At 43.2% G+C, this 576,716-nt stretch overlaps 3 protein-coding genes and 2 long non-coding RNA genes across 11 annotated transcripts in view; 2 read left to right on the top strand and 3 right to left on the bottom strand.

Moving 5' to 3' along the window:
* The first annotated feature begins 257,875 nt into the window (after positions 1-257,875).
* On the top strand, positions 257,876-532,972 carry DOCK10 (dedicator of cytokinesis 10). 5 transcript variants are annotated; one of them, XM_059730950.1, is made up of 56 exons: positions 257,876-258,001; positions 369,498-369,614; positions 377,797-377,886; positions 391,913-391,995; positions 400,235-400,307; positions 400,594-400,722; positions 400,995-401,129; positions 410,653-410,836; positions 415,169-415,254; positions 416,294-416,377; positions 417,434-417,589; positions 423,265-423,486; positions 425,135-425,257; positions 426,778-426,860; positions 436,913-437,035; positions 439,022-439,101; positions 440,992-441,179; positions 442,090-442,155; positions 444,053-444,145; positions 448,499-448,622; positions 448,884-449,005; positions 450,119-450,205; positions 450,764-450,856; positions 452,310-452,428; positions 456,335-456,404; positions 459,693-459,806; positions 461,605-461,676; positions 462,972-463,118; positions 465,627-465,710; positions 467,575-467,671; positions 468,773-468,817; positions 469,387-469,562; positions 469,667-469,783; positions 477,306-477,417; positions 478,273-478,394; positions 478,482-478,596; positions 478,764-478,830; positions 479,646-479,693; positions 480,422-480,523; positions 483,443-483,567; positions 486,352-486,464; positions 487,606-487,743; positions 493,693-493,875; positions 494,369-494,479; positions 495,858-496,073; positions 497,447-497,504; positions 497,848-497,946; positions 499,281-499,387; positions 500,141-500,263; positions 502,692-502,805; positions 509,561-509,707; positions 512,107-512,317; positions 514,426-514,616; positions 515,374-515,474; positions 515,788-515,926; positions 523,127-532,972. In XM_059730950.1, exons 1-56 carry the CDS (start codon positions 257,891-257,893, stop codon positions 523,244-523,246), a joined length of 6,555 nt encoding a protein of 2,184 aa, XP_059586933.1. In that variant the 5' UTR covers positions 257,876-257,890; the 3' UTR covers positions 523,247-532,972. The 5 variants fall into 5 exon arrangements, with proteins under 5 accessions (XP_059586933.1, XP_059586932.1, XP_019347341.2 ...); XM_059730949.1 differs by having other exon boundaries at positions 369,495-369,614; XM_019491795.2 differs by lacking the exon at positions 257,876-258,001 and adding an exon at positions 317,051-317,320.
* LOC109284214 (uncharacterized) lies at positions 479,009-486,413 on the bottom strand. Of its 2 annotated transcripts, none has more exons than XR_002091584.2 (5): positions 486,324-486,413; positions 484,530-484,668; positions 484,165-484,221; positions 482,335-482,447; positions 479,009-479,270 (listed from the first exon to the last, which is right to left on the bottom strand). It is a non-coding gene; the product is annotated as an uncharacterized LOC109284214 (long non-coding RNA). The 2 variants fall into 2 exon arrangements; XR_002091583.2 differs by having other exon boundaries at positions 486,310-486,397.
* Positions 513,154-538,938, bottom strand: LOC109284213 (uncharacterized). The gene is made up of 4 exons (XR_002091582.2): positions 538,865-538,938; positions 530,415-530,462; positions 514,648-514,723; positions 513,154-513,239 (listed from the first exon to the last, which is right to left on the bottom strand). It is a non-coding gene; the product is annotated as an uncharacterized LOC109284213 (long non-coding RNA).
* A 25,918-nt stretch (positions 538,939-564,856) lies between these two features.
* CCDC195 (coiled-coil domain containing 195) lies at positions 564,857-571,777 on the top strand. The gene is made up of 3 exons (XM_019491647.2): positions 564,857-565,115; positions 567,639-567,900; positions 571,580-571,777. Exons 1-3 carry the CDS (start codon positions 564,857-564,859, stop codon positions 571,710-571,712), a joined length of 654 nt encoding a protein of 217 aa, XP_019347192.2. The 3' UTR covers positions 571,713-571,777.
* Positions 571,778-575,655: 3,878 nt separating this feature from the next.
* Positions 575,656-576,716, bottom strand: part of LOC106737496 (guanylate cyclase soluble subunit beta-2) — a 23,398-nt gene continuing 22,337 nt past the window's right edge. For both annotated transcript variants that reach the window (XM_019491867.2, XM_019491868.2), the window contains exons 15-16: positions 576,566-576,688; positions 575,656-576,002 (exon numbers count right to left, since the gene is read on the bottom strand). In XM_019491867.2, coding sequence (XP_019347412.1) covers positions 575,851-576,002; positions 576,566-576,688 — 275 coding nt within the window. In that variant the 3' untranslated portion in view covers positions 575,656-575,850. The remainder of the gene's footprint in view (positions 576,003-576,565; positions 576,689-576,716) is intronic.

The raw sequence follows: 576,716 nt of genomic DNA, 5'->3' as shown, positions 1-576,716 counted from the left end.
TCACTGTCCCTCACCAAGAGTATGGTGATGAAAAGGCTGTATCACTGCGTACTTGATGCTAACAAGAGGTCTGGGGACCAGAGACAGACCATGCCATTTTATTAGGACCTGTCCGACTTCCTCATCAAGAACAAGGCCATCAACACCCCTCCCCCTCCCACACACACACCTATGGGTGGCCCAGAGGAGTCCCTGACTTGTGTGTAACGGGGCATGCTGGGAGGTGTGCCTTGCCCAGTGCAGGCAGACTCTGAGCCCCCAGTACTGAAGGGCTAGTGTCTGTTCTATTTGATAACCTTGGGCACTAAAAGCAAAGCTCAAAATTTAGAGCACTTCCACCTCAGGCTTCTTAAATGCCTGTACTTACCCTTGGCAGACAAGGTTCCTTGGGTGAATCTGATATCTTTTATTAGACCAACCCAAATAGTTGGAGAATAGGTATTAAGCAAGCCAGCAGCTTTACTTCTTTTTACTTCTTTACTTTTCATTCCATCCAGGAAGAGCACACACCAACTGCTGAAACTTCCTTAGCCTGACAAAGGGTTTTTGAACCCAAAAGCTTGCTTAATAACTATTCTCCAACTATTTGAGTTGGTCTAATAAAAGATATCAGATTCACCCAAGGAACCTTGTCTGCCTATGTCCTTAGACCAACACAGCTACAACCTACACCCCTGTACTTACCCTTTAAATTTGGGAGAATACAGACAGTATCTGAGAGCAGCTCTTCCCTAAAGGATGCTCCTTTGAAAAGATGCAAATGCTTGAACCAACAGTAACAACATTTCTGAACCTGCCAAACTTCCCCAGATTGGTGGGTGAGGGAAGATAGACAATACCAACAATTTCTAAGCGGGGTCAAACAATCTAAAACTATAACTTTGGGGAAGCAACACAGCTTTGGGGGCTAAGTACAAACAGTCAAAAAGCCCGAGGCTGAATCAATTAAATCTTTGCAGATCAGTCTAACCTATGTAGATTGAACCAATAAGCAAATAAACAAACATGCACTTTTCATTCTAGAAATGCAGCCACATGCCTGCAGTGGCCCACGCCCAGGCAACAAATATGTTTCTACAGCTTACTGAAATGTACAGAAAGATCCAGTAACTTCCTCAATTCATGCCTCAGCATGGAGTAAAGGCATTGTTGTATGGGTGTTATGGTTTGGTAGGAAATATTTTCCCCACCATAAAATGAACATTTTCAAGAATGTGGACCTGGGAATTTTATTCTGTACCACAAGAACATAACAGGTGCCATACTGGGTTGGACCCAGTCTTCTGTCTCTCATTGGTGGCCCAACTTGGCATCTCACCAGGCCAGGAAGGAGGGCAGGCCAGGTATGGGGCTATGTGCCACACCTGGGCTTCCACCACTACCAGCACTGCCTCTGGGCCACCATTCTACCTCAAAGAGGGCCTGGAGGCAATGGAGCTTCTGCCAGGCTTCAGCGGCAGTGACTTGTGCATGGAGACTCCTTCTGGCTTCCAGCATCCCCAGCCCCCTGGAGACCTGGAGATGCAGGCAGGACCCAAACCCCAGGCTGACCACATAGCCCCATCCCAGCCCTGCCCCACTCCTCCATGGGAGGTTGGGGTTCCTGCAGCACCTACTCCAGCCCCATCCTCTGTGGCCATAATGAGCAGCAGCAGCAGTGGGGAAAAGCAGGATCCAGAGCTCATGCCAGGACTGCTGCTCCCACTGCCACTCATGATGGCCAGATCAAGCGGGTTTGGAGAGGGTGCCGACCAGACCCTGATCCCCAGTGTGAAGCGGTCCAGGGCTGTATGCTCAGCCTGGGGCTCAGGCCCTGCTCATGCAGGTCCTGGCTGGTCTCCATGGGACCAGGGCCAGCAGTGGTGGCAGCCAAAAGTAGCCACTGCCGCCATGTATGCTGGGAAATGGAGTCTGACTACAGCATGCCCAAGGGCGGTGGGATGTGCCACAGGCCAGACAGTGCCTAGGCCAGGTAGGACCAAAGAACCCACTGACGGCTGCACAGAGTCCCTCCATGGGCCGGATTCAACTCACAAGCCCCATTTTACCCGCTCCTGTATGTGGGTAGGTAAAAGGGAAAGCATGTGAACAGGGATGTCTGCAGTGATCTATCCTTTCTTCATACCTTCCCTTGCATCTACCATAAGATAAACCTATTCTAACCAGTCTTTTATAGAAACTGATATGTTCCTATAGATAAATTTGATTTTACCAATTAAGGGACACCTACACACGTGCCTGACACCTGCTCCAACACATGCTAATTATCATGCATAACTAATTAGCATGCTCTAGCAGCCTTAGCATCATCTGTATTCAGCATCCCTACACTTCAAAATGGCAGCAGAGGTGCTTTAACTAAAGCTATTTGAAGAAGCTTTAATTAAAGCATCCCCACCACCATTTTGAAGTGCAGGAAGCTGAAAACACAAGATGCTGAGGGCACTTCAATTAGAGTGACTTCCAAGAGCCGCTCCAATTAAAGCACATCACTCCTTCCCATTGCCCCCTCTCTCCCCCTGGGAGAATGTGTAATGCTTGGGAGATGCCCAAGGATTTTTCAACAAAAACCATTCTGTTCAATCATTCTTAACTAGTTTCATGGAAAATTCAAGGATGTAGCAAAAATGCAGTCAATTATCATGAAAATTATAAAATCTTATAATTAGATCCACAGGAGCTGTGTGTACAGAACCACCTGCTCTAGCTCTAGACTAAAAGGGGATACCACATACAAGGTATTTGAATAATAGCCAAGTCACATATAGAGCTTGGCAATACTGTAAAGTTCATTGTGACAAAAGACTGCCTCTGGCTGAGTTAATGAAAAAAGGCTGGAAATGGCATCTCCACTAGATACCTGTGTGAACCTAAACCTTCACTTCTTTTCTTTCTTTAGAAGCATTCAAAACAAAACATTTTCTCTTGAAATAAAATAATTTTCTTCAGCAACTTCTTTTAATGATAAGAAACAGAACAAAGAAAAGTTTGATCTTAACTGGTTTTTTTTTTGGTTGCTGAACAAAATACATGACTTAACTAACTCTATTCCTGATATCTATATTGCAGTTCATTCCACAACTGACTCAAGAGGTAGCAGTAAGAGCAAAGGCAGTCCAAAAGTAGAACAAGGTGCTGGGGTTTTTTTTCTTTCTTTTTATTGAATACTTTGACTCTTTGGGTTCTTTTACATCATTCTCCTTTCCCAATGAGAACCTTTTTTAAAAACTGTACTCCCCTCCCATTCATATTACCTTTGCCCTCCATACACTTTGTGTACGATTTGCCCTTCCCCCCCCCCCCAGCAGTGACAGGAAAGAACTGCATACAATCTGCCAATTTAAAATAATCTGAATCCTAAAACACAGCAAAGTACTGATATATGACTGCCTCCTGTTACACTGAATTTTATTTAGCATAGTTTGATTTATTTTTTTTAAACTCTACACCTACCTCTAATTTTCACATTTATGTGATCAGGCAGATTTGGACTGAAACTAAGGAAAACCCAAAGGTGTATAGCTATATCTTTTACTACAGAGATACAAGCTACAATTTCAGGAAGAAAATTTCAATTGTTCCTCTGCAAAGCAATTGCCTTTTGCTTATAAAATTGCTGACATTTCCCTCAAGTTCATCTCAGTTACAAAAACTTGTAAAATGAGACTGCTAGTTAGAGCTTTCACTATTGCAAGTTTGGTATCAGAAGACCAATTTAAAATTTATCTTGCTTTGTTTACTAATTCTGACCTGCATGATCTGGAAGGGCTGCAACGTTGTCCCTGTTGGGGTTATAATGCTGAGAGGAAAATAAATAACTTCTGATGTACAGCAGCACTTCAGTTTCAGCCCTGAGCTTCTGCAGCCAGCAGGAAATTTCTGTTTCACAACAGCATGCGGAGAAAGGAAACAACCTTTATGCTTCATTATTGGGGATTATTCTCCTGATGGGCTACATTTTAAAACAATCCTATTGCAGTACTAAAAGACATTGCAGCTTACTTTCCTTCTGTCATTAAAGATTCAATTAAAAGTATGTTTCAGAAATTAAATTATAGTACTAAATTAGTCAAGGGTATGAAACCCTGAATTTGCCCTAGCATTCAGGGAAAGGCTGTACTAAGCAATTCAGTTAATGGCTCCTAACATGTGATCTCAACTTAATAACTAAAGTGCCCTCAGCTACCAGAGAATCTACTGGTGAGATATATCCTATATAATCCACTAGCAGATTTAACGTATGTAAATTTGATTAATTTGTAGGAAGCCATATAATTGTTCTCATTTTTGATCTTCTAATTACTATTTTTTTCCTTCTGTAGCCCACTTCCTGCCAAGAATAGTTGTCTTAGTGTGAGATGCTTAAAACCCCTTGAAGCATGGACACAATCTAAAAATGTTTGCAGAAGCCTATTTGAAACCATTTTCTTAAGCTTAAATAAACAGTGTTTATTTAATGGAACTTATCAGAATATACTTGGATTCTACCATTAATTATGAGACTTTTTTTAATTTATACTTTTTTGCCCTAAAATAGGACTAGAAATTAGCAGTCCTTTCAGTCTTCAATTGTCTGTTTATTCACCTGTTGTGAGAATACTTTGAAGCTCCTTGGTAAGGCCTCAGTTTGCATTTTATGCTTCTAAAATGGGACCCATAATTACTGTTTGTGGTCCTTAGGCCCTATGCAATAAAAACAATAATGTGTCTCTGGTTTTGACTGGACTTTTGTTGTGAGAGCTGAAGTAGATTCGTTTATTCCTTCTCAGACTATCCAATGACTTGCGAACACATTTGCACATCACTTCTCCTACAACAGTCTACCACTGGTAATCAACCCTGAACTGAACCCCTCTTACTCTGTGGAAGTGAGAGGTCATTCTGTTTTCACATGAGTAGAGTTGTGGCTTCTCCAGAAAATAGACTACTGTTGGCATTAAATTATACATGAGCATTTTGTGCCAAAGATAACTTTACCCAGGGGGTTTTGTTTACACTTCTAAACTGAATCCACTTACAGCTTCAAGTCAAAATGGAATGGAAAGTGTTGGGAGGGGAGAGCACATAAACTACCAAAACTACTAAACTCTCTGTAGCCCACTTCTTTAATCTATAATTTCTCCAACTTTAATCTAATAACATACAAATCCAGTCTGCACAAATAAAAAAAAAAATACACACAAAACCCTATATTACGCTTTCATATAGTTTCAGCTGTCTACCGAACATACAGCACATAAGAAATACCCAGTGGCAGCTGTTTGCTGTCATTGCAGAGAAAGGCTATATCAAAAATATTTCCTCTCTGATACACATGTCCAAATAAGGACCCCTTTCCTTGTGACAATACATGAATTCACTGAATAGATTATCTTGGCAACATCCCTTATTTTTCCTCTTATAAACAGATCATAATAACATTTGTAATCTGGCCATGTGGTGCTAGTATCTGGGACAGGGCTGTCCGACTTCTAAGTGGCCAGGGGCCTCATACCCCGGAGAGCCCTCATGCCCACCAGTCCCTCCTGCTGGGTGGGTTGCTGTTCCCTGTGCCTCCCCACTGCACCAGGCTTCCCCGTGCTGTTGCTCCCCCTGCCCCTCTGCCAGGCAGTGAAAGCTGGATGGTGGGGGAGCCTGAAGCCCCCAGCTGCTCCTGCAGCCAGAACAATGTGGGGAGCCCAGGTGCTACAGTTCAACAGCTAGTGGCCCACATGCAGCCTGTGGGTTGCATGTTGGACAGCCCTGATCTATAAAGAGGAGAGAGTTATCAGTCAGGTGGGTAGGTTTGAAGTATTTTTTATTATTAATAAGAGCAAAGTGGGGCTGGAACTTACAGCCATGTAAAAAGCCATGGTCTTGAAGGTTTTGTTTCTTCATGAAACAATTTGTTTATTTTTATTTAGCTTCACAATTAAGTGATAGTCCATGAGGAATTTTTCCAAGACACACAAAAATCCACCCATTATCCTAGTGGTATCATACATCTTTCTGGCTTCCTCTGTGGAACTGCTCTTTTCCAACGGTATTTATTAGTGACAGTTTTGGCAACCGTTCATAAGGGTGCGTGTGAGTGCATTTAACTACCGACTACAGCTCTACTGCTTGTGGGTTTGCAGAGTTCTTTCCTTTCCTATTCTCCACAAATACCAGTTCCTCAGGCAGTGCTGTCCTTTCTCTTGACCTTTACAGTTCAAGTCAAATATAATGACGACATTTGTTGGGAGTCAGTAGAACTTCAACATGGAATATGTTATTGATATTGTGATTTTTGAAAGGCAGCAGATCAGCTCTTAGCAGTTTTTCCAGCTGACTTGGACTAAGATTTGCTAATGTATGTGACAGATTGATTGGGTTTTTTTACTGAAAGCATTTCTTTATTAATGAGATCCATTCTAAGTTCACTGAAAAGATTCTAACTAAGCATATTTTTAAATATTCTCTTCTTCTCCTGCCCAGTTTCTATTGATAACATTTCATTTCCTTTTGGAAAGGTGCCACAGTATTTTGAATAACATTAACTCTTCCGTGGTAGATTTGAACCATCTTAAAGAGAGAAGAAATAATCTCCTGACTGCAGAATACCATTGGATAGTTCAAAATGTAATAGTTCTTTAATATATGATGTTTGTGTTTTGAAAGATTTTATACAGTCCCACAGGTTTAATTTCCATTAAGTTGTATGGGATTTTTTGTTAAGGCAAGTACTGGATGTTTAAACTAATTTCCCATTTTCTGCTCTAGATTAGGAACCAATTTGTCATAATTTTTTCTTGGTTTTAAGCAAAAGATAAAGCAAAAAGCTAGAAGAAAACACAGAAGCAGAGAAAAGGGATATAACTGACAGTGCAAGAAAGACTCCCAATCCATAGGTATGCCTCTGGGCATGGACAGATTTACTGATATAATCAGCCAAGTAGTGGACAGACAACATTAATGCCTAACCCACAGTAGCTTTACCCAAGCTAGTTAAAAATTATACCAGAAAGAATCAGGTTAAAACACTACCAGCATAAGTCAGACCAGTTTAGATTTCATCTGTCCATGTCATACCACTATATCAATTTATTATAGAAAAACTGGGCATGTCTACAAGTGCAATTAGTGCACATGAATTAACTCCCAAGCTTATTGTTCTTGAGTTTTTTGCTTCCAGGCATGTTGTTTGAATGTGTACCCAGGAGCAAATAATAATCCAGTAGGGATTGGACCAGGGTCAGCAACCCATGTCTCTCAGATTATCAGCCAACCCACAAATAGCAAGAACTTTTAACCACCATTCACCTAGATTTGAATTAACTAGTAACAAGGGGGAAAGGATGGGGTGGAGAAAGAGATTTGTATTCCCTTTACCAATTTTCTAAGCCATTCAGGTCCGCACTTTCCTAATTATCATTTTAAATACAGCTAACAAAACTTCATCCCTTCACACAAGTCACTAAGATGAATGTATAAAACTAGCTAGCTGAGCATTGCAAGGGAATAAGGGCTAGGAAATTTACACTTTCCCATGAAAGGTCAAAGAGTCTGGCAGCAACACTAAAAATATATTTACCTGAAACAAATCTCATTATTTTATTCTAATCTTGTGCCGGTTTTTGTTCATTTTTGAACATTTGGATGTCACAATACTGTCAGTGGGAGTAGGAGAGTAACTTTTTTGTTGGTAAATTTCAGTAATAATTTTGGCAAGACTGTTCCAAAATAATATTTTTAATAAATGTGAATTACTGTAATTATTATTTTTGCATTACAGTAATATGGGTAGCCAAACTCATGAGAGCGTTTGGGAGTGAGGATTTGTCAGCTGGATCATTTCATCCAGTTACAGACATAACCAAATGCATTTGGAGGTCATCTCCTGTTGCATCCATTTCATTTGCTTTCAATATAAAAGCCCTTAGTGGTATTTTTGGTCAGTAGTATAACTGGCCAGCACTATGCCCTGGGCAGTGGTGGTGCATGGTGTAGGAGCAGCAGATTGAAAATTGCTTCTGCAGAAAAGGATATCACCTCCTTTTTTGCCACCAACACATATAGCACCCACTTTTGGCAGCAAAAATGATGATAACATCCCTGCAAACCTCTGTTGGCTACTTTTTATGCACTATGTGCTACTGCAGTTGCTTTCCCTATGGCTGGAGCTGATCTGGAGCCAGAGCTGCTACAGGGAACCTGCAGGGTGTGGGAGGAGGTGGTGTTGTGAGGAGGGTCAGGCACCACTCCCACAGCTCCCTTCTGACCTTCCCAGGTTAGGCAGCACCTGAGATGTGTGCCCTGTTCACCCACGCATCATTATACTACTGCTTTCTCTACACTAGCTGAGCTCCACAAGGAAAATTAATGAGAATTTCACCACACAAAAGTCTGAAATTCCTATTAAACAGAAATCTCTAAAAGACCTTAACTATGGTGTTCTAACCTGTATCACAGTTTCTTTTGATGTCACTATGCAGCACAACATGAATAATTGTGTCAAAACAAGAGCTTTAACTGGTTTTCTTCCATAACACCTGCACCTTCATTAAAACAGGCTATGCCAGCAATTGCACGTCTAAAAATCTCCGCTGTTACTGAGCAGGAAGCACGGAATTCACAACCAACAACATCTCAATGGAAACACATATTTATGTTTACAGAGATTTTAAATGAATCGCCTGAAATGGTTCAACGTCTGTGCTTTTCTCAAGGTGTGGCTGTGAGTGTACAGTATTTGTTATCTGCTATTCATGAGTATTCTGCAGTGTATTTTGAAATGTGTACCTCACCGAGCACAATTTTAACTACAGGCAAATATTTTAAAAAATAGTTCATGCATTCTTTTGCCTAAAGTTTTTTCCTGATTTGAAAATGCAATTGAAATTAAGTTGATTGTGAACTGTGAGTTTATAATGAAATAATTTTCTTTAAACTATTTTTTATTCTGCTAGAAAGATTTTGGTGGAAGCATGTCCATGTATATTATTTGATACTCTGTACATATATTCTCAGTTAAATAGAGCTTTTAATGGTGAATAAGACAGCTCACTGAAACATATTTTTAACCTTGTTTACTATCAAATAGATCTGATAATGCCTAGTTTTTAGCTGGAGGAAACAAGTCCCTATGTCTTATTAATGAAGAGACTTAAGGACAAACTACAGAAAATAGATAGTGAATACCTGAACGCAATTACCTCTAACACCTTTAAAATAGAGAAGGAGGGAAAAAATATCTTACATTTGCCGGTGGGTTTGTCGTGAATATTTGATTTGCCATGGGAAGGAAAGGTTAGGATGACAGCTGTTCATTACAATTCCTTCTTTATTAAAAGAGCTTAACTCTGGCTGGCCCATTACCACTTGCTCTATCACAGAACAGCACTATTAAAAGCTCCTCCTCTTGTCAGCATCTGTCTACTTCCAACCAATAATGAGGAGAAACAGTGCCATTTCGGTACAAGTATGGCTAACTATTTGGAGCAGAAAGAAATGCTGTATGGCTAGGTCTGGATCTGAACAGGTTGATATATGTGGCCATGCACACCATCAAATTAGTGCAGGGGAAGTTAAATACTTGTATCCTGGTGCACTGTTATAATTTTATTCTCTGTGGAATAGACTTAAGAAGAGGAGTCTGAAAATGAATAAAATTGAGGAATTGATCAGGACAAATTCATATGCCTTATCTAACCACTGATTCAACCTTAGTCCCTTTTCCTCATTTTGTTTTGTTATGGTTTTTTTACATGAGATTTTGCATTCATGCAGCTCAGAATAGTACTTTTAGAGAGAATGGTAACAAGGAAGAATGTAAAGAAGTATAATAAATCTCAAACATTTTGAAATTATTTTTCACCTATGTATGAACTATGGTGAAAATGGCTGTTGGCATGGTTGTCTGTGGGTAAACCCAAAACACCCCTGGCACCTTGAATTGATGAGTTAATCATACCTTTTATTCCTAGAATTACTTCCATGAGTATGTGATTCATTATGAACTGTTAGGAGTGGCCAGTGCAGATCCTTCACTTGATTTCCAATGAGAAATTAGAGTGCTTCTTAATTTAGTATCTTAAATGTATAACTTGGTTAGGCAAAATTGTGATTTTACTTGTGGGCCTTCTGAACTGATTTCCATAAAATAGTAAAACAGAAAAATAAAAGGTGGACAAAAGCAGCCAGAAATTAGACAAACTGGATGCTAACGTATTTACTGTGGCTTAATCTCAGCTCTTGATCAGCACTTTAACCTTGTTTTCTCTGCATGATCACTAAGTAGTAGACTAAAATTAGGTCAGAAATTCAGATCAGATCAGCTGACTCAGTTCAGCAAGATCAGACAAGGAGTCGATTTTTGTACAGTCTAACATGAGATGTGTTTTATCCTTTGCAATTTACAAAAGCTCCACACATTTTTTCCATGACTAATCCATCAGAACAATATGTGATGAATTAGCAGTCCTACTGAGGGTACACCATTAGCAATGCTGCTAAGTGCACAGATATAAGCTGTGCATCCTTCCCAGTCCATTCTCAAACAAAATGTGTAGTTCAAGTATATTTCAGTTTCTCTCAGTCGTCATGTTTACAAGCATTGGCACCATCTAATGCATTTCAATAAACTTTTAAGCCATAAAACAGTTATTGTATGATCCAATAAATAACTCCTTGAAAACGGTTCTATACATGTGTCTGATAAACTATTCCATGTTGTTAACAACCACAAATCAACCTTTTTCTCAAAATAATTAATTGGGTTTTTTTAAATGCTCCCAAAAATGGCATTATGAATATGGTCAAATGCTTTCAAACTTGAATCAGGATGTTACACTTCTAATCTAAACAGTAATACTCATTTCATTCTGAAACAAAGAGAAACCAAGTGCTTGCTGGAATCCTCTCTCACAATCCTTCTGCATGCATAGTTCAAGTTATGGCTGCCTTATTGGAAAGGAGAATGTTTTCTAGATGTTGGTACACTTCCTCACAGGTCTCTGCCCTGTTTGTCTTTTTATGCCTGTACATGTTCCCTGGGATCCACTGTTTCCCTTTAGACTACGTTTGCAGGAATTAGAGGTAACCTACAAATACAAGGACCTAATTTCAGCATGTATGTAAGAATAAGTGCATGGAACAAAGGTGGTAACCAGTAATCCTATTGTATCTTCTCTGGCTGACGCTTTTCAATAAGGAGCTTGGCCTCAGATAAATCACTGGAGGTACCCACAGGGAGCACACTTTTTTGCAGTCAGACTACATAGTTTTTGATGTAATTGCTTCTTCAGTCAAATGAGTCTAAGTCATCACTACTTTCAATTCTCCTAATAGAAATGGAGAGTTGCCCGTGTCTTCTCTAAATTCTGTGCAGGGAAACTTGGAAACAGGGAGTAGATGGGCAAAAAACTCTATCAATGCCTGTTTGAGGAGTTCCTCCTTATTTATTGCCTTAGTGAAACATTAGCCTTCACACCTTTTGAAGGAATCAGGGGCCCCAGCAATAGACCAGCACTATGTATGCAAAGTGCCCCTCAGTCATACCCAACTTATGCCTCGGTATCTCAAATGAAACCTCAAGGCCAGAATTTCTGCTACCAGCAATAGTCCCTGAAAGGATCCCTACTGCCAACGGGTGTCATGGAAGGCTGTATTGGTTCATATTATTTTCCTCAGAAATCTATACAGGTCTAATGAGCATTGTGATGCATTTTTATTGTCAGTTGTACATCATAACAAATGGGGCCAAGGTAGAGTAGAAGGTATTATGCAAAAGGCTTATCCCTTATTCCTTTCTTCCAGAGGGAGAAAGGGAAACCAATGCAAAGAATCCTCCTCCTTATGTATATACACACACACTAGCGCCTATTTTTCACTCAGTCTTTATTCAGGCCAAGTCCCCAATCACTTAAATAAGAGGTTTTGTTTAGCAGTGACTTTATGATTTGTCTTAATTATCAAAACCTTTTTCCAAGATCAATAAATAAATCTTCATGAAACAACTATGAGGTAGGAAATATTGATACGTCCATGCTACAAATGAGGCACAGAGTTTGTCAAAATTTACACAATGAGCTGGTGCCACAGTAAGGCTTAAAGTTCAGAAGCCCCAAGTCTAATCTTTAGACTTTACTTCTTTCCATTAACACACTCTTCTGGCTAGTATTTTTCTTCAGGTGTTTATTGTTATCAACTTTCTTTCATGTAAACCAAAGAATATATTCTAATGATTAGTTTGCCATTGAAAAAGATCTCTAAACCAGATATTTACTCGTTGTTTTCAAGCTAATTTCAATTTTTATGGCACTTCATGGTCACAGGCATTATAGCACATAGTTAATCGTTTACCTATCAACTGCCAGAGTGCATACTAGTTAATTGCATTTTTCATCCTGATAATTCTATACCAGATATTGCTATAGTTTAAAAGTGTAGCTATCCATTATAAAAGCAAGGTGTTTCCTCTTGATCAGGGCAATCTGAGTTTCAGTAAGTTATTCAGAGAAAATAATCCATTTTCTTTTCTGGGCTAGATTCCCAAAATCAGTAAGTCAGAGATGCCGCTCCTTCCTTCATCCAATAATTCAGTAGTTAAATCATTCTCTAACAATGTGGGAGATGAGGATGCAAATCCTTCTTCTGTTTTATGGGACTTGAATCTACATAATTTATCTCCCCAAAGAGACTGTGTTATAGTACAGGAGTGGCCAACCTGTGGCACAGGTGCTTCAAGTGACACAGGCACCTTGTGTCTGTTGCACACAGCACATTTGTGAAGGAACAGGCAACGCAGTGGCAGATAGGTCATAAATCAGAAAGCAGCTTGGTCAGGGAACACAGTGCATGGAACAGAAGACTGAGCAGCATATCAGGTAAGGATCAGGAATCAGAGTAACACTTGAAGACGGAGAAGGTTTAATGTGTGGCACTCCTGCCAAAAAGTTGGCCCCCACTGTTATAGGGTGTTCTCAGAGTATTCTCTCAATCCTTCCTGTTGGAACTGTTCTACTTTGTATTCAATGATTACATATTATTAGGCCACTGAGAGAAAGACTCCCCAACTTAGAAGTTATAGGGCCCCATAACCCTAACCCTTGTTACTGCTCCAATTAATAGTTAACAAAGAGGTAATTATTAAACAAATGCACAACCGCCATAAACTAAAACAGATAAAGACATTAACTTGCTGAAAAAAAACCAAAACAGGTTTATCCCACAACATCTTACTTATTACTGCTGAACCTCAGGTGCTCTGCACTCTAAAATCCCAAACACTTTGAAGCACTCTAATTAATCATGATAGCTATCATGATATTCCAGCCTCAAAGGATTGCAAAGAACACAATTTGATTACACATTCCTCATCACCTTCCATGTCAAACAGTCTCTCTGCCCTTCCTCAAAAACAAAATTAGCATTCAAACAGAAAATCTAAAAGCACCAGGTAACACTAAAGCCAAAAATTCACCTCCAGTTGCTTTCCCTCCAGTACACTGGAACTGCTGCTATTGTTCTATTAACATTCCAGCACAATTAATGGACTATTAAGGTGTCTATGGAACGTTCAGCAGCACAGCAGGTCTGTTATATTAGGATCTACAGTGCACAGTATGTTTTGTAACATCTAATCACTTAAATTACTATACAGAAGATTCTTACAGGAAAAAGAAACCAAAGGCCTCCTGTCAATGTGGATTCAAGCCTTTCATTTGCATATACCAAATCAATCTTAAAGGAATTATTACAACATTTATATCAGACAATGTTGTCCTTTCTCTCAAGGAAATACAAGTTTTGACTAACTAAATGTACAGTCTGTTTATACTCAGAGTTCTGATTCACACAAACTAGAATGTGGGAATACACCCATAAGCACATGCCTCAAGCTGCCAGGTGAAATAAATAGAAGTTGTGCACAGAATTTGTAGAATTGTGCTTTTATGTATATATTTGGTGCCTGATCCATTTTTTTAAGTTAATGTAAGATTTCTATTGGCTAGATAGCAGGGAAGTGAAACTCACCTGGGGCTCTAGGCCAGATGTAGTCTAACCTTTTCTTTTCCATCAGTTTTCTATATCATACATATAAAGCAGATAGTTCATGACACACAATACTTTTTCCACTGAAAAATATTTACCGTTTTATTGCTTCTTCTTGTTTTCGGCGTTTTTCATTCTTTTCTTTCAAGTAAGCCAGGTTTGTTTCATTCCTCATACGATCATTCTCTCGAGCAATGTCTGATGCATTCTGTATAACCAAGCCATCATAGGCTTTCATCCCCATATCTTCAATATATTGGAGAAAAGCGCCCAAAGTGACCTCCTCCTGATTAGAACTCATCATCTTGCAGGAGATAATGAACAAAGGAAAGCAACACTACCTGCAAGTTGAAGAACACATGATACCTTAATCAGTAGGAAAACCACATTCAGCTTATCACAGATTATATAATATGTTGTCAGTTGCAATTTGTAGATCACTGTGAGAAATATATTTGAGATCGATCTTCTACCTTAAAACACTGCAGAGCTGTTTTTTTTTTTTAAAAAGGCACAAAAACTATTTTTTAATTTATTCTGAACCATCAACTTGTAGAAAATGTTATCCTGTGGTTGTTTTAAAATGGTTCCTTCCCTTGTCTTTTCTTTTCCCCTTTTAATTTTTTGGTTCATTGGTTGGTTCTTTTTTGTTTGTTTTATGGAAGGGGATGGGGGTTACATTCACTTATTTGCATCTTGTTAGCATGGGCTGTAGCCTCGTTTGTGCCTATATTGTTCCTGAGCACTAGAGTTTGTCAGAAGCTGAAATTTCTCTTCTACAGATTATTCCAAAACTTTGAAAAAAAAAATCTACTTTTTCAGAACACTTGTCTGCAGAAAAGAAAATCTGACAAAAATAAAGTTTTAAACAATCGTAACATGTTTACAGAATTTAAATACATTGTGTTTACAAACAATGAGTTTCGGAGCTTCCACTCCACAACAATGCTCCTGGCTCACTGTGGCTCTTTTGGCTTTGACTGTAGTTCCCCATCACTCACAAAAGACAAACTGGGAGCTTCCCAGAAGGGATCCTGAAAGCCCTGGTCTGTGTTGGAGTTCTCTACCTGTCCAGAGCGGGCTCTGTGCAGTAATGTATGGCAGTCCTGGATCCCTGGTCCTGCAGCAGTCTGGTGTAGGGTCAGCCCCAGCATTGTTGGCTTTAAAGCCCTGGGTTCCATAATTTGAAGGCAGTCAAATGACGGTGCAGCCCTTTCACTGCAGACCTCTGGAGCATGGGCTTCCCAGCCACCTGTTGGCTGTACCAACAGGAAACTAGTTGGATTCCATTGGAACCCTGCCTGAGTTTGTGGGAAGGTCATTAAATCTGATATGACATTTTGATTTTATTGAATTGGCATTTGAGAAAAATTGATGGCATTGGGAAATTTCCAGCCTGCTATTTACTGTTTTCACTATTACTTTTCACTATTTTTAAAGCTTGTAAAGGATTTATAGAGGTTCTGTGCATGTTACAGACATGAACAGTGTAGGTTAGATGGTTATAAACACATCAGTAAATATTATAAGTGTTTGTAAGCCATAATTTCAAGCAACCTATTGACCATTTGGACCCAATAACAACTGGATTAGCTATTTATTAAGAGTCCATTTATAAAAGATTAATGTCAAGCACAAACCTTTTTTTCCCATTTCAGTTACTGATATGGCTGCCTTAACATAGTACCCAAGAACCTCACAATCTTTATTGTAGTTATCTTCACAATGCTTATATGAGGATGTAAAAAGTGCTGTGCTCCCTATTTTATAGATGTGGAACCAGGGTACAGAGAGACTAGGGGCAGGTCTACACAACATCCTCCCAACTCTGTGTTTGCTGCCACACACTGAATCTACAGACCAGCAAGCAGTTAATGAGAGTAGACAGTATGGAGCATGTCCTGCATGCGCACCCAAAAGCTGCACTCAGGCTCTTTGTCTCAGGAAGAGATGAGAGCTCTGGGGAGAGAGAGGGTAAAGAAGAGGAACTGCCTCTCTGTCACTTGTCTGCCTCTTTACCAATCTCTGCTTTACCTGAACAGGAGCAAGCAAACAGGACTTTGTTGGTAACAAACCCAGGATCAGGAAGGAGACCATGTAGTTTCAACTTGGTCTTGCAGAGTGTTTAGTGAATAATTTCTCAGTCAAGTTCTGTAACTGCGGAACCAGGAAGCAGCCTGAGAATGGTGCCAAGACAGTGAGAAAAAACTCTGACCAGACAAAGGTCAGGAATACACATGGACCAAGACTAACATGAAAATATTTTCTCTACTGCAGTATTATGCTTCCATCCCTACTTCGGCATTGTTCCATGGTGCTAGATACACAAATATCTGATCAAGGAAGATATTTGTTTTATACATAAGATGAAAATCTGATAGATTCTAACAGCCACTATAGGCATTTAGGGTTCAGTCCTGAGTGTAAGACTAAAGCACTTTTAAATCCACAAACAAAAGCTGGATAAAAAAAAAAAATCTTCATTTCCTTCTCTTGTCTTTTTTGTTTGGTAATAGAAAGCAGTATTGATAATAAGTCAGTTGCCAGAATGAGAAACTTCTGGTATTCCCTTAAACACAGGTTATAACATCCTCTTAATCTCTCAATTTTATAAACAAAAAAGCAACGATTACAAGTAAAAACTAACTTTAATACAGCACTGAAATTGTCCTGTTAAAGTCTAAAAAAGCTAAAGTCCCAATCCTGCACCCTGGCTATGGAAAAATTACTTGAGCCCATGAAGGAGATTTTAAAAGCAACTTGGGTACATGGCACCATATGCAAGATCAGTATGGATCTTTAGGATCCAAGAACAGAGTTAACTTGACAACTGTGCTGCACTTATTAAATCACCAAGAAAAGTTTTCTTAGTTAGATACATTGCTAACTATATTATGCTTTATGTCTTTAAAAGATACCTTAAATTTACTTGTAACATATCTACAAGGCAGCTTAGTTAGAAAAGTAGTAGTTACAGTGGGCCACGTACTACTGCTTCTACTTCAATCAGGTAAGGAAAGTCGGGTCCTCACATTGTAAACCTTAGACACACCTCCATTTGAATTGCCTGATTGTGGAAGACAGGGCTAAATGCAGTGAACAGTCCTGCTTCCAAACCTTTTGAAAGGCACTTGTCTCTTGGTATTCAGACCCCAGCAGATTCCCTCACTGAGTAATTATTTCAAGATAAATTAAAACTTGAGCCTTCAGTGGACACTATCTTCTGTGGTAGTGATACTGTTCACTTAAAGTAAGGCAAGTCTATTATCCAACAGTGAAACCCAGGCTCAGGTGACGGTCAGGGAGTTTTGCCATTAATTCCAATGAGAACAAGATTTTGTTCATATTGTATTTTGATGATCTGATGCAAAACCCACTGAAGTCAAAAGTCAGACTTCTAGTGTGTTCAGTAGGTTTGAATGATGCGCTTTTTACTAAGGCTCATGAACATTGGTCTATTATGTGCACTTCCTCTATAGGACAGTGATACTTCATTTTATTAAGTGTCCTATTTTCTTGTGATAGAAAACATGCAGGAACTTAACAAAATGAAATAGCTGTTTAGATCTCATTACTAGGAATGTTACTTTTGAAAGAATGGTTAATATGTAGGCTACCCTGTTAGGGAAAGGGATACAGAATCAGACTTTGTTTTGCTATGTGCCCTGAGATTTTCAAATATTATTATTATTATTGATGAAACAGATTAGAGCACCATCAATTTAGGTGCTATTTTATAATGGCATGTGAAACATATTGCCCGTCCCAAATAATTTACAATCTAAGGGCAACTATACATGTGCTGCATGGTGGGGAGGGAAGAAAAGCATTTTAATTAGAGAAGCTCTCAGGAGTCGTTCTAATTAAAACACCCCCAGTGTCATGTGTATTCAGCATCCTACCTTTCAAAATGGCAGCTGGGGCACTTTAACTAAAGCTAGTTTGCAGAGCTTTGGTTAAAGCCATTTTCAAATATGGGGAGGCTGAATACATGAGACTCTGCAGCATGCTGGAGCATGCAGAATGCTTTATATTGAACATATGGTTTTATCCCATATATTTATCCCTGACAAGTCCTGGAGACTACAGTACTCTGTATTGGCTTCAGTAGTATTACCCATTGTAAAGTACTAGGAACAATTGCAAGTATTTTCTGGTCCAAGGCCTAAGAATCCAATTTTTCATTTTAAAATCTCACAACATCTCCCAGTAATATAAAGCTGTGTCTGCTGCACTTAAACAGGAAGTCAAATACTAACAGATTGAGCAACAAGTACCCTAAGCTTTGACTAATTACAGTAAACCATTTCACTTTATTAATCCATCTTTTGTTATACATTAGACTGATTTTATTAGTGCACAGTGGTGCTATTTCAAACATTTTATTACTGAAATAGAAGTCCCCTGAATATCCACAATACATTGATACTGTGTAGCCAGTGCATATGGTTATACATGTATTGTCATAAAAAGCACTGGACTTGCACCTTCCCTAGGAAATGTAGGTAGTGGACAACACTACCACTGCTCAACTTTTGATCAAAGGTCTTGATTACTGGTGATCTCAGACAACGAGCAATGTCTAGCCACCTGTCATGGAAAATAAAAGCTACAAGCAAAGGTTGTCTCTGAGTACTTTTTATATTTGATTAAAACTATGCAAAATGCAAGCTGCTAAATGTGTAACTGAGCTGTGGATAAGGCAGCATTTTGGTGTATCATTTATACATGTAATGCTCATGGAGGTCTTTTAGGGGCTGATCAGGAAATGACAATCAGATGGCCTCTTCTATAATCAGATTTTTTCAATGTATTTTATTTTTGAAATAGGGAAACTATGGAAGTTATAGGTAATTGCTTAATTTGGGATTTTTTAAAGCAAGAAATTCCCAACCCCTCTCTCAGGCTACACACATCTAATTTAAGAGGGGGGATGGTCAAGAGCACCCCAGTGTCAGCACATCTATACTCCATTTGAAACCAGTGGTATTAAAAGACAGTGAATTGATATGACTGATTTCACTGGGGGAAAAGTTAAGCCAGCAGAGTTAGGTGAATCTTGAAAGTCTATCCCAGACAGAGCAAGAACAAAACTGAAGAAATCTCCCAACATTTATGCTTCATTTGCTGAAGGGCAAAATAGTTTCCTGTGAATTACATGAAAATTCCATCAATTATATAAGAAATCTCATCCTGAGATAATGCTAAGGGCTTTGCCATTTTTTATTAACACTGTGTTCAGATGCATTGAAGAACACATGCCTCGTTCCACATATTCACCTTCGTTTTTCTAAGTTGCTGCATGGAAGCTTTCATGACAACAATAAATCAGTTTTTCAAGAATAGAAGCATGTGCTAAATGACTTGATAATCCTTTACAGAATAGTCCTACGTGTATTTTATTGCTCCTGGGAATACTACTTAAAGCACACAAATATAAAACAGTTTAGCATCCTGATCTATTAATGTCCTATAACATCAGTGAGTGTAAGCATTTTGGGAGCAACCCTGGCAACAAGTCACAGCTCAATGACAGGGCAGTCAAAGCAGGTCAACCCCACCTTCAAAAATCAGCAGGATAGGAAAGACTTGTCACCTTCTCTCCTCCACATCTGAGTTGAAAAACATTGTCAGGGCAGCATGGAGCAACTTATACTGCTACTGCCACTGCCCATGCAATTATCTGTCAGCACAGAAGGAGTGAAGCTAATAAGATTTTTTTTTCCTGACAGTTTTTCCAGTTTACCAACAAGAGCAAGCAGTCTTCACACAGTTTTTACCAAAGAATATTTCCATAAATAAACTATAGACCTTTATAACATGTCATACATGGAAACTTATGTATTGTGTTTCATAAAAATCATCTAATAGCTATATTATATAGTAAATGAATAATTATATATTTCATTTAATGCATAACATGAAGCACCTCATTTAAGAAAAAAAAATGCCCACAGATGAGTAACCCAAGTATGTGAAGAATGCTAGTATCAAAATAAGCACACTGTCCACGTTAAAATCACACTGTGAAAATGTGATAAAATTCAGATGTGGCTCCCCCACCTTTATTAAACCCCAAGAATCTTCATAGTTGCTTTTCAGCAGGCTTGAGAGTTACAAAATACAGCTGTGCTGCATTGAAAATAGGCAATGTTGACATGAAACTGAAGGAGCTTGTTGAAGTAATGACAAAGGGACTGATTGCGTTCTTCTCAAAATTATTTTTTTTTCACTTTGTAGTATAGAGTCTGGCACAGATCAACAGTGCTGTATTGTGTGTAATGGATCCAAACACTGATTTGTGAAGGATGTGTATCCCACTCCATTCCTGCCTTTTTTCCCCGCAAATACTCACTCCTCTCTTTTACAACCTATGCATATCAGTGCTGCCTGTCAATCTATCAGCTACATGCAATTTTTCACAAGTATTCTGCACAAATCAGGAATGCCACATAAGCACCCTGTCTTTGAGTTTGTGCTGCACTGTTGTAGTTGTCTGGAAGGCAGTAAGTACAAAGTAGATTGGCCACATCCAATTTTCACAAACTGCTGACTACAGCAGCAGTAATAGGGTCCTACTGGTATTGGGGTATAGACAGCACACTTTCTATTTTCAGTCAAAAAAGATGCTTTTTTCTGTAATTCTCTCTTACAATACTTGTGCCATTATTTCAGGTGAGCTGTTCAGATATTTCAATTTGACTTAATTAACTATCAGGCCTTTATTTGCTTTGCTTGTTCATTCCCAACAATGAGCAGGCATTGTGTTTTCTTGTGTAGTACTACCCCAGTATCTACTGTCAAATAGAGAGCAAAGTCTTTCCAAATTAGGCACTAAGGCATTCCTTTGACATATTATGTGACTATGTAAGTTTTCATTACATAGAGGATAATATAGTTTCAAATGCAAGTAATTTTTAACAAATTTATTTTGCTTGGATTACATAGTATGTACCTTATACTCATTACACAGCACAACATGAGCCCAGCACCTGAGAAAAATCAGTGAAGCTTAGTAAAGATAAGCCCTTCACATAAAGAGGTTAAAAGTGGCTCCTTGTGCAGAGGCATTATGAATAAGAAAGGCACTATGCATATTTAAGAAAACAGTCCATGCCTAGAAAAAGTTTAATCTTTTATGGGCAAAAATGATTTTATCAAGAGTTTAATGAACTAAAAAATATACCTCACAAGCCTTGGCTTTAGAATCACTTCAAAGTGCCTTTTTGACAGTGAAAAGGATCTTTGCCAGCAATGTTTCTTCTACATCTCTAGAATTTAGAGAGCTGTTGTTATGTACTTTGCAATAACCCAACACTTTGGTGAGGGTTCTCTTTTAAAGATGGAAATATGCCTCAGCCCAAACTACAGGAAACCTGAAAATGTAAAATATAAATTTAGATTCCCAGCAGCAAGCACTCTGTGCAGTGGTTAGATAGATATTATCCTAAAATATTATTGAGGGAAATTAGGGAAGCATTACTAGTCAACAGAGGTGTATTTGAACTCAGAAGAGATTCTGCTTTTTATTCGTGTATGTATGTTTCTTCTTCTTCCTTAAGAAAATGAAATGGAGATTTCACTGCGAGCAGCAATGTATTAAGATGTTGTAAAATATTAATTGCATGTCGTGTCTGATAAGTAACTAACAAAGATGTTATGAATTATTTCAATTAATACATCAGAAAATAGCAAAGAATGTTTTTAATAATTCAGCAATGCTTTTTTACAACAGAATAATCCAGCTACAAAATGGGTCTATTACAAGCACAGCTAATGTATATAGGTACATTAAACAGTCTGAAATAGATTTGAGCATTGTTCAGTTTAGCAACGGCTTGATTAAGGTGCCCAAAACAGACAAGCTAACTTTGTCATTAGACATGCCTAACTACAAATCAGTTTATTTTTGTAAGCAGGATTTTTTACCTTTTCTAACAAGCACTGTATTCTAGCAGCATGCTCATAGAATGTTTAAAAACAGGTACATACCAAAATTTAAGTCCACGGGGACTGCTAAGTGCAATAATCAAAGGTGACTTTTGTCTGTAAAAGCCCTTTCCTGTGGTTATCTCAGTGCAGTCTGAAGGGATATTTCAGCACCATAAGAAACAGATTTGCAGTTAGGCTCAGTTTTTCTTCAGCTAAAGTGCATTAAATCTTGTTGGCATAGATGCCCAGATTGTAGAATTCTGCATCTCTAGAAGTCAGTATGTTATGTTACAGATCTTCTTAAAATAGGATTAAAATGGCCTTCAAAGTTTGGCTTTTAAAAATGCAGTAGTAAGAGAAGACACGTCCTTGCTTCTTTAAATCCACATTCAGAAAACAGGGTGTACACAGAACCCTGCTTTGAGCTCCAGCAGAGAAGAAATTGGATGATTTTCACCCACTTTACAACATAGAAGATTACAGCACCATTACATGCTATAACACAGAGACTGCTTAGGTGCCTCATTTGAATGCATTCTGTGCAGACAAAAAGGAATGAAAACAAGGAATAGAAAACATCCTGTCCAAATGGCTTCTTGCAGCAGAATAGATGCACTCTCTCTCATTGCCACTTAGGTACAGAAGGTCTGAGGCAGTTTAGCTCGTGGCATCGTCTCTCTCCCCCGTGACTACAGGCAGGCTTGCTCTCTCCAGCTGCCTTAGTCTGTTGATGCTGCTGTTGATTAATCAGGGATTCTCAAACAAAGAGCAAGCCTACCTTCTGATATAAGCGGTAATCTGGTTCTCCTCTCTTTCTGCAATCCGTTTGCATTCAACATCCAAGCAGCGAGCATTCTAGTACCTTGGATAGTTCCTGCTTACTAGGCCCATTGGAAAAGGGACGAGAAGAAGCAAGCGAAGAAATGACAAGAGACCAGAAAGCAGCATCGTTCTACTTCAGATTCAGCTCCCAAGGGTTCAGTTGCTCATTAAAATCTCCTATCTAGGCAACAGATTCTCTCTCTCTTTTATCTCCACTGTACTGAAGTCTGATTAGCAAATAATCCAATGGAAAAAAATCTGCATTAATAGCACTGTACAGCATATTTAGTCTATATGCAGGAAAGCATATGAAACAACACCCGTCCTTCCCCTCCAGAAAGAGAGAGAAAAAAAAGGAATTTTTCTTCCTTGGAGAATGGGTAAGTTAACCTTTAGCCCATGTTATGGCTCAAGGAAATGAGCAGCCACTTAAAAGGAACATCTAAGTCTCAGTTTGATACCTCGTATTGATGTATCTTTTGCACTCACCCTCACTGTAAAGCAGTGCAAGGCACACAATTACTGCTGACGCAGATTAGACTGCTGCTTGGGGAAAGAAGGGGAGGAGCTTTTTAACCTCATCAAAACAACCTCCCACCACCTGCTCCCTTTGCATGAGAACAAAACTATCCTACTTGGACAGAATAAGCAAGACATATTATGCTGTTTTACATATTTTATGAGAGAGATGCACTCTAAAATACATCCTTCTATATTCAAAATATCTGCAATGGAACTATACAGAGCCCCAAAATTTCCAAGCTCAGTTTCTTTGGGGAAGTGAAGGAAGGAAATTATTTTTGTTTGCTGAGTTTTACTATATTTTTTTGCTCACTTTACATTTCATCCTTTCTGAATTAATGCGCTTTAGCTTTCTTACTCTGAGCTGTAGATCAGACACAAAGCCAAGGCATTCAATCCTACTGCACAAAGTCAGTGAAAAAGAAGTGTTAGAATGAACACAAGAATATTACACCACTGTCAAATGTTATTTACTCCTCATCCTTTTGCTAGGTCATGGTTACATTTTTCCCCTGCATACATCTTAAACCAATGCTCTAGCTTTGATTTCAAAACAAATCTGAAGGTCAAGCCATTGGGATATACACCCCCCTCAAATTGCTGTCCATTCAAAAAAGCAAAGAAGTGTTACTATGCACATCAGTACTGGTTATAAGCAGCCCCCTATATAGGATACACACATACTGTGCCAGCAGGAATAATTTGTACATAGTAATTATCTCCAGGCTGAAAAACTGCATTGGGTTATGGTTAAGAGTACTTGTTATGTTCCCTGAGAAACTCTAGCCAGCACAAAACTCAGCTGCCAGCTTCCCAAGTAATAGACTTGGGCTGAAATCTGAGAAGCACTTGTTACTGGAACCTGTTTAATAGTAGTTAACACTTAACTTACAATAAGACTTAGTGAAAAGGGTTGTATTGGGTCACTTGGCATTGGGGTGCAAACACACATCCCAAGGCAAAGAAGAGAACCAGGAGATGGTCTCCCCTCAATGGGGTGGAAAAACTTACTGATCCTTTCAAATTTGGCAACTTCATCCATGCCCCTATTCTCTTACTTTGAGAAATTATTCAGTTCTGGAAAATGTGGTTTGGCTTCAAGAACCATATATGACTCACTCATTGGAGCAATTGCCGGTGGGGCTGAGATACATTTTGGACAAAGCATCATCACCAATTTCCCCAGTAAAAATATAATAAGAACCCTGCAGGGAAGTGGAACAGGTGCTAAAACTGTCAGAGGTGTGGTACAGGGTGTGGTCATGCAACACAGTTACTACAGAGTCATTTGCTCTAGATTTTACTCCACAGTAAATTTACTGTATTGTAAGGAGAAGCACATGACCAGCTCTGCTTCGCTGGCTCCCATAGTAGATGCAATTTCTGAAGAAGCTCCTTGTTCACATTACTTCATATTTACCCCACAAATTTTACTCTGGTTCCACACCTTAACTGCCAGTTTTCAGGTCTATCCAATTTTTTTTGTATGTTTCAGAGGGGAGAATACAATAACTAGCTTTAAGCAAGACTTCAGCTACAACCTTGAAGGTACAATGTCTAAAGGACCATGGTCCACACAGGCACATATACACAACCAGTTGTGCACCACGTTCCAGCCTTCAAAATCTGTTGCAGGTGTCTGCACAGGGGTATCAACTTTTCATTCTGGCCATGACACTTCAGCCAGGATTCCTCTTCCTCCTTTGCTGTGTCTAGACACTTTAAATGCCATCTGTATAAATTAAGCTTCTACCTATTAAAATCCCACAGACTCCATTTTATAGTATATTGATCAATACATGCCTTTTTGCCAGACTAGGGTCATGCAAAACCTTCCCAAGACAATAGGGAGTTAACAGTCTGCTATGGAAACAGGGACTGAAATTAGCTCTCTTTTGCAATACCTACCAGAAACAGCAAACAGAGGGAGGGGGGTTGTAGTAAGTAATGCAAAAGGTAGACAGGGGAGGAGGCAGACTTCAGCAGGAGGATGTTTGCAAAGGGGATGACAACCCTTTCAGTCTCAAAGAAAAGTAGATTTGCAAGACCTGAAGGCTGGAGCCAGCAGTGAGGCAAATGGCTTCCCTGGGGAAAGGAAGGCTCATTTTACAGACTGCCTGACCACTTAGAGGGTGAGAAAAACCTACCCAGTTCTCCCTGAGGCACCAGGAAACTGAGGACAGCTTGTTTTTGGCTTCTGCATTTCTAACTCAGTCTGCAGAATGTTTGACTGCTGGGTGAAGCTAACCACGGCCCCTGGGATAGGAGAAGCCAATGGCTTCAAGAGCTGATGTTGGTCCACCCCTGACTTCTTGCAATGATCCTTATGGAACCAGTTTAATTTGTGAATTTAAGTATAAGAGGGATTCCTTCCTTCTCCCCACCACCCCACTCTGGGAGCATATCATCCATTCAGCTCCTCTTGACCAATAAGGGGTACCCACCCCTGGAGGTTAGATTAGGACAACTAAAGTTATTAACTGAGAATTATTTTAAATGGTGGATGAAAGCAAAAGCAAAATGCTCACTTACTGTGCAGAAATAAACTATATGCCAGAAGCAAAGCATGCATGAAGAGAATGTTAAGTAGCAACACGAAATACTCCAAGATTGAGACTGGCCAAAGTGAAAGTAGTGATCCCAGCTGTAACTCTGGTGCTTTCTGGGCATGTCCACAACTGTCTACACATGACCAGCAGCTACTGTGCTGTAGCACCATGCTCCCCCCATTATAGCATGCCTCTATAGCAAAGTATCTGCTAAAAATAACTGTGCGCGACATGTACAGCCCAGTATGGGCAGTTACTGTGCCATACTTTAGTACTTCCAAAAAGAAGTACTTCCAAAAAGAAGTACTAAAGCACTGAACAGTGACAATGTTGCCATAGGGAAATATGTAGACTTTCCATCTGAGTATAATTAAGCCACTGTCCAGAAGAAAACTACAATTCAGTTAACTTTCTTGCAGAACTGAGTGTCATTCCTGCGGTTGGAGTCATTCATAGCAAATAAATATTGAATGGATATGTCATTTGATATCTTAACAATCATGAAGTGTTCAGTGTCTCATCTCATGTGTTGTCCAACATGTACAATGAATGAGGCACTGTTCCATAAGGGCAACTGGGAAGAAAAAGATGTGATTGTGGAATTGAAGGTCTTGGGACTCTTCCCCCAGTGCCTTGTTGCTTGTATTGTCTTCTACAATTACAAAAACATGATTTAAATGCAATCACTTGTATAAGTGGAGAATTTTAAGCATTTCACACCCTCATTGAACTCCACAAGATGCCAGGCAGTGGAGGAACAGACCCTGTATCTGAATATGTTTATGAATGCAAGATGGGATGGGGCCTTCTGGGGCAGCAAATCTAGTCTCAGGTATTCACAAGTAATTAGCTGTCCAAGACACTCCCCCAAATCACCTCTTGAAACCTTCACACACAACTACAAGGCACAATGCGCCAAATGCCAAGAACACCCTATAACATTCCACAAGTAAAATAGGGGACACAGGAAAAAATCCTTCCTAAATTCAAATCTGGCAAATCATTATGATCCTGTAGCCAGGAAATTCTGGGGTTTCTAAGTACCAATACACGCATTAGGCATACCACAGCCCAGACCCCCAGCCTTAGCTATGGCCAACCTTCCCTCGCTTCAAACGAAGGTGAAACATACACCTTCGTTTGTAGTGGCAAAAATAAATAAACAAACAAATAAATAAATCCTTCTTTGTCCTTATTGGTGACCCCAAAAAATTCTCTGAAGCATGGAATTACCAGACACTTGCCCCCAACAAGAGATGTATGTATATGGAGAGTTAAGGTTGTGTAGACAATCATATTAGCAACTGTTCTGACTAGAGTACTCCACTTTATATCTTGAATGTTCTTTTAATTTAGCAGTGTGTATTATCGTTGTAATACTTGAGTAAACCAAAAATATTCCATCCAGTGTAAATACTTGCTAAACATTAATTGCATGTTCCTCCTATTTTAAGTTACTGATTTTGATGTACAGAAGTTTTAGAAAATAACAACACAGAACTGAAGTTAATGGGAGCTAGTCTTTGAACAAATCAAGTGCTGTCTAATAGTAAATATTCTGAAAAAAATATTTGGTCTTAGTCTCAAACTGGGGGAACCCAAAATCAGGGGAACTCTGAAGTGTAAATGTTTCTTTGCCTCAGCTTCCTAGCAATAAAATGGGGCCAATAGTACATCCCCATCTCACATGGCTGGGTGCAGATAAATGACTGTTTCTGAGACATTTTTTGAGGTAACAAACACCAAGAACACAAAAAATGACTTCAGAGGAGGGTTTCAATAATGTGCACTAAAGGCTTTAGCCCACACATTGAACAACAAAAGGAAAACAAAATATTGAATAGTTGCTCATTAAAATGAACACCATCCACTCTCTATGGCATGGAGGAAGGATTCCCATGGAAAATATCTTAGGGTTGTATAATTAAAGGCTTTATCATGATGCATAAGTACAAGGGGGCAACTTGCACACACAACCTTCACACATTCTGTAATAGTCCAGAGCACTCTTCTATTGGAAAAAATAAAAAAACTTATTCTGATGTAGAAGGAAGATTCTCCCCTTGCATAGCTTATATATTACAAAAGGCAGCAGATTGTTTTTTACTAGAATTGGGCTGTTATAGTTTTATTTAAACTCAAACTGAGTTAATAATTAGTTAAGAACACCAGTAGTCTAATTAGTGAGAAGAATATAGGAAACAACAACTGAAAGCTGTAGTGTACAGCCACTCCATTTTATTGCATCACCTTACTTCAGTTTTCCACAGCAAGCTATCTGAGAGACTTTTAGAAGGGTGAATGTTAATAAGATGTGGGTTAAGGAAGAGGACAGAATACCCAAAGGGATTTTACTCAGTGAAAAGAGAAATTTAATTATTAATTATCAGACGCTTCTAAATCTTAAACTGCATAATCATGGGGGGGAGGGGGAGGAAAGGGGATGGGCTCAGTATCAGTCTTCCTATTCTAAACAAATTATTTGGCTTTGTGAAAACTTAATGACAACTACATTTGCAATTCATTTTTCCATGTCTTGTACTGAAAACATAAGAGAAAACTGACATGAAATTTCTCCTATGAGATAAGAAGGAAAAAAGCTGCAATCATTTGTAAATGCAATATATTCCAGTATTTAAATTTTAAATGTATTTTAATATCAAGGTACATTAGTCCCTGAAATATATATTCCTTTTTTTTTTTATTTTGCTCTGCTAAGCTGATATAAAAGCACACTGAGTGTATGCTTACATGACAGCACAGGGTTCATAAAACTGATTGTTTTAAAAATAGTTTTTTTAAAATTAAAACTTATTTTAAAATATATTTAAAATAAAGGTTGAATTAAAAAAATGTTCAGACCAATTTTTTTTCTTAAGACATTTAAATAAATACAATAATTCTGAATTCATGATCCTCTGTTAAAAACTTTTAAGTTCTTAGCTGTGTGCTTCTTCTTAAAAGAATCAGGGGAAAGACATCTAACCTTTGTGGTCAGGCTTTGTAAAAATAGGAGAACAGGTATTGTCCTTGATCCTGTGGGGGACACAGGGTCTGTGGTACTGGGTGAAAGAGACTAGCCAAGTTATCACAAGCACTGGGATCCAGCCTCTGGCTCCTTGCATCTCATTGTGATCACCTACTGCACCCACCCTGGGGGTCTCAGACTCCTATTTTATAGCTTCTTCCTGCCTGAGCTCTTATTAACTAAGTTTTATGTACAAGCAGATTTATGTTCTGGGTTAAATTGTGTGGGACAAGGATAATTTTCTAAAAATATTGAAGAACTGCTCAAATAAATGCAAAATATTGAGCTAAAGAGTTGCTTAAATAAACATATATAAAGTAGAACAAAAAGATGTACCCAGGTAAGTATAACAGCATGATTTAATTGTAAATCTATATGGTTAGGCTACCACCAACCAATGACAGAATACTTTTCTTTAGAAAATAACTGAAGATTAGATTAGACATCTGTAAGAACTACTTCATATTTAGGGCGGCTAGGATCTGGAACCAACTTCCAAGGGAAGTGGTGCTGGCTCCTACCCTGGGGGTCTTTAAGGAGCGGCTTGATGCCTACCTGGCTGGGATCATTTGAGCCCAGTTTTCTTCCTGCCCAGGCAGGGGGTTGGACCTGAAGATCTGCAAGGTCCCTTCTGACCCTACTTCCATGATTCTATGAACAAATGCAGCACTTGATGCATCCCATCTTTAAAGAACTGCTTAGAGCACTAGGGTGATTTTTAAAGGCAAAACAGTACTTGGGCAGCTAATTCACTTAAGTCAGCAATTATTAAAAGTGCCTATCTGCCACTGGTGCCTTTGAAAATCTCTCCCACTGTGATCAAATTTGTCATTTGAGGTCCTTGTTTTACTCTTGTTTTTTTAGGCAAAATTCCCATTGAAATCCATAGAAATTGCTGGAATACAGAATGCAGAACAAGGCTCAACAGGCATTTGTTTAGAACACAAATACCAGTAATTAAGTTCTGATGGAGACAACTTATACCATACAACTGGTGCAGCTGGGCTGTCTTTAAATGGTGACATTCTGTAAAATATTTCATTTTTACAAAAAGTCAGTGCGATTTTTCTTAAAAATGTAAGATGAAAAGATTCTGGCTGCTTTCCAAACCCTTTAATTTTATTGGATAGTATAGTTTCTATAGAAACATTATGTTTTAAGTAGTGGTGCAAAAGCCTACCAGTTCTGCCTAAAATCTACTGAAGTTTATATAGATATGTTTCTGTGACAAAAATGTTCTTTTATTGGTTGGTATAACTTGTTTCACTCCCAGGTACAGTACAAGAACAAAGCATGGTTTTGTATGTGTAGTCGCTCCCTACTAGGAGTGCTTTGCTAGCACTCCTATATCCACATGTTACTCCTAATGTAGCCTACATATGGTTCTGAAATACCAGCAAAAATGTTAACTTTAGCCTATGGCTTGAATTAGGCCAGCTAGCTAGTATGGTGCTTTAGTATTCAATCAAGTCATGATTCTATAGATATTGGTACACATGCGTAACTTCATATTTGTGAATAATTCCATTGACCAAATTATATGCATGCTGAAGCTGTTGTAAAAATCAGACCTGATGTTTCTGACAGTGTCAAGCAAATACAAGGGGTGAAGTAAAGTCCTATCTGTAAAAAGCCTGGAACAGTAACTCTGAGTCCATCCATTTCAATGAGGCGTTATTGCAGATATTCAATGATAATTTAACTGCCAACATTGTTAAGTACCTCACTCAAGAGCAAAGCAGGTAATGCAAACCTTCCAAATCTATTCTATTTTGGCTTCCAAGGTTTAAGCCACCATGGCACTGTGTCCAAGGCTTCCTTGCTGACTTCTGTAGAGCTTGAAGCCTGAAAACACTGAAAACCCCAGTTTGAAGTGAATTTTCAGCTTCTGGCTTGAAAGCACAGAAAATAGCAACCCACAAGGATTTCCACAGAACTGGCGGCCCTGCAGCCGCAACTTGAGCCTGTGATATCCAGTTTGGAAGCTCTAAGACCCAGCAAGAATTTCTGGATTCCCTGGGCTCTGAGGATTTCTAAGTTTCAAACTAAGTAATTTGGAACACTTACTTCCAAAGCTTCTATGGCTTTAGAGTCCATAGAAGCAACTATATGGCAGGTCTGACACACTTACAAACCTTGGGGGCTCCAGCGATACTGTCTGAATTGGACTTTCTTATCAACTGTGGTGAAATGGACGATGATGTCAGTTTCAAGCAACAATGGCTGTAGACCCAAGGAAACACCCTGTTTTGAGAGCTTCAGTTTACACAATATATTTTTTTAAGTGGTTTTGGTCCACATTAAAATAAAACCAAATTTAAACAAGTTGAAATTGCTCACAAACTAAAAATATCCAGTTTTGGCCTTTTGTAAGTATGTATCCAGTATATGTGCAGCTTCCATGTGTAAGTATTTATACATCAATTGCAGTTTCCATTTGAGTTGGAGTTGCTCAGTACCTTGGGCTGGTAATATAATAAAAAAAAAGTGGGATTATTAAGGCATGAAAGAGCTCAAAGAAGTGACAGCATTTTGTACTAATGTTCTCTAGACGAAGGCAAAAATAAGGGATGTGTTCACTAAGTACATAATTTATCACTTTGCTGCACAGACAAAAATGATACTTAAAAGTGTATTATTGCTGCTGGCTAAACTCCACTTTTAATTTATTTTTAATATGAATTTAACTTTTTAATGAAATCAAAACATCCACTATTTATTAGACTTTCTTTGGTTTAATTTAGTTCATCTTTGTAAAAAACCCAAGTATATATTTGCCAAATGTATTTGTTTTCATAAAAATTAAATACTAATAAAATAGACATAAAATATCTGTTGCTGTGAACCTGAGAACAAGACAGGATAGGGAACAAGCAAATATAAAAGGATAAGTGGTGCCTAAAGAAAAATCTGAGTAAAAAATAAAATTGTACAGGAGGAAATACATGGAAAACTGGATTTGAGTGGAAAGCAAATATGGGAAGTAAGACACAAGAGATAAAGAAAAGAGATTAGAAGAATGCAAAAGAGAAAGAAATTATAATTAGCATAATTGTTTTTGTTTCTACCATTTTTGATGAGGCAAGGAAGGAGCTAGGGTAGGGAGCTAGATTTGGCAGGGCTCTCTGCAGTGGATTTGATACAGGGATTAAGAACAGTGTGATAAGTATACTGTGGCAGCTGATTCAAAAAGTTCCCACCCCTCAGATCCTGCTGTTATATAAAATTCTTGTTTTGTATGCAAAAAATGTCTATTTTTTCATAAAATGATGTTAACATTTAATAGCTTCTCTTTTATTTTAAACCTGTCCTTTTCCAAAAAAAAGCCCAAAAAACCAAGGACTTATTTTCAGTACTAGCAATTACTAGTCTTTGGCAGCTCTTTTGACAAAACTGAATTATTTTCAGATTCAGAATCAAATATAAAAAATTTGCACACTTTTGTGTATACTTACATTCCTCTAATTACTATGGAAACCACCATGGAAACAATCATTCCTGGGCATCCTCTAACTAAACAATTTTAAAAAGTCAGTTATCTTCCCAACTACAGCTGGCTAATAATTTTATAATGACAGTTAACATATCCCTTGCTTTTTTTCCCCTTGCTTATTTTCTTTGTGAAAAAAATATTGTGATTCTTTGTATTCTCTTGGTATAATAACCATTCCTATCAATGGATGTTCTGAAATTGCCACCACTCAGGAAGAAAATGCAAATATGGAATACCAATTAACCTCTTTACAATTAAAAATATCTCCATCTATTATAGCCCCCATTAGTGATACTCTAGTTAATGGGCTGTCAACATTTCCATTAGACCTTTTCCCCCTACACCCACAAAGAGCTAAAGCCCAGCTAATCACCTTGAATATATGCCTCTATGGATTTACATGATACACATATATAGTTCAATTGTTGCAAAATATGGATTCACATTATTTTGAGCCATAATCTTTTACTATGTACAATGGTCTAATGCACATTCAAAATATTCTAAAAGTTTGGCAAGGTAGATTTCTTTCTTAACATTGTTACAATTATATCACACATAAAATAAAATATAATCCAAGCAAAAAACTAAACTGCACGGAGAAGCCTGCCTTAAACTAATAAACACTGTCAAGATTGCATGTTGAAACCGTCCAAGCTATTTTTGACTAACATGTTGCCTGAACACCTGGCTGGGGTGGTTAAGTCAGGAACAATCCTGCTTTAAGCAGGCGGATGGACTAGATGACCTTATGAGGTCCCTTCCAGTCCTACTTTCCTACGATCTTATGATTCCTATTCCAAATATTAGACTTTTTTACTGGAGTAGAGAGAGTGGGTAATGTGCTGTGCTATGTGCTATGATATCCATACATAACAGGTTGACTTAAAAACAAGTTTTCAGTTTTAATAGCTCAGAATCCCCCAATATCTTTATTGTTAAAACACATTTTCCACATTACTGTAACACAGATTTTTGTGTGTCAAATTCATTATAGATTTATTGTGTTCATATATCTTGCATCTGTTAGTCATTTAAACATTAAAAACATATTTAATCTCTTTACAGCATACTAGGAAAAAATATAAAGGCCTGGTTAAATATGGTGAGGGAGAAAGTCGTACAAGATCAATTCTAATCCACAATTGAACACTGGGTTTCATCAGCATTAAAGACATCTACAATGGTACTGATTGTTGTTTACTAATACTTTTGCAACAATGTACCTTTATTCTAATACCTAAATACTTATACAACATGTACCTTTTCCCCAAAAAGCAGCTACTGGAAACTGGAGTATGAATTGCATGTGAGGAAATATGGTAAAAGCAGTTTTGTCTGTTTAACAAGAGAAGGCAAAAGTTAAGTCTAGGCACAATCCACAGCTAACAGAACAGTCAGCAGGTTTGGTTCCTCAGCTGCTGCCAATCAATTATTTGCTATAAGGTAAGATTTTTTTCCTTCATTCTGCCTTTCAAAAACAAGGTACGTATCATAATCCAGGATGCATTGTATGCCCCAAAAATACAGTGTTTACCTCTCAGACAGTAGTTGAACTGTGTTAAATTTTTCTGTTCTTTTTATTCTCATTTGGTAAAGCTGCAGCTCTGAGGTGAACTAATTAAATCCATGCCCTGTAAATGTAGTCCCTCTCAGCTGCAGAAAACTACAGCACTGTGTTCATTGGCTTAAATGTTTTTATACATTGAATATAGAATGATTGGCTTTTTTGCACACCATAATTGAACAAACTGAAACTCTCTTACTAAAATGCTTTTTATGTATTTACAGTTTATGGAATAACAGATTAAAGAAAATAGTTGTATCTTAACAACCATTTTGTGTGCACAGCCACAGAAGTTGAGATGAGAATATGATCTTCTTTGGATCGTGTCACTTCAAAGATGGCCTGGCTTCTCACGCTGGTGAGAGACTCATTAAATTCAATGTACTTACCTCCTTATGTGAATTTATGCACATCTGTATAATTTGACAAGATCAATGAGAGCCTTGGCATGATCATAAAACCAAATATGATTAACAATTTTCTATATTATTTTTAGGAATCAGTATGTTTTGTGCTGTACCTCCGTTTCAATACTAGCATGCTTTTGTTGATCTATAATAGGAACTTGAATGCATTGAATGTGTCATCATCGTTGGTAATCCCTCGATTCGAGGATGATCTCTACTATGGCTCATTGTTGGGTTTTGAATTGAAAGCATACTAAAACATAAAAACAACTTTAAAAAAACAATGCAAGAATGATGTTTTGGTGATATCTTTTATTGGACTGTATAGTGGGGAGAGATTTTAGACAAGCTTTAGGGTACAAAGGCTGCTTACAGACATTACAAAACAAAACAAAACAAAGCAAAACAAAACAAAACAAAAAAACCACACACACTTTACCGGAAGAAGCAGCACGTTAGTTTGACCCAGCTCCGCAGCATCTGTATAGATCGGGCACTTCAGTGGGAGTTTTTTGGCTTTTACCTAATAGCTGATTCAATTTGCTATGAAGTAAATGAGCCAAAAAACTCGTACTGAAGTGCCAGATCTATACAGATGTTGGGCGAGCTGGGTCCACTAATGCAACGCCTATTTTGGGCATGTGCTGGGCTCAGCACGGGAGCACACAGAGTTTAAAGTAAAGCACCATTTTGTTTGTTTTTGTTTTTCTTAATGTCCGTAAGCAGCAAAAGTGCTTTTCTTCTGGCATGGAAGAGCAGCAAGTTGCTCCAATATCAGATAGCATAAAAAAACTCAACCCCACCTCAGCCCCGCTTTTTGCATATTTCCCAAACCATCACAGCTACAACAATCCTCCAACCCTTCTAAGGAGCAATAAAGGAATAGTGGAGACAGAATGAAATTTCAGATATCTGTAAAATAGAAATTTTGATCTCCTCAAGAATTCCAAATGACCTACTCCAGCCCATGAAAGAATTACAACCTTTTATTAGTTTTACTACATAACCTTTAGAAAAATTCCTAATCTCCCTTTATTTTATGCTTTAATGTAAAACTGTGCTAGGCCACAGAATCAATGGTATAATAAACAATCTCTTGCATGCGGATGCTTGTTTAATTCTATCCCAACTATGCGGTTGGTCCAATAAAAGATATCATCCTGAGAAATTCTTGTGTCTTGTACTAGAAATACATGCATTTCTTGCTGTTGATGCAAGCAGATGAATGGCTGTGTAATGGCTGTGTACTTAGCTCAGATGACAAAGTGACCTATTAATGTGGCACACCAGGTATATTAAGGTCATCCACTGTGCTTTCTTCCTCTGGTAATTTCAATAGATTCAATACAATGCCAAAGTTCAGTTTTTGCTGGACAAGGCAGTCTGATCCATAATTATCCATCATGTACATAGCACCATTTGTGTTAATGACACTTAGATACATATGATGATAAAATCCCTGCCCAGAAGAGTTTAAGAAATTGAATTGCAATTGCAAAGGTGTGCAGAAATACTTAACAGGCAGGCACAATCACAATAATGATGCATCTGAACTGTTTACAGATCAGGCCCTTTAAAACATGAGTCAGTTGACTTCTGCTGTTCTGAGAGGATAAGGCAAGGAGGGAGCAATACAGCACATGCTAGGCACCTTCCAGAGAGCAACATTCCCAGTTCCCGGGAGATTACATGCAAACTGGCATGTGTTCTGCTGCTTTAAATATCAATTATACTTTTGCTTTGTTTGTAGGATTCTCCGTCTAATTTTATCAAGGGGTCCAAAAAAAATGGAGCTAAAAAAAGCAGGGGTTTGAGACGGGGCAAGAGGCACCTGCGCACTCGTCTGGACATGCCCATGGAGGCAGTGGAGGTGTGCTTGGAGATAGACAGACCTACCAAAAGACAGATGCTGACACAACTCTGTTCTGCAACAGTATTCAAAAGGGTTTTGAAGAACAAAAATCAAAGTTTGAAACCTTAAAAGTTGTCTGAAATGGAACTGTCATTCTCCAGTCAGATCTAGATGTAACGTACAACCAAAATAAACTCACCCTGGGCATGAGACATTTGGACATCACTGCCAGACAGGGACCAGAGTGAATATTATGAGAGTAATACATATTGGCTATTAGAAGACTCTGTTTTTATTTGTACAGTAAAAAAAAATTTTAAAAGCTGATTTCACCCCCGCTTCATTTGCATTGAACAATTTAACATTTTTACCCTTTCTCCTGTAAACATTCTCAGCTTACATGCAAGGTTCCATTTGCCTTGAAATGATCATTTCACTCTTTACCTAGATAAATAGGTCACATAGGGAAAGTAAAAGTAGAGCTATCTACTGAATGAAGATTACTAACTTCAGTGCTGTGACAGTTCAGTGGCAAGGAGAGGGCAACTGCAAGGAATACCTTTCCACCCCTCTAGCCCCCATATGCATCCACACATACAGGCATGTGCGCATGCAGCAGCTCAAATAGAAGTGGTGCAAATCTGAGCTGGGGTTTTTTGTCTCAGTGCAAGTGCTCGGATATGCACTTTGTTGTGGAGCAAATTGTGCCACTTGGGGCAAAATAACTATGCGTGGCTCCCCCCGGATCTGCAGCCAGGGGGAACTAGAGCCTGGGGCCAGCACCTGTGCTGTCCCCAGCAATATAAAAAGCTGCCCTGTCCTAGCCCGATCAGTACAAAAAGCCGCCCTGGCAAGTAGTTCAGAGCTACTCACTCTCAGGAGCTTCTGGGGCCCAGCCAATTGGTACCCGGGGACACTACCACTTGTGCCAGCTGGACTGCTGATGCAGCCCTGAGAGTTCCCGGCACACTTTACCCACTACAGCAGTCTGGCAGTGGGGGCTGCTGCCTGGCTGTGACCTGCTGCATACCTGCAAGACCCAGATGGGGACGGCACAGTCAGTAGAAGCATCTGCCTCTCTGGGCCAGCTGCCAGTGGGCTGTGGCTGCAGGGTTGGCCTTTATGCAGCACTACTGCTATATGTGCCTAGCCATCTGGGCAGCTATCGCCTGGAAGATGTTCTGGGTGTGGTGGCCTGCTTTGAACTGTCAAAGCATGTCCTCCTGGCCCCAGTTGGCCAGCAGGTCAGCCACAGCCAGCTGGGTCCAAGGTGCCAGCTCTGAGCAGGCAGGGTCCTGCCACTTGCCTCCCTAGCAGGAATTCGGTGTTCCCTATTGGAAAACTGAAAAATCCCTGATAAAAAATTCCCAAAGTCACTCTGCAAAATACCCCAAAATCTATGTTCCTCCACAATTAAAACAGAACACCACTATAAAGAGAGAGAGAGAGAGAGAAACAGCAATCAGTTGGACAATGTTTTATTGATCTATCTACAGTGTTAAAGGAATTTAGAAGCCTACCAGTGTCTTTGTCATAATATAGCAGGCTTGCCTTTTGGAGCTTGGGTTGAGTCACAGGCTTGAAATCTTGCTGTTTTGATTGGTGGAGCTCATCCCCCAATCAGGAGGCAACAAGAGGAGTTCAGTCACTCCCCTTTCCTGAGGGGAGGGGGAGTAGAATCTCTCCCCTGCTCCCCGGCCTGATTGAAGACTGCAACTCTCAGGTCCGGAAGACTTCAGGGCGGAGCCCTGGAGCATATAAAAGGAGCTGCGTGTTCAGCATGAGGGAAGCACATCTGGGAGAGAGAAGAGTGGGGCTTAGAAGAGCTGTGGAGAGCTGCTCAGCAGGGTGAAGCAGTAGCCCAGAAGTGCCCCTGAAGACTTCCATCAGCGGAGAATGGCGGATGGCTCCAGAAGCTAGGCTTTCGGTGTGCAACACGACACACGGCGTCCAGACCCTGGGAGCTGCGTGAGGTGGCTCAGGTCTGCAACCTCTGGTATGCAGCCAGAGACACGGTGCATAGGACGGTGCACAGAGTAGGACCTTTGGAGTGCTTGGGCGGCGTAGGTCCCCAATCCCCAAAACGAGGCTGGGAGCTCGGTGCAGGAGGCGCTGCACGGAGGGTCCAGGAGCGGACCAAACCTGGTGCTACACAAGGCAGCCCAGACCTCCAATCCATTGCAAAAGGTTGAGTCCAGGGAGCCAGACAGTGCTCAGGCTACTAAGCCAGCCAACAGGACTGAGCCAGAGGCCCCAGAAGCCCTGCATAGCGGAGCCCTGTTCCAGGGGACAGCGACACCTTCACCAAAGCCCACTGCAGGTGAGAGCGCAGCCTGGCGCAGAGGACAAGGACCACCCTCCAGGCTGTAAGTTGCAGGGAAAAAAGGATTCCCACAGGGGAGGGGAGTCCCCCCTGGTTAGTTAAGGGCTCCTGAAAGGGGAGGTCACACTGAGAGGGCCCCCCTAAAGTTAGCCTTTCTTTGTAGGGCTTGGGAAAAGCCCAAGGGCATTGAGGTTTCCCCTTGGGATTGAATTTATCTTTGGGGTTTATCTGTTTCAGATCAGATACTTACCTATATCTGGAGCACTGGTATAAGGTTTTATGTCATTTACCCAGAGGGTATTGTTTAAGTTACTAGTTTAGATATCTTATAAATATATATATACATTATACATATGTTTATATATCCAAGTTCCTTTCCCTTGTGATCAGTTAAAGTAAATAAATGTGGATGTAGTTAAGTCCCCTGACTGTCTTGGCCTGGTTCTGTAGGGACGGAGGGAAACTGAGCAGTCTGCAGTTCCCACCCCACAGCACACCTGCCAGCTAACAATCCCCTTCAATTGGAGAAGGGGAGTATATACCCAAGTTACTTGGGCTACAATAATAATAAAGTGAACTCTAAATATGTTTCACGAATTCATGAATACATTAATATATTTTTTGCTGCCCTGCACAGGGGTTAAGCCCCCCCCCCCCACATAGACTACAGTCCCCCACAAGGGCTACCCCCCCAGCAGGGCCCACATGCCCCACCCCCACTTGCTCCCCCAGCCCCCTGGATTGCTGCCTTGCCTGGCCCCATCCCCCGCCGGCTCCTGCAGCCCCCCCCAATGGCTGAACCACCCAGCCCCACCCCCCCGCTCCCCCAGACCTGCCAATGGCTGTCCTGCCTAGCCCCAGCCCCCACTTGCACCCCCAGCCCCCCATGACTGCCACCCCACAGCAGCCTCCACCCCTTTAAAAAAATAAAAAAGCCTTTACTCACCCCGGGAGCAGGGGCTGGGGGGGTTCCAGGGCCTCCTGGCAGAGCCCCCCCCAAGCAGCGCAGGGCAGTGGGGGGCAGCAGGGCCCAGGCTGGGGCTGCTGGGGCTGTCACCCAGCCCTGCTGTGCAGGGGAGGGCCCTAGTGACCCAGACAGCAGCTGTACTGCTGGTAAGTGAGTGCCAGGTTTTGTTTTATTTTGTTTTTTAAACTGCTGGGATATTGGAGTGGGGGGGCAGTGATGGGGAGTTTGGGGGGCTGGGGTGGGATGGGGCTGGGTGGGGCAGGGATAGGGGGGATGGGGGGACTGGTGGGGGCTGGGGCCAAGCGGGGAAGGGGTGGGGGGCCCAGAGGGCAGGCAGGGGATACAGCTGGGTGGGGTCCCCCTGGTCCCCTTCCCCCTCTTCCAGCCCCCCCGACCCCTTACTTACCAGCACAGCAGCCTGGGTCCAGCTCCTTGCTGCTGGCACACTGCCTGCCCTACATGGGCAGGCAGCATGCTTCAGCACCAGGGCACGGGCTAACCATAGAGATGCTCTGGCAGCCAAAGCATCTCTATGGAGGACCCAGTCTCTGGTTGCCCCGCATATTTTGTCTGTGGGTTATTTTGACCCCTGGATATCCAGGGGTTTAATTTTGCCCCCACGCTGAGGCACGCGCGGGCTCGTCTGGACATGCCCATAAAAGGGAAAGCCATAATGCAGTTTAGCAGAAAACTGCTCAATTCAACTAGCAACAGTACTTTTGGACCATTTATTGATGTTACATTTTTCTAGGTTTAATCCAGACTATTCTGATATAGCTGTAACTATATAAAGTTGGACATCTGTAGTCCAAATTAAAATGGGCTCCAGTCTGAATTACCTTTAATCCTCATTCAATGAGGATTAGTTAATGCAGACTAGGGCAATTTAAACTGTATTAATTAATGTGTATCTTTGCATGTATTTAGGGCTTGCTCATGCCCAGCACCAGGTGTAGCAAATGAGTGCAGTTGTGTGGCCCTGATTTTGAGTGGTGGACAGTGTCCAGCACCCTCTGACATCTCTACTGCAGAAGTGCAGAAATGCATGAAAACCTCCTTGGTGGTCAATGATCATCTATTAACCCTTAATTTGAACTGAAATGTGATTCAAACTGTATGACAAAAGTCAGTTAACGTGGTATAGAAAATGGTGAGCACAACTACAAAGGGCCATGGGACGTTAACATCTCATTTTCCCCACATCCCTTCCTGGAATTTCCTCCATTAGAAAGAATTCTTTCAGGCAGGTCTTACTACAGAAAAGTCCTGTTGCAACCCTTCTATTGCAGGTTTTGTTTGGGAGCCAACTTAGCCCTGAGACTTAAGATACTATTTTCAGATGTATCTTTTCGCTGAACAGTAGTGATTATATTGGTAGGTTTCTAACATATTTCAAATGGAGCTTAAGGTTCCCATAACAGAATTAACATGAAAGGCTGTTTTTACTTATATGTATCATTATATACAGGATTGCAAATGCTATATTTTAAGGCTAGTTACAAGTATACTGATAGAGTAATTTTGGGAATATGCTGCAAATTGCTTGTCAGAAATTTTCTTGTACAATATGTATCCTTCAGAAAATGCAGATTTGTCAGATGCTGCATCACTGATGCTGCATCAGTATGCTGACCTTGGAAAGGGCAGCTACTTGGCTCCTTGCAAGCTCTGATGGAACATCAAAGATCCTTGACAGCCTGGCCTCTTAAATTCTCAGATCACCAACAGCACAGGCTCTCCAAGCAGCCAGGATCCCAGGCTCTCTAGCCAAAATGCTCATGACTTATTATGTAGTTCACTGGGCTGGGCCTCAGCAGAATCAACAACATTTCAGGAGAAGGCTGCTACTTTTTATTACTACATTTACTTGAATATAAGGCAACCATGAATATAAAATGCTGCCCCCCCCCCCAAAAAAAAGTTATAAATTATATAAATTGGAATGATAAACTTGTTATAATTTTCTAGGTGTAAGATCTAATTGTTGGAGGGTTGTCTTGAATTCATCCCCCTCCCACTGCTACAGCAGGGAAAATAGTGGCAGGTGGGGGGGGGGGATTCTCATTGGCCCCCTTGCACAATGTGATAGCAAAGGGGATGAGGGGAGGGCAGAAGCTACAGAGAGCGGGTGGGGGAGGGTGGACAGGAGACTACTGTGGGTTTGACTCTGTCCCTATTGCCTATGGGCAAATTCATCCAGAATTAATGCATTTTAACTAGTTGCAAACTCTTATAGGTTTCAGCACAGATACTCCATAACCACACTTTTGAGCAGCACTTTCGCACCTACTTATAAACTATGCATGATATTAGTTCAGGGCCACAAGGCTCATAACTTCTGTAGTTCATTGGGCTGGGGCCCAGCAGAGTCAATAGCAGTTCATGCTGTGGTGTCCCCACAGCCCAGTGCTCAGCTCAGCATGTGTCTGTACTCCAGATCCCCCCACAAAGGATTTACATGCTAATTAGCCCCCTATCACCCATCATCACAGGAACCAGGCATCCTTCTCAAAAGTCCTGGGACCCTCCAAAAATGTATATGTAGATGAAGTGCAGGGGTCTTTGGTCCATCTCCACCCCATAGAGAGCATGAACATACTAATCACACACAATGGGCTGAAGAGAAGGCAATGGAGTCTCTCAGTTACATAGAAGTTTGGTGGTGTTTGCCAGACATTTGAGGCTTATGAAGAAACAGGGAGCACTGGAGATGGGAAAGAAAGGCACTGCTTGCTGTTATACATATTGTAGCAGGGCGCTAAGGTGCCTGCTACTTGGAGAGCTGGAATAACCACACAGGTACTGGTTGCTGGGGTAACCAGAGAGAACTAGTGACCCACACCTGGCTAGTCAACTGACCAGAAGGGGCAGGGCCTGGCTCCTATATAAATCACAGGCTGGAGGCAGTTCCCTGCTGGTAGCTAAGGAAGAAGGAGCTCTGTCAGAGACAGTAAAGAAAAGAGGTCTGAATACAAGAATGGCTTGAGACTGGTGAGAGATGGAGCACCCCTGGTGTGGCTGGAAGAATGCTGGAGCCAGAGGGCTGAGATTTATGTTATAGCCTAGGGGCTTATGCTTTGTGTTTGCTGTTTGTAACCGGAGGTTTGGGTGAGACTATTAGGGGTTGGAGGAGGCCTCATAAGGGGACTCACGGCAGTGTGGGGACCACAGCCCCAGAGTGGGGGCAGCACTGTGAGAGGCCCCAGAGTGGGGGCAATGACCAACAAAAGTCCAAAAGGGCAGTATTGGGAGTGTGCTGACCCCAAGTGCCTGGTAAGGCAAAACCAGAAAAGGTTGTGTGGAACCTGAATGCCCAGGGAGGTGTGGTTACGAGACAGGGCTGCGGACAGCCCAAGGGATAGTACGAGGCCAGAGACAGAAGATTGTCCATTCCATCTGCGAGGCTTGGGTTGTGGTACAGGGGTGGTTGGAGCCACGCATAGCCCATAAGGCCAAGGTGCCCAGAACACCCATTATAGAAACGGGACTAGTGACAGCAGGAGAACCATGGCCAAGAGGATGAAAGGCAGCCTCCCTATAAAATATACTACATCAAAGTCATGGCGGGCGAGAGTTGGAGGGTGCTTGTAGGCCGTTTGGCATGGTAAAGGAGAGAGGAGAGCACGGCAACCCTGCCTGCCCTCTTGTTACACATATATAAGATGAGAAGCTTCATTCCACATGCTGATTGAGGGGGAAAAAACATCGCCTTATACTTGAGTAAATATGGTACACTTAGATCTCTAGGTTCTTTTGCACTTTTCCTCTTATTCCCCTCCTCTGATTGCTATTTGCAAAGCCTCCCACTTTAATATCCAGTGAAAATTTAGTTCATGGGTGTGAAAAGAAGAGTAGAGGGGGAGGGTGGTGAGGTGCCACCAGAGGGAAGGGGGCTCGGGGAGTGGGAATGGGAGTCTTACCAAAGCAGGAGTCTCAAAAATGAAGGTGCTGCCTCCACAGCCACAGCATGATTTGCCAACCCCAGCTGTTGTTCCTACAGCAGCAATGCAGTGCCTGAGCACCCAGCTGCTGCTGCAGGACCAGTGCCATGGGACTGTTTCTATTGCTGAGGTGTGGACTCTGTAGGGCCAGAGGTGCAATTCTGGTACCCTGGGCTAGTGCTACACTTACTCACCCCAGGTTATACTACTGTGGTTTACTTATTCTGGCCTTCCATCTTATTAAGAATGAAGGTACATAAATAGCACTGTAGGCCTCTCTGGAGCATGAATTAATACAACCAATGATCAGTGCATATAGAAATCACATAAGGTCACATGTTAGCAGCATGCACCAAAGCAGGCCTCAGTAACAGCTTAAGCCATAAAAGCAGCCCATATATGGTGACCAAAGAGCAGTCCATATATGGCATAAGCAAAAATGATGTGAAAGGATTAACTTCTAGGCACTTTAAAAGGAAAACAGTAGATAAGAGAGGTACAAGGCACCAAAACCAGGATCAGTGACCTGGTAAATAAGTCCCCCTATCTGGTGAGAATGTCACACTATCTGGTGAGACTGGATGTGAATAATGTCACCTAAAGATGCTTGGGTATTTGGTGAGAACTAGGATGTGGATACTGTAAACATGAAGTTGTTTTGATGAATGTATAAACTGTGTCTAGGAAGCATGAGCTAGGGGCCATATTTTATGCTGGTGCTGTGTTCAACAGATACACTTGGCTAGCTCCATGCCCGAATTGGCCATGATATTAGTATCTAGTGTTGCTTATGAACAATAAACTCTGAAGAGCACTTGTTAATAAGAACCTGAGCCAGCAGTTGGTCAGTCTCACTCATTTTTTTTTTTTTTAACAAAAAACAAGGTTGTTAATAATACTATAGTATCACCAACAGTATCCTGACGTTGTGCATACAGACCATCTAAACGAAGGAATCCTAACATGACCAGTACTGCTTCATACTTGATCACAACTGACAGTGTGTAACAGGCACCATATTAATATTAAAATCTGTTTTCATATTCTTTTTGGGTATGTAGCTTCCCACAGTGACAAGATCTCTTGAACAAATAGCAGAAATGTGGTAGCTCCATTGGACAAAATAGAGACAGAATTTGGGGAGCCAATGTAGGGGGGCTGCACTGTTAAGTAACATAACTCTGCTGACAGCAATGGAATGATTCCCATGTAAAACCAGGGTGAGTAAAAGGGGAAATCGGGTTCATAGTTTTATAGCTCTAACATATGCTTCTCATGTAGAGAAGTATGTGACCCAAGGAAGCTACACTGAATGCCTCCAGAAATATATGATATCCTGCTCATTATTAAACTTTCATTTTTTATCTGTATGCCACAACCACACCTCCTCAGCCAACAGGTATCAGAAGCCAGAAAAAAATGAAAAGGAAACGATCTGTGATATTGTTTCAACTGTATGGATTCACTCCTGAAAATGGGCGTGTCCAAGAAAAAGAATAAAGATCTTTTTTTCTCAATTATTCCTGTAGTTCTTTTATGAATAAATGCCACAAAACTATTCACACAAATCTTCCACGACCTTCAGAAAAGAAGGCCTTGAAGTTTCACATTTCCATAATTTAAAACAGAAATTTAAGGACTGACGTTCTTTCAGTGGGTTGTTGTTTTCTTTTTAATCATTGCCATGACTCAGAGAGGATATGAAATAGTAAAAATTGACATGAACTTGCTGTCAGAGTAAGGTATTTTAGAATGAAAGTGACATTATTACTTCTTATCTTTTGCTTCTCATTATGCATCTGTTTCGTGCCACTTCGTTGCCAAGATAGTTTAACATTTCTGGGCCGTATATTTTACTACAGTTTAATCACAAATATCTTCAAGGGATTTTTAAAAAGGCAACAAAGCAAAACACAGAATTCGGGATTTTTATGTGATTTTGAAGTAGCAAGATATTGTTATTAAAAAAGGTTAAACCAATTCACTCAGAAATTTTTATTATAAAAGTGTAACACACTTTAGTGGTGAAAAGAGGCCTGACTTTTTTCCTTGGTCTCAGACAACTGATTTAGGTCACAGTTACAAAAATTAGCATTAATAGGGCACCCAATTCATATATACCGATTCTGTGGATTACGTTTAGAAAGACTTCAGTTGTAAAAGGTAGTGCATGTCTGCTTTGAAATAAACTGATCTCCATAGATTTAAAAGCACACTATATGGAATATTAATCATTTTATGAAGGTGATCTCTCTTATTGGACCAACTACATGGTTGAGATAGGCTTTGGCAAACTTTCAAATGCAAGGCATTTGAAAGCTTGCCTGACTTTATCCAGACCATGCAGTTGGTGCAGTAAAAGATATCACCTATACAAATCCTTGCTTCTTTCATATTTCCTGGGCTATCATGGCTACATCACTTCAGTACTACCAGTCATTTTACAGGCAAGTCATCTTTGGAGATTAAGGACTACGTCACATATCTTCAGCACCACCAACTCTGCTAAATTCACAAGTACAGTAGCTCTGTGGACATAAGTAGATGACATTACCCTGTAGAAGCTGTTCTAGAAGGGGCATAACTAGAACTAGGTATATCATGGAGTTTTCAGTTTGGTGACTAAAGTGAAAAAAAGGGTGGCTTGGATCAAACCAACAGCATTTTAATTTTTTTTTAATGAAATAAAGATCAAATCAAGAAAATTAAAATAAAAACAAAGAAATGTGTTTGGGGCTGTTTAATCTTTTAGAATATATCGTTGTCTCTCAATCATTTTTTAAAACTAACATTGTTTCAACGAGAAAAGGCTTGCTTGAACAATTGGACATATTAAATTATTTCCCTTAATTTTTTTTGTGCCAAAGAGCTATGCACCAAATTCAGTCCAGTTTCAAAAGTCATGTCAGTCCTTTCAAAACTCCATTTTCCAGCAAATTTCCTATTCATTACAAATATATATATATAAATAAATAAAATCACCCACCTATAGGGATAACAGAGTTATTACATACAATTCTATGTGGTTCTTTACTGCAAGTGGCAGAAGTTTCACTTTTGGGAACAAGAGTATCACTCCAACTTCCAGCCCAACATGGTGTGTATAATCATCACATTCATTTCTTATACCTTTTTATTACCAGCCATGGCCAATTTATGCAACAACACTAACAGCAACCTCAGAAAGAACTTTTCAGCCTGCTCTCCTGTCTGGTATACCAGCTCCCAATAAGTGAGCCTAAGTGTCCTAGTAACTCTGTACTTTCAGTGCAGATTTACTATTGTATTCAGCTTCTTGCATTCCTGTGGGTAGTCTAATGTGCTGGCACTAATCAAATGGTATAGACCATGATAGCATTGATGCACCTGCAATTTATAGGAATCCTTTCTCTGATACAGATTTCCCATTAGTTTCTCTTCCCCCTAACAGTAATTTAAGGGTGTGTGTAGATGAAACGGGGGCCCTAAATTGAAGGGGTGGGTTTTTAAAAATACCACTTCAACTTAGGGGCTATTAAACCCCTGTGTCATGTACACACCTGACTTACCTGCCTCTGGCAGCGGGGAAGGGAGGGCAAGCTGCTGGCAGGCAGAGTGGTCCCTGGGTTGCAGGGGGGGCTGGCGCTTCCCTCTGCAGCAGCGGCAGGTCCCACCCCAGGTGGCACCCACCCACAGGCACCCAGTTTGGCTGGTTCCAGGGGCACTGCAGCTGCGGAGGGAAGCACCTGGCCCTGCACAGCTCATGCAGGCAGGCAGGCTCCAAGGGAAAAAAAACAGATCAGGTTTGCTGCTTTTCTTGGGCAGTCTGCCTTCCCGGGCTGCTGCCAGGCTGCCTACAAGACTTCCTGCAGAGCCAGGGAGCTTCACGGAGCCCGGTGCTTTGCTCCACAGCTATAGTGCAGCAAACTAAAACTCCTTGGAGAAGTATTATTTGCTGTGCCCCAAGTCATTTAAGGCTCATTATGCCGCTGAATTCCTACAGCGGCTGGAATTAATGTGCAATACACTGCTGAGGTGTGCAAAAACCAACACCATTAAAGCAGTGCAAAAGCATTTAGCACCCTTTAAATTGTCATGCACACATGCCCCTTGTTTTGTCTACACACAGCCTAAGATTTAAGCATCTTTCATGACATCTGTAACTTATTTGTTGCCAAATAGTCATACAGGCATGCCAGCAACAGTCTTGTATACATCCAGATAAACACATAATTGGTGTCTATACAGTGTCATCTTGTTTTGAAAGTGCCTTCTTCAATACAGCAGTATACAATGTCTTCTTGTTTTCCAAGTGCAAGGTATACACTAGAGTTACACTGTGTATATTTGGAATTGACATACAAAGTAGCCTCTGTAACAAATACACTGCTGATTTTAATAGAAGGCATAAGGTATTTGCTTAGCAAATCTCAAAATTCAGGTAGCTAGGTATGGATTTAGGTATGTATCCATTTTTTAAAAATATTGCCCATTTTGCTTAAGCTCTTAATGGGACACGGCCAACCCCTACTGATAATGATGCTCTCTCATCGTGAGCTCTCTGCAGGAAAAGCATGAGTATCATACAGAGTTGTTAACTGAAAGTGTCATGAAATTAAGAATTTCTAGATAGACTTGGAAGCAGGACTCCCACATTGGCACAAAATCTGAGTGATATCCCAAAAAGGGTCAGGGCACTTCGTGACAAGCACATCCGAAAAACTGAAACGCAGTGGAAATACAGGGAGAAATATTCTCCTTTTATGAGCTTACACATGTGTGTAAAAGTAAGTAATGATGTTTAATTCAGGACAATACAGGTAAAGCCACATTCTGGCTTCTTTGCATTGTATTTCCAATTTGGGGGTATGGCATACAGGCCAACATGCTGAATCTATTTATTTGACAACAGTCTTCAAACCTGGAGGGTGATTATAAAGGGGATGGTGATAAACTAGGGGCTGTGGTTTCAGGGAACAGGACAGGAGCAATGGTCTCAAACTGCAGCAAGCAAAACTGGATAACCATCCAAATAGTTTTGGAACAGGCTACCCAGAGAGGTTGCAAGATCTCCATTCTTGGATGACTTAAGAGCAGGTTAGATAAACAAGCGACTGGGATGGTTTAATCGGGGATGTTCCTGCGCTGAGCAAGGGGTTGGACTAGATGATCTCCTGAGGTCCCTTCCAGCCCTACTTCTGTTTGATTTTATCCTCCAACTCTAGATTCCCAGAAAATGTCTTGCTCATAGCCATTTCCTTTACCCAGTTCTTAAGTGATGCCCAGCAGTAGAAACTCTAAGGAGCTAGAAGGTTTACTAGCTCTTGTTATTTTTCAGTCTACTGTCAGAGGAACATAACAGGGAGCCAGGGGCCTATTGCAGGCCTAGCTGCCTAGCAATTGAACAACAGGGCAGCATGCTGGTTAGGCAGTGAGGGCACTACTACAGTAGCCAGAGAGATAGCAGCAAGCTGCCCTGGAGGCTGAGGGAGCAGAGCTGCTGCCAGTCAGGGGATCACCTGACTGGAAGGAGAGGAGCCAGGGGATATAAGCCTGGGCCCCTGAGGCAGAGGAGCAGTGCAGCCCTGAAGGTGGCAGGGAGAGGAGTTTCTGCCAGCTCAGGCTGGTGTGGAGTGAGAGCTGCAAACCATGGCAGGTAGTCCCAAAGCTGAGGGAGCCGGAGAATGGGAAAGTGTCCTGGCAGTAGTATGATAACTTGGGGGGGAGGGGATGATTTCCAGTTTAAAGCATCATTTTGCATTTTATTTTGGTTTTAACCAGAGGACCAGCTGTAGGGGGTGGAAAGGAGAGCACAGGGATACTTGAAGGGCATGCTAGGTTTTTAGCCCTGCTAGGGGTGTATGTGCAAGGCTGTGGCCAAGAGGGCCAGAGCTTGAGCCCAGAGGGGACAGCTGAGGTGGTCTAAGGCCAAGATGGCCAGAGTCTGAGCCCTAAGGAAGCAACCAGGGCAGCCTGAGACCAAGAGGGCCAGAACCCAAGCCCTGAGGGTGCAACCAAGGTGGCTGCAGGCCAATGAGAGGCTGAGATGAGACTGAAAGGCCCATCCAGAGCCAGTGAGCCTAGGCTACTAGTTGACAGCCAGAGTACCTGTAGGCTAAGGCTAAGAAGGCTGAAGCCTATATAGAAAGGTAAAGAGTGCCCAAGTGACATCTGTGAGGCATGGGCATGGCTGTAGGTGCAGAAGGAGACCACAAATTCAGCCCTTAAGGCAATTGGGGCCACAGGAGCCCCAGGCCAAGAAAGAGACTATGTGTGTTTCATAGTTGGTAGGGTCGGAAGGGACCTGAGCAGATCATCAAATCCGACCCCCTGTCCTGGGCATGAAAGAATGCTGGGGCCAGATGACCCCGGCAAGGTGTCTATCTAGCCTCCTCTTAAAGACCCCCAGGGTAGGAGCGAGGACCACTTCCTTTGGAAGTTGGTTCCAGATCCTAGCCACCCTGATTGTGAAGTAGTGCCTCCTGATAGCCAGCCTGAATCTGCTCTCTGTCAGCTTATGGCCATTGTTCCTTGTTACTCCCGGTAGTGCTTGGGGGAACAGGGACTCTCCCATTGCCTGCTGGTCTCCCTTGGCCAGTTTATAGATGGCTACCAGATCCCCTCTCAGCCTCCTCTTGCGGAGGCTGAACAGGTTCAGATCCCATAGCCTATCCTCATAGGACCTGCCCTGCTGCCCCCTGATCATGTGAGTGGCCCTCCTCTGGACTCTCTCAATGTTGTCCATATCCCTCCTGAAGTGCGGCGCCCAGAACTGGACACAGTACTCCAAATGTGGCCTGACCAAAGTTGCATAGAGGGGGAGGATCGCCTCCTTGGACCTGCTCGTGATGCATCTGTGGATGCATGACAAGGTGTGGTTAGCCTTTCTGACTGCATCCCCACATTGGCAACCCATGTTCATCTTTGAGTCAATAATGACTCCAAGATCCCTTTCTGCCTCTGTGCTGGTGAGAGGGGAGTTCTCCAGCCTGTAGGTGTGCTCCTAGTTCTTCCTCCCCAGGTGCAGTACATTCATAGATTCATAGATGTTAGGGTCGGAAGGGACCTCAATAGATCATCGAGTCCGACCCCCTGCATAAGCAGGAAAGAGTGCTGGGTCTAGATGACCCCAGCTAGATACTCATCTAACCTCCTCTTGAAGACCCCCAGGGTAGGGGAGACCACCACCTCCCTTGGGAGCCCGTTCCAGACCTTGGCCACTCGAACTGTGAAGAAGTTCTTCCTAATGTCCAATCTAAATCTGCTCTCTGCTAGCTTGTGGCCATTGTTTCTTGTAAACCCCGGGGGCACCTTGGTGAATAAATACTCACCAATTCCCTTCTGTGCCCCCGTGATGAACTTATAGGCAGCCACAAGGTCGCCTCTCAACCTTCTCTTGCGGAGGCTGAAAAGGTCCAGTTTCTCTAGTCTCTCCTCGTAGGGCTTGGTCTGCAGGCCCTTGACCATACGAGTTGCCCTTCTCTGGACCCTCTCCAGGTTATCCGCATCCTTCTTGAAGTGTGGCGCCCAGAATTGCACGCAGTACTCCAACTGCGGTCTGACCAGTGCCCTATAGAGGGGAAGTATCACCTCCTTGGACCTATTTGTCATGCATCTGCTGATGCACGATAAAGTGCCATTGGCTTTTCTGATGGCTTCGTCACACTGCCGGCTCATGTTCATCTTGGAGTCCACTAGGACTCCAAGATCCCTTTCCACCTCTGTGCCACCCAGCAGGTCATTCCCTAGGCTGTAGGTGTGCTGGACATTTTTCCTCCCTAGGTGCAGCACTTTGCATTTCTCCTTGTTGAACTGCATTCTGTTGTTTTCTGCCCACTTGTCCAACCTATCCAGGTCTGCCTGCAGCTGTTCCCTGCCCTCCAGCGTGTCCACTTCTCCCCATAGCTTTGTGTCATCTGCAAACTTGGACAGAGTACATTTGACTTCCTCATCCAAGTCACTGATGAAGACATTAAAGTGTATCGGTCCAAGGACCGAGCCCTGTGGGACCCCACTGCCCACACCCTTCCAGGTCGAGACCGACCCATCCACCACGACTCTCTGGGTGCAACCCTCTAGCCAATTCACCACCCACCGGACTGTGTAGTCATCCACATCACAGCCTCTTAACGTGTTCACCAGTATGGGGTGGGATACCGTATCGAAGGACTTCCTGAAGTCTAAGTATACGACATCCACCCCTCCTCCTGTGTCCAGGCGTTTCGTAACCTGGTCATAGAAAGAGACTAGACATTGTGCTTGTCAGTGCTGAAACCCATCCTATTCTCATCTGCCCACCTGTGTAATCCAGATCTGATTGCAGCTTGTCCCTCCCCTCTAGCATGCCCACCTCCCCCCACAGTGTCATCTGCGAATTTGAACAAGGTGCTATTCATCCCCTCATCCAAACCGCTGATGAAGATGTTGAACAGCGCAGGCCTGAGGACTGAGCCCTGGGGGACCCAACTGGTCACATCCCTCCAGGTCAAAAAAGACCCATCCACCACCACTCTCTGGGTACGGCCCTCCAGCCAATTGGCGACCCTTCTGACTGCGTAGGGATCAACACCACAGTCCCCTAATTTTTTAATGAGAATGGAGTGAGAGACAGTATTGAAGGCTTTTCTAAAGTCCAGAAAGACTACATCCACTGCAATGCCTGCGTCCAAGGATTTAGTGACCTGATCATAGAAGGCCACCAGTTTGGTCTGACAGGACCTGCCTCTGATGAACCCATGTTGTTGCCCCTAAGAATACACTCTCCTGCTGGTCCCTTGCAGGAGTGCTCCTGGATAATTTTCTCAAAGAGCTTCCCCAGGACTGAGGTAAGACTAACAGCCCTATAGTTTTCTGGGTCCTCCTTTCTCCCTTCTTTGAAAATGAGGACCACATTGGCCCTCTTCTAGTTCATTGGCACCTCACCAGAGCACCACGAGTGCTCATAAAGCTGTGCCAGGGGACCCACAATGACCTCTACTAATTCTCTCACCACTCTGGGGTGGAGATTGTCAGGACTGGCTGATTTGGACATGTCCAGTCCCACTAGGAGGTCCCTGACTAGGTCCACTCCAACCCTGGGCCTGGCTGCACCTCCCCTGGGACCATCAGGGATTGTGATGGAGGGGGAGACCTTGTCCCTGCTCAAAAAAATGGAGGCAAAGAAGTTGTTAAATAAGTTAGCTTTAACGTCTTGTGTGACCACCAGATTTCCTAGCACGTCCTGAAGAGGCCCTACATTATATACAACCTTCTTTTTACCCCCTATGTATTTAAAAAAGGACTTCTTATTGTCCTTGATACAGGTTGCTAGTCCCAGTTCCATCTTCGCCTTACCCTTCCTAACAGCCCCCCCTACAAACCCGAGCAACGGCTGTATGGTTATGGCCCCTCCCTTCCATTGGGTGTACACCTCCTTTTTAGCCTTGAGACGTTCCTGGATGTTTTTTATTAGTCAAGAGGGCTTTTGAGCACTCTTGCTCCCTTTGACCCTTGTTGGTATTGCCACCCTTTGAGCTTGGAGGATCATCTCCTTAAGGAATGACCACGGTTCTTGGACTCCCAACTCCCCTCCCCTCCGGGACCTCAGTCTCTCCCCAACTAATCTCCTTAAGTCATTGAAATCAGCCCTCTTGAAGTCCAGGGTTACTGTCTTGCTGAAGGCCTTTGCTGCCCTGCGCTGGATGGTGAATTCCAGTAGGCGATGATCACTGTCGCCCAGGTGATTGAACACCCGTAGTCCCCTCACCAGGTCGTCACCTGTGGCCAGGACCAGGTCTAACAAGGCATTTCCCCTGGTGGGACTGTGCATCTCCTGGGTTAGACGGAGGTCCTGTAACATGGCTAGGAACCTACGTGAGTGGTCAGACCTGGTTGACTGCTCCTCCCAGCAGATGTCCGGATAGTTTAGGTCCCCCATGATGACCACATCCTTTGACCTAACTGCTTCTGCGAGCTGACCTGAGAATTCCCGGTCAAGTTCTTCCCCCTGTAGTAGGCCCGCACCGTTAAGTCCCTTTCCCCCCAGTCCCCTTGTATTCTGACCCAGAGCACTTCAGTCTGCCCCTCCTCTGACCCAGTGCTGCTTGTTGAGGATGTGAATTGCTCTTTGACGTAGCGTGCCACACCTCCATCTTTCCTCCCTATTGTATCCCTCCTGTACAGCCTATGGCCCTTGATGTTTGCTGCCCAGTCATGCGTTGGATCCCACCACATTTTGGTGAGCCCCACTATGTCTGAGTTTGCATTAGCTATCAGGAGGGCAAGTTCCTCCCGCTTGTTCCCCATACTACGAGCATTGATGTATAGGCATTTAAGGCCTCCTGAAGGTGAATGCCCCGCCTCCCTAACCCCAGGACTATTTGGGCCACTGTCACTTACCTGGGTATTACATGTGCTCATCATCAGTCTTGGCTGGGCTGTACTTGTGGGTGACTCATGGTTTGCTGTTCTGATGCTCCCTCTGACCTCATCCTCCCCTTCCCCCGACAAGCCTGGTTTAAAGCCCGCCGGAGGAGATCAGCCAACCTGAAGGTCTGAGCCCAAGTCAAGCAGGCCAGGTCAAGCCCACAGAGGAGTGGAGGGCTAAGAAGAGCACTCTGAGCTCCAGCCTTTAAGGGCAGCTTCCCCATCTTATTAACATCATCAAGGTGTGGCATGTGAGGCATTAGGGGAAGACCCTGAGAGGCAGGACTGAGAGCTGGGCAGGACTAGGGTGGTCACCAGGAAGTGCCACAGTCATCCTAGGGTATGTCCTGTTACAGGGCTGTATAAACAGTAATGGTTCTTAGGAAAGGTGTCTGTGGTTTGGGAGGATAGTGTTTTCATTACTCGTGCCTGACTAGATTATTACAACACAGTGACTTGGAGGAATTGTTCTATCTGCAGCTTCCATTTGAAGATCCTACCCTAAAGAGCTGGTAAAGCCTTGGGGAGGGAGAAAGTGAGGGTGATATAAGCATTACTTCCCCACAGACTTGTACTTTTAGAATCCCATCTTCACTACTAAATATTGATATTAATACCATCACTACAGAGATCCCTAAAGGAATTCATTTACTCTGAATTTTCTCAGCTCAGACAGTTGTTACAAATATTGCCTTCTCATAGCATATGGTTAGAAAGCATGTCAAGATGCTAATCTATTGAGTGTGGACTTAATAAACATATAAAAATAAACCCCACGGTGAAGCCCAAGAGGTGCAGGTTAAAAAAAGAATTTCACCAGTCAAGCATTCAGGAGGAAAATTATATTTCAATAAAAGAATTAGTTAATGAGGGTGGTGCATTAATAATATTCCTTCATACAATCAGAAAAAAAACAGCAGCCTTTCCTTCCTCAAACACATCTCAGGTGTTTGGCATTTTTTTCATTGACAAGCATGAATTTCTATTATAACGTCATGAGTGATGGAATTTGAAATTAAAGATACCTGGGAAAACAGCCGCACCATCACTAGGGGGACCCCTCTCCTGGCCTCAACCACACCATAAGGTAGACCGGTGATGGTGACTTCCTTTCTCATCTAAATGTCATAGTAGCCCAAGAAGGGCCTAGTTATCTCTCGTGCCAGCTTCGGGGCCAGGTGTTCTTTTACCATGGCTGTAAATAGTTGCCAGAGGTTATCTGCAGATGTAGACAGCTAGCCTAGAATATTGTTTTTGGCTTAGATGGCATTTTCAAGTTCTTCACAACCAAGAGGGCTAGAAACATTTTTAAATATGTTTGCTTTTAGAAATCACCTCACAGGTCTGAAAGCCAAACCCTTAGGTATATCCATTTGTGCCTACACATACCTAATCTTGCTTCTAGGACAAAGACCCATTCAGATGCTTTGATCAGACACCAACCATAATGTTTTCTTTCTGTCACTATGTTCAAATCAATAGCCTCCCACCAATATGGAGTTAGCTGAAAGAGTGAAAACATTTAAAAGCTTAAGGTAAGTATTACATATTACAGGAAAGTTTTAAATTAAATCTTTACAGAAATATTTGAGATCTTCACATGAATAAATATGATTTATTATTATGATTTTTTTTTACTAGTGCCATTCTTTTTATTTTGATTTACTCAGGCACCTGATCTTGTTATCCTTATGAGTGCAGGGTCCATATCACAGCCTGCATAACACATGGTAGTTCTTATTATGTCACTAACAATAAATTCTGCTTTTAGCCATCTTTTATCATCACATTGGTCCTCACTAAGCAATTTCTTAAAATTTATTCTGAGCTTTGATGTACCTTAAGTGATTTGCATGATATGTCCACATTTATGAATTAGATTGAGCTCCCTGGAACTAATCTGGATGCCCTGTAAACTTAGAATGAAATACTTTAAACCATGCTGTGAGGTATATAAAAACCATGAAACAAACAATTGTTACATACTTGCTGGCTAAGCATGATGTTCTCCATTTTAAAAAGGCTGTTTGAAATTAGTAGTGAGAACTAGAGCTGGTTGGAAATTTTAGATGAAACATTTCAGTCTGAAAATAGCAATTTATAGAAACCAAATCTTGGGAAAATATCAGTTTTAACAGAACTTTCATTAGGAAAGGTGTCTTTGGATTATGAAGAAATATCAGGTCATGATAAGAAAACGAAGTCTCCCTACCATTCAGGTACCTTCAGGACAAGCACTTGGCTGGGATATGAGAAACACAGGTTCAAGTCCCTGGTCATGAACAGGGTGTGAGTCTGTGTCTTCCATCTCACAAGAGGGTCCAGACCAGGAATCTCTCTTAGCTTAGCTGGGTGATAGAAGGATCCCTTTTTTTTTTTCATAAGACACTTCAAATGATCATGGTTTTGTCTCAAAACAAACACTTTTGAAATCTTGAAACATATTGGGAAGGAAAACTGCAACCCACCCAATTATAACTGGTGAATATTTATGTGAAATTCTAATCCTTTGGAAAATAAGAATGTACAGTTGTCCCTAGCGCTGCCCATAAGTCCCAGTTTCAGTACAGTTGACAAAATACTATGTTTGATAGCAGCATAGGCAAATTAATGCACAGGCCAGCTGGGCAAGAGCCCAGGAGCTCCTGCCAATTTGAGGCCCCAGGATCCTCATCAGCAGGGAGGCGAAGCAGAGTTTTAAACTGGGTGCATTTGTGCCCAGTTGTATAACCTCAGCTTTCACATATATTTCCCTGCTGCAGTCAGGAGCGGAAACCCTGCCCCACTGGAGCTGGGGGAGTGGGGGGGAGGGGGCAGGCTGGGGCCACAGCGGCCATGAGTGCCACACCTCTGCAGATGGATGGCGGTGCTGTGGGGGGGAGGCCCTGGGATGCTATAACCCCACAAAATTCACCTTAGCCCTTTGTAGTCATCCTCTCCAGCACCGCTGCCCACCTGCAGAGAGACAGTGCAATGCTCCTGGCCTGAGCCAACCTGGTCCTGTGCATGCGCATGGCTCCACAGACACAGCCAGGCAGCAGCTTCCTACCAGTCAGTGCAATGGGGCCGGTGGGGAGCAAGACGGAGCCATGGACATCTTGTGAGGGGGAGGAGGGAGGGGGCTGCCTCAGAGTGATGGAGAGTGGGGGAGGATCGGGGGCAGGGGGGAAAGCAAGGGTAACATTGGACCCCTGCTGAACCAAACAGGACAGCTGATAACTGACACCTAGGAAAAGGCCAATCTGCTCAATGGGTACTTTGTGTCAATCTTTCTTCAGTCGGGTGAGGGCATATTTATACCCAGCATCAGTGTTGATCTTGTAAAGTATCACCTTGAAAGGCTGGACACCTTTAAGTCAGCTGGTCCTGACAGATTACACCCTAGAGTACTCAAGAAGCTGGCAGGTGTCATAGCCCAACCATTGGCAAACATATTTGAAAATTTGTGGTGCTCAGGTGAAGTACCTGAAGACTGGAAAAAGGCCAATGCCATACCCATCTTCAAGAAAGGGCGGAAAGTAGATCCCAGGAATTACAGGCCAATCAGCTTGACCTCAATCCTCGGTAAGATACTGGAGAAAATTATCAAGGAGACCCTTCTGGATAAGCTGGCTGAGGCAACATCCTGAGGGACAGCCAGCACGGGTTTGTCACGGGTAGGTCTTGCTTGACCAATCTCATCTCCTTCTATGACCAGGTGACATATCACCTGCACAAGGGAGAACAGATTGATATCATATATCTGGACTTTTAAAAAGCCTTTGATCTGGTGTCCCATGACCTCCTCATGGAAACATTGGCCAACTGTGGCCTCGGCTACACCACAGTCCAATAGCTGGGGGACTGGTGCTGAGGTTGGACCCAGAGAGTAGTGGCTGATGGTAGTGAATCATGATGCTCTGTGACCAGTGGCATCCCCCAAGGCTCTGTCCTTGGACCGGTTCTCTTTAACACCTTTATCAACAATGAGGACATTGGTGTCAGAAGCACACTGGCTAAGTTCACTGATAACACTAACCTTTGGGGCATAGTGTCCACACCTGAGGACAGGCTAGTGAGCCAGGCTGACTTGGATAAACTTAGTAAGTGGACAGACACAAACCTGATGACGTTCAATACTGATAAATGGAAGGTACTCTACCTTGGGGGGGGAGGGGGTGCGGAAACCCATAGCATATTTATAGGCTCGGCAGTGCTACACTTGCTAGCACCACTGCTGAAAGAGACTTGGGGGCAGGGTTCCCTCTAAGCTGCGCACATGCACAGCCGCACATGCTTTAAAAGCATGCCACGCATGAGTTCATTAATGTCGCGCACCCAGCTGGTGAGGAGCTGGGTTGCGGCTTCAAGGCAAGAAGCTGACCACAGCAGAGGCACCTACGCTGGCATGGGAAAACTTACCAGTAAGCTCTAGGCAGGCTGCTGGAGGTGAGACAAGGCGAGGTGAGGCAGGGACGGGGGTGGGAAACTGCTCTGGTCCCAGCGGTGGTGCGGGGCCAGGACCGGGAAACTGCTTCGGTCCCAATGGTGGTGTGAGGCTAGGGCCAGGAAACTGCTCCAGTCCCAGCAGTGATGCAGAGGCCGGGACCAGGACCGGGAATGGGACCAGCACCGGTGCAAGGCTGGGGCCAGGAAACTGCTCCGGTCCTGGCAGTGATGCAGGGGCCGGGACCGGGACTGGGAAACCGCTCTGGTCCTGGCAGTGATGCAGGGGCTGGGGCTGGGGAACTGCTACAGGGGCTCCAGGAAAGACTGTTAACCTGGACACTGTATATTCTGTTTGGAAAACAGAAAAAGGTAGACAGGACCAACTTGGGAGCAGACTGAAGTGGCGCGCTCACGGACCACTACACCTTAGAGGGAACATTGCTTGGGGGTCATGATTGACCACAAGATGAACATGAGCCACCAATGCGATATCGCAGCTGGTAAAGCAAACAAAATGCTGGCTTGTATCCATAGATGCTTCTCAAGTAAATCTCAGGATGTCATCCTACCACTGTACTCGGCCTTAGTGAGGCCGCAGCTGGAGTACTGCATCCAGTTCTGAGCTCCGCAATTCAAGAAGGATGTCGAGAAGTTTGAGAGTCCAGAGGAGACCCACATGCATGATCAGAGGGCAAGAGACTAAGCCTTATGAAGAGAGGCTGAGAGCAATGGGACTCTATAGTCTAGAAAAGCACAGGCTCAGGGGGGACCTGGTGTCTGCTTATAAGTACATAAGGGGTGTACATCAGGATCTGGGAGAATGTCTGTTCACCAGAGCGCCCCAAGGAAAAACAAGGACCAACAGTCAAACTCCTCCAAGACCATTTTAGGCTAGAAATAAGAGAAATTTATTTATGGTCCAAGCCCCCAAGACCTGCAATAAACTCCCTCCAGAAGTGGTGAAGGCACCTACTCTGGACTCATTCAAGAAATGCTTGGATGCTTATCTGACTGGGATCCTTTGACCCTAGCTGACTTCCTGCCCCTGGGGCAGGGGGCTGGACTTGATGATCTTCGAGGTCCCTTCCAGCCCTAACGTCTATGAAATCTATGAAAAAGTGTGCGTCTGTGTGTGTGTGTGTGTGTGTGTGTGTGCATTTGCTTGTGTCTGTGTGCATCTGTGCATGTGTGCAATAGGGCTGTGCGAAGCTTCAGTTGCTGATTCAAGTCGGCAGAGATTCTGCCCGATTCAATGGCCGAATCTCCAAATCCGAATTGAATCAGGAGATCCTTTAATCTCTCCAGATCAGAACCTTCTGAATAGATTCAGAGATTTGGAAAGATTTGATGATTCAGACATAGACACAGCTTTAAATGTTTTTTCTACAAACCTCAAGGTACCAGGTGGCTTGTGAATGCTGAGATGGTGGGGCAGATGGAGTATCCCACAGGAACACAGGGAGGTCCCCAGCGTGCTTGGAAGCAGAGCTGGAAGTGGACCAGAAGCACTTCCAGTCCACTTCCGGGTTTGCCAGGGAGCACGCTGGGCCCCCACCGCGCACCCCTCCAGCTCAGCAACTGGTCCCTCCTGAGTCTGGGGGGGCACCCAGGATCCCCCTGAAGCTGATTTCCAAGGCAAGGGGGCACAGGGGAAACCTATTGGGCACTTAGCAGTGGACCCAAGTGGAAATACCTCTGGTCCACTTTTGGGTTTGCTGCCGAGCACACGGGGGGGGGCTCTGTGCTCCTGTGTGATGCTTTATCCGCATTATAATCCATGTTTGCTACCTCAAGTTATGTAGAAAAAACATTTAAAACTGTGTCTATGGCCGAACCGCTGATTCTTTGAATCAGCATCAAATCTTTAGATTCGGATTCAGCCAAATTGAATCAGGACAATGATCCGAATCAACTAATTGAATCACTGTCCCCGATTCAGACCAAATCCAAATCCAAATTGAATATGGTCCTTTTTGCACACCCCTAGTGTGCATCTCTGCATGTGTCTGTGTATGTCTGCATTTGCTTGTTTGCTTGTGTCTGAGTGCATCTTTAGGTGTGTGCATCTGTTTGTGTGCAAGCGTCTGCGTGCATCTGTGTGCGTGTGTGCATGCATCTATGCGCCTGTGTGCACGTTTGTGCACCTGTATCCGTCTGTTTCTGTGCACTGTGCATATGTTCACATGCATGTGCACGTATCTGTTTATTTCAGGGAGAGTGTGTTTGTGCCTATGTGTCCATGTGCAGCAAGTGAGTTGAGTGTGCACCCGTCTGCGTCTGTATATGTGCTCGTCTGTGTATGTGTGCCTGTGTTCATGGCAGGGAGAGTGTGTTTGTGTCTGTGTGTCCATGTGCAGAGAGTGAGTAGGAGTAGTGTGTGTGTCCATCTGTGTGCATGCCCATGTGTGCGTGTGTATGTTTGGCCATAGTGGTGGGGGTGGGGAAGAGCAGGGAGAAGAGCAGGGAATGTGCAGGGTCCACCCCCACCCCCTGCCAGCACCAGGAGGGAAAGGGGCCCTTCCCCTCAACAGCCCAGCTCCCATGTGGGGAGGAGGCCTCCAATTTTGTGTTTCCACAGGACCCCAGTACACCTTAATCTGCATCTGGATAGCAGGTCAGCATAAAGCAACCATCCATTCATGTATTTTAATAGATCAGTATCAATATTCCTTTTGCACAAATTCATAACTGTATTATATCTTTTTTGTTTTCCATGTAGAGAAACGGCTTGTCAAACTTGAAACTGCAAGTCCTAAACCCATATCCTTAGAGACACTGAACCTCAGACAAGCACAGAGGACCTGATTCTCTTTTTTTATATCACTGTAGATCAAGAGTCAACCTAATTCCATATCCCTTTTCTAGAGTGGGGTAGAATACACCCTTCAGTATTGTACCAACCTGAACTCCTTGTCAATTCAAGCTAGATGCCAGATGAGAGTGTAAGATAGGAAAGGTGACTTTAGCATGCATTTCTCTTCCCCTGATCCTGTTCCAAGAGCCAAAACAGCCTATTACAACTTACAGAAATTGTAGGCTGCTCTAAATTACTCCAAATCCAGCTAGTAAATATTAAAGGATCGAATATAGTTCAATGTGTTCAGGCCTTGCCTTGTGATGAACACATCAAAGTGCTCTGTTTTTCTACCCTGTATACCAAGATTAGAAAGTTTTGCTCTGTACTCTGTTTTTCTACCATGTATGCCCTCGTTTGCCATTTCATCTTACTTTTCCATTTGTGTGCTGCTGTCTCAATGCATAGGAAAACCATATGCATAGGAGTATTTGACCAGGCAAAATTCTAGATAGTGAAGGATCAGATACACAGGGACTTACCAAAGCGTAATGTACAACCTCATTTTGCATTTCTCCTAAACTGCTACAGCTCATGCACTCAGGGTCCAAAAGAAAGGAACACAGCAAGAAACGATAGGGAGGAGGTTAGAGGTATAAGCTACAGTAACTGCTACCCTACTATAATTCACAATTTTTTTAACAGTTTGTTATGATTTGGTCCAGGTCACTGGCTGGCAGGTGACAACAATGTAAATTCCATTAGACATACTTTTTTAATCTCGGAGTATTAAGGAGTCAAAGCAATTCCAATAGGAGTCTAACAACATAAAGGACTCTATCTATGCTTGGGCTGTGAAAATAACAGATTTCTTCAGCTTGTTCCAAACTAGAAAAAGAAATTGAGAAAAACAATTCCAGCTTAATCAGTTTTTTTCAGTTCTCTCACCGAACGTAAAAAACGAAAAAAAAAGGTTACATTTTGTTGACTTACTCCTGAAACCACATTTTTGGCAAAAATACTTTGCTCAGTGCTAGTCTAGACTACATTACTTTAACATCACCAAACACTAAATGTGTACCCTAAACTCTCCAACTCAAAAAAATTAAGGGAAGATGAAGTGGAAAGCTTTTTCACTTTATGGAAAGTTAGACTCTGTAGCTAGATAGTAGTTGGTGGAACAAGTTATAACACATACAAAGTGCTGGAGCACTTTGCTGTGGGGTTTGGCTGGGCTTCTATAGAAAAATATGCTTTTATGTGTATTCACCATGCTTTTCAACTGTTATAATGTATGCTTATCTGCACATGTGTTTTCCTGAATTGCTTATTGTTTCTCACAACAGGATACCAGACAATGAGAAGGCCATTGATAAGCTAAAGATGAAAGAGTTTCAGTACTAGTGATGAAGACTTGCAAGTAACTACAGAGCCATAACATTAGACAGTTATGACATCTTTACTGCAAACTCCCTGTTCAGCTTCAAAACTTTAAAAGCATATTTGCAGATTGAGAGAACAAACTGAAAAGAAACCTATTTTACTGGCTCTATCTAAAAGACACCTCATTTGTTTCAGAATGTGATTTCTAACCAGAATCTGCCTTTGTATCTGTGATTTGAAGGCTAGAACTAATACACATGAGTTTACTTAGCCACATTTTTGTTTTAGGTTGATCTATTAAAACAGATGAAAAAGGCAAAAAAGTTATATTTGCAAAGCAATACAGCTGCAAACCAAAAGTAGTAGAAAGTGGGTACTGGTTTTAAATGTATTTCAAATATATGTAAAGTGGAGTATTTTATTTTTGTTCCAGGTACAGGTGCCAATATTTAGCCATCTGCTTTTCCTTCAGGCACTTTGGGGTTGTTGTTTTTTAATAGACATTCTTCAATTGCAAAGCATAGAGAAAGAAAAGAAAAGCCTTTCTTTAATCAGAACTACTGAAGGTATAAACTGTTGTGCCATTGTTAAGCCCATTTGAAACATTCAGCAAATAAAATTTCTGTTGCCCAATGAATTTGTTGTTATCCCTCTTAAACTTTCCTATTCTCTTTCCATTGTTGCTCACCCCACTGACCAGATGGCTAGACATTTATAATTAATAGTATTCATTTTAAAAAATAGAGTATCCTGAATTTTTTAATATGACCATTTTGTAGTCTTTGTAACAAGTCAGATTTTTTTCTATAAAGCAGATGGGTATTCACTTGGTGATATACCCGGGGGGGGGGGGGTAGAGTAATTTAGAATTTAATATCAGTTGATTATCACTGAACCTAGAGCAGACAAATATGGTAAAAGTTTCCACTTATTTGACATACAATTCTGGATGATTAAAAAAAGAATATCTAAGTGATATACAGGCTCCAAGCCCACTTCATGTAATCACTGAGAGCTTGATCCTGTGAGGTTTTGAGCACCCTCCACTCCCACTGAATCCAAAAGCCTCAAATCACAAACAATAGGACTGAAAGGCAAAGGTATAACAAGATCCAGCAGCTGGATGTTGAAACTAGAAAAAAAATTCAGACAGAAAATAAGGTTAAGTGTATTAACAGAAAGGGTAATTATTCACTGGGACAATTTACCAAGCATTATGCACAATCCTCTATTACTAAATATTTTCAAATCCAGGTTGGATGTCTTTCTGAGACAGTTAAGTACAAACAAAGAGTAGCTAGGTAAATGACTGTGTTTACTGTTATATTGAAGGACAGACTACATGCTAAAAATGGTCTCTCTGCTTTTATAATCTATTAATCTAATATGACGTATAAAAACAAAACAAAAGTTTGGAGACTACAGTCTAAGCTAAGGTTGTTGAAGTCAGTTTATATTTAAATATCATGAACAAGGATTACATGGAGCACATCCATTTTCCATATACATTAGAAGGAATAATTTCTAAGGCACACCCTTCACATATTTGTGACATACTGTGAATATTTCCATCCTACTTTAACAGAGTTTTCTAATGACAGGTACGGTCTTATTTTCTCTGTCCATAAAATTGAAATGTTTTGTGCTTTACCAGCAACCAAAATCTTGTCAGATTTTAACATCCATTCATTTTTATTCCCCTTTCCTTGTTTATACAAGTCACCCCAGCTTGTTATTCGTCAGGATTTGTATCTGTGAATATAATGGAAATGCACTTCTCAAAATCATCCACACTGTCAACAGTTCTAATTTGTTTATGTCAAATCAGTCTTTCCCCCCCCCACATTTACCCTTCTGTTTCATACCATTTATATTAGATTATCATTTTTTTCCTTCCCCAGAAGGACTGTTTCTGTGAAATTTTGATGGCAGAAGGGATGCATAGCTCAAAGGACTAGTAATAAGATACAAATCTTTTCAATGCTAAGCTATTAGTTCCAATCCAGTCCTGCTTAATAGTAAGCAGAAATTCTGAGAATCTTATTTATTTATTATTGAAAGATTTTTTTTTCTTTACTTTGCATTCCTTGCAAAGAGCTATTTCATCACTCATGCCATCCGAGCTAGCTAAGACAAAGGAGGGGGTCCCATTTTATAACCATTAGCCTAATGATTAGGGGGGCTGTAAAGATTTTAACAGCAGTAACTTAGGACTAATTTACACTGTGTTGGTGGCATCCTCAGCAGGCACATTCCCAAGCACTCATTTGTGCCCACACAAACACTGATCCAGAAGTACTGTATATTGGAAAAGTCTCAGGATCACCTTCATAAGGACACCCCCGAGTGGCTTCTCCAGTTTATTTTCAAGTTTGGAGTGTTTTAACAGGAGCAGTCAGATGGGTTGTGATCAGGAATGGCCTTGGCTGAGTCATAGTCATAGAGAAGTAGGGCTGGAAGGGACCTCCAGAAACCATCTAGTCCAACCCCCTGCCTGAGGCAGAGTCATCACTATCCAAACCATCCCATACAAATCATAATCTAAACTCTACATAAGTACTGTCAAACCTGACACAACATGGACCTAACATCTTAACCTGCCATAGGTAAAGCAAGGGAACCACTGCAGCCAATGTCCTGCTTCTATAAAATGTTGTTAATATATGCTCAAGAAGTCCTGGGTAGAGGGCCACACTTACCGCTACAGAGAAAGACTAAAAAAAACTCAACAGTCCACACCAATCTGACTACAGGGCAAAATTCCTTCCTGACCCCAAATATGATGATCAGTCTGACCCTGAGCAAAGGCATCCCACATCTTCTAGACCCACCCTCAGGTGCTTAGGAGTTTCAAGTGCTTACATAGTGAGGTAGTAGCTGAATGTAGATTTGGTGAATGCCAGTAGCACCTAAATATTTGGCTTATACATTGAGAGGGGTGCTGACAGCACTACCTCCCAGTATTGTTCTTGTTCCCCAACTTTAGGAGCACTCACAAATACCCGCTACAAACATAAGCATAAATAAGAAATTATCTTTTGTAATAAGGGGTGTACTTGGTAGCCGTGTTGGTCTGAGACAAGAAAGCATACAAAAAAAACTAGAACTCTTGGTTCCAAAATGATACCTTTTATTAGACCAACTGGGAAATCGCAAGAAAATTGTCCTTTTCTACAAGCTTTTGGGAGTCCCTTTGTCAGGCTCTGGGAAAAGTATCGATGGTACAAGATGTAGATGTATAGATGTGCTATCTATACTTTTCCCAGAGCCTGACAAAGGGACTTGGATCCTGAAAGCTCGCAAAAAAGGATGATTTTCTTGCAATTTCCCAGTTGGTAATAAAGAGTATAATTTTGGAACCAATAGTTCTAGTTTTTTGTATGTCTTTTGTAATAATAATTTTGTATATGCAATATGCACAGTTTTTACACATAAAACAATATCTGTTTAAAATAAATTAAAACCATTTGGACTGCAAACTCATTCTCATTTATATTACAGTAGTACTTTGAAGTCCCACTCATGGACTAGGAGTCAGTCATGCTAAGTGCATATAAATTCAGATCAAAGGCAGTCCCAAAGACTGTCAAATCTCCACAAAACTTCCTGAAATGGTCTGAGCAACTAGCTACATCATGTGGGTAAATGATGTACTAACAGTATACTCAAAGCATGAGGCAAGGATTTATTAGGGTATTATCTTTATCCCAACTACATACATGGTCCAAAAAAAAGTTAGACAAGCTTTCAAATGCAAGACATGAAGTAGACCTGAGGAAGAATGCCTTGCATTTGCAATATCCGAACTACATATCACCCTAAAGATATCACCCCAAGAAATCTTTGCCTCTCACATAATTTCTGGACCATCATGGCTACAACATCACTTTCACACTACTGTACTCAAAGCATGTAATTTAGGCACTTACTCGGCCGAGGGTTTATGTACGTGTTTAAGAACATGCTTGTGTTCCAGTGATTTACAAGTGAGCACATAATTAACATTCAACTGAACTGGGGCCCTAAGAAACCAAATCATGGACCAGAAGACTGCCCAAGTAGCTGCACAATCTGTTGTATTTCTCTGAAGGCTGGAAAGAAGGGAATGAGTCAGTCCATGTGTTAGCCTGTGATGTCTACCCACAAGCCTACGGCTACCATAGTTCTTACAGCCCTTCTATGGGTGACAACAGCTAGTTCACCTCTATAGTGTCATAACCAGATGAGTTGAGTGCCCCTGTTACAATAGAACTGCTGAAAGACCACAGTTATTAATACCCTTAGTTGGTATTTTACTTTGTGTTTGTGTTGGATGTTGTATCTTGAACACACTTAAGAACTCAAAGGTATCAAATGTAAAACACCAGGGTGAACTATGCTCGGAGTGTGAGGGAGTCATGATGAATGCATGATCAAATAGCCTCAGCAAATCAGGGGTTACATGAGGGGCATGACCACATGGCCAGCAGTCACAGCCTTCTGAGAGTCAGCAGATACACGGGACACATTTTGATTGGCTCGGTAGCTTATAAAAAGGGACAGAACACAAGCACAAGGGGGATCCACGAGTCAGTTTGGAGGGGCCTGATCACCCTTTCCAGGATCCTGCGTCCACGAAATCCCTTTCCCCCGGACGCCCCCATCACGACCGAGTATATCATTCGAACGTGTTTAGAGCTCTCGAGTTACCAGCGAGTTTAATCTTGAAACTGCTATAAAGGAAACCACCTATATGAAAGTGTGAGTAAAGCATTTATTTGTTACACCGCCTCCTTAATTGTTTTTCTGTCAACGGGAAGAGAGATAAGAGAAGGAGAAACAAGGTCCCGTAACCCTTTCGTCCCCGGCCTATTTGCGCAGCACCTTTCTGGGTCCAACCACCCACTGTCAGGTTGGTCATATAGCAATGCATCCACTCTTACCCCTTTCCTTTCTACAGCCTCCCTTCACTTTTCTGCCAAATTTCCCATCCCCCACCGTAGAACAGCATACTAACAAGAATGAACACCATGCAGGGTTCCCCATGTGCGCACACAGCTCCCAGAAACATGTCAAGCATAGCTCTTTCTATTCTTCACTCTCTAGCTCTTGTATTGTTTGAATGAAGCAACCTTAGATAGAAGCTGCCTTTATCAATGCTCCTAGCTTATATCCATATATGCCAGCCTGAAAATCATTTGTAGGCCAGCTTGCTGTTCTTAGCTGTTTGTTGTTCAGTACCTTGAATATTTAGCACACTGTTTATTTTCATGTATGTTTCTTTTGGTTTTTAACTCTTCTTTGGAGAGTGGCTTTCTCAATACTGGCAGGATTTATCATCACTGGAAAACCTGCAAACTCTTAGCAAAATGATTAATGTGCTGTACTTCTGGAAAGTATAACAAACCCCTTTGTAGAAAGATGACAAAAATGGCACATTTCATTTGTTCAGACTGAAAATATGCCATTTTATAATCTGTGTAACTGAGAGCCCCATAGTTTATACATTTTTAATTACTAAAATTTTCCCCACTGAAATCTTAAATGTTATATCAGCTAATAGTAATATTGTTACCATGTCAGTGGTTCCAATATAAGCTACCATTGTAGGGATTTATAGATCTTCTTGGTTGTAAAAAAGAAGAAGATGCTTCAGGCTAAATTTAGCTCACAAGAATTTAAAGTATGCATAGGGGGAAGGGATTTAAAAATCCTAGGCAATGAAATCACTGCCACTGATTTTTATAGGACAGTATTTTATCCCAAGTGAACACTTATTTTTGCTCTACAGTTTTTAAGATAGAAAAAATAACTTAAGGATGATCCAGGATGATGATTCTCCCTGTAATAAAAATAAATTTTACTTTCTATACAATTAACTTCCATAACAGTTTGGAGAATCTGATTTTAACTTATTTAAGGAATTTTTCCTATCCTGGGAACCTAACAAAGATTTTTAATCAGTAGTACTTTTTCTGTGCATACCATAGCACCATAAGTACAGTTCAAATTTCAAACCTGCTGCAAGTTTTCTTTTTTTCTCTGTTTGGAAGAGTTCATCCTAAATTTTGAAGCAAACCTTGACATTTCTACTTTCATATTTAGGGCTTGAGACCCCTTTAAATAAAACTATGGCTGAAAATGCCTGAAAGCCAAAAAGAGGTGTACACCCGGTGTAAGGGAGGAGCTATCACCAAAGAGGAGTATACCTCCATCGCTCGGGTTTATAGGGGGGCTGTTAGGAAAGCTAAGGCAGATACAGAACTAGGGCTAGCATCAAGGATCAAGGACAACAAAAAGTCCTTTTTTAAATAGATAGGGAGTATGAAGAAAGCACCGGGTAACGTGGGGCCCCTGCAGGATATGCTTGGCAATCTGGTGGTTGCACCAGAGGAAAAGGCAGACCTTTTTAACAATGTCTTTGCCTCCATTTCTTTTGTGCAGGGATTGGAACTCCCCCACTGAGATTCAGAACAGACTCAGGAGAGACTCTGCCAGGCCTAGGGGACTGAGTTAGGGAACTTCTGGAGGGGCTGGACATGCTCAGATCAGCAGGTCCTGATGCTCTCCATCCCCAGGGTTCTGAGGGAATTGGCAGGAGTCATGGAGGGGCCCCTTGCACAGCTTTACGAGCACTTGTGGTGCTCTGGTGAGGTGCCAGAAGACTGGAAGAATGCCAATATGGTCCCCATTTTCAAAAAAGGGAAGGGGGAAGACCCGGGCAACTATAAGCCCATTACTCTTACTTCGATTCTGGGGAAGCTCTTTGAGAAGATTATCCAGGAGCACTTTTGCGAAGGACCAGCAGGGGGGGATGATGCTCAGGGGTAACCAGCATGGGTTCATTAGAGGCAGGTCCCGTCAGACCAACCTGATTGCCTTCTATGATCAGATCACAAAACCATTGGACGCAGGTGTTGCAGTGGATGTAGTCTTTCTGGACTTTAGGAAGGCCTTTGACACTGTCTCTCACCCCATTCTCATTAAAAAGCTAGGTGACTGTGGCTTTGATGCCTACACAGTTAGATGGGTCGCAAATTGGCTGAGGGGTCGCACCCAGAGAGTGGTGGTGGATGGGTCATATTTGACCTGGAGGGATGTGGGCAGTGGGGTCCCCCAGGGCTCAGTCCTCAAGCCCGCACTGTTCAATCTCTTTATTAGCAACTTGGACGAGGGGGTGAAAAGCACCCTGTTCAAATTCACTGACGACACCAAGATTTGGGGCAAGGTGGGCATGCTAGAAGGAAGGGACAGGATACAGCTGCATCTGGAGAGGTTACAGGGGTGGGTGAATGAGAATAGAATGGGATTCAATACTGACAAGTGCAAGGTACTGCATTTGGGTAGGAAGAACCAGCACCATATCTACAGGCTGGGGATCTCCCTTCTCAAAAGCACAGTGGCAGAAAGAGATCTTGGAGTCATTATCAATTCCAAAATGAACATGGGCCGCCAATGTGAGGACGCAGTCAGTAAGGCCAACTGCGCCTTGTCATACACCCACAGATGCATCACAAGCATGGCCAAGGAGGTGATCCTCCCCCTCTACATGACACTGGTCGGGCCCCAGTTAGAGTACTGCATCCAGTTCTGGGTGCCATACTTTAGGAGAGATGTGGCCAGCATCAAGAGGGTCCAGAGGAGGGCCACTCATATGATCCAGGCGCAGCAGGGCAGACCCTGTGAGGAGAGGCTACAGGACCTGAATCTGTTCAGCCTTCACAAGAAAAGACTGAGAGGGGACCTGGTGGCCGTCTATAAACTTACCAGGGGGGACCAGTGGGGAATGTTCACCCGAGCACCTCTCGGAGTAACGAGGAATAACAGCCATAAGTTGTTTGAAAGTAGGTTCAGGCTGGACATTAGAAGACACTATTTCACAGTCAGGGTGGCTAGGATCTGGAACCAACTTCCAAGGGAAGTGGTGCTGGATCGTACCTTGGGGGTCTTTAAGAGGACGATTGACAATTACCTAGCTGGGGTCATACGAGTCCAGTATTCTCTCCTGCCCAGGGCAGGGGGTCAAACTGGAAGATCTACTTAGGTCCCTTTTGACCCTACATCTATGAATCTATGAAAACTTCAAAGCTGCCCCAGGAATTTGGATGTGCATTCAGATCCCCAGTTAGGTTGGGAGGCCTCAGAGTTCCAACTCAAAGACCGCACACACTTTACTAAGTATTGGCCAAAAAGAAGTTCAAGAGGTCATTTAGTCTAGCCCCCTACTCTATGACACAATAAGTAAACCTAGACCAGTGGTGCACAATGTTGTGGCCCTGTGAGGCAAATAAATGCTGTGGTGGTGGTACACAGGCTGGATCAGACCCCACATGCCATGATCGGGCCCTGTGCCACCTCTGTGTACTGGAATTGGGCCCTGGGGCCACTGGCCGCTTCTGCCTGGCCTCACACACTGGGATCAGAGCCCCAGGGCCCCACACACTGGGGTCAGGGACATGCATTGCTTCCACCTGGGCCTCTTTGTCTTGATTGGACTTTGGGGCCCTGTGCCACCCCTGCCAACCCCACAGGCTAAGATTGGGCCTTGCACTTCCCTGCATGTCTGATCTAGTGAGCAGGGCCATGGCCTGCAGGGCTCCCCACATACTACCTCCCACAGGTAAGGAGTTGAGCACTACTGACCGAGACCATCTCAAGCAATTGCTTGTCTTATTTTTTCTTTAAAACATCCAAGGAAGAAAGCTAAACAACGTCCCTAGGAAACCTATTCCAATCCTTAATTAACTTTACAGTCCATCTTTTTTTTTTTTTTAATATCTAATTTATATTTTTCTTGGGGCAGATTTAGCTGATTACTTCTTAACGCTATCCTGATCGAATATGGTGAATAATTCCTCATCACCATATTCTTTATAACAACCTTTCAGCCTTCTCTTTTGTAAACTGAATAAACCAAATTATCCTAATCTTTCTTCTTAATTCATGCTTTCTAAATCTTTTGCCATTTGTGTGGCTCTAATTTTAGACTTTCTGCAACTTCCCTACACCTTTTTTATAGTGTATTGCCCAAAACTGGTTATAATACTCCAGCTGAGGTATAACTGTTCAACCAATTATTCCCCATGTTTTATTATTGGAATTAGTTTCTCTTTACTTGGTGTAATAATACTTGTCAGGATGATTTCATGAATGATGATTTTAGATCATTTATTCAATTTGCAAAGACCATTTCGAATCTTAATTCAGTCTTCTAAAGCCCTTGGAACCTCATCCAGCTTGGTATAAATACATTCTCTAGTCCATCATCCAAGTTGACAAAAATATTCAATACCCCTTCACTTTAAACATCTATCAGTATTGACAGGACACCACTGAAAACTGCTCTTTGACTATGGTTTTTATGCCACTTGTCCACTTATGGGAATTTCACCTAGGCCATGTCGTTTCTAACTTACTTATGAGAATGTTGTGAGAGACTGTCAAAATGGTTACTAAAGTCAAGCTCTTTCATATCTAGGCTGCTCCCCATATTCACTAGGCTAGTGAATGTCAAAGAAGAAATTGTTAAAGAAGAAACCATAGTGGTTTGACAAAAAATGTTTTCCATGTTTGTTGTTTTTATCACTTCATTATCCTTTGGGTGCTTATGAATAGATTGTTTGGGGTTTTTTTTGTTGTTGTTTTTGGGGTTGTTTTTTTTAAAAGCCCATGGTTACATTAGCTACAACGATACACTGTAAAATGCTCATTATAAAATGTGCACCCTTAAAAGCATTCCTCTTCTACCATCCCCTCCATGCAGGAGAGCATTCCCTTCTAGCAAATGATTTTTTTCTCCTTTCACATAATATCCATTCCATTTATTATCAGAATGAAGGAAAAATACAAATATTTTTTTCTGAGATTGGGGGCTAGGTGCAATAAAACCAGGACATTGTGGTTAAAGATTAAGATCAATGGATCTAAATTTGCATCATAAATAAAGCTACCCTGATTTCAAAAGTGCAGAGCATCTGTAGCTCCTGTTCATATCAACGAGAGGTCTGAGTGATCAACAACTGTGAATATCAGACAACTCTTGTAGTGTCCAAGTATGACTTTTGGGACCTAACTTTGGGATCTTTAAGTCTGAAAACACTAGCTGAACCCTAAGGAAAACATGGGCATTTTCCTTTCAAATTCTGCTGCAATTTTTATATGCTAAATAAACACTTGGGAATGGGTACAATTCTCAAGTCATCCCTGCTCCATATGTGCTTTTCTAGTTGCATTGGTTACTTTGTTCTGCTTCTTACTTAGTAATGTTGTGTTACAAATTACAATTTAAAACAGACCTTTCATACAACTAGGTCTCTTTAATATCAAAAGCCAGTGATCCATACAATCAAATAATCAAGTAAACACTAATTTACTTATCTCACATTAGCTTTACTATTAATTCACTCTAGTCTTGTTAATGACTTTTGTTCTATTATTACTATCCTACTGATATTAAGCACAAATTGCTCTCAGATCCGCAACATCATAGACCCAGGCAAACTGTAGAAACAACAACGAAATCCATGGCTCTGGAAAGTTATGAGCTGTTTTAAACTGAAGACAAAAAGGAATCATGACATGTATTTTCCATAAATTTGTTTCTGAGAAGCTACTCAGGATGTATATTGATATAACCAAGACCAGATTCCGGATCAAAGTTTCCATATTGTTTCAATTTATCTGATTAAAATGTTAAGTCAATTACATGGTCTGGTTAGGAATATATAATTGTGGCCAACAAAGTGCCATGGCTGGCTGGCTGAAAAGAAAGCAATGATGCAGAAGTGTCAGGTTAAGAAAGGTTTTTTTCCACTGGGCAGCTGGTAGAAAGGAGGGTGAGGTGCAGAACAGTTAAGGCATTTCAATACAGATCCAGAGGCATGATTAGGGTAAACTTCACTTTGGGTTTGTGCCAAAGGCTGCCGCTACTCAATCTGTGTGTTAGTGGGTGTTTTTTAAGCCTTAGCGTGCCTGAACTATGCTAGCACAATGAATTGCCCATCTTTAAGATGGACCTTAGATTTGGAGGATGCAACATGCTTGTTTCATTCATACCACCCGAGCTTCTTGAGGAGTGTAATATTCCCCACCAAAAACCCATTCTGAAACTGTACGGATTGTATTATGTGAGCCAAGATTTAGGGTGATTGGATGTGGGGATTAAACAAAAAAACTCAGACAAATGTGTTCTGGATTCAAACTTCCACAAGTCACAGGTGTCCAAATCTGGCATTGTGATATGGCCTATTATTACAGACTAGTAAAGAATGCATTTTATAATTGTCTATATTCACCGAGTTAGTCATTAAAACACCACTGTAGATTCCATCAGTTAACTTTCTGAAGCTATGGCTAGAGTACAAATAGTAAGTGTCCTGTAAAAAAAAGAATGATCTTGATTTTGATCATACGGATATCTAAGTGGAGCCACAAACATTTGTTTTGCATTTTGTAATGCTGCACTTTCCAATCTAAGAGTAGCCCAGCTGGCATTGTCAACCCATACAACCCACGGTGATGACATTTGCATTAATGGTCAGTTTAGAGATTTTCAAATGGCTCTAGGGCACATTTCATTTCTGTCCTACCTTCCTTTATGTTCGCAGAATTATTAGGAAAATGGCCACCTGATTACCTAGTTTCTCTGCATGTGTTTGTCTGGATTTATGCCCACGCACAATATACACTCACATTTAAAAAGCAACACACAGGTGGTATCACAAGACTGGTGTCCCTAGACACAGTTTCAGAGCCTACAGAGCCTATGCAGTTCTAGTTTCTGGAACGGGACAGAATAGTATGTTAAGTATTTCTCTTTATAAATGTAAGTGACTGTATGGGGACTCAGAGTCGGGTATTATGTAACAGTTTCTGCTGGCATAGCTGAATAGTCAATGCTCTAATGAGAGAAGCTTAAGACCTACATTTCAGTCCCATCTGGGACCTCTACATATATTAAATGTATGCCTGGTAGTCCATTAGGCAATTGCTTCTCAGTCAGTAAAGGATCTTAGCCACTGCCTGGCTCCTGGAAAACAATATATTTGATAATGATTATAAGGGCTGATTAAATTGCCTGAGATAAGCCTGCCTGGTTCTAACAGCTCAGCAGGTTAGGGAAGCTCCATGTGGCAGCAGTAGAAAAGCCAGTGAATTTGCTGTTACATCCTCAAGACTCCTATAGAAGACTTCATTACATCTAATTCTGATTATTGAGCTTAATATGCTTCTGTGTTTCTTGCGCCTCAATAATGTAGCTATATAAATACATTTAAACTAAGTAGTTCAAGGTTTTCCCCTTTTATTTAAATCTTCCTTAATTAAGATGCTTATAGTTCTGCAAATTACTGCAAAATGACTGACCCAGAGGTTGCTCTAAACCTTATAGATAAAAGGTAATTTACTTGAACTTCTTTTTGGCAGCTTTTTCCAAATGTATTTGGTTTAAAATCCTTTCAAACATGCTTCTTTTGATCATTACCCTTGAATTAGACTTCTTAGTTGGTCAGAACAGAGAAATGCTATTTCATTATCTCACCATGAATTTGTTCTTTAAAGCCAATTGTCTGCTATTTCATATCCCACTGTAAACACTATAATATCAATGGTGACATCCATATAACCATGCTGGACAGCTATGATGAAATAAAACATTTTTATTTCAAGGCAAACAGTTGCAGAAAGCAGTGTAGTTCAGAATTTGTAGTGTAATTTTGAGTGTTATTGCCTATTAGTAACAATGACAACACAACTGAAGCAGGTAATGAAGAGATGAGTATAAGCAGAGTTTGAACTCCAGCCTTGGGGCCTTTTTTTTTAAAAAAAAATGCTACGTGTAGCTATGTAAACACAGGAGTTGTGTGCACTTTGCTTTATAAGCAGCATGCACAGATCTGCACCTGACATTATTTTATTTGCAGAGCGATTCAGGCTTCCACCAAATTGTGACAGGGATGTTTCTCACACACTTCTAGGTTTACATAATTCAGAAATGGAGCTTGCCATCTGAGAAATGCATATTTCTTGAAAATAAAATAGCCACTACAAGCTCGTTATTATTGTTTGTGTTGTACAATTTACACTGTAACAGCTCCCATCCTCCTCCAGAACACAGATGCATCTATCATACAAAAAAATAACCCTTCAGATGGCAACTGTAGGAGACACGAGGGAAAGAGACCTCATAGTCTCTGCACTGGCAAAGCCATTTGTGTTATTGGGGTTAACAAATCTCTGAAGGGAAATATTGACTACAGCTCTTACAATACTCTATTTACTGGTATGTCAAGCTCATGGAGCCTCTGAGAAAAACAACATCCTATGTTTTTCCTTACCAATCACCACAAAGAGTTCTGCAATATTAGTTAGTCAAAGAAAGTTGGGACTACAATAGAAAAATGAAAATCCATGAGAGAGAAGATGCAAACAGAATCTGGTTAAGGTGGGTTACATAATATATATGGGGGCAGCTTAGACATGTACATCTGCATTACCCACCTAAAAAGGGAAATCATGTAAATCTAACTAACTAACTTCCACTGGATGCATCACACTGTTTTCTGTGCTTCTTCATCAATATTTTTCTTAATGGAAGAAGACTAGGATTGGTTGTAAAAATGGTGATTATCACTAATATATTGCAGGGTGAGAAGGACATGGAGCTCTGAGGAGACCAATTCACAGGGGGAGGAAAAACTTGAGTAAGCAGTAAAGGGAATGGAGAATCCAAGCTAAAGCCCCACACGGGCCCAATGATCTGGGCAGTTCCAGGCAGCGTTCCCTCTAAGTTGTGTGACGTGTGCAGCTGCGCAGGCCTGCTCAGGCTGTGCTGCCAAGGTCATCCGCACAGCCGTGCAGCTTAGAGAGAATGCAAAACTAATGGAACCAGCATCACAATTTGTCTCTTGCTTAATGGAGCCCAAGTATCAAAGCAAATATGTCATTCAGAGAAATGCAGGAAACGTCAAGTACTTGACTTTACCACAGAGCTATTAAAGGCCCACAAGAAGATATTTAAGTTGTAAAACTATTGTTACTGCACAAACTTATGAAATTTCAAGCTCATGATCATGCATTTGGGAGGTAGTGGCATAGATGAACAGCAGCAAGTAAGGCATGATCAGTGTTGTGTTGTTTAATATATTTACAATGTACCCTCCCTCCTTTGAACCGTGAAAATTTCTTTTATATAATATTTAAAATACTGTTTCTTCCAATGATAATTGTGGGGTTGTATGTAACAATAATCACTGTAACAGAGCCATAGCTCTATTCAGCTGCTATGGTATATTACATATTAATCATAAATTGTATTTTTAAGGATAATGAACTGCAATATGGTCAAACAAACAAGGTTCTTTGGGTAAATTTGCTATCTTTTATTAGACCAACTCAAATAGTTGGAAAAATTCTTCTTTGCAAGCTTTCAGGTATAAATACCCTTTGCCAGGCTGAGGAAGCATCTACAGTTGATGTGTGCTCTTCCTGGATGGAAGGAATAGTCAAGAAGCCAGAGGCTGGTATGCATGCAAGAAAGCCAGTCATTGAAGATGTAAACTGATGACTCATGGGTGAGAGAGAGGCTGGGAGGAAAGGGGGTGGGGCAGAAGGGGAATGAATGTAGCTAGTAAATAGTGGAGAGGTACCTGGGGAGTCAGATGTTAGGCAGGTTATAACATGTCATAAATCCAACATCTATATTTAGTCCATGATTTTTTGTATCCAGTAGGTCCATGAAGTGAAGTTGATTGGCTCATCTGTGAAAGGAGTTTTATAAGTTTCCCATGAGGATTAAAACTGAGAGATTGGAGACAGAGTGGTTTTCTTGTGAGAAATGTGCCCCCACTGGTAATTGGGTATTCTTGTCTTTGATAAATTTCCAGTGTGCGTTCATTCTGGTGCAGTTGTTTGGTTTCTCTTACGTATTTTCCATCAGGACATTTGGTGCATTGGATGAGATATATTACATTTCTGGAGGTGCACCTGTAAGATCCAGGAATGCTGATGGTCGTGTTGTGGGGTGTAGTAATTGTGGGAGTGGTGAAGAAGTTAGCAGATTTTACGTTTCTTGTCATGGCATGGTCTGAATCCATTTCCTGTGTTTTGGGCCATATGAAGCTTGCTTCTGGTGATAAGGTTAGAGAGGTTTAGTGCTTGTTTGAAGGCTAGAATTGGTGGTTCTGGGAAGATCTCTTTAAGAACTGGGTCTTCTTCTAGTATGGGTTGCAACTGTTTGAGAATTTTCCGTATAGACTCCAGGGAGGGGTGAAATATCATAACCAGTGGTATGCAATTTACGGGGGGGTTTCTTCTGTACAATTCTTCACGCGGTATCTGGGTGGCTCTTGCAAAAGTGAGAGACCTCTCTCTCTCTGGATGAGTGTCCTTTTTGAGTGAAAGAATCAACAGTAATTCAAGCCATGGTAAACTCACAGTTCAGGACTGTTCACTCTGTGTGTGTGTGTGTGTGTGTGTGTGTGTGTGTGTGTGTGTACACTCCAGATACGCCCCCCACCCCCAAAGGATCCATGTGCTAATTAGCCTGTACTCATGACTGGATGTTCTTGTCATGAATCCTGGGATCCTCCAAAAATTTATATGCAGATGAGGTGCAGGGCAACTTCCTCTGTCTTCACCTCATGGAGGGTGAGGCCACAATAATTATGTGCACCAGGCTAAGACAGTGGGCAACAGAAGGATTTTGAGTTAACTATATGCAATTTTGTGGTTCATCATGACTTGAAAAAGAGTTAGAATCACAGCACCAGAAATGATCATCAAGTCTGGTCCCCTGCCATAGGCAGGAAGTTTTGGGCTCAGATGACCTCAGCATGGTGCCTGTCCAGCCTCATTTTGAACACCTCCAAGGAGGGCAACTGCACCACCTCTGCTGGGAGTATGTTCCAGATTCTGGTGACCCTTACAGCAAAGTTTTTCCTTATATTCAACCTGAATTTATCCTCTATTAGTTTATGCCCATTGGTCCTCATCCTCCCTTGAGATGCCCTCCTGAATAATTGCTCTCCTAGTTCTTGATGCTCCCCCATGAGGTACATGCAGGAAGCTATCAAGTCACCTCTCAGACTTCTCTTCCTCGGGTTGAACAGGCCTAGTTCCCAGAGTCTCTCCTTATAGGGCCTACCCTATCAAACAGGTGGCCCTTCTTTGTATTCTCTCAAGTTTATTCATGTCCTTCTTGAAGTGCAAGGCCCAGAACTGGCCATAGTACTCCAGCTGAGGCCTCACCAATGCTGAATAGACAGGGAGGAGTACCTCTCTGGATCTATTGGCCACACAGTGGCTGATGCATATTGGCCCTTTTGGCAGCTTTGTCACACTGTTGGGTCATATTCATCCTCCAGTTGGTCATGATCCCCAGGTCTTGTTCAGATGCATCAGCCACTAGGCCACCATCCATTATATAGTTGTGGTGAGGGTTCTTACTACCCAGGTGAAGGACCTTGCACTTCTTCCTGTTAAAGCTCATTGGATTTCATTCTGCCCATAAGTTGAGTCTGTCAAGGTCCTCCTGGATCTTTGCCCTATCCTCTGCTGTGCCTGCATTTTCCCCCAGCTTGGTATCATCTGCATACTTAATCATTGTGCTTTCTACCCCTTCATCCAAATCATTAAGAAAAATATTGAATAGCATAGGTCCAAGCACCGATCCCTGGAGTATGCCATTGGGGACAGCCCTCCAGGATGAGGTCATCCCATTGAGCATCACTCTCTGGAAGAAGCCTCTGAGCCAGTTGTCCACCCACCTCACTGTAGACTGGTCCAGTTAGTGGCAAGGGGGTCTGCACTTAATAGGTATTACCATATATGTGTGTTCAGATGGGCTGCACTGACCTATCATTCTGGTACAATTCCATTAGCATCCAGCCTTTTTTACTAAGATCAAATGTAGCATTTTTGGCACTAGGGAGAGGATGTCAGGGCTGGCTCTGGCCCTCCTGATGCTGGCCAGGTACTGCAGTACCATACCATGCCCAATGCCAGTTCCCTTGGAGGGAACACTTGCCCATTCTTTTTAGAACTTGGACACACAGACACTCTAAAAGGTTCCCATCAAAATGTTTGCCCAATGTGGGCCATGTGCTCAGTGTTGGCTGTATTTAACCAGCTTCATAGTTGATTTCCATTGCTGAACACATGATGCTTTTGGCAACAGTTTGATGATAGACAATGCATTTAGTGAAATTTCCTTCTATTTGATTATAAGACAAGGGGCTTTTTCCCCCCATACTAATTAGGAGGTGGAACCTAGCCTCGTATTCAAGGAAAATATGGTCATTCAGTTTCTAACTATGTTGGTTTCAGAACCCTTGAATATGCGAGTACTCTAGCCCCCAAACCAAGTAATCTTTTGGTGGGCCTTTGGGCCAGCATTGTGGCCCTTCAAGCCCTCATCTATAGCTTTCTGCCTTTGACTACATGTACCTGAATCCTTCTCTACTTTGGCATGACCAATCCTATGGTGGTGTGCACCACTAAGCAAATGCATGAACTAAAAACCAGTAAGTCTCACAACCTCTGAGATAACTTTCACTTCCTCCTTTCCCTTCTACATGTATAACCACAGGTTTGCCCCATGGGCTGAACTACTGCAACTTCATCCACTCTACCCCTCAGACTGCATTCCTCAAATCTATCTAGTATATTGTTACTAAAATTAAGTTACCGGCTACTTAATATATTATTCGCCACTCCTTGAAAACTTGAATGACTTCTATTTAATGACACTAGAACTTTCAAACCCACATCATCTTTACATTCAAATCCTTACTTAACTCTTGCTTTCCTCCAGCTAGTTTCTCTGTTCTCCTCATTTCTCTCACTCATGAGGTACATACCCAAGTCTGCTCTCACAGGGTACGTGCAGGAGTTATATTTAGATCAATTTAACCAGGGTGAGATCAATCTAAATGCCCAATTGTACAGGTGAGGTGCACTAGCTTAGACAGAGATTGGGCTAGCCTCACTTAAGAAAAGGTTAACTTGATCTCTGAAGAAGGAGAACTTTGGAAACCTGAAAGCCATGGGGAGACCAGCACTACAGAACAGGTAAGAAACAAGAAGGTAAGAAACAATGGGCCCCTTGGGACTCAGAGCGGGGGTGCAGCAAAGGCACCAGTCGCAGGGCTCAAGTGCCTATATACTAATGCTAGGAGCATGGGAAACAAGCAGGATGAACTAGCACTCCTGCTTGCACTAAACACCTATGACTTAGTGAGGCTAACAGAGACCTGGTGGGATTCATCCCATGACTGGGCGGTACATATTGAGGGCTATAGATTGTACAGAAAGGACAGGTCGGGGAAGAAAGGGGGGGGTTGCACTTTATGTCAGTGAGCAATATACATCAACCCTCATCAAGACAGAATCCAAGGTTGAGGAAGTAGAAGGATTGTGGGTTAGGCTACATGGGGGGCAAGGAGAAAGGGATTTGGTGGTAGGGGTCTGCTACAGACCCCCACACCAAGGGGAAGAAATAGATGCAGGGCTCCTGAGGCAACTCTCGGAGACCATAAAAGCTAAAGAGGCGGTAATCATGGGGGACCTAAACTACCCAGATGTCTGCTGGGAGACGCAGACAGCAAGGTCCCATCGCTCACGCAGGTTTCTAACCTGTGTACAGGACCTCCACCTGACACAGGAGGTACACGGTCCCACTAGGGGGAATGCCATACTGGATCTGGTATTGGCAACGGGATGACATGATAGGGGACCTCCAGATCGGTAGCGATTTGGGAGACAGTGATCACCTAATAATAGAATTCAACATAAGACGTCGAGTGGGTAGGGTAACTAGTAGGGTGAAAGTGCTAGACTTTAGGAAAGCTGATCTCAATGCACTCAGGCGATTAGTCAAGGACGCACTGCAGAGCAGGAGTTTTGAAGGGATGGGAGCCCAAGAAGGGTGGCTGTGCCTTAAGGAAACGATCCTTCGGGCACAAAGCAAGACGATCCCTGAGCGAGGCAAAAAAGGGAAAGGAGCCAGGAGGCTTCCCTGGCTGACCAGAGAAATCCAGGGCAGCTTAAGGGCCAAAAGGGGAGCACATAAAAAGTGGAAACAGGGTGAGATCACTAAAGATGAATATACCTCCTCTGCTCGTGCTTGTAGGGAGGCAGTTAGACGGGCCAAAGCTACCATGGAGCTGAGGATGGCAACCCAAGTAAAAGACAACAAGAAATTGTTTCTTAGATATATTGGGAGTAAAAGGAAGGCCCAGGGAGGAATAGGACCCCTGCTAAATGGGCAGAAACAATTGGTGACAGACAGGGGGGACAAGGCTGAACTCCTCAACGAGTTCTTTGCCTCAGTGTTCCTAAGTGAGGGGCACGGCAAGTCTCTCACTGGGGTTGTAGAGAGGCAGCAGCAAGGCGCCAGACTTCCATACGTAGATCCTGAGGTGGTGCAGAGTCACTTGGAAGAACTGGATGCCTTTAAGTCGGCAGGCCCGGATGAGCTCCATCCGAGGGTGCTGAAGGCACTGGCCGACATCATTGCAGAGCCACTGGCGGGAATATTCAAACACTCGTGGCGCACGGGCCAAGTCCTGGAGGACTGGAAAAGGGCTAACGTGGTCCCCATTTTCAAAAAGGGGAGGAAGGAGGACCCGGGCAACTATAGGCCAGTCAGTCTCACCTCCATCCTTGGTAAAGTCTTTGAAAAAATTATCAAGGCTCACATTTGTGAGAGCCCGGCAGGGCAAATTATGCCGAGGGGAAACCAGCACGGGTTTGTGGCGGGCAGATCGTGCCTGACCAATCTAGTCTCTTTCTATGACCAGGTTACGAAACGCCTGGACACAGGAGGAGGGGTGGATGTCATATACTTAGACTTCAGGAAGGCCTTCGATACGGTATCCCACCCCATACTGGTGAACAAGTTAAGAGGCTGTGATATGGATGACTACACAGTCCGGTGGGTGGCGAATTGGCTACAGAGTCGCACCCAAAGAGTCGTGGTGGATGGGTCAGTCTCGACCTGGAAGGGTGTGGGCAGTGGGGTCCCGCAGGGCTTGGTCCTTGGACCGATACTCTTTAATGTCTTCATCAGTGACTTGGACGAGGGAGTCAAATGTACTCTATCCAAGTTTGCAGATGACACAAAGCTATGGGGAGAAGTGGACACGCCGGAGGGCAGGGAACAGCTGCAGGCAGACCTGGATAGTTTGGACAAGTGGGCAGAAAACAACAGGATGCAGTTCAACAAGGAGAAATGCAAAGTGCTGCACCTAGGGAGGAAAAATGTCCAGCACACCTACAGCCTAGGGAATGACCTGCTGGGTGGCACAGAGGTGGAAAGGGATCTTGGAGTCCTAGTGGACTCCAAGATGAACATGAGCCGGCAGTGTGACGAAGCCATCAGAAAAGCCAATGGCACTTTATCGTGCATCAGCAGATGCATGACGAATAGGTCCAGGGAGGTGATACTTCCCCTCTATAGGGCGCTGGTCAGACCGCAGTTGGAGTACTGCATGCAATTCTGGGTGCTGCACTTCAAGAAGGATGCGGATAACCTGGAGAGGGTCCAGAGAAGGGCAACTTGTATGGTCAAGGGCCTGCAGACCAAGCCTTATGAGGAGAGACTAGAGAAACTGGACCTTTTCAGCCTCCGCAAGAGAAGGTTGAGAGGTGACCTTTGTGGCTGCCTTTAAGTTCATCACGGGGGCACAGAAGGGAATTGGTGAGTATTTATTCACCAAGGCGCCCCTGGGGGTTACAAGAAACAATGGCCACAAGCTAGCAGAGAGCAGATTTAGATTTGACATTAGGAAGAACTTCTTCACAGTTCAAGTGGCCAAGGTCTGGAACGGGCTCCCAAGGGAGGTGGTGCTCTCCCCTACCCTGGGGGTCTTCAAGAGGAGGTTAGATGAGTATCTAGCTGGGGTCATCTAGACCCAGCACTCTTTCCTGCTTATGCAGGGGGTCGGAGTCGATGATCTATTGAGGTCCCTTCCGACCCTAACATCTATGAATCTATGAATCTATGAATCTCCAAAACACCTGCATGTGTTTGCAGCACAGCCCTGGAGCTGGGAAAGCCCAGTTCCTTGCCCCAGCCCCAGGGCTCAACTATTTCCACCTCCCAACCCTTACTGGACTATTGTTAACCCCCTGACCCCTCCGCCCCACTTGGCAACACCCTCCCCTCCCAAAGATCTGCCCTCCCCCACATGGACCTGCTAGCTGCCTCTCCCTATTTTGCCCTCTACCACCCTGTTACACCAGGCTTCCTATGCAGAAGCAGTGAATGGCTACATGCACTGTTCCCAGTAGCAGCAAATTCCTTCATATGCAGACTTCTGGTCTAGGGATATGCAATTTAAAGTAAGCCACCTACCCCTAGATGTGGTGCAGCAAACACTTTTTTTTGCACCAAGTGGTGGATTCGGTGCCTGATCGCAGCATCCAGTGCTGGGCAGGGGCAGAACTGGCCCCCAGGGTCCAATCCCAGTGTGGGAGGCTGAGAGGGTACAGCACCAGGCCCTTGGGACCTGATTACAATGCAAGAGGAGCAAAAGGGGATGGTGCCATCCCACCCCTCAGGATCCAATCCTGGTGCTCAGGTGAGATTGGGGGGGGGGGGTGGCATTGGACCCCTGGGACCCAATCCCAGTGTGTGAGGGGTGGCAGTGCCAGGCCCCTAGATCTCAATCCTAGCACACAGGCAGGGAGGGGGTAGTGCTGTCCCCAGGACCTAATCCAGCCTGTAAATTGGCTCCACACCACTCATCTAGCCCAGAGAGCCAAAACGCAAGCAGCACTGCTTTAAGGCATGGAACATCTTCCCTTATACTGTGCATCTTCCTTTAACCATTCTCTCTAAGACTCATTTCTCTTGCATCAGGAAAGGCATATTTTAATGAATTTGAAAATAAATAAAATGAGAAATTTTAGACAGTCTTCCTCCTCAGCCAAGCAGGTAAGGGAGCTAAGGGCCTATAGGGCTACATTATTATTATTATTCCACAGCCCTCATTCAGGGGGCACCAGATTCAATGAAAAGGCCACACTGAATGAAATTTTATGCTAACGTCATGACACACAATAGCATTTAAAAAAAATGAGTGTCTTTTTTCTGTCACTATAACTTGATTAGAATTTTTAAAAAGTGAACAGTCTCTATTGTAAGGACACCCTCTTTCATTGTAATTTTTTGGTCTAAGACCTTCTCCAACTCCAGCCTATCTGCTGTAAAGAAACATTAAATAGAGTTACACAAGAACCAACAAGATATATGCATAACACTGGAAAACCCTCTTCAGCTTTCACTTTGCCAACCCTTGTTCTCATTCTCTGCCCACTTTCTCTTTGCTTATTTTCATGTTATATCTCATTTCAGCCATAAACTCTCCCAAGGGCAAGGACCTGTCCTTTCACTTGTGTGTAAAGTGTCATATGCATCTATACCACTATATGACAGATCAATGCATAGTAAGCCAAATTTCTGGGGAAAAAACCCCACAGACATTGTTGGAGCTTGGAGGGTGAGATGGCTTATTAAAAAAATCCTTCACACAATAAAGCTCTAACTCCCAGAGAGAATTCTGCATAGAGAGGGCTTGCAATGGGGACCCTTATTCTATTCTGCATGATGAATGCAAACATTTTTCTTGTGCTTCTATTTGAATGTAATGCACAAATGCTTGCTCACCAGCATATCACCCACCAGATGGTACACTTCTGCTGTGCTTTGTTTTTTTCCACTGGACATACAATTTCCTCACTCAACTTACAAATCTCATGTATTATTTTATCCAAGTCAGGATTTCTTGCCTCTCCCATCTAAGCTTACCTAGAGTTTCAGTTAGAAATTATCACTGACTTTTTATTTTTAAAAAGTACAACACTGGGAAGAGAATCACATTAGGAAAATGCATATGAAGACACTAGGTGACAATCAGATTTACAGAAGGATAGTTATGGTGTACTTAACTAGTAAAAACTATTTCATCAAGCATCTCTACTGCTACTGCAATTTAGTTATATGCATATATGCCAAGTATCTGAGTAGCAACGGTCCTAACTCAAGCACCTTGATTAACTGGAATCTAACTAGCCCATTGCTACTTTTGGAGTTAGAAAGCAACTCTTGTGACTACATCACAATTAGAGATTGGCATAAGCCACATTTAAGAGTTGTCACTGAATAATGTAGAGATGCTGATCCTAGACCAGTATTTAAACAGTCTGATTGCCAGGCTGCATCTGCTTTTTCCTAAAGGGATTCAGATCGAGTCCAAATTCAAGCACATACAGAATCACAACAGGCCAAATGTATCTCAAAAAAATTCACTTTGTAATCAACTCTGAAACTCAGTTTACTGCCAAAAAGTAATAAAAAAATAAGGAAAGGCAGGCCTGTCACACTCCACCTATGCTGATTTTATTTTACTTATTACCATATTGACCATGCCTCTCCATCCATGTCTAACACATGCATAGATGCATCTGGAGATGAATCTGTCATGTTTGTAAAATTCATGAAAAACAAATTGCAGGGGCAAAGGATCAGGTGGGAGCAGCAGGAACAGTAACTTCACATAACACCACTCTGCTGCCCCTAGGGCTAGACAAAAGGGGCAGTGTTGTGGGAGCAATAATAAATAAGATGGCTTCTCTCTGCGTAGCCTCCTAGATACCATATGAAACTTTTACAGCACACAGCATAGATAAAAAGTAAGTAAATGGTTAAAACCTCCAAGTTAAACTTGTGGTCAACAAGAAGCAGCTACAGTGCCAGTACAACAATGTCTTAAGAACTGTTCACTACCAGAGAGCAATAGCCTACAGGCAGAAGTTACACATTTCTGTGAAACATTTTTGCCTCAGACTCATTTCTCTAGTGTAAGTATTAAGTGTTTCTCAGCTAGAGTAGATATCTCAGTTTATCTAGGCAAAGCAGATAGGACTGATACCACACTTTTTTTTCAATAACTACAAACCAATCATGTACCAAAGAAAATATTTTGCCAAAAAAAACAGACATGTCAAATGAGATGGAATAAATAAGAGGTACACACTAATGCTTTTATGCAATATATTAAGTTGACAACATTTGATTGAAAGTTCCTGATATAAAGACACAAATAAGCATAATATGGTAGCACCAATTAATCAATTTCCGTTCAAAGAGGAAACACTCAAGGAAGCTAATCTGTAAGCCAGGGGAATCTAGCAGAGCCATAATTAAAAGTAAATGGAGAAAGAAAATAAGGCACAAAACAGATCAGGAAAATATGCTAATATTTTTCCTTTGAAACTTCAGATTCTAAAAAAATAACTTCAGCAATATTAAACAGTATGACTCTTTGTAATAAGATGTTAGAAGCATTGATGCAAGTTTGAGTGCAACTTTAGAATGAAAAGTCTTTTAGATTTGACTTCTCACCTTAGTTCTTAGGACTGCAAACAATAAAACACTTGTAAGAAAAAAAAAAACCTAAGCTACAGGAAACTTGGTCCCTGGTTCTGCAAGCTGCTCTACATAAATTACTGCTGCATCTTGTGTGGAACCCCACTAACTAGATATGTGTACATGACATACATCAGTAATCAGTCACATCTATGGAGATGGAGGTTAAGACAGTATTGGACTCTGACAGTAGTTAGAAACAAAGCCTGTCAGACTAGAAATAGACTTTGGAAAATGAAGTGGATCAGCTGTGCAGAGCTCTGTCCTGGCACAGCTGATCCACTTCATTGGGCAAAACACACATTGCCTGTTGATCCTGTGGGACACCAGGCAACGTGTTTCTGCTTAGAGGCATACTCTGGGAATCTCCAGGGTGCCTCTCTGTAAATGGGGATACCCTAACTTTCCCCACTTACAGAAGTGGGCCTCAGAGATTCCTGGGGGCCTCTCTCTAAGTGGGAAAAGCCAGGCAAGCACTCCCCATGAAGCACTGGGCCCCTCAAGCCCTGGAATTCCCAGGTCATGTAGGCTCAGCCCCTGAAGCCCTGGGAGCACCAGCAAATAGATGTTTGCCACAACAGAAAAGCACCAATTATTACTTTGTCACAGCCACAAATTTGGTTGTTTGTGGCACAACAGATGTTATGGACTTACATTTGCTTTTGCTTTGTGCTGCTATAAAAAGCATGGAGACACAAAAATGTTATATACGTTTCCATCTTTAGAGTAAATAGTGAAGGACAGTTTCCCCATTTATTACTGCAGCCAGAACCAGGTGGTGAAGAATCTCAGAAACCTATTTCAGTACTATACAAAGAATGATCACAACCACACTTAACTCTTTTAGATCATGTCTTCTTGGGACTGTGGCATGCATCTGCATCCCCACAGCTGGCTCAAGAGAAACAGGATTATAATCTACTGAACTCCTACATGAGGACACAACACCACACGCCAAGAAACCTTGCCACTTGAATCTGTCAGGTGCAGAAAACTTGCACAAGATAAAGCACAATATTGCCTTTTACTTGATTTTACAATTACAAAATTTAAATAGGAAAAGTTTATTTTTTGTAGTATCCTGTTCAGCCTGTGAAACTTTGAATCCTTTTTTATGAACATATTCCATCTCCTCTGAACTAAGAGCAACTTGCAAGTATCCTTACCACTTCAGAGGAACAAACCCAGGCACAATGTAGCTGCTTTAGGAGCACAACTGTTTATAAATTTGGCAGTGACAAGGCGAGCTTCAGAAAGGTCTGCTAAGAAAGATTTCCCATAATACCTTGTAGCAGAGAGAGAGAAGCGAGTTACTAATTTACATATACACGTTACAGTTGTAACTAGTGCCAATCAAGTTGGTTTTTGTGTTTTGGGGTGCAGGTTTTTTTTACCTTTTTATTAAAACAAAATTTCCTATGGGCTACTCTGCCTTACTCATACATCTCTTCTAGTGACTTGTTCTCACCAGCTTTAGAAACATTAGTCTATCCATTTAAATCTTGTAATAAGAATACAACAAAGAATTGAAACCTTACTCCCTGGGTTCAGTCACTAGTTGTGGGGCAGGATTACAAAGGTTAATAGTACTAGAGCTGCTTGGAAACTTTTGGAATGTCAAAAAGTTCCGAGTTTTTACCCAAAGGTTTTCTGGGAAAATTCAAAATTTTCATAGAAGCAGGCACTTTATATGAAATGTTTTTGTTTAATTTAAAAATGTAGTTTTGCACTGCAAATCTGGTTTCAAAAGACAGTATATCTTGAATCCCATTCAATATCTCTTGAATGTTGTATTGAATAATTATTCATATCCTGTCCTGTATCCAGAAGAATCCCAGAGGACAATCTGAACTCTAGTAACAAGTGATATATGACTGAGACAGGGGGCAACTCCCAGGGCCTGGTCACAGTACCAGCCGGCCCACCTGTCTAGGGCAGTCTGTCCAGTCTCACCTGCCATGCCTTGTTGTTAAGAAACTGGTTGTAAAACTGTAGGAGGCTGCCCATTTAAGACCCTGATGCCTAGCTGTGTACACATGACTCCAACCTTCCTTAACACAAGTCCCATGCCTTGCAGATGTCATCCTTGAGTTGCTCTATGCTCTGGCTTGAGGCCAGTCCAAACTCAGCCCCTTGCTAGGCCTCATACATTTATCCTTTCTCTCTGGTCTAACAGACCTCATTCACACCACCCACTCTCACCAGGGCTCTCACACTCTGCCCACTCTCACTGGGCCACACTTAATCTGCCCTGCTACCTTGATCAGTTCCTACAGGACACCAGGCTTGCCTACTCACACTCCTTGGCTAGCCAGCGTGTAGCCTCTCGGGCCCTCATTTGTATGGTGACCAGCCAATTTGCCTTGCCCTGAGCAGAGTTCTGACTTGAGCCCCTCTCTGAGCGACTTTTCACTCTCACTCCCTGATTAGGGCCAATTACTCGCCCACTCAACCTCAGGCTTACTTGCTGCCTCAGGCATCCGGGGACTTACCTGGGCCTAACTGGCCCTTTCGTGGGTCTTCCCTCCACACTACTATGACTGCCCCCTCACTGGGACCAACTCCACTGCAGCACCTTCACTGGGGTCAAGAATACTGCAACTCCCCTTGCTGGGTACACTGGGGTCTTGCACCCCTTGGGCTCAGGTGCCTCCTCACAGGTGACTGGCCCCCTACTTTTAGTTGGTTCCTCCACTGGGACCTGTCACAACCCAAGGGTGTGATTTTTGTTTTGTGTGTGCTTTGGAACCACTGAATTATTTTCCCGCCGTTTGAAGCTTTCTTTGCAGTGTACATTTCTTCTTTGCAGCTAAGAAATGCACGTTGCAAGGAGTTCCCGCCATTTGTATTCTAATTCGAGCCCCATTATTGGCTTGCGTTAAACTATTCACACATGGCGGCTAGCGATTGGCTTGCTAGCCGTATAAGAGGCTTGAGTGGTTTCTGCCCAAGTTGGAGGACTCCACGAACACCAGGAGGAGGAGACTTCACGTCTTGTGAAGATCTCTAAGCGCTGCGGAGCCTATTGGACCCAGCGTATTCAAAGAAGGCAACAGGGGTCTGATCAGCCTCTAGCCTCTCCCCGTCACCGAGCGCAATCCTCAACGTATCCCTCTTCCCTGCGCGCAAAAAGGATCCACGGAGCCTTGACAACTCCATGGGAGTGATCCGAATACTGTCTGAGTCCTCAAACTGGGGATTTAAGCGGAGCTTTGCCTGGGAAACTGTCCAGCCTACACTGTGACCATCTACGGTGTAAGTAAACAATCTTGAATCAACCATTACGCGTCCATGCCTAATTCTAGCGTGTCGCCTGCTTTCTCCAACCCAGCGTGCCCGGGCTGCTGGCCACAGCCCGTGCGGCGCGAAAAAAGGGCCCAGATCGCTCCCGGCCCGCACAGGACCCACAACACTACCACTGCTCCTCCTTGGGGCCACCAGGGCCTCATGCCCCAACATGAGGCACAGTTTTCTGTCTTACCCAGGACCAAGCAGGCCTACCTGCCCTGGTCTTGTCCCTATTGGGCTATATGTTGTTCCTGGGCTACTCTACCTCCTAGGCCTTCTATGGTATCCTCCCTCTGCTGGCTACCACCTTCATAGCAGCATGCATGCTAACTAACTCCTACCCTCTTTCAACTGTGATGTCCTTCCCTTCAAGAGGACCTTTGGCTTATTTGAGGCCTTGGCCCCATCTCCAGGCCAGTCAGGGTGCCAGATGGCTCTCGTATCCCTAGCCTGCCCCTTGTGGTGGGTGCAATTGCCCTTCAGCTTTTTGGCCTTTACCTTGACCAGTCGAGGGATCAGAGAGCTAGCCTAGCAGCTGCTGCCCTCCATGGACAACAGGGGTGCCCTTCTAGGCCCCACCATATGGCCATCTCCCATTAGGCTTGCTTAGAGCCCTGAAGATCTTAAAGGAGAAGCTCTCCTCTCAACTGGGCTGACCTGAGCCCTAGGCCTTGCCCCTGCCAGCTCTAATCAGGGACTTGCCTAGGCCCTTTGTAGGCCTACAAGCTGTTAGCACCCCTTGCTAGGCTGAGCTTTGCTGTCTGTAGGCCTCAGCCTTCTTCCTGGGGCTCGAGACCCCACTGGGCCCATAGGAATCTCCTGCCATCCCCATAGTTCCTCACTTACCTCCAAGGTGTTCCATGAGCTCAGCTGGGTGTTGTTGCTCATTTGGCTGTTTGCAGCAAACTGCTGCCTCAGCCCTGAGAGCCTGAATCTAAAACAGCCACCTTATCGGGGCTGGTCTGCACCTGCCAGCTGCCTGCTCTCAGCCCTTCAAGTAGTGGGCACCAAAGGTGCTCCACCACAGACCTTTCCCCTTCCATGGGGTTGGGGGAGGGAGGAGAGAAAAAGGGAATCTCCCAGCTGCTCAACATGCAGGCTCCTCTGTAACCTGCAACAGCTCACTAAGTGGCGAGCGCCCTGATGGTGTTCCACCACAAATGAAGAATTCACCATAAGAGTCTTGTTGCAACTGTTAATGCAAAACACAACCATGTCTGGATTTGAAGAAAGATCTGACAGAACTGCCCATAAGCCATCTGAAACTGAAGCAGAATGCATTTACCTGTGTTGATATAGGATCGAGTTGGGAGGAGCAGTACTCCTCACTGAAAAAATGCTGTGAGGTATTTAGGACCTTTCAGAATTCTATACGTTCAGCTGTGTGCCTGTTTGCTAGGGTCTAGGATATTCTCCCAAACATGCAATCCTGGCACTGGCTTCAGAAAGCAATTGTAACAACTAGATACTAACATAGTAATAAGTAGCTGTTTTAGCCTGTGCCTCAATAATCGTGATAGTTGTGAATTCAAACATCCTGGCCTTTTGGCAGGCACAGATCTGATAATATGCCCTCTACTGACTTCAAATAGCTGACAGCCAGATCCTAAAAGGGGGTATCTTCATCTGCACTTGGCCCTTGAATGCTGTAGCTAAGTATTTACTCAGGTCTGACTAAGAAGAAAGGGTGCTCTGACTGAATGTGGGATTCCCTCAATATTGCCTATCCAAGTACTGATCCAGCTTCACCCTTGTTTAGTTTATGAGATCCCAACTTGAGATTGTATGGCTGCAGGCTATAATTCAAGTAGACTGCTGCTTTTATATTTACTCTGAGTATTCCTTTGGTACAAGGGAGAAGAAAGTGAACAGGTGGTGAATGTCCCAAGAGTGAGTACAACAAACAATTCACTTGTGACAACCTTTCCTTCGCTCACTATTGGAAATGGAGTTGCTTAATGAGGGTTACATTTCTCTAAGGAGTTTTTCTGCCTCATTTCTTGGAGCATTTTAGGTTGTTCAGTGAAGAATAAAGCCTAGGCCTAAATTTTGAACTAGTTTTCCCATTTCTTTGCCTGTTGTTTTAGTTTACAGTAATAGCTCTTTTAAGGGTTTTGTGTGGTATTTTATGGTTGAATATGGGTGACTAACTTTCTTTTGCTGAGAACATTACTTGCTTCTGGCTTCTCTGTGGTGATGAAGGTAGAGAAAAAGTCGTTTTGTTTTCTGCTTTAGCTGTAATGATATTTTACTCCAAGCTGCTGTGGACTGGTCTGCAAGTCACTGTCCCAATGGTTTTTAAAATGCAGAAGCTGCAAGAAAGGTAATAGAAAGTTTTGGTAATTATGAATTTTAAATGTTCTTCTAGCCTGGTTCAAAGGAATTCCTTTGAAACGGGAAGGTCTAGAGCTGTAGTTTTGGTAACAAGGAATTGCTTTTAGTTTGATTTTAAACTGTAACTGTAATGACTGGATATAAATGACAGAGACTACACAAAGGGAGCTCCAAAGTAATATTCTTCTCAGTATGCCAAAACAAATAATCCTGGGGACAAAGAAAATTAATTTGGAGCTAGTGAAGAGGGGCTACAAAGAGGGTAAGCAGTTTGCAGGTCAGTTTGCCCCACCCCCCGTTTTGAGAGGAAAGCCTTTCAGCCTGGCATGAGGAAGCAGGGAAAAGGGAACTGTGGGGCTAATGAGCAAGAAACAGTCCATCTTCCAGGTGAGTTTGCTAGGAAAGATATGCTTGGAAGAAGGGCAGTAAGAGAGAAGAGGCAGATTAAGAGACCCAGGGAAATGGCTGGAGGATGTTGCAGTACCAGAGCTACTGCCTCTGCTTACACCTGTGAAGTTTCTGTCTAGACAGGACTGCTCACCATTGAGGCTTCCATCCAAGTCTGGGTTTGGCACTGTGGGGACTGCAGCTTGCAGGTTCCTTCCAGTGACAGCCATGTCAGGGGATGCCTATGTTGTGATCGAAGCCTCCTGATGGTGTCTCTCAGGGAACAGGCAACTACACAGGAGGACGCGGTGAGGCTCCAAAGCATCCTCTGCCATGAGTTCATTGATTCGATGCTGGAAGAGACCTCCAGGATTGTGCAGGAAGAACTGCCAGAGGCAGTGCTTGAAAAGAGAAAAGACATGGACTCCCAGGAAGGTGAAACCTGGAAGCTTGTGACCTCTGGCAGAAAGCAGAAGTCTTCACCTCCACCTGCAGCAGTTTGTCTGGAGAATGGATATGCAGCCATGCAGCAGAGAGGGAGGAGCATGTTCCATTTGTGGAGGAGGACAGACCAGGTCTCCCCAAGGTGGGAAGGATTGAGATAACCACTACCAAGAATAAGTGATGGGTGGCGGTGGTTGGAGACTCCCTTCTACAGGCGACGAAGGGAGTCATTTGCCTACCTGACTTGCTGTCTCAGGAAGTCTGCTGCTTGCCTGGAGCCCAGATCCAGGATGTCACAGAGGGATTACCAAGACTCATCTAGGCCTCTGACTAGTACCCCATGCTGCTCATCCATATGGGCACCAAATCATACTGCCAGGGGAGACCCTGAGTGAATCAAATGTGACTATAGGCATCCAGGAGCAAGAGTGATGGGGCCTGGGGCTCAGATCATGTTCTCTTTGATCCTTCAAGTCAAAGTAAAGGACATGGGCAGGAGCGGGTATATCCTGCAGATCAATACTTGACTGCACAGGTGGGGTCTGCAGCAGGGACTTGGCTTCTTTTTGACCCTGGGATGTTGTTGTAAGAATTAAGGATTGCTGGGAAAAAAAGGGATCTACCTGGCAAAGAGAGGGAAGAGCATCTTTGCAGGCAGGCTCAATAACCTAGCAAGGAGGACTTTACACTAGGTTCACCAAGGGATGTAGACCAAAGCCATGAGGTAAGTGGGGAAGTGGGAGACCTGGAGGAAGAGCAAGCAGGAGAGGGCAACAGGAGAGGTGTTCTCATACTTCCTGAAAAATCAGGGCAATCAATTAGTTACTCCAGGTGCCTGTACACAAATGCACAGAGCCTGGGAAATAAGCAGGAAGAGCTAAAAGTCCTTGCACAGTGACAGCACTATGATGTGATTGGAATAACAGAGACTTGGTGGGAGCTCACATGACTGGAGCACTGTCATGGATGGGTACAAACTGTTCAGGAAGGATGGGCAAGGAAGAAGGAGGAGAAGAAGTTGCCCTTTATGAAAAAGAACCATATGACTGCTCAGAGCTCCAGTATGAAACTGGAGATAGGCATGTTGAAAGTATCTGGGTTCCAGTACAGGATGGGTGCTGACCGTCTGGGCAGCAGCTCTGCAGAAAAAGATTTGGGGGGGGTTACTGTGGACAGTAAACTGAATACAAGCCAATATTGTGCCCTTGTTGTAAAGAAGGCTAATGGCATACTGGACTGCATTGGTAGGAGTGTTGCCAGCAGGTCAAGCAAAGTGATTATACTCCTCTATTCAGCACTGGTGAGGCCACATCTGGCATACTGTGTTCAGTTTTGGGCCCCCCCACTATGGAAAGGATGTGGACAAATTGGAGTGAGTCTAGTGGAGGGCAACAAAAATGGTGAAGGGGCGAAGGGACATGACTTAAAAGGAAAGTCTGAGGGAACTGGGCTTATTTAATTTAGAGATGAGAAGACTGAGAGGGGATTCAATAACAGCCTTCAGCTACCTGAACCAGGGTTTGAAAGAAGATGGAGCTAGACTGTTCTCAGTGGTGGCAGATGACAGAACAAGGAGCAACAGTCTCAAGTTGCAGCAAGGGAAGTTTAGGTTAGATATTAGGAAGAATTTTCTTACTAGGAGGGTAGTAAAACACTGGAACAGGTTACCCAGAAAGGTTGTGGACTTTCCATCCTTGGAGGTTTTTAAGACCCAGTTAGACAAAGCTTTGGCTGGGATGATCTAGTTGGGGATGTGTTAAGTTCCTTACTCAACAAAGTATACTGAGATTTACTTTTCTCCAGGCCCAATAGGCTGTTTTATTAAGAAATAAACACTTAACTGGGAAGATAAAAGTAACTCTGGAACAACAGAGGGTGCAGTTCTAGCTCTCAAGCTCCATCCCATAATAAGGATTAACAATTTAGCCCTCTAATTGCCCAATTACTACAGAATAGTCCTGCCTTGAGCAAGGGGTTGAACTAGTTGCTAGATGACCTCCTGAGCAGTGTTCCCTCTAAATTGTGCGGTGTGCACGGCCACACAGGCGCGCCTGGCAGTGCAGCATGAGCATGCCTGCATGGCTGCGCGCACCGCAGAACTTGGAGGGAACACTGCTCCTGAGGTCCCTTCTGACCTAACTTTTTATGATTCTATGAATTACTGAGATAATGGGGTGATGGAAGTGTGGGATGCAGCAGTAATTGCACCCAGGCCAGGATTAAGTTAAAGCAAATCCACTTCCTTCCCCGCCTCCCCGCATAAACTTTCTGCAATGGCCTCACCTTCCTTATTATTAAGGGGTGGATTGTGCTAAATGAGAATACATGGTAAGTAAATATGATAATTGTTACCTGGTTACATATGCAGCAGAAGTGGGAGCTAAAGGGGCTTAGCCTCAACCCCCCCCAACATGAGGGAGCAGCAGGGCTGCAAAGCAGCCTGGCCACAGGTTCCAGCAGCTGCAGCAGAGATGGTGAGAGACATGCACTCACAAGTGAGGGAGGGAGCGAGGCCAGCCAGGGCTGGGGCAGGCACTGGCGCTGCACAGCTGGGGTGGAGTATGGCATGGAGATGCAAGTAGCTCATCTGGGGGGTGTGGCTCCTGCTACATACACCCTGGGAGAGCATGGGGGTTGTGTGCTCCAGATGTGCAAATGGTGGGGTGGTCTGCCACTGTGGGCTGGGGCCAGAGCTGCTCTGGGTTCTTCCTGGCAGGGAGTGGGGGAGGGCCTGGGTTGCACTTGGGGCAGGAGGTGGCAGTGCTGGGAGGGAGCTATGGGAAGGGGGATGCGGCACTGAGAGGGGGCTATGCTGCCTCCCCAAAATTCACTGTAGTCCCCCCAACCCCTCCCTCCCAGCACTGCCACCACTTGCCCCAAGGAAAGTGGTCCAACCCCTGCCAGGAAACACCCAGCACAGCCCTGATCCCAGCCCACAGTGGCAACCCACCCTGTCATGCACACACAGCTGGGGCACACCCTCCCCCATGCCACTTGGGGTGCATGCAGCAGTAGGAGCTGCCCCCCGTCCCATGCTGGGTGCCCCCTGGACAAGCCTCTCATGGCTCCATCCCATGCCCTGCCTCAGCCCTTTCCCCCACAGACTTACTTGCTGGGGACGTGCACATGCTCAAACCCACCCCCCAAAAATATTTTTTTCTCTTTCCACCTATGCCTGGTTACAAAAGGGATTGACTGCTCACCAAAGCTTATGGTATACAGGATATTACACTGTCTAAAGATCCTGCTAGGATCCAGGATATTGGGCATTTGTTTTGGTAGTGATTTAAATAAGACACATCTGTGTCTTAAAGAACAAATCTTCAATATGTAGCAAAACCCTCTGTTTTTCTTTTTTTTTTTAATTTATTTTAAAATGCATTCCCTCCCCTTCCCCAAACATTTCTGACTTTTTCTCTCCCTCTCTATTCCCTATAGATAAGTATAAGTAAGCTAAGATGTAGGATAATTTTTAACATTTTATTTTAGGTAGTAAGTTTTATTTTTCTCTCCCCTCTTTGCAAATAAGTGCCCTGCTATTTTGATATAGATATCCACTGTTTTATAAATTATAATTATGTTTGTAGTGGGGTTTTTTTTATTGCTTTTATATTGTGCGATTACTATTTTAGGCCTATATATGTAAGTTAGCACAAGTCATGTCAAGTTTCCATCTTGTAATGTCAAGCTTCCATCTTATCCCCATGCCCGGTTGTGTAACCTATGACTCACACCTACCCCTCCTATATAACTTGGTTCCTGAATGAATGGGGATGAATGAGGGTCCTTGAGAGACAATGGCAGTAGATCTAAAAATAGGTCCCTCTGAATGACCAAACCATCAACACCAATACCTGGACCAATGACCCAGCCCTTGGAATCACACTCAGCATTCAAGAAACAAAAGATGAGGCAACCCACCATTGTGCCATGGCTGCACATGCTCAGTAAGAACACCTGGAGCCCTCTGGAACAGGACTGACCTTGCCTGGACAGGCCTTCCCCATTGGAGATCAGAGGTAGTCTGCCCCATAAAAGAGGTAGTGAAGACTGATTCGTTCTGGACTCCCTCTCCATCTGGACCAGCACCATGCCACACCACCTATCCACCCAGAAGGCCTGCCGGTGACCCCCCTCTGGACAACAACTACTGGACAAGGATCCCTTTTCCAGCCTGGATAGGTAGCTATCACCCCCCACCCTCTCTTCAACCAAGGACTTGGACTCTGCTTCTCTTCCCTACCTGGACTCTAACCCTCCCACTGAGTCTCTTTCTCCTGCTGCCATTGTGAGTGAGTGAGTGAGTACCAATAACTTCATGGGGCTGTGTAGTGTGTTGTCTGTGTAATAAAACTGTTATTTGGACCCCTAAGTTGGGTTTTGCTTTACTATGGTTTGACCCTGCTCCAATCTCTGCTCCTCACCCCTCTAACTTCTGTCTCATTTTGCCCTCTCCTGCTTCTGGCTCACTGCCACCTCCAACACCTGTCCTGAGCTCCTCTCTGCCTGCAAACCCCATGTTTCTTTGCCACTGTCTTATCCCCATTGCCTTTTCCTTTTCCCCTGAGCAACCAGGTTTCTGCCTCAGTTTCTTTCCTAGCTGTCTCCTCCTTGCCACCACTTATCTGCACCCCCCCAATATCTCAGCTGTCTGCTTCAATTTCCAGCCCTAACCTCCCAGGTTTCTGTCTCTCTCTCTCTCCTGGCTGTCTCCTCCTCCCTTCCACCAGACTTTTTTTTTTAACTCTTTCCCTTGCATCAGTGACCTCAAGTAACCCTGGGGCCACTTAATCTTAAGTAAACCGAAGCCTCAGTTCCTCAGCCAGCTTCTCACCGGTTCTAATCCTGGTTCTGGCAACTTTCACTCCCTACACTTTAACTCTCTCTCTCTCTCACCTTAACCTTCCCCCAAGTATCCCAGGTACCCCAAGCACACACATACACACTGTACCATCCAAGTTAGGAACTTACCTGTGTGTATGTGTAGGTGGGTTGTATATCTGTGAACTGGTGAGTGTGTGTGTGTATATATATATATATATATGTCATTGTGTGCATGATATACGAATTAGCGATCTGTGTATGTGCACTGAGCGTGTGGGTATGGACAATTGATTTTTGTCTAATTTTTGGGGTGTATAGTGTATGTGCTTGAATTGGTGATAGATATGCATATGTCTAGGGTGGTTTGGATGTGTATGTGCCTGAGTTGGTAGTGTGTGTGTATGTATGCATCTAATTGACTTGTGTGTTTGTATATGTGCAATTGTGTCCCACCCTCCTGTCTAACAGCACAATATTGAGATCCTGAGAGTTGGCCTGACCCCACAGGGAAACAAATACGCTCAGAGGATAAGACACATGAATTCTAATAGTGTACCCAGTTGTTACTTTTCCTACAGGAACAGGTTTAATTGAAGACTAAAGCAAAAAAAGGACATTGTTATATAAATTACAGAGAAACACACAATTGCAGACTATTATCTTTGTGTTAGTGTTCTCTCATTTACCGTAAACTTTTCTTTTTGGGAAAAAAGATCATGGATATCAGAATGCACAAAAGAAGTTGGTATGTGTCCTATTTAGTGCTCTTAGGTTAAGGCAATTTCTTGAGGACTTTAATAAAATATTTTATTATGGAAATAGTTTTGGAGTTGAGAGATTTCATCCTAGAGGAGTTGCAGTATTTTTCATAGGAATTTCTATGAAACATTGTAATGAGCTGTTTTGGTTTATGCCTTTCCACACTGCTTAAAATTTGGCATATCAATCTTAATGGCACATGGGACATATTGCTACCCGTCTTGTGAAAGCAGTCCTTATAACTATTTATTTTTAAATGAAATGTATTAGTTATGAAAGGAGATAGTCTGATAGTACTGTGAACTCAAGAGGGATTGTCAAAGTGCACCTAAGATGCCTGCTTCCCATTCATTTTAATGGGAATTGGGCATCCATAGCCATTAGAAAGCTCAAAAAAATTCAATAGTTTTAGCTAAGAACAGCAGCTCTTTTGAGGATTCAAAGTTTGATTTGTTCCACACTGCAATGAGAAGAAACTTTATGTCCTTCTTGTGAATACTGTATCTAAAATGTGATGTTTGGGATTGAAACCCTTTTTAATCTGGAAAAGTGCACTGAGCAGGGCCCAGACCAGGCATGGGCAACATCTACATATGGGTGCCTGCAGTATCTGTTTCAAAGAAAATTACGAGGAATCAGGCAAAGTGGAGACTTGAGTCCTGGTCTACCTTACCCAGACTAAAGAGCATGCAAGATCCTCTCTGGTACAATCTTCCTGAAATGCATATTTAGTGAAGCAGTTCTCTGTCCATAGAACAAAACCACACAGATCAGTAATGTATTCTCCCCAAGAAGTCCAATTAATGTGTTTCTCTCATGATCTATAAAGGTCATCTACATATTAATTCAGTCCTAGCCCTCCTGAGACTATCAACAGCAATGTTACGTAGCAGGTAAAATAGGAGATTGCAACACTGGTGTTTTGATCCTGGTTCTACCACTAATCTACTCAATGACCTTGCACAAGTTGTTTCACTCCTCTGTGCCTCAGTTTTCCAATCTGTAAAGTAGAAATAATGAGATTCCCTTATTTCTAGAACACTTTGAGATCTACTTAAGAAAACTAGAGTAATCACCCCATCATACATACTAAAAGCCCCCAGTCAGCTTTAGGAACTAAACCATCTTATTGTTGGTTTTGACTTCTTGTGAAACATTATAAAACACATAGCGAACTATATAGTTCTCTATTTTGGTTTAAATAAGCCAAAATGTTTTATTTCTTCTCATAATTGATAGTAAGGTAGGTGGTACAACTGTTGTTATGATTTGGTATATCATTGGAAAAGACTACTATTTAGTGCTTAAAGAGAAGACAACTCAAGAGTCTAAGGAATTGCTGGATTCTTCCCCAAGCTCTTCACATCTCCCACCTCATCCTATTGTGATCTTCCACAATAGGGACATTAGTCAAACAGACATGCAGTTCTCAAAGTACCTTACTTCAACTACAGACTTACAACATGATGTGGCTGAAATAAGCATTAAATTAAACCTAAACTGTAAATTACCACAGCTCAGACACCAAAGAAAATAAAATAAAAATCTGGGTTTTAAAAGTATTCGCTTTCTCTTTTTGTGCCTGTCCCCTAGGTATGTTGTGCATTTTTATTTCATAAAAAAGAAGAATCAGAGACCCATAGGTATTAGCAATAGGAGACCCATTGAAACACTCAGCCCATGTTTTGCAGTGTATGATTATTTCCTATAGGATTTTTTCAGTTTGGATTTATGAGACTTAAGTGTTCATGTTTCCACCATTTTCTTGAGGTATGATTTTATAACAAGATAGGTAGACTCTGAACATTTTACTTGATATTGAGCATACATTTTTCCTTTTGTCCCACAAACCTTAGTTACACCCAGGTGTATTACCCAAAATAATTTCTTGCCCTTCATCATGATGATTCCCTCTAAACATTTCATGTTTGCAGACTGCTGTTCAATGTTAACTTGGTCAAATATGCATATTTAATTAGTTTAATCTTTCCTCAAATAAAATAGGAAAACAATGTGCTTTGTAGAGGAGAACCTACTAGCACAGCACAGTCTAGCTCCTACTACCCTTATGCAGCAGTACTGAGACTGACCCTTTACCTTTAACAATTGAGCAACTGTGACCTTAAAATAGCCATTTTGTACCTGCCTGTTGTTTGTGACGTCTTCCTTTCATCCAGCTGGTAAAGTATAATTCCTATTGTGTTTTCCCTTTTTAATCCCAAAGAGGACCCTGCTTTGCCAGATTCAATCCTTTCAGCCCCTAGTTCACCTTTGCTGCCCTGAAAATCCCTTCAGTTTCTTACTGTTAGGCAACATGGTATCCATAACTGAATTCAGTATTGTAGGCAAAGTTGTGCCTAAATCATGTGGAATGAGACTTACCTCTCTGCCTTGTGGGGTAACAGCATTTTGCATCAAACCTTAAATGCTTGGTTGCATCCATATAACATGTTTATTCTCCTGCCTAATGTGTTACCTGTTTTTACCTCCAGGTCTGTTTCAGCCATGAATCTTCCCAGGAGTTGTATCGCTATTGTGTATGTGTTTTTAGATTATTTTTCCCTCTGTGCACTGGCCACCCATTTCTCATGTTGAATCACATTGGTTATTTCTACCTTTCTGATATTTTGAAGTGCTTTCGTAATATTTTGCTGCTTGGCTGACCTTTGCAACTATATCCATAATAGCTCTTTTTCTCACCCCCCACCTTGCTTTGCTATGTACCATGATGCTCTCCTGTTCTTTCTAAGCACTTCTTTAGGTTCCTTTTTTAAAATGCAGTATTGCTGTTGATGACCAATAAACAACAACCATTTAAAGATTTGCATTTCTGGCTGGCATTCCCCACACAAAGAATTTAAGGGCAGGTAGCCACTATTCCAATCCTCAGGTTGAAACTTCAAACAAGTCTTGAAGTCCAAGGCAGTGACAGTGGATGGAAATTCTGCTCCCCCCAGACCTGTGTTTACTATACATGCTTGTTTACATAAGCTGCACTCAGGAAGGTAAGTTCTGCCCCATTATGAATAAGAACGACTATTTTAAATGCTAACCTTTCATTTCACTCTCCTTGAATATAGGATTCAGTATCTTTGTTGTTTCTGTGCAATAAGATGGGTTGCCAAATACTAAATTCTTCAAAGGAGTTACGGTTAATGACTGTACTGCAACCTATTAAATCACATTTCTTTAAGAAGCATCATTTCTATCCTAGCTGGAATTTTATAGGAACTTCTGAAGATCCTGATTTCAGAAAAACAGCATAGATTACAGAAGATGAAGGAGCCACATATTGCACTGGATTTTTGTAGTTTGGTTATTTTCAATAGTCTGGCTTTTCCAGTAACTGGAGCAGAAAGAATCATATTTTACCTTAATGCATCTGAGGGAATACTTTTCATTTACCTTTAGTCTGTCAAGAGGGAGCTCTGAAAAATGGAGAGCCACAGTACGTTCTAGAGGATGAAGCTTCAAATATTATTCAAAAAATGCTTATGGATTTCTTCTTTTAACAAGTCAAGTAATCTCTTACATGTCAGCAGCATTTGACAACGTAGTAACATATTTCTGATTGAGAAGCATATTGTCCCTCTCTGTCATGTATTTTTTAGATTCTTAACCAGCATGTAGTCAAAAGCTCTCACTGCAAAATCCGTGTCCATGCAACTGTGAATAAAATGTCACAGTCTCTCACGCTATACATGCAGAAGAAGGTAAACAATGTAATGTTACCGCCCCCCCCCCCCCCCCGCCCCAGCTACTGCTGAGTTGCATGGAATTAAAACAAAGAAAGAAAGCTTACTATTACAAACAAAATAGCCATCAAGACAAGCTTTTGACCTGCTAAGTTTTTTTTGTGAGGGTTGGGTTCTTTGGGGGGGGGGGAGGGGAGGGTGTTTTATTTTTTTAAGATACTTAAAAATCAAGGTAGGCAATCAAGTGTTCTTATTCACAGATTCTGGGGGCTTCCAAATGATTTTGATTGTAGCTGCATCATATACTTGGTGTCTTGAATTACTGCTGTTGGAGGCATATGAATTTCTAGAGTCATGGCAAAAACAGACTGCAACATCCTCCCACAACATCACCAGCAACACAATCAAGGATGATAGAAATGGATCACAATCAAGCATTATACCAATGTGTGCAGAAAATACCCCAATTATAAGGACTGAGGATTTCTTTTTTGTTGAAATTAAGTGTCCGGATGTTTTAAAAGTACTGTATTTGTAATGAACAGAAGTGAGCCCAAGTCAAACTAAGTAAATTAAAATCTTCAGCGCTACTGAACGGGTGGAATCCAAAGTTGGAGCTTTAAAAGTAAAACTGAAGCTTAATTTTGAAAGTGGCTCCTCTGTCCTTAAAGTGGGCAACGCCAAATTCACACACACCTACAATTTGGGGACTTGAATACTTGGGCTAGGTACAAACATTCAAAGCACCCAAGGCAGAATTGATTTAATTTGCATGGTTTTCTGTAACTGGCATAGTTTAGACTGGCAGCAAACAGAGCACATATTTGCCCTTTGGTGGCGGGGAGGCAAGTCTTAGACTGCCGTCATGGCGTGGGGTCCCCAAGTATGGCTGTGATGCCCCTAGGGCTCTGTGACCATGCCTGCTCCACCCTGCAGGTGCCTTCTAATCTCACATGCCACATCTTGTTCATTGAAATAATCAGTTAGGAGGCTGCTCACAAGTCTGTGGTTATGGTCCAGCTGAACCCCACTAAGCCCTGCTGATCTTGGATCCCTGGCCAGGTCTCACTCAAAGTCAATGCCTCACAAGATACCTTAAGCCTTATGGGCCAAATGCATGGCTCCAAAACCACCCCATGCCTTGCAGGTGGTATATGAATAATGTCCCTCTGCTGAGATCTTGGCCTACCTCGGCCTCTAGTTGTCACTGGGTGCCTGGGCACTGCACCCTTCTGGCACTGGGCTCTCTGCAGCCCCTGCCACTGGGCTCTACATAGTAGTGTGCCTAATGAGGCCTCCTCCTCCCCCATTAGCCTCATCCTGGTCCACCAGTATAAAAGACAACAGAAAAAACAAGCTCCTTGGCTATAACATAACAATAATCATGGAAGCCACACTGCCCCTTTAAGACAGTAAACTGCTCCCTTATTATTGTGCCTCCTAGCCCCAGGTACTTTTTGGAGCCCTATTAATCTTGCAGGCAGCAGATCAGGCAACCAAACATTCCCTAGTAGCTCTCTCACGCAGGAGTTGTTCCCTCCAGTAAGTGCCAGCCAACTCACTCCTCCTGGGGCTTATATGTGCCCAGGGCCCTGCCTCCTTCCGGTCAGCTGACTGTGCACAGGGGTCAGCTAATTCCCTCATTAGCCTGCTGCCTGGGTGCCCTGTAGCTGTGGAGTTCTGCCTTGCTGGTAGTGCTCTCTAGCTAGCTGCTTTTGCTCATTAAAGGAGCAGGCTTGCTTTAGCACCCTGCGACAACTGCATTCTGCCATTTTTAAACTAGTTTGTGTGTGCCAAGCTTCTGTTTTGTTACAGGTATAGACCATTTTCTGTTCACTTATACTGTTAATGTCTGTACTTGGCCATAATGACCAAATCCTGCTCTTCTGTGGGTACCTAGGACTACATATCTGGCTGTAAACACTTAATCAGTTTGACTCTTCATACAGATTGAAACAATGAAACAACAAAAACTACCACAATCTGGTAACAGCCACTTCATGGAAAGTAAGGTGCGGAGCTTCCTCAACAAAAACATTTGTTGCACGCTGAGTCTGTTCTGTGAGCTGGTGTAAAAGGGGAAAGAACTCTTCCCTCTCCATTGGTGGTATCCCTGGGGGGGTTGGGGGATAGCCCAGCACTTCAGAAATTGCCATTTACTTTTCATTCCACCCAGGAAGAGCACACACCAACTGCTGAAATTTCCTTAGCCTGACGAAGGGTTTTTGAACCCGAAAGCTTGCTTAGAAATTGTTCTCCAATTATTTAAGTTGGTCTAATAAAATATATCAGATTCACCCAAAGAACCTTGTCTGACATTGACTGTAGCACTTATACAATGAGCACAGGAACCAGGCAAGGAAGGTATCCCTATCCACCATGTGGTTTCTGTGTAATCTATGACATGAATGTGTTATCCATGGGCTTTCACTTTGAAACACCCTCCTCCACACCAGCAGCATTAGCATTTAGCTGGTAATTAGGAAACTTGTTTCAGAGTTTATAGATCATGATTGTGTGGGCTTATGACATCTTAACATTCTGGCTGTATTAAAGGAAATTCAGGGAAAATGATTAAAGAACTGGTAGGACTGATTTATGAGGAAAAATTAAAATAATTAAATATGTATAAAATGCCTGAATGATGACAAATGGGAGAATAGAACAACTGTCTACAAATATTTGAAAGTTCTGACTGTCGTGGAAGGAGATGAATTGTTTAGGATGTTCCAAAATAACAATCTTTGAGATAATAAGATAAAATCAACCAAGTAAAAAATTTAGACCTTGTTTCAAGAAAATACTGGGGGGGGGAGGGATAGAAATAGTTCCAAAAGAGTCATTTATAACAAGAATTTAGAGATAGACAGTGACCTGAATGTGTCAGAGTTAAGGACAGGGTGACCATTTGGGTATTAGGCTAATCTTTTATTGTGAAGGATTGAGTTTGGATTTGATGGCATTTTCCATACTGTCCCCAAGTTTAAAAATTACAGACATTTGTGTGATCAGTTGTTCTCATCATATTTGCCTCCACTTGTGATGTATCAGCATAAAGGACAAAACACCTTTTCCCATAGTGTTCATGAAGAAAAGGAATAACTCTCCTTTAAAGGGATAAGCAATTTCTACTATTATATTGATAATTCCCTCATTGAGCATGGTTTTCCAGGGGCCTTCCCATTGAAAGTGGACTTTTTACAAAAAATATTAGTTTGGTAGAAAACAGTTTTTCACTGAAATCCATTTTGGATAAACATTTTAAAAGCATCCCTGTGTTGAATGTGTAGAATAGTTGACAATGCTTGACAGGTTTAAAGGCTATGACTATTAAGTAAAAAAGTTGTATGAATTATTTGTATTTTGTAGGTGCTCCATCAGGCCTTACCTCGTTCTCCCACAACTCTTCCACATAACTAACCTGCTGCTTTTTCATCCACTTAAGTATTCACTTAATGGGTCATGCAGTTAGATCGTCTCTCTCAAATGGCAGCTGCACAGCCCAGTCTGCTACATTCTCTGTTCCCTTCTCTCTTTCGCGTCCAGCTATAACACATCCTGGGGCTTCTAGGCTATTTATATCCAAATACGCTACAGGACATCCTCACAACCTTCCAGTGACAACTGATAGTATGAAGAAGATGCAGGACAGTGGAGAGGTAAAAGGGGCTACTTAGTTGGCCCTTGGGAGAGGAAAAATTACCTACTAAGTGGTAAGGATTAAAGTGACTAAACTGTCCCTGACAAAATAAATTGAACCCATAGAAAAGAAAGGGCACTGCTTGTAGGGTTTCATCTGGTGGGCAAAGTGAATAGATGTTTAACAGTTCATGGATATCTAAGAGGCCTGAGTTTCCTGGGTTGGAAGAAGTTTAAGTAATATGAATGCAATTCATTCTGCCCAGATGAATGGGGGCATTTTGCACCATTTTTAAGTGACATTTCTCTGATTCGGTAGCTCTGCAGAGAGATCTTTCCTTAGCCCTTCTGAGACAGGAGGCTAAGTCATTTTTTATAAAGTCCCTCTGAAAATGTAGAGGATAAAAGGAGAAAATAGCTGAATCTTAAATTATTGCTATGGGGTCAATGAAGAATGGTTAGAGCATTTAGTGGCTTCCTCACAGTCTATCCACTTCCCATATCTAAAACTGGGATATGGTATGCTTGCATAACAGGCTACATGAAATAAAGGGCTTTTTGATTTGATCCTGTATTGGCTACTCTGACTGGCAAGATGTCATAAATGCTGAATAGCAGGTCTAGTGTAATATAGCATTCCCCCCTCCACCCACTCCAATCTTCTAGTGATTTGGGTCTTTTAATATAGAATGCCATGACCCACTTTATCAATAGTTCTTTTAATGTAAGAAATTATGTTTCTTTTAACATCCCTCACACAAATTAAGATCTTTTCTCTTTATTCTGCAGCTCTACCCCTAGCATATTAAGCCCATAACAGGCAAAATGACTTTTATGTACTTTATGGAAATAAATCATTTGCAAGTGATATCATGACTAAGTCTGTCTCCTATGACAACTGAGTCATTTGCAGCCTTGCAGAATTAGAATTGATACTAAAAGCACAGGATGATTTAAGGGAAATGACAGACTAGTGTTCTTGCAGTGATAAAGCACTGTTATGTTTTAAGAGAGAAAGAAGCCAAGAAGACTGCACAGATCCACATTACTAATTCACCATTAAGAACCTAAAGGCACCTATATAAAATAATGCTTTATATGTAATTTAAAAAGCAATACACAGGAATATACACACCATTTATTTTGCTCTCCGTACAAAATATGCTTTGGCCATCTACGAGTGCATAACAGCAGAGCAAATAAGAATCAGAAGACAGCCACAACTGGGTCAATGGTAGCCAAGATGGAGTATGATGGTAGAAGAGTGGTATTTGATCTCTGCACGCAGTGGAAATCTATGGTGTGCTTGTGCTAATTCCCTCTCTTGGTTGATCTCTGGACTAGCATTGGGTTTAGTGCAGAAGAAAGCTTACTTATAATACACACACTGATAAACACATACTTATAATAAACACACACATAATAAACACACACTGAGATTGAGACATGTGACCAGGGTTTCCTGGTGGGCCCGTTATTTGCTATGGGATCCACCATTTGCTTCAGAATAATTGAAGACAGAGGTTGCTTTATAGTCTGGGCAATCCTTTATTTATCATCATGGTCCCTTGTCTAGTCCCACTCTCCACCCCTTCATCCAATTTGTTCTTCATAGATTTCATAGATTTCATAGACATTAGGGCTGGAAGGGACCTCGGAAGATCATCGAGTCCAGCCCCCCACCCAAAGGGCAGGAAGTCAGCTGGGGTCATAGTATCCCAGCAAGATAAGTATCCAATTTACTCTTGAAGGTGTTCAATGTAGGTGCTTGCACCACCTTCGATGGCAGGCTATTCCAGACCTTGGGGGGTTCAGACAGTAAAGAAATTCTTCCTTATGTCCAGCCTGAAATTGTCTTGCAGTAGTTTATAACTGTTCGACCTTGTCATCCCTTCGGGTGGGGGGCTGGACTCGATGTAAGTAGCCAATACAGGATCAAATCAAAAAGACCTTCATTTCATGTAGCCTGTTATGCAAGCACTTCTTCTGTTATGCAAGCACTTCTTAATTCCCCCTGATACTGATGGCCACCCGTGATAAACTTATAGGTGGCCATCAGATCACCCCTGAGCCTGTGATTTTCCAGGCTAAAGAGCCTCATAGATCTCAGCCTGTCATCGTAAGGTCTGTTTTCCTGACCTCTGACCATGCACGTGGCTCTTCTCTGGACTCTCTCAAGCTTCTCCATGTCCTTTTTGAATTGTGGGGCCCAAAACTGGATGCAGTACTCCAGCTGTGGCCTCACCAAGGCCGAGTACAAGGGGAGAATGACGTCCAGGATTTGCTTGAGACGCATCTATGGATGCAAGCCAGCATTTTGGTAGCTTTACTAGCCACAGCATTGCATTGCAGGCTCATGTTCATCTTGTGGTCAATGATGGCCCCCAAGTCTCTTTCTTCCATAGTACTAGCCAGCGTAGCACTGCCGAGCCTATAAGGATGCAGCAGGTTTTTCCGCCCAAGGTGGAAAACCTTACATTTTTCAGTGTTAAACACCATCAGGTTCTTATCCACCCATTTGCTGAGCCTGTCCAGGTCAGCCTGGATTACCCTCCTGTCTTCAGGTGTGGATGCTTTGCTTCTTAAACAAGTTTGAGTAACTACTCAGGCTAATTTACCCCTCTCTCTCTTTGAGCTTACCTGTTGGTCACTAGTTAGACAATTCATCACCTTTGGGCCATTCATAATTTGCACCTTCTCCATCTTATCAAAGGTAGGAACTGAGGGCACAAGGGTAAAATGGCTTCCTTTGTTTCTGCCTCCAAATTCATCTGGCAGCCTAGTTTTTCTACCTTTTCTCCATGCTTTTTCTTTCTTTTTTTTAACAGACACCTGAATTCTTTAGTGTTATTCCTTTAAAGTGCTGTCACTTCTTAATTCTTGATTTCTCTTAAGTTATTGGAACCTTTTCACACTAGCAGGCTTGATTCTTTTCTCTTCGCATCAGTGTTAATCAAGAGTAACTCTAGTGAAAGTAATGGCATTGCATGGTTGGAAAACAAGAACAAGGGTAAGGATAAGGAAAAAGAGAATCAAGGACTGAATGTTCTGCTGCATCAATAACCCTCCCTTTTCTGCATCCCCTGCCTAATAAAACAGTTCTTTGCAAGGAGCTGGATTTATTACCACCCACTTTGCTATTCATTCACTATTCCTTGCCTAAATACTGCTCAGAACATGCTGTCTTTTTTCTTTGAACTCATCTAGTTGCTGGCTTTTCTCTTAACTCCTCATAGGTCATGATGAATTACAGTGTCTGAAATGCTTTTGGTGACTAGGTAGGTAGAAGCACATTGGGTCAGACATGGAAAATGGCAGAACATTAGAAACAAGGGTAGGTCTCAGTTAGAAGAAACCCTATAGAAAAATGAATAGGGTGTGAGAAAGCTGGATTGCCATGGGGAGAGAATGTCAAGAGGCATGTTCACACTGCTTCAAATAATTCTAGGGACTGCTACTATGAAAATACCCTTCCACTCACTCCTTCCTTTTTTTCAATACGTGCTGGAAAAAAACCATAAAGTTGCTTTAGTGTATAGACATGGTGTGTGCAGTACCATTTGCAATCTTGGGCATGTCTGTGAAAGCAGCTACATGGTATTTTTCTGGCAGGCAGTGTGCATGGAGCAAGAACAACTGGGCAGACCTTTTTACGGCACTGCTCCCTACAATTATTCAACGTAGTTTAGCCAGGGGCGGGCAATTATTTTGGGCAGAGGGCTGCTTACTGAGTTTTGGCAAGCCATCGAGGGCTGCATGACAGGCAGCCCAGGGCAGATAAATATTAATTTTCTAAATTTTTTAGGGGCCACACAGGCCAGATAGAATGGCCTGGCAGGCCACATCTGGCCCCCAGGCTGTATTTTGCCCACCCCTGGTTTAGACATTCCCTTGGACTATCATAAAAGTGTCAGACCTCTGACGTGATTACTTCTGCTTCACAATGGATGCAATTTTTCCATGGACAGGGATTTTACCTGCGCCCCTCTAATTTAAAGTGCCATGAAGCATATGAGGCTTTACCCATGAAATTGTTCTCCAAGCCACTTTCATTGAGGACAAGTAGGTAGGTCTACACTGATACTAAGAGTCACCCTGAACCAGCATGAGCCATGCAAGCCATTTATCCCTTACCTTGTAGTTGCTGCACATTGAACTTCCCATTCATCAGGCCAAGCTCATCTAGGAATCAGACTGCCTGCTACTTGTCTCTTGTCCTGTGTTTGGCTCTAATTATGTGTAGCAGAGTCAGAAAGTGAGGTACAGAAGAGCCAGAAATCAGGAAGTGGGACTTACAGATTTATTGGTGGTGGCCTTCCTGCATTTATTACCTGTCACATTTGGGTGAGTTACAAACAAGCTGCAAGAAGGAGGGGGGAGGAAGGGGATGTTAAAAGGAGGCTCCATGTCAGAGCGTGGCATTTGTCAGCATTTCCAGAGCTGGACTGGACTGTAGCTCTGACTTTAACTTAGGGGTCTTCTTTGCAGATGGTCAATGTGTAGGAATCAGGCAGCCTGTGCTTGACCCTGAATAGCATAAGTGTCTTGAGTGTGCTTTCCCTTTACTTTACGGCAAAACTATGCCAACATTTGGTTTGCACATATCCCAATTATATTTCTGGCTACCATATTCATTCAATCCTTATTAAATATTGTTTTGTTACTGGAATGTAACAGTACTGTCTCAGTCAGATGCTTTGATAGGCTGATTATCTGTGACTCATGATTTCTTTTTAAGCCCACTTTTAGGGAGAGGGATTGACTATGACTTCTAAATCTGTTGATCAACAGAGAAGAACCTGAGACTGGCGGATGTTAAGGTTGCTCAGTGTGTGATTTGGGACGTGGAGAGTAGCAAGTTACTCCCAGTGTGACATGGCTGCTAAATGGCATTTCTGAAAATAAAGCTTCTGTAGTTTTCTCCTCAACCCACACCTTTGTGGCACTTGCAAAACAGCTGGTGTTTCTTTTTCTTTAAATGTGAATCAAGCTCTAAATGTTTTATTGAAAAAAATCTAATTACTCTGGTTGAATGCTTTTCATTTGTTTTATTGAAAAGAAGAAGAAAATACAAAAGAAAAGTAATTATGGAAGAAAAAAATGTACTACATATCACATTGCTAGGGATGCCACCTATTTCAAAGCTCGGTCACTCTTTCTATTATACATCTTGGCCCCAATTCTATTTTCTGTCTGAGCTGAGGAGAAAGAGGAGTGAGGGTAGCAGTTGAAAGTATAAAGTAGATAAAGTAAGATTCTGGGACTTAATTAACATAACTCAGAGCCCCCTGACCTCCATAAGAGGCTCTTTAAACTGTGATCTGTAGCCATTCTATAACTATTCCTTAAGTCTGCCTCTCCTACCCTTCAGTTATGCCAATCCCCATGCCCTGTATATTATATTGCTTCCCTGGCCCTTTGTTTTTCAGGCTCTTCGTTTATCTCCTCACTTGCTTTTTAATTTACACAAAGAAAAAATTACAAGGAAAGGCATTTTTGAAAAATGAATGTGAGTTAGTTTTGTTCCAAGGGTTGGCTCATAGCACACATGCACAGCAGTTATTGTTCATTACATGCTTTCCTTTTTATCTGGTTTTATTAAAAAATATTAGCACACAACATTTTTACTATGCAAATTCCTTTTGAAAGCAGGAGAATAACTGCCGTTGCTTTTATTGGGACAATTTGCAGCACAAGGATATGTGGTTAGTGAAGTATCTTATTTGATAAGACCTTCATTCTGAGAACAATTTGGGAATCAGTTTCATTATGCGATTTTGTTTTTATTATATAACTCTTTTATGAAACTGAATTGCATTGACATGAGTGACACATGCACTGCCCTTTTCAGTAGCATTTTGTTTGAGAACAATAAATGCCAGTGTGCTAGACTGCAAAGGGAAATATTGTTTAGCTAAAATATTATTATTCAGCTATAAGGATAACACCATGGCCTGGAAGAAGAAGCAGTGTAGGAGTCTTCATACAGAAGGGACAGCTAGTCCATCTAGTCTGGTATACTACCTCCAGCAGTGGTAAGTGATATTAAGAGAAAGATGAAAGCAAAATAAAAAACACTAAAGCTAGGTACAGACATTCAAAAAGGTGAAATCAATCTAAATTATATAGTTTTCTGAAAGCAGCATAGTTTAGATTAGGTGCACATTTGCCCTTTGGCAGGGGCTACAAATCTTGGACTAGGTTCCCAATGTTCTTTGGGTAAATCCGATATCTTTTATTGGACCAACTCAAATAATTGGAAAAAATCTCTTTAGCAAGCTTTCGGGTTGGTCTAATAAAAGATATCAGATTGACCCAAAGAACATTGGGAACCTAGTATCCATTTTTAAAGAGATTTCATTGGAGGACTTTGCAGTGATTATTTGATTTTATTCCATGTCACTTTACTTGTCAGCCCTAAATAACCTCTATCAAAAATCTTTTGCCCAATTAGATAAGTGGTTGCTGTAGATAAAACAAAGGGATGGACTAGAGAATGGAGAAGAAATTAATGACACTACAAATTTTTTCCTACCATTCCTTTATAAAAAAATATTTACAAACCTGAAGCTTTCTAAGAATCATGAAATATTTAAAGTTCTGCTAGTTAGGAATGGAAAAAAAAGAAGCATTTAAGCCTTTTAATCCTTTCATCTCCTCTGACGTGAACTCAAGGGCTTAATCATCGAAACACTTGGGTACTTGCTGATGATGCATCCGTCAGCTTTCCTTTCCAGTATAAAAAGCACAGTAAGTAAGGCTAATTTTTCAAACTGACACTCACTTTTGAAATCACTTTTAGTGTGCTAGAATAAATCTGCAAAATATAAAGAATGTATTATTTGAATGGATTATGAGAAATATTGAGTGGATTTGTCTTAAAACGACAATTTGATTAGCAAAATGTCTTAAGCATATCATCTGTGACATGCTTGCTATCTTTCAGAAATAAATTAAAAGGAATGGGAGGGGAGGGTGCTCATTAGGATTTTGAGCCTTTTCAACACCAGGTAAAATGCTTGTAAAATATTAGATAGAAAAAAAGTGTTCAGAGCACAGACAAACATCAGGGAATACTCAGAGGCATATAGGCATGGCACTAAAATGTTTTGTAAAAAGTTTAGCTGTAATATAGCTGAAATAATGTTTAAGGCCAAATCATCTGTATTAGTGGTTCTCAACACCTATCAGTACTAACATAGTACACCAAGCCACTGTTGAATGGATCTTAAGGCACTCCAGGCCATAGCACCCTGGTTGGGAATCACTGTTCTGTATTCTTACCTACTTGTAACACTGACTGACTTTGATAAGACCAGGAAACCTGATAATGCAGAAGAGTGTGTCCATGGTGGCCTGTAAAACCTATCTGTGGGTATGGACATTTTGTGTCATGAAAAAATGTCTTTTTCTGAGAAACAAATAGTGAGTGTACAGGGCTAGGGACAGACATTCAAAAAGCCTGAGCCTGAATTGATTCAATCTTTGCAGGTTAGTGTAGCCTATCCCCTCTGAACTGAAGACATGCAGGCACATAACTGCATTGGCTCAGGATAGAAGCCGGGGGGTGCTAGAGCAGTCCTCCCTTCCCTTCTACAGTGCTAAGCTGAGGGGGGCATGGGCCAGGCCTCAGCAGGATGCTCTAATTAGGGAGGGGTTTAAACCCCCACCCTGGCCTATGCAGTCCCAGGTTTTCCCCACTCACTGCTCAAGGGACAGGAGTGCTGCCAGCCCCCTGCCCCTGCCCAGCACTCTGAGGCAAAGTGGGAATATGCAGTGCATGCATTAGTTGATGATACTGAGCTTGTCAATCTCCCTCTCCCTACTTCTTTATACCATCTGCAAACCTGGCAGGTGAGGGAGACAGAAGGAAGCTGATAAAATAGTGTTTATCACCCCATCAACAAAACAAAAACCTTTCTTATTAGTTCAAGCTCTTCTTAGCTTCTTCCAAGGAAGGAAGGGAGGGACATTACCAGCTGACCTGTCGATTAGCTCCAAAAAAGCCATAAGTAGACACTGTTCTGTCTGCCTTTGTCCTATCTGCCTGTGCCAGTGAAATTGGAGACACAGACACCTTTCAGCATTAGCTAGCATACCACATGCCTAGGGTCCGGGGGGCTGGGGTCCATGCTGTGGGAGATGAAAGGGGAGGATCCCTGCTTGAGCATTGAGTGGCAGAGAGAAGCCAGACATGCCCTGCTGTGCCTGCAGTCTCTACTAGAGCTCTGCCTAGGGTGCAGAGGGGCAGGGCCAGCCTTGTTCTCTGGAGCAGAGAGCACATCACAAGGCTGCAAAGCATTCTGGGATGCTGGGGGAGTCTGATTTAATTTAAATAAGGAAGGAGTCTTGGATGGACATTGCATAAACTGGTTTGACACAAATCAATTAAGTCTGATACTACATTCAACACAGGTTTATCTTAAACCAGTTTCAGCCATTTTGAAACTGGTTTATGTGCACTGAACTTATGTTCTGTTACAGGTTTAAACCAGTTTCTGATCATTTAAACCGGTTTATGTGTAATGTCTGTCACTAGCCCAGGTGTTGTAGCAGTTTGCGGTAGAAAAAATAAGTGATTCTGCCTCAAACTGTTAGCTCTTTGAACAATAACTTCATTGTTTTTCAGCACTACATGTAATGCTAGTTCAGGTCCCTAGTACTCCACAGCATCCCACACCAATCCTCCATGCTTGCCCCCTTCCCCCCACCTCCTTCAAATGGAAGGGAAGGAGAGTGGAGTATGGTGGGATGCTGAGGCATAGCCCACCCAGCTAGGAGCCGTCAGGGAGCCCTGCAGGGACCCTTCTGATGGAGCCTCTTGAACAGACTTGGGATTCTCTGGGACTGCTCAAGTAGTGGCACTGGTTCCCCCCTCCAGTTCCCAACCCCCCTTCATCCCCCCTGCTTGAATGGTTTTGAGGAATCACGAGACTGCTGCAGCAGTGCTGCTGATTCCCACCACCCCTTTAATACTCTCTCAAGTAAAAAAATTAAATATCTCCTCCCAAACAGATATCTGCAGAAACACTAGTTAAGGGACTTTGCACCAGCTCTGGTCTCTGGAGGTATCTAGACCTGCCCCAACTCCACTTATAGCCAAGAAGGGGTGTTTCATGAAAAAGCCACTGAGGCTTGTGGGGACTGTATTTCCCTTCTCAGGTAATATTCATGGGATTCAAAGAACAGTGGAAATCATTCCTCAGTCTACCTTCTCCTTCCCCTCTGTGGGCTCCAGATCACTAAGAAAGCACCCAAAGACCTGAAGAGTAGAGCAGATTTACAACAATTTTCAATATTCCCTTTGTTTTTATGATGAGCCTGCAGCTGCACTCTGTGTGGAGTACCAGTCTAAGTAGAAAGAGAGCCTGTCAGGAAATGACTATCAAATCAGGAAGCATTGAAATGTTACATACTCAGCACACAAACCAAACGGGAGAGTAAAACATTACAAAAGGTAAGGTCCCTATCTCGTTGCCATCATTAGGGAACCAGCATTCGTCAACAAGGCAGTGATATCTGCAATTCTGCTGGTGGGGGAGTTCTTATGTTTAGGAAATAAATAATCTGTGTCGTAACTGAATATACGTGCCAACTTGTCCATATGATTTTCCAAATTCAAATACTTTTTGAATTGGAGACTCAAAGCACTTTCCCACAAACAATTTCAGTTTTGATGAACATGGAATTTTTTTGTATCAAAAAATATTTATCAGAAAAAAATTCTGACCAGCTCTAATAATTACTTTGGTATGAGAATTAAATGTGCAAATCCCTAGGGGTTACAATGCCTTTTCAATAATAATTAATTATAAAAGATATGCAAAGGCAGCATATTTGTGACTGACTTGGCACCCACCTCTTGGTCAAATATTAGAAGCATCCCCCTCAGGAGCATCTCTTACCATAGAGTATAACCATTGCAAAACACTGTCACTGTACCAACTGAGTGCATGAGGCAACCTAGTGAAATACTCTTACCACCTAAGTTAGGATCATGGAAACTAGATATGTATCTACCTCTGAGACCCTGAAAGCTCAGAGTTTCACCTTACACCAAGCAGGCTGGTGTGTGCAGTGAATTGAGACAGTATTTACTATTTCACTGAATGCTGAGCAGTGCTTAGCAAATTGTATGAATCTTTATTTGTGTATGACTTTCTGGATCCTACAGAAACCTTTCCATGAATATTTGTTTGGCACCTTTTACCCCTTTTTATGTTTGCTTTCAGTGAACATTTGCATAATCAAATTTTACAAGTACAAATGCTTATTGGCAGTGAGTGTCTCCAGAAGGGCAATTTTAAATGTTTGTTCCACAAGCATTCCCATCAGAAACTGAAGTTTTGTACCCATACTCATAAACAGATCCAGGGCCAGGCAACTCAGGTGACCAATCACACCTAAGTAAGCCAACTCAAATTTTTATTTATATACACACGTCTATATAACACTTTTTATGCAAGTTCTAGCATCCTTTAGAATCATGAAAAATACAATCAGATAACTTTACTCAATTAGACAGAAAATCAGAACCTGCCCTTCTACAGAGAGACTTACATTCAACAAAGGATTTATAATGAATATTGTATCTGCTCACTTCTTTTGTTGGTAGGGTGAAACATCTTTGCTTGTAATAAGAGGCAAAATACAGTAAAAAATTATTGTGCCTGAGGAAAAATTGGGTTCTAGCAAGGAGGACTTCACCTCAGTCTCCTAAGCAGTAGTGTGTGAGCAGGATAAAATCAGAGCACAGAAACTGGATATCTCTCCAAATGGCAGCTGACAGGGTATACAAGTAATCACATTAGCAAGACTCTCACAGCAGGCTCTTTGTAGAAGAGAGGCTGAATACCTTAGTTCAGGAATACATGTAGCAGATCTGTTTCAGATCACAAGGAAATCAGTCATGTCAGGATCCTACACTGACCAGGATGTTTATATGACCATTTACTCCCTTTCAGGTGCATATTCTTGGGACGCAAGAAAGGCTATTCACTTGTTCATGCACTTTAGGGAACTGGATGTTAATGACAATTTTCTACTCAGAAACAGCTTGAACTAAGTTTTGTGCACATCTGTAAGGTTTCTTACCTTGTTTCCCAGAGCACTTTTTTTCTGATAAGGGCCTTGAAATGTACATAGCCTCGTTCAGGACCATTTTAGAAGAATTAGGCTTACAAAATAGACAGGGGACTTGCAAAGTGAGATGTGCACAAGGGTTTATTCACTTAATAGATATTGGTTACTAAGTAAATAAATTGGGATAAGCACTGTGTTATGCCTGTTATCCAATTATATAGGAATGCAAGAGGTTAATAAGTAGAGTATGCTGTATTTAGAGTGAAATCTATTTAAGGTCAGCAGTTATTAGTCAACTTATTTCCTTTAGCCCAAACCCCAAACCTACTGATTACAACTACCAGTATATTCCAGGTTCACCTGCAGGCAGACTCCTTCAAACAACTGAGTTTTGTTGGTGGATAGCCTGGAGACTACAAACACTACCCTGCTAAGTTGTTACACGTGCTCAATTTCACTGAAGTCCAAGCTTAAAGTCATATAAGTGTAAAGCTTAGGTACCTGCTCCAAGTTCTCAGCTTAAGCAAGCTATGTATAAGTAACGAGAAGAAAGAATAACAACACATGATGTAAAATGCAAGTATGTTTATGCTTGAGACTTTAAAGAGTGAACACAAATAAGCCAGGCATGTAGAAATATGTTGCCATTACTGCTTTTCTAGGTAAATGAGAGGCCTGGTGATATAAATTGTATAGATTTCTGTCCTTTCCTCATTATCTGCTTGAGTTTCTGACTAGAATATTCTTAAACTGCATGGCAGGCAAAACCCCTGTTGTGTGCCAGGAACTCTGAGCTGCTTAATGAATGCTGATAGAGAAGAAGTGCCTGAGTAATTTTGTTCATGTAAATGGGATCTATAGTAGGTCAGTGACAAACGTGAAGGAGGCAAACATTGAAGGAGAATGATTTAGCAAGATAACTTATGTGATTATTTTCTTCCTTTCATAAAAAAATAAAAGCTGCTAAAAATATAAAAGAAATATTGTTTATGTATGAGAAGCTATAAGAATCTCTATGAGAAGGCTGGGCGGTACATATTGAGGGCTATAGATTGTACAGAAAGGACAGGTCGGGGAAGAAAGGGGGGGGGTTGCACTTTATGTCAGTGAGCAATATACATCAACCCTCATCAAGACAGAATCCGAGGCTGAGGAAGTAGAAGGATTGTGGGTTAGGCTACATGGGGGGCAAGGAGAAAGGGATTTGGTGGTAGGGGTCTGTTACAGACCCCCACACCAAGGGGAAGAAATAGATGCGGGGCTCCTGAGGCAACTCTCGGAGACCATAAAAGCTAAAGAGGCGGTAGTCATGGGGGACCTAAACTACCCGGACATCTGCTGGGAGACGCAGACAGCAAGGTCCCATCGCTCACGCAGGTTTCTAACTTGTGTACAGGACCTCCACCTGACACAGGAGGTGTATGGTCCCACTAGGGGGAATGCCATACTGGATCTGGTATTGGCAACGGGAGATGACATGATAGGGGACCTCCAAATCGGTAGCTATCTGGGAGACAGTGATCACCTTATGATAGAATTCAACATAAGACGGCGAGTGGGTAAGGTAACTAGTAGGGTGAAAGTGCTAGACTTTAGGAAAGCTGATCTCATTGCACTCAGGCGATTAGTCAAGGAAGCACTGCAGAGTAGGAGTTTTGATGGGATGGGTGCCCAAGAAGGGTGGCTGTGCCTAAAGGAAACGATCCTTTGGGCACAAAGCAAGACGATCCCCGAGCGAGGCAAAAGAGGGAAAGGGGCCAGGAGGCTTCCATGGCTGACCAGAGAAATCCAGGGCAGCCTAAGGGCCAAAAGGGGAGCACATAAAAAGTGGAAAAAGGGTGAGATCACTAAAGATGAATATACCTCCTCTGCTCGTGCTTGTAGGGAGGCAGTTAGGCGGGCCAAAGCTACCATGGAGCTGAGGATGGCAACCCAAGTAAAGGACAACAAGAAATTGTTTTTTAGATATATTGGGAGTAAAAAGAAGGCCCAGGGAGGAATAGGACCCCTGCTAAATGGGCAGCAGCAATTGGTGACAGATAGAGGGGACAAGACTGAACTCCTCAACGAGTTCTTTGCCTCAGTGTTCCTAAGCGAGGGGCGCGACAAGTCTCTCACTGGGGTTGTAGAGAGGCAGCAGCAAGGCGCCAGACTTCCATGCGTAGACCCTGAGGTGGTGCAGAGTCATTTGGAAGAACTGGATGCCTTTAAGTCAGCAGGCCCGGATGGGCTCCATCCGAGGGTGCTGAAGGCACTGGCCGACGTCATTGCAGAGCCACTGGCAGGAATATTCGAATGCTCGTGGCGCACGGGCCAAGTCCCGGAGGACTGGAAAAGGGCTAACGTGGTCCCCATTTTCAAAAAGGGGAGGAAGGAGGACCCGGGCAACTATAGGCCAGTCAGTCTCACCTCCATCCTTGGTAAAGTATTTGAAAAAATTATCAAGGCTCACATTTGTGAGAGCCCGGCAGGGCAAATTATGCTGAGGGGAAACCAGCATGGGTTTGTGGCGGGCAGATCGTGCCTGACCAACCTAGTCTCTTTTTATGACCAGGTTACGAAACGCCTGGACACAGGAGGAGGGGTGGATGTCGTATGGGGTGGGATACCTGGACTTCAGGAAGGCCTTCGATACGGTATCCCACCCCATACTGGTGAACAAATTAAGAGGCTGTGATATGGATGACTGCACAGTTCGGTGGGTGGCGAATTGGCTAGAGGGTCGCACCCAAAGAGTCGTGGTAGATGGGTCGGTCTCGACCTGGAAGGGTGTGGGTAGTGGGGTCCCGCAGGGTTCGGTCCTTGGACCGATACTCTTTAATGTCTTCATCAGCGACTTGGACGTGGGAGTGAAATGTACTCTGTCCAAGTTTGCAGATGACACAAAGCTATGGGGAGAAGTGGACACGCCGGAGGGCAGGGAACAGCTGCAGGCAGACCTGGATAGGCTGGACAAGTGGGCAGAAAACAACAGGATGCAGTTCAACAAGGAGAAATGCAAAGTGCTGCACCTAGGGAGGAAAAATGTCCAGCACACCTACAGCCTAGGGAATGACCTGCTGGGTGGCACGGAGGTGGAAAGGGATCTTGGAGTCCTAGTGGACTCCAAGTTGAACATGAGCCGGCAGTGTGACGAAGCCATCAGAAAAGCCAATGGCACTTTATCGTGCATCAGCAGATGCATGACAAATAGGTCCAGGGAGGTGATACTTCCCCTCTATCGGGCGCTGGTCAGACCGCAGTTGGAGTACTGCGTGCAATTCTGGGCGCCGCACTTCAAGAAGGATGCGGATAACCTGGAGAGGGTACAGCAAAGGGCAACTCGTATGGTCAAGGGCCTGCAGACCAAGCCCTACGAGGAGAGACTAGTGAAACTGGACCTTTTCAGCCTCCGCAAGAGAAGGTTGAGAGGCGACCTAGTGGCTGCCTATAAGTTCATCACGGGGGCACAGAAGGGAATTGGTGAGGATTTATTCACCAAGGCGCCCCCGGGGGTTACAAGAAACAATGGCCACAAGCTAGCAGAGAGCAGATTTAGACTGGACATTAGGAAGAACTTCTTCACAGTTCGAGTGGCCAAGGTCTGGAACGGGCTCCCAAGGGAGGTGGTGCTCTCCCCTACCCTGGGGGTCTTCAAGAGGAGGTTAGACGAGTATCTAGCTGGGGTCATTTAGACCCAGCACTCTTTCCTGCTTATGCAGGGGGTCGGACTTGATGATCTATTGAGGTCCCTTCCGACCCTAACATCTATGAATCTATGAATCTATAAGGTGACTTTGGCACCAAATAGCATCCTGTCACACAAGATACCTGAACTTCTAATTGGGCTTAGGGTTTTGTAGGCAGTGGCACTCTTCCCTGCCCCTCCTTCCAAATTAATGTATGGATGGAACAGACAAAACATACAATTTAGGACCTGTCATTCCCCCACCATTGATACTGTGAAGTGCTCTAAATGTTCTTGCAAAAGGCCTATTTTTTTTCTTTACAAGAGAGATCATTTAGGCCTACAGGTGATATAGATTACTGTCCTGGAAGCATCTGAGTTATGCCAATGTACCTCAGCTGCAGATCTGGCCCTGTAATGTAGTGCACATTCATAACAGCTGATTTGCCATTCATGAGCTATTCTGCAGATGAACAGCTGCCCAGATTCTTTCTGATGTAGTTGCTTTCCCCAGCCCTAAGCCACCTGTGAATTTTGGACCTAAAGTTGGTATACTCTGTGAAGGGAGGCTCGTAGTAGCCTGGTTGTGGAAACCAACATACTAGCTGACTGTGATTTATTTAAGAAAAGATTTGTTTGGATCCATGATTCTGATTTAGGGTTGTTATTATCTAAAGCTGCTACTACATTTCTGCTGAAAGGGCAATATTATGAGAGTAAAAGTTCTGTCCTAGATTTTCAAGATTTCTGGGATCCCTTTTGTGTTTGTAGGTGTAAGCAAATCGCATCATCTACCAAAACCTCTCCCTTAAATCCTGCACCCAGCCATTGAAGTTAATAATCTCAGAAGTTCAAAAAAACGAACACAAGCCTCCTTGAAAATGGGAAGGTGACTAATCCTGTGATTATCCATGTCTCTCTTGGTATCTTTAGCATAATACTACATTCAAAGTTATTCTGATTATAATTTTTAATGATCAGAATAATTGCCTGTAGCTGCCTCATACTTTATGGTCTGTGCTTTATATCAATATTCAGGTGAACTAAGTGCGTACCTCCCTCATGCTTTAAAATGAGAACAGACCTTAATGTCTAGGAGCCTGTTCCTAACAGGTGCTGAGTGCCTTCATTTTCCATTATCTGTGGTGGGTGTTGAAAGGGCTAACTGCATTCAGAGCCTCTCTGAATCAGGACCCAAAAACACATTTAAGCAAAGTCACAGAACAAAACAATGTGATGCCATGAGCAGTATATGCCTTGCAGGGGTGTGAGCTCACTATGGATTCCACTACCTGAAACATCCACTTCAGTTGGCAAATCAGCCCATGAGCAGGTTTTCAAGGTTTTCATGTAAGAAAAAGACTCCCTGAGATTCATCAGTCTCCTAACAACCATTAGCCCACTGGTTAGGACACTAACTAGCATGTGGGAGACCCAGCACCAAGTCTTTGCTCTTCCTTATTTAAGATCAGGGATTTAAACCTCAGTCTTCCACATCGTAAGTGACTGCCCCATCTACCAGCCTATTCACTGTTCTGTAGCCTCTCTCTGTCTCTGCCACTGAAGCACAGGTACAAATAATTAAATGCTTGTACAAATAATTAAATGCTTGTTGGAGTAGTTCTCTGTATCTGGGTTAGTGCTCTGACCATGGACATATTGGGCGTGTCCACACGAGCGTGCACGTGCCTCTTACCCCACTTCAAACCGCTTTGAGGTGATGCAACAAGTACGTGCTGGAACGAAAAAATGTTCCCCGTGCTGCACACTTGCAGCACGGGGAGGAAATTAGACGCCTGGATATCCAGGAGTCTAAAAAAACCGAAGCTGAAAAATCGAAGCTGAAAAAGTCTAGGTCCTCCGTGGAGACGCTCTGGCCACACTATGGTTGGACCTCGCCCTGGTGCTGAAACATGTAGCTTGGCTGGCCAGGTGTTTCAGCACCAGGACTCCGGTGCTGGTGAGTAAGGGGTCGGGGGGGCTGGAGGAGGGGACCATGGGGGAGTCCCCCAACAGCTCTGCCCACTCCCCTAGCCTCCCCTCCCCCTGCTGCGGCCAGCGCCTCCCCCACCAGCCCCCCCGATACCCCAACCCCTGCCACAGCCAGCCCCTCCCCCCACCAGCCCCCCCAGCTCCCCTCCCTCTGCCAGGGTTGGCTCCTCCCCCAGCCAGGCCCCCTGAAGCTCCTGACCCCTGCCGCAGCCAGTCCCTCCCCTTGCCAGCCCCCCCAAGGCCCCCGACCCCTGCTGTGGCTGGCCCCTCCCCTTGCCAGCCCCCTGAGGCCCCCGACCTCTGCCCTGGCCAGCCCCAGCCCCTCAATCCCTGTTTGGGGGCTGAAGCCCTTGTGTGGGGGATGAACCCTCTGTTGGGGGGCTGAAGCCCTTTTGTGGGGGCTGAACCCTTTATGTGGAGGATGAACCCCTTTTTGGGGGGGCGAACCCCTTGTGTGGGGGCCAAACCCCCTTTTGGGGGTCTGAATCCTTTGTGTGGGGGACAAACCCCCTGTTGGGGGGCTGAACCCCTTGTGTGGGGGCCAAACCCCTTTTGGGGGGCAAACCCTTTGTGTGGGGGATGAACCCACTGTTGAGGGGGCTGAACCCTCTGTTGGGGGGCTGAATCCCTTGTGTGGGGGCCAAACCCTTTGTATAGGGGCTGAGCCCCTGTTGGGGGGCTGTAGCCCTTGTGTGGGGGCCATCACTGTGTGGGAGGGCAGCAAAATATGTATTCATGAATTCATGAAACCTGTATTTAGAGTTCACTTTATTATTATGATAAGAGACTTTCTTTAACACTGTAGATATATCAATAAAACATTGTCCAACTGATCTCTGTCTCACTCTCTCTCTCTCTTTATAGTGGTCTTTTGTATTACTTGTGGAGGAACATGGATTTGGGGGTATTTTGCAGCATGACTTTAGGAATTTTTTATCAGGGATTTTTCAGTTTTCCAATAGGGAACACCAGAATTCCTGCTAGGGAGGCCAGTGGCAGGACCCTGCCTGCTCAGAGCTGGCACCTTGGACCCATCGATTGTGGCTGACCTCCTGGCCAACTGGGGCCAGGAGGACATGCTTTGACAGTTCAAAGCAGGCCACCACACCTGGAACATCTGGTATATTCAGATAGCTGTCCAGATGGCCAGGCAGGGGGCACAAATGGCAGTAGTGCCGCACAAAGACAAACCCTGCAACCACAGTCCACTGGCAGCTGGCCCAGAGGGGCAGATACCTCTGCTGGCTGTGCAGTCCTCATCTGGGTCTGGCAGGTGCACAGCAGGTCACAGCCAGGCAGCAGCCCCCACTGCCAGACTGCTGAAGTGGGTAGAGGGGGCAAGAAACTCTTAGGACTGCTTCAGCAGTCCAGCTGGCACAAGGGGTAGTGTCCCCAGGTATCAACTGGCTGGGCCCCAGAAGCTCCTGAGAGCTAGCTACTTGCCAGGGTGGCTCTTTATACTGCTGGGGCAAGGACAGGATAGCTTTTTATACTGCAGGGGACAGCACAGGTGCTGGCCCAGGATCTAGCTCCCCCTGGATGAAGATCCAGGAGGAACCAGGCATGGTTATTTTTCCCCAAGTGGCACAATTTGCTCCACAAAAAAATTCATGTCTGAGCACGTGCGCTGGAGCAAAAAGCCCTGGCTCAAATTTGCACCATTTGTGTCTGAGCTGCTGCAAGTGCCTGTGCTTGCATGTATGGACGCACCCATTGAGACTATCTTGCTCCAGATAAAAATATTAATTTATATGAAGTGGCATAGCTCCCATAGAGACAAGACATACTGGCCTTAGAGTGTTGTGAGGCTGATAATGAGGACACTAACCAGAGCTATATGGGACTGAGGTTCAAGACACTGTTCTGAAATGGGCAGAGAGAGAATCTGAAGCTGGTTCTCTCTCAACCTAGGTGATTCTCCTGAGCACTAGGCTACTGGTTGTTTTGGTCTGGATCTACTCACAAGCTTGCTACATGACTTTGATATCTCAGTAGGGATGGGAAGATCAGGGAGAGGTAATGGTTAGTCCCAGTATTATTACTTTTTCCCATTTTATTGAAATTAAGTTTCCTGCCTCTAGCCCAGGGTAAGGCTGGGTAGATATGAAATGCATTGTCAATGTTTCCTATAAATCAGTGGTTTTCAAAATTCCTACAATTATGGAACCTTTTTTATATCACTTCTGTCTCAGAACCCTTGCCTGTGTCTGTGAGCGGACAGAGCCAGGTGACTTGGCCTGGCAATGGCAGCACATCACCTCCTGGCCCATTCCACCATCACTCTCAATTTCTTTGTGGAATCTGACTGGAACCTGGGGATATCACACAACCCAGTTTGAAAACCACTGCTAAAAATCTACATCTAAGATTATATTTTTCACACCAAATTTTGAATATACCAGTGTTTGCTTGCACAAAAGACAACTTATGCATCTTATTAAATGACTAATTATAGGCTTGATCCTGTACTGAGAGCTGCTGAATGGTTTCCAGGTTTGTAAGGAAATATTCAAAGTGACATTCTCACACCGTATCACACAAAAATATCATAGCGTGGAAACCAAAAACACATTCTACAAGAAAGGAACAGGATTTCTTTTTCAATTCAGGAACAATATTTTGTTGATCTTTCTGCAATGTATTGAGCAGTAACATTTAGATTTCTAGGGATTTTTTTTCCCCTCAACATTTTACAAAATTGCTTATAAAATTAGTCTTTTATTTTTGTGCCCCAAACATTCTAGTAACAGTAGCTATTTAAGAAATGATTGCTTAGTTGTTTATTTTTATGCTTTATTTTTAAAAGGGCCAGGTCTTCAACATAGCTTCAGTACAATTGACTTATATTTGCTGAGGATCTGGCTTGCCAACTCTTACATCTGAATAATCATTTGCACTCTTCTGGAGTTTTCCATATGATAATCTCATTCTTCTTAATTCATTAATACCTGTAAGGCTTAATAATGCCTGCCAAATAGAGTCAAGTGTTATTATTACTACTTCATAGATGGGTAACTGAGGTGTAGAAATGACAGATTTTGTCCACTTAGATTTTCTTTTTTAACTAATATAACCATATCAACATGGAATCAGTAAATTCACATAAATTGGCTATAGCTGTTAACTGCACCCACAATAGGTTGTTGCATCAGTTTAAAACCATCTAGTTGAATCAGTACAAAACCTGTGGACAGGCTAGTGCAAAGTAACATGCCCAAGGTCAGAAAAAACAGTGCCAGAGCCAGGAATAGATTCAGCTCTTTTTGGGATCTAGGCAGTCCTTTATTACAGTAAATAAAATTTATCAACAGGATACCAAATCAAATTGCACTTTGTCTTCTAGGTTTCAAATTGGGTTTTTTTTCTATTTATTTTTTCTTATTTTCAATACGTGGCACAGCAAAATGTGACACCAAGCCAGGGATAGTAAGAAGGGGATATACAAGAAGAGGGAATGATATAGGATGTTTTCAATACTAAGCACAACACTTTCCTTTCTTACTTACATCATGAATATTTTGAAGTGAATTTAAATAGCATCCTTTCCAAGACCTATCTATATGGAGCACTTGCATAACCCCATCTCACTAATATCTGAACTCCTCATGATATTAAGCATATTTATCCTCAAAACATTTTTTTTCTATTGAACTTGTGTTAGGCACAATTTATGGAAGAGGAGCCAAGGAAGAGAGAGATGACATGAGTTTGTCAAGTCTACCTAGGAAGTCTGCAGGACATATGAGTCTCCTACAGTCAAGCCTGACACCCTAACCCCTGGACTGTCCTTGTTCTTCAGCATACCTGTAGAATAACATCTGTTTGTTTCAATGGCAGTGATAGCATTAGCCAGCCTTCTGAACAATAGATCCCTCATCATCCATCCATACCTACTTTTACAGGAAAGAAGTGACTGTCCCAGACGCCTGCGGAGGGTTCGGGATTAAGAGTATGGTCGAGGGTAGAAAGGTAAGAAAAGTTTATTGACTTAACAAAAGCACAACTATGTGTAATATACTAAGACAGATAATGACAGACAATAATAATTTGTGTCGGCAACTTATCAGCAGTCCCCTCTGATGCCTGATGTATGACAAATTTCTCTTTCCACAAATTTCAGCAAAATCAGGCATCCCCGATCAGCGCTGTCTGAGAGGTACTGGGAAGGACCCTGGTATTCAGTCCTTGAGTTCCTTGAGATTCCCAGGCCCACTGATCCAAGTCAACAGCTAATTAGTAGTTCTTTTCACAGAGCTGTATCTTCCTTCTAAATGATCTCAGGATGTGCCGGCCAATTTATAACTTCTGAGCTATGCTGATAACTTACAGCCATTCAGATTCTTTTTAATTCAACTGTCCTTAAACTGACCAATAGCAGTACAAGCCTTGCATTCTTCTGATAGGGTCAATTTTAACTACACCACAGGGCCTACTATCACTTCTATAAGGCTTTGCTAAATTTATTAGGCCTCATACTACATACAAGGCCTCACTACATCTTAGACTTTAATCAGGCTCTTAGCAACAACATATAGCTTAATATCTGAACGAATGACAGAAAAACACTTGATCTAATCTTCACAGAGCCTTCAGCAAGCACCTTTATCACACAGATATAATTTTCAGCTGCCACACTCCACCCCTTGCTTGCTCAAGCACTATGATAGCTACAGTTGAGATGCTAAAGCTACATGCACTACATCAGGGAATGGGGATGGATCTTTGAATTTAACTTACATAGCATGAACAGATTTACAACAACAGTTAAAACACCTTTTAGCTGTTGCCACTAGAGCAATGCAGAACGCTATGATGCTCAAGATGGTTAGCCACATAGCTGAGGTGAGACCCAGTGACAAGCAAATAGCGCAGATTACATTGTACCATTTACATGGCTCAGGCACGTTGACAGCCAAACTGATGATTCGCCCACCCTCTTGAGCAAGGAGGGCTGAGTTCCTTGCTGAGCTTTTGCCTCAAGGCTTTGCAGCTTATTTTTTACCTCATTTCAGTTTTCTAACCATGGCATGTTTACATCTGATACCCACTTCATGGGTATCGTAAAGTTGAGAGGTATAGTCTCAGAGGAAACTTCTGGCCATTTTAGGGCAATAGTGTGGTTACTTAATTGCAGCAGAGCAACGGCTTCCGTTTTAGCTCCTAAGCACCATGAATCGCACAAAGCCCAGGTGGTACCATTTTCATACAGTAAGTGACCTGTTTTTTCCCAAAAAACACATTGCCCTATTGTTACATATGACACATTAGGTAGTTTGTGTACACAGGTCATGTTAGGTAGGCTGAGAAGCCATCCTCTCCATAGGGTTCCTAATCCAAATAAGGTGTTACTGATCTGAACCAAGGGGGATTGTGCTACATACCAAGTGCCATCGGGGGTAACTATTTCCCATATGGGGCGATGCAGATTCCAGTCCCAAAGGCATCCTCCTTCTAGCCCTGTGTTTAGCAAATAAGCAGTGGTCCAGTTTCTGTTTTTTACCCCCTGCACCAGGAATGAACACTTTCCTTTATCACAGCCATCCCAAGTGGTAATCCAGGTACTTTGATAGGGGTATCTTTCTTTAAATGTTGCAGGCATTCTACGATGCTGTAAGCCAGGGGGCCATTCCCTGTTCTTAACGTTGTTTATTACCTGGGAAAAATGCATGTTTAATGATAACTGAACTTGCTCACAAGCAGTACTCCAAGTTTGATTTTTGTCTGATTTAAAAGCAGTGTCCAATATGGTCTAGGCAAGATGGGCTGTCTCCAATCTTACATCAGTTAGCAATTTGTCAGTGTGGTCCAAAGTTTTCCCTTTGATCATGCCTCCCCTGATGAACAGCCCTACTGCCTGTCGGAGATTGGCTACTCCTTCAGTATTTTTCTGGGATTTATCTAAGTTCCATACATTCATAGCCAAGTTAAGTCCATCCCAAAGATAACCAAGAGCATTTCTTCATCTGTGGGACCTAACTGCATTCGTGGAATGGAAAATGATCAGCTATTCCCACCTAAGTAACCCTTCAGCTATGCAGGCTCCTGCTGAACAGTTTGGAAAGGTAGCTCAGACATACCATTGTTCTGGTCTGAACAATACCTAAGCAGTGAACAATGAAGCATTTAGAAGGGTTGGGATTTTAACTTGTAACCTCCACCAGGGTATGGACTTATACACGGGTGGTGTTGGGGCCTCCCATGGGGGAACAGCCAAAGATAGTAGTGAATACTCCATTCTCTCACAGATTACATTTATCCTTCCCTCCTTGGGAGCCTGTAACCATGCTTCACCTCCCAGAGAGTGAAAGAGTTCCCACTGTTGCTCATGGGGATGATGTTGTACTGGGCTGATGAAACGGCACTGCCCTGGCAGAATCATAGTACTAATTTGCTTTAGGAACCCCACTGATATAAAAGGATGGGGATAAGTGGTGGAGACTTGTGGATACAGCCTCCTTCTAGTTGTATTAAAGTGGGTACCATTCTACCATGCCTCTGTATAGGTATGATTCACAAAATATGTAATAACTTTGTTCCAACCTGCTGCGTGCCTTCCCACCTGGTGGGCTTCACATCATCACTGGAGAGTGTTGTCGGCCATAGGAACAGGAGGGGTTAGATTCTCGCATAAACGCAGTGGCTCGAGAGGCTAAACAGATGTAGAATGCACAACTGGGGCACAGACTCAGGGGCATTAAGCTTAATAGCGTTTCCTTCAGGAAGTATGTAACAACAAACCCATAAACAAGCAAAGCTACAACAATTTCCTTCCCTCCTACAGTTAGCCATTCCAGCCTTCAGGTAGGGAATGAACCCAAGATAATAACTGGTGCCACAGGTGCACTGACATTTACCACCATGACAATCAACTATCCTGTTGCTTCTACCCAGAGACCAGGATTTCACTTGCTCCAGCATGGCAGATTTCTTCCAATATGGATACTGCGGCTGGACCATGTGAAAGTCATCTGAGTGCGTTTCTGGGGGATGCTCTTCAGGGTCAGGCCACTCCTTTAGGTCTTCGGGAGCAAGTTCATTAATATCTGGGTAATAAGGAGGATAGTAGACATGCCCTACCCGGGAAACACAATAAGGCATTAACAAGAAGAATACAGTTATAACAGTCTACCACTTCATGGTGCCAGTCAATTCAGACTGGTGACAGAGCAGGACTCGTCTTCAGTGGCAGGCTCAATTAGGAATGGCTATGGCTGCATTTGTGGACAGATCCAATCTGTAGGAACAAGACATCAAGGAGCTTGGCTCCCATTAGATGAATCTGGCTTAAATACCCACCATGTATTATGCATACCTTTTGCTAATAGTGTCCCCTCCCATTTATCTCCCTGAGGATGCTTCACTACCACCTGATCTCCTGCCTGGAGTTTTCCCTGGTCACCACACGTAGGTCATTCTCCTGCCGGCTCGTGGGGACCACCCAATCTAAAGGCCTGTTGCATAGGGCTACTTCCCAGACGGGGTTGGTTATTGGCCCAATTAATAGCTTGACCCAGGTGCAAGTCCCAGTCCTTAAGAGCTGGGCCAGCGGCCAACCGCAAATTGTATTTGAGGATGCCATTGGCTCACTCTACTAATTTGTTAGACTGCAGATGATATGGGATGTGATATGTTCATAACATGCCATTTTTGTTGTCCAGTTATACACAAGATGATTGCGGAAGTCAGGGCCATTATCACTCTGTAGTTCTATGGGTGGTGGATACACAGCTAGCAGAGTTTCCAGTGCTGCACAAGTGTCCTGGGCTGTAGCTCTCACCAAGGCATGGGCAAACATTACTCCTGTGACAACTTGTACAGCTACAACCACATACTGTTGCTTCTGGGAAGTTCAAGGGAGGGGGCTTATGAAATTGCATTGCCATACTTGCCACGCTACCTTAACCTCACATAATGACAACAGGACAGTCGGGCAAGGTTTTAGTCGCATCTTGATCTCACGGCAGGTGATGCAAGCGTTAACGATTTCTTGTGCCTCTTTTTTAGTTATATGAATGCCCCAAGACATGGCCAGGCGGGCAGTTCCATCACTTCCGGGGTGCCCGTGTTGTCAATGTAGCCATTCTGCGGCTCATTCACCAGGTATACAGTGGGAGGAGGAATCAGGCAATGATGGATTAACTAGTTTCCTATAGGAAACTATAGTCCCGTTAGTCTTACCTTGGTCCTGGGTAAGCTTTTTGAGAGAATTATCCTAGCACATGTCTACGAGGGGCCAGCAGGGGAGATTATGCTTAGGGGCAACCAACATGGGTTCATTAGAGGCAGGTCCTGTCAGACCAACCTGGTGGCCTTCTATGACCAAGCCACAAAATCCTAAAATGCAGGTGTCGCGGTGGACATAGTCTTTCTAGACTTTAGGAAGGCCTTTGACACTGTCTCTCACCCCATTCTCATTAAAAAAACTAGAGGACTGTGGTGTCGATACCTACACAATCAGATGGGTCACTAATTGGGTGGAGGGCCACACCCAGAGAGTGGTGGTGTACAGGTCTTATTTGACCTGGAGGGATATGGGCAGTGGGGTTCCTCAGGGCTTGGTCCTCAGACCCGCACCGTTCAACATCTTCATCAGCTACTTGGATGAGGGGGTAAAAAGCACCACGTTCAAATTCATGGATGACACTAAGATGTGGGGAGAAGTGAGAATGCTAAAAGGGAGGAATAAGCTGCAATCAGACCTGGACAGGTTATAGGGGTAGGGAGATGAGAACAGGATGGGTTTCAACACTGACAAGTGCAAGGTACTGCACCTGGGGGAGGAAGAACCAGCAGCATACCTACAGGCTGGGGAACTCCCTTCTCATCAGAGCAGAGGCAGAAAAAGATCTTGGAGTCATTATTGATGCCAAAATGAACATGGGCCGCAAGTGTGGGGATGCGGTCAGGAGGGCCAACCACACCTTGTCATGCATCCACAAATGCATCTCAAGCAGGTCCAAGGAGGTGATCCTCCCCCTCTATGCAACACTGGTCAGGCCGCAGTTGGAGTACTGCATCCAGTTCTGGGCGCCGCACTTCAGGAGGGATGTGGACAACATGGAAAGGGTCCAGAGGAGGGCCACTCGCATGATCAGGGGGCAGCAGGGCAGGCCCTCCGAGAAGAGGCTACAGGACCAGAACCTATTCAGCCTCCACAAGAGAAGGCTGAGTGGGGATCTAGTGGCCTGTTACAAACTAGTCAGGGGGAACCAGCAGGCATTGGGGGGGTCCCTGTTCCCCTGAGCTCTACCAGGAGTGGCAAGAAATAATGGTCACAAGCTGGCAGAGGGTAGATTCAGACTAGACATCAGGAGGTGCTACTTCACTGTCAGGGCAGCTAGGATCTGGAACCAACTTTCAAGAGAAGTGGTGCTGGCTCTTACCCTGGGGATCTTTAAAAGGAGGCTGGATGAACACCTTGCTGGGGTCATTTGACCCCAGTACTCTTTCCTGCCATGACAGGGGGTCGGATTTGATGATCTGCTCAGGTCCTTTCTGACACTACCAACTAGGAAACTGCTTTATTTTCTTCTTTAACATACAAGGTTTCAGCACCCTCTTCCCTTGTTAGCTGATCAACTCACCTATTCTACTTTGCCTCCAGGCCTTCTCTTGCCTTATTCCCAGGTGCTGCACTCACATGTCAGATGGGTAGAGGAAGCTCATCTTGGGCTAACTTCCAGAAGGTCTCCTATTCTTCATGGCTCCAAATGTCTTGTCCTTGTCTTTTGAAGTTTTCTTTGTTCCATAGGGGTAGCCATTTAGAACATTCTTCTACCACCATCCAGGAGTCGCTATAAATATAAATGGGCTTTACAGGACACGGACCTTCTAGTAATTCCCACACCGCCACACCGAGCACCGCTTTGAGCTTGGCATACTGCACGATTTTTCCGAGGCCTTGTAATACTACTTGCTTGCCATCTCGAATCCTCAAGGCGGCTGCTCTCCAGGCACAACCTAGCGCAGACCTATCTGTAAACCAGACTTCAACATTGGCTGAGGTCTCCATTTCAGGTGAGAAAGGAGGTGCTTCTTTGATGGGTGAAGGTTCACTGCAGCTTGTTTGGTTAGGATAAACATTAATTGTACTTTCTGTGACTCTTTCAACTAATGCAGGGCATCCCTTTGGGGTTCTCATTGGAACTGGCTCAAGATGTAATAAATCCACTTTTGGACCGTGGTGTCTTGGGTTTTTCTACCAGGTGGCAGCTGGCAGCCTGGCAGAGCCATTCCGAGAATAGGTATCGGAGTACTGAGAACTGTGGGTAATTCCCCTCTCAGTGCTTCTGTGTCTTCTAGAGCTGCTGCTGCTGCACACAACATCTGTTCCAAGAGAGTATATCTTGCTTCCACCCCTCTCCAGCCTTGGCTCCAGAATCCAAGGGGTTTTCCTTCTGCTTCTGAAGACTTCTTCTGCCATGGGCTCCAGTGTGGTCTTCCTTCTGAGACACCTATATGAAGCCAAAGCTCTCCTTCAGGATGTCATGCTGCTAGGGAGGCATGGACAGTTACTGCTTCTTTAAGGGCCCGTAAGGCATATTCATGCTCAGAACCCCATTCCCATTTAGTCCTCTTCTTACACAGGTTATACAAGGGATGAGCTAATACACTAAACTCAGGAATGTGCATATGCCAAAAATTGAGTGCTCCCAATTGGGCCTGCAGTTCTTTCACATTAGTGGGAATCAGGGTCTCTACTATACTTTGAAAACTTTCAGTTGGTATTATGGGTCTCTCATTGTGCCATTCTATTCCTAGAAATTCATACTGGGGCCCTACTTCTTGGATTTTCTGATCAGACAGCGTGAATTTGAAGGTACTCACTTTTCCTTTTAATGATTCAAAGGCCTTGGTGGCAGCCTCTTTCTCTTGACTGCCTACCGTGACGTCATCTATATATTGCCACATGCATACATTGGGGTACTTTTCTTGGACTTCATGAACTACTGTAGCTAGGACCCCATGAGCCAGGGTGGGGCTGTGTATCCACCCCTGGGGCAACACGGTGTAGGTATACTGCTGCCCTATCCATGTGAAAGCAAATACTGGCCAGTGACTCTCATGGATGAGAATAGCAAAAAAACATGTCCTTGGTATCAACAGGTCCCATCCACGCAGGCCCATAACACTGGATGCTTTCTGTTAAGGCTGGTAGTGACAGAATGGCAGCCATCAAGGGGTTAGTATTAGCATTCAAAGCTCGAATGTCAATAGTCAGCCATCACCCTCCATTTGGCTTACGCACTGGCCACACTGGATTGTTATATGGAGAGTGGGTTCGGATAATAGTCCCATCCTCCAACTGCTGGCTGATAATACACTGGATAGGTTGTGTGGCCTTGCAGGGAGTTTGATACTGGGGTCTGTGTACTCCTTTCATGGGAGGCAGGGTTAGTGGGATCATGCTACATTGAGTTACAGCTGTTATAGTGGTTTCTTCTGGTTCTTGGTGAGGCACTGAGCACCTAAATTGCCAATTTTCTCACTCAAGGGCAAACTGCTGTCCTCTAAGTACATTAAGTCCCAGTAAGCTTGGTCCCCCTTTAAGTATTATTGCTGCTACCATCACCTTAGAGCCATTAGGTAATGCAAAGGTTGCTCACACCGGATGTCCTGGCCATCTGGTGCCTCCAACTCCAATTACTTGATAAGGGGTTCCTTTCTCCCTCTTCCAATCTGTGGAATCTAAAATGCAAATCTGGGCACCAGTGTCTAATAGCATATCAATTGACTTTTTACTTTTACCTAATTGAATCTGTACAGATATCTGAATTAAGGGCCAATATTAACTTTAGGTATTGGTCTCTGGCTCACTACTGCCCCCATTGTGGCCCCTTTCTTTGGGGATTGGGCCGGCCGGACTCCCTAGGCCATGTGATCGGGGGGGGGGGTAAAGGCTGGCAGCCCTGCATGTGCCTGGAAAAATGTCGACAGTTCTGCCCTCAGGGCAGAGACTCCCTCCAGTGACCCTGCTGGTGGTGCAGATGGCTCCGCTTTTGGGCTTGCCTTTTCACTACAGTTTTTAGCCCACAGCCCTCACAAGACATTGGTGGGCAATCCATCATTTTGCACCTTACTGAAACTGGCAGCTAACAAGTCTTTCCACATTTTTACTCACAGAGTCTTGGGCCAGCCTTCCCTGGCTTTTCCTAACAATTCAGGGGGGCCAGGGGGTTTGTCTTTTGCTGAGGCCACCTCCATGGCTTGGCGGTTTTCATCGGTTTGGCAAGTCCAGGCTTCTGTAAAATGGGTAAAAGCTGCGCTAATCACCAGATCACATCTCTTACCAGGTGATTCACCGCCTCTGGCTCCAAGGCCAACAGGGCTGATGTGCACTCTGTTGGTGCTCATCGGCAAAACCTCCTCCACAACGGTGCTGTCACGATTTCTGCGTCTGGTGTGTGACTTCAAACTGCTTCATGAATGATTTTAGTTAATGTTAATTGATACAAGTAGTGGACAGCCTCCTCTAAATTGGCCCATGCCTGAGGGGTAGGGTTAAGCTCTTCTTCCATATTACCATAACTGGCCACAGTTGCCTGAAGTGTGGCCAAATACAAAGTAACATTTTCATCACCTCCTGCAAACTGACTTAACTGGAGCTCAGGGCACAGAAAGATTTGTGTGCTTTGGCCCTAACTCACTGAAATTGCAGATGCCCCTTCACTATATATTTGAACTAGCCAGTCTATTACTGGCTCTCCCGGCTTGGACTTATGCAGTTCCTGTACATCTCAGATCTCCACATGGGTAAAGGAATGTAGCTCTGTTCGGGGATTCCCTCCTTGCGGCCCTGAATGGGTTACTATCACAGGGAAGACCTGGCTAGGTTCCTCCCTCTCAGCAGGGACATACAGGGGTGGTTCAGCACCAGGCTCATCATCAATCTCCTCCTCTCCATCAGTCTCCTCCCCTCCATCAGTCTCCTCCCCTTGATCTTCCCAGAGCTCAGCTTCCGGTTTCTCTCCATACAGACACTGCCACACCTTGTGGAAGGATTGCTCCACAGCCTGTGCTAACTGCACCCTCTGGAGGGAAGTGGCCATGTATGCGATCATAATTTTTCCTTCCCTCCATTCTAATGTTTCCAAGCGGCTCTGAGCAGCTTGCGCCTCCTCGCATGCCACACTGTTGGAATGTCTCATATCTTCTAACTCCTTACTCAGCTGGGTGACCTTTTCCCGGAGCTGGGCATTCTCTTCAGCCCCTAACTGCAGGCACGTGGCCAGCAGCTATGACAGGCATCCCTTCTTGGGCTTACCCCAGGCAACAGTAGCAAACCTAGCCCAATGATAGAGTATGGTTCCCGCATCACTCCAGACAGGTCTCAACCTATCCTTATCCCACCCGGGATTCTTTATCCCTGTCACTTCCTTAAGCCACCAATGAGGCCCACGCAATTCCCTCCATTCTGACCTTTCTGTCTGTACCAGTCTCTCAATCCTGTTTGTGACACCAATTTATGTCCCAGCCACATGTGGAGGGTTCAGGATTGAGAATATGGTCAAGGGTAGAAAAGTAAGAAAGGTTTATTGACTTAACAAAAGCACAACTGATAATGACAGACAATAATAATTTGTGTCAGCAACTTATCGGCGGTCCCTCTGATGCCTGATATGTGACATATTTCTCTTTCCACGAAGCTCAGTGAAGTCAGGCATCCCCAATCAGCGCTGTCCAAGAGGTACCAGGAAGAACCCTGGTATTCAGTCCCTGGGCTCCTTGAGTTTCTCGGGCCCACTCATCCAGGTCAACAGCTAATTAGTAGTTCTTTTCACAGAGCTGTATCTTTCTTCTAAATGATTTCTGGATGTGTCAGCCAATTTATAACTTCTGAGCTACGCTGATAACTTACAGCCTTTCTTTTTACTTCAACTGTCCTTAGACTGACCAATAGCAGTACAAGCCTTGCATTCTTCTGATAAGGTCAATTTTAACTACACCACAGGGCCTACTATCACTTCTATAAGGCTTTGCTAAATTTATTAAGCCTCATACTACATACAAGGCCTCACTACATCTTAGACTTTAATCAGGCTCTTAGCAACAACATATAGCTTAATATCTGAAAGAATGACAGAAAAACACTTGATCTAATCTTCATAGAACCTTCAGCAAGCACCTTTATCACACAGACATAATGTTCACCTGTCACAGTGACCTTATTCCTTAGGCTAGCACAAGAGGAGTCAAATTGGCATTAAGTGGGTTATGACTTTAAGCACAGGAAGCAGCTTTCAATAACAAGACCAAGAGAGAGAGGTTAGTTACTGGGAGGTTAGCTGCTGGGAGGTTAGTTACTGTGATGCTCTTACCTGTAATCTCTCTCTTCTCTCTCTCTCTCACTTTCTCTTTTTTTTTAAATGAAGACTTTGGGTAAAGTTACATTACACTTTGACCATACTAACTAATGGCACTTACAATGTGAATGTTTATGCATTAAAGCTTGTTAACTTATGCTAAGTACCCTTTAAGCATCTCAAAGTTGCACCACTTCAGGCCAGGGTTAATTATGAGCCTTTGCTACCTAGCTTGTGTTAGGGTTACTTCAGTCTCCTCCAGGGAGCTAAAGTATGCATTTTTCAGTCCTCCAGCAACCCAGGATGAACCACTCCCAGCCTCCTCCCACCCCAAGCAGGGATAGTGTTTAGGTGTCCTGGCTCCTAACCATGCCCCTGGCTAGTTGCAAGTCAGTTATACAGGCAAGAAACAACATTAACCCTTCATGTGTGATTGCTCACAGCATGTTTTAAATTTAACATTGCTTAATATTCCACAGATGTAGTATGTTTTAAGTGTAATGTATAACTTCATCCTTTGTCCACTCCTGTCCATGATCTCAGCATACTCTTGTTTCTACACAGAACCCTGAAATAGGCACAGAGGTCTGAACATGTCAATCTACCTTCAGGAACAGGATCTTTAAGTTGCATATCAGAGAGGGTCCAAAAATATGACGACTTGATTATAAAAAAAAAAGCATAACTTTAAACATTTTTAAAAGCCGAAATATAGAGCCAACTTCTCAGCTGGTAGAAACTGTTCTAGTTTCAGTAAATTAAAGTAACAATGATTTATAGTAATAACGAGAATCTGACCCTACATTTAAAGAAAAAGTCCATTTTTGGAACAAATTGAAGTATGCCAGGAATCAACGTATTCTGTTTGGAAGTGACAGTGCAAATAAAAAGGAAAAGAATCAGGCAGTGCTTATACATTGTTGAAATTACAAGCACTATAACTAATCAAAGTTTCAGTTTCAAGAGACATTTAAATTTATCCCAGAATCCTGTTCCCAACTTGTAAGTAAATAATGTAAGTATTTAACTTGTAAGTAAATAATGCGGGAAATAAAACAACCTCCCTGGGACCATACGCAGGAGGTATATGGTCCCACTAGGGGGAATGCCTTGCTGGACCTGGTATTGGCAACGGGGGATGACATGGTAGGAGACCTACAGATCGGTGGTCACCTGGGGGACAGTGATCACCAAATAATAGAATTCATCATAAGACGTCTAGTGGGTAAGGTAACTAGTAGGGTGAAAGTGCTAGACTTTAGGAAAGCTGATTTCAATTAACTAAAGCGTTTAGTCAAGGACACACTGCAGAGTAAGAGTTTTGAAGAGATGAGAGCCCAGGAAGGGTGGCTGTGCCTGAAGGAAATGATCCTTCGGGCACAGAGGGAGATGATCCCGATGCGGGGAAAAAGGGGGAAAGGGGCCAGGAGGCTTCCTTGGCTGACTAGAGAAATCCAGAGCAGCCTATGGGCAAAAAGGAGAGCATGTAAAAAGTGGAAACGGGGAGAGATTACTAAAGAGGAGTATACCTCCTCTGCTCGTGCTTGTAGGGAGGCAGTTAGACAGGCCAAAGCTACCATGGAGCTGAGGATGGCATCCCAAGTTAAGGACAATAAAAACTTGTTTTTTAGATATATAGGGAGTAAAAGGAAGGCCCAGGGTAGAATAGGACCTCTACTAAATGGGCATAAGCAATTGGTGATGGACAGGGGGGACAAGGCTGAACTCCTCAATGAGTTTTTTGCCTCAGTTTTCCTAAGCGAGGGGCAAGACAAGTCTCTAACTGGGATTGTAGAGAGGCAGCAGCAGGGCACTAGACTACCATGCGTAGACCCTGAAATGGTGCAGAGGCACTTGGAGGAACTGGATGCGTTTAAGTCGGCAGGCCCGGATGAGCTCCATCCGAGGGTACTAAAGGCACCAGCTGATGTCATTGCACAACCACTGGCAGGAATATTTGAATGCTCATGGCACGCCGGCCAGGTCCCGGAGGACTGGAAAAGGGCCAGTGTGGTCCCCATTTTCAAGAAGGGGAGGAAGGAGGACCCAGGCAACTATAGGCCAGTCAGTCTCACCTCCATCCTTGGTAAAGTCTTTGAAAAAATTATCATGGCTCACTTTGCAAGAGCCTGCCAGGACAAATTATGCTGAGGGGAAACCAGCACGGGTTCATAGCAGGTAGATCATGCCTGACTAATCTAGTCTCTTTTTATGACCAGGTTACAAAACACCTGGACACAGGAGTAGGGGTTGACGTCGTTTACTTAGACTTCAGGAAGGCCTTCGATACGGTATTCCACACCATACTGGTGAACAAGTTAAGAGGCTGTGACTTGGATAACTGCACGGTCCGGTGGGTGGCGAATTGGCTAGAGGGTCATACCCAGAGAGTCGTAGTGGATGGGTCAGTATCAACCTGGAAGGGTGTGGGCAGTGGGGTCCTGTAGGGCTTGGTCCTTGGACCGATACTCTTCAATGTCTTCATCAGTGACTTGGACGAGGGAGTGAAGTGTACTCTGTCCAAGTTTGCGGATGACACAAAACTGTGGGGAGAGGTGGACACACTGGAGGGCAGGGAACAACTACAAGCAGACCTGGACAGGTTGGACATATGGGCACAAAACAACAGAATGCAGTTCAACAAGAAGAAATGCAAAGTGCTGCACCTAGAGAGGAAAAATGTCCAGCATATCTACTGTCTAGGAAATGACCTGCTTGGTGGCACAGAAGCGGAAAGGGATCTTGGAGTCCTAGCGGACTCCAAGATGAACATGAGTCGGCAGTGTGACGAAGTCATCAGGAAAGCTAATGGCACTTTATCGTGCATCAGCAGATGCATGACGAACAGGGCCAAGGAGGTGATACTTCCCCTCTATCGGGCGCTGGTCAGACCGCAGTTGGAGTACTGCGTGTAATTTTGGGCGCCGCACTTCAAGAGGGATGTGGATAACCTGGAGAGGGTCCAGAGAAGGGCCACTCGTATGGTTAAGGGCTTGCAGGCCAAGCCCTATGAGGACAGACTGGGGCACCTGGACCTCTTCAGCCTACACAAGAGAAGGTTGAGAGGCGACCTTGTGGCTGTCTATAAGTTCATCACGGGGGCACAGAAGGGAATTGGTGAGGTTTTATTCACCAAGGCACCCCTGGGGGTTACAAGAAATAATGGCCATAAGCTAGTAGAGAGCAGATTTAGACTGGACATTAGGAAGAACTTCTTCACAGTTACAGTGGCCAAAGTCTGGAATGGGCTCCCAAGGGAGGTGGTGCTCTCCCCTACCCTGGGGGTCTTCAAGAGGAGGTTAGATAGGCATCTAGCTGGGGTCATCTAAACCCAGCACTCTTTCCTGCCTATGCAGGGGGTTGGACTCGATGATCTATTAAGGTCCCTTCCGACCCTAACATCTATGAATCTATGAACTACCACTACTTAGTATTAAGCCTGTGTAAGGTGGCGAGTATTTGCTTCAGATTCGGATTCAGCCAATTCGGAGGACAGTGATTTGATTTGGAGATTTGGTGCCACTTTGGAGATTTGGCCATAGACTAAACAGGCAACTGACACAGCTGCCTCCAGCTAGTAAATCTGTTGGGTTGGGGGAGGGGAGAGGGAAGAGGTGTGAGGGAGGGAGGGATTTGTACTAGGGCTGGAATAAGCAGCTCAGATGTGTCAGGAGGGTGCATTACTTGGGCAGGGTGGTGGGATGTGGGTGTAGCAGCATTGGGAACAGGGACTGTGTACTGCTGCTGCTTGCCAGCCAGCACAGGGTGGGGTGGGCACTGCCACCACTTGCCAGGCAGTGTGGGGGGGCAGGTGGTGCCACCATTTGCCAGCTGGTGCAGGGAGGCGCAGGATGCGGGCGTGGCAGTGCTGGGAGCGGGGGCTATGCCCCGCTGCCGCTTGCTGCCTTCTGCCCCGAGCAAGCCGCTCCTGCATCACAGGATTTTTAAGTTGCCAACTCCTGCCCCCACACCAGCTGGGCAAGTGGCAGCAGGGCAAAGCCCCCACTCCGAGAGTTGCCCAACCCACATCCTGCACCCTCCCCCATCCCTCTCCCCGAGTAACGCACCCCTCTTGCCCCAGATGGGCAGCTCGTCCCAATCCCCAATCTCTCCCTCCCCACGCCTCTTCCCTCCCCCGACAGACTTGCCAGCTGGAAGCAGCTGTGTCAGCTGCCTGTTTAGTCTATGGCCAAATCACCAAATCTTTTGGGAATCGATTAGGATGCTTTGAATCGATTCAGAGCTTTTAAATGGTCTCCTGATTTGATTCAGATTTGGCAATTCAGTCCCCAAATCGGGCCGAATCTCCTCTGAATTGAATCGGCTACTGAAGCTTCGCATAGTCCTACATAGTATGGCTTCCAAATCTGTTCAAGTGCCCTAAATCACTTGCATAAAAAAACACATTATTAAAATCTTGGTTGCACAGAGGTAAACATGAGATTATTCCATATTTATCATTCTATGAAGGTGATTCATTTTGTCTTTACAAGTCAAGAAGAGGGATGTGTGCAAATGAATAGGATAAACTTCTAATAAATAACCAAAAGTTTACTTGTTAATAATAAAAGAAAGGCAAAGCCAGGCTGCCTGTGTGTTGTGCAGATTGGGAGGATTGGCCATTTTTATTAAAAGTTGAGATGTGAATAACAAAGATATGTAGAGACAATCTGGCAGGGGATATTAAAAATCATTGTGAATGTTTTTAATATGATAAACCTCCAGCAAAAGCTTTCATACAGGGCAATAATAATAATTTAACTTTAAAGTAATCAGTTGAATAGCAGATAACTGATCCAAATAATTGCTGGAGGTATCACATTTAAATTTTACAATATTTGGGTGGTCTAAGGTTACATTCCTCTCTGGAACAAAATGTTTAGTTAACTTTCATAGTAATGGGACATCGTGGGGGGATTTGCCTAAGGAATGAAAGATACCTGAAAGCGATGTCTGGACTCATGGGACATTTTTACATGTGGTCCTGACACGGCGCCGGGCACTTTTAGTTAGTGAGCCATGCTAATTAAAAGCACCTGGTGCCACATTGGAAACAATTGCATCAGCAGCACAGCATGCCTCCATGCTGAGAAAATGGTGGCAGTGTGCTTTGAACTAAAGCACACTGAACGTATTTTAGTTCAAAGCCCACCGCTGCCATTTTCTCAGTGTGGAGGCACACTGTGTATCAGCAGATACATGTGACATGTGAGGTTGCCAGAGCACATCAATTTACGTGATCCATCAGACTCAGTTAATCCAGCACTGGATTGTTACTGCGTCAGAGCAGGCTCCCCATGTGTGTAAGCACCTATGAGGTATATCTATATGACATAAATCAGAACTGGATTGGGCATCTACATTGCGTGTACAAGTTCCTAAATGAAAAATAGTATAACTACTGCTGGATTTAAGGGCCCTAGCAGATGTTATACTTCCAAGGAGATTAACCTGTTAATCATGCCATAAATAGTAAACTTGCCACACATTCAGGAAGTTAACGTCATGACAAAACAAGAACTCAGACACAAAAATGTTGTGTCACTGGTTTCCATTGCACCTTAAATTGAACATACGTCAGGGTAGCCCCTCCATGCAGCTCAGTATCAACTGCATTGTAAGGCTCAGCTGAGAGCCATACAGAGCAGATCTGCATGGGGCTGCACCTCATGACTTTAGGTATGAAGCCGGAATCCCCTCAGCTGATGGCCTCTCCCTCTTTCAGCAGGCTGATGGCCATGCAATGCTGCCCTGCATGGGGCTGCACCATGTCGTTTTCAGGTTGCAAAGACATGGGGAGTCCATCAGCTAGGCCAGGGCCCAGATCAGTGAGGCACCACTACCCAGGGCTCATGATGACCCAGCAGGGTGCTTGCCTTGTCCCAGAGCTCCCTCAAGAGCTGTGCAACAAGGCACGTTCAAGTGCCATGTCAAAGTGAGCCCAACAGTCACTGGGACCAGCAACTGAACCTGAGGGACCTGTGGGACAAGGCAAGCACCATGCTCAGTAGCAGTGAGCAACAGGGCTCACCCTGCCCTCATACCTCAATATGCCTTGCTTTCTAGCTCCTGAGGGAGGGGAGGGACAGGCAGCCCACCATCTGGGCATGTCTGTGCTCAGCTGCCCTGCTGGGCACAGGAGACAGTTAAACACCTTGGCAGGGGGAGCCCCTGCACTCCTCTGGACAGGAACCTTTCTAACCTCAACTGGGCTGCAGTTAAAGTAATGGAACAGTTGGAATGAGTCCCCATTCCCAAAAATCACACACCCTGCCATGCATGCATGGCATGGCAGGAGGTGCAACTGTTGGAATCAGGTATCAGATCCCTTCACCATCATTTTAATGGCTGCCAGGGGCCTTAGTGTACACACAGCACTGTGCTAAGATGGCTATACTATTTGGGGTTCATAGCTGGCTCAGAATGTGTCAGTCCAATGCTTATTTCCATTATATCAAACTATCACTTTGAGATTAAACATGGAACATGGAACATGGGTACTGGAGCCCTACTTTACAAACGTGGGTTCTGTTCCTGGTTTTGTTACTGACTGACTGTCTGACTGCACAAGTCATTTTACAGCTTCAAATTTTTGTTTCCTTCTAGTTTTGTCTGTCTTATCAATTTAGATTTCAAGCTCTTCAGGACAATTTTTTTTTTCTTTTTATACATAGTTGAACAGTTCTTGGTATAATATTGGTTGCAGCCTCTAGGTGTTACTGTATTATAATAAATACTAATTATGAATAATGCACTGTTTTAAAGGAAAGGTTACTGCCTCTCTTTATACAGCTATCAATGTTTTTTATTTCCATGTTTCCCAAAGAGAGGTTGGTATACAGTATGATAACTTCAGCATCCTTACTCTATCAGGCTTTGTAAGAACCTTATCAAATTTCCATTCTAAGAATTGGACTGAATACAAATAAAGAGATCTCTGTGAAATTATCATATATTTAATATCTTAATTTTAGCAAGGCTTTTGATACAGTCCCCCACAACATTCTTGCAAGCAAGCTAAGAAAGTATGGGCTGGTTGAATGGACTGTAAGGTCGATAGAAAACTGGCTGCAGCATTGGGCTTAGAGGATAGTAGTTAATGGTTCAGGGTCTAGTTGGCAGTCAGTATCAGGCGGAGTGGCCCAAGGGTCCACCCTGGGGCTGGTTTTGCTCAATGTCTTCATCAATGACCTGGAAGATGGCATAGAGGATACCCTCAGCAAGTATGCAGATGACATAAAGCTGTCTGGATGTGGTAGATACCCTGGAGGGTCGGGCTAGGATTCAGAGTAACCTAGACAAATTGGAGGATTGGGCCAAAAGAAACCTCAAGAGTTTCAACACAGACAAGTGCAAAATCCTGCACTTAGGATGGAACAATCCCATGCACCAGCACAGGCTGGGGGCTGCCTGGCTGGGCAGCAGCTCTGCAGAAAAGGACCTGAGGAGTTTACAGTGGAAAATAAGCTGAATATGAGCCAGCAGTGTGCCCTTGTTGCCAAGAAGGCTAATGAAACACTGGGCTGCATTGATAGGTGTGTTGCCAGCATGGCAAGAGAAGTGACTATTCCCCTCTATTCACTACTGGTGAGGCCACATCTGGAGTACTGTGTTCAGTTTTGGGCCCCTCACTATGGAAAGAATATGGACAAATTGGACAGAGTCCACTGGAGGGCAACAAAAATAGTGAGGGGGCTGGGGCATATGACTTCTGAGGAGAAGCTGAGGGAACTGGGCTTATTTAGTTTGGAGAAGAGAAGACTGAGAGGGGATTTAATAGCAGCCTTCAACTACTTGAAGAGAGGTTTGAAAGAGGATGGAGCTACACTGTTCTCAGCAGTGACAGATGGCAGAATGAGAAACAACCATCTCAAGTTGCAGCAAGGGAAGTTTAGGTTAGATATTAGGAAGAATTTTCTCAGTGGGAGAGTAATAAAACACTAGAACAGGTTATCCAGAAAAGTTGTGGACTCTCCATCTTTGGAGGTTTTCAAAGCTTTGCCTGGGATGTTGTAGTTGTGGATAGTCCTGGTTTGAGCAGCGGGTTGGACTATCTGACCTCCTGAGGTCCCTTCGAACCCTAATTTTCTATGATTTAATCCCAAAAATTAATGTAGAAGACAGCAAAGCAGTAGATGTTATTTTTAGGGATGCAGCCTAAAGTTTTCATAATTTTTTAGAGATCTTATCAGACATCAGGGGAATTTTACAAACAAAATGACTGGGTATGTTCTGCCCACAGTGTATTTGTGCGACTAATAAAAATGAAAACTTATCAGCAAGTCATATTCAACCCCTGGGTATATCCCTGTGACCCTACTGATTTCAAAGTTGTTTTCTTGGAGTCACTGAAAACAGAGGCTGGGCCTACATAGTTTAGTTTAATTATCATTTTTGGTACTGTCTTACTACAGGGTGACACCCCACCTTTTGCAGTGATGGAAAATGGGCAGGCAAAGGGTAGTATGTGCTTTCCAGTGACAATCCTTGCAGCAAAGGTGGGACATACCAACATGTGCCCTTTGAGCCTCTCAGCATGAGCAGAGCGCACTACTTGCTTTTGCTTTTCCGTGCAATAAATATGAGAGATTGGCATGCTGATAAGAAACTGATCTTTATTCCCTGGCCCCAGCTGTATGAAGTGTAGGTCAGGATTACAGATGTGTATACCCCTATAATGTGGAAGTCAATATTTACCAACTTCAGGGGGTTGCTATTACAGTTTCTATGACCTCTTCCTGGTCATTCCTTTTGCACACGAAGGCAAGCCCTGTGTTGTCAGAAGGAGAAGCATGACCTGTCTATTAAAAGTGCCAGCATCTTTTTTGGAGCTGCTTAAATGTTTTGCTGCTGTTCTACTCTGCAGTGTCTTTGACTCACCAGACTGTAGGATGAAATACTGTAAAGTCCCCAAGTGAGTTCAGAGTCTAAGCCCTAATTTTGAAAGTAACTCAGAAACTTAAGAACCCAATTTACTTTTGAGACTCAAATTATTGAGGTACTTGATATGCATGCAATATGCACATTAGTATCACTTAATCCTCAAAATGGTTCCCTTCTTCTCAGCAATGGGTCCTAGTCTCCAAAATGTTCCGTAACTGCACTGCCTTAAAGAAGAAGTAGCTGGATACCTATTAGAAGAAATTAACTTGCCTGTTTGGATAACTGTCACAAAGTGGGAACACCCCAACCAGCCACAGTGCTGGTCTCTCACCTGTTTCTGGGCACACCACCTGCCTACCATGCCTTGTTGTTAAATAATTATGGTTTATTTAGGTGGGAGGCTACCCTTTGAATGCCCTGTTCTCCTGGGCCTATGTATGCAGCTCCAACCACCCCTGTACTGCATCCCAAGCCTCGCAGATGACATGCTGTTCAGTCGCTGGCTTAAGGCCAGGCCCAGCTACACACAGTTGTGTCCCTCTCACACTGCCATTACAGGCCACATTCATACCACCCCTCTCTCACCAGGGCCTCTTACACTCCACCAGCTCTTACTCAGGCTCTTGCATACCACCCCCTTGGGCCATACTCATCCCATCCTACCCCATGAGATCCTCAGGCTTAACTCTCCACTCTTTGGTCAGCCCTGGTGCAGTCTCTCTGTTATCTCCCACTACCCCACTGTGCGTTGACTGAGCGATTGCTCAACTGAGGGCCTAGTTGGGTCCTGGCTCCACACCATAACATAATGCCCCTTCCTTGGGCCCCTACTCATGCCCCTCACTCTCAGGGCCTCTCCTCAGCCTCCAGCTCACCTTTGGTCTCAGGCATCCAAAGGCTTATCTGGACTTTGCAGACCCTGTTCTCAGGGTTTCACCTCACTCTCCAGGGTCCTACACCCCACTGGGGTTCAGACATCCATTTGGGCATACTGGGCCCCACCACCAACTCTCCAGGCCTTACGCCCTAATGGACTCAAGTGCCACCCTGGATGTGCCTGCCCACAACTCTCACTCTCCAGGGTCTTGCATCCCACACTGGCTCAGGTAGCGGCAGCCATGCCTGGCCCCAGTACACACTCTCTGGGGTCTTGTGCCCACTGGGTTCAGGTGCCACACGTGGGTGTGCCTGGCCCCCTACTGCCTCTGATGTCAAAAAACCCACTTGAAGGCAGGGCTGTGGTTAAGGTGCCCCTCCTTGCCTTTCACCAGGGAGGTAACTGGCCTGGCATTTCCTGGGGGGCTCTCACGCTTTTCTGGCAGGCTGCAGTTTCAGATCATGCCCAGGACCAAGAAGCCTCTTCCTTCCCCAAAGCCTCTCCCTCACCTCTAAGTTGTTGTGGGAGCAGCAGCTCCACCAGGAGATGTTCCTTCCCTGGTATCAAGCAGCAAACTACAGCCTCCAGCCCTGCTGGCCTGAATCTTAAAATGGCTGCTCATCAGAGCCGGTGCCACACCTGCCAGCTGCTTATCCCAGCTGTTAAAGTGGCAGACACCATAGGTGTTCTGCCACAATAACAACCTGTGTTAATTAGAAATTACACTATCTTTTTGTGTCCATATTAGAGAAACATAGCCACATGACTCTTATGATTTTTCTCCCATTGTTTACCTCCAGACATCAGAGAACAAAGGAGCAAAACAAATTCCATGTCAACTAGAAACTATATATAAGGATTTAAATGATATATTTCTCATATTTAAGAGACCATAAACATACCATCAATTGGTATTGAAATTAAAATAACAGACGTTCAAATGAAAATAAGGCTCAAACACATGATATAAAGTAAAAATATACTTTATTAATAAATTAATTTGACTTTAAAGTTTTCATTGTGCATTCAGGAAAAAGGAATCTATGACATTATTGTATCTTAAGAACCAGACTTTGAGAACCTGTCCTGTTTCCGCACCCAGAATTTGAAGGTGCCATTGCTGTCATAAAGGCGTTAAAAAATTAAGGTAGTATCCAGATGGTTTACAAAAGAAAAGTGGTTCTGCTGCTAAGAATATGAACCTCGGAGACACAAAGAACCAAACTAACTTATATTAACTGTGTGGCCTTCGGAAAAAAGCAGACTTCTTTGCCTTAGTTTTACATGAATTTTGTTGAGCTAATGCATGTCTTAGCAAAATACTCAGTCTTGGTTTAAGTGATAGAGAATTTACCCACTCCTTTGGTAAGAGGTTACTTAATCTCCTTTATAAAAATAAATAAATAAATTAATTAATTAATTAAATCCCTTGAAGTCCATAGTACTGAAGAAAGTAACAGCAAGTTCTATTAAAGAGAAAAAAAAGAGAGAAAGCAGGAAGGTAGTACTAATTTATATTAATAACAATTATTTCAGGCTTGAATTTGGACTATTTCAAGTCAAGAAAAGCATCCTTTGAAGTTCTGAGTGCATTAATGGCCTTTCTGCTGATGGAAATACTGGCTTTCCTGAAGACTGAAGGAGGGCCTGAGTCTGTTGGATAGAAGTCTGAGTCAAATCACTGCTAGATGGTATTCATATCTTGGGATCTAAATAATTCCTTGAGATACTAATATAGCCAAATACAAATATTATGCACATCCAAATAATGGAATATTCACATATTGCTAATGCTCAATACTTATGTGAATTAAAGATCTCCTTGCCCTTTTCTAAAAGTAGTGTGTTAATCCCATTTTCTTGGCTATGTTCCAAGTTGGGTAATTATTCTATGCTAAATTACTCTGACAATTCCATCTGGGTGTCACATTCTATTACTCTTTCAGACCTAAATAAGTGTGTGATGTTTCTATGTACTACTAAACACATCATAGGTAGGCAGGTGATAGGGAGTTCTCTGCACAATTCAGAATTCCTCTATAAAGACTAGGGGCAGAAACTACACAAATTGCTACAAGTGATTGCAAACCAGTCTAAACCTGTAATGGAACAGAAGTTCAGTGCACATAGACTGGTATAAAAACGGCAGAATCTGGTCTAAGATAGACCTGGAACAATGTAGTATCAGACTTTACTGATTTAGGTTAAATCAGTCTATTGAACTTCAGTACCAGATCCCTTCCCAAATCAAATTAGGTCACAGTCCCCCAGCGTTTCAGGATGCTTTGTGGGGACCCACAAAGCCCCCTTTGCAGGGAAGGCATTTTAGCCTCTGCCCTTGTTCATCTGCTCCAGGGGAGCCAGGCCAGCCCTGCTCCTGGGCTGCCACAGAACTGAGGCAGCAAAGCCTCTGCTCCCCAGCCTGGCTGGCAGTGGCACAGGAGGCAAGTAAGGGGTGGAGCACAGCCTCCTGCCCCAGTCAGGGCTAGACCCATGCATAGAGGCTTTCCCCCTCACTGTCTGGCTTGCTGAGGCTCTGGAGCTCCTCCCCACCTCCCCTCACTACCACGCCCTGCCTCTCAGCCTCAGGGGAGGGAGGAGCCATAGGGGATCAGAGCCGCCTACCCAGCACACCTCCTTACACCTGCAGTCTGCATATGCTTCTCTCCGAGCTGTTGCCCAGTACTACTGACAGTCCTGTGCCTATCATCAGAGGGGGTCAGGCAGCAGTGGCAGCCAGCCCCACTAGTAGTGGTGGGTTCATGCAGGGGAGGACAAGGACTGGACCCATGTAGTGGGGTGTCTGTTCCCCCACCAGTGCACCATGCACAGTGATGCTCAACAAGACCTCCATGCTCAGGTTTCATACCCCCCCAAGCCCTAGGGATCAGGGCAGCTGTGATCCCCAAGTTCTGGTGGCTTTGATGAACCTACATGCTCAAGGGATCACATCGACCATGATCCCTAGGGCTCAGGGATACATGAAACTCCCTGAACCCTGGGGATCATGGCTGCTGCAATCCCTAGGGCTCAGTGGGGAGGAGCATTCAGTGGTTATGATGCACTGGTGGAGAAGCAGATTCTCCCCACGTGTAGGCCCAACCTCACCCCCTTCCTCCCCCACCAGCCAGCCAGCACAGGTGGGGAGGTCCACTTGGCAGCTGGTTAGAGCTGGCCTCTGTTGGGGGCAAAAGGAGCCCAAGTTGGGGAGAGGGCCAAGTTGGCCAGTCAAGATAGCCCAGCTGCCAGGAAGTACTTGAGCACCCTAGGTCTGCTGGCTTCAGCCAGTGCAGGGACCCTGGTTCCCAAAGAGGGAATGTCTGTTCTATTCCTTCTGGACCTAACCTAGGGCACTTAAAGTGTGAAACCTAGAGTGCTTTCCCCTTGGGTTTTAAGTACCTGTGTACTTCGCCAAAGTCTCCAAACTGTTTGGGATTTCTGAGGGAAGAAAAGAAACTGTAAATTGGATCAAGATGCCAAATTTGGATCCCAGATTCAGGTTAGAATCTAAACTTCTAACCCAGGGGTGTTACCGTCATCCAGGCAAGGGGCTGGATGAGAGATGCAGGGCTGGTCTGAGAACAAGACTGGGCCCACTGATCAGCCCCATGTGCCAGCTCTACCCTGTATGCTATATGAAGCATATGCCAGCCCTGGCCCTAAATGCAGTGCATAGGACCAGTCCAGGATGTGTGGCTATAGACAACATGCAGAGCTATTCTGAGGCTTGTGCTGCATGTGGGGCCTGTGTCGGACTAGCCCTGTATATAGCATCTGGCCTGCAGGGTGGTCTATGGGCCTGATCTGCACTGGTCCCAGGTCTAGCACACACAGCCAGTCTGGCATGGGAGCCACATGCAGCACATGTACCAGTCCAGTCCTGTGTGCTGCATTTAGCATGTGCTGACTGCAGCCCAGCACCACATCCAGTGCAGAGAGCCAGTTTGGGGTGCATGCTACATGCAGTACCTGTGCCAGGCTGGCCCTGCGCACTGGATCTAGCAAAGATGATATCTTTGCACCCACTCCAGACCAGACCCAGATCCTGTGTGCAAGGCACACTCCAAATCAGCCCTGCTCAATGTGTAGCCTCTGCCAGATAGGCCTGGGCCAGCATGTACTTCATGCAGCAGGCAGCAATCTGGGCCAGAGGATATAGCTCCACCCCTTCTCTAGCCCCACCTAAATATGGTCAATTTTCATTTTCTTATCAGAAATCTGAACTAGAGTATCATTTTCAAAAGTACCCAAGTGCCACTTGGGAGCCTAAGTTGAATTGGAAGTTAATAGAATACGGGCTCCTAAATCACCAACATGCTTTAGGAATTTGACTCATTCATTTTGTTTAGCACCTCAATATGCTTGTTGTTAATACTAAAAATGCAGAAATTAGGATTTAACTTTGTCAAGAAAATGTTTTTAATTATCAGAATTTACCCTCTTTTGATCAGAGTTACTTTTGGTGCTCTCCTTGTAGGTAGATTTGGTATGAGGAGCCCTTTGAGATAAAAAACATTTACAGGCTCATACTCATACTTCCACCTAGCATGTAGTGCTTATTGTCAAGAAATGTCCTAAAGGAGCCACTGATTCTCTTCAGAGTTGGAACTATTTGCAGGATTTGGACCTAAAAAGGCTCATCTATATGTGCAATTAGTGCAACCCAATAAAATCTGGTGCAGTTTGCCCTGGAGTTAGTTTACAAGTACTAATTTACAGTGGAGTTAATTAGTTTACCACAGTCTAATAGGGCCACACATGTAGACATAAAGACTTTACTGTCAAGCTAATTAGGCAACTGCAGTAAATGTCTTGTGTAGACATGTCCAAAGAGTAAATAATTTAAACTGTGTTTATCTGAGATTTTAATCCCAGCACCTCTATACATGAGGACTTCCTCTTAGTTGAAAGCAGCCCCATGATGATCTGTGGTAATGACCCATGACAAACTAACTAGAGGAATTTAATCTCAAAACCTATACTAGATGCATAAACTCCACTGAAAGCAGAATGAGGGAGCCTTTCTGCATTATACAAATAGAACTGGCTGTAAAATTTATAGGAATCCAGTATTCTACTTTTAAGGCCTTCATTTGACAGCTGTTGCTGAAGATAGATGACTTTCCATCATTTCTAATGCTGTATCACTTTAGCTTCGATAATCAAAAACCTCTAACCACTCTCATTCCCAACATAGTCAAATTTCAAATGGAGGTGTGTGTGTGTGAGAGAGAGAGAAAGATGAATATGACATGACAATGATATTTTTTATAATATTTTGCCTTATAAGTAATGGAGTCTAACTGGTGTTAAGATTTTGGCTATGCTTTGTATTACTATTATGATTTAAATTTACATTACAGTGAGCTTTTACTTTACTACTAACTGTGTTGCCAGCAAGGGTAGATTAAGTAATTCTGGTGGTATAGAAAACTTAACAAGAAAAAATGCATTGGGGTTATTGTAGTCCATAGCTAGCTCCAGAGAATGGGGTTTGCTCTCACAAAAGTTATGTTGGCATTAAAGACTGTTGTGCTGTAGGATAATTTTCAATTGATTCGTTGTGCTGCTACAATATTTACCTCTAACTTCCATTTACCACAGTAGGAGTATCCTATAATTGTACATCTGAGTACTTGGCAATATCTCTATGAGGTAGGAGAATGCTAGTAAAATAGGAATGAGATGTAAGAAGCTAAATGAGTTGTCCAAAGTCACATGGGAAGGTTGGTGGAGCAGACATTTGAATCTAGATCTTCTGTATTCTAAGCTAGTGCCCTAAGCCCTAGAAAAGTTTAAGGACAAGGTCAGAACTAGGAAAAGGTGTCAGGAGACGGGGGTGGGGGGGCAGGAAACTCTTCCATGACTATCAGGTGTGGTCTTGGTTAAAGACATTTTGCACCTGAAAAGAAGTTTTTCATTTTAGGTTCACATCAGTTTGAGACCAATGGAATTCTACTGATTTTTTTCAATGAGTTCTAGGCAGGCTAATAAGTATAACATCCTGGGGGGCGGGGGGGGTTCTAAAAAGTAAATCAGAGAATCTGAGTTAAAACCTCAGCTACAGCTGCTTGATGTGAAGTTTATCAAAACTGAAAAATGTCAGAAGAGAGAGGCTGAGGTGCCCTTTCATGAATCTAAAAGAAACAGAACTCATGTCTGTAGACAAGCTTTTCAGCTGAATACTCTCTTTGGTGTCCTGAGTTCCATTTGGTTAGTTTATCACTGACATTTTAACCAATCCTTTCCAGGATCCATCTGGTGGTCCATCTGTCTTCTGCATCTAAAGTTCAGCCTGTGATGAATGACATGTAGAGACTATTAAAGAATAACAATTAGTTACAAGTTAGACATAAATGTTACATGTATAAATTTTGCTAGTGACCAGTGTTATAATAAGACAAGAAACATTTAGCAGATCGGGAGTTAAATATATTTTATATCGTTTTAACAAAAAAAGTAGGTCAGATAAAATACCGTAAGTGTCTGATTTCCCCTCCCCCCTTCCCCTCAGGTCTTTGAACAACAGCTGTTTGCTATACAATATTTCAGTTATGTAGGAGCTTTGTAGTACAGTATTCTGCACTATAAAGGTCACATTGACATGCTAACAAAAATGTTCACATTATTTACCAACCAATTATTTTTCATTCATAATAAATTAAATAGTATTATGATAATTAGTTGTAAGTGAGTCTCTCTATAGTAGGTTGTCCATTTTAAACAGTGCAGCCACCCTTACCTTTTCAATTTCAATGTGAAGGGCTTAAGAATTGCTCTGTCTCCCATCAAAGCATAGAAGAGTCCTTCCATTGACTTTTAATAGAAATTGCACTGTGCTTCCAGTCAAGTTGTCTGAAACCAGGATGAAAAATATGCTCTGCACCTGCAGACAGATGCTGGCCAGGTGCCCCTGCACAAGGAAAAGCTACAAGGAGGAAGCAAGTGGGAAGTAATCTAATTCCAATAGGTGGTCCCTTGGATGGTCACACACCCCCAGAATCATGGCCTGGGTCAGTTCAGGCTTCTGCCCATCTTGGCCACCCAACTGCTGAACAATAGTTCAGTTTGTTACCAGTTCAGTCTACGTAGCTTAAAAAAAACCCTGCAACAATGGAATCAATTTTTACCTCAGGTTTTTTGAACATCTGTACTTAGCCTAAGAGAATGCATTTGGATTCAAGGTTGTGGTGATGGGGATGCAGTTATACCCCCTTCAGCTTCGACATAGGCACAGTGGCTATGGACAGACATTCAAAAAGCCTGAGCTTATATTGATTTAGTGTTTGCAGGTTAGTCTAAACCTGGCTAGGCTGAGCTGGTTTACAAGTGGATAAACATTCGGCATGTGCCTGCAGTGGCTCAGACCAGAAGCTTGGTGGTGCTAGAGCAGCCCTCCCTTCCACAGGGAAGCTGAGCTGAGCTGAGCTGAGCTGAGCTGAGGTGGGGGGGGTGGGAGGGGCCATGGCCAGGTCCCAGCAGGCCCACCCCAGGGATCCCTGACAGCTGGGAACAATCTGGGCACACAAGGCTGCCTGACCCCAGAGGGGAAGTCTTCCCCCTCCTCCCTCTCCCCCACCACCGTGGGGCCAGGAGTGGGGCCCTGCTGAGGGGTTCTTCCTCCTCCCTGCCAGCACTCTGGGATAGGGAGGCTGTCTGGCCCCAGAGGGGCACTCTTCTCCCTGATTCTCCCCCATCACTGCCTGGTGGGGAGAGGGGGCTCTGTGGGCTGCTGCCCAACTGCAGAGGGAGACTCTTCCCCTCACTCCTCCCCCCTCCCAGGTCAGGGGGGCTCTGTTCCCCATCCTCCTCCTAGAGGGGCAGCAGGAGCACAGAGCCCAGCTGGGCAAGGTAGGGATGCTCCACGCTGCCTGCCTGCAGCTAGGGTTTCACAGAGGGGAAGCCCCAGGCTGGACTTTGCCGGGAAGGAGGAGCAGGGCTCCCTCCACTCTGGCAGAGTGCTTTGCAGCCAACAATAGGGGAGAGAAGGCTCCTGACTTCCCTGCCTGCTGCTGCTGCCAGGCACCAGGGGTTGCAGCCATGGGGTGAGTGTTTGAGGGTCCCTAAATCCTACCCAGTTGAGCCCTTCTAGGAGGAGGAGGGGGAAGGGGAAGTGTTCCCCCAATATGGAACAGAGCCTCCCCCTGCCCCTGCTCTGGGGCTGGACAGCATTGTATGGAGCCCCACCTCCCAGCCTCAGGGATGCGGGGGAAGAGGAGGAAGAGTCCAGATCCAGCACCTCACAAAGTCTCCCTTCCCACCCTGGGAGAAAGAGGAGGAGGAAGGGGAAGAATCCCCACCCCCTAGCATGGAACAGAGCTCCCCTCTCTACCCTGCAGGGCAACCTACCCAGCATGGCCCTGTTAAGGTGATGGAGGCAGGGAGAAGGGTTAATTCCTCCCTCTTCTCTCCCATGCAGCCATGGTCTACCAGTTCTAGAGGCCACCACTACAGCTCCCCAGCAGACAGCCTGACCCCGGCTGCAGAGGGGAAGGAAGGCAGAATTAACCCGCTCCCTGCCCACTTTGCCTTAAGGGAGCCATGCTGGCGGATGTCTCCGCTAGCCCTGGTACCTGCTCAGCTAATGAGCAGAGGGAAGGGGCCAGCCCTGTGACTGGAGCAGAGAGCCCCATTCAGCCCAGAGAGCATGCTGGGATGCTGAGGGTCTCTGCTTTATCTTAAAGCAGCAAGTAGTCTGGGACAAACATTGCATAAACTGGGTTGAGCCAAATCAGTTAACTGTCATACTACATTCAATCAGGTTTATCTCAAACCAGTTTCAGCCATTTTCAAACTGGTTTATGTGCACTGAATGTCTGCTCTGTTACAGATTTAAACCAGTTTCTGATCACAAACTGGTTTATGTGTAGTGTCTGTCCCTAGCCAGTAAGCCCATCTTAGCTCACTAGAGCTGTAGGGGATATAGCTGTAGCCATGCAATGAGCTCAGCACAGCTATGCATGTGCTAGACAGCTGAAGAGCTGTGATGTGCTATACATCACTTGCCATAATCCTGGATCCACCCGTGGACCACTACAATGAGATCTCTCTTTCCATGATTAAATTACTAGCACAACCTTTCTTCCCTAGCCCTTCTCCTCACTGTTATTGTTACACTTCCTATTCTGCTTGGAGGGAGTACTGTTACAGTGAGTGCATCATTCATTATTCATCTATCCTTGCCACTTACTAAATTTGTCTGTATGTATCCTTCTAAAATGTTTTCTTCCTGGTCATCAGCAGTCCCTCGAAGTCAAGGGTGGCTTCTGTCAGGCTTGATGGGTCTTCAAATGACTAAGGAGCCTGATTCTGGATGCACAGGTTCTTCAGCAATGGGGGCATGTTGTTGTGTGGGAGAGTGGGATTTGCCACTCCAGGTTGGTCTCCTACTCCTTCCTATGCCACCACTGTTCTGCCTTGGTATAGAGTTGTTGGGCCTTGAAGTGGCACGAACCTTGGTGGACCACATGGCGCCACACTGAATGGGTAGCAGTTTGCTCCTCCTAGCCATTGGTGTCAATGCCTCCATGCTTGAGGGTAACCTTGAACATGTCTTTGTACTGTTTCCTTTGGCTGTCCTTTGAGCATTGGTCAATGGAGAGCTGGGAGAAGAGAATCTGGCAAGGGTAGCTTCCTGGTAGCTAAAGAAGGAATAGACTGTCCTAATACCTCTGAACTTCTGTCCCCAGAGAAGACAGAAGAGGATAAATGTCTCTTGAAGGTGATAATGGGAGTGGTCAAGCAAGTCACTAACCCTCTTTATGGATGAAAGAAGGGTAGCAGAAAGAGTAGCAAAGACTCTTTTTATGGCCAGCAGGGCTGTGCGAAATGGCAGCGTTCTGTTTCGACCAGTGTTTCAATGTTTTGACAGAACAGCATTCCATTTTGAATTTTGTTTAAATTTGAAACAGCTGGTCCATTCCATTTCATTGAAACAGTTTCACCATTTCAATGCTGTTTCAATGTTTTGCCCATAGGCTATAATGGGGAAAGCTCAAAAACAGCCTATAAACTTAGTAATTTATGGCTTGATTTGGATGAAACTTGCCAGAATGGTAACCCCTGCTGAGGCTACAAAGCCTGCCAAGTTTCATAGATAGGCACAGGGAGTTCAGGAAAACTGAACCCCAAAGTCTTGAAAGCAAAACTCATACCACGTGTATGTGTTAAACCTCAGTGGGGTCAAAACTGTAGGCATGCTAGCCCCTGCTGAGGTCACAAAGCCTGCCAAGTTTCAAGGAGATAGGTGCAGGGGTTTGGGTAAAACTGTACCTCAAGCTGCGGACAAGCAAAACTTGTGACATGGGTGACAGTGTGTGTGTTAAGGCGCAGCAGGGTGAAAGCTGCAGGCCTGCTAGCCCCTGCTGCGGCCATGAAGCCTGCCAGCTGTCAAGGAGATAGGGGCAGGGGTTCTGGGGCCCTGCACCTCTAGTTGCTGACAGGCAAACCTCATGCCATAGGTGCTTGTGGGACTGTGTCTGTCTTGGGGCAGGGGGGGGGGGGGTGAAAACTGCAGGCCTTCTAAGCACTGCTGGAACCACAAAGAGCCTTAGGGAAAATGGTATTCTGAATTTGAAATCCCTCTTGCTAGCAAGTAGGGAATCCTTTAGAAGATCAGTGCTGCTGCTAGCCCTATTTGTCTGATGCTGAGCTGCTGGAACACAGACAGCTCACTAGCTGACACCAAAGCAGAAACTAAGCAGGGCAGTTTAAACAACACTGCCTTTTATGCAGTTTTTCCATCCTTCCTCCCAGAGCCCTGGGGTTGGAAGGGACCCCAGGGAAGAATGCCAGTCACTGGCCAGCAACACAGTCAATAATGAAAGCACTCCTTTCCCCCTACCCCCTTCCTCACTTTTCCCCTTCCCTCTCCTTACTTTAGTGTCTCTTTCCCTGCAGGCATTGAAGGCAATTGAAGGCATTAAAGGCAAGCCCAGCTTTAGCTTCAAAAGTTGAAATGTTTCGATTTGCCTCATTTTGTTTCAACAATATCTGTTTCGTTTCCATTTTCATGTTTCAATCTTGAAACAAGTTGAAACAACATCAAAACAAAACTGGCAGCGAAATTTCACACAACCCTAATAGCCAGCACAAAAATATTAAGACTCTTCACATAACATTTTCAGTGCTATTTGCTCAGTTCTGACTAGCACTGCATTAATACCTTTATCAGCAAGCAGTATGAAAAAAGGAGGTGGAACAGTCAAGGGGAAAAAGTTTCAAATACCACAAGTTTTATTTTGGTTAATAAAGAACGAGGACTGAGAGGAAATACTAAGCAATGCCAAGTTAATGAAAGACAGGATAGCAAATGAAATTCAGTATTGACATGTGCACATATGAAGAAATAATCATTTTCTACATGTAATATAAGGCTACAAATGCACCTATTGGCTGCAGGAAAACATTTAATATTTATAATAAGTATACCTGGACTACTTGTGATAATAAGCACTATGTCTGCAAAATATGCGATTAATAGTAAGAAACTCAGGACAGAAATAGCTTGTGAGAGAATTTTCCTATGCCAAGTCAGGTGGATACAATATACTTCACTTTCTGTCATACAGTATCACAGGGAATGAAGTCTCAACAATCTTCATCCCCCATCATGGCTACATTGCACTGTGCATGAAGCAATCCCCTTCTGAATCTGCCTGTGAGTGTTTTTAAATTTTGTTAAATACTCTTGGATTATCCAAGTGAAAGACACTATTAGAAGAATGTGACAATTTATAATTTGCAGATTTGAAGCAAAAAAACTTAAAAGCCTCTAATTTTTCAGTATTATTATCGCTTTAATTTATTATGTTACTAAATTAAATGATTAAAATTGCCTGGTGTTATTAAAATTATGTCGTTTGGGTAAATCAGATACCAATTTGTTAGAGTTAAGATAATTCCAAAAATAACTATAAAGATCCTCAGACTTAAATATGTACAAATTTTAGGGCTGTATAAGTAGAGGAAATGCATTTTACTCGTTTATTCAATTTCTACAGCTGATGGTTAACATAACATTTGTTTTCTTTTTGTCATTGATTTTTTTTAACAACCTAATCTAAAGAACCTAAATGTTGCACTTAATTTATTTTTCTGCTTGAACAATGAATGCTGATTTGTCTGGAGGCCATAATTTCACTGTACTCTGTACTATCAGCTAGCACTCCTGTCTCTTCTGTAGTAAACAGAATATAACCATAAAGCAAATATATTGTAGGATTAAGAAAGATTACTATCTTTACAATAAAACTTTAAAAGTATCAAAATAACAGAAATACACACTAGTTAATAAGAAAAACATGCTCAAATCCTACATGTATCATTAAAAGAACTGAAAATATACATATGAAAAGAGGTCCCCATCTTGGGGTAGGTTATTTGCAATGTGAATTGAACATAAGACCATTGGATTGAAAAGCATAAGTTTCAATCACATGAGCTACAAGAGCTGCCTCTGGGCATGTCTGGATGGTAGTAAGAAGCATGACTTTAGTACATGTGGACATATGCTGACTAACTGTAGTTTAGCTAGCTTGAGTACCAATAACAGTGAAACTGGGGAGGGAGTTTTATGGGCTTCAGTAACTTAACACCCAGTGTTCCAGGGAAATTTGTGCAGCCAGCATAGAAGCCTATATTGCTCCAGAAATACTATTGTCAGTCTCTGACCTAGCTCAGGCAGGCCCACACACGATGGCATCATATGTCTATACTGCAGCTGCGACATGGTTTCTATTAGCCAGGTCTGTAACAGACTCATTAACAGGCTTCCCCAGAAAATGCAGATGGAGCAGTCTCCATCTCTCGCAATTAGCAAAGCTGCTGAAGTTGGCCTGGACTTCAACTGTGGGTTAAGCTGAAGGGTCTCCAGTGTAAGTAGTCAGCAGGGTTGAGGAAGGAGGTGCTACAGTTATTTAAATGAGGTTTCCACTGAGGAAAGTGTTTCTTCTGGATAAAAATGTTTCATGATGGGGATTATGCTTAAACATTATAATATTAAAACTTCACCAAGATCAACATGTTCATGTGAAATATTTTTATTTTTGTGAATTTGTGTTTTTGGTGAGAATTTCAATGGAACATTTTTTTCCAACCAAGCTCTAAGCATTTCTTGTAAAAACTTCAAAAAATGATGTCCAGACAGACTATTTTTCAGCATGCAGGTGGATGACAGATTTTAGCTCCTATTGATCTGGATAGATTTGAACTGACAAAACAGAGGTGATATGCTCAGTAGCACAAGAGTGTTCAAAGCACTTGCTTTCTCCAGCCAATGACATTCTTGGAGAGGAAATACTTAATTCCTTTTTTGATTCTTAATCACTCCTGTTCCAGCATGATGTACCTCCCTGATTGTATTGCCTCCTCCAGGCTCTGAGGATTCTGGGGTTTGTTTTTCCTAATGTCTCCAAATGTAATTCCATGACAGATTAATTAAAATAGCCCTTGACACATTGTATATGTGAATCTTGTACACACACAAAGGAGATCTTACATGCATTCTGTTACCTGTTTGTGGTTTTAATAGATTTTACCCAAAAACAGAATTTTTTTCAAAAATCCCAATCTTCACTGTCACAGTTCTGACTGTCTGTACTCTCTGTAGTTATTTCATTCTGCAATCAGAAAGAAACCGTGACTAGCCCCATGATTGTAGTGAGAGACTCAGATGACAAACAGCAATGAAAGCTCAAATATAAATTGACAGTACCTGTTTTATTAAAGGTCTCCATGGACTATGGATACACAGTAGACCTGTGCGAAGGGGCTAATATTCACTTCAGATTTAGATTTGGCCGATTCCAGGGACAGTGATTTGATTCAGTGATTCAAATCACTGTCCCAAAATGATTCGGCCAAATCTGATTTAGAGATTCGACTGCTACCAAATCGGCCAACTGTCTGAATCAAACAGGCCCCACCCCCAACCTGCTTTCCCATCCCTGTCAATGGCTGCCCCATCTAGCCCCAGGGTCCCAGCTCTTTAAAAAAAAAAAAGCCCTGCACTTACTGGATGCTGCCAGGCAGGGGAGCAATCCCTGCTGCACCCCACTGCCCCACGCTGCATGGAGGGGCTCTGCCACAAGCCCCCAGAAGCTCTGATGGCCACTGCAGCAGCCAGTGAGTACAGGGTTTTTTTTCTTTCCCCCCCCCCCCAAGAGCCAGGACGCTGGGGCCAGGCAGGGCAGGCATTGACAGGGCTGGGAGAGTGGGCGGGGGATGGGGACTTGTGGCAGAGCCCCCCTCATGCAGTGCAGGGCAGTGGGGGCAGCAGGGATCACCCCCCATCCCCCCCGCCTGGCAGCAGCTGGTGAATGTGGGGCTTTTTTTTTTTTATTTAAGATCCAGGATGCTGAGGCCAGGCAGGGCAGCCATTGATGGGGCTGGGAAAGCAGGCAGGGGTCGGGGGGTCACTCAGGGGGCTGGGGGAGCAGGCAGGGGATGGGGCCTGGTGAGGGTCTCCCCATGGTCCCCTCTCCCCATCCCTCCCTCACCCTCTACTTACCAGCATGGAGCCCAGGTCCAGCTCAATGTGGCGGTGAGCGGGGCCTGCCCAAATTGCCGAATCTCTAAATCTTTCTCTAAATCAATTTGGAGGCTTCAAATTGATTCAGACCTTTTTATCGGTCTCCCGATTCGATTTGGATTTCAAGATTCAGCTGCTAAATTGAGCTGAATCTCCTTCAGATCGAATCAGCACCTGAAGCTTCACACAGCCCTAATACACAGTACCCTAGCAAGGTTATTCTCCAGTATGCCCTACCCACCCACTGCCACTTCGATGCTCCAAACCTGTGAGACTGCTCTGGAGTGTACCTCTCTGGCTCCTTTTGTACTCGGTGTTTGGTATGCTTCAGAGCAGCTGCTATGGATGACCTCAGATCCTTGTAATTGTTATACCTCTGGTTGTGGAGTGTACTTATGGGACCAGGTAAGTGGGTGTGCTCAGAATTGTCCCAGCTGAGGAATGCTGCCAATGTGATCTAGCCATACCCAAAGGAATCTCCCAATCTGATTGGTGGAATCCCTTTAAACTATGGATATTTTTATGCCAGTATATGTTCAAATATTTCCAAAATAGAAAGGCCCTGAGGATACGGAAGAATTCCTTGTTTGGAAGCTTTTTATCTGATATCATTTTATTGTACCACTTAGCGAATATTAAAATGCTTGAGAGAGATTTTTCTGGATCAGTTTTGACAGTACATCCAAACAATCACTTAAAGGAACAATATTAAATAAATAGCATGGTGTAGGGTCATTTTTCCAGCTTGGCTCTCTCCATATCTCCTCTTTAATCACATCAAAAGGCCTCCAGTGTAACTTGCTTTATAGTAATTCAAACAGTAAGCTTCAGAAGGGAGAGGTGAATAGGAACCTCAGACATGTTATTATTGATCTGGATAGACTTGAACTGACAAAACAGAGGTGGAATGCTCTGTAGCCCCAGAGCCTTCAAACCACATGCTATTCTCCAGTCAGTGATCTTATTGGACAGGAAATACTTAATTCCTTTTTGATTCTTAAATCGCTCTTGTTCCAGTGTAATGTACCTTTCTATATTGCCACTACATCTGGTAGAGCTAGCTGAAAGCAATGCAAAATGATTTATAGATAAAGCTGCCAGGTCACAATATTTGTTCTTTGTGAGTAGGAACCTTCCTAAATTGCAGCAGGAGTTCACAGCACAGTGGCATCTTTAATCTCACTCTTTTCTCTAGGTCTGTCCCCCACCCCACCGCTGAGTGCCTAAGAGGCAAAAACCATGGCAGTAATTGTTTTTCAGGGGGGAGAGGGCAAATGGCAAAAAGAGCAAAATTAAAGGCGCTGCTGAGCCACGAACTTCCACAGCGATTTAGGTAGGTCCCTATTTATGAGTGTTCCAGATATTTGAAAATGCCACCAAATCCCCAATACTCCATGAACTAGATTAAACAAGAAAAGAAACATCTCAAATATTTACCCTGTGCTTCTACAGGTCAGGGTTTCCTTAACTGTCTCTGGAAGAGGCTTCAGGACCTTCCCCCAAAACCTATGGATATGGTATTGTCAGCTGGAAGCCACAACCACCTAGAGAGAAATGCTGTACTTCCACTGTAGCTTAGGCCCCTGTCCTTGTTCTAGCCCCAACAGTAAAACTTCACTGCAACTCTTCAGTACAATAGACTTTTTGCATGTTTATATGGTGCCTATCAAAATGTAAACCTGGCTCCTTGTTGCTAGCTTAATATATATCAAAAGCTTATAACTAATAACTAGTGCTGTCAAACAATTAAAATATTTGATTGCAATTAGTTACGTGATTAAAAAAATAGTTGCAATTAATCACTATTTTAATCACACAGCTAAAAATTCAAAATTATGCAGGTACTTGGTATGGTTGGGGTGGGTATGGAGTATGTGTGGGGGAAATTTGTGAAGATATGGGGGCTGTGGGTGTGGGGGGGGGTTTGGAGCCCAAGGAGGGGGGTTCCTTGCACACCCTGGCAGGATGTGGGGTCCTATGGGTCAGTAGTGAGGGACAGCAGCAGAGCTGAGGGGGGATGTGGCTTGGGAGTGAGGGGCAGCCAGACACACTCACCACCCAGAAGGTAAGTTTGTGGAGGGGAGGGGCAGGTGGAAAGGGAAGGGGGGCAGATCAAGGCCCCCACAGTGAGGGAGAGAGTGGGGCAGAGTTAGGTGTGGGGCTGGAGTGAATGGGGCTCTGGAGCCAGGGTGGGTCATAGGATGAAGCTGCGTGAGGCTCACCAAGGGGCATGGGAGGGGCGGGGGTGCAGCTCCCTGCCACTGCACACACCCCTGTGGGAGGCATGGGGGCATGTGCCCCTGGATTTGTGTGTGGGGCAGAGGCAGGCTGCCTGATGCAGGCAGGGGCTATGCACCCTGCTGCCTTTGCCCTAGGGGCCACAGTACCCCATGTTGTCCCTCCCGTGGCCAGGCGGGCAGAAGATGCATGGCACGGCCAGCACACTGCTCCTGGGGCAAAGGCAGGAGGGCACAGATCCCCAGCCCACAGCAGGCAGCCCGCCTCTGCCATACACACAAATTGGGGGGCATGTGCCCCCCGTTCCCTCAGGGGTGCATGCAGTGGCAGGGAGCTGCACCCCCCTGCCCCAGACAAGCCTTCTACAGCCCTGTCCCACAACCTGCCCTGGTCCCAGGGCCCCATTCACCCCAGCCCTGCCCCACTCCCTCCCTCACCATGGGGACCTCAATCTTCACCCCCCACTCCTCTTCCCTCTCCCCCCACCCCTCCCCCTCTACAGACTTATCAGTACAGCACTGCTCTGCATGCAGCATGCAGGCTGTGGCTGCTCGTGTGTCTGTGCATGTGTCCCCCCACCCCCCTGCACCTTCCTACTGCAGCCACCCAGAGCTCTTACCCAGGCTGCACTGTGGTCCTCTGTGCTGCCACCACTGCCCTGCTGGGTGGTCCGGAGGCAGTGGAGCGGAGCCCGGGCACAGGCTTCAAAACCAGATGCACGATTAATGCTGAATAAAAGAGATTGTAGTGTATTTATTAGGATCACAGTTGGAAATTCATTCAGGGTAAACTCATTCATTGCAAAGGCTAACTATAACTGAACTCAGGTTGTCACAAGAGTGTGATGATATTGAGAATTTCCTCATAAGTTAATTTAAAAATAGAGAGCAAATGAGAAAGAGCACTTGCAGTATAAATCACATAGGAAAATATTTTAAGTGTATACTCAAAAAGCTAAAATGCCAGCTTTGTAGAGGTAGCCTTTAAATTTATGTAGAGAAATATATATTGCAGATACTTCAGAACTGTATTTTATGACAGAAGAATCCTTAAAGGAAGTGGTCCCTGAAACAGAATTTCCTGTAAAAGTTGCATGTTTGTGGGTGTTTGTATCAAACCTATCGTATTATCTTCTGTCCCCTCCCTTGTGGAATAGCTAGGAAACAAGCCTCTCTTCCAACAGGAAGACTGTAGGGATAGAAGCATCCAGGGAACAAGCCATTCAATAAATCCTTCTGACTTGTCACCTGGGATGATGGTAAGGCTGGTCAGAACCTGGACCTCCTGTTCTGTGCAACATCCCAAAGTTTTCAGAAATAAAACATAATTTGTTTTGCATTGAATGAAAACTTATTGGTCTACTAGTGTGAGATGTCAGACTAGTAGACTGTGGAAAGGGAAGACTAAAACTTTATTGTTAAAACTAGAAATGGTATTCCATTTCATTTAAACCTTATTAGTCTGAGCTCTGACTACTTCCCTGATGGACAAGCTGAGAAGTCAGGAGCCAATGAAACCCAGCAGCCATGCCTCTAGCAATGTCATTCAGGATCCTGGCTCTGAACTAGCCTGTCAGGTAAGGGTGCTGGACGAAAATCCAATAGTTGGATTTCCTGTGGCAAGTGGATAAGGAGGAGATGCCTTTCAAAAATTAAAAGCAGAGAGTGCAAATAACCAGGTCTCTATTTCTAATTCAGTATTACCTGTCAATGTGGTTTAATTATTCCTTTTTTTTCACTGATTTGCATTTTTAAAATTGGAAGGTCTCTGGAGGTGAGATTTGTCTTTTAATCTATGCACCTAATACAGTGGGGCTCTGATCCTGACTGGACACTAATAGAATGCATCTGCTTCAATCATTCTTCATATCCAGACACTCCCCAGCTTGAACCCAAACTCAGACCCTGAATCCAAGGACCCATTTATGATCCTAGTGGAGGTTTGAGTTTCAGATGCAAACACTCTGATTTGCTACTGTGGCAAGTATATGCAAGGCCAAGGATTATTGATACGTGTGTAATTTAAATGGAAATCGATTTTCACTGAAAAACTAAGTTAAGATTCCTAGTGACATAGTTGTAATACTAATGCATCACATATAATAACCAGTGCTCCTGCCAGATTACAAAGGTAACTATACTATTGCCATCTCTTACTTCAGCCACATTTTAAAAGGGAACACTGTTTTGATGATGCAGCTGTCTAAATAGTGCACATGTTCACAATCTTCCATACACCTTGAGGCTGAAAACTGATGTAAAATCTAAATCTTCTCTACCACACTTTAATTTATGGCTATAGCGTGCACATCTGCTGCACGTACATCATATTTTTTACCAGTATTAACCTGAGAATTTTTTAAATTCTATCAATGCAGAAATGTCAATAAAACCTTCAGCTAGCAATAAACAATAAGCGTGAAGCCCAAGAATTACTGACCATGCAAAATATCTACTAAAAGCATGTGGTGTTATATGGTTAAATCCTTGTGTACTAAATAATTAAAATAATTCACTTGCCTGCAAAGGTCCAATAGATATCCGATTACTGCAAGCTATACTGTCAAATCCTACAGGACTTTTGGCTTCTACATCTCCATTTAGGAAAATATATTACAACATATGCATAAAATTTCACTTGATATGAAATGCGTATGATTACTATAGGGTTCATACTTTTGTGGGTATGAAAGTAAAGCAAATTTCACCCACTAAGTACTTATCAAGCATTTCCGATGCCACCTACTTGAAATTCATTGTTTATAGTCATTTAGAAATAGTAACATAACAATTTTTGCATGGTTTTTTTTTATGCACAAATCTTTCCGTGTTATTTAATGCAAAACAAAAATGAAAGTCTCTCTCTGAAAGACCACAATGACTTATGTTTCCTTTGATAGCCTGCAAAGAGGTTTGATGGAAGATCATCTAGAAATTTCTAGATATTATATACAGAAAACAATTATGACAGCTTCATCCCTGAAAAAGTGATGCATGAAATCCTGGACCCACAGAAGTCAGTGCCAGTTTGGGCATTTATGTCAGTGGAAGAATAATTCAGTTGAACATATATTCGCTAAAATTTATGTCTTTCATGTGATCACAAAAAGTTACATTTTGGTAGAAATTAGGACAGTGCAAGGGTGCTAGACTGATTCCATTCAGTTGTGAAGGATGCAATTCATATAGGGAATCAGGAAATATCTGATCAAGAGAAAGCGTTCCAAGTGAGGATTAAGGTTCATTTTTAACAAAATGGTAACTGACAAGTTACAGCAACATTAAATGAAGCCATGAAAAGATGCTACAGACTGTAATTTTATGTTTTTAGGGGGAAATTAAGCTGACATAAACAACCCAAGTTTCTCCAACAACAAAAACAGTCTTTGGTGTTTTGGTTCATATCCTGTTTTTATGAATAGGTACTTTCAACTGAAAAAATATAACTGAATTTAGTGTTGTAGAATTGCAGTACTCTACATTTACATAATAAAAGGTCATCAGCTTTTGATTTAATTTGAATTGAGAAAGGTAATGTGATATACCTAATAATTTGGTATAGCATAAAAATAAAATGCTACACATTTTTCCTGTAAATATCATTTATAAACTGGGGACGGTTTTCAGCCAAAAAGTTCAATAGAAGTATATTATTATTTGAACTAATTGGCTAAAAAATATTGAGTGCTTAAAAAAACCCCATACATTTAAACTCTCCAGAATTAAATATCCAGCCATTCTTTTTTTGTTTGTTTCCTTTTAATAGATGAACATGATAGTGTCCTTCTCATTGTTGACAATATTTGCTGGGATATGGGTCAAACCAAATGTTAAACTGAATTAAATCAAAGAGGACACTGGTTGGTATAAAGAAGATTTTGCAGGCTTCGGTGACCTCGCGTGTTGTGTGGAAATCAACAGAGCACTGGTTGCCTGGTGCAGCTGTGGTTGCTATGGGGATGGAATCATACGAGTATTCCATCTGCCGAAAAAGGGACAGCTTGGAAACCCCCTTGCAGGTTTGAAATAGGAATGAAGTAAACAAATGACTCATCTGATTATGAAGGCAAATTTGAAAGAGCAGTTTTTTAGATAGTTTCAGTGACGTTAATAATGCACGGCTTTGTCTTCAAAATGAAAATCCACTCATTTTTATTTTGAATGGAGTGAAAATAATGTATGTACCAGTCAGCAATTTAGATAAAAGCAGAAATACAGTGTGAATGTTCACGTCTGACCTCAGTTGTACACCTAGATACAGCTTACAGGAATTCATATTTTCTATCCAATTTGGATTCATTTGTATTTGAGTTTAAAAGAATAATAGGCTGAAAGCATAAATGGTGCTGAAAGCAAATAAATCTAAGTCCAAGTGTGAATAACAGGTTTCTTTAGTACAAAAACAAAATCCCTGTTTAGTTTATATATATTTATACTGTAGATTTAAGTTTTCTGTCTTATTAACATTGGCAAATCTGTGTGGAACATCAGTAATTAGACATCTTTAACATTCATATTAAATGTTAACCCAGAAGCATTTGTAAGAGCTCATGTCATGGAACAGTTTAAAAGGCATAAAACACATAAATATACTAGTGCTGGTATTGTAGAAGTCTGGGAGACTGATCCTGCAAAAATGTCTTGAATGGTAGAAACTACAAAAGACTTCTTTTTTTTTTAATTCGTGCAGGTTGACACAATTGACTTGCTTGTATACAAGAGAGAAATCCTGGGGACTGCATTTATGGCTTCTAGCATGGCTGTAGGATCTTATTAGGTTCTGTGGAACATAGCAAAGGCCACCGGTTCATCTTAGATGGATACCACATTTTGCACTCCCTTTCTTTGTGAATATGTTGTATTCTTTGTTTATACAAAAAAAAAAAATGTTAGGATGAAAGATTGGTGGCCTGTGATCTCCAATAAAAGATATGATACTGTCAGAATTTTGATGGAAATTGATGTCACTTGCCAATAGCACTAGCTCACTGATACAACAGTGAAAGGCATTTTAGAACTATCTGAAAAGACAGAGAGATCAAAGAGCATGACCTGACTTAGCTCTAGCTCAGAACACAAAATCGCAAACTAACCATACATCCTTCACCGGGGAGCTCTGAGCTAAGAGTATCAATCTGTAGTTGACAAATATGTGTCATGAAAAGAAACTAAGCAAAATGTTAGTGCATGTAAAGGAAATAACACAGCCCCTTCCTACTTGCTCGTGAGAGAGTAGAAGATTTCCGTAACTCATGAGGAGAGGACAATTGATACAATTGCCTAGATATGGTGGTCATCATGGCCCTACTGAGTTCCTAAGGAACATAATTATGAAAGGGAACTCCTGGGTCATTAGTCCTAGGCCCCTGCTATCAATGGGCATTTATACAGCTGCTCTGGGAGGCATGGGGGATGCTTTAATTAGCGCAGCTCCAAGAGCCACATACCAGCAGACTCAATGAATCGAGTCCGTTCCAACACACTGGAATTCCAGTGCATTGGAGCCAGTTCCCTGCATATAGGAGCCCAATGGCAACTGTGTCAGACAATCCCTCTCAAGATCTGATGAAACTCAATCTTAAAATGATTTCATATTTAGTCTCACTACTCATATTCTTCTGATTGCTTGGAACTTCCTTCTAATTTCCATCCTAAATGTATAAATGGACTCTTTATAACCATTTCTACTTGTTCTAATGTTGTTGTTTAGCTTAATTCTGGACCTCCCTTATATTTACCCTACCTGCTGTATTTTTAGACAGCAAACATTCCCCAACCAAACTTGTGCTTTTTGCTAAGCCAAACGGCTAGGTACAGACAATCAAAAAGCCCGGGCCTGAATCAATTCAGTTTTTGCAGGTTAGTTTAAACTGCAGAGATTAAATTGAAACAGAAGTGAACAGACATTTACGTTTGATTCAGGAAATGCAGCCACTTGCCTGCAGTGGCTCAGGGCAGAACCCAGGAGGGGGAGGGGGGGGCATGCACTAGAGCAGAGCTCTTTGGCTGTGTGTTCACTTCCTCTTCCTGCTTCACCTGAGGTCCCTGGGACTTGCAGTGTAGAACCACAGAAGCAGGACTCTACAGGGTTGCTCATCACTTCCTTTTCCTGCTTCCAGGTACTTCCGGGATGTGTAGTCCACAGTTGCAGCCAGCAGTAAGTTTGATCTGGGGAAGGGATTTTTAACCCTCCTTTGTGGCCCCAGCCAGGGTTTGCGGGGGGGAGGCAGTCCCTCCTCCTGTAGACTTGGCTGCATCCTCTTCCACAGTATTCCACCCCCTTCTCAGCCAGCCCTCGCTGCTCCAGCTAGAGAACAGAGGGGTGGGGCTAGCCCTGCTCTCTGGAGCAAACATCACAGCACAGCGCAGCCCACCCCAGGGCTGGAAAGCAAGGTGGGATGCTGGAGGACTGTGATTTAACTTGAACCAGGGAGGGGTTTGGGACAGAAGTTTCATAAACCAGTTTGACCCAAGTCAGTTAAGTCTGATACTACATTCAACTAGGTTTATCTTAAACCAGTTTCAGCCATTTTGAAACTGGTTTATGTATACTGAGCTTCTGTTCTATTACAGGTTTAAGCCTGTTTCTGATCACTTAAACCAGTTTATGTGTAACTTCGGTTCCTAGCCAAGAAGTCAGACTCTCTTAAAGTAAGTTTATACCATAAGTAAAGGTGACCTAGAGGGTTTTGCCCTCACTTACCCTAACCTACACAGGCAGCCCCCCCCCCCCCCCCCGGTCTATGTGGCTCTGCTGCTCTGCACGCATGAAGCACAGAAGGAGAGAAAGTAGTAGCTAGACTGATTCCTAGAAGCAATCCACTGGAGAGGAACATTTTTTTTTACCACTGGAGAAGAACAGGAAACACAAATGGTACCTTTCTAGGAATCACTTCTATGACTTGTCTCTCCTTCTGTGCTTTTTAAGGGCAGTAAAGACCAGAACTGGGGTGCATAATGATACTGGCAGACATGTTCTTCCAACTTGCTTAGCTTGTGACAAACAACTGCCATGGCCAAGGCAAGGAGGTTTAAGATAGATGGTTGGCTGTGTAAAACATAGGCCTGTATATAGGCCTAAATAGTGATATATCCTAGGTTTCTTCTGAGGAGGTAGCCTGTCCATTTCCTGATCATTCCAGTGACCAGTCTCTACACCAGAACTGTACACACTATTCCAGATGAAGTCTCACTATTGCTGCATATACTGGCATAAATGCTTCCTCATTTCTATCAGAAATCTCTTCCCTAATCCATTCCATGACTGAATTTACTTTTTTAACAGCTGTATCACATTAGTGACTCATAGTCATCCTGTGATCAGCTCATACACTCGGGTCATTTTCCTCTTCTCTCATGTCCAACTGATAAATTCTCATTAGTCCCTATTTGCATGACCTTATATTTTGTACTATTGAATTTCATTTCATTTCTATTAGTCCAGTCCACACAGTCATCCAGTTCTTACTATATGATACCTAGTCCTCTTCCATATTGAAGATGCTTCAAGATGTTTTGCCCCTTACCATCTCCCCTTTAGGTAGTTGCTTACCCACCCCACAATATTCATACCTTGTCTTCTGTAGGTGAACTAATATATTCTTATGTGGTACTCTATCAAATGCTTTACTGAGGGGCCAGATATATTAGATCCATTGCATTTTTTTTGTCTTGAAAATCAGATAACTTATTAATGATAGATATAGATGTCCGGTTAATCTCATATGTTGAATCTTATCTTTAATTCTTTTTTGTTTCCAAGCTTGTATATTATTGAGGCCAAGCTAAATGGCCTCTTGTTGTGTTGATCAAATTTGCTACTACCCAGTCATAGAACAACATCTCTGTCTGTTATTAAAATCCTTGTATTTTGGAGTTGTTATATTCCCTTCTTTCAGAATTCTGTGATGGAAAATCTGACTTGAGCACAGTAAGGTCTTCAAATATTTTTCTTTCCACCTCAGCTGTGGCAGTTTCCATTTCCATGCCAATGTTCCCATTACTGAGATAAGTGGGGAAGTGGGGGATCTGGAGGAAGCATAAGTAGGAGAGGGAAGCAGGGGAGGCCTCATTCTTCCTGATAAAGTAGGGTAATTGGCTAGACACCTCAGGTGCCTGTACATGAATGCACGGAACCTGCAAAAAAAGCAGGAAGAATTGGAAGTCTTTGCACAGTCAAAGAACTATGAAGTGATTAGATTAACAGCAACTTGGTGGGATAGCTCACATGCCTGGGGCACTGTCATGGTTGGGTAGAAACTGTTCAGGAAGGACAGGCAGGGAAGAGGAAAAGAAGAAGTTGTGCTGTATGTAAAACCTCTATGATTGCTCAGAGCTTCAGTATGAAACTAGGGGTAGGCTTGTTTAAATCTGGGTTACAGTTAAAGGGGAGAGCAACAAGAATATTGTTGTGGCAGGTGTCTGCTATAGACCACCAAACCAGGAGGATGAGGTAGATGAGGCTTTCTTCAGACAACTAGCTGAAAGTTTTCAGATCACAGGCCCTGGTTCTCATGGAGGATTTCAGTCATCCTGAAATCTGCTGGGAGGGCAATACAAGAATGCACAGGCAATCCAAGAAGTTTTTGGAGAGCGTTGGAGACAACTTCCTGGTGCAAGTGTTGGAGAGACCAACTAGGGGAAGTGGTCTTCATGACCTACTGCTCACAAACAGAGAAGAATTGGTGGGGGATGTAGAAATGGATGGCAAGTTGGGCAGCAGTGACCATGAGATGATTGAGTTCAGGATCCTGAGGAAAGGAAGGATGGAGAGCAGCAGAGTAAGGACCCTGGACTTCATAAAAGCAGACTTTGATTCCCACAGGGAATTGAAGGTCTGATTGGAGAAGGAGTCCAGGAGATCAGGTTGTATTTTAAAGAAATTTTACTGAGGACACAGGAACAAGCCATCTTGCTGTGCAGGAAGAATAGCAAATGTGGCAAGTGACCAGCTTGGCTTATCAGAGAACACTTTGGTGATCTTAAACACAAAAAGGAAGCTTATAAGAAGTCCAAGCTTGGACAAACAACTTAGGAGGAGTATAAGAATATTGTTCGGGCATGCAGAGAGGAAGTCAGGAAGGCCCAAGTGCAACTGGAGTTGCAGCTAACAAGGTATGTAAAGGGTAAAAAGAAGGGTTTCTACAAATATGTTAGCATCAAAAGGAAAGTTAGGGCAGGTGTTGGGTCCCTTAATGAATAAGGGAAGCAGTCTAGTGACAAAAGGCTAAATTACTCAATGCCTTTGTTACCTCAGTCTTCCCAGGCAAGGTCAGCTCCCAGACTATTGCACTGGGCAGCACAGTTCGGTGAGAAGGTGAGCAGTCCTCAGTGGTGAAAGAACAGTTTAGGGACTAGTTAGAAAAGCTGGACATGTACAAGGCCATGGGGCCAAATGCAATGTGAGGGAGCTGAGGGAGCTGGCTGATGTGATTGTAGAGCCACTGACCATTATCTTTGAAAACTCATGGTGATTTGGGGAGGTCCCAGATGATTGAAAAAGGGCAAATATCATGCCCATCCTTTAAGACAGAGAAGAAGGAGGATCCAGGCAACTACAGACCAGTAAGCCTCGCCTCAGTCCCTGGAAAAATCATGAAGCAGGTTATCAAAGAATCTATTTCTAAGCACTTGGAGAAGAAGAAGATGATTAGAAACATGGATTCACCACGGGCAAGTCATGCCTAACCAACCTGATTGCCTTATATGATGAGATGACTGGCTCTGTGGATGAAGAGAAAGCAGTGGACATAATATACCTTGATTTTAGCAAGGCTTTTGATACTATCTCCCACAGCATTCTTGCAAGCAAGCTGAGGAAGTGTAGGTTGAAGGAATGGACTGTAAGTTAAATAGAAAGCTGGATGAATTGTCAGGCTCAACAGGTAGTTATCAATGGCTCAGCGTCTAACTGGCAACCAGTATCAAGTGGAATGTCCCAGGGGTCAGTCCTGAGGTCAGTTTTATTCAATATCTTCATTAACAATCTGGAAAATGGGATGGATTGTACACTTACCAAGTTCACAGATGACACCAAGCTGGGGTGTGTAATAGGTAGGCTGGATGGTAGGGCTAGGATTCAGAGTGACCTAGACAAATTGGAGGATTGGGACAAAAGAAATCTCATGAGGTTCAACAAAGACAAGTGCAAAGTCCTGCACTTAGGACAGAACAATCCCATGCATCAGGATAGGCTGTGGGCTAATTGGCTGGGAATCAGCTCTGCAGAAAAGGACCTGGGGGTACAGTGGATAATAAGCTGGATAGGAGTCAGCAGTGTGCCCTTGTTGCCAAGCAGCCTAACACCATACTGGGCTGCATTAGTCGGAGTGTTGTCAGCAGATCAAGGGAAGTAATTATTCTGGTTTATTCTGCACTGGTGAGGCCACATCTGGAGTCCTGTGTCCAGTTTGTGACCCCCACTATAGAAAGGATGTGAACAAATTGGACAGAGTCCAGCAGAGAGCAACAAAAATAGTTCAAAGGCTGGAGGCACATAACTTATGAGGAGAGGCTGAGAGAACTGGGCTTATTTAGCCTACAGAATACAAGAGTGAGGGGGTATTTGATAGCAGTTCTCAATTACCTGAAGGGTGGTTCCAAAGACGATGAAGCTACACTGTTTACAGTGGTGACAGGTGACAGAACAAGGAGAAATGGTCTCAAGTTGCAGCAAGAGAGGTTTAAGTTGGATATTAGGAAAAACTTTCTCACTAGGAGGGTGGTAAAGCACTGGAATGGGTTACCTAGAGACGTGATGGAATCTCTATCCTTGGAGGTCTTTAAGGCCCAGCCTGACAAAGCCCTGGCTGGAATGATCTAGTTGGGGATGGTCCTGCTTTGAGCAAGGGGTTGGACCTTAGATGACCTCCTAAGGTCCATTCCAACCCTAATTTTCTATGATTCTATGATTAAGCATCCTACCTTAATTCCCAAGTTTGACATGATTGTCTAAACTGAAAATGGAGACAATGGGCCTTTGTACACACCACAGCTTGCCCCCCTCACCCTCCGCTACCACAGAGGCAGGTAAGGATTGGGCTCGACCCTTGTGTACACACCACAGGGGGTTTACTTCACCCTAAATTGAAGTGGTGTTTTTAAAAATCCACCACTTCAATTTAGGGAGAATTAAACCATAGTAAAACCCTGTGGAGTGTACAAGCAGCCAAAGTAATCATATAGTTTCTAAGTGATAACTAAATTATCTTTAATCTTTACTTCATCATCACTTCAGAGTGCCCCCCCCCCCCCACCCACACACACACTTCTTCTTTCCTTGTTCTCTTTTTGGGCAACTAGTTGAAGAACTTTTAAATGTCCTTTTCACAGTCTGACAATGGCAAAACTACACTGTGTTGTAAGGGTGCCAGATTACACCACATATCACCATGGGGTAAGGTAAACTGGTATAACTGTATGATCCATTCTCCAGCCAGGTCAGGTATATGTTGTTGTGGGTGGATGCAAGTGACAGTGGATGATAAATGCTGGTTTGCAACAGAGGAGTATCATTGAATGCCCTGCTTTGTTGTGCTCTTTCTGGTAATAGAACAAGAGGATCTCAGCACCTGGTCAGGCCAGGATTTGACATTTGAACAAGAAAAAGAAATAATTATATAAGATTTTGTGGGCTGATGCTCACTTTAAGAGATTGAAAGAATGACAGATATATATTCTTTGTTTAGTTTATAAGGTGTATATATACCCTGCCTTCTATTATCTTTTCCATGTCCCAGCCTAAAAATTTATTCAAACTGATTAGACCAGTCATATATACATAAAGTCCAAGCATTCTTAGGGAACCCTTTTTATGACTGGAAATCTTTTTTGAGTTGCTTAGGGTGAAATTTAGCCTGGGGAGTCACTTTTTTAATTTTGGCATTTGGTCGTCACCTTTAAAAATGTCGGCCATGACTAAAGAGATGAATAAATGTCGATATCTTGGTACCCAGGAGGCTGATTTTTATTTTCTAAATTATATTAAATAGTTATTACTATAACCTACAAACTTCCTTTATCTTTTGATGAGTAGTGGACCATAGTTTGGCAGCTCTAAGCCTTTAAATTCAATGACCATCAATGTTGACCACTTTTTTGGCAATATAATAAGAGTACTTGTTTCAAATAGAAAGTTTTACCATTTATTTATTCAAAGTCACATTTAATATTATTAATAACAAAGGTAAAAAATTATTATGGAACACATTTAAGTAAAATAAAATGCTTCAACTCAAATTTGAAGTCAAGTCTGTGACATGGCATACACTGGATAATGTTAATCTAGGTATTCTTCTTTTGTATCACTGTCTTCTTCAGATGACTCTGTAACAGCTGCAAAGCTCACTTGGCTGCAAGCTGAGTGGGTGAACTGTGCTTAAGAACTCTGCAAGAAAAAAGCAACAGAAAGTTTGCGAAGGATCCAATTGCTTTACCAGACAGGAGGTTATGCTCTGCAAGCTGCATGCTTTTTATTGGAGTGTTTGTATTGTGACCAGAGCCCCCAATGCAAACTGAGAGCTCTGATTGGCTGCTACTGAACCATAAAAATCTGAGGGAAGAGAAGAAGAAATGCTAGGGAGGAGACAACTCCAGCCCAGGAGAGAGGGGGCAGAGACTCAGACCCCAGGAAGGGGAGACTGAGCTGAAACTTGCCCAGGGAGCAGGCATCAGGACAGGGGAGAGCCTGTGTCATCTCATAAGAAACTGATTCCCCACTGGGTTCAGATCTGTGCAACCAGGGACACAGATGCCAGGGAAATAGTGGGGAGGGGTTGGTAAGCAAATCCAGAAGGCTTGCTGGAGCTGAGAGAAGCTGCAGGGTCAGAGACCTGCAGCTAGAAACTCCTCTCTGAGCAGGGAGGCTCCAGCTGCAGAATCAGAGACTTGCAGAGGGATGCTCCAGCCTGTGAGTGGATGTGCTGGGATGGGGGAGACAGCCCGAAGAAGGAGTAAGCTGAGAGACCACAAACCAGCATGGGTGTATGAGGGGACACCTAATCACTAGTGTTTGTAGGAAGTGTATTTCCAGAAGGGAACAAAAGGGAGCCTCTTGCCTGCAGCAGCTGTTCCAAGCTCATTTCACTGTATTACCAGGAAGGATTAAAGGAGTCCATTTTCCCCAAAACAACAGAAGCCTTGCCTCTACCATCTAGTGGTGGACCATAGTTATAGCTGTGTTGCCATTTATTGTTATGGGAAGTAGATTGTGACCAGAAGGAAATCAACTGGGTTATGGGGGGTGGAGGGAGGGAACTGTTTGAAAGAGTTATAATAAGGTGAATTTAGTTATTTAGGTAGTTAGCACAAGTGGGACCATTCAGTGTGCTGGAATTATTCACCTGATGTTATATTTTGTGAATTTATTCTAGATTGTTAGTTTTGTTATTAACAATTGTTATTATATTTCTTTATTTATTTTTCCTATATATAAATTGGTTGTGTATAATAAAGAATAATGTGTTCCTTGTGTTCAGAGCTGATTTCTGGGTGGTGAGGGTGAGGGACACACATCTCCATGGGACCCCTCAGTCAGTAGTCTGCCTGAGGGGCTCCCAGGGCTACTGGCACCCTGAGGACCCAAAATGCAGTGCATCACGCAGCCTTAGCATGCTGGCATGGGTTACAACTCTAGAACAGTAGCTTTAATTGGATCATCTAAATGTCCATTTTCATTCTTCAAAGGCAGTTTCACTCCATTGGCAGTCTACTTTTAGTATGCGTCACAGGTTCCAACTCATCCAGCACTGACATCCACCCAAAATTTATTGGATCAAGAGTTTGTGAATGTTTTGAATTTCTCCATTCATAGACTTGCAAGTGTGCTCAGAAGCAATGCTGTTTGAAGGAGTCATAGTCCAGAGAAAGTCTTGCAGAACTCTAGTGTGCCATTTGTCACCATTTACATGCATGAGCAGTGGACAAACTATCACTCACAGAATTATTGTAAAGTATTTTGACAGTGAATAAAGCCAGTTTATCGAACTGATCTTCAGTGAGTTCTTCATTTTTTCCAAGTTGTAGTTTAATCTCCATGTACATCAAATCTTTTGATTGTAAGATTGGCTTCATTGATATCACTTTACCACAGCCAAAGAAACCTCCCACTATGTCTACTCCAGTGAATCCATAAACCCCAAGAGCAGCAAACGCTACATCACACTTTGAAATAACGAATAGCAGTGTAGTATGATGGTGCATCTCCTGGATTCTTCTTCTACATGTACATATCACATGCCTGATGTAAGAAGCAACAACCCATACATCACATCAGTATCTTTGAAATAAAAAATGCTGTTGTGGGAGTTATCTATTTGAGCTGCATGGAAAACAGCCCTTGTGCCAGCCTCACAAGGAGATTTCAATACAAAGAGTGGATTGTGTTCTTTTGGATGTTAAATCATAGCAAATGAGATCCATTGTGAAGTACAGGTCAGCATGGTGGAAGTAAGAATGCCATTCATTCAAAAGGAAGCACTGTAGTCTTACTTTGTTAGAATGCTTTGATAGAAATGAGCGCCAGGATGTTCCAGTAGGCATTTGCTGGACAGAAACAGGGTAGACATTAGGAACAAACTGGAATGACTTTGAGTGACACTGATGCTCATGCTGTTTTGTACTAGTCTTCAACAGTTCTTCGTCATAAACATCATAAATGAAGTAAAATGTCACTTCTTGTGGGTGTCAGCCAGCGACATTCTTGAAGAAACTGAGGGCATATTCAGACTGTGTCTTGTTTGGTGGGACTTTACTCTATATCTTTCCAAGATCTATTAATTCATGATAGTGTGATGGTGGTGAGATTGATTAGAGGTTCATCAATGTTACATACTTTGTTTCGACAGGTGTGTGGAATGTCCCATCTGCTGTGAAAAATGAAAGGATCGTAAAAGTAATTCAGTATTGCATGATTTCTTCTAAAGTAATGGTAGTCTCTTTTCCACCGGTTAGAAGGTCACTGACTTGTTTCATTGCAGTATGGTCAACCATTTTCCTACACTCTTGCTTGGTCTTAGTTGTAGTTGTCTTTGTTGCAAAGGACTTGATTTTCCCTGTGGTGATAGTGTCATGTATTGACTGAGTTCTAGAAGAAAGTCTTTCCAGAATGTTTTCTACCATCATATTACCCTCATCATGGGCTGTGTGAAGGGTCTTCCTTACCTCTTCTGTTGTTGGCTCTCCAGAGCAAAGGGAGAAAAGAGTTGGTTGATTCAGATCCCATAAGTCTTCCAAAGCTGTCTTCACTGCATCAACAACCTTGCAGTTCATCTCCACTCTTGACGGACCCAGTTCTGGATGACGATATGAGTTGCTTGAAATGAGCCACTTTAATTTTTCCCTTAACTGCATAATAACTGGTCTACTGAATGTCTTGTGATAGATTCTTGGTAAAACCAATCCAGCCCCTACTCCTTCTGTTCTTGGATTCCTTATTTATTGTCATTTCAATGACCTGATCATTTCAGTGACCTGGTTTGGAGACAGTTTGCTGCAAGTCTTTCCAGTCAATGAAAATTAAAACATTGTAGCCATGTGCACCTTTTTGTCTTCTCTCAGTGTTGTCATTCACCAGTAATACAAGGACAGTTATCTTGGATAGTTGACATGTCCATAAGCTGTTAACAGGGGAAGCAATCTATGGCAAGTCAATAAGTACTCTTCAGAATTCTCTCCGCTCCTCAGACAATGGTAATCTTGAAAGAGGATTTCAACATCAATGATATAAGACAGAAACTACTTGGCCATATATGATTCACAACTGAGTATTTCTTCAAACATTGAACACATCAATTCCTAAAAAGCAGTTTAACTAATGAATTCATAATGTTCATTTACTGTAGTGATATCTACCAGCTATTTCAAGCTGTCAATTACTAGAGGAGTCTTTTGGAGCTAGCTATGGATTAGGGCTGTGCGAAATTTTGCCGAGTGTTTCATTTCGAAGCCTTTTCAACACATTTTGAGCTCAAAACAGCAAAATCAAAATGAAACAAAAAGCTTCGAAACAGCTTCAAAATGAAATGAGGGCACTTGAAACATTTCAAAAGTTTCAAAACATTTTGAGTTTCAAAGCAGCCCAGTGGCAGGAGGCAGGGGAAAGCCAGGGCTGCACTCTGAGAGGCTCTGCAGCCCCATGGAGCTCAGCCTGGTGGCGGGAGGTGGAGTTCAGCCCTGGCTCTGCCCAATTCCCAGCACTGGGGTGAGTTCCATGGGGCTGACAGAGCTGGTCAGAGTGCAGCCCTGGCTCTCCCTGCCTCCCACTGCTGGGCTGTGCTCAGAGCAGCTCCACATGGAGCTCAGCCTGGTAGCAGGAGGCAGAAAGAGCCAGGGCTGTGCAGCTCCACATGGAGTTCAGCCTGGTGGCAGGAGGCGGGGAGAGCCAGGGCTGCACTTTGCCTCCCACTGCCAAGCCGACTCCATGGAGCTATGGAGCCTCTCAGAGCTCAGCCCCTGGATCTGCATGCCAGATGACAGGAAGCTGCCACTTCTGCCTGGGGCCAGTGGCAGCATCAGTCTTACCCAGTGTTGGGCGTGGGCTGTGCCCAGCGCTAGTCCCAGGCAGCAGCGGCAGCCTCCTGTCATTTGGCATGCAGATCTGGGGGCCCACACTCCTGGGAGGAAGCTGGCACGGCCCTGTACCCCTCCCAGGAGTGCAGGCCCCTGGATCTTTGTGCTGGGTGACAGGAGGTTGCTGCTGCTGCTGCTGTGAAGTGTCATGAGTTTTACTTTGAACAGTTTGAGGTGCAGTTTCTCAGAAAAATCTATACCTATCTCCTTGAAAATTAGTGGGCTTCATGCTCTCAGAACAGGCTACCATCTCTGTAATTTGCATCTGAATCAGGCAAGAAATGACAAAGTTTTAGGGATTTTCATGATTCCCCATTATAGTCTATGGGCTAAACGTTGAAACGCATCGAAACAGCGAAACAGTTTCAACTAAACGAAATGGAGCAGTGCTTCAAAACAAAACAAAATGATGAAATGAAACACTGTCCCTTCAAAATGGTGAAATGGATGTTGAAACAAAACAATGGTGTTTTGCACAGCCCTACAATGGATTGTGGATGCACATTCCTCTGTTGTAACGTTTACCCAAAAATGCTCTACCGGCACTATCTGTAGGCACAACTCCTGCAGCAACAGCTAATTCTTCAGGACCACTAACTGCATATCTCTCTAGAGCATTGAGATAAGACATTTCTGTGTGAAATCCACCACGTGCCCCTTTTATATGAGGCCATGTCTCCTCATCTTCACAAAACGCCTCTTCAATATATCTATACCCTGCTTGATCTGCAACCACCTGAATCATGGAATCTTCTTCAGGTCAGCAATTTATTGGCACCAATCCATCACACCTATAACAATTTCTTTGCTTGGAGGCCGTGCATATCATTTAATGTTTATGTTTCCCACTTCACAACATTGCTTTAAAAAAAGCAATGATATCCAGTAACTGCTACTGAAGGGTGAATCTTTCACATGGTTGAATCACTCAGAGAAGCACATGGGCAGTTAACCAGTGAGCCAGTATTACCTCAGAACTAACCTCTAATCTTTGGTTGTGGTTTAGCATGTAATTTGCCACACCAATAATTTTTGGCATTAAATGGGCAGGCTAGTGTTGGCTCAGGATAGGGCCATGGGCCCAGTGGCCTTGAGTCCAGCCAGGCTGGGCCCTGGGAAAGCAGGCTCAGCCAGTTCAGACACTCAGTGAAAGTCACCCGATTTTCACCTGCCACTTCTTGTTGTTAAAGGATTATTTGTTGGGAGGTGGTCAGCTCCACCATATGTTGACTCAGATGCATTGGGCCCGATTCTTCTTTTGGGGCTCCTATCTCCTCTACATCCTGTCTAAGTGCCACCTAGATGTTAAACACTCATTCTCACCCTTGGTTCTCTATGGGCATTCTCTTTCTTCTTTTCAACCCTGTAGAATTGCAGTTGTCTTGGTCCTGTCCCCTGGAAATGACAGCCACTTTGGCCTTGATGGTCACTCTGTTGAGGCGTGTTAGAGGGAAAACAATGGGCCATTACTAATCAAAAGACAAAAGGACTTTGTAGATTATTGCAACTGTAACCTGGGCGGTACTCCAAGAGGTACCCCCTCTCCAGTTGAAGGGATCAAAGCAGGTGCACAAGTGCTGTGGGAGATGTAGGGACTCTCCTCCCCCTTTAGAGCAGAGCCAAACCACCAATGGGCCTTAACCATATACCTTTTAATGAAAGAACAGCACTGGGAACATAGCAGGCATAAACCAGGGGGCATAGGGGGCACTACAATGCCCTAAGGGGGCAGGATTCAACAAAGGTTAGACACTTACAATCATTGACAACAGACAGGGTTTACAAAATATAAAACCAGAACAAACAATACTGGTTGGTGAAATAAAAAAAGGCACAAAATACAAAATGTCAAATGACAAGGAAATATAGGGCCTAAGTACTTGGAGGGGGAGAAAGGGGGAAAATACAATGGCTCCTTTACACTGCAAGAAGATGTTCTCCTTGTTAGCTCACTCACCCCAAGTCACCCCAGCTGGGACTTCAACTCAGATCTCCCACATGGTAAGCAAAAATGCTACTACACAGCCACCAGTACTGCTAGGGGTCTTGATTTTCCCAGAGCTCTGGCCTTATGTTGCACTGCCTGGCCTCTTATTGGAGGAGCTGGAAGCAGAGCTGGGAACCTCTCAGGTCACTGCTCAGATCCTTGTTGGAGCTGGGGAGCCTCTCCTGCTGGCCACAGCCTCTCGTAGGTGATCCTGGAGCCCAGTGAGGAGCCTCTCCTGCTGGCCACACGCTGCACTGCTGAGAGTCCAACTGCTGCCTGCAGGTCCCACTCCTTCAGGCTCTTCTGGAGCAACTGCCCCCGCCCCACTGGCCCAGCTCTTGCCAGCTCTTTGAAGCTCCTTCCTTGTGGTCCTTCATTGGTCTCTCCCTTGAGTCAGCTGCGCTACCCCTTTTATCCCCCTCCAGGTGACCCAAGGGTCCAATCAGGGGACACGGAGGGTGAGTCTCTGGGGCCTGATTGGTGATGAAAGGGAATCCCAAGTCCTCCAATCATCTTTTGCCGTTTCAAAACCCCTGGGCTAAGTCACTGCCAGCTAGACCATCACACAATACCAATTTAAAGTCATTTAAAACATCAAACTTGGCCTCATAGGTATTGAGATATCAACATTTATTCATATCATTAGTCATGGTTGCCATTTTTAAAGATGGCAGCCAAATACCAAGATTAGAAAAGTGACCCCCAAGCTAAATTTCTTCCTTAGCACCTCAGTTATGAATTTCAAAAATTAAAAAGTCCCCTCTAAAAAAAAGAAAAGGCTTTATTTGTGTGTGTGTGTGTGTGTGTGTGTGTGTGTGTGTGTGTGTGTGTGTGTGTGTGTGAGACTGGGCTAGATGCTCTGCATATATCTGATGAATGAGTTTTGGACTGAGCCCTGAGTGGAGCATGTTAAATATACTAACCAAGGATTAATTTAGGATACATACTTTAGAAAACTTTTCAAAGCTGCTTACCACATTGTGACTCAGTTTTGAGGTCTGTAATTCTTACCTCCCCAGAGCATAGTGATACTTAGTGCATCCTTTCCTTGCCTTTTTCACATTTTTATGTGACAAGGTATTTAGCATAATTCACAGATTTGTCAAAATGTAACTGGGCTGCAGCATGAGCATTTCTGTCTCCAATGTGCAACCTCTAGGCTGTCAATCATGTGCCTTAGCACCCATGCTATCCCAGCCCTCACTTAAGTGCATGAATGTTTGTAGACTTTGATCCTGAAAGCTTGCAGAAAAGGACAATTTTCTTGCCATTTTCCAGTTGGTCTAATAAAAGGTATCATTTTGGAAAAAAGAATTCTAGTTTTTTTGTATGTCTGAATGTTTGTAATGCATTTTGAGATCATTCAATGAAAAACAAGAGAGAAGTGCAAGGTATTAAAGAACATATTGCTATAGTTAAATCACAGCCTTCAATTAAGCTAGCCTAATGTTGCACGACAATCCTCTGAACACCATAAAAATTAGTAGAGTGTAAATAAGTAACTCAAAAACACGCACTAGCAAGGGAGGATTTTTAAAACTGCTTTACCAGGCTGTTAATTTTATCAGCCAAAATTACCCCTGGTGTTAACACTATGGGTGCCTGTACACAAGCATGGAGGCTGCTCTGAATGCACTGTACTTACAGCTGAGTTACTAGATCATATTTACAATCTATTTACAATCTACACTCCAGCAACCTCTCGTGTATCAGTGTCCCTGTGCTTAAAAATGGCAGCAGGGACACTTGAACTAAAGCTCTTCAAACAAGCTTTAGTACAAGCGTTCCCACCACCATTTTGAAGTGCAGGGACGCTATTACACCAGATGCTGCAACACTTCAATTAGAGCAGCCCCACACTCTGGAAGACATGTAAAAGTTCCGTATGTGTTTCAGAGGAGTCTTTTATATCTGGAACGAATGTGACCCCAAGACTATGTATCTTTAAAATGTGAAGCACAATTTCTACTGTAAAGATGTGCTGTGTAATGTTTACTTATTACTTACCATCTTTGACATGTGAATACTGGCTCAAAAATTAATAGTTCTCTAGTTGTTATTGAGGAAACATTCATGCCACTGGAATTGGACCTATCAGAATTTCCATTTACAACTCTTATTTATATGGATTTATCATTTGGCTGGAAAATATTCCAGACTGAAACTTGGTATAAGCTAGGGATCACATTTGTTTAATTAATCTGGTTTGTGTTTCAAAAACTGCCATATAATACAAGTTGTTATTTTAAGAGGCTTTTTTTGTCCCTGATATGAGTTAATGCCTCTGGATGTTTCAGAATAAACAACTGTTAAGTTCTCCTTTCTAAATGGTTTACTATGCTGTTCACGTGTGCTTCATCATGCTTTTCAGAATATTTTGCATGCACTTCTGCCCCACAGTCAGAACACATTTGAGATGGAGTGAGTTCTCTCCAGCGTTAGGGTACCTTTTGCACTGCTCTTCTTGGTGCAAAGCTGCTTTGAAAATCGATAAAAAAGCCATAGGAGGATCATCCCAGTGTAGTGGAGACCTCCTGTGCTGTTCCCCAACTTTGTTTTCCAGGGTGGCCAATGGGAAGAAAGAAAACAAAGCTAATCTTTGCTCTGCTTATCTCTGGTTGCCTATGTGACCCCTACCAGCTAGTGTCAGTTGTTTTGAACTGCTGATCCGGTGAGGTTTAACAACACTGGAGGAACACAATAGGGATATAAAGCCACCTTTCAACATGCCATTTCTCTGCTGTTCTTCCTGCTCTCAGAAAGGGCCTACTCCTACCTCAGAGAAACATGATGATTCAGGTCAATATCAAAACTAGATTGTAAATATGATCTAGTAACTCAGATACATGAGATTAAAAAAATAGTAAACTACATTTTCTCTTAGCTTCTGTCTTAATTTAAGAAAGGGCTTATTAAGTCTGAAGGCCTATACCTTTATGCCATTATAATGCTTTGTTGCACTAAAGGAATTGTATTCTATCTATAGCTGCAGTGATAGAGGTAAATCTGTCTACATCTATAAAATTAAATGTTAATGTTGCACATAGGTTAGTAACCTTTTAGGAATACCCATTAACTTGTCTGATGAATATTAACAATGGTAATTAACATTTTTATAGGAACTCTTATTAAAATGTATCCCAAACTATATTACACATTTTCACATTGAAGTTTACACAAAGTCTGTGTGAAACATTTCTGAGTAAAACAAAGCAATGCATTTAAGTGTAGTAGTTAGTGACACAAAGCAAATAATAATAACAGAGACAGGGATCCTGGATTAATACCTCTATTTTTAAAAGGAGGAAAAAGAGTCTTGTGAAATCATTTATGGCCACAAGCAGATAGGGCTTTACATCACTTTCAAAAAGAAAGATGTCCCAACTTCAGTAATTCTAGCACAATGCCGAATATTAAACTGACATTGCCATTAGGCCATTTCCTTTTTATATCCCATTGACCTTTTGGAACCAAACTGAATCTGCTTCCAGCAAGACTGAATTTAACCCATTGAGTTCAACTGAATTGCAAGGAAGAACAGAATTTGTTCCTGTAAAAGTACAGTGATACCTACTGATTTACAAATATAACTCCCAGTCTGACCTGGGTTTTGCTTGAAGGCTTAGATCTGCTTCCTCTTATGGGTTCTGACTACATCAAAGCTTGAGGTAATATGGCTGCAGGCTTTATCCATTTAAATGCATTCTGAGCATTGCTTAGGGATGAGAAGGAAATAGAGAGATTAGCAATGGTGTTGAGTATTGGGTTTTTTTGGGGGGGGGGTTAAGTGTAAAAAATAGTCATGCCTTTTACTCATATATGTTATAATATAGAACAATAGCAAAGAGATGAAAAGAAAAGAAATTCTTTACAGCTGCTACCGAGGAAAGAGGTCTCCACTCATACTCAGGAGAACTGTCTCAAGCACCCATTGCAGGGTTATGGATTCAGTGGGCTCAGATCATTAACAGACAAAATCGGTGGGTCATTCATTAGGAGTAGGCAATGATTTGCTATGAGTGGAGCCACAGCTATTCCAACTTGACCAGAAGTTTCTGATCATAACTTTGCCAGTGGGTTTTGCAGTAGGGAAGTGCTTGGTGGCTGAGAATGAAAGTATTGTCATTACAGGTTTCCCTCGCTTTATGTGGGTTCTGTATGTGCAAATTCACTCTTATGCAATGACCCTGTTTATACCAAAAATTCATTATATGTGAGGTAAGTTCACTCTTATGCAATCGGTGCGGTTGAAGCCTGCAGCAGCTGCTTTGTACAGTGCATTGTGGGAGTGACGCGCACCAAAACATAGTCTCCTAGGTGGATCTGTGCTCCCCGCTTGTTGTCTGCGATGCATATTTCTGTAGTTGCCATCCCCATTATGACTTCTAAGCATCCCACTAACTTATCTCTTACCCCTCTCCCTGGTCCATCAATGAAGCCTTCACGACCCTCTCTTCACACCAAGTAAACATTCACCACCACCCTGTGCTTGTGTGTACTGTACTGTCTGCTGTTGACGAATACCAAAATTGTCTTGTAAAAGTGGTAGAAATGGGTCTGGGGGTCAGTACAGTCAAGCTCTTGGAACATATCCCTAGTTGTTACATTGTAAAGTGGGTTCCCTTTATGCGAATTCGAGTTATGTGCCGTTTTCCAGGAACACATGTACAGCATACAGTGAGGGAAACCTGATCTCTGCTAGGAGTGTGGAATACATACCTCCAGGAAAAAACAGGCCTGATATAAATGATTTGATCTTACATTGATCGGTTATTGCACTTTGAAAAAGTTTGTTAGATAAAATAATTTCACAGCTGTGAGAAATGTTAACAATAATAATTGCAATAATAGTAATAATTTAACAGTAATCATATTATTGCAACAATAATAATAATTTAACAATAGTAACAATAACAATTGAGAAAGTAAGAAAACCTCTTCCTAGCTGACCACAATTTATAGATCCCAATACAAGCATCAGGTTACTGATGCTGTATGTTTTTGACGTTATAATACTGGACTTTTCTACCACTTTCATTTACAGATCTCTAGCACAAATGTATAGTAAAAGCGTAATGCAAGACAGAAAGGGGCAAGTCAAAGAGAGAAAGGTCGATCACATGAAATGAAAAAAGTTCAATAAGTATGAGTTGTCATGTTGCAGAGAAAATTAGAGAAGGAAACAGGTGGAGCCTGAGTTGAAACTGAAGAAATTGCAAATAGCTAAGCACAGGAAGGCATTTTCACATAGTACTTGGATACCAGAGGGCATGAAATTTATTATGCAAAGCTGAGGAAGTTATGAGTGTGCTTGATGTTTGTACATATATTTGTGTGTGTTTATGTATGTAAATAAATAAGAAAACAGTAGGTGGCACTGGTGAACATTATTGCCTAGTTCTTGGTTTTCATAGCACCAACAAAGCTTCTTGGTTTTGTTGCAAATGGCTTTATAGCAGGTTTTTTCTTCAACTCTTAAGAAAGAAGTGGAGACAGATTGATAGTGTAGCATTCTAGCAGTAATGTTAAGAGTGTGGAAATTACAGCCACTGAAGATCTTGGGTTTGGAGGCATCGTTTGCATTATATTAAACAGTAGGGCAGTCTAACTGGTAGTCTGCAAGCTGCATGCAGCCTACAAGGGGTTAATGTGATGCCTCTGAGTTCTTACCCAGCTGCTACTCTCTCCATCACTCTGGTTGCTAGTCTCCAGGCTCCCCATCCCTTCTCTGGCTGCTGCTTCCTGCTTTGCCCCAGGAGGCAGGGCAGTACAGCAGTGCAGGGAGCTGAGGGTAAGTCTGGGGCCACAGCTGGGGAAGGGAATGGAGGCCACATGTGTGTGTGTTGGGGTGGGGGGGGGGGTCACATCCTCATAGTGCAGTGGAAGCAGGCACCTGCACAGGCACATGTTGCAGCATGGGGGTGAGACTCATGCATCTGCATGGAGCAGCAGTGGGAGGAAGAGGGCACACAGTACAGCAATGGATATGGGGGAAGTGTCCATATGGTATACCTGGCGTGGCCCACACAGCCCCTGGTTGTACAGACCCCCAGGCATGTGGCCTCCCAGGAGCATAGAAATTGGACAGCCCTGTCCTAAAGGAAGAAAAGCTAGTCAAGATTTCTCAAGGCATGGTTGTTGTGATGAGGTGCATATGGGAGACGAGGCCACTTTATGTTGCACAAAAATATGTTTGTAGTTAAGTGACTAAGGGTGTGTAAAGGAGTAAATTCTCAGAATGAGAGTAAATGAAGTCAAAAATCGAGGGGAATGCCAGAAATATAATCATTGTAATGTATGACAATATAAAGTGATATGTTATGTTCCATTATTACGTACTTTTACACATGCTCCAGAGGTGTGAGGGGACGCTTTAATTAGAGCAGCTCTGAAAGCCGTTCTAAATAAAATGCCACTGATCTCCAGTATCAGCCTCCCTGCAAACTTTATTTCAAGTGCCCCCACCACCATTTTTAAGTGCGGAGACACTGATACATGAGACACAGGAGGCTGGTGGAGCATGGAAATTGCCACACTGCAGTAGACTTGATTAATAAAGTCTGCTCCAACATGCTGAATTCCAGTGCATTGGAGCAGACTCTGCATTCACGTATAGGCACCCAAAGTTTTGTGTGCTATGAAAACCATAGAAAAGCTGCAGGGTGGGAGATGGAATCTGGACCCAAAGTTTCTGCTCAAAAGTGGCCTGATATTGGATCAATATTGTAGTCTGTCTTCTATATTCTGGTACACTGCTAGCTGACCCTCTTCTTATAATTTGCCAGAGGTATAATTAGGAATTTTGGTATCCTGGGCAGAGATATCAGAGAATAGAAGTGGTAGGGAGGAGGAACTTTATTCCTCCAGAGTAAGTAACCTTATTCTTCCAGAGCAGGGATTTTCAACCTTTTTTAACAAGTGTACCCCTTCTGTCTCAAAGTTTCAGCTCATATATCCCTGTATATTAAAATTTGGGAGGGTTGACCACACGTGCACATGTGCCCCTCCCTACCCCCCCCCCAGCAGGTAAGTCTGTAGGGGAGGGGAAAGGGCCATGGGGGACGGGGGTGCAGATCAAGGCCCCTGAGGTGAGGGAGGGTGTGGGGCACAGATAGTGGCAGGAGGTGGGGTGAATGGGCCCCTGGCTGGGCTGGGTCATGGGACAATCAGAGCTGGGGTAGCTTGTCCAGGGGTGTGGCAGGGGCTTCTGCTGCTGCATGCACCCCAGTGGAGGCCCGGAGGGCATGTGCCACCCCCAGTCTGTGTGCAAGGTGGAGGCGACTGCCACTGTGCACTGGGCTTTGCGTGTCACTGCAGCTGCCCTGGGACTGGTGCGATGCCACATGCGTCCCACCACTAGGTGCGCAGCGGCAGCTGCCTCTGCCCTATGCACAGACTGGGTGGGTACGTGCCCCCCAGGCCTCTGCTGGAGTGCATGCAGTGGTGGGAGCCCCTCGCCTCCATATCCTGTATGACCTTTTTAAGTACCCCTAGGGTTACACGTACCCCTGATTGACAACCACTGCTCCAGAGAATTATTTTGATATTTTTTTAACAAGTAAGAGCTTACAGTACATGTCAAGTTCTGTACACTTCCAAATGACTACAAGCTCTAAAGCCAAACGTTGTCCCCTGTGTCCCTGATACAAGTTATATATATTGCACAAATGACGGATAAATCACACACTAAATGTAGCCCAGCCATACATGCACTGTAATTATGACATGATAAAAATTATTCTCCCAGTTCTAAAAAGAATCAACCACCTATAAAGCTAAGGCTTGAAAACATGTAACAACTCTAGAACAGGTTTCTAGCCATCTGGGCCCCTCCTGTTAGCTGAGGTAGTGCTCTTCTTCAATGAAGACTGAAATTTTGTTGCCATATTTTTCTTCTAGCACCTTTGTTCTGAAATTCCTTCAGATTGGGCTGCTTGGCTAGGGACAGAAATTACATATAAACTGGTATAAGCTATCAGAAACTGGCTCAAATCTGTAACACAACAGAAGTTCAGTGCACATAAACTTTCAACATGGCCAAAACCAGGTTAAGATAAACCTATATGGATGTAGTATCAAACCTCACTGATTTAGGTTAAATCAGTTTATTGAACTTCTATCTCAGATCCCCTCCAAATTCAAGTTAACTCACAGTTCCTCAGCAGCCCAAGATGCTTTGCACCTCCCTTGCAAGCCTCCCCATGTAGGGTGGGTGAGCTGGCTTTGACTCAAGCTGTCTGATCTAACAAGCCAGAAGGCATGCTCTAGCACCCACCAGGTTCTGGCCTGGGTCACTGTAGGCATGTAAGCTGTAGGCTGCATTTCCAGAATCAAAAGTGAATGTTGGTTCACTTGCTTAATCAGTTCAATCTACACAGTTTAGACTAACCTGTGAAGATTGAATTGATTCAGCCTCAGGCTTTTTAACTGTCTGTACTTAGCCCCTAAGTTTCAGGTGCATTGTTTCCCTCAGGTACAGGAGTCCTTAATCTTCTTCCCATCAAATATTTTGCTGACGATCCAGACAAAAGCATATTGACCAATATGCCAGGAATACTATGTATGGATCTACATGTTTGGGCTTTTGGAAGCCTCCAGGGCTCTCTTCACCTCCCCTATGCTCTGATTAGGTGGACTACTACTACAATGCTCAAAATGAAAGTTCTCTTAAATTCTAGAAATGTTTGAGGTAAACTGAAATCCATTATCTGACCCAAAGACTTCAGGAACTCCCTATTTTGCAGCATCACCTTACGTTTCTGTTGTGTGCTCAAGAGGTCTGTGTAAGTAGAGCCACTTCAATATATCTGGAGAAGTAATTGACTATTATAATATATGTGTTTCTTTTCACAATAACAGATCTGTTATAAATCAGTTGTTATTTGGTGCCAAAGTTTTGGGTAGCTTTACAGAGGTAAATGGTTCTGGGGATTTGATTCCTGCCCTATTGTTCCAATCCTTACCACTCCCTACAAAGGTTGAATTTGTCTGTGCAGGTCAGGCCAGTATACAGGTGGCTGTCTTTCTGCCCTTGTGCTTCCATTTATACTCGTTTGTACCTTAGTGTTTCTTTGTGGATTGGGGGAGATTCTCTTCCTAAAATACTAAAGAATAGTGCATTTTGATACCTATCTGAAGAAGCCATTGGCTATGTGAAGGTCATTTTAGCGCTCCCAAGATGGTCTCTTGAAAGTTGACTTGTCTTAGCCCACCTTCTTTGGAAAAATCAAATATGTTTCTGGCAAGTCTCAATATTGAGGTGTTCATTTTCAATTTGTTAGCAGATTGCTGTCAGGGCAAAGTCAATATAGACTTACTCTTATAAAGCCCTTTCATCTTTCTTTGATGGCTACTTAATCAAGATAAAGATAGAAGCATACTGGTATTGGTATTTTCCTGATACGTCTTCAAAATTTGAAGAAAGTCTCATCAGTCATTGCTGAAAACTTTGAATCCTCGTAGAAAAATCATCCAGCAGTTTTGAACCCGGCAATGTCGCAGACATCCTATAGTCATTTCTCTGCTAAAAAGCCAAGCAAATATGCATTGAGCCATGTGCTGGGCCAAATATTGTGCCAAAATATGTAGAAATGAAAGTACTCCTTTTATTTTATAAAGTGCATTTTGTTATGTGCTCCAATATTAAGACAGTTTTCTAATGCTCGTGTTAGATGAGCTAACTTTAATAAGAATATCCCAAAATGGTTTGTCATACTAGGAATCTTGTAAAAGAAGAAACATCTTGGATTTCAGATAAGGCAAGTAATACCCTAAGTGTGTCTGAGTCTGGCTGAATTCCGTTTGCTAACTATGTTTCTTGCAAATTTTATCTGTTCTTTCCAAATGCACCTCAGAAGTGCATATAGCTGCTGACCATGTTCATTTTTATCCCTTCTGTAAATCAGAACATCATTTGTATGGCTGGTAAGAATGTCATAATTTGAGAGGCTGTCTTCTGGAAATGTTCTCTTATTGAAGACATGCCACATGGAAGCCAATTTAAACAGTGGTCTCTAAATGTCTTGATGAATATCATTACTGGTATAGATTCTATAGCCAGAGTTATTTGCCAGAAGCCTGCTATAGCATCTAACTTTGAGAATACCTTGCTTTTATTAACTATATACAGTCAACACACATACAGATTTTTCTTTCAGGCTTTGGAATCATGGTTGTCTCCAAATAGAAAAATCAGAGCCATCCATGTGTTTTTCTGCCTGGGAAATTTCCTCTATTTCCTATGAAAGCGAAGGGAATTCCTCATGGCACCCATTTTATTATTATTCCCCAACACCTGCCAGGTTTCTAAACCCCATGAAGATATGTGGATACCATTTTGCCACTGATGTATTCTCCCTTTTCTACTAGGAGTGCTGCTAGCAACCCTAAATGGAGAGTTGCTCATCCTTGTTTTATATTTATAATTTGTAGAAGAACACAGAGCACCTTGTAACACAAGCATGAATTTAAATTATGGAAATCTTTAAATATAAACTGATATTGAAGCAGCAGTCATGGGAATTCTAACAAAATTATAATAAATCCTAAAATGGAGATTGGCAAAGACCAAATAATATTTTATATAGAACTACTCACGATCTATTAATATATTGTATACAATGGAAAATAAGGGCCAGTTCCTTAGGGGAAAAAAATTTTTTTTCTTTTGGTTTGACAGAAATGTCTCTATTGTTGATAAGCCCAAATAACTGAGGAGGGTAAAACTGGGACATATGTGATCCGATATATGGCCATGTAAGAATTATCTGTAAATACTTAGACAAATGGGACATTTGTCTTCTCCCAATTACCCAGTCATTTTTAAGCTGCGTTTTAAGACAGTAGACCTGTCATATCACTAGAGCTTTCTTCCTAGGTTTAAAGCAATGGAGTCTACTGCTTTGGCAACAGAACTCTCCTTTAACTATTCTCTGTTTAGAAAGGGTAAACGAAGTAAACTGTATTTCTTGCAGGCTTCATTTAGAAAAATTGAATTCAAGTCAAGACCATAGAGGTCATTTGAATCTTTCAGCAGACAACTCAAATGCAACTTAAAGGTTGTGAGCTTTCTCTACAGGCTGAATGGAGCAACTCTGCAGAATTATTGTTAAAGATGAAAATTCGTTTGGGTGCTGCAGGAGAGCAGTAAGTAAGTTTGCCTGACATTTAACTTAAAGAAACATAAAGACATTAAATGCTTGATGTCACAGAAACAATCACAGGGTTGGAGAGCTTCTGTGAAGCCTAGGCTGTGAAGCAAGTCATTTTAGTGTGCATATGGCACTAGAGATCTTGGGGTTGAATGAGGCTGCACAGTAAGAGGAAAAAGTGATTTGGGACTTAAGCACTGTGCCCGACCAGTTTGCACTGCTAAGAGGCAGAGAGAATTTTATGGGCACACATGTGGCCATACTGCTTCCAAGACAGGAGGGTGTTTATAGATACCACCCAATCCACAGCAGTATGCTGCCTCCATGAACCACTGGGCTATGTCATGCTGTATCCTCTCAGCAGACACAGCAAGATGCTACCTGCTTCTCTGAGCAAATTTTGGGGAGGGGGTGGAGGTGAGGGCATCATCCAATTTAGGACCAATTTTTCGAAGTCTGTATAAAAGTCAAATCGAAGGATAGTTTCAAACCCATTGTCTTCACTTTTATGACTGAACAGCTCTGTCCCATCTTCTGGACCCACCTATCATTCTTCTGTTCAGATCCTGTTTTGCCAGGTACACAACTGCTTTGCTTCTTTTTCCCCACAATACCCATCATTCTAGCCCTGGAGTTTCCTAGAAGGTCCTCCCTTCTCACAATCCACAAATCCCTTGGCATAATCCATTTTTACTTTGCACAGTACATCAAAAAATAATTGCTTAATACTCTTTAAATACTAATGAAAAAAACCATGCTTTCCTTTCTGCTCCTTTGTACACATAAGGTCTTCGACTGTGAGCTCTTTGGTACAGGGCCTTGTCTTTTTTAATATTCTTTGGCACTATGTAAATTAATGAGTAGTAATAACAAAAGATTTTTGTGTCATTCCAATGATGCAAACAGAGTTATAGCAGATGTGCATTTATCCCAGTATATTTAATTGAATCAGCAGTCTAATGGCAACCAGTTGTCAATACGCTTTATTAAAAACAAAAATTTAAAAATAGGACATTGGCAGACCAGGTTACTTAGTGTAGTACCAACTACTAGCAAACAGAAGAATCCTAAAGAAAAGATAATCCCAAAATATCTCGTACACCTGAAAAGAGCTTAGCAGGTAGCTGGATGTGATCCTAATTCTTTACCCATGCAGAAATTGAAATAAGTTATTGAACAGTACACTATACTCTCTCTTCAGACTGCATGATTTAGATATGACATTTGACTTTGAATGTAGAATAATTTCACTAATATCAGAGAAGTGACTCTGTATTCATATACGAGTAACTTTCTGCAGAATTTGCCCCTTATTCTGGGTTAGGGGTTGTTTAAAAGGCAGTGTTACACAGATTTAATAAAAATGTAATTTATAAATCAGTTTAATAGATTTCATAGACGTTTGGGCTGGAAGGGACCCCAGAGGATCATCAAGTCCAGCCCTTTGCCCCAGGGGCAGGAAGTCAGCTGGGGTCATAGGATCCCAGCAAGATAAGCATCCAAATGTGTCTTGAAGGCATTCAAAGTGGGTGCTTGAACCACCTCCAGCAGCAGTCTATTCCAAACCTTGGGGGCTCAGACAGTGAAGAAGTTCTTTCTTATGTCCAGCCTGAATCGGTCGTGGCAGAGTTTGTAACTATTCAATCTTGTCATCCCTTGGGGCGTTCTGGTGAACAGATGTTCCCCCAGATCCTGATGAGCACCCCTGATAAATGTATAGGTGGCCACCAGATCACCCCTGAGCCTGTGCTTTTCCAGGCTGAAGACTCCCATGGCTTTTAGCCTCTCATCATAAGGTCTGTTTTCCTGACCTCTGATCATGTGTGTGGCCCTCCTCTGCACCCTCTCAAGCTTCTCCACATTCTTTTTGAATTGTGGAGCCCAAAACTGGACGCAGTACTCCAGCTGCGGCCTCACCAAGGCCGAATACAAGGGGAAAATGACGTCCCAGGATTTGTTTGAGAAGCATCTATGGATGCACGCCAGCATTTTGCTTGCTTTACTAGCCGCAGCATCACATTGAAGGCTCATGTTCATCTTTTGGTCAATCATGACCCCTAGTCCCTTTCATCTGTGGTCCTAGCCAGCATAGCACTGCCGAGCCTATAAGCATGCTGCAGGTTTTTCCTCCTAAGATGGAGAACCTTGCATTTTTCGGTGTTGAACATCATCAGGTTTTCATCCGCCCATTTCATGAGCCTGTCCAGGTCAGCCTGCATCACCCTCCTGTCCTCAGGTGTGGATGCTTTACCCCAGGGTTTGGTGTCATCAGCAAACTTGGCCAGTCCACTTCTGACACCAATGTCCACATCATTGATGAAGATGTTAAATAGTATAGGCCCTAGGACAGAGCCTTGAGGGACCCCACTGGTGACCACACACCAAGAGGACTGGCTCCCATCAATCACCACCCTCTGGGTCCTACCACAGAGCCAATTTCCCAGCCAGCGGATTGTGGTGAGGTTGAGGCCGCATTTAGCCAGTTTAGCCATGAGGTGATCATTGGATACCAGATGGAAGGCTTTTTTAAAGTCAAGATATACAACGTCAGTCTCTTCCACCTTGTCCAGGTGATAGGTCACCTGGTCATAAAAGGAAATGAGATTGGTCAAGCAAGACCTACCCACAACAAACCCATGCTGGGTATCCCTCAGGATATTGCCTTCAGCTAGTCTGTTAAGGATGGCCTCTTTGATAATCTTTTCTAAGACCTTCCCCAAGATAGAGGTCAGGCTGATGGGCCTGTAGTTTGCCAGATCTACTTTCCTCCCTTTCTTGAAGATAGGCATGACATTGGCCCTCTTCCAATCTTTGGGCACTTCACCAGAGCGCCAAGAGCTCTCAAAGGTCCATGCCAGGGGCTGAGCTATGAGGCTTGCCAGCTCCTTGATTACCTTTGGGTATAACCTGTCAGGGCCAGCTGACTTGAAGGTATCCAGCCTGTCAAGGTGTTCCTTCATGAGGTCAGCTTCAATGGAAGGCAAGGAATCTCCCTCACCCAGGCCTCCCTGACCCACAGTGGGCAAGGGCGTCCCATGGGACTGGTGAAAAACTGACACAAAGTACCCATTTAGCAAGTTCACTTTTTCCTGGGTATCTGTTGTCAGTTGTCCCATCTGGTTTAGCAGGGATCCAGTGTTGCCTTTGCTTTCCTCCGGCTCCCCACATATCTAAAAAAGGACTTTTTATTGTCCTTGATATTTGTAGCTAGCTGGAGTTCTATCACAGCCTTGGCTTTCCTGGTTTGCTCTCTGCAGGTCTGGACCAGAGCAGACTATTCCTCCTTGGTGGTGGTTCCAGTCCTCCATCCTTTGTAGGTCTTCCTTCTAAGATGCAGGAGGTCCACCAGTTCCCTGGAGAGCCAAGGAGGCTGCTGTGCCCTTTTGCTGCCTTTCCTCCGAGACGGGATGGACTTTGCTTGTGCATCCAGGATTGCTCCCTTGAGGAGCAACCACTTATCCTGAACATCCCTCTCCTTTGGGTTGTGACCCTTTAGGGCCTCTGACAAGCCTCCTTAGCTAGTCAAAGTCAGCTTTCCTGAAGTTGAGGACTTCTGTATTACTGACTGACTTGCCAGCTTTACGACAGATGGTGAAGGTGATCAGCTCATGGTCACTGTCACCCAGCTTCTCTTCGATCGTTAGGTCACTGATTAGCTCATCCCTGGTTGCCAGTACAAGGTCAAGCAGCACTTTACCTCTCATAGGCCCGTAGACTTCCTGCATCAGATAGAGGTTATCCACGCTCAAAAGAAAGCTTTGCGACTGCTTGGATTTGGTTGAGTGTTCCTCCCACGAGATGTCTCCCATGACAGCCATACACCGGAAGCGTGCAGCCTCAGCCAATTCCCTGGTAAACTCCTGCTTAAGGTCTTGACCCTGGGTAGGGGGTCTGTAGTAGACTCCCACCATAGTATCTCCTGTGCCGTGTTCCCCACGGATTTTAACCCAAAGGGTCTCAAGTCATCCACCATGGGTGCCAATGTTGGCTTGCAGGGACACGTAGCTTTCCTTAACATAGAGAGCTATGCCCCCACCCCCTTTTGTCCACACGATCGCTCCTGTACAGGGTATAGCCATCTATACCTGTGGCCCAGTCATGGGTGGAGTTCCACCAGGTCTCCATTATCCCAGTGATATCGTAGTTATTTACATTTAGCAGGAGAACAAATTCCTCCTATTTATTCCCCATGCTCCTGGCATTTATGTATAGGCACACAAGTGTCCCCTTGGGGGCCCTTGCCTTGCCTACATTTTGTTCCAGGGTGCTGGGGTGGGATCCCTTAATTGCCTTGGCCTGCTGGCTTTGCAAGGGTTGCTCTGCAGGCCAGCAGTGGCAGTAGTCCCCTCATCCCCCTGTGGGCTTAGTTTAAAAACCAGTATAAAGAGACTATATGGGCACTTGATTTGGTTTTAATCTATATCGTTTTGGCTTAGTTTAAAATGATAGGAAACAGAACTGAGCTAAACCAAAATGTGAGTCGCTCTTTAACTGAAATGACAGGGTCCACAGAGATTTGAATCAATTTAACTAAAACCATTCCATTAAACAAATGCAATTGATGTCCAGAAAGGAGCTGCAGCTTTTTCTGCATCTTTGTCACTGTTGGCAGTTAATATCACACAAAATATACAACCTCTACAGGAAGCTGCTATATTCCTTTTTTATTACATTGCATATTTACCAAAGCTGGACTGAACATACTGGCCTGACTTCTGTTGACTCCACTGCAGGTATTTGGGTGTAACTAAGCAGAATTTGTCTCAGTTCATTTACTTGTTTTTAAATCCACCTTGCTGATCACCATTATCAGTCAAAAGAAGAACCATTGTCTGATCAAATTGGTGGGCTTCACAGACTGCATACTGAACAACTGACTGACAGATTTAACATGGCACAATGCCAAACTGATTCAAAAAAGCTGTATAATTTTACACTATTAGATTACTTAAAAAGCATACTGCCAAGGGACTATGCAGCAGGAAGATCATTCAATTACACTGATAAAGAACATACTTGTAGATGTCAGTTAAAACTTAGTATACAAGATGAGGGGGGTTTTTACATTTGTTTGAATAGTTTGCTTTTTCCTCCCAGTACACAAATCCCTAGTTAGTTTGAAAATGAAGTCAGAATAGATTTCAAGAAAATGTGTGTATGAACAATATTCTTTTCCCTGTATGTTTAGCAGAGAATCTAGCATGCTAGATGAGACAGGCAAGTGAAAGTGTTTTTTACTGTACAGTAGATGGAAAGATGCATGCTTTAGCCCTATTGTTGGTGAACAATCCCCTTGTAGGAGTGGTGGCCTTTCCAATGAGAAGAAAGGATTTCCAATCTGAGGGTCTAGGCATTTCTTTAGGAGGTAAGTGAAAAGTTATGAATTTATTCTTAAGAGAATACTCTCAGCAAAATTCTACCAGGTTAGAAACTAAGGAGGTTTTTCAGCCCTTTATTTTTCAACAGCTTACACCAGGACAATAGGTCTTGTTAAAATGAAGATGCAGGGTCTTAAGGAGTGTGTTTAAGGAGGTACAAAGTACTTTCTTGAATGGGGATGTTTCTGTGCATCAAGGTTATAGTAAACTGCATTCAAATATATCAATCATCCTCTCCCCTTTAAGAGGGGAGGGGAAGAGAGAGAGTGAGAGAGAAACTGTCATATGACCCAGAATGCAAAACTGACCCCCAGGCACCAACCTGAGGGTCCTGCCTCCTGCTTCTACTTCATTTAACAGACTGGAGATTATGTCCTTTGTTGAGTGGGTTTAAAATGATTTCTTAATTGGTTTAAGCTCCATTGAGAGCAAAGGCTTGAAAAGGCCTCAACTGGGTTCTCATCTATGCACAGGTAATCTGAGTTGTCTAAATGATTGTGGGGAGTATCCAAAACTTGGATTTTCAGAAGACTAGCATTCTAATTCCACTTCTGAATTTGAAAGGAAAAATGAGATTCAGACAGTCGTGGTTTTCCCAGTATTCTGCTATTTAACCATTAGATTTTTGTACTTAATAATAACCACCAACATCAAAACTTACGCACTTAAATTGTGGCCAATGTCTGGAACGGGCTCCCAAGGAAGGTGGTGCTCTCCCCTACCCTGGGGGTCTTCAAGAGGAGGTTAGATGAGTATCTAGCTGGGGTCATCTAGACCCAGCACTCTTTCCTGCCTATGCAGGGGGTCGGACTCGATGATCTATTAAGTTCCCTTCTGACCCTAACATCTATGAATCTATGAATCTATGAAATTACTAGTTTAATTGAGAAATTGACTACTCCCTGCTTTTTTAATTCAGGGTATTTAAATGCCTAAATGTGGAATTAACACCAAACCAAAGTTTGAAAAGTTGGACAAATTATACAGCTATCATTCATTCTATTACTGTTTCTCTATTTTTAATACTTAATGTTTGTACTGTAGGGAATGCTAATTACAACACTAAGTCTAAAATATTTTCAACTTCACTTTTGTACCCTTTTTAATTTTTCATTTTACCCCAAAAATGAATTTGGTTTTCAAGGAAAAGAGCATTAGATTGACACATTTCATTAAATGTCCAATTATAATCACAGCAGAAGTTACAGTGATTCCTCTCTGACCTTTAATAGAAAATTTGTTCAATCACTAATTATAATTACTGTTAAACTAACTTAATGGTGCACTGCCTGTACATGGAGAGCTACTTAAGCTCTAGATTCAGGTGCTTGTTTCTAATTCTAGGCACCTCCTTGGTGAGAGCTAATTGAAGCACAGAGATTATACCATTGTCCTCTGGAAGCCAGCATGCCTGCTTTACCAAGAGTACTAAACTTTGCTGAACAGTGTATTGAGCACTATCTTTTGCAAATCTGAAGGAAGATTTTTTTTTGACTGGAAATGCAATTATGCTAATTACTAAGAAATGCCTCTAAATATAAAGAGACTAAAAGCACTTGACAAATAACAGAAAAATTCTTTAGAAATTGGTGGTTTGGTATTTTTGAGAACTAAGAATTATACCCTTTCTGCGAGAGTGCTTATTCAGTTTACATTAAATCATACTTGCTTGTGTGATTCGAAAAGCCCACACTTTCAGTGGGAACAGGATTAGGCCCTAAAAAAAGAGTAATTCAGGGTCAAGAGAACTGAAATGAATAAAACTGAGAAAATAATAATGGCAGCATATTTGACAGTTCATATTTTCTGTTTTCATCAATACCACTCATCTTAATAAAGATGACAATAAATAGAGCAATGTAAGTACTAATTTTTTGATTATTTACTAAATGGTTTGGCTTGGCACACAACAAAAATTAATCAGTTTTCTCACTGAAAGTGCAGGAGGATTATTTAAATATTTTGCATGAAAAGTTCATGATCCAAAATTAGGTGTTTCATTTAGGGGATGTTAAAATTTCCTTTTTTTTTATTTAAATTTAGGAAACTTCAAAATGAAGCATCATGAAACTATCATCCTGAATTAAGTGAAATTAAGTACAGAATTAAGTACAGGCACTCCTCACTTAACGACCGAGTTCCGTTCCTGCGACTAGGTCGTTAAGCGAATTGGTCGATATGCGAGGAGCCGCCCCTTGATACTGCGTGCCTTGGCTTGACACACCACGCTGCCGCGCTGCCGTTTCCACAATACATTTTGTAAGTATTGTGGAAACGGTCCGGCTCTGAGCAGCAAAGTGCTCCCCTGAAGCCAGGGCTGGTGGGAAGAGGATGCTGAGAGAGGGAAGGAGCTGGCACCAGGGAGCAGGAGGGAAGCTCAGCCCCGGCGGCAGAACTAACCACCGCCCTTAAACCCACCCTCCAGACCCGCACGCGGGGCTGCTCTGCGCCCTGCTGGCTGTTGTCGTGTGGGGCCGGGGGCATCGCTCCCCCGGCTGCTGTGACCTGGGCTGGGGGTGTCAAGCCTTCTTCAAGGGCACTGGGTACTGGCTGGGCTGAGCTGTGCCAGTGCTCCGGCGGGCAGCGGCCCGGCTGGAGGCTCTGGCACCTCTGGCTCGGGGTCAGACCCATGCCATAGTTGGGGCACGAAGGCATTTTACCCCGTGGCTGCACTGGCACAGCCGGGGAGGGGGCTGCCTCCTCTGGAGCAGGGTGCCCAGCGCTGCTGCTGCCCTGGCCCCCGCGAGGCCCCGGGCTGGGGCAGGCAGGTCCTAACGGCATCGGCGGAGCAAAAGCCCGCCCTGCCCTCGCGCTCCGGGCCGGCGCCTTCCAGCGGGCAGGCGTGCACATGTCCCGGCCCCGCGGCCCCAGCACTCCCGGCCCCGGGGCCACTCCAGGACCTCCACCCTGCCGCCCTCGCGCCTGCAGGCAGGTGGGAGCCAGCGGAGCTGCCCCGGCCCCAGTGAGGAAAGCCCGCTCCATGCACCCCGCCCCGCCCGGGCCGAGAGCGCGGGAGCTGTCCGCCCTGCCGTGCTGAACCTGCGGTGCGCTGTTTCCACAATACCGACTGCTCGGAGAGCTGGTCGTAAGTCCACGCGGTCGTTAAACAGGTAGGTCATTAAGTGAGGAGTACCTGTACAGAAAGGTGTATTTCATAGCAACAGTTGTGTAGCACTACAGTTTTAACAGTTCATCTGATATAAACCACAGAGCACAGAATGAGGCCTGGTAGGTGTGAACTGATTAACTTATATTGAAGTTATTGGAGCCGATATCTGAGATCCAGATATATATGCTTAAAATTTCACATTTTGTTTGTAGCTCATCAGAAACTCGACATTCTAGTTATCCTAAAACGTTTTCTGTAGGGTTGTTCTATTAGCTATACTAATAGAAATTAGGCTCATTTGAGGTTACTAGCTGCAATTAATGCCTTTTAAAATAAGGTATCAATGAAAATGAATATGCATATTAGAAACACACACACAAATGTGGCACACTGGTAGTTAGGTTGCATTAGTAGTCCATAACTATGGAAATATTTGACTTTAGCAGAATTTAAAACCCATAATAAAAAGAATTTTTAGCCATGTGATACCAAAGGAAATCTTTCATGTATGAATGAATAAATGGATACATGTGTCAGGGGAAAAATAATTTGACATCAAATATTAGTATCAAATTTGATATCAATATCAAACTTCCTTGAACAAGAAGTTTGGGGGACTGTCTATCATATGCAAGTGCAGGAAAAATTACTCTTGCTTGCAATAATTATTCCTGTATCCAATGTATTGGCCTTAGTTTACCATGATTTTCCTGTAGGCAGTAGAGCCTGAATGAGTCTCACTTCAACCCTATTCCTGCTTGGCAGGAAATAATATTTGAACATGATAATTTTCCCCCATATCTAGGTTCATTGACAACTGAGGGAATGGAACAACACACCACAGAACTGGACTCTTCCTGCATGTGTGAAGTTCTGTTTTTCTAGTAACTTTTAATGAACTGAGGCACATCACTATGAGTAGAGTCCAGCACACTGAAATAGGTTAATTTAGGTCAATGTGTCAGAGGACCTTGTTACATGATAATTTTAGATGAGTTTTGGAGCTCTTAACCTCTGGATCAGCTGCACATTAAAGCCTTTAAGTGTCTTAAAGCACTCATTATTCATTTTAAAATTACACCACTCCAGGGCAGGATTATCTCTAATCTGCACAATTTTGCTCCTGTTCCATTAAGATGTGGCCACTCTTCACAGCTATTCTGCCCAAGTTGAAGTTTTCCAGTGTCCCAGGATGCAGTGGCCCCTCCTGAGTCAGGGCAAGCAGAGACACCAGGGCTCAGTGGGGCCAGGAGTGGCACCTCTGCCCATTGCTCCCATCCAAAAGAGCAAGCACCTTATCCCTGGAACACCTGGTGGCTGCAGTGCTTCCTGCTGCCTCCCAGATTGGATCACCGCTCCTGCCAGAGCAAGTTACCTCCAGGGCTGCAGTGCTTGCTCTGCCCAGTGGGAGCAGTGTCTAGGCAACAGCAGGAGGCACCGTAACTGCTGGGCCCTCCAAAGCTGAGGCTCTCGCTCAGCAGGAGCAGCATGCAGGTCCTGCCCCTAGCTCGTAGTCCTTCCGCTGCTAACCAAGCTTTTAGTGGCAAGTCACAGATGGTTTTCCACCTTAAGGAGTGACTGCTCCACTAAGCTGAACAACACTAAACCAGTTAACAAGCCCCAAAGAGATAAACTGCATCCATTTCAAAGGGCTACCACCTAGCAACAAGAAACTACTCAAATAGTCATAGTCCACTAGTGTATTTATGTAAGTCTGTGATTGTACAGTTATGGGAGAGGGGGGAATTCTTCTTTTTGCTTTATGAAAAAATCAAACAAGAACACCACTGCTAAAAACTATTTTAATTCAACCATTTGGTTGAGAATATAAACACAGCTGTCAATAGACTGAGAGTGATGTTCCCACAGCAACTGTAACCCTACCATTGAGAACATAGACATATATTTATATCCTCTGTTAGGACTGAACATTTAACATTGTCTCTAACAATCCAAAATATTACACGCATACATAAAAAGTTATTTGCTATGGGAGCTATTACTGATTTTCCCAAGTCTTGTGTTTTCATTTCTGAACTTATTTTTCCATTAACATAGGAGGTTGGGTTTTTTGGGCTTTTTTTCTTTTTTTTTAGTACTGAATTTATATGGAACACAACAACAGTTACTTTTACTGCCAGTTATTTTTGTAGCATCTCAAGTGTGATGATCAAAGTGATTAATGTATTCCATTAAACTACTGAACTACTAAGGCTTCTCTAGTATGAATTTTGTCATCAGGTTTAATTAAAGCAATTTTTACCCTTAATACAATGAGATTCATATATTTATTTGAATGTAACTAGCATCACTTAATTAAAGTATTAGCAATCACAAAGATGACATTATTAGTTCTAGACCACTTAACATGTTTCAGCTCAAGGAAAAGCCATGGGCTATCTTCACATTTCTGTTGCAAGAAATGTAAAATTATTATTACTGTTGTTGTTGTTGTTGTTTGTTTGTTGAGTCTTCAGGGGCTATAATAATAACAATAATAATAATAATTGAAATACAATAGCCCCTGTGAGCTCTGCTCAGACTCTGGAAAATGTTGACTATTTCCTGTACCTCAGAAGCCATCTCTCATAGAAAGCTGACATCAACAAAGAAATCCAACATTGCCTCATATATATAAGTGCAGCATTCAGACTCCTGAGGAAATGGGTTTTTGAAAATTGCAACATCACATCTGAAACCAAGCTCATGGTTTATCAAGCAATCATGATCCTCAATTTACTGTATAGAGCTGAGATGTGGACAACATACAGGAGATTATGCTTGTGCAAAGCAGCAAGTATTCAATTCAGATTTGGCCGATTCAGAGAGACAGTGATTTGATTTGGTGATTTGAGTCACTGTCCTGATTCGATTCAGCCACATTGGATTCGAAGATTCAGAGATTCAGCCATAGACTAAACAGGCAGCAGTCCTCAAGGACACTGGGCACAGCTGCTTGCCCAACTGGTAAGTCTGTTGTGGTGGGTGGCTGAGAGGGACGAGGTGGGGGGTGCAGATCAAGGCCCCAAGAGCGAGGGAGAGATTAGGGCTGGGGCTGGGGCTGGGACAAGCTGCCTAGCCGGGGCAGGGGGGGCATCGGACTCAGAGAGGGGGCTCCTGCTGCTATGTGCTGCCATGTGCCGCTGGTCTGAGAGGGCATGGGAGTAGGTGTGTGCCCCTGGATCTGCATGGGGCAGGCTGGGCCAGGCTATGCTTCAGATGAGCAGTGGAAGGCACTGGGAGTGGAGGGTCTATCCTGCAACTGCTTGTCCAACCAGGGTACGGGGGTGTGGCAGCACTGGAAGTGGGGTCTATGCCCTGCTGCTATTTGCCCAGCTGGGGTGAGGGGAGGCTCAATGCAGGTGCGGCTCGCTCTGAGAAGAAGTTGCTGGGAGTGGGGGCTACACCCTCCCGCCGCTTGCCCAATCTATCCAGTCCTCCCAGATAAGCTGCAGCTTCGCCCTGGCTGGGTGAAAAGTGGCAGGGCATGGGGGCGGACATGTGCACCCAAATCAGGGCAGGCCAGCAGCAGGGGCTATGGGGAATTTTAGGGAGACTACAGCCCCCCCCATGCCCCCCTTTCCACTGCAGTCTGGAGGGTGGGCAGAGCCAGAGCTGCACTCCAGGCTGTGTCTGAAGCTAGCTTCCTGGGGCACAGCCCTGGCTCCATGTGCCTCCATGTGCCCTGTGGAGTGCAGCTTGGCAGCAGGTGGCTGGGCCTAGCCTCCCAGAGTGCAGCCTGGCCCAGTCCACCCCATGCAGATCTGAGGGTACACACCTGCTCTCATGCCATCCCAGACTGGTAGTGTGAGGTGGCGCACAGTGGTAGGAGCCCCCCTCCCTGAATCCTGTGCCTCCCAGCCTCAATCCCTGCCTCACTGTGGGGGCATTGATTTGCACCCCCCACACACCCCTTTCCTCCCCCCTCTGCTCACCACAACAGACTTACCAGCTGAAGGCAGCTGTGTCTAGTGTCCTTGAGGACTGCTGCCTGTTTAGTCTATGGCTAAATCTCCAAATTAGCTCCAAATCAATTTGGAGCCTTCTGATTCAATTTGGACCTTTAATGGGTCTCCCAATTTGATTCAGATTTAGAGATTTGACTGCCAAATCTGGCCGAATCTCCCAATTGAATCGGCTACCAAAGCTTCACACAGCCCTACAGGAGATGCCTCAAGTCACTGGAGAAGTACCATCAACACTGCCCGCAAAAGATCCTTTGAGTTAAGTGGGTAGACAGACACACCAACATTAGCATCCTCTCACATGTGCATTGAGATGATCATCTGACATCAACTTCTTCTGGTAAAGCACCTGTTTTGTTTTGGGGGGGGTTGGAAGGGGGTTGGGGGGGGGGGGTTAATGTCCACAAGCAGCCTTTGGGTTTATCTTATTAATCACATAGAACTGTTTGCATATCTAAAAATGTTAATACTGCATAGCACCCTTCAACACCCTTAAAAGGATCTATCAGCATCCCAGGGTAATTTCATTCTGGTTGAGAATCACTGTGGCAGAATCTAAAAGAAACCCAGAGAAGAGCAAAAACCTAAGGCAAAAGGGATACTTTGAGTGTATCAGATACATAGACCAGAGTGATATATTATTCAGATTCTCTCATTTGCTTTCTTTGAGTAGAAGAAAAGAGCAACCAAAAACAAAATGAAAATACATTTGCCTTTTCCAGTTCTCATTAACAATCTCATCTTGAACAGATGGGATTTCAGTGGATGTTTTTGTATTAGGATTTGTTTTTTCATACAGTGTTATGTCATATTTTAATTATTTAATAGTCTGAATTTTTATGGGCTAAGAAGCTGGTATTCTTAATAAACAAAACCAAGGGATTTTTTTCCCCTCTAGAGCTGCATGTCCTTTTCAAAATGAACATTCTGGCTGAAGACTTGCTTATTTAAAGGTTTCCTTATTACCCTCACACTCAAAGCATGCTCAATAAAAATTTCCCATTTGTTTACAAAACATGTATGGCCATATCCTCTTTTCTGATAAGTGTATTTTTATCAACTTGAAATCTAGCTCTGGTTCCTGAAATGCTCCTAAGAATTAAATCCTGGACTAAGTTTCAAGCACTTCCTTATTTTCTGTCTACTCTCTGGAAGTGTCAATTTCTCCTTTTCTTATATTTTTTCTCTCTTAGATTTGAGGGTCTTAAAGAGAGACCCAGATTCAAAACGCTAGTCTTTTCTTTCCTCTACTTTTGTATGCTCAAAAGGTACAATAGAAGGAGACTAAAAATGGAGTCTATAATATCATGAAAGGTGTTGTAAGCAGACCTGGGTGAAATTATTTGATGAATAGTAAGTCACAAAAAATATAGGTTTCAAGGACTGAAGTTATTAATGTTGGGTTGAAAATAGTTTCAGACAGAAAAAAATAGTCAAATATTTCTGAAACTGTTGAAACCTAAATGAAAAAAGAAAAGAACAGAAATAGTAGGAGGTAGAAGAAAGGAGCTATGCACGTGCATTTGCAGCAGCTCAAATAGAAGCAGTGGAAATTTTAAAAGTGGGGGGAGGGGCTTAATAACCTTAAAAATCAAAATAACACATTTCATTTGTGAATGTTTCTTCCCAAAGTGTTTTGGATTGATCCAAAATGAAAATGTTTAGGGTTTTTTCATTTGCTAACTGACTTCTATTTCATTTTTACTTGAATTGTTCTGATCTTTTTTTTGTTTCAGATGCAGAAGCAAAAAATTTATTATTTTGACTACCACTTCTTATGAGACCAAATACAGTACTGTAGACTCACATTTTGTGAGTGAATGGAGGTGGGAGAAGGTGTAGTTGGGAAAGAAAGAGTAAAAGTCTTTTACACTGTTTTTCGTGGAGTGTCAGCCGATTCCACATAAGGTCTTCTCCATTACTCAGTCCAAAGACCAACTTTCTTTAATCTACCTCGGGGCAGGCAATTATTTTGGGTGGAGAGCCATTCACTGAGTTTTGACAAGCTGTCAAGGGCCATATGGGTAACCCCACCCCCTGACAGGTACCCTGCCCCCTGGTTGCCATCTTGGGACCAGAAGTCCCACCCCTTAACCCCCAACCTTTTCCCCACCCTTACCCTCAGGAATACTCCTTTCAGCAAGGGATTTTGCCATCTAAGAACCAGAAAAATACCAAGTTATATTCTAAAAACAGAAAACAGCTACAACATACATTAATTTGATTTCAAAAAATATTTTTGTCCTGATTTGCATGTGTTTGTGTATTGTAAATAGAGGTGATTGCACAATAACTTAAAATAAAGTCTTACTCTTTTACATTGTGGGAGGAGGTGGAGGGCATGGGGGATGAGTATAGGTTTGTGGGGGGCTGTGAGTGTGTGGGCTGGTGGGGTGTGGGGGTGGGGGTGGGTGTGCAGGGCCATATGTCCTATGCATAGGAGCACCTGGCTAGTTCATTCAGGGATGAAAGATGACCACTGATCCCCAACAAGAATTTTTTTTTCTCAGTGGACTATTTCCTGGGTTGAGAGGACTGAAACTGTTTATACAAGTATTTGTACAAGCCCCTAAAAATAATGCTTTTGAGAATAGAAAATGCCATCCTGACCTGAGCTGCTAGTGGGAAAGCAGACAACTCTTTCTAGACAGTACTGAGATGCTACCATGTAGAATTTTGTGACATGTAAATCTAAATCTTGTAGATGAGTTAAACCAATAATTTTTGGTGGATAATTCCATTTTCTATGTTGGTTTTTGTTTTGTGAGCTGCTTTGCTATTGGTGGGAGGAATTATCCCACCAAAAAAAAATAGTAGGAGGTAGAAGAAAGGAGCTATGCACGTGCATTTGCAGCAGCTCAAATAGAAGCAGTGCAAATTTGAGCTGGGGCTTTTTGCTTCAGTGCACATGCTTGGACATGCACTTTGTTATGGAGTAAATTGTGCCACTTGGGGCAAAATAATGCTGCCTGGCTCCTCCCGGATCTGCAGCCAGGGGGAGCTACAGCCCAGGGCCAGCACCTGTGCTGTCCCCAGCAGTATAAAAAACTGCCCTATCCTGGTCCCAGCAGTATAAAAAGCCACCCTGGCAAGTAGCTCAGGGCTGCTAGCTTCTGGGGCCCAGCCAATTGGTACCTGGGGACACTACCCCTTGTGCCAGCTGAACTGCTGAAGCAGCCCTGAGAGTTCCCTGGCCCCTCTACCCACTGCAGCTGTTTGGCAGTGGGGGCTGCTGCCTGGCTGTGACCTGCTGCCCACCTGCCAGACTTGGATGGGGACTGCAGAGCCAGTAGACACATCTGCCCCTCTGGGCCAGCTGTCAGTGGACTGTGGCTACAGAGTTGGCCTTTGTGTGGTACTACTGCCATTTGTGCCCCCTGCCTGGACATCTGGGCAGCTATCACAAGGAAAATGTTCCGGGTGTGGTGGCCTGCTTTGAACTCTCAAATCATGTCCTCCTGCCCCCATTTGTCCATGAGGTCAGACACAGCCATCTGGGTCCAAGGTGCCAGCTCTGAGCAGGCAGGGTCCTGCCACTGGCCTCCCTAGTAGGAATTCTGGTGTTCCCTATTGGAAAACTGAAAAATCCCTGCTAAAAAATCCCCAAATCACTCTCTAACATACCCCCAAATCCATGTTCCTCCACAAGTAAAACAAGAGACCACTATAAAGAGAGAGAGAGACAGAGAGACAAAGACAGCAATCAGTTGGACAATGTTTTATTAATATATCTACAATGTTAAAGCAAGCCTCTTATCATAATAATAAAGTGAACTCTAAATACATGTTTCATGAATTCATGAATACATATTTTGCTGCCCTCCCACAGGGTGATGGCCCCCACACAAGGGCTATGGCCCCCCAACATGGATTTCAGCCCCTAAACAAGGGGATCAGCCCCCCAACAAGGGGTTCAGCCCCTACACAAGGGGTTTGTCCCCCACACAAAGGTTTCAGCCCCCCACAGAGGGTTCAGCCCCCACACAAGGGCTACAGCCCCCCAACAGGGGGTTTGCCCCTACACAAAATGGTCAGCCCCCCAGAAGGGGGTTTGTCCCCCATAAAGTGGTTGTTCCCCCACACAAAGGGTTTGGCCCCCCCAACAGTGGGTTCATCCCCCACACAAGGGCTACCACCCCCCCTGCAAGGCCCACATGCCCCAGCCCAACCCCCCGATTGCTGCCCCAACTGGTCCCATCCCCCACCAGCTGCTTCAGCTCCCCCAGTGGCTGCCCCACCCAGTCCCACCCCCCAATTTTCACCCCCAGGCCCCCATGACTACCCCCACAACCCCAGGCACCATCACTTAAAAAAAAACAGAAAAAGAACAGAAAAAAATGGGGGAAAAATACCTCTGCTTACCTTAGAAGCGGGGGGGGGGGCTCCAGGGCCTCCTGGCAGAGCCCCTCCTCAGGGCAGCACAGAGCAGCAGAGGGGCAGCAGGGCCCGGGCTGGGGCTGCTGGGGCTGTCAGCCTGCCCCGCACTCTGCAGGCAGGGCCCCAGTCAGCCAGACGGCAGCTGAACTGCCAGTAAGTGCCATGGTTTGTTTGTTTTTTTAAAGTATGGGGTGGGGGGGCAGGAATGGGAGGGTTGGGGGGATGGGGCCGGCCAGGGCAGGGGTCAGGAGCTTTGGGGGGGCTGGCGGGCAGATCGGCCAGGTGCAGCAGGGGTCGGGGACCTCAGGGGGGCTGGTGGGGGGAGGGACCAGCCGTGGCAGGAGGAGGGGGCCTCAGGGTGGTTGGCATGGGGAGAAGCTGGCTGCAGCAGGGGTCAGGAGCCTTGGTGGGGCAGTCACGGGGAGAGGCCAGCTGTGGCAGGGGTTGGGGGGGCTGGGGGAGTGGGCGGAGCCATTGGGGTCCCCCCCATGTTCCCCTCCCCCCTCCTCCAGCCCCCCCCAATCCCTTACTCACCGGCACTGGAGCCCTGGTGCTGAAACATGTGGCCTGGCCTGCCACATGTTTCAGCACCAGGGCGAGGGCCAACCACAGAGATGCTCTGGCAGCCAGAGCAGCTCCATGAAAGACCCAGCCTCTGGTTGCCTCAGGACAAGGTCCCGGACTGTGCCCTGTGCCACTTTTTTCAGCTTCGAATTTTTTAGACCCCTGGATATCCAGGGGTCTAAGTTTCTCCACGCGCTGCAAACATTTTTTCGTTCCCATACGTGACTGTTGCCCCGCTTCAAAGGGGTTTGAGGCAGGGCAAGAGGCATGTGCGCGCTCGTGTCGACACACCTACTGTGTTTTCACTCATAAAGATGAAAACAGTGATAGGACCATCTCATGCTCCTCTTTTAACTTTCCACTTCTTTCCCCACTTTACTTTTAATTTCTGAACAATTTAGGGCCTGATTTACAACACATTGACTTTGGCGGGGATTCTGGGGATTCATCTCTTCTGAATTCAAGCCGTTGGTGGAGCGGTCATATGAGAGGTTATTTGCTTCTTCTCCAACATTGTAGTCAGTTCAGAAAACTACCATCTTCAACAGAACTTTCCTAACTATTTGGAAAAATCCAGACCCTCTCTCTTTCTTTTTCTTTCAGTGAATGGAACCAGTGAAAGTTCTCAGCATTCACAGGCAGGAAATCACTATAGGAAAGTGAAGCTGACTCAGCAGAAGATAATCATTAGCAAACTATCAAAATAAACCACCAGAATCAAAACAAACATCATAAAGATGAAAGAGCTGAGGGTTTGCTCAGGACCTTGGTGTAGAAACCAGCACTTTCCTTCTCCTATCTTCCTTTTAGCTTTTCCTATCCTTTTAGCTTTTCACCTAAACCAATGATTCATAACCACGGTGCCTTGAAAGTCATTCAAAGGTTCCACACAAAGCTAGCACTATTGCATTCGCAAGCATGATTCACAAGATCGTTCCAGATATTTCAAATAGGAATCCAGGGTGTTTTTAAGCATGCTGACCTGCTGTGGTGTTCCTGAATTATCTGGAACAGGAATTGCTCTTTATTTTTCTCTAGTCAAAAAACTGAAGGAAAGCTGAGAGCTGGCATTTTCCAAGGGGTGCTTCACACCTGTGAGGGGTGCTTTGAGTCTAAAAGTTTGAAAACCACTGCCCTAAGCATTAAGTGAAAGAGGAGGAGGGAGAATTAAGGTGTATGTAACCCTTTGTGCCTACAGCCTACAGTCTGACCTCTTCGGAAATAAACTACTACAATCAAGAAAGAACTTGGATCAGGTTTTTTTTCCTAAGAGCACCTACAACATGGAATAAAACCTATCTACAGAGGTGAATCTCTCACTCTCACCTGTTCATTCATGTTCATTTTCATTTCTACCCTGGTTCTTTATTTGTCTTCACTTTCCCCAACCCTCAATTTCTTTTTATTTTTCTCCTACTTAATCTTCATGCCACTAAACCACTGAATCAGAAGGCAGAAATCTATTATTAGTACAGTGTTAAGCACAATATTAACCTTCATTAAAACATGCAGATTGCGCTGCTAACTGCTGTTTTTTTCCCTCATTACCTATCCTGGAATTACTGTCTAAATCAGCTGGTCTGTTTACATGCATAGGTCTTAATGCCCAAAAAGCTATACTACTAGGGCACTCTAGAACAGTGGTTCTCAACATTTTTGTACTAGGACCCGTTTGTGAATATAAGTGGCCAGTCCTGACCCAGTGCCCCTCATTTCAGGGGCGGGCAATTATTTTGAGCAGAGGGACACTTACTGAGTTTTGGCAAGCCATGGAGGGCCACGTGGCAGGCAGCCAGGAGCAGATGCATATTAATTTTCTAAATTTTTTAGGGGCCCTGCGGGCCGGATAGAATGGCCTGGAGGGCCACATGTGGCCCACGGGCCACATTTTGCCCACCCCTGCTCCAGACCCACTGCCCCCTGCCCCAACCCCCCAGTGTGTGGGGCATGGGGGGCCCCAAGAAACCCCTTGCAATCTGGAACTCTGCCAGCCTGCAAGGAAAAAGCTACGGTTTCCCACATTCTTCTCCTTTAAAGGCAAATCCATTTTTCAGGTTTGTTCGCAACCCTTTCATATATTCTTGAGCCCCACTTTTGGGTCGTGACCCACAGGTTGAAAAACACTACTCTACAGGTACTGTACTGGAAAATTACTGGATACCTATACACAAGTTCTGGGGGGTTTAAGGGGTGGGGTGGGCTTTAATTACAGCAGTTCCGAGAGCCTCTCCAATTAACGTGCTCACAGCATCATGTGTATTCAGCATCCCGTGCTTCAAAATGGCAGCAGAGGCGTTTTACCTAAAGCTATGACTTAATGAGTACAGCACTATCCTGGGACCTGTGAAATCTGGATTCTATTCTTCACTCTCATTTACCTGTTGTATGATTTAGGACTGTCTATGATTTGTGCCTCAGTTTTCCCATCTTTAAATTGTGAAAAGTTATATGCAATATAAGAGCTTGGTATAGATATTAATGGAAGTACTAGTATAAGTGGAATTTCTCCAAATTTATAACAGGGTATGTCTACACAAGTTGTTACATTGCCATAGAAATGAACTATGGCAGTGTAGCTCATGGTGACAGCAACGTGGCATCAATGAGCACAAACTGTGATGCCGAAGCTACTGCACAGCAACAACGAACTACTGCATAGCAGGGTTGGAAACGTCCCGTCACTGCTGGGACTGTGCAGTAACAGTGGTTACTGAACAGTCAGGCGTACGTGTAAAAACTCCCACTGAAAGCAGAATTTGACACTGACTTTAGCTCAGTATACATTCACTATTATTCTCTCTGGTATTTTAATTTGAATGCTTAACTTACACTGAAAAATTATTCTCTAGAAATAAATTTTAGACTTTTTCCCCCACCTACTTTCCAAAGCTGTATGGCTGCCCATTGACCTTACACTGTATACCATCCCAGAGATGTATGCTGCCAAACAAAGCTACTCTGTTAACAGCTACTACTGTTAGCAATATACAATTACTATAACACATTTACTAAACATCAATGAGCTCAGGTTTCTCAAGGAATTTTTTAGGTACCTAAGATATTTTAAAATAGGTCTAATATAAGTCCGCAAATTTATCCTCACAGTGAAGTTACGGGAATGTTGTTTTTGTTCAGGATGGAAGGTCTTTTCTATTGGAAATCCAGTATTAGCTACTAGCAAATAGAAAGAACTGTTGTACTCATATTAGAAATCTAGACATTTCAGCTGTTTTCTAGACATTTTTCCTTGCCATAAGAAGTGTGTGAACATCTTTTCATATTCATTAAACCAGGACTTTGGGAAACCTACTGGAATATTCATCAAGAGAAACCAAGTAACTTGGAAATATGCACAGCTTGAATAAATCATTTATTTTTAAGAGCAGGGAAGCTCCCCCATGTATCAGCATTTTTTCCACTTTGTACTGACTGAAAGGATTGCATTTAATGTAAAAAGGTTTCCTGTGTGTTGAGGGATTTTATTCTTTAATACCCAGTATTGGGACCATTTGAAATGAAGTTGTGGTGTGAATAAGGGTGGGTTTATTAAAATGTTCAAAGATGAAGAGGAAGGATATCTGATTGTTCTCCATCTAATTTTAAATATAGAAAAATATGAGTATTACTTAGGACCAAACACAGCATAACATTTGACTGCTATGGTGTCAATATTTAGTTCAACTATATACTTTAATGCTGTACTTAACTGTCTTTTAACTTGTCTCATTGAGTCAGTTATCTTTGAAACTGTATGTCTTTAGAGTGAAAGCCTCACAACTAGGGCTGTCTGGAAAACAAAAAAACCCTCAATTTCTCAAAAAATGTTGAAGTTTTGATATTTTGTTTTCATTTTGGATCAAAAGACCTTTTCATGTTTTGAGAGAATAAAAACATGCTGGCCTCTGGCCTAATGAATATTGAATTATTTAGACAAACAGTATTGGAAAGAGAGACTGAGATTTTAAGCTATTATAAGCAGAAAAGGTATTTAAACCTGGGTGTCCCACATCTTGGCTGAGTAACTTAACCACAAGCCTATCACTTCAGAGAAAAGGTTTGCTTCCTATGACTGCATTTTCTCATAAAAAAAATATTTTTGCCAGCTTTACTCACAGCTCATGGGGAAAAGAACCTTATATAAAAAAAATTATGATTGAAAAAATGAATGGTCAGTGAGCAGACTTAGGGGAGTTTGTTTTCAATTCTTTTTGTTGGAGTGGGACACTTTCCGGGTTTCTAGATAATCTGGATAAAAGGCTTAAAGGAAAATCTAAACTCTTGAGAGTCCCTTAGAGCAAATAAAAGGAAAAACTATTTTTGACAGGCTTCATTTACTTGAATGATAATACTGTTTACCTATAATTCCAGGCAGTGACTTCTTTGCAATATTTGGAATTTGTTTTGATGTTAATAATGATAGACTTGTTACACTGCATTTATTTAAACTTCATTTATTTATTTTTATAGGTGTCTGAATTGACTAAGATATGCCTTGTAATGGGTCACCCTGAGATGACAGATAATAGACTCTAGTTTTAAGGGAAGGAAGTTCAACAAGGGGAGACAGGGCCTTTGTCTGGGATGTCAGAATTGCTTGTGGAAATAATAGGGGCTTTACCTAGGTTTCCAACCATCCTATCTTATCTATCCAACAAATTTGTGTGGTATTTGAAAAGGATTTCATAGCAATGGTGCAGATGGTGATGGAGCTTATTTTATAGAACTGAAAGATACTGATAGACAGCCATGCACCACAGGCTTTATTACTTCTGCGATAAAATAGGCCTCTCCTTCCCTGTAGCTGTTGAGATGTTATTATGTTGCCCTTTTGTCTCTTCTTCCTCATCCTCCTCTTGTGGGCACAGGCTTCATTACTGTATTTGCTGTCACTGAAGGGGAGCTGAATTGAGTTCATCTGAGCTGAACTGAAGGACCTGAGATTTGTAACCATTCTCAGTGAGTCGGAGCCAGTAGGCTGTCACTGCTCCCACTGTCTCTGCTTGACTCCGTGCCAGACCAAATGGTTTCTTGGATGCAACCATCTTTGTATAATGGAGAAGCCAGGAAATCATAATATGAGTAGGCCAGTACCCTGCCTTTTTGATACCAGGAGTTGTTGATGGAAACTCCAATATCCAACAGAATAACACTGAAAGGAGTGAGAGTCTAGCATGAACCAGAATTGCCTTTCAGAGAGGCTTCAGAAACAATTTCCATACAGCAATTTCCACTGAAATACTGGGCAGTGACATAGATAGTCTGCTTGAAAAATGCTACATATTAGGGGACCAGCACGCAGCTCCAGGGGCTCGCATCCCCAGGAGGGCTGCCAGACTGTGCCGGACTCCTCCTGGGGGTGCAATCCCCCCAATCTGTGTGCCAGATGAGAGGAGACTACCACTGCTGCCTGGGCACAGCCCACACCCAGCAGTGGTCCCAGGCGGCAGAGGCAGCCTCCTCTTATCTGGGGTGCAGATACAGGGGCTTGTACCCCCGGGAGAGCTGCTGAGCTGTGCTGGCCTCCTCCCAGGGGTGCAAGCCCCCAGATCCGTGTGCCGAATGAAAGGAGGCTGCCGCTGCCAGTCCCAGGTGGCAGCGGCAGCCTCCTCTCATCCAGTGGGCAGATCTGGGGGCCAGGGGCCCCCACCACTGGGAGGAGTCTAGCACAGCCCCATAGCCCTCCTGGGGGTGTGAGCCCCCAGATCTGTGTCCTGGACGAGAGGAGGCTGCCACTGCCACTAGGGACCAGCACTGGGCAGGGGCTGCCCTGAGCACCAGAGAAGATTGCAAGACCCCGGATCTGCGTGCTGGATGGGAGGAGGCTGCCGCTGCCAGCAAGTGTCAGGAGTTGTGTTTTGAACAGTTTGAGATGCAGTTTCCCAGAAACCTCTGCACCTATCTCCTTGGCAGGCTTCATGCCCTCAGAGGGAGCTACCATCCCTGCAATTTTCATCCAAATCAGGCAGGAAATGACAAAGTTTTAGGCATTTTCATGATTCCCCATTATAGCCTGTGGGTGAAACATTGACGTGCATCAAAACAGTGAAACAGTTTCAATGAAATGAAATGGGACAGTGCTTTAAAACTAAACAAAACTAAACAATGAAATGAAGCACTGTCCCTTCGAAACAGTGAAATGGATGTCAAAATGGAACGATGGTGTTTCGCACAGCCCTAATACATATACTTTCTTACAGCCATTGTCCCACTCCCCTTGTCTAATTTCCTGTTCCCATCCTGTCCTCACTGTTGGAAGTCAGACATGGTTCTAACAATTACATACTGGACCAACTAGAAGTTTCTCAAGTGCTGATGTGCTTATTCCTGGGAGCAGTAGATTGGGATAAACCAATATGAGGATTAGCATATTATTAGGAATCTATCTAAATCATTCCAGAAGTGCACTGCACAACATATCCTTTAAAGCATACTGTTTTCACCATGCACCTGCCCCACTACCACTGATTGGCTGAGGGCCCCCCATGGCCACACCCCCCACTGCTAGTTCCTGATTGCCTGATAGATCGCAGCAGATCAGCAGCAAGCAGCAGGACCACAAGGGCCTTTCAACCAATCAGTGGTGGGAGACAAAAACTATGGCTTATTTAAAACCATAGTTTTTGCTTCCTGGCTGATCACGTGGAGTGGCAGGGCTGCCAGGGCCCCTGCACCAATCAGCAGCAGGGGGGTGGGACATGTGGTGAAAAGAGTAAAATTAAAGGTGCCACTTCAGTGAGTACTTCTGTCACGATTTGTGAAGATCCTTACATATTATGTATCACACTGGTGAGGAATTGAAGACCTCAGGAATACATAGAGACTCAACGTTTTGTAAACACCTTTAAGTGTGGATATAGTGCTGATAGTCTGCATTGTTACAGCTGGACTGACACCAGTACCTGAGCTAGCTAGTTTAAAGCTAGTTGAAATATGCCTGTACTACAAAGCCATCAAAGATGGAAAGTAGTATCCTGTCATCACCAATATCAAGGATCCAGTATCATGCATAGGATCCTTATCCTACCAGCCTATAGATAAGAGGTAAGAGTGTTTAACCCAAAACACTGCTGTGAAATGAGAAAGTTGGTGATACACGGGTATAACTGGTTTAATGAGAGTTCCAGCTTCCATGTCCTCCTTCAAATCTGTCTTTACAGTTGGTTACAGTTCTATTACATTCAGATACAATCTCCCTGGCAAAATATTAGGCAAAAAACACAAGTGTAACTTTGCCATGGCAAATGAGGATTACATTAAGAATAATGCAAGAAAATATTGGCCAAAAATTCATACCTAAGTGGATTCCAGAGCTGCATTGGTCAGTTTGGTCACCTTTCAGCCTCTTCCTTTGCTTTTGGACTTTCTGCCTACCTGTTTTCAGGTTTTTATTACAAAGCAGAAATAGAGGCCTTTAGGGGAGGATATGATGCATGCAGAAAATTGGATGAGTGCTGAGCTGTCCCCTTGAGGTATCCAGGAGTGATGGAGGACACTAATGCCACCATTGCTTCCAATATCAGGATACTGTGCACCAGAATTATACTTAGTTAGGCCTCTGCTACATGTTACACTTAAAGCATGATTAACCAGTTAATCATGTCTTAATTTGTGACCCAGCCACATGTTCAATCAATTAATGGTGTTATAAAATGAGAAATAAGTCACAAACTTATTCCACAAAAAATGTGGAATAACTTTGTGGCTGGTTCCTATGACACCATTAACTGGACACGTGGCCAGATGTGTCCCTGAGCATAGAAGCCTGGCGCTCCCAGCCATGGAAGATAGGGCTCCCAGCCATGTGAGCTTTGTACTGGCTGGTGCTGTGGGAGCCAGAGATCATGATCGCAGAATGCCCCTGCACTGGCAATAAGGCAAAATGGGATCTGATGTGGCACGAAAGGAAATGCAGTTGTGTAGATTGCAGATCAGATCCCATAATGCTGTTAGCTGCACATCTGGAGGGGCACGTGGGTAACTCGTTGACCCCTTTCTTGGTTTGAAGTGGAAAGCTCGTGTTAACATCAAGTACTAGGTTTGCCATACAAAGCTTGTTTGGGGAGCAGAACCAATTTTGATACATGATGTACAAACTAACTTAACTGGATGATATTGCTTGCAAGGAATTGGAGCTGCCCACTGAAGCATGACACCTAAACGAGGAGTAACTTGATACCTTTTGAAGAAAAGTGACTTCTTCCTCAGCAATGATTGTCCCTGCTGTGGAATACAAATGAAAGCTTACAGCTGGTCACTCCACAAAGCCTATTAGAGTAAGCTTCATTAGCTCTTTTGTATGATTTTGCTAAAGGCTAGGCAGACTTTGTTCCTTTTGCGTGTATGTGTATGCAATCTAAATATAGGAATCTATAGATCTGCAATTGGTTACACAAGACACAGCTGCAGAATTATTATTTACAAAAAAATTAGAAAAAAAGAACAATTGAAGGGAACAGAGACCCCACTAATAACTGCTGAGAGCTTTGATTGAAATACTGTTTCTTTTTTCTTATGTCCAAATGCATCATCAAGAAAGAAACAATTCCATATGGTGGCTTTATTATCAAAGTACTTGTGGAGGCTCTTTTCTCTGTCAAATTTTACTTTTATCTATATTGTTCACCAGTGTATACAGAGGCAGCTCTTAGATAATCTCTTGCTTTCATTTTTCTTTTCTTTCCTCTTCTCATAAATTGATGGTAAAAAATCCACAAACCTTAATCAAGCAAAACTGAACTGCAGAATATGGCCCTGTACTTGTATCTTGGAAATAGAATGAAAGCATCACTGATTCTTAAAAGTGACATTTCTTCCATCAGTTAGGAAAGACTCTGTAAGGTGAATATTGGCATTCCTTATCTCTAGCTAAGAAACAGTAAGCTTTGTGTGTGTGTGTGTGTGTGTTACATTAATCTATCACTTTCATTTGCAAGTCCTTTTAGATGAAAATCTTTCATACAACTACATGTTGCCATGATGACTTCACACACATTGTGTCAGGGAATTATTGTGTCTTCTACTCATCCCTTAGAGCGTAAATTTTAGATTGTATTTAGCACTCTGCTGCAACCTACTGATGCATTAGGGAACTACAATTTTGATAGCCAGTTTATATCAACAATATTTTTTGTCAAGCATTACAGTTAAAAGAATGTAAATGCTTCATTTTTAGCACACTATGTTTGCAATTATATTGATGCTGAATATTCTTTCACTTTGGCATTATTACTTTGGAAAGTATACCATAATGTATACTTACAAATGAGTTACAGAATCTGAAAATAACTGTCAAATATTAGGCACCTAGCAGACAAAAGAAAAGTTACTAACATGACAAATTGTTTCCTTCAGTGAAGTGTTATTTTCTGAGGATCAGAAAATGGTCATCTGATTTATGCCAAAGAATTTTTTAAATCAGCCTTGAAAACAGTTCATAAGCAATTTCTGTTCAGGGAAGACTTGCTTCTAGGACAAACTATAAGGGCAAAATATGTATGTAGATGGATTTTTTAAAGGAAAAATCTTGGTACCAAGTCACTGGGAATTTCACATTTTCCAGCATGGCGTAAGAACATATTTGAGTTTCACAAGGTAATAATAACTTTGTAGACATACTATACACCTTTAAAACCAGCACATAGGCAACATACGCTTTTCATGGGATTTTCAAAAGTGCCTAGATGGGTAATACTGATTTCAGTGGAGGAATTGGCACATGATGGGATTTTAGAAACCAAAATATGTTTTAAAAACTCTCACCAAAATCAGGGCAAGCTGAGTGCATCTATTGTACAACCTTTCTAGGAATATGAAGAAACATTCAGAATGAGATAATTTTGAGGGTAAAATCTAAAATATTTGGAGGCTGGGAGGTACCTGGAAATTGAGGCATGAAACATAGTGTTAATTTAGGAGGCTGCTTCCTTGAAAGGTAAATTGTTTCAGAAAAATGGAAGTGATTCTGGGAGGCACAATTAACTTCACTGGAAAAGCAGGAGGGAAAGCACCTCTCAGGACTTACTCTTAAGTGAGACAGGAAAGAAATAGATGACTTTTTGCTACCTTGCCAGTGATCAGATTCTCAAAGCCCTTCTTCCTATTAGTCAGAAGTGGAAGGAGGATGTTTTGAATTTAAACTTACAGCACAGCCCATAAAAGTGCAGCAGCTTGGCTCCCAGGTGGAGTAGATAAAGAGAGCATTTCATACTAGTGCTCTTCTTCTGTGCTGGATTTCCATTCATTACTGACTCTTCCATGTCAAAGTACTTTACTGGAGGCCTAACATGCTATTCCAAGTTCTGCTTCTTGCGGCTGAAGGAAGTTTGACTTATCACAATAAACCAATACCATTAGTCTGGGCCCCAATACCAGACTAATAGGTTGAGGGATGTGTGCTATGGAACACACACTTTACTAACTGGGGTCAGGATAAGCTTAAGTTTTGCCATATTCAGAATAGGTTGCAAAATTCGTTTTTGTGAAGATTTTCCTCAAAAATGGAGGCCAACATCCTGCTGAAAAAGGCACATTAATGGCTACTATAAGGAAAGGCAGATGACTTTCAGTATACATGGAATAGAAGTACTGTAATTGAAATTCCTGACCTATGTACACCACTGACGAGTTCTACAGAAATGTTGATATCTTTAATTGAAAAGCTAAGAAGAGAAGACCAAGAAAAATGTTTCTTTTACTTATGATTCTATTTCTTATTCCTGCAGCCTGTGCAGTTAGTTTCTATGTCATTAGCCAGAAGTAGAATTAGGATCCTATGTTTGCTTTCATCAATCTCCTTCATGCGTATTTCAGGTGGTGAAAAAGAAAAGTTTCTGAAGAGCAGCAAGTGAGTAGTTACTTTGGAGTAGAAATTAATAAAGAACTGGATAGTCTGGTTAAGGACAGCTAGAAGACAGCCTTAGAAATATTACTTTACATTGGTTGGGTGGAGGTGGGAACCACTCAACCTCAGTCTCTCGAGGAAGGGTGATATCTAGATTTAAAATACACACAGAAAAGATGGTTTGGGGGTCTGAATACTTAAAGGAAATTGTATCAAGAGATGGTGTAAGCCCTATTTATTAACAAGGATTACTTAATGAAAACATACAATTCAATACACTTTAAAGAATACTGGGCAACCGAACACTTACACAAATTGGGATCCTGACAAAATATATATTCTGAAGATGTTCTGGGACTGTTGTAACCCAGAAAATTTGGGAATAAGATTCTTATTAATTAATATCACAAAACCAGTGGGCACCAGCATCTGCCTTGGTACGTTTAGTATATTAGAAAATAGCTCCAAATTCAAAGGTTTCTCCTCTGAGGGTAGCCCACAAGTCACTTAAAAACTAATGTTAATATTTCAGATGAGGGGGAGAGAGCTGTTGTTTTAATAAAATGGCTGTATAGAAATAGGGTAGACAGAGTGTTATATAGATTGAAAAATTGTTAGAAGAATTTTAAAACATCTGGAAAGCATTTTAAAACTGTACTGGAAACAGTCTCAGGCTCAAACTCACAGTAGGTGAAGAAAGAAACATACGCTGGTTCATGGAAATTCTGAATCTAACAAGATGGCTTAAAATCCATTTTTTATTCTTTAGCTTTCTCTCTGCTTTTCCTAGTGCCCCCACCCCATTCCCTGCACCTGAGTAAATTACCTCCCCTTTTGCTGTACAAGGTCCCTGACACATCCAAACTGAAGTTGTTCATCTCTCCTAGGAGCCAGATTGGGGGATGCCAGAAGTATGGTTCATCTACATTTCACCCCATGACTTCATGTTGCAGTAGTAATGGAGTAAGGTGCCACAGCTCCTTTATGACCAGAAGGTAGGATTCTTTTTTATTACCCCCTGTACAAATATCCCATGTTCAAGACCAGCTTCCTCAATGACATTTGCAAGGTTCACTATAGATATTGAATAAGATTTAGACTTATATAAAGGCAGGGGAGGGAGATACCTTTTAATAAAAAAATACATAAGTGTTTCTCATACAATATTGAAGGTGAAGCACTTACAAAACCCCCACCAAGGCAGTTGCTGAAATCCAGAATAGTACATGATGTTTTCCTTAGGAAAGAGTAAGCCATGGCAAGTATGAAAATAAGGCTGGCATATGGACCATAAATGTTTTGGTAGTTGCTACTCTGAAAACTCAGTAGAGGTATTGTTCAACAACACTAATAATTCATTCTTGCTCTTACCTATTTTCTCTCCAGTGTTAGTAAGATCTACCACTATGATGGGGCCTATAAGAATGACCAGAAAATGAGACCATGGGGCCTGTTTGTTTAATGTGGCCTCTTGCACAGAGTCTGCTTATCATCAGTTAGAGCTCTTTGGGAGTATGATGAAGAAGACTTAGGAGGGAATAGGTGTATAAACATGTGTGGCCTTGAAGCCCCCCACCCAGATGGGACCCTGAGACATCTAAACTCTCCTGGCACTGCTGTGGTTCCTGGGGAGCTTGGAAGTTGTTCTTCTCAAACCACACTTAAAACATTCAGATGGGCTCAGGCTCCTCAAAGAATGCATTTGCAGCCACCGCTTACTTTAAAAACACAGCAGGAAGAGGAAGAGGAAGTGGTATCTACCCCACTGCCTTGTGGCTAGCACTTGCCCTAGAAGTTGGAGATACAAATTCAATTTCCTACTCTGCCTGAGGGGCTTCAAACCCATTTTTCCTACCTCCATGGAGGGTACCCAAACCAGCAAGTTACAGAAGAGCTTATGGGGAAAGTACTCTCTACCTTCCTTGTAGAGTGCCAGTATGAAGACAGTAGTTCAAGATTCATGGGGCCAGACAGAGAGAAGAAGCTTAAAAGTCTTGTCTAGAGGTTTCAGTGGTGAGGAATCTAGGTTCTCTGAGCACTAAGCAGTCATAGGATAAAATGTTAGTTTTTCCATTGGCTTAAATGGATTTTAGATCTGGTCCTCAGTCATCTGCCAAATGTTGCTAAGGAATAAATTTAAAACTGCATTTCAAAAGAAAAGGAGAGAGAAAAAAAGAGATCATATCAGTAATAAAACTAGTTTTATGCTAACATTAAAAATTACAGTAATCTATGGACAGAAGTGAAGCAACTTTCAATAATTATCATCACTAGAAAGGAAATAATTGGGGAGAAGGGACATGATAAATAATTAGTGACACGTGATAAAACTATACATGGATTATGTCATGTTATTGTCATCACAGTCAGGTCATCAGGGCTTAATTTACTTAATTTACTTAGCAACCTACTAATTTACTTAATTTACTTAGCAACCTACTGATTTTAATGAGGCAGAAAAGAATAACAGTTTTAACTGGTCTGAATTGTTTTACTGCCAGATTAACAAAGGCCATGATGTAAAATTTTGGAGTGGTTACACCACTGGTCTTGTTAGTCTGATATATACACCTGCTGTTCATGAATGCTTCACTGGAAAGTTCCAAGTTCTTAAACTTCTAGTCCATCTCCAGCCCGCAGCATATTAGTTTGATCTCAAATATTGTCCACAGATAAGAGAATATACAAATTCCTCTCTTAAAATGTTACTGCACTATGTATTGTAGACTCAATATAGCAGTCATTGTAGTTCCAAAACTCAAATTGACACTAAAGAGTGTACAATCATGCCACTAATATCAGAGCATCCAAATAAAGGTAAGGGCTAATTCTCTGCATGCCTTTGCAAAGTGAGTGTATAAGGTTTACATTCTGATGTAGTTTAACATGCATGTGTATATTTACCCAAGATTTGAAGTAGTTGAAAGCTGATCTAGAGGTACAGCACAAAAGTATTGGTCAGATTTAGTGCTTGGTATTTTATGTCTTGTAATTTCAAACATTTTACCCACTACAACAATTCTCCTTCAAAAAAAAATTACCTGGGTCCATACCTTTTGTTATTCTATTGCCATCATAGAGTCATAGAAAATTAGGGTTGAAAGGCACCTCAGGAGGTCATCTAATCCAACTCCCTGCTCAAAGCAGGACTATCCCCATCTAGATCATCCCAGCCAAGGCTTTGTCTGGCTGGGTCTTAAAAATCTCCATGGATGGAGATTCCACAACCTCTCTGGGTAACCTGCCCAGTGCTTTACTACCCTCCTCATGAGAGAGTTTTTCCTGATATCTAACCAAAACTTCCTTTGCTTCAACTTGAAACCAGTTCTTCTTGTTCTGTCATCTGCCACCAGTGAGAACAGTCCAGCTCCATCCTCTTTGGAACTCCCCTTCTCGTAGTTGAAGGCTGCTATTAAATCCCCTCTCAGTCTTCTCTTCTGCAGGCTAAATAAGCCCAGTTCCCTCAGCCTCTCCTCATAAGCCATGCGCCCCAACCACCTAACCATTTTTGTTGCTCTCCACTGGACTCTGTCCAATTTGTCCACATCTTTTCTATAGTGGGAGACCCAAAACTGAACACAATACTCCAGATGTGGCCTCACCAGCGCTGAATGGAGGGAGAAGAATCACTTCTCTCAGTCTGCTGGCAACACTCCTACTAATGCAGCCTTGTATGCTGTTAGCCTTCTTCACACCAAGGGCACACTGTTAGCTCATATTTAGCTTATTGTCCACTGTATTGCCCAGGTCCTTTTCTGCAGAGCTACTGCCCAGCCAGTCAGCCCCCAGCCTGTACTGGTGCATGGAATTGTTCTGTCCTAAGTGCAGGACTTTGCACTTTTCCTTAGTGAGCCTCAAGAAATTTATTTTAAGCCAATCTTCCACTTTGTTGAGGTCTCTCTGAATCCTAGCCCTACCCTCCAGTGTATCTACTACTCCCCACAGCTTGGTGTCATCTGCAAACTTGCTGAGGGTGCCTTCTATGCCATCTTCCAGAATGTTAATGAAGATAATTGAACAAAACCAGCCCCAGGACTAACCCCTGGGACACTCTACTTGATATAGGCTGCCAATTAGACACTGAGGCATTGATTACTACCCATTGACCCTGACAATCCAGCCAGCTTTCTATCTACCTTATCATCCCTTATTACAGTTCCTTTCTTAGAGAAGCCCTCATCTTCCAGGTTAAAATTCTACTAATTTCCAGACTCCTGTCCCGTTCAGATGCAATTATTCTATACAAAATGGAACAACTTTAATAAGCAGTAGTGAAAGCACCTTTTTCTCTACACACCCACAATAGTATTCTGACTGAAAAAGGTATGGTTACATGGGTTTGCATCCTTTCAGGCAGAGAAAGAAACTGAACCCAAGTTTCTCACATCCTTGGTAGGCTCCTTAACTACTGACATAGTGGAGGAAAGAAGTGGTAGGACCTTCTCTTCAGGTCTGGAAAGAAAGGACTGGATCCCCCTTACAGTTTGAAGAATCATCAAAAGGCATATTAAAGACAAGAGAGAAAATTACTATCTCTTTCTTTAAAATGTAGACAAAAATACATTTTTGAGAAAGACATTTTAAAAAGGACTTAACCTTTATCTATGGGAAAGAGGAGAGAAAGTATGTAATATCTCTCCTGCATCAGTCTTCACCAAAAAAGATAACTGTGGCCAGATACTTTATACAATCATTTAAGGAAGGAGATAAGAATACAGGCCAGAATATGGAAATAACAGGGTAAAAGCACTGGGTTAGTTAAGTTGGGTGTGTTCAAACCAACAGTGTCTGATGAAATTCCCCACCAAAGGACTTAAGGAACTAGCTGAAGCAACATCAGAACTATTAGTAATTATCTTTGAGAACTCAGAGGTTGTGGGAGGTCCCACAGGACTGGAGAAGGGTGAACATAGTAGCTCTCTTCAAATGGGGAGGAAAAGAGGAACCAGGAAATCCTAGACCAGTGACACAATCTGAATGTGTTACCCCAGGAAAGTGCTGTTGCCAATTATTAAACAATTGGTTGATAACACCTAAATGATAATAAGGGGACTTAAAAAAACAAACAAACTTGCCAACATGGATTTCTCAACAGAAATTTGTTGAACCGATGTAATTTCCCTTTTTGACAGGGCAGCTGGCTCAGTGAATAATGGGGAAGTGGCGGATAGAATATATATATAGGTAGTAAGGTTTTTGACACACTCCCACATGACATTCTTTAATAAAAAAAGTTAAATACAGTCTAAATGGTATCACAATAAAGTAAGAGCACACTTAGTTGAAAAGCTATACTCCAGGTGTTATCATCAAAGCTTTGCTGCCAAACTGGAAAGACATTTCAAGTGTGGTCCCACAGAAATCTGTCATGGGTCCAGTTTGGTTTGCTGTTTCCTCAGTGACTTAGTGACTAGTGGGCACACACAAATTTTACAGATGACACCAAGCTAGGAGATAATACAGCTGGGAAAGTAGTGTTAAAATCCAAAATGGTCTTGATAAATTGGAAGAATAATCTAAAATCCACAGGATGAAAAATAAAGACAAATATAAAATACTACACTTACAAACTAGAAATCACAAATAGGGAAGAGATGGCTAGGCTTCAGCACTGCAGAAAGGGAACCAGTGGGTATCTGAAAAAAGAATAAGCTGGAGGTCCACATGAGCTAAACAGCCTATCAGACTAGAGTGGCAGTGGCATCCCAGTATCTCTAGGCAGTGGCATAGAGTGAGGTGGCTAGCGTCATGTCCAGAGGCCTTTGACAAGCTAACCTCATGCACTCATATACAGTGGCATCCTGCCTTTGACACAAGTCTGGAGTGAGGCTTAAAATTCATGTCTTCTGGAGCTATAGCAAGGCACCTTAACTCCTCTGTAACCAGCTTCCAATTCTGAGAACTGTGTTGAACCACAGGCCAAAAAGTCTGCAGCAAAAGCAAATCTTATGCTGGGAGGCACTAACAAGTGTCATATGTAAGAGTTGGGAGGTACTTATTCTATTGTATTTCTTGCTTGTGAGATCTTGGTGTGGTTTTGTACACCATACCCTAAACAAGACATGTGTGACGGGCTAGCTGGCAGTGACCTAGCCCAGGGGTTTTGAAGGGGTAAAAGATGATTGGAGGACTTGGGATTCCTTTCCTCACCAATCAGGCCCCAGAGATTCACCCCTCATGTCCCCTGATTGGCCCCTGGGGTCACCTGGAGGGGGATAAAAGGGGCAGCACAGCTGATTCAGGGGGAGACCAGTGAGGGACTATGAGGAAGGAGCTTCAAAGAGCTGGCAAGAGCTGAGCCAGCGGAGCAGAAGTAGTTGCCCCAGAAGAGCCTGAAGGAGCAGGACCTGCAGGCAGCATTGGACCCTCAGCTGCATGGTGTGTGGCCGGCAGGAAAGGCTTCCTGCTGGGCTCCAGGATCCCCTACGAGAGGCTGTGGCCAGCAGGAGGATCTGAGCAGTGACCTGAGGGGTTCCCAGCTTGGCTTCCAGCTCCTCCAATCAGAGACCAGGCAGCTTGACATGAGGCCAGGGCTCCAGGAAGGTCAAGACCCCTAGCAGCTTGGAGTAGTATGAGCACTGGTGGCTGTGTGGCAGTGTCCTTGCTTACCATGTGGGAAATTTGAGTTCAAATCTGAGCTTTGGTGACTTGGGTGAGTGAGCTAAAAAGGAGAAATTCTTCTTGCAGTATAAAGGAGCCATTGTGTCTTCCACCTTTCTCCCCCTCCAGGTGCCTAGGCCCTACATTTCTTTGACATTTTGTATTTTGTGCCTTTTTATATTTCCCCAACCAGTATTGTTTGCTCTGTTATTTGTGTTTTATATTTTGTTAACCCTGTCTTTTGCCAATGATTGTAAGTGTCTAACCTTTGTTGAATCCTGCCCCCTTAGGGCATTGTGGTGTCCACTATACCCCCTGATTATGCCTGTTATGTTCCCAGTATTGTTCCCTCATTAAAAGGTATATGGTTAAGTCCCCCGTGGCGGTCTGGCTCTGCTCTATAGGGGAAGAAGAGTCCCTATACCTCCCACAGTGCTTATGCACCTGCTTTGATCCCTTCAATTGGAGAGGGGGTACCTTTTGGAGTACCGCCTGGGTTACACATGGATAAATTAGAGTTCAAGAGAGAGCAGCAAAAGTGACAAGAGGTTTTGAAAACATGACCTTTGAGAAAAGGTTAAAGGCACAAGGTTTATTTAGCTTAGAAAGAGAAATTATCAAGGGTTGAGCCCTAGAGCACAGAAATGGACCAAATGAACTCTTGTGGTCCCTTCCAAATATACAGTTTTTTAGGATTTCATAACTGTTCAGTTCCTAAGCTGAGAGAAATTCAAAAAATAGATTGATAAATATTAGCACAAATGTTACAAGTAAATTGGATTTTTAATATTGTTTCTCTCAATAATTGCATGTAATCATGTAATTATCTATTTATAAACTGAAAATCACAAGGTGGGAGGCCCTTTAAGGAAATTGTGCTTGGCTCCCACCTGTGACTAATCACCTGTTTTCAGCTTGTGAAATAAAAGGCCCACAAGCTCTGGTAAAGGGAGAATCATGGAGAGATGGGGTAATTTAAGGTGAGGAAAAAGACTGTAGAAAGGAGGGGGAGGGTGTTCCATGTCAACCATGTGAAAGCCCTGACTAGGGTTACTTGCAGGGTAGAACTTGATAGAAGTCATTTCAGGGATAGGCTTGTCTCTGCAACAGAACATGGCTCACTTGCCTGGGCTAACACTGAACTGTGGTTGGTGGGAGCTTCACTGATATGCTTGTTGTATCATGCAAGGTTGTAGGTGGCCAGGTCTGGAGGTCATCCAGGGTCAGAAGAAATAATCAAGATCCAAGGGCATGTGCAGATTCTGAGTGTAGGGGAGCCAGGGCACCAGAAGATCCATCTGGAGAATGAAATCAGAGATCCAGAGGGTAGGGCAGAGCACAAGAAAAGGAGGCTAGCCAGGTCAGGTATCTGGGGGACACCTATACATGTGCAGCAAGGCTGGTCTGACATGCTGTAATTACAACATGTTGGAGAAGACTCAACTAATCATGAATGATTAATCAAGTCTACTGAAGCATGGTAATTACCGCACTCCAGCAGACTCCAGCGTCACATGTATCAGCATCCCCGCACTGAAAAATGGTGGCAGGGGCACTTTAACTATTGCTTGTAAAATTTGCTCCAGAGCACGTCTATAAACACCCCAGGAGATCCAGCTGGGTTAGGGAGCCAAAGGGTTGGGCCCAACTCAGGGTCTGTGGGTAAGCTAGGTTTAGTAGTCAGAGAATCTGCAAGGGAGCTGGTAGAGGCACAAGCCAAGAACAAGGCAGCCTGGGTAGAAGACTGATCCTTGTTGCCCAAATGGGCCAGAATTTTGGGTCAAAATTTTTTATAGCAAGGGGGTAAAGGGTCAATAGACCCTGGCTGGCCACTCCAGTTGCAGGGAATGGGCAGCTGGCTAAGCCCAGGCAGTGGGTCCTCTCCACCTATGTCTGTCACTATGCTCAGCTGAGGAGGTGGCAGTCTGGGTTGAGTGTCTATGCCAGGCAGACTAAAGCCCCCAGGTTCCAGGCCACAGCGTGACATGCTGGTGAGTTGGTTTGTGTGGGTAGAACTAGGCAAAGGCTGTTTCCCCCGATCCAATATGTATGCTAGAAAACTTAAGTATTTGTTTTCAATACAAATATTTTATTGTGTGGCTGGCTTGCCTGTGTTACCTCATTTTTTTGCCAGTGATGAATCAAGCCTTGGAGATTTAAACTGACAGTGTTCCTATAAAATAGTATTTAAAGGAGCAGTAGGAATTAATTGAAAGATAATCTATATGAATGCAGAGCTATAATTATTAATGGGTCATTAATGATAATAGAGTCATCTTGAGATTTGCCTCTGATGTCATCCGTTATTCTATCCCAAAGGAGGCTGCCACAAGAGAGGTGTAATGTCTCATTTCTGAATATGGAGGGAAAATGTTTCTTTTTTCAAAGGCAAGTAGAAGAAATGACCTTTAAGAAGACAAAGCAGTTCAGAAAGTATAGCTCCAGGTCTAATCATTAGGCCTGTGCAAAGCAGCAAATATTTGCTTCAGATTTGGATTTGGTTGATTTGGAGGGACAGTGATTTGATTTGGTGATTCGAATCACTGTCCCAATTCAATTCAGCCAGTTCGGATTCAGAGATTTGGCACCGATTTGGAGATTCGGCCATAGACTATATAGGCAGTCCTCAGTGATGCTGGACACAGCTGCCTGGAGCTGGTAAGTCTGTTGTGGAGGGGGGAGAAAAAGGGTGGGGGGCAGATCAACACCCCCACAGCGAGGGAGGGATGAGGCTTTGGCTGGGACAAGCTGCCCAGCTGGGTTGGGGGTTGTGGGACTCGGGATTTGGGGAGGGGAGCTCCTACCATGGCATGCTGCTGCACTCCACCGGTCCAGGAGCTGCTCTTCCGGTGGCTCCTCTGGCAGCTCTCACCGCAAGTCCAAGAGGGCATGGGAGCGAGCATGTGCTTCCAGATCTGCGCAGGGTGGGCTGGGCCTGGCTGTGCTTCAGGAGGCTAGCTCCAGCCGCATCAGGCTGTGCTCCACAGGGCAGGTGGAGCCAGGGCTGCACTCTGAGTGGCAAGCCCCCACTGCCAGGCTGCACTCTGAGGGTTTGTCAGAGCCAGGGCTGTGCTCTGGGAAGCTAGCCCCAGTCGCCCACCACTGGGCTGCACTCCATGGGGTGGGTGGAGCCAGGGTTCCTCTCCGGGTGGCAAGCCCCTGCTGCCAGGCTGTGCTCTGCAGGGCTGGAGGAGCCTCCCCCCTCTGCCCACTACAACAGACTTAGCAGCTGGAGGCAGCTGTGTCCAGCATCATCTAGGACTGCCTGTATAGGTCTGCCTCCACGCTTACAATTCAAAGAGGCCCACACCTCCATTCAAAATTTCCAAAGAGGTCTGCACCTCCATTTGAAATTTTTTTAGGGACCCACGAATGAAAAAGGTTGAAAACTGCTGAACTAGAGACAGTAAGGTTGCAAGGTGTAACTCTGGGGCCTGCTCCTTGATACCCTGAATGTATTTCTATTGGAAATCTGTGTTAACATTGTCATGACAATATATAGAATTTCAAGGCAACAAATTGGGAAACTGTCAGTATATGCAAAGGAAAAAGTGTTGCGGGGTGGGGAAGTGATGCAAAAGAAAATACTTCGCTCAGAGGGGAAAAAACTATGTTAACACTGAAGTGACTCTAAGGCACCCGCTAGCCTAACACTAGCCTGGATGTGTAGCCTTATTTTCATTCCCAGGTCCAGCCATGTAACTGCAGCTATTACTTACTGCATGGGGCATTATCATTTCACTGTTTCCTTCTACTTTGCATCTCCTTCCCCCTCTCTCCCCCCCATGTCCCCCACTGCCCCAGTCATCACTTTTGGGGTTCTGTAATACACCAAACCAAACTTCCCCAAAAGGATATCTTTATTCAAACTGGCAGAGGGTTCTGATGATAGTGGATGGAGCCCCCAGCACAGCTGTAATAACAAAACTCTGGGGCATCATGCCCTATTACCCTGGGTATTCTGACAGTCACTATAGGTCCATCTCCACGGAGGCAAATGCCCAAAGCCACTGTGGCCCTAATGATTAGCAAAGTGCAAGAAATGTGTAAACCACATTAAGCTGTCTGGAGGACTTTTATGTCCAGAACATTTTGTAAACAGAAAATCAGGTTGAGGTTCATAGAGGGGAATTAGGGGGACAAGTGGGGTCCACAAGAGGGGTTGGGGGATTGGGGGCAGATGGGGTTTGTGGGTGGGGAGCAGGGGAGTTAGTAGGGTCTGCAGAGGGATTGGTGGGGTCTGACAGGGTTTGAAAGGATCAGGGGGGTCTTGTAGGATCTGTGGAGAAGCTGGGGGTGGAGGGGGGTGGTTCTCTACCCTGTAGAACATGGGGCTATTTTTTGTCCCCTAACCCATTCCCAGACAAACAACCCCCCCATCTCACCCACCCCTTCCCCCACCGCAACTTACTTGCTTAACTCCCAACACTGGCAAACACTGGTAAAACTGGCACCAGGAGCAGGATGAAGGGTTTAGCAGGCTCAGGGCTGGGGAGGGAGTGGCTGGTCTGTGGAGAGGGGACGTTGTGTGTCTGGGGGTGGGTGGAAGGGCCAGGAAGCTAAAAAGAACTCGGTGCCCAGGAGTAGGTAGCTCAGGCCCAAGGGTCTGTGGTGGGAACTGTACAGAAGTTCAAGACAGCTAGATCAGTCTAAAAATGGCCAATCCAATTTAAGTTATAGCCAACCCTGTCTAAGTTAGGTGAACCTCAGAGGCAGAGTTAACTTAGATCTGGTCACCCATTTTTAGTCTAATTTAACTGTCATAAACTCCTGTACAGTTCTTTTAGATCCACTGAACTAGCATAAGGAAGTAAGATCAGGTGGCCATTTTTAACATGCTCTAACTTCCCCCAAACCTCCCCAAATGTCTTTACCTAACCTATGAGTCTGCAGTGTGATGCAGCTGCACAAAATGCAAATGGTGTTTTGGGATACATCAATAAAATCATTAGGTGCAAGACAGGATAAGTTGTCTAGGGCAGATTGGCTAGGGTTCACACCCAGAGAGTGGTGGTGGATGGGTCAGTATCAACCTGGAAAGATGTAGGATGTTGAGTCCCACAAGGCTCAATCCTTGGACTGGTGCTGTTCAATATCTTCATCAGTGACTTGGACAAGGACGTGAAAAGCACTTTGTCCAAATTCACAGACGATACCAAATTATGAGGTAAAGTTAACACACCAGAGGGTAGGGAATGAATCCAGGCAGATCTGGTCAGGTTGTAAAAATGGGTGGAACAGAATAGGATGCAGTTCAATAAGGACAAATGCAAGGTGCTGCATCTAGGGAGAAGGAATCACCAGCACACTTACAGGCTGGGGGATGACCTTCTCAGCAGCACAGCAGCAGAAAGGGATCTTGGAGTCACTGTTCACACCAAGATGAACATGAGTCGTCAATGTGACGAAGTGATTAATAAAGCTAACCGCACTTTATCATGCATTAGCAGGTGCATGACAAACAGGTCTAAGGAGATGATACTTCCTCTTTATGTGGCATTGGTCAGGCCACAGTTGAAGTACTGCATCCAGTTTTGAGCACCACACTTCAAGAGGGATGTGGACAACCTCGAGCAGGTTCAGAGGAAGACCACTTGTATAGTTAGAGGCCTGCAGGCAAAGCCCTATGAGGAGAGATTGAGGGCCCTGGATCTCTTCAGCCTTCACAAGAGAAGCCTGAGAGGTGATCTTGTGGCCACTTGCAAATTCATCAGCAGGGAAAGCAAGGAATAGGAGATGCTCTATTTACCAGAGCACCCCTTGGAGTAACTAGGAACAACAGCCACAAACTGACAGACAGCAGATTTAGGTTGGACATTGTCACAGGGCACCTTAGTGCCTGCTCCTAAGAGAGGAGAAACTGCCAGGGAGAGAGCCCTGGCAGAGTTAATGGAGCACAGCTTTGGGTTGCTGGAGCAACTAAGGGGAGCCAGCTGCCTGTAGGGGGCAGGGCCTGGCCCTTATAAAGCTCAGGGCTGAGGCCAGGCTGGCAGTTCTCTGCCAGCAGCCGGAGAGGCAGGAGCTCCCTCGGCTGAGATATGGGAAGGAGCCTGAGTCGCAAGTACAGCTCATGATAGCCCTGGAGGCTTGAGCTAGGATGATGGGTTATGGCCATGCGGCTTGCGTTTGTGTTACAGCCTAGGGGCTTGTGGTTTTGCTTTGTGTTTGTATTATTACACCCGGAGGCTTGGGTGAGGCTGTAGGGGTTGGAGGAGGCCTCAATCACAGGGACCCCAGAGAGTGTGGGGTGCCCTAGCGCCAGGAGGGTGCATTATTGTTCATAGCACCGGGGAAGGCGCCGCTCGCACGCCAGTGTATGAGCAGCTGGCGGCGAGGAGCGCGGCCAGTGGTTCGCGGGTGCAACCCGTAGGTTGCGGATGGGGACCGAGACCCCGGATTGCGTGTGGGGGAGCATAGCTCCTGTATAGCGCCAGGGAAGGCGCAGCTTGCACGCCACTGCGCGAGCAGCTGGCAACGAGGAGCGCGGCCAGTGGGTTGCGGGCGCAACCCGTAGGTTGCGGACGGGGACCGAGACCCCGGATTGCGTGTGGGGGAACATAGTCCCCGGCCCCAGGAAAGGGGCGGTCTTACTGAGTAGCCCAGTGTGGGCGCGGCGAACCCCAAAGAGGGGGAACGCCCTTGTGTATTATTGAGTAGCCCAGTGTGGGCGCACGGGCATAGCGAGCCCGGCCGCAGGCTAGTGCGGCAATCCCCCTCAGACCAAGGCAGGGCGCTGCGGTTGCCCCTGAGAAGACGGGGAGTAGCAGCGCGGTGAGCCAGAGTCAGGGAGGGTGTCCGTGCGGTTGGCCCATAGGACCGGAGGCCCGCTAGAGAGTCCCGAAGCAGAACCACACCGGCAGGGGAGGCCCAGAGTGGGCTAGATCAGAGTCCCAGCAAGAGGCTGGGCATGAGAGAGGGAGCCCAGGGTGGGCCACAGTAGAGAGACAGACCGGACAACGTCCTTTACATCTGCAAGGCTTGGGGCGTGGTATCAGGGGCTGGTAGGAGCCACGCATAGCCCATAAGGCTAGGGCGCTTGGGTAGCGCCCATTGTACGGGGAGACGCACAAGGGGTCCAGGAGCTAACAGGCCTGAGGAAACACAAGGCAGCCTCCCTATTACATATTACATCAAGACGTGGCGGGCGAGAATGGAGGGTGCCCTCGGGCCGGAGTAGTGCGGTGAGAGGGCCTCAAGGAGATCGCGGCCCTCCACGAGGACCCCGCCGTGACAGACATCAAGAAGAACTTCTTTACGGTAAAGGTTGCCAAAATCTGGAATGGGCTTTCAAGGGAAGTGGTGCTCTCCCCTACCTTGGAGGTCTTTAAGAGAAGGCTGGGCATGCACCTGGCATCTGACCCCAGCCCTCTTTCCTACCCAGGGCAGGGGGTCAGACTCAATGATCTGCTAAGGTCCTTTCTGACCCAAACGCTTATGAATCTATGAAACCCCACCTGCACCATTCCCACACCCCACACCCTCCAACCACATACTCCCCCAACCACACCTCCCTCTACCCCTCCATACACAATATACAAGGAAGCCCCACCCCTCCTCCCAAAAGGAGTACTTCCTGGGCAAAGAGAGAGACTTCCGGTGACAAAGGTCAGGAGTTAGGGGGCAGGACTTCTGGTTACAAGATGGTGACCAGGGCGTGGGGCACCTGTCAAAGGGGGGAGCTACCCTTGCGGCCCTTGACACCTTACCAAAACTTATTAAGCGGTTCTCCAGGCAAAATAAGTGCCCATCCCTGGACTAAATGACCTCTAGGGGTCCCTTCCAGCCCCCATGATTCTATGATACTTTAAGCAGCCTGATGACAGCACCTGATGATAGTATTCTACAATATTTCCAGCAGCCTGATGACAGCACCATGTTTTCCTAGCTCTGCAGGCACCTGATGGGAAGGAAGGGTTGATTGGTACTTCTGGGAGATGAAGAAGACTCTGTACTCAGTGGGTGGGAAAACTGCAGGAAAAAGAATATTCTTACACTTTATGCTTCTGGTTACAAACCTGCACATAAGGGCAAGATATGATGGGGCCCTATAGGAGTAAAAACAGAATGGTTTAAAACAAAATTGTCTACAAAGAATAATTTACTGGAAACTCATACATGGCCTTCAAAGTAGGAGTATGTTAGAGAGCTAGTGCAAACAGCTGCATATGAAAAAAAGAGAGGTTATTTATGGATTAGAAAACAAATTAAAGAATTTGGAGGGATTTGGGAACCATTCTTAAATTGCATCAGTAGGAAATCTCTGGTTTAGAATCATAGGTGCTGAGGACAAAGACTAGACAAGATGCATGCTACGTGGATGTTTTCACTAGAGGAGGCAAACCATTTTTAACTAACTTTTTCTGTATTTTGATTTTCTTTATTTTCCATGGCAAGGGCAAAGATGGATAGGTATCTGATCTGTTCCTTATTGTAATATTACTATCAAACTGTGTAGACAAATTCTGATCCATGTTTATGTGGGTCCAACTAAAATCACTGGGGGTTTCATGGATTAAATTTGGTCCTTACTTAAAATACACTTTTATAATAATAGATTTTGTTTTACTTGTTTATGAGGGCTAGATCTAAGGTCCATTGAGATCAATTTTAATTCCCATTAATGTTTATCAAGTTTTGTTACTTTCCATAGTATTTTATATCACGAATATCTATGAAAATCACTAGTTTGCTAATGTACAGAAATCCCAGTCCACCTGCCTAAGAGCCTAATTCTTCCCTCAGTTATGCACACACTGCTGTCTTTGGCAAGAAATAATTCCCTTTTGAAATTACATGTGTACATCTTACGACAGGACCAGAGATGGACTGTATGCTATTTTGTAACTCTTCTTCCTTCAGTTACTGTTTTTGATTAAATGCACTGAAATGTCCTCAAGCCTATATTTCTAAATCTATCTTGGTTTATTTCAGAATACAGTAAAATGAGAGAGATGTCAGTATTTGTTAATGTCAAAGCCATTAGAACAGAACTATTTAAAGTCAGCTGATCATAGCACGAGTTCAGTTTTAGCTTTTCAGTTGTTTTCCTTTTATAGCTTTCTCTTTAAAAGCTATGCAGATATCACTCCCATCTGTCCTTTCATCTTATAACAAATTGCCTCCTAACATTACTAAAATATTTTGTGCCCTATTACTTTATTTGTACTTCTATTAATAGATGTTATCATACCCCTAAAAGAGTCAAGAAATCCCTCAGGAAGAAGAGACATCTGATTGTCTCTGCCATGTATAATCTGCTCACACTGTCTGCCACTTTAATTTACATCATAGGAGTTAACAGTCTGAGCTTGACCTCAAGTTGACTCTGTTGGGTGGCTAAGATTAGGTTTTTTTTCTTTAAATACAATTATTCTGCCAAGGAATAGAGTGGGTTATTAATTTATACATATCCAGCACTGTTTTTAAATCAATGCACTGCCAATTTACAATATACTTGCCTACCCCACACTGTTCTTTGTATCTAGCAAGTGCTTGTTTAAGCCATACTGGATTTTTGTATAGTGAAATAAATACTCTGCAGATATATTAAACACAGAGTCTGATTCTAGTCTGGAATAGCAGAGCTATTCCACATTTTCACTGGTATCAATCAGTTGGACTCAGGCCATAAGCCCTGTTACAAGGAGTTTAAAGGCCCTTCCCCTGTAAATGCTTATTTATATTTACATGGATAACTGCATTTCACTGAGTCTATTCAGACATCAAGTTTTTGTGGGTTTTGTAGCATATGATGCAATGCCAGGCTTTTTACAAGGGACTCCCATTTTTTTTCTCCTTTCACATGTGAATAAACCTCAAGAATAAAGGTATATGTGCTTCCTGTGGAGGGTTTTTTGTAAGGGATTTGAAGATCATATGCATTGTTTTACCACTTAAATACATTTTCCCTTTACTGAGAAGAAATATGAAGCAAACAAAACTTGGACTAAACACAAACCATTAGGCATGTTTATATCTTCTCCCTGAACAATGTTTATACCGTAGTATATTGTTCGATATGTCTGTAACCTGAAAGAAGATGAAGGCCCTGAATTTTTTTAATCCCCAAAAAAGCTACTGAAAATACAGGTCTCTTGATGTTTTGCAGCATACCAGTTTTATATCAATTTGCTCTTCAAAAGAATTCTGAGCCCCAGCCAGGGATAAGTCATATATGGCAACAGTGATTTTTGCAGTGTCCAGCGTCTGGATTCCAGAAAGGGGTTGGAAACAAGGGAACCACCTTAACCCTTTTTCGGTTTCATGGCCAACTTTAACAAGGAGTGGTTTAGTCTAGCACATCGGTCTATAAAAGTGTTTTACACTTAAAAAAAAAAAAAAAAAAAGTGCTGCTGACAAACAGTGGGTTAGAGGCAATGAGGGTAAGGCTGGCACAAGATCATGTGATGATACTGTGGTTTATGTTCCAGCCTTAATGGTTCTGGTTCAAATGAGCGGAAGCACAGCTCTGCTGTGGAAATGCAAAGGAAGTACATTGCAGCAAGCTGGGGCCTCAGTAAGCATTCTGGCTGACTTAGATTAGTGAAGTGATCTCAGATCATTTTCCAGCACAGACATTGGAGTAGCAATTATAGAGGAGCTGTAGGATTGGCCTGGCCTCACCTGCAGATTGAAATGTGGACGTCATTTCAAAGGTTCCTATTCTCCGCAAGGTTTTGGCAAGGACTGGGGAGTAGAAAAAGGTTGGGCTTGGCTGGTTTCACTATTTAATATTAACACAATGAGCAAGTTAGTCTTCAAGTGGTATCCTACCCTGCCTTTTGAATGAACCGTTATGTGTAGCAAGTCTACATGGTAGGGACCTTCACAAAGAAAAATCGTTGTGCATATCTGCCTATTAAAAAGGAAAATATGGTCCATTGTCTGTCTTTTAGCAAAAAGAATTATACATTTGAACTATAATGGCAGTATTCAACATTGTTCCCAGCTCATCCCATTTTAAGTCCTGGCATTGATGGATTTATCCCAAAGATGACTTGAGTCACATACAGTTTAAAACAGATTTTATAGTTAATAAGACTCTCCCTACTAATCATCTCTGACACTGGAAGAAAAAACAAACAGACTTGAAAAAGACTTTGTGTATTTAAAAGAAAAAAAAAATGAAGACTTTTGGAATGCAATCCTTTATGCCAAGTACACTTTGTGTAGAGTACCGTAGAAAAATAACAGTAAAAAATGGAAAAGTCAGAAGACCTTGACCCGACTGGCTTCTACAAATGGCAAAATTTGCTTACTATGGAAGAAGAATGTATGCCACAGAGGCAGGGAGCATAGAACTGAAGTCCACTAGTATGATGACAAATGGTCTTGCCTTTACTTCTTTTGGGAATAAGTAGGATGATAAACGAATAGGTAGATTGTATGTTACTTTAATTTTCATCATACTATTAATGTTCCTAAATTAAGACTGATCCTATGAAATTCTCACTCTCTGTTGTTGCTTTAACTTTGCTGTCTCTCCTTTGTAATACACCTGTTAGTATAGGTGTGCCTTTAGGTGTTGTACATACTATGCATAGTATGGCTCATAAGAATTTTATCCTAATTTTTATTTGCCTTTATTTTCAAAATGTAGTTTTAAATTGGTTACAGATGAATGGAGAATAACAACTTCATTTTCTTGAAAAAGTAAAATGTCTATAATGTTGTTCAAGAAGGATGGTTTTTGTTGGACAAGCTACATAGTTGGGAGAGATGATAGACAAGCGTTTGAGCACAAAATGTCCTCCTTAGATTCAAAAAGCTCATCTAACATCTTTCTCAACAATATAATTGGTCCAGTAAAAGTTATTACCAAAACAACCCTGCTTCTTTGCATATTTTTGGATGATCGTGACTACTACAACCGTATTACAGTGTTATTCAAAAGATATGATTTTTTCCAGAAGGGATTCATACTGGCCTATTATTGCTCCAAAGGAGTTTTACCACTGACTTCAAGGGAAACAGAGTTCAATAAACATGGAACACTTAAAACTTGTTATTATTAATACTGTTGTTGTTATATTAATAATTGTTCTGTTAATATTAATAATACAATATTCATCATAAAAATGCCAACATTATACACTAAAATAAAGAGAACCAATGTTCATCTTATGGTTATATAAAGAATAGCTTTTTATAAGGACAGATCAGACAATGTCTATCCTGTTCAGTATCCTTACGTTGACAGTAGTTATTCCTATGCTCTGAACAAAAAGATGTAAGGAACCAAAATAAACTATTATAAAGTAACTTGTTCTGGAGGAAGTTTCTTCTTCTTAACCACATTCAGAGAGTGCTTGGTTTGTGCCCTGAAGTATACATGTTTTAAATCTATCTAATATGACCCTTGATAGTCTCAAAATCCATCTTAATATCAAAGCTTTCTTTTTTTAATCCTTCCCTAAATACCCCCATGTTTTATATTATGAAGAAGTTAATAGGATGACTTTATTTTCACTGTACTTTCAAATGTTATATGCCTCTATTGTCTACTTATTTATTTCCATTCTGAGCTAAACTGTCCCAGCCTTTTCAGTCTTTCTTCATATGAAGATGTTTCCATAACTCATTTTTCTTATCCACCTCTGAATTTCCACTATGTATTTTTCAGAGGCAGCTTCATATTAAGACCTCAATCAAGTAAGCTGCTACTGTAAAATGTTTGCTATAATAATAAAACTCCATATTTTTTTATGAAATACTATAGAAGGCAAAGTACAAATTAGTGAAGTTCTACAGTATATGGGATTTGCAAATGGATATGTATGTTGAATGTTTTAGTCTATGAATCTTATTTGTCTTAGTTTATAAATCTTAGCTAAATTCAAATCAAACTGTTGTAACTATGTAAGCATTATTCCTATCCCATCGAGCTACCTAGATTATGTTGCTTCTTCAGTGTGGTGATTGAGCATCAGCTTCACTGAGATATTTTACCTACACAATTTTCAAAACAACAAAAAACAAAAACTGTTCAGGAAAATTCAGTCTGTCTTTAGTACAAACAAAATTATGTCTAGCAATCAGCTCAGTTTTTCCTTTCAGTAGTGCATCCTGAATGTTGGTAATAAAGGGAAAAAAAATTGAAATTACAATACTTCAGTTATTCTGATGAATGAGGTAAATTTAAACATGCAAAAATGATTGAGAAATATTTTCCTGCTAGGTTACAATTTAATATTTTTATAGATATTTCTGCAATGTGTTGAATATCCCAACAAAATAAAATCAATGAGACAGACAGATATTACATATTTAGGGATTCATTCTTGCACTATTGGAGTTGAAGGCACTTGTGTTCTATCTAAATAATGATTATGAACCTCAATGCTATGTGACATAGACACTTTGGTCATTAATGGATTTTGCTCTCACATCACCACTGTGAGTGGGACGTGACATGGCCAGAGAAGAAACAGAAATGGAGGACAGATTAAAAGGCTTCCACAAATATGTGCAGAAAACTGTGATTTGCTTAGGACGTGGAATCAGGTCTCAGGGAGCCAGCATTTGGATAGCTTTTCCTTCCTTAAAAACTCAAGCTTGGATAGAATTGGATGGCTGCTAAAATTAATTAACAGTTATTATCAATTTTGTTAAAAGATAGAGAGTTGTATCTATCCTTGTTAACACAGTATCTGTTTACCTCCTAATTGTAAATAGATTTTAGCCTCCCAACATCTCTGTGTAGTAGTAAAGTGCTACCATGTAATATTCTTTGATAAATTTTAACTTGGTTGGTGATTGCATCTTAACGCTAAAGCCATTGGGGAAAGTTGCAGGAGGTATTGATGAATTGTGGCATCCATATGGATATGTTGCAATAGCTGTCTTACATGGACTGTGAAGTACTTGACAATATGTACCTAGACCCTACAGAATTCCCCCACAAGACTTAATTAACTGGGCTTTCACTTTGCCTTAATACAGGAGCAGGCAATATACAGTCTGCAGGTTGCATCCTGCCTGCCAGACCATTTTATCTGGACTGCAGGGCCCCTAAAAATTTTAGAAAATTAACTTTTATCTGCCCCTGGCTGCCTATCAAAGATGACCAGTGCTGGCAGCAGAAGGACCCAGGGGGAGCCAGCAGCAGGACCCAGCAGCTGAACAGGAGGCCTGCCCAGATCCACCCCACCACCAGCCCCACATGCCCCCCTCCCACTCCCAGCTGCCAACCAGAAGCCTCTGTAGCTTCTGGCCTGGTGACCCTTTGGCTGTTCCCCAACCTCCCTCCGTCCGAGTGAAAAATCAGATAAGATCGGAGGAAGGGAAAGGGAAAACCACTGCGATCCACCCAGCAGCCAGGAACCACATGGTGCTTGCCAGGCCAGGCTGGAGCCAGAGCAGCAAGTGGGGGGGGGGGATGGAAGTGTTGGTGGGGGGGGAGCAGCGGGGGGAGGGCCATGGAAAGCAACAGCAGTGTGAGGAATGCTGGGAGGGGTCGTGGAAAACAGTGATGCTGTGCGAAGTGGCAGGGGGGCCTCAGAAAGTGGTGGTGGTGCGGGGAGCTGCAGGGGGTGAGGCCACAGGAAGTGGCAGCAGTGGGGGGAGCACCAGTGGTAGCAGCTGGGAAGCAGTTACTGCAGTTGTGGGTGGGTGTGCAGGAGGGAAAGCAGGGAAACAACAGGGGAATGATGGTGGCAGGTGGGAGCATGGAGCCTGTGCCAGTGCCTTGGGGTCAGTGGGGACCTAGCGTGGGTTGGCAGGAGCATGGAGCCTGGGTGCAGGGTCTGCCTGGCTGCATTGTGTGAGGCTCACACGCAGTCCATGAGACTTGCTCGTGATGGAGCCAATGACCCAGCCTCATCTTGCTCTCTGTCTCTCCCCCCAGCCATAACCCCCACCCTCCCACAGTCCCCATCCCAACCACATACCCAACACCCATCCATGCCTACCCACTATACTCACACCCCACTACACCAGTATTCCCTCTAAGCTGTGCGGCATGCATGGCCTCACAGGTGCATCTGGCAGTGTGGCATGAGGATGGCATGAGCACGCCTGCATGGCCACACATGTCGTGCAGCTTAGAGGGGATGCTGCACCACACACACAACCCCATTCCTTAACCACACCTCCTCACATACACTCCATTACCACACACACACAATATACAGTAGGACTGTATTTTGAGTTATTATGCAATCACCTCTAGATACACTTTGCAAACACATAAATCAGTACAAAAATAGTTTTATATAAAAATAAAATAAGTTATAGTAGATGTTTTATTTTTTATTTGTTTTTCTTTTCTGGTTTCAAGTTTGTAGCACCCTCCCTCCCTAAAGGAGTGCTTTCAAGGCAAAGGGAGGGACATCTGGTGGCAAAGGTCAGGGGGTAGGGGGAGGGACTTCCAGTTCCAATATGGCAACTGGGGGCAGGGCAACTGTCAAGAGCCAGGGTTACCCAAGCAGCCCTCAACAACTCACCAAAACTCAGTAAGTGGCCCTCAAGCTGAAATAATCCCGCCCCCAATCCGTAATACTTTGCTTTCTTTGTCATCTTTTGTGCTGATGATAGATTAAGCTTCTATGGTAGTAATTTTAATTGATCCATAATTCAAAAGCAAATTATTGAATTATGGCTGTGTCTTTAAAGATCTGGTAATTTTGCTTGGCTTCTTCTGACAAGAGCATATGCTCATTACTTGAATAACTTGTTCCCCTCCAGGGAGATACCTGCTCTTGACTTAATGGAGGAAGAGGAAAGATTTGTCTCCTGACCTTTCTTCACTCTATCTACAATGCAGAGCAGAATTATCCAAAGGATACTGGTTTGAATAAATTAACCTTCCTTGTTGTAGATTTCATTCCTGATGTGAAGAAGTGAGGGTGATTAAAAACAAGTTTTCATATGCATTCTCATACTCCAGTCCACACAGCTGATTTGTCTTTTTTTATAAAACACTTAAACATGTGGTCAACTTTCCTTTAGTGAGCAATCCATTGAAATCATGTGCTTATGTAGTTTGAGGGATCAAAGTACCAAAAAAGCATGCTTTTTCTAAGCTGGTTCAGTTTTTTTCATCTGATACTTTCTTCTTCTTGAACTTCTTATGATTAATATTCCAAGAGACTAGTTATATCCTGTCCTCCTTATGTAAATAAAAAGTACTATTGATTTGATGATGGGTCTAAATATGCAAGATGTCCCATTAAGAATACTATACTGTTTATTGTAGTAAGTCTTTTTGTAAAAAGGATATGTGGTAGTATGGTATTTGAGATTGATAATTGATCATGCTTACAGGTCCTTACCCTGTAAATATTTGCACATCTTCAATGGAGTGGTTCCAGCTAAATCAGTTAACTGCAACTTGGACATGCTATCACATTACAATCTAGAAAGTGCTTCTTTTAGAATCAGATTTTGCTGCTTTATCCCATATGTAATTCCACTGACTTCAGTGAGTCTCTCCAGTGTAAGGGATCAGACTGTGAAAATGAGGGAATTTGTGGGGAGGGCTTGGAGGGGATCCAGGCCCTGCCCTGGCCAGGCAGCATCCCCTGTAGGCAGGGCAGCTGCGCCCGAACCCCACAGAGCTCTGTGGCCCGGCCCAGGCCCCACCTCCAGTGCAGCTGAGCACCCTCGCTGCGCCCAAGTCTGTGGAGACCCAGGGCAGCCACTGCTCCTCACCCGACCACCGCTGTCCTCCGGCTGCCGCTTCCCAAGGGCCTGGCCAGGCCAACCTGCCCATGTTCAATCCTGTGCGTCTGCTTCTCCCCACACCTTTCTTCTCCCTCTCTCTCTTCTCTTTCTCTTCTTTCTCTAACTCTTGTCTCTCTTTTCTTTCTCTCCTCTCTCTCTCTCTCTCTCTCTCTCTCTTTTTTCTCTCTCTCCTTTCTCTTTCTTTTTTTCTCTCTCCACACATCACAACATGCTTAACAAGAAAGAATACACAAGAACAAAGGTAGTATATGCAGTTTTATTTATTGTCACCAAATTTAGAATTTTTAGAAAACCTGGTATTTACTGTTAAAAAAAAAAAAAAAGAAGCAACATTTATAATTATTAACTATGTTAATATGCAGTGCATCCTGCCATGTTCCTTCTGCCCCAGTATTGTTTTTCTGGTGTGCCCACACTCCAGATCCTTACAGGGTGCACATATACATTGCAGTTTCTTCAGTACTCCGGCCAAAACTGTTGCCTACCTCTGGTTTACACTGTTTTTTTCCCCCCAATTTTCAATTGTTTTATATGGCTACCATAACTGATAAAATAATGCTTTATGATTACTAAATGTTTTTATGTTGTTTTAATACATAGTCTGTTACCTTACCTACATGTATGAAAAGTTTGCCGGTGGTACTTAAGGCTGTATCATTTTAAATTGGTGGTACTCAATCTGTCAGAGTTTGGAAACTGCTGAAGTAGACTGACCAATGTAGAGGTTAGGGACAGGCAGGGTTGTCAAACCCTGTGGGCCAGATGAGTGGCACCAGATTGGTTTACAGGCCCAATTGGATCCACAGACCCCCCTGCTCCCACTGTTCCCCATGCCAAATCCAGGGCAACAACTCACTCTGTTCTTCATGCTACATGGATCCTGGGCCAGTTGGGGTAGGTACCATTTGTGGCATGCATCCCAGAGTGGGCACCACATATAGCACAGGTCCTGGAGTGGGTGCTGTGTGTGGCATGCATTGCAAGCCTTATACCTTGGGCTAGTCCAGCAATGTGTGGGTCAGCTCAGACCCAGGGAAGCATTGGAGATTGGACAACAGGACTCTGTAGGCTGTATCTTTGATGACCATGAGTTAAAGGGATATTTCCAAGAAGACTTCTGCCTATGTAAATGTATCACTTGAGTGCTAGGTTTTTTATGTTTGGATATTTTTATTTTATTTTTCAATACTTGGACACTTCAAGTGTATTTGTCAATCAGAACTTGATAGGTCCAAGAACTGCCAAGTGAAGCCTCCAAGTTTTTACAAGTAAACCCAAGTGCATTGCAACTGGCTACATACAGAGAAAGCAATCACAGCTGTTCTGAGGATGCACTCAACTTTGATGCACATGAACTGTGTTCAAGAATAGCCTTAATCTTCATGTAAAGAATGAGTGCCTAGGGGCTAGCCAAGTGTAATGTACTGTAGGTAACATAACCGTTATGCATTGTGCAATGGCATCATTTGTAATAAATCAGATGATAGCGGATAGGATGATGGTAACTTGCTAGCAGTTGAGTAATATGGTCTTGCAAGATCCTGAACTGATGAGCCAGATGAAAAGGACACTCGAGTCAAGAAATTATGTTAAAGAATGAATTTCTTGTGCCATCTATGATATAATTTTTGCAAACTAGTACATCTGAATGGAGGGCTGAGACAGGGTTTTATTGAAGTTAATGGGACTCCATGTGTTGGGGGTGGGGGTGAGGAGGGGTTCAGGTCATTTAAGTTATTTGCAGGCCTGGGATCTAAAACTGAAAAAATGTTGGCAATTATCAGCTCAGAGAATTAAAACCCCACACACCATTTTCATTTTCCTGTTTCTGTTCACAGTGAGAAAGCTACAAAGCTTTGGTTGCAAATGCTGCAGGGAACTGTTTAAATTTCCTGGGGGGGAAGGGGGAGATTATTGTCACTGATTTATTTTTTTTTAAATGAGATGAAAAAACCTAACTATTTCATTTAAAATATCCTATAAAATTAAAGATGGCAACAAAGAAAAAAACTACTTTTAAGCACCCTAGATCATTCTCTGATTTCATGTGGATATCAAGGGCAGAGGCCTAAAGAAGTCAAAAGCACTGATTTTGGTGTGATTTTAAGCAGAAAAGTAGAAAGCACTGTATTCCTATGAGCTACCAAATAGATTAGGAGTTCTGAAAGATCTCACATCTTAATATTTTGAAACCTAAACTAAACTGAGTTCTGTTTGTTTTAGGTTTGCTTTGGGGTTTGGGGTTTCCTTTTTTTGTCCCTCCCCCCTCCAGCTTTTTTTCCATTGAGGAATGAGAGCTTGATTCACTTCTGAGAGTGCAAGTGTTCTGTTTTATCCACCATACATCTGTGGATGGAAACAATTGCCAGGCTGCAGCTAAAAATAAACTTAATTTACATGTTCTTACTACTTAATACAACTGCACGTTGAAGGTTTTGTTTCTAATTAGTGAGGGGACTAAACCAAAAGCCCAGCTTTAAAAATGCAACTTTGAGGGAAACCATTCAGAATCCAAACTTGGGATTCAAATATAAATGCCAAACAAAATCCTTCATACTCTAACCTCTGGACATAATACTTACCTGTTGTTAAAAATGGCCGACTTAATTTCAATTTCACTATTCACAGCAGAGAGCTGGTAAGTGTTTGAAGAATCAGACCCTACATTTTACAAATGGGTCATACCTTTGTAACCCCATATTTCAGTGCTTATAGCTTGTGAGTTGTACATCTAGAGCCTGAACCCATTACTTCAACTTACACACACTTCCTGTTTGGCGCACAACCTCTACTCTTGAGGGTTGAGGAATTAGCATTAAGAAACATAGATGTGTAGAATTTTTCTTTTTACAAATTTCTGGGGGGTTTTGTTTGTTTGTTTTTTGAGGGAGCTCAGTAAGTTCCTCACTTTTGGTAGTTTCTCCATTGTGGTGGCATTTCTTGACTTCCTTTATGTTGCATTCCTTTATGGTCCATTCTTCTGCTTATTGGGTAAATGATTTCTGATTAAACTTACTGATAGAAGTCACTGGAGTGACACTAGAAGAACTGAGCCTCATTAATATTGATATTGAAAGAGGAATAATGTTACACGATTTGGACACCATGCACTTATTTCAGTAGCAGAATAATGTTTTTACATGAATTGCATGCTAAAACAGCACTCTGTAGCTGCTTTGTGCCCAAAGATTTTCACTGCCTTCTGTGGGCATTGTATCAGGCCTAATACTTCTGATTTGTGTAAAATCTGTAAACTATGAATATGTCTGATAAAGAATGCCTGAGTTAAAGAATATGTTTTCAAATATATTTACAGGCATAATCACCCTTTGGGTAAATTTACTTATCAACCTGTTTTACCATCCCATTCATTTACAGGTTCTGTAATGCAAAACGAATACCACCTCACAAAGAAACCTGAAGGAATCAGCACTCATGGCAGATGTGATATCTTTTATTAGACCAACTAGATATTTGCAAAAAAAAAAAATTATTATTTGCAAGCTTTCGGACACATTCGCCCTTCCTCAAGCATAGGACAATGAAAACATTGTAAAATTTCTCATAGGTGGAAATTAAAATTCATATTTCACTGGAGAGCAAAAAAACACCTGAAGGTATTTATGCTTGTCACATTGCATATAGTTTAGTTAGGATCACTGTACTTCTACAATGCTAATGATGGCATTTTCAAACTATGGATTTCCACTGCACTGTTAATTGAATAACAGGCAGCAATTTGGAAAGGCTATCAGTGCATGTCTTTACAAGAGGGCCCAGAAAGAAAAAAGACACACCACTGAGCTGAAAAAATATTTTAGACCCTATTTGGATGAGTATGTTGAAGATAAAATTGTAATGTGAGGTTTAATCCTAATTTCTATTTGTCTTGTTATCCCCTTATTCATTGGTTGTTATTTCCTTCTTTCCTGCTTCTCTGAAAAGTTTGTTAAAATACATGAACAGCTGGCCATTTGATTCTCCAAAGTCTACTGATTTAGTCAGCCAATTGCTGGCTGAAAAATGTATGCCTGTAAGCTTATTCACTTGACCACTGGCTTGCACATGTAGAGTTACAGTCTAAAGTACTGGTAGTATGCATCATAGGTTGCTTCTGCATGACCACAAAGCTGGCCACAGGAGCAGCATTACAGCAGGAATGGCAACAGACTTTTGACCTGGACAGTGCCAATTCCTCTGTGAACTTCAGTTTCTAGAATGCAAGTATGCATGCCAAATGGATGAGTGCTTGACTTTTCTCCATGATTCTCTCTGACAAATGTAGTTGGAATTTTCTTTACAGTCTGCACCAAAGACCAGTCAAATTAAGGAAAAATTACACATATTTAATTAGAAGAACATTTATACTTTAAAGGTTTCTTCTACCTCTTTCTCTAGCAGATCACAATGTTTATCTGCAGTTCTCTGTAATGATACTTGCATGCAGTAATGGTGAGGAAAATAATTCCAACATAAATATGACACTTTCCTGCTGAGTGAGGTTAAGGAATGCTGGGTCTCTGGGACTGAAGAAATAAATGCAGGGCTGCTAAATATCACAAGGTAATGTCTAGTGCCTAAAGAGAAACATCCAAATTAAAAAATGACAGGCTGCTATTTCCTTCATGTTGTGGGCTTTAGTCTGTGTTATAAATCAATCCTGGACTTTTTTAACTGTTTGTACTGCATCGATGATTCTGCAGTGAGTTCTTCTAGTAAAAACTGGTTCTCAGGTATTTAAAAATGTCAAATCCTCTCAGCTGAATTTCCCACCCTCCTCTAACAGCACCCCAGCTTATGGATGGAATTCGTGTCCGGTATTCTACAACTGTGCTTTTCAGTTTCGTATCATTTGGGAGAAATCTGGTTTCTTTCCTCTTCATTTTTTAAATATGGAAAAGTAAATTACTTACTTTTCAATAATTTAATTTCTTTTATCTTCATTTTTTTAAATCTTTTATAAATTTCTTTGGTACAGTGTACTCTGCTTCAGTGCATAAACTTGAGACAAACACAGGGAAGTAATTTTTCATACAGTGTGTAATTTAAGTATGGAACTCATTGCCACCAGATGTTGTGGAAGCTAACAGATTAGCTAAATTCAAAAAGGGATTGGACAAATTCTAGGAGGAAAAGGGCATTAGTAACTATTGAGCATGGGGGTAAGGGCTACAGACTCTGCATTAGAACTACCTAGACTTTAAATACTGGAAGCTGTAAGTAAGAAAGGAACAGAGGGGAAAAACCCTGGTTATTCCCAATTCACTCTCCCTTTTAGCATCCACTCTTTGCCATGGTCTGACACGGGCCTATTTGATGTGCCAAAAAAAAAAACTCATGGGCTGTTACCCATCACAAAACCTATAAGCCTCTCTCTCTTAATGAGGGAGGCCAGTGGGAACACATCAGTAAATTTCTTGGGACAACAAAAAAACCCCAGGAATTGGAGTAAGGTCATAGGTTAACTAGGGCATTGGAAGTGGACACCAAACAGAGCACACTGGCTAGCGCCCACTGCCCCCTAAAGGAGTCAAGGGAGCTTGTGGATGCCGACCAGTGAAACTCTGTCTGGAGACGTGAGCGGAGGAGTGCATAAAAGCAGCCCTACACTCACCCAGGTTCATCTCATACAGAGCCTCCTTCCTGGCCTTATAAATGGCCAGCTTGGCCAGATCCAAGAGAAGGTTGACCAGGAGGTCCCAGGACTTGGTGGGGCCACAGACCGGAAGTGCATAACAAAAAAGGTGTGTGGAGAAGTAGAGCCAAAACCTCAGCAGGAGGTTCTGGAGGAGACAGAAGAGGGGCTACAACCTGGCGCACTCAAAGTAGGCATGTGCCAGGGTCTCCTACTGCAGGCAAAAGAGGCAGGTGTCAGGGGTGTCCATAAAGTGTACCAGATGCACGCCTATGGAAACAGCTCCATGGAGGAGCCATCAGCTGAGGTCCCTGGTGGCTCATGGGATCAAGGTGGAATACAGACTTGTCCACCAGGGACCCTCACCTCCACCCTCACCTAGGGTGTCCCACCACTTGTTGTCTGGGTTAGACACAAGGATGGGATGACATGGAGCATGAGAATGTAGAACTGGTGGGGGTGGCCTGTTCAGAGGCAGACTGGTTTGATGCTCCCCAGCCTCCTGAGATGGTGAGGCAGGGAGTACCATGTGGCCTGCTGAGGTAGCAGCCCCACAGTGAGCTCCAAAGGACTGGGGGATACAAGAGGGTGGGGACTGCCCTTGTGCAAGACCTGATTTGTTGCCCTGTGGGGTCAGGCCAACTCTCAGGATCTCAATATTGTGCTGTTAGACAGGAAGGCATGACACAATTGCACATATACAAACACACAAATCAGTTAGGTGCATACACACACACTACCAGCTCAGGCACATATGCATCCAAACCAGCCTAGGCACATGCATACCTATCACTGATTCAAGCACTTACACTACACACCCCAAAAGTTAGACACAGATCACTAATTTGTATATCATGCACACAATGACATATATATATATATATACACACACACACACTCACCAGTTCACAGATACAACCCACTTACACATACATACAGGTGAGTTCCTAACTTGGATGGTACAGTGTGTATGTGTGTGCTTGGGGTACCTGGGATACTTGGGGGAAGGTTCAGGTGAAAGACAGAGAGTTAAAGTGTAGGAAGTAAAAGTTGCCAGAACCAAGATTAGAACCAGTAGACTACAGAGAAGCTGGCTGAGGAACTGAGGCTTGGGTTTACTTAAGGTAGACTGGGACTGGAAACTGAGGCAGACAGCTGAAATATTGGGGGGCAGATAAGTGATGGCAAGGAGGAGACAGCCAGGAAAGAAACTGAGGCAGAACCCTGGTTGCTCAGGGGAAAAGGAAAAGGCAGTGGGGATAAGACAGTGGCAAAGAAACAGGGAGGTTGGAGGCAGAGAAGAGCTCAGGACAGATTATTGGAGGTGGCAGGGAGCCAGAAGCGGGAGAGGGTGAAATGAGACAGAAGTTAGAGGGGCAAGGAGCAGAGATTGGAGCGGGGCCAAACCATAGTAAAGGAAAATCCAATTTAGGGGTCCAAATAACAGTTTTATTAAACAGACAACATACTACACAGCCCCACGAAGTTTTTGATTCGTGCGCGCACACGTGCACACGCACACGCGCACACACACACACACACACACACACACACACACACACTGGCAGCAGGAGAAAGAGACTCAGTGGAAGGGCTGGAGTCCGGGTAGGGAAGAGAAGCAGAGTCCAAGTCCTTGGTTGAAGAGGGGGTGGGGGGTGATAGCTACCTATCCAGGCTGGAAAGGGGTCCTTGTCCAGTAGGTGTTGTCCAGAGCAGGGTAGCCGGCAGGGCCTCTGGGTGAATAGGTGGTGTGGCATGGTGGTGGTCCAGGTAGAGAGGGTGTCCCACTGGGTGTGTCTTCACTGCCCCTTTTTATAGGGGCAGACCTTGTGTGACCCTAGTGACAGGAGGCATGCCCAGGCAAGGGTCAGCCCCTGTGTACTGAGCATGTGTGCTCCATGCAGGGATGTGCAGTTTCGGTTGTCTGTAATGGTGGGGTACAATGGTAGAGTTGCTGGTTCTGCAGGGTCTTTTGTCTTTCAAATGCTGGGTTCTTGTCTCTGTTCCTGGGTGAGGTCTGTGGTTCCTGGATGAATCAATGCGAGGTGATGGCCTGGTTGTTACAAGCCATTCAGGTGAGGCCAGCTACCATTGTATTTCAATCATTCCCAATTGCTCTCATTCATCCGGGAACCAATTTACATGGGAGGGGTACATGAATCATACAGTTGCAACACAGGGGATGCCTGGGCAGAGGACACAAAATGGAGGCTTGACATACAAAATGGAAACTTGACATGACTTATGCTAACTTACATATATAGGCCTAAAACAGTAATCGCACAATATAAAAGCAGTACAAACATAATAATTATCACTTATAAAACGGTGGGTATTGATATCAAAATAGTAGGGCACTTATTTGCAAAGAGGGGAGAGAAAAATAAAACTTACTACCTAAAATAAAATATTAAAGCTTATCCTACATCTTAGCTTACTTATACTTATCTAGGGAATAGAGAGGGAGAGAAAAAGTGAGAAGTGGTTGGGGAAGGGGAGGGAATGCATTTTAAAATAAATTAAAAAAAGAAAAACTGGGGGTTTTGCTACAGATTGATGTAGACAATGGCAGTGGATGGCAGGGCAGCCTTTACTTCCCAGAGTATGCAGCATGGAGCATGTAGTATGGGCTCCATGCACTGGGCCAACACAGAGGGATCCATTCACCTCTGCCTAGCATAGTACAGGAGATCTCCGACTTGAGTGATGTGGGCCAGGGCCATCCTTATCCAGGGTACCTCCATCATTGGTACCATCAGCTGTGGGTTTTTCAGCAGGGGTCAGCAAGGAGGTCAGAGCCCTGGACAACCATGTCTGGGGACCTGGAGGTGGAGACCAGCCTCCAGGCCCTGAGGAGGTCCTGGTAAAAATCCAGCAGCTCCTCCAGGTCCTGATTGGGGAGCCCTTGAAAGTAGAAGAGCTGCCGGTCATATCAGGTGGTGTGACATAGGCCTTTATGATGTGCCGAAGAAAGCTCATGGGACTGGGCCCATCATGGGGAACTATACGGCTCCCTTAAGAAGGGAGGACACTGAGGACATGACTAAATGTGTGGGACGACAACAACAACAAAAAAACAGGAACAGGGTGAGGTCATAGGTTAATAACTAGTACATCGGAAGTGGACACCAAACAGAGTACACCAGAAGATGGACCTATGGTTTGACCCATTAAATGGCAATTTTATGTTCTTATGACTGAAAAAAGGTTGTGTGTTTCCTGAAAATCAATTTAAATATTGCTGATTAACTACTGGAACATCCTGTTTTTAACACCTCATTATGGTTCCTTATTTTGTTTCCTAGAGCACCTCTGTCTCTGAGAGCTCTGAAATTGACAGGACCTTATCAATTCAAGGTTGCTTTAGGAGACTGGACATTGACAGCTCCTAGGCACCTTCCCCAATTATCCATTAGTAGACAGTAAGGACAAAGAGTTCTTATGCAGTTAAGTTGTTTGATAACGAATCTGGAGTTTGTTATAACGTAAGCAATAGGTGACAAATTGGGATTGGCGTTGGGTTATGCAGCTAAGGAAATTGTGCATGTATTCAATAAGACTTACACCATGTATCAAGAAAAAATATTTGTATTAGAAATACCCAAGGTACAGATGTCATGAAATCATGTACTGGCATATCTGTGCATATATTCCATTATTTTCCAGAAATATGGAGCCAGGTTCTTCATCTGGTGGTTTATACTCACTGACAATCTGCCTTATGTTGCACCACATGGAAAAAAAACAATTAGCCTAAAACCAACAACAAACTTTCCATGATTGAGGTAAGGGTGGTAGGCCAGGATATTCTGCAACATTTAAGTTTGTTTTTTTAAAAACATAGTCAAAATAACAAGATGCACAGTAATTCTATTATTTTGTGTGCTCAAGCACTGTTGCCACTGCTCATTGCTTCAAGTTGTTACCTCAATTACACATGTTCAACATCATTGCTTTCACTGGTGTTTATGTGGGTGTATTGGATGGCATATAGCATTAATTTCAATATTGTGTTAGACCATTGACTATATATTTGAACATGCGATCACTTCCAATTTTCTTCTTTTCCAGTGCAATTCAATTCTAATCCAAGTATGATAATTAAACATTACTGACTAGGACTTAGGTATTTCTTGTGTAAAAATTCAAACAGATGGCCACTCAGTCATATTGCAGCTATACAATAACATAGCATAGCATTTCCTATATTACTTAGAAAACTAATTCTGTTTGATGCAAGAGCTATAATTCTGTATTAATCTTGTCTGCTTAAATTGTTACCTACAGACTTGCACAAAGATGAGTTCCCACAATGAAAATACTGTGAAACTAATTAATGAATTTAGGGAAAGTAATTAAACTTACTCCAAAAATTTTAGTGATGCAATACAAATTGCTTTATTTTTATTTATTAAGTGCTCCCATCAGTTCAGAACAGAAACGTTAATTGCCAAGCAAGCAATTATGGTTGAAAGTGCTGATTAATAATTAATAGCAGTTAGGTATAGAGGCTTCCAGGTAGTCTAGGCAATAGCTACAAAAAGTTCATAAATCCATTGATGCTGCTGCATTGATTCACATATGGGTAGGGAAAATTGATGAAGTTAAATACTCTCTGAACCACTGGACAGCACTGGCTATATCATGCTGTGTGTGATTTAAAGCAGCCTAGGGACAGCTCATTCTGCACTCCTGCAGGAGCCTCCTGTAGTAACAAAGAATGGAGTTGCTTTTCAAGGAATGCCTTGTTTCAACACTGGCTACCTCCCTTTCTATTTAGGATATAACAACTTCTCTCCTCTCTGCTCCACTGTCATCCATATCTGAATTCCAAATTAAACCCTTCATACAGGTATTGCTGGGTGTCTTGAGCACTATTAAAATGTTTCTGCTTTGTCAGTTGTACTATTAACAGCAGTGAGCACTACACCAAGCAGTGTTTTAGGGATTAAAATTAAGCCTGCCTTTTACAAATGCTTCTTATCTTTATGACTTGAAAGCCCCCAGCCTCTGGGTTACAGTATATCCAGAGCCTGAACCAATTACTTCTACTTACCTGCAGCAGTGCTGATTTAGAAGGGGAGTCCACAGTGCTGCAGCAGCTCAGTGTGGGAAGATAAGCATTCTGTACCTCTCTCCTACCCTGGCCCCCATTCTCCAGAGCTTGGCATCATTATGCATGCTAGTTTCCTACTTACAAACTACCCTGATGAATCTGGTGGGTGGGTATGAAAGTTAAGGCCATATGCTGGTGATTACATTTGAGGATGAGTTTATAGCAGAGGCGGGCAATTATTTGGGCCCATGGGCCACATAGGCAGTTTTGAGGAGTTGGTGCGGGCCAGTCAGCATCCTCCCAGCCCCCCAACAGCAGCCCAGAGCCCACACACCCTGTGACTCCTCCGCACCACTGCCAACGGCACACAGCCCCGGCCCACCCTGCCTTTCTAGGCAGCCCAGATGGAGGTGGTGGCAGCCAGGAGCCCCATGGCTACTGGTGGGGACCCACCCATACAGCCCCGACCCTGGCTGGCCCCATCCCATGCCTGCTCCAGACTGCCCACCCATGCTGAGCAGCAGCAGCAGGGCAGAAGATGCTGCTGGGCCTGGGTGGAAAGTGTACCCCTCCCACCCTGCCACTGCCAGGCCCTTCTTGCTGTAGCTGCCCAAAACTGCCCTGCCACCATCGCCGCTGTCCCCAGGCCACCCAGCAGGGCAGATGTGACAGTGCAGAGGAGCTGCAGGGCAGCCCAGATGTGGGCTCTGGAAGGCTGCAGCAAGAAGGGCCCAGCACCAGCAAAGCAGAGGAACCACTTTTTCCCCATGCTGAGCAGCAGCTTCTGCCCAGCCGCTGCCACTGCTCAGTGTGGGCAGGCAAGTCCAAAGCAGGCATGGGGTGGCCTAGGCTGGGGCTGTGCACGTGGGTTCTGGCTGGTCCAGAGCTGGTCTGGGGTGTGAGATGGGCTGGGGTTGGGGCAGTGTGCACGGGTCCCTACCAGTACCACGGGGCTGGGGCCAACAGTGGCAGCAGCCAGAAGGAGCCGCCACCACCTGGGCTGCTTAGAAAGGCAGTCCAGCTGTGGACCTGCCCCAGCCCTGTTTCTTGCTCAGGTGGTGGCAGGATGCACCACGGGCCAGACAACAGCTGGGCCAGGCAGGACCAAGGGACCCACCACAGGTCAGACAAAGTCCCTCCATTGGCTGGATCTGGCCTACAGGCTCTACTTCGCTCACCCCTGGTTTAGAGTGTGCAGCATGTACACGGGGCCACAGATGTTCAGTGAGCATTGTGGATGACAACTAGTTCTGCTACATGACATTTTCCATCAGGTGCTGGCCCAGCAAAATACACAAGTGCAGAAACCAAGACCACAGCCTTCAGGTTTGGCTTTCAAAGGTAAAAGGAGTTTGGAAAGTAAGTGACTGAAACTTCATTATTTATGTAAAAAATATAATGTAAAATATTTGAAAGATAAGTTCCCATTTCTCTCATACACATAAAGATGCAGGGGACCATTCTCCTTGGTTGCTGTCACAGTTGTCAGCCTCTCCATGTTTGATACATGCTTTTACCTTGTGGCTAAGGGAAGCCGCACATTACACTCAGCCTCTATGAACTCTGTGGACAGTGCAGCGGAGTTAAGGTTAGACTGTGCTGTGAGCAGGCTCATGATAAGGGTAACACTGGTTCTTGCCAGGGGGGCTCTGACCTGGCACAAGGAGGCTAGCAGGCAGCACTGCAACGAGCCAGGACCCCTACTAGGCTCTGTCCCTGCTAGGAGGGAAAGGAGCTGGGCGCTGTGCAGCTCGGGATACTGGAGGACTGCAAAGTGCTCCTTTAACACACGTGGGGCAGCCTGAAGTTGCCCTAACAGCAGCTGCGTAGAGCCGCACTTCACCCTCCCGGGAAGCGGCATAACCTGGAGCTGCCCGGTAGGCTAGGCAGGACGGACGGAGCCGTCACCCGTGGGCACCGGGAAAAGGACGTGGCAGCGCCCGCTCCCGGCCGGGCAGGGCTCAGCGCGGTCACGTGCGGCCGCGCGGCCCGGAGGCGCGACGCTTCGAACGGGTCCCGCGCACACGTGCACACACACACACGTGCACACACACACACACACACACACACGCGCGCGCGCGCGCCGAGGGGGGACCCGCCCGCCTGCTCGCCGCTGGGCGAGAAAAAAAGTCCCGAGTTCCGCTTCCTGAAGGCGCCGGGGCCGGGGCCGGGGCCAAGCCAGAGCCGGAGGGGCCGGCTGCAGCGGCCGCGCTCCGGGGCGCGCAGCCCATGGCGGGGGAGCGGACGCGGCGCTTCACGCGGAGCCTGCTGCGACCGGGCGCGGCGGCCGAGCTCCGGCACTGTGTGGCCGCCGCCCGCGCCAGCCGTCACCAGCTGCGGGTGAGTGCGAGCGCCGGCGCGCGGCTCCGCGCGGAGCGACCCCGGCCCCGACCCGCCCGCGCAGGTGTCCCCCCTGCCGCCGGCCCCGCCCCGCCCCGCGTCGGGCTTGGCCCCGCGGAGTACTCCGCCCGCGCTCAGCTCCCGCAAAACCGGCGGAGCCGCCTTCCCTTGCGGAGACTGCAGGGAGCCTGCCCCCGGTCTGCGAACGCGGCGGCGCAGCCTGGCAGTGTCTGCGGCCCCGCCGGCAGCCCGGGGCCCGGCTCCGGGGCTGGGGGCAGCTGGCGCGGGAGGGCGTTTGCCGGCTGCTGCCCCCGGACGGGGTCGGGAATCCGTCGTGCGGTGCAGTGAATGGGGCGCGCACTTGGAGGCTCCTTGTTTGGCGCTTCTGCAAGTGGCGAGGTCCCGTCAGCCCTGCCCGGAGGGACCCTGCTTCCCACGGCCTCGGACTTATCAGGCCAGGGACCGGCGCCGGTGATCCAGGGGGAGAAGAGTGTTTGCCGCTGTTGTCTGGGCCTGCTTGGTTTTGCTGCCGTGCACCTGTAGCCAGATGTGGCGGAGGCGTTGGCTATCCGCGCTCGGAGAGGCCCCGTTGGTGTTAATGGAGGGGACAGACTGCAATGTGAACCTGCCTCATGGAAGAGGTCCCTGCCTCCCGTTTACTAGATAGCTGGTGCATCAAGATGTAAGCCTGTCACTAAAGTTAAACCACATGAGTTAACAGCCGTGAGCAGGACGCACAGCAAGAAAGTTTAAATTAAAACTTCAGGTTTCTGTTTGAGAGACAAAGTTAGCACTTGGCTGTGGGGGATTTGCTACACAGGAACTTAGAGATGAAGTGTGAAAACCTCTTAGGATCACTATACTGAGAGATTCCTGGTATGAGTTTTTTTTAAAAACCCAAACCGTTTGAGTTAGCAGTCTCAGTATGAGCATGTGCTTTTAGGTGCTTCACAGAATATTGTAACTTTTTTATATATACATATTTTGTTGTCAAAATTGCTTGCAAGGCCTTGGTGATTTCCAGTGGAAATCCCTTGGGCAAAAAGTTAGGTGGGTGTGTGTGTGTACACATCCACACACACCACTGACTGTGACAAAAAAATCACTTGGGCAAAAAGTTAGACCCCCTGTACACACACACACACACACACACACACACACACCGCCGACTATGACAGACTATGTTACTACATTCCTATAAATCATAAGACTCAGACACAAGGCCTGATTACCCATTTCTCTGCACCTTAACTAGTCATTAGACTGGTGCAAAGGGATGTAAAACACAGATACACTACTACAGTGCTAGTACATTCACCTTGCACTGCTTTAAGTAACTATAGAAAGTTGCAGGAGGAAAAGTCTGTCTACCTTAGCATGTCTTGCAAGACCTGTTAGCGTTTTGGAACATCTAGAACCCTTTTTGTTTTACTTTAAAAATATGGTGTAAAGGATAAGTAAGTCCCTCTAGGATGAATAACCATACTATGATTTACATGATTCATCAAATTCATACTACTAAATATTTTCCTTTCTAGTTTTAATGACAAGATAGTTCACTCCAGTAGGGTAAAGAGTTTCCAGAAGGAAAAAGAGTTTGAAGGAACTAGAACGAGCATTTACAGCGGTTGTTTTTGTTTTTTGGTTTTTTGTTTTTTAATGCCAGACTTTGTCAGCAATTGCTACACACTAGAGTGTAAATTTTTATTTTTCTTTAGCATAGGAAACATATGAAATAACTAGGTCTCTGTGGCCTGGTGAGCCATTTCTCTTGTTTCTAGACCCTAAGCTCCAGTCCTGGTGGACAGCCCTGGAAATAGGTTGTCCATTAGGTAAATAGCCAATTTGGTCACACACAGTTACCTTCTCTCTGCCTCACTGCATTTTGAATTGGTAATGCGTTCAATTTGGCATCTCTAGGAATTGATTCATAGGTTCTGATCTTGGGCCAGGTGTTAATTTTTGTAAGAGCTAAGCTGCCTTCCCAAAAGAGTTCCACTACCCAGACACCACAACATGAAGATATAGGTTGCTGTCCATGGGCATATAGCTAAGGTAGGAAAGCTGAAACTGGGTAGACCCTGTTTCCAAATGGTCCAAATCTCCATGCATGCATTGTTCATATATGTAGTGTCTGGTACACTTTTAAAACTGAAAAACTTGCTAGGAACCATAACACACATTTTAAAGCACTACTTGCGTGTAGTGATCCATGATCTTCACATCATTTAAGGGGAATTAATTTGAAATGTGTGTGAAAAAACTAGCAATCAGTTATACATTAGTTTACAGCATAGATTTAAAAAAATGACTGTATTTTAGAAATAGTGTCTTCTGTATTGTGCCATAACATTTCCCCCCCCCCCCCCCAATGTTAATGAGAGCTAGGAAATGAAACTGAAAAGGCAAGACAAGTAAAATTGAACAGTCTAGCTTCATTGGAGGCCAGTAACTCAGATGCATCCATTGTGTTAATAAAATTGTTTTTATTAATTATATATGGTATATCAAGGATGCAAACACTGAATAACTTCATTATGTGATTTCTTTTTTTTCTGTTTTTAATGTTAACAAGTTCCCATTGAACTGTTAAACTCAAATGGCAGTCAGCACTGTCATCATTTTTATCAGCCTCTTCCTCTGACTGATGGAACATAACCTGGGTGGATTTCACTGTTTTGTTTATAAGGCAGATACAGCAAGATCATCAAACACTACAAGATATTAAACTTGGGATATTAAACTTGGGAATTGTAGATGTCAGTCAAGTACTGGTTTCACTTGCAGTTGCACCTTAAGGGTGGGGGAGGCGGGGTGTAGCACAAGCTTCTACACACACATAGATATGTATATCTACTTTGGTTAGTTTGCTAGGTGCAAATCTATCCTGCCTTTTACTTAACTTCAGACTAACATACTAAAAAGTGTTTCAGTTAGACTTATCAGTCATTTAGAGACTTCCAGATGTAGCCCTTCATTCACCACCAGCAGGAACAATGGCTCTAAAGGCATGGTTATATTGCATCTGTATGCTTTGGAGTATCTTAGGGCATTTTATATGTGCTCTGGGACGTGGCACTGGACGCTTTAATTAGCGAACTGCATTAATTAGAAGCCCACACGTCACATTTATCAGCGTCCCCATGCTGAAAACATGGCGGCAGGGTACTTTGAACTAAAGCTTTTGAACATGTTTTATTTCAAAGTGCCCCACTGCCATTTATCAGCTCCAGGGTTCATGTGGACACTGATGCACACGATGCGGAAGGCTGCCAGAATGAGTTGACTTCTGTGCTCCAGCAGAGATTTGATTAATCAAATCTGCTCCTACATGTTGGATTTCCAGAGCATCTGAGCAGGTTCCCTCCATGTCTGTAGGAGCCCTTGATGGACCTAACATTATTTTATAGTTTTTGCATTTCCACCAGTACTGCCTGTGAAAACCAAATTATATATCACTGTTTGTTCTTGGACACCCAAACTGGGGTGCAAGATTTTTCTTTTGAGTGTGAAATACACTTCTCACACCAGCCCTCAGTAATACGGCTGGCTCTGTGTGGGTACAGCATGAAGGCAGGGAGCAAAAATAGGTATAATCCATGCTGATCTTTCAAGTCCATAGCACAGGGCTGGAAAACTAATGGCTGAAATAGCAATCACAGTCTCTTTGTAATGGTTGTGCAGTGCTGAAGGGCACTGGACCACTTTAGATATTTTCCCCTGAAATCTTCCTTGCCCTCACCCCAGTGTCTTCTCTGCAGGAATGATATGAAGTCCCCTTCTACAGTGCTCAAGTTACATAGGAAAGCTGTGTGGCCTTTGCAGCTGCAATATGGGGCTTGAGCATTATGAATACCTTGGAACTGGATTCCACCTTCTTAATGTATATAAGGCTAGAAAGAAAAAAGAAATTGCTAAGTATATTGAGTAAGGAATTAAGACAGCTGTTTTGTTTTTTATCCAGGAAGATTTGGTTTGTGTATATATATGTTTGTCTGTCAAGAAAGAGTAAAGATTGTATCTTCTTTCTCAAGTGGTAGAGGAAAGGTTACTTTGTTACAGCACTTTTTTATTGTGGAATTTTAATCTTGGCTTTGGTTTTTCTTTACTTCTAACTCATGCAGGTTGTGCCCTTACCTATTGTATCATGATAATCATAATGATATGTCATTCACAGTAATGTATTGCATTGTATGTCACAGTGCAGGAAAGGGAGAGAGTGTTGGCAGATAGATCCTTTGTCTAATTTTGTCCCCTGTATTACCCCCCTTGGGTCTGTGGGCAACAGAGTCAATATTAGAGCATCCTTGAAGCTGGTGTAACTTATACCAGATGTTGGGCAGACATCTGGCTGACCCAAAAAATCCTTTGTTGCTGTGACTTAACACAGCAGGTGCTTTTAGTGTTTTGCTGAATCAGGGCCTTGCTGGTGGGATATGAACCCTGTGGCCCATTCATTAACTAGTGTAAACACTTGTAGCATCATCAGAAGCAATGGACCTTTTATACTGGCGGAAGATTTGACCCCTGTCCTCAATTCTTGCCTTACCTCAAATGTTTTGTGCTGCTTCCTAGATGACCTAGTTTACTTTTATTCATAATCTGCTTTTACTGCTTCTACCTTAAAAAACCCTGGCTGTTTAAAACTCAGCACAATATTCTGATCATATACTACAGGCAGAAAAAAGTGCCTCAGAGTAAGCTGGGAGAAAATGCTAGGAATGGGAATCTATGTTTATTAGCTGAAGTTGTACTTTTTAAGCAAGGGACTTCTCTAGTGCCCTAGAAGGAGGAAGAAGAGATTAAAGGACACGTCGATGTGCCCCATATCTTGGGAAAGTTTAGAGACCATGTATTTCACCATTAGTAATGTATCCGGCATTAATTGCATAAACTTCCCCACTCTTCCCCAAAGACTAATTCTGTCAGAAAGCAGTGTAGTATTTCTCAGACTGCCAATAATTGCAAGTTGCTTAGTTATTTTCTGTAAAGGTTACTATCTTTATAATTACAAAATACAATTTCCAAAACTAAAAACAAAATTTCATGGAGTCCACAGCTATTTAATGTTTCGACTAATTGCTGCTTAAAATAAATGGCCAGGGTTGTCATATTGTCATGTTTTATACACAAGGGGCTTTTTTTTAAATCAGTAAGCAGATGTTAACTATAACTGTCCAACTAAGTAGTTGTACAGACAAATGGAAATCTCAGTCATTTGTTGTTTAATTTGTATGTATGGTTACAGTAATACTTCCATGGATTGGATATGTGACGCACACATTCAGGTCTTTATGCCATTGACACTTATATTTCTAGCATACTAGCCAAATGCATAAAATCTTCATACTGTCTCCTTATTTTCAGAACTGAAACCATTTACATAATTTATATCAGGTGAGTCCCGAAGAAGAATGCCTTGCATGTGAAAGCTTGTGTGACTTCATCCCATTTATACAGTTGGTTTAGTAAAAGATATCACCAAAGAAAATTCTTATCCCCTGCAATATTAATTAAAATAATTTTGCATGCAGAGGTTAGTTTGGAACAGAGCTGTGAATGGGCCTTTCCCTTTCTGATAACAGTAATGTCCTTTTTGCATCTTGCATGAATTAAAATATACAAGATTATAAATTTTTGAGACTATTTTTTTGCTGTGCTTCTAATGGGTAAAATATGCCAATTGTATTGCCTTGAATATATAGAATGCATTGTGTAGCTCAGTGTATTTACAATGTCATCTTTGTGACAAACTCAAAAGCAAACAAAGATGAAAACTAAACTCTTGCTAAGTGGAATCCTAAACCTGGTTATAGTCAGTAGAAGTTTTGTGTTGATTTCATTGTGGGGCAGGATTTCACCTATTATTTTCTAGTATTTAACCACAGTATAGCACTGTGAAGTGACCTGTCTGTTTTTTGTATCTCTACAGTTGAGGTCAGTGGTGGTTCCTCTGTGTAGTAGATCTAAGAATTTAGTAATTTACTTACAGTGCTCCATAAAAACCATGGATAAACAAGGGTGGATCCAGAGGGAGTGCAGTGGCACAGCTGCATTCCCACTCCCCTTTTTGGATTGGAGCATACCACAGGAGCCTACAGGGACTTTCTAACATCCCTAAAGGAGGTGAAAATCCTTCCTCCCTTTCTCTTCCTACTCAAGCACACCCTCCTCCCTGTCTCTTTCCCTTCCTGCCCCCCCAATCTCCTGCCTATGAGCCTGCCTTTTACTCCTGGGAGGGGGGAAGCACCAGAGCCTTCCTGCCTGCTTAGTGGTGGTTGGGCTCACCTAGGATTGGGGACAATGGCAGCAGAGTTACCAGGCAGTGGGGGGCTCCTCTCCAGTCACCCTGTTGCTCTCCCCTCCCCAGCTAAACCCAGTCCCTGCTCATCTGAATGGCTCTGGAGCTCCCCCACCCCTCCACAGTGGAGAAGCCAGCAGTGGCAGTCAGGGGAGTTTTGGGAGGGGAGATGAAGAGGAGAGGAGAGGCCATGCCTCTGAGCAGGAAGCAGAAGAAAGGTGCGATTTTTCACACTTTAGGGACTTAAAGTTCCCAGAGGCTACTATGACTCTCACTGCCTGCCCTCATGGGGGCAGAGGAGGCTGAAACCCCTGCAGTGTGAGTTGCTGTTCCCACACCTCCCCTTCAGGAAATCCTGGATCCACCCCTGGGGATAAATGCTTGCATCTGTAGTTTAACTGTAGCACTAACCACTAGACTAGACAGTCCTGAAGTAAAGTTATAGGCTCTGGGAGCATGTTGATGGAAATCCTGAATCCTACCCCTGTTTTATTCAAACAACAGAGTTGCATGCTGTTTATAAGTGATGTCACTGGTATCTCTAGAGGCACCTCAGCAGGTTTTCAGGAGGCAATTTCATACCTGTTCTCCTTTTCAAATGAGATTTCACAAGGGTGCAGACAATGGTATGAAAGTGGCTAGAATCATATGATCCTGGTCACTTTCAAGTAGCTGCTGCAGCTGTGATGTAAGAGCAGCCAAGGAAAGGGCATAGAAAAGAGTGCAGTGCTTGCAAATTCTCCAGCTGTTTGACTCCCCCTCTACAGACAGACAAAAAGGGCCAAATTCTTTACTTGTGTAAATCTACTGAACTCGGTCATTTACAATAGGGATTAAATCAGCACAGAGAGAAAAGAGGAGGAGATAAGAAAAGAAAGCCAGAGGGGGAGAGAGATTCAGAAAAAGGCAAAACCCATACAGGCATGGGGGGAAAAAGAAAAGACTCTGTCAGAAAAGAAGGACAGAAGAAGCTGAAAAGATGGAAAGCAACAAAGAGAGCTGCAACAAAAATTGGTCAGGTTGGTTAGTAACTAATACAAACTGTGTCCTTAAGTTTTTGGAGTCTGTATTCTGATCTTTGCCAGACAGTGATAATGTCATCACTTTGATTTAAAAATAGAATTAATTTAGCAAGTATGAGTATTTAAAACAAAGCAGAACCATCACCACGACTGTAAAATCATGGGATTAATTAATTCAAATTCTAATTAAAAAAACTAATTAACTTGATAGGAGAACCCACATGGACTTCTTTCTCTGGTTTCCACTGCTACCAGACTCCAGATCTGGGGCACAGAAAAGTGTAAGTGGCAGACTGTTCAGCGTGAAGTTGAGGAGGGTGATCTTAGAAGTTGACTACTTAGTCAACTTAGCAGGAGAAAGCTTGGGGAAGGAGAAGAAGGGTTGGTGCAGCAACAGATTTTGACAGGATGCTCTGCTGTTTCCCAAAATTATAAACAACACTGTTGTTAAGTTTAAAGAGTGGATTATAAAGGTTATGAAGTAGGAAGGCAAGATGGAAGTTGGATAGGTCTCTGTTTTGTGTATGATAATACTTTGAACTTCCATAGCATGTTCATCTAAGCTTTGCCATTTGTTTTATGAAGAGCAATTGATTTTGCCTACAGTACTTCTGTGAAGTTACGTAAGGGTGGTATCACACCTACAACTGAACACTTTGGATATTGTTACACATTACAGTTAGCATGTGTTATATATAGGGACCTCCCAAATACATGATTCCATGGAAATCATGTAATTGGCAGCCTCCCGTGAAAAACTGCAGGGAACCGGCTATTTTAAAAAAGCCGGCAAAGAGTTGGCAAAAAGCTATCTCCTAGAAGGATGGAGAAAGGGAGCAAAAAGAAAAAATGGCAGACTGCCCATCTCCTGAAGCAGTGTGGAGGTGGGGTGGGGGAGAGGTGGGAGGGAGCAGGGAAAAGCCCCCCTTCTCCTGAAAGGGGGGGGGCAGGATGACAGCCTGTTTAATTGCCCCATTTAAACTGTTTGTTAATTCAGTAATTATCCCTAGGGCTGTGCAAAGCTTTGGTTGCTGATTTGATTCGGAGGAGATTTGGCCCGATTTTCAGCGGCTGAATCTCTGAATCCAAATCGAATGAGGAAACCCATCAATTTCTCCAAATTGAATTGGAAGTCTCTAAATTGATTTGGAGAGATTCAACAATTCAGCCATAGACGCAGCTTTATATGTTTTTTTTCTACATACCTCAAGGTACCAGGCGTGGCCTGTGAACGCTGAGATGGTGGGACAGATGGAGGGTCCCATGGGAGCATGGGAGTGTTCCCTACGCGCTCAGCGGTGGACCCAAATTGGAACAGAAGTACTTTGGTCGACTTCCAGGTCTGCCGCAGAGTGCACAGGGGACCCCCCCCCCCCCACCCCTTGGCTCAGTGACTGGTGCCTCCTAGGTCTGGAGGGACACCTGGGGTCCATCCATGGCCAGTCACCGAGCTGGGGGGTGCGGGGGGTGTCTGCTGCTGAGCACGTGACGGGGGCCCCCCATGCTCCTGTGGGATGCTCCATCTGCCCCACCATCTCAGCATTCACAAGCTGTGCCTGGTACCTTGAGGTATGTAGAAAAAACATATAAAGCTGTGTCTGTGGCCAAATCGCTGATTCTCCGAATCATCATCGAATCTTCAGATTCGGCCAGATCTAATCAGGACAGTCTTCTGAATCAGCTAATCGAATCAATGTCCCCCAAATTGGGCTGAATCTGAATCAAATACAGCCTGCTTTGCACACCCCTAATTATTACCTTCCGCCCCTTGAAGAGGGTGATAATTACTGAATTAACAAGCTAGGCAGTTTCAGCTAGGGCTTTCAATTAGTGCCTGGGAGGGGTGGGACTTGCAGTGCCCCTTAGCCAATCAGAGGCTGGGGGGAAAGGAGGGGGCACTTTATTCTGCCTTGAAATGGCAGCCCTGGCTGTGATATGGCTGTGAAACTGGGGATCCCAGCTGTGATACAGCCATGTAATTGGCTGCTGGGGCCCATGAATTTGGTAGGTCCCTAGTTATATATATTTATTTCTGAGTTAATGTAACTTTAGAAAGTTTTTGGAGAAGTTGCATGTTAATGTTTACTATGATCTAAATAAAGATTATAGTACCACACTAGAGTCTTAAACTAGCTCTGGTGCAATCTCAGGGCTGAGGTGGAAAAATCAGCTGACTTTTGGTTTCAGCCCTGGGATTGCAACAGAGCTGGTTCAGGGCTCCAGTGTGGGGCTAAAAGTGACACCAGCACCCAGTCCCTGCACTGTATTAGACCATTTAAACTGTACTGCATGAGAGCCAGAAGCAACGCCGGCATGGCACAGAAACCAGTCCCAACCCCCACACTGCTCTGGAGCTGGTTCAGGGCTTGAGCTGCTAGGGCTCTAGTTCAGTGGGGTAGGTGGGAGCCTCCTTAATGCACCAGAGCCTTGAACCCTCAAGGCCTCAGTGTAGTTAGTGGTGGTGGGAAGGCTGACAAAGCTGTACCTTCCCGCACTGCACCTGATAACCTTCATCTGCTCCACGGAGGTAATCATCATCACATGTTCAATAACACTATCTGGAAATATTGCTCATTGGAAAAGTTATTCTATGATGGTACTTGGCATGTGCCTTACTGCTTGAAAGCTCAGACATGACCATTGTAAATGCAGTTAGTAAGAGTATTGTTGCATGTTACTCTTAGTACATGCTAAGTTCAGTTAAAATGCAAACAGAAATGCATTGGAGCCATTTAGCATGTGTTAAGTGCCCTCCTGGCATTACATAGTTGTTCCTGTTCAGGTGATGGTTATCTCCTAATACTAACTTAAACCATTCGACTGGACCACGGGGATAGATTGCTATACCCTGTACAGGAGGGATCGTGTAGAGAAAAGGGGCGGGGGTGTAGCTCTCTATGTTAAGGAAAGCTACGCGTCCCTGCAAGCCGATATTGGCGACCAGGGTGGACGGCTGGAGACCCTCTGGGTTAAAATCCGTGGGGAACACGGCACAGGGGACACAATGGTGGGAGTCTACTACAGACCTCCCACCCAAAGTCCTGAGCTAGACCAGGAGTTTGCCCAGGAACTGGCTGAGGCAGCTTGCTCCAGGACCATGGTTGTCATGGGTGACTTCAATTACCCGGACATCTCGTGGGAGGATCGCTCAGCAAAATCTGAGCGGTCGCAGAGCTTCCTCTCGTGCGTGGATGACCTCTACCTGACTCAAGAAGTCTATGGGCCAACGAGAGGCAAAGCGCTGCTCGACCTGGTGCTGGCTACTGGGAAGGACCTAGTCGGCGACCTAGTGATCGATGGGAAGCTGGGTGACAGCGACCACGAGCTGATCACCTTCACCATCCACCGAAAAGCTGGCAAGTCGGTCAGCAACACGCAAGTCCTTGACTTCAGGAAAGCCGACTTTGACAAGCTCAGGAGGCTTGTCAGTGAGGCCCTAAGGGACTGTGACCGCAGGGAGAGGGGAGTTCAAGAAGAGTGGTTGCTCCTCAAGGGAGCGATCCTCAATGCACAAACTAAGTCTGTTCCATCTCGGAGGAAAGGCAGCAAGAGGGCACAGCAGCCCCCCTGGCTCTCCAGGGACCTAGCAGACCTCCTGAGGCTAAAAAGAAAGGCCTACAAAGGATGGAGGATGGGAGTCACCTCCAAGGAGGATTATTCTGCACTGGTCCGGTCCTGTAGGGAGCAGACCAGGAAAGCCAAGGCTGCAACTGAACTCCAACTAGCTTTGAGCATCAAGGACAATAAAAAGTCCTTTTTCAGATATGTGGGGAGCCGGAGGAAAAGCAGGGGCAACGTTGGACCCCTGCTGAACCAGATGGGGCAACTGACAACTGACGCCCTGGAAAAAGCCAACCTATTAAATAGGTACTTTGCGTCGGTCTTTCATCAGCCCCATGGGACGCCTGTGCCTGCTACAGGGCCGGGAAGTCCGGGTGAGGGTGATCCCCTGCCCTCCATTAATGCTGACTTTGTGAAGGAACATCTTGAGAAGCTGGATACCTTCAAGTCAGCCGGCCCTGACAATCTTCACCCCAGGGTACTCAAGGAGCTGGCGAGCATCATAGCCCAGCCTCTAGCGTGGATCTTTGAAAACTCTTGGCGCTCTGGTGTAGTGCCCGAAGACTGGAAGAAGGCCAACGTGGTGCCTATCTTCAAGAAAGGGAGGAAAGTGGATCCAGCTAACTATAGGCCCATCAGCCTGACTTCTATCCCGGGGAAGATCTTAGAAAAGTTTATTAAAGAGGCCATCCTTAATGGACTGGCCGACGCCAACATCTTAAGGGATAGCCAGCACGGGTTTGTTGCGGGTAGGTCTTGCTTGACCAATCTCATTTCCTTCTACGACCAGGTGACCTATCACCTGGACAAGGGAGATGAAATTGATGTCATATATCTTGACTTCAAAAAAGCCTTCGATCTGGTGTCCCATGATCATCTCTTGGAGAAACTGGCCAATTGTCGCCTTGGGTCCCCCACGATCCACTGGCTGGAAAATTGGCTCCGGGGTCGGACCCAGAGAGTAGTAATTGATGGAAGTCAGTCATCGTGGTGTCCTGTGACCAGTGGGGTCCCCCAGGGCTCTGTCCTTGGACCCATACTGTTCAACATCTTCATTAACAATGTGGACACTGGAGTCAGAAGCGGACTGGCCAAGTTCGCCGATGACACCAAACTTTGGGGCAAAGCATCCACGCCAGAAGACAGGCGGGTGATCCAGGCTGACCTGGACAGGCTCAGCAAGTGGGCGGATGAGACTCTGATGGTGTTCAACGCCGATAAATGCAAGGTTCTCCACCTTGGGAAGAAAAACCCGCAGCATCCTTATAGGCTCGGCAGTGCTATGTTGGTTAGCACTATGGAAGAAAGAGACTTGGGGGTCATCATTGACCACAAGATGAACATGAGCCTGCAATGCGATGCTGCGGCTAGTAAAGCGACCAAAACACTGGCTTGCATCCATAGATGCTTCTCAAGCAAATCCCGGGACGTTATTCTCCCCCTGTACTCGGCCTTAGTGAGGCCGCAGCTGGAGTACTGCGTCCAGTTTTGGGCTCCACAATTCAAAAAGGATGTGGAGAAGCTTGAGAGAGTCCAGAGAAGAGCCACGCGCATGATCGGGGTCAGGGAAGCAGACCCTACGATGACAGGCTGAGAGCCCTGGGGCTCTTTAGCCTGGAAAAGCGCAGGCTCAGGGGTGATCTGATGGCCACCTACAAGTTTATCAGGGGTGATCACCAGTATCTGGGGGAACGTTTGTTCACCAGAGCGCCCCAAGGGATGACGAGGACGAATGGTCACAAACTACTACAAGATCGTTTCAGGCTGGACATAAGGAAGAATTTCTTTACTGTCCGAGCCCCCAAGGTCTGGAACAGCCTGCCGCCGGAGGTTGTTCAAGCGCCTTCATTGAACACCTTCAAGATGAAACTGGATGCTTATCTTGCTGGGATCCTATGACCCCAGCTGACGTCCTGCCCTTTGGGCGGGGGGCTGGACTCGATGATCTTCCGAGGTCCCTTCCAGCCCTAATGTCTATGAAATGTATGAAATCTATGAATGCTGTGACATGTTTACATCTGTTGAGAGTCAACTGGTGACAAGGCCTAAATCTCCTTGTTGGCTTCCCAGCCAACATGACTGTAGTATCTGAGTAGTGTTATTAGCATATAGTAGTGTTATCTCAGTTTTGTAGATAAAAGGGAAGTACATTGAGATCAAGTGGTGTACTAAGTTCACACATTAAATTTGTAACAGACATTAGAAAAGAACTGTCTTCCAGTCTGCTACCAGAAGTGCAAGAAGTGTGTGCGTGTCTCTCTCTTCCCAGGAATTCAAAGCATTTGTGTTATTGTCTTATCTGGGGAAGATGATTTGGTAATCATTTGCTGCTTGTCAAATAGGTGGTATTTGTGTAGTGTGCATCTGAGGGGCATATGTTTATATACAGATTGTGGTATAGGATAATGAGTGATGTGGCTTATATTGTCAGTATTAATAATCAATATTAAAAATATATGGTGAATAAGTATACTTTTTATGTGGTAACTTTGTGGAGGCTAAATAAGGGTAGGAAGGCAAAGTTTGTTGTTATGAGGTTGTTATGGCATACACTGGCTAAGTCTTTCTGTACTTTCTAGTGCTTCATTATTTAAAAGATGAAACATTAACTTTTGAATTTCCTAGTCTTCAGCTGGTTTGTTTGTTTTAATTTTTAAGGTGACGGAGGTCTTCCACCAGGCAAGTATCACAGCAGTAACAGGGAACACATTCTTTACAATCTATGGGTTGTATGCAGTTGTCCATCTCTATGCAAGATGCAGAACCGTTATCTAGGAAACTCGGAGAAAAGCAAGATCCCTAAGGCTAGGGGCAGACATTACACACAAACTGATTTAAGTGATTAGAAATTGGTTCAAACCTGTAACCCGAACAGACACTCAGTGCACATAAATCAGTTTGAAAATGGCTGTAACCAGTTTGAGATAAACCTGGTTGAATAACTGATTTAGCTCAAATTGGTTTATGCAATGTCTGTCCCAGGCCCCTTGCTGATTTAAGATAAACCAGACACCCCCAGCATCCCGGCATGCTCTCTGGGTGGGGTTCTGCTCTGCTCCAGAGCTGGGCTGGCTCCTCCCCTCTGCTCCCTAGCCAGAGCAGGGACACAATATGGCAGGACACTGGGCAGCATGGCTTCACTAAGGCCAAATGGACAGGGAGGGGATTAATTCTTCCCCTCTTCCCTCACAGCAGCTGGGGTCTGCCTGTCAGCCAGGGAGCAGAGGGGAGGGGGCTGTGGCGGTGACCCCTGGGACTGGCAGACCCCAGCTGCAGGGCAGAAGGGACCAAAAGGGATGGAGGGAGGAATTAACCCTTTTCCCTGCCCCCTTCACCTTAATGGCACCGTGCCAGGATGGTTGTCCTGTGGGGCAGGGAGTGGGGCTCTGTTCTGTGCTGGGGGAGACTCTTCTTCTCCCCCCAGGGTGGGGAACTGTGACTGTGTTGGGTGCTGGAGGGGGACTACTCTTCCTTCCTCCTGGCCCTTCCGCTTCTGCAGGGCTGGGGAGGGGGGCCTCTATGCAAGGTTGCCTGGCCCTGGAGGTGGACTCTTCCCCTACTCTTCACCGGCTATGGCTGCAGCTGTTACAGCTGCTCCCCTTGCCCTGGCTGGGCAGTGCTGCACAAACCCCACCTCACCCTGCAGGGGGGTGGGGGGAACAAGAGGAAGAGTCCCCCTCTGGGGCTGGGCCAGGCAACTTCTCATAGAGCTCCCCTCCCGTCTTCCCCCTGCTCCTTCCCCAGCACCATGGGGTGGGGAGGGGGGGCTACATGCAATGCTGCCTGGCCCCAGATGGGGACTCTTTCCCCAACTTCCCTGTGGGGTGGAGAGGGGGGCTGTGTTCCAGGCTAAAAAGTATTCTTTCCTCCTCTTCATCTGCCCTTGCCCCCACCCCCACCAACAAGGAGTAGGGCGAGGGAGTTATGTGCAGGCTGCCTGGCCCCAGCCACAGCCCTGGAAGGGAACACTCCCCCCCGCACGGGGTGGGGGGGCCTCTGTTCAGTGCTGGGGGGGGAACTCTTCCCCCTCCTCCTCCCTCCCACCACCAGGTGGGGAGGGGTGGCTCTTGCGGTACTCCCTGGCCTGGACCAGCCAGGGTACAGAGAATGGCTTTAACAGAGCCGCAACTCCTGGGGGTGGCCCTGGACTCATGGCCTGGCTTGACTCGTCTCTCGCTGGCCTGGCCTTGCTCAACCCTGGCTAATGCAGCCACTTGGTGGGGCTGGGCTGGTGAGACCAGGCCATGGAGGTGGGGCCACCCCGGGGGGTGCAGCTCAATGACAGGGAGGCAAGCTGCTTCCCGTCAGTGAGCACAGCCTGGCTTGCCTGGCTTGTGGCTGGCCAGGCAGTTCTTTATCCAGGCTTGCTCGGAGGCACCATGGGCCTGGAGCCCAGCAGCCGCCCACCATGGAGGCTCACTGAGGCTCTGCAAGCCCCTGCAGTGCCTCTGAGTGGGCCCAGATAAGCACTGGCTGGCCAGCCACTCGCCACACATGCCAGGCTGCACTCACTGACAGGAGAAGCAGCTCACCTCCCCATCACCAAGCTGCACCCACGGGGTGGCCTGGCTCCACTTAGGGGCTGCCTTATCTATGGCTGAGTGAGGCCAGGCCAGGAGGAGCCGAAATGGGGCTGGGGCCATCCCTGGCAGCTATCTCCATTAAAGCCTCTTCCTGTGCCATGGCTGGGCTGGGCCAGGGAGCACTGCAAGAGCTGTCCCTCCCCATACACTGCTGCCGGCACTTCCAGGTCCAGTAGCCCAGAGCCAGCATGGGGCAGCTGCAGCAGATGCTGGCAGTGGGAGGGGGCAGGGCCGGTTTTGCCCTGTGCTGGCTTGAGGCACACCCATGTGGGCCTAGCAGAGGTGGTGGAGAAGAATTGGCTGCTTAGTGTGGGGCAGAAGTGCCCCTTTCCCCTCCCTCTGCCAGCGTGTGCTGTAGCCGCCCAGTGCTAGCTCCTGGTGGCTGTACCTGGAAGTGCCGGCACCACAGTGGGGAGGCTATTTTCCTCCCATGCTGAGCAGCCATTTCTCCCCTGCCATTACCACTCAGCCCAGATGGGTGAGCCTAGAGCCAGCACGGGGTGGGCAGGGTCAGGGCTGTGCATGCTGGTTCTTGCCTGTACCATGGGACTGGGGCCAGTGGCAGCAGCAAAGGTGCTGCTGTGGCTGGGGTACCAAGAAAGGCAGTCCCTCCATGGACAGCCCCAGACTTGCTGCATGCCCAGGGAGTGGCACCTCAGCCTGGCAGGACTGAGGGACCTGCCAGGGGCCAGACAAAGCACCTCCACAGGCTAGATGTGCCCAGCCAATGGCATCTGGCCGTGACCCCACCTGGCCACTGGAGCAGCGAGGAACAACCATGATGGGGCAGGAGCCCCTTTCTGGTGGAGGAGGTGGGGGATGTACTGCAGGATGAGGAAAGTGGCCACGATGGCAACGTTAGGGTCTCTGGTCCCCTCTGGGCCCCAGTGCTGCCGCGTGCAGCCCTCCGCAGCTCTGCTTGCTCCACAGCGGGCCCCCCACTGGGAAGGGGCTCTCACTACCAGACATTATGACAGGCTGCTACCCCCACCAAAGACTCTGCCCCCTCCAGCTGCAGTGGCCTGGCAGGGGCAGAGCCAGCCTGTAGGCCCCTTTGGCGGGGGGGTAGGGATGGGGGTTATTCCCCCTCCCTCCCTCGTCCTGTGGGAGGAACAGCAGGGTCCTATTCTGCCGCAGGGAGAGAGCATGGCGGGAACTGGGGGAGGGATGACCCAGCTGCCAGTAAGGATAGAGGGGAGACTACCCCCCCACCCGCCCCCGCCCCCGCCAGCTCCTGCCTTAGGAGCCATGGTGCCTGCTGCAGCAATGAGGCAGGAGCACCCGGCAGACCTGGCTCGGGTGCCTGCCAGTGGCACAGGGAGGAGAGAATTAAACCCCTCTCTGGCCAGTTCAGCCCGGACTGGCCATGCCCTCTCCAGCACAGCTTCCCTGCAGCTGAGGGTGTGCTCTAGCACCCCTGGTGCCTGTCCTGAGCAACTGCAGGCATGTGCCTGCATGTTTGTTCTGTTACAAACTGGTTCACTCTTTGCAGGTTAGACTAACCTACAAAGGTTGAATCAATTCAGGCTCCGACTTTTTGAATGTCTGTCTCTAGCGTAATAGTTGCATTTGGGTTCACTATCTAATCCATTCCTGATCTGCTGTTCCTGACCTACTTGCTGCAGACTGTGCTATTCAGAATTTTCACATTTTCCATAAAAACACCTACATGCAGCATTTAGTATCACTTCCAAAAATGCACATTCTGTACAACATCCAGAAGAGTACAGGACTGCATAGGGGCCAAATGATAAAATATGTCAACGAAACCTGTCAGACATAGCTCTCCCCTGTTCTCTTATAGGGGAAAGAAAATAATTTTTCTTATTGCACTTACTAGGTCTGGGACATACATTAACATGTTCTGTTCTGTTTCCCCCTTCCCTTTGTATCACTGATATATATTTACAACCTTAACAGTAGCTTAAATATTTTTTTTATCTGTTAATTGATTGATATCTTTGGCATGTGATTTTTTTTTTTTTTTCCCAGTGGTGGGTGCTGGAAAAATCTTGGTGCTGCTGCTGATTATAATTAAACACAGCACTATAAATGTTGCACAGTGTTTTACAAATGTAAAATAAGGTAGTTCCCTTAGTGCTTTAGACAGTACTGAATAGAGTGTCCCTCTCCCTCCCCCCTCTCCCTCCCACTTGCATTTTCCAGGACTTTACATTGAGTTAATGTCTCTTTTATGGGTGCGCTGGGAGAAGCTCTGACCTCAAAGCCCCCTTTACATCCATTCAGTGGTAATCATAATCTGGACCTAAATGTGCTATGTCTGTTTTGAAATAAAATGTCAGGTTCTTAAATACCACAATGTAAGTATAGTACAAAGCTGTAAGCAAATGTATAAAATAAGGAAACACAGATTAAGACGCTGATGTTACTATTTTATGGACAACACTTCAGGAGCTTAGTAGTCATTGCCAGGACTTCCAGAAGAGCTTCCACAATGGGGGTCAAGTGCCTAACTGTGTTGGAATTCTCTGACTGCCTTGTTCAAATGATGCTATATATTTCTTTGAAATAGCAAGAAGAAAGGTTGAAAAACTCATTTAATAAAATGACTTGGGCTATTATTTGTTTAGTTAGCAAAACCAATTTATTAGACTTTTGTACATGATGGCACTATAATGTCATTATATTTTGGAATGTTGTATATAATCCCAAAATGCAGTGATCTGAGGGCCCTGGCAGACATTACACTTCTGATGCGATTAACCTGTTAATCTCACCATAATAGTAACCTTGCCACACTTTCAGGGAATTAATGGTGTGACAAAATAAGAAGCCAGCTACCAAAACGTTCCACAAACCATGTGGCTGGTTTCAGTCACACCTTTAAATTGAATGTGTAGCAAGGTAACCATACTAAGCTGTCAGGTGCCAGCTGCATGCCAGGGTTTGTTTGACAGTAACAAGGTACAGACCAGGTAATGTGCTTCTCCCCATCAGCAAGCTGTCAGCTGTATAGTGCATCCCTGCAGCAGTTTTCAAGGTGCCAAGGTGTGGGGAGCTTATCAGGTGGGTTGGGGTATCCTCACCTGTATCAACAAGCTCTACCAGTCTTGGGAACTATACAGGCGAACCAGAGGAAGTGCCCTCCTAGATTTAGTTTTGGCCAAGGGGGACAACCTGGTGAGTGAACTGATGATAGAGGGTAACCTAGGCGACAGTGACCACAACACTATCACTTCCACTGTCTGTCATAGGGCTGGGAAATCTGTCAGTAAAGTACAAATTCTTGACTTACAAAACCTGACTTCAATAAGCTAAGGACTTTAGTGACTAATGCCCTACAAGATCATGGGGTGCAGGGAAAGAGTGTGGATGAAGAGTGGTTGTTTCTCAAGGACATAATCCTCGGTGCACAGAAGTTGTCTATGCCTGTATACAAAAAAGGTGGCACAGGGGCTGAGAGGCCATCTTGGCTCAATAGGAAGTTGCAGATCTTCAGAAAAAGAAAAGGGAGGCTTACCAACAAAGGAAGTTGGGAATAGGCCCCATGGAGAACTACATAAGATTGGCCCACATCTGTAGGGGGCAGATTAGAAAAGCAAAAGTGGTGACCGAATACAGGTTAGCAACCAAAATCAATGGCAATAAGAAGTCCTTCTGTTGGTACGTAGGTAACAGGATGAAAATCAGTGGAAATGTGGGGCCACTGCTTAATGCATCTGGATACCAGTCAGCAACACCAAGGAGAAAACTGAACTCCTGAACAAGTACTTCTCATCTATATTCCACCAGTCTAAGAGTGATAGCCTGCTGAATGCACGTATGACATAAAATAGTCAGAGTATGGATTATCATCTACCAATGGTCTATGTAGAGCTGGTGAAAGAACAGCTAGACAGGCTGGATACCTATAAGTCAGCAGGACCGGATGACCTCAATCCAAGAGTGCTGAACGAACTAACTGAAGTCACTGCAGGACCGCTGGCAAAACTCTTTGAGAATTCGTGGCACTTAGGAGAGGTCCCAGAAGATGGGAAGAGGGCCAATGTTGTGCCCATCTTCAAGAAGGAGAGGAGAGAGAACCCAGGGAACTACAGGCCAAGTAGCCTGATCTCAATCCCAGGAAAAATCCTCAAAAAAATTCTCAAGGAGTCCATATGCGATAAGCTAGTAGAAGGCAAAATTCTGAACAACAGCCAGCATGGTTTTGTCATGGGTAGGTCATGTCTGACTAACCTCATACCCTTCTATGACCAGGTTATTCACCACCTAGATAAGGGAGAGGAGGTTGACATCATTTACTTGGACTTTAGGAAGGCCTTTGACTTAGTGTCCCATGAGGATGAAGTAGGGGAATATTATGGGCTCAACAATTCAATGGTCAGATGGGTGGGAAACTGGCTCTGGGGTTGGACCTAGAGAGTACTAATAGACAGATCTGTGTCGACCTGTAGGAAGGTGCCAGTGGGGTTCCCTAGGGTTTGGTACTTGGTCCAGTGCTTTTCAACACCTTCATCAATGATCTGGATGTGGGGGTGAAAAGCACACTGGCAAAGTTCACTGATGACATGAAGCTATGGGGAAGTGCAGCCATGCGTCAGGGTAGCATAATGATCCAGGTGGACCTAGACAGATTAGGTAGATGGGTGGACCAGAACCAGATGCTGTTCAACACTGAGAAGTGCAAAATGCTCCATCTGGGAAGGAAAAATCCACAACAAACTTACAGGTCAGGTGGTGTTACACTAGCTAGCACCATGTCCAAAGGGGACTTGGGGGTCATAATTGACCATAAAATGAATATGAGCCACCAGTGTGATGCTACAGTTAGCAGAGGAAACAATACTTTGGCATGCATCAACTGCTGGATCTCAAGCAAAACTAAGGAAGTTATTCTCTTGCTTTACTCAGCATTGGTGAGGCTGCAGCTGGAGTACTGTATCCAGTTCTGGGCACCACATTTTAAGAAGGATGTGGAGAAGCTTGAGAGAGTCCAAAAAAGAGCCACTCATGTGATTAGAGGCCTGAAGAGCGAGCCATATAAAGAAAGGCTGACAGATATGGGACTGTTCAGCCTAAAAATAAAAAGACTTTGGGGGATTTGGTGGCAACTTACAAATATATCAGGGGAGAGCATCAAGGGCTAGGTAAACAGCTATTCACTAAAGCGCCCCAGGGGAAAACCAGGAGCAACAGTCATAAACTCCTTGAAGAAGGTTTCAGACAGGATATAAGGAAAAACTTCTTCACTGTTCATGTGACCAGACTCTGGAATAGACTCCCAGTGGGGGTAGTGCAGACACCTACCCTGGAGACATTCAAAAGGAGACTGGACGCGCACCTTGCTGGAGTGATTTGACTCCAGCAGTCTTTCCTGCCCAGAGCAGGAGGGCTGGACCGGATGATCTCATGAGGTCCCTTCCAGCCCTAAACTTCTGTGAATCTGTGTGAACCTATGTGCTCATTGCCTGCTTTGCCCTGGAAGGATGCCCTGCAGCTCCTGAAACATGCGGTGGGCCTCATTTTGACCCTGAGTGTACCTTGCTCCTTGGGTCTAGAGGGAGCTGCAGGGCCAGGCTGCCAATCAGCCAGGCTTGTTTGTTCCCAGCTGGCCTACTAGGCCCAGGGGAGGTTTAAACTCCCTGGTGGGGGGAGCCCCTGAGCTCACCTCAGTAGGAAACTTGCTAAACCCCAGTTGGCTTGCAAGATTCCCACTAAAATAATGACATGATTGTTAGAATTGGGGTCTGATCCCAATCATGCAAGAATTGGGATCTGATCCATGTCATGCACATGTGGCTAGTAAGACGTGATTATTGGGCTTGGGGATCAGATCCCATTGTGCCATTATTTTAATGTCTGCTAGGGGCCTGACTCCCTTTGCATTAATTAATTCTTGGTTCTAACTGTGGAGATTATAAAATTCACTGTCATTTGTGAATTCATATTATGAAAAAGGAAAAAGCTACTTTAGTGGCTTTTCTGTCACTGAGTCTGAAATTGGTTTGTTTACCTTTTTTGTCTTTGAGAGTAATGTTGGCTGACTTAAAGCAAACATGATTCTAGGTTACTCTGACATGTTGACCTAAATTAAATGATGTAGATATAATGATATTTAATGAATGCAATTGAGTTAGATACAATAGTAAAAAAAGCTTCCTTTCTAAATGTAACTATTTACGAACAAGAATAACAGTGAAAAATCTGTTTCTGAAACTGGAATGACTAAATATGGCACAGCAACATTTTTTTTTCTTGCTTTATTATACTTGGTTATGTTGATCCTTTGAAACTGTCATTGATTGAACATGGTTTTTTTGCCTGCTCTATAGAAACTGTTTTCTGACTCTGCTCCAACTATTAAACTGATGGATCTCAGCTGACTTGAATTAATTTATTCCTAATATATATAGCAGCACCGTAATGTATTAGCAAGAATGAAATCATGCTTGCTAGTGTTTCATGAAGTATGCGTATACATTTTTAAATACTTGTGAAAATACAGTTAAAATTTTGAACTTAGTAAAGTGAATCTTCAGATAAGCCATTTGTAAAGCCTTATCTAAAAAGTAGCAGGAAAATGTAACTGCATGTTAAATATATCTGTATTTAATGCAAGACACCCAGTGACTTTTGTCTCTGTACTTGAGCTCATTCTGTCAGGCACAGGTAAAAACAACGTTTGAGTTGGGCATTCTTTTATTGGATCTGAAGTCTTGCCAGTCTCTGGAACAACTTTTGGTTGCTCACAAATGAATTTAACTTGCCTGTCTTCCCTCCCCACTCCCTTCTATTAGTCTTCATAGATTTCAGGGTCGGAAGGGACCTATTAGATCATCGAGTCTGACCCCCTGCCCCACATAGGAAAGAGTGCTGGGGTCAGATGACCCCAGCCAGATGTTTGTCCAATCTCCTCTTAAATTCCTCCTCCAAGGAAGGGGACAGCACCACCTCCCTTGGAAGCGTATTTCATATTTTGGCAACCCTCACTGTAAAGAATTTTTTCCTGATGTCCAATCTAAATTTGCTCTCCTTCACTTTGTGGCCACTGTATCTAGCTACCCTGATGGGCGCCCTTGTAAACATCGTATCCTCTATTTCCTGCTGTCCCCCTCTGATGAGTTTGTAGACTGGGCACAAGATCACCTCTCAGCCTTCTCTTGCAGAGGCTGAAGAGATTCAGGTCCCCCAATCAGTCCCTTTAGGGTTTTTCTTGTAGGGCTTTAACCAGGCCTTTAATCTTCTCCCCACCTTTAGAGAAAAAAAAAAACAAGCATATTTTTTTTCTGGTTAAAGAGGAACCTAGTTTTTCCATTAAAGTTAAAACAACCCCCCAGAAGCTAGGGGGTGGTACAGGCAAGGTTCTTGCATATCATTTTATACACTTTATAACATTTATTTTACATTTTAGTTTGATTTTCTTCTTCTTTGTTCCCTGTCACCTACTCCATTTTTTTTTTTCACTTTCTTCCAATGGGTGTAATTCAGCCTTACAGAAGGGGCGAATACAGATTCTGTGGATCACTTCAGTCCTCAAAGCTGAGCTTAACTAGGATGTAAGGAATCATAGTCCTGGACTAGTTGGTGCAAGCTTGATGTACAGCACCATTTCCAAGAAAAGTTTGTGCTACGTGCCTTCAGGATATTAGATAAAAACATTTTTTTTCTTATCATGTATTCTAGTGTTCTTTCATTTTCCCCCACCTTTATCAGTTTATCTTCAGCAGAAAACACTATTACTAGTTGAGGCCTGAGTCCTGTGCTGCCCTGAGTGCCCTATCCTTTGACTTTGTGCAGGAATCTTGCCCAAACGTCATTAAAGAAGCAACTTCCATTGAAGAGCTTGGTATTTCAGTTCTCCTGTATTTATGCTGAAATAACTTCATTCATAACTGAATGTGTCAGACTTTGAGCCGCCTTTTTCCAATGCTTCTCACATATTGCAGGCTGTAAATTAAGTTGTACCAGTTTTTCTGTCTTTTGAGTATTAAAACTTATATTTTTTTCCAGGGTCAAATCTTGGCCCCACTGTTTTTGCTGTTTACTGTTTTGAGACAAACAAGGCTTATTACTAGAAGTGGCTTTTTGCATCCCAACTCATCCCATGAAAGCAGCCCACAGGACTGTCAACAAAGAACTCAGAGCAGGAACTGTTGGGGCTGCTAATTTTCATGGCACAAGAAGCTATAAAATGAACATATTATGCTAGAGAAGTTTTACCACCCTCTGCTGAGAAATCAGACCGTTTCTAGTTTGTACTTTGCAATATGTATGCAATATATTTTGCACGTGGAATATTGTGTTTAGTTCTAGCTTTCATCTTACTATAAATACATTGACAAATTGGGCAAGAGCTCTGAGGAGAGCAACAAAAATAATGAGGAAGGGTTGGAAGGACTAATTTTTGAGAATTTTTTAACACCTAAATATGGATGGCATGGCTAACATGCATAGGGTGGCTGAGATTAATTGTGTATCAAACAGTTATTGCTGGATTTGCGTGAAGAGTCCCATTAAAATCAGTAAAATTACTTATGTGAGTAAAGATCAAACCTTGATAACCTATGGCAGAGATACAACAGTATCCCAATATTTGAAGGTTCTAAATGCCAGTGAAGGAGAGGGATAAAACACCATGATATACAGGGGTGCAGCTAGGGGTGGGTCCACACACCAAACACATATTACTGCATCTTCCTACACTGGTATCCATCTTAGCTATATTACACCAGTGCATGGTACAATCATGTCCTCCTTTTGCTGGATGGACAAATCATGTAGGGCTAATGGGATGAAAGTTCAAAAGAGAACACTGAGGTTGAATAATAGAGAAATCATCTTGGTGATGGATATTTTAGGTGGAAGAATTTCTTCCTTTAAAGGAGTATTATGGTTTAGGACTTTTTAAATTAGACTGGAGAAAGCAGAGCAAAATGTCTGCTGAACAGAACAGCTGTGTATTGATAGGGAGGGAGATGGCTTGTATAATCTAATTGTTTTCAGCTTTAACTTCTGTGATTCAATATGCAAGTGTATTAATCAATAAGTATTAGATATAGTAATTATAGAGTTCAGCACTTGCTCCATAATGTCACAGGACTGGTAGAGATGCTCTCCTATTCCCATGTTTCCAATGTATGCTGAACTATCAGAGAGCCAAACTGCCAATACAAAACCACTTGTTTCCTTTTCTCTGGTTGATGGATACTAGGCAGATAATCAATCCATTCCAACAGCACATGGGAAGCAAATCCTGAGCAATGAAAATGTAAAAGTAAAATATTGTTCAAAGGTCTGTATTGAAATTCCTTCAGTAAGAAGCAGCTGTATGTTCCACAAACTCAAAATCGTTTAAAGGACTGACTACACTTTCACATCTGGCACAGTCATTTGCCCCTTGAAACTGCTTGATTACATGGTGTTACTTCACTTCTGACACCATTTAATCAAACAGTTTCAGCTGCAAACACTGGTTGGGGTTAAGTCATGGAACGTTAGCTTGAATTGTAGATCCCATTTGGATAATACAAATGCCTACATTTTTAAAGCAATAGTATAGGGATTTATCCTTGGAGCTCCCTCTGAGCATAACAAGAGTCACATAATGAAATCTCTCTCTCTTAATTTTGAAGAAACTGATCAAGTTGAATCTCAGAAAATACATGACTAGAAATAGTTTGTCTTTCCTAGTCAAATAACAACCTGTGGTTTGGCAGCTAATTCAGAAAACCTTCAGTTCATGCAAAAATATCCACAGTATCTTTCAAGTCTGTAGTTCTGCTATCTACTGGACATGTCTACATGTGCAATTAATGTACATGAATAAACTTGGGAACATATTGCTCTGGAGTTGAGTGCTCCCGGGCACTGCATCTTCACATGCGTCCAAGACTTTAGTATGTTAAGCCAGGTTGGAGCAGCCCTAGCTGGCAGAGGGCCCTGTGGGTCAGCCAGCTCATGGCTACTCCCCCCTGGCTCAACATGCTACAGAGGAGCTGGCTGGGGCGCGAGGGTGCTTCAGCACATGGCTAGGCAGCAGCCAGCTCCTGCACTGAAGTGCTTGTGTCCCAGACAGCTGGGGCAGCATCTACACGTTTTTACAAATACTATCCTGCTGTGGATTTAATTAATTTACTCTAGCCTAATAGGGGCATATGTGTAGATGCTTACTGCACAGTCTACTGTGCAGTAAACATCTCATTTAGACATGCTCACTGTTTCTAAACCCCTCCCCCCCCCCCAAAAAAAACCCAACAAACCCCTGCCATTTAATTTTTAAAAATCAAATACAGGCTCTAAGATTTGCATCACTCCACATAGTTTTCAAGTTTTGGATTTCATCAGTATAGGAGATACAAAGGGGTTTGTGTGTTTTATTTAGAATGTGAAAACCTACAGATTATGGTGCAGATCTAGAGCTTAATTTTTTATTGTGCAAAAATATCAGCAAAACTGTTCTCCCTCACACATACAAAAATATAAAAATAAGGAGAGCTATAGGCAAACAAGTCTTGAGTGTACCCCTTATCACTGTGCAATCTGCATGGGCTGCAATATTCTGGTTAAAAAGAAAACCAGCCACTCGCACTTGCTCACACTCACACGTGTGTGTAGATGTAAACATATTTTGTTGGTCTTGTAATACATATTCTTCCAGCAGCCCCTGTTTCTTACACTTACATCAGTAATTCTCAGCCAGAGTGCTGATGCACCCTGAGTTGCTTTGATATTCCTTTAAAGGTGCTACAGGGTGCCATGCAGACAGTGTTAACACTGTTAGGTGTGCAAACATGATTCACAAGACACGCCTAGAGATTTCAAATAGAAATGCATAGCCTTATAAACAGTCTGATCTATTATGGTTTTTCTGAGTTCTTTGCAATAGAAAAACTGTTCTATTAGTTGTCAATAGTTTTTTGACTAAGGAAAAATAAGAGCTGGCATTTTCCAATGGTTGCCTTGAGTCTTAATAAGATGGAGAATCGCTGCCTAGGCAAAATCTTACCCAGTGCTTGTTTCCTCCTCCTCCTCCCTGGTTTTGCTTCCTTTGTTTCTCAGATCATTGCTCCTTGCTGTTCCCTTTCTCTTTCTCCCCCCCAACCCACTCTGCTTTGAGCTTTCATTCCTACTTTTCTTTTTGTGGACAGGCCTCCCACTTGTCTGGCAAGATAGCTTGCATAACAGACCAGTGCCATATTTGCTTTCCATATACTCTAACTCTTCATCTGATTCTTTCTTCTAACCCATTTCTAGGAATTCTTCTTGTTTTCTTCTCAAAGCCAGTAATCTCTCTGTTCCTTTTTGCAACTGAACCTTAGCTGAACTATTGTGTCCTGTTGTGTTTTGTCTCCCTGTACATTACCTAACTTAAAATATAAATGTTTTGAGTCAGGGAACAGATCTTCCTTTTTAGTGTAAAATGGCACAAAGTGATATGTTTCCCTATATATCCTTTGGTTAGCCTGTAAGGTGCAGATATATGTTACTTCAGAACTAACATGGCTAACTGTGTCTCCCTATTAATCATAGGCAGCATAGTTATAATGAATATTAAGAGATTTATAAGTTGCCAAAAATTATTATTTTATGATAATGCATCTTTTTGAAAGAGGAGCATACATGCATTGTACATTTTGATATGCTTGTACTTACAAATGGCTTCATATTTATTTTTAAGGAATTCATATTTATTACATTATTCTGGGATGATCCAAAATATTACATATGTGAGTCATTTTTTAAAATAAGAACAAATGAATACATATTCATATAAAGTTAAATACCTGCAGTTTAACTTAAATGGTTTCTGATTAATGTAACGCACAAAAAGCTCTCTTTGAATCAGCCTACTTTGGCTTAAAACTCATACCACTGGCTATTGGGATGTGTTACCCTCAAAACAAGCTCCTGAAGCTGGTATACTTGTTAAGTTCTTGACACTTGTGGCTTATTTATTGTGCTGTTTTTTGCTGGTGCATATTTTCAGTAGCACTAACCTTGGGGAAAGCCTAGTTCCTCATGTGAAAGGGTCAAGCAGGGGATTCTCATTTTTTTTTAAAAGATAAATACTTTGTTTTAAGCCAGCCTAGGTGAATGAGTGATGGGACTTGGTGGGATGATTGTAGGCAATAAGGGACCATCTACACGTTACACTTATGGCATGATTAACCAGTTAATCAGGACCCCTCCCACTCTGCAGGCTTCCCCTGCCCATTCAGAGGGCAAGCCCGGCCACCCAGGTAGTGCACATGGAGCCTGGACACAGCAGCCGCTGCAGTAAGCAGAGCTCTCCTGGCCCCACGCACATCGGGACACACAGCTGTCGGTGAGCCCAGTGTTTAGCAGGGGCTTCCTCGCCCAGCAGGGGGGCTCACCAAGAGCTGTTCCACTTCTGGGGCAGCTGCCAACAAGCCCACAGCTGGAGCTGGCTGGGAGCTGTCCTACTTCTGGTGGGGAATCTCTGCCCAACAGGGGATCACCGGGACCTGTTCTGCTCCTGGGGCAGCTGCCAGCAAGCCCCATCTGGGCAGGGAGTCCCTGCATAGCCAGGGGCTCAATGGCAGCTGCCCCAGGAGTAGGACAGCTCCTGGACAGACAGCTGGGTGGGAATAGGGAGCTCCCCAGTCCTAGCACTGCTTAGCTCCCAAATCCTGTGAGGAGCTGGGAGCTGCACAGTGCTGGGGGGGAGGGGGAACTGGGAGAGAGTGCAGATGCCAATCACTGACCTGGTACTGACTGGCTCCAGAGAACTCCCTTGTCCCCTGTGGCCCACTGTTGGTGTGGCTGACCAGGAGCAAATTTTGCTTCCTGTCAGTGTCTACACAAGCAGTACTTCATAGTAGCTAATGCACAGTTAATCTACTACCTGTATTTACATTTATATTTGCAGTAGCCTAACTTACTGCACAGTAGCTGCTGCACACTGGTATATGGTGATGCTTTACTGCACAGTAGATTAGTCTACTGCACAGTAAAGCATCTCCTGTAGGCTCGCCCAGTGTCTCTGAAAGTCTGACTATGTAATCTTTTTTTATTTCAGTGCTGCTGCTCACAGAAGGCTGCTCAAATAAGTCCTACCAAATAACATGGAATTAAATACAAATGGCATTACTTATTAATGCTGTGTCACCACTCTATTTCCAGTACTTTTAGTATTACACTTGCTGTTTTACTATTTCTATCCTAACAGCAGCCTGGGATCTTTTGTTTTGTGTTGTTACCTGTAAAACTACTAATCACACATGAAGCCGTGAAGATAGGACAGGACTTTAGCTTTGGCACTGTGAAATGGGTAGAAGGAACACAACTGTTTTGCCAAGTGCAGTGACCCAACTGTAAATGATTCAGGCTGAGGAAGTCAAAGGTAGCCAGACAGGGTGCGGACCACATCACGCCCTAGGTTACTGCTTAAGAATGCTAAGTCTTAACTGTGTTAGGATTGCTACACTTGGATGGACTTACACATTTTTGATCCTATTGCAGTGAAGTACCCTAAAACAAAGGCTGTATCATAGGCATCAAGTATGTGGGGGCCTGAGGGCCCTGGCCCCCCTCAGGAAGGGCCCAAACCTGAGGAAAAGAGAAAAATGTGGGAAACAATGGGTTTCCCCATACAGGCTGGCTGCATTCCAGCCTGCTTGGGGCTGGGGGGAGCAGGGGAGGGTGGCCAGAAGCAGAGGGCATCACATGCATGTGTGCACACACATGCTCATGGCAGCCAAGCAGTGGTGGAGAGCAGCTCCCACAGCGAGGGAGCATGGGCAATGGGGCAGGGGTGGGGGAAGGAGGCAAGGAGATATAGTGGGGGAGCACATGCCCCCTGAGATTTGTGCCCATAACTATGTGCAGGGCTGCACTGGGGCCGGACTAGCTCCAGGCAGGAGCTGCCTCGATGGCCCAGCAGGTGAGACCAGGAATGGAAGCGAGCACCACACCACCATGGCTGACAAGGGGAGGTGCAGCAGTGGCATGGAACTTTGCTCCCCACTGCTGCCAGGTGGGCAGGGGGTGCCTCACCATGATGGCGTGGCACTCCCTCCTGTGCCAGGCACCCCCCTGTCACATCAACTGTTCCCTCCTCTCTCCCATGCATCGCCTGTGCCCACAGCCCCCCTCCCACTTCCCCATGCACTGGGTAGCCGGGGCTGAGGGGCACACATCCATCATCTTAGCCTCCCGCCCTCTGGCAAAAATAAAAGTTGGCACCTATAGGGTGTATTAAGGATCAGAACTTTTAAAGGGACCTTGTCAGATTAAAGAATTAGACTACAATAGTTTTATACTAGTATATTGTAAACAGGTTATGAGAGCTAAAGGAATTTGTTTAACCATATTTTATGAAAATACATCATCTTTGTTTAAGGTAAATCTTCTTGACTCAAACTTTATTTTGAGCTACCATACCTTGTAGATGGCTGCAGCCAGAAAACTCCTCCTGGAGAGAATGGCACGTTGGTGTGGCAACTATAGGATTATCCCCTATGTTAGTTTAATAATAATGTTTCTACAAACAAACTTCCAAATCACAGCAGTACAAGGGCTCAGATAGTTGATATTTAGGGCTTCTCATCACATGCCACTGGGAACTGGAGCTCATTTGGAAAGTTTTTTTTTGCTGAAGGAAAACTTCCCTCCTTCCCTGTCCCCTGAAAAGGAAGGGAAAATTTGGGGGGAGGGGAAAAAAAAGTTATTTTTCTGCCCAGCTATACATCTGGGCCCTGATTTTGTCAGGGGCTCTGTCTTTTGGGAAGTCCCAATAAACAGTGTTTCATGTAAATCACCAAGTGGTAAAAGACTAGTACGTTAGTGCACCTGTCCATTACATTATTTATTAAGGCATTTCCCTTAAAAAACAAACAAACAAACAAAACCCAACTAAGTAACTAGGAATAATCCATTTACAGAATCCTGTAAGTTGAACAGTTTGTGCTCTGCTTATGTAGGGCAGGGTGATGCATCCTCTTTCATTTTGCCTGCATAAAAACCACAGGGTTTTCCCCATACACATAAAACAGAACAAGTTCTGCTATTGTTAATTTAGAAGGACTTTTCAGAACTTTCTTCCTGTGTGTCTCAAAAAATCCAAGACATGGCCAGAGTATGACTTTCTCACTGCTATTATCAGGGGCTCTTTTCAGCATAAATTAACATTTAATTTTCTAAGAAGATAATGGAATGTAGCAAAGCATAAATGCTGACTATACAGTTCATTTTAGCCAGTTTGGCAGGAAACACTTATTGTTTCCGCTTCTGTTGGATGTGCTGTTAGGTTTCTCATAAATTTCATCCCATGTGAAGCTTCAACATCTGCAGTTGCTGTGAATCAGCTGCTAAGTTGAACAGGTAGCATTGGTAACAGTTAAATGGAAATATTTTTATGGTTTTCAACAAAATATTGGGCACTTTCCAGTCTTGGATATACTAAAATAATTCCCTAGAAACTACTGATATCAATGGAATTATTTGGAGTTTTACTGGCATAACTGAGGTTAAATTGTGGGGGATCAGATTTGATCACCAAATCACAGGCTTACGCTCAAGAACAGTATTGGTCATATCCAAGATATAGTTTCCATTGTAACTTATGAAGCTTCTAAGTTATGTAGTCACTGTCCTTCTCTATAAGTGTCAGTACCACCCTGCTTTAGTATAACGGGTAGGTTATACTTGACTCTTGTTTCACGCTTGGTTTTCTGTTAAGAGGGACTGGGAAAATGGCCAGGATTGTTATATAGTATTCAATCTCTCTCTGAATGCAAAATATAGGCATGTAATAACTGCAGTGTGGCAGGCTGAACTGGACCTGCACCGGTAGCTCTTTTTCCTTAAGTAGTAGCACTGAAATAGTTAGATACGCTATTCAGTATGGGTGCATCCACACATGCAGACACAAGTACTTGCAGCAGCTCAAATAAGAGCGACACAAATTTGTGCTGGGGATTCTTGCTTTAGCACATGTGCCTGAACATGCACTTTGGTGTGTCAAGTTGTGCCCCTTGGGGCAAACTGACCCTGCCCAGCTCCTCCCAGATTTGCAGCTGGGGGAGCTGGTGGTTGTATAAAAAGTTGCTCTGGTGAGCAGCTCAGGTCTGCTTGCTCTCAGGAGATTCTGAGGCCCAACCAGTTGACATATGGTGGTCCTCTGCCTGGGTCCCATCACTTGCCTCACTTGTAGGAATCCTGGTATCCCCTGTTTAGCATCTGAAAATTCTCTGATTTTTAAAAAATCCCAAATATCCAAAAATCCCACTCTATATACAGCGGTGTTACAATTTACTCATGGAAGAACACCGATTTTTTTGTTTTGTTTTGTTTTGTTTCGTTTTGTTTTTTAGTTATTTTAAATAGTGAATTTGGGATTTTCTTATCAGACAATTTACAGTTTTTAAACAGGGAACACCAGGATACATATACAGTAAAAGCTCTGTTATCCGGCATCCCCCGGGAATGGGGAATGCTGGATAACAAAATATGCCGGTTAATTGAGTGGCCCTGGCTGCCACTTCTCACACTGTATCTGGGGCGTCTCTCTGCCCCTCCCACAGCATCACCGTCCCTTCCGCCACATCACCCCCCTTTCCGCAGGGCCCACACAGCCCCGCACAGCCTGTTATGCCCCTGGGCCATGGGGGCTTGGAAAAAACTGGAAGTGACATGGTGAGCACTTCTGGTTTCACTTTATCTTCAAAGCCAGCATGCTGGTTAGTGGAGCATGCCGGCTTGTAAGATGCCAGATAACAGAACTTTTACTGTATATAGAAAAAGATTTAATCGATCAGTTGGGCAAAGTTTATTGATCTATTTACAATTTTAAAGCAGTTCGGAAGCCTACCAGTTCCTTTATCATCATAATAAAATAAATTATAAAAATCTATATGCTTTGGTGTTTGCTTTCTGATTTTTAATTTATTTATATTTTTTTTTATATCAAAGAGAAATCAGTGCTCCCCTTGACCTCTTCACTAACCAGGATGTGGAGACAGCTGCCCCTGCAGCCACAGCTGCTGCCAGCAGGTCCCATCCTGTCTTGCAGCTGGGTATGTAGGATGTGAGATGTGGGGTTTGCAGGAGGGGAGTGGGAAGAGGTGTGGGCAGTGGCAGGGGATGTGGGGTTTGTGGAGGGGCTTGAGTGGGGGTTGCCACACTCCTTCCTCCCACCCCCCGGTCCCTGTGGCGCTGGCAGCAGCAGCCATTGGGGCCATGGCACAGCTCCGCAGTGGTGCAGTGCCGCCTCACCCAGGGTGGGGGTGTACATGCTGAATGGACCTGACCCGACCTAGCCCACTAGTGCATGGCTTTGGACAGGACCTGGAAAGCTGTGTGCTGGCTGGGCTGGATCGGGTCCATTCAGCCCAGAGTCTGCATCAGACAGCCGCCACGGGCTGTGCCTGCAGCCAGGCCATGGCCCTGATGCCTCAGCTGACGGCTGCTGCCAGCACCGCAGGGGTGTGTGTGGGGGGGGGCAGGTGTGTGGTGGCCCCCCCACAACCCACCCACATACCCCCACACTCACCCACATACCACTCATAAACATCCCTGACCCCACATCCCTGCTAACTTACCTGGGTCCAGGTCATGCCCCAGCCTTGCCCCACTTCTTTTTACCCCAGCACACAAAGGGAGGATGCTGGGGGTGCAGAAGCACCATAGAAACACTTTGGCCAGATACCAGAGTGTCTCTCTGGAGGACCCTGGCTCTGGGTTGCCTCAGGGCACACTCCTGAACTGTTCCTTGACCCGTTTTTTATTCATAGATTTTTTTTTTTTTTATATACTTGGATTTCTAGGTATCAAATTTGGAGCCTATGCTGCAAATATGCAGCAGGAGGAACATTTTCCTGTTCCCAGCATGCCTCTTGTGGTGTCTCAAACTACTTTGAGATGCTGCAACAGGCACATGCACACTTGTCTCGATGCGCCCTATGAGTACAGGTATTACCGGAAGCCCCTGTCTAGCAGAGCCTTCTGGCCTGGGACCATGGGGTTGTTTCTGCTTCCCTGCACCAGAAAGGGGAACTCGGATAAGGAAGAGGGAGGCAGTAGGGGACTGTGAGCAATCACCCTAGTCCTCAAGGCCAGTTTGGGCCAGCTCCTGCTGAGTCGTGTAGTTGTGGCCATGCAGCTAGGAACCATGTGGTGCCATAGCTCAGAGCCCAGGCCAGGAGGGGATCTATGGACCCAGGCTGGGTTGCACTAGTAGGGAGAGGGGGGAGCCAACCCGGCTCCATAGAGCCCCTACCAGGCTGGATGCCATGTTCCTGCTGCCCTGCTCCGGGTCCCCACCAGCGCTGGCCCTGGGACACTGGTGTGAGCCCCATGACCCCTCCCAGCTGTTGCTGTGCTCTCATATGCCTGCTTACTACCACTCCCCGTCCCCCCCTGTAGTTGCCATTTCCCTGCTGAGTGAGTGAGTGTAGGGCAAGTCCCTCATGCACACTCCACCATACACATGCACCCCCACCCCCCATAGGCGATGCATGGGGGGGCACGGGGAGGCAAGTGCCCACCCTGAAATTGGCCCTCGCCAGCCAGGGAGTGGGGGGTGACAGTTGATGCCCCCCTGAGAAGGTTGGGGTGCCAAGAGAGGCGCCAGTGGCACTGCCGGTTTACCACCCCCCCAGTTGGTGATTGGCTGCTGGTGGTCCCCCAAGATCAGGAGGCACCAGTCACCCATGCCCCCCCTCACACTATCATACATGCAGCCCCCCCACAAGCCCCATATCCACATACACACCCACATACTCCCTCACCCCATACCCATACCCACACCCTACACCTATTCACGACCCCAATATACAAGCATAAATCTTCATTTTAAGATATTGTGCAATTGCCTCTATGTGCACTACACAAATACATGTAATTCAGTACAAAAATATTTTTTAGAATATAATTTGGTATTTTTCTGGTTCTGAGATGGCAAAAACCCCTTGCTGAAAGGAGTACTAGGGGCAAGGGGAGGGACTTCTGGTGGCAAAGGTCAGGTGTTAAGGGGCAAGATTTCTGGTCACAAGATGGTGACCAGGGCACATGTCACCTGTCAGGGGGCAGGGCTACCCATGTGGCCCTCAACAGCATGCCAAAACTTGTTAAGTGGCCCTGTGCCTGAAATAATTGCCTGCCCCTGGTTTACTAGGTCCTATAGGATTGCTTCTGAAATATTCCATAATAAAATAAAAAATGGTATCATTTATATTGTTTTTGGGCAGAGCTTTTGCCTAAATTCTACAAAACTTTTCCACAAGGATATCAATTTCCAAAAAACCTAATTTTATCGAAATACAAAACAGGAGAGATGATTCTGGGACCTTAATAATGCAAACATGTTTGCTAATGACACTATGAGGACTATATATATTTAGCTGTTAGTTCAAGTAGTTACTACCCACATTTTAAACTCCTGCGGAGTGTAGTATTAATCTTTCAAAATGCACATGGTGCTAATCAAAATATTGTTCTTCTGAAGTTTTTTGCCTGAAATACCAACAAAAAGACATATGTTTTCAATGACTGTGTTGCAACTTGACAAATGTAGACCAAACAATTTATACCTGAAGTAGGTTGTTTTTGCTAACTTTGCATTTAGCCTTGTGGATGTAAATGTTAATTACCATCACTGGGCAGGTTCATTGGTTGACTTTTTATAACATTTATTCCCTTTTTGGACAGCTAAGTTAAAGAAAGCATGAGTGAAATCCTGAAAGGAGACATGTAAATTAAAAACATATGCTGAATAAAAAACTAAAAAGCTGTCCAGAGTACAGAACACCACAAGATGGCTCATTAGATTTTAGAATAGCTGTCTCACAGTCTGATACTACAAGCACATTTCTGTGCTGCCAAAAAAGTAGAGCAAGTTCCAGTCTAAAAAGCCCAAGATGTTTTCCTGGAGTGGTAAGTACCTTAAGGCAAAATGGTGGCTGTAAGTCACTCCCTTGCTCATGGTGTGAGACTTACCAGAGAGGTTGAGCACCAGTAGCTGCTCGTGTTTAAAAAAGGCATAATATCGCAATTGAGATTGTATAGGTTGCATTGTCCTTTGTACAAGCTGGTTATGCTTACCATTGTAAAAGAAATGGGATATAGGCCTGACTTATTCACAGAGTCTGTAAACAACCTGGGAATGATCCATTGTCTATTAAACTCACTGAAAATCCCTTTATTTTTCCACTAACTGGCACCGTATTTTCTTGGATAGTTCTGTTGAAAGGATCTGCTCTTGTGGCATTCTATTTACGTTTGTGGAAATAAGGGTCTGCATGGGTGGATTCCTTTGCAAATGCCTAAGGGCTGTCTGGTGCCATCATCTTGAGGCTTTAGGAATGTCAGGGTTGCCTTGTGTCTGGCAGACAGGGAGGGGAGAGCCTGCTTGAGTCCTTGCCCCCCATCTCTTACTCTGCACAATTTAGCCATGGCGCAATTTAGCCATGTTGGGATTTAAAATTTTTCATTTAATATACATCTGTCACAAGCCATAGTAGTAATATGTAGGCTTGTGTGAAGCGGAAAGTATTTGCTTCGGATTCGACGATTCGGCGGGACAGTGATTCGATTCAGTTATTTGAATCACTGTCCCAATTCGATTTGGCCAAATCCAAATTTGAAATATTTGACACCAAATCTTATTTGGCCATAGACTATACAGGCAGGTAGTGCCAGCGGGAGCAGCTGGGGGGGCAGTTGGATGAGCCTGGCTTGAGCCGGCAGCCCCGGGAGAAGCTGTGGCTAGTCTGGCTGCTCCCCCAGCTGCCTCCCCACCAGGGCAAGGCAGGCAGCGATGGCAGCCCTGGGAGGAGTCACGGGTGCTGGGGGGGGGATGATTGGGAAGCTGAGGGATCCAACCGGGAACTGGGAGGAATGACTGGGAGCTGGGGGAATGAACAGGGGCTTCCCCCTAGCTCCCAGTTCAATTCCCCAGTTCCTGGTTTGATCCCCCAGCTCCCCAATCATTTCCCCCCCCCCCAATCCCCATGGCTTCTCCTGGCGCTGCCTGCACTGTCTGCCTCGCCCCAGCGTGTGGGCAGTCAGGGAAGCAGCCAGATGGGCTGTGGCTTGAGCCAGCACCCCCAGGAGAAGCTGCAGGGCCTGGGGGCAATGATCGGGGAGCTGGGGGAACAATTGGGAGTTGGGGAATCTAACTGGGAGCTGGAGGGAAGCCCCTGCTCGTTCCCTCAGCTCCCGGTTCGATCCCCCAGTTCCTGGTTCAATTCCCCAGCTCCCTGATCATTTCCCCCAACCCCTGCAGCTTCTCCTGGGGCTGCCAGCACTGCCTGCCTTACCCCAGCAGAGGGTCAGCCAGACAAGCTGTGGCTTCTCCCAGGGCTGCCAGCTCAAGCTGTGGCTCATCCAGCTGCTCCCTGAGCTGTTCCCGCCGGCACTGCCTAGTGCCTGCCTGTACAATCTATGGCTGAATCTCCAAAACTCTCTGAATCAATTTGGAGGCTTCCAATTCAATTTGGAGAGATATTAATGCGTCTCCTGATTCAATTCAGAGATTTGGCCGCCGAATTAAGCCGAATCTCCTCTGAATTGAATCAGCTACCGAAGCTTTGCACAGCCCTAGTAATACTTGCAGCTTGTCAATTCCAAAAAGCTGGATTGTGCATCTCTTCTTATAATGAAACTACCACTGAGATCACTAGGTACAGTCCAAAGATTGACTAGAAAACTATGTCAATCCTTTCTGCATGTTCTTTTAAATGAAGCTTACTGCAAAGGGAAATTGCATGGCATTAGTCAGTTACTCTTCTTTATCCTCCCACAAGTTCTACATCTATCAGCTTCTTTCTCTATCTGAATCAGACATTCAGGATGAGACAATAAATCAGGCATGTGCAAAATACTGCCCGTGGGCCAGATCCGGCCCACAAGGCACTTTTTCCTCCAGCCTGCGGCACCCCCCAACAAATTGCACACCACCCAACCCTTCTGCCCATGAGGGTGGGAGTGAGGCGTCCACATGTACAACTCTCCAACATACACTATTAGGCCTTGCTCCCACCCTCATTGATGGAAAGGCTCTGCCCAGCCAGGAGCTTCTGGGCAAGGCTCCTGCTGTAGATGGAACCTGTTCGCTTGGGGTAGCAGGTAGGAAAGTGGCTAGGCTGGTTGGGGGGCGGGGGGTAGAGTTGCAGCTGGGTGTAAGCGGGAGTGCTGCGTGGAGCCTGCACCCAGAGGAGCAGCAGGAGCACAGAGCTCAGCTGGGCAAGGTGCGGCTGTGAGGATTGGGGGTGTACTCCTCCTATGGCTTGCAGCCTCAGCTGCCTGGCAGCAGCAGCTGGCAGGGAGGTCAGGGCGCTCATGCCCTGCTCAGGCACCTAGTGGGGCACAGCTCTGGCCAGTGCTGTATGGGGTGCAGGAGCAGAGCCTGCCTTATCATTAGAGCTCTGTGCCATGCATTTGCAGCTCCAGCACTCTCAGCGGGGGAAGCCCTGCATTGGAGCCTGCTGTTTCTCCCACTCCCTGCTGCACAGGTCCCTGCACAGGAGTGGAGGGAGCCCCGCCCCCTGCTTCAAGCGCAGGGCTTCCCCACTGCGAGTGCAGATCTGCAGGAGTGTGGTGCGGAGTCTCAGCGATAGAAGTCGCTGGGCAAGCGGCACAGGTGTGTGCTCCTTGACCCCTGCACAGCACTGGCTGCCTCTTTCACAGGGGCTCCAATCTACACTCCTGCAGCTCTGCACTCGCAGCAGGGAAGCCCTGTGCTGGACTCCATGGAGAAGCAGGGAACGGGGCTCTCTCCACTCCCAGCAGAGTGCGGGGACCTGCGCAGCAGGGAGCGGGGGAAGCAGCAGGGTCCAGTGCAGGGTTTCCCCCACTGTGAGTGGCACGCGGGACAGAGCCCCAGTGATAGAGCAGGCTCCATTCCCTTCTCCTGTGCAGCGCTGGTCAGAGCCACACCTGTGCTGGGCACAAGCACCCTGACCTCCCTGCCTGCTGCTGCTACCAGATGGGGGGGGCTGCATGCCATGGTGGGGGTGTTGTGGGGGTCCCTACACCCCACACACCCACACCCTGCCTCCACAACCCCCATCAGCATATGCATACACCCCAACATACCCTATGCCCCCCTACACAGCCACACCCTCTCACAACCCCCCCACACACTCCCACCCCCCCACACACACTCACAATATATAAAAATGACACTTTATTTTTGAGTTATTATGCAGTCCCTTCTATATACAGTACACAATCACAAGTCATGATAAATATTTTTTGTAATTAAAATACACTAGAAGTCAAACACCTACTATATGATTTGGTTTTTTTTCTGGTTCTAAGATGGCAACCCTCCCTCTCAAAAGGAGTATTTGGGAGTTGGGGGTACTTCCAATGGCAAAGGTTAGGGGGTAGGACTTTTGGTCCCAATGTGGCGACCAGGGGATGGGGCAACTGTCAAGGGGTGGGGCTACCTATGTGGCCTCCGACAGCTCACCAAAACTTAAGTGGCCCTCCACCCAAAATAATTGCCAGCCTGTGCAATACACAGATCACATGGGGAACTGAAAGATCAGATTTACAGTACTTTCACTTATCTGTTAGGCTCTTATGAATCCTAAAGAAGCTAACACGTTAGCCAGGTATACAGTTCCCCACTTTGTCTTGCACAGTTGTGCCCAACCTTTTTACTTAGTCGGCCAGATGGATAGAGCCCAGTCTAGCTGTGTGTTGGATCAAGGCAGTGGTTCCCATCTGGCACCCAAGGCAGGCTTGGTGGGCAGTGGCTGGCTATGCAGAAGACTGTGGGGTGGGAGGGGTGCAGGCTGGCCCCAACACAGACTTGCAGGGGAAAAAGGGGCATGGCCAGCCCTACAATGAGAAGGAGGTATGGCCTAGCCCCAGCCTGAACCTAAGGGGCAGGGGGAAATGGCCTGACTTCAATCCAGAAGCTGGGAGAGAGGGAAAATGGAAAGGGGGGCATGTGGAGCTTGGGGTTTGGGAATTTGGCAGTGTGGGGAGTTGCCATATTAATGGCCACCACTCGTCCATCACCACATTTCCAGACCCATAGCTTCGTTTGGCCTGTGGACTAGAGTTAGATCACCCCTTGTCTGAAAACTCAACAGAAAAGAGGGGATGTAGAGCCATTTTTTTCCCTAACTGAAATAATTTATGGGAAGATACTTTCTGTAGCAAGAAAATGATACCAGAGGAGACTCTGTTCAAAAAGATTTTAATGTTATCGGAGAAACAGGAATTTAGTAGCGGGAAGGACTGCCTGGGGCATTGAGTCTAGTCCATCTGCCACTGCAGGCACCACCACAGTACATCAATCTTACAAGGAGCTTGTTTTTTTTCCCACACTACTGCTAATGGAAGGCAATTCAGAACCTTTGTCTTCTGGTGGTTAAAAAGCTGTTTTTAATTTCCAGTATAAATGTGTTTGGTGGCCAGTTTATACCCATGCATTGCCATGCCAGAATTGGTCTTAAATGTTAATAGTTCTTTTCCCTCTGGTGTGTGTAACTGCTGATGACTTGGTAGAGAAGAAACATTTTCTTGCCCAGCCCTTTGTCTTGCAGGGATAAATAAGCCAAGATCTACTTGGTAAGTTTACTGTGCCTGGTAGTGCTGCCATCAAACATGTCATGTGGCTCCACACAAACTGCCTCCTAAACTAGAAGCAGTGTAGTCGCATCTACACAAAGCTGTGGGTGGGCTAATTAGGTTGATGGTCAATCATGCTATTACTTAGCGTTAGTTACTTAACACTTCTGTAGGCATGGCTGTATTGCTTCCAATTTAAGTAAATTGACCATAAGGATGTTTGGGACACTGATTCTTCCAAATCTGGCGCTGCTGCAAGCAGAGGTGGGGGCAGGGTGGGACGGGCAGGTGGGTGGGTGGGCAGCGGTGCCTACCTACTTAGTATGCTATGCTGCTCTGCACTGCTCTGCATGCCTGTTGGACTGTGCCCTGCATTCTTGCATTTCCAGGATTCTCATTTTAACTTTCACCAGCTGGCCGGAACTGGCCTCTGAAATCCAGGACTATCCCAGCTAAACCTGTACGTATGGTCACCCTAAATTTAACAGGCAGATAGCCCAGAGCAGCATGGTGTGCTGTATGGTGCCACTGCTGGATGTGGTATGTTTGCTGTGTAGATATGTTTTTAGTTTCTTCTATTCCTCTGATTATCCTAGTAGCCATTCTCTGCTGCAGTTTGAGTTCCTCTCTCTTGAACGTGGGTGACCAGAACTGTAAACTGTACCCTAATTCGGAGGTCAGCAATCTTTTTAGGCTGCAAGTCATAATGACCCAGCTTGGGTTAGAGATAGGTGGGCATTAGGACTCAGCTGCCACTGCCACTTCTTCCTGCCCACAGTACAGGAGAGCTGCGCAAAGCAACTGCAAAGCTACTGCTTCTTCCCACCGCAGCATGGGAGAAGCCCCTGCCTCTGAATGCTGCTGAAGCAGCTGGATCCAGCCTGTGGGCCTGTGAGCCATCAGTTGCCTAGATGATGAGGTTATGCCTGCACAATGACATTAATACTTCCCTCTCTCTGATGGAAATACCTTTCCCAGTACATCCCAGGATTACATTTACCCTTTTCACAGCCATATCATGTTGGATGCTTTTGGGCAGTGATTGACTATTATATCCAGCTTGTTTTCATTTTCTGTCCTTATGAGCTCCCATCCAAAAGTATGAATTCTTTTAATGTTCAAGGCATTTTACTTAGTACCATGTGACATTTTGATTTAAAAATGCTTCATGTGAAGTTAACAGGGTGCACAATAAATGGATTAAGAACAGTCACTGACACCTCAAATGTAAGTATTGGGGAGACATAATAAGCAAAACCATTTCTGTTCAATTCTCTCAGTCTGATTCTTGATTCAACAGGATTTCATAGTTTTATCAATGATCTATACAGTGATGTAAAAGATTTGCTAGTACAGCTAGCAGATGAGACAAATAGTTAGCCATGAGACCAGGCTACTGTTGTGGATTGGTTTGAAATACTAGTAACAGTCCAATAGAAAGTATCTGCATTGAAAACTCAATCCAAACCCCTTTGAGGCAGGGCAACAGGTACACGCGGAAACAAAAAAACGTGCCCAGCACTGCAACCTTGCAGCACAGGGAGAAAATTAGACCTCCGAGGGTTTAAAAAAGAGGAGCAGGCAACCGGAGTCTGGGTCCTCCAGGGAGATGCTCTGGCTGTCAGAGCATCTCTATGGTTGGCCCTCGCCCTGGTGCTGAAACACATGATGGGCCAGGCTGCGTGTTTCAGCACCAAGGCTCCAGTGCTGGTGAGTAAGGGGTTGGGGGGGGGGCTGGAGCAGGGGGCAGGGGACCATGGGGGGACCCCTGCTGTGGCTGGCAGCTCCCCCTACCAGTCCCCGAGACCCCCACACCTTGGCGAGGCCGGCACCTTGCCCTCCAACCCGCCGAGGCCCCCGACCCCTGCTGCAGCCGGCCCCTTCCCTCCCAAGCCCCCCTGATCCCTGCCCCCCTCCCATAGTTTTAAAAAACAAAATAACCCCCCCCCCCCCCGCACTTACCTGCCGTCTGGCTGACTGGGGCCCCGCCTGCACAGTGCAGGGCAGGCTGACAGCCCCAGCAGCCCCAGCCTGGGCCCTGCTCCCCCCCCCCCCCCCTGCACTGTCCTGTGCTGCCTGGGGAGCTCTGCCAGGAGGCCCTGGAGCCCCCCCCCCCCCAACCCCTGCTTCTGAGGTAAGCGGAGGCTTTTTTTTCCTTCTGTTTTTTTTTTTTCTCCTTTTTTTTTTTTAAGTGAGGGTGCCTGGGGTTGTGGGGGTAGCCATGGCGGCCTGGGGGTTCAAGTTGGAGGGTGGGGCAGCCATTGGGGGGGCTGAAGCAGCTGCTGGGGGATGGGTCCAGGTGGGACAGCAATCAGGGGGCTGTGGTGGGGCATGTGGGCCTTGCAGGGGGGTGGTAGCCCCTGTGGGGACCATTTGGCCCCCATTGGGGGGGCCGAACGCCTTGTGTCGGGGCTCAGCTCCCTGTTGGGGTCTGAGCTCCCTGTTGGGGGGCTGAACCCCTTGGATGGGGACCGAACCCCTTGTGTGGGGCCAAGCCCCTGTGGGAGGGCTGAACCCCTTGTGTGGGAGTCATCGCCCCTGTGGGAGGGCAGTAAAATTATGTATTCATGAATTCATGAAACATATTTAGAATTCACTTTATTATTATGATAAGAGACTTGTTTTAACACTGTATCAATAAAACATTGTCCTACTGATCACTGTCTCTGTCTTTCTCTCTCTTTCTTTTTATAGTGGTCTCTTGTTTTACTTGTGGAGGAACATGGATTTGGGGGTATTTTGCAGCATGACTTTGGGAATTTTTTAATTGGGGATTTTTCAGTTTTCCAATAGGGAACACCAGAATTCCTCCTAGGGAGGCCAGTTTAAGGACCCTGCCTGCTCAGAGCTGGCACCTTGGACTCAGCTGGCTGTGGCTGACCTGCAGGCCAACTGGGGCCAAGAGGACATGCTTTGACAGTTCAGAGCAGGCCACCACACCCAGAACATCTTCCGGGCGATAGCTGCCCAGCTGGCCAGGCAGGGGGAACACAGGGCAGTAGTGCCGCACAGAGGCCAACCCTGCAACCACAGTCCACTGGCAGCTGGCCCAGAGGGGCAGATGCCTCTACTGGCCATGCAGGCCCCATCTGGGTCTGGCAGGTCACAGCCAGACTGCTGCAGTGGGTAGAGGGGGCAGGGAACTCTCAGCTGCTTCAGCAGTCCAGCTGGCACAAGGGGTAGTGTCCCCAGGTACCAAATGACTGGGCCCCAGAAGCTCCTGAGAGCTAGCAGCCCTGAGCTACTTGCCAGGGAGGCTTTTTATACTGCTGGGGCCAGGACAGGGCAGGTTTTTATACTGCTGGGGACAGCACAAGTGCTGGCCCCAGGCTGTAGCTCCCCCTGGCTGCAGATCCAGGAGGAGCCAGACAGGGTTATTTTGCCCCAAGTGGCACAATTTGCTCCACACCAAAGTGCATGTCTGAGTATGTGCACTGAAGCAAAAAGCCCCGGCTAAAATTTAGACCACTTCTATTTTGAGCTGCTGCAAGCACATGTGCTTGCATGTGTGGATGCGCCCCAAAGGTCCTGAAGGGATATCCTGCACCCTTCTTCTAAGAGACCCTCACTTGGAAAGTTGTGACTCTCAGAAGGCCTTAGGAGTCTCACAAATAAGCATCTAGCTATAGATCAGAGTAAGCTACATTGAATATATAATAACTATTACCAGTGAAGAAGATGCAAGCCAGAACAGAACCTTCTGTAACAGGAACTTACACTCCTGCCTTTCTCCTAATTGTCTTGCATACTTCTGAATTTTCTTGTGTCCTGTTTTATTTAATGCATTTCTGACTGTCTTCTTTTCTGGCTGTTCAGCAGAGCTCCTCATCTGCAATCAATTGAGTTTAAACATATTTGGCTGTAGATGAAGCCTGTCTCAGTGGGTTGTTAGTTGTATTCTGCTCCTGTCTGTGCAGGGCAAACCATGAGTTTGTTTTATTCTGATGCAGAGGAGAGGATTCTTGTTTAGATCTTCTGTGAATTCCATTCAAAAGAATATTTTTCCTTCTCAAATGAATACTTTTCGGGGTAAGGGATGTTGATAGGGTAGAGCTAGGAATTGGATGAGTAAAAAGCAGAGAGATGTAACGGCTATTTTCATATTTTTAAAGCCATATAAGTATAAGAAACAATATGTTTGAGACACTTTTCTGGAGTCTTTTTTTTTTTTTCTTATCGTGGATATATAAATAGAAAACCATTTGAATCCATTGAAGACTGCTTGGAACAGGAAAGAGACTTTCTCCTGCTTAGTGTGTGGGTGTGAAGGTATTATTGCTATAGAACGCTTACTCCTTACTCCAAATTTAGATAACTTCTGGGTGGATTCACTGTTGTTTATCTGGTGAGAGGAAATGCTGGCTGGTGGGAAGTGCACACTGAAGTGGAAGTATTGTTCAAGTACTTTAAGGCTTGTATCCCCCCCCCCCCCCATCTCCTTTTTCTATTCATCATCCTTCCTCACACACACACTTACAGTCTGAGATGCCATGTCTTTTTCTTAGTTATTCCAGTGATACATTTAATGAATTATGTTCTAGTACATGCTTTGCAGAAAGATAAACGTGTGATCCATATAACAGAGTACAGAAGTGCAAATTGGATGGATTGCTTGCAGGTGATGCATTCAAGTATGACTTGATTAATGTAGCAGTTCATACATGCAAATGGCATATATACATCTCTCTCCATTGATGAGGCATCTGTTGTGAGGGTTTTGCTGCATGGTTTTGTCTGGACTCTATAGCCCATGTGTTCTGTAAGTAGTGTCCTGAAACTGATGGCAACCTGTTTTAAATAAAGCTTGTTCAAGTTGAACTTACTTGGCATATCCCTAAACGTGCCCCTTAACAAGGTGGTTCCTCATCTCTCAGGGTTCCATAGGGTAAGCCATGTCTGCCTCTATCCTGCATATGGCAGTTTCCAAGTCATGTTGATGTAAGCCCAGCTTTGGTTGTTGTATTGAACCTTAATGTCACAGATTTGTCTCTATTTTCCTTGGAGGTTCTTTCCCTCTACTTCCAGCCCCCTCTCTCCACTTGGGAAAGTATGTATGTGCAGAATCTGGGGAGACCTCCCATTTTTACCCATCCATCTATATTTTAATCTCTAACCCCATTGCTTTATATTCCAAGCTTGGGTTGTTTTATTAACTGGCAAAATGGGTTGGGATTGGGATTCCAGATTGTAGTTCAAGTTGTGATAAAGGCAAATCTCTATGGCCTTCATCCAAGGCTCACTGAACACAATGAAAGCTTTTTTTTTTTTTTTTTTTTTTAAATACTTTGCTAAGCTTTCGATTATATTCCAAAAGATAGAGAGTAGGGCATTAACCTCTTTGGCTATTCAAACCACATTGCACATTTTATATATGGAAACTTTCTATGCAGTGGCTATCAGAGCCAAACCCATTAATTATACTTGAAACTTCATTACCCACTGTAGATATTTTTTTTACAACAGTGAAGCTAACTACTACCAGAATAAACTGTTCATTCCTGTGTTTTTCTTAAGAGTTATTCACTTTTCTTCCCAGGGATTCTGTAAGCAGTAGGTTCAGTTCTATGGTGGTAAACCGAGAATGCATTTGTTCTCATGTGGGAACAGTGGCTTTTATTACAGTTAAAATTTTATCCTTAAAGTTTGTCTGTGAAACATACCTCATGCACAAAAACCCTAAAAAGCTTTAAGGTCATACAAATACCAAACCATAACAAAGATAACATCCCAGGGTGCTTTGTTAAAACCGGTGAGATATATAACAACTGATCAATGTGTTTTTAGAGTGAACCCAGATTTATGTAGTATTTGATTTATTCTCTAGGCCGCCTTAGTTTTCAGAATCTGTGTTCTTGGTCTGGTAAAAAGAATATCTGGAAACAAAGGCAGCTGGTGTTAATACTTTTATGGGACTATTTGTGAGTCAAAACTAACACTTTAATTTCTCTTTTATTGCCCTCCAAAAAGAGGTAAAACATTCCCTTTTTTAATTTCTGTGCAGTGATTTCATGGGCAAGCTTAGAGCTCCTCATCTTTTCTGGATTCCATTAATGTATCGTCTGTTTTCGTAATAAAGCTTATTTTCAAATAATTCACTTTATAAATATTAGCAAAGTATTAGTTTTAATGTATGGTAAATGTTTTTTCAACAACATATCTTAAGGTGTGTTTTTGTTTAATGATGTGCAACAGTGTGTGTGGTTTTAAAAGGACATAAATAATGCACTTTGTAAATGCTAAAATATCTAAAGCATTTTATTTTTTATTATTATTTATTTTTTTTAACTCAAATTCATAGATGATTCATAGATGTTAGGGTCAGAAGGGACCTCAACAGGTCATCGAGTCCGACACCCTGCATAGGCAGGAAAGAGTGCTGGGTTCAGATGACCCCAGCTAGATACTCGTCTAACCTCCTCTTGAAGACCCCCAGGGTAGGGGAGAGCACCACCTCCCTTGGGAGCCCGTTCCAGACCTTGGCCACTCTAACTGTGAAGAAGTTCTTCCTAACGTCCAGTCTAAATCTGCTCTCTGCTAGCTTGTGGCCATTATTTCTTGTAACCCCCGGGGGCGCCTTGGTGAATAAAACCTCACCAATTCCCTTCTGTGCCCCCGTGATGAACTTATAGGCAGCCACAAGGTCACCTCTCAACCTTCTCTTGCGGAGGCTGAAGAGGTCCAGGTGCCCCAGTCTCTCCTCATAGGACTTGGCCTGCAAGCCCTTAACCATACGAGTGGCCCTTCTCTGGACCCTCTCCAGGTTATCCACATCCCTCTTGAAGTGCGGTGCCCAGAATTGCACGCAGTACAGGTACTCCTCACTTAACGACCTACCTGTTTAACGACGTGCGGACTTACGACCAGCTCTCCGAGCAGTCGGTATTGTACAAAACATATTGTGGAAACGGCAGTACGGTGTCTCAAGCCAAGGCACGCAGTATCAAGGGGCGGCTCCTCGCTTATCGACCAATTCGCTTAACGACCTAGTCACAGGAACGGAACTCGGTTGTTAAGTGAGGAGTGCCTGTATTCCAACTGCAGTCTGACCAGCGCCCGATAGAGGGGAAGTATTACCTCCTTGGATCTATTCATCATGCATCTGCTGATGCACGATAAAGTGCCATTAGCTTTTCTGATGGCTTCGTCACACTGCTGACTCATGTTCATCTTGGAGTCCACTAGGACTTCAGGATCCCTTTCCGCTTCCGTGTCACCAAGCAGGTCATTCCCTAGGCAGTAGGTATGCTGGACATTTTTCCTCCCTAGGTGCAGCACTTTGCATTTCTCCTTGTTGAATTGCATTCTGTTGTTTTCTGCCCTTATGTCCAACCTGTCCAGGCCTGCTTGTAGTTGTTCCCTGCCCTCCAGCGTGTCCACTTCTCCCCACAGTTTTGTGTCATCCGCAAACTTGGATAGAGTACACTTCACTCCCTCATCCAAGTTGCTGATGAAGACATTAAAGAGTATCGGTCCAAGGACCGAGCCCTGTGGGACCCCACTGCCCACACCCTTCCAAGTCGAAACCGACCCATCCACTATGACTCTCTGGGTGCGACCCTCTAGCCAATTTGCCACCCACCAGACTGTGTAGTCTTCCAAGTCACAGCCTCTTAACTTGTTCACCAGTATGGGGTGGGATACCGTATCGAAGGCCTTCCTGAAGTCTAAGTATACGACATCCACCCCCACCCCTACTCCTGCGTCCAGGCGTTTTGTAACCTGGTCATAAAAAGAGACTAGATTAGTCAGGTACAATCTGCCTGCTACGATGTTAAGCTTATGCTTTTTTATGGTATGTTCTTTCCTTTGCATTGGGAGCCACTTTGTCCTTAGTGTATTCAGGGGTGGATCCACAGATCTCTGACATCTTTACTTTGGATCATGTTCTCAAGACCCAGTTCTGCTGAGAAGTACCCTGTTAGACAGACAGTCTTATTGATTTCGATGATATTTCTTTTTGTAGTAAAACTAATTGCCTAAGTAAGGAAGTGTTTCCAGAATTAACAGCTATCCGCGTATCCCATATAGATTAAAATCAGTGAAACTTGGTGTTTGCATGTATTTGTGTTAGCATTTATCCACAACTTAGATCAGTATTTGCTAACCTCATGATACCTGGATTAATATTGGTGGGACACTTCACTCTTACGCTCAAAGGTGTACATGTAGCTAATTTTTTTTTCAAAACATGACACATTCCATTCCATTCCCCTGCCGAAGGAAATCCATACCAGTGCTCAGATGTACTGTTAAAAATGACACCATATATAGCTTGCTTTAATCAGATGATTAGTCCCCTATTCCAGTTGTTGTCACTCTTTTTTAGCCTCAAAGCCCCCCTCCATAACTTTTCTGAATTTCCTGGTACTCCAGTTGAAAATCACTAAGATTTAGATCTAATTCAGAAAAGATAAGGAGGGGGGATTTGAAGCTAAGAGTCGGGGAGCAGGACCTCATCCTGCTATGTCTGCCCCCTACCAACCTTGATCTGTACTTTATGGGGCAAGGGCATCCCCCACTGCTGAGGCTACTCATGCCTGGTCTCAAATGCTGCTAGCCACCCCATGGCCCCTCCTACCAACCCTGGGAATGTGGGAGGACTGGAGGGGATGAGCCAAACTGCAGAGTGAAGCTCCATCTGTGCATTTACCTGCTCATGCTACTGGGAGTGTGGAGTGCTGGCACAGGGGCTGCCTGGAGGTGAAGAAGTGGTGGGGGAAGGTAGCAGCAATAACAGCAGTCCCCAGAGGAGCAGCTGCAAGTGCCCTTGGAGTAGCTGGGATGGGCACAGGGTACCGGATGGGGGAAGAGAGCATTTACTTCCTCACACAGGGGGATCTTGTGGCACACTTCCATCATTCTCACAGCACATTTGTATGCTACAGCTCACCCTTTGAGCATCACTGACTTTTTGATGTACCCATGTTTGTGTAGCTTAGGGGACAGAGCATTGGACTGGGCATCAGCAGACCTGGGTTCTGCCATTGATTTGCTGGGTGAAATCAAATGAGTGATTTCACCTCTTTTGTGCCTCAGTTTCCCTGCCTGAGTCTACTGCTACTGGACTATCTTTATAAACCACTTTGTGGTTTGCTAATTAAAAGTGTTATCTGTGTTAAACAGTAGTAGTGTTTACAATTGTGCAGTTTTAGTAAGAATGCTCCATACACATTTTCACCCATAATAATTTTACCAATCATATTCAAATAATACAAGGAGAAAAGAAAAAAATAGGTCAGAAGATGAGGGAAAACAGCATGTGCAGCACTCATATAGTCGATGATAACACTGTTTGTGATTCTGAAGCACAATGCTTCCCAGAGTATAACAACTTCTGTATGAAGCCTTCAAATTATTTCTACCCTATTTCAGTTGTGTGTGCCACTGTGATGCTTATTCATCCTGTTTTGGCTTTAGAATTTTTGAGACTTAGAGACAGTTTTTTCTAGGGCTTGTCCTGTCCTCATTTGGGCACTGAGTTCCAAATCAATTACGGTGGAGAAGAGCCTGACTCAGAATTTTAGAATTGCAAATTTGGCACCTTGTGTGTATTTATGTATATGTATATAATGTATGTGTCTTTATGTGTATTGTAAACACAACAAATTAAACAAATATGATAAATTAAATAAACCTGTATTGCTTACCATATCCAGCCATGACAGAAGGTGCTCAGTGATGTATCTGTTTTTCAAGTACTACTCCCTAGAGGGTGCCATATACTAACTTTTTATAGGCCCTCATTTAACTGTTTACTCAGTAAATGGGTGATTATTTTGATAATTTATGACAGTATTTTGAAAACATCATTACTATTAGTCATCAACTAATACCACTATAAGTACATAAGAAATCAGTAGACTGCATTTGGCTCAGCAATTTGTTCAGCTATAAATAATGTGTTAGAAAGGAGAGGATATTAATTAAAAAATAATGTTACTGAATAGTAAAAGAATAATACTGGCAAAGGAAATGTAAATTTAAAAATATATGTATTGCACAGAAACCCTACTGGGAAGTTAATGAAGTAAAAATTTGTGATCCAAGTTTACTAACAATAAATCATAAAGATCCATTTGTTTAATGGGAGTAAATTTACCTAGTGGCAAAGACTTCGGCTAGGTATAGACATTACACTTATACTCATATAAGTGCTCAGAAGCTGGTCTAAACCCATAACCATATAGAAATTCAGCACACACAGATCAGCTTAAAAATGGCAGAACCCTGTCTAAGATGGTTGGGTCTCCCCCAGGGGATTGGCAGAGATGCCTGCAGGATGCTTGGGAGAGTGAGGTGGGGCTGCCTCGAGCTGTCCTACTGAAAGGAGCAGGGCTCAGCACCAGCTCCCACAGCACCCTGCCCTGCCCTGCCCCGCCCTACACTACTGTGCCTTGCCCAAGTCTAACCAAAGCTGGTGGGGACAGTAGCTAGACTGGAGCCCAGTACCACCCCTGAGAGATGGGTCCCTAGCAGTGAAGTGGGCAGGAGGAAGGGGTGGGACCCCCACTTCCATCAGAGCAAGAGTCTGAGCTGCCCTGCCCATCCTTCCCCCTTCTTCAGGGAAGACCCGTCTTTACCTCGGCTCCAGGTGGCAGTGGCTGTTCCCTGACTTGGACTTCACTGGGCTGCGAGCAGAGTCATGCAGTAAAGTCAGTCAGGAGCTGGGCATGTGCATGCAGGTTTTCACCAATCTGGGACTTTTGCTTCAATTTTCTCCAATGGCCGGGATGCTAAGACAGCCTCCGAAATCCAGGAGGTATAGTCGCCCTATGTTTGCACAATACTTTGAGACTTCTGGTTAAATGTATACAGCATGCAAAAAAGATTTACCTGTATCAATAGCTCCTGGTAACTGTAAATGACTGAACTTTCTTCAAATATGCTTATTCCTCAAATGTTCTTTTAAACCATATCCTGGAGAACAGTAGTTAAACTTTCTAATGCTGGTACTTTCTAGTGATGTACACACTCTAGTAAACCATGGTTTCATGGGCCCAAAACTGTGGTTACACCTGGAGTAGATAGGACAGCTCAGGAGGAAGACTGCAACAGTGACATCCATCCTTCTAGGATGTTAGAGCAGGGACACTGGCAGCAGTGGTAGAGGGGGCAAAGGAACTATACCACTGAGATCCCTTTGCATTACAGTCTGTCTCCTATAACTGGCTGAAGGGACCTAATTCATAAAGTGAGCACATGGTACTGGAAAACGGGCGTACGTAATTTAAAAAACATTTTGTTTTTTGTTTTTGTTTTTTTGGTGACGCTATACTTGTGGTGGCGGAGGCACTTTAATTATAAGCTTCTGTTTTCAGGGACTTGATGCACTTTCCATAAAGATCATGTTTTAAGCTGTTTCAGACATTTGATCTCAGCCCTGAAGTTGATTGATTTGGAAGTTTGGTACTGTTCCACTGTTCTTTGTTTGATTTGAGCATGAAGAGAGATCTTCTGACTGTGAGAAATTTTACTTATATAATGCTATGCATGCTGTAGTAAAAGGGCCTTTGGCATATTTAAGAACTGTCTTTGCAAAGAAGAATAGAATTTCCCAAAGGTGAAGAGTAGTATCAATCCACATCTATGTTTTAGGAGTGCTATGGCAGGTTATAAGTATAAGTCTAGGTGCAGGAAGAGGAACATTGTAGTTCTCAAGTCTCAGAAACTCCCATCTGTATCTGTATTCAGCCTATCATCATTTGCTTCATATGCTTTTCCATGATTTGAATTGTCTATGAGTGTTTTAACTTAACTGTGGAATCACATGACTGATGTTAGCCACCTTGCTTAATGCACTACTGGAAGTTATGTAGCTTCCACGGTGATAAGTGTAGTATAAGAACTTCTATAGAATGGAATTAGATAAACTAGAGATCTAGAATCATCTGCAAGATGAAAACACTATATGCTTTTCAGTTATAGAGGCTCTGACCATCTAATTTGCTGGCTGGTTTCGATTGCAGGTGTACTTAACAAAATGTAGCCAGTTTACTCTGCCCATGTCTTCATGCTGAGGAAAGAGCTGTGAGATGCTCCCATCTATCACTTTGATTAAAACTCTCAGACTGCAGCTGCCCAGGCTGTTCATGGCTCTAATCTGAGTTTAGCTTTTTTTGTCTGGTTGAGAGTTGAACAGACTCTTGAGTTTTGCAGGTTGGCTTAAATTAGTAAACAGTTTCTGTGAACAAATATTGGCCTTTTGGATAAATATGCTTTGCTCCATCTTTATTCATGTGGAGAAGCCACCAGAACTACCTAGTAAATAGTGTGGACATTACCCCTTATAATTTTCTATGTAGTATTGATTATTAAGTATTACTATAGTGCCACAAGGTCTCAGCTGTGTTCAGGACCCAACCAGGCAAAACTTTGTATGTTCCTTAGGGCAGATACAGTATCTAGTATGTGTTTTACAAACTTATGCAGATATATTTGTGCTGTTGAATGGTTCCTTAAATCACATGCTCTTTCTGTCTGACTGGGTGACTGACAGTATTATGAAAAGGGCTCAAACAAGTCTTTGAGTCTCTCGCAATATATTTCAAGATGGCTGTACAGACCCTTCCAGTATGAATCTTCAGGCAGATGACATAGCATTAGAGTTTAGACTTAGACTTGTGGTAAATAAAATGTATAATCTATGTAAGCTTTCATGGCTAGATAGCTAGCTAACTAAGCAAACAAATGAGAAGAGTAAGTTCTTGTTCAAGTGAATATATGAAATTGTGCAATCACATACAAACCACGTCCGGATGTTTGTAGCATTCCCATGATACCTCAATCCAATCTAAGGTTTCCGATACAGAAGGTCTGTATTTAATTTAAAGACCTATTCACTTAGCTCAGGAGTCAACAACCTACGATCTGTGAGCTGAATCCAATCAGTAAAGAATCACAGAAAATTAGAGTGGGAAGGGACCTGAGGAGGTCATCTACTCCAATTCCCTGCTCAAAGCAGGACCATTCCCAACTAGATCATCCCAGCCAAGACTTTGTCTAACTGCATCTTAAAAATTTCCAAGGATGGAGATTCCACAGCCTCTCTAGGTAACCTGTTCCAGTGCTTTACTACCCTCCTTGTGAGTTTTTTTCCTGACACCCAACCTAAACTTCCCTTGCTGCAACTTGAGACCATTACTCCTTGTTCTGTCATCTGCCACCACTGAGAACAATCTAGCTCCATCCTCTTTGGAACCACCCTTCAGGTAGTTGAAGAGGTCTAATCCAACCCACAAAGGTCTAGTTTGGTTACGGAGACCTTTGGTATGGAGCTGTGCAGTACCGCCAGTTCTTTTTGCATTCGGTCCCTCCACTGAGGAGCCAGCTCCTCCACCACATCTGCATTTACCCTCACTCCAGAGGGGATGGAGAGTGGTGAGGTTCAGTGCAGGCAGCTGGCTACTTATGTGTGTTGGGGGGGAAACAGGGACTTGCTACCAGGGGCCGGGGCTGCCTTGTAAAGGGTGGCCTATGCCAGCAAAAAATTGCCAACCCCTGCCTTAAGTGAATAATCTCCTTGGAAAAAATAAATTCATTCTCAGTAGAAAGCACTGAGCTCAGGGCCAGAAGGTATAGGAACTATAGCCATGATAATTCAGTAGTCTGGGTATAAGCCTAAGAAAAAAACTGATTTCTATCTTCTGCTATATCATAGATTTATAATGTAACCATGGGCAAACCTCTTAGACTTCCCTGTGCCTCATTTTTCCATTTTAAAATGGGAATAAGAGTAATTCCCTAGCTTGCAAGGATGTTATGTACATTAGCATGCAATTCTGAGGTGTTCCAGTCCAATTGAATAATGGGGGTGGAGGCACATTAGAACTTTTATTTTGCAGCCTATATTGGAGTAGCAGTACCAGCTCCTCTATACCAGATGCCTTAGGTGCAAGTGCTATTAAATTGTCATAAATCTGGACATATTGTTCTGTCCAAAAATATTTTCATAGCTTCTACTTGTATGATAAATGACAATTATAGTAATCTGGATGATATTTAGTTGCCAAGGGAGTGTCATAATTGATTAATGTTGGTGAAGTACATGGGAGATGCAAAGTTTCATATAAACATTTTTTTAAACTGATTAAATACTAATGAGTGTTCGGGAAAGTAACTAGAACTGTCATCATTTTTCTCCTGTATGAGTGTTAGAGAAAATTACAGACACTGTAGAAATAGGATGCATCTAAACTATTTTAGCTTTCTTGTATTCTCACCCATTTGTCCCTTTCTGTCTTCATAATAATCACTAGATTGTTGGTTCTTTTAATGCTGCCCTGAGTGTAAGGCACTTTTTTTAAAAGCATCTTGTGTGAATGATCCTGTATAATAATGCATTATAATTTATTTTCTATCATATAAGAATGTATTGTGAACTTAGGATCCCAGACAAGCTATCCATTGGTGTCCTGACAGCATCTTACAGATGGCCTCCTCCCTTTCTCTCTTGTAGAAGGTTAAAGAGCTTCATTCTAAGTAGCACAAATACTCCACCACCTACAGAAAAAATACTAAGGTTTATATATCCACATCCTGTGGATCTGAAAAGCTACATGTATTCTTATCACAAAGCTTTTTGGTATTAGCTTACTGCTTTACTCCTTGTTATGCTGTAAACCTCACTATTTGTCATTTCCTTTCTGAATTTTGAATACTAATCAGCTGACTGAATTCAGTCATGTTAAGTGGGCCAGATATTACAGTTCTTAGACAGAACTTCAAGTGAAGTCACTAGAGCCAAGGCAATTGAAGAGAGTTGTAGTTACTGATTGTTGCAGCATAAAGTTTGCAAATGTATGCAGTTACCAAAGTAGTGTATCCACAGGCTGAGGTAAGGAGGAATAGATGCATATGTCCAAGAAGATTTATAATTAATAAAAGTTTGTGATGCTTGATTTCATGGAAGTAGGGATCTCTGAATCCACATCTAAAAGTGGGCAAGTTGTGTCCTGTTGCATTGTAACCTGTTAAAGCAGGAAGGAAATGATTAGTGAAATGAGAAGAGGTTGTGAGAAAGGTAAAAACAAGAGAGTAGTTATAAGAAATATTTTTTTTATGATATGGTAAAAAAATACGCCTGGGCATATTAGCAAGGAGAGTGAGCCCAGTGGTCGGGGTGCTCCCTACTGCTTAGGAGACTCAGGTTCAAATCTCTGCACTATTACAGTCTTCCTGTACAAGTCATTTAGTTCCAGATTTTAAAATACTTAATGTTTTTAATGCTTAACTCCCATTAATTTAAAAAAGTGGTTAGATATTAAAATACCTCTCAGGGTCTGACCCGTAGTGTCTTTGTGCCTCTGTTTCCCATCTATAAAAGGGGGATAAGAGCACTTTATTTGGATGTTGTGAGGATAAATAAGTTAGACTGGCATGCTCAGGTACCATTGTCAAGAGGACCATATAGTACCTAAGATGTTTAAAAGAAAGAAAGTCAAGGGGCCCCCAGGCTAGCATAGTTAAGGCATGCTGGTTTCTATAGCCCATGATGCAAAAGGGATGTGGTTAGCATCATCTCCAGCTGCCTTTGACTCTACTGTTCTAATGACTAGGTACAGATAGATAACTGTCTGAGGAAGTCACTTGTACGCTCTGTCAAGCCTGTAATGTGTAGGAGAATACAGAAAACGTCACTCAATTTCACTCAACTGCTGCAGACTTTGTAACATAAACTGCTTCCACCAAAGTCCTCACCATTCACAGTGGCTAGTAAGTGTGAACAGAGTGAAGAGTTGCCTGATAAAACCTTCTCTATGCCAGAACAATATGTGCCAGTGTTCAGAAATGACCACAGGACTAGGACTGAAGTGAATGACACAGTTGTTCTGAATAAATTTGATAATCAGGGTTTGAGATTTGTCATGGAAATGATAGGAACACTCTTGTTTGGACTTCGTAAGAAAAACAAAATAACTAATATACAGTAAAAATACCAAAGTCACACATAACATTTTAAAGAAAGTAGCCTATAAAACTTTTAACTGATCAACTTATATCTACTGTGATCTGCAGGATTCTGGATAGCTGCCAGTCTAGCACTGGAGGAAGATCTTTTTTCTCCTACCACGGACCCTACAGACTCGGCCAGTGTAACAGTTCTGTGCAATTGCCTTTTAAACCATGTGTGAGATTGACACGTAAATGTTCACTCCAGAGTAAATTGGTTTCACACTATACTGACGGTAGAATAGACGCATAATATACAGCTTTAAGGTGGTCACTTCACTTGAGGGTGAAGTTACCCTTCAGTAAGTGAAGGGTATCTATACATTTATGTTGGTTAAAGCAGTTGTGTTTCTGTTTCTTGAGTGGGTTTCACTGTGGTAGCCGTTCGCTCAATGCAAACTGACTCTAGTGCTTGCTGCGGCTAGCCAGCATGGGAGAGCTAGTCATGTTTCTGCTCCTTACTACAAAGTTAATATGCTATGGGATAAATTGCTCTGTAGTCATGTTGTGTGGCTGCACCACAAGGAATACTTTACTTCACAAATCGTTCCATTTACTTCAGCCGGTGGAGCTAGGTCCTAGCTACCTTATAGTGGTAATGTTTAGAAGGTACCTAACGTGCCTAGATAGTGGCTGAAGGTTGCATCCCAACAGAATAAAAGAATTGATAAGAGATTATCATAATCATAGCATACATTTAGAAGACACTTATATTAAGAAGTAAAGCCACTGTTGCCTTATTTTAATTCTGATGTAGCTGCATTCAGCTATTGTTTTGATGTATTTTTAGACTTTCTTCCCTTACACTCAGTTGCTTCAGCAAAATATCCTTGAAATAAAGGCCTTTTACTGCTTCATTTTCCAGGATTACAATCCTAATTTGCAGGCCAGTTTCCAAGATTCTGACTTGCTGAGTTCTGTATGTGAGAGATATGTGTTTATTCATTTTTTTCCTCACTTCTTAAGAGTGGAGAATTACTTGCCAAGATTCTGCCACCCATACTTTGATTCACTAATACCCTGCTCCACATGTAACCATAACAAAGGCAGAGAAATTGCTTGCAGAGGATGGGCCTGATCCAAAGCCCAGTGAAATAAAGGGAAGTCTTTGCTTGGATTTCAGTGGGCTTTGAATCAAGTTCCAGGGTACTATTTAGCATGTATATGGGTGATAGTACTGAATTCAGTTTTATCATGGAAGCCAAAATTCATTTTTAAAAAATCCTCTTCAGCTTTCACAATGGAATGGTGTATTAGTAAAAGAAAATGCCATTGAAGAAGACAAAGAGAAGCATTAACGGCGCTTAAGAAGGTGGTGCAGCAGTCACCATAACAGCCAACTACAAAAGCTGAGCAGGAAGTAAGCAAGAGCCAAACTGATGCTGTTGGAATTAGTTAGGAATTTGGGTTCCACAGCTGCCAAGTGTGTCTTGTGTGGCCAAGGTGTCAACTTCAGTACTGGAGCAGATAGGAGATTGATGGAAATATAAACAATACTAGCAACAGCAGGCAAGATTACTGATTTTGTACAGAAATTACACAGCTGTGCCACTGTGCTGTTGTAATTGCATTAGAAAAAGTCAAACTAATAGGCATAAAAGCATGACATGAGGCCTCCTCTCTAGTGCACTCTCATGTATAGATGCAACCGTCACATAAGAGTGTATGTCTGTTCCTAGTAAAAGATGTAGACATGGAAGAGCTGATCATAACTGAATTATTGACAACCTGGCTTTTTGTGCAATGTCTGCTTGTGCTTTTAGCTGTTTTCCTTTAGAACACAAATCAGTTTACCCCAAAGAGACATGAGAAATCCTGGCAGCAAGAACATTGCTTTAAAAGAACACATTTCACTTCCCTAGCATGTGTTCTAATTAAAATAATACTGTTTTTTGACAGATTACTGGACAATTAAAGCCTAATCAAACCCAGTGCAGAATGGTCCCACGGAGCTGTGTTATCCTATTCCATCTTTAGAAGGTTTATAGGAAGAGTATTTCCAAAGATGATATTAACAGAAATTGCTTTTGTGCAAATAAACTTGTCTGTCATCAATAGAAACAGAAGCCTTTGTATAGGATAAATGTAAGGCAGTTGCGCATACTAGTTTGCGATGACTGTTACATTAGAATCACTATTGGAAATTCTTAGTTCTCATTTATAAGAGAAATCCATTTTCTGCTAGATATTTTTAGTGCTAACTTTCTCTGAAGTGCTATTATCTTACACTATATACCATTAGTCCTTGATATGTTTCCAAGCTGGTCATGTGATTTCTAAGCATTTCTTTAACTGCTTTCTGAATGACTTGTCTGGCAGGAGTCGGAATGCAAAGTTGTTAACTGCTAACAGCCTGCAGCCTCTTTTCTTTTCTTGATTTTTTTTTTTTTTTTTTTTTTGATAAAAGATAAAATGCTTTATAGTTACCTTTCTTAAAAGGTCAGCTGTGCCTTTTCTGTGTGACCTCATTAGCAGTGATCCTTTTCCACACTAGCTGTCTATAAAAATGTAAAAAATGTTAATTTCTGCAGAAGAACTGCCTGTGTGGGAACACATAACAAATATACTATTGAAAGCCATTTCAGAGATAAACACTGGCATTTCACATCAAACCATGGATATTTTAACATGAGCCACGTGAAGCAGTCCAGATTTTTGCATTATTTCTACTTGTTACATTTACAAATCAAATGAGCTGACTGTTTCAGTAAATGATGAGACATGAAAAAATGCAGCTCAGTTCCTCAGTGAGCCACAACTATTTTTCCCAATTAAAGAAAAATAGCCTAAATGAAGTATTTTAGAAATATTGTCAGCCTTAAGTTTACACATGATTATTAACGGGTTCTTGTAATTGATCCTGTCCTGATTTTTAAATGCACAGCTGGTTTCCTTAAACTGGGGATTTTAATAATTTTGGTTCCACAAGGCTGGAATGAGAGGAGGATTATTGTAAAACACAGGAAGCACAAATGTTCTCATGTGAATTCAGAAGCATACACAGGGAGAAAAAGATCTTAATGTTGCGTGAGTGTGTTTAGTTTCAGTGGATCAAAATCTTTCCTATATCGCATCCAAGCTATTTGGTTGTGATCAGATGATCACAGCTCAAGGAAGCGATTGGAGAGCTAGCTGGCTGCAGCTGCACTGTAGGCTGTTTTCAGGGACAAGGAGCCACTGTTTTTCAAACGAAGCATAAACATAGAAGTTATTTTGTAGGCTTCAGGATGCAGATATGGGTTGTGCTGCCAGCATTGTTCTGCTTCAAGCCTTTCGTTCTGTGGTACAGAGGAACTGTCCACATATTTGTAGACGACGACAAGAGGAATTGTCACATGAAATTCTGCCACTGGATAGTGATGATGAAATGAGCAGACCCAGAACTCTCATCATAATGGTACAGTACACTTTAGCAACAGACTCAGTTGACAGGATTATTATTACAGATGTTATGGGATTTATTATCTTTATATAGTCACAAGAAAAGAGTATTTGAGGAACTGTTTGCAGTCATGTTAGTCTTGTGGCAGATTTGTTGTCCTTGTCAGACAGCTGAATTTTTACTTTAAAGCTGAAACTGTGATGTGCATGTATGCTGTATACAGAGTAATGTTCTGTTGTTTAATTTATCTGTGTTGTGGTACCGTTGTAAGATACTGCAAGCATTAAAACCAAAATGTGGATTATTGTATTTTATGTTAGATTTTGAATGCCAAACAGCAGACAGCTGGGAAATTGTGCACTGTTTCATTGAAATTGAAATTACCTTCCCATAGGTCTTTGCAGCAAACTGTTCGTGGCAAAAAAACCCAACCCTGTCTGCTTTACTTGTTCTGAGTAACCCTTAAGTAAAAAATACATAGTTCTTTTAGCTGAGTAGTGAGTTTGTCAGTTCTGTATCTTTTTTTTGTGAAAGATAGCATTCGGATGGAGGTTTCTTGTTTTATGAACTAGTCCTTTTTGTTTTTTTATCTTATGCTGTGATTGTAATAAAACAAGTACTGTAGGCCATTTATTAATGTTCACATGTGTGTTAGAAGAAATCCTTATTTAAATCATTGTTTGAGAAGATTATATAAACTTCTTAGTTACTCAAATTCCTCAAAAATTCTGGAAACGAAGTATAGCTATATCTTGTAAGTGTATAGCTCTGAATAGTGTATTATCTCTCTATATTATAATTATAGTATTTAATACCATATTCTGCTTCTTGCCATGGTTTAACGATCTGATTATTTCATTAGTATTTTGGCCAATTTACATCAAAGCCATCATGTACTGTACTTCATTTGAGTAATATAGAGACTCTCAACTAAAGTACATTATGATGAAGTCTAAACTGTGTCCTCTGACAGCTTGTTTTATCATTATACATAGTAATTCATACATAAATGTGCATCAGGAACATTAGATAATTTCAGACCCATCATGAAATAATAGTGGCTTTATTGCCTTTGGAAGTGCCATGCTGCAGTCATGGTAACTATGATGAGAAACAGTGGGCTGGATCCTAGCTAAGTCAACCTACCAAGCAGAGATTCTTATCTGAGGTTTATATTGGTAATTGGTTTTGGGAATGAAAGAGAAAGATTTAATCATTTTTAAGTCTCATATCTTAAATCCGTTGTTTTGCTTTAAATTATAGTCTCCATAAAATGCATATTTCTTTTTGTTCAGTCAAAGGCTAAATAGCCTATCTCTGAGGAATTAAAACATATCGTCTCTGATGATGGTAATTATTTGGATTACAATAAATATGAAGCGACAACGGTCTAAAAAAATTGTTGGATGCCAAAGCACTAATCTGTTATAACGTTTACATAAAGGCATACAGACTCTTACGTGTAAATCTGTTCAGATTAGAATTTGGTGTGCAATGCGTCTTTACTAGCTTTCTCAACAGTACCAAATTGTCAATCATCTTGACTGCATAACTGCAGTAAAATCTATGGGATTGAGGCTAAGAAGCATAGTATCTGGGAAGTGGGAGTTACCCCAGCATGGAATGAATTGTGGAACCTTGAGTGTCTGTAGAGATCCTGGAGAGGCCAGCCACTTGTTCATAGATGGATGTCCTCAATTGTCAAACAGAACAAGAAAGTGGACTAAAGTGGCAACTTTGTGTGTTCTCCAAGGCTATGTCATAGCACCCAATCTTGCAACGATCTACTCAGTCCTTATCCCTTTCCCAGTAAACGTCCATGTCCCATAAAGAGCTTGTCTCCAAGATTTCCTGAGAAGCTGGGGAGGACATTGATCCTTTCACCTTCCTGTGGGAGATGGGGGAACAAGTAATATTGAGTGTTGCCCACTAAAAAAGCGAGTTGCACGTGTTTTTTTTCTGTTGAATAGTTATTGCATTCCACAGATTAGATATAGGCTAGTAGCAGTTAGTTACAAATAAACACATTTGTATCTAAAATAAGATGGCATCAAGCTTTGTGGTTAGATATTGTAATGATATGTGAGTTACTTCGAAAGAAAGTTGCTTCAGAACTCTTCTGGCAAAAATGAATGGTACTGTTTCAGATAGATTTCAACTGTTGTTTGAAAAGACACCATGACAAAGAAGATGGAAGATTACTGATTCCTAGCCAGATGTGTGTATAATGCTAAGACTCTCACTTGGCTGTAGCCTGTCACTAACAATTATTTATCAGTAATGTAGTAGACTATATTACATGCAAAAGAGCTTTACTTAGACTTGATTATTGACATTAGTGATTTCCGATGCTAAAGGGATTGCTACTGATTTACTAAGCATTTTCATATTTGAAGGCAACGGGAAGTACAAATATTCAGATGATGAAGATAATGCTATAAAATTCAGAAATTCACTAGGTATAATTACATTTTGTGAGTCAGATCCTTAGTGTTTCAATCCAATCTTTCAGCAAGTCCAGATTTCTACCTGCTGAGGATCCTAGTACTTTTTCACTGGTCACTTAAATCTGTCTTTCAGGTACAGTTGATCTACATTTCATCTTAACATTTGTGAAATAAGCTATAGGGAGTTTTTCATTATGAAGATACTTGGACAATATTGTACTTTTTAAACCTGTTTTGTATGAATAGCTGTTCCAAGTAGGCAGCCCTTTTCTCCTGTGCTTCAGAGACTTGTTATTTCTAAACTATTGCATCCTGGATATACAATTAAATTTCCATGTCACATAATCTAGAAATCCTTCTATGAATGTTGCATAGAACTTACCCCAAACACTTTCAGCAGCCAGGCATTTGCACATTGTGATTTACAGTTTTATATATTTCCTCGCATTTGAAAACCTCTTAATTCATGGAAATATAAGTTTGAAAATGTTTTTGGTTATCTTAGGAATTTAATTTTATCATATCACATTAGTAATGTTAAAAATCAAAGGTGATGCAAGCTAATATGGTTCCCTAATTTAATATGAATTAAGCCATGTAGGCAGTAGGAAAGAAAGGAAATAGATTGTGTAGTTTTTGTACAATAGGTACCATGTGGAATGAGGCCATCTGGGTTTTTTTAACTCCTGACAATTTGCCCTTGTGAATCAAAAATGTAATTGCTATTAACCTGAATTTCTTACTATTTTTTATTTGTAGTCTGGTAATGCCTAGAGAATTCTGTCCCAAAAGATTAAGCACACATTTAACTAGAACCATGCTCCTCACCCCAAATACAAGATAAGAGACAACAGGTGGATTCAAAAGACGGACAAAGAAACAATGAGATGTTTATGATGTGTGTGATACGCAATGAGCACTGTGTGCCAACTGCATCATCATTGTTGCGAGTTTTGTAAACAACACAGAAAACAGATTTGAGTATTCCTGCCAGTTCGGAAAACAATTCTGATATCTTTATTGACATTTATTTTTCTGATCTAATTTTATATCGTGATATCGCATCCTTAGGTAATTGGGTAATTTAATCTACAAGATAAGGGGTAATGGAAAGAGTAGCCTGATGACTGAGATATGTTATCTTTTCTTGAAGCCATAGGAGAATGAGCGTTCCATGGTCTCTCAATAGATGTATGAATTGGCTCAATGTGATCAGTGGCTCAGCACTTAGCACAGGGGCAAGCAAAGTCCGGCCTGCAGGCTAGATCCAGCTGGCAGTAGACTCCATTTCGCAGCAGCCCCTGCCCATATGGTTGGGGACAGTCTTCATGGAGACCCTGGTCACAGCTGCGCTATGATTAGTGCAAGGCTGGAGTTGCCATGGAGACCATCCCCAGCCATGCTGGCAGGGCAGGGCAGGGCAGGGCAGAGGGTTGCTCCGGAGCTGTTGAGATCTTGTGGCGGGGGCAGCTTAGTCTGGGGCCAGGTCAGAGCTGCTATCTACAGCCTTTACACTTCATTTAGGGGTGTGCAGGCAGCGGATCATGGCTCTGCTCCAGCTCAGGACAAAGCTGTCACCGCTGCAAGGAGCCAGGGTAGAGCCATGATCAGCTGCCTGTGTGCCCCTGCCTGGAGCATGCAGGCTGCAGATCACAGTGTGACCCTGGCCCCAAACAAAGCTGTCCCCACCACAAGATCCCAGTGGCTCCAGAGCAGCCCCCTGCCTTGCCCTGCCCTGGGCCCTGCCAGCATGCCTAGGGATGAACTCCATGGCAATCCCAGCCTTGTGCTATCACAGTGGAGCTGCAGTATGGAGACCGGCCCCAGTCATGCAGGCAGGGGCTGCTGGGAAATGGAGTCCGGCTGCCGGTTGGATCTGCCATTTTGCCCAACCCTGACTTAGCAGCCTATCTCAATTCATACACTTTTAAATCAGAGCTAGGCAACCCCTGGCACACATGGCAAAGCATGGCATGCAAAGACATTTTTCTTGGCACGTGTGCCTCTGGGAAAGAGCTGGGGTGTCACTGCCACAACAAAGATCGGACGCCTCTCAGGTCTCTTGCCATCTGTCCCGGCACACCAACATCTTACAAGTCAAGGTTGTGGGTGTTTTTGCCCCTCTGCCCAAAAAATGTTGCCGACCCCTGCCTTAGATGAACATCTCACTGATGACCCTACGCATAGAAGGCTTTCAACTTCACTGTGAAATCAGGAATGAGATAACGGAGTATGAGATAAAGTAAGTAGCACCAAATACATTAAAACAACGATATACTGCAGAAGGTAAGGAAGAGACTAGTCAAAAAGCTTTAAAAAAAATGAAGATATTTCTGCCCATAAATGCTAATTGGGGTTATGTAAAATCAGTTTGATAGGCAAAAGGTAAGATTTTGGGGGGTGATATCTTTTATTGGATCAACTGCATGGCTGAGGTAAAGTTTAAGCGAGCTTTCAAATGCAAGGCATTCTTTTTTATTGAGTAAAGTGTTTGGAGAGAGAGTACTGACATTTAGGACGGAATTTTTGCCTTCAGAGCACAACTGGAGACACGTGTGTGTTTTTTCCTTCCAAGGCCACCTATATCTTTTCTGTTGATATGTGGTGATGCTGTATCCTTGATAGGTAAGATTTTATGGAGAATAAGAGCAACAGATGATGTTTGAGGCTACAGTTGAGATCCAGTTAAACACAAGGCAGTAAAGTTTTGAACTTTTATTGTAATCCTATAACTAGCAATAACAAGATGATTAAACTTAACTTCTGTATACCATTTTTCATCCTTACCTCTCAAAGAACTTTGCAAGGGAAAGTAAGTATTACTATTTCAATTTCTATAGATGAGGAAACAATAAATTGAAGTGACTTTCCCAAGTATGTGGTACAAGTCTGTGGCAGTTACAGGAGCCAATCTGTAAAACGCCCATTGGAGTTGCTTCTCAGATCACTTATTCTGGTGTTAATTAGAAATTACTCCATTGGAATTGCTGGAATTGTATTCTTATAAAGCCAGTGGAAATGAGATTAAAATGAGAGCCAACATTTTTTTCATAAGGTCTGACATTTGAGCCTTTACTTTTAATTCTAAAATAAATCTCCACAGTAGTGTTCTTTTAAGTTTTTTCCAGAATATTTATTAACTATTTATATGTATATTGATTTTTGAGATTTACCCATCGTTACATCAGATGGATGCAGTTAACTCCCTATGATGAGCACCATCAATAGACAGTAACTGATGCCCATGTTCTACACAATCTCAAGATCTCCCAATTATCATGGTGATAAGCAGATTGGCTAAACAGTGGAACCATGTTCTGAATGTTTCTTTAGGCCAACAAACAGATTTGATACCACCTCTTTAGTCTGATGCCTTAAGGGGGAGAAGATGCTTCTTAAGTAGCCAAGTAATGGCTCAAATAAAATATTTGTATCCATTTGCCCTCGATATAAATGTCAATGTTAAGCATGTTTATAATCAAAGATTAATATAATTCCCTTTATAGTGCAGACTTGGGACATTAGCCTGTGCCCAGTTTTTGCTACTGGTTTCAGTTGGAGCTGGAGAAGACCTTTAATTTGTATACATTATCAACAGAAGCATGTGAGAGAGAGAGGAAACAAGTAGAGTGATATACACAATAACATTCTGCTTTGAAAAGTTGGCATCTCAGAGTGCTGTACTCTTTGGTAAATTGTCTTACAGATATTTCTTTTTTTGTGATTAATGCTCTGCTGGCCAGATTGTGCCCTTAGTAATGGCTGCAAACATCTTGACCTCAGTGAGGTTCCACATATGTAATTTATTGGGACTTAAGCAATTCTGTCAGCAATGCAGCAAAAGAATCCATCTTAGTTTGTGCTCTGTTGGATCTACAGTGCTAATAATGAAATTCTGGTTTTGTCAATTTTGGTAGCAGATATGGCTCTCCATATGTGCAGGAGGATAGATGTACTCAGTGAAAGATAGAGAAAATGAACATGAGATGGAAATGGTTGGTATAATAGTTACACAGTCTCCTTTCAGAGTAGAGCTGCATTTGTAAGCTCAATGGAACTGTTATTCTACTTGAAGTGTGGATGTGGTCTGAAAAGTGACAGTATAAAAATGGCCTGTAAGTACTGAGCTCAGTTTTTTCCTTGTAATTATCACTGACTTGTGCTTCTGATTTTTAGCAACAAAAAGATTTAAAAAGAAAAAACTTTTTGCTCTTTTTACCCCTGCAGAGACACTTCTAGCATGATGGAATGAACTGGCTTGCACCTCTAATGGAATTCTGAAAGCAGAATATAAAATGTGCAGGTTCAGAAAGCTATAATAGGGCAAGCAAAACATCATCCTGCAGAGCAAAAGTGTTTGAAAGGGATACTGCTTTTTTAAAGCAGTATATAGCTGAACAATGGGGCAGAAATGAAAGGAAGAAAGGAAAATCTTTGGGAGCAGCAACCTGCAAGAGCAACCACAACCTCTAATGTTGTGGTTTTAGGCCTTTGCAGTTTAAAATAACAATATTTAGTATGCACATTCAGAATACTCTTTAGGCATTAGTGAAGAAATCCTCCTAATGCCCCTGTAAGGTGTAGATGGTTTGTGTTATAATCCCCATATAATAGATATGAATGTTGAAACTGAAAGGTAAAGTAACTTGCCTAAGGACAGGTAAGAAAAGGATGAAAACTCAATTTTTTATGACTGATCACGTGGAGTCATATGCAGCCTTATGCTTCCAAGTGCTTTCTGCTGTAAAGAGATGCACACACACACACACACACACACACTTAATTTGCTCGTCTGCAGTGTACACACACACACACACACACACACACACACACACACACACACACACTTGATTTGCTCATCTGCAGTATCATCCCTGCTTGTCTGTCACCAAGCCTGCATAATTCCAGTTCCAGCGGGGTATAACAGAGATTTGAATTCCCTTGTTGCTCTCAGCCATTTTACTCAGGAGAGCTACCTGTTATCTTTTCAGCCCATATAGTGATAGCTGCAGAATCCCTGAAGCATGCAGAAAGGGGAATGGTGCTCAGGAGGGATCTTGCACCCTTTGATCTGGGGGAACTACTATTGTCTTGACCGGGAGCTGTTTGGGGGCCTTACATATTTAGGTAGGAGTTCCACAAATCAAATGATCTCCAAGGCAAAATTTGTACCTCAGTTTGCCTTCTCTCTTGCTCTTCAAACAATTTTTAAATAAATTAGTGAATGATACGAAAGACTCTTAAGGACGAACAATAGGTAGATTTATTTTTTAGAAGCAAAAAAAAAAAAAAAAAAAGTGGATATAAATGTAAAAACAACCACTCTGAATTAACAGATATAATCACAAACACTTTAATTATGTTCTGTTTTATTCCTAAACTCTAAAAGACTATTTCCTTCTTTCAAAAGTGTAGAATAATTGATTTCAGTGGAGATGCTTAGGTTTGTTGGTCAATAGATGAGTGATAGGCAACAATGTAAAGTCCTATAATGAATGGAGAGAGAAAATCTAAGCCAAAGATTTCCACAATAATATCATAGACTCATAGAAAGCTACAGTTGGAAGGGACCTGAGGAGGTCATCTAGTCCAACCCCCTGCTCAAAGCAGAACCACCCCAACTAGATCACCCAAGCCAAAGCTTTGTTTAGCCGGGTTTTGAAAACCTCCAAAGACAGAGCTTCTACCACCTCTCTGGGTAACCTGTTCCAGAGTTTTACTATCCTTCTAGTGAGAAAATTATTCCTAGTATCTAACCTAAATTCCCCTTGCTGCACCTTGAGACCATTGCTCCCTGTTCTGTCATCTACCACTACTGAAAACAGTCTAGGTCCATTCTGTTTCAACCCCTCCTTCAGGTAGTTGAAGGATGCTATTAAGTCCCCTCTCAGTCTCCTCTTCTTTAGACTAAAGCCCAGTTTCCCCAGTCTTTCCTCATAAGTCATGTGCCCAAACCCCCTCACCATTTTCATTGCCCTCTGCTGGACTATCTCCAACTTGTTCACTTCCTTTCTGCAGTGAGGGGCCCAAAACTGAACACAGTACTCCAGATGTGGTCTCACCAGTGCTGAATAGAGGGGACTAATCACTTCTCTTGCCCTGCTGGCAACACGCCTACCAATGCAGCCCAGTATGCCGTTAGCCTTCTTGGCAACAAGGGCACACTGCTGGCTCATATTCAGCTTATTGTTCACTGTAACCCCCAAGTCTTTTTCTGCAGAGCTGCTGCCCAGCCAGTGAGCCTCCCGCCTATACTGGTGCATGGGGTTGCTCTGTCCTAAGTGCAGGACTTTGCACTTGTCCTTGTTGCACTAGTCATAATATGACAATGGCTCTCTCGCAAATCTTGCTAGAGGTGAAAGTGTGCCATAGCCTCCAATTTACTCTGTTGTACCATCTAGACTAGAGCTGGTTGAAAATGTTAGTCAACAATTTTCCACTGGAAAATGTTGACTATATAATATCACTGTTCTATGGGATTGTATTGATTGCTACAAAATTTCATTTTGAGAAATATACCAACTATTTATTTTGGAAGGCAAAATGTTTCTTTTTGGTTTTTTTCTTTTTAAAATGTAATTTTCTTTACAATTTTGATTTTTATATTGGAAATGAAAGTGTTTTGATTGTCCTAACATGAAATTTAAAAAAATTTCTAGTAAATTCCAAATTTTGATGTTTCTCTCCACTTAGAATACAAGCAGATTTCAAAATTGCAGAATTTGCCATGAAATTTGGTTTCCTTTAAAGCTTCATCTGAGATTCTGTGATTTCCTTCTAAATCCATATAATTAATATTATTAGTACATATTTAGTAATATGGTTTGAAAATTTTAACTAAAATGTTTTATTGGATACAAGTTTATAAACTGAAGAAAACCATCTCATCCTCTTCCTGCTAAAACAGACTATTGTTTATTGCTTGTCAGTTGTAAATTTTTCACTTTGTGACCCTGCCGCCTCAGTCTCTTTTTAGAGAATTTTTGCTCATGTAGAAGCTAAGAATAATACCACCTAATTGCAACCTGAAGTCAGGCAGTCCCACTTTTACAGAAGCCTCTGAACCAAAGTGATGATAATGTTACCTGAACTTTTTAGGCATTCTTCAAGAGTACAAAATGAGTGTTGTTGTATAGCTCTCAGATGCCAAAGTGATGGGCCTGATATACTAGCTTGGACAGGCAGGCTTAAGAACCTGTCCTAGATAGTAGGGTTGTGCAAAGCAGGCCATATTTGATTTGGATTTGGCCTGATTTGGGGGATAGTGATTTGATTCACTGATTCAGATCACTGTCCCGATTCAATTCAGCCGAATCCAAATCTGAAGATTCAATTCTGATTTGGAGAATCATCAATTCGTCCATAGACACAGCTTTTTATGTTTTTTCTACATACCTTGAGGTACCAGGCGTGGCTTGTGAATGCTGAGATGGTGGGGCAGACCCCTTCCCCACCGTGCTTGGTGGCAGACCCCCCCATCAGGTCCCCCCAGTTCAGTGATCGGCTGCAGGGGGACCCCAGGTGCCCCCCAGACCCAGGAGGCACTAGTCACCAAGCTGAGGGGGGAGGTGGGGGTCCCTGCCTACTCCGTGGTGGACCCGGAAGCAGACTGGAAGTGCTTCTCATCCACTTCTGGGTCCACCACTGAGTGCGCTGGGGACCCCTCCTGTGCTCCCATGGAACGCTCCATCTGCCCCACCATCTCAGCGTTCATGAGCCGCCTAGTAACTCGAGGTACGTAGAAAAACCATATAAAGCTGTGTCTATGTCCGAATCGTCGAATCTCTCAGAATCAAATCGGAGGCTTCCAGTTTGGTTCAGAGAGATTAAAGGGTCCCCTGATTTGATTCGGATTCAGAGATTTGGCCGCTGAATCAGGCCGAATCTCCTCCGAATTGAATCAGTGACCAAAGCTTCTCACAGCCCTACTAGATAGGCATTGAAACCCACTCACATGCTGAGAAGGTGCATCCAAGAAAGCAAATACAGGGAGGTTGAAAAATAAAACATCCCCTTCTCTGTCATTTTAGTTTAATGAGCTTTGTTTACTTTCTGCTCTGTGCTCCCAGGTCTAAATTCAGCTTGTGGTAAACTGGTTCAGTTTCTACAAAATACGATGGACTGAAGTAGATAAATGAGAATGTAAAGAAGTTGTAAATCACGCTCATACTGCACGCCCTCGGAATGCCAGATCAGGGCCAATTATACAACTTTGCCATTAACACCCCCTTACATCTATTTTCTGACTTGTACCCATGCCAAACAAATATATTAATACTTACACTACTGCTGACCTTGGCCCTTTTGGCCAATTTTTTATCTTGTATATACCAATATAAATCCAGAGTACTTAGATTGGGGTTACTCTGAATGTAAATGTGTGTATATGAGATCAGACTCTATTCCCAAGTCTCTGGCTCCAAGCACGGATATGTTGACTTAGCTTGGAAACAAGTATGCACTGTAAGAAGTCCTTCCAATGAGAGAGAGAGCCAGGAAGAGACATGGATTGGAAGAAAAAGCCAGCCAACCAAAGGAGACTGCCAAAATAAAAGCTAGGAGAACTAAGTTGGGGGGGAAAAGATGGAAAGAGATGCAGAGGCAAAGACAATACGTGAGAAAGGAAGAGCTTCAATAAGGAGAAAGAGAAGCCAACTGTAAAAGAAAACAAACAAAAACAAAAAACCCAAACTTTTTCCTTCTCATCTTAAAGCAAATCAGTACTCTTTTGTTAAAAGATACTTTTGTAAGATTTGCTTTTTAACCACTGGCAGCCAGTGCTCTGACTTGACAAAGCAAGGCATTCCGATCTCTAGCAATGCTTTATTCCTTCTTTTTTGTGTCAGAAGATCTTTATTCTTTTTTTTTTTCAAACAGGTGTTACTCCTCTCCACCCACATAATATTTCATCCCTCTTTTTGCTAGAATAATAACTTAGCCTTGATTTCAGAATAAACATCAATCCGTCTCCCTCGTGGTTAAATTGGAAAGCTGAATGGAGTGTGACAAAACTATTCCTGATGTTCCTGGCTCAGATACATTTTGTTGTCATTACAGTAACATTCTGGACTCATAGGGCCTGATCCCAAGCTCTGCTAAACGCATGTAAAACCAGAGTAACTCCATAAGTCATGAATGTTGTAAGTAATTTCAGAAACTGGCCCCACGTAAACTGCTCTTGAGATAAGTAGTTATTCATTGTTTAGTGTGCCATTCAAATTTGCTTCTCCTCACCAACAATAAATGAATGGCTTTTAATGTCTGTAGTAATTTCTTGCTATCAAGTAGCCTTCCCAGCAGCTATAACTGGCCAGAGGAGTAGGGGAAGGTGATGTTACCCTGTAGGAACCCTTCTGGCCTTTTCTTACATGACAGCAACTTTTAAATAGTTCCTGGTCCCACGCTGTCACCATCCTGCGATCCTGGGGTCTCTGTGGAGACCAGCCGGGAGCCACAATAGCTTTTGCTATTAATCAGCCTTAGGGTCTGAATGATTCAGGGTTAAATAGGTGAGTGGATATTGAGGGTTTATCTAAACCAGGGGTGGGCAATTATTTGGGTCCACAGGCCATACAGGGAGTTTTGCTGAGATCGTGGCAGACTAGGTCAGCACTCTCCACCCACCTTCCACCCACACAACAGCTCAACAAAACTCTCTATGTGGGATGGGGCTGTAGGTGGACCAAGTGGTATTCAGGAGTGGAATAGATGGGCATGGCTGGGATCATGGGCTGCTGACAGTGCAGGGCCAGGGCAAAGCCAGTCCACTGCCTGCACACCCCTGTGGCAGGTGCCAGTTTGGCAGCCAGTGGCATGCAGGGAATGGATTGTAGCTCTGCCTCGACCTGGGCCCTGTGCTGTAACCACCCCATGATCCCAGCTCCTGACGCAGCTCCTTGCCCAGCTACAGCCCATCCTGTCTGCCTGGCCATGTGCCTTGCTTGTGTGGCTCCCAGCCATTCTCCATGGAGACCCTGGGATCATGGGGTGGTGACAGTGTGGGGCCAGGGATGGGGCGGAGGCATAATCTAGTCCCTGCACATGCCTGCCTGCAGAACCAGGGCTCTGCCCCAGCCCCAGTCCTGGCCCCACGCTGGCACCATCCTGCGATCCTGGGGTCTCCGTGGAGGCCAGCCGGGAGCCACAACAGCAGGGTGCATGGACGGAATGGGCCTGGGACTAGGATCTTGAGGTGTGACAGTGCAGGGCAGCAGCCAGGGCAGAGCCCTCAGTGGTGAGTGCAGGGCAGCAGGGTGCCTGTACAGTAGGGCCAGGGCCGGTGTCTGAAGCAGCTAGAAGGAGCTGCCGCTGCCGGGGTTGCTGGAAAATGGAGTGCAGAAGCCCTGCCCCAGTCCCGCTGTGCACTTGGGGGCAGTGGGACCAGCTGCACATGCCTCGACCTGGGCTTTCCTCCATGCCTGGGCCAGGTGGGACCAAGGAACCTGCCACAGACTAGACGACAAAATCCTTCGGTGGGCCAGATTCAGCCCGTAGGCTGTATTTTGCCCACCCCAATGTAAACAATAAGATGCTTGTAGCATAAGCTAACGCAGCTTATTCTAGCTAGCTGGGAGGGAGGGTAACCTGGTGCTAAGGGTACTGGTGGATCCCTGGAATATGAGAGATCCAGATTCAGTTCCTTGCCCTGCCACTGACACGCTGTGTGACCTTAAGCAAACCACTACGTCTTCCCTTGTGGAATCCATGGAGGAGGCATGTTTGGTGTGAGTGCCACCAGATAACATGTAGCCAACAGTTCCTCTAATTACAACACCATGTTGGTATGATGGAGGTTTAATTAATCTAGTAGGGACAACACAACCAAGGAAGATCCAATGACACAAGCTTTTGTCTGGGCAACTTGGCTGTGCCCCTCTAAGAAAAATAAGTATATGCTTTTACCTATACAATCAATTTTAAATATTGTCCCAGAAGTCCTGTTTTTACAGTTGTGATCTATTATTAATCAATGACAATAGGTGGCTTGCATTAAATGCAATAATTTACTATTCCTGGTATTATACCAAACTAATTATCCCATGATAAATAACCATATTATAGTGTTTGCAGACTTCCTGATGCTGTAAGGATCACTCTGAAACTCTTGTTAAAAATGGGATTGTGCTCTATAGATCATCTGCTTTCCCCACTCTCTATCCATGATGCTTTTCAACACTATTGATGCTTGAAATTACCAGACCAACGTTCTGTTATCAGCTCTGTTTTCCATTCCATTGGTGCAAATCCAGAAGAATTTACCATAACTTGGACTGGTATAAAACAACAGGTATTTGGTCCTAGGATTCTTGCACATTCTTAAAAATAAATAAATAAAACAAAAGAACTTAAAGCAGGTACATGGAGATTCTCATCTCTGACCAAAAAGCAACTAATGTTAGAGGTAAGCTATGAGACCAGTCTGTTTAGATGTTAAAGGACAAGCCATATATCACTCATATGCTTGTTTAGCTCTCAGTAATGATGGGATGCTGTAGCCAGGCTATAATGGGCCAGGACATGTATGAGAGACAAGCCAGAAATTGATCTGCAGGATGCACCCACTTCTGCCCGGGCCCTTTCCCTTGACCAGAAGGATCGAACAGACCACTACCTGAGCACCCATCCCCTTCACCCTTGTGACTACAGGGTTCTGGGTACTTTTGAGATCAGGCAGTATCAAAGATGCCCACATGAATAAGCAGCATAGGTTAGTAGTCAGAGGGCTGGGTAAGTCTTGGTAATACCTCTGTGACATCTTGGATCCAGGCTCCAGGCAAGCAGCAGACTTCCCAAGACAACAGGTCAGGTCGGCAGATGGTTCTCTCTATCCCCCACAGAAGGGAGTTTCCAACCACCACCACCCATCACTTCTTGGTGGCGGTCATCTCAATTCTTCCTGCCTTAAGGAAGCCTGGCCTCTCTTCCTCCACCAATGGAATATGCTCCTTGCCCTCTGTTGCTAGGGTTCCATATCTGTTCTCCAGGTCTCAGGTGGAGATGAAGATTTCTGCTTGCTGCCAGGGGTCACAAGCTTCCAGCTTCCACCTTCATGGGAGTCCATGTCATTTCTCTTCTCTAGTGCTGCCTCTGGCAGTTCCTCCTCCACAGTCCTGGAGGTCTCCTCCAGCACTGAATCAAAGAAGTCCTCATAGTGGAGGATGCTTTAGATCCTCACTACCTCCTCTTGTAACTGTCTTGCCTGTTCCCTGAGAGATACCACCAGGAGGTACCACTCACACCTCATGCACTCCCCCACTTGGCCATCACTGGAAGGAACCTGCAAGCTGCAGTCCCCATAGCACCAAACCTGGACCTGGGTGGAAGCCTTGATGGTGAGTGGTCCTGCCTGGACAGAAACCTCACAGGTGTAAGCAGAGGCAGTGTCAGTGGCATTCCAGCATCCTCCAGCCATTTCCCTGGGTTTCTTAATTTGCCTCTTCTCTCCTACTTCCCTTCTTCCAAGCACACCTTCTCTAGCAACCTCACCTGGAGGCTGGCCTGTTTACTGTTCCTTGCCCCCAAAGGGTTCCTTTTACCCAGCTTCCTCACATATAGCTGAAAGGCTCTCCCCTCAAAGGGAGGCAGGGGGAGGGGGTGAAAATTGACCTGCAAACTGACCAGTGAACTGCCTACAAACTGCTTACCCCGTTTGCTTCCCTTGTTCACTGGCTTCCTGGTCACTTGGGGAGTCTCCTTTTATACCCTTCTGGGCCTGGACTGGCTGAACCCCCTCTTTTAAAATGTCTGGTATAAATAAGTACTAAATGACTGCTCAATACCTGGAGTTGCTGCACAGTAGCATCGCCAAGTAGCTTTTTCATGATGCTGACTGTGTGGTACCCTGAGACTACTATGCAGTAGCACTGTATCATGCTTTCTGCCGTGTGATGCTGTTGCACAGTAGTTGTAGGCTACTGCACAGTCCATCTCTTGTGTAGATGTGGCCAGTTTCTCCTAAATGAAGGTAAACCTAGAATAAACTTATCTCATCCCTTTCCCTCTTTTTTTTCCCCCTGATGCTGTAGGGCACCAGCACACACCATGGGTTGTAATCCTCATTAAATTAAATAGATTTATAAAATTTAAAATTGTTTATTTTGGAACATTGCATCTGTGTTTACACACACTAGGTTTTCAAACAAATTAAGCTGGGTACCTGGCCAGCGCTGCAGGAGAGCAGGACAGTCCAGTGCTGCCCTCCCGTGACCTGCCATGCAGCTGTGAAAGCAGGGAGCTGGCAAACCTAGAAATGACCACCTTCCTACTATTGCCATAGAACTGGTATGTGATCATTAAAAGAATTAGACATATGTAAGTCAGCAGGGCAGGATTAACTTCAGTCAGCTCCTTCAGCACTCTCAGATGAAGTCATCATGTGTGGCAGCAAGGATCATGCTGCCCACCTTAAAGAGGCTACAGGGACTAAAGAGAAGGTCCCCGAAGAGGGTAAGGCATGCTGAAGAGGCTTCCCTGAACACCACCACTTACCTGATGAGAAGCAAGAAGCACCAAGATTCATCAGCTTCTGTTGGCTCTGGTCGGCTGGGTGCAGGATGGATAATAGTTAAAAAAAAACCAAAACAAAAAACCCCCCAAAAAACCAACAACAAAAAAATGCACCAGCAACAACTGGAAGTGCAGGGAGAGAGAGATGACAGGAGAGAACAGACCGAGCACTGAGGATATCGAAGTCAGGGACAATGCCCCAGGATGGATAGAGGAAGAGAGTTAGGAGACTCTCTCTTCCTGAGACTCGGGGTCTTCATACTTACCTACACTTGGTAAGAAGAAAACTTTACTGGCGAGGTCCAGCATGGCAATGAGGATTTCAGCCTGGGAACTGGAAGAGATGGATGACAACTAACCGTGAATGTCGGTGCTGCAGGACAGGTGTACGTGTGGGAAATACAGGGATTCATAATCCTGCAGCCCACCGAAAATTACTGATAGAGATAAGATAGCTGGGAGCACCACAGAAATAACTGCCTAACAGCTTAGTCACAACAGAGTGTCACAGAAGTCGAGTAGTGTGTAAAATAAATAAATAAACAAACAAAAAATAAAAAAAGACCTTATTAGCGCCCAGGTCAACAGCAATTAAGAACAACAAGCCTCCCTCTTTTATTTTGATCCAACAAGTCATAGCAGGCGAGAATAGGGTGGATATCCTTAGGAAAAAACGTTAATTAGAAGAGCAGCTGTGACTCAGGGGCTGGTTTACATCTTATGCAGGACAGCAAGTAAGCGAACGAACTAATTCAGTTAACTACCCCGCTTATATTGTGGAACCCCTGGTGAAGCTCTTCCAAAAATTGTGGCACTTTGGAGAGGTCCCTGAGGACTGGAAGAGGGCCAATGTTGTACCTATCTTCAAGAAGGGGAGAAGGGAGGACCCAGGTAACTATAGGCCAATTAGCCTAACTTCTATCCCAGGGAAAATCCTGGAAAAATTAATTAAGGAGTCTATGTGCAGTAGGCTTGCAGAAGGTAGGATTCTGAACGGCAGTAATTGGCATCATCATGGACAGGTCTTGTCTTACCGACCTCATCTCCTTTTATGATCAGATAACCCAACACTTGGATAAGAGAGAGGAGGTTGACTGTATACCTTGACTTCCAAAAAGCTTTTGATCAGGTATCTCATGCTGTTTTCATGAGAAAATTGGAGGAATGTGGGCTTAACTGTGAGATGGTTAGGTGGATAGGAAGCTGACTGTGGGGTAGGACCTAGAGAGTTCTAATGAACAGATCTGTCATCTTGGCGAGAAGTGGGCAGTGGTGTCCCGCAGGGGTCAGTGCTTGTTCCAGTACTATTCAACATCTTCATCAATGATTTGGATGTGGGGGGTAAAGAGCTCACTGGCCAAGTTTTGGATGACACCAAGTTATAGGGAAGCATGGTCACACTTGAAGATAGGCTGCAGATACAGGCAGACCTAGACAGGCTGGCAAGTTGGGTGAATCGGAACCAAATGAAGTTCAACATCGAGAAATGTAAAGTGCTCCACCTATGGATGAACAATCCCCTGAACACCTACAGGCTTGGCAATGCCAATCTGACCAGCACTATGAATGAAAGGGACCTGGGGGTAGTAATATACCGTAGTATGAACATGAACTGGCAGTGCGACGCCATAGCTAGCAGGGCTAATAATACCCTGGCATGCATCAGTTGATGCATCTCCAGCAAAACCAAGGAAGTGATTCTTCCATTCTACTTGGTATTGGTGAGACTGCAGCTGGAGTAGTGCATCCAGTTCTGGGTACTGCATTTTAACAAGGATGTGGTAACACTTTAGAGAGTCCAGAGAAGGGCCACCCGTATGATCAGAGACTTGCATGGCAAACCATACGAGGAAAGGCTGAAGAACCTGGGACTCTTCAGCCTGAAAAAGAGGCTGAGAGGGGACTTGGTAGCACCACTACATCAGGGGTGTACATCAAGGGGTCGGTGAACAACTGTTCACCAGGGTGCCCTTGGCGAAAACCAGGGGTAATGGCCACAAACTCCTTGAAGACCGTTTCAGGCTCAACGTTAGGAAAAACTTCTTCACAGCTAGAGTTTCGAGACTGTAGAATAAGCTCCCTCCAGAGGTGGTGGAATCACTTACCCTGGAAATCTTCAAGAGGAGACTGGACGGTCACCTTGCTGGGGTCACCTTACCCCAGTTGTCGTTTCTGCTTGGTGAAGGGGGCTAAACCCGATGATCTTCCAAGGTCCCTTCCAGCCATAAAATATATGAACCTATGAAAACCACACAAGAAAAAAGTGGAAGTAATCAATAGTGAAAGCAATTTGAAGGGGTGAACTGCAAAAAAGTTGCAATGCCATTTGGTGGACAAAGTGATTCATTACACATGTTTGCATGCCTTTGTGTTTGCACGCAACAAATCCATGGACATGACGCTTTAATTCCCAGTGAGCCAAACTAAACTACATCCAAGGAGTTTTAGTTTAATGCACAAGGAAGACTTTTTAAAGTGTTGGTAAATACCGCTTGTGCAAACAGACACACAGTTGCACCTCATGAAGGGACAAAAATCATGGCATGTACACGAGCCTATAGTGACCCTAGCTCATTCTTTGTCCTTCACCACATAGTCCTTCACCACCAATTTTCCATGTGGCTAAGCAGCTTTATCTTATTTCCCTAGTGCTCTTGCAACTCCTTAGAAGCCTCAAACAGGCATTGGGTATTCCATCCTCAGGTCACTTCTATTCACCAGCTAGATTCTGAGCATAGATTTGCTTCCCTGCTCTGTGCCCATTCTGCTCCACTTAAATTGTATTCCTGGCCATCTAACACTATATGGTTCTTCGTGTTAAACTAAGATGGGAAGGGCCATGAGAAGGTAAAATGAATGAAGCAGCAGACTTGAGTACTGAGGAATGACTAACCTAGTCTTAGAATTTCTCCCTTCCCAGTCTCCTCCTTAGCCTTTGAACTGACCCTTGAAGAGAAATCAAGTCCCTGATAACTGCATAATTCCGAAGAGTTAAAGATGCATTAGGAAACTACCTAAATTTTAATAATGGTAGGGGAGCTTCTGATTGGTCAAAGTGCAGTGAGTAATGTCGTTGCCATGTGTCACCATTAGTGTTGACACTCTCAGTGTGCCTGTACACAAGCGCAAAGACTGTTCCAACATGCTGTAATTATGGTGCATCGGAGCAGAGTCAATTAATCGAGTCTGCTGCAGCATGGTAGTTATCGCATTCCAGCAACCTCCTGCATCTCGTGTATTAGTGTCCCTGTGCTTAAAAATGGGCGTGGGGTGCTTGAACTTAAGCCTCATTGAATGAACTTTAGTTTAAGTGCCCCCACTGATGTTTTTAAGCATGGGGATGTTAATACATGAGACGCTGTGACGCTCTATTTAGAACGGCTCTCAGACCCGCTCTAATTAAAGCGCTGCCCCCTCCACCCTCAGAGCCCTTAATCTTTAGGAAAGATTAAGTAAAAGTGCCCTTAAACTTTAGGAAAAGCTATTCCTGACAGAGATGTCTCTTGCATTAAGAAGTATCTACAGACTTGAATATTAATTTTCTATTCTCAGTTGTCTGACAAAAAACTCAGGGTAGATTTGCACCTTATAGACTATTAAAGTACAGTAAAATCCCTGTTATCCAGGATTTTACTAACCGGAACACTCTAGTAACTGGAATTTATGGCAAGCCAGCTGGACATGGAGGGGGAAGCTCACACGAGGCCGCTGCCACCCACCACGCTGTGCTGCCACTGCTCCATGTGCAGCCGCTGCCACCCTACCCCTCACTCCCGCTTCGTGTCTGGGCGGAAACCCTGTGCCCTCAGGTAACCAGCATTTTTACATTACCGGCACCCCACCATGCCCCACTTGCACTGGATATCAGAGATTTTACTGTAGATGTATATACATGTTGTAGCTATACGTATGTGTGTGTGTGTAGCACAGGCTTTTGTGGGCTGAAGCTCACTGTGTTAGGATGTGCATGAAGCAGTATCAATACATTCAAAAGAAGTATCTGGGAGGTGAGTTTGATACTAGCTTTCAAGGAGAATTTTTACTTATTTTCAGCCTACCAAAAGCCATTGCATTCACCAAATGTTTGTCAGTTTACCTTTTAAAAATAAAATTGAAAGGAATTTTGAGTTATATGAGCTTGAACAAACATTTGAACTCAGTGACCTTGTACATTATCAGTTATGTTTTGTAACATTTTTAAGATATAAGGACATTTCTTGAAAATATTTGTACAAAAGGATTTGGTCATAGCCTCAGCGCTGGTTTGTCTAGAACAAGGCACTGACTGGGGAAGAGCAGCAGGCTCTGCTTTACTTCCTATCCACATCCTTGCTGGCACTTGTTTCTGTTTGGATGCAGAATGCATTTGTACAGAATTAGAAGACGTTAACCTTTAAGCTTCTGAGCTTCTGGCACTTAAGCAGTGTTTCATAGGAATCAGCATCAGGATATCCCAGACTCTTTTACAGTCCATCCAGCATTAATTTGTTGGACTTGTGTGGTACATATTCAAGCCAAATGGGTAAAACAATTGTCCTTCACCCCACTTCAAATGCATGCAAGGGGCCAGGTTCAAGGGAAATTGTTCTTTGAACACTCCATGTTCAGGCCAAGCAGCATCTGCATTTCTTGTGAAGGGAAAATACAATGAGTATGCTCTGCATACTCAGAAAATGGAGAAAATCATACTCAGAAAGGTGAAACGAATTGGCATGGGTAGCCCCACCCCTTGATGGTTGCCCTGCTGCCTGGTCACCATATTGGGATCGGAAGTCCCTCTCCTTGTCCCTGGAAATACTCCTTTTGAGAGGGGAGGATTGTTACCTTGAAACCAGAAAAAAAACAAATCATACACTATAAAAGTCGAACAACTACTAGAACATATTTTAATTTTATTACAAAAATATTTGGCATGATTTGTGTTTCCATAATAAATAAGAGGGGATTGCATAGAGGGGATTGCATAATAAATAAAAAAAATAAAGTTTTACCCTTGTATATGGGGGGGGGGCGTATGGGGGGGTGTGGGGATGTGTGGGGGGCATAGGGTATGTTGGGGGTGTGTATATGTGGGGGGGTTGTGGGTGTGAGGGAGGGTGGGGGATGTGGGACCTCCCATGCACTAGCACATGGCGTGTAGCCCCTGCTGCTGGTAGCAGCAGCAGGTGGGGGCGCTCATGCCCCACATAGGCACTGGTGCCCCAGTAGTATGCAACTACAGCCAGAGCTGCATGTTGGGGCAAGGAGCACAGCCTGCCCAGTCCACCTCCATTATGGGGGCTCCATGCAGCGTGCCTGCAGCTCCTGCACTTGGGCAGCACAGAGGAAAGCTCTACACTGGAGCCAGCTGCCTTCCCCACCCCCTATTGTGCACATCCCAGGACTCCAGTGGGAGTGGAGGGAGCCTGTCGCCTGCTTCTCTGCAGAGTCCCAGGACCTGCACAGCATGGGGCAGGGAAGGCAGCTGGCTCCAGCAGTGGGATTCCCCTGGTGTTGCATGAGTGCAGGAGTTGAAGGCATGCTGTGTGGAGCCCCGTGACAGAGGTGGGCCAGGCAGGCTGTGCTCCTCACCCCCACATGCAGTGCTGGCTGGAGCTGCATGCCACTGTGGTGCCAGTGCCTACATGGGGTATGAGTGCCCTGAGCACCCCCACCTGCCAGCAGCAGGGGCTAAGCACCATGTGGAGGAGTGTGTGAGAGGTCCCTTTGCACCCCCACCCTGCCCACCTGAGGTCCACGCTCCCACCTCCCCCTGGGTGCAGCTTCTGTGCTGTCGCCAGCCCCGCTCCCATGCTCCCTGCCCTCACTCAGCTGCAGCTGTGCCCCACTGCTTCCCTAACTGCTGTCCCAAGTGAGCGGGACACCAGAAATGCCAACCAGGTCCTCCTGGGGCAATTGCAGCAGTGGCAGCAGAAGCCTCACCTGGAAGCTGCATGCTGGCTGGGCTGGGCCCTTCTGGCCACAGGGGTGGGAGCAAGGTGCCATATGGTATATTGTTGGGTATGTGTATACCTGGGTGCCTCACTCCCACCCTCATGGACAGAAAGGCTGAGCAGGATACAATTCGTTGGTGGGTGCCCGCAGGCTGGATGAAAGTGCCTCATGGGTCAGATGTGACCCGTGGGCCATGTTTTGCTCACACCTGGTGTAGATGGTAGAATTGAAAATAGGACAGAAAGGTGCTGTATCTTTTCTAAGATCACAGCAGGTAAGTCTGAGAGCCAGGAATGAAACACAGGATATATGACTCCTGGTCCAGTGCTCTGTTTCTTGGACCATCTAGATTTTCTTTCTTTACCCCAGTAACAGAGAGAAGAAAAAAGGTTCCAAGGATGCATGTTGTTCTGATCTGTCCCCTTGCCACAGACTCAACTGAAAAATATATAACTCAGATTATCAGGAGGTCACATTTATTCCTTTTGTAATAAAACAATAAGGGAGTCCTTCACATCTGTTTTTGAAATTTCCATCCTTTTTATTTCTTTGCCAAAATTGCATTAAGCAGCTGGGTCTTGCAGGGTATCCAGAGGATACATTATCTCATGCAGCCTTCTTCTCTATTGTTCAGAATATTTGCAGGAGCTGTGAGGATATGCACGTGCATGTCTAATGAGTGAGTTTGAGGCCACAAATATGCAATATTTCACAGAATCCAGAAATGTGGTGTACGAGTCTCTATATATTTAAAACACAAGGCAAGGAAGTGTATACTTCAGTAGTTGGAACAAAGCAGACAAGATGATCCCAGGATCTAATTCTGGCTGGGCTTATTGGTATGCTGTGTGACCTTGGGCAAGTTGCTTGACCTCCTTCTGCTTTAGTCATTCCAGCTGGAAAATTGGGTAAAAATGCAGACTTGTTCTTGAAACCAGATGTTATATCTGAGCTAAAATTTTTATTGGTAAATAAATAAGAAATCCTTCCTGTAAATTACCATAGACATCAGTGACATATTTAGAGCCCCAGTCAAAATTGTATGCAGTAGAAACTAAGAATTCAACAGCAGCATGCCTGGAAGTAGTAAATTGCAATGATTAAATTATTTAATGGCTTCTTATGGTTCTTCATTAGTATTTGTGTTTTGTTATCAAGACATGATTCCAGTCCAAGCATATGAAAACAAAAGGGTAATGTTTATTTGAAATTCCCAGTGGATCAAACTAAAGAAGGCATTAAAGTAATGCATATTTTATTTTGTACAAACTAGCACAACCAAATGTGTCAGATTTATATTCACAGTCCTAATTCCTGATGTGAGAAGACTTTAAAAAAAGGTTGTTTGGATCCAACTTGTGCCATATTTTTGTTTTAGCTTTGGGATATTGTAGGTACAGGCAGATAAAAGACTATTTTTTCTATGCTGTTGTACAGTAATAGCCAGCAGCCAACATAAAGGCATTCTACCCCTCGCTCACCAAATAGGAACCAACTTACAGGACTGTCAATACAGTATGTCCTCTAACCTTGTTTTCCAAGTGGTAACTGCTTCAGTAAAAAGGGAGAGATGGTTAAAGAAGAGACCTAAGACAATTTTTCTCTCAGAGATACTATGCAAATCTGGCTCAACGGATTTCACTGGAATTATTTGTGATTTGCACCAGTGCGAGTGAAGAGAGAATCACAGGCATGGAATAGCAGATGAACATGTCATGCACCCTTTGGGTGCGGGTAAATTTCTAAAGTGGAAAGCTGATCAGTCCAGCAGTATTTTCTTGAAGGAGTTCATGGCACTACAAGCAAGAAACAAGCTAACATGAGGGAGGAGACATGAAGATACCTCTGCATCTTTTCCCAGTGTGAGATCTGCTGCTTCTACATGCAGCTGAGCCTAGTTCCCAAATGGGAGAATTGGGAGGGATTTTCATGTATAGCAAATGTGGATGGGAAAACTGGTTCAGGGGTAGCAGGTGGCTCATGATGCACAGACATTATCAGCAAGCTCCTGTGAGTACTTATTAGACCATTTGAGGTGCTGAAATGTATGTGCCAAAAGAGCTCTCGAGCACTCTGTGTGAAATTAAACTCCTGACTGACAAAATGCCCTTACCAAGTCCTGTCTCTTCTACTCTCCTCCAAGGGCAATTTCAACCGCAAATGAATCCCATTGATTCTGGCTATGCACAGAGATGCTAGCAAGTGCCACCCATTGAAAACTCATGACACTACTGGTTCAACGAGAGGGTGTGTTCTACCCTTTCACTCGGGGCAAAGAAATACAGGAATCGTTCACAAATTTGTTCTGCATGAGATGTACTAATATCTGGGGCAAGAAACAAAGGTAAAAGCACAGTGAAAAGAATAGCTGAGATCAGTGCAGTGTCAGCCTAAGAAAAAGAGAAATAGACTGACGTAGCTGGAGCCAGTGACATTAGGAGCTATTGTCTGGAAAGGTCCATTAGCAAAGCCCTGGAAAGTATAAAAGAGACTTCCTTGTGTTTTCCTTTCATGTCTATTTGCTGCAGGGATGCTGTCATCCTGCCTTGGAGAGTTCACCTTGTGTGCTAATGTCATAGTTACCGGGATGCATTCTGTCTTCAATCCGGTCAGAGCTAGTTTTACAGTTTTGTAGTAGCAGTGCAAGTATCAGCTATTTAAAGGCTTCAGCTGGATAACTCAAATATTTAATATAAGTACCTGCTGAAGTTCTTGGTTTGAACAGGACCAAGTCCTGTGTCCTTAGTAATTATCAGCTTTATGCTCGCAGCTGAGTTACTGCTAGAACAGTTTTGAAAAACTTGCATATTTTTATATTAGGGGAAGTGGATTTTTTTTCACTTTGCTCTCAAAATAGTTGAACTGTTCCCTTCACCGCCACCAATTTCAGGCAGAGGCATGTTGGATCATTTCAACTATAAAATTTTAAGTAACTAAAGACAAAGATTTAGGGTGGACATAGCTGTGCAACTTTGCTAGTACCTTTGACAAACAGTAGTAGCTGCTGCTTCTCCTGATGTAAAGTTTACTTTAGATATCAAAGGTGGGGATCCTAATTTCCAGTTTTCAGGGAGATTCACTCACAAGCCACTTTTGAGAAGATGCAGATAAAAGTAGTATCTGACTAAGAACGCTTGATACTTGGCTTTTGATATCTCAAACATTTATCTAATTTAGTAGTATTTACTTCATGGAATCTGTGTGGAATATACCAGCAGTGATTATAATCAGTTTAATAGTTAGTACTCTGACAAACCACTGAAGAGATGACACATTTTAGCTGATGCAACTCTTGTCGGTTTAGTTTCATAGCCTAGATGAAGCAATGTTACACTGTTGCAGAATGCAGACTATGACGAACAGTGGTGAAGCGCTAGTGCAGGGGTTGGCAACGTTTTTGGACAGAGTGCTGAAAACACCTGCAAACTTGGCTTCTAAGATGTTGGTGTGCCAGGGGTGGATGGCGAGGGAGCTGCAAGGACCCCTGTCCTTGTTGTGGCAGTGCAGCCCTGGCCCCTTCCCTGCCATCCGCCCCGAGGTGCGCATGCCAAGCCAAATGCCTTCACGTGCCACACTCTGGCACCTGTGCCTACCCCAGTGCTAGTGAATTGAAAATGAAAGGAAAAGCTCTGAATATGAAAAGCAGTATCAGTATATATTTTTGTGACTTACCTGCTGACAGTCTACACATTGTTGAACATAATATCGTCATCAATATTATCATCTTCAGTAGCTAAAATAGATCAGTGCAGACTTCAGCTCTTGTGACTTCCACACAGCTTCTGCCTGCAAGCAAGAGAAGGCAGCAGGACAGAGTATGTAAACGTGAGCATCTGCAGAAATCATCAAAAAGAATGACCACAGTAGCATTAACAGCCATCCACATCTCCCTTACATCGCCCTAGGGTTCCAATTCCTGCATTGTTTTAACCTCTGATTATTTGGCACGGTTGCTATGTGGTGTGAATTGGGGGGAGAGGGGCTATTTCTGTTTTCATCGCAGAAGTAAAAAGTTGGGTTTCACTTTCATCCTTTATTGTTCAGATCTTTATTGTTATGGCTACAAAACACTTGAATTGTTGTATACCATTTAAAAGAGAGAGATTGTAATTTTAAACTCCCCATCAGTAAGTTCCTGGATAATTGAGACAGTTTAATTCTTGACCTGACCTTAAAGAGCATACAGTCTGTCCCCCCTCACCCAGACTTTTTGTAAGGTTGGTCTGTGTTACAAAGACTTTGCTTTTATACCTAAACTGGCAAAATTCCTTGGAAGCAGCTTATAGTGGCAAAATGAGTCCTTTAGTTACACTACCTTCCCCACTGTATATGCTATATGAGCAAAAGATCAGCAAAAAGACCTTTTTGTGGCCCTGCCACCTAGCAACCATAATATCACAAAATATAGTACTCTGGGAAGACAAATGATGACTTGATTTTGGCAAAATAATTAGTGGAATAGTGAGCAGGAGACATAGCCCCTTAACTTAATCAGTTTTTAAGAGCTAAATGTAGTTTTTATTGGCTGTTTTTCTTAATTAACTCTTTTGTAATAATTATATATTATTCTAATTGCTTTAAATATTCTAATTATTCCTACTTATTGTTTTTTCCCATGGGCTGTTTGAGCCATGGTCCCCTTGATAAGAAGTTGATTTCTGCCTTTCCTTTATATTTTTTAGGTAAATTAATGTAGATTGCCCTCCCAAAGTGAATGAAGTTCTTTATTCAGACAATCCTGGAATAGCACGTATGATGGAAGAGCCACCTTTCATACAGCATTTCACTAATGTGTCTGATGCATGCAAGAGAGGTTGTAGGGGCAAGAATGTTTTTAGTCTTTTCAGACAAGGTTCCTTGGGTGAATCTGATATCTTTTATTAGACCAACCCAAATAGTTAGAAAATAATTATTAAGCAAGCTTTCGGGTTCAAAAACACTTCCTCAGGCTAAGGAAGTTTCAGCAGTTGGTTAGTCTTTTCATTCAGTCATGACCTCTTTGCTGTTCAGCCTGTCCCCTTCCACTATTTATCCTCTTACTTCCAAGTCTTTTCTGATCCTTTTCTTAATTTTTTAAATTGCCCTTTCTCATTGAAAATCCACACAGATGGAAAACAAAGTAAGATGCAACAGTATGTTTTTATATCTGTTCTGTAAAGTCTTATATAGTATTTGATTTTATTCTGTTGCAGAAAGAACATGGGTAAAACACTGGGTATGGTCTCTATAAATAAAAACTACATTTTGTCAGTTTGTGGTCAGTTCCTGCATTTGTAATTCTTTGTGTATGCATTAATTAGGGTTACATTTTTGGACCCCCTCAGTATTGTATATGTCAGTATTCTTCCTGAATAAAGTACCAAGCTCAGTCCAGTCTATTAATTCTCCCGCCATTTATTCTGAGTTCTGATCGATTCAGTGCTTATAAGGAAACTCAGCACTTGAGTTTGTTGTTGGGAGTTCCGGCATTATTAATCAGAGCTAAGACTATATCATGATTCTTTTTTCTATAGAATAAGAATATTTTACAGGATATCTCTTCTGTCAAGTGCTTCTAATATTTGGCCTGTTATCCTTACAAGAGTCTTTGTTTTAGACTGTAAACTGAAGATATGCATCTTTGACACCTGATAGGCACATTTTTATTGGTCTACCACCAAACCACAAATGAAATGCATGATTGCATGATAAAGAGTCTTATAACATTAATGATCCAATTCTACCAGTAAGTACATTTACACATATGACGTATCTCAAATTCCAACGGAAATTACTGACCATACAAAATAATTCACAGATTTAAGGGAGAAGCATGAATTTGGGTACAGTCTTGAAGAGAAATAGGAAAAAAACAAATCTTTAACAAGGAATTGGAGTTTCAATGACAGAAAAATATTATGGAGTACCACATGGCTACACAGCCAAGAGAATATATAGCCATTTTATGTAGATTTAAGAAACAATCACATTGACCTATAAGATGTTTCAAGTAGGTAGCTTTTTCCAAAATACTGGGATTAGCTGAAAAAGTTCAACCAAGGCATCATGGTAGAAATAACTATTGACACATTGCAGTGAATGCTACATTAGCTTTTGAACCCAAATATGCAAGCCAGATACAGCGGTTCTCAATCATCAGGTGGGGCTCCTGAAGATAGAAGATCTTGTGTTGATCCAGCTAATTAGAGAATAAATAAATAAGGCTGCCACTATGACTTAATGGCATCACATTGCTACCTGACGACAGTCATAGAACAAATACAGTGCTAGCATTGCACTTCGTGGGTGCATCCACACATGCAGGCACGTGCACTTGCAGCAGCTCAAATAGAAGAGGCACAAATTTGAGCTGGGGCTTTTTGCCTTGGCACACATGTCTGGATATGGCACAATTTGCCTCACACCAACATGCACTTGGGGGGAAAAATAACCCTGCCTGGTTCCTCCCAGATCTGCAGCCAGAGAGCTAGAGGCTGGGCCCAGCACCTGTGCTGGCCCCAGCTGTATAAAAAGCTGCCCTGGCAAGTAGCTCAGGGCCACTCATTCTGAGGAGCTTCTGGGGATACTACCCCTTGTGCCAGCTGGACTGCTGACTGTTCCTCATGCCAGCAGCCCTGACTGTTCCCTGCATCCTCTACCCACTGCAGCAGTCTGGCAGTGGGGGCTGCTGCCTGGCTCTGACCTGTTGCCACCTGCAACAGCATGTGGCCCTATGGATGCATGTCAGCCAGACCTGGATGGGGACTGCACGGCCAGTAGAGACATCTGCACCTCTGGGCCTGCTGCCAGTGGAATATGACTGCACAGCTAGCCCTTGTGCTGCATTACTGCCATGTGTGCTACTGCCCGGCCATGTGGGCATCTATTGCCTGGAGGATGTTCTTAGTGTGGTGGCCTACTTTGAACTGTCAAAGCATGTCCTCTTGGCCCCAATTGGCCAGGAGGTCAGCTACCTCCAGTTGGGTCCTGGGTGCCAGCTCTGAGCAGGCTCCTCTGCCTGGGTCCTGCCACTTGTCTCACTAGCAGGAATTCTGGTGTTCCCTATTTAAAAACTGCAAAATCCCTCATAAAAAAATCCCGAAGTCACTCTTTAAAATACCCCAAAATCGATGTTCTTCCACAAGTAAAACAAAAGACCACTGGAGAGAGAGAGAGAGATCAAATCAATTGGGCAATGGTTTATTGATATATTTACAATTTTAAGCAATTTGGAAGCCTACCAGTGCCTCTATCATCATAATAAAATAAATTCTAAGTATGTGTACAGTTTGGCCTTTACTTTTGGCTTTTTTGTCATAGAAAAATCAGAGGTGCCCCTACCCCCTTTGCTCACCAGTATGTGCAGCACTGATATGCCAGTGCCCTGCCCCTGCCCTTGCCCCTCACTCCCAACCCACAGCCTGCCCCTCCGCCCCAGTCCCGTCACTCCTGACCCACAAGGCCAGGTATGGGTGAGTGGTTTGTGAGGGTGGCTTGGGTGTGTGGGGTTTGTGGGTCGATTGTGAGGGGACTGGGTGTAGGGGGTGTAGGGGGGTGCTGCTTAGGAGGGGTGGGTCCCCTGCCCCCTGCAGAGCTCAGCTCCCTGACAGCTCACATACTGCTCCCCCCACAGGGGCCACAGCTCCTTCCTGCAGGGCCACAGCCCCCCCCCCCCACAGTCGCTACAGCCCCTCAACAGGGGTCCACAGGCCCCCAACAGATTCCCACACCCCTCAATAAGGGCCAAAGTTCCCCAACGGGGACCACATGCCCCCCTGCAGGGCCCACGTACCCCCCCTCCCAGCCTCTTGCTTGCTCCCCCGCCCAGGCCCAGCTGCCTACTCACTCCTCCAGCCTCCCCCCAATCACACCCCCAGCTCCCTGATCGCTCCCCTGCCCAGTCCTAGCTGCCACTGCCACATTGTGGGGGTACAGCTCAGCTCAGCAGGGCACTGTGCAGTGCCGTGTGCTGTCTGGCAGCTCCCAGCCACTGCAGCTGTCACCCAGGGCTTGATGATGCTCAGCCCGAGCAGCCCCAAGCTGCCCGACAGCCTGCACCCCTATGATGTGGCAATGGCAGCACAGATGCCAGGCAGCTGGGGCCAATCCCTGCTGGCCCCTGCTGCCCCACGCCATGTGAGGGGGTTGTGTCATGAGGCCCTGAATGGCCCCAATGGCTGCTGCTGCAGCTGGTGAGTGCAGGGATGCTGGGGCTGGGCAGGGGCTGGGACCAAGTTGGGGAGTGATCAGGGACTCGGGGGAGTGATTGGAGAGCTGGGGCTGGGTGGGGGGTGCAATTGGGGAGCTGGGGGAGTGATCAGGGAGCTGGGGCCAGTCAGGGAAGCAATCAGGGGGGCTGGGAGAGTGACTGGAGAGCTGGGGGAGTGATCAGGGAGCTGAGGGAGCAATTGGGGATCTGGGGCTGGGTGGGGGAGCTGGGGATGGGCAGGGTGCCCGCATGGTCCCCACCCACTCACCCCCTCCTTACCTGTCACAGAGCCCGGGTCCAGGTCCCTGAAGCTTGCACTGCTGCTTGCCCTGTATGTGCAGGCAGCGTGCTCCAGCACCGGGGCAAGGGATAGCCATAGAGACTCTCTGGCTGGCTACCAGAGTGTCTCTGTGGAAGACCAAGCCTCTGGTTGCCTCAGAGCATGGTCTGGGACCATGGCCTGCCTTGCCTTTTCCCCCAGGATATTTTTTGGTACTTGGATATCCAGGTATCAAATTTTGCCCCCATGCTGCAGATATTCAGCACAGGGAACATTTTTGTTCTCGGCGTGTGTCTTGCAGCATCTCAAAGGAGTTTGAGATGTTGCAAGAGGCACGTGCGGGTTCGTGTGGATGCACCCCATGGTTGCAATTTTAACAGCAATAGACAATCCATTGGATTGGATTGGATAGGCAGTCCAATCACTAATCTATCTTAAACTTGTATTTAATTAGTTAACTGTTCTCTTTAGCTCAGTCATCCATACAGAGAGAAGGGCTAGGCAACGGGGTGCTGAGGCAAGGATGCTCAATCTAGGTAAGGAAGAGAACCTTGTGAGACTCTGGTAACAACTGTCTTGTCTAGTTAAAGCCCTGAGGCAAAGCGTGCAGAAGTCAATAGGAGTCTTTCAGTTAGCAATACTGAACATTAAAAGCACCGTTGGCAGAACAACTTCTTCATACAGCACTGGAGCCCTTATGATAGAGTTAAAAGTAAAAGGGCAAAAGTAGGGGAGCTCTTGAGAGTTTCCTGCGGCTACCCAATCCCACTTATCCAGCCTGCCCCTCAGTAGAAGAATGTCCATTCTGAACAAACCCAGAAACTTGTCAACATAAAACAATTCCTAGGAATAAGAGAGAACTGTTTCTTCTACATCTCCTTAACAAGGTTTTAACAGAACAAGGAGCAATGGTCACAAGTTGCAGCAAGGGAAATTTAGGTTAGCTATTCACTAGGAGGGTGGTGAAGCACTGGAACAGGTTACCCAGAGAGGTTGCGGAGTCTCCATTCTTGGGGGTTTTTAAGACCCAGCTAGACAAAGCCTTGGCTGAGATGATCTAGTTGGGGATGGTCCTGCTTTGAACAGGGGGTTGGACTAGATGACCTCCTAAGGTCTCTTCCGATCCTAATTTCCTATGATTCTATGATTATAGAGGCACGCTATTCTACAGGACTGGAAAATCTTCAGTAAAAAATAGGTTACTGACTGAATGCTTGCTCCAATTATATGGAAGTGATTAGGTTCCTGCTGTACTCTAAACATTCATACGTATGGTACCCGGTACCCAAACTATTTGACTAGCTGTGCCGATTTAATGTCCAAATTATACATCCACCTCACCTAAAGTCTCATTGCTATCAAAACTGACATAAGTAGCCTGATAGCTGATGGTGTTAGGCTTGTTGCTGCAGCCGGTTTCCATGGAGACCCCAGCAGTGGCGAGGCTGTGACAGCGCAGGGCCAGGGTTTCCATGGAGACCAACCTCAGGAGTGCTGGCAGAGCACACAGGTGGGTGAGGAATTGCTCTGGGGCTGGGATCTTGCAGTGGTGACAGCGTGGTCTGGAACCAGGACAGAAAAGGAGCATGCAGGCAGCAGATTGCAGCTCTGCCCCGGCTCTGGACCACAATGTCACCACTACAAGATCCCAACCCCGGCTGCGGAGCCCCTCCCTGCCCAGCCGCGTTCCCTGCCAGCGCTGCTGGGTCTGGTCTCCATGGAAACCCTGGCCCCACAATGTCAAGGGGCTGCTGCTGCTGGGGTCTCCATGGAAACCAGCTGCAGTGACATGGGCAGGGGCTGCTGGAAAATGGAGTCTGGCCAGATCCGCCATTTTGCCCACCCCTGCACTCAAGATTTGTTTTAAATTGTTATCCATTTTATTATTAGTTCTAGTGGTGTTCCCCATTACAAATTTAGGGAATATGCATCCAAACAACACTGCCTCAAACAACAATGAAAGGGTAAAAGAAAACTTAGTTTTAAGAGTTACCTCAGTTGCAGACCTGTTTATCTGTACTCATTCATATAATTGTATATTTGTTACTCAGCCACCTCCTGTTTACCATCTACGCTGCAGACTGAAAACTTCTCAGGGCCTTCCGCTACTGTGCGTGGAAGTACCTACCTTTAGTGCTTGTGATGCCAGAAATATATTATATTTAGTAATATAAGGAAGAGTCAAAGAGATAGGAAGATAGTCAGTGGAGATGGAAAAAAAAGGAATAGTCAGAATAAAAACCAACTTAAGACTTGAACCTAAAATGACTTTTATTCCTTTAGGCCATGTACAGACATTACACTTTTAAATCATCTAAAACCGGTCTAAACCCGAAACAGAATAGAAGTTCAGACACATAGACTGGTTTAAAAATGGAGGATCCTGGTCTAAGATTTGCCTCCCAACCCCCTCAACACTGCTCCCCACCCCCCACCCACCAAAGGGCAATTGTGCGTTCTGTTCGCTACTGATCTAAACTACACCACTTACAGAAAACCACATAACTTAGATAGATTTCACCTTGGGCTTTTGGAATACCTGTACCTAGCCTTAGAAGTTCATAAAAGCTTAGCTGAGTTCAGGAAGCGGGTGATGCATATCCTTCAGAACCTGGCATAATTTCCAGCATAACTAGGGGTAGGAAGGATCAGAAGAGAGCCTGGTCCTGTTAGATGATCATTTTGAGTCTGGAGACTCAACTAAAGTTCAAATCTGTACCTCAAATTTCAGATGCTTTTTTCCGAGGCAAACTATAGACCAATTTCTGCCAGAGCTTTAAACAAATGTATTGGAACAAGTGAATGTCCAAGGTATGGGCAAGCCTGTGTTCCAGTTGCAGCCTCTGAGGGACACAACAGAGGTTCATTTATTCTTGTGTCAGAAACTTTGCAAAAGTGCATTGCACATTCAAGGTCCCCATTGCTAGGTAGAAAAAAAGGCAGCACAGGAGTTTAGGCTGCTGTCTGGGGAAGCTGGTGAGCTGATGGTCCCCTCTACCATCTGCTCTCTCTCCTGCCCTCCAAGAGGAAGGGAAGGGGGAGAAAGCAGCTGGCTCCTTGAGAGCTCTCCCAGCACTGCTGCACTCTCACCAGGGGCTGCCCAGGAATGAGGGGGAGCTAGCAGTTTTTAAGTCCGACCTAGGCTGCTTGTGCCCTCTTTAAAGTGTCTGCCATGAGCAGCCTAGAACTGGAAAACGGCCCCTGGTCCTTGGCTGCTTGGCTGCTGAAAAGTTTAAAAGGTGGGTTGGTACAGTACCACAACAAGGAAGTTTGGCGTCCAGGGCAAAGCCCTCAGTGGCAGCCCACCCTCACCCTACGCACAGATCCAGGGGTACATGCGCCCCCCCGCTTGCTTGGAAGTGCACGTAACAGCGGGAGCCGCCCTCCCTCCGTTCCCAGGCCCCCTCAAACGAGCTGCTTGCGGCTCCATCCCATGCCTTGCCCCAGCTGGGCAGCACCTGTTGGTGCCCATTTGCTTCAGAGCCCAGGGTGGTTGCCCCGCTTACTCCCACCCTTGCTACAGCGCTGGGTTTGTAAAACTAAACCAGAGCTTCCTACAAGATGCCTGGGGGTGGCACGAGCATGTCCGGCATGAGGGTGAGGGAGACACGGGTGGGGGAGTTGTTCCCTAGTCAGCCACTGCTGCTGCAGCTGTCCTGTCCCCATTGCTGCCTGGTGGTAACAGGGACAGGGCTAGGTGCAGGCATCCCTAACAGTTCTCCTCTCTCTCTTCCTTGGAAAAGGCATTCAGATTAACCTGTAATACAAATATACCCTATAAAATTTCCACATTCACCAAATAATGTCTTTGAGATGAATTTGACATCTTTGTGGCATTTGACGTTTTTAGCACATGATGAATTGCTTGATTATCTGGCATGTTGTCATGTAAAGTGCAAAACGTGCATTTCAGTTCAGCACCACCCCCTTTTTTGTTTCATTTATGAGTAACATTCAGCCCGTGCTCAAGAAGTTTGAGGAAAGACTGTTCTGCTTTATAAAGTATTACAAAAAGTGATCAATAGTCTGAAGAGCTTCTGAGAGAAATTGAGACCTTCTTTAAGTTAACTCAACAGACTTGATGGATCTAGCATTACATTTACAGTCTGGCAAGGACATTTGTTCTTGGCAGATCCATTCTATGCACTGTGTGAACCAGCTGAGCAGTGTGGTGGTTTGAGACCAAAAAAGCAGTTGAATTCCAGGTTGTTTTATGTTGTGGTTCAACCTTGGTAGCCACTGCAAAATTTGGCAAAGGACTCCTGCTGTGTTCCATCTTGTCATATCATGAGGTATGGATGACTTTCACTGCTAAACGGGCATACAGGAAAGCCTGTCTTAAACAATTACACAGGAGACCAACAAAATGCATGTCCTTAATGGAGATGGACTTTCAGAGCTGGCTTTAGGGAAAATGGTGCCTTGGTCAAACTTGTATTTTGGCAGTTCCCTCCAAGTCACCAAAACTGTGAAGGGTATGGGGGTGGGAGGGGAGGTATGTGTGTGAGAGGCTCATGTGGCTCAGTGACTGTGGGTGTTCAGGGACTCCATGAACTATTGCGGGACAGCATGTGTCTGCTGGTACTAAGTGATAGCAGGGGCTAGGTGCAGTAGAGAGGCAGGTGGGTGGGCAGCCTACTCTGGGTCACTTGCTCCCCTGCAGTGTGTCCCCCCTGGTGCCTGCCCATCCCATCACTTGCCTCCCCTCCACACAGTGCTTGCCTCCCAGCCATTTGTCACTCCCCTGCTGCCACTTACCTTATGCCATGGCTCTTGCTCCAGCTCCAGCAGTGGCTCCAGCTCCAGCCCAGGGCATGGAATATATGTCTCTGGCCCCATCCAGGCAGCAGCAATAGCTCCAGCTCTGGCTTTGGCCCTGGCTTGACTCCAGATAGGGGCTGCAGCCAGACACACAGTAGTTGCTGCACAGTATCCCCTCTACTCCCCATGACTGCATTGCATGGTCTTCTCCACACTGCACTCCCCCTTCATAACCATTCATTCTCCAACATTGGAGTTGGGCCTGGAGTCACAGCAGCTGCCTGCCCTGGGTCATACTCAAATCTAAGACAAGGTTTCTTTTTCCCACGAGGGTGTGGGGCGTGGACAATACTCATCTTTGATTTCAACTAAATATGGAAGATTGACAGCTCTTGTAAATGATGTTTCTCCTATTGCCTTCAAAATGGTGATACAACAGTGTTGGTTTTCCAGAACTTAAGGACACTCTAAGCCATTCCACCATGACCAAGGTACCCTTTACGCTGACAACATTGAAGTAGGTGTCTAGGAGCTGCTATACTGCCTGTACATCTTTAGGAGAACCCTGTGTATATCCTTCTGTGCTTGGGTACACATGCTGTCCATATGTTTTATGCCAGTGGATATTATGACTTTAAAATAAGGACTGAGAGCTTTTGGGAAACTATACAGTTTAACATGTGGCTTCAGTGTGACCTGAGAAGGTAGTGAGACAGTACTCGTTGGTAATGTTTTCTTGATTACATGGTTATTAATGTATTCGACTGACAAAACTTGTATAGACCAAAAGTCTACACATTTTAAAAGGCAGTCTTTTAGTCTTCCAGAGGCACAGTTGAATTAAAAGTAGTGGAACCAATTTTGTTCAGCTGTAATTCTGTAAATACTGAGAAACTTAATTGTCATCAAATATATCAAGTCCCTCTTGAAGCTGATGGAATTGTTCTGAATTTGTACTGTTGTAAAGAGGAGAGATACTTTAAAATCAGACCGTTAAGGAGTTTATAGATAGAAAATGGAGGTGGGAGGGGAGATTTTCAGAGTTGGTCATTCCTTTTTGAGTTTCTTATTTTTATAAGATGTTTTTAATATGTCAGTGGGGAAGAAATACTAAATCAGAGATTTATTGTATTATATTTATTATATGTTAAAACTACATTTATGTACCATTAATATACATGGAGTATGTACTCTGTAGAGGGTAGAATTTGTTTAGGGCTTTGCTTCCTCTTACTGGTTTCTCATGCTATTTAAAAAGGTGAATTTATATTTAGATATAAAAGCAGAAATAATGTTGGGGTGCAGAAGCCCTGAAATGATCATGTTATTTGTTGTTCTGAAAAATAGGACTTGCAGTGAATAGGACAAGAAAATTCATGTTTTAAGAACAAATGCACAGGTTTTAATGGTTATGTCTATGCAGGAACTGAAGAACTTGGCCATTTTGTCATTCAGACCAGTGAAGTTTTGGGGAGAAAGGATGACATTTTTTGAGACAAAGATAAATGTTGAGGCATATGCATTTCTCTATAGCTTCCTATATACATCTGCTATAGAGACACAGTACTAAGTGTATATTGATGGTTAATGAGATACTGTCTTCTCAACAGTGGAATATTGCTTATAGGAAGCAGAGTTATTACTAGTTTTCTTTTCCTTTCTGTTTAGTTACTGTGGATACAGCATGTGTTAAGTTTTAGACATACTTCCTCTTTGAACAGTGCAACTTGCTTCATTTGGTTTGCTGAAGCTGCTGAAGCAAAAAGGTTAAAGCAGCACCGTTTTTAAAGAACGATTTGTTCTCTGCTTGAGTTATTATTGATACAATGAGCTTTCGAGGGAAAGTTTTTAAAAGGGAGCAAAGTGAAATATGGAGGAAAAGAAGGACTTTTCGGCGAGTAAATCAAGTGGAAATTCACAGACTTAGCTGCGTATGTATATTTTATTTTTTTTGTCTACTTTTCTTCAAGGCTCTTTTTAAAAATCACAGGCCAAATCCTGGTCACCCTACTCCTGGGAGTGGTAAGGAGAGCAGACTTTGGTCTCTGATGTAATTACTCCATATGAAAAAAAAATAGGGACTGACTAAATAAAATTAATGCCTGCAGTATAGAATCTATGATGCAGCATGGACACGAATAAAGTGTGTGCTGAAAGTCAGATTATGATGTGTTGAGTAATACTTTGCATCACAAGTAGTTTAATTGAAGTCAATTGTACTACTTTTGGAGCAAAATCCTACTGTGCTATTAAGATGTCATGATCAGATGTTTATGGCTTCTTGTAAAAGAAAATCAATGTTTTTTACAAGTGGTGGTGAGATCTCCAAATTCTGAATTAAACCAAGAGTGAAATTTTGCCGTGTTAAAGTCAATGGGAGTCTTGTCGTGCACCTGGGGTTTCACTCCTTGACTCTTACTACTGGCTTTTGCCATTATTTCACTGTGTGATTTAGGGCAAGTCACTAAAAATTTTTGTGTGACAATTTTCGTGCTGTAGAAACTTACCAGCCTTTATATAAAGTGCCTTGATTTTACAGATGAAATCAGTTATACAATTGCTAACTATTATTATACTCACTTATTTTGAAAGATTATTTCTTAGGGTTCCAACATTTTAATTATATTTAAATACACTTTCCCTCTTAAAGATAATCGATTCTTTTCCTTACATAGATATTATGAACACGGGGTGCCTGGAATTTGTGTGTAAAATTGTTCTATTTTGTCCTCATGTTAGTGGTGAAGTTATTTGGAGATTTTTTTATTTTTTTTTTTGTAGGGGGAGGTCTAAGTCTGGGTTAATGGACTTAAAATAAAAAGTGAAATGTATTTTCACTAAACCTCTTCAGAAGGATATTTTTTAATGAATTAAAATTTGGAGACAGATTCATTTTAAGGCTTGGGGTCATGGTTCCTTAAAAAGCATTTTTCTTTTTTGTTTGTTGAGATACCTTTCTGTTTGCCATCTTGTTTATGGTTTGGAAATCAGTCTTTTGTCAGGATAAAAGACAATTTACATGAAAATTTAGTTCCTGTTGATCTAAGTTACTGTCAGGCATGTGATCCTGGCAGGGCTGGATTTCCAAATGAGCTCACAAAAATGGGGCCAGATTATCTGAAGCTCTCAGTTCCCACTTGGCACCAAAATAACTGGCAAGGGTTTCAATAGAGCTCTGCATTTTGGGGGCTGAGTTCTTTGGAAAGTTTGGCCATGAGTGTCACAACAGGAGCTGCAAAGGCTGCTGAGTACTTCTTTAGGCTGATCTCTTGAAATTCTAGCCCTATGAGCCAGCTTTTGTTCCACTAAAGTCAATGACAAAACTCAGTAATGCAGGGTCAGGCCTTATGTGACTGAAAACTCAAATCAATTAAAAAGAACCATAAAAGACTGTGCTGTCTTTGTTATGAAACACTAAATAAACTTCTGTGCAAGCTCTTCTAAATTGAAGCATTTAGAAAATTCTGGCTTTTTTTGCCTTTGATAACAACAAAATGATAATTGCCCTCTCTTCTTCATTTTTGCCTAACATATAAAGACAGTTCTGAAAACATTATACCTTTTGTCAGCCTTTCTCAGCGAGTCTAGATAGCTTATGGCTCTCAACATCCAAGCTTCTTAATACCAAATTACAGAAAAATCAGTGTTTTTACTTGGAATATGAACTTTTTAGCCTAATCCTGTAGCTTCATTACCTGAATTATCTTTTTTTTAAAATCCTCTATTAAAAGGATTTATTGTCTTAGTTGTGCAAACTGTTCATTATCCAAATTAAGGCCACTGCTGTAGAATCAGACGTAAGGGCTAAAGTAACTTTACAACATGGTTCCTGATAAAAACAGAACACAAATAATGATTTTTTTAGAGGAAACAAAGTATGTCTGTATTATATACTTGTTCATGTGTTAGGTTACATAATGTGCTAGTGTAAATTGCTGCCACAGTGTTTAATTCAGTGAAGCAGCATTTACAGAAGCCCAAGATCTTCCCCTCAATATCTTTAGTTTCATTTACATATTATTTTTGAGAGAGAAAATGTATCATTTGAAATGTGCATAGAATCCTTCTCGGTGGGGAAGGACAAGAGCACCAAAGACGAGTTCTTTCTTATCAAGAAACAATGTATAGCAAACATTTTGATCAGATATTAGGGATTCTTGCTGAATTTTTCTTTATGGGGCTGGCTGTTGCAATATATGTGGTCGTTTAAATGGGACTTTTATTTTAACAGTGTCATTTGCTTTGAATTGTATTTTTCCAAGATGGGGCTATTGTTATGTCCTATTCTCCCATTATATTTCTCAGTGTGTTTTGCCCAAAGGGGAGTAGCCAAACATGGATTCCCTCAGCTTTAGTTCTACTGTATGTAGCTTGTGTCTTCCCACCCAATATTTTGTAATTGGAGCACACTAAATTCTTGACCCAAGGGCATTTTTGCTGTCTGTTAGTAGCTGGTCTTTTCTGAGTTGCTGCAAATAACATCAGTGCATCTGTCCCCTGTAGGTCTGGTCCTGCAAATTTCTGAGTACTGTTAGTTCCCATTGTAGTGTATGGGCATTGCAGGCACTGAGCAGAGCACTTTCAGAGGAAGCATTAATCTGAATAAAGGATCAGGGCCTGTGTTTGCTCTATGGTGTAATACCTGCCAAAAAAAATTATGTAAATATATTAATTGTCTTTGATTCTCTTCTCATTTACAGAGGCACAGAGAACCTCCTGATTTATATCAGTATGAATATCCCTTGGGCCCTTTACATAGATGGGGATCATTTTCACAAATGAATCCTTGACAGTAATATACAAACTTTAAAAAATAGTGTTACTTACTGAGAAACACAGCACGAAACTGCCTGTAATATAGATCAAAGATAGAACTTTCAGGAATAAAATGAGACAGAGCAGCATATATATGAGATTTGCATTATGTGACAATGACTTCTTAACTACTTCATAGAAAGCAAGTAGAACAATTATGAAAAGGTGTTTACTATTTTACTTAGGGCAGATGTAAGAATTTTCACCAAGTTTGATTTCATTTTTAACTAGAAATCTGCAAAGAGGTGCAATATTTCAAAGGTTATAAGGCAAGCACTCTAATAATCTGCACCTTAATAGCAAAGTCACTTTGAGCCTTTTGGGCTATTGTCTGGCCACACCCCAAACCCTGCTGCTGCAGCAGCTAGTGGGGACCGCTAGGTGGACCCCCTCACTGGCCAGTTCACTCCAGGTTACTGTCGGGGCCACGTCCCCCCAGCACAGCTACCCTGCTGCCAAGGCCACGCTCTAGCACCCATCGGCTCCTGACCTGATTGACTGCAGGCACGTGCCTGCATTTCCTCAGTCCAGAGGGAATGTCTGTCACTTGCAAATTGGTTCAGTCTAGGCAGGCTAGACTAATCTGCAAGGATTGAATCAGTTCAGGCTCAGACTTTTGGAATGCCTGTCCCTAGGCCTTGGGTCCCAGTACCATTCTTGCTGCTGCAAAGTGTCCTGCCTGTTCTGCTCCCTGTACTGATGGTGGAGCTGTCAGAACTGTGTTTCCTGGGATGCTGACTGTCTTTTGGCAGCAGGAAGAATTTTTCCCCCTTGGGAAAACCCTAGTAGTAGGATTTTCCACCTTCCTCAAATTGTCCTGTAAGCCTGGTGTTGGGGCTGAGTAAGATTCATAGATTCATAGATGTTAGGGGCTGGAAGGGACCTCACTAGATCATCAGGTCCAGCCCCCCTGCACTTGGGCAGGAAAGGCTGCTGGGGTCACATGACCTCAGCAAATGCACATCAAATCAAGAAAAAGTATTTTAAAATGAAATAGGAAAAGCTAATAAATATCAGCAAAGATTGTTACATCTTGTAGCCAGTGTCCAGTGAGAATCAGACATTTGAAAACTCACCTCATGGTATAAATGTGATTATAGGGCCTGGGGGAGACTGGGGGAGTTTTTTGGCCTGTAAGAAGGGATGTCTCTTGGATGTCTCTTCAGATCAAGGTCTCCCTTGACTATGCCCTGAATCCCACTTGCTTCAGGAGAATGGTGGAATTCAATATTTGGCTAAATCAAAAAGCAGGTTCTGTGAAAGGGAGACAACACTCATTCCTTGGCTATATGACATGAGACTATTCAATCCCACACTGGGCTTAATTAATGCTTAGCAATTTAGGTCAAACGTGTCCTCCACCCTTGTAATTATTTTAAATTACCAAAGCTTAGTTCTGCCACTTTAAATCCATTCCTCTGTCTTTGCTATATTTCTCTGTGCCCTGCTGAAATGTAAAGAATAGAAATATGCTTGTTTCAGTAATAACTCATGTTTAAAATATATGCAGTGGTATGAATTGGCCATACTAATTCAGGCATCAAAGTCTTTGCTGCAAGACAATGCTTGTTTTTAAGCTTTTGCAGAAATTATTAATTTTGAATTTTCCAACGATGTGGGGAATGTTGACACTCCCTCCAAAATGCTGCTTAAGCAGCTTTTGTGGCAGAAGCTCCAAGAGGAATCACCAGCAGGCACAGGGCTGCAGTTAAGCTCCATTGGATGTCATGAGCCATTGCCATTGCTTTTCCTGCTGGTGAAAAATGGATAACTGTGAAATCTTGTCTCTCTCTCCACCACGCTCTCATAACAAGCCTTACGTGATAATTTAACTGTGGCTGCTATTAATACTGAATTTTTCTCAATGGTAAATAGGGAAGAAAGAGAAAAATCTTCCACAGAATGAAATAGTTACTAGGAAGCAACTGTTCTACAACCCTACACTCTCACCCAATTCAGAGGTTTGATTTCCTTTTCCTGTAGCAGCTGATTTAGGCTTTAAGTGGGTGAAGTGTATTTTGTGCTTAGGTTCCACAGCTGCTGCATACTTTCTTTAAGATTGGATCAACATGATAGCTTTAAAAGAAAATATTAGGTCAGTATAACTACATTTTCCTTTCTGATTAGTATCAGATGAGGGGAAAATAAATAGAATGGCTGATTGAGCTAAAGCAAGTTTTGTGTGAATAGAACTAAAAACCATAATATATTTACAAGAATTTTTTTTTTGATCCTAAGTAACCTAGGAACAAGAATTAGTCAAGGACTGGGAAATATTTACTATATAGAAACTGCTACCATCATTTTAAATACACAATTTTAAAAGTTTATATTTTACATTAATTCAGAAATTTCTGAAATATATTCATAATGATCGTAATGTCACTCGTATGGTGATGATAATTCCATTAACTTGTTTTAGTGGTATTAGATTTACATATCTACTCCAAAGTGTTTAGAACAAAATTTCTACCAGCTGCTAAAACAGAGGCCATATAGCTAATTTTCTTATTCTCTGGAATATTTTCCAGAATATGTGTGGTTCTACCTAATCGTTAAAATGCCAAGGACCAGATGTATGAGAGATGCATGCAAATATTTAGTCTTGATTCAGGAATAACTTCAGCATGCTTCTAGCTTTAAGTCTGTACTAACATGTCAAAATGGAATTGCAGCATATGCTTAGACTTAAGCTAAACACAGGCTTAAACATCCTTCCTGAATAGAAATGCTTTCCTTAATTGATTCTTGTGTTTAGCACTCAATTTTTCTAGAAGCAGAAAAGCTTTACCAGATTTAGCAGTTGTGGAATTCATATTAAAACATCATTTCCTTTCTGCTGTATGTCAAGGAAATTTGTGATCAGTGAAGAACTTGTAGGATTGCCCTGTGAAATAACAAAAGCAATACAAAACCTGAATATTTTTTTTCCAGGATGATTGTCATAGTTTAAGTAATTTAAATGCAATTAACTCTAGTTCTTTGCCTCACTGGAGAATTTCAGTGGTTGTACATGCCATAAAAGTCTCTGAAAGCCTCCCTTGGCCACCCATTTAAAAAAAATGGCTTCAGCTATTCATCCATAAACTTGTCAAGATCATCAGAGGTGTTTCCACTTTTGCAAAGATCTGCTGTCTATTATGTCAGTTTTCATAGCAGGAAATTATGCACAACAGACAAACATTAGCTTGGATCCACAAAATGTCAGTAATTTTAGCCATAAGCAGTTGCAATCCATCTCCCCCAAAGTTACATTTGCACAGGATAAGCCTCATTACACAGGCAGAACTTCCATTGATTTCAGAAGGAATTCTGCCCGAGTAGGGGATGCAGGCTGAGGTCTTAAAAGAGTCAAATATATTTTTAACACTCTTGAGCATCCTAACAATTTACTTTTTTTCTTAAGGTTTCATTTAGTCTCTCTAGTAACTGATACCATTTAAAACTGGAGTTGGCTGAGCCGGGATTTCTGTTTCACTATAAATTACCCAAACAATTGCAGGTAGCAGCCAGAGTCCCTGTCCCAGAGGCAAATCCATTAGGTGTGTATGCTCCAGTGCTGTATCCCACAGCTTTCTGGGTCTTCAGCCCTGGGGGAGATCAACCAGGAATCCAGTAGGGTTCTGATGGAGCTAGGGTGACCATTCGTCTAGTTTTATAGAGGACAATCCGGTTTTCTGGTCTTCTGTCCCCTATTGATATGAAACTTTATGTCCTCTATTTTTCACTGCTCAGCATACCCCCTCACCCTACCCCGCTGCTGACACCACCACAGCTGCCTGTGAGAGCTAGCCATGCCCCATACCACCAGCCTCGGGAGGCATGCAACATTCACGGTGGTGGGGACAGTTGCACTAAATGCAACTGTTCTCTATACTTGAGGTACCTCGATGGCCACCCTAGGTGGAGCCCAGACTTTCATCCAGTAAATCTGTCCAACCCAAGATGTTTGAAACAAAATTCTTTGGTCTCAAAGAGTCACCATTTTTTGATTAAACAAAGTTCTCTCAAGATTTCTGACCAGCTCTAAATATAACCAACTTAATTACTTTGGAGCCAATCTCAAATAGATTTTATGGTATGTGTAACATGACTGTAAAGATGGCTGTATGTATAGCAGGTTGAATGGACATATGGATGGTGATACCTAACATATAGAAGTGAGAAGAAGGAACAGCATATTGTTACTCCGTATATGAATGCTCTGCTTCCCTCCCATTCACCTATGCCATCTCCACAAATACTGTCTCTCTCTTCCTGTGCTTGTGATGAAAAAGTTTCCCTTAAAGGCTTCCAAGTAGTCATAGCAAGATGGGGAAGAGGGTAGGGGAAGAGGGCTGTCAACTACCTGGGTTGAGGGAGTGGTTGGCCATCATTAGGGAAGAATGTTTGCTACTCCAAGCTCAGTCACCAGAGAATCAATTGTTGGGGGAACTGTAATCCCTTTTTGGCAGCAGCATATTCTCCATTTTCTGGATGCAAATTTCCTTTTGTGGCTATCAGCCAGAAACTGCCTGGAGCCACCCTTACCCGTTCATTTAGTTTCACACTAGTTGACAGCTATTTAGCTGAGAGGAACTGATGTATGCATACTCACACATACACCTTTCCCAGTTTAATTTGCTTACAGTGGAATATCCTTCCTTCCCAAAAGCCAAGCTGCTATACTGTTATATAGTAACCAGAGGGTACAGAGGTACATACTCTGCCCATGTAGTAGGCAAGAAGTTGGATGACTATCTAGAAACTCTATTGTTTTTGGCCTTCTCTTAGTGAGGAGTCAGTGGGTGTTTCTTCCCGTCATTGTTAACCAAGGCACTTACCTGGGTCTTTATCCCTTTGGATCTACAGATTCATCCTGGAAGTTGCTGCAAATCCTACATAGTAAGCACCGCTAATGCCAGGAGTAATATTCAGTGTTATCCCAATTTACAAAAATCATGGAGTTGTAAATATTTAACAGCTTTAATTCTGACATGCTTGGTAAAAGGACAAGATACAAATAGGCCAATCCTGGTGGAATACTGTTATCTACACTTATAAATAACGTAGTAATGTAAAATGGCATACTATGCCAGATGCAGTAATTCACTACAATAAAATCCCATAAAATATGATGCTTGTTTTATAATACAAGAAGCAATGGAGTAGTATAAGGCAATGTCATCCTTATCATTGATTTAATTTGTTCTCACAAATTGAGTTATTATTGGTTGATATTGTTAGTTCAGTAAATGGGCTTTTATGTTGTAAGCCAGTATGGTTTTAGTGCTTCAGCAGATATTAATATGGACAGTGATTTTTAGACATACCCTAGCTCCAATAAGACAGAAAATAAAGGTCCTGACCACTTATGGATATGAAATCTTCTGGCACTTTTCATGGGTATGCTGAGTCTATTTTAACATCCTGGCCATATTCCAGTTCAGGTTCCTGTGTTCCAGTTGCTTAAATTCTGTGCTTTGTAACTATCTGACTTTTCCTTCTGACTTTCTTTCTCCCTTTCCTGCACTTTAAAAAATAATGTCTTACAAGTATTTTGATAAATATGGTATGCTATATAGTCAGTAACTGTAAAAACATTAATTGGTTAATTACATTAGAAAATAATAGCATTTTATTATAATGTTTTCCGATTGGTACCAGGAGTTGGGATTCAATTTAGGTTTTAGGTTTAGGACATTGCCTGGAATGGCTGTCAAGAGACTAGGAGTCTCAGTTGCATCATTTCCTCATTTCCCCAGCAGTTAAACAGATATCGCTTCAGGAAGATGGTATACAAATCAATTTATCCCATAATTATGAAGCAGATTGGTACGAGTATCAACACATAATGTTCCGACATGCTTTGCAGCCTTAGGCGAGCCATCTACTGTATCTCCTCCTGTAAAATCAATTATGTGGATATTTTTGGTCATTATTGCTGGGAAAGTAACACTGTTGTATCTGGACGAGAAGCATATGGGCTTAGGTCTCATACTACGAGGTGGGATTGTACTTAGTGCTGATTAAGCAATACAGCACTGGAAAAGTTTTTGTGCAGTGCACTTTTACAGATGTGAAATTAAATAGAGATTATCCCTATTTCTGGTATTGGCTCAAGTGCACATTAAAGATCTCTTGATACTATTCAAAAAGAATAAGGAAATGTCCATTGTGGTAAAAAATACTCTTTCTCTGGATGCATACTAAATGGTGCTGTTGTAAGTGATTGTGATAGTAGGCAGTGTTGGTGAGTGCCTTTTTTATATTCACATGACCATTCGAGTGCAGCTAATGTAATTCATTACTCATTTGAGAGAGAGAATATAAAAAGCACTATAAAAATCCAATCCAGTGTAATACAGTCTTGGCACATAGATTGCCTAATTGGTCCTTTTCCAAAAGAAACAGACAAGTTAAATTCAGGAGAGACAATCCTATGGTTGTTAAAGCTTTAAATCAACCATGCTCGTTTACAAATCTCTGCAAGCAGCATTAGGGAGAAATACAGTAATCCTAACATCAGCGCTTCACTCTGCCTATGACAAGAAAACAGAGCAGTCAGCCCCCTTCTTTTAAAGATCAACTAAACTACTAGCTAAAATAGTGATGGTTTTACATCACAAATGCAGAATGCATCAATGTTAAGCTTTGCCAAATCGTAACTATTGACTATATAGAGTTAGTATTCACATCGCATGCTCTTAGCATTCATGAAGAGACAGAGCTCTTAATATATCAGGATGCTGGAATCAGCATAGAAGGAAGTCATGAGCTTAATATGCGCTAACACTTGATGTCAGGAATTCAGATGGCCATTATTTTCTTTTTAGTGGATGAAGGAAAACTGAGGCATGAACCAAGGCATGTTAAAGAGGATGAAGTATTTTAAATCATGAGAATTACTAACAAGGTTTTCTTTGCAATTTAGAATAATATGTACTCTTTACAATCCTCAAAATGCAAGTGGTACATCATTTAAAGATTCTTGCTATAATATCATGGCACAGGAAAAAATGACATTTGTCCCAAAAGTTCTTTGTCCCTGATTATCTTAGTGTAACATTTTTGGGAAAACATCAGCATAGTTATATAAATGTCTCAGTGAAAAGTCTGCTAGTAATTATTGAAAACATTAGTTTCTCTTTCCTCCTAACTTCATTGCATATTCAAAAGATGGTAGAAAAGAAAGGCATCATGATGATGAAAAAAAAATCAAGCAGTGCATTCTTTATTGGCATCAACTTCTCTGCTGATTTAATAAATAAATAAAAGTCAAATGCAACAGTGTATTAATTGATAGAAATTGCCCTTTATGAAAATCAGTGGATGACAACTACATTTTGATTGTCTTTCTTGTGCTAGGCTACAATGCTGTGATGCGATGTTACAACATCAGGATGCTGTGCAGCAGTTATAGGCCCTATTGGTAATCTGCAAACTTGTGTTGCAGCAATACTACAGTATATGGTGGATTGACTTTTGATCCTTAACATTTTATTTTAAGATTTCTGTCTTGACTAGAAATAGAATTCTCTTTGCTTTTCATCCTAGAGAATGAGGAAATGCAAGGAGATTTGCTGAAACTGTGTACGTGTTGTCACTCTACAACTCCCTTCCCCTCTCTGCCCAAGGCTTTTCTGTAGCACGTTCTTTCTAGCATCTAAATCCCCTAACATCTGTGAGAGTAAGAAAAACTAAGCCCTGGTTGTGGTAATGCTCAGGAGTTCTTCCATAATGAAATCTCTTAAATGTGTTCTGTTTCTCTTCCCGCTCCACAGTGATTCCAGTGTACAGTCTCTGTGACCTTGAGGCTTAGCTTTTTTAAGGGGCATGGGTTATACTTGGCATCCATTTTTAACCCCACAGAGATTTCCAGATATAAAATAATTCCATGCCACTGCATGCTGGCCATGTGGTTGGATGGAGAACAAGGAAATAACATAACACACACTGAATTTTGTAGGAATGTTCCACACTTCAAGGAATGCCCTTAGTGCTGTAGAAGTCCCCAAATGATTTCAGCATGCTAGTGCATTAGGGTGACCAGTCTGTGATGTTTCATATTACTCACTGGCAATACAATTTAGCAGATTTGTGTAGGCCTGAGGAAGGGTTGATTCTTGCCAGAGAGGCATCAACATTCTGGCATGTGTGTGGGGAGAGGGGCGAGTGGGTTGGGAAGCCATAACACAGGAAAATGAATGCATGTGTGAAACATACACTATGATTCACTGGGCATGTATTTTCCACTTTTACTTTGCATTTCCTCTTAAGCAGCTGCTGTAGATGACACTTTATTTCGTCTTTATATCTTGCATGCTTTTCCTTATTTTTTAAATGTGGGTTTGTCCAAAGTGAATATAAAATTTATACCAAAAGGAGTTGTAACCCAGCATGTGTATGTATTCTTTCCCCAGGTTTTATATTGGGTTCCTTCTCAGTGATTTAAATGCTAGCAAATTTGCCTCTCCAGTCTCTATAATTTACACAATTGGCTCTTTGCGCACTAGGCTTATAGTAAGGAGGCAGTGGGTGTGTTTTCCCATCATTGTTAACTAAGGTCCTAGCCAAAACCCCCTTACCATTCACACAGGAAACACTCTTACTAGCTTTGAGCCCTGGCTGACTTGCATGAGAGGGGCATAGAGCTTAAAATCTGAGCTTCACATTCACTCTGCCTGAAAGGTTTCTACCTTTGCAAAGGGGGCAGAGGGGCGTATACAATAGCCCTTCAATGCCTTTCATAGATTTGATAGGTTTCATAGATTTTCTGAGATCAGAAGGAACCTCAATAGATCACCGAGTCCAACCCCCTGCCCTGGGCAGGAAAGTGCTGGTGTCAAATGACCTCAGCCAGGTGTTTGTCCAGTCTTCTCTTAAAGACCACCAAAGTAGGGGAGAGCACCACCTCACTTGGAAGCCCATTCCAGACTCTGGTAACCCTTAGTGTGAAGAAATTCTTCCTGATGTCCAGCCTAAATCTGCTCTATGTCAGTTCCCATAGTTCCCCTGAACGATAGCTTCCAAATTTTATAGAGTTGACTGGAAAATAATCCCAGAGCATCTGCTGGATATATCCTGAGACACACAAGGGCAAGTGCAGAAACAGTGAGCACATAGTAACCCTGGTGTGGCCATGTTACAGGATCTGGGCTAGGCTTACCAAATCCTCTGAGTGCCAGTTACCTCTGCAGTAAAGTTAAATTCAGTGTGACCAACACCCATGATTTGATAATTTGTTTCCTTGGATTTGGTGTTTTTTAGAAAGCTCCAATTGTTAGAATTGTGTGTTTGCATGAAAATCTTTAAAAAATAAATAAGTTAAAAAAAGTTTAAATTATATTTTAAGAAGGAAATTCTTATCATCATATTTCATCTGCTTTCCTGTAAAATGAATCTAAAATGATTAAGCAAATGAACTCCAGATTTAAAAAGTGTTTAAATCTTATGATTTTGAAACCTGACTCCAGGTTTTTGATCCCTTGGAATAGCTACACTGTCAGATGTTCTGAAAGGAAGTTTCTGACTGGTTTTCAGAAAGGAGTTCAAGACTAGGGACATAAGGTAATCAGCATACAATTTATAAAAGCAAATTTTAAACTTATGTCATCGTCTGACATCAGTGAAAATCTTTTCATTGATTTTAATGACAGCTCAATAAACTCAATAGATATTATATGGATTGCATTAAAAAGTCAGCAGTCACCGCCATCCTATTTGTGTCCCTACTTAAGAAATAGTGTGGACCAAAAGGATTCTTGTTTTTTTTAACTTGTTGGGCAGAGTGATCAATCATCTACCTACGTGACATTTTTCCTGTTGTGGCTGCAGTCTTTTTGCTGCTAGCTCTTTGTACAGTGACTTCCAAACCATAGACTAGAATGTGGGTGATTTTTTTTTCCTTAAGGGAGTGTAGACAGAAACTTCACACCCAAGGCAGTTACAATAACTTTGAACCTAGAGTTCCTTAATCAAAGTTGGACCTGATTTTTTCAGGCCTTCTCCAGGGACACATTTCTGCCACTGACTTATATTGCTGCGTGAAACTAACACTTCAATCCTGCAGTCCCACCATAGAATCAAAATTTAGGTTCCAGCATTTCCCATCCTCTTTTTTGAGCCTATGGCCATTATACCCCTGGTCTCTCTCACCTTTGTACAGGTGAATTGGAGGTAGTTTTCCTTTTCCATTTAGTGGTTCTCAGAAAAGTCCCAGAATTTATTCCCAATTCAGTCTGCCTTTCAAATCATTCTAAGAATTTGGTCTTCTAAGTTTTTGCCTGCCTCCTACTCCAGTGGTTCTCAAGCCATGGTCTGTAGGGTCACAGTAAGTAGTTCACATCTAATCTCAAAGGTTTCCAGATGATGGATAGTCTTGTATGGTCTTGTATGATTTCCTCATATAGTGTCTCACAGTCCTTTTTCAAGCATCATTTGTGGATTGGTCTTCCCATGAACTGAAGAGTTGGCCTTTGACCAAATCATTGCTTAGTATTGCCAGGGGTTATCCTTTACCTACCTTTTGACATGTCTGGTGATACCTTTTATTAGACCCATTTCATACTCGGGAAAGATGTTAAACAAGGTTTGGGGCACAAAATGCCCTTCCCCAGGTCTGGAAAAGAGACAGATACAGCCTAAGCTAAATATCATTTAGAACAATTATTTTTTTTTGCCCCGTTATGCATGTGAAAGTCATCACTTGAAAATGGGCAGTAATACTGTTATCAGAGATTGTTGCAGATCAAATAAAGAACAGCTAAAATAGATAAATCTAATGATGCTTATTTTTTAATAAGATCTTTCAAAAGAGAAGGTGCCTGCAGTCTTGACTTAAGCAGATGTTTTTCCGGGAGGCTGTTACTGCCAGCTGTTACTGCTTTGTAAAGGCCTTCCAAACTACTGGGCATCATTGGAGCTCACTGGATCCAGCTGTTGCATGAATTGGAATAGAAAGGAAAAATTTCCCTACCTATAAATTAGGTTTCCAAGCTAAACTATTCAACAATCTGGTACCCGCCTAAGGTACCTTTAGATCCCAATATGGTAGTCTCTGATGCCCAGGTCCATTATTATTGTTTACATTTTTAATATCTATGTTGAAAAGCTACAGAAGAATCCAATTTATCAAAGTGGGGGAAATACTGAGCTGGGAAGAAGTTTCATGGATGTCAGTGGAGCAAGCTGAAAGACTTGTTGATGCAAAATGTCAAATACTTTGTTGGAGAAACCAGTTTCATAAGTAGGGAAAATTTTTCTTTCTGAGAATTCTGTTTTGGTTTACAGAAAATGCTGTGTGGTACCAGGTCTTGCATATTATGACAGTTGTGTGGATTTTTTTCTAATGGTGACCAACATATTGCATGAATTTTCTTTGAAAAAGTCATGTGTGACAGTGCTTTCTGACCTTTCTTTTCCCTTCCGTCGCTTTGTTACTTAAAAAAAAGAGACTCTTAGAATTAGACGGATGTTGTCTCTCACTCTGTCTCTAATGCATGAGCTTTTTATCTGTGAAAGTGTGCCTGAATTCTTGGTGGGCTCTTTCATTTCTATTTTTGTTCTGTATATTGAGGTAGTTTGAATTTACCTCTTATCTGGCTGTTACCATTGAGCTCTTTTCATTCTACCACCCCCTCAGGCAATAATCATGTTATTATGATGTGGTTTACCAAGGAATAATCCGGCTCCTGACAGGAGAAACCATGAGGCTGAATGCCAAATGGTTTATCCTGAAAGGGAAACTGGGTTACTGCCAAGTAAAACAGTGCACTGGTACTTTTACTTCTAGCAAGCTACCAGCATTTAAGAAGTGTCAGTGCAAAAAAGGGCAAGGGAGTGAATTAGCATTCAGCTAATGGAAATAATTGAAATTAAAGTAAGTAATTCATTTTGCAACAGAGTCACTCACAATAAGATTGTCTATATTCAGTTGAAATAGTTCTTCTTAAAAAAAGAATTCCTGAGTATAATGAATAGGTTTCTACAATGCTGAAGGACATTGTGATGGTCTTTACTATCACCTCCAGAGCAGACAGATTATTAGGAAATAATCAGATTGAAAATGAATGTTATGACGGGTCATGCTGGCTCTCGTACGGTGTTCTAACATGGATGTGCTCAGCTCAGCAGCTACATTATGTGACTATACATAACAAAATTCATTAATACCTTAATGTACAAAGAGTAATGGAAAATGAGGCCTGGTGCAGTTAATAAATGCAAGGAGAATACAAGAGTTGAGACGTAACATTGTTTCTTATCTTTCTGTCACAGCAGGATAAACCCAAATTTTTGGAGCCTTTGGATTATGAAACTGTCATCACAGAGATTGAAAGAAATTTTGAGGATTATCCTCTAAAAGATCTCCTGTTTTTCCCCAATGATGACTTTTCAGTAAGTATGGTACAAATGTGATTTATGGTCAATGTTACAGTATTAATATTTAGTGGTAGTGGAACAGGCAGAGATCATAGAGGGGCTGTTTCATGTGTCTTAATTCCTCTTTCTATCTGCTTCCCATTCCCATACATATAAACACACACACACTTTTCAAGACAAGAACCAGTTTAAAATATCAGTCATCAGCCAGGGATTTCAAAATCTCACGACATACATTGTCTCGTTCTACCTACTTGTTTGGTGCCAACAGCAAGGGTACCACAGTTCTATTTGTTTCACTCAGCTCTAGCCAAACTCTACATATACTGATTTATAATGTACTTTGGAATCCTTCTAACTCTCTTTCAATTAATAAGTTTAGCTATTGAAATCAAACAGCCTACGATCACTGATGCTGGCCGTCTGGCATTTATTCAAACCCGTTACCACGATTCAGGCTATGCAGATAAAAGTAAATCCACCTGGATTTTCACATTTAAAAAATAAGGGACAAATCCCAGAAAGTTTGAAATTCTAGAAGCACTGGGGTCCCTGACTCCCAGGCCCTCTGCGTGGTGGAATCCCTTTGAGCCATATGCCCTAGTGAGCCCAGGTTGTAGAAGAGCTACAAACTGAGGAGTCAGGGCTTTCAGGAGGTGGGTATGGTTTGAATCCTAACTGTTGATGAGAGCAAATCAACATGGCACAGGGTGACTAGTGGAGTCCCTCAGGGCTCGGTACGTAGGCTGGTACTCTTTAACGTCTTCATTAACAATTTGGATTTGGGAGTCAGATGCGAACTGGCAAAGTTCATAGATGATTCCAAATTATGGGGGAGGGTGGTCACACCACAGGACAGGCTGGGGATACAGGCTAACTTGGACATGTTCTCAAGGTGGGCCAACCAAAACCTGATGGCCTTCAATGTAGAGAAGTGTAAGGTGCTGCACCTTGGTAGGAAAAACCTTCAACATACTTACAGGCTTGGCAGTGCTACGTTCGCTAGCACCACGACTGAAAGGGACTTGGCGGTCTTGATTGACCACAAGATGAATATGAGCCATCAGTGTGATGCTGTGGCTGGCAAAGCTAACCAAACTCTGGCTTGCATCCACCAGTGCATCTCAAGCAAAACCAGGGAAGTCATCCTCCCGCTTTACTCGGCCCTGGTGAGACTGCAGCTGGAGTACTGCATCCAGTATTGGGCCCCCCACTTCACAAGGGATGTTGATTATCTTGAGAGAGTCCAGAGGAGAGCCACTTTTATGATCCAAGGCCTAGAGGGCAGGCTGTACAAGGAGAGGCTGAGGGATTTGGGACTCTTCAGTCTGAAAAAGAGAAGGCTCAGGAGGGACTTGGTGGCAGCCTACAGTTATCTAAGAGGGGTACATCAGGACCTGGGAGAACAGCTGTTCACCAGAGCTCCATAAGGGATAACAAGGTTTAACAGCCATAAACTGCAGGAAGGCCGATTTAGACTAGACATAAGAAAAAGGTTCTTTATGGTGCGAGTGCCCAGGGTCTGAACAAACTTCCCCCCAAGAGGTGGTGCAACCACCTACTCTCAACTCTTTCAAAAAACATGTGGATGTATTTCTTGCTGGGGTCACTTGATCCCAGCTGACTTCCTGCCTATGACAAGGGGGCTAGACTCGATGATCTTACGAGGTCCCTTCCAGCCCCTGATGTCTATGAAATGTATGATGGCATTTCATCAAAGGAGCTGGGAGTCCTGAGATGCCCATTCTGCAGCAGCAGACAGAAAAGTTCAGAAGTAGCTAATATAGTTGGGGGCTTTCAGTGCTTTCAGTTCCCCGTCAGTCTATCAGGCAGATTGCTAAGGAGTTGGAAACCTGGAATTCCTAGGAACCTACTAGGCACACTGTTGTGGAGTCAGATGAGTGAGCTGGCAGAAAACCAGACAGATTGCTGTTGGAACCTTGCCTGGTTTGTTTTGTTTTGTTGCAATTTCTTTTGAATCAAGCTGTCTCAAAAAAAAAAAAAAGTTTGATTTTGATGATCAGGTTTCTGTAATGGAAAAAAAAATGTGTGCTATCAGAGAATTTCTGAGCAGAACTATCCACCACACTGGGGTTTTTGGCAGGGCAGTTTGCAGCACTCCAGGCATCCTGTTGCACCATCATAATCTAATTCACTGTTTGTTTGTTTATTTGTTTGTTTGCTGGCTAAATGGGTATATTTCCTTTCTCAAAGTTAACCGGATTTGTTTTGCTTGTGGGACAGAGAGAGAGAATTTAAGAGAGTGCTTTCCCATTTCATGGTTGAATCCCAGAGCCATTTTATACAGTAGACAGATGCATTACAGTTGCATTCTGTAATGCAAAATTCAATTTCGTAGCTAATCCTAACTATTATTTGCCTGAGCTGAATTCTTTTCAGCTACACCAACTAAAATCAGAAATAATTCAGTGAAAATCAATTGAGCTAAGCATGCCAAAGGCATGGATAAATAAACTAATTGCAGTAAGTTTAAGGAGTACGAGAACTTACTGTGAAACAGCTGATGCACGCCAGTTGTCTGGGTGCCCACTCCCTTACCCTGTGGTAAGTGAGAGCTCGGCTGGGGCAGATTAGCATTCCATGAGACAGGATGACATTGGTTTAGTTTTCACTTCATTTTACCACAGGGTAAGAGTAGATTCATGGGAGGTTACCACATGTTAGTTTGCCCCACTCTGCCCCCTTTAAACTTACTGTAATTTGCTCATTTGTAATTTGTTCAGATGGAAGGAGAATCAGGCCCCCAACCTTTTTGCTCATTGACTGGCTTCATTTTCCACATTCTTGTTTTTATTTTAAGAGATATTTGGACTCTCGCTTCTGTAGCTATTTCTATATCCCTTCTTATCTTCTTCTTATCCCTTCTATATTCCCTGCTTATACTTCAGGTCTGGCTCATTTAGGGTGCTCTTTGATTAGTCTGTTTCAAAATGTTATATAGTGTAATAGGTGCCCTAAGAATTTGTGGACCTTATTATTAGGATTAGAAGTGCTTTGTCTCTGTGAATCTACAAATCCATTCTCACCCAGCCCTGATTTGCACTTAGTTTGTTAGTCCATCATGTGGACTAGGTGCTTATGTATTTTCAAAATAAAACAAACCCAAATAGTTTAACAGGGAGAGCAAAACGTCTAAGGAGTTCAGTCACTTTTTAGTAAGTATTCGATATTTATAATTTGCCTAATATGTTAACTCATTACATAGATTAAAGTGATATGGTCCAGTTAGTGTAAAGCAGCATAGCTCCCTAAGGGTTTGCTCCTGCATTCCCTCTTAAATGCTTCTTTCTATGATCTTTAATATTTTTTTGCCACAATACTCCCATGAGAGAGGGAGATAACATGGCAATAGGGCTGTGTGAAATTTATCCGGCTGTTTCGATTTGACACTGTTTCGACACATTTCAAGCTCAAAACAGCAAAATCAAATTGAAACAAAGGGCTTCGAAACAGCCTCAAAACAAAACGAAGCTAGTTGAAATGTTTCAGAAGTTTTGAAACATTTCAAGTTTTGAAGCCAGCAGTGAGGTGGTGGGAGACAGGGGAGAACCAAGGCTGCGCTCCCAGCAGCAGCTGGGAATGCAGCCCTGGCTCTCCCCGTTTCCCACCCCCGGGGTGCAGGAAGCCGATCACAGCACAGGGGAAGGGAACTGAGCCGGGGCTCAGTTCCCCTCCCAAGCACTGTGATCGGGCTGGGGAAAAGAACTGAGCCTGATAGCTCAGTTCCCCTCCCCAGCCCTACAATTGTTTTCACAGTATTCAGGGTGGCCACTGGGTCCATTCTTCTTTCGTACATGGAGAGAGTAACACCATATATATTGTTACTAAAACACAATTACAGAATTACCAAAATGACACCAGTAAGGGAGTCATATTGGTCCTTGTGGTTCATTTCCCTTGCTTGTTACTGATTTGTATTGGTCCCAGAACTTCTATCCATTGGCTCTTCTGCCCACCCACAATCAGTTATTTACTCCATTACCCTGTGGAACAAGTGGTTCACTCTTTCTGTCTGTTGCCCCACTCATTGCCTGCCTTTGGATCACACAAATGGATAAATGCTGCTAACCGAAAATTCTGCTGCTGTGCTGTGAGATGTACAATGGAAATTTCTACTGTAGGAAGTGTATGCTGTATCTGTGCCCTGCTGGAAATGCTGGAGGTTACACCTCCAAAATCAGTCCATCCTGCTAGAAGTTTTCCTTCAGCCAGTCCTGGTCATCTTCTTCCTTGACCCCTGTTAGCTTTGGCTGTCGGGCTTGTTTTGCACCTTCTGATTCACTAAAAATGCTGTTGGGAAAATTATGCAATGGACATGCTGCTCCTTTTTCCAGCTCCTCATGATCAGATTCTTTCCTCATTTTCTGAGTTAAATTCAAGCCTCACATCTTCACCACTAAGGCCCTTCAGAGCTTTGGCCTTGTTTGTATCTTTATTCTGATCTATTTTCACACATGCCTCAAGACAGCTTTCTTTCTGTCTGAGCCCCCATCTTAATACCCTTTTCAAGGACATTCTCTGCCCTTGTCCTGGGCTATCCTTTGTGCCAGAACCACCTTTGACTTCACCGAGCACCCTCCAGAGTTCTTACTAACTTCATGAAGTGGATTACTTTAATTCCCCTTATAGGAACAGCAGGCAGGATTCTTCACTGTCTTTATGAAATTGCTGTGCTTTAACTCCGAGTAAAAAACGTATGTAGAGTAGAATACATATAGTGTAGATTTAATAGAGACACTAATATAAAAAATGTGAAAGTTCATTTAATTCTACAGGATGTGAAAGCTTTTGTTCCTCTTTTGTTTTGCATTTTGTTAACTCTTTTTTTTTTAAGTATCAATTAAGGATATCCCTTATCTTACATAAATAATACTGAATACATGATTTGAAGCTGTAAAGTGAAGATTCTAATACTATAGTTTAAGGACATGTGTGAGATTTTGAAAAGTGCCTAAATCAGGAGCAGAAGTGTCACTGACACTTGGTAAGGACTTAGCTCCCAAATCACTTATGTTATTTTTGAAAATCCTATCCTGAAATATGACCTTTTAAGAGATATGTGGGCTTATTTTCCATGTATCTCTTAAAAGAACTAATTTTTGCATGTGTTCATATATGTTAAGGGTCAGATTCAAGCTCAATAAAGAAAAATGATTCATTCATGTTCTCATCTAAGTAAATAGATATACCGTCAGGAAAGAATAAGGCTAACACCTTAAAGTGTGTCTCCAAAATAATGGAAGAAGAGTCTTGAGATAGAGGCAACCTATACTTCTTTGTGCAGCAGGAGCTACTTACTTCTCCATCCCTGAGAGAGGTTCAGTGGTTTACTCATAGTGCTTTGGTAGACTATGACATAGAGAGGCTTTCAGGAGATAAAAAGAAGAGTGGGAGGAAGAGGAAATGAAGTGCATTAAATAGCTTTCTTAAATAGATTTTTTTAAAGACAACATGTATAAAATCTAGCATCTGTAACAAAGATGGGTTACATCTGTGATAAAACACACATTGGACTATACCCTTAAAGGTGTCAGCCTTATTCTTTACTGTTTGTATATATATTTATTTAGATGAGAACAGGAATTAATCACTTTTCTTTACTGAGCTAGGTACAGACATTAGACAAGCCTAAGGCAGAACAGATCTAAGTTACACAATGTTTTGTAAGCAGCGTAGTTTAGATTGGTAACGAACAGAACACACATTTGCCTTGGCGGGGGGGGGGGGGGGGGGGGGGGGGGGGGGGCAAATTAGACCAGGTTCTGCTATTTTTAAACCAGTCTGTGTCCTGAGCTTCTTGTTCTATTATGGGTATAACCAGTTTTATGTGCTGAACTTCTGTTCTGTTATGGGTATAAACCAGATTCCAATATCTTATACTGGTAAAAGTGTAATGTCTGTACCTTGCTGTTAAGACTATATTGAGGCAGGAAATGTTTTAACTTGACTAGACAGAACTGGGCTAGGGGTTAGTAGTAGTGTGATTTGGTCAGTGGGATCTAGGCACTTTTGAAAATACTATCCCCAATCAGTCATTAATATGAAGCAGCAGTTGCATTTGACCTTCTATGCAGTTAGAGAGAAAATTGTTAACTTTAACTTAATTGCTCTCTCTAAGTAATCAAAACCCTGAGGCTGACAGGTATGTGCATGAATTAATTTGCCTGAATGTCTCCACAAATTGTCATTAGAAGTAGGAAAACTTTATTTGCCAGATTTTTAGAACTCTGTATACAGTTGCACAAATAGAATTGCACACACACTAGTGCATCATCCTGGCAACTAGGTATGTAAGCCTGGGGAAAATCAAGTGTCCTTTGCAGTCAGTAGGAAGGCTGTCTCTGGGCATTGGCTTGGGCCCCTAATTTGTACACTTAATTACCATGCTTGAATGCTATTTGTATGTGTGTATTAAAAACACATCTATTAATACAGAATTTTATAAAGCTGGGCTTTCATTTTCATGTCCTTTAAAACTGTTTTTAACTCAGTTGTTCTCAGAAGCAAAAGATGCCATAATCAACTGCAATACTAGATACACCTTAAAAACATTTCACTTATAAAAGTAGTCATCAAAGACTTTATACTATGAACAGGAAGTGTGTTTTGGGTTTTTTTTGTGGCAAGACTGAGCTAGTGGTCTGAAAACAGCTAATTCTCAGAAGGGAAGTTCATTGCTGCTTTTAAAACATTTAAATATAATCTTACACAAAATCTTGATGTCCCAGTTCTCTGTAAATTGTCTATTGCATTCCTTCAAATTTTAAAGGCTTTTTAACAGACTGTTTGGTCAAGCTCACTTAAATCTATAATTCATAACCCAAGCCCGCTTCTTGCTGAATTTTTGTATTGCTGCATTCCAGTCCCATATGCACAGTACAGGTTTACTGAAAGGCAATGTTGTACAGTAAGTAGAGCCCCGGTCTGGCAAGCAGCTGACCAGGGCTGTTTTTTTTCTCTTCCATTTTCTTGTTATATGACTTTGATTTAATTTTTATGCCTCTGTTTCTCTACTTGCAAAATGGGGAAAAATAATGCATAGTTGTTTGTGCGTGATGCCTTAACATCTTTTGGTGGAGAAGCCCTATATAAATTCTAAGGTTTATTCAAGATCGGCCTTGGTAAAATAATTCAAAACTCTCTCTTCCGTAGAATGTCTGTGGTAACTGAATTTCACTAAAAACCAGTTCCACTGCTGACTAAGTAGAAGAGTTTGGGTTTACCATTATAGCTACGTCACCAGAATGCTAATGTTCTTAGGTGCAGAATAGGGTGTTCAGCCCTCTGTTCTACTCGCCACACCTGTTCCACCCACATCATTATCTTGCATAGCATATGGTCTTTAGTAATGATGATATCATGGGACTTCGATTTAAGAACTCGGTGGCTGGTAGGCAAAGTGGCTGTTGATTCTGTTAACAGACCACTGATTCACCAAGGAGCTCTGAATTGTGTAGACACCCCCCTGATAAAGTCAGGGTCTCCATATGAGCAAAATTCTCAGGACTGTTTTGTAATTTGGGGTTTATAAATACCATGTAATATGGACATCTATACATACATACTACTGACTTTTTAGATGAGCTGCCCTTCAGTGAAGCATTGAACCAATAAAGATCATAGACATTCACTATGGCTAAATACAGCCACAGAATTTAATATCCTAATAATTTTTTCTACCCCAACTTTATTTTCTTAATGCTTTTAAAAGAATAAACTGCATGGACCTAGGACAATATAGGGTTTCATTTTGATCATAATGGATGAGTCAAATAGATACTTAGATGGGAAATCTAAAGTTGCTTGTGTAATAGGTGCAGTTGGATGGCATAAAAGGTAACAGTGAACATACACATGGTCACAGCTGTTCAAAAGAAACAAAATACTGCCAGGACTAGATATTGACAGGAGTTGTTCAGTCGCACCCAAACAAAATGAAAAGATAACTGGAAATTTCCACTATATTTGTACCGACCTATATAATGTATGTCTACATTTAAAATTACTCAAATGGAAGCTGCTTATTTACACATAGTTAGATGAGGTCAGGACATGAATGGTGGGGGCAGAAGGCAAACAAGAACAGAAACATGTTTTTAACCCCTCTATGCACATGAGTGTTTATTTTTTTCCTTAAATTTTCTAGCTAACATTTTCGTTGTTTGCTTATTCTCAGATAGATACAATTCCATGGGAAATAAGGACGCTCTCCCTGTCTGTACCTGAAGATGCAGTACAAAAAGCAGAAAACTTATTTGTTAAAGAGGTAAATATCCAATATCTGTACTCCTTGGTTTTAAATGAATCAAGCCATCTTGTTTGTTACATTTATGAGACTGATAGTTCTCTCTCTCCTGATTTTATTCCCATTCTGTAAGCAGTACTATATTTTGGTGGTGTGTGGTAAGGTAGGGTTGGCAGCATATCATCTGCAAGTATTAATACTTAAGTTTGGTTTCCATCTAGGAAACTGTTGTTACATTGTGCCTACCTGTCACTGAAACTTCAGTGCCTCAGTACTTCATAGGTTATCTGTTGCTATTATTAGACACGGGTTTTAACATGGACTAGTATTCTGTTTTTTGGGGTCTATATTGTAGCTGTATTAACCATTGTCATGTGAAAGGATGTGGAGGGTCTATGCACTATTGGAAGTATCTAGAAGCATTTAACCTGTAAAATACAGAGGCAAGTAAATGCTTCCATTGTACCTAAAGAATCCAGTCAGAGGTGGTATTTGCTGCACTTTTAAAAGAATATAGTCTGTGGTGCTTCTAGTACTAATCACCTAACAGAACAGAAAGGAAGCAGGGTTACATCTTATCTGTCTTCACAGGTGTCAGTCATTGCCAGTGGTTTTATCACTCTCCTGCCACTTGCACAAGATGGCACTTGCATAAATAGCTCTCAGAATTTTTCCACTAGAGCTTTCTGAATTTCTTTCTCTAGAGAAGCTGGCACTCCCATTAGAAATACTGATTCATAAGACCCAATTTTCAGGGTCTTATGTATCAGAAGTTTTTACTTGCATTTGGAAATTATTATAATCTATACCAGGGGTGAGCAATTATTTCAGCTGGAGGGCCGCTTAATGAGTTTTGGTGTTGCATCAACGGCTGCAAGGGTAGCCCTGCCCCTTGATAGGTGCTCTGCCCCCTGATTACTATCTAATGACCAGAGGTCCTGCCCCTACCCCCTGACTTTTGCCACTGGAAATCTCTCCCCTCGTCCAGGAAGTACTCCTTTTGGGAGTGGGGTGGAGCTTACTTGTATATTGTGTGTAGAGGGGTGAGGGGAGTGGTTGCAGGAGTATGTGATTGGGGGTATGTGTGGGTATGTGTGAGGTGTGAGTGTATTGTGGATGCGGGATGTATGTGGGGGGGTGTAGATGTGGTTGAGGTGTAGGATGTGTGGGATTGTTGGGTGTGTGTGGGTCTTGCGGGGGATGGAGTGTGGGTATGGTGCAGGTGGGGTTCGTGTGGGTGTCTGTGTGGAGGGGTATGTGTGTGGGGTGTATGTGTGGATGTGTGTGGGGGTGTGGGATGTGTGGTTGGGATGTGGGGGCCTGTTGGATATGTGTGTGGGTACAGTGGAGGGGTGATTTGTGTAAGGGCGTGTGGGTGCATGTGTGGATATGGTGGGGTGGAGGTGTGGGTGTACGTGTGTGGGAGGTGTAGAGGGGCATAGGTGGTGTGTGTGGTTGAGGGAGGGGGAGACAGGGACCTGAGCTTGGTACCAGCAGCCCTCTTGGTCTCTATCCCACACCTGCCTGGCAGGGCTGCAGCCAAGCCTGCGCTGGCTTCTGTTGCTGCTTCTGCTTCCATCCCCTGTGCCTAACCAGCAGGGCAGTACCAAGTGCATGTTGGGGGATGTACTGACTCCTGCTGCTGCACCCATCCCAGCTGCCTGTCCTGTGCTTGCCCAATGGGGCTTTGTGAGCAGCTCCTTTGCTCTTCTTCATGCCCCCTCCTCCATCCACAAGCTCCCCTGACTAGCCATGCACAAGCAGCACCAAAATGAGCTGCAGGCAGACCCCACTCTACTCCCCTGAACACCGTAGCTTCCCTTCCCTACCTGCTGCCCAGATGACTGCAGCAGGGACAGGAGGAGGAATCGCTGGAAGTTGAGGGAGCCCAGCAGTTCCCTGGGCAGTGGCAGCAGCAGCCTTGCCTGGAAGCAGTGCCTGCTAGCCGGGACTGGCGCCCTCTGGCGGTGGAGGCTGGGAGCACAGCTAACACTGCTCCAGGCAGGAGTGGGTGGGACTTAGCCCCATGCAGAGCACAGGAGAGGCACTTGCCAACAGGGCCAAACATAATTAATTGGTGAGTGTCTGCCTGCAGGCTGGATCTAATCAGCTGGTGAGCTGAATTCAGCCCGCAGGCTGTATTTTGCCCATCCTTGATCTATACTGTAGATGTCACTTGTTTTCTTTGTACACAGACTGAGGAGTTATTTAACCAGCTACCCAATTTGCAGAGGCGCTGTTGTTTCATATGCACCATGGATGCAAACATGTTTGCAGTAAAACTCAATTTCGTGCTTTCATGTGCACACACCTGCGCATACACACATGTGCATACATACACACATGCATGCGCGCGCACACACACACAAACACACAGATAAGGACATAAAATCCAAAACCCGGACTGAAAATTTAGCTCATTAAATCCTATGTAAGGATGACACATTACAAGCTGGCCCTATTTTTCTTCCCACTGTTGGGTTAGAAAGAGAAATGACAATTCACTACCAGCTGAAACTTTCCCTCCCTGCCACCTTAATTATTCTGGCACTAGGGCTAAATGAGCAAGCAACTCATGGCACTATTTCCTCAAGGCCCTGCTCTTTTTGCACTTTGAGATCTGTTCTTTAGCTTGAGGCCCTACAAATTGTAAGGCCAGCTCTGTCCTCATCACTTTACTCAGAAAGTGGTGGTGGATAAGTCTAAAAATGGAACATAATACACACTATCTGGGAACTATTACAGCTGAATACTCCAAGGAGCTGCTAATGACAATTTGGCAGGATATATTTCAAGCAAAACCCTAAGCTTTTTCTGCAATATCTGGAAGCCAAGAAAAAAAGGGAGTAGTAAAGCAATGGAAAAAACAGTGCTCCAGAAACAGGACTTCATTTGAAGGTCTGTGCATGGAATGATGGCAGAATAAGGCCCTTTTTAAAAATGTTCCATTTATGTTTCAAAGCCAAAAGTTATATACACATACGCACACATAAAGTAAGTTAGATTCCAATCAGAAAATGGTTTCTAGTCCCAATACCTACAACCGCCAATGTAGCTGAGTACCTATCATCTTGTCTTGCTGAAAAGATTACATGGTTCTGGGAACTGTTTTTATACAGCATAGACCCACCCTATTTCTTCTCACCAACCAGGAACTACCAGCACTGAAGGGTTCAGAGCATTCAGTCATCAAGAATGCTGGGCACTCTCACAACCCAAGGCTTGTGAGTCCCATACATGTCCTTGTGAAAGCCATTTGAAAAGACTTATGCCTTATTCTTTGGGGAAAAAAATCCTCTTCTCTTCTTTTTCAAACATATAATTGTCCAGACAACACTGAAGGAGTCCACCCTGGCTATATTATAGATTCATAGATTCATAGATGTTAGGGACGGAAGGGACCTCAATAGATCATCAAGTCCGACCCCCTGCATAAGCAGGAAAGAGTGCTGGGTCTAGATGACCCCAGCTAGATACTCGTCTAACCTCCTCATTATGTCTAGCCAACTACACTCCAGCCACTTCTCTGATTCCAAAGCAAACATTTAGAGTATCCATGCAAAGACCAATTGCAACCTCTTCTAATTTATGCTAATTTTTCTAGATCTGGCACAATTTGTATCTATCCAGCATGAGATACAGAACTAGAAGACTTGGTGGTCAACTGGGTTATTTCTTTGTATCAGTTGACAGAGGACAGACATAATCATCCTCCTGGACAACTCTGTATCTTAAGACTGTTGACCATTAGAAACTGCTTTCTGATTTACATGAGATGGCAGGAGTTCAGGGTGATGTACTAACAGGGTTTGAGTCCTTTCTGACAGATACATTTCCTGAGCAGTAATGGGAAACTTCACCTATCAGTAAACCTTTCACTTGTCAGGTCTCACAGGGATCAATTCTTTCTTCAGTCCTGTTCTACATCTAATATGGTAAATTACTTGGACAGCATAGACTCAAGTGATAGCAACATGTAAACAACACATGGCTCTGTCTGTCCTAAACTACTTATGACCACAGATGATGGGCCAGTAAATGGATGAAATATGTCTGTGAAGGAGGAGTGGCTAGCTGAGGTTCACCCATAGAAGACTAAAGCAATGCCATGGCAAGAGGAAACCATTTTGAAGAGTTCACAGTACTTGATGCAGTCATAGATTTGTAGGTGTATATCCCCAGTTGTTCAATTCAGTCCCTTCATTAAGAGTACTTTTTGGATACAAAGCAGTCACATAAGAACATCCAGCAGTAGAAGGTAGGGCAGGGTGGCACCTTGGGACTAACTGATTCATCAAGGCATAGGCTTTTGTAGGCAACAGCTTACTTCTTCGATGCTTTGTCACATGGTAGGATCTGACAAAGTAGGCGGTTGCTTAAGAAAGCTTATGCCTCCCTGATCCAGTTACCCTCACTGCTTTTCCTTTTGCCTAACATGGCTAACTACCTCTCTACTCCTGGATAGATTTCCAAGCAATGATTTTTATCTTCGGTTGGCTGAGACAATCTGCTCCATATCTGTGGACAGTGAACTGGCCTCAGCTCTTCATGCCTTCCCCATCTCTTGGCTAGACTATAGCAGTGTAATAAATGTGGGCATGAAGTTTCCAGATGCACCAGTGCATCTCATCAGTGACACAGGAAACCCTGAGCTTGCCAAGTCTGCCTTCACTACAGTAGTTTCCTACAGAATCAAGCTTAACGTGTGAGTTCTTATCTTCATGGCCCTAAGTTTCCAGGGCCCTAAATACCAAATAGAGAACTTAAAGTTCCCTAATGAAGACTGTGGTCAAAATCTAGGCTCCTGTGGCTCAGTGGATTTTGCAATATAAGTGAAGGCTCATTCATGCAGGAGAAGGGGCTTCCTCAGGGGCTGGTTCCATACTTTGAGATGAACCCTGCTAGGAGTTCAGGATCATCACATACTTCACCATCTTCCTATGGAAGTATAAAGCATATTTCTTTGACCTTGTCTTCTCTAATATTAACACATAGCAATGTATATATCAATTGTAAAAATAAAAAAATCTGAATCTGCCCCCCTAAAAATACCCTAACAAAACAAGATGCTTCACTGCACATGCTTCTCCTAAACAGAACACGAAATATGTCACATTGGTCGCATTGCTTTTTACGTGAGAAAGCACTCAGATAATATGATGAAAGTAGCATAGCAGCCTACATAGGATAAAATATCCAATTATTTCCTTACTCTTCTGAGATCATGGTACCAAGATATTTGGAATGAAGATATTCTCTATTTCTTGAAAACAAATATAAGAGAAAATAAGTAGTAGCTTGAATAAGTAGTTATAGTAGTAAGCATGAAAATCCTGACAAATTTATTTTTGATCCCCTTTTTTCCTCTGGGTATATTCTAAAGGTAGTGCTGTATGAATCCTCAGGTCCCATCTTCCTGATGCTCTTAGCAGATTTTTCTTTCTGGATTTTTACACTTTTCAGTTTCCTTTTTTCAGACAGGAGGCTGAAAGACTAAGTTCAGTTCACAAGAAAAAAGTCATCATATTCAAGAAGCTTTCCAAAATTCCCCTGCAATACCCAAATTCTGTTCTCTACACTTTGTTTCTTCAGAGCTCTCTCATTTGCCCCAGCTTCTGTCACTGCTGCGTAGCTTAGTGGCATGAACTCATACTATACTCTGTAGCTTTAGTCACTGTGCTCTGTACTTCCCTGATATTCCCTAAGAATCTTTTTTCTGTCAACACTAATGGTTTGATCCAGAACTTGTTAATATCTATTGACTATTGATTTCAGTGAGCTTTGGATCAGATGCAAAGGCAGTCTCAGTCACCTGCCAAGGTCCTAAGCCCCCTCTTAACTCCTGTTGTAGTCATATCTTTAAAACCCATGATAGTCTTGAACTTCTCTCAGGTGCAGGTGTTTTGTCCAGGCATCTGTAAACATCTTATGTGCAACCTACCAATTTTTTTCAGGTATTAAATAAAGGAACTTTTATGTAAAGAACCACACAGGATACAAATACCAGAATATTCAAATGTTTTTGTTGCATCTCCTAAAAACAATTGTAGAGACCCTCATTGTCTTCTCCCTTGTGCAGCGTCATTTATACCTGTCTAGTGACTGTATATGGCTACCATGTCAAATTGTAGCATTTATACTCTGCACTGGTATAAGGGATTATAGGGAGTAGGACTTGGATAATTAAGCTCCTTCATCGAGTTTCTGTTCAGAAGAGCTTACTTCCACCCCAGAAGTGGCTGCATTCCAATTGTAGATATAACTATACTGCATATGCATTGACTTTAAAGTATGTAAGTATCCTTCTGGATAAAAGGCACTTTACCAAACTGAAATAGCAAATATATCCTAATAATATGGAAATTTAATTTAGTAGATTTATATAGTCACTTTTAGTATTTCTACTTCAGTAATAATTGTATGCATATTCTTCCTAACCTCTCAATGTAGACTTTCCAACTGTAAAATGGGATAATATTCAAGTGTTTAATAAGTTCTTTAGTACCCTAGTCATTCACCATGGAAGATTTCACCATTCAAGATATTGTATTATAGCTCCACAAGGCTTGTAAATTTTATCACTTATTAAGCCAAGAGCTTTATTAATCATAATACTAAAGAAGTTACAACTTTAAACATTTTTACAATTATTAAAAGTGGTTCTCTACCAGCACAATCAATTACTCAACCCTTTTAGTCCATGAGACATACTGCACACACATCTTAGCCATTCTTGCAAATTTTAAAGTCAAATTAAAACAGAAAATTCAGTTAAGTGCCACCAGCTAAAGTAAATGATAGGTTTTATGATTCATCTCACTGAAGAATTTCTCAGCTTCAAAGGCTAAGTGTTTTACACACTTTAGAAAAGCGTATCATCAATGCAGTGAAGTGCAATCAGACACTGTAAGACTATATTTTTATGATATGAAGAAATAAACATTTTATTAAAATGCGTGTGTATTATAAATCAATGGCACTTTATATTTTTAAGGTTGGCTAACATCTAGGCTTTTCAGTCACTAGTTTGTGTTTTATGGAACTTTATTATGACGAAACTAAAGATTTGAGTCGTAAATCTAAGAGCCAGATTCAGTATGGCTAATAGAGATTCCAGCCTGTTTTTCAAAGAAATAGGGGGTTGCCTCAGAGTGCTGGCTACATTTCAGATTGGATAATTTTAGTCCATTCTGCCTTCCAGAATCTCCACACAGTTTCACTTGGTTATCACAGTCTAAACTTTCTGAACCAAAACCCTTGCACAGTGTTGTGCTTCACTGTTTAACAGCTCCACTACTTTCCATCTCCAAAAGGGCTGCTATTTGGTAAAGTGCCATAATTCTCCTATGCATGTGGCTTGTAATTCTGTAATGTGCTTTGGGTTTCAAAAACTGCTCTATTTTTGCATTTTGTTGCTAATGATGAGTTAATGATTACATGTGTATGGTTTTCTCAAGTTTGTATGGATAAGGAAATCTTAACGAGAATGTAAACAGCAAAAAGGGGAACTACAGTAGTTCTCAAATGCTTGCCAGGTGTTTGCTCATTTTTGTTTCTCTTCATTTTTTTTTCACAATGCAATTTGCATCTCTGAGCAAAACAGAGCCCTGGCTATGTTATCAAGTGCCCCTTCCCTTTTGGCATCCTTCCCCACATGACTGTAAAGCTGCAATTTCAACTCTCTGCAGGATGGTGAGCTCCCTAGGGATAGGTTAGATCAGCTGAGCAAGGCAAAAATGAATTTAAAAGATAGGTACTAAGGAATGGCTGTGAAGTCTGCCTGGGTGATGGCAAGTATATGGAAAAAAAGAGTTTATGAAAATGAGTGCTAAGCTTCCCACAGCTATAACTTCCATATTTTTGCCTATTCTTCTCCCCCACACTCTGCTAGGGGACAACAGCCCTCTGGATTGACTCCCGGAATGTGTCAGGAAACGAGGGGTCTGAATCTGTCCTATGGGCTGAAGTTGTTTCTGTGAAAGGGTTTTCTTCTGTTCAGCAGGATTTGGAGAACTTTCTTCCATAATTTATTAATTTCCCATTAAAAAATTGGCAAAATCAATGTGTTTCAGCATAGCACTTTGATTTCATTGAATCAGCATTTTCAGGTAAAAACCTTTGCTCTCATTTAAATTTCCAACCAGCTCAGGATTATAATAGATGTTTTCAATTCTTTACCACAGCAGGCTAGTTAAGGATATGGATTAGGTATTGCTCTAAATATATTTGCTTTTGTGAGTTGCCTGAATGCTACTAGAATGTACTTTTTGTCCTTTTGTATTTTATTTTTCATGAGCCTTTTTTTGCTAAAGTACAAGGAACCTTTATATTTAATAAGTTAAAAAAGTATGGCCTATTATATACATTATTCATAGCTATTTTAGAAGCACGTTAGTAAAGAGTTTATAACATTAACAAAATGTCTGTGTTGAGGATGTTCCACACACATGGACTGAATCACGTAAGGATAATAATTAGCAATGAAAGTACTACAGGAAAAATAAGTCCTTTCTTTAAAGGATTTGGTTGTTTTGTGTGTGCCAAACCGAGAGTGAATGAAGTGTGAATTAACATATCCAATTCACTGAATAAGCTTTTTCAATGGCTCATATAACACAGTATATACATTGCTCTTATGCAAATATATGCTTATTATAGTCCAGGTGGCCACTAGGCTGCTTTAACTGAAACTTAAATCACAGGAATACAAAGATGAAATTGATTCTGTCTAGTGAAACTGCATACTGGACTCAATCCTTCTCTGGATAAAGTGATAAAATTTCTATTGATAGCAATGGTGCAGGATCTAAGTTGTCATACTCAGGCTTGTATGCCAGTTCTACAAGTTGCCAAGTGTTGTTAATCAGTATTCAAAGGCAGTGTTTGAATTAAACTGTCTCTTTACCTAATCTACTTAAGCATTGATATATGATGATTCTAGGTGTATGCATGTCTGCTTATATGATCTAACGATTAAATTGTTATCCCATGATCACCTCTTGGTGAAACAGGCCAGTTGTCGCCTTGGGTCCACCATGATCCACTGGCTGGAAAATTGGCTCTGGGGTTGGACCCAGAGGGTAGTAATTGATGGAAGTCACTCATCATGGTGTCCTGTGACCAGTGGGGTCCCTCAAGGCTCTGTCCTTGGACCCATATTGTTCAACATCTGCATTAATGATGTGGACACTGGAGTCAGAAGCGGACTGGCCAAGTTCGCCGATGACACCAAACTTTGGGACAAAGCATCCACAACAGAAGACAGGCGGGTGATCCAGGCTGACCTGGACAGGCTCAGCAAGTGGGCAGACGAGAATCTGACGGTGTTCAACGCCGATAAATGCAAGGTTCTCCACCTTGGGAAGAAAAACCTGCAGCATCCTTACAGGCTTGGCAGTGCTACGCTGGCTAGCACTATGGAAGAAAGAGACTTGGGGGTCATGATTGACCACAAGATGAACATGAGCCTGCAGTGCGATGCTGCGGCTAGTAAAGCGACCAAAACTCTGGCTTGCATCCATAGATGCTTCTCAAGCAAATTCCGGGATGTCATTCTCCCCTTGTACTGGGCCTTGCTGAGGCCACAGCTGGAGTACTGCGTCCAGTTTTGGGCTCCACAATTCAAAAAGGATGTGGAGAAGCTTGAGAGAGTCCAGAGAAGAGCCACGCGCATGATCAGAGGTCAGGGAAGCAGACCCTACGATGACAGGCTGAGAGTCATGGGGCTGTTCAGCCTGGAAAAGTGCAGGCTCAGGGGTGATCTGATGGCCACCTATAAGTTTATCAGGGGTGACCACCAGTATCTGGGGGGAACATTTGTTCACCAGAGCGCCCCAAGGGATGACGACTAGGTCGAACGGTCATAAACTACTACAAGACCATTTCAGGCTGGACATAAGGAAGAATTTCTTTACTGTCCGAGCCCCCAAGGTCTGGAACAGCCTGCCACCAGAGGTGGTTCAAGCACCTATATTGAACACCTTCAAGAGCAAACTGGATGCTTATCTTGCTGGGATCCTATGAACCCAGCTGACTTCCTGCCCTCTGGGCAGGGGACTGGACTCGATGGTCTTCCGAGGTCCCTTCCAGCCCTAATGTCTGTGAAATCTGTGAAATGTTGCTTTGCACCATGTCATGAAAATCAGTAGGTTTAATTCAGGACAGAACTTAATCCTTTGCATTTCCAGTGAACCATTTGCTTTAGCAATTCCAGTTTTTTACGAGTTGACATATGTCAATCAATATTTATCAGGGAAATAACACCTTATACATTTTCAATGCAATTTTTGTTCATATGCAGTGGAATCAATGCAGATAGCACAAAAACAACATTGAAAATGTTCCCATTCCTTATTTTTTCCCTGAATTTATAAATTTGTGGTCACATATGTGAAAATGTTTAACAATAGGCTTCAATGGGAATAGTATTAGGCCAATACTGCACCCTTTGGAAAATGCCACCCTGAATTTCTAAGGCCATTTCAGCCCACACGCCAGAGGACCGAAAGTTGTTTATTTTCTTTTTCTTTACTAACGGTAGCCCTATGAGTTGCTCTCCACAGCACAAGCTCTGTGGTCCGTGACGGGCTGCAGAGAAGAGCTGCAGGAAGTACTCCCAACTGAACCATTTAGTCTGCAAATAGGGACTGACCCATTTATTGAGCACAGTATCCAAGTTTCTTTCAGATTTGCTCCTTGCATTCTTGTCTTCCTGTTCTGCAACAACTTTGGGTTTTTGGCTTTTTTTATTTTGTCCTGTCTCTCTTTCTTTTTTCTAGAATCTCATCCCTCTCTTTACTGTGAGATCCATTCCTGCTTACTGTCCTGTGACAGGGACAAGCTTTCACACCCAGTGCAAGCACCGGCCTGCCTCCTGTCTATGGGCCAGCCACCCACCTCACTCATCTGCCACGCCTTGATGTAATAGTATTTGGATATTAATCAGGCAGGAGGCTACCCATTTTGAGCCCCGATGTTTAGGAGGGTATCCGTAGCTCCATTGCACCCCTAAACTGTGGCCCAAGCCATGCAATATATGACATTCCAGGCAGCTAAACTCAGCCATACCCTTTGCTCATTATCTGTGGTCCCCTCTCTGAGATCTTTGACTCCCCCTTAGGCCCTGGCCCCATCTCAGGCCAGGCAGGATCCTGAGCATCCTGCTCTCTGTTCTCTGGGCATCCCTCTTGGTGGGCCCCTGGCCCTTTTGACATCTCTCTGGGTCTAGGCTCCAGCATGGACCAGTCAGGTCCCTCGGGTCAGGTCTAAGCTGCTTGCCTGCTCACGGGGTTCGGGGGTCCCCCATTCCCAGCTCAGGTGCTTCAAAAATCATGCCTTGCCCCACAGAACCACTCACCCCAGTAGGCTCAGGCACTTCAAGAAGCTTATCTGGCCATCCCTGCATTATATAACCCACCTGAAGGTAAGGGCTGAGGTTAAGGCATCCTGACCTGTCTTACACCAGGGAGGTGCTCACTCCTGGCATTTACATGGGGGCTGCTGCACCATCGGCAGCACAGCAGGCCTCCCTGCCCCAGCAGGTGCGGTTTTAGGTCATGCTCAGGACCAATGAGGCCTCCAAGCCATCTCCATAGCCTCACCCTTACCTCTGCAGTGTTCTTAGCAGAGCTCAGCAGGGAGGTGTTTCTCCTCTGCTGGCTGATCACAAACTGCCCTCAGCTCAGGGACTGACTGGCAAAGCAGCAGCTGTGCACAGAAAGACCTGGGGGCTACAGTGGACAATAAGCTGGATATGAGTCAGCAATGTGCCCTCGTTGGCAAGAAAGCTAATAGCATACTGCACTGCATTAGTAGGAGCATTGCCTGCAGATCGAGGGAAGTAATTATTCCACTCTATTCTGCACTGGTGAGGCCACATCTGCAGTACCGTGTCCAGTTTTGGACCCCGCACTGTAGAAAGGATGTGGACAAGTTGGAGAGAGTCCACTGGAGAGCAACAGAAATTGCTCGGGGGCTGGGGCAAATGATTTATGAGGAGAGGCTGACAGAACTGGGTTTATTTAGTCTGCAGAAGAGAAGACTGAGAGCGGATTTGATAGCAGCCTTCAACTACCTGAAGGGTGGTTCCAAAGAGGGTGCAGCTAAACTGCTCTTAGTAGTGACAGATGACAGAGCAAGGACCAATCGTCTCAAGTTGCAGCAAGGGAACTTTAGGTTGGATATTAGGAAAAACTTTCTCACTAGGAGGGTGGTGAGCACTGGAATGGCAATTTTTGAGACCCAGCTAGAGACAGCCTTGGCTGGAATAATCTAGTTGGGGATGGTTCTGATTTGAACAGGGGGTTGGACTATATGACCTGAAGTCCCTTCCAATCCTAACTTTCTGTGATTCTGTGATTCTATCCTGTATTGGTATCATCAATTCATTATCTGTTGACCTTGAAGACTCCTTTAAAACAAATGAACTACATTCCCAGTAGGGGTGTGTGAACCAGGCCCTATTTGATTCTTATTTGGCTTGAATCAGGGACAGAGATTTGATTCGTTGATTCAAATCACTGTCCCTGATTCAATTTGGCCAAAACTGAATCTGAAGATTTGATGCTGATTTGGAGAATCAGCAGTTCAGACATAGACACAGCTTTAAATGTTTATGTCACAAGTGTGGCTTGTAAACACTGCGATGCTGGGGTGCATGGACCATCCCACAGGAATGCGGGAGGGCCCTCCACATGTTCAGTGACAAATCCGACAGTGGACCAGAAGTACTTCTGTTCCACTTCTGTGTCCACCAGGGAGCGTGCAGGGTCCCCCCCCCCTCCCCTGTGGCTCAGCGATCAGTTACGGGGGGACCCTGGCTGCCCTCCCCAGACCCAGGAGACACCAATCACCGAGTGGGCAGGGTGCGGGGGAGGGGAGGGGCCCACGCACTCCCCAGCAGACCTGGAAGTGGACTGGAAGTGCTTCTGATCCACTTCTGGGTCTGCTGCCAAGCGTGCTGGTGAGCCCCCCGCATTTCTGTGGGAGACTCCATGCACCCCAGCGTTGCAGCATTCACCAGCTGCCTGCTACCTAGAGGTATATAGGAAAAACATTTAAAGCTGTGCCTGTGTCCAAATCACCAAATCTTTCTGAATCTCTCTGAATCAATTTGGAGGGTTCCAATTCGATTCGGAGAAATTAAAGGATCCTCTGATTCGACTAGGATTAGGAGATTCGGCTACCGAATCAGGCCAAATCTCCACTGGATTGAATCAGGGACTGAAGCTTCGCACAGCCCTAATTCCCAGCACTCCTGTACAAGCCATATGTGGTATGCCTAGTTATGGGGCCTACCATATGTGGTATGCCTAGTCATTGGGGCCTAATTCATTTCATGCTATTAGCAGGGCCTCCAGGTGATTTGTATCTACACTGACCAGTGGTTATATTAATTCATACTGTAGTGAGGCCTATGGATTTATTAAGGAAAGTTCAGAAGACAGCTGCAAAACTGACAAAAACTTTAGAAAATAAGAACTGAGAGGAGAATGTTGAGCAAATGGGGCAGATTCAATACAGAAATAATATGACTCATATTAGACACAATAACATTATAAATACATTATAAAATATTATAAAGGAAAAAAGAGATCGGTCCTTGAGACTCACCAGGAACTAAGGTCTTAGGCTGTTGCAGTAGGAATTGAATCAGTGGGATAAGTATCTTGACTGTAGCAGAGTTAGGTAACAAAACAAAGTACAAAGAGAAAATGTGTCATTGACATCAGTGGAGATAGTCAAAGCTAACCTAAGAACCCAACTACTGAGATGGCATACAGATAATTTTAAGAAAACCTTTCTTGAAGCAGGAGGATGGACTCAGTGCTCCACTGCAGGCGGTTTTCAAGCCCACATGATTTAAAAGGGAAAGCGTGTGTTAAAACTCAAAGGAATATGAAATTAATTTTCCTTTAAGAATTGCACTACCAAGCTTTAAAATAGGAGAATGTTCACTTCCCTTATGAGAAAGGCTACTTGAATTATTTCTCTGTATTGTTGCCTTTCTTGAATTTGACATAATCATTTTCTTCCATTCTTTTTTTAGGCTTGTAAATATTACAGTTCCCAGTGGCATGTTGTGAACTACAAATATGAACAATATTCAGGAGATTTTCGACATTTACCACAGTAAGAACTTTTTATAAGTTCTCCATTTCCTTTTTTTAATTTCACAGTTTCCCTTAGTCATGTCGATATTTGTCATTTCATCTGTCTTGTACGTTCTGTTTGTTTTGCCATATCCATATTGGGGCACATCTATAAAAAAACAAAGGAAAAGATTTTGGTGCAGAAAAGTTCAAAGATTTGCAGACTTTACATACATCTGCAAAAGCCATGCTCATTCAAACCAAATGGTTACTCTTAAATGAATGTTTACTAATTCAGAATACTGTTGCTAAAGAAAAGTTTTGCTTTTTACTATTATTAGTAATATAAATATTATAGTGATTTTGTCTGTATATAATTCTCTTGATGGTTACAGAGATGTATGATTGGTGAGAACTCCATTGACTTTGGATATATACCTTTGTAACAGAGATCAGAATTTGATGCAACATATAGTTTATTCAATAAGGGCCCTGCTAAACATTCAAATTACAGCTAGATAGAAACCTATAGAGTTGTTACACATTCTCAAGCACTAACTTTATAGGTGGTTGGCTCTTTTTATAGCTTGATAGTCAATTTTAGCATGTGATAATTACTTTACACTTGTGGCTGGTTTAAATTGATTGTGCAGTTAACCAGTTAATTGAGTACTATATGAAATGTAGCAGAGGCCTGTGTGTGTGTTTGTCAGGGGGCTTTACCTTTTTTCAGTGTTTGGTCATTGTGTATATAATGATTTTTTAAGTGAGATGGAAGTTAAAAAATAAATGCTATAACGTGGTCAGAGTTTCATTACATACTTTCTCATAGAAAGAACTGATATTCTGCAGATACCTTCTCATTTACACTTACAGTAGTCAGGACTACCTCAGCAGAAGACATATGGGGTTAAACCAATAAAAAGAAGTTTTATATGAGAAGAAAATTGACTCTTTTACTTCACGGGATGTTTTTCCTGAAGAACAACTGAAGAATTTGGCTCATAGACTTTCATATGCGATTGTTGCCAATACTCCTTTTTCCTGATGCATGCTATATACTCTAAATTGATGGTTGTTACAGTGAAAAGTACAGTAAATGAAGTTGCAAAAAGAACAATCTTACACTCATCTTTAACAGAGAAACATTAAAATTTTCATAGTATTGACTTGTGGAAAAGATTGTAATGATGAGCAAGGAATAGCAAACTGCAAGAATGGATTCTCCAGAAATTATTTGGATTAAGAATGAGAACTGGTACAAACAGAACCTGTGCTTGTGACTATATTTAGATTGTTTTTTCTTTGGTCTCCTTCAGGCATGGTGTAGAGAGGATCATGAATTGTAAGCCCTCCATTGTATCGAGAATTCCTTGCTTGTTCAACAGTCTTGCTAAATTGAGAAAATGTGTTAATCCTAGAAGCAAAGGAGAACAGTAGCAATAATCAGGAATTTTAAACACGGTCTTTTCCAGATTCCCAATACACTTGTACTGCCAGACAGGTTGATTTATAATATGATGGCCTGACTGCTGAGAAGAAATTGAAGGTGCAGCATTTTTCAGTCCAAGTTTTCTAGCATTGTCACTCCTACAACATCTGCAACTGGCAGGCATTGCTTGCATTATTCTGCATGAAAATAACTTGTAGTCAGTATGTACATTTTGTTCACTGGGGGTTATGTTTGAATAGGGACCAAACTTTCAGCACTTATCTGTTTGTCATACTCAAAGTTATGAGTCGTGATGGGCAGACTGTTTTTTTCCTAATAGAGAAGGAATTAAAAAGGGTCTCTGGCCTGGGCCGACTCAATCTTGTTTGTAACTATAACCCATGTCAGACCTCACATAAAAAGAGAACCTGACTCCGCCAAGCAATGACCAGCAGGTGAGCCATGTTTACATGGTTGCACTCAAATGGACCTTTGAAGGGGAGCTGAAAGAGGGTCTCTGAGTCCTTAAGCATTTGGACAGCACTGGAAGTGGGCCACTCAAACATGTGCCTTATTGCTATAGGCCATATTGTCTCATCCTGTTTCCCATGGAATGTGTTATAGTAATAACTAGACAGTCTTGCTTTTAACAGAGAGTGCATTGATTCTGAATATGTTCTGTCCAGAAGCACTTGAAACTCCACAAAGCTAATTTGCAGCAGGACTCTCCAAAATTGATTAATTGAAGGTTTTGTTGGTATTTGGACAGGAGGCAAACCCAGTGTACGTTGATCAGAGCCAATTGCATTCAACTTTATGATGACTGGACATCATATTGAATATTGCTTTATCTTTATTTGAAAATCTCTGTGTCATGGCAGGGTCCTTTAGGAGGGCCGTGATCTCCTCGAGGTCCCTCGCTCTGTGTCAAGGCCGGCCCAAGGCACCCTCTTATTCTCGCCCGCCACGTCTTTGATGTTTGTATATATAATAGGGAGGCTGCCTACGACTCCCTGGGCACGGCTACTCAGGACCTCCGTCCCCGTGTGTTCCTGGACCCCCCCTGGGGTCTCCCGGTGTAATGAGTGCTCCCCCGGCACCCTAGCCTTATGAGCTACGCGTGGCTCCAACCACCCCTAATACCACGCCCCAAGCCTCGCTGATGTGAAAGACGTTATTAGGTCAAAATACACGCCCACTCTTGGGCCGTCTCTACAATAGGACAGTCCCCTCTGGGACGTCCTCTCTAGCCACCGGTCTTTTGGGCCCACCGCACCACTACTCTCTCTAGTACGGGCTCACCGCGCTGCTACTCCCCGTCCTCTCGGGGGCAACCGCAGCACCTTGCCCTTCTCTGGGACGCTGTACTGCTTACCCTTTCTGTCTGGGTCCACTGCAGCACCCTTCCCCTGTCCTGGGCTTTCCGCGGTGCTAGCCTGTTACCGGGCTCGCTCCTCCTGTCTGGGGTTTCTCACTCGGGCCCCTCTCGGGCTCCTCAGTATGGCCCCTCAATAAATCGCCCCGCTCTAGGGCTCTTCAATAATCGCCCATCCTTGGGGCTGGGGTCTATGCCCCCACAAGCGACGCCCTTGCTGGCATCTGCTGCGCCCGTCCTGGACTCCCTAATATGGCACTCCCCCTCTTTGGGGCTCGCCATGCCCACCTTGGGCTCCTCAATAGACCAATATGGCGCTCCCCCTCTTTGGGGCTTGCCGTGCCCACCTCAGGCTCCCTAATAAAATCGCCCCTCTCTCTGGGGCTCGGGTCTATGTACCCCGCACACACCCGGGGTCTGTGTTCCCCGTCCGCAACCCACTGGTTGTACCCGCAACCCACTGGTTGCGCTCCTCACTGTGAGCTGTGCCTGCACTGGCGCTGCGCCCTCACTGGCGCTGAGGTCCCCATACCACTGGGGTACCTATAAAGATCATGCGCCCTCTTGGCACTAGACTGCGCCCTCACTGGCGCCAGGGCCTCACACTCCCTTGTGAGTCCCCGATGAGGCCTCCTCCAACCCCTACAGCCTCACCCAAGCCTCCGGTTGTAATGCACACACTAACCAAACAAAACACAAGCCTCCTGGCTGTAACTTAACTCAAGGTTGCCTGGCTGCAACAACATAGCTCCTGCACCACAGAGCCACCATCCTTCAGCCTGCTCGAGCAGTCCTCGCATCTTAGCCCCGTGAGCTCCTGCCTCTCTGGGTGCTGGCAGGGAACTGCCAGCCTGGCCTCAGCCCTGGGCTTTATAAAGGCCAGGCCCTGCCCCCTTCTGGCCAGCTGATTCTTATCAGTTGCCCTGGCAACCTGCAGCTGCGCTCATTAGGCTCTGCCAGGGCTCCCTCCCTGGCAGCTTTCCCCTCTCTAGGAGCAGGAGCACCAAGGTGCCCTGTGACACTCTGCTTCTGATACAACAGCACATCACATATAATGAGCTGTAGTCTTTGCAGAATATAAATTAAGAAGGCCTGAATTCACAATGTACCAGTACATGTCCCACCTCTGGCCACCCCCACAGTTTGGATGCCCTCTTTTAGAGCATTTTGCACAGAGCTCCCATCAGTCTGAACCACACCAGCTTGAAAGTAATCCATTCTCTGCCCATTCTAAAACAGTCTCTTTTGCAGTCATTTGTTTCACCAAGGAAAGTTGTAGAAACATTACACTTCTCTTACCAGAAGTCATTTTGCAGGATGACAAAGGTACTTACTGAGATAGATCTAACCTTCCCCAAATTTGTTGATTCCTTAACAGTCTTCAGAACCTTCTCTTGGAATTCCCCATTTAGGACAAGATGAATCAGAGTTCACTGTCTTGTTACAGAGTTGGTATAACAGTACCTCTAAAGCACAACATGGAGATGACTGACTTCTTTTCCATCCCTGAGGGCAGGTTGTGTTAGCCAATCATTTCAGACACACATACAGCATATAGATTGATAGCATAGTAAAGCAGTTTTCAGCAGACAGAAAGCTTCTGCTTTCTGAAAATAGATCTTTCTGCTGGGAAGTGGTTGCTGGAGACAGAGTGGCCGGAACAGTTGCCATGGGCTGAATTCATCCGTGGTGTTGCACCACTGAATTCAACACTTTTTCATCAAAAATAAATTCAGCCTCCTATATGTTAAACTAACATGAGTAAAATGTTTAGTTATCTCTTTAGTTTTCCTTTGAATGTCTTCCCCCTTTGAGGCTTTCTGCAGACTAAACTCACATCTTGTTTGGTGTACCCACTACCGCTTTTTTGTATGACTTTTGCTAATATTATGCTCTAACATGCTTTTTGCTCAGAGACCAAATGACAGGGCAAAAGGAACTTTATTTGCTTTAAGCCTAAGTTATGATATTTAACTCAATGCAGGCAAACACCCCTACACTCTAACACCCTTCTGATGAAATAATACTAAGGTACTGGGGGAGACAGAGATGGGGGGGAAGAGTATAGAGAATGGATGCAGGATAAGAGAGAGTACCTCCTCAACACAGGAGGTTGTTTTGGCCTATTCTGGAGAATTGATAGGGTAGCTAAAGGGACTTCAAATTAAGAGAGGACAAAAAGATTTAGACTGGAGAGTGATTGAGGGAATGAGTGGTCCAGTGAGGGTGCTCCCAAAGGAGTTCAAGACTTTTTCAACTGATGCTAGAAGAAGCTATCTTGGATCCTTTAAAAGTACACAATAGATGTTCTGTTTTGCTGGCCAATGCAAAAGGGAGTAGTTTAAGGTTGGTCTGTGTAGTCAGGAGCATTCATAATTTCCCCAGGTGTGCTGGGGAAGCCTGCTTACTGCAGCAGTTACTACACCTGTTCTAATGGTGTTGATTTTGCTCAGCCTATCCCACAACCAAAGGCTGCTCAGGAACATATGCTACCTAAGTAAGGTCCGCACTGCCATCTGAAGCAATGGTGGAATTCACCCTCTTTTGCTCTTTTTTTTAAGCATCTTCCCATTAGAAATTCACTCATAGGACAAGATTTGTTTTTCTTTGGATAGGTTTGTGTCCTTTATTGATGTAAAGAAATAATCTTGTTTTCTCGGCACATAAAACTGTAGGTGCTGAACAGAATCTTAAGGTCATGGGTTTAACAGTACAGTAGTTCTGACATTTTTCAGTTCATCCTTACAAAAATAACATCAAATAATTTTATCTAGTTTAATAAATAACATGTTCTGTTTGCACAATGATTCCAAATTGAAATAGTTAACTAGACCCCATATATCAGAATCTTGATGGCCATTTGCATCTAAGAAAGTCCTGAATTCAAATGAGTATAGATATTTCTGTTAAAAAAAAAAAAAAAAGGGTAAGTTTTCAGCACTAAACAGCAGATTATACTAGGAAGTCATAAAAGCTGCAGAGGAGGTTGAGTTGTTTAATACTCTGTGCCACATTGCAGGAAAACTCTGTGCCCTGGGCAGCCATCATGCATGGCACAGTGACAGCAGATATTTTTGTGCCCTCCCAGAAAGGTGACACCCAAGGCTGGTTGCCTAGTTGCCCCTCCTCAGTTATGCTACTGTACTATGCACAGTGTTGAGAGTATTTCTTAAACCAATCTACCAGAAACTTGGGAGAAAAAGGGCTTCTGCCTTTTTTCAGCTTTATATTATGAAAAGGCTTGAAAGATGTTTGCTTATTTTTAAAGATTCTTTTGGAGATTATTCTTTATTTTAGAAATATTAGAAATATTGTATCTGTTCTTCCCTGCCCGCACCAAAGAACCTCTAGAAGGTCTCAGGGATATTTATTTTGGATCCTATCAAAGTCACTGAGTCTCTAACAAAGGATTCCATTATTCAAAATGCAAATACATCAATGAAGTTAAATAGATGCCAAAACCAAAACAAACTAGAAACAATGAGTTTTAAATGAGAGGACTCTTATTCTCTCAACTATGCAGCTTTAACTTTTTCAAATCCTGTGATGCTGGAACTTCAGTTATCATAGGATATTCCAGGGTCAACAGGAACTGATTTGCCAGTGTAAAAAACCCAGGTTGTTTTGTGTCCTACCCCCAATTCATTTTGCTTATGCATAACTTAGAAACAAAAATAGACATAAGTACCCACTTTTTTTCCTTTCACAGGGCCCATCTAAAGTTTATATCATGGCTCATGTTTCATAGTTGGTAGTTGGTAGGGTTTGAAGGGATGTGAGCAGATCATCAAGTCTGACCCCATTCTGATATATGGGTCAGACTTATATATATAAGTAATATATATATTACTTATATTATAAGTAATATAATAATATAATAATAATATAATATTATTATAGTATTATTATTATTATATTATTATATTATATATAATATATTATTATTAATAATATATATTATTAGTATAATAATAATTAATAATATATAAGTAATATATATATTATTAGTATAATAATAATTAATAATATATAAGTAATATATATATATATATATAAGTAATATATATATAAGTAATATATATATATATATTACTCTTTGGCAAAATATAAGATAGTGATATTTTGCATCACAGAGGTCAGGGGTGTCAAGTATGTGGTATGCCTGCAGAGACACTTCATTTGGCCTGTTGGACCTCCAGTAGGCTACTGGAACTGGGAGAGTGGGGTATGCTGCAGAATTCAGGGCCCCTAGGCCCTGGTAGACGTGGCCATCAGTGGCAGAAAGGTGAACAAGGGCTATGATGAAACAATCTTGCTTAGCCTGAAACTGCCAGTCCCACCACTGTCACTGCCACCCTGGGCTCCAGGTCAAATCTGTCCCATGAGGGAGCCCCTTGGATTTGGCCTGAGGCATGGAGTAAGTTTGATAACCCAACATAATGTTAGCCAGTCTTAGGGAAGAAATTCTTTAATGGATATGTTATTCTTGAACTTTCACTTGAGTATAGTTCTTATTTAATGTTGCTTTGTTGTTTAAGTCTGTTTCAGTTTGTTTCAGCTGCTTCCGTCAGTTTGACATATTATATTCTTCTGAACAGCCCCTAATAGTGAGACCTCTGTAAATAAAATTTGTCTTCATTATAATAAGGCAGTCTCCATTTTGGCCACTTTCACAGCTTGACATTTAAGACTTGGAGAAGTTTCCAAAGTGATGACCTTAGAGAATTTTAAGACAATGTAGGTATCCACCTAGTGGCAGTAAAAAATTAAATTATTTTGGTCTCCATTAAAAACATTCCAAAAGTTTTGTAATGCAGCTGTCTACCTGTCTGTTATTTAGGATATGAGTCTGATAAGGTGCTGCACACTGGTCCTCCATGCAACTTTAGGATTGCTCTTGGACTTAGTTAAGCCAGAGTTTAAGTGTCTGGTTGGATCAGAATGAAAAATTTTTGAGACCTGAATCTATAGACTGTCTAAACACTTCTGTGTTCAGTATCACTATATTCCTAAGCTTGTGGCCATTGCAAGGTTTTGTAGGGAAGATATTGAAATAATGCCCAGTTGGAACTGTGTTGGAATTCCTTCGGTCAAAAGAAGGATATTTTTTTCCAGAAAAAAAAACCTGAGTGAAACAGCTCTAATCCTTATGTCACTGATCTTAACTGGGATGTTTCTTTTGGAGGGCAGGGGAATGACACAAACCCCCTCATAATTCGAGGGGGTAGGGGGTATTCTGACAGTTCTTACTTATGTTAAAACATTCATGAGAGGGATTTTAACCAGGGATAAAAACTTCACCATTTTTTTTTAAAGAAGTATTGTTACAGAAGATCAAACAACTTCAGCAGTAATGTATTTAAAAGTGTCTTGCAAGGTCAGGAGCTTAGCATCCTCAACATATCTATCACATTTCAAAGTATACTCTATTGTAAATGAAGGTAAACATTAATAAGTTTTTCCCTTCCCTAGAAATGAATGTAGACCAGAGAAATTGCCCTCACATTCCTTTGAAATTGATCATGAAGATATTGATAAAGATGAAGTAAGTATATTGAATTGTTTTTTCAGTTGAGTTATTTATAGCTTTAAAATCAAATAAATAATGATAATGGTACCTTGCCATCTGCTCTAAAATTTTGTACTTTAAATAACTTGGAATTTAATGAACAGCTTTGTCTCGTATGTGATCATGTGCACAGCAGGAGAATTAATAAGTCCATTTTTAAAAGGTCTGTGAAATGTATATATTTTAAGGAAAACAGATATTCATATGCAGTTTGTTTAGTTTGAAGAGTGCAAAAGCAGTATTAACAATGGCTTCCCTATAGGATACAACATCCCACTCCTCTTCAAAGGGTGGTGGTGGAGGTGGAGGATTCGGGACAGGTGTTTTCAAATCTGGCTGGCTTTATAAAGGAAATTTTAACAGCACCGTGAACAACAGCATTACTGTTCGGGTAAGGGGACATCATTATTCTTTGTTTGTTCTGCTTGGCTCTATAACCCACACAGGGCTGCTGCTGTTTTCCATTGTCGTTTAGCCATTTATATCTCAAATTAGGTTTGATGCAACTGTATGAAGCAATTGCAAAGTAGATATGACTTTTGTCTGCAAATCCACATAGTTAAAATGCAGTTAACAGTGGTGTATTATTAATCCCTATCTGTGAATGAAAGGTCTATTAAAACAATTTGCAATACAGCGATCATCTTTTTGTTTTTACTGTAGTCATTCAAAAAGCGCTACTTTCAGCTGACACAGTTATCGGATAACTCATACATCATGAATTTTTATAAAGATGAGAAAATATCAAAGGAACCGAAGGGCTGCATTTTTTTGGATTCCTGTACAGGGGTTGTGCAGGTGAGTCACATTTTGTTTCATTCTAGTGGCTCCATGTAATTAACTATAGATTTTATAGGAGGGTTTTGAATGTTAAAATAAAACAAAACATAAATGAGAATTCTTCTGGACAAGTGTGAGGAAGAGCATATATGTTTTGTTATAGACGGGTCTGCTATCAGTTTCATTATTAGATAACTTCACTGATTCAATGGACAGATGAAGGCAGAAGCAGAACTATTTTGTTAGAAATGCAAGTATTATAAGCAAGCATTTATATATATTTATATAAACTAACTAAATGGCACTAATTATTTAGAAGGATTCATCCATAGGGAATCCCACTGACTTCAGGAAACTCCGGGCATGAATCTCAGATTGTGTGAATTCTGTTGCAGGATTGTTGCAAGCTTCTTACTCAAAGAGACTGCAGGCTTCAGTCTCTCGGCTTCAGTCTCTCAGATGACAGAGAATCTTAAAGAAGGCAAACAGGGTAAAGCCTACCTTAGTTTTATTAGTAGTTTCATCAAAGAAATTGCAGTGTAAAGTATATCTGGGTTTCCAAAAGTTACTCAATTGGCAAAAGATTGGGAACATTTCAAAGGGAAGTAGCTCAGCCTGTGGAGCAGAGAATACTGCTAAAGTAAAGTGCTGGACTGCTTTGTTCTGGACTTGCTCTGAAACAAAGCGTTCTAGTTCAGTCATCATAGAATCCTAGAAAGTTAGGGTTGGAGGGGACTTCAGGAGGTCATCTAGTCCAACCCCCTGCTCAAAGCAGGACCATCCCCAACTAGTAGGGGTGTGCAAAACAGGCCTTATTCAATTTGGATTCAGCCTGAATCAGGGATAGTGATTTGATTAGTGGATTTGTATCACTGTCCCCGATTCGATTCGGCCAAATCTGCATCTGAAGATTCGATGCTGATTCGGAGAATCACCAATTTGGTCATAGACATAGCTTTAAATGTTTTTTCTACATACCCTGAGGTACCAGGCATAACTTGTGAATGCTGCAATGCTGGGGTGGATGGAGTGTCCCACAGGCTTGCATGTGGGGGCCCCCGCTTGCTTAGTGGCAAACCTGAAAACGGACTGGAAATACTTCCAGTCCTCTGCTGGGGAGCATGCAGGGGGGGCCCCCCCTGCACCCCTCTGGCTTGGTGATCAGCTACGGGGGGGGGGGGCTGGGTGCCCCCAAGACCAAGGAGGCACCAGTTGCTGAGCCAGGGAGTGTGGGGGGGGCTCCCCAGCACGCTCCCCGGCAGACCAGGAAGAAGTGGACTAGAAGTGCTTCTGCTGAGAACACTGGGGGGCTCCCCAGCACGCTCCCCCTGCTTCTGTAGGGCACTCCATGTGCCCAGCATCACAGCATTCATGAGTCGCCTGCTACCTAGAGGTATGTAGAAAAAACATTTAAAGCTGTGTCTATGTCCAAATCGCCAAATCTTTCTGAATCTCTCTGAATCAATTTGGAGGGTTCCGATTAGATTAGGGGAGATAAAGGTCTCCTGATTCAATTCAGATTCAGAGATTCAGCCACTGAATCAGGCCAAATCTCTGCCAAATCAAATCAGCAATCAAAGCTTCACACAGTCCTACCAACTGGATCATCCCAGCCAAGGCTTTGTTTAGCTGGGTTTGGAAAACCTCCAAGGATGGAGCTTCCACCACCTCTCTGGGTAACCTGTTTCAGTGTTTTACTAAACAGGCAGGGCTCTTCTTGGCTGGAAAAATGTGTTGTTCTTTGACATGGGAAAAATAAACAGAGTGAATGTCATGGGATAGGGTCCCCAGGGATAGCTGTGATACCCATAGGGCTCCTTGACCATGCCAATCCTGCCCAATGGGTACCCTCTTTCTCTCCTGCCATGTCTTACTGGTAATTCTAATAAAATCAGGAGGCTGCCCTCGAGTTTGTATTCTGGACATGGTCTTACTGGACCCCACTGAACCCTGTAGGCTCTTAGACCCCTTTGGGGTCCCGCTTCAAAATGAATGCCTCACGGGATACCCTCAGCCTTATGGGCTAGATGTGTAGCTCCAAGTCACACCCCAAGCCTCACAGATGGTATTTACATTGTCTCTCCTGGTCCTTGCTATAGCTCGGCCCCCTGTCCTCACTGGGCTCTCCACAGCCCTGTCTCTGCACCCTACACTGGTGCTGGGCTCTCCGCAGCCCTGTCTTTGTGCTGGGGTCTGCTCACCCCCTTATTGCTGCCCTTCTCTAGCACTGCAGTCTGCTCACCTCCTTATCACTGTGCCCTTCTCTGGCACACCATAGTGGGCCCCCAGTGAGGCCTCCTCCTTCCCCAATAGGCTTAGCCCAATCCACTGGTCACACAGCAACTAAAATCTGAGCCCCTAGGCTATAACATAATATAAGCAATTCAGGGTGTGCGCTGTCCTTTTAATACATCAAATTTCTCCCAGCACTAAGTGCCTTATAGGCCAGGGTTTCTGGTGAGCTCTTGGAGCCCCTTAATCCTACCTGGAGTAGAACAGGCAGCCAAGCCTCTCTGGTAAACTCCTTCCCCTTGGCTGCTAACAGAGAACTCCCTTTTCTAGTCCCAGCCTTGGGGTTTATATTGCCCAGGGCCCTGCCTCTTCCAGTCAGCTGACCAGGTTCAAGTGCAGGCTAATTTACTCATTAGCCTATTGCCATAGTAACATGCACCTGTGGGCTTCTGTCTGGCTCTCAGGGCCCTCTCCCTAGGCAGTTTCTGCTCTTATAGGAGCAGGCACCTTAGTGAAGAATTTACTGTGAAGACAGATGTCTGCTCAAACCTGCTGTAGGATGTGGTGGCACAAGGAGAAATGTTGACCTCTGCAGCAGATGATTGTTTTTCCTGCCTGGTGCTGATGGTTCTTCTGTTCCTGCCTGGCAGCCAATAGTGCAGGAGCAGGCCTCAGGATTCTTGGTGTTTTTACATAGCTCTAAACCACTCTGCAGTCCTCATGGAAGGGCAGCAGCAGAAGCTCTAATGCACTGGTCATGATTTGGCATGGGGATTTGGCAAAACCTAGTTCTTGTGAAGTGTGCTTTTAAAGTTTTATATGTTTAAAGTGGATTTCAGTATAAATAATGGAAGCCTGGCAAGACCCAGCCAAGCCCTGAAAGAACCTGGTTATTCAGGTATAAATAAACCAAAAATAAGCTAGAAGTCTTTAACTATATTGCTGTTTCCAGGCTCCTGGCTAAGGGCCACTGTTGTTACCTGTCTCAGAAAGCATTCAAAAGATTTCAATTTTTAGTTGCAGTCAGCTGGGCCTCATGGAAAGCTGATCATCTACACCATCTGTATAGATCTGATGAGGCAGTGAGATTAGTCTAAATATTATCTTCCTGTTATACCACAATACTCCCCAAATAGTTTAACAATTAGTCTGCCTAACTTCAGATTAACACAGCTAACTACTTCTCTCAGTTTAAAATAAAGTTGAACAAGCAGAGAGATGATAGAATAGTGCCCCACATAAAATTATAATATTCATGGTAAATAAGTAATTATCACACTTCTATCTAGATGCCTTCCAGAATAAAAAGAATGTCATCACTCAAAAGAAACCCAGTCCATCCATGCTATGTTACCAGTCAGATATAAAATACAAAACTGTTAAATTTACCAGTTACCATACAACATACGCATGTAGTAATGCTCAAACAAATCTGTTTCTGCAAACCTTTTCTCACAGTCATGTAACCCATGCTTGTATTATGTGCAGTGCATGCAAAATAACTTACTTATGTGATCTTGACAATTTAAGCTAATTGATTACATATGTGGAAAGGAATGAAACATTCTATAATGGAAAAAATAATTGCTGAAGGTAAATGGATTGCTATTAATAATATAGATATTTTGGCATACTTAAAAACTCAACCAGGCATTTCTTGTAATTTACTGTAATAATGTAAGGCCTTTCCCCTGTTATTTCTAAAAGGATTAAAATAAAGAGTATTTTAACTAAATAAAAGTGGTCCAATGTGCTTTCCACAGGATGATTTTTATCTCAGTGATCAAAATACAACAGGAGTCTAATTAATGTTTTCTTTTGGAGATGAGTGCAGTGAAACAGTGTATTCATGGCTGGTTAGTTATTCTCAGTTACTGTTGTTAGGTGATACTTGATGACTTTCATCCTCGTTTGTGCTCGTGTCTTGGTGCTGCCCCATTGGAAGCATGGACGTGAAAAGTGTCCCCATTTTCACAAAACTTGAGAAGGGATTGTTTGTTCATGCTTGCTATTAGTAAGTATTCTTCTGAAAGACAAGCTTTAGTTGGAACTTCATAGATTCATGGATTCATAGATGTGGGGTCGGAAGGGACCTTGCAGATCTTCTAGTCCGACCCCCTGCCCTGGGCAGGAGAGACCTGGGCTCAAATGACCCCAGCTAGGTAAACATCAAGCCTCCTCTTAAAGACCCCCAAGGTAGGAGCCAGCACCACTTCCCTTGGAAGTTGGTTACAGATCCTAGCCGCCCTGGCTGTGAAGTAGTACCTTCTAATGTCTAGTCTGAACCTACTCTCTACAACTTATGGCTGTTATTCCTTGTTACTCCGGGAGGCGCTCAGGGGAACAAGGTCTCACCCAATCCCCGCTGGTCCCCCCTAGTAAGTTTATAGACGGCCACCAGGTCCCCCTTCAGCCTTCTCTTGAGGAGGCTGAACAGGTTCAGGTCCTGTAGCCTCTCCTCATAGGGCCTGCCCTGCTGTCCCTGGATCATGCGAGTGGCCCTCCTTTTGACCTTCTCAATGCTGTCCACATCCCTCCTGAAGTGCAGCGCCCAGAACTGGACGCAGTACTCCAGCTGCAGCCTGACCAGTGTCACATAGAGGGGTCTTCAAAACAAGCCCCTGAAATCTGCACTTCCAATGTGGTTTTGGATATGGTTCAATTATAAACACAGAAGCTACATGTTTTCCATATCTAGCCCAAAATAGCAGAAGTCTTGAGATCAGTAATTTTTACAAGATGACTAGCATCTTTTGACTAACATAAGAATGGCTAAAGATACTGCTACTTTTGAACCTGATTTCCTTAATCTCCAACCTTTGGCCACTGGCTCTGGGTTTCTGCATTTATTTCTTACTACCTGCTTCCAGTGGTCCAGAGCTTTTGGTATTTTAGTAAATATTTAACTTCACCCTTGGTAGCATTGGAAGCTAGCTTCTTTGGCTGCTGAGTCTGACCAAGGAGGTATATCAGATGACAGAGATGGCCAGTTGAAGAAATGGCTCTCCCTGTGCTGTGGCTCAGACATTCGGCAGGAAATGAGTGCACCAATGAAAGCAAGGTGTTCTACTGCTAGTGACAGTACATCATCACCAACAAAACCACCACTTCTAAAGTGTGATGAAACTCAGAGACAGGGAGAGAAAAAAAAGACAAAGCTTTGTGTAAAGTTGCCAAAAGTCAGGAGAACTGGGCCCTGGATAGCCAAAAAGTATGCAGTTGTAATTTTAAAGACACCCAAGAAGGTTTAGGAAACTAAAGCCCTGAATGTCCTTTTATTTTCAACAGTATCATACAATTTGTAATGCAGTTGACTGCAGTTAAGTCACTAACAGTTTACTCTGGGCATGTAAGCAGAGAATGAGATTCTATGCTGGTATGATCCACATACTAAAGGGCAGAATACAGTGGAAGATGTGTCATCCCTGGACTAAATACTTGTGATTTTAGAAGAATGATTCTACAGGCAGGATCAGGACTAAGCCTCTTCAGCTTGTTATTTCTATTATTTCTGAGATTTCTTCCTGTAGAATATAACACTACACTTTAAATTAAGTGTCAATGATAATTACATTTTAAAGCTAAGCTAAAGTTCCATATGGAAGGGGTAATAAAGAAGCAAATGGAGAAGGAGGTATTTTTTCTCAACTGGTTGCAGAGAAAAAGTACTTGGCTGAAGATTTGAAACAAAGACTTGGCAGTAGATCTCATCTGCCTGCCAAAACTCAAAAATGCATATGGAAAGGGGGATATTGAAGTTTTCCTTCCTAATTTGTCTAAGATTCAGCCTGTGAGTTCTAGTTCTCTTTTAGATAAAGTCTGGTAGCATTATATTATCTAATTTAAACTTCTTGGCAGAGTCCATAAAGGGAAGTGCATACTGCAGACAACAAAATCATTCATTTTGATGTCTTTTGTTCTCCTTTCATGAGAGAAATTTCAAGGTGGTTTCTTCCTTCTAGATCATATTTCAAACTCATTACCAGGGCATTTAATGTACAAAGAATATTCCTCTGGGAGAGCCAGATGAAAAGTGATTTTCTCAGCCCAGTAGAACTTTCAGAAGCTTGGAAGGTAGCTTGCAGAAAGAAATCTGGGGAGAAAATCTTCTGGGGGTTATTGAACTGTTTAAGTTGCATAATTTCAAAATGTTTAATTTTTATTTTAACAATCAATTTAGAAAAACCTAACATTAAGGCTGATATTTTTAAAACTTGATCCATTTTTTCTTTTGAAATGGACTATCTCAATGGAAGTTCCAGTTTTGAAACATCAGAATTTTTCAATGAAAACAAATTATAGTTAGATATAATTATAAATCTGTTTCTCAACAAGGGAATTCAGGCCATCAGGCAACTTTCATTTTCAATAGTGCTATGTTACTTGACCATACCTTCTTCCCTCTTGACCTCATACAAAGAAGAACATTGGGCTGTGTATTCAATACCTGGTTTTCTTGACAGCTTCTCCTAAAATACTGTTGAGTGAGGGCTTATAGTTCTATGCATCAGGGCATAGCACTAATATATAGATTCATAGAACTAGAATGACACAATCCTTGGTTTAATTAAGACTGTTAATTGAGGACAGATAGAAAATAAGCCTGTAATGATCAGTTAGTTCAATAAAGAATAGCTGAAATCTGATAGGTTCTTCAGTATCCCTTAAAGGTCAGCTGTGACTTAATTTTAGTTAATGACAGATTTCTGGAATGTTGGCAATAAATTATTGAGATGTGACAGTTATAATCAGAGCTTGTAAATGTCTTAAGACCAGGAGTTAACAGATATCCCCAGCACAAGACTTCTTTCAAGTTTAAGAGAGTACACTAACAGACTGAAAACTGATGTCATAAGAATATCATACAAAGCCTTACTAATTTGGTCAATGTAAGGAGAGAATCATGTTGTATTATAAAATCTTGTAATTTAATTCAGTTTCACCATGCTGTTTCAGTAGCTGAAGAGCCATTGAGGCTCATAATTGGGATTGGTGAATTAATGATCTGCTGGTAAATTATGATGCTACAGACCAATACCAAGTCTGGCTGCTAGTATATCGAGGATGGATTTTTCTTCTTTATTTAAGAAAGAGATGTATGTGGTAGTTTATCTCATATTTTATCTTCTACAAAACACCCTCAACCTTTCCATTCACTTTTGTCCTCCTAAAATCATTTTAGCAACACAGTAGGTTAAAATATGCCATCAAAGTTTTCCACTCTCTTCTTTTCTTGAGGGGGAATTTGTAGTGTTCCCAATGATCATTCTTTCCAAACTTCTGAAATGATTTCTTGGTTAATTTCTTTTCCAACCTGAGTCTCATATTGTCCAAATCATGTAGAGTTCTACAGAGAAAATGGACAGAAAATATATGTGTGCTTTTTTTTCCAAGGAATCAGATTGTCTAGGCATATCCTTCCATAGTCCCCTCTTAGTTCAAAGACTGTCCGGTTCTTATTGTTACATATGTAGCATTTAACTGTAAGACATAATAGTGAAGAAGAATAGGATAATTTTATTATTTGAGTTGATAAATAGTTCAGGTCTTAGTTGTACAATTGTCACAATGTCCTCAGTGGGACAACTGGAAAACCCCACTGCTGTGGAGAACAACAGGAGAGAGAGTAACTCCTTATGTACATTCCTTGTTGGAATGTCAAACATAACCATGAAAAATAATTTTTGCCCATATAAATAGAAGTTCTACATTGGGGACTTATTTGTGATATTTTAATCTTTAAAAATGTAGATTTCCTTGCACTTTAGACATGGATTTAGAAGGAGAGAAATGTAAATTAGACAGAATAGAATAACCATGTACTTTTTCCATAAAAGCCTGTCTGAAGACAAGTCCTTCAGTTTTAAACAGTACAATAAAGAAACCGCTCATAAGGAATAGAGTGGAGATGGCTGGCAGAGCTCAGTCTCCTTCAGTCACAGCCTAAGAGAATAATCATTCAGATTTAATTTAGTTTAATTTTTTTCACAATACTTTTGCCTGGATAAAATCTGTATCACTTTCCTAGATATTACCTCCGGTTTTTTTCTGTGATAATTATTGTGTTAAATGTAGATGAGGTGCAACTTCAACACATCTTTGAATAGAACTTAGTATTTCTGTAAACATTGTCCTGAAACATATATTCCCAAATGGTCTGCACAGAGGTGGATAATATATAATAGATAAATTCTGTAGACAAAACTATACACCTTAGGAGTCAGGTGGGTTATTACCTTCCTTTACATTCAACAACTTAGTTTTGCTGAATGAGGACTGAAAACTGATTAAGTGAACAGAACTTTTAAAAGCAAAGGGAAAGGAACAGATTCAATATGAAAGAGGAAGAACTGAGGAAACCTTACTTCCTTTTTTCCAATAGACTGAATGACAGCAATGGAGCATTGATCCAGGGAAGAAAGTATTAATTATGTTCTTCAGCATAATTTCCCTCCAACAAAATAAAAAGGTTATTTTTAAATCTTGGAGTTGTTTTTTAATGTTGTTTGTCATGGGGTTCAGGGTATAATGAGAGTATTGGCACAGTAAAAGTGGTTTCTGTCAAAGATGATGAAAAGATCATATCCCTAGCGCTTTCACTTGAGTGTCCATGGAATACAGCTGATGAGTTAGGGAACAAACAGCATTGCTAGCTTTGGATAAAGTCAGCAACTTCACATAGTTGATCAGTAGCAACCATACATGCTTAAAACAATAAAGGCTTAGGTCATAAGTGTTAAGGCTTTTAGCCTGTATGAAACCAATACAAACCCAACTACAGCAGGTACTGAGTGAAAGTTCTTATTGTGTGATACTTGATTAATAATCTGCATAGAAGGAGTTTGGTAAACCTAGTTGAGTTCCCAAAGGCAAATATCAGCATCACAGAAACTACATTTAATAGTCATTGGTCCCAGGTTGGTAGTCTTTCCAGATTGCTTTGGGATTGTTTGGGTGTAATAAGGCATCCATGTTAGAGGTGGTCCCTTCCTACAGAACTAAAACACTATCAATACTTAACACTTCTGTAGTGAAATATTCTAGGTAAGTGTGGTCTCAGTTATCTAAGAAACTTTCCAGTGCTGCTGTCCTGTAACCAACACAAGACTTCAGTCATCTGGACAGTCAAGTAAAACACTTGTAAATGTTAACATCTCAAAATTTGGGTTTTGTTTTATTTAAAGCCATTAAGTGTATTTGAGTTTTAATTTTTGAAATAGTTTGTCACAAAGATAAGCCCCACCTTCCTCACAACTCTGACTTTTTATTATTCAGTCTTCATTTTCTTCCTCCTCTTTTGTCACAACAGAATAACAGGCTTAGGAAGCATGCCTTTGAACTAAAAATGAATGACCTGACATACTTTGTGCTAGCAGCTGAAAATGAGCAGGATATGGATGACTGGATATCCACTCTCAACAAAATCTTGCAAATAAATCCAGAGGGGTCCATTCAGGAGAGGAAAAGCGCAGATCTCACTGATCTGAAACTTGGTAAGAGTGAATACACTTGGGTAGCTTTCTTGCTTGAGAGGCTGTTACTGGATCATTTTAACTGCCATTGTCTAATGGATTTGTGCCTACAGCAGTACTGATTTTTGACAAACAGCTACAGACTTTTTACATTCTCCAAACAGTTTCAGTTAATTCCTAGCAGATCCTTTTCAAAGGGCTAAGTGGAATTTAAACCATACAACTCTGGATCAAGTTAGTGGGAATCATAAGGCTTGCGTGGGGACTCTGTAAATGTAGCCCTCTTTCAGTATCCCTTTCACTGTGTTCATGTGCATATATTGCCTTGTGTATATTCCAAAGAATTTTCTAGGAGAGAGAATGCCTTTTATAGATTCATTTTTTCTTAAATGTCTGACACTAATGAAAAATCCCAGGTGTGGTATGCTGCCATTTTAATAGAGGCTTAATATACTAATCTGCTAACTTTTTGTTTCTTACTATTAAAATTAAATGTGTACTAATGTGCTTTCACTCTACAAAGAGGGACTGAATACTCTATGGCTCTGTTAAATGTTCAAATTAAAGCTGGATAGAAATCAACTATAGAGTTGTTACACATTTTCAAGCACTAATTTTGTAGCCGGTTGGCTCTTTTAATAGCTGAATAGTCATTTTTATGGTGTGATAATTATTTTGCATGTATAGTTGGTCCAAATTTATTGTGCAGTTAACCAGTTAATGATGTGATAATTACTTTGCACTTGTGACCAGTCTTTGCATATGTAGCTGGTCTAAATTTATTACAAGATTGATCAGTTAACTGTGTAATATATGTAGCATGTAGTAGGGGATTATTAGACTATACTCTGTGTATGATAACAGCCTATTATTTCACACACAAAAAATTCCACATTCAAGAGGAAGCAGCCTCAGCTAACAGTCAAAACACTCCCAAAATTTGAATCTGAATATGGATTTGAGCTTTGCAACCTAGTACTATTTTTTATGATAGACTGAATCCAGATTTGCAGTCCACACACACCTAAAACTAGGGGAAACTCAGAGTTAGATCTGAGGTGTTGTCATATTTCTCAAATGCAGATGTTAAAATAATTTAAATTCAGATTCTGGAGATACAGGATGCTTTTAGTACAGCAGTAACACCAGAGGGTGAGCAGTAACAGCAGAGGTCGGGATTTTTTTTAAAAATGCCTTTGTGGGCTTATTCTCCTAAATCATCAAGACATGTTTGAAAATCCCACCATTAAAATATGCAAATAATGGGAAGGAAAACTTACAGAAAAGGTCACAGTATGAGACTAATACAGAAAACAGAAGTTTGTACTGGTGACAGTCTTAAAAACAAGCAGGAGGGATTAGCCTGTCAGAAAAATATGATGTTTTCCTGGCTTCTGAGTGCCTAAGTTATTGTAGGTGTTTGCTCCTCAATGGGATAAACTACCGAGTGGAAAGAAAAAATTAAACAGGAATGCTCTGTAGTGCAAGATTTGCAGAGCTGTGTAAAGAGGGTTGCTTTGCAAGTCTGTATTGTGGCCTTATCCATCTACAGCAGCCAATGAGCTTTAGAGGCCAAAGCTAGATGCTCAGATGGTGTAGACTCACATAATTCTGGGCCTTGTTAGACCTTATGCTGTGAGCCGCACAAATGTTGACCAGGCATGGACTTATCTGCACAGAAGTGGGAAGGAGCTAGGAAAGCAAAAAATAAATAAGGCATTGCCCTACTGCTACTGCTGCTTTTTTTCCCATGCCTTCCAAAGCAATTGGCCTTGAGGTTAATGTCAGATCTCCCTTTGGGCTATGACTAGTGGAGGTCAGTTCTAAACAAGCAAGCACTCTTAGTGCAGGGAAATGGTCCCAGGCAGCAACAGCACACGCTTAGGAACCATGTTAAGAACTGAATGCCATGGCTGGAACCTGGTTGCAGTTGTGTATGAGACAGAGAGGTAGCTGAGTGCCAGTGCTGGGTAGCAACTCGGGTGTGCTTATTACTACAGATTGGGAAGGGAGCTCAGACAGGGCAGGAGCCGACATATAGGGCCCGGTGCCACATGTTTGTGGAGCTGGTGTTGTCTTTGACTACAGGCAAATGAAAGCAGAGCCCTTTATAAAGGCACTGATGCAGTCTAGAGGGCACAGGCAGAGGTGGAGGGAGCAGGTTTACTGGGGGTAACCCCAAGCATGAACAATGCGTGCCCCCAGAGGCTGGGTGGGCATGACAACAGGTGGAGGCAGTGGTAGCATGGTGGCAGCAAGTGGGGAGCTCCCACCGGTGGTCGCAGCGCTGGTGGCAACAGGGAAGGGTGAGGTGGCAAGCACCAACCCATGGTCGGCAACCACCCACAGATTTTGGTGGCAGCATCAGCAGTGACCAGCGGCAATTGGCAACTGCCTGCAGATGCCGCCAGTGGTGTCAGTGGTGAGGAGGGGGGCAAGCGGTGACCTCTCGCAGGCACTGCCAACAGGATCAGCAGCACTTTTCTCAGGGGGTGCACGTACACTTGCGTGTACCCCCTAGGCATTGTCTCAGGCCAGGCTGAGATCAAGGGAGAGATGGGGTCAGGAAGGGGGAGAGATGAAAGCCCTTGCACCAAGCAGCATCTCTGCCCCCTGTCCCCCACCCCACTTTGCCTTCTGCAGTTCAGGTTTTACATGGGAGAACTGGGCACTGGAATTTGCCAGGCTCTGGGCACAGAAAGGGCACCTAGGCAGCCCCTGCCCAGCTTGGGGACCTCCCCATACTTGCTTTGCTGGGACCTGTGAAGAAATCCCCTTCTCTCTGCTCTCCCTTATGTCATTCCAGGGGTACCCCTCTCTCTCTCACTTGCTTTCTTTTTGGTTCAAACTGGTCAACAAGGTGACCAGGCCAGATAAATTCCTGAGGGGAGAGGAGGAACGCTCTCTTCCTCTGGCGGGCATTTTGAAAAGCCACAAGCAAAGTGCCTCCAGGCTGCTGCCTGAATGAATTCCTGTAAGTTAAAACTTGGAAATCAGTCAGGAGTTGGGATTTATGTCTAGGCAGGCACATTTTAAAAGGACTATTACATCCAAGACTGTGTAAGGCTCTGATTGATTATATTTGCTCAAACTGTATTCTGACTTCCTTCTTCTACCCACCCTGATCAATAAAGGTATTGGGTTACAGCGTGCCTGGCTGTTTCACTGTGAAGGGGAGAGGCAAGCCTTTTTGCTCTCACCCTGGCCAGCAGAGCTTGTCTGTTGATGTTCCCTCAGTCATAACTGAGGTTATCTTGGGATGCCTCAAGCTGAAAGAGGCACTCAGAAATCTTGCCAGTGGGTAAAACACCCCCAAGGCTTGCAGGGTCTGTGTGTCCCAGGCTGCACAGAGCCCTAGCAGAGACCAGTGTCCAGGTGGTGGCAGTGTTACTCCAGGCTTGTGGTTGTTCTCCAGGAAACAGGATAACTGGTGGTAGGCATCCCATGGGAGACTCTCAAAGCAAGGTTTTGGGGCCTGGCACAGTGAGGTGGGTAGCTCTGTAGTAGCACCCCCTACTGTGCCACCACAGGACCCAATCTTGAAATCCTCCCCTGGGAAAGCTCCCACTTTTCTCCCCAGGGCAACCAGAACCTGGAGCTCCATGCTCGTAGGCCCTTGGCAGTCCAGCTCCACCTTCAGAGGCAGGAACCAGGTGGGCAGAGACCTCCCCATGCAGGCCCCCCGCCAAGTCCCTCAGCCTCTCTTGAGGAACCCTGCCACCTCCATCCCCTCCCCACAGTCTAGAAAGCTGCTGCTGCCATGGGTGAGGGATAGGCAAAGCATAGAGAGAATCATAGAGAAGTAGGGCTGGAACAGAACTTCTTTCTCACCAGGCCTCTAGTGGCAAGTCATAGCAGTGCAGGTAAGGGGCCAGTCAGAGGTCAGACCAAACATGTGACTGCTCCAGACTCCAAGTTAGGCCTAAACTGATCAACATTTGTGCAGCTTACAACATAAGGTGTAACAAGACCCTATGTTCATAGAATCAGAAGATCTGGACTATAAAGTTGCAAAAAATTCCCTGTGTTGCTTCAAGAAAGGTGGAGAAAAATGAAAAAGTGGTTGTATCCTGGGCTTTATTATTTATTGTGTATACAGTGCTTATATATGTGCCAGGTACTTCACAAGATAAATACAGATGAGCCCCTCACTCTGAAAAGCTTAAAATCTAGGGGGGGGGGGGAGGGGGGTTCTGCCTCTTTGATCTGAAGTAACAAACAAGAGAAGGAGAAACAGTTGGAAAGGACAAGGCTTGGGGGTAAAAATAAAGATAATTATATTTTAAGCCTAGGAGTTAATAGCAAGCGTAATAAAAGCCTCACAATCATTCTCAATAATTGTTTTTTTTTAAGAGTCTGCCGATGTTTCAATAAATTCTGAATGCCAACAAGAAGAGACAGATCTGCTGGAGAATACCTCTCATCCAGACTTCATAAAAGTAAGGGACTTTGCATTGTGCTATGCTGCCCTGATTTACACAGCACTGCAAGGTTTATATAAACTTAGTGGTAGCAAGCAAAAAAAACCCTCTTTTTATGATGATGATAAATTTTAAAACCCATCACAGCTCATTTTGGTTTTTAGAGCCATGACAAAGCAAAGGAGGAAATGATTTTAACATTGCATTTCACACTGTGTACTGCCAGTTACATTATCATTGAAAGAGGATTGTAATGTCAGGAGAGGCACTTTTTCCTCCAAGTCTCTCTCTCATAAACTTCTTTAGCAAAATGAGGTAATTTAAAACAACAACAATAAAAAAACCCCAACAAGAACCAAAAAAAAAAAAAAGCCCCTGAAAAGTTAATGGCAGCAATTTTTTAGTGTTTTATGGCAACAAACAACTAAAAACCTATCATAAAAAAATATTACAACACTGTATTTTAAGTGAAGATAACCAACATATGATTCTCCATCTCATCCAGTATTATATCTAGTCTGTGTATATCACCATGACATATTCAGCTATTGAGGATTATGATATAATAAAGACAAAGGGCCAAATTCTGTCCAAAAGTATGAGCATGTCACTCCCTGACTTGAAATTGAAATTGGATATGTATTTATACTCATCTGACATTGCCAAACTAAAACTAGTATTAAAATATTGAGTTTGTGAGTTTGAAAAAAATAAATGCAAACATTAGCTTATTTATGGGTGTTTGAAGGAAGAGGATATGGGCTAATGATTAAGAGTTGCAGACTATATGTTAGGCCTTTAGGGTTCTGCTCCCAATCCTATTTGGCTCACTGATGTTTTGGCAAGCTACTTAATATGTGCCTTGATTTACCTACCTGTCAGAGGGTGTTGTGCAGTTTAAATAATGTCTAACAACTTTGGGCACCTGAAATGTTAACAGGCATAGAAATGAAATGTATTTTTATAAATGAAACAAAAATATTTTTTCTAAGGTTTACCAACTGTATCTGAATTATTGTCTGTATGCAGAAGTCTAATTTATTAACTGTCACCACAGTATATCATGGAGACTGAAGAAACTGTGAAAACATCTCGACATGTGGAGCGGCTAAATCTGTTCTCCCTGGATCCTGATGTAACTGTGAGAATTCTGTATTGGGTTTCTAACAGTTTTTAAAATACAAGTGGCTCATAATGAATTTGGTACCGGAACCAAAGTTGTTTGAAAGGTTGTGGGCACTTGGGTACTTAAGTATTACAACACACTTCCACACTTGGGATGATCACTGTTTTGAATGTTGTGTGCTTACCTCACAACTAATACTTGAAATAATATTTTTCATGGTAACTAGTACTGATTTGTTGGTCCTATAACGAGATTTTGAGATGACCAACTTTTTAAACCATTGGCATTTTAAAATAGAGATTGGTACATTCCAGAAAAGTTTCAATCTTAGTTCTACTTGAAACCATGACAAAAATACTGTTGACATCAAGAGGAAGCTGAACTGAGATGAAAATTTGGCTCAGTATGGATAAGGAGACAAAAGTTTAGTTCTTTTTCTGAATGATATCTGAAACTCCTGAATCTTCCCATCTGAGCCAAAAATCTCATGAGAGCAGGCTATCTCACAAGATTCATGATACTTCCTCTCTAGATAGAAAGACTATGGGAACAGCAAATTTTATTCTTATTATTATTATTATTAACTATTTCAGCTTTTATTGCAAAGATGCACAAGGAAGTGAAGATCAGAGAGAGGAAAAGTTTACCAAAACTACACAATTGCAAAAACATATTTAGTTGGAGACGTAGAAGGAAATGTTATTTTGCTGAGAAGAAAACTTTGGTCAAAATAAAATCAATTCAACCATTGTTCAAGTCAGTTGAAATACTCAACGATACCAAAATATTCTGCAGTAATTTTAGAGGTGGAAATCTTCTACAGACATGTCTTTGGAGTTACATTTTGTAGGTGTTTGGCTACGTTCATCTAAACAGAGAGTTCAATAGAGTTTGAGTTTAGGTACCCCTTAATACAAAAAGATGGTGCTACGCAGATAGTTTGGGATTAGGTATCAAATGGGAATTTGGGAAACCTGAGTTCAATTATCAGTTCTGCCACAGGCATAAGGGGTTCATGATTTGAATTTCTTTTAATATAATTAATCTTCCCAAATTATTTGTTTATTTTAGACCTTGAATCCTCAAAAAAAGGAGTTTCTAGAAACAGAATTGATGATCAAACCATTTGAGGAAAAGGCTGCAAAGAGGATCATGATAACTTGCAAATCTCTCATTTTGAATCTTCAGGCTTGTGTTACTGAAAATGAAAGTGATCCTGTAACTAATGTAAGCTTAGTTCATTTCTTTGCATCTTCATCTTGCTTTTCTTGATGGATGGGCTCTTTTAAGTCTGTATCATTGCTGCCTTACCTTAAAAGGGGAAATTAAATCTCTGTCATCTTCACACACTGTATCCTCTCCCCTTGCTTAGATTAAATGCTGTAGGGCAGCTCTTAGACCAACATTCAATTAATACATTTAGGGAATATCTAACTGAAACATTTTAGAGAAATTTATTCTTTCTTGATCTAAATTCAAAGGGAAAATATCCATGAGGATCTTTGTTTTCTTAGGCTTATGTAGTGAACTTGATGTAAGATTCACTGGAGCCAAGACTCTCACTGACTTAAGTGGATCTGAGGTTAGGTCTTATAAACAGATGGGAAATCAATGTAGAGTTGGCCACAGTCCATCTAAAACAACATTTTTTTTTGCAATGTTAATGTGCCCCTACCATTGTCTGAAGAGGGAGCATGAACTAAACTTTAACAGATATGTATATTTGTTGTGAGAATAGAGGATAATTATTGCATTAGTACAGAAAATAGTGCTGGGTACTGGGTGACAGGGTAGAATAAACAGTTGATGCCTCCTGCTGGACACACTAATGTTTGGATGAACCTTGGCTGAGGAAAGTACCTTTTGAGATACCTTGAAACAGCAGATTTAGACCCCTTTTCACCCCAAGAGCTGCACAGATCAAACAATGATGGTCCTCCACTAGGTACAGAGCCAGAAATCAGGAAAATGTTAATCGGGGCCCAGCAGGCAAGGTAAAGAAGGCTGGTCGCTTCCTCCAGAGACAGTTCTGAGTGAAGGTAGAACAGGGCAAGAATCAGCTCCCCCTCTACTGTATCCTTGTTGGGAAAAAAAGCCAAGATGTGTATGTGGTAGTAGGAGAGGGATCAGTTCTAAATTACAAAACTGCATGCCCTTTAAGTTAATAACTCCTGGTTTTTAGGGGGAAAATTTCAAATATTTTGTCAAATCCATGTTGTGGCAATTCAGTTTTCATATACTGCATATGAGATACAAATGAAAATTAGCAGATGACCTCTCCAGTGGATGCAGAATTAAGCATATGTTAGCCAGTACTGTTTTAGCCAAATAAAACAGCAGTGGAAGTAAAGTAATGATGACTGTAGCAAGAAAATGCAGCACAGAAGCTGAGAAATCATAGAATCATTTATCTGCTAGTGCACTGGTCTCTATATCCAGTGCTTTGTTAAGGGCCAGATTTACTGATTCTGCTGTATATTGCAAAGCAGTCTTAAGTTGTCATAACTGATTTTGTTAGGATTGGGATCTAGCTGATGTTTTTCACTAGAGCAGAGTGAAATAATTAATGGATAAATCTTGTCTGATGTTTGCAAGAACTGACATGAAAGAAAATATGAATAGAAATGGCTGGTTTTAAGATCTTAGGTTTCCTAGAAATTTTGAAAATTTGCATCTTGTGCAATGTCGCCACTTACACAGAAAGTCACTAAATATTTCTTTTGGTTCTGTTGCTCAGCACTCACCTTTTCCATTTTCTGGGAAATAATTTCTGTAGTTGATGGAGCTTCAAGGAAAACCCTTGTTTCGTTGCTTTTTCTTTTCTTTGTAATGACCACATGCAAGTCTTTATTGTACCAGGGGCATTTGTGTACAGCATTTCTCAAGAGGTCCTGTGATATATTTTCATTCATTGTTGGATGGGGTAATGTTTTCTTAGATGTTGTAACTGTGTGCACCATCCTAGGCACCAGGTTTGTTTTCAGTTCTAGTCCCTACTCAACCCAATAAAGTGGCCATTTCTGATGGTCATGTTCTGTTCTTTTCCCTGTGTCTAAACCACACCTCTGTGGAGTCACAAATATGTAACAGTTCCATTTGCTTCCTTTTACACTTACTGTGAAAACATAGGTCAGCATATTTTTTATTCTCATTTCTGATTTAGAGGTCTAGCTCAAGTGTTCATTACCATGTGTCAAATGCCCACAGTTACAATACTTGATTGCAAAATTGAGATTTTTAAAACTAACTTTTCTGTCTTTTTGACAGAAAATGTTTTTCAAATTTTTATTTAACTATTAAGAAATTCATGTTTTTCATCCTGTTCTCTCCAACCACACAAGTTATAATTCTTTTTTTTCCCCTTTTTCTTTCTTTCTTTTTCTTTTTCTTCTTTTGCTTTTTTGTTTTGAAAGAAAGCCAAGATTCTGACACAATCTCCAGACTTCAAAAGCTGGGCTTTAAAACTATCACATGACTCATAAGAAAAGTGTTAGATTGGCACCACTGTGTTTACAAAGTTCTTTACTGTTGTCGCTGCATGTAAATTTGCAAATGGGTGCTCTGTGTGGAGTCACAGACCATGTTTAGTAAATGCCTAGAAAAATTCTTTAGATGGACAAAGAGCCTCTTGGAGCAGGGACAACCTTTTCAGAGATGAGGACTACTTTAACGAAGCTAGGTCTGAAGACAGGCCACCTCCTCTACCTGGCCAGTGCTGCGTATGCCTCTATCCCCCACAGTGCTGACCTACTGCCAAATCACTGCTGACATCCCAGTTTCAGAGCCCAGGTCCAGTCTCTTGGTGGACCAGATCCAGCCCATGGTTGCTGATCCTTGTAGAGTATAGAAGGAGTACAACTGCTGTGAGATCTTCCAAAATTCTGCCCCATTTACTTTGCCCTGTGTAAAGCCAGCTAATGTGAAATGTTGGCAGATCTGTCACTCAGCCTTGTCACTATCAGGTCTTTCTGGATAAACTAGTGCTGTCAGAAAAACTAGAGTTGCAAACTCTCTACATCCTCAAAGTGCAAGGATGAAGAGTGTGTACAGTGTCCTATGTTTCTACGAAAGACAAAAATGTTCTATGGCAGATCTCATGAGGAATAGCACTTGATGTCCAAAACTTTGTCCAACTGCTCCCTTAAATATGCAGTTGATACAATAAAAAGATAACAGAAAAACCTAACCTCTTGGGCTGGGGACAGACATTCAAAAAGCCTGATCCTGAATTGATGCAATCTTTGCAGTTTAGTCTAACCTGGCTAGGCTGAACCAGTTTGTAATTGTACAGACATCCCCCCTGGACTGAAGAAATGCAGGCACGTGCCTGCTGTGGCTCAAGCTAGGAGCTAGGGGCGCTAGAGCATCCCTCCCTTCCCTTCCACAGTGCTGGGGGGGCGGGGGGGAAAGGCCAGGCCCCGGGAGGATGCTCTGATTAGGGAGGGGTTCCCCATCCCCCAGCCAGCAGGGAGTTGATAACAGAGTATTTATCAGCTCTGCTATCAGCATTTTTCAGCACATCAGAAAACAAAAGCCTCTCTTATTAGTTCAAGCTCTTCTTAAACAGTTTGCTTCCATGGAAGGAATGGAGGGACATTACAAGCTGACCTGCTGATTAGCTCCAAAAAGCCCTAGGCGCGGACATTGTCCTGTCTGCCTTACACAGGCACCTCTCAGCATTAGCTAGCATACCACATGCTGGCTATGGTCCATGCTGTGTGAGGGAGGGAGGGATGGGGGAATCCCTGCTTAAGCAATGAGCAGCAAGCAGCAAGGGGGTGGGGGGGACAGGGAAGGCCAGACAGATGCTGCTGTGCCTGAGCTCCAGTGAGGGAGCAGAGGGGAGGGGCCAGCCCCAACTCTAGAGTAGAGAGCCCCACCCAGAGCTGAAAAGCATCTGGGATGCTGGGGGAGTCTGGTTTAACTTCAACCAGGAAGGGGTCTGGGCCAGACATTGCATAAACCAGTTTGACCCAGATCAGTTCAGTCTGATACTACATTCAACCAGGTAGTATCGCAAGCCTGTTTCAGCCATTTTCAAAGTGTTTTATGTGCACTGAACATCTGTTCAGTGAACATCTGTTCTGTTACAGGTTTAAACCAGTTTCTGATCACTTAAACCAGTTTATGTGTAATGTCTGTCCCGAGCTTTTTACATTTCCTGGACCATCACAGCTACAACACTCCAACCCTATATTCCTATATCTTGCATTCTCCAGTGCATCTGCAGGGGAACTGGCACAGTTTAGCTTAGCATACAGGTCTTAGAATTGATAGGTTTGTAGCCCAGGTGTACTTGGGTATATACTCCCCTTCTCCAGTTAAAGCGAATTGTTAGCAGGCAGGTATGCTGTGGGGGAACTGCAGACAGTTTCCCTCCATCCCTATAGAACCAGGCCAGGACAGCCAGAGGACTTAACTATACACATTTATTTACATTAACTTTTCACAAGGAAAAGAAACATGGATATATATATATACTATGTATGTGTGTGTGTGTATGTGTGTCTAAACTAATAACATAAGCAATACCCTCTGGGTAAATGCTATAAAACCTTACAACAGTGCTCCAGATACAGGTAAGTCACAGGTAAGTATCTGATCTGAAACAGATAAACCCCAAAATAAACATAGGTAGCCAACAGATAAACTATAGATAAGTATAGGTGAACAATAAATAAGCCACAAATAAACAACAGGTGAAATAACAGCAAACGGGGATCCCAGCAGAGCCCCAGGAATCTACTCATCTACTAATTTACAAACATGAGAGTTCACAAAATATGACATGACATGACACCACTTATGGCACAAGAACCCCAAAGATAAACTTAATCCCAAGGGGAAACCCCAATGCCCTACAGCTTTTTCCCAAGCCCTTCAAGGAAGCTGGTAACTTCAGGGGGGCCCTCCCAGTGGGTCCTCCACTTTCAGGAGCCCTTAACTAACCAAAGGGGACTCCCTTCTCCTGTGGGAATCCTCTTTTCCCTGCAACTCATGGCTCCCGGGCCTGGAGGGTGGCCCTCGTCCTCTGCACCAGGCTGATCTCTTGCCTGCAGTGGGCTTCGGGGGGGTGGGGGAGTTGCTGTCCCCTGGAACAGGGCTCCACTATGCAGGGCTTCTGGGGCCTCTGGCTTGGCCCTGTCTGCTGGCTCACTAGCCTGAACACCATCTGTCTCCTTGGACTATAGGTTGGAGACCCGGGACATCTCTGCAGCACGGGGCTCAGTCTGCTTCCGGACCCTCCATGCAGCACCTCCTGCACCTAGCTTCCAGCCTCATGCTGGGGGTTGGGGACCTGAGCCGTCCAAGCTCTCCAAAGATCCTGCTCTATGCCCCGGCCTGTACACTGTGTCTCTGGCCACATGCCAGAGGTTGCAGACCTGAGCCGCCTCACGTAGTTCCCAGGGTCTGGATGCCATGCACGGTGCTGTGCACTGAGAGCCTAACCACTGGAGCTGTCCCCTGCTCCCTGCTGATAGAAGTCTTCAAGGGCTCTTCCTAGGCTACTGCTTAACCCTGCTGGGCAGCTCTCCTCAGCTCTTCTAAGCCCCTCTCTTCTGTCTTCTCTGTCCCTGATGCATCTCCCCTTGTGCTGAGCATGCAGTTCCTTTTATACACTCCAGGGCTCCGCCCCTGAAGTCTTCCGGACCTGACAGTGTTGCAGTCTACAATCGGGTCCAGAAGGAGCTCCTATCTTCCTCTTCTCAGGAAAGGGGTGCGACTCAACTCCTTTTGCTGCCTCCTGATTGGTGGATGGGCTTCACCAATCAAAACAGTAAAATCTCAACCCTGAGACTCAACCCAAGCTCCGAAAGACAAGCTTGCTACAGGTTTTATACTTGTTGCTTTTTTATATTGCTATATTTTGATTGCACATATATTTTGATTTTTATCTCTAGGTAGAACCTTTCTTTGTGAGCGTGGCTCTATTTGATATCAGGGACAACAGGAAAATCTCTGCTGATTTTCATGTGGATATGAACCACACGCTTGTTAGACAAATGATTTCAACTTCCTCGCCTTCTTTGGAGAATGGCACTATTGAAAATATGGACTCAAAAGAAACAGAAGAGCCACAAATCAAGGGATTTCCACAAGAATGGCTGAAATATCCAAAACAGGTATTTTATGTGTGAATTTTATCACAGATGATGATCTTTTGGGTGATATTTTTTATTGGACTAAATGTGCCTTGCCTCTTGCATATTTCCTGGACCATGATGGCTTCAACATCTCTCCAATTTTTGTATCTCAGATGTTATATTAGAAAAATATCCTTCACTTTCACTGCAGAATGAAGACATGTTATTTATGGAGCATGTTTTCAGGCACCTGTTCTCAAGTTTGTTCTGCCCATCCTAAAATAGGCATCAGTAGCTTCTTTGAAAAAGTCAATATCTGTTATCTGAAGACACTCAGAAAATATGAAGCTATTTTTTATGCTAACTCCTTAGGCTTAATAATTGGCCTTTCCCATACCAATCAGACAAACTTATAAAACCTCTTCTGAATTTCTTCATTTATGTCTAAGCAGGGACATGGTCCTTGCCCTCCACTAATTAAAAGTGGCACTTTTTAAACTCCTTACTGTCATCCAACAGGAATCAAGAAACTTTTTGGATGACCAAACATTGAAACAAAAGATTGCCATAAAACAAAAGTAAAATAAAACAGGCCTTACAAAATATTGATTAAAAGCAGGAGTTTCATTTCCAATTTTCTAATTGAAATATCAAAGAAAAATCCTCAGAATCAGTATTTTCCTGCTAAAATTTTCAAAATCAACAAAACCACATTTTCTAATTGAAAAAAAAAATGGTGAAACATTTCAACCTGCTGGTTATTTTGTATTCATAATTATAGATTTGTAGGTGAAAAAAATCAAAAGGAGAATTATGATGAAAAATACAAACTGATTTCTCATGTGGAAAATATTCCATAGATAATATTCAGTCACGTACAAAATAAATGACTAGTCAACAGTAACCTATTCTGAAATGGTTAGGGAGCTGAGACATATGACTTATGAGGAGAGGCTGATGAAAGTCAGCTTATTTAGTCTTCAGAAGAGAAGACTGAAGGGGGATTTAATAGCAGCTTTTAAGTATATGAAGCATAGTTCCAAAAAGGATGGACCTAGACTGTTCTCAATGAGTGGCAGATAGTAAAACAAGGATCAATGGTCTTAAGTTGCAGCAAGGGAAGTTAAGGTTGGATATTAGGAAAAAGCTTCTCGCTAGGAGGGTGGCAAACCACTGGAATGGGTTACTTAGAGAGGTGGTGGAATCTCCATGCTTGGAGGTTTTTAAGGCCTGATTCAACAAAGCCTTGGCTGGAATGATCTAGTTGGGGATGGTCCTGCTTTGAGCAGGGGATTGAATTAGATGACCTCCTGAAGTTCTTTCCAACCCTAATTTTCTATGATTCAATGATTCTTTGTTCACTGAACCAATGACAAATGGTGGGTGAAAAGACTAACTATAGAAGTGTTTCATTTACAGGATATACTTTACTCTTATCTGCAAAGTAGGCCTTCAGTAGTGAAATTCTGGAGAGCCCAACCTGATATAATGTCCACATAAAGGAGACTGAAAGAAAGTGAAAGACCCACCAATACAGACTCACTCTACCTCACTTGGATTCAACTCTGAAATCAGTCTATCATTTTGTAATGGAATTTATTTTATGTCAACAGGAAACGTTGTCTATGTGTCTAAAATTTATAGTGGTATTATATGCTTACTATGTACTCTCTCTGATTATTTATAGGCTCTCTTCTCTATAAGTAACCCCCACTCAGAGATTGTGTTGGTGGCAAAAATAGAAAAGATACTCATGGGAAATATTGCTAGCAGTGCTGAGCCTTACATTAAGAATCCAGACTCTAATAAGGTAACACAATGAAAATATTAATTTTCTCTATGATAGTGTAAACATCTTCCCATCAGTATAAAACACTGTAATCTATATTTGTAAATCCTACCAGTTCATTGGTGAGCTTAATTTACAAGCTTATCTAAGGCTTATTTCTCATGAAGGCAAAAGCAGTAATCTGAAGGATGACAAAATGAAGCCATTAACCATGTTATGAAGATATCTGCTTAGTACAGTTGGTATAGTTTTCAGGGTGCTTGGCAACAAAACCTAATTCTCAAACAAATATTCCTAATGAAATGCTGTGTGATTATTACATGTGAATCCATAGTGGTATAGCTTTTACTCCAGGGGTTTCAAACATACAGCCCATGGGCTGAACCATTCCATCTGGCCTATCGGTAGTCTAGCAAGCTACCGAAAGTGGCGGGACATGGCCTGCTGCAGAATTCATGGTATCCAGGCCGTAATGGACATGCCCATCAGCAGTAGCCCCAGGAACCCATGCTGCTTCTTGAATGCACCTCCACGCTGCTGCATGCCCTTGGAACTACACTGCTACCCCTGGGCATGTGCTGCTGCCTGAATGCAGCTCTGTGCTGCCCATACATCCCCAAACCTGCTAAGTGGGCATTGGTATGAATTGCTTTCTCAGCAATCCCTCACTTAGAAAGATTAATTAAGACATGAATGAGTCAGTGGCATTTATGTAAAATAAAGGAGCAGAGCTGAGGCCCCCCACTTTGGAAGTTTCAGAAAATTTCATTTCAAGGAATCTGAAGAAACAGAAATGTAACTATAAGTATACCAGCATAGCACTCCACTTAAAAATGTGTCTGTTAGTGTGTTCTTCAAACTGCATCAGCCCAAATCTTTTCTCTGCTGACCTTTATGTTCAATATTAAAGTCCTAAATTGATCTGCTACTTGGATGTATCCATGCCATCCAGTTCCACTTTGAAGACTACCCTGAAGGGCCAAATTCTCCCTTGACTTGGATCCTGTGGAATGCCATTGTCTTCATAAGGGCTGCATAATTTATAAGTCAGGGTAGACTCTAAGTTGACATCTGCTGCTCTAAATGTTAATACCCCAGCTCTGAGATCATTCAGTTAAATTAAACAGAAAGTCTCTGTACTATGAAAGCGATTCATTTTCAGGAAGATCACAAGGTATTTCCCCAAGGGCTTCTGCAACAGGGCAGGTAAGTCCAATGGCTCCATTAAAGCCTTATTAGCAGAGGTTGCTCAGAGGATGCACTCAGATCTTGCATCCCCAATTATCCTGGTCACAGTCCCTGAAAATCCTTAGAACAGCATAAGTTCCAAGAACCACTATAACTCCTTAATAAGAGAACTTTCCTCTGGAAGGCCTCCATAGATCTGATCCAGTTTGTTAGAAATTCCCATAAACATACTTTTGAATCATATTTCCAGTCTCTATAAGCCATTTCTGCTTCAGCCTTCCATAAGCCTACTTTCCACAGTACAAAACAATAGAAGATTATATTCATTATAATGGAGTTTTCCTTTTATCTAGTGTGCACAGAAGGTGTTAAAATCCAACAAGCAGTTCTGTAGCAAGCTGGGGAAGTACCGTATGCCGTTTGCTTGGTCAGTGAGGTATGTATGCTGATTGTTATGTAACAAATTTTAAATGTAGCTATTGTACAGCTCAGTCTGCTCTTGGACTCATACTTTTATTACAGACCCTTTTCAGCTTTGAACTAATGCTTTTAACTTGGACCATTTCCCCTGCAGTTTTCATCATTTCTATCTTATCCCATTTTTTCTTCTTTTAAATAGATTATGTAGTCACTTTTTTCCATTAAATATTAGTGTGGTAGCATTTTTCACTCATGAGCACTTCGGAATTTGTTGGAAAGCATCAAGGATCACTGAGAAAATTTCACTTTGGCATAAGCTCCACTGAGTGATTTGATGCTAAAAATTCTCAGACAGGTTTCAAGGTTGAAATTCTTTCAGGAGATTCTCCACAAAGTTAATTCTTTGATAAAACAGAAAAGCAGAACCCTCTCCATGAGCCCAAACACAGATTCAGTGCCTAACTTTAAGGCTAGGTACAAACATTTAAAAAGCCGGAGGTGAAATCAATCTAAGTTATGCGATTTTCTGTAAGTGAGGCAGTTTAGATTGATAGTGAACAGAACACACATTTGCCCTTTGGTGGAGGGGAGAGGAGGAGCAAACCTTAGACTATATTCCACCATTTTTAAAACAATCTACGTGTGCTGAACTTCTGGCCTGTTACAGTCATAGACTGATTTCCAATCACTTATGCTGATAAAAGTGTAATGTCTGTTTATACTGTGGCATTGCAATGACTGTAAGAAGTCATAAGAAACTGTTTTCGCCTGGAGGGTGGGACAGGTGTATTAGGGTGGGAGGGGGGGATCCAATTCACCCACCCCACTCTTCAGCACTAGCTGGGGAGCACCAAGAACAAGCTCCCTCCACTATCTTTCCCCCTCCCATTCTGAAAACAGTGAGCACTGGCAGAGACCCTGGCTGTTGCTGTGGGAACCTGGCTGCAGGCTGGCAGCCGGATTCCTCTTCCCCTGGAACCAACGGTGAACTTCTGTTTGGTCTGGGGTAACATTGTAACTCAGAATGGTTTGCAGAAATCGCTCTGAATTACAGCTGCACTTCTGTCTGCATCTCCAGTGTCATCTTGTATCCACTTATATTACTGTTATCACTCTACAGATTGTGTTGTTTTGCCTGTATATATCTTTATGGTTTGGGATACAGTTTAGTCAAGGAAAGGGAGTGGAACAGTTCAATCTCTCTTGCTGGCAAGAAGAATTGCTATGCCCATACACAGGCAGAAAGGGTTGGGCCCCAAGCCATTGTCTTTCTGTAGTGGGGAAATCAATTCCTGTGTAGCAAAGGCATCTGAAAGGAATGGCCCATCCAGCCAAAGGTATGCCAGGTACCTCAGGCACCACAGCTTTCTAGAGAGTTGAGGTGACTGTTGAGAGTGCTGGTAGGAGGTGGTGCTGGTTGGAAGGAGTTTGGCAGGGAGCTCAGAAGTGTCGGAGACCCCAGCAGTCAGGGCTCATGGAAATCAGCAGGAGGGCTGATGTCTGGTGGTGCTGGCAAGACTGTCAGGAAAGATAAAGTATACCTAGATAAGAAGGTAAGGATATGTTCTGGTTTATTTTTTCTTCCTCCAAATCTATAGTCAGTTTTGTTTGTGTTATTTTTTTTATCATATGTAATAAACCTTTTCATTGACTGCCTTCAGAAAGGGTGATTTCAAGCCTAGTGATATTCCAGGCTGGAGAAAGGGACATAACAAATTTGTCCATAATTCAATGGGATGGCTCTCTGGGACTGGCAGAAATTTCTTCTCAGCAGCTGCAGAGTCTGATATAAGAGAGTGGATCTGAGGCTTGCTGGTGTATGGAGCAATCCCAATGCGATCTTAGTCTGTTCCTTGGGGCAAGTAGCAGCACAGTGGGAAGAAATCTGGGGCTCTAGGGGCCCCTGTGGTTGGGTTTGTGACAGAGGTTTTCCTTTATTTGGTGGCTATGAACAATAGCAACAATTTACTTTCTGTTGTTTTCCTTCCCTTGCTCCCCCTCCTTCTTTTCCTAATCATCTTCTGTGCAGTTCTTTGCTATAATCCATTTCCTTCTGTTTCACTTTCTGATCTCTTCCTCTGAATTTTTACTTCTCTCCTTTTTCACTTGACATCTGTCTGTTTCTGAGATTCCTTCCGCCATTGTGGCTTCCTTCCTTTATTTTCCCTTTTACATTCCTCTCCTCCTTTTTTTTATTGTTATTCTTTTCTCTTACCTGTTTTGTTCCAGTCTCCGCTTCTTCTCTTTCTGTTACTATTCTCAGCTGCTTACTGTCATGTGGTATGAGAGCATGACTCCCTAAGGCCCTGCAGTTTCTCAGTAACACATCCCCATTGTATTTATAGTACATGTACAAAGTAGGGAATGGAAGCCTGTCAATGATGGGTTGTCCACTATCAAAATGGTCAGGAGCAGTACTCCCTAGCACACACAAAGCTGCCTTGTTAAGAGGCTGTTCTTCATAATAAATATTGCATATGACGTGTCTGTTTAGTGGTTTCTCCCATCTGATTAAAAGGACACTGTCGGGGTAGATCCAGAGAGGGTGCAGTGGCACAGACTCACCCCTGCCTTTGGTCAAAGCTGTTGCAGGAACAGCAGCCTGGCACTTTCTTTAAGTCCCTAAACTGGGTAAAAATTTACCCTTGGCCTTCCCTCTCCTTGCTCAGCAGGACCTCCCCTACCTCTCCTGCCCAATGCTGATGTTGTCCAGAGCCGCTTCTACCCCTCCAGTCAGGCTCCATGGGGAGCCGGGCTCAGGTAGGGACAGCAACACTGCAGACAGTTTCTTCCTCCCTGCCAGGTCCCCACCCCTCCACCCTCCACTATGCTACTTGCGAACATGCCTGCTGCTGTCCCTGGCTAAGCCTACCTTTATGTGCAGCCCATCTGGAGTGGGGCAGGAGTATCTCTGGAACCTCCCCCCCCACCATCATCTAGGGATAGTAAAGGCAACAACAGTGCCAGGTGGGGACGACGAGTAATTGGGAGGTAGGCAAAGGACATGCTGCTGAGAATGGAGGGGAATGGAGTGGGGAAGAAAAATTCTTAACTGACTTGAAGGACTTAAAAAAGACCCCAGCAGCTGCTACCATGGTATGGTCTGCCCACTTTAGTGGGAGTGGGTGTGGGTGCACTCACCCCTGTAAAAAACTAGTTGCTGCCCACAGGCACTGTCAACACCCCAGGGGCATATGAAGCCTATGATTCTATAGACCAGTAGATTGTGGATCTGAAGAAGTGGTGAGGGAAGCAAAAGAATAACAAAGCATGGCCATTAGAAGTGCTAGTTTATTTTTTATTCCCATATATTTTGGTTGATCATCAATAAGGAAAGGTCAATAAGGAAAGGCTAAGGTTTTACATGTTCAAAAGAAAGGCAAATAATTTGTTCTGATACTGTACCTAGTTCAAGGATTCTCATAAATATTTATCAACTAAAGGGCTATTCATCAAAATGATATGAATAAGTATCTGTGGATTTTGCAGAGCAGTTTCAGAATGTAATGGAAGGCAGATGCAGGCTAGGAACCAAACCTAGTCTCTTTTTTCTTTTTAAATTAACTCTGACCAGCCTCATGCATACTTGCTGCTGCACTGTTCTTTGTCTCTCTCAGTGCTATAAAAAGGTTAAGATTGTGTATTGGTTAAGTATACTAGCCTAGGATCAGATACCGGTTGATCACTGAAGCATAAGCGGAAGGAAGATCAAGAAACCTTCCTTTCCCATTCATCCATCCACCCATCCGTGTGTCTTATTTAAAACTATAAATAAGCCTTTATTCTTTCCCATCTTTCCCTTAGCCAGGTTTTACTTTGCATTAGTATAACTGCATGTAGTAACCCTCTCCCCACTCCAAGATTGAAGAGGGGAAGACAGAGATTAGCTAGCCAGAGGGCAGCATGTGCCGTAACTGAACTGCACAAGTTCATCAATAGCTTAGAAAAATATGGTGCATCACTCAAGATTCTTGACTGAAACAAGGCAACTCTGCACTAACCCCATCTGGACCAGAACCTAACTTGCATGAATGAATCTTTCATTAGTGTTCCTGTGAAATGGTAAAAACCCTACACTTTTCTTGACTCAGATAGAATTTGAAGTCTCACAGCTCCCTTAGGCTAAGTACAGACATTTGGGGAGGTTAAATCAGGTTCAGAATTGCTGCCTGACTTAAACTTAGCTCATCCTGGTGCCAACCTTACACTTACAGACTCAATCTCAGTGACCAGCATTCAGTCTAAACCTGTAACTGTACAGAAGTTCCATGAACATGAACTGGTCTAAAAATTGCAGAACACAGTTTAAGATAAACCTGGATCTATGTAGTGTCAAACTTACTTGATCATAAAGCTGATACTTAGAACTTCTGTATGCTTTCCCTGTGGAGCCCCGAGACTGGGAAAACCCAGCCACTGTCCCTGCCCTGGAGCTGCTCTTTTCACCCTTCCCCTACACTGGGCTATTTTTGCACATGCCCCCCTGTCACGGCGGGGTCCTCGCGGAGGGCCGTGATCTCCTTGAGGCCCTCTCACCGCGCTACTTCGGCCCGAGGGCATCCTCCATTCTCGCCCGCCACGTCTTTGCTCTTAAGGAAAATGATTGGGAGGCTGCCTTGTGTTTCCTCGGGCACGTAAGCTCCTGGACCCCTCGTGGGCCTCCCCGTACAATGGGTGCTACTCAAGCACCTCAGCCTTACGGGCTATGCGTGGCTCCTACCAGCCCCTAATACCACACCCCAAGCCTCGCAGATGTAATAGACGTTGTTAGGTCTGTACGCCCGCTTCCCGGGCCTCCTCTATAGTGTAGCCCACTCTGGGCTCTCTCTCTCGTGCCCAGTCTCTCGCTGGGACTCTCCTGATGGTGCGGTCCCGCTCAGGGACCCCCTAGCGGGCCCCGGCCCTTCCCTGGCCAACCGCACAAATACCCTCTCTGACCCCGGCTCACCGCGCTGCTACTCCCTGTCTTCTCGGGGCAACCGCAGCGCCCCGCCTCGGTCTGAGGGGTGTTGCCGCACTAGCCTGCGGCCGGGCTCGCTATGCCCATCTCAGGCTCCTCAATATGGCCCTGCTCTAGGGCATGCCTGCCTCAGGCTCCTCAGTAATGGCCCCGCTCCCGGGCTCCTCAGTAATGGCGCTCCCCCTCTTTGGGGTTCGCCGTGCCCCCACGGGGCTTCTCAAGAATACAATGTGGCGCTCCCCCTCTTTGGGGCTCGCCGTGCCCCCACGGGGCTTCTCAATGAAATTGCCCCTTGCTCTGGGGCTGGGGTCTATGTACCCCGCACGCGATCCGGGGTCTATGTCCCCCCATCTGCAACCTACCGGTTGCGCCCGCGACCCACTGGCCGCGCTCCTTGCCACCAGCTGCTCACGCCCTGGCGTGCAAGCTGCGCCTTCCCTGGCGCTATGCAGATAATGCGCCCTCTTGGCTCTAGGGCACCCCGCACTCTCTCGGGTCCCTATAGTTGACACTGCGCCCTCTTATGAGCTCAACTGAGCCCACAACTCCGCCCTGTAAATCTCAGGGCCTAGCGCGCTCTCACTGGCACCGGGGTCTCACACTCCCCTGTGAGTCCCCGATGATTGAGGTCAACGCGCCCTCTTGGCGCTGGGGCACCCCACACTCTCTGGGGTCCCTATGATTGAGGCCTCCTCCAACCCCTACAGCCTCACCCAAGCCTCCGGGTGTAATATACAGAGCCAAACGTAAACTAGAGCCTCCTGGCTATAACACAAACATAAAGCCCCCTGGCTAAACCATAGTGCCCAATCCTCTCAGGGCTATCATGAGCTGTACTTGCACGTCCGGCTCCTTTCCACATCCTCACTCCCAGAGCTCCCGCCTCCAAGGCTGCTGGCAGAGAACTGCTAGCCCGGCTTCAGCCCTGGGCTTCATAAGGGCCAGGCCCTGCCCCCTACAGGCAGCTGGCTCCGCTTAGTTGCTCCGGCAACCTGCAGCTGTGCTCAATTGGCCCTGCCAGGGCTCTCTCCCTGGCAGTTTCTCCTCTCTAGGAGCAGGCACTAAGGTGCCCTGCGACACCCCCACCCTAACCACTTTCACCCCCCTCCCAACCAGCTAGCCCTCTCAACCTCCATTCCACAAGCCGTTCAGCATGCAACTGCTTTTATCAGTGTTTGCTGCTGTTGAAGCTGAGCAAGTATATCCTGGTGGGGAGGAGGGGCAGGATGGAAGGAGGTGTAGGTTCATTGGGGAGAATCCCACCCTACCCATGGGTCACGCCAGCCCCACGCACCCCACCTGCAGGTCACACTTGCCCCCACACCTCATTGGTCACACCTCCCCTCATTCCCCAGCAGACACCCAGCCCCTCTGCTAGCCCCTGCCATCCTGACTTACCTGATATCAGGCATCCTTTTTAAATCAATTTAACATCCCCCTAATGCACCCAAATGTCTATACTTACTCCTAAGGATCAGGTCCATAGCTAGCAAAATTAGAGAATAGACCCCTACATTCTGTTGTGTTTCTGCTTTTATCTTTTTAACAGGGATCTTTCTCAGGGCCGGTCTATCAGTGGCCCGCCCACCTGTTTCTAGGCTAGCTGCCCACCTCCTCTCCTGCCATGCCTTGATATATAATTATGATCTTAATTAGGTGGGAGGCTGCCCATTTCTTGCCCTGATGCCAGGGGGCACTATCTGCAGCTCTGTTCCTCCCCTACAGCACAGCCCAAGCCTCACAGATGGCATCCACAGTTCTTAGAGCATTACCCACCCCACACTGGGCCCCAAAATCCTTCAATCCAGACCCCAGCTAGATCTCTCCAATCAGGCAGCCTACTCCACCCTCATTCTGGGCTGCCTTGCTCCCTGAACTCTTCCCCCTCTCAGGTGTGCCCCCCCCCAGGACCTTTGGCCACACAGGCCCTGGCCTCACCTCCAAGGCCAGTCAGAAACCCCAGGCCCTTTGCTCTGGGCATCCCTCACAGTGGGCCCCTGGCCCTTTTGACCCTTCCAGTCCTGGCCACAGCATTGACCAGTCAAGGGTGTTTCAAGTGAGGCCTCTGAGCCTCTAGCTCACTCTCTATCCTGGGTCCACCTTCTTGGCCCTACTATGGTGTAACCTGACTGGTTGTGAGCTCTGGGGTTATTAAGGCACCCCGACCTACCTTTCATCACGGTGGTAACTGGTATTTCCTGGGGGCTCCCGTGCCACTGGGAGCCCTACCAGGCCACCCATCCCCAGCAGGGTGCAGTTTTAAGTCATGCCCAGGACCAGGAGCCTGCAAGCCATCCCCTTAAACTCCTACCCTTACCTCCAGGGATGTTGCATACAGCCTTGCAGCCAGCAGCAAACTGCTCTGTTTATACAGGCGGCCAGAGATCTAAAATGGCTGCTGCAGTCAAGCACTTGCTTAGCCCTTAAAGTGGCAGGTACCAACAGTGCCCTGCCACAATCCTATAATAAAAATTGGCATCTCTTTTTAAAAAATCATATGATTTTGAATTTAAAATGTTATTGTGGACTCTGCAAATGTGGAATAAAGTACAGAGAACCTGATTAGATGCATAGTACTCCAGCAGGTTTAAATGCTGCAAGCCTTTCTGAGGCTCATGCTTGTGATTAATGCAGTATGTTTATACAGAAAAAAGTAGAAATAATATTAATTTGCATTTGGAAAATATGTTTCAGCACAGTAGGATCCATATGTAGTCATATGCTATGTTCAGCACATGCATAAACTCATGGACATTAGTGAAATTGCACCAGAGATGTATTGGATTCATAACATAGAATTCTATTCTCACTTATACTAATAAAAATCCTTTGCCATTAAAGTGATCTTGCACTCATACTAGTAGGACCAAAAGCAAAATTTAGCCCATTAAAATCTATCTCTACTTGCATAACTTGAAAATAGAAATTTGCAGAGGGCACACATGACATCATAGAAAAGGTAGGATGACTACGATAAATTGCAAAAAGCTGAAGCTAAAAATGTGTTTGCTATTTATTTAATTTCTGGCACTAGCTACACTTCTATTTTATTGTGGAAATATCCCCTTTAAAGCAGCTACAGATTGCTATGGTGTGATTTTATGTCTTCATTCACTCAGCCAAAATCTGACAACTGTGTATGTGCTATGCAGGCTATTGGAACTTTAATTATTTTATGTAAAAACCAAATTGTGTGTCCTTCAGTGTGATGACTCAGGATTTCTTGATGATATCTTCCTGGAGTCAGTCTCACTTGGTGTTCTGTCAGCTCTCACAGACATAATTACAGTTGCATTAGAATTACAATGTGCCAAATCAATCTTCCATTCTCATTTTCCTACAAGAGCTACACAGATTTATAAATATATGTCTAGTCTTCAGGTAGAATATGGGGAAACTTTACTCAGATTAATTTTTACGCATTTCTTGTGCTTACAACCTTCTCTACCCACACAAATTACTTATTAGAGAGCCTAATATTTTAATATTTTAGGAGTTTACGAGGTTCTGGGCCAGATTCTCAGCTTGTGTAAATTGGCAGGGCTGTACTGAAGTTCGTGAAGCTTTACTGATTTATGTTGGCTGTGGTTCTGGCCATGCTTCTCTAACCAGTTGCTTATTTTGCTCTTTAGATGGGCCTTAATAAATCTGTGAAGTAAGAAGATCATTAGGTGGCTTTTTTGCTTGCCAGATCCTATTGGTATCTCTTTTACTAGGGCTTAAATGAAAGCTGAAGACTTGCTTGTGGAGTAGTTAATTTACAGAATTGTAATGCTCTGGTGATAAAAACATTTCACAGAGAAGATTTAGGTTACATCTCTGAGTTTTATAAAAGTTAACCTTATAAAAAGTTATGGAAAATGTAATATTGTCCCCTCCATTTCATTTAGCTAAAATTCAACACTGTACATTCATTCTTATCAGATACTTCTTCCAGCAGTTTACTTCACTATTTGGTATCTGGCAACATTTCCTGTTGGCACCTATTCTTTTTTACTGGCAGTAGAATAGAGAAGTAAATTGAGAAGAACAATCGGCCAAATGATTCATAGAACAGCACTTTGTTTCAAAACATTTTACTTTCATTAAGCAATCTTTCCTCATACTCCAGTCGAATCCAGGTTTCTTTGATTTGGATGACTTATAAATCCCAAAAACTAATGTGCCTAATTCCAGGGGAAATTCAAAGGACACAAGAATGTCTTAATTAAACCCTGCAAGTGGCAGCAAACAGAAGTGGAAACAGCCAAGACTGATTTCCTCTGCATCCAAAAGCTGATATTTATTACTCTTAATCTTTTTGTTTGTTTGTTTGTTTGTTGGAGTTTTTTGTTTGTTTTTGGTTTTGGGGGTGGGGTTTTACACTGCATTTCCTCTCTTTTGGGTTGGTATTTTATTGATATAATCAAAAGTTTATTAATGATTTACAAACTTGCAGAAAGACAAGTCAATTCTGGGTAAGTCTCCCTTATTCTTTTAGAAGGATGCAAAGAAGACATCAGATGTTGGAAATTCTAGCCCAAGATCCTTGCCATAATCAACTTTCATTTTAAGATCCCAGTCCTGCAAAAGTTTTATCCACCTTAATGAGTGAAAGCTGGACCTAGATAAATTCAGAGTAGAACTCAGGTGCATTTTGTATATTTGTATAGTGTAATTACTTATTGAAACAATTTTCCTAGGGGTTTGGTGAATTCTCCATTGCATCCTTTAAATCAAGATTGGGCAGCTTTGTAAAAGAAGGAAGTTACGGTCTTGATCTATCAATGACACAGGATAATACTTACAGTGATGGTCAGACTAAGTGATCTTAAGCATGCATTCGGGCATTAAAATCTATGAGATCTAATCTTTTCATAGTGGGCAATCTTATTGAAATCAGTAGAGCAACTCAAATTAAACAGAATTAAATGTATGTATAAGTCTTTGCAGGACTAAATATATAAATAAATCATAGCCACCTCTCCGACTCTGATCACTTACAATCAAAAGTACCATGTTTGCTTCAAAGGGATTTGAACTACATTATCCCAAGTAAATGATTATCTATGTGAACTTAATATTCAAAATACTTGGATGTCATCAAATATTATTATTTTTCTTTGCAGACCTGTGTTTAAGGATAATCAGGGAAATGTTGACAGAGACTCCCGATTCTCACCTTTGTTCAGGCAGGAAAGTAATAAGATTTCAACTGAAGACTTGATAAAACTAATAGCAGAATATAAAAGGTAAGGAAAAATGGCTTTGGTTATGGAGTGATAGAGACATAAAATAGTGTGTAATACCGTGTAAAATATTTTGCCATAATTTCACTCTTCACTTTGTGAAGCATGACTAGCCATGTAAAATGAGTGTTTTTCACATTTACCTATTATTGATCAACGAGTGATGTTGGCTGATTGTAACCCTGGGCCTGCTCGGGTCCCATCTACCAATGGCCACACCCACCTGTTCTGGGCCAACTACCCACCTTCCCACCTGCCACACCTTGTTGTTAATTAATTAACAAAAAAGTCTCCCCGGGAACTTTGGCCACACAGGTCCTGGCCTCACCTCCAAGTCCAGTCGCGATTCCAGGCCCTCAGCTCTGGGCATCCCTCGTGGCGGGCCCCTGGCCCTTTTGACCAGTCTGGTCCTCACCCCAGCATTGACCAGTCAAGGATACTCTATGTCAGGCCTCTGAGCCTCTAGCCCCACTCTCTCGGGTCTGCCCTCTGGACCCTACTAGCGGGTGACCCACCCGGTTGTGGGAGCTGGCATTAAGGCACCCCAACCCACCTTTCACTGGGGTGGTAACTGGCCTGGCATTTCCTGGGGGCTCCCGTGCCACTGAGAGCTTCACCAGGCCACCCACTCCTGGCAGGGTGCAGTTTTAGGTCATGCTGAGGACCAGGAGCCTCCTAGCCATTCCCTACAGCTCCTCCTCTCTTACCTCCAGGTGATACATGAAGCCTCACAGCCAAGGAGCTGGTCTATTTATATAGGCAGCCAGGGATCTAAAATGGCTGCCGCAATCAAGTACCTGCTGTCTGCTTGGCCCAGATCTTAAAGTGGCAGGCACCAACAGTACCCTGTCACACTGATCTTGCCAGGGAAATTGGGAAGGCCTTTTACATAATAAACATTATTCCAACTTTAAAATAGTTAGATTCTATTAGCAGAGATACAAATGAAGAAGCAAAAGAGAAAACCTTGTGAGAAAAGGGGAAATATATATAAAAATGGTCCTTTAATGGTGCTCCCTCTCCACTTATTTTTTCCAATATGAATCTCCATAGCAAACCATGCAGTGTATACTGGCAGCCTCCACTTCTGTCTAGTATTTGCCAATATGTGGATTTTTAGTTATTTGTCAAATGTAAATACATAGTCAAGTGTAAACAAGCATTAATTACACTGAAGTTAGTGTTTACACCAGTGTAAGTGATGGGCAAATCAGGACCAGAATCTCTTCCGAATCCTCCCACTCTAAAAATAGTCTATAACTAATCACTTGATGAAGCATTTATATTCTACTTATATGCAATCATTTTAGGAACTGATCCAGTGCCCAGTGAAGTCATTGCCATATCCTCTATGGGCAGTGGGTCAGGGTCTTAATTTATTGCCCTCATGTCACAAGTGGAGGGCTATGAACTGCGTCAACATTCCCAGTGTGCTCTGTATAAGGTTAGTCTTTGATAAGTCATCTTATCTGAAACATCTCCATTTTATAGAAAAGAACAAATCAGCTTCAGGTTTCTCACAGTTTTCAGGGCATCATGCAGACTATCTCAGTTGCCTCTCCACATGGCTCCTAGTGGATGTTTTTCCTGAATGAGCCATGATCCTTTGATCTCCCCATAAATCTGTGCTCCCAAAATTCCCTTTAAAGGACCATTTGTTTTAAAAAGCAGGTAATGGTTTTAGATCCATAACTTTTGGCTATGGGGATGACAAAGAGAATCTGGTCTGAAGGAGGAATGTTAAACTATTTGAAGTATTTCTCAAGGTGTTACTGATTTCATATCAATTACCCCATTATAATCTGAGCAGGAGAAAAATGTCATTGTGTTTCTTATACAACTGAGTATCTCTATTTAATATAATGTTTTACTGCATAATCTATTTCATTATATAAACTCTTGGCCACATTTCATTTTATCTTGATCTCACAAGTTACGTGCAACGACCCCATGTGCTAACTTCCTCAAAATGTTTCATTTCTGTTGCAGAGCAGAGAAGATCAGCAAAATACAGACGATACCTGGCAGTCTAGACATTGCAGTAGATTGTGTCCCTTTGGAACACCCAAGTATGATTACATTTTATAATTATTCAGAGTTTGTAAAATTTAAGCCTAAATTACTGCTGCCAACCTCCCTGATACCTGTGGGAGCTGAGGACACTTAGTTGCTTGCAGGGTAGAATCATAAAAAATGGTGTTGGAAGGGACTGCAGAAGGTCATTTAATCCAACCCCCTGCTCAAAGCAGAACCATCCCCAACTAGATCATTCTAGCCAGGGCTTTGTAGAATTGGGCCTTAAAAACCTCCAAGGATGGACATTCTACCACCTCTCTAGGTAACCCGTTCCAATGCTTCACTGCCCTCCTAGTGAGAAAGTTTTCCCTAATATTCAACCTAAACCTCCCTTGCTGCAATTTGAGGCCATTGCTCCTTGTTCTGCCATCTGCCACCACTGACAACACTCTAGCTCTATCCTCTTTGGAACCACCCTTCATGTAGTTAAACCTATCCCTCATGTTATCAAATCCTCCCTCAGTCTTCTCTTCTGCAGGCTAAATAAGCCCAGTTCCCTCAGCCTCTCCTCAAAAGTTATGTGCCACAGCCCCCTAATCATTATCATTGCCCTCTGCTGGACTCTCTCCAATTTGTCAACATCCTTTCTATAGTGGTGGGCCCAAAACTGGACACAGTACTACAGAAGTGGCCTCACCAGTGCAGAATAGAGTGGAATAATTACTTCCCTTGATCTGCTGGCAACACTTCTATTAATGCAGCCCAGTATGCTGTTAGCCTTCTTGACAACAAGGGCACACTGCTGACTTATATCCAGATTATTGTCCACTGTAACCCCCAGGTCCTTTTCTGATGAGCTGCTGCTGAGCCAGTTGGTCCCAAGTCTGTATCAGTGCATAGGATTCTTCCATTCTATGCGCAGGACTTTGTACTTGTCCTTGTTGAACCTTATGAGATTTCTTTTGGCCCAATCCTCCACTTTGTAGAGGTCATTTTGAATCCTAGCCTTAACTTCCAGTGTTAGTACTGCACTGGCCAGCTTGGTGTCATCCACAAACTTGCTTAGAATGTAATCCATCCCATCTTCCAGATCATTAATGAAGATATTGAACAAAAACAGCCCCAGGACTGACCTCTGGGGCAGTCTAGGATGCAGAGCTATATCAGTGCATGTTTTTGTTAAGATTGAGTCCTGTGAAGAGGTCTGAGTTTTCCTAAGTGGGGCACTTGTATGGAAGTGAGGAATTAAATTAAGAGCTGGTGATGCCATTCAGCTTCAGTCATTGGAATACAGAGGTATTTGGGTACAAGAAGGGCAACTGGATATCCAAATCTGAATTGAATAGGGCCCACTTCGCACACCCCTAATCAATACTTCTAGAATCAGTGTCCTTGACTGCCTACAGTTAGCATACTTTAGATATGCATTTACTCTGTTCTTTGTTGACAGGATATTTTTATTCATTAGCTATCTATTGAACTGAATTGAGATGCCCTGATTCTGTCACACATTAAATCTAGTTCAAATACCTATTGCTTCATCTCATTTGTTGCCTTTTAGATAGCAGCTCAATGTAAAAATTCACAAAAAATTGGAATACAAAGAGTTGTTATTTCCTCTAGAAACAATATCTTGTCATCTGTTAACGACATTTTAGTTATGTTTAGAATGATAATTTTGTTGAAATTATAAGTGTTGATAACGTTACTATGTTTTGTCTTGGATAATGTAAATTTAAAATCTTTTCAGTGCTATGTTATTAAAGTTAGGTAGAGGAATTTACTCAAATATAAATCACAGGGATTACTGTGGATCTACATAGATGAAAAGGGGGTTGAAACTAATGTGGTCCTTCACATGTAGATAATTCATAGTAAATGCTTATTTTCAGTGTTTTAAAAGAACATAAAATGTGACAACTTTATTTTCTGTTCTTTTCAAGATTGTGTAACATCATCTTTTATTCCAATCAAGCCATTTAATGATATAAAGGAGCATCAACCTACAGTGGAAGTGGAGGAATTTGTACAAGAATCAACAAAATATTCTCGGCCTTATAGGGTGTATAAGAACCAAATATACATCTATCCAAAACATCTCAAGTATGATAGCCAAAAATGCTTCAGTAAGGTACAGTAAGCAATATTTTAAGGACTTGATTCAATATGATTAATAGTGTTGAATATTTGCTTACTCCATGAATAGTCTCACCAAAATCAATAAGACCACTCAAGGTAGCTGAAAACTGCTGAATTAACTTCTTCTCTTTTTTGCCTCTTTATATGGAATCTTGAAACACAGAAAGCATTCCATGGAAGTTATTTTAGATATTAAAGAAAACTTTTAGGCCCAGGGTCAGCAACCTAATGCCTACAGGCCAGTTCTGGCCTGCAGAACCACTGGATCCAGCCCCTGGAGCTGGGGCCTCAGCAGCAGCAGGTTTATCTATTCCATGGCACACAGCAGCTGGGCAGCAGGGAGCTTTTCTGGGCCACACTGCAGCTGGGCAATGGAGAGAAGTGGAAACAGAGAAGCAGCAGCAGTGGGTGGGTCCTAGCACTGGCTCACCTGTGACCCAAACTGATCCATTCCAATCTGCTGCTGAAAAATGTTGCTGACTGCTGTTTTAGGCTACAAAGACAGTTCAAAGACTAGGTATTATCATAATAGCTATTTTGTCCTCTAAGGACATACATTTTAATTACATACATAAATTAAATGAAACTGGAGAAGTATTTTGCATATTAATTTTGACTGAATATGAATTAAAGACCAGATGGGGCTATACAGTGGCCATTTTACACTCTGCTTCTGTCCAGTGCAGTTAATGCCCAATTTTAAACCTGCAAGGTCTTCTTTTCACATTTTTTTATTTTCTATGGTTTCTCTGGGAGGTAACAATTCTTAGAGGTTGGCTTGCTGTCCACAGGATGTTCTACAGATTTTGAACACAGTCTATTATATTTAAACTATTTTTGATTATCTTTAAACTTATGAGCTGACGATTTCTGTCTGAATGTCTAATTCATTACTATTGCAGGCAAGGAATATAACAGTGTGTATTGAGTTTAAGAGTTCAGATGAAGAAGGAGCCAAGCCACTGAAGGTAAGCAAAGTCAAACTCATCCGAGAGCAATGTATTGAAAGAGAGTGTGTGTGTGTGTGTGTGTGTATGTATGTGTGTGTGTGTGTATATATATATATATATATGTAAAACCCAGCGGTTAAGGTATTGTAATCTGATACATTTAAAGAATGAATATTGAAATATAGTCTTTTACATGTTCACAATGATCCTTTTTAATACCAGATATTGACCGCAGCACCTGAATAAGGGCCTTGTTACACGTTAGTTTTGGTCAGCTCTTGCCGCTCTTAACTTCTGGATTGTCTACATATTAACACCTTTAAGTGGTTTAAAGCACCTGTTATGCAGCTCAAAGGTATGCCACTCCAGGATAGGATTATCTCTTGATCCACTGTAACTGAGCACCTGTTCCATTAAGGTGTGGCCATTCCCCACAGATGTGCTGCTCAAATTGAAAGTGTGACTACAAGTTAGCACTAAACTGATCAACATTTGCGTGGCTCACAGCATAACATGTAAAAAGGCCCATGCCAGTTCTGCAGTGTTAGTTTCCTGACTGGAGAAAATTAAAAACCTTGGAAAATATTAATATTTTTAAGAAAGAAGGCATTGCCATTAGAACTGATAGGTGAGACTTAAAATTTCATGCCATGCTTAATTTATAACTTTATAGGGCATGGGGACAGAGAGAGCCAGGAGCATATATATTAACAGTGCAAAGCTGGGTTTTCAAACTTCAGTGATGAAAATCCCACACCTAAATCCAAGTTTATTTCCTGTTTATGACATATTCAGATTCTCAACCAGTAAAAGTTACCATAGTTACATAGTTGATAACAGTGGGACTGTGCTAATTTATGCCTGCCATAGAAGTTACACGGCTTGATCCAGTGTCCACGGAAGATAATAGGAGCCTCTCTGTTGTTTTGAATCAGGAGTTTAGGCATCTAAATTAAGAATTTCCTTATAGTCAAGGGTAGGATGGGTAACTTCTGGCCTGCAAAGCCATTTTATCTGGCCTGGGACCCAAACTAGGTTGTTTTGGCCTGCTCTTGTTAACCATTTTTGACCTCTGGACTGGGGCAGGGGTGCTCAACCCCTGGCCTGCAAGCTGGATCCAGCCCACCGTGTTGTGCCATCTGGCCTGTGGAGTTCCCAGTGAGTCCGGAAATTTAGTGGCAAGCAAGTGGTATCACGGTTCCCAAATTTCCAGACACGTGGGGAGCCCTGAACCCTTTCTGCTGCATGAGTCGCCCAATCCCAGCACACACGGCCAGGTGGCAGTGCCACCAGGCCCTAGGGCCCAATCCCAACATACAAGGGATGGGTGGAGCCAGTACCAGGCACTTGGGTCCAATTCTGGTACACTGGGGCAGTGCCAGGCTCCTGGGGCCCATCCCAATGGGAGGGGGCAGTACCAGGCCCCACTACCCAATCCTGGCACCAGGCTCTTTCTAGCCCACTGGCTGGCCCTTATACCATTCATTAGCATGACTGTGGTACTTTAATAAGAACATCAGCATTAGGTTTCCAAAGTCAGCCTGTAGTAGACAGAGTTGTTTAGCTCAACAGGGCACAAGACTTCAAAGAACCTCAGGTTTCTTTTCAACTATGCAGTTTACCATAGATAGACTGTCTGCTTGTTACCTTTGCACATCATTTTCCCCATCAGTAAAATAGAGTTGTTGACAATCAGTAATCAAGAATCTTTGGCCTATCTCCTGCCAATTCTGGCAGTTGGTTGTTATTGTTTTCGCCATGCCTAGAAATCTCTTCAAAGGACTGAGGCTGCACTGTGCATCTAAGGAAAAGTCATTTTTAGAGAATTTTTTTCTTTCAAACTATAGCTGAAAATTAGTTATTAGTATTATCAGCAAACCTCAACAATTGAATTGAAGTCTGATTTTATTAACAGTGTATTTATGGGAAACCTGGAGGGCCGTTATTTACAAGAGCAGCCTATACCGCTGTGCTGCATCATTCACAGAATCCTGATTTCTATGATGAGGTCAGTATACTCTTTCACTGATTAGAAGCTGTTTCTCTGGCAATACATATTTACTTGAGACATAAAACAAAAATTGCTAGGGTTCTAAATGTTCATATATGCAAGTGAGTGTACATTGCATTAGCTAGAGAGATTTTGCATGCAGGATAATAGAAAATGTCACTATTTCTTTCAGCACATTTTAGAGGATGGTCCTTCTAAATTATTTTGTATGTTGTTGTAGTACTTGATTATTATTAATAAACAATCCTGTGCTCTAATATGTGTGCATGCACTGATGGCTAGGATCTGTATTTTGCTCTAGAACATGTTTTCAGTATATTATTCTTTCTATGATGCAGAGCATAAAGTGGAAAAGGCCCTCCATATCATGTAAGTCCCAAAATGGGATCCCTTTATGTATCCAGGGGCCTGAATGCAGCACATAAGCAGTGTGCAGTGGCTGTAGCTAGTACTTCAGCTTCTGAGGGGATGTGGGTTTAGAATGGATCTCTCATCCTGCCCCCAGATTGATGAGGGCACTAGTAGTTGCCTCAGTTACCCACCTGATACATGTCTGCTTGATGACCATAGAACCTACCTTCATAGACTTTATACTGGTGATTGGAAGTTCACTCAGCTCAATCTATGTTGTTCCATAACTATGAAGGGAGAAATTCCCTCACATGCAGAGTATCCATTTAAACACCATTTACATACCTTAAGTGGAACTGAAAGGCTCAATTTTCAGAGGTTTTGATCACCCAGGGACTTCAAACTGAGTTTTGGGTGTTTAGCACTTCTTAAAATATGCTCAGTTGGTGCATAAGGCTTTGTATGTACACTCTGCCTTTGGCCGAGTTTCTTCTGACTTGAATTAAGTATTGAGTTAAGACCTCATGGGGCAGAGCACAATTGGGGTGGTAGCCACTTAGTATGGGCTGCATCAGGCTGGAGAAGAGCCTGCATGGACGGCAGCTGGGAGACACCCCTGAGAAGTCATTTTAAGGGGGAAGGTGTGTGGCGGGGCAGCATCAGGGTGCTTGCCACTTAAGGGCTGTAGCAAGTTCTGAGTAAGCCTACTGTGTGAGCAGCAGGAAAAGCCTCCCCCAGGAACCACTTTAAGAGGGAAGGTGGATGGCAGAGTGCCTTTGGTGTCTGCCACTCCAAGGAGGAGAGCAGTCAGCAGACAGGTGTAGGCCAGCCCTGATGAAGGGGGCCTTTTAAGATCCTGGTTCTCAGGGCTGGGGCACCAGTTTGCTGCCAGCAGCCAAGGGAGCAACAACACCTGGTTGCACTGTTGCTCAAGGAACATATTGGAGGTAAGGGCAGGAGCTATGGGGATGGTAGGATGCTCCTAGTCTTGGGTATGACTGGAAACTGCACCCTGTCAGGGAAGGGTGGCCTGGTAGGACTGGCCATGGCGGGACAGTCTCCCAGAACTGCCAGACCAATATCTCAATGAAAGGCGAAGAGGGATGCCTTAAAACCCCAGCCCCCACCAGTCTGGTGGGTTATAACACCAGAGGGGAATAGAGCCAAGCATGCCCATGAGAGGGGCACCTGAGCTTATAGGGGTTTAAGACCCCATAGAGTAGTGGGGCCAAGCACACCCATGGGAGGCACCTGAGCCTGTGGGGGCATAAGACCCTGGAGCCCCAGCAGAGGGGACAAGTGTGTTGAGCCCATAGAGTGGGGCATGAGTGTGTTGAGGTCCCAAGGATGGGGTGAGTGCATGGAGCCCCAGAGAGAGGCGAGTATGTTAATGGCCCTTGAGTAGGGGGCAGAGACGTCCAGGTAAGCCGTCAGGCACCTGAGGCTGCATGTGGGCCTAAGGCCAAGTGAGGCAGCATAGAGAGGACCGTGAGTGAAAGGGGTGAGTCACTGGCCCCAATTAGGAGACCAGTGGGCTGGGTTACCTGGTGAGGGGCCAGAGGCAGGGTTAAACCAGTGTTTGGCTAATTGCCTGGCCACCATGCAGATGAGGGTCACAGGAGAGGCCCAGAAGGCTGCGCCAGGGCCAGCAAAGGAGTGAAGGGACAACTGGCCCACGTGGCCGCTCAAGGAAGCAGGCTGGGGTGAGTGAGACCCAGTAAAGGGCAAGAGTGTGAGAGGCCTGGTGAGAGTTGGCAGGTGATAGAGGCCCCAGTGACAGCAGGGCTTTATGCGTGAGGCCCAGAACAGGGCAGTATGACAGAGGCTCAACAATCTGCTGAGTTGGGCCCAGCCTCAAGCTGGAATATAGGATAACTCATGGGAGTCATCTGTGAGGCATGGGACATGATAAGGGAAGGTTAGAGTCATGTGTTTACCGCCTGTGAACAGCAGGGTGCTCAAATGGCAGCCTGCCACCTAATTAACATAATAACTAATTTACAACAAGGCGTGGCAGTTGAGTAAGGCAGGTGGCTTGCCCAAAAACAGGTGGTGGGCTGGCACTGTGACTGGGGCTGGGAGTTTGCCCCTGTCACACCTCTACCTAACAGAGACTGATTTGGGTGGGTCAGGTGCACAGTATTGTCACTGATGAGCAATTAATTTTGTTCAATATCTAGAATAAGTTATTATAAAATCTAAATACATTTTTTGAAGCTTCATGTTTAAACAACCATTTCACTGCTATGATTTAAGTATGTGATATGTTTACTCTGATATGATTTAATACCAGAGGTGTTTACAACAATTCTTAGCCCTTCCTTTAACTACATATTTAGTTTTGGTATATTACTGCTATCTTTCCTATTAGTTACCACAGTAACACCAGTAGCATATTCCAATAGTAAGTATCAACCTACCTTATCTTTGAACAGGTTACTGAACAAGAGACAGAGGCAGACAAGGTTCTTTGGATAGATGTGGTATCTATCTTTAATTAGACCAGCCAAATAGTTGGAAAACTTATTCTTTGCAAGATTTGGGGCACAAACACCCTTCTTCAGGCATAGGGAAAGTCTGTTGGTATTTGTGTGCTTTCCTGGGTAGACTAGAAGCCAAAATTCAAAATGTAGATCTGTGAAAATGCAAATACGTGGTAGTAAGGTTCAAAGGGAATGGGAAACACTAAGTATGAAAAGGTAGTTGGGGTGAAGTTCGTAGGCTCGTCTATGAAAGGTGTTTTGTAATTCCCTTTGAGTATTAGAACTGACAGATTGGAGAGAGAGTGCTTTTCTCATGAGAAATGTACACCTACAGATAATTGGGTATTTTTGTCTTTGGTAGATTTTTTGGTGTGCATTCATTCTGGTACTCAGTTCTTGTTTGGTTTTTCCTACATATTTTCCATCAGGGCATTTAGTACCCTTGATGAGATACGTTACATTTCTGGAGGTGCAGCTGTAAGATGCAGAGATGCTGATGGTTCAGTTGTGGGGTGCAGTTATTGTGGGAGTGGTGATATGTTGGCAGGTTTTACATTTTTGTCCCGGCATGGTCTGCATCCATTCAGTGTGTTTTCGGCCGTAGGAAGTTTGCTTCTGGTGATGAGCTTGGCAAGGTTCAGTGCTTTTTAAAGGCTAAGATGGGTGGTTCTAGAAATATCTCTTTAAGAGTTGGGTCTTTTTCTAGTGTATGGGTTGTGAATGTTTGAGGATTTTCTGTGCAGATTCCTGGGAAGGATGGTATGTCATACTTAAAGGTGTGTGATCCGTGAGGGTCTTCTTTTTGTACTGCCGCAATTCTTCACGTGGTACCTAGGTGGCTCTTTCAAAAGTACAATCTATCTCTCTGGAGAAGTGTCCTTGTTGGGTGAAAGCCCTTTTGAGATTTGCAAGGTGACAATCACAAGTATTCTCAGTGCAAATTTGGTGGTATAGGAGGGCTTGGTTGAATAAGAGACAGCTTTTCTTCACTGGACCTATTGGGTTTAAGACTCATCCGAGATCCTAAATAAAAGTTCTAAATGTTATATGATCCCTTATTCACTTTCAAACTTTGCCAGAAAATCAATGATGATAAAGCAGCGTTAGGATTTTTTTTTAATATAAATGGTATTGAGATGACTCACTCTTGTTAATAGTTTTAGAAAATGAGAGAATAGTTACAGTTAGTGCTGAGGTACCTAGTATTGAGGTGACTGTTTCTGAGCAGTCTGTTTGACAAAGGTCTCTCAGTTTTCAATTGTATCCCCTTTTCAGTAGAAACTCAGATACTCACTCAAAAGAATGAGAAGAAAAATTAGATTAAGGGAGAGTAATAAATAGTCGGTCACTCTAAATGATTTATTTAAAGGAATAGCTGTGACTTGGGTTGAACAGTTGCCAGTAAAAGCCAGTTTAATTAAAGTTCTGTGTAAAGAGATTGCTTCCTTGTAGCCCATCTCTGACTTCTGGTTCGATCAATTTAAACTAAAGAGAGGTGTAACATTTTACATTTCAGGTGAAAATTGAACTTCCCACCCAGCTCCATACGAAACACCACATTCTGTTTTCATTTTATCATGTTACCTGTGACATAAATGCAAAAGCTAATGCCAAAAAGAAAGAGGCTCTGGAAACACCAGGTACCTGCTGTAGACTTATTTTCAAATAATTCCTTGCTAATTTTGTTTGCATTAGATATATATAATTATAGAAATAATTATATATATATATATATATATATATATATATATATATATATATATATATATATATATATATACGCACACACACAATGATATGTGTTCATCTAAGGTTTAAGGATTTAATAATTTCTATTTCTGGCGATTATTTACTCTGTTCTTGTGCTTTAAAGTGTCTTATTGATTTGCTTTTATGTGCAGTTGGATACGCGTGGCTTCCTTTATTGAAAGATGCCCAGTTAGCTTCTCAAGAACATAACATTCCAGTGGCAGCCAGTTTGCCTCCCAGTTACTTAAGCCTTCAAGATCCCGCAAGTGGAAAGGTATTAAGTAATATTTGCATGTTCAATGGAATAGAAAGCTAGAAGTTGCATGCAGTTTAAAACAGTAGGACCACATTCTCATGTATACCTCTCTGGCAACATAATGGGGGCTTGGTGTAAATAATAAACTGGCCCCTACTGTTTAGAGTCTTTACATGTTTATCTCTCATGAATTAAACTAGTAACACAAACATAACACAAAGTGATGGGCCAAATTTTGCTGCTTATAGAAGTGTGCTTGGATTTATCTCACCTAAGTGATTTAATATCTCCAAAGCTCTTGAAGGCAACATAACAAAGAGTGGCCCTTTCTACAATTTTAAACCTGATCTTCTACAAAGTCTGATTACTGTGAGCCCCCAGATCTGTGGAGTGGGACAAGGATTCCCAGTTAAGAATACTCAGCAGAGGAACTTCCAGCAGTTTTTGCTCCCTTGCACTCACTCTACATAGTGGGTGCATCTACATGTGCGTTCTACTAAGGAGTTAACTAATTAGTTTTGCAGTAAAGTGGCATGGTCTATACATGAGCCCACATTAGGGCGCAGTAAATTAATTAACTCTGCTGTAGGATAGTACTGTTGGGGACACGCATGTAGACTGTGATGGGGCTGAATGGGGCACAGGGGTACTACAGTGTGGGGGGCTGCCTGCCAGCTAACACCACACTGTAGCACCTCGTGCCCCAGCCAGCCCTTCTTCTGCCCTCCACTGCCACCTGGACCCTGAGGCTGACCCCCGGGGCCTCTTGCCAGCCCAAGGCTGCTCTGCCCTGGCTCAATGGGCTGCTGTCCCAGGCTCACATGTAAACACTGTGCCTGGGAGCAGCTGACTCTGGCACAAGCTGCACCACAGTTTATCACATCCGCCTAATTGCACATATAGATTCACCCAGTGAGAACAGAACAGCTCCATGGATAATATTCTATTTCATTTGGCCCTAATAAAACTACATGGTACCATTGTGACTGCTGGCACAGTAACCCATTTTTGAGTATTTAAAGTAGTGCAGCCTACAGCACCGCACAAGCCTCAGCATTCACAACAGTGCAGCAAAAAGTGACAATGTTGAACTGAACAAGCATGGAAATAATTGGAGAATATTTTTTACAGCACTGTGCAAGTGACATAAAGTGGGTAGACAGTGGCAAGCCACTTTTCAAAGTGTCTTCATTTGTTGTATCAACGGTAAATACTCAGGTGAGTTTGAATTTTCTTTTGGCTATCTTTACCTACTTATCAGAAATGAGAATTATGAAAAAAAATTCAGGCAAATGCTCTTAATACATCTCATACCTTATCCAAATCTATGCTTCTAAAGATCTTTTGAATGTGGGAGGGATAAGGAAGTAGAGCAAAAATACTCCTTTTCTTACAAGTGAAGAATTATTTAAGATGATACAGGAGGAAACAACCAGAAATTAAGAAAGGGAAAATTGAAGATGAATATCAGATAAAAATGTTCTAACATTCAAATGTCATCAACCGTGGAAAAGCCTTATTGCTCAAAACACTTAAAATACATTGGACTAGTTCTACGAAACATACTATAAAAAGCAATGCTTGTACTAGCAGGTGGAGAGACTCAGTGGTCTATCCCTTATCATTCTTTTCTACATCTGATTCCTGTCACTCTGACATGTTAAGAGTCCTATATGATACTAAATAAACTTTCTATAATCCATCCACTGTTACACATCTGATTTTCAGTCCGTGCTGCAATATCTATTAACTTTAATATAACGTTTACCATTTTAGGATCCATATCTGAATAACTTTTTCCAGCAGTGCCAAAAAAGAGAAAAGGATCTCTCCAACCCTCCTACCTCAAACTTTATCATCTCCTGTAAGGTAAAGTAGGCTGAAGTAGGTAAATAAAATTTAAGTATGAAATTCTAGTGCTCTCTGAATTTGCCTATTTCCTATTTATGTGGCAAGAAATGGACATGATATAATCCCTTCCTGTCTGGATCAAAATATAGATCTCACTTCTGCTTATGTTCCTGAATTGATGCATGCCCTACAATGCATCCTTTATGAAATCTGAAAATGAATGGGTGACAGCTGTGCTGTATTATAGTAAAGGTGGGCAAAGCAGAGGAGTCAACCTTATAATATGCAACCAACATGATGTATATGGATGCATCTAGTAAAGAACCTGCAGTCTCAGAGGAAAGGACGAACTAAAATACTGAATTGCAATTATGAAATATATTATACTACTTTAATGATAGTCTGTGACATCTTATAGTAATGTCAAGGTTCATAAATTATAGTGCTGGGTTCCTTTTTCATCGCGAAATTTTCATACTTGAACATAATTAAGCTGAGTTTATTAAGGCGTTCAGCAAAATATAATTTTGCTGTAATGGTGGCTTTCTGGACAACTGTTTAAAGATACCTGCTAATTTTGTTTAATATATGTGAATGTACCTGAAAGTGATATATTTGACTTTTAAGTGGCATCAATTAGTGCTAGTTGATTTAGTATACAAGATTAATGAACATTTTCATAAACAGATGTCCCAGCTTCCACCAGCTATATTATCCTCTTTATTTGTGAGAACTCAGAAAGCTACTGAACCTTTGAGAAAATATTTATACAGCCTCCAAATTTTATCAATATTGGGATGGGTGATTAATCATTCAGAATATTTGAAGCATACTGTTTACTACTTGCTGCTTGCTCTTTGCTTCGTTAATGAATTTCAAGAAGAAAATATTTTATTGTGCGAGTTAGGTGACCAATCCTGATATAAATAATAGATTACAAATGTTCAAATTTAACAGTTCATAACCAAGCTCTCAGCAGAAAAATACTTGGTTTCTATTTATGAGTCACCAGTACTTTTGAAACAATGAATAATGATTATGAATAATTAAGTAATCAAAACACAGGGCTAAATTCATTAGAACTCTTTTATTTTTTAATTAATAGCTCAATTTACTCTCTTACCAGTAAAAGATAATGGAGTGTCAAAGTCTAGTTAGTCTAGACACTAGAGTGCACATATTTTTAACCAGAGTGATTTTGACTTGGTCATAGCTGTTTTATCCACAATGAAACTCTGAAATAGAAAAATAAATTTGATCCCAATGGAATGTACAGATTTATATTTTCAACAAATCTAGTCAGGGAGAAAATTCTCCTTTTTTTTAATTCTGGTTTTGTGTCATCATAACACCATTGATTCCATTTTAAATATCTGTTGGTGAAATCTGTACAACAAAGTGGAGAACCAGGACTACCTGCATGGTGACATACAAAAAGAAATCCCATTACTCTGCTTTGTGTCTCTTACAGAATTTGCTGAAAATTGAGAAGATCCATGCAATTATGAATTTTCTTCCTGTGATCTTGAATCAACTCTTCTCAGTTCTGGTACAAAATGATGTGGATGAGGTTAAAACTGCTGTGACCAGGTAACCAAAAATGTTTTATCTTTAATAGAACTGGGGCAAATCCATCACAGAGGGCAAATAATCCAGAGAGTCCTTTTAACAAAGCTACACTTGAAATTTTGATTTTAAAACAAGATGAGTTCAGCTCTTGAAAATGTCTGACTGCTAAGATAATGCAGAGTTCAGCATTCAAGTCTGAGAGCTACATTAGAGTAAAACTTCTTGGTATAACATCACATCACTGGCAAATTACACTTATAACACTAAGGGAGAAGATTTCACCTCTGTGCCACGATAAAATTGTTTATGGCAGCACAAAAGGCAAACAAACAGATATTCATCCCCCCAAATTTGTGCTTCTATTTTGCATCTGACATCTGTTTGCTTTAAGGCAGGAGAACGCAGGCAGCCTGGAACTAGTTACCTGTGTTCTCCAGCTGCCCTGGGCAAGTGCTCCCAGGGTTTCAAGAGCCTGATCCTGTGTGCCCTGGGAATTTCCATTCCTGGAGCATGCCGGAATGGGTCCTCAACACCCTAGGAGTGCCTGCCTGGGTTTCCCCATTTGGGATTCCCTGGAACCATACCAGAGTCAGCTTTCCTTGTTTACAGAGATGTGCCCTGGAGATTCCCCGGAATGTCTCTCTACAAGTGAGGAGCACATTGCCCCTTATTCCATAGGGTCAACAGGGAGGAAAATGGGCAATGTGTGTTTCACCCAGTGAGACGTATCAGCTGGCACCTCCTGGCACAGCTGATCCTCTTCATTTGGTGATATCTGTTTATACCCTCACAGAACTATTGTCCCTCTACAAGTAGCACTTGCAAATCAGTTGACAACCCTCTGAAGTACTGGGAAATCCTTGAACAGTGTTGAGTATCATCAACTTTGACTTCATTTAGGAAGTGCACTTCAGCATGTAGTATGATCAAGTCTTGTCACCAAGAGAGTCAGATCTCCCTGTTCTGGACAGTTTCTAATGAAAGTATTTATGAAATGACAGAACAGGGAAAGCATTATCCAATAAGTTAAGTCAGTTGCAGTTATTCACTAAGTGACTATAAGCTTCAGGAAATGCCTAATTAAAGTATCTTTATTATTAATAATAACCCTGAAATCAGAAAAAATCTTAAGGGGAAAATAAATTATGTGACAGGGGGCAAGCTCAGGGCCAGGTTTCAACCTTGACCCGCCCACCTATCTACACAAGCCAGTCTGCCCAGTCTCATCTCCGACGACCTGCTGGTTTAATAAACTAATGTTTTAAATGGGAGGTTGCCCATTATACTGCCTCAATGCCAGGGGGCACTATCCACCACTCCATACCACCTGTACACCATGGCCCATGCCTTGCAGATGGCATCATAAGTTCTTAATGGCTCCAGCCCCGCACTGGGCCCCATAACATTCTAGTCTCCACCCCAACCTGATAAGGTGGTCTGCTCCGCCCTTATTCTGGGCTGCTAAACTCCCTGCACTCTTCTCCCACTCAGCAGTAGCCCCTCTCTGGAACTTTTGGCCTCACAGGCCCTGGCCTCACCTCTAGGCCAGTCAGAACCCCAGGCCCCCCGGCTGTGGGCATCCTTTGTGGTAAGCATTCTGGCTCTTTTCACCCCTCTAGTCCTGGCCTCAGCATTGCCTAGTTGAGGGTACCTTGGGTCAGGCTTCTGAGTAGCTAGCCCACTCCCTCTTATACAGGTCCACCTTCTTGGGCCTCTTCCAACAACAGTTGTGGAAGCTGGGGTTTTAAGGCCCCCCTACCCACCTTTCACCAAGGAAGTAACTGACCTGGTATTTCTGAGGGACTGTTCCACCACAAGCAGCCTCACCAGGCCACCCATCCACAGCAGGGTGCAGTTTCAAGTCATACCTTGGACCAGGATCCTTCTGCTGCCCCCATAGTTCCTGCCCTTACCTCCAAGATGTTACAAGGAGCAGCTCAGCCTGATGTTACCTTCTTGGCTGCTAGCAGCAAATTGCTGTCTCTGCCCTGTGAGCCTAAAACCTAAAATGGCTGCTCATCAGGGCTGGCCTGCACCTGCAGACTGCCTGCTCCAGCCCTTAAAGTTGCAGGCACCCAGAAGTGCCCTGCCACAAAGTAATTACCAATGTATGCACAGAAAAATAAAAACACGTACTGCATTTTGTCTTAGCCTAATGTTCTCTTTGTTGTCATTTACCCTAGCAGTTAAATCTACTGCAGTAACCAGCAGGAAGCACACATACAGCTTAGCTATTAGCAATTTAATTTTCAAGATATTTGTCTCTTTATACAGGCTACTTTTCAGAATCAGTGGAGAGAGAAATTCATTACCAGATATCAGAGTAATGATGTGAGACTCCTCAAGTTCACTTTAATGGGAGCTAGGGAATTTGGCACTTCAGCAAGAGTTCTCAACACCTTGCAGAATCAGATGCCACATCACCATACCCCAGAAATGATGACTGGAATGATCTTAGCTATGTCATTCCCCAGGCTGGTGGACAGCCTGTTCATCCCAAGGATGGTGGACTCAGTTTGTTAGGGAAAGCTGTCAATCAGAACTTTTTCTATGAGCCCCATTTCTGCTTAATCAATGAATTAAGAATAATTCCAAGTAGCACAGTAGACTCTTTTGTCCCAACCCAGATTTTAAGTGTTAATTGTGGAGGGCTGGAGAATTGTATTAGAAAAAAACAAAGTAGCATAATAATTGTGCTGAAAAATGAAAGCATGCCCTAGGTTTATGCTCAAATGTTTGTGTCCCTCCCCACATGGAAAAAAGTGGCGTCTCAGTGTTTTCCTCCTTTTCTGCATACCAGTTTTGTAGTAACATTGTTGATGTCAACAGGAACATGTGCACCTGTGCACTCGCAAATCACTATGCTTGCCATTGGTTGTTTTGTCCAATACATGTGTGCATGTAGTATTTTGTTTTGAATAGCGTGAAGTAGCTTGCATTGAGTAAATTAAAAGAAAGAAACCAAAGAACATGGGCTCAGAATTGTTCATGCATGTGAAAAAAACACATCTTTTCTCTTTTGTCTTCGTTATGCTTGCAGTCTAGTCATGCAGTCATTTCTATCTTGACTCCTCCAAAATGACCATAAAGATCAGAGCCTTGGTGAAGAACTTGATCATTTTTTTCCAAAAAGCACCTGTCCCTTTAATAAAAATAGTAGTAATAATAAATGAAACACTGTTTGCAAAACATCAAACTTAAAGAACTAGAAGGCTGTTAACAGAAAGCATTCAAGCCTATAAGCTGACTGTTATCAAACTGTGACATGTATAACACTTGTCTGTAGATCACAGTCAGGTTGGTTTACCTGACCTGTGTACATTTTTAATTTTACTGTTTAAGATGACAAAGCTATTACAACACAAGCATTTAGATTTGGGATGTGATGTGCTAGCTTTCAAAATTTGTGAGCTGCTGAAATAACCCATTTTTCCTTTTCTTGCAACATACAGGCAGACCATTTTTTAAACTTGGCAGAATAGCTACAGTGAATCCTGCCTGAAATGTCCATTCAGTATACTGAACACATTGGATAATTACTAGTAGTGGTTTTCCAACACATTTGGAGCAGCCTTGTTTGCTGTATTGGTGGATTCTTGAAATGCCCTTTGAAATGTCCTCTGAAGATTTCACCTTCCAATAATGTAATGGCATCAGCATCCGGACTGTTACACTTGTTGTAACTGAGTTTATTTTGTTGGAATTACAGTAACGTTTTAGATGAAGGCACTAATAAAACATGGTGATCCATGCTGCTGCACCTGTATGAAGCACCTGTGAACTGTGGCTTCTGCCACAGTTTTCTGATGTGCTAATAATTGCTTGAATTAAACCTCCAATGGGTAATTTTGAATCACTGTAATGTAATAAAATTAAAATGATGTTCTTTCTTGTGCTGCATGATGGCTCAATACCTTTATTTTTCAGGGTTCTCACGGACATTGTTGCCAAGTGTCATGAAGAACAACTAGAACATTGTGTCCATTCTTATGTAAAGGTACGAAATAGCCAAAGGCCTTTCATTATCTCCTCAGAGTTGTATGTTTTTTCTGCTTTCTCTTATGACACTTTTAGTAGTTTCCCCAGTATCTGGATTGCTTTCTCCTACCCTGTCAGGTTGCAGGGTCTAGTGATAAAGGCAGCAACCTGGGGCCAGTGAAAACTGAGTTGAATTCTCTGCACTACTACTACCTTCTGTGGCAACTATGGTTTCTTTCTGCCTTGGTCCTCATTTGCAAGATGGGGATAATAGTACTTCCCTGTTTAGCAGGGTGAAAAATAATACATAAAAGACTGTGGACCCCAGATACTGTAGCCATGGTGGTCTGATAAGTACCTAACACAGATTGATTTATGTATTGTTCAGTGGCATACAGTATTTTGCTACATTTGCATAAACTGTATTGGGTTTTATTGCATTGTATTGATGGGCTGTGTGTATTTGCATGACATGTTTCTTATATGTTGTTTGGAATATTACAAATGACCAAATGAAATCAAATGGTAAATTTTTATGGAGATGTTCCTGGATGCTTTTGTTTGGTACATTTTCCTACTTTGTAGTCTTAGTTTTCTTTTGTTTCCTCAGGGCATATTTTTATTTTTCAAGTTATCATATAGCTGTACCTGCTTTGGATATAAGAAGTACTTTACCTTCTTCTATAAATCCTTTCATGTTTTCATAATTGTGCACTGCTCACTTGTATTTTCCACTTGGTTCTCATTTTTATGTGCATACATGCCTTTGCAAAACAGGCTATTTTGATCTTATTGATCAAACTTATAATGAACTTAGATGATGTTTGGAAAATCAAAGGTATGGTGGCTTTACATTATCTTTACTGTTATCAATTGAGTTCACCCAAATAAAGCAAATAAAGGTACAGGCCAACAAGCACCTAAATAAATAATATAAATAGTCTATCTCAGGGGAAAATCTTATAAATTGAGAAGCTTATGATAGAAGCACACCCTATAAAGCGAAGGATGGCGTAACCATTGATACTGTTTTGACAACAGTCCTGATAAACAAGGATAGGCAAGAGAAGTTCTTGGCTTTTGGAAAATATGTAAGTACACAGTATTAGATGAATCATCACTTGGCACTTTAGTTGAATCAACTGAGGGGATATCATTGCCTAAATAATTTAATTTAATAATTTAATGTACCTTATTTTTGTATCTAGTTTATTTGGTCACTTCTTGCAGAGTGACAGCACAAAGGGGAATCTATCGTAGCTATCGTTTGAGAAAAATAAAATTTAAAATTGTTTTGCCTCTTTGTTCTTGTCTCTTGTCTTTCTTACATTCATGAGATAGTAAGAGTAAATACAGAACATGCCAGAAGTGAGATAAGGGAAATTAATACAATTCAACTAGTTATGGAAATGAATCATGAGTGACACATGCATGGACTTGTTAATCTCTGCATAGTGTGCTGATTCATTCTGAAACAAGAGAGGGTTTCATAGAACCTAGCGAAAGCCAACCTAAAAAATAAAAAACTGTCCGTCAGGGCAAATGAAACCATGATGGAAACAAATACGTGCCATTAACTAACACTCCAGTCTTCATGGGTACAATAATGACTGTATGACACAAGTTTATTCAAACTAAACACTACTAAAGTAATTTCTATAACGTACAAAATTCCTTTGTATTTTATATCTTTGCAAGTCATGATTTGAATTTAATTTTTAGTTAACTGGTTTAAATTTTAAGTAACTCTTTGTTCAAAGGGTACACTCCTTGTCTATTTAGGTTACTTAAGAACACAATGGTTTGAAACGTTGTGTTACTCATCCCTCTAATTGTGTTCTTTTGAAAGGCCAAAGGCAGCTACTGCTGCTTTATGCTTCAGCAGCAGTTAAAACAAACTTATGGCTAAACATTAGTGCATGCACAAGAGGATTGGTATTGCTTTTGAGGATAATGTAACCCAAGCTACAAGTATGCTTATACTCATTGGTTACATATATTAGTAACTGATTCATGAACTTATTGCAGTTCTTCATTTCCTAGCCTAGAACTTGGGAGACCAGCTGTCCTGAACTTCCTCTGTGACCCTAAGCGAGTCACATAGGACTGGATTTTCAAAGGTCCCTAAAGATGCAGATGTACACCTAGTAGCATTTTCAAAAAAGTCATTGAGTGCTTAGGCTGCTAGACCATGTCTGAAAATCCCAGGAAGCACCATGTGCATCCTTAGCAGCTAAATAGCTTTGAAAACCTGACCCATAGAATCTCTTTCCCTCAGTTTGCACAGGAGATAGTGCTCCCCTACATCTCAGAGGGTTTTGTGAAGAAAAGCACATTAAGTTTATGATTAAAATTGGTCTAATAAAAGATATTGAATTTACCCAAAGAACCTTGTCTGCCTTAAAATTGTGAAGCATTCATTTAGTAATGGGGATCATACAGGTGCAAATAAATTAACAAGGAAATGGCAAGGTCCACTTAAAGAATACATGCTGGTTAATCTTGTGAATGTCTGCTTTGGAAAAGGCTGCATATTGATAGGAATAGTACTTGAATATACCATTTGTTTTATACAACCTAGTACTTCTATTTAGTACTCTTTCAAAATAAGTTTTTTTGATTTGTCAACATAGTTAAGCTGCCCTTGTCTCTGTGAGGAAGTAATAGATCCAGTCACCAAAATATTAGTAAGAAATAGGTCAGGGGAAGAAAACTGGTAGTAGACTTATGTCCATGAGGAGTCTAGCAGAGGAATTCTGATCCTTGGGCTATGATCTCTGGAAGAGGATGCTATTCCCCTTCTCTCCATTCTAGTGGGTACTCTACCCCTTTCAGGATGAAGAGTTCCTATCAAGTCAGCAGTTACCATTGGAAGAAAGGAGCAAGGGAAAAGGTGGCCCTGACTAGGTGGGTGAAAACCCTCCTTACTTCCTTATTTATTGTTCTTTCTTTCCTGGTTAGAAGTGAATTCAGGCTTAGAAGTAAATTCAAAAGAAAATCTGATACCCAAATTTGAAAAATGGCCTATGCACCAAGGATTTTAAGCAGAAATTCCTTTTGATTCAAATCCAGTTGAATTTAATGGGGAGTTCCGTTTAAAACTCAGGATCAGTAGAGGAAAAGTGTTGTACCATTGTTCTTAGGTGAATTTGTATGAATTCATGTTTTCAGTCAAGGTATCTCAACAGTCCAAAATCAGCACTACTGAAAAAATCAGCTGTTCTTACAAGGTGTATTATTTATGCTCTACCTACTCTTGGTTGGACTTTTATACATTTTTACATTACTCTTATTGATTTTTCTTTAGTACGTGTTCAGAACCAAGTCACCCGAAGAAAGGACTGTTCATGAGGAGCTAGCCAAGAATATGACTGGCCTTTTGAAATCAAATGACCAATTAACAGTGAAACATGTCTTAAAGGTGAATAATACAGATTTAAGCACTAGTATATTTCATGATTGCTCTCACATTTTTCCGCTTCAGTTTCCCTTGCTCTTTTCCCTGTGCACTTGGCACATATCAAAGTCCACAATGATCCAACAGCTTTATCAGGCTTTCTTTGTTGTCATGCAAATTCTCAACATAACCCATTACACAGTATACAGTGGCTTTACATGGTATAATTCCTCCTCCTGGATTTCTTTTCTGTTATTGCTCAGCCACTGTGAGAAATATAATTCTTCCATAATTCAGTGAGAATTAGAATGTTAATTTTTAACATGTTATGATTTTTTAACCTCACAAGAAGTGTCAGGAATCTCATCTTGTATATTTCTTTGCAAGTAAAATAGAATATATAGTCAAGTGAATATTGAACACTTAATTTTAATACTGTTACTATTAGATGATAATCATCAATCATCATAATTGTTTTGATAAGTATTAAAAGCTGTTAGTTTATTTATTTAACTAACTCATCATAAAACTACAACATATATACCAAACTTGGCCTGCCCTCTATGCCATGTCTAGGAGGGAACTAAACTGGCTTAAGAGCTATCTATGCCAACTTTAGAACAGCTGAGGACTTCCCATAGAGCAAGGAAATTCTCATTTATCCAGATCCTTCTGGTTCCCAGCTCCTATCTACTACTAGAGTGGCAGGACTTTCAGGGAATATGGGAGAAACTGGCCATTAGTGCACATTTGATGCAGGAAATTAAATTTCCACTATTTAGACTTGTGGGCAGTTTTTGCTATATTCATAGTTGACATGTTTTTTAAGGTGCTTATCCATGTTAACTCCTCTTATACATTTTAAAAGTCCTTTTACTTCAATTAAAAGCTATAGAGATGGAAGTCTTCCAACCCATAGTACCATCTCAACATAGAAGTTTTCATTGTTCTCCCACCAGTATTTGATTCTCCATATGTACATTCAGACTTGAACCTCTCTGTTGAGATGATTCTACACTTGTTATGTTTCATGTATTTCTGCCATATCTATTTGTAAACTAGACTTGAATTACCACAGACATTGTTATGAATTAAAGTAATAATTTATTTACTATTTATTTCTAATAAGGAAGAGATCACAATTGCCAAGTGCCTAATTCAGCAAGGTGTTAAATGGCTTCTGTTCCCAAATGAAGTCAACCAGAGTTGAAGTTGCTTAGCTTCATAAAGGATAAGTTCCCAAGGCTAGGAACAGACATTGCATTTGTACCCGGACAGAGTGTGCCTGTGTTTGTCTTGGAACAAAAATGTCCTGGGATAGGTACACATATCACCATTTCATAGACATTAGACAGTAGGGCTAGAAGGGACCTCGCAAAATCATTGGGTCCAGCCCTCATTTAATCAAGATTTAGTGAGCAGCTAAATTCACTGCTGCTTTCTTGCCATTGATTCAGTGATGCAATCTCAAGACAGCTATTCTAACACATTTGCAACGTCTTGGCATAAATTGTTAGTACTTCTTATTCTGTGAACCTTTTTTAAGTTCTATCCCGAGACAATGGACATGGATGTCTGAATGATCATGGGTTAAAGTAGTTTATTCCAGGACAAATGTACCATTGCACAAGTGACTTAACTACTTAATAGCCAAATGTCAACTACTTTAATTTGACTGTAGTGAAAATGTTGTCATTATGCACAGCTGAGGAACACAGACCATTCCTATGGGGAAGAATGTTGAGTTGAAAATATCAGAAAACAATTCATTATTAAACGCTGATATTATTATGTGACTTCAATTTTAAACTTTTTTTAACAGCACTCCTGGTTCTTCCTGACAATTATTTTAAAATCAATGGCCCAGCACTTGGTTGATACAAGCAGGATACAGGTAAATCAGTGTATACCCAAGTATATTTAATCATAAAGGCTAGGGACAGACATTCAAAAAGTGTGAGCCTGAATTGATTCAGTCTTTGCAGGTTAGTCTAACCTGGCTAGGCTGAACTGGTCTGAAACAGGACAGACATTCTCTCTTCACTGAAGAAATCCAGGTACATGTCTGCAGTGGCTCAGGCTAGAAGCTGGGGGGCACTAGAACATCCCTGCCTTCCCTTCCAGGACTGAGCTGAGGGGGGTGTGGTGAGCCCCCAACAGGACTCTCTCATTAGGGATGTCTGCCTGCATGGTCCCAGGCTTTTCCGTGCTGGCTGCTCAAGGGGTGGGAATATTGCCAGCCCCAGGCTAGCACTCTGAGGCAAGCGGGGGCAGGGGGGGGTAGTGAATGCACTGTTGATGATATGGAGCTTTTCAGTCTCCTCCCTGCTTCATCATACTGTCTGCAGAAAACTGACAGGTGAGCAAGCCAGCCCAGGGGCTGATAACAGTCTGTATCACCCCATTAGCAAAGCAATAGCTTCTCTCTATTACTTCAAACTTCTTAAACAGCTTACCGGGGTTACCTGTTGATTAGCTCTAAAAGCCCTAAGTGGTCACTGTTCTATCTGCCTATCCCAGTGAAATTGGAGAGAGACACACCTCTCAGCATTAGCTAGCATACCACATGCCTAGGGTCCATGGGGCTGGGATCCATGCTGTGGAAGATAGGAGGAAGGGAGGGAGAGGGGGATTTCCTGCTTGAGCAGTGATGGGTGGTGGGAGGGGAGAGCAGGGGGAAGCCAGGCAGACCTTGCTGTGTCTGCAGTCTCTGCCAGAGACTTACACGGCATTAGCTAGCATACCACATGCTGGCTACAGTCCATGTTGTTGGAGAGAGGAGGAAGGGATCTCTGCTTAAGCAGCGAGTGGTGAGAAGTGGGGAAGAAGGGAGCATGGGGAGGCCAGCAGACCTTGCTGTGCCTGCAAGTCTGTGCCGAGCTCTAGCCAGGAAGCAGAGGGGAGGGGACAGCCCTGCTGTGGAGCAGAGAGCCCCATCCAGCCCAGAGAACATGCTGGGATGCTGGAGCATGCTGGGGGACTCCCAAAACACCACCCCCCAGCAAACCAAAGCTGCCACATGCCAAGCTGCAGTCACCTTCATGGTCATCTGCTCCCCACCCCAAAAACACTCCAATGATCCCAGTGAAGCCTCCCCAGTGTAAAATTGGAATAGAATGGAAATACAACAGAAATGGAGTAAAAGTACTTTAAGATTTAATAACTGACACACTTCTATATTTTGCTTAGGTTCCCCGAATTCAGAGATTTCCAGAATCATTCCAAACTGAACTGGACACACTTATAATGAACTTGGCAGACCATGTTGTTTGGAAACACAGAGATGCTCTTGAAGAAACAAAAAATGCAAACCACAGTGTTGCCAGATTTCTCAAGGTAAGATGTTGCATTGCTACAGCATGCACATAATCAGCCATACATAATGCAGAGTCAAGGAAATGAAACTCTATAAAAAAACCCCTACGTGAATGATAACTGAGTTTACAGAATCAATATTGATTTATAGTACAGTTGTTTCTTATATCTGCTACTAGGTCTGTGGGAATCCAATAGCTGTAAATAAATCTTCTGAAAAAATTGCAGTTCATATATATTTATCTAGAAATTGAGATCAAATTAGCACATATTATTGTACATGGATAATGTAACTATGAAAGAAAAGTCTGCTGATGAATGGAACCACTATTACAAAATCAATCTAACATGGTTTCTTGACCTACCATATAACTGTGTGACTGGAATACGGACTCGCTAGACATATATAAGAATAATAATGGGAAACAGTTTTCACATACCTGTGTAAACATATTGCTGGTGTTCTGTAAGCTACTTGTAACAGTCAAGGAAAGCTGCTGTCTCAGGATGTGCTATTATATTACTGTAACAAATTACTGCAGGGAGGGTTTCACAGTGCAGCAATGGTTATTGCTGTTACAGTCATTCACCAGTTTTGTAGGTGAAACTAAAATGGTGGCAGCCACAAGCACAACATAACAGTCTCAAAAGTGCCTAACTGACTTGGGAACCTAATTCTTGTTTTCAAGAAACCCTAAGTGTTGTCAAAAGGCACCCATTAAAATGAATAGGTGATCCACCCGTACGTGCTTTTGACAATCTGAATAAGTGCATCTTTTAGGCACCTAAATACCTCTAAAAATTTGATCTCTAACTGGATTTGCAAAAGCACTTAAGTGGGTTCAGAAGAACCAAACTTATTGATTTAGGGAATTAAGGACCTAAACGAAGCACTTACAATAGTTTTACCCATAGTCTATTGCTTGTGCCAGCTAAGTGAAGCAGTATGTAAATCAATAATATGTAGTTTTTTATGCTTTTTTTCTCACTGTTGTTTGAGTGTCAGTAACCTTTTGCATATAGGGTGGGATTTGGAAAGAATCAAATGCTCTGAGCACTCTTTTATTTACTTGATAGAACAAAATATGCCCACATTTTTTTCTCTATATAACTCCTTGATGGAATAAGAGTAGTGCTAAGATTGTCTTTTTTTATTTTCTCCTCATATCCCTCAATTGTTGGACATCCTTATTCTCTGATTTAAGTACAGGATGTGAAAGAATTAACAACTAGACAAAGTGTGGCCTGTTCCACATCTGGATAGCTGAGAACAGGAATGATAAAAAAATCTTGTGACCCAATAGCACATACATAGACTGCCATGTACAGTGTATGCTGAAAATAGTGGTAAGAGGATCAGGGTGAATCTTCTTGTAACAGATTGCAACACAGCTTCTGAGGAAAATATATAGGAACATTTTATCAAGAAAACCAACTGTACAGAGGTGTAATTCCCTCTTGGCACGCTTCACTTAACCAATGATAAATCCCTTCTGGTGTAGTATGGAAACCTTATCTGCTGTAGATTTATCTAGCATGTTTTGTGCTTATCCAATGCATTATGTGATTTGGAGAGTTACATTGGCTTGATTCTCTACCTGTGCTATTGCAAGGTTGCTAGTATTTCATGGTGTTAGTTTTGTAGTTTTGCATGTTGTCTTTACATATTGTAAGTTTATACAAGTGATAAAGCTATGTTCTACAATGGGATGAGGTATCAGGTCCTCTTTATATAATTTGGTTTGCCAAAATAAAATCTTTAGGCTACTGAAATAGTCTGATGTCTCTGGACCCAAAGCTTACAGCAGCCCAATTTCTGTGCCATGTACTGAGCAGTTAGGTGTTTGCTACTGTTATACAGTTCAAGAGCATCTGTTACCTTTTGGATAGGAGGGCTAGCACTGCAGTGCTTATACAGCAGGATGACACTGCAAGACTCTCCCATCCTTCTGAAAAGTGTCAGCGGCTATAGAATTGAGTGGTACAATAACCTTTACATCTTCAAGCCATTTAGCCTTATCAGTCACCAAGAATGCTGTTCTCATCATAATGTAATGTAATGACATGTTTCCAGAAAGATAACATAGTCCATACTCGGAGAGCTGTTTGGCTGAATTGATTCTTCAAGAATCATGGCTTTATTGTTGAAGGGAAGATTCAGTCATCTTGCTTTACGTGTACCCCTACTTATTGAATGGTACAGTATGTGGCAGTGTTCCTTTTCATTAGATAACCCACTTATTAACCATCCAGAGTGATGGTAGTTTCAGGCCATAGCCACATTAAAAGCAAAATATCTAACCTATATATCCGTACTGTTCTTTTAAATCATTACAGTGTGCCAGATTCACCAATGTGCTCTGGCTGCTTTTCATTGCAGACAGGTGAAAACTGATTTTACCAATCAGTTAAGCCAGTTCCATAGACACTATACATTGCCAGAGCAACATGTTTCTCAGACAGGTTGTGCTAGTGAATCTTCTCCTGTGATTCTTGTTCTAGCCATAACTGTTTTATTTTTTTCCTCAGCGCTGTTTTACGTTTATGGATCGTGGTTTTGTGTTCAAGATGATCAACAGCTATATAAGCATGTTTGGAGCAGGAGTTCCCAAGGTATGAATGATGTTTTTAAAAAGTGAATTGATAGCAGAGTATTTTCAGTATTGTATTCAGTAGTTTGCTCTCTGTTCAAAAATAGCCAATAGAATTTTTTTTTACTGTAAACAATGTTTTACAAATTTAGCCTCAATCCTGTAAGAAGTACCACTTGTCCAGAGTTGTCTACTCACTTGAAGCTGCTACCTTCAGTTTATTTTTCTGAGATTGGCTAGGCTACATAACAGATATTAGTATATCCTCAGAGAAAAATACCTGTATGTATCTGGCTGGATCTTCAGGCTCAGAGGGCACGGGTGAGGCCGAATCTGGAGTATTATGTTCGGTTTTGGGTCCCCCACTACAGAAAGGATGTGGACAAAATGGAGAGAGTATAAACCAGTGAAACATAAAAGTCAATGGCTCAAAGTCTAGTTGTCAGCCAGTAGCAAATGGAGTGTCCCAGTGGTTGATCCTGGGGCCAGTTTTGTTCAGTATCTTCATCAGCGATCTGGAAGATGGGATGGAATGCACTTTCTGAAAGTTTGTATCTCTATCTGTCACTTAAAAGAGCTTATAGTTGCTCTGTGATCTCTCTAAGAATTAATTTTCTGGGAGGAGTAGTAGATATGCTGGAGGATAGGGCTAGGATTCAGAGAGACCGAGACAAATTGGAGGACTGGGCCAAAAGAAATCTCATGAGGTTCAATAAGGACAAGTGCAAAGTCCTGCGCTTACGATGGAACAATCCCATGCACGAGTACAGGCTGGGGGCTGACTGGCTGGGCAGCAGCTCTTCAGAAAAGGACCTGGAGCTTACAGTGGACAATAAGATGGATATGAGCCCTTGTTGCCAAGAAGGCTAATGGCCTACTGAGCCGTATTGGTAGGATTGTTGCCAGCTGATCAAGGGACGTGATTATTCCTTTCTATTCAGCACGGGTGAGGCCAAATCTGGAGTATTGTGTTCAGTTTTGGGTCCCCCACTACAGAAAGGATGTGGACAAATTGGAGAGAGTATAAACCAGTGAAACATCTGTATACAATCTGTAAAATAAGAGTAATTGCTTCACATGGGTGTTGCAAGACTAAATTCATTAACAATTAGTAAAGCATTTTGAAAGTAGTTTTTAAATAGATTTCTATAGAAATGGCAAATATTATAATTAATTACTAATTATTAATATAGCATGATAATTAGTTTTACCCTCTTATCATTTCAATGCTCATTAAGGTTTAATTACATTTTAATGAATACCCTATTCTATTAACAATTGTAAGGCATGATTGCAGTAGATGATACATATTACCAAAAACACTAGAGGCCAAAGCTCATTAAAAACTATAGAAAGAGTTTGGATTGGGATTATATCACTGAAACATAGTATTCATTTGGTAAAAGGATTTGGGTTGGAGAGGAAACACAAAGCCATTGTAATTTTTTTTTTTATTTAATACCCAGGGCTGGATCAGTGAGTGATATTGACTATGAAAATGATAGCTACAGTTCTGGCTTATGTGAATTGGAGATGATACTTCATATCCCCCAAGATTTTTAATTATATACCGTTAAAGGGAGCCAATGGGAGGTTTTAAGGAGAAAGCCGCTTTAAACATATAGCTTGGCTGAAGTACTACAGGATGAGTATTAAATCAGGACCAGTGTGAAATACACATGGTTATAATAAGTGCCATTAACAACATGGAAAAAAAATTAGTATTTAATTCTGAATTATAGAATTGCATAATTGACCAAAAGTTTTCACTGTTTGATGGAAACGGTTTTAAGAAAAAGAGAATCATTGAGACACATCCTTTTTAAATATTGTTTCTTTGTTTACCTGGATGTCAGTACTAACCATTTAATATTATTATGTTTCAGGTTTTGTATCAGTACAAATTTGATTTTCTTCAAGAAGTTTGCCATCATGAACACTTTATTCCTTTGTGCCTGCCCATACGATCTGTACACATTCCAGGTATTAATTTACCTCCTCCATTGAGTTCTCAAAGAGAAAATTAATTCTTGAGAGATCACAGGACAACTGTAAACTCTTTTAAGTGACAGCTAGAGATGTTACAAGACAGCATGAAAGTTCTGAATGATAGTTAGGTATAATTTTAATAAAACAGTTAGAGTCTCACAAGTTATACCTTTAGTTCTTCATATTTCAAAGATGCCTGCCAATCCAATTAAAACATGGATCGGTAGTGGAAGCTAGATTGCTTATAGAGAGAGAATTATCAAAGCTAATATTCATGCCTGAGGTGGCTCCCAGGCCAAGAAAAAAATTAGAAGCTGGGGCAGCAGGAAAGGCAATAAGTCAGACCCTGTCAAATTCATGGTAGAAGTCATGGCTCTGTCACCTCCCCACTTGGGTTCACTCCTGATTGGCAGGGAGGTAAAAACTTCAGTTTAAAATATAGCGCCATTTTTCCCTTATGTTGCTGATTGGCCAAAGTGCCCTGGCAGCCCTGCTGCTTTCTGCTGACCAGCAGGGAGGTAAAAACAGAGCCATGTTTAAAATCATGGTTTTCACTTCCCTGATAATCAGGAATGAGCCACGTGGGGGAACTTGCAAGATTAAAGGAGCCGTAACCCACTTTTGCCATGAGTTTGATAGATCCCTAGCAATAAGTCAAAGCTAAAAAAGAGATTGGAAGATATCCTCTTAAACTGGAAATAGCAAGGTTACTTGGGCAGCTACTGTAAGGTTATCAGAGTCCAAAGCTATTGCTTGAAGGCTGTGACATGGCAGTCATGAAGCATGACAATCTCTGCCTGTGTTTAAATTATAATGTATTGAAAAACTTAAATTTATCTTAGTTATCTTTTGTACTATAAAAAAATTTAAAAACATGTTTATCTTGTATCCAGGTTTTATGGAATAGGCAGTTATCTAAAGACTTGAACAAAAGCATGCTTAAGTCAATGGGAGCCTTTTCATTGAACTTAATTGGGTTGGGAATTAGTAGATAGAAAACAAATACCTGTTTTGCACTTAATCAGTAATAATGTATTTAATTTGACTTAATAAAAATATATGGTTCTTGCCATTATACATTTTTGTTGACTCAAGACCCCACGACGCCTTCAGAATCAACGCAGGAATATCATGCATCAGGTAAGAGTCAAATTACTTAATCTTGAGTGTTATGGTTAAACAGACAGGACTGGTGTCAGGAGTTTTGTCTAAGTCCTAACTCTATTACTGAACTGTAGTGTTATCTTAAGAAGCCATTTCAAGTATCTGAAAATGAAACCAGTTTGGATCTCAGTGCTTCAGTGGCCTTTGCCATAATATGGGGCAATACTTGGCTTCTAAGGGACATCTGGAGGCTCACTAAATACTTGTAAATTTATTTGAGATCCTCAACTGGAGAGCCCTTTTAAAGTATACATTTCCATTTATTTATAATTTTTTAAACTATACAAGTTAAAGCCATGTTAATTATTGTTTACCTAATTTGTTCTGAAATGATTTACCAGGATAAAGTAAGCATGATTTGGCCATCAATGAAAGCATGATTTACTTTATGCCACATACATGCATTTGGTTACATGGATCATTAGGTATGAAATAATTTAATAAGATGGCCTGGAGAAATACTGGAAGAAATCTTTATCTAGGGAATGGATGTTAACATAGTTGATTTACAAATGAAATGAAGTTCTTTGTCTGTTCTTATCCAGATATTCCAGAATACACCCTGACCAATGAATTCTGTCGCAAACATTTCTTAATTGGATTGCTGCTCCGAGAGGTTGGCTTTGCGCTTCAAGAAGACCAGGATATTAGGCACCTAGCTTTGGCTGTACTTAAAAACCTAATGGCAAAACATTCCTTTGATGATCGATATGCAGAGCCGGTAAAAGAACTATTTATTCTTTCCTTTGATATGTTCATACGCCGTACCACAGTTGAAAACTTACACAGCTGTCTATCCTGGCTAATTCGTTTGCATCTTTTCAGGAGAAGCAGGCACAAATAGCAAACCTGTACATGCCACTCTATGGCATGCTTCTGGACAACATGCCGAGGATTTACATGAAGGATATGTTTCTTTTCAATATAAATACATCCAACCAGGTAACATAATGCAATTCTTCATACCTTTTAAAAGGATCATTTTGGTTTTGATGTCACTTACTTCCTTCAGTGTTACCTAAAAGGAAGACAGCTCACAAATCTCAAGTGGATAGGCCATTATCAAACTAGGGTTCCAGGAACTTATTTGAAAGAGGAAGGCTGGTCAGAAATTTTTGTGTGAAATAAATTTCATCAAAAATACAAATTCACTGAACTTGAAATGCTTCATGAATGTCTTCAGCTCAATAGACTTTTGTTAAATCTAGTGCAATGTTTTCATGGAATTGCCTCAAGGCTGGGAACGTGGTGCTTCTGAGTGAGGCTCGATTCATAGATTCATAGATGTTAGGGTCGGAAGGGACCTCAATAGATCATCGAGTCCAACCCCCTGCATAAGCAGGAAAGAGTGCTGGGTCTAGATGACCCCAGCTAGATGCTCATCTAACCTCTTGAAGACCCCCAGGGTAGGGAAGAGCACTACCTCCCCTGGGAGCCCGTTCCAGACCCTGGCCACTCGAACTGTGAAGAAGTTCTTCGTAATGTCCAATCTAAATCTGCTCTCTGCTAGCTTGTGGCCATTATTTCTTGTAACCCCCAGGGGCGCCTTGGTGAATAAATACTCACCAATACCCTTCTCTGCCCCTGTGATGAACTTATAGGCGGCCACAAGTTTGCCTCTCAACCTTCTCTTGCGGAGGCTGAAAAGATCCAGTTTCTCTAGTCTCTCCTCGTAGGGCTTGGTCTGCAGGCCCTTAACCATATGAGTGGCCCTTCTCTGGACCCTCTCCAGGTTATCTGCATCCCTCTTGAATTGCGGCGCCCAGAATTGCACGCAGTACTCCAACTGCGGTCTGACCAGCGCCCGATATAGGGGAAGTATCACCTCCCTGGACCTATTCGTCATGCATCTGCTGATGCATGATAAAGTGCCATTGGCTTTTTTGATGGCTTTGTCACACTGCCGACTCATGTTCATCTTGGAGTCCACTAGGACTCCAAGATCCCTTTCCACCTCTGTGCCACCCAGCAGGTCATTTCCTAGGCTGTAGGTATGCTGGACATTTTTCCTCCCTAGGTGCAGCACTTTGCATTTCTCCTTGTTGAACTGCATCCTGTTGTTTTCTGCCCACTTGTCCAGCCTATCCAGATCTGCTTGCAGCTGTTCCCTGCCCTCCAGCGTGTCCACTTCTCCCCATAGCTTTGTGTCATCTGCAAACTTGGACAGAGTACATTTGACTCCCTCGTCCAAGTCACTGATGAAGACATTAAAGAGTATCAGTCCAAGGACCGAACCCTGCGGGACCCCACTGCCCACACCCTTCCAGGTCGAAACCGACCCATCCACCACGACTCTCTGGGTGCGACCCTCCAGCCAATTCGCCACCCACCGGACTGTGTAGTCATCCAAGTCACAGCCTCTTAACTTGTTCACCAGTATGGGGTGGGATACCGTATCAAAGGCCTTCCTGAAGTCTAAGTATACGACATCCACCCCTCCTCCTGTGTCCAGGCATTTCGTAACCTGGTCATAAAAAGAAACTAGATTGGTCAGGCACGATCTGCCTGCCACGAACCCGTGCTGATTTCCCCTCAGCATAATTTGTCCTGCCGGGCTCTCACAAATGTAAGCCTTGATAATTTTTTCAAAGACTTTGCCAAGGATGGAGGTAAGACTGACTGGCCTATAGTTGCCCGGGTCCTCCTTCCTCCCCTTTTTGAAAATGGGGACCACGTTGGCCCTTTTCCAGTCCTCCGGGACTTGGCCCATGCGCCACGAGCGTTCGAATATTCCTGCCAGTGGCTGTGCAATGACATCAGCCGGTGCCTTTAGTACCCTCGGATGGAGCTCATCCGGGCCTGCTGACTTAAAGGCATCCAGTTCTTCCAAGTGACTCTGCACCACCTCAGGATCTACATATGGAAGTCTGGCGCCTTGCTGCTGCCTCTCTACAACCCCAGTGAGAGACTTGTCGTGCCCCTCACTTAGGAACACTGAGGCAAAGAACTCGTTGAGGAGTTCAGCCTTGTCCCCCCTGTCTGTCACCAATTGTTTCTGCCCATTTAGCAGGGGTCCTATTCCTCCCTGGGCCTTCCTTTTACTCCCTATATATTTAAAAAACAATTTCTTGTTGTCTTTTACTTGGGTTGCCATCCTCAGCTCCATGGTAGCTTTGGCCTGTCTAACTGCCTCCCTGCAAGCACGAGCAGAGGAGGTATATTCATCTTTGGTGATCTCTCCCTGTTTCCACTTTTTATGTGCTCCCCTTTTGTCCCTTAGGCTGCCCTGGATTTCTCTGGTCAGCCAGGGAAGCCTCCTGGCCCCTTTCCCTCTTTTGCCTCGCTCGGAGATCGTCTTGCTTTGTGCCCGAAGGATCGTTTCCTTAAGGCACAGCCACCCTTCTTGGGCTTCCATTTCTTCAAATCTCCTACTCTGCAGTGCGTCCTTGACTAATCGCCTGAGTTCATTGAAATCAGCTTTCCTAAAGTCTAGCACTTTCACCCTACTAGTTACCTTACCCACTCGACATCTTATGGTGTATTCTATTATTAGGTGATCACTGTCCCCCAGATGGTTACCGATCTGGAGGTCCACTACCATGTCATCTCCCGTTGCCAATACCAGATCCAGTATGGCATTCCCCCTAGTGGGACCGTGTACCTCCTGTGTCAGGTGGAGGTCCTGTACACAGGTTAGAAACCTGCATGAGCGGTGGGACTTTGTTGTTTGTGATTCCCAGCAGATGTCCGGGTAGTTTAGGTCCCCCATTACTACCGCCTCTTTAGCTTTTATGGTCTCCGAGAGTTGCCTCAGGAGTCCCAAATCTCTTTCTTCCCCTTGATGTGGGGGTCTGTAGCAGACCCCTACCACCAAATCCCTTTCTCCTTGCCCCCCATGTAGCCTAACCCACAATCCTTCTACTTCCTCATCCTTGGATTCCATCTTGATGAGGGTTGACATATATTGCTCACTAACATAGAGTGCAACCCCTCCCCCTTTCTTCCCCACCCTGTCCTTTCTGTACAATCTATAGCCCTCAATATGTACCGCCCAGTCATGGGATGAATCCCACCAGGTTTCCGTTAGCCCCACTAAGTCATAGGTGTTTAGTGCAAGCAGGAGCGCTAGTTCATCCTGCTTGTTTCCCATGCTCCTAGCATTAGTATATAGGCACCAGAGCCCTGCGACTGGTGCCTTTGCTACCCCCCCGCTCCGAGTCCCAAGGGGCCCTTTGATTCTTACCTTCACATTTCTTACCTGTGCCGTAGTACTGGCCTCCCCATGGCTTTCAGGTTCCCAATGCTCTCTTTCTTCAGGCTGGGCTGTCTTTGTGGGTGCCACATGGTTTGGTGGTCCACAGCTTCCCCCGCCCTCATCTTCCCCTCCCCCCGACGAGCCTAGTTTAAAGCCCGCCAATAGGTGAACAGCTCACACCAAGATGCTCCAGGTCAACAGCCTGTGAACAGACCATTTTTATCTGTGCAGTTGATGACACTGCCAGTTTTGCTGAGCAGCTTCAGAGTCCCAGAACAAGTTTACACTGTAGGTGTAACCTACAGTGGTTTTGTGTAGTAGGCAACCATAAATCCTCTGGAGCATGGTGTACATGTAAGTCTAGTCGCCAAGACCTTAGATGTGTACAGCTAAGCAAGAAGATGGAGGAGTGAAGCCTGCCCAAGACCTACCACCCCCCCTTTTAGACCACTGAGACAGAATCCAAATGCCAGATAAGAACTGCTGCTGACTGCCTAACACCTCAGCGAAGACACATTTCTGTCAGGGTGATGTCCCTTAGCCTTCCTCCAACCAAGGAGTACCCACAAGGCAGTGAGGGCTAGGGTTTTGAGGCACCCTATACTTACCTTACTCTGGAGATTGCAACATTGTAGTATTTTATAAAAGCTACCCCGCCAGGAGAACCCCACCATGTTGCCACCAAACCCTCCAGTCAGATGCAGTTTAGGGTCACAGTCAGGATCTAGTGGTTTTGTACAACAGTGTAAAGTACACCAAGATTACACTGGGACAACTTGGACTAACACAGAGTAGGTAACTATTACAGGGCCTTACTATTAGGTGATGCAGGCAGCAGGCAGTGATCTGTTTGCCGTGAGCAAACAGCTACCCCGACCCAATTTGCAGGCAGAAAAAATCAACATGAGTGTAACTTACACTGGTGTTATATTATCTCAGATTTTCCTAGAGTAATTTTATAGCAGATTTGGAAAAGTTAGACAGACTTATTGCTGTGCTTTGTGTGCCTGCCTTTGCTTACACTGTTATAAAGGCTGATTACACCAATGTAAATATGTAGTGTCCAAATATTTTATTTCAGATAAAATATGTTTCATCATTTTCAGAACAAAAGAGAAATTCAGTCCATGGGAAATCTGATAAATGTAGTTTATGTATCACTTAAAATTCTGGAAAAAGAAATATTCCTGAAATCCAGAAAACTGACTTTTTGGCCACCTCTCAACTGGATACCCTGAGGATTGGGAGAATAAGAAATAATGAGAAGGTGCATAGAGTGAGGGGTTTGTACTGGATTTCATTTTGAATTTTGGTTTAGTTGCAACTTTGAAAACATCTATGCATTTAGGTTCACAAAAATTAGTGCTGATTTTCCACAGGGCTAGAGGAGAGCCTTGCTCCTGCCCCTGAGAAACAGAGGTCAGGACAGGAAGTATATACCAAGTCCACATGACCTTAGATCTAGTTCCTTCACATAGTTATCATAGAATCATAGAAAATTAGGGTTGGAAGGGACCTCAGGAGGTCATCTAGTCCAACCCCTTGCTCAAAGCAGGACCATCCCCAACTACATCATTCCAGGCAGGGCTTTGTTGAGCTGGGCCTTAAAAACTTACAGGGATGGAGTTTCCACCACCTCTCTAGGTAATCGGTTCCATTGCTTCACCACCCCCATAGTATGAGTTTTTCCTAATATCCAACCTAAACCTCCCTTGTTGTAACTTGAGACCACTGCTCCTTGTTCTGTCTTCTGCCACCACTGAGAACACACTCTTTGGGACCACCCTTCAGGTAGTTAAAGGCTGCTATTAAATCCTGTCCCTCTCCCTACCCCCCCCCCCACAGTCTTCTCTTCTGCAAACTAAATAAGCCCAGTTCCCTCAGCCTCTTAGAGTCATGTGCCCCAGCCCTCTAACCATTATTGTTGCTCTCTGCTGGACTCTCTCCAACTTGTCCACATCCTTTCTATAGTGGGGGGCCCAAACCTGGACAAAATACTCCAGATATGGCTTCACCAGTGCAGAATAGAGGGGAATAATTACTTCCCTTAATCTGCTGGCAGTGCTCCTACTAGTGCAGCCCAGTATGCTGTTAGCCTTCTTGGCAACAAGGGCACACTGCTGACGCATATCCAACTTATTGTTCACTGTAACCCCCAGGTCCTTTTCTGCTGAGCTGCTGCTTAGCCAGTTGGTCCCAAGCCTGTAGGTGATTCATGGGATGCTTCCATCCTAAGCGCAGGAGTTTGCTCGATGTCTCCACAAACTTGCTGACGGTGTACTCCATCCCATTTTCCAGATCATTAATGAAGATATAGAACATAACCAGCCCCAAGATTGACCCTTGGAGCACTCCACTTGATTCCAGCTGCCAACTAGACCTCGAGCCATTGATCACTACCCATTGAGATCAACAATCCAGCCAGATTTCTGTCCACCTTACAGTCCATTCATCCAACTCATACTTCCTTAGCTTGCCTATGCAAGTGTTTAATATTATGTATGCAAATATCCCCTCCAGAGTCAATGGGATTACCCATGTGCATAAAGTTAAGCACATGCAGTAGGGTTTCAGTGTATGTTTTCTATGGGAAACATAGATAGAACATTCAATATGGATACACTGAGAGAGAAGTCAGCCTGTCTACTTCTCCTGTATTAGACTTTCACTGGCCCCATGTAGTAGTTTTAAAGAAGCTGCAGCTTCTCAGGCTAATCTCTGTCAGCTAACTTTTGATTCAGTCACACTGGAGTCATTTGGCTGGTGTCAAGAGTGTAGAATTCACATGTGTAGGGCTAATACCCAAACCATGTTGCAATTTAACAAAGATAAATGTAAGGTACTTCACCTAGGAAGGAGGAATCTCCAGCACACCTACAGGTTGGGGGATGTCCTCCTCAGCAGCTCAGAGGCTGAGAGAGATCTTGGAGTCATAGTTGACTCCAAGATGAACATGAGCTGGCAGCGTAACGAGGCCATCAACAAAGCCAATCGCACCTTGTCGCGTATTAGCAGATGCATGACCAACAGATCGAGGGAGTTGATGCTCCCACTCTCTGCGGCATTGGCTGCAGTTGGAGTACTGTGTCCAGTTTTGGGTACCGCACTTCAAGAGGGACACGGAGGATCTGGAGAGGGTTCAGAGGAGAGCCACTTGCATGATTAGTGGTCTCTGTGAAAGACCCTAGGAGGAGAGTTTGAGAGATCTGGATCTCTTCAGCCTATACAAAAGACGGCTGGGGGTGACCTTGTAGCCACCTATAAATTTATCAGGGGAGGGCAGCAGGGAATTGGGGATGCACTGTTTACCAGAGTGCCCCAGGGAGTAACTAGGAATAATGGGTGCAAACTAGCAGAGAGTAGATTTAGGTTAGATATTAGGAAGAGATTGTTTACAATAAGTGTGGCCAGAGTCTGGGATGGGCTTCCAAGAGAGGTGGTTCTATCACGTAACTTGGAGGTCTTCAAGAGGAGGCTTGACAATCACCTGACTGGGGTCGTCTGACCTCAGTCCTCTTTCCTGCCAGGAGCAGGGGGTCAGACACAACGATCCATTGGGTCCCTTCTGACTCTAGAATCTATGAATCTATGTTGTTCTATATCATCTGCTAGATGTGTTATTTGTGGAGATTAGATATGCTCTCTGATCATAAGCAGGCTTGAAAAAGAGTAGGCAGCAGGGCTGGGTTAACCCTTAGTGGGCCCTAGGCAAACAAACTATGCATCTAGTTGCTTTGCATAGGGCAGCAGCAGCAGCAGCAGCTACCGCCAGGGCTTGGAGCTGCAGCATGCAGCCCTAGAAGGGAAAAGGAGCTGGGCAGCACTGCAGTGGTGCAGCAGTGACACTGCTGCAGCAAAACAGGCACAACTGGACCCCTTCTTCACCTAGGGCCCTAGGCATGTGCCTAGTTTGCCCATGCATTAATCCAGTCTTGGTAGGCTGTTATATTCCTCCTTAACTTTCCAGCAAGCCAACCTGCTTCATTTGATAATACCTAGTGCTGTTTAATACCTTCTTTGTACACATTATGCACATTTTTGATGAAGTAAATATACTCCTGGATCTGATCTGTCATTTGCAACTCTACGTATGAGAGGGTTTAATATTCTGTATAATTATTCAGCCTTGATCTCTACAGCTGCCTTGTCTAATCAATTGAAAATAGGTTTTCAAGTTCAGTGTCTAAAAGATCATATCAGAGGCACTGTAATTATAAAAATAATGAACACACTGTGTGAGCTTTTTCTTCTATTTACTTTACAATGCAGGGATCTAGGGATGATTTGAGCACTGCTGGAGGATTTCCGAATCAGACAGCTATGAAACATGCAAACTCTGTGGATACATCCTTTTCCAAAGATGTCCTGAACTCCATAGCAGGTACTAAAGAAGGGCTCAGAGCAAACTCTCATACATTTCTGTGCATTTCACTCCATTGTGCTTTCTGATAACTATATTCCATAGAGAATGCCATCATTAAAACCTATTGTTTGTGATATCCAAGGAAAAAAGGTATGCAGTGTCCCTCCTCCTTTCTCATATTTCTAACTTTATTATATTATAACATTACCCTGCTTTCATTGGTTTCCTTATTCTACTGCCTCTGGTTGATTATATTGACCTTTGGCCTTTCACTAAGCCCTGGGCATGTGAAAGGCATATTAACCTTTGGCCTTTCGCTAAGTCCTGGGCATTCCTGCAGTAACTCAGTCTTTAAAAATATGTACAGTACAAAGATTCTCCTAGAATACTAAAACCTAGGGTGGGCAGTTACTGCTTTCTTTTCAACTATGTTTGGCACTTCAGAAATTTATGCTTAGAAGAAATGATTGTACATGTGGATTTCTAATTAGGCAAGCACGTTTACTGTTTCAAAAACTACTGGAGGCTTGGAAACCCCATTTACTTAGTTTATTTCACTCAAGACCTGTTCAAAGCCATTGAACTCAGTCTTCCTACTGTCTTTCAACATACTTTTGAATCTGAATCTTATAGAATAGAATGTAATATGTTTTTAAATGCCATGAATAACAGCAGTCTGTATCATATTATTTCAACTTGTTGCATGTTTTCAGTCCCCTAAGTATTCATCAATAGCTTCATTACAGAGATTGACAAGTCAAAGCACTAATGTCAATCTGTATGCCATACAACATTTTTTATTTTTTGTTGCTATTCTTAGTTTTGTATCCATACACATCATTTTAGCATGTTTGCTATGACTTTCGTTTACAGCCTTTTCATCAATAGCTATCTCTGCAGCAAACCATGCTGACTCCAGAGCTTCCTTAGCAAGTCTTGACTCTAACCCAAGTACCAATGAAAAAAACAGTGAGAGAACTGACACCTGTGAAAAGGTACATGTATAAATGGTTGCAAACAATTATTAGAGTTAAAGAGCTTATCTTTATACTCAACAAGCCTATGTATTGTCAATTCAACAGATTGTGAGACCTTTATCTTTGATTGGATCAACTTTGCGGTTTGACAAGTTAGATCAAGCAGAAACAAGAAGCCTTCTTATGTGTTTCCTTCACATTATGAAAACAATTTCAGAAGGTAAAATATCCCTGCTTCCTTACATACATTATTATAAAATTCTTCGAGCCTGATCCAAAACCCCTTGAAGTTAACAGAAACAATCTCTCTTAGCCTTTTTTGGTTTTAAATAAGAATCTAGATTTCTAGTACTGGATAAATTAATATATTTTGCTGTCTGTTTCCAGAAACACTGATTTCCTATTGGCAGAGAGCTCCACTCACAGAGATAACAGACTTTTTCAGCATTTTAGAGTAAGTTCATTCCATTTTTTTTTTGCTTGTTGTCATGGTATATCTTTGAGTTTATCTACAGGAGGAAATAGCTTGGAGTAGGTCTTTCACTTTAACTTCACACTAGCTTTCACAGTAACTTTCCCATGTAGACAAAAACCCATGAATATTTAGTGTAAAACATGCTAATGGTTAAAGACTGTATTATTCCTTATGTTGACTATTTCCATTAAGAGGACATGAAACTTGGAGAGTATTACTTCATAGAACTTCATATCAGTCCTTCCATATGACATTGAAATTCTTCTCTCCTTCCAAAATCAAAAGATCTTGTGTCATCTGTGGAGCTCATAGCCATTCAGGTTGCATAGATACAAGCCAATCCATCAGGTTTCTTCTTAGCCCAGACCCTCTTAGCCCAGCTGTCCTTTGCTGGTAAGTAGACCTCAACTCCCTTGCAGCTGCAGTGTAAAAGATGGGTAAAGTGAATATGGCAGGTCATCCTTTACTTATCCTCAGATGTTCCTCTAGGATAGTGAACAGATGGTCCTCCTGCCATCCCCTCAGATTAATCCACCAGTCATGAAGGAATTCCCAACCCTGGGGGGAAGGTAGGATGACATGGATTGAAAGTCTCCCATTCTGTAACCCTTCTTCTCAAAACCACTCATTTCTCTATGTGTATCTCTAAGTGTATCTCTAAGTACCATTTCTCTCTGAAAGGCTTGATTCATTATGAGTCTTCTTAAAGTCTTCTTAAAGTGACCCAGACTCAGAATTTTTACAAAAATAAGTGTGTTATTAGCATAATAGAAACTATTCTGTTTGTCTTTCAGAGTTTGCCTGCAGAATTTTAGATATCTAGGAAAACGCAATATAGTAAGGTAATTATTTTCATTATCCAACATAAATTACAGTGGTATTTTACATATTACACTATGGCTTAACTCTTGGATGAAATTAGGAACACCTGCCAATTTTTTCCTAAAAGCCTTACTCCAAAATACACTGGCTGACATACAGATCATTTCTTTCGTTCATTCTTTCGTTCTTTCATTTGTTCAGTCATTCATTCTTTCGTTCCCTGTGAATGTATTCTGATTGGCCATGTGAGTTCACCTAGGCAAACTGATAAATTATGGAAACTGACATAACACATCATATGGAGGTTTTCTTGACCTTGATGTTGTTTTGTTTGGTTTGTGTAAATGCCAGATAAGAACAAATAGATCCCTTCATTTGCCATCATATACCTGGGAAGCAATGGTTCTGTCATGCCCTGATGAATGCTCTGCCAGGAATAAAAAACAGAGATCCTCCTACCCTCTAGTATTTTCTTCAAATCACTCTACAGAAAAATGTAGGATCACTTTTCCAGCTGCCTAAAGTGAAACATGCACTTTTCTTTGGCCATATTGTAATACTTTGTTTCTACTTTCATGCTACAATACACTTTTCTGTGTGTGATTTGCCTTATAAAAGTCAAAAGTTGCTATATTAACTAATTCATACTCTGTGTCAGGTTTCACCAGGCACTTTTTTTTTTCTCACAGGCATGAGGAGATTAGCATCACGTACCATAATAGACTTAATGTTTGTTTTTTTTTACCAGGAAAATTGCTGCTGCATTTAAATTTGTTCAGGCCACCCAGAATAATGGAACACTTAAGGGGTCTAACTCATCATGCCAGACATCTGGTCTCCTGTCACAATGGTAATAATATACTGTATTATTGACTTTTAAAATCTTAAAGCAAATCCAAATTAAAGTCAGAATAAACAAAGGGGTTAATTTCCATTTACTTCAATTCTGGGTCCTCTTACACTGCCAGAGAGTGGTAAAGTCCCCAGGCAAGTAGTATGAATGAAGTCCCTGGGCCAGTAGTACCTATTTCAGATAACTGCAGACAGTGCTTTTCTTTCCTGTTAAAATATATATATATATTTATTTTTTTTTACTTTACCTGAAATAAGGTTAGGTCTCACTCTCTGTTATAAAAGTGTATGTCTAGTTACTGCCAGTCCAGTGTTCTTCAAAGAACATTCAGCGCTTTACAGATAAAGTCTCTGTCCCAGAGACTTCACAGTTCAAGCCTTTAGTCCTGCATGTGAGTCCATTTAACTAGATCTTTAGGCCTTTACAAAGTCCATCGGAAGTCACTTGGGCTCTTTGCTGATTTAAGAATCAACTTTCATGGATCCAGTAACAGTACTGGGCCCAGAAGGAGGAGCGAGAGGAGAGGCTTGCAATGTAAGCCAAGATTACTGAGCACTTGCACTCACATCTTGTTACTACCACAATGCTATGTAGTGTAATCATTGATTATTGTATCTTTGTTTGCTATTTTGAATCTTTCTTTCTTGGTCTTTTTTTTCACAATAATCATCGTATTGTAGGGGTTTTTTTTACCAGCATGTAATGATTTTATCCTATGGCCTCTTGATTCAGTCCAAAAGCAAAATGTGAGCTGCAGTACATAATCGTCTGGCCACTTTAGGAAAAAAAATGATTGGAATATCTCTAACGGGCTAGCAATATTTGCCTCAAACACTGACCCAAGCAGAATTTTGGAGCTATGCACAGTTGAGTAAAAAGCAATCAGAACCCCACCCCCAAAAAACTAATCTCATTTTCACATCTGGTACTGGCCAAGAGGTCTTTGAGCTAGTACATTAGGAGGCAATTGTTTTGCTGCATGTTTATAGGCAAGCCAGCATGGTGACACAAAAAAGAACACCACCACAAATGAGGCAAATTTCAGATGTCTATAGAAGCTTTTACTATTTGCACTTCCCAAGGCAGCAACTATCCCTTTTGGCTATGAAAATATTTGTAAAGGCAAGCAAAGACCCAAAGTTTGAGAGAAAATATTAATGCTGCCCCATAGCTTCTAACTTCCACAATACCTTCAAGTTCTAACTTGCACATATATTTCTGTATTTATTAATTTTGCTGAATGATGATATATTATATGCATGAGGAGCCAAGTTTTCAACTGATCTCAGGATCAGACTTTCAGATACTCAGCACCTAACCCTTGGGATCAGATTTTCATCCACCAGCTTCCACTCTGACACAGACACATTTTATCATGTTGAATGGGAAAAGGGCAGGCAATTGATTTTGGTGCCTGAATGGGAGCTGAGCTCCTTTGAAAATATAAATATAAATAACTACAATTTTCAATATCATTAAATGACAACCAGTGAACCCGAGTGGTTTAAGTTTAGTAGAAATGAGACATAAATGTTCAATTTATTGCAGAAGCTGTTTTCAGAAAAGACCTCTTTACTGAAGTCCTTAAGTTGAGATTGGTTGACTTTCTAAATGATGTGCTGTACCTGAATCAGAAGTTATGGGCTTGATGGAGGAACTCATGGGGTAAATGTTGGATGGTAGAGGATTTTTGGGGAAGGCCTGAAGTACAGGATCTGCACTTGGGTTGCTATAATCTTTGACAGTTTTCTTCAGGTTTATGTCTCTTAAGAAGCCTATCATTTTTAAGTAATAAATCCCTTTTTTACCTTTTGGTGAGCCATGGAGAGCTGAGGGAAGAAGGTTGGAAGAAATCTTTCTGCCTTTGCTCCTGAGAGGATTATTTGTTTCTGGGCCATTTAAGTCCAAACTCATGGATATTCTAATCCAAGCAGAGAAAATAACTATGTGTAAGGAAGACATGCTGTTGAGAAAAAGTATCAAACCTAGGTGCTTCAAGTTGGGTGTCTACTTTGCTATTGAGTCAGTTAAATAAAAGTGACCCAAATTTGAGATATCTGTGCAGCTTCTGTGGTGCTCTTGAGCATTCATGAAAAACACACCCTTCCCATCTTCTCTCACTCCATGTGCATCAGAACTAGAAATGCGGTAATGAAATCACCATGACTGTGCCCCCTTCCTGCCATCACTCTCCAGACCTCCAGAGACAGATCTTGAGAGTGAAGAAAGGGGATGTGTTCATGGTGGCTTCACTGCCTCCTTTCTGGGTGCTAGAGAGTGTAGGTAGGTGAGCTGTGTTTCTTGGTAGTCCTTTCAAGAGCACTGTGCAATGGTGCTTGCAGGTGCCCAGTACCTCTGAAAGTGAGACCATTTTTATTTTACAGCCCAAATACTGTGAATTTACAGGCCTCAATTTTGATTCCCAAATATTGTCCTTAGTTTTGAAGTCTCTTCTAATCAGTAAAATATCTGACTGTGCTTATCAACATAACAAGAATTAAAATCATGTTCATTTTGCTGTCACTGTCAGTCCTGAAATCATTTGTCTCCATTTTTAGAAAGCAATACTCATTGCTTTAGGTACTCTGTTGTCTTAATAGTTCTCCCTTTCCCCTGTATTCTACATAAATAGAATTATACCTAGTTTCTTTTTTCCCAAAGGCTTATTTCCACATATCGCTCACTTATTTTAGTGGTAAGCAAATGTTGTTACGAGTCCTATTGATTTCAAGAAATCACAGAACATTTCCTTGGACGATGCCCACCTTATTGACTTTATGCACCACATACATTAACTGAAAGTATTTGTATCAGTTGGTCTCCCTTGTGGTTATTGAAAAGTACTATAGGAAGTGACATGATAAAACTATAGGGACATGACAACATTTTTTTTAAAAGGTGCCTTCTCAATTTCAGGATGCATTCTGCTTCAAGTCACGATGGCCACAAACAACACAGATCTCAAACATTACCAATAATCCGTGGCAAAAATGCATTTTCCAACCCCAAATTGCTGCAAATGATAGAGAATACCATTGCAAGTAAGTGTAAATGAAATATGTGGATTTATCTCTCTCCCCCTCTCTAATATAACCTTTTCTGTACAGTCCATCACCATAGAACTTAAGGGCCAAGGTTTTAAACGTATTTAAGTGCCAGCTTCTACTAAAATCGATAGACAAGAACCTAAATTCATTTAAAAATCTGAATATTAGGTGCAGTAGTGCTTATATGCCTGTGAATAACTGGCCTGTAGCTCTGTAAGGAAAGGGAGCTAACACTTTCTATCATCACTACCTGGAAATAAACACCGAAACATTATTTTAGAAAACTAAATACACAGCTTGATTTTTCAGAGCTGCTCTGTTCCCTTTGGCTTTAGTGGCTTTAGGAACCCAAATCTGAAATGTTGGCTAGAATTCATAATACATTTAGCTGATACGAAGTGCCATAAATATTGACTTCAGTGAAACTTGCACCAGCTGAGGACCTGTTTCCTGCCTTCTGACTGAAGCAATAGAAGTGTTAGAAATGGGGAGTATTTTCCAAACCAGTTCCAGGAATATGGTGTGCCTTTTCCTGTAGAAATATTTCAAAATTCTAAATATTTCAGCCATCTCTATGACATGCATACTTACATGCATACCAGCAATGAAGTAATGTTTTGAATGTTGCTTGTGCTCTCTTACTTTGATCTGTATAAATCATATTTTATGAAAACAGATGTATTAGAATCTGTACTGTCTACATAGCAATTTTCCTTTAAGTTTTTTTTTTCCTCTTAAAATTTCTAGCATGCATTTAACTTTACACATAATGTGGGTTTTTTAAATGTATCTATTTAACAATGTGAAAATTAAATTGCATATCCAGCAGAAAATATATTGATATTTAGCTCTCATAGCAGATACCCTGTTTTAAAAAATGTGTATTCTGTTTCCCCACACTGTTATAACTCACTGAAAAGAATTAAAGTATGTGGTAAAATTCAAGTATTTCCTACCTCGTATACTTCACATACATATTGGAAAGGCTATTTGGCTGTTATTGCATGGCTATGTCAGGGAAGAAGCCCCAGTGAGTTCTCTTTCATTGGCCCTGCTCCCCCATCTTCTGCTGTGGACTCCTGATGCTTGTACACCCTGAATGCAAAGAAAGAGAGTTAGGAAACTTTAAAGAGGGGAGTCCAGTAGGGCTGCGTGAAACAGCATTGTTCTGCTTCGACTTCCATTTCGACGGAACAGTGTTTTGAGTTTTGTTTCATTTCGAAAGCACTGTTCCATTTTGTTCTGTCAAAACTCTTTTGCTGTTTTGAGGTTTCACCCACCCGGTGCCAGTAAAATCAGTTCTGCCACAGGCCCCAGCTGGCAGCACCAGCCTCCTAGCATCCGGCAGGCAGATTTGAGAGCCCACACCCCTGGGAGGACTCTGGCACAGCCCCTGCAGCCCTCCCAGGGGTGCGGGCAAGCTCCCAATCTGCCTGCCAGATGATAGGAGGCTGGTGCTGCTGGCTGGGGCCAGCGGCAGCACTGATCTTACTGGCATGGGCTGCGCAGATCGGGCCCCCCCACAGCCCTGGGAAGAGTCGGCAGAGCCCCACAGCCCTCCCAGGGATGCAGGGGGGCCCCGATCAGCCTGCCGGATCACAGAAGGCTGCTCCTGCCACCTGCGATGGCACTGGGCACAGCCCACACCCAGCACCAGGAAGATTGGTATTGCCACTGGCCCCAGCTGGCATTACCAAACTCCTATCATTCAGCAAGCAGATAGGGGCCCGCCTGCACCCCCAGGAGGGCTGCGGGGACTCTGCCAGACTGTTTCTGGGGGTACAGGCCCCCTGATCTGCCTCCCAGATCACAGGAGGCCAGTGCTGCCACCTGGGGCCAGCAGCAGGCAGGCCCAGGGCAAATCAGCTCATGCGGGGACCTGCTGCCACCCCAATCCCAGGGCACGGGAGGGTCCCCGCATGAGCTGATATGCCCTGGAACCTGTACTGGAGCCAGCCCAAGGAGGGTGTGGGGCCCAGGGCAAATCAGCTTATGCGGGGACCCTCCCCCACCCTGGGATCATAGCAGTAGCAGGTCCCCGCATGAGCTGATTTGCCCGGGCCTGCCTGCCGCTGGCCCCAAGCAACAATACCAGCCTCCTGTGATCCAGGAGGCAGATCGGGGGCCCATACCCCCGGGATCAGTCTGGTACAGCAGGTGGGCCCTGATCTGCCTGCCAGATCAAAAAGGGCTGGTGCTGCCGGCTGGTGCCAGGAAGATCGAATGCTCTTTGTAAGCCATCCTCTTGCCCTTATCCTCCTCAGGGGGAATCCATTCATTAGCTATTGCTGGTGTTAATGCCTTCAACAAACACAGTCCAACATACCTTACAAAATAGCCCTTAGCAGACTTGGTGGATAAATATATTGCTAAACAGACAGGGCCAAGCCAGATTGGTAGTAAACTACGTGGCAGGATATTGCAAAGTATATATTTGTTTATAGAACATTACAATTTTCACATGGAGCTATGATGATATTATCTAATTCACTGTGCATATCTCTTTCTAGGCTGCCTGTCACTTAGGAAGAAAACCAAAACCACGGAAACAATATTCAGTAAAAGCTAATATTGGCAACAAAATAAAATTGAAGTACGCAAAACCCAAACAAGCATCAATGCTCTGTTAACAATATCCCTTAGATTACAGACATATTTAGAACAGACTCTGTATCCTGAATTGTAGAGGTAGATCTTGATCTGATTGATGGGTAAATTATCTTTATCCACACTTACTTGGGGATTTTTACCTTTTTCTTCTTGTTTCTTTTTCCGTAGGTGGCTCCAATGAAACAGACATTGCTCATTATGTAGACACAGAAGCAAATATTGCCACAGAGGTTTGCGTCACCATTCTTGACTTATTGGGTCTCTTCACTCAGAACCACCAGGTTTGTTTGTTTTTGCAATTTCTCCTTGAAGTGGTGTTTGGGAGTGAAAAAGAAGAAGTTTCCATGAAACTTAATTTGCTCATGAGAACATGCCAAAAATAAAAAATATATAGTGTAGTGCCCAATTGTTCCTTTATATAGTTATTTTTGGGGAGCAGGCATTAAGGTTATTTGCATAAGTTAGTCCATACTTCCCTGTCAAAGCAAGACTAGAAAGAATGATGACCCAAGTCCATCGTTAGAAAATCTCAAATACCTTTACGAAGTTCTGTTTTTTATTAGTCACATTTTAAAAAATGGAGGAGTCAAGGCAAAGAGTTTAAGGCAAAGCTTTTCAAACATGGGTATCCAAGTATCCTACATTTCCTATAGCTTCTAGTGAAGTTTTTGGGAGTCATATGTTCTCATGACTCCCAGACAGCTTAGCAAACCATTTATATCACATGTATATAACGTGTCAAATTACGGGAAACTGAGTTAGCAAATTTTGGCCTAGGTGACTCAGTCAAGGGCATAATACTAGGAAGTACCACTCACCAGCAAAAGTTTGATGTTGTGCCTCATGCTTTCCTTTTCTAATCATTAGACGTGGTCAGCAAGTGGGAAGAACAAGCAGAGGAAACAGTTTCCCAGTGTAACTGCAAGCCCACTGATTATACTAACCACCAAACCCTTTCAGAGCAAACACTAGAGACACTGGAGCCTAGACAGATGACACACAATAACACAGTTTAATCTAATTGATTTTATACATAATGTAAATTACACCAAGATCTGGAGCAAACAGATAAGTAACTGTCTTGGGGCAAATGCTCACAATAGGTGTTATTATAGTGCTGCCTTACTTTGTGGCAGGGGTAGATCTTTAGAGGTAGATCTACCCCTATAATAGCTTGTTTCCCTTGAGCAAATAGCCACTCCAAAGTTATGGATAGATACTTACACTGGTATAATTTGATTCTTTCATGGGTAATTCGACAAAAGTGAGTGAGTTATGCCACTTGAGGGCTGTTCATCTGCCCACCTTTTTTTTGCACTGGTATAGTCCCAGACTCTCAGACTTGGTGCAAGAACTCAAGGAATATGTTTTCTATTTATTGTATAATAAAGCTGTTACAATGTTTGTGTGTTGTCTTTTCAGAGACAGCTCCAGCAATCTGATTGTCAGAATGCACTGATGAAAAAGGTCTTTGATACCTATCTCCTTTTTCTGCAAATCAACCAGTCTGCAGTAGCCCTCAAGCATGTCTTTGCTGCCTTACGGCTGTTTGTGAGCAAGGTAACTGGTTTTTCTCTTGAAAGCTATTTCATCAGGTTCACAGACTGCTCTGGCCTATACAACTTGCAGGAAATGACTGCATGTTGTAAGATGTTTTTTGTCGTCTCGGTTTATTGGTATTTAAGGCTTAGTGTTGGAAAAAAAACTACTAATAACTACAAGAATAGATAGGAAGTGGGAAATTCAGATTTTCTGAGAAAATAATTAAATCTATTCTGGAAAAAAAGTTAAAAATTGAAATTTCGTGCTGAGGAGAAATCATTTCCCCAGTTTCCAAGGCTCCCAGATCAGCTAGAGCTTCTAGCCTAACAGTCCCAAAGCAAAAGGTTGTGTGGTGAGCCTGCTTCACAACAGCAGATCCAGTAAGGCCAGTATATCTCACAGTCTGCCAGATGAAATGCCAGGAATATAGGCAGGGCTTCAAGCTGTGTCTCATGGGAATCTCAACAAAACCATTGTTTTTAACATTTTGTTTTTCATTAATCCACTTTTACTAGAAAAAAAAATCCAAGAAAATATGTAACTACTGGCAATTTCACAGGTCCAATAATTGTGTAAGCACTGTGAAACACTGTTGGGCATCTAGTTTACTGTGACTGGGAATAAGGTCTAATTGTAATGGAATCTCAGATTCAAAGGCTAAGATTAAAGCCCTGTTAGAAATAATAATGACCTGGAATATGCAATATAGAGATTGCCAAAAAATAAGAGGACAGCTGCTGTCATTCTGTTATGCTAAACAAAATGGTCCTAAATTTAGGCTGTTAGGTAGGAGGTTCAAGTCCAAGACCTCTATGGTAGCATTCTTTGAAATGCTTCCAGTGCCACAGGTAGGGCCAGGTAGACAGGCAGAGCTCTAGAGTCTCAAAATGTGGCTGAGACAATGGTGTAGGGAGGAAGGGTTTAGGTTTTTTAGGAACTGGAGAACCTTTTGGAACAGGGGGAGCCTATACAGAAGGAATGGCCTCCATATGAGCCAAAATGTGCTGGCACATATATTTTAAATGGTGGCAGAGAAATACAGAGGAAAAGCCAACAGGTGCAGAACAGCACACAGCTCAGATTAACACACCCTATGGCGGTGAAAATATAAAAAATAAGGGTAAGAAACAGGGTGAAGACAAGCACAAACAAATACCTTTAATGAATAAAAGTTCACACAGAAGTAACCAACCAGACAGCAATAAAAAGTACACATGCTTTTATGGTAATGCTGGAAGTCTAAGATCAAAGGTGTGGGGAGCCAGAGTGCTTAGCAGTAAATAATGGTATTGATGTCATAGAAAAAAATCTGTCTAAGGATACACTATCAAACCACAGAAAAAGACAGTAGCAGCGAGCTAGAAATGCTGAGGGAGTTGAGAGAGGCTGCAACAGCAGGAAGTGCAGTAAAGGTGGGGGACTTTGACTATCCACAGACAGACTGGGTTAGTCTAACACGGACAGGCAATAATTTTGGCTGGAGGGTCACTTACTGAGTTTTGGTGAACTCTCAAGAGCTGCAAGGGTAGACCCACCCCTTGACAGGTGCCGCACACCCTAGTCACCATCTTGGGACCAGAAGTCCCACCCTCTTACGCTTGACCTTTGACACCAGGAGTCCCTCCCCTTGCCCCTCGGAAGTATTCTTTTTGGGAGGGGAGAGTTTCCATCTTGAAACTAGAAAAAAACAAATCATATACTAAAAGTCAAACAATATTTTAATTTTATTATAAAAAATATGTTTGTCATGATTTGTGTTTGCATAGTGTACATAGAGGTGATTGCATAATAACTCAAAAATAAAGTCTTACTCTTGAATATTGTGTGTTGGGGGGTGGGTGGGGGTGTGTGTATGGTGGGGCGTGGGGGTGTGGTGGGTTTGTGAGGGGATGTGGCTGTGTGGTGGCAATAAGATATGTTGCGGGAAGTGTGTATATGTGGGGGGTTTGGGGGGCTGGGTATAAGTATGTGGGGTTTGTGGGGTGTGAGGCAGGTTGGGGGGGCTGTGGGGACCCCCCACACACTCCCCCCTAGCACACAAAATGGTCTTTCTTCTTGCACACAGTCCCCACCACTGGCAGCGAGAGGCAGTGGCAGCAGCAGGTGGCAGGCACTCGGGACACTCATGGCCTACGCAGGCACTGTCACTCAATGGTGCATGGCTCTGGCCAGTGCTGCATGTGGTGACAAGGAGCCCTATCATGCAAGACTCTACATAGTGTACATGCAGCTCCTGACATTCACACATCACCGGGGGAAGCCCTGTGCGATGGAGCCGGCTGCCTTCCACGCCTCCTGCCATCTAGGTCCCAGGACTCTGCCAAAAGTGGAGGGGAGCCCTGCTCCTGTCCCCTGCTTCCCAGCTAAGTCCTGGGACCTTCACGGCAGGAGTCAGGGAAGGCAGCTGGCTCCATCGTGCAGGGCTCCCACCAGTGGCACACAAGTGCCGGAAGCTGCATGTACACTGCATGGAGCCCCATGTGATTAGAGGCAGGCCGACCTGGCTGCACCTCTTGCCACCATGTACAGCGTTGACCAGAGTTGCACACCACTGGACAGCAGTGCCTGCATGGGGCAAAAGCACCCCAAGCGTCCACCACCTGCTGCTGCCACTGTCAGAGACTCTGCACTGGGGGGGGGGGGGGGGTCTGTGCGGGTCCCCATACCCCACACCCTCCCTTATATCCACTCTCATTTTTAACCTAGTCCTAAGTAATGCACAGGATTTGGTGCAAATGATAAGTGTTGCTGAGCCACTCAGCAGTAGTAACCATGATGCAATTGGGTTTGACATCCACGTAGGTGGGGAGACAAGATATCTACCACAGTAGCCTTTAACTGTAAAAAGGGAGACTACACCAAAATGAAGCTCCATATTGGAGGCACAAAGTAAATAATGTACAGCAAATCAAAACAAGCAAAGCAAAGGAAAGTGGATCAAAAGAAAGCCAGCATGGTTTAATGGAAGTGTTGCAGAGCCAATAGGTAGAAAAAAGGCTTCTTACAAAAAGTGAAAGTCAGATCCTAATGAGAAAAATATAAAAAGTGCATAAACACTGGCAAGGCAAATGTAAAACCGAAATAAGAAAAGCTAAGGGAGAATTTGAGGAGAAGCTTGCTAGTGACACAAAAAGGTAACAATAAAAATTTGTTTAAGTGTATTAGAAGCCAAATACCTGCCAGGGAGTCAGGTGGGCCTTTGGATGATCAAGGTGTAAAAAGGGGATGATAGATAGGGCCATTGCTGAGAAATTAATTGTATTCTTTGCATCTGTCTTCATGGTGGAAGATGTTAGGGAAATCCCATTACCAGATCCACTGCTCTCAAGGGACAAGCCAGTGAAGCTGACCTGAATTTAAATGTCACTAGTTGAGGTTGTAGAGGGAATTGATAAACTAAACAGGAGCATATCTCCAGGACCTGACGGCATTCATCCTAGGGTCTTGAAGGAGCTCAGATTGGAAATAGCTGAACTCCTAATTGTAGCATGCAACCTGTCACTAAAAACAGCTTTGGTAATAGAGGACTGGAGAGTTGCCAATGTGACTCCCATATGTAAAAAAGGCTCTGGAGTGGACACAGGGAACTACAAGCCAGTAAGCCTAACTTCTTTTCTTGGAAAACTGGTGAAACAATAATAAAAACAATTGTTTGGTTTGGATGAACACGGGTTGTTGGGAAGGAATCAACGCAGCTTTGTCAAGAGTAAAGCATGCCTCATCAGCTTACTAGAGTTCTTTGAGGGTGTCAATAAGCAGGTGGATCAGGATGATCCAGTTGCCATAGTACAGTTGGACTTCCAGAAAATCTTTCACAGGGTCCACCATCAGAGGCTCTTAAATTAGGTAATTGTGGGATTATAGGAAACATCCACTTGTGGATTAGATATTGGCTCAAAGATAAAAGAAAAAAGTAAGTATAAATGGCCAGTTTTCAGGATGGAAAGAAGTAAACAGCAGGGTCCCCCAGGGATCAGTGTTGGGACCAGTGCTGTTTAACACAATTCATAAATGATCTGGAAAAGAGGGTGAGTAATGAAGTGGCAAAATTTGCCAATGACACAAAATTATTCAAAGTAATAAAGACCAAGGTGGACTGTGAGGAACTACAGAAGGATCTGGCACAATTCATTGAATGGGCAACTAAATGGCAGATGCAATTCAATGTAGGTAAGTGTGAAGTGATGCACCTTGGCAAAAATAACCCAAATTATACCTATTTTATGATGGGCTCTTTATTATCTGCTACCACACAGGAAAGAGATCTGAGATTCATTGTGGCCAGTTCACTAAAACCATCAGCTCAGTGATCAGCAGCCATCAAAAAGGCAAACAAAATGTTCAGGATTATTAAGAAGGGAATTGTAAACAAAAGATAAAATTTGTTATGCCCCTTTCTACATCCATGGTGAGTCCACACTTTGAATATGATGCCCAGTTCTGGTCCCCACACCTCAAAAAGGATATAGAAGAACTAAAGAAGGTCTAGAGGAGGGCAACAAGGATAGTCAGTGGTATGAAAATGCTTTCATATGAAGAGAGGCTAAAGCCTATTCAGTTTAGAAAAGAGACATTAGAAGGAGTTCATAATAAGGGTTTACAAAATAAGTAAATAGACATGTATTATTTACTGTCTCTCTCAAGACAAGAACTAGGGGTCATAGAATGAAACAAGTAGGTAGTAAGTTCAAAACTAATAAAAGGAAGTTCTTTTTCACACAATATGCAATTAAAGTGGAACTCATTGCCAGCAGATGTTGTGGAAGCTGGCAGTTTAGCTAGATTCAAAAAAGGAATTAGACAAATTCCTGGAAGAAAGGGGTACCAGTAGCTATTGAGTATGGGAGTTAGTGATATTGCCTCTGAACTAGAACTTCCTAGACCTTAAGTGCTGTAAGTGGGGGAGGAGCAGAGGGGAAGAAACCCTGGCCATACCCAATTCATTCTCCCTTTCAGCATCCACTCTGCCACCGTGTGATATGAGATACTGGGGAAGATGGACCTATGGTCTGACCCAGTAAATGGCAATTCTTATGTTCTTATAACTGGGTGCTCTGACTCCTTGAGTATAATACACAGTCCAGAAAACTTTTAGACAATGTGCCATTCTTCCAAAACATCTCTGAGGGTTGTAAAAATAAGAAGTCACAGTTTTCCCAGCTACATAGCTCAAGGGCCAAGGGAAGAATAAGCCACAGACTGCTTTAAATTACACACCAGACTTCCAGGAGCCAAGCAAGACTGAGTAGTGGCAGGAAAGCAAATATCTAACATCATTGGATACATCCATCCTGTAGCCACTGGTCACTGTATTTTTCAAATGTTTGGGATTACTAATCTCTATTGTGGTTTTTTCAGGGGCACCAATCTCTATAGGAATCTAGAGCTAGCCAAACTAGAGGAATCTATGCAATGCACTCTGTTCTCTCTGCTCTACTCACTCTGTCCATGATCAGTAGTTTCCAGATGACAGAGCAACTTGGGCCCTCACATTCCTCTACTCCCTGCTTTCTAATACTGTTCAAATTATTGCTCAGAAGTGCAATCCTGACTTTCTATGATGTGTTGTTTGAAACTTCTTTCTTCTTGCTGGTCTTTTACCATGGTGTCTGACTTATGCGGGTGTCTGACTCAGACTGGGGTCTGATCCATTTAGGAGGCTGTGCTCCTGCTGCTACGTGCACTTCCACAAAGAACAGTTTGACTTGCGTTTTATAAACAACCAACCGTGTGTGTGCACAAACTGGCACCCAGAGGTTTCTCTTATTTGCATTTAATTCACAAGGGTACATTTGGTTAGTGGCACATGTTTTTGCTAAATACCAGTGTGAGTACTTGGAGCATGGAGAGAGAGAGAGAGAGAAAAGGAAGTTGGTTTTAAATGAAAATTTGACACTCAATATATTGACTCATAGCACAGTAAGATCTGAGGATAGTACTAACCATTTTCACACCTCTTTCCTATAGTTCCCATCTGCATTCTTTCAAGGGCAGGCAGACCTGTGTGGATCATTCTGCTATGAAATTCTGAAGTGCTGCAACCATCGGTCACGATCAACTCAGATGGAGGCATCTGCTCTTCTTTATTTTTTCATGAGGAAGAACTTTGAATTTAACAAGCAGAAGTCAATAGTCAGATCCCATCTACAGGTAAGGAAACTGTCAGGGGAAATTGAAAGAATCTTTATTGGTTATTATGAAGTATTCCACTGAAACAGCTCTTTGAATTCTACAAATGGCCTCTTCTCTTGGGGTGACAATAAACTGGCCAGTTATGTCAAGTTTTACCACAGGCAGTGTATATCAGATCCAGATCTTAAAGAAAATCTGACCCACTTGTAAACAGTATGAATCTAATTTACCTCTTCAGTCTCATACCAGTGACCATAAAATTAGAGTATTTCATTGCTGAGGCAGGTCTCACTACTTTAAAAGTTAAACAGTTATAAATACATGTGAAATTATTATAATTTATGTTCATATCATTTTTTCCTATATTTTGTCTTGATAAAATACTTGTGTAAATCCCTCTCTACTGCTCACATTCATCAACGTATGTAAACCAGGGATTAAACATGATTTCCAAACTTCACTTTTTTTGATAAATAACCCTATTTGATTCTCTTTTTCTCTTCATCTCTAGCTCATCAAAGCTGTAAGCCAGCTGATTGCAGATGCAGGGATTGGAGGGTCTCGGTTTCAGCATTCGCTTGCTATCATAAATAATTTTGCAAATGGAGACAAGCAGATGAAAGTAAGAAACATTTTATGTCACTCACCCAGCTATTACAGATGGCTGAATATGATTTACATATTTAAGTGATTTAAGTAAGAACTGATTTACAAATACCTTCATGGATGAAAGCATGACTTCATTTTGCAGTGACTCATGACTTGATATTATGTATTTCACAAGTATTTAGAAAACTACTGGGAAGTCATGAAAATGTTTGTGAATTTCAAAAGCTTAATAATTCAGGATGAATTAATTTATTGGAAAATTATATCCTATGTTATTCATTACTTTTTGTTCTCCTTCTGAGAATGTTCCACGCATCCAGTCACAGAATAAAAATCATGGAATGGGACTAATGAGGCATCATAAGTAGTCAAAACCATAGTTGACAAAAAATATTTAAGCAAAAAATGGTTCATCCACATGGTTCAGAATATAGTTATATAACAAACATACTCACAGAAATGTAAATTGATTTGTCAACAGTGTGCTAGCCTAAAATGGCGAGCTTAACTGCCAATAAGAATTATTTAATAAGTAATTGGAACACCTTTACTGAATATATTAACAGACTTGTAACTGTTTGAAAGCCCCTCATGGGTATTTTTTAGAAGTTCATATCAAATGCTTTTCAAGAAGCATTTTAAGCTTTATACTTTGGATCTGATTCTGCTTTCACTGACAGAGGTGTAAGTCAGTAATAAGTCCACTGAAGTTAATAGCAGCATTGGTGCAAAATTAGTGCAAGAATGATGAAGTCCTGTTTTTTCTTTTAAAGTGTAGCACTGATTTTCTTTGATGTGCTGACATTGCAACCCTAGATTCAACTTTTTCAGCATTCTCAACCGTCAGCCAAAAGGAAGCCAGAATTTTACTGTTCTGTATGGTTTCTCTCTATACCTGTGCAAAAGCAGCAATAGCCACAAAACCCCTAAAAAGAAGGACTGATTCATGACCAACTCTATATGAAAAACAGGAAAACTGACTTAAGTATTTTTGAGAAATACTTTTTGATGGTGTTAATATGAGGGCTATGTTTTTTTACCAGTGTGATTTGAATGGGCTAAGGACTTCTGCTGACATTGAGTGGTACTTGTCTACTTAAAATGAATAAGGCTTCATGTGGAGTAAAGATTATTCAGCATTTCTAAGTGGTTCAGAATCTAGTCCTAAATTACCAACCCTTTAGAAGCAAAGGGTCAGATTTCATTTTAGGTACACTAGCATAAGTCTGCTTCAGACTTCAATAGAGTTACTCCATGTTGCAGTGTTGTAACTAGTACCAGAATATATGGACTAGAGTTTGGCCCATTCATGGGTGATACTCTGAGTTTGCCTGAGAAAAGTATAGCTGCTTGAACCTTTTCAGTGATTGATTGTTCATATTTTTCCAAAGAACAGTAACTTTCCAGCAGAAGTAAAGGACCTGACCAAACGCATCAGGACAGTTTTAATGGCGACAGCTCAGATGAAGGAACATGAGAAGGACCCAGAGATGCTTGTGGATCTGCAGTACAGCTTAGCAAACTCCTATGCCAGCACACCTGAATTGCGTAGGACCTGGCTTGAAAGCATGGCCAAGATTCATGTTAGAAATGGAGATTTGTCAGAGGTAATTTTCATAGTTTCATAGTTAGTAGGGTTGGAAGGGACCTGAGCAGATCATCAAGTCCAACCCCCTGCCATGGCAGGAAAAAGTACTGGGGGCAAACAACCCCAGAAATGTGTTCGTCTAACCTCCTCTTAAAGACCCCCAGGGTAGGAGCCAGCTCCCCTTCACTTGAAAGTTGGTTCCAAATCCTAGCCACCCTGACAGTGAAGTAGCGCCTCCTGATGTCTAGTCTGAATCTACCCTCTGCCAGCTTGTGACTGTTGTTTCTAGTCACTCCTGGTAGTGCTCGGGGGAACAGGGATTCCCCCAATACCTGCTGGTCCCCTCTGACTAGTTTGTAAATGGCCACTAGATCCCTCCCCAGCCTTCTCTTGTGGAGGCTGAACAGGTTCAGGTCCCTTAACCTCTCCTTGTAGGGCCTGCCCTGCTGCCCCCTAATCATGCGGGTGGCCCTCCTCTGAACCCTCCCAATGCTGTCCACATCCTTGTTGAAGTGAGGTGCCCAGAACTGGACGCAGTACTCCAACTGTGGCCTGACCAGTGCCGCATAGAGGGGGAGGATCACCTCCTTGGATCTGCTCAAGATGCATCTGTGGATGCATGACAAGGTGTGGTTGGCCTTCCTGATCGCGTCCCCAGACTGTCGGGCCATGTTCGTTTTGGCATCAAAAATTTTACATGAACTTAGAATTTATTTGTATTTAGACTAGAACCTACTGATGAACAAGTGCTGTATACAGGCTAAAATTATTAAGGGTTTGGTGGTAAAAGAGAAGCATGCATTCCCCCTCATGTGTCTAAAATAAATTACATGAATGCCTGGGTATTTTGTATTTGAATCTATGCACCTGGACTTAACTAGATGATTTGCCCATGTCTACACTGGCCACAAAGTCCTGGTCAGCTAATTCAGCTGTTAAAATAAATTTTGATATAACTTCTTAAGGTAGACAAGGCTTTGGAATTCCTACTCTTTTTATAGCTTTTCTAGCACTGGGTCATATCACAAAATCCATTTTTTTTTTTGGCAAAAATTCTGTTGGTTTTTAATTGCTGATTTGAACTTCCATCTTATTACTCCAGCGATACCTTGCTTAAAAGTGAACACATATTATCTTGAGGTCAAATCTTGAAGGTCCTCATTTAATATTTGCTCTAATCATATTTAGGCCAAACATTTTGTTTAATTAGCTGGTTTTGCATGAATAAGGATTTCAGCATCTGACCTATTATTTAATGAAATTGTCAAGCTAAATTTGTCTAACTTTTTCAAACCACATTCTGATAATGCTGCTGCATCTTTGTGACCCTCAGCAAATTGATGATATAGAATATATGCTATACGTGAATATATTCATATGGTCTCGTTTCAGGCTGCTATGTGCTATATCCATATTGCTGCCCTCATTGCAGAATACCTGAAAAGAAAGGGTAAGGTAAACATTTTCAAAGGCAGTAATTTATCTAGAAAATGATATAACTGAACACAAATAGTTGACATATTTCATTGTTGTCACATTAATATTCTTTTCAAACTATCCTCAAAACTTCTTGTATTCCTCAAAAACCGTTTACAGTTTCAATGTATGACTAGTAAACTCTTGTCTTAACTCCACAATAATAAAATACATATTTTGTGTAAGCAAGTTAAATTGAATGTTTAATTTCCTAGTTTTAAAAGAGAATGCTTCATTTGTTACCGTGTCATTTGTAGATATGCATGTATTAACACGTACCAGTAGCAGTATACTAATAACATCTTACGCTACCATAGGTTACTGGAAAATGGAAAAGATTTGCACTTCACGTATGCTCCTGGAAGATGCTCAAGTCTCTGATAGTAATCTGTTACTAACAACTCACACTGGAGGAAGTGAGTGTTCTAACCATGCCTGTTTATGGGTCAGATAACACAATGGAAAAGCCAAGTTAGTGCTCTTAAACTGATATAATGAAAGAATATATTCTCAAAAGAGAAAAGAATTATGATGCATGATTTTGATAGGAAGCAATTAATATGGGGAAATATTTTGTTATGTGTCTGATTTATACCAAATCTGAGCTAAATAGAACCATTTAAAACATCTTCATAATTTCTTTTAATTGAAGCTTGCAAGTATCAGTTGCATCACTGGGAAAGCAGTCTAGCTATGGGACTGCCCTTATTGATATCTATGACAAAGCTCTTGTGGGTCCTAGTAGGCAGAGACAGGCCCAGTATCTACGGTACATGAATTGTCCTTCTACATTTTTTTACTTAGAATATAGCAGAGGTATAAAACATAGGGTGATTTTTAATTGTATTACTTCTCTGCTAATCTCTGTTAGTTTATCATACATATTTCATAGTAACCCTCAGCATGAACTATATTGATATGAGTAAAAAAAAAAGATGAGGTTTTTGAAAAGGGTAAGATAACCTGATCCAAATTGGTGGCCACAATGAAGGTGGTATCAATTTGTGCCTCTGTGTAGCAATGGACATATGTTTACTTTATGGCACAAGAGTGCTGGCAGCCTGGAGCTGCCTGTGCTCTTCAGATGGTCTGGGGGCTTGAGGTGCCTAATCCTGCCTACCACAGAATTCCCACGCAGGACTGGGCCCCTCAAACCTGGGAGTACCTGCTTAGCTTTCCCTCATTTACAGAAACACACCCCTAAGATCTCTAGGCTGCATCTCCGTAAGTGGAGAGTCAGGGTTTCCCGCTTACGGAGACACAGAGAACCTAGAGGTAGATCTCTGTAAGTGGGGAAAGCTGGTCAGACATTCCCAGGGCTTGAGGGGCCTAATCCTGTGTGGAAATTCCTGGAGTGTCCAGGACCAGGCCCTTCAAATCCCGGGAGAACATATCACCCATTGTCCCACAGCATCAGTGAACAGAACAATGGGCAATGTGTGCTCCACCTGTACATCCTATGCATCCTGGCACAGCTGATCCACTTAATTTGGTGGCATCTATTTCTAGCCTAGAAGGCAGAATCTGTAAATTTTACCCATTGTGATGTATAATGGTGTAAGAAATCGCATTGCAAACCATTGGGTTGTGTACTAATTGAGGCCCCAATCTGTGGCATGCCTGCCAAAAAGTTGGCCACCAATCTCCTAGCTGAATAAAAATAGCTCCTCTTTAACAATTGTGAGATATACCTTTTCAAATCTATGGCTATGGACATGTTAATTAGTGTTATTATTACTTATACTTCAAGGCTTATTCTCCATGGGATGGCCAGCTTTTCTAAACATAACCCCAAATATCAAAGAAGAAGGAGCTATGAAGGAAGACTCTGGAATGCAAGATACTCCATACAATGAGGTCAGCTGTGATATCATTTACATAATAACGTTCTGCAATTATAGCAAGCTTTTATTTCCAAAGGATACTTGTGCACATTATAAATTTGATCTATATCAAGGGACCACTTTGCTCTGCAGTATTATGCCTGCCGACCCACATCGTGTAAAATACAGCAGTCATTTGGTAGCATGCAGTAACACCACAGAAGCATCCAAGGTGTAATTTTAAAGTAATCTGGCCAGGAAGCCATGATTTAAACATCCCTGCAAGAAGTACAAAGAGGTTTCTCTTCTTCTTCTCCACAAAGGGTTAGGACCTCTATTTTATCTCTCATCCACTGTCACGGATGGACGCCTCTCACTGGATCACCAGCATCATTTCTTGTATCATTCCAATATTGTTTCAAAGGTCCAAGTATTTACTAAACCAGCCTGATGCTAATTAACTTATGGTAGTTTGAAGGCATATAGTGATAGGCAGAAAGGCTGCAGATGTATACTACCTGGTAATTTTTTGAATCTTTTAATATTTGTGGATTTTTTTAACACTGCAGTTTATGTTATTATCATTTTAAGTCTTTATATTTAGCTCTACATGTGATTGCAAAAGCTGCCTAATGTTTTTCATTAAGCTCTTGTCAAACTTTATATGGCAGTACTAAAATAAAATCGTATCAAACTAAAAGAATGCATATGTACGTTCACCACATTATAGCTATCAGGTGTAATCAACAAACAACTCACCAGGGAATTTTTATTTGCATGGTTACAGGGCATCCTCGTGGAGCAGCTGGAGTTATGTGTAGAATACCTGTGGAAATCTGAAAGATATGAACTCATTGCTGAGGTTAACAAGCCTATCATTGCTGTGTTTGAGAAACAAAGAAACTTTAAAGTAAGCTGATTTTAAAAATGAAAATTTCTTTTTAAAGAAAAAACCCATACTTTAGCATTTGCCATTAGTAGAAAATCTAGAGACTATGTTTTAATATGTCAGGTTTTGCTTCTTTTAATAATAGAATTAAAACTACTTTGTTCAATACTTGTGCACTTGTGCAGGCCCACACCTGCAATGAGTCCAAATGTGGGTTGCCCTATGGAGAGTTTGTTGTAGGATTAAGACATAAACAGGTGCCCTGCAGGTCAGGGGGAAGATCAAATGGATATAGCAAAAGCAATTACTCTTTATCCCATAAATGGGATCTCACAAGGTCAGGCTGAGACAGACTGTGGAGATTTGCATAACAAATGCCAATGCTTTACCTGAGCTATGAATCAATGGAAAACTTTGATTTCAAATCCTGCTCCTCTCACCAGCACTAGGAGCACATGACTCTGCAAAGCTTGTGAAAACCACAGTATTGCTGCCTAAAAAAGTTGCATCAACATTTCAGCCAGGATTTATTTAGAGGCTTTAGCCTATGTCCAATGCTACATACTTCTTTAAATCTTCATGTTGTAACTCATGTGACCAACCAGTTAGATACTGCATGTATTCATCAGAAAGTACATTTTTAGAAATTAAATGTACATAAAAAGAAAAACAGCTTAGAAATATTTAAGATTAAGGATTTCATTTCAAAATTACTCTATAGATTTTTTTATTTTGATTTTTCCTTTCATTTATAGTATAAAAATGACCTTAATAATTAATTATGTCACTAGTGCCCAACCTTTCAGCCCTGTGAGTTGGATAAGTGGTATAGAGTCAGTCCACAAGCTGGATCACACAGCATCAGTGTCTGACCATGGTCAATGGGTGTGATCTTGTGTGTTGCATCTGGGAATACTGGCCTGACCTGACACACCAGATCCAGGCATGTGCTGACCTGACCCCCGCACATGGATCCAACTGTGCACTATCACCCATTATCCACCTATTGGACTCCCCCAAGCCCAGAAATCTAGCAGAAGAGGAGCAGCAATTAATGCTGCCACTGCTCTCCAACTGTCAAATTTGCAGACATTTGGAGACTCCCGCAAGCTGGAGCTGGAGGTTAAGTACTCATAATGTATGTCATTCTGCTCTAAACTGGAAAAAGTCACACAATAGTACACAATTTAAGAAGCTGGTTCCCAAAGCAAAACATAGCTTCTCTGGGGGGTTTAAAGCATTAGCACAATTATAGAAAAGCTGAATGTCCAAAGAAGTGATGTCTCCATGCAGGCAAAATACTGATGGACTGATTCTGGTTTGCAGCACTGTATGGGGACAGAACTGCCATAATGAGTCCAGGAACAATTTGGTACAAAAATATTATAAAGCTGCTTTTGCCCCATAGGTTCTTTGCCTCATAGGATGTGTTCTTAATCATGGTCCCTAAGCCGGAGTAACACTGTCACTATCCATTTAAGATTGGTAGACATTGTTGGTGCTGACGGATGTGCAGCTCCCTGGACTACCTCATGGTGCTTAACAGAAAGCAGCATGAGTTAGACCAACCCTCCTGATCCAACAGATATTTGCTGTTGGATCAGGAGGGCATGGGATCCAGCTCCCATTTGGAGCTGATCAGGGGGATAGTGCAGACATGCAGCCTGTCTGTTCCCTAACTCCACTCCCCTCTCCAAACTCCCATGCTCTCTCAGGATGGGAGATGGGGAGGGCAGGAGAGTAAGTTCAGTCTGGAGGGGGAAAGGGGTGGATTGGAGTCCCCACCTCAGGAAGGGAGTGGGGAATACCAAACTACCTGCACCACCTTCTAGCAGTGGCTGGAGAACCAAAAGACTGAACTCACTCTGCTCCATTCTCCCCCCTCCAATCCTAAAGACAGCACACAGAGCAGAGCTGGGCTGGTCAGCCCAGCCCTGGTCCTGGCCACGCTGACAGATGTTAATGAAGGTGCTCTGCTTTGTAGTGCTTTCATCTGAACCCTCATGCACTGAGGGTTCAGATTGTCTCAAGATCAGGCATTTTTAAAGCTTTGTGCTACTGTGTACCTCTGTCAGTACATAGCTGGAGAGCACTTTCAGTGGCCGATCACGCAACAAACTGTCACGTCTGTCAGCACCCTGGAAATGGTTGGGAAAATCACTAACCAAGCAACTTTTTAGACAGAGCTAAACTCTTACTATTCCACTTTCCCTGTAGAGCTATGCAAGTGATCTACATTTGCCCTCAAACTGGTTCCACAAGAAGGCAAAAGCCTTGACAATGACATCTTAAGAAGTTACATCAGAATATAGCTTCTAATGATACTGAAGATTCCCATGGAATAAGTGCCCATCTGCAGATGGCTTTAGTCCCAGGGGAGCAAATTTGATCTTAAAAAGCCTTTCCAAAAGCACTTTCCAAAGTATTCTCTCTCATCCTTTTGCCATAGAAACTGTCAGAACTGTACTATGACATTCATCGATCCTACCTGAAGGTCACAGAAGTAGTGAATTCTGAGAAACGTTTGTTTGGAAGATATTACCGTGTAGCATTTTATGGACAGGTAAGTCAGCCTTAAGGAGTTTATAGATGCGGAGTCACATACCCCACCCATGTCATTCTGGACACACATTTCTTAGAAATCTAAAATAGGAAAAGCAGTATAACGGACAGCTCATTAGAAACAGCATTGGCCAAATATTGAAGTCTTTACTAAAGAGCGCATTCAGCTACATCTGTGTAAATTGTTGCTGTGAATTTATATGTCTGTAATAGGGAACAGAACTAGCACCTCAGCTTTTTTACATGCCTTATTCAGGAAAAACTGACCTTGAAGTCAAAATCAGTGAAGTGCTGTGTGAGTAAAATATTAATAAAACCTGAAAAGAAATGGTGTTCGGCCCATCTTTGTAAGCAGTATAAATCAGAGCAATACATTCAGCTAGTTGTTGCATTTCTTGCTGACTTTCTGACTTGCTTTCTGTCAATCTCTGATTCTATGCAGTATACTGTACAGTAGTTTTATTCCATATACTACGCTTCAGCATGTTTAAATCAACCCCTATAGCATGAATTTATGCTTTTTTTCCCACTGCAAGCGATTGTGGGATGCCCGCATGTTCTTTTAAGACATGTTTGGCAAGCATACAATTGCCATCGCTCTAATAATAAGGTGTGTAAACAACAGATTGATATGACTCATTCTGTTTGCTAATTAGATGTTAATGCAGAAATGTGCTCTTTTCTTCTTTTGATCTTATTCAAGGCTGTGGTAAGTTCTCTGTTCTTTTGCATGCTTTGTTTTATTCTTCTCACTCATCCTTACTCCTTCCCCACAGTTTACTTGATGTTAACTTTTTGTGCTCTTCACTGTTCAGTTTTGTGGCAGATGAAATAACATTCATGCATCACTGCATCTTGCAGACTAATTTCTGTTTGTTTAGTTTCCCTGAGTTAAAACAGTGTATCCATCATCCTGCTGCATATATAAATTGGGGCCCAATCCTCTGCCAGAGGACTTCATTGGGAGCAGGATTGGGCCCCTTGTTTCTTCTGTTGAAATGTCATTGTAGCACCAATGCTGTTTTAAGTGCAAGATCATGCCCTAGGATTGTGCAAGGGAGTAAGGTCCCAAGTTATCTCCTCAGCAACATGGGACCTACTGAGACAGCATGAGGCGAGCAGGGCTGCTGGCCCAACACTCCCTGGGGGAGGCAAATGAAAGGGGGAGTGAGGGGGGAAGGACCAAGGTCTGACTCCTCAACAAAACTGAAATGGCTGCATGCTAGAGGGAAAGTAAGATGAACCTGAAAACAGACTGAAGTTCTCTTACTATGTCCTGCTTTCCCATAAGAAAGAGGGGAGCAGGGTAGGAATTGTGACTCTTTTCCTGGGGCAAATGCATCTACTTTTCTCTAAGGCTGAGCCATAAGGATCTAAACAGTGGTTAAGCTGAGTTTCACTAGCTCTGTTGGACAGAATTAAAAGTCCCATTTCAATCCAATGGTATTTCTGTAGCAAATATAACAAAGGCAGCCTATCTTAAACAGCCTTAGTGCTATAAAAGTGTATGAATGTTTCACAAACAAATATTGCTTGGATTAATCACTGGTACACCCTTAATAGAGTCTAAACACACGCACACACAGACAAGACATGTGCGGCTTTAAAGAATGCTGTTTAGTTTCACAGTTTGGAAATAAAGATGTTTTGGATTGTGGGGTAGGAGTTGGCCTGAACTGCTGCCAACAGTGATGAGATAATTAAAGGTAGGTACACAAAAACAAAAGTCCAGATGGGAAGTTGTCACTCACCTAAGAAAATCCAAAATGAATCACTGAGAGGCTAAGGAACATCATTGGATGCAAAATATCTACAAATACTCAAAGCACCATGTTAACAATTGTACCCTAAGAAATTCTTGGTAAGGCCTGGTTTAGAAGGAGAAACAACAATCTATTTCCATGAGTTTTGCCAGTATTCTTTCCCGTCTGAAAAATATACTTTGCATTATACTCTCAATTCCTTTTCCCCCACATACCAGTAACTTCCATTTTTATTATATACCATAGAGGCCTGTGATTTTTTCATTTATTTCCTGCCAAAAGTACTTGCAGACCTTCATAGGGAAAGGAAGCTATGACATTAAGTTAATTTCTAAACAGTTCCTTTTTATGCTTTAGACACACAGACTCATACCCTTAATATCTGAATGCTACCAAGTCCAAATTTTTTAAACCCATATTTGGACACTTTTTCCAAGTAAAAGTGGTCTGATTTTCCCAATGTGTCGAGTATCTGCACCTAAATAATTTGGCTTGGTGCCAAACCTGAGGCACCCAACCTCAAAAATGCTGGGCAAAAAGGCGACTGTGAGTTAGCCATTTGAAGAAATAGTTCCAACAAGGATGCTGTGAAAAATCAATTTTCAAAAAAGCATAAATATTTGGATTAGCTGAAACTTAGGGAAATCTCTCAGTTCTGAGCTAAAGTAGAGTGCAAGTCAGCAGTAAGCAGTTAAGTATTTTTCACAATATTTCTGCACTTTTGAAAAGTTCTTTGACTATCCATGCAAGTAGAAGTAGCATAGTGCACCCAACTTGTGTGTTTCTTATCAGCCAGAGCACCCCAAGCTATGCAGTTGCTCTTGTGTGTGCATTCTTGCATGCATGCTTCAGTGACTATCAAGAGTATTGTGGAATCTCCATCCTTGAAAATTTTCAAAAGCAGTTTAGACAGATACTTGGCTCAGATGGTTTAGTCAGGGATGATTCTGTTTTGAGTAGGGGCTGAACTGGATAATCTCATGAAATCCCTTCCAGCCTTACTTTCCTATGATCCTATATTATACATGTTGGGCTTTTCACTGGCACGGTCCTCTTATATTCATCCACAAACTTTCCAAATCTACCCATTCTTCAGGAGAAAAATCTGGAGTTGGACCTGACCATCCCCAGTTCTTCATACACAGGCCAGGATTCTGTATGGTGTTCTGCAAGTCCAGTGCAGCTGACACTTTCTCTGCACTTTCCAGTCTGCACTGGTGCTTTGTCTTGTGCAGGCTGGCCTGCTCAAAAGTTGCTGAAGGATGCTGCTTCTCAAAGCTTGTACTACTTTCCAGCTAAGATCTTGAAGATTGTCTCCTCCTCCAGCACTTGTTTTGAGAGACTGGACTGCTCAAGTGAGGAAACTGAAGCTGATGGAATCCAAGGTCTAATTCCTTGTGGAGGTTAGATGCCAAGCCTTCCCAGTGCCAGGGCAACTGTCAGACTCCTTATGTCTGTCAATATCTTTTGAAGGAAACAAAAAATAAACTAGCAATTTCTGTTATTGGGGCAAGTGATGAAGTCAAAGGTGGGAAGGAAAGCTTCATTCTATCAAAACTGTTTTAAATTACTTAAGTGCCTGGCTCCTCCAAATCTTGGTAATGACTGTATTATAGATGCATAGAGGGATTTTCTTGCTCTTTTCTTAGACCTGGTTCAATACTTACTAGGATTATTTACCAGTAACCCCTCCATAGATACTAGTCATTTGGCTGCTGACTCTGTAATGGTTCAGTGAATTATTTAACAGAGAAGTCCCAGACCTCACGTATCTTTATACTGCTCAGTAAATCCATTTTAAATTCCATTCTGTTCATTCACTTTTTAAAAGAAAGGCAGAATTATGCTGTCTGAATTATGCAGTACAACAAGGATTACATACAGCTGTTAGAGAGTGTGGATTTAGATTATTTTTTACCCTTATATGTGTGAACAGCTTAGAAGAGCATTATAAATTTCATGAGACCCACAAAAGGTCCAGTCACAATCAGGCTAGCACAGGGAATGTTCCCCCTATGTATCCTAAAACAAATGAGGCTATGCCCATCCCCATGGATGCCCTGTAGAGTGGCCTGGATATATAATGAGCAAAGCAGCCTATACCATCTCAAAGTAAAAGTCAAAATCTGAACCTCAGAGAAGGAAAATTACATTAATTTTGTTTCCTGCCAGGCTTCAGGGTAGTAGTCACTTCTTAACACCACGTTTATCTGGGAGATCAATATGCATTTTGCCTATTACCATTATATGCTTACGTTGTAGTGTTGCCTACAAACTCCAATCAGAGTCTGAGCCGCACTGGGCTCAGTACTATACAAACACCCAGGAATCTCCTCAAAAGGGTCTATACTCTAAATAGATGAGATAGAAAGTACGAGACGAAATGGAGGCAAAGCGAGTTTGCCAAAGTCACATAGGTTTGGGGCAGAGCCAGGAGAATATTTGAGTGGAAGATATCTGATTCTCCTTTGAAACCACAGCCTGAATGTATTTAGAGAGTAATTTTGCACCCTGGAGGCCAGTGGGACATGAGGGCACTCGGCATCTTACAGATGACACTCATCATCTGGTAGGATCAAACCATTTCTATCCCCCAACTGCAGTGGTCATGCTGGGGCCTTGTCAGAGTGCCACTGCTCCAGAATATCTGACTGATGCCATAGTCCATGGGCATACTTCAACCAGTTCATCCAGCTAAATTTAGAAATGCAGCCAGATGTTTTTGGTCCACATGGCCTGTTTCACAGGCCAGCACACAACAGAAGCTGTGCCATGATCTACCACAGCCCAGGTCCTCTGAAACAATGGGCTTCCCTAGGAAAACGTAGAAGGGAGTAGTCCTGCATTCCCTGCAACTGTAATTCTTCCTTGCAGAGGTGTATGAGGAAAGAAAAGCTCCGTGAGCTTTCCATGCACTGCACAGACATTCTAAGGTCAGTTAAAATCTGATCCTAAATGAATGAGGGTTTGCTGGAAACCATTATCCTAACATGCTGAGAGTGCCTGTATATGTCATTACATTCGACTGACCACCACAATGTTTTTCATCCCTAAGCTTACACCCTTCTTGTAAACCAGTCATAGGCAACATGAGAACAAACGATTGCTGTGAATTGAGAATGGGACCTGAGCTGCTTAATATTTTAAAATCCCTAAACTCAAGGATATTTGACCCCCAAAAATATTTTATCTGATGCTTAATGATCTTTTAAACATCCGACATATGGCAGACAGGATTATTATATAGTTTTCAATTAACTACTACTTGTCACTTAACATTTGAAATGCCATAGAGACCATTCTTTCAAGTAATGCCTCCTTCATTAAAGACTATTGAAAATGTATCAGTTCTAGGTTAATCATTTTGGTAAGATGAAAGATATCATCTCAATATGTCATATTGCATCAACACAGAAAGTTGACAGTTCCCATGTAAACACTGTGCTCTTGCTAGCAAACATGTATAGTGTTGACATCTAAGCTGATATGCTGTCCCAGTTCGGAGCAAGATTATTTTAGAGACTATATCTTTTCAAAATTCAATGTTTACATAAGGCAGATGGTTTTGATTGAAACAATCCTGATTAGTGTTTAGTTGAGGTTGTGTAGAAGTATAGGAACATTTCCCTCTGTTCCCCCAAAGTGGTTTTGCATTAGGATAATTTAGAGAGAGTTTAGAAATTAGTTTATGATTCTGCAAATCCTTTCACACAATTAATTGCTCATCCAAGTAAGAGTTTACAAGATATTCACTTCTCAGATATAAATTTGTCTGTAAAGTTCCTTGTTTGGCAATGAAACTTTATTAATATTATTAACAAGAGTGCTCTCTGGGGAGATCATTGAGACTCAGTAACTAATTGTGTGTTCTTCATTAATGAAAAGGAGACATTTGGGAGCTATAGCTTCAGTATTTGCATCACCAAGTTCTATCAACAGGGTATGAAATCCTGCAAATGAAACCCAGAAGTGTAAATATTGTCAGAGGTAAAGTCCCATTACTGTTAATAGTGATATGTTCCATTCAGCCATAAAAATTTACCCCAAAATGTTTGCATAATTACATATTGCATTTATGTTTGTTTCACATGAAGTTGATGTATTGGATACATTCATTTTCTGAGATTTACATTTCTTATGGAAACTGCCAGGTGGAAACTTGCCTTGCATTTTAACAGACATTTTTATTTAGACACTCTCAGCTACTTCCACTATTGCAAGTAAATGGCTTTGCTAAGACTGTAGATCTTGTAAAAGACTATAGTTTATGCTTTTCGATCTTTTCAAATGTAAATTATGTTACGTACAAAAACTAGAACTCTTGGTTCCAAAATTATACCTTTTATTAGACCAACTGGGAAATCACAAGAAAAGTGTCCTTTTCTGCAAGCTTTCAGGATCAAAGTCCCTTCATCAGGCTCTGGGAAAAGTATAGATGGTACAAGATATTACATTGTCTTTAAAGATACTGCAATTTGTTATTGGCTTTCAAAGTTATTGAAGAATATTCTGTTTATTTGAATGAGATACAGATCAGTTTATTTGAAGTTGCTCTACATGTTAAATCTTCTGCTCAGGTTGCTTGAAAGACTTGGGCTGAATGATAACAGTTTTTCATGTGAATGCAAGAACTACCACTATTCTGCAGTCATCTGCAAATTATACCTACTATGTACCACACGATGGCACTCTCTTCACGTATCTAAATAAAAGCAGGCAAACAAGTAGAAAACTAATAACCATCGTATTTCACAAATAGCTGTATCAAGCTAATTACAATGTTAATTAATTATATCTCTTATATGGAATGCATTTGATATTTTGGATTCCTTCATCAGTCTCATAGTGTAGTATTCAGAAAAATAATCAATGAGTTGTGCATTTAAACAGTTAGATGCATTACACTGGTATGTCTATACCTGTTGTTTACTGTTTACATTTAATTTACCATACCTGCTACACTGATTAATTGTTTCCTCTTGATTTTCTACAGGGCTTTTTTGAAGAAGAGGAAGGCAAAGAGTATATCTACAAAGAACCCAAGTTAACTGGCCTGTCTGAGATTTCTCAGAGACTATTGAAACTTTACGCTGATAAATTTGGAGCAGATAATGTGAAAATAATTCAGGATTCCAATAAGGTATGGAAGAAATGCTTTCATTACATCCTTGTCAAAGTAGAGCATTTGAAAGTATGCCACATTTCACTTTCTAGCATAGTGCCTTCACAGATTAGCTAAGCCTGAAGAGCCCATAGTTGGTCCCTGTTCTCCTTTTAACTTTAAGCTGAAATATAAGTGTGTATTGTGGACTTTTATTATGCAGTATATTGGTGTTCTTTTCTAAGTGAGTTGTGATAACATTTATATTATCTAGAATAAGCCTCTGATAGATGTGAGCAGGGGTTGGAACTACTGTGGACTATGTAGCATGTCAGGGTCCAAGGGGTGGCTGGGATGCCCCCTGGTGGCTCCATGACCATGCCCCGCTCTGCCCCTAGAGTGCCTTCCCTTCCCTCCTGCCTCACCTTGATGGTATAATATAATAATGATAATGGGGACGCTGCCCACAGGCCTTCAGATGGCCCCAATCCAACTGGACTCCTACTGGAGTTCCAAGGCTCCTCATTGGGCCTCTCTATTTGACTGTGCCCTGCTAGGCACATAAAAGCTTAGGGGATAATTGTGTGGCTCCAGTCCTCTCCTAAACTATGCCCCAATCCTCACAGGTGTTACCATATTGTTGTTCACTTGTTGGGTTTTGGCCTCTGTGATAGAAGGCATCTTAGGTAGGGTTTGCGTTGGGTGACATACTTTCCGTCTGGTGTGGTCCCCCCCACCCCCCCAACTTTCCTGCCACGACTTGGTGTTATTCAATGAAAGGGAGGGGTTCAGTGGAGATCTTCTTTCTGGAAGACCCCGGGGACAGTAGTACTCACTGTCTGGTCGCAGTGTTCCGTGGGGCTCTGCCTCCCCTACGTCTCGTCCACTCGCCAACCAGATGAATGCCACCTGCATGGTCTGACCATGCTCAGTCAACCTCTTTTTGCCAGGGGAACCAGTTTGAGCATGGGTCCTGGTGGGCTAGCCTGGCTGTCCCAACGGCTAGTGTCTCCACCTCAGATGCTGATGAGCTGGGTTTCTGTAGGCTGGCATACTCCTTGCCACCTCTGGATGGAACGCCTCTACTTTGCTCTTTGCCAGAATAAATAGACTGCTGGAGAGGAAAGGGGTGTGGGACTCCCTCCTCCCTCCCAGCCTACTACAGGGGCTCAGCTCCCCCTGCTCTGGATGCTGGCACTGAGCCAGCTGCACTGCTCCTGCTCCCACAAGAGCCTCAGCGTGCCTGGCGTGCTCCACACCAGTGTGCTTCCTCACCCTCCTCCCCCCAGGTCCCGGTGGAGCTTTTAAATCTTCCCGCAGCGTGATTGGTTCAGTTTTTCCCTGCCCGGGGAACAGCTGATTAATCAGCTGGCTCGCACAGCCGCGGCTCCTGCTCTGGCTACAGCTGTGCCCCTGGAGGTGAGTTACCCCAGTGGCAGGGCTGCCTGTGTGGCTTGGTGCCTATGGGGACTGACCCCTCCCCTTCGGGAGCCTGTGGGGGCATCTCGCTGCCACAGCCTCCTTGGCTTCCGCCCCTTTCCTCTCAGCTAGGCCTTCTAGCCTGAGCCCACTGTATCAGACCTGGCTTTGAAACACTAACTCTGGTTAAACATAAGTCCCTGGACTATAACAGAAACACAAAAGGGAAATAGCCTTCTGCTTCTTTAAGAGGGTGAATTTTCCCTCATGGCTCAACTAGGACAGCCTCCCTGCCCTGAACTATATCCAAGTGAGCTCCCATAGCCTCATCGGAGATCCAGATGCAGCACCACAGTCCGTTCAGGAGCCCTGCTGCTAGGAGCTCTTTACCCTGTGGCAGCCAGGGAAAGACTATCCTGCTAGCCTGAGCCTCAGGCTTATATCCTCCCAGGGGCCTGCCTCCTTCCAGTCAGCAGACTGCCTGGACTGCCTGCAGGTGCCTTTTAATCAACCTCATTGACCTGCAGCTGCTTCACCCTGCTTAGCCTCCAGTGCTTCCTCTCTGGGCTGCTTCTTTTAAAGGAACAGGGAGACTCAGGCTCTCTGTTATAGGCTAGTTTCTAACAAAACCAAGCCAAATCATAAGGTATGGTTTTACTGGTACAATGACAATGGAAGCAGAACATCCCTCTGTGTAACCGTTTTTAACAATACCTAGCCCACAAATATATTCTACTAGTATAAAGGAAAATTTGGCTGTTTCGTCTCTACTTCATTCAACCCTCATCCAATTTTTGCCATCATGGTGTACTCAGAACTCTTGTTGTCTTTGGAAATCAAACCCCGTACTTAGATATTTAGGTATTTGTTACCTAATAGTACTTTTGAAATCATGTCCTGGGTTGATCATGTTATAGTATCATAAAAGAGTATGCCTGTAAACTGTGATTACTCACTGTATAATTTGCAGTGCAACGAAGTCAGAGAGAGTTTCCTTACATGTAACAATTTTAACACAGGTCAACCCAAAAGACTTGGATCAAAAATATGCCTATATCCAGGTCACATACGTCACACCTTTCTTTGAAGAGAAGGAAGCTGAGGACAGAAAAACTGACTTTGAAATGCATCACAACATCAACCGTTTTGTATTTGAAACACCTTTCACACTGTCAGGAAAAAAACACGGAGGGGTAGAGGAGCAATGCAAAAGACGGACAATCTTGACAAGTACGTTGCTGCCTTTTTTATTTGAAGAGTTCTAACTAAATGAAACTGCTAAGAATTTCAAAGACTGTTCTGCTTAAAAATCAGGATGGCAGTCAATATATTTGTTTGCCAACAATTTTGTGCAAAGGGTAGTTTTAAATGAGCAACAACCACTTCACCATATCATTATTTCTATGTATAATCCTTTTGACATAAACTAGTTACAATTCAGTACAAAAACAAAAGTTGTTTAAATTTGTAGAATAGTCAACTGCCTCTATTCTTTCTTAGTATTCTACTGTCACCCCAGCTTTACAATGGTGTAATTAAGTTGGCTTCATTAGGATTGCTCCTGATTTATACCAGTTTAATGAGTTCTAAACTCTCATTCATTTTTCTTCATAGTAGAAGCAGCCTAAAGACAGCAAATGTAGGGCTTGTAAGATTTACCCATTAAGAAAAATGAATCATAGCAAATATTCCAATTTTTAACAAATTCTCATATAACGCATATATTAGTCTTTTAAAAAGTAAGATAGTATCTTTATTTCAAGCAATCAGATACATTACAAAATTCCTGTTTAAGGAAAGGAAAAAGCATTGAAAGTGTCAATTCCTGTTGAATTAAACTGAGATGCTAAATGGTTAGCTCTTTATCATAATTAAATTCTCTTCTTAAAAAAAAGTGATAGAGGATCCATGACATGACTACAGAAAATTGACATAGCTGAAATTTTAGCTGTGTCTCTAAGAGATTTCTGAATATCATTTGAGAAGCTTTGTTTTCATGGGTAGATATGAACAGAGATGCTGATATTCCAGGAAACGGCTCCAGAATGACAGAGAATTTAGATCACTGCTGATTGGAGTGTCTGTATTTCCCCAAAGGGTCAAATTGAGAAACCTTCTTACAGAACTGACTTAAATCACCTCAATTTTTGTCCTGCGGAGGGAGAAAAGAATACCTGACACATAGCATCTTTTATATGAAATAGCTATGTTAGCACTGAGCCAGCCTCAGTTCCCTGCTGCTGGCAGGAACATTATCCTTTTTCCCAATCTACCCACCCTCATCCATTTCTCCTTGTCCATTCACTGCATCATCTTGTTTTCTTGGAAACAATGGGGTGTCTACACAAGACGCTAACTGCACAGTAGCCTACTTTTACTGTGCAGTAGTGTGCAGGGCAAAAACAATGCTAATGCACTACTGTGCAGTAGTATTAGGCTACTGCACAGTTAGAATCACTAAAAAGTCGTGTGCTGGTGCTACTGCACAGTAGTTCCAGTTACTGCGCATTAATTTAGTACTTGGTTATACAAGTATTAAACTTAATGCACAGTAACTATGGCACATTCATGAATGTGTAGACATACCCAGTGTGTACAAGTACTTGCCATATAATGCATTTTATAAGATTTTACACTTGTATAAGTTATAGCTGTAAAAATGAAATGTCTAGAGGCTACAAAAAGAAAACTAGTGCAGCAATGAAAAGGAGCAGCAGCAAAAGCACACTAAATTGGGGTAAAACCACCAGGTAATCAGAGCAAGTATAGTCCACTGATTCGAGTGTTGGGGGTCTGTTTCAACCTACAAAAGGAACATTGGCTCTGTAAATCTTGACTGGGGATGGAACCAGGTCAAAGCTAGAAGCATGAAAATTATGCTTTGTAGGAGAATGAGGCATTAGTTCAACAAAGCATTAAGGCACATGCCTTCAGCATGGGTGTATTCTAATCGAATTCAGTGGGTCTGTGGAGGTACTCCAAGTTAAACTTAGGCTTGTGAACTGATGAGGGCCTTAACACAGCACAGAAATGTGTGAATTTCAAAATCTTAAAGTGTAGAGTCTTATACTATAAGGATGTGAAAAACTACACAATGAACAGTGCTATGATTCAGAATAGAGTGATTTGTTAATAACAGTTGCATCAAAAATTCTGTTTGGACCCACTGTACGTATGTGGTGATTAGATGTGTCAATTTACTTGGGTCAGCAAAGATGTTTGTAAAATGAAATAGTCAAGGTGGCCTGAAACAGCCTAGACTCACTACTTCTGCCTCTTTAATTAGCAGTTTGTGGTGGGGGGATTTCTCTGAATGTTTTACATTTGTTTTTGAGCAGCCAGTCACTTATTTCCTTATGTGAAGAAGCGCATTCAAGTTATAAGCCAAACAAGCACAGAACTGAACCCTATTGAAGTAGCGATTGATGAGATGTCCAAAAAAGTTTCAGAACTTAATCAGCTTTGCACAATGGAAGAAGTGGACATGATTAGACTTCAACTCAAGCTTCAAGGAAGTGTCAGTGTAAAGGTAACAGCAGCTCAATTATGCTTGTACTCACTCTTTAGATCTTAACCTGTTTTACAGTTCCAGACCTGCAGTGTGCACTCCAAAAGTTTTGCAGCCTGTTCCAATGCCTGTTGGACACAATAGAGAGATTCACATTGACCTCATTGGGTGTTGGATTGATGCCTGGCAAGGCAGCTGTAATTGTCCGTCCTGATAAATTTTAAGCTCTTTCTAACCTGACAATTTTGAGTCAGATTAACCTAAAGCCAACCACTTAGATGAGTACTCAAATATTTCTTAATAGACAATTACCTAGAGGATTGAAGAGAGGAGCGTGTTTAGCAATAGTGAAACATTTCCCTTTTATGTTTGTCAAAATCCTCTCACTCTTTGAATATGAAGCATTCTACAAGACTCATCTAGCCAGTGAGAGTCAAACACAGGTTTCAGTCTTCAGCAACTTTAAATCACTACAGCATTCTTCTTTTCAACAGAACTTTACAATTTAAACCAGCCAGGGATCTGACCCACAGTCCAATGTTGTAGACATACACCCTCCCCTGCTCCCCCCTGATCCTGCTTTGTGCTGTGCAGATTTTTAGAATATAAAATGAGGAACAAAACCCCTTGTTTTTTCATCTGTGAGATCAATTAGGAAACACTGTGGTTCTACTCACTGTCACAAAAAATGAACATGAGCCTTAAAAAGAAAGTGTGTTATAAACCACAGTCCAGCTATGTTCTTCTGTACCCTAATCTCAATTTTTTTCTTCTACAGATCAATGCAGGACCAATGGCATATGCTCGAGCTTTTCTTGAAGAAACAAATGCTAAGAAGTATCCTGATAACCAAGTCAAACTCCTGAAAGAAATCTTCAGGTAAACTTTAAAGTTAGACTCTTCCTCCTTTGGCTAATGCAAATTGATGAGAAAAAGAAAGGAATATGACATTAAATCAGACAGCATTTCTGACACGAACCAGATTATGCCTACAAAGTCACATATTTCATCTTTCTTCTTAGGCAAAACTTCTATTGAATTCTGAGACAGTCGCATTAACCTGAGTAGCCCTACCGATTTACAGCAAAGCTCTATGATTTGGCCCTCATGGTTTATAACATTGGTTAAGCTGCATACTGTTTTTTTACAAAACATTTTTTTCATAGAAATTCTTTCATGTATGTGTTTACAGGCAGTTTGCAGAAGCATGTGGGCATGCTCTTGAAGTTAACGAACGTCTTATTAAAGATGATCAGTTAGAATACCAGGAAGAAATGAAGTCTCATTATAAGGATATGCTCAGTGAGCTCTCTCTAGTCATGAATGAGCAGGTGAGAGGCTTTGTTTTAACCCTTGGTGATGATGATGACTGGGGTATATAATTGCTTTTCCAGTGATGAACAAATAAAATTAACTTCAGGGACTTTGAAATACAGTGAAATACTAAAAGCACTGACTAGAGCCAAGAATAATGAAACAATCATTATGTAAACTTGCTCATACAGCTTGATCCTGATGTGTAATCCTACCTGTATTATACATAAACTCTCATGAACAAAGACTTGACATTTGTGCCAGCCTTGCTAATACATATTGTGAAGTTAACAAATACTTCTTAGACTGGAGGAAGACTGATATCTAGAGATATCTAAAAGTAACTAGATAAGCTAGGATCACAATGAACTCTCCACTTCATTTTATTTGATTCAATCTACAGCTGTGAGATGATTCTCTAAATATAATTGTACTTTGCTTTTAATGCTAGATTTTTATAACTGGAGGAACTGTCTGTATAGTTAATATTTATATCGAGTATTCAGAATGTGAAAATAATTTTTGATATAGTGCAGCAAGATAAAGTCTGTTGAAACTTGACTTCCTTTATCCTTGGGAATGCTGACAAAGATAAGTCTTGCATTCAAAAGTTTGTCTAACTATCCCAACTATGCAGTTGGTCCAATAAAAGAAATCATCCCCCCAAAAAATCCTTGCCTCTTGACAAATATAGGAACATAGGACCACAAAGGGCCATTGCGTTCAGCCCCCTGTGCTTACAGTCTATTGTTAACCAAAAGGACTCCCCAAAATTGCCATTTTAAACCTTCACCTGTAATCGCAGGGAGCAATAACTAAGCACCAATGCAGCTTTTAACAGCAGACTGGAATACAGGTGACCAGAGTAGCATAACTAAGGGAGGTACAAGCAGGGTATGGGGGCAGATTTAGAGGCAGTGCCAGAATGACTGCAGGAAGCCATGCTGCAGCAGTTGCTAACGTTACTGCGTGTGGAGTCTGCTCAGAAGCAGTAGCACCTCTGGGCCTCTGCCAGGTCAGCTGCTCTAGCCAGGGTGCAGTGACCCCATATCTAGCAGCAACAGCTGGGGTCCTTGAGTGTCTGGGTGAGCTAAGACTTGCTTAAAGCATCCTTCACCTTCCCCTCCAACATCCCTACTCTTCACTCTGCTCTACCCAGGGCACTGAAGTACTTAGCTATGCCTCTGCACAAGCTCCCCAAAAGGATTTTAATTTGTACCCTTAGTTATTTCCATGCTGTGTCTGTACACAGCCTTTCTTCCTCTGAAACAAGAGTGCCATATTTTGATTTAGCTTATGTCTGAAATGGTGATTGAATACAGTCTTATACCAAGTTAGTTAAAGTGCATGTATAAACCCAATATATTATTTTTCTGATGATCTGTGTGTAGACAGCCCTAAATTACACCTAGAACATTTTCATTTGCAAATAACCACTTTGTGTGTGAAATGGCCTGATTTTACACTTAAGCACCATTTGTATAGTTACTTAGTGTATATAATTACCAGTGTCTGTATAATCAGAGTTTATATATCCTTTGTACTATATTTCTCTTGTCTGTTATTTATCTGACAGTGTCTCTTATATCCTGTGTTTTTATGTACATATGAAGTTTTATATAAGTCTTTGTTCTACCTGCTCTATAGCATAAGCTGTGTCTGCTTTTTTTCTCGGGGTGTTGTTATATGTTACAATTAAGACACACTAAACTTGAGTGGTATTAAAGTGAGATCATTATTTGAGCAGTTGCATGTTAAGGGGTAATGCTTTCTCTGACCTGCACTGCTCAGACTTGCCACTGGGGTACTTGAGTGGCTGGTGGAAAGAGGCATGGCTGGGAGCTCTCCAGCAGCACCCTTATTGCCCCCTGGCAGTCACCTCCACCCTCCCCATGGAGCTCTTACCTGGTTCCCAATACCCTGCTCCCCTGCAGCTGCCAGTGCTGTTGCCTGAGTGAGAGAAGCCCCCCTTCTACTCCAGGGGCTGTGCTCAGCATGAGAGCAGCAGCAGCTGGGAAGGTGTATTCCCAGTTCTTGCCTGCTCCCAGACTAACAGGGACTAGCTGGGGGCAGTGCTCAGCCCAGAGTGGCAGGGACAGCGACAGCAGCGGGGAGCCCCCCTGCCTGTTTTTGGGTTCCCTGCAGCCCACACTGCCCCCATGTGTCACAGTTTGGGACCCAACACCTCCACACCTCCAGATCCAGTTAGAGTACCTCCTCTAGGCCACATGGCTGCCTGCTTACCTGCCAGCCCCTCTCCCCCAGCAACTGCCCAGCAGCTCCCCATCCACCCCATCCCCCTTTTCCTTCCTTCTTCTCCCTTCCTTGTCCTCTCATCCCCTGATCCTCCCTCTTTCAGCCACTACTGCTAGACTGTCCCAGCTGTCAATCCACGGCTTATGAGTCAGGGAGGATAGGTAGTCCACCTAAATCCTAGAAGCAGTGACTTCTGGGATACTGGAAGACTGAAGATTGGTTGTTTTATCTCAGGGCAGCAGCCTGACACTAAAGGAACTTAAGCTGGGCAGCAGGGCTCAAATGTCCTCACCTAAAGTGGCATAATTTTTAAGATGCCTAGAGGGCAATTAGCACCTGTTGATAACCTGTAACACATGAGGTGCAGACAGAAGTGACAATTTTCACCTGATCTGGCCGCAGAAATCAGTTTATAGCTGTGACCAAACACAAGTGCACAGCTGCAAACAGCTTAAAAATGGCTGATTCAGCGAAAATCTGACCTGTCATTGCATGAGGTATCAGATACAAATATAACAAAATGTAGCATCTTTTGTAACTTGTATCTGCCAGCTCCAAGCCAGTTGTTTTCAGAGTGGGAGGGAGCAGAGGGAGTTCAGACTGGTGTCTTTTCAGCCCTTCCCCCCCCCCCCCGAGGCGGGGGCTCCAATTCACCCACCCCACCCTTCAGCACTAGCTGGGGATCCCCAAGAACAAGCTGCCTCCACTGCCTTTCCCCTTCCCATTCTGAAAACAGCAAGCACTGGCAGAGACCCTGGCCCTTCCTTTGGGAACCTGGCTTCAGGCTCCCAGTCACAACTAGGTTCCCCTCTCCCCTGGAACCAACAGTGAACTTCTGTTTGGTCTGGGGTAATGTTGTAACTCAGAACACTTTGCAAAAATCATTCTGAGTCACAGCTGGGAGCTGTACTTCTGTCTGAACCCATGTATGTTGGCATTTTAAGTGCCTTTCATGTGGTCCAAGTGTAACATGTAACTTCACCCTCAGAGACCTAAGGAATGGTATTGGGTAACCACAAGCTTATCTATATCCCTTTTACCTATACAGCTGGTCCAATAAAAGATGCACAAAAATCCTTGCCTCTGACATTATGGTCTATGTCCTTCTCATTGTTGTATTCCAGACTGATTAGTGTGCATACCTACTGATAATGACTCTTTCATCATGTATGCTTTTCTCTTTTTTTCTGCCAGCTCTATCATGGTCCATGCTTATACAGTTTCTCTCCTTCCCTGTCTAACATTTCCCTCAGTACTATAGCCAAAAGTGGTATGTTCGTTTTTTTTTTCTTATGTCTATAATTTCCTTTAAAGTGACATACTCTTTCCTGCTGATTCTGTTTTACCTACATTATATGTTCATTTAAGTGTCCTATAAGTCTATTCAGGGTTAAAAAAAACAAGACATGCTACTTGTGCAGTCTGGATTCAGGAGCAACCTTGAGGCTAAAGATTCCTGGACTGCTAGGATCTTGGGGCTTAGCAGAAGTCAACAACCTTAGCTTGTGGCTGTGGGGATCCAAGATGATAAACTGCTAATACCAAATTACTAGTCAGGAACTGTCCTCTGATTTCCTTGCCAGATAGCAGGTGCTGCACTGCAGGTGCTGGTGGCTGGCAGAATATGCATCCTGTGCAATTTGGGGGCTGCACAGGAGAATAAAACACCTTTAAAAGCAGTATTGTGTATTCTGTTGCCCTAGCACTGAAAGTTCATTCACAGGCAGTACGTTTGAGTCCTGAAAAGGTGATAACTCGTTTCGCTATTGGTTAACTGATCAGAAACCCTGGTAAAGAGGCAGCTGCCTACTTCCCTCTTAGATAATAGGCAGTGACTTTGTGTTTAAAGAGGGGTTGGAGTTCAAGGGTAGAGGGAGGAGATGGTGAGCAAGACAATGAAGATAGAGGGGGAGCCTGGGATCCTCTTCTCTTCCCTTCCTCTAGCAAAGCTCTATGATTCCTCTAGAACCCAGACGTAATGAGAAGGAGTAACACTGGCACAACACCTATGCTGTGCCATCAGAAATAGACAAGGAGAAAAGAAGACAAAGCTATGAGTTATCAAGTAAAGGAAATATTATAGTAGCCACTTTTCCCCTCAGTGAAATTCTCCTGTCCCTGTTGTTTAATCACTATGTGAAGTTTGTTTTAATTTTAATTTGTAATGGTTATGCTGTCACTGACTTCACTGGGAGACAGATTTTGGACCACCCTGTGTATAGAGCAATTGTCATCTAGCTTTGAGCACAACACTCAGATTTAAGAAAAAGAAAGGAGGACAGAGAATCAGTTCAATAAATCTGTTGCATTTAAATATCTCCTTGCATTCTTATGATGCCAAATATGCCAGTGGGCTAGTTCATGAGGACCAGAAACCACAACTGAACATACTAAATTGTAAAAGTGACCAGGCTATTTTTGTCATGATGACAGCTGAGTGAAATAAAAAAGGTGGCAAATGTCATAGCCTGCAGCACATTAATAGCCTAGCCAAATAAGTTTTTAGGGAGAAATATTCAGGTGCAGCAGGAAAGGCTTGCAAAGTGCACAGCACTTATTGTCTGTCCAGAATCTTCTCTTTACAAGCTTGGCATTCGGTGTCCCACAGCATGTTTGCTTGTAAAATTATCCACTCTGCAGGCCAAAATGTCCGTTTCCACTCTTGTGCCAGAAGATCACTGTTCCTTTGGGACAGAATGGTAGCAGATGCCCAAATAACAAATTAAGTTACCAGGAGGAGATTAGGACCTGGTGCAAACATTTGGATTCTCCTAGGAGTTGGTGCTCTCCCAGGATAAACCACAAGCATACAGTTGTTCAGGCTTTTACTCCCAGAGTAAAAATGGCCACTGCAGAAGAAAAATAACCTGGGAACAATCAGGGTTAAATCAGTCCCTGGGGAGTTTCTCCTGGGAGAGCAAATGTCTGTACATGCTGCTTCTCTCAGAAGAGAACATAGTCCTCCAGCATCCCTTCTTTACCCTCCCCTCCCCCTCCCCCACCGCCACCATCATGCACACAGTTTGTTGCTCACTGGACTCTGCTGCTCCAGCAGGAAGCAGAACAGAGACCCTTCACAATTTCCACACGTACTGCAGGGAAACACAGACTGTCCATTGGCAATGGGCTGCCAGTCCATGCTGCCCTGTGCACTGTTGTCATCTGTTGTCATGCAGACTAAAGGAGCCTGTGGAGCATGCTGAGATGTGTGTGTAGGGCCCCCCTGGCTGCATAGCGTCAGCACTGCAAGCTGTCCACTTTTTAGGGCTTCGGCATTCAAATGTTTGTACATGCAGCTCTGAGTAAGTTTTTCTACCAAGAAAATGAACCTTGGAGGATTCTTCCAGATTATTTTAATGTGGATATGCAGTGTAGGAAAAAATTCTGACATGTTCAGCATAAGAGCTGCCCAATCTATTTATTTTAAAGACAGCCTCTAAAGTGAATTATTGGCAATGAAAACTTAGAGATGGTAGGACCTTGTGTCTCCCTGTATTGAACTATAGACAACCTGGGTTCTAGGCCCATTTCAGTGCTCCAGAGCCTGCAAGGACTTCCAGAACCTTTCCAGGCATAACTCAGGGTGCTTGTCTTGATCTGTAATACCCTAAATGGCCCAGGTCCTATGTACCTAAGGGTACTTTCTCCTTTATGCTCCATCATGATTCCGAAGATCCCTAAACCAAGAACAACCACCTGCAAGTATCATTGGTCTGCCAAATTTACTTGGCCAAAAACCAAAAACACATGGGGGATTGTTTTCAGAAGTCACTCTTCAGCTTGAGAGCTCCTTTCCTTTGAGGCCTGCCAGAGCCCAAGCCAAAATGTCTTTTGGAATCACTGTAAGACCCACCACTGGCCTGCCAATTGGCCTTGAGCAAGTCAATCCCCACTTTATGTGCCACTGTTACCCTATGCATTAAATGGTAATAATCTCCATTACTAAAGCAGTTGGAGGTTGGCAGATGAAAAGGACTGGTTAAGAACTGCATGGGATTATACGTGGAGAGCATCAAGAAGAAGGTTTTCCATTGTCATCCATACTTTTCAATATAGTGTCAAAATAATGTTCATGCTATTAGTTTTGGAAGTGAATATTTCAACTAAAATTTCTTTGTGTAGTCTTTCTTAGAAGATGACAAACTTTCTTTTACCATCCTTATAAATGTCAAAGGTAAATATTACTGGGATTAAAAACATTTTTGTCATGCAGAGATGCCTGAGCCTTCTTGGGTGGTAGTATAGCCATGATCATGTAATGGTCCATAACATTAGTTCTACTTGTTCAGAGCAAACTTGGGTATCTTTGCTGGTATGTAGCATGGTGCCATGTACATGCACTTTACTTGTGAAAAAAAGCAGTTATATCTTCCTCACTTGTGTAGTTGTCTTTTTTCAGTGTCTGTCTATGTGTCCCTATATTTGTATTGTATAATATTAGCCTTGATCCTGCCAACAAGGGAATCTCTGAAACCCTGTAACCCTATACTAATTTTTAGGTTTCTGGGTGGGTACAAGTGGATCTAGTTGTAGGACAGTGTCCCCTAAGCATAACATTGCATATAATACAATAAACATTAACTTGTTTATGAAAGATAGTTAACTGTGTAATTCTAGTTGAGAATACTATTGCAAAATTATTGTTTAGAGAAATGTATGGTCTGTTGGTTGACATAGTGTAAAACATTGATACTGAGAATCCCAACCAAGGACCTCACCCTGGGTCTTTTCCTAAATGAACCTCTTGATGGAGAGTGAGGGTGATAGGACAGCAAGACGTGGGGCCCCAAGTTAATTCTCTAGTATAAAAGCTCCTTCTATCAAGTTTTCCAAATCAATAACATTTTGTTTAATGAACCAAAAATATTAAATTCTTGAAAAGAGTTTTAAAATGTCTAAATTATTCAGAGGATATGATTTGCTTTAATCTATTTCTTTTATATATTTATTCTCTTTCAAAGATTACATACAAGGAGGATCCAGCAAAACAGCAAGGAATGGAGCGAACTTATTCACGAGCCATCTCTAGGACAAACACACTTGTGCCAGGAGCGCTAATGCCTTCAAATCCTGAAGCTTGACCAAAACATCAATGACATTATCCAGACCTCTGTAGAACTTTATTCTTTTAAAAAAAGGTTCATGAACATGACAATGGATCATGCAATATGGTTTTAATTTATTGGATATCTTGATAGCGATTATATTTTTTTTAAATTGCTAGCTTGATATCCATTGAATGTTTAGTTCCACAGCAAACCCTAAGTTTGCAGTCAATAATAATATATCTAATACTGAGTCCTGGTATATTTTAAAGGTAAAGTTGAATGTTTTATAACATTTAAGTAAATTGCAATTGTAAATAGAGGATGTGTAAAATATGTCATTTTTACAGAATTTAAAAGAATATCTTTTTAGTTAATAATTATGATAGTACTAATAATGTGGATAACATTTCAGATACCATTATATTAAAATATTTGTGTATGTGTACAAAAGTCTAGAAAGATTTTTTTTAGTTCAATGCATTAGTTCATTGCAGTATCTTCTGTGCTTTGCATATTGGCAAGGATCCGAGTGTCATACACCTTTGTGTGTACCATTCTGACAGTTACAAAAGACCTTCTCCACAAGGAATGGCACTAGTAGAACAATCTCTAGAGTCCCTTGGATTCTAAATACTGTACTTTGTTGAGTGTGGCCCACACTGGTAATGTGGGGAGCTAGATTTTTATACCATTTTTCACAATTTCCTGACAATTTGCAGCTTCTATGCTCCTTTAGTTTTCCCTTCATCCCTAAAATATAGAATCATAGAAAATTAGGGTTGGAAGGGACCTCAGGAGGTCATGTAGTTCTACCCCCTGCTGAAAGCAGGACCATTCCCAACTAGATCATCCCAGCCAAGGTTTTGTCTAGCCAGATCTTAAAAACATCCAAGGATGGAGACTCCACAACCTCTCTGGGTAACCTGTTCCAATGTTTTATGACCCTCCTACTGAGAAAATTCTTCCTAATATCTAACCTAAATTTCTTACTGCAACTTGAGACCATTCTTGTTCTGCCATCTGCCACCACTGAGAACAGTCGAGCTCCATTGTCTTTGTAACCCCCCTTCAGGTAGTTGAAGGCTGCTATCAAATCCCCTCTCCGTCTTCTCTTCTCTAGACTAAATAAGCCCAGTTCCCTCAGCCTCTCCTCAGAAGTCATGTGCCCCAGCCCCCTCACCATTTATGTTGCCCTCCACTGGACTCTCTTCAATTTTTCCACATCCTTTCTGTAGTGGGGGGCCCAAAACTGGACACAATACTCCAGATGTGGCTTCACCAGTGCTCTGAGTAGAGGCAAAGAATCACTTCCTTGCCCTACTGGACAGGACAGCCCAGTACACCACCAAGGCAGCCCAGTGTTCTGTTAGCTTTCTTGGCAACAAGGGCGCCCTGTTGGCCCATATTCAGCTTATTGTCCACTATAACTTCAAGGTCCAGCTCTTCTAAATAGTTCAGAACTTGTTCTTTCACCACTGTTGGCTGCTCATCTCCTCCTCAAACTGTGCTGCCAGGTGCAGTAGTCTGGGAGCTGACCTTGTCTGTGAAGACTGAGGTAAAAAAGCATTGAGTACCTCAGCATTTTCTACATCCTCTGTCACTAGTTTGCCCCCTGCGTTCAGTAAAGGACCCACACTTCCCCTGATCTTCCCCTTGTTACCGACATACTTGTAGAAAACTTTTTCGTTACCCTTCACATCCTTTGCTAGCTGAAATTCCAGTTGCACTTTGGCCTTCCTGACTTCATCCCTGCATGCCCATGCAATATTCTTGTACTCCTCCCTAGTTATTTGTCCAAGTTTCCACTTTTTATAAGCTTCTTTTTTGTGATTTAGTTTACTGAAGAGTTTACTGAATTTAGTTTACTGCTAAGCCAAGCCAAGCTGGTCTTCTGCCATACTTGCTAGTCTTCCTGCATATTGGGATAGTTTGTTCCTGCACTGTCAGTAAAGCTTCTTTAAAGTACAGCCAGCCCTCCTGGATTCCTCTCTCTCTCAGACTGGCTTTGCAGGGGATCCTACCCATGACCTCCCTGAGCAAGTCAAAATCTGCTTTTCTGAAGTCCAGGGTCCTTATTCTGCTGCTCTCCATCCTTCCTTTCCTCAGGATCCTGAACTCAATCATCTATATGCTCTAGTACAGTGAATTTTTACATTCTTTAAATATTAATGTGATTTCTCTGAGCTATGCTTTGCAGCCTTGAACTCTTTTCCCAGCCCCTGAGCTATAGAGTATCAAGGGTCACACTCACCTCTCTCAGCCTCCCTATGCAGTATGGCTTGAGGAATTGAGGCTGTCCCCAAAACATAGAAAACAAGTGTGCAGACAGAGGGCCTCTAATCCAGGCAGCAAAGCATCTTGGATGCAGGAGGCCAGCAAGCTGACTACTGGGATGTGGCTGCAATTGCTGTGGCCTCACTCCCACTCCACTACTGCTTGCACTGACAGACTTGCAAGGAAGTGGGTGTTGCTCAGAGCCCAGTAAGGTTCTGCCCAGACCCCATCACCCATAGTTATAGACACTCCAACCTCTCAGATTAAAGCAAGGCCTGGAATCATGGGTCTGGCTCCATCCTGAATCCCCAAGTGGGTTTAGGGATGGGGAACAAGCCCTGCTACTTTGTGACTCTGATCTGTGCAGCTAGTCAGGTTGCCTCACGAGACAGCCTGAGCTATTCTTTCATCAAAGACCAGAGCAAGAGCCTCTGTCTAGCAAGACAGGGATAAGGGCAGCCTTCATAGATTTTATAGCTATTAGGGCTGGAAGGGACCTCATGAGATCATTAGGTCCTGCCCAAGAGGCAGGAAGTCAGCTGGGGTCAGATCATCCCAGCAAGATAAGCATCCAAGCATTTCATAAAGGTATCCAGAGTAGGTGCTTGTACCTCTTCTGCGGGGAGTCTATTCTACTCTGGAGACTCAGACGGTAAAGAAGTTTTTCCTTATGTCCAGTCTAAAACGGTCTTCCAGCAGTTTGTGACCATTAGACCTTGTCTTCCCTTATGGTGCCCTGGTGAACAGACATTCTCCCAGTTCCTGATGCACACCCCTTAGATACTTATAGGCTGCCACCAAGTCACCCCTGAGCCTTCACTTCTCCAGGCTGAAGAGTCCCATGCCTCTAATCATGCACGTGGCTCTCCTCTGAACTCTCTCAAGGTTCTCCACATCCTTTCTAAAGTATGAAGCCCAGAATTGGATGCAGTACTGCAGCTGTAGCCCCACCAAGACCGAGTAAAGTGTGAGGATGACTTCTTTCATAGATTCATAGATTCATAGATGTTAGGGTCGGAAGGGACCTCAATAGATCATCAAGTCCGACCCCCTGCATAAGCAGGAAAGAGTGCTGGGTCTAGATGACCCCAGCTAGATACTCGTCTAACCTCCTCTTGAAGACCCCCAGGGCAGGGGAGAGCACCACCTCCCTTGGGAGCCCGTTCCAGACCTTGGCCACTCGAACTGTGAAGAAGTTCTTCGTAATGTCCAATCTAAATCTGCTCTCTGCTAGCTTGTGGCCATTATTTCTTGTAACCCCCGGGGGCGCCTTGGTGAATAAATACTCACCAATACCCTTCTGTGCCCCTGTGATGAACTTATAGGCAGCCACAAGGTTGCCTCTCAACCTTCTCTTGCGGAGGCTGAAAAGATCCAGTTTCTCTAGTCTCTCCTCGTAGGGCTTGGTCTGCAGGCCCTTGACCATACGAGTTGCCCTTCGCTGTACCCTCTCCAGGTTATCCGCATCCTTGTTGAAGTGTGGCGCCCAGAATTGCACGCAGTACTCCAACTGCGGTCTGACCAGCGCCCGATAGAGGGGAAGTATCACCTCCCTGGACCTATTTGTCATGCATCTGCTGATGCACGATAAAGTGCCATTGGCTTTTCTGATGGCTTTGTCACACTGCCAGCTCATGTTCATCTTGGAGTCCACTAGGACTCCAAGATCCCTTTCCACCTCTGTGCCACCCAGCAGGTCATTCCCTAGGCTGTAGGTGTGCTGGACATTTTTCCTCCCTAGGTGCAGCACTTTGCATTTCTCCTTGTTGAACTGCATCCTGTTGTTTTCTGCCCACTTGTGCAACCTATCCAGGTCTGCCTGCAGCTGTTCCCTGCCCTCCGGCGTGTCCACTTCTCCCCATAGCTTTGTGTCATCTGCAAACTTGGACAGAGTACATTTCACTCCCTCGTCCAAGTCGCTGATGAAGACATTAAAGAGTATCGGTCCAAGGACCGAACCCTGCGGGACCCCACTACCCACACCCTTCCAGGTCGAGACCGACCCATCTACCACGACTCTTTCTTGGCTCTTGCTTGAGATGCATTAGTAGATGCAAGCCAGAGTTTTATTTGCTTTGCCAGCTGTGGCATCTCATTGGTGGCTCATGTTCATCTTGTGATCAATCATGACCCCCAAGTCTCTTTCAGTCATTGTGCTAGTGAGTGTAGCAGTGTCAAGCCTATAAGTATAGCACGAGTTTTCTTCTCCCAAGGTGGAGCACCTTGCATTTCTTCATGTTGAATGTCATCAGGTTTTGATCTGCCCACCTTGCAAGCCTGTCCAGGTCAGCCTGAATTGCCATGCTATCCTCTAGTGTGACCACACTTCCCCATAATGTGGTGTCATCTGTGAACTTAGCCAGTCTGCTTCTGATACCCAAATCCAGATCATTTATGAATATATTAAAGAGTACTGGTCCAAGAACTGAGCCCTGGGGGATACCACTGATCACCATGTACCATGTTGACTCGGTTCCATTGACTGTCACTCTCTGGGTCTGACCATGGAGCCAGTTTCCCAGCCATCAGACCATAAGTTTGTCAAGGCCACAGTTCCCCAATTTTACCATAAGGACATAATGGGAGATCAAGTCAAAGGCTTTTTTGAAATATAAATATATGGCATCAACCTCTTCTCTTTTGTCCAGGTGATGCATCACCTGGTCATAGAAGGAAATGAGGTTGGTCAGGCAAGACCTACCTGCAATGAAGCCATGTTGGCTCTTTCTCAGAACGTTGCCATCCATTAGCCTGTTGTTGATGATTTCTTTCATTTTTTTCTAAGCTCTTTCCAGGGATTGAGGTCAAGCTGATTGGCCTGTAGTTCCCTGGATCTTCCTTCCTTCCTTTCTTGAAGATAAGCACCACATTGGCCCTCTTCCAATCTTCAAGAACCTCTCCTGAGCACCAGGAGTTCTCAAATATCCTCACCATTGGTTATGCTATGACGTCAGCCAACTCTTTTAGCACTCTTGGGTACATTCCATCTGGACCAGCTGACTTGTGGATGTCCAGCCCCTCAAGCTGTTCCCTTACAAGATCTTCACCAATTATAGGTGTATGATCACCCTTACCCTGGTAGTCCTGCATCCTGTCAGGCAGGGTGATCTCCTTGGGTTGGTGGAAAACCAATGCAAAGTAATCATTGAGGAGATTAGCTTTCTCCTGGGTCTTGGTTGTGAGTTGCCCCATTTGGTTTAGCAAGGGTCTGATGTTGCCCTTGTTTTCCTTCTGACTTCCCACATATTTGAAGAAGGACTTTTTATTGTCCTTGATTCCTGTAGCCAGTTTGAGTTCGGTTTCAGCCTTGGCTTTTCTGGTCTGTTCCCTACAGATGCAGGCTAGTGCTGCATAATCCTCCTTGGTGGTAGTTCCCGACTTCCATCCCTTATAAGCTTCTCTTTACAGATTCAGAAGGTCCATGAGTTCACTACTGAGCCGGGGGGGGTCTCCCAGCTCTTTTGCTACCTTTCCTATGGGCTGGAATGGACTTCCCTTGTGCTTTGAGGATGACGTCCTTAAGGAATGACCACTTATTGTGGACTCCCCTCCCTGTTGGATCATGGTCTCTCAGGGCCTCAACAACCAATCTCCTGAGCTTGTGAAAGTCAGCTTTCCTAAAGTCCAGGATTTCTGCATTGCTGACTGATTTGCCAGCTTTGCAATGGATAGAAAAAGTGATCAACTCATGATCATGTCACCAAGCTTCCCTTCGATCCTCAGGTCGCTGACTAGATCATCCCCTTTGGCCAGTACCAGATCCAGCAGTGCCTTACCTCTTGTTAGCCCGTAGACTCCTTGAGTCAAATAGAGCTCATCAGTGCAAGTGAGGAAGCTTCACGACCAATCAGATTTAGCTAAATACGCTTCCCATGAGATGTTAGGGTGGTTGAAGTCGCCCATGATGACCATGCACCGAGAGCATGCAGCCTCTGCCAGTTCCATAGTGAATCCGTGGTCAAGTTCTTCCTGGTTCGGAGGTCTGTAATAGACTCCTACAGTTATATCCCCTTCACCACATTCTCCCCATATTCTAACCCAGAGAGTCTCAAGGCATCCTCCTTGGGTGCCAGTTGCTGCTCGTAGGGAAATGTACTGCTCCTTCACGTAGAGAGCTACACCCCCAACCTTTCCTCGCAACATGATCCCTCCTGTATAAGGCATAGCCATCAATACCTGTGGTCCAGTCATAGGTGGAATCCAACCAGGTCTCCGTTATCCCTATGAGATCATAGTCATTTTTGCTTAGCAGAAGAGCCAGTTCTTCCCCTTTGTTTCCCTTGCTCCTGGCATTTATATACAGGCAGCTAAGCCTGGAATCGGAAGCCATGGGGTTCCCTATCCTCTTATAAGTGTCCCATCCTTGGCCTAGGGTAGGAGTGAGTTCCTTTGTGTTATCTGACTTGCTGATTCTGTGGTTTTCACTTCCAGGGCTTGCACTAGTAATTGTCTGCCTGTTCCCCAGTGATCTTAGTTTAAAGCCCTGTCAAGCAGGTCAGCCATTCTGGCCGAGAAGACCTTCTTTCCCATCAGAGTGTGATGGAGGCTGTCCCTTCCCAACAAACCACTGCCTCTCTCCGAATTGTGGACTGTGATCAAAGAATCTGAAGCCTTTGCAATGGCACCAACACCACAGTCTTCTGTTGAGTTCTTCAATACGTCTCTCCCTCCTGTGCCTGGGACCCGTAACTGGAAGGATTGAAGAGAAAACTACCTGTGCCCCAACCCTCTGAGCCCAGCCCCCAGAGCCCTGTAGTCACTCATGACCCAGCCAGGATTGCTCTGAGTCATGTCATTCATACCCACATGGATGAGGAGCATGGGGTACTGGTCGGAGCATGCTAGTGGTCAGACCTTGACCTCATGCTATTTCCTCTCCCAGCCCCAAAGCCCAGCCCTTCGGCTATAGAGCACCACAGTTACATACCTCTCTTTTGGAATCCTTATGGGGCATGGCCCAAGGGATTGCATCCATCTGAAAAATAATAAAAAGGAAGCCACATGCAGCCCAGAGACCTGCCCAGCAAGAGGGGAAACAAGGGCAACAGTGAACTGCTGCTGCTTCCCATCCAAGGCCCAGCATTCATCCTGTGAGCCACTAAGGCCGCACAGCCTTTTTTCTCAGCCTTCATGTGTGGTTCTTGTAGTCTAGGCCTACTGTACTGGACCTGGCTTCTGGGTCCCAGCCTTGTCCCAGCCCTCCATGGGCCTTGTCTGCCTGACTTTTCTGACATGGGTAGACCACCTGTATGTGAAACACACTGTAGCCAACTGTGGCAATGAGTTGTCTACAGGGTGGCACCTTTACCCTTTTTACCGTACTATATTCTTGAAATTTCCTTTCTGTTTATGCTTTTGTTCTGACTTTCCTTCCTCTTACTTCGGGAACCAAATCCTTGAATCCAGGAAACCCACTGCACAGTGACATCTGAAATGTTTAGAGTCCTAACAAAAAGACAGAACCATGAAAGATTATTCTCCCTAAGTAAAAGGAAGGAAAGTCAGAGCAAAACCATAAACAGAAAGGAGATTTCAAGAATATAGTAGAGTAAAAAAGAAGGGTAAAGGTGTTACCCTGTAGACAACTGGTTGCCACAATTAGCCAGTGTGCTTCAGGTAGAGGTGGTCTACCCATGTCAGAAAAGTCTTTCCAATTCCCAGGTGCTGCCCCAGGTTGCAGGCAGCACCCAGCCCAATCCAATGGTGCCTAGGCATGGGGAAGCTTGGGCTTGGTGGGCTTCTAGCACCTCATGCACCATCCTTACCACCTTCTCATTGCCTGGTACCATCCATAAATGGGCAGGTTTGCCGCTGGGGGAGTGCGGGAAGACAGCAGGGGAATGGCTGGGTATGCTGGTGGCCAGAGAAGGCAGCAGGAGCATTGCACGGGGAGCTGGAAGCCCACCAAGCCTGAGCTTCCCTGACCATGCCTGGGCTTCCAGCACACCATGAACCATCCCTGCCACCTTCTCCGGATGCATTGCCACAATTTGTTACATAGCAAACTGAAATACATGGCATGTGTTTTACTTTGCTACATAACAAAGTCATTAAAAGTGAAATACGCCACCACACGTATACAACATGATGAAATTAAAATGTAATACACTGCTGCAGGTCTAAACAATAACACCATTTAAATGATTAAAAAGGGCAATTGAACTACTTAAATGGCCAATTTTGTCACGTGTATGTAACAGGCAGTTTGAGGGGCACTTACCTTCAGAGTGTCCTACATCGGGCTCTGCCTGAATACTTGAAGATGTTCCCAGCAGGGACACCTACCAGGAACGACCATCAATTTGTCCCAATCGGGATGCTATACTTGATGTCCAGTATTATCCCCAGCAGAGGGATTCAAGATTCAAAAATCAGTTAGGGAGGCTGGGAAAATTCCAGCCCAGGCATTGGCTGGGCAGGCTCCCCTTAAATCTGGGTGTCTCCCTGCCCCCCAGTGGTGGTAGTAAGAGGTGTGCACTGAGCGAAGAGGGTTGGGGAGAGCCTGCAGCATGGTCCCACCCTGTGGGTGCATGCTAAAGTCTTTGTGAGTGGGCAGGAGGCCAGTGGAGCTCCTGAGGTTTGAGCAGGAGAGAGCAGACTCCTAGAACAAGCCCTTGGAGTTCATGAGCCAGCTTCACAAATTCCTTTGGGTGGGGACAAACCCCTGGGGAGCCCCTAGCGAGGTCGGTAAAATAGTGCAATAAACCCCCGGTGTGAGCAGCCGGCGAAAGGACTGTGGCAGAACTGTGTCAGCTTGGTAGAAAGAGACACCAGCAAGGGAAAGTTCCCCGGATGCCTGTGTGGTCTAAGACCCAGGGAGGCATGACCTGAGGGAAAGCCTTAGTGTGCCTAAAGGGGGAGTGAGACCAGAGCTGGTGCGTGGCCTGTCTGTGGGTGAGTGCTTTGAAACAGGGGGAAGTAAAACCAAAGGGAAGAGAAGTTCTGGCCCAGGTGTGAGGTAACAACTCGGGAAAAGGGATTGAGGGTGCACAGCCAGAGAGCTCAGTGGAAGTTTCAAGGCACTCTAGGCATTTCTAGTCCATGTGGTGGTAAGTGTCCATAGCACACAGCCTGAGTATTCAAAGGCCACGGGGTCCCTGGGTGTGCAGAGTGCACTGCAGACTACAAGCCACATGGACCTACATGGGAAAGCCTGAGACAGCTGGATCCCTCAAAGGGCATGATGAGAGGAGCGAGGGACTGCCACTCCCTCCAACCATTGGGCATAAGTCAGGGTAAATGTTTATTAGTTGTGAATAATTAATTAGGGCAGTACTATAATGAATATTTAGCATAGTGTATCAGTTATTAGCGTTTTATCTGTCAACTTGATCAGCTCTTAAGTGTAAATAGTTATTAACTGCTATTTTTGTATAAACTCACCCTTGTATTGTAAATAGAGTATTTTAAACCTTTTATATCAATTAATGTTTGTTTGTATATTATAATTATTCCCTGCATATTATTAAATTCTGCATATAGTTACTCCTGAGTCCGCAAAGTCTCTCCATTGTAAAAGGGAGCCCCTCCTCTCAGGGAGCCTCTGGCCACTCCTGGGTGAGCTGAGCAAGGGTAAAGCTACCTGGCACTCCAGGTCCTGAACATCTGGACACGGCCATGGGTAGTGCTGCCTGCCAAGGGTTTTATATATAAGCACCCCTACTCTGAAAGCAAGGCAGCTGCTATTATGTGGAGTACAATGGGGCATATCAAAACACACTTTTCCTTGACAAGATAAAATGATGCTGTCTCACTGTGAAGATGTTTCATGGACCTGAAATTGTTCCTAAACCCAAGAAATAAGTTAGGGCAGATACCAGAGCTCAAATGGTGGATTTGTCCTACTCTGCATCATGCGGGAAGCTTGCAGTTGTGTTCAGACTGCAATCCTCTTTGTACGCCACCCATCTATGACATAAGAATTTCAAAAACTTGAATGCAATCTCGTTCTGTAGATTTTGCCACTACACTTGCTACCAGTGCTGTAACCATCTTCCCTCTTCCTTCATCAGCTGCAGATCTGCAAACCAAGCACTTGAGAGGATGTATCTTGAGAAGAGGTCACCTAGGAGTACTGTGTTGAGGATGGAGGACAAGACTTTAAGATAAAAGCCCTTCAGACTCTTGGTAGAATGATTCCTTGGATAAACCACCTGCTCAGAGCCCTCCAAGTCTATCAGATCCCAAATGTAACACATCAAAACTAGTCCTCTGAGCACACAGAAGGATAATAATGATGAACTATAGAGTTTCCAGTTCTATCTCAACTGCTGACACAAGGCATATTTCATCTATATATACTTAGCTAATTTCCTTAATTAACATATCCAAATTAATTTAATTCTTTTTAGGGGAGTGAGAAGTGGTGTATTTCCTTTAACTAAGGACTGGTATATATCATTTATTCCATATAGCAAAAGACTTGGGATGCATTTGCCCATCAGCTTAATCATTCTAGTTTCAGATCTTTAATCAGTCATCTGTGAAAAGGCAGGATTTCTTCCGCATGTATGGTAATATCACTTCAGCCATCCTCTCATCCATTATACAGTGCTCATAAGAGGGAAGAGCAGAATGTGTATAGCGTTGTATTTCATATACTTTTAGCTTCCATCAGCCCTCTCCCTGGATCACAACCTTGTCATGGTGGAGAGTCTTACGTGTCCCGATGATTCTGAGAGCAATATTGTTTGGAATTTTTTCCTGGTAGGGTCTCCCGTGGCAGCAAGGTCAAAAATGAAGTTCCAGACAAATAGCAACACAACCCAAATAACTAGGGCAGGTGGACCTCTTTAGCCCTTTCAGCAATCCACCTAGGAGAAGGATACTCCAAAACCAAACCTACAGCCTAGAGATCTCTCTGCTGCCATCCTAGTTTGCCAGGCCATGGCACATGAGTTTCAGGCCTGAAGAGTGGGGCCAGTCAGCACAAACCACACGCCATTTTAAAACTTCATGCGCCGGCAGGAAGGAAACAAGCCCCTCAAGCCCTACAATACCAGAGGCAGGGCAAAAACGGTAGGTGTAAGATGACACTGGAAGCCACAGTCCCAGTCTTGCATGCAGACACCTCAGGAGTACAGGCCGTACTGATGATGATCCGGAGATAACATCATCACTCGGCAGCACCCTGAGCATCAGAGCAGCCTTTTTGAAGGATAGCACTGCTTACTCCTAAATAGGTGAAGGGCCTAGAAAAGGTGGCCTAAAGAAACGTTCATCTCCCTACCATCCAGCTGGCTCACCATGGTTAGCGGGCATCTTCAAAGCAGTCAAATTACAATGACAAGGAAAATGAAAACTTGAACCCCCAGCTCAGAAGGCAGGAAAAAAAGTAAACCTCTGCATCTTGCATGGTGGAATATACATACAATGCTGAACTCTAAAGATAACAGCCATCCTCAGTGATGCTCAGCCTGGGTTGCCCATGAGCTAGCTAGGCTGGACATTGACATAGCAGCCCTGAGTAAGGTTCACTTCCTAAAACAAGGCAGCCTAATAGAACACAGTGCTGGTTACACCTTCTACTGGTCAGGTAAATGGAGATGGAGAAGTGCCTCTCAGGTGTTGGCTTCATGATAAGGAACTCCATTGCTTCTAGGCTACAAAACTTACCAATCCATCTCTCTGACTGCATCATAGACCTATGTCTTCCTTTGCATGACCAGCAGCATGGCACCATTATCATGGCACTACCAACCCTTCTGGCAGATACTGTTGGCAAACTGAAGTTTTATACTGACCTCCATGATCTCATCCGGAAAATACCATCCAAAGATAGATCATCATTCTGGGTGATTTTAAAGCAAGAATTGGCAGTGGCTATCTAGCACAGAAAGCCCTTCTAGTACAGCCAACTAGCCAAGAGAAAAAGGTGGCTTACCGCCAGGCATGTAACACCCTTCAGCGGAAACTGCGTGACATCCAAAATGAATAATGGACTAATCTTCCTGCAGAAAGAATGCAACTATATTCTGATAATGAAGACACCAGAAGCTTCTACAAAGCCCTGAAATCTGCCTATGGCCCCAGCTTCCTGATCCAAAGCCCACTGAGAAGCTCTGACAGCTAGATCCTACACATTGACAAGACTGTCATGGATCGATGGTCTGAGCACTTCCAAACTCTCTTTCACACTGAATGCACAGTACATGAGTCTGCCATCAACCAAGTCAAGCAACTGCCTGTTAAGGAGGAAATAGTTGAGCATTCTACATTGGAAGAAGCCTTCACTGCTCTCAACCAGATAAAAAGCGACAAAGCCCCTGGAATTGATGGAATTCCACCTGAAGCCCTGAAATACAGCAGTCTCACCCTACACTTCAAGCTTCATGAACTCTTTATAGCCTACTGGGAGCAGGGGAAAATTCCACAAAATCTGTGTGGTGTTGTAATTGTCACCCTGTGCAAGAATAAAGGCAACAAGTCAGACTGTTCCAACTACTGAGGGATCACCCTTCTGTCCATCTCCAGGAAGTTTCTAGCTAGAATCCTCCTCAACAGGTTGGTGCCTACCATAGCAGAAGAGGTCCTCCGGGAGAGCCAATGTGGCTTCAGAGCAAACAGAGGCATGATAGATATGGTATTTGTGCTCAGACAAATACAGGAAAAGTGCTGAGAGCAGAACAAGAGGTTGTATATCACTTTCATAGACCTTACTGAAGCATTTGACACCATATGCTGAAACGCCTCTAGAAGAGTCTCAAGAAGCTTGGTTGCCCACCTAAGTTCCTCACCATAGTCAGGCAACTCCATGACAGTCAGCATGGACAAGTCAAGTACAACAGCAACCTCTCAGGTCCCTTCCTGATCTCCAGTGGAGTTAAGCAAGACTGTGTACGCTCACCTACTTTGTTTACAATTTTCTTTGCCATGATGCTGCATCAAGCATCAGACAATCTTAGGGAAGGTGAGGAAGGTGTTTACATCTGCTTCCAGGCAGACTGAAACCTCTTCAACCTCAGACAGCTACAGGCTTACACAAAGACCTCACAACAGTTCATCTGTGAATTTCTGCTTGCAGATGATTGTGCCCTGGTAGCCCATACCCAACACGATCTGCAGCACATGACCACTTGCTTTGCTACTACAGCACAACTCTGCGGACTTACCATCAGCCTGAGGAAGACTGAAGTTCTTTATCAGCCAGCTCCATGCCAAGCTTATGTGCCACTGAAGATGACTATTGAAGAGACTGTGCTAAATGCTGTCAAGCAGTTCACCTACCTGCAGGAGTGTCACCTTGTATGATGCCATGATTGACAAGGAGGTAGACAACAGACTCTCAAAAGCTAACAGTGCCTTCGGCAGACTTCACAAGCAAGTCTGGAATAGTCACAGCCTACAGGCACAGCCCAAAGCCAAGGCGTACAGAGTTTTTGTTTACCCTACTGTATGGTGCTGAGTCATGGGTCTTCTAATGCTGCAATGTACACCTCCTTGAGCACTTTCATCCGCACTGCCTCTGCACCATTCTCAAGATCTGCTGGTAGAATTGTCACCAATGTGGAGGTGCTACAAAGAGCCAATACCACCAGTATTGAGGCAATTATTCTGCAGACTCAGCTCTGGTGGGCAGGCCACGTAGCCCACATGGATGACAACTGCCTTCCAAAGGCTGTGCTGTATGAGAAACTGATGATGGGGAAATGCAATAGTGGGGCCCCATCCAAGCACTTCCAAGGACACTCTGAAGAGGTCCTTTTCTGCCTGCAGTATTAACCACAAGCTGTGGGAAACACAGGCTGCAGATTGGGATGCTTGGTGGCTCCAAATCAGAAGGCAACAGCCTTCTTTGAAAGTCAGCACAGGGCCTGCATCAAGGAGAAGAGGAGTAGGAGGAAAGATAAGCCCTCATCTAGCAGCAATCAGGCATACAAGTGTAACCATTGCAGCAGGATTTGCCTCTCTGCAATTGGACTGATTAGTCACCAGCAGGCCTGCAACCAGCATTGACAGTTACCTTCCTAACATCTACATTTGTGAAGAACTGCCAAGAAGCTTCCATTAGTGCTTTCCTTTCCTACCCATTGTCAAACAACTTTGATCATCAATGCCAAGAAAAAAATGTACAGGCAGTTTTGGTCCCCAGATCTACAGTCACTGCCCAGCAGAGCTTATCAGATTCTCTCCCTTACTGTCTTTTAACACAAGTTCTATATAGGAGGCAGTTACATAGTTGCATGCTCATGTCCCTCACAGTAGCATTCATAATCCTGCACCTATGTCCCTGCCTACCCCCACACTGCACTACTCAGTCGCCTGGAGTTAGCTCCTGTTGTGAGGAGGTGGTATCTAGCTGAGGAGAGTCGTTTGAGTTGTCAGAAGCCAAGAAAAGCCATATCTCCTGGGTAGCTACATCCCCTGATCCCAGAGAAGACACAGAAATGTACACATCCCTCCCTTGCCTCTCCCACCTATCACCAGTATAGAAAGAAGTGTCTGAAGAGGAAAGTGAAGAATGCTCCATATTGATAGTCTCTGCTTCCTTCAAAGTTATGCATGGGTCTATGCCCCAGCAGGAAGGGAAAGAAAAAAGGTGCAAAGCCTCCATTTGGAAACGAGTAAAAGCTGCTTTTCTTTAGCCTGGCAAATACAGTCAGTGTAGGAGGTGCTCTTTTATCTGAGAAAAGAAATATATCTACACCAGGAAGACTTGAAAGAAACTTTGTTAAGGTACAGAGAAATTATTTATGCTTTGTACTTAGTTGATGCTACCCTAACACCCCTAAAGGAGTTAAGTCTCATACATATTTTATGTTTAATCACATCTTCAATGACACCCAACCACAACCAAAGGCTTAAATTTCAATTATAAGAAGATACATTAAAAGTTTAATAGGAATCATTCCTTACAGGGTAATTATATCTTAACATTCACTAGAAAGACATTACTTTGGCAACACAATGTTGATCTGAAAAGGGATTTTTTTCTAGATACTCTCCAAAGGGAGGAATGGGATGCTAAATTGTATCAGCAGTGACAGCTCTAGGTGTATGTGCGTGGTGTTGTTTAACATTTCATTTTTACTTATCTTTTTGGAGCTAGTATTGACCACTCCTGTGTTAGAGGCCCACAAAAATGCACATTGCCTAGATTTGTACAGCTGCTTTGGGTATTTATATGCCCAAATTTGTGACTAGAAATGTGGAATTGCATCCACATGTATCTTCTGAAAATGTGTATTTTTAGAAATTTGAAAAATGTAGCCCTACATGTGCTGAAATCTGCTTTTGTATAAGCTTTTGTCTCAGTTGTTTGGATTTTTAAACTAATATCACCCGCCTGCTTAAAGGAACACTTCTACTAACATATAAAGCTGAATATTTAAGATGAATGATCTATTTTGAAAATCAAATATAAAGTATTTGACTTACAGTGATACGTTCTCTGAGTATCCCAAAGGGAGTTTGCTGTACTCTGCTACTTATGATATGCACCTGAATCTCTCACTTTGCAACAAAATGATCACAGAAATAAATGAACTTTGACTCACGAGTTAAAATGAAACCCCTGGGGTATTCTTAAGGAGAAGCGTTTCGAGAGAAGTGTTAGTGTCCTATGGTGGGGGAGGGTCTTTGTTTGGATTTTTGGTTAAAACATTAAAAATTTATATGATTAAGATAAAAACAACTTCTAATTGAGAAGGAGAACCTCAGGGCTCTGTGGTCACTTTTCTAATCTGCCCCACACAGAAGTGCCATTACTATAAAAGAACTGGCTTTAAGCATGCTACACCAAATAAATCTCTTCTTAACTCCATTGCAGTTAATCATTATATCATGGTGAGTCCTAAATATGGGTCAATGATTTCTCAGTCCTTGTGGTCCTGACTACAAGTAGTGCCAAAGATATTTCCCTTGGAGTTTTCCTTATGTGATTGTAGGAATCCTCTGTAGGTGAGGTAGAAAGGAAAAGTCTTATTCAAAAGAAGACTGAGCAAGATTTGGAACAAGAGCATTAAGCACACAAAAGAGCAATAAGTGAAAACTATCATTCAAATAACTTGTGTTTCCTGTTTGAGCTAATAAGTTTACCCTGGGCTAAATCAGCTGAGTGCAAAGGGTGAAAAATTTACCAGTCCAAACTATACCTATTACTTCTACTAATTTAACAACAAAACCCTCAGATTAATAATAGTATTTTGGACATGTGCTCTTCTACCTGCCATACTTTCCAGTAAGTTACTGCTCCATCCATGTGATTATAAGCCACAAGTACCAGTAAATGCCTAAACCTTTATCTGCTTCTCCATATTGTCACTATTGCTAACTTACTCTTCCTTGTCTTCCTAGTTTTTCTTTATCTTGTGAGAAAAACACTGGGCACAAGATGTGCAGACTTTATCACTGACAGAAGTTACCAGTTTTAAGGATTACATGCACTATTCATAGGGGAGGGAGGTACATGGAGGAATGGCTGTTCCAAGCTTCTTAACTGTTTTTGAGGAAGGTGAAAGGTGACATGCAGCTGGTTGGAGGGGGACTGGTGGGTATGGTAAAATAGTCCAGCCATTCCACCTAATTTCAATACTGGTATTAAGAAGTACCAGCCACAGGTCATCCAGCATAAGATTTCCCAAGTATGTTGAATATATAGACATGACCAGAATGTGACATGGAGCCTGTGTAAGGCAAAGAAACAATTCAGCGCCCTTCTGTTAATCTCTGTATAATCAAGTCAACCTTGATTCTTAAGACATGGCTTGTAGAATAGTAACATATAATCACTGGACAACTAAGCATTAGACTATTTTTCTGTTAGACCTCAATAACTGAAGCAAATTGTGCAAGGTAGAGAGGAACTGCAGGTTCACATTTTATAGCTACTGCAAATAATGTTTGTTTTACCAGCATTTAGGAAGATTTTTTATATGGCTCCCACAACATTCTCACAAGAAAGCTAAGGAAGTGTGGGCTGAATGAGTGAACTGTAAGGTGGATAGAAAATTGGCTCAATCACTGCGCTCAAAGGTAATCAATGGCTCAATGTCTAGATGGCAGCTGGTATCAGGCGGAGTGTCCCAGGGGTCAGTCCTGGGGCCAGTTTTGCTCAATATCTTCATCAACGACCTGGAAAAAATGGGATGGAGTGCACCCTCAGAAAGCTTGTGGATGACACCACAAGCTGAGAGGAGAAGTAGATACACTGGAGGGTAGGGCTAGGATTCAGAAAGACCTCAACAAATTGAAGGATTAGACAAAAGAAATCTCATGAGGCTCAATAAGACAAAGTGCGAAGTCCTGCACTTAGGATGGAACGATCCCCTGCACCAGTACAGGCTGGGGACTGACTGGCTAAGCATCAGCTCTGCAGAAAAGGACCAGGGGGGTTACAGTGGACAATAAGATGAATATGAGCCAATAGTGTGCCCTTGTTACAAAGAAGGCTAACAGAGTATTGGGCTGTGTTAGTAGGAGTGTTGCCAGCAGGGCAAGAGAAGTGATTCTTCCCCTCTATTCACCACTGGTGAGGCCCCTTGTGGAGTATTGTGTCCAGTTTTGGGGGCCCCACTACAGAAAGGATGTGGACAAATTGGAGAAAATCTAGCAGAGATCAACGAAAATGGTGAAGGGAGTGGGGAACATGACTTATGAGGAGAGGCTGAGGGAACTGGGGTTATTTAATCTGGAGAACAGGAGACTGAGGGAGGATTTCATAACAGCACTTAACTACCTGAAGACTGGTTCCAAAAAGGATAGAGCTAGACTGTTCTCAGTGGTGGCAGATGGCAGAACAAGGAGCAACTGTCTCAAGTTGCAGCAAGGGAAGTTTAGGTTGGATATTAGGAAAAACTCTCTCACAAGGAGGGTAGCAAAGTATTGGTTATCCAGAGAGGCTGTGGAATCTTTATCTTTGGAGAGTTTTAAAACTTGGCTAAACAAAGCTTTGGCTGGGATGATCTAGTTGGGGGTGGTTCTGCTTTGATCGAGGGGGTTGGACTAGATGACCTCCTGAGGTTCTGCAAGAGAAGGTTGAGAGGCGACCTTGTGGCTGCCTATAAGTTCATCACGGGGGCACAGAAGGGAATTGGTGAGGTTTTATTCACCAAGGCACCCCCGGGGGTTACAAGAAACAATGGCCACAAGCTAGCAGAGAGCAGATTTAGATTGGACATTAGGAAGAACTTCTTCACAGTTCGAGTGGCCAAGGTCTGGAACGGGCTCCCAAGGGAGGTGGTGCTCTCCCCTACCCTGGGGGTCTTCAAGAGGAGGTTAGATAAGCATCTAGCTGGGGTCATCTAGACCCAGCACTCTTTCCTGCTTATGCAGGGGGTCGGACTCGATGATCTATTGAGGTCCCTTCTGACCCTAACATCTATGAATGAATCTATGTATCTATGACTTAGCTGTATCTCCATTTCAGACTGTCTTCAACCATGGAAGATGAGTAAGTGTTGACAGTGATGGGGCACAACTCCATGCCACCACTGCCCCGACTTCTGCTGGGCACTGGCTCTAGCTGGACTGCAACCCCACACCACACAGAAATTGGGGGGGGGGGAAGGGGCATATGCCCCCATGACCCCTCCCCCACATCGCCTATGTTTTCAACTTTTATGTCTCTTACTTCCTAATGTGTCAAAATAGTCTTGAGATGTTTGTTTACTTCATGCTGTCTCTAAATTGCAGCAGAAACTAATGAACAGAAGGATGGCATATAGTTATCAAAAGCTACAGAAGCTCTTAGGACTGATAGCAGACCCACAGAGCTGAACAAGCAACAGTTTCCCCAGTAGTAAATACATTCCCTTTGGCAAATGTGTCAGTAAAATTGTGTAGCTTTTGCTAGTGGAATTTGATCCCTTTGGACTGAGAAAAACCTGTGTTTACAGTGAACACCCTCTAATGGGAAATATAAGACAGTCAAAACTAAGAAATCAGCATTGGATATTCTTAAGAATTTTTGTTTATGCTGTTGCGAGTTTTTGGTTTTGCGTTATTTAAATTTTGAGCGTCATGGTTTCCAAACATAGGAGAGGCAATTCCTACTCCAAATAGCACAGGCACTAACACCAAAGCCAAAGAGCAATTGAAAAACTTTTTGCACCCATTGACAGCAGAAATTCACAGTGTCTCTGCTATAGAAACCACTGACTTTGTTTCTGGCTCTAGCTGAGGAAACATGGCAAGACATGCAAAGAATCCAGAGATGGCTCTGCAGCTCACAGGTTGGATCCAGTTTTAAACACTCCATGACTGTAGGAATGTTGGTTTAGCATCTTAAAAAGGAGAAAGCATTGGGAAGAAAGATTTTTTTTTCTCAAAATACAGCATTCCGATCAGAAGGGTGATATGATGCAGGCTGAAGCTTAACTTAGATATTTATAGAGTACTTATCAGTAATACAATTTCCATGTCAGTGAAATAGGGGGGAGGGGTTGTTTTTGGTTTCCTTTTATTTTGTTTTTGGATTGATCATTCATTCACTGAAAATTCAGTCTTGGTGCAATTGAAACTATTTGGAGTGGAAATTGAGCAAATAGTTCTGGCTAAAAAAAATGGAGAAAACATTTCAGAAAGTTGAAAATTTTAATGTTTTGTTGCCAATGAACTTTTCCAGACTAAATTGAACTGAAGTGAAATATATATGTAGCAGGTTCACCTTTCAGAGCTTGGGTTGAGTCCCAGGCTTGAGATCCTGCTGTTTTGATTGGTGGAGCCCATCCACCAATCAGGACACAGCAGGAGAAATAAAGTCACTCCTCTTTCCTGAGGGGAGGGGGAGAAGAGCTCCCCTGGACCTGATTGAAGACTGTAAACTGTCAGGTCCGTAAGACTTCAGGGGTGAAGCCCTGGAGCGTATAAAAGGAGCTGCCTGTCCAGAAGGGTAGATGCAGTGAGGGACTCAAGAAGAGCAGAGCCAAGAAAAGTTGGGGAGCTCTCCCCCAGAGGGCAATAGGCCCAAGGCTCCTGAACCTGCCACTGGAGGAGCAGCCTTGGGAGCAGTGTGAGACTGCTTGAGCTGTTGACGGCGCACAGGGACAGTGCGCAAAGACCCGGCCCTGGGAGCAGTGTAAGACTGCTCAGGCCCATCACAGTGCATGGTTTGGTGCACGGTACCCAGGCTTTGGGAGCCACAAGCAGCAGCTTGAGCCTGCAACCCCAGCAGGGCCTTGGGGGCCACAGTGAGGCATCTCAGGCCCCATCTCCCGGCAAGCGGCCAGGTCCTATGGTGTGCAGGGCAGCACACAGACCCAAGACTTGTGAGCCAGGGAGCAGCGGAGGCTGCTTGTAACCACTCAGAGTGAGGACGGCTGTCCAGAGCCTGAAGGGCCCGGCCTGTGCTAAGAGAGCCCTCAGTGCTGACCCAGGGCATGGGGAAATGGTAGTGCTGTGGCATGAGGCCCACGAGCCAGCAGCTGGGAGGAGCTGAGCCCTCGGTGCCCAGAGCAGGGCACAGGGCAGGGAGGAACCCAGCAGCACAGGACAGGCCTGAAGAGGTGCTCCAGCAAAGAAGACCCCATCGAGCTGCGCCCTGACCACTGCCATCTGCGGGGACATGAGTCATTGGGCCCTTGGGTCCCGCAGGGGAAAGACACAAGGCGGGCTAACCCAGAGAAGGGGCTGGGTGAGCAGCCCCCCACCTAGTCAAGGCACTAAGGGGAGGGGGCCCTGGTGCTTCCTGGACACCTCACAAGGGACCCCATTGGAAGGAAGACTATCTCTTGCCATGGGTCAGGGACTATATTAAGGGATAAATGTTATTAAGATTGTTTATGTTTGCACCTTATATTTTGTAATTGAAATGTTGTATTGTGACGTTGTAAATAGTAAATAGGGTTTGACCTTGGTTATTGGTTAATGTTCACTGTGTAAATATATGTATATGATATTTAGCTTTATGTTTATGTATATTATAACTTAATAAATTGTATATAGCTAAGAACTTTGGGCTTGGGCTAACTCTATAGAGGAAAGAGGGATCTGCTTGAAATTCTGGCATCCCTCTCACAGCACCCCTTCCTGCCTACCCATCCCATCCAATTGAGAATAGGGCACACCCTTGCATGTACCCGGGTTACATATATTATTTTTTTAAGGTAAGAAACAATATGAAGTGGAACGTTCCACTCCACCTGACACAATTTCAGGATGAGAAGAAACCAAAACTCCTTCTGATTTGAGTTTTCTTGCAAGAAATTTTTTCAATGTTTTTGATTTGTCTATAGAACCAAAAAATCAAATATCTGCACAGTTCCATTATCCATGCAAGGTACCATAATAGATCCAGATTTCACCATTAGTGCAGCAGACCTTATAAATACTAAGCACTGAATCCATGCTCAGAAGTTCTGAGAGAGAGAATATCTCAATCAGCATTAAACATGGTGAACCATAATTGGCCCTGGCTGCCTTTGCTTTCCCTGAGAGTAGGTTGTGGAGAGTACTGTTTAAGAGCTGATTATGGCTGGTTGAATCTGTACCTTGCCCTGGCTCTGGGACACAACAGTACTTGTGTCATTGGGTTTTATTCAGCATGGCTAAATTGGACAGAATCTCTGAAATGGGTAAGCTGCATCCTGAGGTTATACTTGGGATCAATGCTAACTGGCACACAACTGAATGCAGAACTGGAATCTACTCATAAATGGATTCAGGATTCTTAATAGTGTTTCATTATTAAGATTCCAACTGACACAAGATTTAAATTATTCATGTGATGAGAACACTGCTAAGTGACTAAAAGAAACTGAGCTGCCTCCACAGATTCTGCAGGCTTTGAGAGGAGACATAAAAATAGGTTGTACCTGGAATTTAATAATAACTGGGAGTCAAGGGTAGCTTCATTAACATAGGAATGACAACAGCTGGCTCAAGACCTGGTGGCACATGCCTTGCAGTTATTGAATTATTTACTGTTGAACAGAGTGCTGCACTAATATCATTATCAGATGACATGCTTGAAGGATATCATGGCACTCTTGAAAAGGCAGAGAAGCTGGATTCCAGTGCCATCTGGTTGATTATAAAGTCTGTTCTTTACAGTTCTCATGTGGGTTCACAACAATAAATAATTCTGTCTGTATAGGAGTAAATCTGCCTGGAAGAAGAAGGAAAATCAGAGCACTACTGTGTTACTCTGGGATTTGGGAGACCTGATTTCAGTTACTTGCACTTCCACAGATTTCCTGTATGACCTTGTGCAAGACACTTGAATCCAGATCCATGGCAGTTTGGTGTCTAAACATCTTTTGAGGAGCTGGGTGCTTAATCTGTTTCCTGTCTTTAAAATGGAGATAATAACACTTTCCTGTCTATTGTGTGGATAAATTGAAAGTTGAAGTGCTCAGATATGGTAACGGGGACACTGGATGTACCAGAGAGATAGCTAGATGGAGTAGAAATATCCAGTAGGGCTGTGTGAAACAGGCTCCATTCGATTCAGATTCGGATTCAGCCCGAATCAGGGACAGTGATTTGATCCATTCATTTGGATCACTGTCCCTGAGTCAATTCAGCTGAATTTGCTGATTTGGTGAATCAGTGTTTCAGACACAGGCACAGCTTTAAAGTTTTTTTCTACATACTTGAGGTAGCAGTGCAGCTCGTGATCGCTGTGGTGCTGAGGCTCGTGGAACATCCCACAGGAACACAGCAGGGGCTCTCCAGCGTGCTCAGCAGTGAACTTCTGGTCCACTTCCGGGTCTGCCAGGGAGTGCACTGGGGGCCCCCCATGCCCCTCTGGCTTGGCAATCATCTGTAGGGGAACCCCGGGTGCCCCCCCCCCGACCCAGTCGCTGAGCCAGGAGTTGCGGGGGGTCCACTTCCAGGTCTGCTGCCGAGCGTGCTGGGGAGACCCCCATGCTTCTGTGGGACGCTGCATCTGCCCCTGCACCTCAGTGTTCAGAGCCCCTGCTGCCTAGAGGTCTGTAGAAAAAATATTTAAAGCTGTCTCTACATCTGAATTGTCAAATCTGTCCAAATCTCTCCAAATCGATTCAGATAAATTAAAGGGTCTTCTGATTCGATTTGGATTCAGAGATTTGGTCACCGAATTGGGCCAAATCTCCACCAAATCAAATCAGCATTAAGTAATGGAAGCATTCCATAATGCATCTTTCTCATGTGCTAAAATACCAGAAGCTGGTGTTAACGGCTGTTTTCTGCCTCATTTCAAATCCGTTTCCTACGTCAGATGTAAGCAATGTAACTCAGTCACTGGTACACTGCTTTTTCTGAAAGCCAACTTGTTCTTTTGGGAGCTAAGGGGGTCAATGATGTTATTTATTCTATTCAGGATTACACACTCCATGAGTTGGTGTGTAATGCAGAGTAGTGAATTGGGTAGGTAGCTCTTTTGATCCTCTAGTGGTTTATTGGGTTTCAGAATAGTAATGACATCAGTGTTTGTCCAAAAAATCTTCTCTCTAAAATACACCAATACTTTTCAATGTAAATACTTCACACTTCCTGCATACAATGTCTAAGTGATACATATATACTGACTATGTTGCCATAGTAGCCCAAGGAATTGTCATGACAGAACTGGAAAAGATACCAAGCACTGACACGGAATTCATCACTGACTATCTACACAAGGAGCACTTAAAGTTAATCATGAATAAATCACTATCATTACTCTTCCACATGGACAGTCATTGAACCATGTGCACACTGAATAATCAGAGAAGGCAACCACATCCTTCCCCATGAGCATACCCAACCTACCGAGGAGTCACATTAGACCATTCCCTCACCATAAACATCACATTCAGGAGGTCAGCAGTAAGGTCTCTGCATGGGTAGCTGTCTTAAGAAGTTTAGCCAACATGACATGGGGTGCTAACTTCAAAGTGCTCAGAACCACTGCACTTGCAATTGTATACAGCCCGGCAGAATATTGTACTCCTTCATGGTCCAGAGGTTGTTATACTAAAAAGCTCAACACTGTATTTAAAAATGTCCTGAGACTCATAACAGACTGCACAACTTACATGCAAACAGATGTATTCCCTGTACTTTTGGGCATTGGACCAAGCAATATAAGAAGACAGACCTTAATAACATTAGTGGCAATAGAGGCAAGAAATGATTAAGTCACCTGCTCCATCAGGTCTTAACTGAAGACCCAAACAGATGGAGACTTAAGAGGCTTAAAAGTTGTAAACCATTTATACATGAAGCATAAAGGCTCCTGAAAGAGACAGGAGATGCAGAACCAAACCTGGACAACGGTTGTCTCTGGCCCAAAGAGGTGCAACACCAAGGTTAACGCTCCCCTGGAGCTGCACAACTGCTTTGCAACTCTCACATCAATAGAGCTAGCTATACCACTGGCTCCAGCATGTGACGGTGCAGGGCCACCAGCACCTGCACCTAGAAGAAGATGCAGAATAATCATGGTGGATGACTCCCTCATTAGGGGGACTGAGGAAGCGATCTGTCACCCTGACCTCTTGGCCCATGAGGTCTGCTGCCTGCCTGGAGCTCACATCTGGGATGTGACAAAGGGGATCCCCAAACTCGTCCAGCCCTCCAACCACCATCCCATGCTATTCATCCATGTGGGCACCAATAATATGGCACAGAGAAGTCCAGACCGGCTCATGCGTAACTACAGGGCTGTGGGAGCTGGGCTCAAGGGTCTGAGGACACAGATAGTTTTCTCTTCAAACCTCCCTGTCGCAGGAAATGGACTCCAGAGGGATAGGTGCACCAGCGAGGTAAATAGAAGACTCTGACGATGGTGCCATCAAGAGGGGTTTGGCTTACTTGACCATGGTCCACACTTCAGAGAGAGTGGACTGTTGGGAAGGGATGGCCTCCACCTCACCTGGAAAGGGAAGAAGCTCTTCTTAGCCAGAATGCCTGACCTTTTTGACAAGGCTTTAAACTGAGACTGCTGGGAGATGGGCAGTCTACTAACATGTAGCCCAGGTCATGTCAGCCACACTACCAAGAACTCAGGCAGCCCAAAGGAACACGTTCTGGTGACAGCCCAAGGAAGGGTCCTGCTTAACCCCTCAGGGAAGCATCGGGCTTCTCATGGCAGACTTAACTGTCTGTACACAAACACCAGGAGCTTGGGAAATAAGCTTGAGGAACTGGCCTTTCTCCTCTGTGAAAATGACTATGACCTTGTAGGGATTATGGAGGCCTGGTGGGAGTCCACCTATGATTGGTCGGTGACAGTAGAAGGTTACACCTTATATAGGAGAGACCGTGTGGGGAAGAGAGGTGGGGGTGTTGCTCTCTACGTCAAGGATCAGTTCACCTCCCTGCAGATTGAATTAGACCTCCCCACCAAGAGGAAGACCTAGATCAGGAATTCAGTAGGGAGCTGGTCAAAGCCACGCACTCCCGATGCATGATATCATGGGGGAATTCAACTTCCCTGACATCTCTTGGGATGAGCGGATGGCCAAATCTGACAGATCACATAGCTTTCTCCTATGCATCAATCACTTCTACCTAACCCAGGTGGTCTATGGGTCAGCTGGGCGAGAGGCATTGCTTGATCTGGTCCAGGCCAAAGGGGAGGACCTGGTGAGCAATCTGTGGATCAAGGGGAAGCTTGGTGACAGCAACCATTAATTGGTTACCTTCTTAGTTCACCAAAGAGCAGACAAACCCCTCAGTAAAACAGAAGTCCTTAACTTTGGGAAGGCTGACTTCTGCAAACTGAGAGAATTGGTCACTCAGGCAATTAGAGTCTATACTCCCCTCCCCCCCCAAAAGAAAGTACACAAGAAATGGTCATCTCTCAAAAACATAATCCTTGAAACACAGGGCAAAGTCATACCATCTCACAAGAAATACAGTTAATGGTTAAGGAAGCCCCCATGGCTGAATAAAGAACTGTTGGACCTCATTAATCTCAAAAGAGTAGCCTATACCACCTGGAAAACAGGAAGCATTGCCAAAGAGGATTACTCTGCACTCACCCACACCTGTAGAGAGCAGCTGAGAAAATCCGAGGCACAAACTGAACACGAATCAAGGACAATAAAAAGTCCTTCAGATAGGTGGGAAGTCAGAAAAAGAACAAAGATACCATTGGACCCCTGCAAGATCCAACAGGGGAACTGACATCCGATGCCCAAGAAAGTGTCAATCTCCTAAATGACTTTTTTGTATTGATTTTTCACCCTCCCAGGAGAATCATGCAGTCAGGAATGGCACAAACCAATCCTGGAGCAGGCAATGGACCCAAAACTGATGTGGATCAGGTGAGCGAACACCTTGAGAAACTGGACATTCACAAGTCCGCAGGCCCAGATGTAATGCACCCTAGAGTCTTGAAAGAGCTGGCAAACATCATTGCATCCCCCTTGGCAGAGATATTTGAAAAATTGTGGTACTTGGGTGAGGTCCCGGATGACTGGAAAAGAGCCCGATGTGGTGCCTACCTACAAGAAAGGGAGGAGGGATGACCCGGGGAACTATAAACCAATCAGTCTGGCATCCATCCCTGGAAAAATCCTGGAGAAAATTGTCAAGGGATCCATCAACACCGGACTAACGGAAGGCAAGCTTCTGAATTCCAGCCAACATGGCTTTGTGACTGGCAGGTCTTGCCTGACCAATCTCATCTCCTTCTATGACCAGGTAACATATGCCCTGGACAAGGAAGATGACATGAACATCATATATCTGGACTTCAAGAAGGCCTTTGACCTAGTTCCCTATTATGTCCTCATGGTTAAGCTGGGGAACTGTGGCCTTGATCATCATACGGTCCGATGGCTAGGCAACTGGCTATGGGGTTGGACCCAAAGAGTACTAGTTGAAGGGAGAAAATCAACATGGCACAGGGTAACCAGTGGAGTCCCTCAGGGCTCGGTACTTGGGCTGGTACTCTTTAACATCTTCATCAATAACCTGGATTTGGGAGTCAGATGTGAACAGGCCAAGTTCATGGATGATACCAAATTATGCGGGAGGGCAGTCACACCATAGGACAGGCTAAGGATACAGGCCAACTTGGACATACTCTCAAGGTGGGCCAACCAAAACCTGATGGCCTTCAATGCAGAGAAGTGTAAGGTGCTGCACCTTGGTAGGAAGAACCTCCAGCATACTTACTGGCTCAGCAGTGCTACACTTGCTAGCACCATGACTGAGAGGGACTTGGGGGTCTTGATTGACCACAAGGTGAATATGAGCCACAAATGTGATGCTGTGGCTGGCAAAGCTAACCAAACTCTGGCATGCATCCACTGATGCATCTCAAGCAAAACCAGGGAAGTCATCCTCCCACTTTACTCAGCCCTGGTGAGACCACAGCTGGAGTACTTCATCTGCATCCAGTATTGGGCCCGCCACTTCAGGAAGGATGTGGAGAAGCTTGAGAGAGGCCAGCGGAGAGCTACTCATATGATCCAAGGCCTGGAGGGAAGGCCATATAAAGAGAGGCTGAGGGACTTGGGACTCTTCAGTCTGGAGAAGAGAGGACTCAGGGGGGCTTAGTGGCAGCCTACAATTACATAAGGGGGATACATGAGGACCTGGGAGAACACCTGTTCATCAGAGCTTCCCAAGGGATAACAAGGTCTAATGGCCATAAACTCCAGGAAGGCCAATTTAAACTAGATATAAGAATAAAGTTCTTTACGGTGCATGTGTCTGGAACAAATTCCCCCCAGAGGTGGTGCAAGTACCTACTCTGGATTCCTTCAAAAAACAGGTGGAAATAGTTCTTGCTGGGGTCACTTGATCCTAGCTGACTTCCCACCTATGGCGGGGGGACTGGACCCAATGATCTCATGAGGTCCCTCCAGCCCCTAATGTCTATGAAATCTATTCAATCTATAGGCAACAACAGAGTAGGCCAACCAAGATCAAACCTATTCCTACAGCATTTTATACCAACACCAAACGAGTCTCCCATTGGGCATGACATTGTCAGAGAAGTGTGGGTCAAGTTGAGATCTGGATATGAATGCTCCAAAACAACACTGCACAAGATGAACATCTTGGATAGCTCCTGTATGAACATGGCATCCAAAAAACAGCACAGCACTTAATCAAAAACTGTAATCTTTACAAATGACCAGATGGGGCAAATGGAATCTGAACATTGAATGATAATACCCGACACTGCTTGTAGATTTGGAAGTTGATATCTGACTCCATACGAAAGAGAAAGAGAGGCTATCCCTTTCTTACCTATTATGTAGTCTTATGGGATAGAAAAGGTTTTCATAGGATTGTTGAGTTGCATCGGACTCTTGTTTTAAGTGTGTACAAAAGTATTTTATATTTCAGTATTTAAGAAAACAAAGACAAATTGTTATACTGCCTTTAAGTTACATTTTTCACTTGATGGAATGTGCAATGCTGCAGTTTCAAAGGGATGATCACAAAAATGTCTTCTCTTGAAGTCATTGGTAGATTTGTATCAGCAGTCTGTGCTAATCACTACTCACTCAACTGCATATTGCCTTCACCAAGAAATCTCATGCTCAAGTATACAGATACCCTTGTAGAAGGGATATGTTTTTGTACCCAATAACACATCCTCTCCTCACAAGAGGTAAGTGAGAAAGCACAAGCAGATGGCATAAAATACAATAGTCCAGAGAATAGAGAAATATACTTTGGAGAACTAACTTTGGAGCTATAGAAACCAAGAATTTGGGAAAACCAAAAAGATTTCATATCCCCCTTGCACACCCTAAGATGCCCTAAGCCCAGCTCAGCTGCCCTTCTGAAATGCCAAGCTTTTCTAAATGGACTGTCAATCAAGTGCCTTTTTTTTTTTGGTGCAGGCATGTGACTTGAGCTCAACTTTCAAAAAGTACTGAGCCCCTCCTGCTGAGAAAGGTGTTAGGAAATCTTATGTTAGATACTGAATGAGACAAGCACTCTAAATTAATAGATGAGAGAATTGTGACATTCTTGGCCAGATTCTGTGCCTCTCTCTTTTTCTACTCAACAAAAACTGTTTGACAAATTAGAATAAAGGAATACAGAACCCATCAACATCTCCAACTGTGCAAAAAAAAAAAAATCACCAGCACAACTGCCACTCCACCATAGATGCATGAAAGGGTAGTGAAGAAGAGTCGCACTTGACAAGCCAGAAATTGAACTGTGCTAGTGCCTGAAAGAAAAGCCTGTCAAAACTCTTGTATTTTTAGAAGATTATGAAATAAGGTTGAAACTGTATACACATAGGTGCATTTTCAGTATGCTCTCGTTGATGTTAATGATCAAGGTAATTGTTTATGCTGCACTGAAAATGGGGCTTTCCTTTTGCAGGACTTAATAGCTGATTCAGTGCACATACTTGGCATCTTAAGTTTGCACATGCATGCACACACACACACACCTGACACACATACATTGTAAAATATCCTTCATTACATCTTTTAAATACATGGTAAGATCAAATACATGTTGTCATATTAAGTAGCACCTACTTTTTAAAAGGAAAGAACTTTCTCTGTGCTACTATTGACAAAGGAAATCATTACAATTGGTAATGCTTTTAAAAATACAATTTATTTTTCTTGTGCTTTTTTTAAATTTACCTCTTGTATTTTACAATTTATTTGCAAGAAGTGCATTTCTGCAGCTGCTCTTCACCATAAAGAACATAAAAAGTAAACAAAAATCATTAAACACTTCAAATTGGGAGTGGGTGAAGGAAGTATTTAATTCATGATGAGCATCATGCAAGATTTCTCTCAGGAATAAAAAGCAGGCAGACTTACTCTCTTATGCCTGGTTACACATAAGGCAGTTGAACTTTTCCACATGGTCTGTCCTTGCATTTCTTTCAGATTTCACTCCGGATAATGCTTTTCATGTCAGCATCCTGTTGACACCAGCTGTCAGAAGCATCTCATGTCCCCGCTCCAGTCCATTTTGCTGTCATGCTTCTGCTCTGCACTTAAATGTCAATGAGATAGTGTTGATATAGCCTTTCACTTATGTCCCTTAGCCAATCTTACCCAGGCACTAGGTGATTACATTCAACTGGGAAATCACTGCCCAAGCATTCTGGCCATAAGAAGAATCTAAAAATGTAGCAAATATAATTTTATATTCCCATGAAAAGACAGTTTTGCTGAAAGATTTGTATACTGAGAGACTTGATCACTGTAATATGCATAGGCCAGGGCTTGAATTAAACAATCAAGGAGCACAGGTGCTTTACAGGGAGCAGGAAAGGTAGCTTGTATTACAAATGTGTCACTGGAAGTGTAAGCACTGTTTTTATTTGTGGATCTGTCACTGACTCAATGCCTTGTGCCTCAGTTTGCCCTTGTGCAAGATACTTACAATGCTTGTCTCCCTCTCTAGCATGTTTTGAAATTTAACTAAAGTCTGTAAAGTCCTTGGCAAAATATTACTAAATTTGCCAGAGAAAATAGTCATTTAAGTATTGGAGGCAAATCAAGTAAAGAAGGAAACATTCATACATTTCAAATTAAATAAATAGCACTCATCCTGTCACCAGGCATCCTCCATTGAGTGCCCTCTTTGGAGGCCTTAGGTCATTACACAAAAAATCCCCATCCAACATTGTCTCTAGGAGAACTATGCAAGAACAATACTCAGCAGGGTGAGAGGGAAGCCAGGCCCCGGCCTAGACCTTATTTCAAACCAAGACCCTTCAGTGTCAGTTTTTGCCTAAAGAAAGGAAATCGACACTACAGCTTAGTGGCTCAAGCATTGTCTCTTACTCCTGGTGGCAAAGGCAGAGTGCACAGAGAGGCCAAATCCCCTAGAAATAGCTACCAAAACTGAGGCCCCGGATTTCACACCTGTCTAACCCTGTGGATCTATATTGGCTGCTGTTCTCCTGACTGGCTTCTCCTCTCCCTTGGAATGAAAATGATAGTGCTGGAGTTCCAAGCACAGATTTCTAATTCTACTTAAGCCATATGCCTGGACAGGCAAGGATATGGATTCAAGGCTGCCCTCATGCAGTGCACAGGTCACTGCTCAGTTGTCAGATAGGCTAGGGACAGAAATTCAAAAAAGCTCGAGCCTGAATTGATTCAATTTTTGCAGGTTAGTCTAACCTGCAAAGATTGAACTGGATTGCAAGAGAATAGACATTCCCTTTTCATTTTGGAAATTCAGGCACATGCCTGCAGTGGCACAGGCCAGAAGCCCAGGGACACTAGAGCACCGCTCCCTTCCCTTTCACAAGGAAGCTGAGCGGTGGTGTGGAGCATGGCGAGGCCCAAGCAGGCCTGACTAAGACTGAGAAGGGGTTTAAACCCCAACCTTGGCCTGTGGGGTTTGGAGGGTGGGGGAAGAGGGAGTGTGGCCAGACTCCTGTGGCTTGGGGGGGAGGGGGGTAGAATGAGAAGGAAGAGGAGGGGAGTGGTCTGTCTACCCCAGCAGCTCCCTTACTGCCAGGAGCAATCTGGGCACAGATTGCTGCCCAGTCCCAGAGAAAGACTCTTTCCCCTCTTCTCTCTCCACCATGGCCACAGGGTAGGGAAGGGGGCTCTGTGAAGTGCTGGAGTGGGGACTCTTCCCCCTCCTCCTGCTTCTCCTCTTCCCTCCCATCCCCCCCACCGGTGCAGGGTGAGAAGAGGGGCTCTGTGCAGGGCTGCCCAGCCGCAGAGGAGGACTCTTCCTCCTCCCACTCCCCCGCCAGGCAGGGGGGGCTCTGTTTGGTGCTGTGGGGACTCGTCCCCCTCTTCCTTTTCCCCTAGCCCCCGCTGCCGCAGAGCCAGGAGGGGGGCTCTGTGCAGAGCTTCCCAGCCCCAGAGGGGTACTCTTCCCCCCTGCTCCTCCTCCCATGCAGGATGGAGCAGGGGCCACTGTTTGGTGCTGGAAGAGGACTTGTCCCCCTCCTCCACCGCTGCAGGGTGGAGACGGAGGGGTGTGCAGTGCTGCCTGGCTCAGTCCATCTCCGCCTGGCCACAAGGAGTGACTGTCACTAAGCCACGGCCCTTGAGGGTGGTTCCACCCCCCGCAGCCTGGCCCAGCCCCACCAAGCCCCAGCTGAGGCAACTTCACTATGACGCTTGGCCGTGCTACAGGGATGGGGCCTCCCCCAGTGGCTGCAGCTCAGTGATGGGGACATGGAGCCCTGTCAGCAGTGCAGCCTGGCCCAGTGTGCACAGGCAGCAGCTGGCCGGGCAGCAGGCTACCTGGGCCAGCTTGGAAGCACTGCGGGGGCTCACTGAACAGAGCCCCCAACCCCACAGGGGTGGGAGAAGAGTCCCCCTCTGGGGCCAGGCAGTGCTGCACAAAGCCCCCCTCCCCACCCTGCAGTGAGGGGGGCTGCTCCACCCCAGCTGCAGTCCCCCAGTGGGAGGGAGGGAATTAACCCCCTCCCTGCCCCCTTATCCTTAGTGGGCTCATCCAGACGAGTGTGCATGTGCCTCTTGCCCAGTCTCAAACCCCTTTGAGATGGGGCAACAGACACATGTGGGAATGAAAAAATGTTCCCCACGCTGCAAGCTTGTAGCACAGGGAGAAAATTAGACCCCTGGATACCCAGGGGACTAAAAACATTGAAGTTTTAAAAAGCGGGGCAGGATACGGTCCTGGAACATGCCCTGAGGCAACCGGAGGCTGGGTCCTCCACAGAGATACTCTGGCTGCCAGAGCATCTCTGTGGTTGGCCCCTCGCCCTGGTGCTGAAACACGCAGCTGGCCAGGGTGCGCGTTCAGCACCAGGGCTCCAGTGCTTGTGAGTAAGGGGTCATGGGGGCTGGAAGAGGGGGAAGAGGACCATGGGGGGGACCCCCGCTGGCCCTGCCCACTCTCGCAGCCCCCCTGACCTCTGCCCTGCCCCATCCCACTCCTGACCCCCAATCACTTTTGTGCCCAGCCCTTCCCCCTGCCAGCCCCACAAACCCTGCCCTGCCCAGCCCCATCCCCCCAAGTTCCCCCCTGATCCCTGCCCCCCCCCATAGTTTAAAAAAAACAACAACAAAAACCCCAGCGCTTACCAGCAGTCTGGCTGCCGTCTGGCTGACTGGGGTCCCACCCACACAGTGCGGGGCAGAGGGATAGCCCCAGTGGCCCCAGCTCAGGCCCTGCTGCCTCCCCGCTGTCCTGTGCTGCCCAGGGGTGCTCTGCCAGGAGGCCCTGGAGCCCCCCCACCTCTGCTTCTAGGGTAAGTAGAGGCTTTTTTTTCCCCATTAATTTTTTCCTTTTTTTTTTTTTTTTTTTTTAAAGTGACAGTGCCAGGGGTTGTAGGGGTAGCCATGGCAGCCTGGGGGTTCAAGTTGGGGGGTGGGGTTGGGTGGGGCAGCCATTGGGGGGCTGGAGCAGCTGGTTGGGGATGGGGCCAGGTGGGGCAGCAATCGGGGGACTGGGGTGGGGCATATTGGCCTTGCAGGGGGGGTAGTAGCCCCTGCAGGGGCCATTTGGCCCCTGTTGGTGGGGGCAAACCCTCTGTGGAGGACCGTAGCCCTTGTGTGGGGGCCAAATCACTGTTGGGGGGGCCGTAGCCCCTGTGGGAGGGCAGCAAAATATATATTCATGAATTCATGAAACCTGTATTTAGAGTTCACTTTATTATTATGATAAGAAACATGCTTTAACACTGTAGGTATATCAATAAAACTTTGTCCAACTGATCGCTGTCTCACTCTCTCTCTCTCTCTCTCTCTCTCTCTCTCTTTATAGTGGTCTCTTGTTTTACTTGTGGAGGAACATGGATTTGAGGGTATTTTGCAGAGTGACTTTGGGATTTTTTGTATCAGGGATTTTTCAGTTTTCCAATAGGGAACACGAGAATTCCTGCTAGGGAGGCAAGTGGCAGGACCCTGCCTGCTCAGAGCTGGCACCTTGGACCCAGCTGGCTGTGGCTGACCTCCTGGCCAAATGGGGGCAGGAGGACATGCTTTGACAATTCAAAGCAGGCCACCACACCCAGAACATCTTCTGGGTGATAGCTGCCCAGATGGCCGGGCAGGGGGAACACAGGGCAGTAGTGCCGCACAGAGGCCAACCCTGCAACCACAGCCCACTGGCAGCTGGCCCAGAGGGGCAGATCCCTCTACTGGCCGTGCAGGCCCCATCTGAGTCTGGCAGGTGCACAGCAGGTCACAGCCAAGCAGCAGCCCCCACTGTCAGACCGCTGCAGTGGGTGGAGGGGGCAGGGAACTCTCAGGGCTGCTTCAGCAGTCCAGCTGGCACAAGGGGTAGTGTCCTCAGGTACCAATTGGCTGGGCCCCAGAAGCTCCTGAGAGCTAGTAGCCCTGAACTGCTTGCCAGGGCGGCTTTTTATACTGCTGGGGCCAGGACATGACAGCTTTTTATACTGCTGGGGACAACACAAGTGCTGGCCCCAGACTCTAGCTCCCCCTCGTTGCAGATCCAGGAGGAGCCAAGCAGGGTTATTTTGCCCCAAGTGATACAATTTGCTCCACAACAAAGTGCATGTCTGAGCATGTGTGCTGAGGCAAAAGGCCCTGGCTCAAATTTGCACCACTTCTATTTGAGCTGCTGCAAGCACATGTGCTTGCATGTGTGGACACACCCAATGTGGCCTGCTGGGACAGCTGCAATCCCTGCCAGTGGGACAGGGAAGGGAGGTGGGGAATACACCCCCTCCTGGGCAGTCTGACAGAAGCTGTTCCCCTTCTCCAACCTCCATCCAGCAGTGGGACATGGCCTCATTAAAGTGAAGGGGGCAGGGACGGGGTTAATTCCTTCTGTCCCTTCTGCAGCCCCAGCTTCCCCCCTCCACCTCTGCCACTCCCCACTCCCCAGCAGACAGGCAGACCCCAGCTGTGGGGGGGAAGGGGAAGGAGGGAAGCATTAACCCCCTCCCTGCCTCCTTAGCCTTAACAGGGCCATGCCAGCTGGTGTCTCACCACATCCCCTCTCCTCCCTCCCCCCTCCCCCAGCTCAGGCTAGAGAGCAGAGGGGTGGAGCCAGCCCTGCTCTCCTGGAGCAGAGTCCAGCCCAGAGAGCATGCTGGGATGCTGGGGGACTCTGGTTTAACTTAAACCAGGAAGGGTTCTGGAACAGGCATTGCATAAACTGGTTTCAGCTCAATCAGTTAAGTCTGATACTGCATTCAGCCAAGTTTACCTCAAACTGGTTTGGGCCATTTTGAAACTCATTTCTGTGAACTGAACTTATGTTCCGTTACAGGTTTAAACCAGTTTTTGATCACTTAAACTGGTTTATGTGTAATGTCTGTCCATAGCCCCAGGCTTCATGGCTGCTCATTTGCTCCCAGGCAAGCATATCTCAGACCCAACAAATGGCACTTTTCCAGGTGCCTGGGGATTATGGGGGAAGCCAGACCCTAATTTTGCACTCCAGAGTAGTGCTGTTTATTAAATGGGCTAGAGAGAGGGTCTAAGGCATACTTGCCTAGGGGAAGAACTGCAGACTAGGTCTTTTCCACAGGCACTTGGCTCCCAAGCAGAAGGAGTTTGTCCTACAGACAAGCAGAGGTCTCTGCACTGCATGAGGTAGAAGAGGAGAGTACTGAATTCAGGCATGTATCCTAGGCACCAAGTTTCATAGGGCTGAGTTTTTCTGGGCCTGAGAGCCCAGAGTGCACTATTATTTTCATTGCAGGAGAGGGCCAACAAGTAAAACAAATAAACAAAGCAAAACAGGCCAATCCAGAGCTGAGTAGCAGACCAAAAACTCCAGTGGTGATGAATGTTAGACCATGGGCTTCTAAGTGGAGAGTAGCACCACTTGACCCTGTGTACCTGCAAGGGCTAGAACCTGAGTTCCTGATTCTCATCTTCCAGCCCTGAGTCTTTCTGAAACTGCTTAGTACTTTTATTGTTTTTACTTCCATCAAAACAGTGGGCAGCGGAATCCCCCAGGGCTCAGTCCTCGGGCCCATGCGGTTCAATTTCTTTATCAGCGATTTGGATGATGGGGTGAAAAGCAACCTGTTCAAATTCGCTGATGATACCAAAATTTGAGGTGAGGTGGGCACACTAGCAGGGAGGGAAAGACCACAGAAAGACCTGGATAGGTTGCAAGGGTGGGCTGACAAAAACAGGATGCGTTTCAATACGGACAAGTGCAGGGTGCTGCACTTGGGCAGTAGTAACTGGCAACACACTTATAAGATGGGAAACTCCCTTCTTGAGAGCACAGAGGCAGAAAGGGATCTTGGAGTCATCACTGACTCCAAGATGAACATGGGCCAACAATGCGAGGTCACGGTCGGCAGGGCTAACCGGACCCTATTGTGCATCCACAGGTGCATCTCAAGTAGGGCCAAGGAGGTGATCCTCCCACTCTACGTGACGCTGGTCAGGCCACAGCTGGAGTACTGTGTCCAGTTCTGGGCACCCCACTTCAAGAGGGATGTGGACAGCATTGAGAGGGTCCAGAGGAGGGCCACCTGCATGATCCAGGGACAGCAGGACAGACCCTACAATGAGAGGCTACGGGACCTGAACCTGTTCAGCCTTCACAAGAGAAGGCTGAGGGGGGACCTTGTGACCATCTATAAAATCACTAGGGGGGACCAGAAGGGTTTGGGGGAGACCTTATTTCCCCTAGCGCCCCCCAGGATAACAAGAAATAACGGCCACAAGTTGTTGGAAAGTAGGTTCAGATTAGACATCCGTAGGAACTACTTCACAGTTAGGGCGGCTAGGATCTGGAACCAACTTCCAAGGGAAGTGGTGCTGTCTCCTACCCTGGGGGTCTTTAAGAAGCGGCTCGATGCCTATATGGCTGGGGTCACTTGAGCCCAGTTTTCTCCTGCCCAGGCAGGGGGTCGGACTTGAAGATCTACAAGGTCCCTTCCGACCCTACTTCTATTATTCTATGATTCTATGAAAACAACATCAATGTAGTTCTTTAGCATCTCTGTGCCATCAATATACTGCACTTTCCTGTGATGCACCTTGGAGGTCAGGGACTAACACCATGCAAATGGCAATTTGAAGAAATGACACCTCCCAAAACTGCTGTGGGATATGTACAGATGTGTGCTCTTTTCTCCCTAAGGATGCTTGCAAGAACTGGAACTATTGGAGATCCTTAAATATAGACAGCTCTACCAGCTCTCCTAAAGCATATATGGATGTTATACACTTGCTTTATGCATATGATCTTGTTTCCCTCAGCTTCCCTCAAGGCTGCTGCTAGCTCACTGGCTATAGAGTTTAGTTAAAGAAATTAAAAATGTATCTGTTATATAGGTCTCCCTATTTATAGGGGAAGGGAAGGGGGGCTGCTTGTGAGTGGCAGCCAACTGTCCTAAAAAACATTCCTAACCTCTTAAATGTAGAAGATATTTTGTCTTTGGCATAGCAAATAATCCATATTAGCTTTTTAATCTTTGGGAAAGGAAGAGAAATGGCTTGGCAAGCCTCACCTCTAGTAAGTCTGTTTAAAAAACTCCCGGCAGCAGTTTCTCCTGACAGCAAGCTTTTGTAATGCATTCTGTATGCACAAAATATCTTTTTTCACTTATGTGTCCCAGATACCACGTGCAACAATTACGTGCACACACACCATAATTGGGCAGTGTACATGCAAGTCATATAAATTTCAAGTCATCTCAGTGCCACTGAGAATCAAAATGTAGCTCCTTTTGTCTTTTTAATGAAGCTGCTTTGTAAGATTAGTGCATTTTCCTCATACTTTTTATAGTGCTACTTGGTATGAAATTTATATAGTCCATTAAAACATTATGAATACACCAAAGACATTACTGTTAGTTTAATCTGAGGAGACAGTTTTGTGAAGCTGTCTAATATCATTACAATGCCAGGATTCCAAGTCCATGCTATTTATTAGTTTCTCACAGAAAAGTTTGGCTTTGAATGAAAGTGGGTAAAATTTTCTGCAGTTCAGTGTCCTGAAAACCTTTGAACTCTTTGGGGAAGGGACTTGCAAATGCTCTATTTTAAAAATCTCTACCCTATAAACCAATATTTTTACCTTGTTCAATGAAAAACATATTCTTTTCCTAGCTCTTTTTCTACCAGAAAGAAGTGGATGCCTTATGTTATTGGCAAGATTCCATGGTCTAAGGTTGTTTTGCACTAAAAGGCTAAGTACAGACAGTCAAAAAGTCCAAGACTGAACTGCTTCAGTCTTTGCAGGTTAGTCTAAGCTGCACAAATTAAATTGAAACAGAAGTAAACATACATTTACCTTTGATTCAGGAAATGAAAACACATGCCTGCAGGTGCTCAGAAGACAAGAGGTGCTAGTGCACAGCTCTCTGGCTGTGTGTTCACTTCCTTTTCCAGCTGCCCCTGAGGTCTCTGGGATTTGCAGTCCAGAATCACAGCAGCAGGACTCTGCAGGTTTGCTCATCGCTTCTTCTTCCTGCTTCCAGGTGCTTCTGGGATTTGTAGACCACAGTTGCAGCTAGCCATAAGTTTCAGCAGGCAAAGGGGTGTTTAACACCCCCGCTCCCCCACCAGCCTGGGTTTGTCTGGAGAGGGTAATCCCCAGGCCCGGCTGGGCTACATCCCCAGCTGGACTTGCCCCCCACCCCATCCCCTTGTCAGCCAGCCCTCACTGGAGCAGACAGCACAGACCAGCCCATGGCTGCAAAGCATGCTGGGATGCCGAGGGAGTGTGATTAAACTTGAACCAGGAAGGGGTCTGGGACAGAAGTTTCATAAACCGGTTTAACCCAAATCAGTTAAGTCTGATACTACATATAACCATGTTTTCCTTAAACCAGTTTCAGCCTTTTTGAAACTGGTTTATATGCACTGAGCTTCTGTTCTATTAGAGGTTTAAATCAGTTTCTGATCATTTAAACTGGTTTATGTGTAACTTCTGACCCTAGCCAAAGAGCCAGCTTTGTTGATCAGTGGACTATTCCTTGGAAATACCTATGGATTCTTTCCAACAGGAAAGTGACTGCCCTGAAGAATTTACAGGCTAAGATTAGATACGCAGCTCCTTTAGCTCAGGTGGGTGATAGGATCTTGTTCTGTTGCTGCTGAATGTTGTGGATTTTTGCATGATTGAAGAACATGATGTCCGTACACATGAAACGGTACTTTGTTATAGGAGCAATTGCTGCCCATTCAGGCAGGTGAAACTTTCCCTGTTCTGCTCATGGAACAAAAATCCCAAACAAGCACATTCTATGAGGAAATCTTCTCTTTAACATCAAGTGTGTGATTTCAGCTTCTGAGAAATCTCTATATACCTGCTAGGTTTCTGGTGCATGCCAGTGTAGTGTGATCCTATGCATGCCCTCAGATGGGCTTCCGGATATGTTCTCAAGGCTGTGATAAGGCACGACATGACCTAATTTCTTGACTTTGGAGCATTGAGCAGAAGGGTAGGGTGCATCACAGCAGTCTCCAGGGCAAGAGTAGGAGAGCAATACAGAGTCAGCCTTTCAGCACTGAATCATTTTGTTTACCCCATGTACCTCTTTATCAACTGTCTTTGATCTGGTGCAGTAATTTACACCTGTGCAAAATTTTTTCTGTATGTTTGGAAGAGCTAGGGCCACAGGAATGCTGACAAGATCATATTTCACACTTCACAGCAATAGAATAGATTTGCCCTTTTGGGGCAGGGATAGTGTTGCTGAATTAGTGCCTGACATAATACAACACTGAATGACATATAGTAAAACATACTGTTTGAACAAATCTGGAAAAGAGTCCGTGAGTACCAGGCAGAGTTCTACAAACTACTGTTTGTTTGTTTTAGTCTTCGTGTAAATTTTGCAAAAGCAAAGAGGCAGCATTAACATGAGATGGCAATAAGAGAAGAGGCATACATTTTAAGGCTTCTGGGGTGCCAAGAGTTCCTTTGGGAAGTCTCTTGCAAGTGACAGTGTCAAGGCCAACCCAGGAGACTGCAACAGTAGTAGAGGGAAGTCCTGCATTTCTGAGCAGGGCTAGCTAAAAATTCAGCTGCTTAGAACTCTCCCCCCATTTTTTTCATGTTTTAGTATATGCCATAGTTTGTCGTAATTAGCCTTTCTAAATTGTAGTCTAGCTAGACCTCATGAAACAGAAGATCCTCCTTGCTTTGCATACGCAATGCATATTGCTGCTTCTCAGAGACGTGTTTTAAATTTCACATGGTCTTTAAACTGCTTCTCTTTTAAAAACTGGCACATGGGGAAACATGCTTTCAGCAAAGATCAACATGTGCATATGGAAAAGTAGTGCTTTCTCTGGGCCAGTCTGACTTGGAGCTGCTTACATTCAGTGGAAGTCTGTCCTTTGACTTCACTGACTTTGGGTCTGTCAGAATGTCTGAAGCAGCCTTATGGACCAGAGTGCTTCCTCCATCTCAGATGCTCTGCAATGTCCCAGTTGGGTGGCAATCCAGTGACGTCTCATGGGCAAAACTTAGAAAAATGAGGTTTCTCTACTGCACTCAAATATGCTTATACCCTAGCTTCTTCCAGCTTACATGGTGGATTGCATCTTGCCAAAAGAACATATTCCTTTTCAATTAAAAAAAAAAAAGGAAACCTATAGGAAATGCAGAATCATCTCAAAGCAGGAGGACTTTAAATTATTTTCAAGATGGTTTGACAGTTCTCTGATATTTCGATATTAATATAAATTTGGGGAATTAAAAACAGGTGTTTTAAAATGTTTAATGAGGTTTTCACATTTTATTTCCAAGCAGAAAAAAAATCTTTAGGGACCAGGTAATGAAAGCAGTGCAAAGTATTATGTTTCCTTTCTAATGCAAGATTCATGTTTGATCTGTCTCTCCTTACATTCCCAGGACATTGTTGCACATTCTTTGTTCAGGCAAACTTCTCAAAGCAAAGAATAAGGAGTAAAGTGAGGGTAGTAATACACAGAAAATCCTCTTGAGAGTAACTGTAGTTTATCTTCTGTTTAGTCACAATACAGTAGTTGGTACTTTCAGTTGGGCATACTTAATTTTTTAATATTAAATTTAATTTTCCTCTGATAAATGAGTAGGGCTTCCCCCCCTCCCCCCTTGCCAAATGCAAAAAGCAGAAATAATAATTCACTGAGTGACCGTGGAGAGGTGAATCCTTTTGCTGCAAAGACAAAACTGTGGTGTGTGTCAAGCATTCAGTGATTGTTAGGGACCAGATGAGGAGAAAGGTCTCCAGGAAGAAAGTCCCCCACCCCTGGGAGAAAACAAGCACCCGAGTCTGCTGGTATGCACTGAAGGAAGCAGCCACCCTTTGATCTTATGCATCAGGTTTTCTAACAATGCTGCAGTATGGAAATGTCAGTGACTTGTCTAAAAGTGAAAGCTGAAAAGAAAAGCTCAGTCCTGAAAAATGAAACCCTGAATGAATAAATCATGGACGCTCTCTTAATACCGTGACAACTTAATCCAGGCTCTCCTGGTGGTGAAAGATGGCATAGTTTTGAGTACAGGGAGGGACTCCTATTGTTTGCATGCATTTAAGTGCAGGATGAACCAGCCGCATGGGACTAATGGTTTCTCTTCAGCACGGGTAGCATTTGCCTTGGTTGCTTGGGGGGAAAGCTGGAGACGTGCTGCAGAGAGAGGGTCATGGAGGGAAATACACATCTCATGCAGGTTATTCATGAAATGCGCTCTGAGATCACCAAGTTGGAGAGAGAAAATAGGGCCCTTCGAGTCGAACTGAAAGTCAGCGGCCAGAGGGCTGCAAACCGAGTGGAAGAAGGAGGAGGAGCTGGAAATGTGGAACCTGGGAGCCCCGCTGATTCAGAAGAGACCCCCAGTTCCCCAGTAGCCCTGCGCAGAAATGTCTCAGCTGGTTCAGCACTGACTCTACAGGAGCAGAAAGGTAACGAAGAGATGTGATTCTTACTATCGTGAAACTTAGCTTGGGCTCTTTCATTTGTTCCTGATCTCAAAGCTCTGTTCTGTTACACACAGACAGGAAGGAAGGGCCAACCACCATCATGGATCTAAACATTAAAAAATGAAACCCTTTGGCCTTTATCAAAGTCCAGATTCAACAGAGCATTTAAATGCACAGGTAGACTTAAGTACATCAGGGGGACATCCCATGTATTCCAAGTTAAGCACTTGAATGCTTTGCTGCCTTGGGGCCCAAATAAATAATTTCATATTCTTCATTTGAGTAATTTTTAGCTAACAGTGTTGAATTTCCTTGGCAGGAGCTCTTTCCTGTATTTATTTGTCTGCTGTCTTATACCTTAGGGCCTCACTGAGGTATCTGGACAATAAAATCAATAAAATGGACAATGAATCTGACTGATCTCAGGTTGATGAACATTTTAGATCAGTGGTCACCAACCAGTGGTCACCACCACCGGTAGATCTCAGAGCCTCTTGGAGTTGATCTGAGCCTGGGGTGGGAGGCTGAGTGCCCGCATGCATGCACTCATGCACCCCAGCCCAGCAAGTCAGTCAATGGGGGGGTCAGGAAGGGGGCTAGACCAAGGTCCCCTTGTGGGGACAGTGCTGCAGAGGCAGGAGCAGGGGTAAATTGAGTGGGACCCTGGCCAGGTGGGACTTACCTGCTGGGGAAGCATGCCCCCAAATAATTTTTTCTCCCTTTGCCTTGATCTGCTCCCCACCCCCACCTCCACCCCTCCCCCCCCGACCTACCTGATGGTAAGGGCAGGGGGGAGGGAGGCGGGGAGGGAGTGCAGCAGCTCATGGTAGGTCTTGGGTTGCTTTTAAGTACCAAAGGTAATCTCCTACTTAAACAGGTTGGAGACCACTGATTTAGATGAACTGAGTTCTGCAGAGTTGCATTGGTATAAAAACTCCAATGTGAAGAGTCATGCCTAATATGTAATATACTGAGTATTATGTGGAACAGACAGACAGGACAAACTGGAACATTCTGTCTTCAAAAATGAGATAGGAAAGAAATAAAATACTCCTTATTTGTAATAATTTATTTGAAGTTGGCAGAACTATTAGTGTGAGTGGGCAGAACAAGCTTTAGCCCAAAAAAAGGAGTGTTAGTTGGCATGTAACTCCTTAGTCTGAAATACTATATGCTAACATGTGTTCGCAAAATTGAGCCCTTAGATATTGTTATGAGGCTGAGGCCTTCCAACATTTTATATGCTTATATGAAGAGGCAGAATCAGGGTTTGGCAAAGGAGGGTGCAAGAGCAGCCGCCCCCACTGCAGAAATGGCTGTATCCCTGCTCCCAGCTTTCTCTCTCCCAACTGGTTGGGACGCACCCCACCACAGCAGCTTCTGGGGACTTGTTTTAAAGTCTCCAAAGCACGTAGGAGTCCCCACCACCTTCCCTTCCATGCTCAGCAGTATATCCACTCCCCTTCTCTACCCCTCTCCTCCTGCTGCTCTTGCTTTCCTTGCTCTCCTCGGAGGTGTGGAAGCTTCAGGTGGGTGACGTGTGGGCTGGGAACAGTAACAGCTTTAGCAGTGCGGCGCGTGGGGGTTGACTTCCCCCACCCTGCCTGGTCCCCCTGCCAGCTGCAGACATGGGAAAGAGGAATCCCTTGCCCATCTCCTCTCCTGCTTTCACTGTTCCCAGCTAAGCTTACCCCAGGAGCAGCTTTGAAGCTTTAATCCTGCCTTAGACCAGAGGGAAAACAGCAGCAGCAGGAGTGGGGAAGGGAAAGAGCAGGGTCAGGGATGTGCCTGAACACAAGGGGAGGGAGGGGGATTCTCTACTGTTTTGGAGACTTTAAAAAAGTCTCCAGAGGCTCCCAGGCTGGGTTAAATCTGAAAGAGGGGTGCAGCCATGACACTATACCCTATCTGGATTTGCCCCTGGTTATATGATCTGTAGCCCAGTGGGGGCCTGTTCCTTGATTGGGGCCTGCTGGGACATTGTAATACAAACAAAAGAATGCAGTTGCATCATATTCATAATTATTTGTGCAGTCTTTGATTTGTATCCTTTCAGAGGCTGGCCTCCAGTAGGGACTTGAGGCTTGTACCTGTATGTGAGCCAGAGCATGAATGCTTTATTTCTCCTGGTGACCAGACATGCACATGAGTGTTCCCAGAAGGGCTGAGTACTTTTGCAGTTGCTCAGGAGTATAAGTAAGGGTTTCACATCTGGCCCTGTGTGAATAAGATTCAGTCAGTTTGCATTGGCCATAGTCTTAACACCTCAAATAAAGAGGAAGATATTTCAGAAGGACAAATGGCACCTCCCTCCCATTGGCTATATGTACCTCATTATCATGTGTCCCCATGAAAATCTTTACCCCATATGTATTTTTTATTATGCAGGGTCTAATCACTTCCTTTTTCTTCCTTCTCCCTCTGTACATTTGTATTCTGAAAGTCTTTGAAGCAGATGAGTGTGCTTAATGTGATTTTAACTCTGATTTTGTATCTGCTGCACAGGCAATGTTATGACTGTTCGGCGTTATTCCATTTCTTCATCTGTGCACGCTTCTTCTGGAAACAAGCACGGCAAAGCTGACAAATGCCAGCCAGCTAATGGAATCCTGGACATGCAGGGAACTGTCAAACAGCCAGCATGGCCCACAGTAATGCAGCTAACCCGCAGAGAAGAAAAAGGGGTTGAAAAAATCCCAGTCGACTGCTTCTCTAGCAATAATTCTAACAAAAAGAGATCATTTCAAGAGCATGTTTATAAGTGCAGGTAGGCCATATTTACCTTTGAAGTATAGATTTCATAGAAATGTAGGCTTCCACTTGTAATAAATATGGACATTTCTTTGGATTGTCAAATATATATAAAATCCAGTGGGGTGGGGGAAATCTCTTAAGGCTAAAATGGCCTGGTACTGTTCTTATTGAAGCTACGATGGGGGAAGTAATTCTGATTTCAGGAAATGCAAGACTGTCTTAAAACTTAAATTAACTAGAGAAAGAGAGAGAGGGAGAGGAAGATATTCTGACTCCATTAAAGCCTGGAGTTTTGAAGATTAGTATGGTATTCTGTCATGCCAATCTGATCTTGAAAGGGAATTTTTCCTATTTGAGTAAGAAGCATAAAGCCATTAGGGAGATCTGGCTCAACTATTCAGAAGTTTGATTGATATATTTTGGAGCTTGAGATTTATTTTTTATCAATTTGTAATTTTATTCTTTTCTGTAACTTGAAACCTTAATCGATTAACTTTTTAATACAGGGTTATACACCTTGAGAATAATATTCTGGACTACTCGTTCATGTTGCTGGGGTCTAAATTAACTATAGCTGTTCACAAACAAATCCAGGATGTAACAGTGATCACCTCATTAAAAACATGTATTCCAAACATGGCAATTAAATACAACAAAAGTAGTTGAACAACAAAAGCAGTTAAATGCACAAAGGCTGATAGCAAATAATACTTTCATTTACAGTGTGCTCAGCTACTATAGGGGTAACAACAATGATTTGAGGCAAAAAAAGCTTGGACAGAGAAGAGTTTTTAAGTGTTTCAAAAGTTCCTAAGTCCCATTAAAAAAAAAAAAAAATTAGACTTTGGAGATTTTTTTAAGGTCTGGCAGTGCTGAGTGGGATTTTAAAAGCAACTTGGCATCCAATTCATGTTGATTTCAACCCAATTCAGACTGAATCTCCAAGAAACTTAGGACTTGCTTGTACTGCCAGAGCACTCTGTTGTAAGATCATAGGAAAACAGGGCAGGAAGGAACCTCACAAGGTCGTCTAGCTTAGCCCCCTGCTTAAGGCCATCCCAGCCAAATGTCTGTCCAGCCTGCTCTTCAAAACTTCCAAAGATGGAGATTCCATAATTTCTCTAAGCAGAAATGTCTCTGTAAAACCCATCCTGTTTCTTTGCTTGCTCTCTATCTGTGCCAGAGCTTGGAAATGAGGTAGTGGTTGCGTGTACCCCACTAAGAGAGAGCTTAAAAGATCTGGGTGCAGAGTCAGGGCCATTCTAAGGTGTGGTGAGACATGCATCACAGCATGCTGCTGGGTACAACTAGTGGTGATGGAGACATGCTCTTAGATTCCTAAACTGCTCGAGTGCTTTCATTAAGGGTTCTTATGAGTAATATCTTTTATTGAACCAACTGTATAGTTTCTCTGCTTACTTGGAGAACATGTATATAAATGGCTACAGCAGAGCTGTCCAACTTCAAAGTGGCCAGGGCCTATAGACCATTATATCAGGAGGCCCCACCAGTGGGGATCACAGGCCTCCAGACCATATGCCACATGGACCCCCACCCTCTGTTGCACTGCATACCTGCACCCTACTTTACTACAATACACACCCATGTGGAGGCCCTGCCTCGCCACTGCAATGACACTGCACAGATGCTTCCCTCACTGCTGCATCGCGTGCCTGCACAAATGTCCTAGTACTACACCACGTGCCCCAATCCCACCCTGAGCACCCAAACTGTGGTGCACCTTCTGGCACACCACCTCTGGAACAGACAGAATAAAGAAGCCATAGAGGGGAAGGGAGCCCAGAGAGTTGCAGCTGAGCAGTAGTCTGGAAGCCACAACGTAACCCCTTGTGGGCCGCATATAGCTCACAGGCTGCCATTTGTAGCAGGACTGGGCTACAGGATCAAAGTTCATATTGAAAAGTTTGGAGAAGGTATTTATTCTTTCTCACAATGCAGAAAAAAGGGGAACACTTGGTGAAAATGAAAAAGTGAGAGATAAAATATTTTACAAAAGCTTTGGGAGCCATACATGAGTAGTATGAAGTAATTATTAGGCAAAATATTGATTGAGTTTTTTACTGCTTTGGGAACTGCCTTGCAAGCACAGAATTAAGGTTGATCCAATACAGATTTCAGATCTGACCAATGGCTTGTGTTGGCTGTATCAGAGTAGGTGCAAGAAACCATTATGGAAAAAAGCTTTTCCCTAAGCCCAGTTAGATATTGATTGTCCTGTGTCTGAAAGCATACAGTTTTATGTTCCTTTCTTTTATAAAAGGTATTGATCAAATCTGATTGTAATCATAGATCTTCCCATTGTACAGTAAATGTCTAACACTTCCAGGAATTCTAATGATCTCCTAGTTTGGTAAGTATCTTGCAGCAGTGAGTTCCATAAGCTTCTTATGTATGAACTTTACAGTGGTGAGATATAACAAACGTGCAGGATTCCATTCCTTGCTTACTATGGAGTTTCTTATACCTGGTTCTGAAAGTATAGCCACTGATAAAATATTGGATCATTTTCTCATTAGTATATAAGTTACTTAGGAGTGTTATTCTAGCTTAATTTGTTTTTACATGGTGTTCCAGTCCTTTAACATAGTAATTAAAATTAATATTTTGTTTTTATAGACCACTTTTCTTCAGAGATCTCAAAGCACTATTCATGTCCCCTAGCACATGTCCCCTGTGCACATTTAGCACACTGCTCCTAAATGTGCCAGGGCAGGTTACTAGGAGAAACGGGCTGCACTATGCTAAAGGATGGGCTGGGTGGAGACTGTGCTTTGTGATACAAACAGTCCTCAAACAACATATAGGTCATGCAGCTACCTGGCACCATGCCTAAATGGGAAGTCTTATTCTTCACATCTTTCTTAATATAAAAGCTACATGGCATTACATTTGTGTACAAGATACAAGAAAACTTAACACAGAGGGTGGATGAGCAAGCTAGCCTCCAAGAAGACCATGTTTTTGCTACACCCCAAACTGATTGTGTTCACAATGCAATACAGATTGTATGATTAAGGAGTTTTGTCCATACAATTCACTCCAGTGCGGAGAATCAACATAAGGACCATTTGCTGCACTTACACTTCAGTTTAAGCCAGTAAGGGTAATGCTTAGCTTCCATTCAAGGCCTTCACTGCTTAAGTCTTATCTCACTGGTTCAGGTAGGACTGAGGTGTTTCACAGGCCAGATACTACACCCTTGCACAGGGCTGAATTTTACTCATAATGCAAGTCTGAGCTGGAATTCAAGAGGTGCAGAGAGAACTGTGCAAGATCTGCATTCTCAAGCACTCATTGGCCTCCTGCATCTAACATCTTTTCTAATGTGCAGTACATGAAGAGCTGCAGCAAGGCTTGTTTCTCAGTTATTGTTTCAGGATTGCTGAAGAGGTGGGATACACATCCCCTCAGGGCACTCATCTGCACCTGTATTTCAAATACTTGTTTGCATACTTTCAAGAGCTGGACACTTCTGCCTGCAAGTGGCAGAGCCCTATGAGAACAGGCAGGCCTGTCAAGCACACAACTGCCAAGCAGGCATTTGGGCCCCATGTGCATGGGATTTTGCACATAAGAGAGAGGCTGCCATTGAGAATTTACCCTTTCATCACTGTTCTGTGCAAATTCTGTACATGCAGAGCAACTCATCATCCTTTCTCATTTTTTTCTAGGGGTAAAGTAAAGGCCGTTAGTTTCCTGTTACCAGTGGACACGTCATCTTATGCTGAAAATCAAGGTTCTCTCAAATGCCCACAAAATCAGAGCACAAAACAGTTAAGCACCATTATTGAAAAGGATATCTGAGCTAGTGAATTTTTAAAGGCCCATTGATTCTTGAGATAAACTAGCTTTAAATGATAGCTGTGTGTCAGGTTCCATTTCTGCAAAGCGCTTTGGCAGGGTGCCTTCAGAGAATCACTGGGACTGTGTTTCAGGTCATTGCCCTGTTGTTTAGCAAGGAAATGGAAGCCATGACAAAACCTGTCAGAAGCCTATACACCCAGCTGAAACCTTATAGGAACACATATACCTCCACAGGCAACATTTTGGAAGATCGACCTCAAAGATCCCTTACCACAAGGATCATTTTAAATTGCATTTGATAAAGCTGTTTCTTGGTATGGTACTGGCACAAAAGGTGACACCACACATTGCAGTCTGTTGTTGTTTATTGTTCCTGTTGCCACAAAAGTATTTGTTGCAAATCATAAAACTGAAACTGTTAAAAGAGCCTGCCTCAGAGTTTGTTTTCGTCCATGATACTACAAAACGATGTAACAAAATACAGCTGAGCTAATATAGGAAAAAAATTCTACTTATTAGTTTGAAATTTTATACAAACTCAGCACAACTATCAATTTCTATTAAGTGTTCACTTTCTATGAATATTCTAATGAATAAGTATACTTGCAGAAATGTTCACCAATACTGTAATTTTTTAACTCTCTACCAAGAGAATAGACACCAAGACAGTTTTTTAATAGGAAAACATGACTAAAAGCTTGTTTCTATGTTATAGTCAGCTGGAGATTAAAGACAAACTATGTGACCAGACAAAATAGCTGGAATTTTGAATGTCAGAGCCTTGCAGTTAATAGCATGTGAACATGGTCTAATTCAAGAATTATTTGCTGAAGTGTTTCAAGTAATTTCAAATGCAAAAGAAGACAGGGGGAGGGGGAAAGAGAACTGAGGACAACTAGTGAAAAAGGAAAATGGGAAAAAAAGTCCTGGAGTAAATTATTAATTGTGAACTATTCACCTAGATTTGAAGCAACAGACATTGTCACCAACATTATTGTTTAATTTAGCTATAAATATATTTATAGACTGCAAATATTAGACAAAGATTCCTGTTTCTCCATGCCCTATTCAGGAGTATGTATATTCTCAACCAGTGATTCTCAACCAGGATGTCATGAGATCCTCCTAGAGTTGCTGTGCAATATTAACACGGTTATGTGTGCAAACAAAATTCACAAGATAAGTCCAGAGATTTCAACTAGGCATCCATTGTACCAGAATAGTCTGACCTGTTGTGGGAATTCTGAGTTCTTTGCAACAGGAGAATTATTCCATTATTTTTCTGTAGACAAACAAGTCAAAGTTTAATGACTAGCATTTTCTGAGGGATCCTGTTAGTGTGTCAAGGGGTACCTTGATCCTAAAAAACGTTGAGAACCACTGTCCTAAACTGTAAGCATGAACACTAAATGTTTACACAGATTTACAGACAATTTATTCTTGATGACTTCACTTAAACAACCTACTTATCTGAATATTTCAAGACATTACTGAAAAGACATTCCATTTTACTAGTTTACATTGACCTAAACATGCCCTTCCAAAAATGTTTTTATCACTATTTTTCAAAATGAAAATTTAAAATGCTTAGTTTGTTCAAGGAAAAAAAAAACTACCTTTATATTCTCATGGAGGACATAATAGTTATACAACCTCACTGCTAATGGTCTGCATTTTTGGAGTCATTGACAAATCTGACTAAATATACCAGTGTTCATGAAGTATTTGCGTCACTGTGTTATTCTCAGCTTTAACTAAAAGTATATGTATTAAGTACGGGTAAAATTTTCATATGCACCAAAGTCCTTTAAGTGAAGGAATTTTTTGCTCCATTTTTAGTCAGAGAATGTGTTTAGTTCATGTCATGATGGAATTGTGCAAAATATTTAGCTAGTTTAGGAGCACAAGTCTACACTGACTTCCAGTAGTAATTTGTGCTTGTGAAAAATGTAAGTGCTTGTGAAAAACCATGCCTTACATACACTGAAAATTTTATGAATGAAAAAGTAAAAACTAAAGTATTTGGTTGCTGTATTTGGTCACATTTGTAGTGTTAGGAACACATGACGATACACAGCCATAATGAAGATACACAGCCATAATATGTATTTAGAAACCATAAGAGCTGTACAAATACCTAGAGGAGAGATGGAATAAGAATGTTTGTGTACACATACAAAATGAAGGAATTCACCATGTACTTTAAAAATATAGTATGAAATATGTCTTAATGGAATAAATTGTGGGAAAGTTCTCAAAATTGTCATACTTATTACTAGCATTGAAATATAGCCTAGATGTTAAATATTTTATGGTCTCAGTTGAAAATGGCCTAGGTTGTAGGACATTTGCCTCTCTGACTACTGGTATAGAAAGATTTTTTTCAGATTGGAATGGCTTCACTCAGAAAAAACACCTGGTAATCCTCAATTGCTTGAGCATTAATTCCTTCTCAGTTCAGGACCCACAACCTCCTTATTCCATTTGCTCCTGGAGATGAATCTTATTCTTGGCCATTATAACGAGCAACAACTTGTCCTACAGGTGACTGACAGCTTCCTAGAGTGTCTCCTTGGTGGGCACCAGCCACAGTGAGAGAAACCTTGTCCTGCCCTGTTTTATTAACTGCTGGTGTTTCAGACCGTACCATCTTTCTCAGGCATCTCTTTTCTATTCATGCCTTGTGAAGTCTTCCCATTTCCTCTTTCTTGCTTACTTTCTGATAATGGTTGTGACTTCCCTTTCCTTCTCTCCTGCCAGCTCAGTGTTCTGCTCCTCCAAGTGCCTGCTTCTCTCTCCACTTCTTACCAAAGGGATCCCTATGGGATCTCTTACTCTCCTGTTCTGGTATCAGTATAGATGCCTGAAGAGAAACTTATTCCTCATGGCTGCTACAGACAACTGTATGCAAAAATAGTATCAGTGCTAGCTATCCAGTACCCAGCAGAAAGAAAAAAATTAAATCCTGTCCAAATTGGGATAAATGGCAAGTATACTGTTCTACCAGGTGTGACCATTCAAGAAGAACAAATTTAATCTGTCTCATATGGTAGATAAGTGTTTTCAAGGCTGATCCTCTTCTTACATCAGTGGAACACCGTGCTCTTATTCATCTTCCTTTGGATTTACACCAGCGTTCATGAGACAAGAATCAATCCCTATGCTCTTTGAGGTAATTTTTTGTTTTTATAAAACTATGATCATCCTTTGTCCATGGTCAGTGCGTACAGTTGAGATCTACCTGCAGCAAAATGGGGAGCTAATAGTGAGATTTAGTTTGGACAGTACATATCGTTGCATGCCACCAAACGTTAAAACCTCGATGCCCAATTTCACGGAGGCAAAACCTTAATCCATGTTGAACCTGTAGCAGATTTGGTTAATTGTAAGTCAAACTTCCTCTGGGTGTTGTACATTCTAGGATGGCTACAGTGGAATGAAAAGACAGTTCAACCATGGAGCATCTTATTTACAATATACGTGCTCAGTTTCTTTATTCCTGCACTACAAATCCTTTTTGGCAGCTGAACATCTATTTCCATCTATTGCTTTCAGTCAACTAGGGATTAAAGATATGTTAGAATTGGGGTAAGTAATCTACAGAGCCTGACTGTCAGCACTAGATAAATTAAAAGGAAGAGCCAATTCCCTGGAACAATGTCATGGCTCTTCTTTAGGTTCCAGCTCTTTATTTTTTCCGGTTGAGGCAGGAAGGTAAGAACCTAGTTAAAATCCATTTTCAGGGTGTAAGTGGTGAATATACTGACATGCTGAACAGGGTGAATGTGACCTTAAATGAGTTAACACTGAGTGCATGCATGCATGTGTGTGTGCATGAATGTTTCCCTGATAAAAGCTTCTAAGTACAGCATGAATGCAGGTGCAAAAGTTGTAATAGGAGTTTCAGAACAGCAGCCTATAGCTATAGCATCTGGGTGTCATCTCATGTTCAAATGCAAATTTTATTTTACGTAAATACCAAAAAAGTTGTGTACAATGCCATTGTTTACATTGCAAGCTCTAAGAAATGTATTTTTTTTCCTAGAAACTCTGTACTAATATACGAAATCAGTACTCGTGTTAGCAAAATATAGTAGAGCAAAACATCCTTTCCCATTTAACTTCTAAAGTCAGGATCTTAAAGTACATTGCAAAAATTGGATCGGACATTTCTGATCTCTGGTTCTTCAGTTGCTGGTTTGAATCTTTCTTGGTTAAGAAGAGAAGGATGATCACTTGACTGCTGTTCACCATGGAGATTTCTACAGCTTTTGGAACCATACGTTTTGCCTGCAAGGAAATTACTTTCTCTTTGTTAATGGCAATAGATGTATCAGCCTGTCAGTAGTTAGTGTTAGTTTACTGATTATGTAGGAGGAAGCTATAGGTAAAAGGATAATCCTTAAAAAATGGGACTGGATGAGGTGGGACGGGAAGGGAAGTCCTTCCTGATCCTGAGTGACAATTTATATAGCCAATAAGATCTTTTCCCCTCAGTCCTGGTTCTATAAAGGCTTCATCCCATCACAACAAATAATAGAAATTGCTGCTATGAAGCAGGGTCATATTACTGCTGTCTACCTAAAGGTTTGACAGTGTAACAGTACTGGCAACATTTACCAGGAGGACCTTGGTTAGATAATTAATTTTAGCTTTTTTTAGCCTTAGGCCACACCTGCAGTATTACAAAGAAAATGAATGTGTTCAGCCTCAAGCAGGATGAGTAGCCTAACCAGTCATGATGTGAGTAATCTTTGTGATATCATACATCTATACTTAAGCAATGATTACTGCTAGGAGTAATATGATCTCTGTCTTCATTATCCTTTAATAGATTGTAACTCACAAATTACCTGTTACATCCATAATTCTAGCTTGGTTTCTTCCTTTGCAAGCACCTTGTACATCAGTAGGACCATCAACGTACTTCATTGCAATGGCTAGAGGCTGATCCTCACCTGAATTGGGCTGCATAGCTTAGGAAAGAGTGGGATGGTATATTTA

Source organism: Alligator mississippiensis, chromosome 7 (assembly GCF_030867095.1).
Source record: "Alligator mississippiensis isolate rAllMis1 chromosome 7, rAllMis1, whole genome shotgun sequence".
NCBI lineage: Eukaryota > Metazoa > Chordata > Crocodylia > Alligatoridae > Alligator > Alligator mississippiensis.
Note: the sequence above shows the minus strand (reverse complement) of the source record. Positions and strands in the feature narration are given on the sequence as shown.

Excerpts from the sequence above, each read along its gene's own strand:
- CCDC195 (XM_019491647.2), top strand. The coding sequence starts at position 564,857 with ATGGAGGGAAATACACATCTCATGCAGGTTATTCATGAAATGCGCTCT. Across the intron at positions 565,116-567,638 it reads GACTCTACAGGAGCAGAAAG|GCAATGTTATGACTGTTCGG; the intron begins GTAACGAAGAGA and ends TCTGCTGCACAG. Across the intron at positions 567,901-571,579 it reads GAGCATGTTTATAAGTGCAG|GGGTAAAGTAAAGGCCGTTA; the intron begins GTAGGCCATATT and ends ATTTTTTTCTAG.
- DOCK10 (XM_019491794.2), top strand. The coding sequence starts at position 317,159 with ATGGGTTGTGCTGCCAGCATTGTTCTGCTTCAAGCCTTTCGTTCTGTG. Across the intron at positions 415,255-416,293 it reads CTCATCCAGACTTCATAAAA|TATATCATGGAGACTGAAGA; the intron begins GTAAGGGACTTT and ends CTGTCACCACAG. Across the intron at positions 509,708-512,106 it reads TAATTCAGGATTCCAATAAG|GTCAACCCAAAAGACTTGGA; the intron begins GTATGGAAGAAA and ends ATTTTAACACAG.